The 576,716-nt window shown below is 45.1% G+C and overlaps 4 protein-coding genes and 1 long non-coding RNA gene across 9 annotated transcripts; 3 read left to right on the forward strand and 2 right to left on the reverse strand.

The window, feature by feature from the left end:
- Positions 1-320: 320 nt before the first annotated feature.
- On the reverse strand, positions 321-55,173 carry TYR (tyrosinase). Its single transcript, XM_083499720.1, has 5 exons — positions 54,344-55,173; positions 36,673-36,889; positions 18,803-18,950; positions 10,852-11,033; positions 321-994 (listed from the first exon to the last, which is right to left on the reverse strand). Exons 1-5 carry the CDS (start codon positions 55,166-55,168, stop codon positions 774-776), a joined length of 1,593 nt encoding a protein of 530 aa, XP_083355846.1. The 5' UTR covers positions 55,169-55,173; the 3' UTR covers positions 321-773.
- A 24,615-nt stretch (positions 55,174-79,788) lies between these two features.
- GRM5 (glutamate metabotropic receptor 5) lies at positions 79,789-365,752 on the forward strand. 5 transcript variants are annotated; one of them, XM_083499274.1, is made up of 10 exons: positions 79,789-80,161; positions 101,828-102,704; positions 208,192-208,441; positions 299,837-300,072; positions 310,937-311,183; positions 313,712-313,880; positions 314,198-314,324; positions 319,342-320,281; positions 326,143-326,243; positions 357,065-357,172. In XM_083499274.1, the coding sequence occupies exons 2-9, from the start codon at positions 102,026-102,028 to the stop codon at positions 326,240-326,242; spliced, it is 2,748 nt and encodes a 915-aa protein (XP_083355400.1). In that variant the 5' UTR covers positions 79,789-80,161; positions 101,828-102,025; the 3' UTR covers position 326,243; positions 357,065-357,172. The 5 variants fall into 5 exon arrangements, with proteins under 5 accessions (XP_083355400.1, XP_083355401.1, XP_083355399.1 ...); XM_083499275.1 differs by lacking the exon at positions 357,065-357,172 and adding an exon at positions 343,200-343,295; XM_083499271.1 differs by lacking the exon at positions 326,143-326,243 and adding an exon at positions 343,200-343,295 and having other exon boundaries at positions 79,795-80,161; positions 357,065-365,752.
- LOC310705406 lies at positions 343,638-358,640 on the reverse strand. Its single transcript, XR_014525240.1, has 2 exons — positions 358,502-358,640; positions 343,638-346,585 (listed from the first exon to the last, which is right to left on the reverse strand). It is a non-coding gene; the product is annotated as an uncharacterized lncRNA (long non-coding RNA).
- Positions 365,753-399,696: 33,944 nt separating the features above from the next.
- CTSC (cathepsin C) lies at positions 399,697-425,813 on the forward strand. Its single transcript, XM_083499779.1, has 7 exons — positions 399,697-400,287; positions 407,411-407,556; positions 414,275-414,438; positions 417,248-417,403; positions 418,942-419,057; positions 422,907-423,038; positions 425,180-425,813. Exons 1-7 carry the CDS (start codon positions 400,110-400,112, stop codon positions 425,680-425,682), a joined length of 1,395 nt encoding a protein of 464 aa, XP_083355905.1. The 5' UTR covers positions 399,697-400,109; the 3' UTR covers positions 425,683-425,813.
- A 27,594-nt stretch (positions 425,814-453,407) lies between these two features.
- On the forward strand, positions 453,408-489,258 carry RAB38 (RAB38, member RAS oncogene family). The gene is made up of 3 exons (XM_083500032.1): positions 453,408-453,728; positions 469,870-470,150; positions 486,090-489,258. Exons 1-3 carry the CDS (start codon positions 453,521-453,523, stop codon positions 486,240-486,242), a joined length of 642 nt encoding a protein of 213 aa, XP_083356158.1. The 5' UTR covers positions 453,408-453,520; the 3' UTR covers positions 486,243-489,258.
- The last annotated feature ends 87,458 nt before the right edge of the window (positions 489,259-576,716 follow it).

Below are 576,716 nucleotides of genomic sequence, written 5' to 3' on the forward strand. Positions count from 1 at the left end.
AAGCGGCTTGTCATGCTGGCCACATGACCCGGAAGCTGTACGCCGGCTCCCTTGGCCAATAAAGTGAGATGAACGCCGCAACCCCAGAGTCGCCCATGACTGGACCTAATGGTCAGGGGCCCTTTACCTTTACCTCAGGGATGCTCAACGATTTCCTTTGGTCTGGATTTGTAAAGAAACCATCCTTATTGGTACTTCCTGGACCTTTGTATCTCTCTGAATATTCTGAAAACTTTTCTCTCTCACACAAAAGGAACGTAAACTTACATGCTATTGGTCGAAATGCATTTCTTGTTGTTTTTTAAAGATCAAAAATAAAGTGAATTTGTGTGCATTTATTTTGATTTATTTTTTTAAAAAACCACACAATTATGGGGAAATGGCATGGAGCAGACTTATCAATGGACACACAGAATGTGGATACAGAGCACAAAGATACCATTCTTGTCATGTGTGGGCTTGGATCAGGAGGGCCTGAGGAGGTAACTCATTTTCTTGACCAAATTTCCCCCTGAGTTGCCAATAGCCATCTTGCTGAAGTAAAGGCAGCTAATGACATTGGCTATTAGCTGCTTGGAGTGGGAGGCATTTTGACTGGGAAGATGTTGGTGGGAAATGGGGTTCAATACCCTATACACTCCATGGCTCCCCCAAGCTGAGGTCCAATATTGTGTTGGCCACCATCAAACTTTGGAAAATGCATTGTGGGCATTTGATAGTGGACCACCCATATCATGATGGCTTTGACTTTAGCCACAGGGGCTTGGCAGCTATTATAAGTGTGACTGATACGTTACATGCTGATAATCTTCGCTCTCCATGAGCAGAGGTTGTGTCTCTTCCGAGATTCTTTTCTTCCTTCGACAACCGAGAGCGATGACTCCAGCGACCAACGTCGCTATAATGGCTCCCACAGCAGCCGCTCCCAGTAGCCAAGGCCAGATCTGGCGGGCTTGCTCCAAGTAAGGCACCAAAAAATTCTGGAAGGGGTTGGCTGCACAGGAAGACAAAGGGAGAAAATGCTCTTGGTTACACATGAAGAAATGGAAATAACTGAGCAATCCGAAACTCAAAAAGGGGCGAAATTCTCACAGTGAAGTGGTTCCTACAGTTGTGTTGCTTCCACCTTACAGTTGCAAAGTGCAAATAGCTCATGTGCCAGGTTGTACATTTGTCTAGGGGGAAACTGGACTTGAGTTCAGGGCTTTGTAGGAGTGCCAATCAGCGAACTCCCTTTTTACAATAGGGTGTGTTGCATTTTTCAGCTTTCAATGTCCAAAAAAATGAGGGGTGCTAAAAAAAGAAAGTTGCAACATGACTTGGGAATTGAAAAGATGCTTTGGTTAAATTAATATAATTTAGTTTCGCTCTGCAAATGTAATTTGTGTAAAATTGCATAGAAGTCGCTAAAAACTGATCGCCAAGCATTTGCAGCGATATTATTTATTTATTTAGCGTTCCCTGACATTTTCAGAAGGGAAAATTTAAATCTTTGGCTTTCAGAAAGCAGTTTATGTGCTCCTTCGTCAAATGTAGGCTTACCAAGCTGAATGTTGCCCGATCACAAAAAAAAAATTAATAATGGCAGGTTTGAATTCCTCTCACCCCAAAACACATATTTTTAAGACCCCTCACTGAATAAATGTGCACAAATTAAATTTCACCCCTAAAATGACACACCCTACTATTACAGCTTGTGCTCTTAAGTGCACTGGGGAGTCTTGAGGGTCAGAAAAAGGGCAAGAAGGGGTGTTAAAGAGAGTGGTGAGGGTGTGTCAGAAAGAGAGAGAAATGAGATGGCCCCACCAGCTTTTGGCTCCACTGCTATCTTCAGCCCTGTTTAGTGATGAAGAAGAAATTCAGTTATGTTTGTGTTGTAATGAAGAACTTCCTAATTCACACGTCTCAAAGCAACACACAAACCAAAACACCTTTGCAATTCACATGCCCAAACCTGGCAGTGGAATTCTCCAACCAAGCAATACATTAAGAAATATAGTCGTACCTTGGTTTTCAGACAGAATGCATTCTGGAAGTCCGTTCGACTTCCGAAACGTTTGGAAACTGAGGCATGGCTTCCGATTGGCTTCAGGAGCATCCTGCAGCCAATCGAAAGGCGCAGAAGCCACGCTGGATGTTCGGCTTCCAAGGCAAAGTTTGCAAACTGGGACACCTACTTCCGGGTTTGCGACGTTTGAGTTCCGAGTTGTTCGTGAACCAAGCTGTTCGAAAACAGAGGCACCACTGTATTCAGTGGAATCTCTGTTTTTTAACGTAATCTGTTCTGGAAGACCGTTCAACTTCCAAAACATTTGAAAACTGAGGAGCAATGGGCAATTGGCAAAATCCACTGAGATAAAAGAAAAACATGCAGCGGAAACTGTTTGACTTTCGAGGCGTGTTCAGAAATGGAAGCAATTACTGTCTCACCAGAGTGGTGCATGCTCTAGTTATCTCCCTCTTGGACTACTGCAATGCGCTCTACGTGGGGCTACCTTTGAAGGTGACTCGGAAACTACAACTAATCCAGAAGGCGGCAGCTAGACTGGTGACTGGGGGCGGCCGCCTAGACCACATAACATGGTCTTGAAAGACCTACATTGGCTCCCAGTACGTTTCCGAGCACAATTCAAAGTGTTGGTGCTGACCTTTAAACTCTAAATGGCCTCGGCCCAGTAGACCTGAAGGAGCATCTCCACCCCCGTCATTCTGCCCAGACGCTGAGGTACAATGCCGAGGGCCTTCTGGCGGTTCCCTCACTGCGAGAGGCAAAGCTACAGGGAACCAGGAAGAGGGCCTTCTCGGTCGTGGTGCCTGCCCTGTGGAACGCCCTCCCATCAGATGTCAAAGAGATAAACAACTACCTGACATTTAGAAGACATATGAAGGGAGTCCTGTTCAGGGAAGTTTTTAATGTGTGACATTTTGATGTATTTTTAATCCTTGTTGGAAGCCACCCAGAGTGGCTGGGGAAACCTGAAATGTTCAGCTTCCGAGACACTCGAAAACTGAGGTCCTACTGTATTGGGGAGAAATGTGCTTAATAAGCATGCATATGCCAGCAATAAATGCTTGCCAAAAGTGCCTAGTTAAAACTGCATAGAGAACCCTGTTGCTTGGGAGAATTTCACACTAGAACGATGACAATTTTCATGGCGGGGGGGGGGGGGGAATTCCACAAATTGCTGCTGAAAAGAACTGTAGTCGAGATTGGAACAAGGAGAAACTTGGAGAACTGAAACGGGCTGGTGTGCCCGTTCCTAGCCGTGCCGACTGCTGGCACAGAACCCCCAACAGATGGTCCTCAAGGGGGTGAAGCCCTTGGCAGAATCATAGAATCATGGAATGGCAGAGCTGGAAGGGACGACAAGGATCATCCCAACCAGCCCGCTGCAATGCAGGAATCTCAGCAAAATCTCAGGGAAACGACTGCCCACTTATGCCATAAAGAAACGAGTCTGCTAGTCTAAGGGTTAAAGGTTCCATTAGTGCATAAGCTCAGGGGAGTTGATTTCATAATCGGTTCCTGGCTTCCCCTCCTTTGCTCCCAATTTCCATCTTCCATGAAATATTTGCATCTGCAATCATATTCACAACAGGCCCACTTCTGAGCTCTCCAGCTGATAGTTACCTGCTCTAAAAGGCGTGAAAGGAAATCATAATTACTTTACAAAAACTGGCTGTTTATGCCCGTTAATGTTAATTAAATCAATGCAGATAGCACTTGCAATAAGCCGCACCATTTTGAATGTGTGTTTCCCACCCACCCCATAAGGGGGATTCCCCCCTCCCCCTCTCCTACACTTCTCTTCTCAATTACCTTTATTTTCCTCTCCCGCCACAGCCAGAAGAAATCCCAGTGGCTAAAGTCCTCTTCCTAATCTTTTATTTTAGCTTGACATTTTAATTCCTATTCTCCCCTGTTACACCTTACTGCGAGTTAAACACACAGACACCTCTCTCCGGGGAGATGTTTCTGATGCACTGTCAATTCTAATTAATTGACATTTTATTTAATCCCCATGGTACTACTTCACAGTCAGGACCACAAAAGCAGGGGGTTTTTCTCGAATGAGGTTGTGCAAAATAGTTCATGCCGTTGTGGTTTGTCCCAGTACTACCTTCAAAGGGCAAAACCCCACAGCGCTTTGGGATAAATCAGAAACAACAGCATTCTATAAAATGACCATGCAATCATACCAGGAAAATCTAAACCTAAAATCTAAATCTAAAATAATGGTTTGTATTTGCATTTAAATTGAGCCTTTGCTTTGATGAGGAATAGCCGATATGGTTGCTTCCAGATACTACTGAACTACAAGGCCCATCATCCTTGACCATTGGCCATTCCAGTGGATGACCTATGGGAGCTGTAGTCCTACAACCTCTGGAAGCAACCATATTGACCATTCCTTGTCAAAACAAAGGCTCAGTTCAGATGCAAACACCAAACCATTATTTTGTCATAAATAAATGAGTCTCTTGCTTCCCCCTGCAACTTCCTTGTTCCCAGCAAAGCATCTCATTCCTCTGAGCCCAACAAACCATGGCTTGTATAAACCATGAAGGTAAAGGTAAAGGGACCCCTGTCCAGTCGTGGCCGACTCTGGGGTTGTGGTGCTCATCTTGCTTTATTGGCCGAGGGAGCTGGTGTACATCTTCCGGACCATGTGGCCAGCATGACTAAGCCACTTCTGGCGAACCAGAGCAGCGCACGGAAACGCCGTTTACCTTCCCACTGGAGCGGTACCTATTTATCTACTTGCACTTTGATGTGCTTTCGAACTGCTAGGTTGGCAGGAGCAGGTGACTGAGCAATGGGAGCTCACCCTGTTGCGGGGATTTGAACCGCCAGCCTTCTGATCGGCAAGTCCTAGGCTCTGTGGTTTAACCCACAGCGCCACCTGCGTCCCTTGTATAAACCATAATTTGCATGAAAACCAAAAAAGGAAACCATGGTTGAGCTGTGGCTTCCACTTCTCATCCAACTGAAAAGTAAACTCTAGTCAAGCATTATCTCCTCACTCAATTAACCACATATTAATTAACCACGAGAGGGAGGAGTTGCCCCCACAGGCTGCAGCCACACTGCTGTGTCCTAGTCAGCACCCACCTCCCCCTGCTACCCATGCGCTGAAGGAGAAAATCAACAGAGGCAGCCTGTTTTATGTGGTTAGGCTCTTCCAGGGATTGAGAACCTCCCTGTTCAGACCATCTTCCAACAAGGGAGGTGGGTGGGGAAAGCGGTACAGTCCCACTCTCTCCCTTGCGCAACACTAAACAATGCCCCAAACAGAGCTTCTGTCTTATGCCCGTTCAAATTCAATGGCTTGTACAGTTGCAATAATCTCTGTGTATGCTTTGTTTCTTCACAAGCTACTGTTAGAATTCCTGCTCCATGAATGCAGTCATGGGGTTGTTGTCTTTCACATGATGGTGTATGTTTTGACTCCACAGAGTGGGAAGTGACGGAAACAGGATGTTTGTGTTACTGTGTTCCGTGAAGTGGGACTATTGTCCTTTGTTCTTTTTCTCTTTGCTGTCTGATGCTAGAGAGAGAGGGAGCCATGTTGCAGTGCTCCGTGTGTGTTTATATGTAAATAAAGTAGATTAGCCAAAATGCTGAGTTGCTGAGGTCTGTTACGCAAGCTGCAAAGACTCTGCGGATCCCTAAGTGTGCCGATGTGTGTTGGCATCAGTCGCTGTGATGTTCAGGCTGAAGAAAACTAATGAAGCTCCTGAACAATTGACCAGGAGGGAGAGAACATGCCAGTCGGGCATGTGTCTCTGACAGGGTCCTACTTGAGTGTAGGACAAGCTCCTGATAGCTACTCTCTATGCATCTCAGGTGCTCGGATGAAGGCTAGAAACCTGCATTTTGCATGAGCATGAACAGTGGCAGACTCTGGGCTCTCAATTTTCAGTGAAACCCTGTGTGACAGTAAAATCCAGGACTCCCACCTCTTGCGCTCCATTCTACAGCATTGTGGTGGTGCCCAGTGCAGCGCGGCATGCAATATGCCCACACTTGTTATGCTACCCTAAAACTGCCTCTGATCATGAATGGCAAAAAAATGCAGCGAAGGGGAGCTAGTAAAAGAGGCAGACTTGTTTTGAGCGATTCCAGCAAGTCACACAGTTCTGCATTTTGCATCTGGCTGGCAGTAAGTATGCATGTATGCTCCAAGGTTATGCGGTTTGCCTCTGCTTTGCAAACTAGAACCAGTGGGGGTTTTTTCCCTTAAAAAATTGTTTAGGGTTACTCTCATTTTGACTCAAGAAAATCACCATTTTATAATTCAAATCGGGGGAAATAAATACAGTAAATGGACAAAAGTACCAAGAACATTATCTCATATTACACAGCTGACAGCTCACAGTTAAATTCCACATTAGCCAAACTTTCATCAGTAAAACACCACACATCCACATTCCACATTCCACACTGCTTCACACATTAAACGCCCGCTTCAGTCTGAGACTCAGGAAACACCAGTAAAGGAAATGAAGCTGCCATCAGGGATAGCAACGGAACTGACAATTCACCATGCTAGAGAAGAAACTAAATTTTATTTTATTTTTAGTTTCTTCTCCCGTTAGATTCACAAAATATTTAGGACTAGCACTATTAACTTGGATGCTCACCTGTTCTTGATTCTGCCTCCAGCCAGCTCTCACCTGCCTGCCTTCTTCCTTACAACCAGCCCAGGGGGGTTATCTGGATGCCAGCTTCCTTCTCCTTAAGTCTCAAGTTTTGCCCTTGTACAACTCAGCAGGACACAGGAAGGGGATAAAATCTAAGTCAGCTGGCTCCGCCTGTCAGTGGCTTCCCTACCAGTCCCAATGGGTGCCCGCTTTCACTGCCCCCACTCGCCCAACATGCATGCTTGTAAATAAAACAGATCTTTCAAGAAGTCTCCAGTGCTTCCAAGGAAACCGAGCCCGCAAAGGACCGCCTCATTTCAAAGCTAGTTAGCAGGAGGGAAACAATGAAAAAATTCCTCACAAGCTGATCAAAAGAGAATATCAAAGTGCAAAATTCTCTATTTGAACTAGATGCCAAGTCGACGTGTCAGACCCCTCCTTTGAATATGGTATCGAGTGATCAAGACCTACTCTGGGCTGCCCAAGTGAAACTTCATGTGAAATCTTTGGAGCAATGCAGGCTGATATATGAGCAGTAGTGCCCTCTGATTCCACACCAGACCTCTCCAACCTGGTGCCCTCCATATGTTTTGAACCCACAATGACTGGGGCTGATGGGAATAGGAGTCCAAAACTTCTGGCGGGCAGATTTTTTTCACATGTAATAATCGGATAGTGGGTGCAGCTTGAGTAGATCATACACTCTGTGCACAGAGATGTCCAGGATCAATTCTTGCCGTCCCCAGTTAAAGTATTTCAGGTAGCATGACAGGGAGAGACCTCTCTCTGCCTAAGACCCTGTAGAGCTGCTTTGAGTCAGAGCAGACAACAGTAGGCTGGACTCATCAATGGCCTGGCTCAATATAACACAGCTTCATTTGCCTTATGGAAGGAACTAGCTATAGCTCAGTAGTAGGACATCCTTTTCGATATGCAGATGGTTCAATCCTCAGCATCTTCCACTAGGGATGAGAAGGCCCTCTACCTGAAACTTTGCAGAGTTGCCACCAGTCCGTATCTTCTTTGGTAATCACTCATAGCCAAGTAGGATTGTCTTCCATGAACACAGTCTTAACACGGAGTCCATAAGTGACTGTGGAGGCCAATTCTGGATCCATATGTCCTTCCACAGCGGGTACATAGATTTCCAGGTGGGCATTGATCATGGTGAGGGTTTGCCAAATGTTCTCGTTTCTCCTTTTTGGCCTGAGCTCATGCTTCTTCAAAATTCATGACACCTTTGGTAAAGGCTGTTCTCCAAATGGAGTGCTTGCAGGCCAGTGTTTCCAGTTATCAATGCTTATAACACTTTTTTTTAAATAAAAGATTTGCCTTGAAGAGTTTTAAACCTCTTTTGTTGTCCATCACAACAGCATGAAGCAGGAACTAGGCACACGTTGCGCTGCCGCTTTTATACTCCCCCCCCAATCCCCCTTCAAAATGATTGGGCAATAGCTCTGGGTGATTGTGGTGCCACCCCGGAGTAAGGGTGATAGCTCCACCCACGCCAGGGTGGGGTGGGGAACCAGTTTGAGAGCCTGCCCGCAACCAGGACCATTTCTTGCCTAATGAAACGGGGTGACATTTTCTAGAGTGATAAGTGATCTTTCTGACAGCATGTCTGTGTGGTGGCAGTGAGGGAGAGAGCCGTGTGTGTGTGTGTAGGGAGGGGGCGCGATTTAAACATTAGCGCCGCTAAAATGCTTCTGCTGCCTTTGGCCTGTGATTAGTGCTCTCTTGGCTCCCAGCTGAATTTCCAGTGAAACATCAAACAAATTGCACACAGTTTTTGGAAATGGCGGGTGGGGCAATGGGTAGCGCTCTCTGCTCTTATCGGTTTGCTTTGAGAAAAATAAACCAAACAAGCAAACAACTCAAATGCCAAACGCCCCTAAAGGGGGCCAGTGCTGAGACAACGGAGAGATGCCTTTTCAGACGGAGTCATTTGATCAGGAAGAGGCTGTCGATTCATGCTCTCCCCTCCTAGCGATTTCTGGGGAGCCAATTCTCCGCTCCAACGTGACATGATAGTATTGTGCATTTGTGTGTGTGTGTGTTCTTCATAATTATTATTTTAATGATAGAAGTGGGTCCCCCAATTCAGAGTGGGACTGGAGGATTGTGGAGCCTGGGTCTAACAAGCCTTTCCCCTGCCCCCTGGTCCCGATTTTCTGTTCTTCCCCCTCCCTCTGAAGCTCTTTGCTGCAGCTTCCCTCCTGGTATCCCAGAGTAAGTGAAAGCTGCTCTAGTGTGTGTTTTATGGCACACTAAAAAGACAGGGCAGCAGGCCCTATGGGAAGGAGCGCTAGAGAGCAGTGTGGCTGGATTTATTTACTTTGCTTCAAAGATTTGGAAGCCGCGCTGACTAATCCAGGCTTAAACACCAGCCCACAAAATCGCTTGCAGGCTAGTCACTTTTACCAATTTTCTAAGGGCTGGCAAAGGTAGGATTGAGAGCTCCATGCCCCTTGCAGAAGCCTGGTGCATTTTTATGCTTGGTGTGGACGAAGAGGCCTTGCTTCCTCCCTTTATGTTGGTTGCAGAGGAAGGACAGGACGTTTCATCTCTCCTCCACCTGTCTGGTCACTTGCCTGCAGGGAATTCTTTAAAACCTTGTGGGTATCAGGTGAATGCTTAAATACAAGTCTAGACTAACGCACAGTTTCTCTCATCGGCTTTATTTTTTAGGTAAAAAAAGGTAAAGGTAAAGGACGCCTGGACAGTTGTGTCCAGTCAAAGGTGACTATGGGGTTGCAACGCTCATCTCGCTTTCAGGCCGAGGGAGCCAGTGTTTGTCCACAGACAGCTTTCCAAGTCATGTGGCCAGCATGATTAAAACTGCTACTGGCACACAGAGGGCTGTGACAAGTGCCAGAGCGCACAGAAATTCCATTTACCTTCCCACCGCAGTGGTACCTATTTATCTACTCATACTGGCATGCTTTTGAACTGCTAGGTTGGCAGGAGCTGGGACAGAGCAACGGGAGCTCAATCCGTCGCGGGGATTCGAACCGCCCACCTTCTGATGGGCAAGCCCAAGAGGCTCAGTGGTTTAGACCACAGCGCCACCCGCACCCCATGTTTATAGTCTGATGCTGGAGAAGGTTCTTCCTTCTGTATTTTGATGGGGTAGCCAACGGGATGTTCTCTTGATGTTGCTGGACTATAACTGCCTTCACCACGCTAGCTATAGTTGATGGGAGATGGGAGTTCAGCGTAAGAGCATAAGAAGAGCCTGCTGGATCAAGCCAACGCCTCATCTGGTCCAGCATCCTGTTCTCACAGTGGCCAACCAGATGCCTGTAGGAAACCAATAAGCAGGGTCCAAGCACAAGAGCCCTCTCCCCTCCTGTGGCTTCCAGCAACTAGTATTCAGAAGCATTACTGCCTCTGAGTATGGAGCATAGACATCATGGCTAGTAGCCATTGATAGCTTCATCCTCCACGTGAAAAACATCTGGAGAACATTGTCTTGGTGTCCTCCTGGTAGGCTTTGATCATGATTGTGGGCTGCTGTTTTATATTGCACTTTATTGATTTTTTAAAAAATGTCTGCTCTGGAAGCATAAAAGGATGGTATATAATTCTAAATTATTATTGAATGTTGATGACACTGAAATGAATTGAAGGGGCTCTAGCAACAAGGTAAAAAGTATAAGGGGACTAATAATAGATAAACTAATAGATCAGGAATTTGCTGAACTAAATTTAAAAGGGATACAATAATGGGAGGCGTGAGGAAGTCAGGAAAATAAGTCAATTTAAAGTGGAGAGATTAAGAAAGAGAGAAATTTTGTTTTTCTTCCATATGTGTTTTTTTCTCTTCTTTTTGTGTTTAATGTTTGTATTTTTGTATTTTGTATCTTTGTGTCTTTGTATTTTGTATTTGTTTTGTATTTGCCTTTTGTGTTTTTAAACTTTTCTATTGTTAAAACCTAATAAAATATTATAAAAAAATAATAATTCTAAATTATTATTTTCTAAGTGTATGGAAAAATTAACTACCACCCAGATGTTTAGGTCTTATTTGAGCACGAAGTCTCAATAGCTTGCTCCTCCAGATTGTCCTAGCATGCAGGGACACCACAATCTAGTATCTCAATTCATGGTATTGTCACATGGCCTCCACACATTTTCTGATCTGGCTTTACCAAAAGAGCTTACATTCAGAAAACAAAGACAACTGCCTCAAGATTTCTATGTTACCTGGCTCTACTAGATATTCATAGTCGTATCCCAGATCTCTTGAAGAAATGAAGAATTCCCCGTTCCGGTAGAGAGGAATGAAGGGGACCATGTAAGATTCACGGTTATGTCCAATAGGGGCATTGGCTGCAGGGTAAACCTCACGCAGGGGCTGGTGTCTTCTGAGCCACTGCTCGAAAATGCTGTGAAAGGAAACACTCATATGAGTATTGTAACACCAAGGGCAGCTTCATTTTTAAGGCAAGGTGGAAAGGTCATACAGAAGCATCAGTAATACCATCTTCACTCAACATCTAACAAGAAGGAACAAAGTGAGCCTCCTTAAGTATTGAATTCCATAACCTTGGTGCCACCACAGAAAAGGCCCTGCCTTCTTTCAGAGTATTTCCAACTCTACATGAACATTTGCGTCTGCGCTTTGACAGCATAGCAGTGCAGTCTTGTCTTACTATGTACAGCCACATCTGTATGTTTTTGTAAATGAGCACTACAGGACTTGTTGTGTGGTGCTCATTGTGTTGCGTTACATATACAAGTTGGATGTTTGAAGTGTATGGTTAGTTCAGTAATCATTGTGTTGGTGCTTACAATATTGATGTTGGTCATTCCAATCTTAAAATCCTCAACAGGTGCAAATATTATAATATTCATTTTTAACACAAAAATGAGACCCCACGATTATTGTATATACGTGTAAATATTTTAAGCTGGTCCGCCCTTGTTGAGAGGCCTGAATATTTTTTCCAGTGGCATCTGTGCCCGCTCTTGGTAGCATGTCACTGTGCCTTGCCAGTTTTCTCTAAGTCTTGTACAGAACGGTGCATGGCATGAAAGACAGAAAAAAAGATTGGCAAGGAGGAGAGAGAGGATACATTCTGAGACTGGATGTCAGATGCAGAGCTCGTCCAGATCAATGTTTTCATAGAATCATAGAGTTGGAATAGACCACAAGGGCCATCGAGTCCAACCCCCTGCCAAGCAGGAAACCCCATCAGAGCACTCCTGACATATGGTTGTCAAGCCTCTGCTTAAAGACCTCCAAAGAAGGAGACTCCACCACACTCCTTGGCAGCAAATTCCACTGTCGAACAGCTCTTACTGTCAGGAAGTTCTTCCTTATGTTTAGGTGGAATCTTCTTTTTGCAGAGATTGTTCTCCTTCCTTTCAGAGGATGAGCAACAAGGAGGGTGGCTTGGATTTCTCGAGTCCAAGAGAGGCCAAAATTAACCTTTTCAAAATAAAAACATGAATCACGTACCCGGCAGTACATGAAGGGCAGTCAGCAGTTTGCTATGTAATTATGCTGAAAGCAATCAGGGCCAGAGATCTTACATTGCTGAAATTCACCTTAGCCAAAAGAGCACCTGTTCCCAGCTCAGGAGTCCAAAAGTTGATGGTGGTTATAATTCATCAGTATTTTCACCCATCTCGCTGCAATGTTTCTTTGTGCTCTCAGCTTTAATAATCAAAATTGAATGCTGCAACAACCAATGTGCATCCAGCATGTTGTTAATTGCCCTTTATAGCCACACACAGAGAAAGAGACACAGGCGCTGCTTCTGCTAGCCACTGATGTGGGGTAACCTTGTGAGGTAGCCTAGGCTCAGGCAGCGACTGGCTCAAGGTCACCCAGTGAACTTCATGGCCGCTCAAGGATCTGAACCCAGGACTCCCCTGTTAGAATTCCTGATCCATAATTGCAGTCATGGGATTGTTGTCTATCATATGGCGGTATATGTTTTGACTCCACAGAGTGGGAAGTGACAGAGACAGGATGTTTGTGTTGCTGTGTTCCGTGAAGTGGGACTATTGTCCTTTGTTCATTCTCTTTGCTGTCTGATACTAGAGAGAGAGGGAGCCATGTTGCAGTGCTCCGTGTGTGTTTATATGTAAATAAAGTAGATTAGCCAAAAAGCTGAGTTGCTGAAGTCTGTTACGCATGATGCGCAAACTCTGCAGATCCCTAAGTGTGCCGGTGTCGGTTGGCATCGGTTGCTGTGATGTTTGGGCTGAAGAAAGCTTTTGAAACTCCCAAACGATCGACCAGGAGGGAGAGAACATGCCAGTCGTCCTACCAGGGTCCTACTCGAGGGTAGGCTGAACTCCTGACATCCCCAGCCAGAGTACAACACGCTAACATACCCTCCAACATTTCTCAAATGAAAATGGGGACATTTCTCACCCCCCCCACCAACTGACCCTCCTCGGCCCCCTTTTTTTGCCGTACCCCCCAACATTTCCTATCAGAAGAAGGGCAAGTGTCAGCATCACTTCACCAACGAGATACCAGACATGAATGTATGTAAACGACTACATTATTACATGAGCACTGTTCCACAGCATTTGAAATTTTCATTTACATACATTCATTTGAAACAAGATGGGTTTGTGAAGCAATTCTATATCCTCCCACCACACTGACAAAGAATTCTACGAAACAGTAGTCAATATCTGGAATCACTGTTCAGAGTTGGACATCATATTTGCTGAATACACAAAGCTTCACAGCTTGTCTTTCAGTTACAGATAGGTAGCCGTGTTGGTCTGCCATAGTCAAAATAAAAAAATTCCTTCCAGTAGCACCTTAAAGACCAACTAAGTTAGTTCTTGGTATGAGCTTTCATGTGCATGCACACTTCTTCAGATACACTGAAACAGAAGTTACCAGATCCTTCTATATAGAGAGAAGGTGGGGAGGGGTATTACTCAGAAGGGTGGTGGGAATGGGAGATTGGCAGACAGCTGAGATGAGCCTGTTGACGACTCTTAACGACTGCAGTAGGTCTTACAGGAAAAGGCAAGGGGTGAGAAGGTGAAGGCTTGTCTTTCATCGTACAAAGTCTGGTGCCTCGCTTCATTTAAGATTTTCAGAGACTTTAAGACTAAAGATTTTGGACTCATTATGGTTTGAAGGAATTCTATAAAAGATTGTCTATTGCGTATGTACACGGTTATCATGTTGCCTAGACATTGCTGACGTTCTCTTTGCAACACGGGGGTTTGTTTGGTTACTTACAAGGGAGGAGGTTGGCAGCAACAGCCTTGGAGAAGCCATGGAGAGACGATGGGGTGCTCCCTCACAGCCGCCGCTGCTGCTCGGGACAAGTGCTGGCGTATTATTTATAAAATTTATATTCCACCCTATGCTTATCCTCCTCCCCGAGCTTGGCAGCTGTGCTGGCATGGAAAACAGGGACATTCCGGGATCAGATCAAAAGCTGGGATGGCTTTCGTAATTCTGGGACTGTCCCTTTGCCAGCTTACTGTTTCCATGACTGTCAGCTGTGCATATGGCCTAGCATGTCTCTTTGGCAATCACTCATAGCCGAGTAAGATTGTCTTCCATAAACACGGTTTTAACAATGAGTCCATAAGTGACTATGGAGGCCAGTTCTGGATCCACACGTCCTTCCACAGTGGGGACATTGGTTTCCTGGTGGGAGTTGATCACGGTGAGGGTTTGCCAAGTGGACCTTCCTCTTAGCACGTTTCTCCCTTGCATTCTGAGTTCGAGTGTCTTCAAAGCCCATGACACTTTTGGTAAAGGCTGTTCTCCAACTGGAGTGCTCGCAGGCCAGTGTTTCCCAGTTGTCGGTGTTTATACTACATTTTTAAAGATTTGCCTTGAGACAGTCTTTAAACCTCTTTTGTTGACCACCAGCATTACTCTTTCCATTTTTAAGTTCGGAGTAGAGTAGTTGTTTTGGAAGACGATCATCAGGCATCCGCACAACATGACCAGTCCAACGAAGTTGATGTTGAAGAATCATTGCTTCGACACTGGTGATCTTTGAAGAAGCAAAGATCACATGCAATGTAGTGCTGACCTTGTAGGGTGACACTTTAAATGTTTGGTGCAAATGGGGTCTGACTCCCCCCGCCCTTGTAGTTACCCCTCCCATGAATTCAAAACTAAATAGCGCTCTTCATGTTAAATACAGGCTGATTTGGGCCCCGAGTTGACAAACCTTTCAGGCAACTCAGGTTTTTATTTTCTAAAAAAATAAAAATATATGAAAACAGATTTTACAGTAACTGTGGGCGGAAGGCCAGCGGTAATGGCCGCCTCTTGACCTGCCTTTGTCTTGCAGATCTACTGTGGATTTGAGCCACAGCTCACGCAGCTCGACAGCATATCATTTAGAGCAAATTTCGGCACTGGAGGGGGAGGCGAGGGCTGCAAACAGTTGAGGCTCGCTGTGCGAATACCGAGCGATCAAGGTAATAGTCATCATAATACTTGGCATGCACACAGGGCCTTTAAAAAAATACATCCTGAATTGCAGCATGAATATTAATCAATCAATCTGCATGCTAAAAGCGGATCGCCCCACAGGAAGAGGGGAGTTTTTCATTATGCCCTGGGTACAGGAAGGTGATAGATTCAGAAGCCGTAGGAGCAATGGGTGGCTTGTATCCATAATGACAGCACAGCATCACCCCCATCGTGTTAGGGCTCTATAGGAACGCCTGCACTTCCTACCTCCCTCAAAATATTGGCACCAAAATATTGGTTATTATAGTTTAATCACACTTTTGCCAGCCTCAATTGGATAAAAGAAAGCACTTTTTCACACAGCTCATAGTTAAACTATGGAACTCCTTGCCGCAGGAGGCTGTGATGGCCAGCGGCTTGGATGAGGATTAGACAAATTAGCGGAGGATAAGGCTCTTGATGCCTACGATGGCTACACTCTGTCTCTGCAGTTGGAGGTAGCAATGCTTCTGAACACCAGTTGCCAGAAGGGAGAGGAGGGAGGTTCTGTGTTCAAATCCTGTTTGCAGGTTTCCCACAGGGAAGTGCGAGAACAGAATGGGCCACTCGCCTGATCCAGCGGGCTCTTGTGCTTATGAATGCTCTCTTCTCCACTGACAAAGGTTACTCACAAGAGGAGAGGGCCAGGGACACCTAGCTACGGTCTGTGGTTGGGGTAAGGAACCAGGCCACTGCAGTGCAGTGTATTTTTGAGGCATCAGGCATAAGCCTGCATTTTATTAATGTTTGATCAGGACTTGTATATTAGAGAGAGCCTAAAAGATTTTCAAATGTTTCAATGCCAGGCAGAGAAAACCTTGGCCATTCTCCTAGACAAGGGGCCCCTTTTTGATTTATAGCAGAAAACAATTCTCAAAGTCGTAAAAGCTGAAATTACAGACTGAGTAATGACACTGACCCTACATGTTACAGAAGATAACAAAGGCAGAGATAAATATAATTAGGAATGGGCAAATAGTAAAATGATACCATGGGCCTCTTTTAAACCTTGAGCTGTATTTTCTAAGGCCAGAGGCAAATGGGAGAAAAAACATCTAGCTGACAGAGAAAGAGAGGCTTTTTGGGAAGTCTTTTTAAAGCATCTAGCTGGGAAGTCTTTTTAAAGCTGTTTCTTCCTTAAACAGATAATGGGAAAAGCAGCTTGCTGAAGGGGGGGGATGTAAACTGAAGAGGCTTCTTCTGAAACTGTTTTAAACTGAGTTCTTTTTCTTTTTTTCTTCCTTTCTACTTTGAGAAGCTTTATTCTTTTAAAAGGTTACCTATGATAATGTATGAAATATATTAGCTTAAATATATTGGCTTAAATGTAATTATGCAAAGGATTTAACAAATGCTAGAAGAGTTGTATTTATCCTGGAATTAAGTCAGCCAGCAGTTTAGCCCCCCTGCCAGACAGGAAGACGCTATCAAATGCTGTCCTGATATATTAGCTGTCAGACATTTGTTTAGAAACCTTCAAATGAAGGATATCTTTCAATGTTGATGTGAAACTCAAGATCCTTGACATATGTTTAAGATAAAAATTTAAGATTAACCATTTGTTTTAGAAGGCAATAGGGCAGGGAGGGCAAGAGGTGAGCTGGTAATTAAGATTCCTTGTTGAGACACATGTAAGATATATTACTACTTATTTGTCATTTATAGATGTAACAATATATAGCTGTTTGTCTTCCATATAAGGACAGAAGGATATGGGTGTATCTTTTTGTGATTGGTTCTAGCAATCAGCCAATAGGAAATCCAACTAGGCTGATTGGACAGAGGCAGCCACAGGAGGAGCAAAGGGGGCTGGATTAAGGGAATATAAGGGCTGGCCATAATGGCAGGAGCCAGGCCAGAGCTTGGTAACCATATACCACTGTGCCTCTCATTTATTTGTCTGACAAATAAATAATTATTTTAATTTCTCTATTGCTGCGTTGAATATTTCATTCCAGCTAAGCGTTAACCACAAGCAGGGTGCTACATTTTCTTTGTTCTGCTTCTTTAATCTCAATCTCCTTGTATTTGTATTGTTACTTTGCACTGTACCTCTAAACTCAACCTCATTTTTATTAGCATCACCTGGAGTCGGCTTTATATGTTTCTCAAAAAATATTGTTCGTAGCAGTGACTACATTATTACATGAGCACTGTTCCACAGCATTTGATATTTTCATTCACATATATTCATTTGAAATAAGATGAGTTTATGAAACAATTCTATACAGAGGTGCCCCGCAAGACGAATGCCTCGCAAGACGGAAAACTCGCTAGACGAAAGAGTTTTCCATTTTGGTTGTGCTTCGCAAAACGAATTTCCTATGGGCTTGCTTCGCAAGACGACAATGTCTTGCGAGTTCCTGCTGGTTTTTTTTCCTCCCCCCCTTTTTCTAAGCCGCTAAGCCGCTTAGCCGCTTATCAGCTGATCCGATCAGCAGATAAGCCACTAAAAGCCGCTAAAAGCCGCTAATAGCGCTAATCCGCTAATCCTTCAATGGGCTTGCTTCGCAAGACGAAAAAACCGCTAGACGAAGAGAATCACAGAATGGATTCTTTTCGTCTTGCGAGGCACCACTGTATTCTCTAAACAAAATGCTTTTCCTTCTGCAGTGTTGGATGGTAGGTTGAGAGGAGTTCCCTACCAGGACAGACTTTGCTCATGTGCTCAAGACATCGATTCCATAAAACATATTTTGTTGCACTGTGCAAAATATGAGCAAGCTAGGGCTGAACTGATATTACCCTTGCTGGTACCTTTCCCGGGAAAATCAGAGGCTCACTATGTCAGGTTCCTATTGGAAGACCAGACAAATGCTAGAAAATTAGCAGTGGCAAAGTTTTTATCGGTGGTTGCAAGAACCAATGATCCCTATATTCTGAACAAAATGCTTGTTTAACCTGGAGGTAGGCTGTATGAATTGTGTATTGCTTTGTAACGATTTGTTGGGTCTCTGGACCGTAATAAAGATTGATGATGATGATGATATTCTCGAAACAGCAGTCAATATCCGGAATCTCTGTTCAGTGTTGGACATTATATTTGCTGGATACACAAAGCTTCACAGCTTATCTTTCATCGTACAAAGTTTGGTACCTCACTTCATTTAAAGACTTTCAGAGACTTTGAGTCTAAGATTTCATTTTGAACTTCTTATTGTTTGAAGGAATTCTATAAATATTGTCTATTACGTATGTACATGGTCATCGTGTTGCCTAAACATTGTTGACATTCTCTTTTGCAACACAGGGGTTTGTTTGGATACTTATATAAAGTTCAGCTAAGCAGTCCCGGGGAATCCAGAGAACAGAAAGGAATTCTAGTACAGAACACTCCAGTTGAGATTCCCGCATCTACAGTTCCTGGATCCCGTGAGTGCTAAGGATGATACTGAAGGACCAAGACATTGTTGTCAGTTTGCCATGAAAGGACAGCAAGACATCTGTAGGTCCATCCTTGGCAAACAGTTCCCGTGTTCCATCACTGTTTCTCAGTGCCTGCTCTTAAATCACGTGTGCTGATTAGCCCCACCTGCTGGCACTGACGTATATCGCACATACAGCATAGTTGTATTTACAAAACTTCGCTCCTTGCAGGTGTTGGCACTGCAAATTCCCCCCACGCCTGATCAATAGCTTTCATATTTGTCTGCACTCAAGGAAGGCATCACCCTTACCAGGAAGCTTCCTCCCTACCTGTCGACGAAGGCGTGGTGCAGTATGAAGATGGGATCATTAGCTGAGCCTTGCACCTGGGACATGGAGCCATTCATGTAGATGTGCAGGGCATTGTGCAGGCTGCTTTGGGACACGTTTGAGATGGCGGTGCTTGGATTCGCAAAGCCTGTAGGGAGGAGAGGAAACAGAGCAGCCAATGGCAAGTTATTTATTTATTTTGCAATAGGCATTGTGTTCATTGCAATACACATTGTTTAGGGATGCTTTTAATGTTTGATGTTTTATCGTGTTTTTAGTATTCTGTTGGGAGCTGCCCAGATTGGTGGGGTATAAATAATAATAATAATAATGAAGATGATAGACTATATGGAATTGGCAGAAATGACTGGCAGAATCCGGGACCAGGAAGAAGAGTCGGTGGAAGAAGATTGGAAGAGATTTAAAGATTACTTACAGAAATATTGTAAAATTAATGAATGTTAGAATGATGTTGGATAGAAATTAAGTGGTTTCTAGCTGTAATGCTTTAAGAGAATATGAAACAAAGGTCTATAAATGGGTAAAAGCTTAATGGTAAGGATTTGCTGAACTAATAAATTTAAGTGGGATACAAAAAAGGGAGGTATGAGGGTGTCCGGGGAAATAAGCTTAAGGAAAAAAAGAAAGGGAAAATTAATGTGTTTTTAACTGTTTTTATTTTGCATTTTTCTTTTTCTTTTCCCATTTTTATTGTAATGTGTGAAAAAATCTTAATAAAAATCTAATAATAATAATAATAATAATAATAATAATAATAATAATAATAATTTTATTAAGATTTTCAGAATAACAATTTATCAAAAACATATCATTTTCTCCCCCCCCCCCTAATTTTCCCTCCCCCTCCCCAAAAAGAACCCACCCTTCTGGACTTCCCTCAGCCCAGACTTCCCTCAGCTCCTCTCTCTGGTTTTTCAGCACATGTTGTTCTCTGCATATTATAAAATTGTAAAATTATTATTATTATTGGGTTACAGCAAGTGATGTCCTGCTCAGAGTAGACCCATCAAACCTAGGTTCACTCTGCCCATTACCTTAAGTGGGTCTAGCATTGGCTACCATCCACTGCACTCTTCCTATCCATACATTCCCATATGCTTAGATCAACACCAGAGGCTTAGCTCTATGGGCCCCTGGCCTGTTCCCTGAAGTCTGGTGGGTGACCATGAGAATTGAGGCCTTTGTCATCCCATCACTCAAACTGTGGGCTAGTTTATCCAAGGCGGTCACCTGCACTCGTTAATTGCTTAAGCCAGTGTGGTGTAGTGGTTAAGAGCGGTAGACTCGTAATCTGGTGAACCGGGTTCGCTTCCCTGTTCCTCCACATGCAGCTGCTGCGTGACCTTGGGCTAGTCCCACTTCTCTGAAGTCTCTCAGCCTCACTCACCTCACAGTGTTTGTTGTGGGAGAGGAAGGGAAAGGAGAATGTTAACTGCTTTGAGACTCCTTAAGGGTAAAGGTAAAGGGACCCCTGACCATCAGGTCCAGTCGTGGCCGGCTCTGGGGTTGTGGCACTCATCTCGCTTTATCGGCCAAGGGTACAGCTTCCGGGTCATGTGGCCAGCATGACTAAGCTGCTTCTGGCAAACCAGAGCAGCGCATGGAAGCGCCTTTTACCTTCCTGCTATTTACCTACTTGCACTTTGACGTGCTTTCGAACTGCTAGGTGGGCAGGAGCAGGGACTAAGCAATGGGAGCTCACCCCGTCATGAGGATTCAAACTGCCAACCTTCTGATTGGCAAGTCCTAGGCTCTGTGGTTTAACCCACAGCGCCACCGAGACTCCTTAGGTAATGATAAAGTGGGATATCAAATCCAAACTCCTCCTCCTCCTCCTCCTCCTCCTCCTCCTCTTCTTCTTCTTCTTCCTACTTATTGTCTGGTAAGTTGCAGTATTGGTGGTGATGGTATCTCAGCCAAGTGCCGCTTCTCCTGTCCAAATGAGAGGCCACTGGAGACATCTGCAGGGGGCCCTGGGGGCCTGGGCACCCATATATATATATATATATTTACTGTGGCTGCCTAGCCTAGCCTTCGCCAGATGCCACCACCCACTGTCTTACCTCCGACTCTCTGGCATTGCGGCAGCGACTGGGCCAGAGCCTGAGCCTTGTGGCCTCTGTTGAGGCCCGCTGTGGCTGTGGCCATGCTTCCGAGGTGTGTCTACGGCCGTGCTGGCCCCACCAAAGGCCCGCAGTGGATACCCTGGCTCACTTGCCACCATGCACCAGGCATGGCATGACATAATGACATATGTGCGCACTATTGGGCACCCACAGCCTGGAACCCAAGTTGGCACCTCTGTGGGACAAATGGATGCAGCATCCATGGAAGTGATGTATGGAAGTGAGAGCTGGACCATAAAGAAGGCTGATTGCCGAAGAATGGATGCTTTTGAATTATGGTACTGGAGGAGACTCTTGAGAGTCCCATGGACTGCAAGAAGATCAAATGCATCCATTCTTAAGGAAATTAGCTCTGAGGGCTCACTGGAAGGACAGATCGTGAAGCTGAGGCTCCAATACTTTGGCCACGTCATGGGAAGAGAAGACTCCCTGGAAAAGACCCTGATGTTGGGAAAGATTGAGGGCACAAGGAGAAGGGGACGACAGAGGACAAGATGGTTGGACAGGGTTCTCGAAGCTACAAACATAAGTCTGACCAAACTGCGGGAGGCAGTGGAAGACAGGAGTGCCTGGCGTGCTCTGGTCCATGGGGTTACGAAGAGTCGGACACGACTAAACGACTAAACAACAACAACTTCCATGGAAACAGAGCTCCATGACAGAGAAGGAAAGTCAGGACGTCCGTGTCAGAAAATAAACGGACCCCCCCCCCCCCGCTTCTGATAAGTCTCCAGCTTCGGATATTTGGAGGTTATGGCTATGTGAACACAGGAACACCAGATTTAGCTTGCACGGCTAGCAGTTGATGGCAGAGCCATCCTCCATGCCGTAATTCATTATATGCCATGCGAGGAAGAAGCCTTTGGTTTGTCCATCCTGCCTCTCAAATAAGCTCACCAGGTCCTGGAAAAAAGCACATGGGGGTGTAGGTGGGAGAAGGTGAGGAGGTGGCTGCTTGCTTTGGCATGTGCCTGAGGGTGGAAGTCATCAAAACAGACCTTGCGTCAAGTCCAGTGATTTGTACAGGTTAATAACCGTGCAAACACTTTCTGGACCAGTTGGCATTTCTGAGCAGTTTTTTAAAAACAGCCTAAGACTGCCAGAGAGAATTGAATTTCAGTCATCAATGGGAACTTGGCATAAATCTGAAATCTGCAGTAATTGACTATTTAATATTCTTTTTATGGGAGAACGGCTTTACATAACTTTCGGTATTAACAACTAATGAGGCATGATTTGCTTTAGAACATGACTGTTCCCCTCATTTGGCCCATCCGTGTCGCTCATGAGTTTACTCATGTGTATTAAGAAGCACAGTCATGGATCGTTGTGACAGCATAAAACAATGCATTAACAATGCTGAACACAAGAGCAACTGGCACATTTTATTTTATTTCTTGGTTGAATAAACAAATGTCTATCCCATCCTTCCCCCCAAAGAAATCCAGGGCAAGAACAACAACAAATAGCAGGAAAACGATACAGTGTGAAATAAAATAAAATAGAATACAAACAGCTGCATATCCTTGAAGCTAATAATTTCAAGGTTGCCAGGAACAGTCTCTTTCAGTCATCAAATGCCTGAGCGAACAGCGATGCATTTAAATTCCTCCTGAATGTTAATAATGAGGAAGACAGGCACGCCTCACAGGGAGAGCATTCCAGAGACAGGGAACCACCACCAAGAAGGCCCTGCACACCATTTTTACAAACAAAGAGATTTAGGACAAATCAGGCCCCGTGAGGAGATGCCATCTGTAAGGGAAAGGTTGTGGGTAGCAGTCTGAGGTGAGCCAGGAGGGAAATCAGCAGTCGGGATCGCAGAATGAACCAGGAGGCAGGAGCAAGGAGCAAGACAGAAGTTTATTCAGTTATTTTGTCTGAAGGACAGGCGATAACACATGAGGAAACCAAGACCAAAGGCCTGCCAAAGATGTCCAATGGAACGGGAAGCCATTTAAAACCCCTTCCTGCCCACGAGGTTCCAATGGATGGAATGGGCAGTCTGGATGGGCAGATCCAATTCTACATATTTGCCAATCTCGAGAGGACAATGACAGCAGGATTTGACACACTTTCCCTGCAGGGCTGGTGTATGAGTCACTAGCCCTGCTACCCCTCAAATCCTTCTCAAAGTGCCCCTCACCTGGAGAGATACTTGATGACAAAGGATGTAGGTACCTGATAAAGAATGACAGAAACAGAGAGCTGATGACAGGCTGAGTACTTTTTCTTCACACCTAGCCTGAAAAAATATCTGTTTTCTGTGCAACTCTTGCATTGTGCTCAGCCTGTGTCTTAACAAATGTGTCCCCAATCTTCTGGTATTTCAGTGATTTCAGCTATCTCCCTGCTCCTTATTATCTCACCAAATCTGATTTATTTTCAACAGAAATTGCTGGATACCCTTAAACCAAATTGCGCCACGCATTGCAAGCTTGCAGAATGGTTTATACTAAGCCAAGGGCTTAACAAATCGTGTGTGTGTGTGTGTGTGTGTGTGTGTGTGTTTTACCTCCACTTCTGCGATTTTCACTTGTTACTGAACACACGGTACACGGCATATGATTTCAGAATGAGCATCCTGGGTATTAATTAGTCTGGGTTACTAAAGAGGTCACGGGAAAAGCCCAGTACATCAGTCTTCGCCTGCATTGATTTTTGCTTGCTGTCTAAACATCCGTGACCCTGTGTCACCAACGACATGGAAGCCTGTCTCTTGAAGCTGGTTCTTTTTCTAAACACCAGGGGCGGATTTGAACAGGGACATTATTATTATTACAGTATTGCGACATCCAGCAAGGATGCAACATTCATTCAAATACATTGCTCTCTCCCCATCCTCACTGGATTGAATTCACGCTTTCAGCCACCATTCACCAAATGCTTGCCTTTCAACATTGAAAGGGCTCTCACAAAGAAGATGGAGAAAACCTGTTCTCTCCTGGTACAGGGGGCAGGACTAGAACCCAAGGGTCAAAATTAGGGGGGTGCATTCAATGGCTGATCTCTGCCTGACACCCTGGAGAGCCACTTCAAATCACGGTCAGTCAAGGATCTGACTCAGATCACATACACACGATATATTGAGGACACTATGATACAACTTAGACAGCATCTTATAAAGTAGAGACATCACCTTGCCAACAAGGTGTATTATGTTATGTCTGGAGCTTTAAATCCTAATAAGAGGCAGGTAGGATTTTAGAATGTAGTGATATAATTGGCAGCATCTTAAAAAGCAGAGACATCACCTTGCTGACAAAGGTCCGTATAGTGAAAGCTATGGTTTTCCCAGTAGTGATGTATGGAACTGAGAGCTGGACCAAAAAGGAGGCTGATCGCCAAAGAATTGATGCTTTTGAATTATGGTGCTGGAGGAGACTCTTGAGAGTCCCATGGACTGCAAGAAGATCAAACCTCTCCATTTTGAAGGAAATCAGCCCTGAGTGCTCACTGGAATGACAGATCGTGAAGCTGAGGCTCCAATACTTTGGCCACCTCATGAGAAGAGAAGACTCCCTGGAAAAGACCCTGATGTTTGGAAAGATGGAGGGCACAAGGAGAAAGGGACGACAGCACCCCTTAGTTCTTGTCCTATACGTTTTAGCAAGTTGGGTTGGTGTTAAATACCACCTGTACATCATTTTCATCACACTTTCTTTAAGAGCACTGCATACAGTAAAATTAATACCTTCATTCCACAGCCTTTCCCAAGATTCTAACGGAATATTATTCCAAAAGCTTTAGCCCACTGTATCATTACCGCTTTAACTTCTTCATCTTTAGTATGTCATTCAATAATGTACATTTTCGATAATATCTTTCTCTTATCATCCAATAAATCTATCTCCAACCTGGACCCTAAGCCGGGCAGAAGCTTCTGACAGGGCGCTGAAGCCCTCCTGCCTCCTGTGCTTTTGGGACATCGAAGGGGGGGCTACCCCCAAAATATATGGGGTGCCAAAAGGGCTCAGCCTCTAGAAGCCAGCACCCCTGGCTCCCAGAATTCTTTGTGGGAAGCCATGATTGTGTAAGGTGGGATAGGGCTTTAAATGTATCGTGTGGTTGTGACCTAAGGCAACTTCCTGTGTCCCTATCATTTCCCAAGCCTTCAAAACAATGCCCCTCTTAATGTAATTTGAAAGGACCTTGGAACTTTTGTACCCTGGCATCCTGTTGTGAGGTCAAAGGACCGCATGATAGATTTCAGCGCCTGAAGCTTCAGTCATGTGCTATTCTCCATAACTACTTTTTCATCAAAGGAGGGGAGAAAAGGTTTTCCCCACAATGATCCATCATGGGGCTGATGAAAGGGGGGTGGGAATGGGCCTGGCTTGATCTCGTGCCTTTCAGAGGAGCTTGTGCTCAGAAATCAGCAAGAGAAGCTTCTCATGGCACGTAGAATCATAGAATCATAGAGTTGGAAGAGACCACAAGGGCCATCGAGTCCAACCCACTGCCAAGCAGGAAACACCATCAGAGCACTCCTGACATATGGTTGTCAAGCCTCTGCTTAAAGACCTCCAAAGTAGGAGACTCCACCACACTCCTTGGCAGCAAATTCCACTGTCGAACAGCTCTTACTGTCAGGAAGTTCTTCCTAATGTTTAGGTGGAATCTTCTTTCTTGTAGTTTGGATCCATTGCTCCGTGTCTGCTTCTCTGGAGCAGCAGAAAACAACTTTTCTCCCTCCTCTATGTGACATCCTTTTATATATTTGAACATGGCTATCATATCACCCCTTAACCTCCTCTTCTCCAGGCTAGGTAAAAAAAAACCACCTGCGCATGTCTGCACATCTCACCAGGGTCGCTGGAACACATTACATTGTTGAGTTGAAAAGTTGGCCACCCAAAATGCATTGGTTCCTTCTTGAAATTTGCTTCTTCTTTCAATCCAGATGTTGCGACATTGAGCCTACTTTGGAATCTTTTCTTCAGGAAAAAGGTGTGAAAGCTTTCTGCATTTGCTGTTAATCTTGAACTGGATCCTGCCACTCATGTAAAAGAAAAGCAAAATCCTGAAACTTTATTGAGAGAGTAACTGGAATCTGCCACCTGCCTAAAAAGCTGAGTTCTGCAGTCGGAATAAATTATGCAAGCAATTTGCATAACTGACCTCACTAGCTATACTTTAGTCTACAATTTATTGCTATTTTGAATCATTTATTCTGCAGCTCTGTGGGTCAAATGCACCAATGCACAGAGGTCATTCTCCGTGAAATGCCCTGCTTAGTTAGGGCTGCCATGTGGATGTTCCTGGTTTTCTTTGCGAATTTCCCCGGTTTAGGGAAATGAAAGAAATAATGGGGCTAATGAGTTAGCATTACTCAACCTTCATCAAGGCCTGCTGTGACAACTTTGCAAGGCACTGTAGGGACAAAATTGCTCAGATTCGGGCAGATGCCACAATCAGAATAAGTCCAGCAAAAGGGTCTAGGAAACTGTCTGTTCCATCCATACAGGATCGGTTTAGATGACTTCACCCTGAGGATGTGGACAAACTTCTTGAAGAAGTGAAATATACTCAGAGTAGAGCCACCAGTTTCATGGAATTTATTTCAGTTTGTAATAAAAACAGTCAGTCATCGGGCGTTTCTCTGTCTGTGTTCTTCCCACCCAGCCCCAGGCTATATATCCTTTATTCACACCCTCAGTCACACCTGATAGGCTGGTTCAAACTTCTGTAGCCGGATTGGACAGCTCCAACGGCCAATCATATTGTTGTTGTTGTTGTTGTTTAGTCGTTTAGTTGTGTCTGACTCTTCGTGACCCCATAGACCAGAGCATGCCAAGCACTCCTGTCTTCCACTGCCTCCCGCAGTTTGGTCAAACTCATGCTGGTAGCTTCGAGAACACTGTCCAACCATCTCGTCCTCTGTCATCCCCTTCTCCTTGTGCCCTCCATCTTTCCCAACATCAGGGTCTTTTCCAGGGACTCTTCTCTTCTCATGAGGTGGCCAAAGTATTGGAGCCTCAACTTCAGGATCTGTCCTTCCAGTGAGCACTCAGGGCTGATTTCCTTTAGAATGGATGCGTTTGATCTTCTTGCAGTCCATGGGACTCTCAACAGTCTCCTCCAGCACCATAATTCAAAAGCATCAATTCTTCGGCAATCAGCCTTCTTTATGGACCAGCTCTCACTTCCATACATCACTACTGGGAAAACCATAGCTTTCACTATACGGACCTTTGTTGGCAAGGTGATGTCTCTGCTTTTTAAGATGCTGCCAATCATATCACTACATTCTAAAATCCTACCTGCCTCTTATTAGGATTTAAAGCTCCAGACATAACAAGAAGTACAGCCGACCTCCTGTGTCCATGACCCTTGCCCATCTTGGCTTCTTAAAATTAACCAGATACTGGAAACTTTTGGACGATACCGTGCTGACTTCACAGTACAGGAAATCCTGGAAGCTAGTGTTAACAGAGAAGCTAACCGATCAAATAAAAATAGCAAAGGGCCTGAAATTGAAGGACACTTTTTCAATAGATTGGCACCCTTTTATTAAGTATACAGCAGGAGAGGGAAAGGCAGGTTTCCTTTAAAGAATTCTCTGGCTGGGATGATTGTATACAGCAATTAAATGTTGCCACACAACTGGCAGTACTATGTAGTGAGATTTGCCTCTCTGGAGGTGGGATCCTGCTATTTCATAGGTTTTTTGTGTGGTTCTGTTAAAATCGGAAAATAATACATATTTTAAAAACCTAGCCTGCTGTACGAAGGGGAAGTTCTGCATTCGTCGTCCACCCACTTTCACCTTTGGCATGTGGGCCCTGGAAGGGGATGAAGTGTTTGGGCTGAAGAAGAAGAAGAAGAAGGTTTAAAGGTTACCTTAAAGTTGGATTTCTCAGGTAGCACATTGAGGATAGAGCGGGGAGGCCTGACAGCACTTGAGATAGATTTGTGCTGAGCCATGACAGGCAGAAGGTAGGCGTCTCTTTGCAAGCGCTGAAGGGCCTGGAGCAGTTGATGTCTCTAATAGCATGCAGTCAGGCAGAGCTAAGACAGCAGGCTGTACAACTAACTGTGCCGTGTGAAGGTTTGAGGAGGACACTGATGGAGGCTGAGGTGCTTAAAAATAGGCTTCGTTTGGGGGGATGCATATAGAGACTGTGCAATTTGAAGGATGTCTTAGCTAGAAGCAGAGAGGCGAGCTCAGAGGTGGCTGCCTGCTTCCTCTCTTGCTGAGCGTACGCATTTCCTCTGCCTCTGGGTCCAGTCCATATCACCTCCCAGAGGGAAGGGGCACCAACTCCAGGGGACCTGGGCACCCACATTTTTGTTGTTGTGGGTGCTCAGCCCAGAGGTGGAGTTACCAGCTCCAGCACCTGGAGCGGCTGACAAGCTGTGCACCTGGGGGAGGGGCCATGGGGGCAGGGTGAGCGTCCCAGGGAGTGAGCCGCCTGTGGGGGCAGAGCGAGCTGCTAATGGGGGGGGGCGGAGCGAGCCACCCATGGTGGGCTGCTTCCTGGGCAGGGGGCAGGGAACTGCGCCGCTTTGCCAGCAGCCTTCCCCCCTTCCTTCTTCCTTTTGACAGCTTGGGGGAGGCTCCCCCCCCCCCAGGAAGCAGCCCGGGAGTGAGGGACAATGGTGCGCTGCAAACCAGATGGAGCACGCGTCAGAGAAAAGAGGGGGTGGGATGGGCGAGGGGAGAGAAGAATTCCAGTAACAGTTGCAAGGTAGATATAAGAATTAAGATATATGAAGAAAAAGCTTACCATATTTTTCGTCTAAAAAAGTAAGGTGAAATGTGTGTGCATCTTATGGAGCGAATGCAGGCTGTGCGGCTAAGCCAGAAGCCAGAACAGCAAGAGGGATCGCTGCGCAGCGCTCCCTCTTGCTGTTCTAGCTTCTGGCTTAGCCCCTCAGTCCCTTCCACCACCTCCTGGAAAAGCCCCCAAGAGCAGCGCTCCCTTTAAAGAGCCACGCGGAGCGTGTGTGCGGCTCTTGGGGGCTTTTCCCCGAGGAGGGAGAAGGGCAGCCCGTCAGTGATGGAAAAGCCTGCAAGCGCTGCACACACGCTCCTCGCGGCTCGTGAAAGGGAGTGCTACAGGCTCTGCTCAGCACTCCCTTTAAAGAATATTTTTTTCCTTGCATTCCCCCTCTTAAAACTAGGTGTGTTTTATGGTCAGGTGTGTCTTATGGAGCAAAAAATACAGTAATTATGATAAAAGTGTGTATTGGCAATAAGTAATATGAAATCAAAATATGAAATAGACGGGAGGTTGGGTCTTTAGTGTGAAGACCAATTTATGTTTTATCGTTTGTTAAGAAAATTATGTGTCTATGGTTATTCCTGTGTGTAATTTGGTATTTGTGTTTTCTCTTTCTTCTTTTCTTGTTGTATCAATAAATAAAATAAAAGAGAGAGAGATGTGGGGTGGGGAGCGGAGAAGGCAGTGGGGAGAAATCCAAGAGCAATGGAAGGAGGGTGACTAGGGGGAAGATGTAAGCAACGTGAAGACGGGAGACAGGCGAGAGGGAGGGATGAAGGGGGATGAAGCCAAAGAAAGAAGGGGAAGGGGCGAGCCAAGGCAGGGGGGCTGCGTGGAGCCTCTCCGCAGCCTCCCCCCCCCCAGCTGTAGGGCGGTTGAGGAAGAGGCAGTAGGCAGGCACCTAGCGCCAGCTGCTTTACGTTACATTTCTGGACTGAACTAAAAAGTTTCATGAGCCCATTTTTTTTTAAAAAAAACCCCTCATATTTTTGTCATTTTGTCACCCCCTCACTGTTCTGCCCAGACACTGAGGTCCAGCGCTGAGGGCCTTCTGGCGGTTCCCTCACTAGAGAAGCCAGGTTACAGGGAACCAGGAAGAGGGCCTTCTTGGTAGTGGCACCCGCCCTGTGGAACGCCCTCCCACCAGATGTCAAAGAGAAAAATAACTACCAAACTTTTAGAAGACATCTGAAGGCAGCCCTGTTTAGGGAAGATTTTAATGTTTAATAGGTTATTGTATTTTAGTGTTCTGTTGGAAGCCGCCAAAAGTGGCTGGGGAAACCCAGCCAGATGGGCGGGATATAAATAAATGATGATGATGATGATGACACCCGGGGAGGCCCACACGCCCTGCACCCCCTTCCTACGCCCCTGCGCACAAGGTGCTGCTGAAATTTTAAAGCCCAAAGTCCACACCTGAGGTCTCTTGAACCTTCAGCTACAGCTCTCATTTATAGCTACATACCTACACAGATTCCCAACGTTTGGTAGGCCTCAAAGCATAACAATAGCACCCTCCAGTTTACCAAGCAGAAAATCGCCGTAGCTTATACACCTTTCGGCTTGCGCTGCAACGAGAGATGGGTTTCAATCCTTGGGAGATAAATCTCTTAAGAGGATCAGAAAACTTAAGGGGTAATGGAAAGCTGGCACGGAAAATAAATGTGTCTGCTCCTCCACGAAAACAAAAGTTTTAAATGCAATTATTGCCTTGCCACAGCCTAAATCCCTGACTCCAAGGCAGTGGGTCAAATCTGTTTTCCATTATCTGCTGCACATGTTGATGTTATATATTATAAGCCCTATTACTTAAGTGCCGGCAGAGACAGATTGTAAGTTCTCTTTTCATACTGAGGCATTCGCCTCCGCCTGTTGTCTGTGCCACACAACCTATAAAGCTTTAGGTTTCGATGGATTTCAAGAATGGGATAATTCACAGATCTCACTACAGGGGAGAGTGCTTTTGGAAAATGAGCTACATGGAAGCAGAGAGGCTGTGAGTTTCATTTCAATGTCAAAAAAGGAGAGGTGTTTTGAGTCCATGATGTCTGAAGGAATTGCTTTAAATGTGCACATATCCCAACCATAAGATGTCTGACTTTTCCTACTTCACTAGACAAATAGCAGCTTTGCACAGGGATTTTATATGGGAAAATAGAAACAAGTAGTAGTTATTCTTATTCTGTTATCAAAAAATGCTCGTATTTTAAAACAAGTGTACCCTATTTTATTTCTAGTAGCCAGCCTTTCTAACAAATATTCAGTTAAATTGTTGACATTTTCAAATTTGCATTTGTGTCATTTTTGACCATTAAAAATATGAACTATTATTCCTTCAGCCTGGGCAAATGCTGTATTTGAGATTTATGACATTTGGTAGTGTATCTTCACCATAAGGTTCCTGTGCAGGTTACCACAATCAAGTTAACCCTTCCCCAGCTATGGATGGATGAATCTGTTGTTTTCAGTGCCTCTCTCGTCTTTCCAGTTTTAAATTCACTTCTCCACTTTTCCACATCAGTTTGTAATTATTATTGCCGCACCCCACTGAGTGGTGAGAGATTCCAGGGGTTAAAACTCTTGCCCAGAGTTTGGCTTGCTTTGGAACAAAGATCTGCATTTGGGTATGTTGCTTTCACTAATGTATGTATTGTTTTGCACACTTTCCCCTTTTATAAGTGTTTCCTTTTATACACATTTTCTCTTATTCTGTGCGTACACTTTGCCCTGTTGTATCCATTTTCGTACCCGTTGCTTGGTTGGGCAACTGCATTGCAAAATTTGGGGGGGGGGACTGGCTTTCAAAGAATAATCTTTCTGGCTTACGTTTTGGTTCAAAAAGTGAAAATTAGGTCGTATCTTATTAAAATGCATGCAAAATTTGAGTTTCTTTCCCATCCCTAATAATCTCAACAGGGAATATAAGGTATTTCCTTTTGTACTTGCTGCCCCGGTAACATTGCTGGGGGTTTTGAGGTGCCCTTGAAGGCATTTAACTTCGCCTGGATTTGAATCTAAGCATGTAACTGGGGGGAAAAGGAGTGAAAAATTTGATGATCTATAATGAAGGGGGTAAGATTATTTATGTTTACACCTATGGGCAGAGCCTACCATGCCTTGTGGGAGACAAATTATAAGCATAAATTGTACAGTCGTATAGCAAACTGAGATGGATCCAAGAAGTTTAGAATTATTGCCAGCTTTTTTTAAAGAAAGAAAACTTAAAAATATTGGGGCATAAATGGAAAATGAAGGGTATAAATAGCAGTATCCCAGTAAAGCATATGAGATGGGACTGCTCCATAAGCTAATATTTCAAGGTGTTCATAGGGTAGAGATGTCACATTGGCAAAAGACGGGCAGCGTGATCAATATTTGGCAAGCAATGCCAAAAACATGTTGAAGTAGATTGTGCAATAAATATGCACTTTTAGGTAATTCACATGCAGAGAGACCATAAATCAGACCAACACATCTTGTGAACCACCAGGGTAAATGAAGCCCACCAGCCCCATCATGATTTAGAAGTACTCCACAACCCACCATTTTTGAAGTCCCAGATGTGAGAAATACTAAATCAGTCCATTTCCTGGTAGGCTTTCATACACAGGCAGTCAGTTCCATTCACCTTAGCTGCAGGTTGTTCAGGCCTGAACATGCATAAGCTGCAGATCTTTGCTGGACTTTTTCCTTTCAGCTCTGGGGAGATGAGCAAACATTTTCATGAAGTTGCTCCAACACACCTTTCCCACCAATTCTGGCAACTCTTTTGCAGCCTGGTTGAGAGTGGGAGCCCACAGCTGCTGGCACTTGCCTTTATTTTCTCTCCACACTCCTCCAGAGTGAAGGCAAGAAGTACTGTCCTCACTCTGGTTTGGCTTCATGATGGTATCACATGACATCAGCAGTGATGGTCAAGGCTTCCTGCCCTCACCCTTGAGCTTTGTAAGGAGGGAAAGGATTACAGTGCCATCTGCCAACAACTGGAAGCACAGCCATCATAGTTCCCACACACTGGTTGCATCCTTACCCATCAGATTGCCAAGATGCACTTTCCCAATTGTGTATGTTTTGAAAAGAATGGCGAACTTGCACATGTGTCTACAGTTTGTCTCAGCACAAACATCAATATGATGCTTGGAAAAATCCATCATAGAGGCATACAATAGAATCAAACAGCTCAGACGTTCAGGAAATTCCTCCTAATGTGTAGTCCAATCCATTGATTCAGGTCCTACATGGAGCAACAAGAGACAAATCTATAATGGTGCAATTACACCACTGTATCCAATGATCTGTGGGATGTATCATCACAGAAGCAGTCAAGTACAACATATTCCTGATGCCTAGAGTGGACACACAGGGGAATGTGTCTCCAGACAGGGAGGACTTCCTGTCATACCTTTTCTGGAGCCTCCTCCCCTTGTGTATGACCAGGTAGATGGGTGTGACCCTAGCAGACCCTGTGAAAGGGAAAGCCACGCAGTCATCTTCCCTTTTTCCCTTTACTCCTTTCGGAGTCCTCTTCTGGCTCTTATCCAGCACATGGCTCCTCTTTACAGAGGATGGAAGCCACAAAGTAAAAAGTCCGAGGCATAGCTCAGACTTCTTTTCTCTGCAAATATAACTGTAACCACAAGATAAAGCCTGCCTTCAAATTACTGCTGTGAACTGAATGTAAGTAAACTTTACTCTTACTTTTAAAGAAGACTGTTGTGTTATTATTATTATTTTAAGAGGGGAATAAAAGGGGAAACTTACCAGGACCAATCCAGACTGGGTTGCTTAATTTAAATGATTCTAATGAATCCATCAATGTGCTCTGCTGCTTGCTCACTAGCGTGAGTGAGGAGGGATAATATTTAATCAATATATCCTCTCCTACCTCCCTCAACATTCCCACAGGCTCAAGAAAGTAGTTTCTGCACTTGTTGTAGAGGGAAGTGAGGGGTAGGCGGGGCTCATCAACCTGGGAAGGGAGCCCACCTAGGAGAAGGAAAACTCTTATCCTAAACCTCCACTACCTTGAAGCATATCTATGGGAGAAGAAAGAGCTAAGGAGTAAACCCTACACAAATCCAGAGCGGGGTCCCTAAGGCAGTTGAATGCTGCCTTGTACGCTTCTTTCTGGCAGCTCCTGCAGCTAAGCTGGTGCCAGACACATTGCTCTGCTTTCCTTTGGACCACATGAGTGAGGATGAGAGTGGCGTCTTGTCGTCTTGGCAGCCCAGGACCTCCGTACACACTGTCCAGGCTTGAGCACAGGGGAGGTCACATCAATGTTGCAAACACAATGGTTTGACCATCGGACCAGTGGTGGCACACCTCAGTCTCTCGAGACAGACGGGTGTCAACAACAACACTGCTGTAATGCTAGCAGCACTAACGACAGCTTGGGTATTGGGATGTGAAACAGCAGCAGCAAACATATGTTCTTGTGATCAACACACACACACACACACACACACACACACACACACCCCTTGAGAATATACTGGATGCAGTTACTCCCTGATGTAGTCCTGAAATTCTAAGGCTAAGATTAGAAAACAGTTTATGTTTCTTGAACAGGGCCCATTCACGCCCACCTCAAGCCACCTATGACGTCACGTTTTTGGACTCTAAGGGCATTTTCATAAGGCATGAATAATCCCTGTTGTTAAGAGGCGTTAGAACTAAGGAAGGCCCAGAATCCAGCTGAGAGTACTCAAAGCGTTAGGCATACCTGAAGTAGAATTTTGAATCTCAGCCTCTGAATACATTCTTGCCAATTGTGATTCTTACATGGCTACTGCTTGGTCATGATCTACGGCCTCTTATGCAGCTGCATGAAGATGTTTCAATTCGTGCAGGAGGAACCGTGGCATTGGTTATTTGGGCAATTACACCCCATGAAATCAGAGCAATATGTTTCTGGTTTACAGGCTTCCTTGTACAATTAATTACCAGGACGCATTGGGTTGGATCCAGAGATCCACAAGTGGAAGGTTTTCACATCTTCTTCTTTGGCGATCATTCCTTGTCGAGTAAGATTGTCTTCCATAAACACAGTTTTAACAATGAGTCCCTAAGTGACTGTTGAGGCCAATTCTGGAACCACACATCCTTCCAAAGTGGGGACATAGGTTTCCAGGCGGGAGTTGATCACGGTGTGGATTTGCCAAGCATGCCTTCCTCTTAGCACGTTTCTCCCTTGCATCCCGAGTTCGAGTGTCTTCAAAGCCCATGACACCTTTGGTAAAGGCTGTTTTCCAACTGGAGCGCTCGCAGGCCAGTGTTTCCCAATTGTGGTGTTTATAGTACATTTCCCCCCAATTGTGGTGTTTGTACTACATTTTTAAAAATGATATATCTTAATCAGCCAAGATACAAGCAAGCTTTTGCCCATGAATACAGCACTTTTGCTCCTCCGTCACAGTGTAGCTTCATTCAACCAAGATGTTTCTACTTAACAGTCATTTTGCATTTTGTCAGAAATGGTTTCCAGAGCAAGCCAGGATCTTTACACCAGCTCTATTTGCCCATGGCATGGGCTTTAGCTTAGCTTGCATTGTGAGAAGGATAGGAGGCAAGCACACTAGACAAACCAACCTCCTTTTCCCCCCTCTTAACTTCACCACTGCCATCTCTTAGTTTTTCTCTGGCTGCCTCCGCTAAACAACCCTTAATCAATCTGGATTTCAGCTGGCCCAACCTACTCCCAGTACTAGGTAGAGTAGTACAGCACGTAGGTGTGGAGTGAATAAAACAGCTTCAGATGAATTCCCTCCCTCCATGCCCCCCACCAAAAATAAGCTTTTACTGAAGGATTTAATAAGATAACATTTTTTTGATACAATAGTTTTAGGAACAGAATTGGACAAAATGACAGGAAGGATTTGAAACCTGCGGGACCAGAGATTTACAGAAGATTGGAAGGAGTATATGAATTATTTGAAGAGCAACTGGTAATCAACAAATTACGCTAGTAGGACTACAAGCAGTTTTGTAAGGAGAAATATACAAAGTGTTACAAAGTAGAAAAAGATAGAGATATTGGTTATGAGATTGAAATGTAATAAGGAAAATAAGAAATGCATGCTAAGAGATTAGATTGGGAAATTTTCAGACAGGACTGATGGAAGTCAAAAAAATTGAATAAGAAGTAGAAGTATGTTTAATTACTGTTGAAAATGATATGTTAAAAATCTAATAAAATTTTATATATATATATATATATATATATATATATATATATATATATATATATATATATATATAATTTTATATATATAACACAATAGTTTTAGGAAGGGAAGTCAATTTTACAGTTTGAGTAATTACTCATAAGACTGAATTGAAAAACTAAACAGTGAAAAATGCATTCTGCTATACCTCTTCTATGCTGCTGCCTTAACCAAACCAATTATCAATTTCCATCCATCAGTTCAGTGTCTGGGTCCATGGTCCTCTCCTGGTTTCTTCCTCCTGCAGTGTCCAGCAATTCTCTAACACTTCCCAGTATTTCTGTTCTTCTAAAGTATGTCAGCCCCTTTTCTCTCTGGCAGATTTCCAACTCCAACACTTCAAGTTTCTGACTATACAACCTTGTCATTAGGCACTTACTTACTAGCTTAACCAATCTCCATCCCAAACTTTAGCCAGTCAGGAAAAGGATAGAGTTAGGTTTTTATTGCTCCTTAACAGTCAGGTTCCTAGGATGAACCTTTGACCTTCTTCTGAACTACTTCCTGAGCAAAGCATACACTTCTGCTTTGACGCTTCCGGTATACTTGAGCCTTCTGCACACCAAAATCAACCATTTTACAAACAAAACCCTGACACAAAATGCCCCAAAGACTATTCTTTCACACAAGGATCTTGCACTTAATCAGGAAAATCCCTTCCTGAAAAAGAGCTCCTCTGAAGTCAACCTTGAAAGCTTTATTTGGGGGCAGGTGTAATATTTGCGCACACAACTGTCACACAACAGGAAGGAGAAACAAAAATGGTTTACCTTCCAAAGTATTCCTGAAGCTGAAATTGGCCATTTTGTCCATGGTCCCTGCTTCATATTGGGTCAGGCTTAAGCAGAACTCGACCTCTTCTGAAGATGGAAGCCTGGGAGTTCTCCCTTTGTCGTGGTTCCCAGGATTTCGAAGCACAGGACCTTCGTTGGTGCCATTGCAGAGCTCTTGGCGGCTGTTGTACTCTTCTGAATGGCTGCAAATCACCTATGAGATACACATATAGTATTGCAACTGGTGCATTGAGAAGTAAAGTTGCTTTTAGAAGTTCTGATGCCCCATTTCAATTAAGGAGATTTGTGCATGTAATCAAAGCTACCCAAACATTATATACTGGATCTGTGGGCCAAAAAAAATCAGATCCAGATCAAATTATGAATGCTATCCATTTGTACCAAATTTATTCGATTTGTAACCCAACTTTTGAAGACATTCTGATTGGCAAATAGTGTAGGACAGGAACTGTATAGAAATGATACCCTATGTACAACAGTGTACAACAGTACACTGAATGTACACTATCATGCAAGTGAGTACACTCTCTTAAATGCATATTATGGACAAACCCTAATGGGAATTGTAGGCCGCAGATTACCAGGCATCATTTATTGAGAGGGTATGTGGTGTATAATCCATACCTGCATTTACCAAGGAGACTGGGGGAGAGACTGGAGGAGAAAAAGGAATTAAGTGCATACATGATAGCCATTTCCACATATCTAAATGACATGGAAGATGGAGCAAGTTTGTTTTCTCCTGCTCTGGAGGGTAGAACTCGAACCAAAGGCTTCAATTTAGAAGAAAGGAGATTCCAATTTAAGATCAGGAAGGACTTTCTGATGGTTAGAAGTCAGAGCTGTTTGGCAGTAGAATCGACTCCCTCAGAAAGTGGTGGGCTCTCCTTTGGAGGTTTTTAAGGGAGGTTGGAGGGTCATCTGTCATGGATGCTTCACTTGAGATTCCTGCATTGCAGGGGGTTGGACTGAATGACCTTTGGAGGTCCCTTCCAACTCTATGATTCTATGCACTGGGCTAGACCTGTAGCCAATATAATTCAATCCCCCTTATCTGTCAATGACCATCACCAGATGCTTCCACCGACATGCAAGAACCTCAGGACAGGCAGATGTGAGATAATCTACTCTTTTAAAATCTCACCATAATCCATATTCAGTCAGAGGTTTTAGCTCTGAAGCAGGAGAATTCTTAATTCCTTCCCAAAGTGCATCCATTACGCAGCTTGGTTCTGGACAGATACATTTGTGTCCCTGCCCCCACCCTCCCCTCACTAATATGGATCACCAATCCCTGCTGGAATTTGACAGCGTTGTTAGCTTTTGTTTCACCATGGAAACACATTCTGCTGTTTCATTACACATGAAGCGAACGGGCATTTCCTTCGATCAGATTCGAAATCTGCGACTTTTTCGACCACAACAAAGATCCGCTTGTCCTTCCCATAACTTCCTGCCGCGACACACTTTCGTATCTTGTGGAATTTTGTGAAAGAAGTAATTCTTAAAATACCTGCTCTTCACAAGGTGGGTTAGTTCATGTCCTGGTATGATCACCTCTTTGAAATTCTGTTTTATTCACCCGTAACAAAGGAGATACTTAGACACCGGAAACTGAATGAACAAATGAACAATGGATCAGATGCCATCTCACACGTTAACTCAGAAATGGAGGGGGCAGGGCTGGGCACATCTGAACAACAGACAGGTGCAAACCTAAATGTCCCTAATTTTATCCTACATTAAATCTCAGAACTGAACAAGTGTGAACTGAGCTTAACAGAGCCGATTTCTTTCACACATGGCATCTACTTATCTATGATTGTGCAATGAGGCAGTCCAGAGGTGGGACAGTTATTCCCCATAAGTGGAGGGTGCAGTTTCAATCCCACCTGCCAGCCTCATACATGGGGATACATGCATCCAACTGAAGAATCCTTATGTATTGTGTCTCAACTGCAAAGGATGCATTCAGAATTAGAGCTGTACCTGTTCTGCTCTGGTCAGACCTCACCTGGAGTACTGTGTCCAGTTCTGGGCACCACAGTTCAAGAAGGACACTGACAAACTGGAACGTGTCCAGAGGAGGGCAACCAAAATGGTCAAAGGCCTGGAAACGATGCCTTATGAGGAACGGCTAAGGGAGCTGGGCATGTTTAGCCTGGAGAAGAGGAGGTTAAGGGGTGATATGATAGCCATGTTCAAATATATAAAAGGATGTCACATAGAGGAGGGAGAAAGGTTGTTTTCTGCTGCTCCAGAGAAGCGGACACGGAGCAATGGAGTCAAACTACAAGAAAGAGGATTCCACCTAAACATTAGGAAGAACTTCCTGACAGTAAGAGCTGTTCGACAGTGGAATTTGCTGCCAAGGAGTTTGGTGGAGTCTCCTACTTTGGAGGTCTTTAAGCAGAGGCTTGACAACCATATGTCAGGAGTGCTCTGATGGTGTTTCCTGCTTGGCAGGGGGTTGGACTCGATGGCCCTTGTGGTCTCTTCCAACTCTATGATTCTATGATTCTATGAAAATGACTGTGGACATGCCCACAAGGTGGGGATAGATACACCCAGTAGCTAATTGTTTTTGCCAGAAGCCGAACTGCAGCAGAGCAGATACAGTGCTGCATATGCTGAATACACGTCTAGATGCTCCAAGTGTCCCTATTTTCCAGAGACAGTCCCGGATTTACAGAAGCCATCCCAGTTTCTGATTTGATCCTGGAATGTCCCACTTTTCCTTAGGATGTTCCTATTTTCATCAGAGAAATGTTGGAGGGTATAGAAGAAGAAGAAGAAGAGTTTGGATTTGATATCCCGCCTTTCACTCCCCTTTAAGGAGTCTCAAAGCGGCTAACATTCTCCTTTCCCTTCCTCCCCCACAACAAACACTCTGTGAGGTGAGTGGGGCTGAGAGACTTCAAAGAAGTGTGACTGGCCCAAGGTCACCCAGCAGCTGCATGTGGAGGAGCAGAGACGCGAACCCGGATCCCCAGATTACAAGACTACCGCTCTTAACCACTACACCACACTGTGACCCCCGAGACAAAGAGATAAGTAACTATACAACCTTTAAAAGACACCTGAAAGCAGCCCTGTATAGTTTTATTATACAGTGGTACCTTGGGTTAAGAACTTAATTCGTTCTGGAGGTCCATTCTTAATCTGAAACTGTTCTTAACCTGAGGTACCACTTTAGCTAACGGGGCCTCCCGCTGCCACCACACCACCGGAGCACGATTTCTGTTCTCATCCTGAAGCAAAGTTCTTAACCCAAGGTACTATTTCTGGGTTAGCGGAGTCTGTAACCTGAAGCATCTGTAACCCAGAATACCACTGTATATGTTGGAAGCTGCTCAGAGTGGCTGGGGCAACCCAATCAGATGGGCAGGGTATAAATTAAAAAAATGATGTTGATGGTGGTGGTGATGGTGATTGAATAGGACGTCCCTATTTTTATTGGAGAAATGCTGGAGGATTTGTAATTGGCTGCCAATTAGCTCCTGGGCTATGATTAAAGTGCTGTCTTTTTGCAGATAAAGCCCTATACAGCTTGGGACCAGGATGCCTGAAAGATCCTCACTCCTTATGCACCCGGTCGACTGCTGCACTCTGCCAGGAGGTCCACAATGTAGGAATCAGGCCTTGAGTGTAGTGGCCTCTACCTTTTGGAATTTCCTCCCCTTGAATATTAGACAGGCATGTTAGGAGTTCAGCCTACACTCGAGTAGGACCCTGGCAGAGACACAAGCCCGACTGGCATGTTCTCTCCCTCCTGGTCGATCGTTTGGGAGTTTCATAAGCTTTCTTCAGCCCAAACATCACAGCAACCGATGCCAACAGACATCGGCACACTTAGGGATCCGCAGAGTTTGCGCAGTTGCGTAACAGCCCTCAGCAACTCAGCATTTTGGCTAATCTACTTTATTTACATATAAACACACAGAGCACTGCAACATGTCACCCTCTCTCTCTAGCATCAGACAGCAAAGAGAAAAAAACAAAGGACAACAGTCCCACTTCACGGAACACAGTAACACAAACATCCTGTCTCCGTCACTTTCTACTCTGTGGAGTCAAAACATACACCGTCAAGTGATGGACAAAAATCCCATGACTGCAATTATGGAGCAGGAATTCTGACAAGGCACAGTCCCTGTTATTTTCCTGGTGCCTACTGAAGACCTTCCTCTTTCAAACAGCCTTTTTTTGGATGGGGGGTAGAGAACCAATGGTGAATCTAAACTGGAATTGTATTTAATATGTTTTAATAGTTTCATAATTTTTTCTTTTCTGCCCTGGGCTCTGTTGGAAGAAAGGGCAGGACATAAATTTTAAAAATAAAAAATCAATAAAATAAGCGCAAAGAATATCAATTCCCCCCCTTCTACCCTCACAACCCCCGCTATGATCGCGGCTTTATGTAACACATCGTGTATATGAAAATAACTATCTTCCTGCCGTTGCGAGATATTTTCCTATCACATCTACTTGTGATTGAAAATGATGTGTTGTGGGTTTTTAGTATCTTGGAAGACAGAAACAGGATTCAAGATGATCTTGACAGGTTGAGAAACTGGGCCAAAAGCTAAGAGAAATGAATTTCAGCAGAGGCAAATGTTAAATTTTGCATTTAGGTGGGTGTGCGGTGGTGCTGAGGAATTAGATATACAAATATAGGATGAAGCTTGGCTTCACAGCAGTATTTGCGAAAAAGAATACAGGGGTTTTGGTAGACGACAAGCCAAGTGTGAATTAGCGGTGGGAAAAGGGCTCATGCAATTCTAGGTTGCACCGACAGAAATATATTACTTTGTTCAATGTTAGCCCTACTCACAGTTGACTAGGGATGTTGGAGAATTTTGATGGAAGCAAAAGTGGACACTGCTAGTGTTCACTTATTTGTCCCATTTCTGGAATAGAAATCAGTCCAGCAATTAATTGTTGTCATACACGGTTGTGGTTGTTTTCAGTCCAAAAATGATGCACAATTGATTACTCCCCACCCCCAATTTAAATGACATTTCCTTTGCACTGAAATAGAGGCCATACACATTAAGATGAAAGGTATACATCATTACAATATAAGCATAACCTACATATAGTACAGTACTCATTTTAGGTTAAACAGCAGACAGTGAGATGGAAAACATAATATTCAGCAGGCACCGAACTGCAGCAGAACAAAAACAGTGCTGATTGTGATGAAGACAGATTGGAATAGAAATCACTGCCTTCTTGCTCCCGTAGAGCAGACCCATTGAAGTGAATGGACATTACTCAGGTTTCTTAATTTCAATGGGTTGCACTCACTGTGGTGCTAAGCAGATTTTATCTTAAGGAGCGGAATAATCTCCCCCTCTGCTGTCCCTGCCTGGCACCTAAATCTGTTTTGGGTTTTCCCCCATCCCCCCAGAGAAGATTTGGGGATGACAAACATGGAGGGAGAAGAGGGGGGAAATCCCCTTGCACTAGCACGTAAATATAGTTGAGCCTACCCTGAGTGGACAAACCTAGACAGCATCTTAAAAAGTAGAGACATCACCTTGCCAACAAAGGCCCATATAGTTAAAGCTATGGTTTTCCCAGTAGTGATGTATGGAAGTGAGAGCTGGACCATAAAGCAGGCTGATTGCTGAAGAATTGATGCTTTTGAATTATGGTGCTGGAAGAGATTCTTGAGAGTCCCATGGACTGAAAGAAGATCAAACCGATCCATTCTTAAGGAAATCAGCCCTGAGTGCTCACTGGAAGGACAGATCCTGAAGTTGAGGCTCCAGTACTTTGGCCACCTCATGAGAAGAGAAGACTCCCTGGAAAAGACCCTGATGTTGGGAAAGATGGAGGGCACAAGGAGAAGGGAATGACAGAGGACGAGATGGTTGGACAGTGTTCTCGAAGCAACCAGCATGAGTTTGACCAAACTGCGGAAGGCAGTGGAAGACAGGAGTGCCTGGTGTGCTCTGGTCCATGGGGTCACAAAGAGTCGGACATGACTAAACAGAAGAAGGTACGTCTTCACACAGTGCTAGTTAAACTATGGAACTTATTCCCACAAGATGTTTGATAACCAGCAACTTGGATGGTGTTAAAAAAAAATTGACAAATTGATGGAGGAAAAAGGTTTCAATGGCTGCTAACCCTGATGGCTTTGTTCTATCTCAACTGTCAGAGGCAGTAATGTTTCTGAATCACAGTTGCTAGACACCATGGGAGGAGGGGAAAGAAGAAGAGTTTGGATTTGATATCCCGCTTTATCACTACCCAAAGGAATCTCAAAGCAGCTAACATTCTCCTTTCCCTTCCTCCCCTACAACAAACACTCTGTGAGGTGAGTGAGGCTGAGAGACTTCAGAGAAGTGTGACTAGCCCATGGTTACCCAGCAGCTGCATGTGAAGGAGCAGGGAAGCGAACCCGGTTCACCAGATTACGAGTCCACCGCTCTTAACCACTACACCACACTGGCACTCCGTTCCCATTTTGGGGCTTCCCAGAGGCAACAGGTTGGCCACTGTGAGCACAGTGGACTGGACAAGAAGGGCCTGAACCAGCAGGGCTTTTCTTATGTTCTTAGAAATCACAACATTGGAACTCAGGGTGGTATTCAACTAAGCTTTAGTAGGAGCAGACCCACTGAAATTAATGGGTCAAATGTCATCATGTCCGTTCATGTCAATGTTGAAGTCAGAGTAGCAAAATCGCAGCTAAGAAGCTCAAATGACTGAAACCCTTCTTTGGACATTAAGCCAATGTCCAGACTTTAACATTCAAAAACTTTACTTGCAGAAACTTATAGTTATTGAAGAATTAAAACATAATATTTACAGTCATATGCTTCTCCAAGCATGGGCTTATAATTTTTGCTTCTAACTTCCAAACAACTGTATTTTCCTCTTTCCAGAGCTCAGCACTTTCAGCCTTCTGTATCTCAAAAAGGCCATGCCTTGCAGCTCCTATGAAAGATTTCCACTTTTATCTTCTCCTCCAGCTTTGCTCTCTTTCTTCCAAGCAGAGAAGAAGCACTCTGACACTCTGTTCAACTTAGCAGTGTTCACAGTGGGTTCTAAAACACAGCCATCTTGCTTCACATAAAATGGAGTCTCTCCTTCACATCTCCCATGTGACCAACATTAACCAGTCACATGAGAACTGCTAAAGAACTCTCTGGAATTCATTTACCAACCAATCAAATTTAAACACATGGTAATACATACAAGCATTTGCAATTTCGGTGAGAAAATTGAGTATAGCATAATTGAATGCCTATTCACTCAGTGGCAGAGCACATGGTTTGCATGGGAGAAAGGCATAGGTTCAATTGTTGATGTCTGCAAGCAGAGGTGGGGAAGACTCCTGCTTTGAGAGCCTCTTCCTCTCAATGTCTCCTGAGGTAGATGGACCAGCGGTCTGACTCTGGTATATAATGCCGCTTCCTTTGTTCCTATTCTAGTGTCATTGTCAGAATCCTTGCAGGAAAGCAATTCAAAATCTGGCCTTTGATTCATGTTGGTATGACAACAGGGTTTCTCCCCAGCACGTCTCGGTACCTCTAAAGAAACACCCACCCTGAGTTCTCTTCTAACCTTTCTATAACCATGTTTTCTTCTCTATAAATAAAGTATAGATATGCAAACATTTCACACCCATTTAAAGGCATTCAACCAATGTAGGAAATCAATTCTAATTTTACAGCTACCAACAGTCCCCTAGCATTCAATACCTTTGTTCATTCAGATTGCAGGGGAAACAGAGCATACAGTGGAACATTATCTCGGAATTTGTTGTTTTCAAAAGGGTATGAGTGAGAACAAGCTTTAGCCTTGTTCAGGAACTTTCCTGACCATATGAGAGTTTAGAATATGGAGGTGGGCCAGGGGTGTGCACACAAGCATCAACTCCAATGTGCCTGGGCATGGGGGTTTCTTTGCAGATCTTCATGCGTTCAGCACAAAGTCTGAAAATGGTTTCTAAGCATATTCTGTTGAATAAGAGAAAGATGGAGTTCTCCATCTCAGGGAAGCCATTAAGACTGTGTGCACATCGTACAGTTAAAACACATGGCTTCTCCCAAAGGATAACGGTAACTGTAGTTTGCTAAGGGGAATGTGAATGGTTGCACCATGGGGATAAAACTGCAGTTCCCATGATTCTTAGGGAGAAGCCATGTGCTTTAAAGGTATGTTATGCACCCAGCCTAAGTGTTTTCAAGAGAGGAATGCTTAGGAACTCTTTTCAGACCTTCTCATTAAACTTCTGGTCATCAGCTTCTTTGGGCCTGTGGGCACATCTGAAAACCGAAGAATCTGTGGTGAGGACCATACATGCACTGCAACCACAGCTCTTACCACCAGGAATTTCTTCCTGAGGTTTAGTCAAGATCTCATTTCTTGTGATTTGAATCCATTGGTTGCTACCCTCTGGAACAGCAGAAAACAAGGCTGCTCCATCTTCCATGTGGTTGCCCTTCAGGTATTTGCAGATGGCTATCATACCATCTCTCGGTCTTGTCTTCTTCAAGCTAAACATACCCAACACCCTCATATGGTTAAGTGAATGCCTGAACAGGTGTCAGGGACTGGGCAGAGGAGAAATGGTGGAGACCGCCTCCCCAGCCTGACCCTTCCAGGGAGGAGGAAGAGGAAGGCAGTTTAGATTTACAACAGCGGTTTGTGGGAGGTCACAGCTCAGAGGCAGATGAGGGGGAAAGTTGGGAAATAATGGGAGAGGAGGGGGAGGGGGAGGAGAAAGAAGCAACAGAGGGATGACAGCCGACAGTCATGGTGTCCTTAGAAAGCATTTCAGACCCCCCTCTCCCAGAACCCAGCGAGCCTTGAAAGTAGGAAAGCAAAGAGCTCAAAGACATGTGCCGTATTTTTTGCTCTATAAGACTCACTTTTTCCCTCCTAAAAAGTAAGGGGAAATGTGTGTGCGTCTTATGGAGCGAATGCAGGCTTCACAGCTACCACAGAAGCCAGAACAGCAAGAGGGATTGCTGCTTTCACTGTGCAGCAATCCCTCTTGCTGTTATGGCTTCTGAGATTCAGAATATTTTTTTCCTTGTTTTCCTCCTCCAAAAACTAGGTGCGTCTTGTGGTCTGGTGCGTCTTATAGAGCGAAAAATACGGTAGCTTTAGGTCTGTAGCTTTAGGTCTGCAAATATTGTGGAACTGATTACTTCCCCTACCCCTAATTTGCATTGCATTTCCTTTGCAACGGGTGGAATAGCATAAGAATGATGTAGTTAATTACATAAGCGATGTAAGTTTTGTAATTTTGCCACAGCAGACAGCGAGGTGGGCGGGAGGCAAACTGCAGCAGAACAGCAACAGGGCTGTGTGTTACTAATACGGGATGAAATGGGAGGTGATGCCTTTTTGCATCTCTAAGGAGCGTTAGATTTTTATTTTTTATTTCTTTAAAAAGTGCTTTCAGGTTTTCCTCAGTCCTTGGGTTCCCTTTGTTCATCAGTCCAGCAGCGTGGGAGAGCCTCTTCGGTGAGATGAAATCCATTTTGGGTTTTTTTTTAAAAAAGAGATTAGCTTTCGGAGGGATGTGTTTGTGTGTGGGAACATAAACTGTTTTTGACAGTTTTGATCGCAGGAGCAGGTACCTCAGAAGACCGTAAACACGAGAGAAGCATGCTTTGCAATTGCAGAGGAGTAACAAGAGTTGGCTGAGGGGAAAAGGAAAAGGTTGGGCTGCGTGAGGAGTGGGGGAGAAGTCAGCATTTTAGCATGCATTCACAGTTATCGCTGTTTCCATGGCAACATCTCCACGGAATAAAGTATGCTCTCCTTTCTTTCGAAGAGGGGAAGCAGAGTTTGAAATGGATACTTCACATAACCCCCCCAAACAACAAATCCACAACAAGTCTTGAGTGCTCCCTGATCTCCTGTGTAAGTGTCATTATATTATTGCAGTTCAAAAAGCTGTTTCTTTGAGACTCCCCTGTGAAAGAAAGTGTTTTCTTCTTTTAAAAAAGATGCTTTTGCTTCTTATTTGCCCACTGAATTTCCACAAAGCCCTGAATAGCCTACCTCCTTCATCCTTTTTTTTTATTTTGTTCTGGACTTGACAGCCTCCTGGCATTAAATCTCTCTTCCTCCACCCCATTTTCGAGTGCATTCTCCTCTTGTTTACACTGCTGGGAGTTGCAAGAAATCTCCGTGAATTCTGAACTTAACCTAGTTTGAGAGGGATCAAAAGCTGTTTAATGAGTTGTGTGAAAACTTGCAGGAATCTTTTGTAATTGCCTAAGTCAGGGAAGGGAAACCTCAGACTTGGGGTGTGTATGTGTGTATGTGTGAAACGGGGACTTGCCCCAAGCAATACCTTCTCTGTAGGCCATACCCTACAGAGACATCACCTTGCCAACTAAGGTCTGTATAGTAAAAGCTATGGTTTTCCCAGTAGTGATGTATGGAAGTGAAAGCTGGACCATAAAGAAGGCTGATCACCAAAGAATTGATGCTTTTGAATTATGGTGCTGGAAGAGATTCTTGAGAGTCCCATGGACTGAAAGAAGATCAAACCGATCCATTCTTACGGAAATCAGCCCTGAGTGCTCACTGGAAGGACAGATCCTGAAGCTGAGGCTCCAGTACTTTGGCCACCTCATGAGAAGAGAAGACTCCCTGGAAAAGACCCTGATGTTGGGAAAGATGGAGGGCACAAGGAGAAGGGGACGACAGAGGACGAGATGGTTGGACAGTGTTCTCGAAGCTACCAGCATGAGTTTGACCAAACTGCGGGAGGCAGTGGAAGACAGAAGTGCCTGGTGTGCTCTGGTCCATGGGGTCACGAAGAGTCGGACATGACTAAACAACTAAACAACAACAAAGTCAGGAGTGGGAAACCTCAGACTTGGGGTGTGTATGTGTGAAACGGGGACAAGCAATACCTACTCTGTAGGCCATACCCTCACCTGCTCTGCTCATGCACATCTTGACTGCTTTTTCTTGACTGAAATGTCTCATTGAACCGCATTAATGCCTGCTCCCCACTTTTGCGTTTATACCATAATTTTCTATTAATTCTTTTTCACAATAATCTTCATATCAAATAGTTGCATTGCTTCTTAAATTGACTTCCCACCTCCATTTCTGCAGTGTTGCTACTCAAACCTTTTCTGCTACATTATATCTTTATCTATTACAAAACAGATGAAATCTCTGTTGCAATTTTTTATCATTTCCCTTCTGCTTCTTTTATCTCAAATCCTGGCCACAATTTCATTTGACTATAGTATTTTTTTTTAAAAAATAGTCCATGAAAGGCCTCCCTTCTTCTATATAAAAAGTTCATCATTTTGATCTCTTAATATCACTGTCAGTTTTGCCATTTCTGCATAATCCATCACTTTCAAAAGCTACTCTTCCTTTACTAGAACCTGCTCTCCTTTCCGTTTCTGTGCATATAATATTCTAGCTGCGCTTGTCACATACATAAATAGTTTTGCCAATTTCTTTGGAACCCCCTATCCCTATTATGCCTGTAAGGAAAGTTACCTGAAGGAACGTCTCCACCCCCATCGTTCTGCCCGAACACTGAGGTCCAGCTCCGAGGGCCTTCTGGTGGTTCCCTCCCTGCGAGAAGTGAGGTTACACAGGGAACCAGGCAGAGGGCCTTCTAGGTAGTGGCGCCCTCCCTGTGAAACGCCCTCCCATCAGATGACAAGGAAATAAACAACTATCTGACTTTTAGAAGACATCTGAAGGCAAACCTGTTTAGGGAAGTTTTAAATGTTTGATGTTTTTCATATTCTGTTGGGAGCCACCCAGAGTGGCTGGGGAAACCCAGTCACATAGGCGGGGTATAAATAATAAATTGTTGTTGCTGCTGCTGCTGCTGTTGGTGTTGTTGTTGTCTTTTGGGAGGAGCCTGTTCCCTACTTTTCCAGTCATCAATCCTACACACAAGAATCTGGTCAAAGCATATTGGTGTAGGTTAATTTGGCATTACACCAGATCAAAACCCTGTTCAACAGTGGGGCAACTGCTGCCCTGCCTAAGCCCACCAAAGGAAAAGGGTAAAGGTAAAGGGACCCCTGACCATTAGGTCCAGTCGTGGACGATTCTGGGGTTACAGCGCTCATTTCACTTTATTGGCCGAAGGAGCTGGTGTACAGCTTCCAGGTCAAGTGGCCAGCAGTGGGAGCTCACCCTGTCGTGAGGATTCGAACCACCGACCTTTTGTTCGGCAAGCCCTAGGCTCTGTGGTTTAACCCACAGCGCCACCCACGTCCCCTGCTGAAAGGAAAACAAGCCTTTTAAAATAGTGTTCTGCATCAGGTTGCAGGGTCACATGACTGAGCTGAATGGGCTTAGGATCCAGCCTAAGTCTTTTCTTGAGGGTCCCATCCGTGTCACACCCCTGGAATTCCCCCTTTGCCAGGGACTTATAGCAGCCCAGGCTGAGGCAAGGTGAGCAAGTTAAACCAGTGTATCTTCAGCTGACCCAGAGTTGGAGACTTAACAGCAACTGAGCTAGAGATTCTCTGCTCATCCTAAGCAGGTCATCCTATCAGATCTTGCCATAGAATTGCCCCCTTTATATAAAAAAAGTCAAAAGAGATGTCCTGAATCAAAAGACATTCCTGAATCAATTCCTGAGTAGTTTCTGTATAGGTATTCACTTTTTGTCCCAAATCAGTCATTTTTTGTCCCAAATTGTCAATTTTAATAACCATCACATCCGTCTTCTCATGAAGCTGTTCCAATAAAGCACTTGTCTTGCGAAATGCAATCACTAAGGCTTCTTCTGTCAACATTCTTGTCCAAGGGCAATCTCTGATTCCCACGGTCTTTAATCTCTGCAGCTGGAAAATTCCCCAGCTCCACTTCTGCAACAGTTTCAAAAGCTCCCTCTAGGGGAAACAATTTCTATTTTTATCCGTCCTTTTAAGCACAGATCCAGCAACAAAGTTAGATTTTCAGTTACTTTTTTGCTCCTTTTAAGTGCAAAAGGAAACAATGGAAACAATATATTTCCCTTATTTAACTATCTGTCAACATACGTTTTATTCACAGTCAATGAATTTTCCCAAAACGTCAATCTTACTGGCAGCCTGTTCCCAGGTTCAAAACGGTGGTAATTTATCTTTCTTCACTCTCTCTCCTGCAGGCTTAGGCGATCTAATTTTTTTTTTTCTGAAGCAAAGTTCTTAACCTGAAGCACTATTTCTGGATTAGCGGAGTCTGTAACCTGAAGCGTCTGTAACCTGAAACGTATGTAACCCGAGGTACCACTGTAATCCTCATCACACCTCATCACTGGCTGTGCTAGCTGAGGCTGATGGGAGTTAGAATCCAACAGCACAGCAGGAGGTTAGACCAGATCACTCTTGGGATCCCTTCCAACTCTACCATTCTATGATTTTAGAGGATCACAGGTTCTCCAATTCTGATTTAACGGAGTCATAAAGGCCATACTATGACCATTTCCCCCCAGCTGGCTACAATAGGCAGTGCTTTATCTACAACACAATAGACAGTGTTTTATATTTTATCCTGTTGGTTCTGTTTTCAGTGTTGCCACATTGCTTGAGGCCCTAAGAATGGATTTTTCAAAAACAATAATCAAAATGACACACTTTACGAAACAAAATCCTCAGCACTCTACCAAACAGGTTAATTGGGACTATCTTTCATAACAAAAAGCAAAAACTTTCTCTAGTGACAAAGGATGCTAAATGAATAGACATTTCCCTTGAGAATACTCAGACTCCTTTCTTGCCTGTTAAGGTATAGAGGTAATTGATTCATTACTAAAATCTTGGCTCTGGGGGAAAGTAGGAGGGAGGAATCCTACCTCCATTCTTGTTTGCAGAAAGAAGTTGCTAACATGTGTGCTTATGTTTCCACTGTTTTAGCTCTAAACATTTTAAGCTTGATGGCCATAAGCAATTTGGCACACATTCAACTTGCCATACATCAGGAAAATGCCTGACATGTCCGGGTTTCTGGGTGTAAAAATGATGTTGGGGGGGGGGGATTTTTTGCCAAACTGGCAAAATGTCAGGGAAAACCTGGATGTAAAAGCAGCAGAAAAGGGACGCGGGTGGTGCTGTGGGTTAAACCACAGAGCCTAGGACTTGCCTATCAGAAGGCCGGCGGTTCGAATCCCCGCAATGGGGTGAGCTCCCGTTGCTCGGTCCCAGCTCCTGCCAACCTAGCAGTTTGAAAGCACATCAAAAGTGCAAGTAGATAAATAGGTACCGCTCCGGTGGGAAGGTAAATGGCGTTTCCGTGTGCTGCTCTGGTTTGCCAGAAGTGGCTTAGTCATGCTGGCCACATGACCCAGAAGCTGTACACTGGCTCCCTGGGCCAATAAAGCGAGATGAGCGCCGCAACCCCAGAGTCAGTCACGACTGGACCTAATGGCCAGGGGTCCCTTTACCTTTACCTTTAAAAGCAGCGGAAACAGCTCCAAAAGCTGAAAATCACTATTTTGTGGGGAGGTTTCCCCAATAAAGCCCAACTATACTGGTTCAACCAAAGCTCAACAAGAAATTTTCAAAAAGTAAACTTTCAAAAAAGTTTACTTTTTGAAATATGGCAGCCCTAATGGCACACATAGAGACCCCACCTGCAAAAACAAACAAACCCATGCTTATTCCATCACAGAGCTGAATATTGAGAGACAATGTGGTGTAGCAGTTAGAACATTGGGCTAGTACAGGGTTTCCCAAACTTGGTTCTCCAGTTGTTTTGGGACTACAGGTCCCATCATTCCTGACCACTGGTCCTGCTAGCTAGGGATGATGGGAGTTGTAGTCCAAAAACAGCTGGAGAACCAAATTTGGGAAACCCTGGTCTAGCATCTTGGAAAATCAGAGCTCTTGGGGCAGTCACCATCTCTCAGCCTAACCTACCTCACAGGGTTATTGTGAGGGTAAAAATGGAGAGAGTGGGAAGGTTTAAGCTCCTCTGAGTCAAAGTTCGAAGGAGCTAGGGTTGGGGAAAATTTGCCCCCTGTTTCCCTCGTGGATTCATCCTGCTCCTCTTGCCCTGCTCCCACCTCTGCCTGTTTTGAAGTCATACACACAGGGTGTGTGTGTGTGTGTGTGATGTTTGCATGTGAATCTTCCTAAGTAATATAATGCACACCCGAATTATTATTAATTAAATTTGTATACCTCCCCATACCCACAGGTCTCTGCGCGGTTGCAACATTGGGTTACATCCCATTGCTCGATATCACATATGCACTTGCGTTAGTGGCAAATTGGTGTGTCAGGGCTATACTTCAGATGTGATGCCACAACCCCTCTTAAACCTTGCAAAGTGCCCATCTTTGCTGAAGGATCAGCTTTTGACTTATCCACGTTCATGGTGAGGCAAAATGGCTACCAAAGATAACAAACTGCTACAAGTGGGATTTGCAATAAAATGTTGCATTGTGGAGTTCTTCCCTTCAGGATTGCAGCCAATTCCCCCTCCCACCCATCTCAGCCCCCCCCCCCAAAGCCAGTTAGCACACCATAGCCATTGAGTAACTTAGTCCTCATTGGCCTATTTTGGGGGGTTCCACCTTTGTATGGTTTCTTTTCTTTTCTTTTTGTACTTACTTAATCCTTAGCGTTGCCCCAGTCCTGTGGATAATGCTGCCTTGTGCATGTGTTTCTATTTTGGCTACATAAACTCGTAGCCTGATCACCAGAAGCAGAGAGAATTAGGTAAAATCACATTTATAGAACTCAGTCTCTCTCCTCCAATCAGCTGCCACTTATCTGCTGGCGTTCAGGCTGTCTGTTTACCCAGGTGTTTGTGGCTGCCTGGATTGTAAACCAGCTGACAAAATGGATTTCGCTGCTGCTTTAATCTTTTGGTCGTTTGCGTTTTGACACATTATAGTCCCCAATTGCTTCTTGGAGAGCACATTGCATTTTCAATAGGCTGTAAGTCACTAGCAGAACTACGGTTGGGAAACTGGCGTCTCCACTTAGAAGGATCTTGTGCATCAGTGCTGGTGGGGAAGACCTCTTCATGGAGATGATGGGGAGCAGGGGCAGAGGAAGGGGGGGTGCAGGCTGCCCCAGGTGTCACCACTGAGGGGGGTGACAAAATGTTGAGCGGCACTCACCGCAGTGCCTGCAGTATGCCCGAGCCATGCTTCTCTCTTGGGAGTGATGTGGTGGCTTGTGTGCACACAGGCTCCACACTGCCCCACCTGCTGCATCCCCCCGGCTGAGTGGGAGGAGGCAGGCAGGCTCCAGAGGCCCCACAGTGCGCCCCGCCCCTGGGCACGCCACCCCAGGCACCTGAGTGGCTTCCTCCGATGGTGACGGGGAGCCCTTGCCACTCAGAATACAGGACCATCAAAATCTGCCTTATACTGCATCAGACCAATAGTCTGTCTAGTTCAATGTGTCCTACACTAGAATCATAGAATCATAAAATCATAGAATCATAGAGTTGGAAGAGACCACAAGGGCCATCGAGTCCAACCCCCCGCCAAGCAGGAAACACCATCAGAGCACTCCTGACATATGGTTGTCAAGCCTCTGCTTAAAGACCTCCAAAGAAGGAGACTCCACCACACTCCTTGGCAGCAAATTCCACTGTCGAACAGCTCTTACTGTCAGGAAGTTCTTCCTAATGTTTAGGTGGAATCTTCTTTCTTGTAGTTTGGATCCATTGCTCCGTGTCCGCTTCTCTGGAGCAGCAGAAAACAACCTTTCTCCCTCCTCTATATGACATCCTTTTATATATTTGAACATGGCTATCATATCACCCCTTAACCTCCTCTTCTCCAGGCTAAACATGCCCAGCTCCCTTAGCCGTTCCTCATAAGGCATCGTTTCCAGGCCTTTGACCATTTTGGTTGCCCTCCTCTGGACACGTTCCAGTTTGTCAGTGTCCTTCTTGAATTGTGGTGCCCAGAACTGGACACAGTACTCCAGGTGAGGTCTGACCAGAGCAGAATACACTAGCAGGAAGTGACACTCTAGCATTTCAGATGGGGGTACTCTCAGGGGACAATCCCTATCTAGTGATGCCAGGGATTGAACTTGGAATATTCTGCATGCAAAGAAATGCTCTACCACTAGGGATGGCTGAATATGTCAATTTCAGTTTCTCATTTTTCCAGCCTTAACTTCCACATGTTTGCGATTTGAAAAACAAACTCATTTGAAAACTCGTCAACCTTTTAGTGCAAATTTCTCCTAACACTTTTGTACGCAATTTTCCCTAATACACAACTTATTTATTTATTTTTTTGGCATTACAGCTTCCCCTAATAAGATGCATTTTTCGTATGCAACTTTCACTAATCCTTGCATTTCTGTGCACACTTTACTGATGCATGTGCATTTTTTTGCATGCGTCACTGAGCTGGAGAACTGCCCTGCAAAATTTGGAGGAGTGCAAATATCAACGAATGGCAGCATTTTGGTTCGCATACTGCTTTGGCGAACCTAAATTAAGTTCACTTTTAAATGCAAACTGAATTTAACTTCTCTCCCACCTCAACTCACTGGTGAGCTATGATCTTCCACTAAGGTACATTAAGGCAGCTCCGTATGCCCATACAAATATGCAGAAAAACACAGCTGTTCATGGCATCCTGGTGCACAAAGAGACTTAAAGGTACGGTTTCTCCTCTGCACAAGTCAGCAGAAACAGATTCCCACCTCCCTGTGCCTACCTGCCACGAGGAGAAGAAAGAGGCTGGGCTGAGTAAATTTGGGTTGCGAGGGTGCCTTCCGCCCATGTACTCATCCGTGCAGATGTCACAGCTCTCGGCGTCTCGCCAGTCCCAGTAGGGGATGGTGAAGTTCTCGTTCCCAGTGAGCTTTTGGATCTCGTGTTCCCACATGAGCAGGAAAAGACGGTGCCACGGAAGGAACCCCGGAGCCTCGTGGGCAAAATCAATATCCCTCCACACATTGGTGCCTCCAAGGAGTGTGTCCCGAGAGACGTAGTAGTGCATCCAGACAAAGAGGTCGTACACATTGATGTCTCGGAACATGGGCGCCGAGCCATTGTTCATCTGGGCATACGTTCCGGTGGCGATGACAAAATCCCGGCTGGTGGTATGCTTGGCTAGGTTGAGGTAGGCAAGGAACTGGTTCTTTTCCCTGGTGCTGAGCTGGAAGACGTCTTTCCTCACCCTCAGCTTCCTCTCTGTGCAATTGGGACTGGCAAAGTTGAACTTGCAGTCGCCACAGCTGAATCCCATGAAGTTGCCAGAGCACTGGCACGTCCGGTTGTAAAACACGGCGGGCCAGTCTTCCCGGTCGTCCACTCCAGAGAAGGGGAACTGAGGGCCGAGAGGGGCGTCTGAAAGTAGGATCTCTCGACAGGATCCCCTACCTGACAGCTCCCCACAAGGGGAACCATCACCAGGCCAAATGGGACAGCATTCCTTGCTCAACAAGCTGTCGGCATTGGCGCATGCCCGAGGGAACTGGCCAGAACTGAAGGGCAGAATACCCAGGAAGATGCCAACGCTAAAGAGAGACATCTTCATTCAGCAGCAGACCTAGAGCCCACTGGTTCAGGCAGTTGGCAAGGAACAAGGTTCTGTCCCTACACTTTCAGAGCCCTGAGAAATTTCCCCGACATCTCTCCAGAACATCATCCAGTCTCACTTCCATCTATCCCCCTCCCCTCCCCTCAACTTTCTGTAATCTGATTATCACATGTCCTGGGCTCCATCCAAAGAACTCTCACTCCCCTTCCCCCTTCGGCTCCAGTTAGTATAGAGACTTACTATGAGAATCTCATCTTCTGCCTAGCACATGATCGCTTTTGATGTACCAGCAGCACAGAGGGTGGAAGCCTTGGTCACACACAGGAACTTGGGTGCTTAGTATAATGTCTCATGGGGTTTCTGTGCAGAAGGAGGAGGTTTGAGGGCTGGGTAAGGCTGGGAGCGTGTAAGGAAATCCCACAGAGCTTGGCGCAGTTGGTGAACGAGCCCAGCGCAGCAAATCTGCAAATTGCTAAAGAAAACTGGTCTGGAGTTCCTCAATCATGCCTTTTAGAGAAAGGCCTGATTTTGTGCATTTTCCAGACAGAAAGAAATATGCATAAAACTATCCCGTAAAAAAAGGAGGAGGAATAGAAGGCATAAATAGGGAACATTGACATTTTGGTTTTCCATTTGAATTTAGCTTGGTGAACAAAGGAGCACACTTTCATAAAAGACCATGCACTCCTGCGTGAACTTGCTCTGAAGTTCAGCTCATCCTCTGAGGCGCTTCTCCTGATGCTTGCCCTGTTGGAGATGCCAAGGGTGGCAGCTGGAGAAAGAGCCATCTTGGTGCCCAATTTGTAGAATGATCTCTCAATGAAGGCTTCCTAATGCCAATGCTTATGTATTTTAGACATAGGTGCCAAGTCCCTATGAAGGGCACTCACAATTTTTGTGTGTGCCAGAGCTGTGCACGCCATGTAGGCATGCATGCTCGACAGTGTGCATGTCCGAGGTCAGCCTGCCTGCTGATATGCACATGTGACGTCAGCACACCACAGGGTATGCTGATGTCAGATGCACACACTGGCAGGCATGTTGATGATGGTGGTGGTGGTGGTGGTGGTGATGATGATGATGATGATTTTTTTATACCCAGCCCATCTAGCTGGGTTTCCCCAGCCACTCTGGGCAGCTTCCAGCAAAACATTAAAATACAAGCCAGCCTGCTTTTAGATGCCAGGCAAAGACTATCATAATAATCATCACTATCATACCTGCTTAACTGCTATTTTAACAAAGGTTTGTTCCGCATTAAAAATAAAAAGAGAAGTACTAAAACTTCTTTTAATTGTTAACATGTAGCAAATTAGTTTGCATCAAGAGTTGGGCTACTCCACCTCTTTTATTCCATTTATAGAGGCACATTTAAGATGCTGTGATTTCTAGATTTATATACGCAACATCCCTACCTGTAGATGAGTTGTTCAGCTTGCATCCACTGGGATGAGGTTCAGGACCTATTATGGCTGCCTTCATGGGCATAGACAAGGGGGGGCAGGGAGGGGCAGCTGTACTAAATCAATAAAAATTCTTAGCAAACTGAGGTTCTGCCTTCCCAACAAAAGGCCTGCTCCCGTGACAAAAACCTGGCTTAGAAAGACAAGTCCAATATCTGGGTCTGCTTCTACGGCCTGCTGTGGTGCTGAAAAGCAGCCCTCTCTGCTTTGGGGAATAGGGTGTCCAGGTGAAAAAGAAGGCATGGTTCCTGCACCTTCAGTTGTTGTGAACAAGAGAGAATGGTGGCAGCCAGTTGCCCCTGCTGCATTCCAGAGCTGCAGGAGCACTGTCCCCACCCTTCTATTCTTCTGCATCGGGCCTCCTGATTTATGGCGCACCAAAATAGGAGATCATTTGCAAAAGGCCCCATGGCTCAGATATGATGGGAAAGACCTGAGCTCTAAAGCATTCTCTAGACTGTGAACATTCTGCCTGAAAAATGTTGCCTTTCTGCAGAAATCAAGGGGTCGTCATATGATGCTTCTGAGTAGCACGCGGCTCCTTAATCCTCTTGGCTTCAGGAAACACAGACAGATTATCACAGGGTCTTTGTGCCTGCTTCAAGCTCCCCAAACTAGGCTGCATTCTCTTTCTCCCCCACACATACACTTTAAAAAAGTTGACTTAAACTGCAATCACTCTTGCTGCACTATTTCAATTCTGCATGCTGGTTTAACCATTAGAAAACCTGAAGACCTTTGCCACTCATTGAATCCTGAACGTAAAGTGGAAGGAAGAACCAGAGAAGGCTCATTTGTGGGGAAATTATCCAGTTGGCTACTTGACAAAGGTCAAAATGTAGGACACTGTCTCACAACACAGGGAGACAGACAGATGCTCTATGGCTTTTGGGCTGCTCTAAAATTGTAGAAATGCAACTGTATGACATTATTGCAGTCAATAGTAAATGCTACTTTTACTTCTTCACAAAACACTGTGAGTGATTGTTGTTTTGAAGAGAAAAGGGATAATACCAGGAAAACCCAGCCTGCCTTAAAGCATCCTGGACTGTTGTTTCTAGAAGGTTAAATCAACCTTGTCTTAACTTCCAAGTTTAAGCTGCAAAGGATGGTACTCTGCTGATCTCACTAACATGAGAAAGAAAAGATAATACAGTGGTACCTCGGGTTAAGTACTTAATTCATTCCGGAGGTCTGTACTTAACCTGAAACTGTTCTTAACCTGAAGCACCACTTTAGCTAATGGGGCTTCCTGCTGCTGCCGTGCCGCCATAGCACGATTTCTGTTCTCATCCTGAAGCAAAGTGCTTAACCTGAAGCACTATTTCTGAGTTAGCAGAGTCTGTAACCTGAAGCGTATGTAACCTAAAGCGTATGTAACCCGAGATACCACTGTAGCTAAATAATATATCCTCTCCTGGTGTCTAAATTCATTCCTACAAACAGACACAGCTTCCCGGATAACATCTCCATGCCAGAAGGGCTGTACGTATTGGGATTCTCCTTGTGTAAAAGGGAAGGTGGGGAACCTTTAACCCTCCAGATGTTATTGTTGGACTCCAACTCCCAGTAGCACCAGCAACAGGGCCATTGGTACGGGATGATGGGACTTGTTGTCCAGCAACATCTGGAAGGCTACAGATTTTCTATCACTTTTGCACTTTTCCAGTCTTAAGCTCAGTTCTCCACATTTCAGCATGAAATTCTCCTAATACACACATTTTTGTCTGCAGTATTTTCCAGTAGGGGAACACATTTTTGCAAAGCAGTTTTTCCTAACGCCATGCATTTCTATGCATTGTTTTCACTAATATATGTACAGTGGTACCTCTGGTTATGTACTTAATTCGTTCAGGAGGTCCGTACTTAACCTGAAACTGTTCTTAACCTGAAGCACCACTTTAGCTAATGGGGCCTCCTGCTGCTGCCGCACCACTAGAGCACAATTTCTGTTCTCATCCTGAAGCAAAGTTCTTAACTTGAAGCACTATTTCTGGGTTAGCGGAGTCTGTAACCTGAAGCGTATGTAACTTGAAGCATATGTAACCCAAGGTACCACTGTATATGTGTTACACAAACACCAGTACAGTCAACCCCTGGTTTTCAAACAGCTTAGTTCTCTAATGTTTTGTCTCCCGAATGCCGCAAACCCAGAAGTGACTGTTCCGGTTTGCGAACTATTTTTGGAAGCTGAACATCCAATGGGGCTTCTGTGGCTTCTGATTGGCTGCAGGAGTTTCCTGCAGCCAATCAGAACCTGCGCTTTGGTTTCCAAATGTTTTGGAAGTCAAACGGACTTCTGGAACAGATTCCGTTCGACTTCCAAAGTATGACCATATATGCATTTTTATGCACATTGCTTGGCTGGAAAAATGCACTGCAAAAGTGTGCATTCTGAAGGATGTCTCTGCTTCGGTTCACATCTTGCTTCAGAAAGCATGAAATAGATAAGGTCACCTTTCAATGTGAGCTGAAATCAAATTTCGCTGCCATCCCAATCTGTTGGATATCTGCCTGTCACTCAACTGTTAAAGGCAATAGTGGGAATATAGCCCTTTAAGTCACCCACCCACTTCTTGTTTTAATTCTTTGCGGCTGAAAAAAAAATTCAGATTTTTCTGAAGTTTTATAAAATTGATTAGCGTAATTGATCACTTAATCAGTTCCAACAGCTTTGCTAATCAGGGGGGGGAAAAACTTCAGTTTGTAGGCAGCCCTAATTATCACATTAGTGTGTGTTATTATAATTAGAATCTGGATGCTAAGCTTCCACTTGAGCAGAAAGTGGAAGGTCAAGTGACCAAAATAACCCTTATACATCTCTAATCTTTGCCTTTTTCTTGGAGTGGAAGAATTTACCCTTTTGATTGACTTATTCAGGATGCAGAACTCAAATTACCTTAGGCTACAAACGCTTGAGGACCTGTTGGAATTTAGAAGAGGCCAGCTTTTGACCGGCTGCCTTGGCATGTCAGGCAGAAGCTGAGCATCTGTCAGATTGTCCTGAATCACCAGAAATTTCCCACAAGACCAGCATGGCTAATGTCCTCCAAGACACATCTGATGTCTTGATTGATGTGGCTGCAGGTGCCTTTAATCAGGATAGGGCTCCTGAACCTCTGCTCCAAAACTCAAAGCAAAGAGGATTTGGCAGCAGCCTCGAGAATCATGCAAATCACCTCCAGCGCTCACGCAAGGGACAAAGAGAAGCATCTGAACGATGGTTCACTTTGTAAGTTTGCATCAGGTGGAGAGACATGCAGCTGCCCCTTGTGGTGGAAACACTGAATGGCAAGCAACAGCATCTCAATGAAATATCTTCTGAATCTGACTTGACTCTGCCCACTCAGGCTGGCCATTAGATCCTTCAGGGATGGAAGGAACATGAAGGACTTCTTGTCCCAGAGAGAGTCGTTGAGACAGAAGGATGAGATGGATTCCCTTTGCAACTGCATTATAGATTTCTCTTTGGGGCCTGGGGCTGTTCTAATTATGGAATCATAAAATTGCAGAGTTGGAAGGGACCCCGAGGGTCATCTAGTCCAACCCCCTGCAATGCAGGAATCTCAACTCAAGCATCCATGACGGATGGCCATCCAACATCTGTTTAAAAACCCTCAATGAACTTGAGGCTGTAGCAGCTGATGCACAGAAAGCTTCCTTGTATTGGGTCAGACCAGTACCAAGGGTTTCCCAAACTTGGGTCTCCAGCTGTTTTTGGACTACAACTCCCATCATCCCTAGCTAGCAGGACCAGTGGTCAGGAATGATGGGAACTGTAGTCCAAAAACAGCTGAAGACCTATAAAGAATTAAGTAAAAATAGATTGTTAATGGGTCAAAGTGTAAAATTTAAGGTTAAATTGTGTCAAGATAAACTATGGAACAAAGTTTGAGAAAGATGGAAAAGAACTTGCTGAAACAACTAATTGAATTAGAATACAAAAACGGAGGTGTGAGGAAGTCAAGGAAACAAGTAAATGAAAGATAAAGATATGAAAATACTGGATGTTAGTGTTTTTAAATGTTTTTGTTTTTTCACTCTTATTGCTTTGTTGTACTGTTTTTGGGGTTTTTTTTTCTTCTTTTCTCTTTTTTTCTTAGTATTGTATTTTTCTTTTATTTTTGAAGTATTGTAATCTTTTTTCTGTTTTTATCACTGCCTGCTTTTCTTTTTTTTGTAATTGTTAAACATTAATAAATATCATTTAAAAAAAACAGCTGAAGACCCAGGTTTGGGAAACACTGGTCTACATGGACTGGTAGAGGTCCTCCAAGGTTTTAGGCAGGAATCTTTCTTTGACCGACCTGGAAGTGCCAAATAATTCAACCTGGAACTTCCTGCATATCAGGCATAAACTCCACCATTCAACTGCAACACATCTGCATACACTCCTTTCCATACAAGAGTTTAGTATCTTCAGGCTCTGAATCACTGGCCAACCAGTCTGGTTGCTGGCTTCCCCCTGGACATGAAGGAACATTAGCCCATACATGAACTCTTGACCACTCAGAACTGTGGAACTGACACAGTTAGATATGCAACATAATTCTTGTTCTGCATTTATAAGAAATAGGTCTTTTAATGAGGCAGCACTTTGGAACTCCCTGCCTGTTGACCTCCAGGAGATGCCTTCACTGTCTCTTTTTCAATGCCTCCTAAAATCATTTTTGCTTAGGCAAGCCTGTTGGATATGTAGAATAGTGATGTAGGTTTTAATCGGTTGTTTTAACTTATTCGTGACTTTTATAATTATTTGTAGGTTCTGAATAATTGTTTTAAACTGTTTCCCCCTTTATAAGTTCATTGTTTTAGTCTGTGTGAAGAAGCACTTTCTTCTGAACCTTCCAACATTCGGTTTCATAGGTGGTCCATGAGTTCTAGTGTTAAGTGAGAGGGAGAAGAACTTTTAATTAATACTGTCAGAACTCTGTACAACCGAGCTACTCCTCCAGTTGTGTCTTCGGAATCTCTTCAGACGGTGATTAACGACCTAAGCCTTTGATGAGGCTTCAGGCACATTCCTATTCCACAGAGTATCCGGATGAGAAATATATGAGCTACATTGCTACGTTTTATTTCTAACTACGCAGGGCAGAAAAGAATATGCATCTGCTCTCTGTGAAAGACAGAGAACCAACTGGAACAAAGAAACAGGAAACCAGTAACATCAACATCCGTCTCCCGTGAGGCTTCCAACAGTCTGGAATATAAACAGAGTCTTGCGACTCCAAAAACTGCACATAAACAGAAACCTAACAAATACTACCATAAGGAATTGAATCAATATTGGTTTGCTCCCTTAACATGTTTCTCCAAATCAGCTGCCTAAAATGACTGTCTCATTCTGCCTCTAAGTCCCCATTCTTGATAGTTTTTGGCTCTAGACAGAAAACTCCCCTAGCTGAGTGTCATTGACCAGCAGCAGGTAGAATTAAGGGATCTTGTTCTATGCATATTCATTCCGTATATTATTTCTTCCTTCCAAAACAAGTGATGTTCCGGATTCTTAAATGTTTCTTTTTCCTCCTCCTCCCTTCTTCTTTCTCAAGGTCCTATGTATTACTGCATAAGAATCACAGTCATTGAAATGGCAATCTCCATCAAAAGGACTATCTAGAGGTGGGTAAGAGGAATTCTGAAATTACCTTTAATATTTAAAAACATTACTGAAAATGACCCTGGCAGCGCTGTCAGGCTGAATTACAGGAGGTTAATAGGGTTTTTTTGCATGCTAAATAATCTATGCCTTTTTCTTTCTCTTAACATACGCTCAGTGGTTAGTGATAATAGCTATGCAAATAGAATTGGTATAATACTTTTATTATTTTCTTAAAATCTTAGAGCCTCTCCACCAATTGCTAGGAGGAATGGCAAGAACACTAACGCAGTGATGGCAAGAGGAAGTGAAATCATGTGGTCATAGATCATTTTCCATCCCAACGGCTGAGGCAGGGCTAGAGACAAAAGTAGGTCGAGAAGACATTGTTAGTGGGCGGTTCCCTAGACCAGATGGCTAGGAAGTTGTTTGCTCTTGGTGGGCTTACACTCCCTCTGAAGCAGCAGGTACAAAGCTTGGGGTTATTTCTGAACCCTTTGCTATCGCTTGAGACTCAGGTGGCCTCAGTGGCTTCGACTGGTGGTATCCTCTAGGTTAGATTACTGCAACACATTCTACATGGGGCTGCCTCTGAAGGCAGTTTGGGAAACTCAGCTAGTCCAGAATTCAGCGGCCAGATGCTTGCTGGGACAAAACGATTTGAGTACAGTGGTACCTCGGGTTAAGTACTTAATTCGTTTCGGAGGTCCGTTCTTAACCTGAAGCACCACTTTAGCTAATGGGGCCGCCTGCTGCTGCCACACTGCCGGAGCACGATTTCTGTCTCATCCTGAAGCAAAGTTCTTAATCCAAGGTAGTATTTCTGGGTTAGCGGCGTCTGTAACCTGAAGCGTCTGTAACCTGAAGCGTCTGTAACCTGAAGCGTCTGTAACCCAAGGTACCACTGTATATCACACCGATCGTGGCCTGACTGCACTGGCTGCCATTTGGGTTGCAGCAATTACAAATCACTACTAAGCAAATCAGGTTATGCAGAATCAATTTGTAGATATTTCTCTTTACTGGTATCTCCAAACAGTCTCTCGGACCAAAATAAAATTGATGCAGAAATCCATGGAACCCGAATCAAAGGTTAGAAAAACGAGGAACTGGAATTGACAGTCTTGCATCCTTACCCCCTCACTCAGGCCCACCTTCATTCAACAGGTTTTGACGTTTCACTGGGAAATGCAAGGAGACCGGGTTCATTTTCAGCCTTCTTGTTCAGGACGAACATCCCTAAATGTGACATCTACTGTTACTACAATGTCGTGTCTTGGCAACCTTCAAGAGCTAATAAGGCCTAAAGAGCAAGAGATGGAGCAAATTTCATATATTATTGTAAGCCAAGCTCCTTCCTTTTAATGTCACCCACCCCAAGCAAGCCCAGCTTAAATATATTTCAGTGCTCCTGGAAGATGCTGAGGTTTGGTGTCTGAAGGATCTCTGGGGGATGGAAGTAAGAAAAGGTTTTAGCCACTGTTAGCCAGAGGCGCTCGACACTTGGCTGCAGCATACAGAAGGTTTTATTATGTTGACACCAGGAAAATATGCTAATGCTAGTCAAGAGAAGTTACTGAGCGCAGAGGTGCATAGGGTTAGCAGCACGCATGCCCAGTGCTCTCGTTGCCTAGGCAACAAGTGATTGCATCTTATTTTTGACAAAACCTCGTAGGTGTTTGGGAAGTTCTAAAGCATGTGCCCACACAAAGAATGAACTGGTCGCCAATGGTTATCAAAATTAGAGCGGCGTGGCCAGAGGGAGGTGGCATAGGTTGCTGGATCCATAACTTTGAAAAGAAACAAAAGGAAAACAAAAATATAACGTGGGGCATGATTTCAAAAGCTGCTCTCCTACTCAGAGGAAATTGAGGTCATCAATGGGACTTAAGGCCATAATCTTCCACAAAGCAATTTGGGAGTAGAACAAAGTAATACTAAAATTCGGTTGTGTTAGGTAAAAATTGCTTTGGGGGGGGAGTGCATATTAGGAAACATTAACACTGCAATGTGTGTGTGTGTGTGTGTGTGTGTGTGTGTGTGTGAAATCACAAACTGATGTGGAGAACCAGAGAATGAAAAACTGAGAGAAACCAAAATCGACTGCTTTTCCTACCTCCAGGTTTAATCTACTTTTTTGTGTCTCGGTTCTTATTTCTGTTTCCACGGTCAACTGCCTATCAATGCACTGTTACTCTCTTCCTTCGTTTTCAATATAGACCATCTTTCAATGATAAATGTTTAGAAGTGTGTGTGTGTGTGTGTGTGTGTGTGTGTGTGTGTGCAATTGAAAAGGACAAATAAACAAAACCTGTATAAAAGCAGGGTGGGAGGAAATAAACACAAACATGTTGAACTATAGTTACAGATAGGTAGCCGTGTTGGTCTGCCATAGTCAAAATAAAAAAATTCCTTCCAGTAGCACCTTAAAGACCAACTAAGTTAGTTCTTGGTATGAGCTTTCATGTGCATGCACGCTTCTTCAGATACACTGAAATAGAAGTTGCCAGATCCTTCTATACCAAGAACTAACTTAGTTGGTCTTTAAGGTGCTACTGGAAGGAATTTTTTTATGTTGAACTACATACAGCAGTAAGAACTTCTTAGTCTCCTTAAGGACCCGGAGTGTTTTCCCCTGTGAAGGAGACCAGGCAAGAACATAAACAAAATTCTATAACTCCAGCACCACAACAGAGGAAGCCCACTTCTCAGAAGATGGCAACTTTACCTCTCTGAAGGAAAGAACCGAGAGGAGAGCCGCTCAGGGTTTGGAATAGGACTTCCTCTAGTTTCTAAGATTTCAGCAGGCCTCATTTACAGATTTGCAAGCATACCTTTAGGGCAGGGGTCAGCAAACTTTTTCAGTAGGGGGCCGGTCTACTGCCCCTCAGACCTTGTGGGGGGCCGGACTATATTTTGAAAAATATATATGAATGAATTCCTATGCCCCACAAATAACCCAAAGATGCGTTTTAAATAAAAGGACACATTCTACTCACGTAAAAACACCATGCAGGCCCCACAAATAACCCAGAGATGCATTTTAAATAAAAGGACACATTCTACTCATGTAAAAACATGCTGATTCCCGGACCATCCACGGGCTGGATTTAGAAGGCGATTGGGCTGGATCTGGCCCCCGGGCCTTAGTTTGCCTACCCATGCTTTAAGGTCCAGGGAACCTTTATTTTAATTAATGAAAGCTGAGATTCTCAGGAATGTGGCAAAACATCATAATTTTCTTTGCTTTTCTGCACTTCTGTGGAATAATGACACATAACACTCCTCATTGCATTGATGTGTCGGTAAGAGCAAGGATGGGTTGGCAAATTCTTTGGGGGTGGAGACATTTCCTTAACAAATTTCAGAAGGATGTGTGCTTGCATTCAGAGGAGTTCACCATGCATGCAATATAGAGAATGTTTGCTGGGAGCATGAAATTCATTCATTTCATTTCATTTGAAAAAAGACGCCCTACATTTTCCATCCCCTGTTCTCCTGGCATAATTCTGCAGCACTTTGAGAAGTTTATTAATTCTGGAACTCATCCTCCGGTTGCAAAATCTGCATGCTGTTACTAAATGTTATGCTAATCGAGTCTGCAGATAAGATCGTTTTTGATCAGCTCTTCCAACAGGGAAACTTAAAACAAGCTTGACCCGAAGAGATCATTTCTCTCAAAATCCAAATTTCTTTGTCTTACAATACAAAGAGTTAAAATGCCATCTAAGAAAGCTCTAGAAAGGAATGTTTCAAAAGGCTTGCAAATGAAAGTTGAAAAAGAGGCAGAGTTGAGCTTCAATCTGTTTGAGATCTATGCGTGTAAAATGAGGAATCCACATCCTGGGCCCGGGGGCTGGATCCGGCCCAATCGCCTTCTAAATCTGGCCTGCGGACGGTCCAGGAATCAGCGTGTTTTTATATGAGTAGAATGTGTCCTTTTATTTAAAATGCATCTCTGGGTTATTTGGGGGGCATAGGAATTTGTTAATTCCCCCCCCCCAAAAAAATAGTCCAGTCCCCCACAAGGTCTGAGGGACAGTGGACTGGCCCCCTGCTGAAAAAGTTTGCTGACCCCTGATCCACATAGAAACATGTCGATCAGATTGGTCTCAACTATGGCCAGGGCCTTTTCAGTACTGGCCCTGACACAAGAGACTAGGGCCCTGCGGGACTTGACGTCTTTCCGCAAGGCCTGCAAGACAGAGCTGTTCCACCTGGCCTTTGGTTTGGACTCTGTCTGACCCTTATGTTTCCCTCCCCTTATGGTTTTGATCTATGGGATACTTTTAAAATGAGGCCGCATTTTAAATTTCGTTTTAACCTGTATTTTAAATTGGTTTTTCCCCCCTATTAAGTCTCAAATCTCCCAACCTTTGTGTCCATAAATTCTAGTGGCATGACTGATGTGCGCTAATGCTTGAATGTAGCAGCATGCCCAGTGGTTTTCCAGACATTAAAAATATATTATTAAAAAACAACAACAACAAACCTGATAAGGACTATATATGCTCAGAAGCCGTGAAATGTTTATTGAGAGTTGGGAAAGAAAAAAGGAAAACTTGAGGGGGGTTGGACTTTCCCCTGTGCTCACTCTACTTTCTCCATTTCTGGCATAATTTTATACACCTCTATCATGTCCTTTAACTAGACTTTTAAAACCCAAAGGAGTTGCTTCAAGCCCTTGAAAATTTTGGTTCCTCCTGCACTGCTATAAAAGAAAATGTAATGAAGATGATGTATCGATGGTATATGACACCTGTAAAACTGGCAAAGATGTATAAGATAAGTAATAAATGTTGGAAATGTAGAGAAAAGGAAGGAACGTTTTACCATATGTGGTGGGACTGTAAAAAAGTTAAAAACTTTTGGGAAATGATTTATAATGAATTGAAGAAAGTATTGAAATATACATTTGTAAAGAAACCAGAAGCGTTTTTACTAGGAATAATAGGTAATGAGATAGATAAGAAAGATAGGAAGATAATTTTATATGCAGTGTCAGCAGCAAGAACTTTGATGGCCCAGAAGTGGAAACAAGAAGAGTTACCTACGGTTGAAGAATGGAGAATGAAAATGATGGATTATGCGGAACTCAATAGACTAACAGGAAGGATCTGGAACCGATGTGATCAAAGATTTACAGAAGATTGGATGAAATTTACTGAATATATGCAAAAATTAAGTGATAATCAGATAACGTTTGTAAGTTTTAAGGAAGCTCTGTGAAAAGAAAAGGTAGGAATATTGTTAGATTGTAAAAAATTAATTAATAATATGGTGGTGTAATTTAAATTTAAGAAATGTGGAGAAAGTAAGTACTAGGAAGGTTTTTCAGGTGGGAGGAGGGAAGTCAATAAGGAGGAATTTGGATGTAAAAAAGATGTTTTGGATGTATAATTTGTTATGGAAAAAGAATAAAAAATATATTATATAAAAAAAGAAAATTTTGGTTCCTCCAACATCATTTGTATTCTGTGCGCAGACAAATCTAACCACCTTGCGACCTGGAACCTTCAAAATGTTGTCATTTGTGGACCTTAAGGTCCTCTGCAGGGCATACCAGGAGAGGCGGTCCCGTAGGTACGTGGGTCCTAGGCCTCATAGGGCTTTAAAGGTCAAAAGCAGCACCTTAAACCTGACCCTGTACTCCACCGGGAGCCAGTGCAGTTGGTAAAGCACTGGAATACCAGTTGCAGGAAACCACAGGATGAGAGAGTGCAGTTGCGCTTGTTGTCCTGCTTGTAGATGTCCCACAGGCACCTGGGTGTAGCCAATGTGAGAAGAGGATGCTGGCTAGGTGGGCCATTGAGCTGATACAGAAGGCTCTTCTTACATCCGTACATAAGACACCCTTGTTGGATCAGACCAAAGTCCCACCTAGTTCAGCTTCCTGTTTTCACAGTGGCCAGCTAGCTGTCTCTGGGAAGCCTTGAAGAAGGATGACTCCCTCATATTAAGGCATTATAATGGTAGATTGGTGTTCAACTCCTGCACTTTAGTGGCACTTTCCTGTCTGAATAATAATCTTCCATCTACCTGAGCCAAAAGAAACCAGCCCAGTAGAGGCTGTCGTGGACTATCGATAAAGGTCCATTAATCCTAGGCTTTGAAGCCAACCCATCTGCAGAGTCTTTAAATGGCCGTGGGTGGCCATAAAGGCGAAGAAGAGAGCCTATAAGTTCTCATTAAAAGTCAGAGGATGCCTATGAACAAACTGTGAAACAGGACTGAGACTGGCGCGAGAAACCTGAGATCTGCAGGCAAGCAAACCAATGTCTCTCGAATCAATGAGAAGTTTGTCCTGGCATAACTCTGTAAGCAAGGGAGCTTTGATTAGGCCTCATTGGCGAGGCTGGTTCTTCTTGTTGTTGTTTTCACCGGCCCTGTCTCAATAGCAACAGTGCAGTTCTACACGACTGCAGATCACTTTATTTATATTCTGTGTCAACCTCTCTTCCTTCCCCTCCTTGTAAGTGTAAAAACCTGGTTTCTTTTTCCCCAAATTGCTGGCACAACAGTAAAGCAACAGAATTAGGGCCAGTCCATGTGATTCTTTTCTTGTTGTACCTCTGAGAGCTCTGGGCTATTTTTTAGGGACACAAGTGGAATGTGCAAAGCTAAGGACACAAGGAGAGCCTTGATGGATGAAACCAATGGCCAACATCCTGTTTCCCACGTTGGGTAACCTGATTCCTCTGGGAAGTCAGGCTGTTCATTCATTTACAAAACTCAGGGATGAGCTAAGCAAATTCATCCTCATTCATTCCCGTGAGAAATGAATGAAAATATAGAAACCAAGTCCTAGGAGGAATGGTTGGAAGAGCTGGGTTATGCTTGGCCTGGAGAAGATGAGATTAAGAGGAGGGTATGATAATAGTTTTCAAATACAGTCATACCTCGGGTTAAAGTCGCTTCAGGTTGAGCGTTTTCAGGTTACGCTCTGCGGCGACCCAGAAGTAACGGAACCCGTTACTTCTGGGTTTCGCAGCTCGCACATGTGCAGATGCTAAAAAATGACGGGCATGCGCAGAAGCGGTGAATCACGACCCACGCATGCGCAGATGCTCAGTTGCGTGTTACATTCTACTCAGAATGCGAACGCATCCAGAGGTACCACTGTATATGAAAGGCGGCCACAGAGAAGACATCTCTGTTGCTCCCAAGGCCAGGACAAGAGTTGGAAAGGGTTCAGACAAGAGCATTCAAAATGATCAAGGGGCTGGAGTGACTCTGAGGACAGGTTGCAGCATTTGGGAGTTTTTAGTTTGGAGAAGAGGTGAGTCAGAGGTGGGAGGATAGAAGTTTATGAAATTATGCATGGCAAGGAGAAAATTGCTTATCGTAACATGAAAATTCATGGACATCTGGTGAAGCTGAATGTTGGAGAATTTGGGATTGAATAAAGTACTTCTTCACACAGTTAAACTATGGAGGTCGTGATGGCCAACAACTTGGTTAACTTCAAAAAAGGAAGAGACACATTCATGGAGGACTAGTGAGTGGAAATTGCAGGGAAGAATATTGGGGGTAAACTTTAGGAGAAACATCCATAACAGTAAGAGCTGTTTGAAAGTCCAACAGCCTGACTTGGGGAAGTATCTTCAGCTCACAGGCAGAGGTACCTGGCCTCCCCCGAGGCAATTGAGCGAGATACTGTGTTTACCTTCCGTCTGCGACCCCGGCAGGCTAGGTAAACAAACCTGGCGATTCTTCTCATTAGTCGTGAGAAGAACACACCCTCTGCTTCTCTCTCCCTCCCTGCATTCTCCCAGGGAGGAGAAATGAGACAGACAGGAGTCCTTTCTACATGTTTTATTCCTGTCACTCAACAGTACATAGAAATGTGACTGCACCCTTCAGTCTCCATCAGAAGAGTCTCAACTCCTCCCCTGTACTTCCAGCACAGGTCAGATGACACACTGAGCTAACATCCGGTGCTCAGTACAGAGAATAGGCTCCACCTTTTCCCCAACAGTACAGTGAGAAACCACAACATCCTGTTTTGCATTCCAGCTATCTGGAGCTGGCTTTTGCCTTGGTGCTTTTTCCTGACAACCTCCCCCAAAAGCATCAATAGGCAAAACATGATCCAGAGAAGAGAACAAACAGTTGTTATACATATAACAGTCCCCTGTTGTTTCAGTTCCACCCTTGGAACTCCCCACCACTGGTTTCACCAGTGTACCTCTCTGGTTGTCTGGCTTCCAAGGAATGAGTGCTTCTGCATTACCTTGGCTAGCTACTCTCTGTTGTGTCTTTGTCTCTGACTTAGACACTGCTTTAACTTGCTTTGAGTTGTTAACAATAGCAACACATGCAACAGCTAAGTTAGCAAACTCTTTTGAGTACCTCTTTGGTGGTACACCCTTTGTAACTCTCTCAGACCTGCGTATGAGGTTCTGATCCTCTGTGCTTACTGGTTCAACCTCTGGACTCTGTTGAGAACCAGTAGCAATCAGTGGTTCTTCCTTCATCTGTGAAGGTCTATCCATTGTGTGAGATTTTCTCTCAATGACTGTTACAACTGAACTCTCTGAGCTATCAGTGTCATCATCATCAGTACCATTGTAATCTGTGACATCAGAGAAATCATCGTCATCTGAATTGTCACCTGTGGGAAATGTGTGTTCTACAACCCGCTCTCTTTCTGGAGCACTCTCTAGAAACCTTGTGAGAATCACCTGACCAGATTCAGACAAAATTACTCTGTAGAGACCCTTTTCATATCCCACAAAAATGCCTTTGGCATTCTTTACTCCACCTGGAGCTTCTGTTCTCACATGAGACCCGAAAACCTTAAAGTAGGCAACAGAAGGTTTTCTATTGAACAGCTTCTCAAAAGGAGAACATCTCAACTCTGTTGAGACCTTTCTCAACCACACATGAAGATAGGACGCTAGCGATTCGGCCCAATATTCATGTGGCAAATGTGAACTCAGCAATTGCGCATTCATCCCCTTTTGCAATTCTTTGTTCACCCTTACACAGACCCCCCTGTTCCACGCTTCTGGCGAGACAGCAACTTTGTGGTCTATCCCTTTTCCATCCAGGAACTTCTGAAACTTCTGTAACAGAAAAACTTGCTTCTCATCTGTGAAAAGACAATCAATGTTAGCATCATGCATACTTTTAACCTTGTCACAAAACTCCTGAAACTTTTCTAAAGTTTCTTGCGGTTTCTCCATCAAATAAACCCAAGAATAATTAGTGAAACAATCCACACACAAAAGGTAATATTTTGCACTGCCCCTAGATGGTTCTAGAGGACCAATCACATCAGCATACACCCGCTGAAATGCTCTGTCGACCTTCTTCGTCACCTTCCTGGCGCTCACACTGGTCACAGCTGCAAGAGAGATTTCGTTAGAATCAGAAGAATTACATTTCATGTAATCACTTTGATCAAAGGTCAACAAATATAAAGGTCTTTCTCTTTAGCAGTAAGAAACAGTTCTCCATCTTTGTATATCTTGCAGCTTTTAGCATCATAGGTCAGTTTCAGTCCTTTCTTTGCAATCTGCGACACGCTCAGCAGATTAAATCTCAGTTCTGGAACCAGGTAAACTTTACTTATAGTCAAGTTCAGACTCTCAAGATACACAGTTCCAATTCCGGTCGCTTCCAACTCTTGACCGTTGGCCTGTTTCACAGCGAAGCTTTGCTTCTTCAACGTCGAAAATAGTTGTCTGTGCGGGCACATATGAACCGTCGCGCCCGTGTCGATTATAAAGGCGTTCCCAACATCTGGCGTGGTTCCTTTCGCCATCATAGCCTTTGCAGGTTTCACCTGGCACTTGGTACGGCTTTTGCCTGACGCCTCAGGCTTCGTAGAGCTGCTCTTTGCTCCTCTTGACTGGCGCGGCTTCTTACAGTTTCGCTGTAGATGCCCAGTCTGTCCACAATTGTAGCATCGGACAGCACTCAATGTTACACCATGCTCTCCAGTAGATTCAGCAGTGGGGGAATTAGAACTCTGTTCTTCCCTCCCCCTGTCCTTCACTTCCAGTGCAGCAAGTCTGTCGTGTTCATTCAGGACCACAGCACACACTCTTTCCGCGGTTAGCTGCGCGGCCGGTAGGGAACCAAGCTGACTGGCAACAACCTTGTAGGTGCGATTAAGGCTGTTTATCATCATGAAGCAAAACACTTCCTCCTGAAGACGGAAATTGCGTTCCACCATCTGTTGACGCAGAAACTTCATTTCTGTCAGGTGCGCTTGAACATCTCCATCAGGCGCAAGTCTTAGATTGGTCAATTTCTCAAAATACAGCAACGCTGAAGAACCAGCATCTCTCTGATGCGTTGTACGCAGCGTGTCCCAAACCTCTTTCGCGTGTTCTAAATTCTGGATATGCACCAACTGCTCATCTGAGACACACAGAATTATAGCAGTCCTGGCCCTCACGTTCTGTGACTCCCAACCTCTGGTTGGTGCTGCAGGGATGGGGTTTTCAATTACATCAAAAAGCCTCTGATTCTGCAGCAGGGCCTTCATCTTTACAGACCAAGATGAATAATTGTCATTATTTAGGGGAGGTGGGTAAGGCAGACCTCCCCCTTTCTTGGCATCCATCTTGAAGCCAAGCCTCCAGCTCACACTGTCAAGCAAACTGTAAAATCCAACAGTTGTTTTTTTCCTTTTCTCAGGCAGGCAAACTGCAAGCTGTTTATGCTTTTAGCACCTGGCAGCTACACGCTGACTGCTATGGAAAGTCCCTTCCAAGGGCACTTAAACTTGTAGCCAAAACAATCTATGGCTTTGTTTCGCTTTCCCAGGCTCACACTCACAGTCCAGCCCCTTTTGCCAGTAACTTTCCACGACCGTTACTTAACAAGAGTGCATTCAGGACTTCTTATCTTAACCACAAGAATTTGTGGAATGCAGGCTTCAGCTTTGAGCTGCAGGCCTCTTCCTCCCGGAGCTTTTGTTTTTCCAAAACGCAGCTCCTATGAAACAGGGAATTAATCAACCTGCGTTCACACTTTTAGCCCGAAATGTGCAGCATACCTTGAACTTTGGTGCTCTGGAAAACACCTCTTCTTTCCACCAGCTGTCTGTTGAGCCTCTGGCCTCTTTCAGACGCTTGCCTTCTCCCTTGGAGCAGAGGAGGACAATCCACCAGCCTCTCATGCAGATGTCCGATGAATCGCAACCATCCGAAGGCTGCCAGTTGTTAGTATCTTCAGCTCACAGGCAGAGGTACCTGGCCTCCCCCGAGGCAATTGAGCGAGATACTGTGTTTACCTTCCGTCTGCGACCCCGGCAGGCTAGGTAAACAAACCTGGCGATTCTTCTCATTAGTCGTGAGAAGAACACACCCTCTGCTTCTCTCTCCCTCCCTGCATTCTCCCAGGGAGGAGAAATGAGACAGACAGGAGTCCTTTCTACATGTTTTATTCCTGTCACTCAACAGTACATAGAAATGTGACTGCACCCTTCAGTCTCCATCAGAAGAGTCTCAACTCCTCCCCTGTACTTCCAGCACAGGTCAGATGACACACTGAGCTAACATCCGGTGCTCAGTACAGAGAATAGGCTCCACCTTTTCCCCAACAGTACAGTGAGAAACCACAACATCCTGTTTTGCATTCCAGCTATCTGGAGCTGGCTTTTGCCTTGGTGCTTTTTCCTGACAAGTGGGGGGATCTCCACTGGTCTTTAAGCAGAGGCTAGAAGGTCAACTCTCAGGGATGCCCTAGCTGCATCCTCCATTGCAGATCTTACATGGAGTGATTGGCTGAACTAGGTGATCTCTACGGTTATGTACAAATGGGAGACATGAATGAAACGCTTTCATTGTGTTTATCCCATTCATTTCTTGTAGGAAGTTGACAAGAAGAGCTGGATGGCTTGTGTTATGTACTGAGCTGAATCCTAGAACAATAGGATCCAGAATGCAGCAGTCTGATTGGTCCGCAGGAGCCACCCAATCCAGCTCCAGGTGGAAGTGAATCAGCGACCTGATTGGCCTGCAGGAGCAGCCAATCAGACTTCTGGAGGAAGTGAATCTGCAACCTGATTGGCCTACAGGAGCAGACCGGAATTAGCCAATCACACGGGGCCCATTGTGTAAATAATGTATATATAGCTAGACGTTTTGCGGAAAGCTTCATTCATTGCTATCATGAGCTGAATAAAGAGCATGAAATTCACACTCGACTCCGAGTATATTTCAGCTTGCTTAACAAATGGATACCAAATGGTCTCAAGCAGAAACCAATGGATAGCTTAAAGAATGTCACTCCAATTTAACTGATCGTAAAATGGGGGTCCCTTGTCCAACCTTTCTCAATCCTGGCAGGCTTGATGCATACATAGTGTAGGAGGACATCTGGAAATTTCATGCCATTTGACCTGAAGCTGCCAAAGCTACAAACAGGAGAAGACAGGGAAGGTCTCTGCTGAAAGCTTAGAGGATGCTGGAACTGATGAATTGCTTATGAAATATGAAGACTCTTTGTCCAATCTCTCCAAAAGTTGAAAATTTTTATGCTTTAGGGGAGAAGCATAAAACCAACTAATTCCATGCCATTTGAATGGAAGACTCCGAAGGTATGGACACCAGAAGACAAGCGGGATCTCATCAATGAAGAAATGGAAAATGAACAGCAAATGAAAAAATAATGAAACAGTAATGAGAGAGAGAAAAACAAATAAGATTATAGACAGGCTTAATTAATGAAGTCCACATGAGAAGACTCCTTTGGGATCAGACCAATATCCTGTCTAGTCAACCATCCCGTTTTTCACTGTGGTCAGCCAATATGCCTCTAGGAAGCCATAGTGAGCTGGTGTTCAGAGGCAAATTGCTTCTGATATTGGAGCTACAATTTCATCATCCTCATCAATTACCATTGGGAGCCTTATCGTCCAAGAATTTTTCTGATCCCTTTCTAAAGCCATCTAAGTTGGTGTCCGTCTCCATATCATGTGGCAGGGAATGTCATAGTTTAACTATGTGCTGTGTGAAGAATTATACTTCCTTTTGGATGTCCTGTCTGTAACTCACACCCTCTGATTCCCTTTTATTTTAGCCAAATCACACCCTGCCCTTCAATTACCTTCTAAAACAATCGCTAGGGAGGTCAGATAGAGCGGCCACTTTTGGAAGGCGGTTTGTTATTTCCAAGCAAATTACTTTACTTGTTTAGAACATAATAGTTCTTTGTTGAGGAGGGATTCTAGCGTGGAAACAATCTTTCGATCTAATTCTGATCTTCCTGACTAAAATGAGAGCATAGAAAGCAGTCATATGCTGAGTCATGGCATCGGTCTGCCTAGCTAATATTGTCTACACTTACCTGCCCGCAGACTGTCTCACCAGAGTGATGCATGCTCTAGTTATCTCCTGCTTGGACTACTGTAATGCGCTCTACGTGGGGCTACCTTTGAAGCTGACCCGGAAACTACAACTAATCCAGAATATAGCAGCTAGACTGGTGACTGTGAGTGGCCGCTGAGACCAAAAAACACTAGTCCTGAAATACCTACATTGGCTTCCAGTATGTTTCCGAGCACAGTTCAAAGTGTTGGTGCTGACCTTTAAAGCCCTCAACAGCCTCTGTCCAGTATACCTGAAGGAGCATCTCCACCCCCGTCGTTCTGCCCGGACGCTGAGGTCCAGCGTTGAGGGCCTTCTGGTGATTGCCTCATTGTGAGAAGCAAAGCTACAGGGAACCAGACAGAGGGCCTTCTTGGTAGTGGCGCCCACCCTGTGGAATGCCCTCCCATCAGATGTCAAAGAGATAAACAACTACCTGACATTTAGAAGACATCTGAAGGCAGCCCTGTTCAGGGAAGTTTTTAATGTGTGACATTTTAACGTATTTTTAATCTTTGTTGGAAGCCACCCAGAGTAGCTGGGGAAACCCAGCCAGATGGGTGGGGTACAAATAATAAATTATTATTATTATTATTATTATTATTATTATTATTATTATTAGCAGTGACTCTCCGGATGTTTCAGGCAGGGATCTGTCCCAGCCTTGCCTGACGATGCCAGAGATTGAACCTATGTCCTTTGGAATGCAAGGCATACTCTGCCATTGAGCCATCCCACCCACAGTTTCAACAACAGAATACAGCAACTGGTTCAGTAATAGAATGAGCACAAGAGCAGTGCACAGTCTGGTTCTGCTGTTCACAGAGAAGATGATTTCTCCAAGCTTGGCCAGCTCCTTTCTTCTCTGAGCTTTGCTGGCTCCTGCTTTCTGTACAGGTGAGCAGGGATACGAGCTTGAGCCTCCCTGATCATACTCAGCCAATCTATCAGTTCCATCGTATTGGTGCTATGAGCTGGAGACTTGCCTATTAAGCCATCTGGCTTAGAGGATCGCAAATGTTTTGCTGTACGGAGAGAAGCAAACCGCCGCCCCACACAAATCACCTCCCTGTGCTCTTCTGGTGACATCTTGTGCAAGATCTCTGCTGCTCCAGCAGACAGCCTGTTTGCTCAGCATCTACCCTCATTTGCATGCACAAAGCTTAGACCAGGGGGGGTTAGACCATGGGTAGGCAAACTAAAGCCCGGGGGCCAGATCCAGCCCAATCACCTTGTAAATCCGGCCCTCAGGTGGTCTGGGAATCAGCTTGTTTTTACATGAGTAGAATGTGTCCTTTTATTTAAAATGCATCTCTGGGTTATTTGTGGGGCATAGGAATTCATTCATTTCCCCCCTCCTTCAAAATATAGTCTGCCCCCCCCACAAGATCTGAGGGACAGTGGACCAGCCCCCTGTTAAAAAAATTAGCTGACCCCTGGGTTAGACCATGGCTGGATGAAGACTTTTAGAGATCTATAGAGACCCTATAGCACTGAACAGATTATGGTGCCCTGACTGTATTATTTCAAAGCGAAATTGAAAGAGTAACTTACGCAGGGGTTATGTTCCAGGGATTGCGTCTAAAGCCAAAATTCTGTATTGTCAATGATGGGTGGAATTGCCAAAGTCATTTTTCCAGGAAACGTGCTCCCTCTCCATTATATATAGAGAGAGGAGATGCAGAGGAGGAGATGTTGGCAGGTCTGGGAGGGGGTAAAACCTCTAAGGAGGTGAATTCCATTACGTCTTGTTGAAGACTGAGCATACTGTTGGGGATGGGGACTCAGTGTGTACATGTGGAATGGAAAAAGAGGGAATTGTGTAATATGGGGGTATCATGGAAGGGAGCATGGCTAGTGGATGGTTGGAACTCTGAACAGAAGCACTGCATTCTACAACCTTTTTTGCCGGTCCCAGCCAATCTCTGAAGTCGGAATAACTGGCCATACATAGGATTATGTTCATCGCACAAAGAGGCAGGTTCTACAGCCAGGGCACCCAGTTGCTGAATACAATCAGATTTAACAAGCATCTGCCTGTCCTAGTCCAGCTTTCTTTTCAAAGCAAATATGAAAGACCTTCCTTCTTTTTTCCCCTGTAAGGCATTTGATGAGAAGGTTAATAACACACATTAGGTAGACAAGTGCCAAAGCTTTCCTCCTCCTTTTGATTTTGCAAGGCTTTAATCTTTGTTCCAGCTGTTCTAACCATCTGGCAGGGGCACTCAGAGGGGAATCTCTAAAGAGGATGACATGCACTCAGTAGCCACGATACCACTGATGCTTCTTCCTGTGCTGAAATGCTTGTCTGGAGCCAACCTCTCCAACCAACTGGCAGCTTTGTTGGTTCAGTCAGGGGTTGCCAACCCTTTTGGGGGGCAGTAGACACATTTGGTGCTGTGGGTTAAACCACAGAGCCTAGGACTTGCCGATCAGAAGGTCGGCGGTTCGAATCCCCACGACGGGGTGAGCTCCCATTGCTCGGTCCCTGCTCCTGCCAACCTAGCAGTTCGAAAGCATGTCAAAGTGCAAGTAGATAAATAGGTACCGCTCCAGCGGGAAGGTAAACGGCGTTTCCGTGCGCTGCTCTGGTTTGCCAGAAGTGGCTTAGTTGTGCTGGCCACATGACCCGGAAGCTGTATGCCGGCTCCCTCGGCCAATAAAGCGAGATGAGCGCCGCAACCCCAGAGTCAGCCACGACTGGACCTACTGGTCAGGGGTCCCTTTACCTTTACCTAGACACATTTTGAGAAAGTAATCAACTAAGTTTTATTCAGAGAGAACCCACTGAAATCAATGAATGCAGTGAAGCCAGGTCCATCAATTTCAATGGGTCCATGCTGAGTAAAACTTGACTGACTACCATCCATCGGCATCAGCCCAAAATTGGCTATGTGAAATTGTTGTTGTTATTGTTAGAATCATGGAATGTGCTGCAGGTTAGCAAGTGATGGGACTTGGAGGCAGGACCTGCTGCCTCTGTGGATTCTGCCGCCTGAGGTGGTTGCTTCACCTCGCCTGATGGGTGGACCTGCCCTGCTTAGTAAGGTCCATTGCTTATCGTGGTGGTCCTAGCATGGGGAAGGGCCATAGCTCAGTGTCAGAGCATCTACCTTGGAAGCAGAAGGTCCCAGGTTCAATCCCCAGCATCTCCAGGTAAGGCTGTCTGAAATTTGCATCAGCCTCGATAGCTCAACTGGTGAGAGTGTGGTTCTGGGAATGCTGCATGTTCTTTCATTACAGGGGGTTGGACTAGATGATCCCCAGGGTCTCTTCCAACTCTACAATTCTATGATTCAATCCAGAAAGCTGCTACTGGACAGTGTAGACAATACAGTCACACCCCGGGTTACAGACGCTTCAGGTTGCGTGTTTTTGGGTTACGGACGCACTGAAACCCGGAAGTACCAGAACGGGTTACTTCCGGGTTCTGGCACTCATGCATGCACAGAAACACTAAATTGTGCATGTGCAGAAGCGCGAATCACAACCCGCGCATGCGCAGACGCGGTGCTGTGGGTTGCAAACACTGTGGGTTGCGAACGTGCATGCCGCACGGATCATGTTCACAACCCGAGCGTCCACTGTACTTAGCTAGATGGACCAATGTTTTGACTGCATAAGGCAGTTCCTACAAGTGTTCCTGATGTTGGGAAAGATGGAGGGCACAAGGAGAAGGGGACGACAGAGCATGGGATTGTTGGACAGTGTTCTGGAAGCTACTAACATGAGTTTGACCAAACTGCGGGAGCCAGTGGAAAACAGGAGTGCCTGGCGTGCTCTGGTCCATGGGGTCACGAAGAGTCGGACACGACTAAACAACTAAACAACAACAACAAGTGTTCCTACAAATACTCTGCATGTGACAGTGACAATAGCTGTATATCCAGGGAAAGCGACCCCCGCCAGACCAGCTCTCTCTCTTCCCTCTCTGGCTCTTTTCCAACAAACCTTCCTCGAAAGAAGGATTAAATGTCTTCTCGACTGTCTCCGTCCCTTTATTGATCTGCGCTCAAATGCCTTGGCTAAATATATCCGCCTGCGCTCTCACATCTAGCGCTGAAGATGTAAGGCGAGGCGGCGTCTCCTTTCTATATGTGTCTTATATTTCTCACCTGCCTTTCCGCCCTGTCCAAGCAAGGAGGTGCGCAGCTGGGGCAAACCTGAGCGAGAGACGCCCCGGCCTGGCCGCGAGGGGGCGCAGCGTCACCCTCGTCCTGCGCTCCCAAGAATCATAAGCCGTCCTGAGGCAGATGCCAGAGACTGATGGCTCGCCGGTGGAAGCGGCCGCCTGGACTCCCAGCTGCGCGCCGCCACCATCGCCGGCCGGAGGAAACACGTGCGAGGCGCACACACGCGCTCGCTTAGCGGCTTCTGCAGTGGGGCGAGGCGGAGGCTGTTGCTGCCCGGCTCTGCTTGCCTCCCTGCTGCAGGAGACCGTGCGGGGTTGCAAAGATGTGAAGAGCAGGGAGGGTCTCTCTGCGCGTGGGGAACGCGACCGGGCTGCTAAGGGAGCGCAGATCGGACTTCTGGTGAGGCCAGAGGGATACCACTCCCCTCCCCTCCCCCACACGCCACGATCCGCCCTCCCACCTCCGGACAGGTAAGCTGCATCCACCGCCTCCCGCGTTTGCGATGGAGAGCGGGCTGCGCGCAAAGATGGGTGTCAAGAGGACAGGGGAGTGTGTGTGTGTGTGTGTGTGTGTGTGTGTGTGTGTGTGTGTAATACCAGGTGTCTAGTTCCCCCTCCGTCCGCCCCGCCCCGCCCCCCACCGCGGGGAGGGAGCCCCTCTACCTCTGCAAGTTTGAGAAAGTCACCTTGACCTGACAGCCGCCAGGGTCGTTCCTGGCAAGGTTGAGGACCCCCCTAAGGTGTCCAATCTTCGAGATCTCCCTTCTCGCTTTTAAATGAATGGGGCTACTGGCTTCTCTAGAAGGTGGGCTTGATGAGATGTGGGTCACCCCCTGTTCGCAGCAGGGAAGTGTGCCTTTGTGTATGTGTGCTGGGGGGGGGGAGGGAAATCTAATGTATATGTGTGTGTGTGAATAAACAATGCTAGGAATCGCCCCCGCCTTCTCTAAAGTATGTTAATTCTCTAAAATGGATGTGCTGCTTCTTCGCCTAATCCTCTCTCGCTGCAAATGCATCGCGGTGGTGCTGGTGAGTGGGGCGGGGGGGGGGGGAGCGGTGTAATGCGGGCAGAGCCCCAATTCCCAGTTAAATGCCAGATCAGCTGTTACTTAAAAGGAGGAGATTTTTTTTTTAATGTAATAGCTTGCTGCCAAAGAGAAATCCCCCCTTTCCGTTGTTGTTGTTTGTTGTTGGAGAAGCTTCCTGACAAAAGACGCCCCCTCCCCCTCCTCAACGCCGCTGCTTCGCAATCGTGCAGACGGACAAAGCGAGCGCACGTGCGAGTGTGCGGGCGCCAGGGTGCGCCACCCCCGGAGGGCAAAATTGCAGAGGATGACGCCCCCTGCAACCCTTGGCGATGGGAAGTGCCTCCACGCACAGACTTATCGCTGGGTTTTGCGGGGAGGGATCTAAACGACTGAGAGTTGTGCTATGAAAGGGCTCAGTCGCCCTAGAGAGACAAATCATCCGCTTAGGGAGGAGAAATGAAGAGGGCTTTTGCGGTTAGGAAAGTGATGGGGAAAGTATGAGATGGAATGACGGGTGGGAAGGCGGTATAAGGACCTGGCAGGCAAATCAGGGTGAATGCAGCACGGAATTTCTCCTATAACCATTGACAAACAAAAGAGTATAAATGATGCTCAGTGAGAACTAGATATAATCTAACCTCCGCTTAAGGTTTGTGCAAGTACATCAGAATTATTGCTCACTAAGCCCTTAGTCTCTCTCTCTCTCTCTCTCTCTCTCTCTCTCTCTCTCTCTCTCCATTCTTTACCATAAAATATATAAATTTAAGATGAAATTTATTCTATATATTTTTTCCTGCCCTTCTGATGGCTGACACAACCATGAAAAGCCAGAACTGCATTGGGGTGTCTCTAGATCCATTGGAATGCTGGGGTTAAGTTTGTCATGTCCTTTCATCTCAATGGGTCTGTGTTGAGGATGATGGGCACTGCAGGCAGCCCAATTAAAATTCAACACGCCACACTCACACAAAATATACAAGGCAACTTGTAGCAGCTGAAGTGTAGGCATGGGGTTAAAATTTACAGGTTAGCTGAAACAAAAGGCTTCCTGAACTGGATACCTTTTGTCATATGTCATAACACTGTAATTGAGAGATGGTGGGTCTCTTTGCCAGGAGAGCGGGTCTTGTAGCTGAGGCTCAATTGTGCACCTGAACTGGAAGGTGGACATCCATACTGTATATTCAAAGCTCTCTTATACTGCTTTAACAGTCATGGCTTCCCCCAAAGAATTCTGGGAACTGCAGCTTGTGAAGACCCTCCTAACACCTCCCAGCACCCTTTGCAAACTGTAAACACTTGCATAACTGCTTAAAGTGGTGTGTGATCACCTTAAATGTCTGCTGTGGGTGTGACCTTTTGAATCCCCCAATTCACCTTTACCAGGAATTCCCCAGAGACCCTCATGCAAAATGCATCTTCTCAAGCTCATCCCGCTTCAGGAGACCCTTCAGTGTGCATTGCAGGGCTGATAATAAGGCTGACCTGTCTTGCTGGGTTATTTTAAAGGGAGTGCAGAAAGTGTGGGCATGAAATGCTCAAAAATGCTGTCTGAAATGTTGATTTTTATTGCATATTTTAAATGCATAAAAAGAATGTAATGGTCCTGAAAAGGAAAGCCAGCCAGACTGGGATTTGTGCATGAAAATAGGAAGCAGAAGGGTGGCTTTTCATAACAGTCCTGAGATACTGCACATGAAATCCTGTGGCCATTGAAAGAATGCTAATGGGAGAGTTGGGACTTGATGGTAAAGCCCAGGCTTTGCCTACAAATGGCTGTTGCATCTCCTGGAAGGCTGTGCAGATTCCCATCCAAAACCCTGAAAAGGCACAGCTAGCTAGTGGCTAGTCAGCACTGAGTTAACTGGACCAATTGTCTGGCTTCCTGTCAGTCTCAAGCATTTACATTGCAAAGGGTTAAGTAGCTGAGGCATAGAGCACATCCTTCGATTGGCCACAGGTCCCAGCTTGATGGTTCAGTCCCTAACATCTCCTGGTAAGACTCAGAAAGACGGCCTGCTTGAAATCTTGGGCAGCTGATGTCAGCTAGTATAGACAATATTGTGCTCTATTAGCTTTATCAGCATAAAGGGCCAGTGGCAGAGAGGGGAGCCACAGGGACAGTTGCCCTGGGCGCAAAATTGTTAGGGATTGCAAAATTTCAACATCCAGTGCTGCCTCAATACAGCTGTGTGCTTCCATCGCTGGGCTCCATTGAAAACAGCTTCTCTGTGCAAATCAGGAAATGTCCTCTCTAGACAACAGAACGACTTCTTTTCTTATCTCTGCGGCTACATTTTCCTGGATGATGTGGATGCTGTAAGGCCGTTGAATGCGCATGCATACTCTGTCCATTTTCCTCCCACCCACCCCTCTCTGTGTGGCCCCGGGCGCTGGCAACCCACCCTAAGCCACTGATGTGGCCTGGAACTTGAACCTCATTGTTCAAGTCTATGCATATCTACTCCTATTAAATGAGACTTCCTTCCAGGTAAGTGTGAAAAGGATTTCAGTTGCCGTCTCTGAGCCTGGCTGCTGTCACCTGCTGCTTGCAAGCCCAATGTCCAGCATGCTCCTTCAAAGTTTCAAGCAGAGGTTTTATCCCAGCCATGCTCTCAATTCCCATCAGCCCATGCTTAACAGTCATGGGTGATGGGAGCTGCAACTCGGTGTCATCTGGAGGGCTACAGGTTTCCTGGCCTTCTCTTGGAGAACATTTGAGCAGGAGGTACTACTAGGAATGGAGATTAAGATCTTCTACATGGGAAAGCTTGTGTTTTGCTGCTATTCCATGGGCTCTCCATTACACCATTGCTCTGCCTTGTTTGACACTGTTAAGTGTTGCTCTTACAATCTATTTATACAGTACTTGCTATCTGCTTCCCCACTGAACGGTTCTACTCCAGAGGCACTGCTCTATCCCCTGTTAAATGGAAAGAACTGTGGCCCTTCTCTATTTAGAGGCTGGGCACTCCCATAAAATAATGGCCCCAAGACAGAACTTTCCAAACTGTTAGTGTGTCACACGAATGCTCCCCGTGCCCCTCCCGGGGCTGGAAAGGGAATAGTTTAACCTCTGGTTTGCTTGTAAAACTGAATTACTGTGCCGTGAAATGTCTAAAAAGTGTGTCACCAACATGAAAAGTTTGGAAAGCTCTGCCCTAAAAGGTTACCATGAATATCTTGTTCATCAGCATCTGATCACTAGACCTGAGCATAATCAATGGAAATATGGTGTCCAGATCAAGGGAAGTCATAGTGCCACTCTATTCTGCCTTGGTCAGGCCACACTCGGAGCACTGTGTCCAGTTCAGACAACACAATCTAAGAAGGGTACTGACAAGCTGGAAAGTGTGCAGAGGAGGGCAACCAAGATGATCAGGGGTCTGGAAACCAAGCCTTGTGAGGAAAGGTTGAAGGAGCTGGGGATGTTTAGCCTGTAAAGAGGAGACTGAGAGGAGCTACATATGCAGCATCTCAAGGGCTTTCACATGGAAGATGGAGCAAGCTCGTTTTCCCCTGCTCTGGAGACCCAAACCAATGGTTTCTAGGCACTAGAAAGGACATTCCGACTAAACATCAGGAAATACTTTCTGACAGCAAGAGCTGTTTGACAAGTCTCCCTTGTGGGGTTGTGGACTCTCCTTCCTTGGAGGTTTTCAAGCAGAGGTTGGATGGCCATCTGGCATGGATGCTTTGGTTGAGATTTATGCATGGCAAGGGGTTGGACTTGCCCCTTGGGATCCCTTCCAACTTTGTAGTTCTGTGATTCCGTGATTCCATCTACAGATGCTGTGACCCCAAAGATACAGGACTTGTAAAAGGCTAAGTGGAAATTGACCTCCCATTTCAGGCAGCATCAGTTGGTTAGCCAGGAAGGAGAGAGATCTGAATATCTGTGCTGATTTTATATATTTTGTAGTCTATTCGCTGTAAAGAAAGGGTCTCTTAGCTAAGAGGATCTGAAGACCCCCACACTTAACACTGGGTCAAGATCACAGAGAACATCATCATTATTGCCTATATGCCGGAGGAGACAAGTTATTTGGTAAACCCACTTAGGGAGTGCTCTCCCTGCTGCCTTCACACATTTGGTAGGCGCCACTAAAAAAATTGAAAAAGAAATGGGCTTTAATGCTTACAAATCACCTCTGTTTTCTGAGGAAGTGGCATACATGAAACAAATGTTGGGGAATTCTAAATACCAGTTGTTGGAAACCACAGGAAGGGAGACTAGGACCACTGGCCTGATCCAGCAGGCTGTTCTTGTGTTCTTATGTTCTGTTTCAAAAAGTGGGTGGAAGCAACTGGGAAAGGGCATGTGAATTTCAGTGGTGGTGGTGTGGGTGGCTTAGCTATCAAGATTTTTTTTGTGTGTGTGTGTGTGAGAGAGAGGGGGGGAGGGAGAGAGAGAGAGAGCGCACACTCCCGGAGTGGCAGGGCTCAAAGGTTTTTCTACCTCAAGGAGTCAAGGGCTGAATCCCTTCCGTATTGTCAGTACCCTTTCAGCTTTTTCAGACCCAGCCGACATTGTTTTAATTGTGGTTCTTCTCTGCCTTTGTCTGCATCTGCGTTAATATGGATATTTTATTATGGTTTTATTGTCCAGCTCATTATAGACAGCTGCACTGGGTGCCTTTTCAGATGGAAACATGTGATATAAACGGTTCCAGTGAATTAAAAAATAAACACAGTGTTAATTTTTTACAACTGTTCATAGGAATATAGGAAGCTTTCGGGTGCCAAGTTAGACCACTGATGCATCTAGGTCAGTACTGTTGGCATTGACTGACAGTGGCTCCCCAGAGTTCCAGTCTTCACCAGCCCTTCCCAGAACTCCCCCCCCCCATGCAAAACAGGTAGTTACCACTAAGCCAGGAGCTCCCCCCCCCTCAGAATGTGCTCCTGATATGTGCGCCTACTCTCTTCTAGTGACCTGAATGCCGTGGGATGATTTTGGGGAGATTAGTAAGTGGAACGTGTCATCATTTAGCAAGGGATTGGACACTAACTGGTTTCTTTTTGGCTCCCTTCCAACAAACTGTATGATCTTACTTATCCTCAGTTACCCTGGAGGTAAGCAAGGTTTTCTAAGGATGGGTTGGGAATGAGATGAAGGAGAGAAGAGGATATTTTATGCTGCTTTCCCCCAAATCGTTAACACTAAACAGAATCACTCTGACCCGTCTGTCCACTATAGAGTCAAAATTACAGCTGTTGGGTTGTTGTCAGCCTGCATTTGTTTCGAAAAGCCTGGTATTCGTGGGTACTGAGTGTGCTGTGGAAAGCAATCTGCCAAAAAGCTAAAGGCTGGTGTGGTGTAGCAAGTGTGGTTTGCCAAGTCCCAAGTTCAGATCTCGCCACTGCATCAGCTCAGCAGACAGAGACATAAAGCAGCCCCCATTGCTTAGCCCCCAGATGCAGCAGGAAGAAGAGGACAACAACATCTCACCTTGTTGAATTGTTGTATGGCGCACAGAGATAATGGGCTCGTTCATACTGTTGCTTAACATGGACAGCAAGCTTCAGGAGCCTTCATTGTCCACATGATATTCTCCTCTATCACTGCCTTTCCCCTCCCACAATCTGGATTTAACCAACAGTATGGATGTTTCCCATGTCTCTGAAACATGCTCATCAAGATTAACATTATTATTGTTACATATTTAAAGATTAACAAAAGTTGGGAGAAATCTGTCACAGTACAGTGAGTTGGGCCCTGTTTTGTTAGGAAAATTGGGCCAGACGATCTGTCCACCTGTCCTAATATTGTGTGTCCACCCATCTGGATATGGTCCACCTTGATTGACAGCTGCTGTTCAGGATTCTAGGCAGACGTCTTTCTCATCACCTGCCAGCCAGTCCTTCCAGTTGTAGATGTCAGGGTTTGGACCTGGCACTTTCTGTCTGCAACACTTGCACTTCCCCCCTGAGATGTATTTCTCCCAGCCTTGCTTATAGAAAGTCTCTCTGCATGTACAAAGAGTCTTCTTTGTACATACCACCTATGGTAACCTGATGACCTGAGCTTCACATCAGGCCATTGCTCCCCATCTAATCTAGAGAGAAAAAGAACCTTTGTTTCCATTTCAAAGTACTGAGAATTAAGGCTGCTTTAGTGACCTGGCCAGACTTTAATGTAGTGAAACCAGCCAATGCCTGGATTGAGCAGTAGCTGAGTGGCAGGGACATATGCTTTTCATGCAGAAGGTCCCAGGTTCAATCCCTGTCATCTCCAGGTATGGATGGGAGAGACCTTTTGTCTGCAACCCCTGAGAGCAGCCACCAGGTCATAGAACCATAGAACTGCAGAGCTGGAAGGGATCATCTAATCCAACTTCCTGCGATGCAGGAATCTCAGCTAAATCATACATGACAGATGGCCACCCTGATGGAGATAAGACGCATCTCATCTCAGTTCTAAGGAAGGACCTTCCGAGGGAGTCCATTCCACTGTGGAACACTCTTACCGTCAGAAAGTTCTTCCTGAGCTAGATGGGCCAAGGATTTAACTTGGTCTGACCCATTTGGCTTTCTCTGGGGCTCCTTCAGTCCAGGACGACTGCCCTTAGGAGGGCCACTCACCGCTGATCGCCCCCTGCCTTTATCTCCTGTTAAGGAACAGGACGATTCCGGGACTCGACCAAGTGGCGAGAGCCGCGTGTTGCGTGCTGGAGAGGAGGGGCGGAAGCGGAGAGAGGCGCCAGGAGAAGGCGAAGGAGGAGAAGGCAAGCGCGCTTTGCTGGGCTTTCGGAGCCTCGACTCTCCGCGCGCGCCGGGCAAGAACCTAGCGAAGGTGGCCGAGCGCCGCTCCTCCTTTCTCTCTCCATCACCTGGCGAGCAGGAGGCGGCGACGGGCGAAGGGAAGGTCTGGCGTTGGTATCGGCCAGGGATCCGAGATCTGATTCCCTAGGCAGGGAAGCGGCGAGGGGAGGAGGCGGATCTCCTCCTCTCCTCCTTTCCAGCCGTTTGTCTCTTTGCCACCAGAGAGAAAAAAAGAAAGGCCAGTTGCTCTTGCCAGGGAGGGGAGGCAAGACCTCCCGAAGCTCCAGGGCATCGCTTCTCCCTCTGCCTGGCAGTGAAGGAATTCTGCATCCCGGCTGAAGCATCGTCTCTGCTCTCTCTCTCCTGAGCCATCCTTGTCTGGACCTGACACTTCACGCCAGGCTGTGTCTGGGATTCTGGAACCCGGTAAGGTAATAGAGATGGGAGACGGTGTGTGTGTGTGTGTTTTGGGAGGAGAGGTGGTTCTGCCTAAAGCATCCTAAAGGTGAGCCTGAACGGGTCGCAGCAGGGATGCAACCTGTATATATGTGTTTATTGCGGGAGATGGGGAGGGGGAAATGCCCATCTTGCATGCTCGCCTTCGTTGAGGCTGCAATGCCAGGTAGGAAATGCAAGCTCATCTAAGGGGCAAATCCAGTTAATTCGAAGTTGCTACTGGGACTCAGAAGGTGGCTTGGCATCCCGTCCTGGTTTGCATTGGAAACGACAAGGGGTGCATGGGGGGGGGGGGATGTCCGGGTTATGATTTTTTTTTTTTAAGCAGTAGCGGATGCTGCTGCTGAAATGAGCCTGAGAGAAAGGGATGGCGGTGTGGAAGGGGGTCTCTCCCCACAGACACACTCCCCCCTCGGTGCCCTCTGCCACGGACCTCTTCCCGTGACCTTGGGGAGCAAAGCGCTGGTTAGCGTTTCGCGCTTCAGATTTCTTTCTGTGTGACGGGGGTTGCGGGTCTGGTGTTTGCTATTCTCCCTTACTTTGCGCGGCTGTCAGAAGGCTCTCGGAACGCCGAGCCAACGCAAATCAGCCTCGATGGTGCGGTTTAGATGAGAAAGGCAGAAATGATATAGGTTCTATAACAAATCTGCACAATGACAAAAAAAAGCAAAAGGGAGCCTCCGCTTCGTTAGCAACTCTCCCCCTACCTCCCTCCCCCCCCCCCACTTTGGCATATAGGGGTTGTCATGGATGCCTTAACCCCCCACTCCTTGATTATTTAAATGCCAGCCTCTGTTCCTTTTCGTTCATCGCCTATCAAGCGAGGAGCTGGCCTCGGTCGCGGGCTGAGCCATTGTCGAATGTTCAGTACCACGGACAGCTCCGACAAGCGGCTGGGCGAAAAAAACGGGAGCGAGGGGGGAAAGGGAGATATGAGTAGCGTGCGCCTGGATAAGTAAAGACGGCATTTAAATTTAGCCCGTGGGCTTCAGAAGATTAGCCGCATCTTTCTGGGGAAATCGACTGAACCTGTGGCATGTCTTTCTCCTGGGCTGCGAGGACATAAAGGGATGCATTGTAGTGGCTCACCCCAGTGACCCCTGGGTTCCAGGTCTTCAGATGCCAGCAGGTTTCAGTAGGCTACTCAAGATCCCTTTGGAATGGGTTTTGTCGGTCCTTGTGGTCTTTAATGTCTCTGTTGTTGCGTTCATCTGCTCAAGCCTTTGCACTCCATGATAATTACTTCAGAACCAACACACACACACACACACACACAACTGCACACACACACACACACACACACACACACTGCCCACAGATCTTCAACACTATCCTTACAGTTGCATTGGGGATATTTTGAAAAATTACCGGCTTTGTGAGCATGGCAGGGCAGTTTAAGGCAATTAAGGGGCAAGTGATCTTTGTTAACTGCTGGTGATCATACTCTTTGTGGCATGCAGAATATGGTAGCCAACAAATGCTACCTGCTGCCACATTCCACAATTGGACTGCACATATGAGAGCAGAGCAGGTTTAATTTTCAAACTCAAGCATGGTGTTTTTTTCCAGATTAGGTAACATGGATCTTTCAGACCCACCACCTCTAAAAGTACCCTTCTGGATTCTTCTACGCTGGATTTTTAAACTTCTAGGTTAGGAATCACTAATCTATTTTAGTTGGTGCATAACTTTGCACTGTGTGTTCAGTGAAGGTAATAATCTACAGCATCATGGGGGGGGCAGTTACTATTATTTCCAATTTTATTGATGAAAAACATCAGGCTCAGCAAAATTGTCTTGCTCAGAAATGCTCAGCTGAAATGCACTCACATTAGATTGTACATGTCAACTGCTGTGCCAGGATTACTTCTGCATTTATCCCCAGGTTGCTGTAAATGTATTTCCAAGGAGTAACTTGCTGGATGTAACCTACCGATAGATAACTACAGTCAAAGTAACAGCATGAGGAAGGGCATAGCACCCATTGCTTTGTTAGTTATTAATGTATATACCGATTGCGTGCCAAAATGGCTTCTAAGTGGTTTACAAGTGTGAAATCAATTATGAAAAACCCACGCATTAAATTAAAACATACAATAAAACAGTTCCATCAAAATATGAAAAACACACCCATTATTAAAATATATAATAATCCAAGCCCACCAAGAAGCATAACGATTCAAACAGCTGAAAGATTAATTCAGATCATTAGTTCAGGAAATTCACACTCAGGGTTTGTCTAATTCAAGTTTGGGCAAACAGGTGCGTCTCCAAAAGCCGACAGAATTCCAATACCGAGGGGGCTGCTTGTATTTTGGTATGGAGAGCATTCCACAACATGGGTGCTTCCAGTGAAAAAGCCTGCCTCTGTGTTACCAAGAGCTGATACTCATCAGGCTGCGGCAAAACTAACTAGGTTCCATTTGCTGATTTTAATGCCCTTATTGGACAGTGGAGGGAAAGATGGCTTTTCAGGTAACCTGGTGCAGAGTTCTTTGGGGCTTTATATGGAAGTCACATGACTTACTTGCATAGGAGGTCCTGTGGCTAATAGGCAGTTCGTGCCAGAGCCCCAAACACTGGTGTGCCCAATAAGGAGCATCTGTACTGCAGTGGAGCCTTTAAACCATCTTAGAATGGGGAAAACAAAACAACATTAGGTTAAATCTTGCAGAAACGTAACTGATCCACTGAACAAGGAACACAACAGAAGGCTGCATGTCCACTGTTGGGGACTACCGCCCTGCACCAAAGTAATGAGCAATAATCACTCAAGAGGGAGGTACAGTTTGTTGTGAGTTTAGTTTCATTGGCCACCCAACAGGTTATCAATGCTGTCTGATTACTTGGCATCTGGCAGTTAGTAATAAATGCACCCCGTTCCATTTGGAACTGCCAGTGTGGGCTTTCCATTTTGCAGAGACCTCTTTCTATACATGGGCTATTGTGTTCCAAAGGCCTCTGGGGAGAAAAGCCGATCTGAGACTTACACACTTGCTGCTGGAATTCTGTCTTGGCTCTCACAATAATGACAGTGGCACGGCCGGCTCTCTTTATAACCGAATCAACCTTATGAGCTACTTGATGCTATCTGGGAGGTGGCAGCGGTAGAAATCCCTTAGCAAAGTAAATAAGGCAAAGCTGCCTGGTGACACAGTTATTATTGGCACAGATGTATGAGCCTCCCAAGTATTTAAGCAGAACGTACGTAATTCTAAAGAAGTGAAGCATTGTTGGGAGGTTGATGTGGGTAGGCAGTAGGCGTCTTGCTGGTTTAATTCCCATTTGTTTTGGTCGACTCGAGCATCTTTTGGTCTCTTGAGCAGGTGTTTCATCTTCTTGCTGTCTTACTGTTTTAAGTGCATCTTTTCATGCTCACTTACTTCCTTGTTCTGTTAGAATTTAGAAGAGTCCATTTGCTTTTGAAAAGAGAGTGCCAGAGAATTATGGGTGGTGGTATATATATATATATATATATATATATATATATATATATATATATCTAGTATCTGTTTATTTACAAATGTACATGCTGAGTTGATGTAGGCAGCCTGGCAGTGTCAGTCTTCAAAACAGCATTAGTCTTACCAACTCTCAAGGAAACAGCCTTTATTAGTAGCCTTCCCCTTCCAAAGCCAATCCTTCCCAGCCATCTCAATAACTCTCCAATGCGTATCTCCTTCACTAACTATGTTCCAGCCACCATAATTATTTGCCTTCAGCATCCACACAGTTAGGTGGAAGGGTGTTTTATAACTAGAAGACACCAGCTGTAAATGCTGATTTAAGAGAACATCATCTAGACATTGGTGTCCATTAAATTGTAGAGTTGGAAGGGACCCCAAGGGTCATCAAGTCGAACCATCTACATTGCAGAAATCGATGAAGAAGCATCTTGGTTCATAAAACCTAGGGGAAAGGTGATCTCACCTGACTCCATTCCCATTACAACATTTTTGTTTTTACAACAAAAGTGCTGACACCCAAAATATCCAACATATTCGTTTTCCTAGTTGGCTTGACGTGACACTTCCCATATCTGTGCTTCTTCCGCGATCATGTTGCCTTGAGATATTGCAGATTGTTGGGTAAGCATTTCTGGACTGGAATGGGAAAGTCTAGCTGTTATATTAGCCCTATAATAATGTTTAACTAGGAGCAATAATGATCTGTCTCAAACCTTTATAGAGGTCTCAGCAGGCAGTTTTATACTAAGGTGTTTGTCAACTCTGGCTACAAAAATATGTGAGAATGGAGATAAGGCAAAAATATAAAGATAGCAGAGCCTGGGAATGAATGTGGACAGTGGAATACAAGCATAGTTAGTAGCATGAGTTAACCACCTGCATCTGAACATTTACGGCCCTCAATAAGTATTCTGATGGTCCCCTTGCTGGTTTTATTTTCCTTTCTCAATTTATCAGTGTAACAACACAGTAGTGTATGATACATCTCCCATTCCCTTTTCAGTACTGTCATATGGCTGGTCTTTAAAAGGTCTAATCTAAAGCCCATTAAAGTGTGAGTTCAGTGCTGAGCAGCTGTGGAGTTTTAGAGCTGCAGCATTTGCGACTCATCAAAGACCAGATCAGGCTGGCAAAAGCCTTAAACGGCATCTCTGGGTCAACTCAAAGGTGGTGGTGGTGGGGAATCCTATCTGATTTACAGTTTAAGGTTTAACATGCCTTTACTTTTGTTGTGCGAGGTAGGGTCTGTGTGGGGATGAGGCAGGCCTGACTATGAAGCAACTTGAAGCAATTGCTTTAGGACGTGGATAAGGGAAAGATAGGTGGATGGGATTTGGCCATCCATTTTGGGTGCAAAAAGTATCTACAGCCAGCAGAAGACATTACATTTATATCTATTTGTCTTTTGGGTCTAGGGATCTTCTTTCCATCTACCTATCCTATACTGTGGCTTGGAGAAACACAAGGGAAATGGTAATTAATACTGCAGGGCAAGGCAAATCAGGACCCTGGCCAGCTCCCCGTGGGCCCTGTTAGCTGAGCTTTGGAAGATGTTGTCTCAGCAATGGCTTAGTCTTGGGGTGACTGGTGCATTATCTCGATCAGAGTCCTCCTCTGGCCAACACCGGTAACCTGAGCCTGGGTGTACATTCCTAACCAGCTCTCTAGGCCTTAATAGGTACTTGTTAATGGTTTAGCCCTATGTGTAGGTTGCTCCTGCTCACCATTACCTCTTGTAAAAGACATAGAAAGCAAAAAACTTAAATATACCGCCACATTTTCTATTCATTTGCCTCCCCATTTATTTTCCATTGTCCCAAGACAGGATGCTCTTAGCGTGCATGTGAGCTGGGCTCTCAGTAGCTGCTCTACTTTTAGGTTAATCAGAGCTCTGGTATGAGTGTATTTTAGAAACAAGGCAAGAAGGGTGATAAAATATTTTTTACATCAGTTTAATAATAATGTCCCATTAACCATCCATAACATCTAGAGATAGAGGAGGAAAGACATTAAAATGAATTAGTTTCACAGGATTTCTGTAATTCTGAATGTAAGGGAAAATATAGGAATAGCAGTCCTGGGTTGGCACATCCTTCACAAGCCTTCTCAGTTCACCATTTATGGAACATCCTCTCTGGTGAGGTGTGTCTGCCCCCTTCTTTATTAACATTCCTTTTTACCCAGTCATCTTATGGCTGTAACCTTGAAATTATTAACTGTGTGAGCATGTGATTGTTTGTAAATGTTTTTAAATATGTTGGTATTTTATTTTTAATTGTATTGTGTTAGCAGTGGCATGTTTGCTCTCCTTTGGGTGGAAGGGTGGGATATAAATTTAATAAAACTATCTTCTTCATCAATGTATTAGACATCTGTACAGCTGTGACTGTGCTGCACAGCTCAGGATATCAGCATCACAGCACAACTTCCCAGTTACTTTGGCTTGTCACGTTCTGACATGCTAGGCTCCTGTGCTGTTTGAAAGGCTCAAAGTTCACAGTTTTGCAGTTGTTTACACTCAAGCATCAAGAACCAGTACTCAAAAATGGGGAACCCCCCCCCCAAAAAAATTTAGGTTTTTACAAAAAGAAAAACCAGCCTGAGCCAGAGTGGTTATAAATGCCCTCTTATGACTTACCACTTTATTCTGACCTTAAAGAACTGTTCTCTCGACTCTGTCTTTTCCTTCCACTTCCTGGCTGCGTTTATGTTTGTGAGCCTGATGAAGATTCTGGCCTCTCTTTGTTTAAATTAATGTGAGCTGTTTGGGGAGACAATAATTAGACTGATAGATGGATTAAAACAATAGTCACAGTATCACAGAATTGTAGAGTTGGAAACGACCACAAGGACAATCCAGTCCAACCGTCTGCAATGGAGGAATCCTTTTACCCAACGTGAGACTTGAACCCACAGCCCGGAAGGAGATGGGTGGAGATGTTGCTTAGCAACCAGGCAGAGTAGCATGATGATATTCACGTGCTTCGATCGGTTGCGCAGTTCTGATGAAGTTTTCCTCAGTATGGTTGCTTGATCTATGGTTTTAAGCTCAGTAATAAGTTGCAACAGACTGGAAAGAGAAGTTGCTGAATTGCAACTTATTACCAAACTTAAAACCATGGAGAGACCTGGTCTGAATAGAGACAATGGATTCTTATCTCATTATACATGATAAAGCTATTTTTAGCCATCTCACCCCTTGCTTTTTCATGTAAGACCAATTGCAGTTGTTAACAGTCATCAACAGGTTTACCACACCTATCAGCCAATCACCCATTCCCACCACCCTTCTGAGTAATACCCCTCCCCACCCTCTCACTATTTACATTGGTAACTTGGGTTACATACGCTTCAGATTACAGACGTTTCAGGTTACAGACTCCGCTAACCCAGAAACAGTACTTCGGGTTAAGAACTTTGCTTCAGGATGAGAACAGAAATGGTGCTCCGGTGGCGTGGAGGCAGCAGGAGGCCCCATTAGCTAAAGTGGTGCTTCAGGTTAAGAACAGTTTCAGGTTAAGAACAGACCTCCGGAACGAATTAAGTTCTTAACCCGAGGTACCAGTGTATAAGGGTCTGGTGACTTCTGCTTCAGTGTATCTGAAGAAGTGTGCATGCACACGAAAGCTCATACAAATAACAAATTTAGTCTGTCTCTAAGGTGCTACTGGAAGGAATTTTTTTAAATTTTGTTTTGATTACGGCAGACCAACATGGCTAACTACCTGTAGGGATATTAGTTGTTAGCTTTGGGAGATGTGTATCAGTGTGGTTGCCCATTGATGTTCTATGTTGGACTGTGGGCTTCTGTGGAGCTGTATGCTGGAACACCAATCCCCCAAAACACTCACCTACGTTGGATTCAATGTTACTTGCCATTTCATGCAACTTGCCACAGAGTGACGCTGCAAGGCAGGGGTTGAGGACTTCAAGCCTGGGGGCCAAATTTGGCCCTCAAAGTGCCTTTGCCTGGCCCTCTCGACTCTCCCCCCAGGCACAGCCCCTTTCTCAAAGTCACCCCTTTCTCAAAGTCAGCCCCCCCCCAAATTGCTTGAACTCAGTTCCGGCATCTTTCAGGTGGGCGCCATTGCCATTATAAGGGAACAAGACAAGGGTTCATGGTGAGTTAGAATAAAAGAATTATGGAGCTGGAAGGGAACCTGAGGGTCATCTAATCCAACCCCCTGCAATGCAGGGCTATGCAGCTGTCCCTTATGGGGATCAAACCTGCAATCACAAACCTGACATGAGCCAACAGTGTGACGCAGCAGCTAAAAAAGCCAATGCAATTCTGGGCTGCATCAATAGGAGTATAGCATCTAGATTAAGGGAAGTAATAGTGCCACTGTATTCTGCTCTGGTCAGACCTCACCTGGAGTACTGTGTCCAGTTCTGGGCACCACAGTTCAAGAAGGACACTGACAAACTGGAACGTGTCCAGAGGAGGGCAACCAAAATGGTCAAAGGCCTGGAAACGATGCCTTATGAGGAACGGCTAAGGGAGCTGGGCATGTTTAGCCTGGAGAAGAGGAGGTTAAGGGGTGATATGATAGCCATGTTCAAATATATAAAAGGATGTCATATAGAGGAGGGAGAAAGGTTGTTTTCTGCTGCTCCAGAGAAGCGGACACGGAGCAATGGATCCAAACTACAAGAAAGAAGATTCCACCTAAACATTAGGAAGAACTTCCTGACAGTAAGAGCTGTTCGACAGTGGAATTTGCTGCCAAGGAGTGTGGTGGAGTCTCCTACTTTGGAGGTCTTTAAGCAGAGGCTTGACAACCATATGTCAGGAGTGCTCTGATGGTGTTTCCTGCTTGGCAGGGGGTTGGACTCGATGGCCCTTGTGGTCTCTTCCAACTCTATGATTCTATGATTCTATGATTCTATCTTGGTGTTATCGGCACCATGCTCTAACCAACTGTGCTATCCATCTGCTTAGCTCTGGCACCTCCTTTTATAGAAAAATAACACTGCTTATTGGTCATGTTTTGCACCATCCTTGAGTGTTTTTGCTTGGCTGGAATGTCATTGGCCCCTGATAATGCCACTTGCTTGGCTAAATGGAGGATAGAGAGAGAGAGAGGGGGGAGTGTGACTGTGTGTAGAAACTAATCAACTGTGCAAATGTATTATTATTATTTGCTCCTTCCACTTTTGGCTCTGGCCGCACCTACTAGTGGCAGGCAGCTCCCTAAATTTGCCTAGAAGGCAATGCGACCCTATCCTTTGCTGTAAATTTTGGAGATTACCGCTATCCTAAGAGAGTGTTTCATTTGGAAAGCTACTAGACTATAGCCACTAAAGTTCTCATTTGTCTAATGGGAAGGAAAAAAATCCTATTTGCTCCCCTCCTTACTCTCTCTCTTTTCAAGAGTTCCCTAAATGAGCCTAGGGATGAGTAATAGGGAACTTGAGAGTGAAGCATAATGGAAAAAGAAGAAAGGCTTTTATCAGGTGGAACCACTAGTGGGTGCCGTTACAATAACGTATGATTTGAAATGCATTGGATGGTTAACTGTGTTCGTTTCGAGTCCAGTATATAGAAATGCAGAGCTGTATCCCTAGACAGAACACGGTAAGACCCTGTTTATAAAATAAAGCCCTTTGCAGAGTGGCTGAGTGCTTGAAAGTCTGGTAGAGCACAGACTTTGCATTCAAAAGGCCCCAAGTGCAGTTCTTAGCATCTCCAAGTAGGGCTAGGGAAAGACTCCTGCCTGCAACCCTAGACAGCTATTGGGAGTCAGTGTCAGCAGTACTGAGCTTAATGGATCTATGGCAATGTTTCCATATAGTTAGATAGGTATAGCTATAGTGTAGATATGCAGCACACTAAGAACGTAACATAGGAATACCTGGATCAGGCCAATGGTACGTTTCCAAGCACAATTCAAAGTGTTGGTGCTGACCTTTAAAGCCCTAAATGGCCTCGGTCCAGTATACCTGAAGGAGCGTCTCCACCCCGATCGTTCAGCCCAGACACTGCGGTCCAGCTCCAAGGGCCTTCTGGCGGTTCCCTTGCTGCGAGAAGTGAGGTCACGGGGAACCAGGCAGAGGGCCTTCTCGGTAGTGGCACCTGCCATGTGGAATACCCTCCCACCAGATGTCAAGGAAATGAACAACTCTCTGACTTTTAGAAGACATCTGAAGGCAGCCCTGTTTAGGGAGGTTTTTCATGATTGATGTTTTGGCCTGTTTTTATTATTCTGTTGGGAGCCGCCCAGAGTGGCTGGGGGAACCCAGCCAGAAGGGCGGGGTATAAATAATAAATTATTATCATCTAGTCCAGCATCCTGTTCTCACAGTGGTGAACCAGATGCCCCTATGGGAAACCAGGGAGCAGGCCATGCACACAAGAGCCCTCCCCCCTCCCATGGTTTACAGCAACTGGTATTCAGAAGCATTGTTGCCTACAAATGCGGAGGTAGACCATAGCCATCACGGCTAATAGACGTCAATGGCCTTATCCTCCATGAATTTGTCTAATCTCTCTTTTAAAGCCATCCAAGTTGGCAGCCATCGCTCCTCCTGGGGGAGAGAGTTCCATAGTTTGACTATGTGCTGTGTAAAAAAGTACTTTCTTTTATCTGTCTTAATTCTTCAAACGTTCAACGTCATCTGATGTCCTCAAGTAGCAGTTTGAAAGCACATCAATGTGCAAGTAGATAAATAGGTACCGCTCCAGCGGGAAGGTAAATGGCGTTTCCATGCACTGCTCTGGTTCACCAGAAGCGGCTTAGTCATGCTGGCCACATGACCCAGAAGCTGTACGCTGGCTCCCTCGGCCAGTAAAGCGAGATGAGCACTGCAACCCCAGAGTCATCTGCGACTGGACCTTTACCCCACTCTTCAGCCAAAAAGGCTCTCAAATCGTCTTACATGCAATTAAAACAAGACAGCCCCTAGCCACAGGCTCATAATCTAAAAACGGCGCACAAGGGAAAGGGGGCAGGCAGGGAAGAGGAAAACAAAAATTTATATTCAGGCACCAATTTGTAAAGAGTTGTTTCTGCAACGACCATCTGGCACAGTTGTGTGTTGCAAATAGAAACAAGTGTTTTCTGAAATTGTCAGCACAGAATGATCAATACTTTTATACAGACTTTGTCTTGGGAGCTGTCCTGAGCCGCTTTCCCACACCAAAACCAGACATCAGCCAAGAATATGCTGCTCAGAAGGGGAATTTTCGGACAGGATGGCTCCCTTTTCGGAACTATAATCGCCTGTACAGCTGAGTTCTCCTTTTCTCCCCTCCCCTCCCACAACAGATTCGCTGTTAGATAATATCTTAGTAACATGAATCATGTGTTATTATTAGTGCACATTAAAGTACGGGCACAAAGGAGGCAGGGAAACATGTATGCATTTATTTCTTTGTGAAATCTGCATACCACCCATCTGCCAAATGGAGTTCCAAATGCACATTAATTAAGCAACACAGACAACATTTGTAAGAAAAAGGATAAGCAAGGATAAAATGAGAATATTGAACTGTTTCAGACAAAAGGGGGAAACACAAATAAATCGAGCACCAATTGTTATTTTGTTTAGTTTTCAATTACGAAGCCCTGGAAGTGGCTAGGATTAGATTTCCTGGCAGATACAAGGGGTGGCAATTTATTATTATCATTATCATTTTATTATTATATCCATTTATAACGCTGCTTAATGCCAAAACAGGTTTCCAAGTGGTTTACAAAGTATGATGCAGACATTAAAATAGGAGCACCCGTAATTAAGATGCACAGTACAACAATCCCATTAAAATATATGCACCTGCAATTAATATATATATATATAATAAAACAATCCCATTAAATCAGCACAAAAATTGAAACAGTAGACTTGGGTGCATCTTCCCAATACAGACCAGGCCTTCCATGTTTCAGGAGCAAGTCCTCTTTTTGTGAATTGCTTTGAGCCCATATCTCAAAGCAATACTTGCCTCACAAATGTAAGGCAAAAGGTGAGGTCAGTGACCCTATAAAAATGGTGGTCAGTGCACAATGCATTGTGGGACAATGTACCATATTTGCTTGTGCACAAATGGGAGGGCTTCTCTTTAGTGTAGGGTAGGGGTAGGGGTAATGAATCATCTACCATCTGCTGGGGACTGATCAGAAGTGTGAATTGCCAAGTGGTTATTGCAAATCTGCTGTTTTGGCAGAGGAATGCTAAGTCTGGAAAACCAGCAGAACTTACACTGCCTTAAACTAAGCGGGCCAAAATTATCTCTATTCCAAACACTGCTCAGGAGATGGGCTGCTGCCAGCAGAGCTTGCTTAAGCCTGCAGAGGGGAAATTTTGACTTAAAGAGCCCTTTTTGCTAGGGTATGTACTGCTGGGTTGCCAGGCCATGTAACCAAGTTGAAGTCACCTCACCACTCCCCTGGAATGAGACCCAGTTGAGCTGGGATGAAGGAGTTACACTGGCATATCTCCAGCTGAGCTGGGCTTATGTTAGCATCGGCCGGATGATCCAGAGATCTTCTGGATCCTAACACCTTCATCCCAGCAGATTGTGGGTTTGGACTGCTCCCTACATTTGTAGTAGTAGCAGCAGCAGCAGCAGCAGCAGCAACAATAATAATAATACAGTGGTACCTCGGGTTACATATGCTTCAGGTTACATTCACTTCAGGTTACAGACTCCGCTAACCCAGAAATAGTGCTTCAGGTTAAGAACGTTGCTTCAGGATGAGAACAGAAATCGTGCTCTGGCGGCGCAGCAGCAGCAGGAGGTCCCATTAGCTAAAGTGGTGCTTCAGGTTAAGAACAGTTTCAGGTTACGAACGGACCTCTGGAACGAATTAAGTACTTAACCCGAGGTACCACTGTAATAATAATAATAATGATTAATAATACCTCTTGCCTAGTTTCTGTACACTGGGATCATCAAATTGTTGAATGACAGGGCAGTCATTTCAATAAATGATAAATAATAAACAGGTTCATTTATAGGATAATGATGGTGATGGGGTTTTCAGTCGAGACTAATGGAGGCTTCGCCCCTTTGAAAATGTGTAGGAAGAGAAAATTCTGTTCAGGGACAAAGCATTACAGAAGGCTATTAATTTAGGGAAGGCACTTTAAATGCATAGGCATTTGCAGAGGAGACTGAATTGCCTTTAGAGGCATACAATGAGCAGTTAAGCGCTGCAATAGAAGAAAACAGATTGCGTTGTAATTAAACTGGGCTTAGCTAACCTGAACGACAGAGAGCTTCATTGTAGAACAGGGCTGGAGTGATCCCGTCCTCCAGATTCTGACAAGCTGCAGGGAGCTTCTATAATGGGGACATCCTTGCAAATTCTTCACTACTTCACTGCATGGGCAGCAAGTGATGATTTGCCCCACGTTTTGAAGAGGGCTGAGGCATACTGGTAATTTTTGTTTGCTGCTACAGGTTTAATTTGGAGCTGGAGTCTGCATTTGATTTCATGCTGTTTTCATGCATCTGCGAGTGACATGAGCATGTCACATGGCGTGCACATGCCATTGTGGATTATTATTGAGGGGGTCCAGCCCCCTCCTTGAAAATTTGGGGGACAACTCATCACCTCATCCCTGCCCCCCAGATGGTGCCCTTGGTCTTATCTTATATATGCTCTTACTGTGATTTATTGTTGAGATATAGATGATAGATGATAGATAGATAGATAGATAGATAGATAGATAGATAGATAGATAGATAGATAGATAGATATAGATAGAAAGATCTCTTCCTGGAAACCCTTTTAGCATGTGGGGAAATGATATAAAATATACAAAATGTATCTTTTTAGGGACCACCTTACTTCTGTAATTTTAAATTGTTTCAACTATTTTTTAATATTATGCAATACTGTTGTTGTTGTTTTTAAAAAATAATTGTTGTAACCTCCCTTAAGGTGAAAGGTAGGAAATAAATTTTAACAATAATTGTAGTGATCATCAGATTATTTTGCCTGATGTGTAATCTGGTAATAGATTCAGTGATGTATAGAACCCCTATAATTTTCTTTATTAGTCTTCTAGAAATTCTTTTAGCTTCCTTAAAGTTTATCCATTAACTTCAAATGTTGCTTTAGTCCAGTGATAAGGAACCTGTAGCCCTCCAGATGTAGTTCCAACTCCAGTCACCCTCAGTCAGCATGAGATGACAGATGTTTTGTTCCAGAAACATCTGGAGGGCCATCCCTGCTTTAGTCTGAAACAATGCTTCCCAAATTTGGGTCTCCAGCTGTTTTTGGACTACAACTTCCATTATCCCTAGCTAGCAGGACCAGCGGTCAGGGGTGATGGGAATTGTAGTCCAAAAACAGCTGGAAACCCAAGTTTGGGAAACACTGGTCTAAAATATTGATGGGCTTTCTAGTTTGAAAATATTCTAGAAATGCGTGGTCTATTATTATTTTTAACCACTCCATTTTCTCTTAAAGGCTGAGAAGACTATGATTGTATCCTTCGTTATCAACAGAGGAGATGTTGGCCATCTTATAGAACATGCTTGGAAACACCAGTTGACCGCCGGCTCAGTTGCTTTGATTCCTTCAAAAGACGTCGTCGTTGCTGCTTAAAAGCACTCTCACCTTGTGGTCCCACCATGTTTCCTATACTGGCTTAAACCATTTCCTAAAATGCTCCTTCTGCCGTTCCTTGCAGTCTTGTTATTGAAGGAAGATGCCTGTGGGAACTTTGGTCTTTTGGTTTCTGCACAGTCCAATGAGAGGAGAGTGGTTGCCTACATGCCCGGCGACATCATCATTGGGGCTCTGTTCTCTGTGCATCACCAGCCATCTGTTGACAAAGTCCATGAGCGGAAGTGCGGAGAGGTGAGGGAGCAGTATGGCATTCAGCGAGTGGAAGCGATGCTCCATACGCTCGACAGGATTAACCAGAACCAGACCTTGTTGCCAAACATAACATTAGGTTGCGAGATCAGAGACTCGTGCTGGCATTCGGCGGTTGCTCTCGAGCAAAGCATCGAGTTCATACGGGATTCTCTCATCTCGGCGGAAGAGGAAGAAGGGCTGATGAAGTGCGTGGATGGCTCGACATCTTCCTTCCGCTCCAAAAAGCCCATCGTCGGCGTCATCGGGCCTGGGTCCAGTTCTGTGGCCATCCAGGTCCAAAACTTGTTGCAGCTCTTCAACATACCTCAGATTGCTTACTCGGCAACCAGCATGGACTTAAGTGACAAGACCTTGTTCAAGTACTTCATGAGAGTGGTGCCCTCGGATGCGCAACAGGCTCGGGCGATGGTGGACATAGTTAAGAGATACAACTGGACTTACGTCTCTGCTGTGCATACTGAAGGTAAGGGAGAACGTTTATTTCATCTCCACATTCACATGCAATAAGGATATGTTCTGGGTTACAGTATTAACACAGAGAGCATATACCATGTTCTATGTTTGTAGAATCAGTATGATCTAGAACTGATTATTTTCTGTTGCCTCAAATTTTGAACCCCTTTATCATAATACATACAGCAAGGGCAGTGGCGGAGAAAGCCTCTTGGGCACCTGGGGAGGTGTGCCCAGGGGCGTGGTGAACCACCCATAGGGGCGGGGCGTGCAGTGCTACACGGCACCCATAGGGACGGGTAGAGGCAGAGCTAGCGGCGTCGGCACATGTCCCAAGGGGGCAGGGCCGTCTTAAGCATATCTGGTGCCGTGGTGCAAAGATCTCTCTGGCACCCCCCCCCCGCAACTCCAAAACAAGGGAGGGGGCAGTGGAAAATGTCCTCTGCCTCCCCCACCGCCCCGATCCCCAGCGTTGTGCTGGTCCCGTGGGTTACCCAAGAGGCGAGGTCCAAGTCTGGTCCGTGGTCAAAGGTGCAACGTGGAGGCAGTCCGTAGTAGCTGGAGCTGGGTGCAGGGCAGGGAGCCCGGTGAAGTCAGGAACAGGCAAGCAAGCAGGGAGCCAGGGCAGGTCAGGAGCTCTGGCAGAAAAGCAGGACAGGGTTCAGGCAGGAACTAGCAACCAACAATGTTGCTCCCGCAATTTAGAACTGGGGCTGGCTGGCTTTTATCTGCCCCGAGGCAGATGACTCGCCTCTCCTGGCCTGGAGGAGAGCACTCCTCCTGTGGGAACTTAGTTCCCTCTGCCTCTCTGCCCTGAGCCTCTGCAGCTCAGGAGAGGCTGGAGGGTTACCGGACCCAGAGGCAACCTCAGCTTCCTCTGACGGGGCTGAGAGTGGAGCACCTGCAGGCAATGGGTCCTCCATCACCTCAGAAGCCAGAGCAGACTCAGCTGATGCCTGAACCTGAGGATCCAGCACAGGTGAGGACCCTTCGGGCTCAGGCCCCAGCCCCGGCTCAGCTGGTTCTGGAGGCGGGGAATCCTGTGCAGGCTGGGATCCCTCAGGTTCAGCATCCGAGTCCAAATCCCAGGCCATCACAGGTGTGGTGGCAGCGATCAAGCAGGAGAACGTGCTAGCGGACATGCTCTTCAGCATCGGGGCTCCCGAGAAGGCAGCCCAGGAAGGCTTCACAGTGTCTTTCACCAGGAAGTGGGAGGAGGAAAACGACTGGGAGCAGGGCTGTCTTTAGCAGATGCAGTGGCTTGGGAAAAAAGCTGCACGCCCACCAGCCATATAGTTGATGGGGCACAGCTGGCGGGTGTGCAGGGAAAGGGGAGGCTGCCGGCAAAGCCGCACAGCTCCCCTATTCACTAGGGTGCCCCTGAGAGGCCGGCGCCCTCGTGCAATGAACCACTAACACCAATGGGAAAGACGGCTCTGCAAGGGGGTGCGTCGGCATTGCCGCGCTTCCCAGAGAGGTCTGCCGGCAGCGAGGAGCATCCTGGGAGGGCACTTGTGGTGATGTCACCCCCCTCAGGGATGGCACCTGGGGCGGACCACACCCACCGCACCCTCCTTGCTCCGCCTCTGAGCAAGGATACCCCACCTATCTGCAAAACGCCTACTTCGCAGAGGATAAGCTCTAGCGATGTTTACACACCCCGTTCCCAACACTAGAAACAAACACCTATACCCTACAAAAAAACTTGAAAACCCAGACAAAAAAGGAGGAAGCACACCCAAAACGGATAAGCCCTTCTCAAACAATCACAATAAAAAGAAGTCCCAAACACCTCATTAAAAATAATATAAAATGGGGGGGGGGATGACATGTGGCCCCGGTGGGCACTAGGGTGTGTGTATGAAGGCATTGTTGTGTCCATTGGGGAACCCAGATATGCATATATAAATGCATAAAAATACCACACATCACCACAATAAGCTAGACAATCCTACTTGTACCAGTTAATTAATAAAGGTTTATTGGCTGTGATCTTCCCTCTCTACACTTTATAATACGGACAAAGATATGTTGATCTAATATTGGACTGAAGGTAAGTCTTTTGGTTTCCATCTCTGAGAATTCTTGCTATGATCTGATCTTAGTGTCTTGTTCCAAATTCTTTTGTGAAACCCATGGACCCTTTCTTATTCTGCGTTCATGATAATTTGTGCTCATAATGCTAACAGGGTGATCATGCGCAAAACATGCTTTCAATACTATTTCTGCCAGCAAAACTTTTGCGGCAGTCCTACCGTTTCGTTTGAAATCAGTGCATGTCCTATAACTTCCTGCTGAAGTTCTGCAAATGTTCTGAGTTTCTGTGTTTGTAGCCCCTCCAGATAGCAATAATGTGTTGGGATTAGGAAAGCACCACAGAACAACTAATAAAGCAGAATAAATCCACCACAGATGCTCTATTATTATGTCGATAATATATTGCAGATCACAAGAAACACTTGCGTGTGTGAGAAAGTGGAGGGGCAGAAACCCCAATTTTTAAAATTATATTTCCAGAAATTCCGCATACAATCTAACACACATACACACACACACACACACACACACACACACACACACACACACACACACATATTTAAAAATATATATTACCAACTTCCCATCCCATTTTCCATGCTGCTTTTCTTATTCCCGCATTGCTGTACCCTGTCTCCCCTCTTTTTACATGATAATCATAACATAATAGTCTCTAATTATTTCTGTTGATCGTAATTCAAATCCTGCTCATGGATTCTTCGTGTTATGATATTTCTTCAAATAACCCCAAAAGAGCTTCCATTCTTCAAGAAAAAAATATATGTTAGACTCTCTTATTTTAGCTGTTAGCTTTGCTGATTCAACATAATCCATAAAATTGCTTTCCATGGTCCTAATTCAACACTCTAACCATTTCATCATACTTCTCCCTCCCTCACTCCCTCTACTCCTTTCATCACCCAGCGGGGAAAAGCTTGACCTCCATGTTGGGTGTTGAAGAGAGACTTTCCATTTTCTGAGCTGGGCTGTGGTTCAGTGGTAGAACATCTGCCTTGAGTGCAGAAGGTTCCAGGTTCAATCCCTGACATCTCCAAGTAGGGCTGGGAAAGAGACTCCTGCCTGGAACCCTGGAGGAGCCGATGCTGGTCAGATGGACCAATGGCCTGACTCTGTATAAGACAGCTTCCCACGGAGAGCTGCCATGGGAGAAAGAGAGCCATCTCTCTGTCTGCCTCCCATAACCAGCTAGGTCAACTTCCATGTGGCACTGAGGGGATGAAAGTACCAGGAAGAGCAAACCCTTCCACCATTTGCAGTCTGCTAGGGAGGAGAGGCCATGATCCGGATCGGAACCCACTGCAAGCTTCATCCTAACCACAATCCAGTAGTTCCCCTGCCTTCCTGTTGGCATTGCAGCTGGAGAATTTGGAGAGGATGTTCCTCTCGTTGGCACTATATCCTTAGCAAGCAGAACATGCGCCTGGCAATTGGTTGATATGCGGAAGGTTTTCCATGTCACTTGCCACTTAAGTAAAGCGCTTGACCCAGAAGTCCTTTAGATGACATTTTGAAAATGTCTGGCTAATTAGCCTAATGAATCTAACACTGGAGGCAACAGTTGGAGTATTCATCACGTGGATGGCAGCTTTAAACAACAGAGGAAGAACTGCTGGGGAAATGGGTGGAATTAGATGGAAATGAAACTGCGGGCAGGGTGATGCGAGAGACACCAGTTTATTTGTTTTGAAGTGATAGCTTTCCTTCCTGGAGTCCTGGCTTAATGATTCAGATGGACCACATAAGCAGGGCACAGAATGTGGTGTCCAACTGATCCTTTTGTCATGTGTAGGAATAAAAACATAGAATGACCGACTTACTTATAGCCACCAGACAAGTTACAACATGTGTTGTGGAAATTTACTAGGCCTTTATTGATTTCGAACAGGTGTGGGCTAGTTTAGACAGTGGCCTTCCTAACTCAAGCTGCAATCTTATGTACAGTGGTACCTTGCTTGTCAAACTTAATCTGTTCCATTCAACTCCCGGAACCATTCGAAAACCAAGGCGCGACTTCCAATTGGCTGCAGGAGCTTCCTGCACTCAATTGGAAGCCATGGAAGCCACATCGGATGTTTGGTTTCCAAACAACGTTAAAAACTGGAACACTTACTTTCGGGTTTTTAGCGTTCAGGAGCCAAAATGTACGTATACCAAGACATTCGAGAGCCAAGGTACGACTGTACACTTAAGGAAGAGTAAGCCCCACTGAACTCAGTTGCACTTCCTTATTTATTACATCTATATACCACCTTTATCTTCCAAAGATCTCAAGGTGGTATATATACATGGATTTCCTTCTCCCCACTTCACCCTCACAACAACCCTGTGAGGAAGTTTAAGCTAAGACATACCATATTTTTCGCTCTATAGGACGCACTTTTCCCCCTCCAAAAATTAAGGGGAAATGTGTGTGCGTCCTATGGAGCGAATGCAGGCTCCTTGGCTTCAGCGAGGGAGTCCTCCCTCCACGTTCTGGAGGCTTCGTGTTGCTTTCACTGAAACCTGGAGAGCGAGAGGGCCTTTATTGATTTTGATAGCCGCCTGAAGCCTTCAGAGCGCAGCGCGAGTTCCCGCTGTGCTCTGGAGGCTTCGGTTTCCTTTTGCTGAAGCTGGGGGAGCAAGACTCTCCTGGCTTCAGCAGAGAGGGAGAGCTGTGCAGCGCCCCTTCAGCCAAGCGGGAGGAGAAGTGGAAGGGGCTCCGTTTCTCCTGCCACTTGCTGAAGGGGCGCTGAGCAGAGAGGGGGATAATTTTTTCGCCTTGTTCTCCCCCTCTAAAACAAGGTGCGTCCTATGGTCGGGTGCGTCCTATAGAGCGAAAAATATGGTAATGACTGGCCCAAGTTCACCCAGTGAGCTTCACGATGGAGTGGGGATTCAAACCCTAGTTTCCCAGGTCCTGGTCCAACACTCTAACCATTACGCCACACTGGTTCTAATTCTGAGTAGATAGAAGAAGAGCTGTGCTGGATCAGGCTAAACCAGTGTTTCCCAAACTTCGGTCTCCAGCTGTTTTTGGACTACAACTCTCATTGTCCCTAGCTAGCAGGACCAGGGGTGATAGGACAGCTGGAGACCCAAGTCTGGGAAATACTGGGGGAATGTCTACTGGTCCAGCACTCTGTTCTCACAGTTGTCAATCAGATCCCACTTCTGGGAGGCTGGCGAGCAGGACCTGAGTGCAAAAGCTTCAACTTCCATGCATAGGATTGAACTATAAACTCACATATTGTATAAGGTTTAAAGAATAATATGCACCAGAAAAGTTCATTGGGAAGTGGAGTATATAAAGAATATTTATCTATCCCTGGAACAGTAATATTGAAATGATATTCCACCATAAATGCTGTTTTCATTGATACAATTTTTCCTCAGATAATTCACCACTCTATATTCATCTGGATTTTACAGCTTTATAAAATCTGAGAATAAGTTTGCTATCATGTTTTGCCTTATAAAATAGGATGGTATGAAATGAACTAAAGTAAGATTTCTTTCAAAGCATTTCCCCTCTTTTTGCTCTGTTTATAAATGTGTTTGCATTTGTATACTAATAATATATAATGTTAATATTGTATAGTGATAGAGAGTTGTGCCTGGAGATGGGAAGACTCAGTGGTGATATGATAGCCATCTTCAAATATCTGAAGGGCTGTCACATTGAAGACGGAACAAGCTTGTTTTCTGTTGCTCCACTGGGCAGGGCCCAAACCAACAGATTTAAATGAGATTCTGATTAAATTTTAAGAAGACCTTTCTGATGGTAAGAGCTGTTTCAAGAGTTTGGATGGAGTTTGGATGGAGTTAGACAAGACGGGTCCCTTCCAACTCTAGAATTCTTTGATTCTAAGCAGCCATTCTCAACCTTGGGTCCCCAGATGTTTTTGGCCTACAACTCCCATCATCCCTGACCACTGGTCCTGTGAGCTAGGGATCATGGGAGTTGTAGGTGAAAAACATCTGGGGACCCAAGGTTGAGAACCACTGTAAGGGATTGAGAGAGTGTTCGGCCTCAAAAGATGAGCTGAGCTGAACTCAAGAGTGTCTGGCTTTGCATTGCTGCTACTAGGAACTTTCTCCTTTGTAACACATAAATCGTTGCCTACAGTGGAGTGTCTCAGTTGAGTTTCCCACAACACAATAGACCATGGGTAGGCAAACTAAGGCCCGAAGGCCGGATCCAGCCCAGTCGCCTTCTAAATCCGGCCTGCAGACGGTCCAGGAATCAGCGTGTTTTTATATGAGTAGAATGTGTCCTTTTATTTAAAATGCATCTCTGGGTTATTTTGGGGGCCTGCCTGGTGGTTTTTACATGTGATGAATGTGTGCTTTTATTTAAAATGCATCTCTGGGTTATTTGGGGGGCATAGGAATTTGTTAATTCCCCCCCCAAAAAAATATAGCCCGGCCCCCCACAAGGTCTGAGGGACAGTGGACCGCTCCCCTGCTGAAAAAGTTTGCTGACCCCTGCTATAGACGAATGCAATGCTCTATGGATGCCCATCCATCTCAGCCATCATGGCCAATGCTCAGGGGTGATGGGAATAGAACAACACCTGAAGCTATCCATGCTACCTGCCACTGCCATAGCCTCAGGTTGTGTTTCTGCCTGGTTTAATTTGAAAAGCCATGCTGGTGTTAGGTTTGTATATTTTCTCCTCTCGTACGTCCTGTGCAAGCAACACCAGAAGCCTAGTCAGCAGTCTGCATCGTAAACTCCCTTGGCTGGAGAGAAAGAGGGTTGTTGTTTTTTTGCTGATAAATATTTGATGGTCTAATGCTGCTGGGAACTACAGTACAATGCAAACACAACTGTCTCTGAATGGGAATGAGATGGATGACACCTCCCCGCTCCCTCACTGGCCCCAGTCCAGCTCCTTCCAATGGAATGAATGGGGCATGTTGAAGCCATGCCCAATAGTGAATGTCTGTACAGAAGTCAGCCCTATTGGGTTCAATGGGACATACTCCTAGTTAATTTAGGATCGCAGCCTAGTAGCATAGGGAGCTGATTTATACAGAGTCTGACAATTGCTCCATCTTTGCTGACTGACAGGCTCATTAGGATTTCTCATAGGGATCTCTCCCCACCCAGCTGTGAATTAAACCTGGTACTTTCAATATGCCTTAGCTCCGTTGATTTCAGCGGGGTATAAGTACAACACATATAAATTGACTAAATTTGACTAAACTGTGGGAGGCAGTGGAAGACAGGAGTGCCTGGCGTGCCCTGGTCCATGGGGTCACGAAGAGTTGGTCACAACTAAATAACAACAACAACAACAACAACAACAACAACAACAACAACAACATATAAATTGGACCAGGAACTTTGGTTGTTGTTTTTATAATTGTGTTTCCTTAATTTTTTATTCATGCCTTTTCATTTTAAAACATTTGCCTAACTCTCACCTATAAAGGACCTTGAACTAGCTAATAACCAAGTGAATACAAAATTCAATGAAACACGTGGGCATTGCAACGCAACCCATGATAAAAGCAATTAGAACTGCAGCAATTGTCCAATCAGCCAAATGTCAACTAGCAGTGAAATGTTACACCAGTTAATGCCTTGGTGACATGCTCCAATAGCTTTCTCTCTCACCCAAGGAAATTAGGTTTGCAATGTACTCTCCAAACAACAACAACAACATACCTAGTGAAGACTTTTTGCCATCTGAAAACTTCAAAAATAAGCCCGAGCGAAAGTCTTGCCTTTAACCAAACTTTCACCCCCTTTGTGTCTCTTATGCTGAGTCCACCTTTGGTCCACCTTGTTCAGTATTGTCTACACTGACTGGTAGCAACTCTACATAGTTTTAGACAGGGGTATTTGCTGGCCCTGCCTGTAGATGGTGGGGGTTGAGCCTGAGCTCTACACACGTGAAACAGATGCTCTACCACCACGTTTCCATGAAGGCAAGCTGGAATGAATTTTCCCTACCTGGAAATTATTGTCTTCAATTTTTGCTGTTTCCAGGTATGCTAAAATAAGTCATAGTTGGCACAAGCCTTTGTTAAGCTTTCCCTCCATTGCAAGGGGTTGGACTAGATGACCCTTGAGTCCATTCCAACTCTGCGATTCCATGATTCTATAATCAGATATTTTCCAATTGGTATTTGGCAGTAATTGATCAGTAGCCAAATGTAACAATCAGCATTTGACAGTACCGAGAAGCCACAATCAATATTTGACAGGCTCAACTAATATGCAGCAGCAATTATATTTTTAATGTGGAGGGCAGCAATTTTTGACTATGTTTTCCCCAGCAGTTGGCATGCAGTAGCGGTCTTTATCTGACGTGAATGTTTTGCAGCTGACATGTGATTGCTGTCAACATTTGGCATCCTCTAGTAGCAGAATGTAGGCTGTTTTGAAATTTTCTCCAACCATCCCTTCACTCACACAATGGAACGAGGCAAATGTTGACCTCCCTGAATTTCTGTCCCAGAATTCAGATAACAGATGTTGAGGTCCAATGCCAATATCAGTACCGGAATTTGTTACGTCTGGAAATCCAGCAGACTTTAACCATTAATGTAAAAGGAATGCAGGAAGCTGTTAAACTTGTCAAGTCATAGAATCATAGAGTCAGAGGAAGACTTGCAGATGATCTAGTCCAACCCTCTGCTTGGTGAAGGAAATCTAGAGCTGGAGCATCTCCCAAGAGATGGTTGTTCAGCCTCTGCTTGAAGATGACTAGAGAGGGGGAACCCACCACCGCTATAGGTAATTGGCTGCATTGTCAAACTGCTCATATTGTCAAGAGGTTCAACCAAGATCTATCCTACTGCAACTTGACCTCATTAGAACCAGTCCTGACCTCTGGGAAGTAGAGACTCCTGAATCCTCAGAAAGAAGGCTCTATCTATCTATCTATCTATCTATCAATCTATCTATCATCTATCTATCTATCATCTATCTCTAGCTTACTAGCTAGCTAGCTGTTATCTATCTATCAACTATCTATCATCTCCAAACCAAAAATATAAAGGAAACTAACTTCTCCACTTTTCCAATGAGCCTTTCATAGAGGAACGAGCCATTCTGACAAACCTTTCCAATATTTTGGGATGATGTCAACTTCAGCCATCCCAGTCTTTGCCCAACCCCCCCAACCCCATCTTATTGAAAACAAAAACCTTGCAATGGTAAACAAGCCATTGATGAAGGACATTTCCTGCAGAACAAATGCCAGGTTGCTCATCTGTCTCCAGCACAATTTATTGCCTGAACCCAGGGCAGTGAGACCAATGAAAGTGTCATTGCTTTGGTGTCCTACCAAACAGAGATCCTGGAAATTTTTCTTTCTCTGCCTCACACTTCCCCTTTCTTCTTCTGCCACTTTGTGGGTGGGGAGCACAGAAGCGCAACCACCAGCAGCTGGAAACTGAGCCTGCAAGTAAGGCTTTCCTGAGCTCTTGATACAGGAGACAGAAAGGGACAATGTTTGCAGAGGAAGATAGAGGAATCTCATAATTTCAGCACTGGAGCATATTACATCATTCCTCAACCTCGCATTCTCCAGATGTTTCAGCCTACAACTCCCATCATGCCTACGGGCCATGCTGACTGATGGGAGTTGTATTGCAAAACATCTGGAAGGACAAGGCTAGGGGAAGTTGCCATTCAGTGGAATTGCCTGCAATGCCCCACATGACTTGGATTCCAAGCTCCTGCAATGGAATGACATCAGCACTCACTTTGTGACATCGTTGTTGAAAGAACGCGGCTCACTACAGCCAATAGGATTAAGTATCAGGGTGAGCAAATGACATAAAAGAATATGGAAAGGAAGGAAGAAGGAAAATAACAGCAAAAAGAAGAAGAAAATGTGAATATGGTTGAAGCGTGTGGAGGCAGGAAAAGTGGCATAGCATCAATTGCTGGCACCCGGGGCGGGCAATTGCCAGCCCATCCCTTGCTGCTAGTGACCCTGAAGTAAAGCGGGGCTGTGCTGAGCCACCTGCCCACCCACACAAAGGGGAGCCCAGCTAGCTGATGGCAGAAAGGAGCACTGGGCCTGGCCATACTGGGGTTGTCTAGGGTGTGTGTGCCTGTTTTTTTGCCATCTCAGAAATTGTGCGCCTGGGGCTACAGTGCCTTCTGGCACACCCCCACACACTATGCCCCTGGGTGGGAAATGGTGAAGGTCCATAGGTATGTCAGGATTTTCATTCACTCCTGTGCTGCAGTGTGTGTGTGACTACTAGATCACATGCTCTGTGTGTTGACATTCCATTCTTTGGAAGCCTGAGAATGGAAGGAATTGTGCGCCACTTCCGTCTTCTTTGTTCTGCTGTTGTTGCTCTCTCTCGGGGGTGAAGAGAACATTCCATGATTGCTCTGTTCTTTATTTTGATCCTGTAAATAAATCACTAAACCCAGGTGCCACGTGTCCTCAGCCTTAGCTTCTGCTAGACTCTGCTGTGTACGACATGCATGCATTTTTGGGTGTGTGTATTGCTTGTACATCTGGAGGAGTGAATGCTGTGCTATGCATTCCGGACTGGTTTTGGAAGAGGGCCGTCTCCCACTAAGAATCACCGAGAAGGTCATGAGTAAAGCATCTGATTTGCATGTAAGGTAAAGGTAAAGGGACCCCTGACCATTAGGTCCAGTCATGGCCGACTCTGGGGTTGCAGAGCTCATCTCGCTTTACTGGCCGAGGGAGGTCATGTGGCCAGCATGACTAAGCCACTTCTGGCGAACCAGAGCAGTGCACGGAAATGCCATTTACCTTCCCGCCGGAGCGGTACCTATTTATCTACTTGCACTTTGACGTGCTTTCGAACTCCTAGGTTGGCAGGAGCTGGGACTGAGCAACAGGAACTCACCCCGTTACAGGGATTCGAACCGCCAACCTTCTGATCGGCAAGCCCTAGGCTCTGTGGTTTAACCCACAGCACCACCCGCATCCCATGATTTGCATGTAGTGGGTCCTAAATTCAATTCCCAACATCCTTAGATAAAATTAGGAGAAACTCCTAATGCCTGAAATCCTGAAGAGCCACTGCCAGGAGACAATACTGGTGTGAATCCCTGGTTCCAACATAAAAGTGAATGTGAAACAAGGGAAGCTGGTTTAGCTCTGCTCTAATAGTAAGCATTTAATCATCAATAGTGGTGTCCAACAGCTTGTCTATAGAATCACAAGCTCAGTAAAATCAATATTGCATATGAGGGTTTCTTATTCCCAGTGGCACGCTTATATATGGTTAAACAAAGCCATGATCTGCTTTAGAGATACCCCCTGGAGGTGGTTTGTACTTGGTCATCTTTCAAGTTTATTCAGACGATGTTTGGCACAGATTTTAGCAGCTTTCTCTGCAGATGATTGAAGAATTAAGTCTTTGCAAATTCTCAGCTGACCTGATCCACACCTCTCGGACTAATGCACGGATCCCAGCTGAGATGTTCACTGAGCTTCGCATGCTTGAAGGCTGTGGTGCAGTGCTTAAACATATCGCAGCAGGTTTTAAAATGTGCATTTTGAGAGAAGATATGTTTTAAAAGGTATCTCCAAAAAGCCAGTTTAAATTTAAATATTAATTTGGATTCCTCGCTTCCCCACACAAATGTGCATATGAAAGCAGAAAGGAGACAGAATTCAAAGGTGACAAAGATTAGAAATAGCCTGATTTCCCCCATCCCCAGCTTTTTATTTTATTTTATTTTTTGCTAGGCTAAATAAATTAAGAACACAGGAACCTGCCTTATACAGAGTCAGACCGTTGACCTATCAACCTCAGTACTGTCTACACTGGCTGGCAGTGGCACTCCAGGCTTTCAGACAGAGAGCACTTTCAGCCCTACCTGGAGATACTGAGGATTGAGCCCACTGCCTTCTACATGCAGAGCTAGGGACGCGGGTGGCGCTGTGGTCTAAACCACGGAGCCTCTTGCCTTGCTGATCGGAAGGTCAGCGGTTCAAATCCCTGTGGAGTGAGCTCCCATTGCTCTGTCCCAGCTCCTGCCAACCTAGCAGTTCAAAAGCATGCCAGTGCAAGTAGATAAATAGGTACAGCTGCGGTGGGAAGGTAAATGCCGTTTCTGTGCACTTTGGCTTCTGTCACAGTGTCCAGTTGGGCCAGAAGTGGTTTAGTCATGCTGGCCACATGACCTGGAAAGCTGTCTGTGGACAAACGCCAGCTCCCTCGGCTTGAAAGCGAAATGAGTGCCACAACCCCATAGTCACCTTTGACTGGACTTAACCATCCAGGGGTCCTTTACCTTTCTCCCTTTTTTTACATGCAGAGCTAATGCTCTTCCATGGAGCTATGGCTGAGAAATCCTAAGATGGTGGGGACAGGGAGATTCTGCAATGGAGGGACTACCATGTCCTTAGCCAAAGGCAGCTAACCTGTGTGCTTCCAGAGGTTGCTGGGTTCCAATTCATTCTCATCATCCCTGTCCCTTTTCCACACTGGCTGGGGGCTGATGGGAGTCCTAAAACACACAGAGAGCCATAGGTTAGCCACTCCTCTTCTATATCCTGCTGGATTCTTTTGGCCAAGGTGGAAGGTGGGTTGGTTTTTCTCCTGTCCCTGCTCTCCTCTGAAACCCTGCTTGAAAACCTTGAAGAGCTACTGCCAGTCAGTGAAGACAGTACTGAGCTAGTTGGACCAATTGCCAGACTCAGCATAATCCTCCTCCTCTGCCCCTATGGTCAACTGTTGACCCATTCAATGGTTCTTGTTCTTTAAACCAGATTTGGATTGGGTGACCCTTCAAACAGAGGACTGTCTTCTGGCCATGCTAAGTCACCAAGACCTGGGTGGAGTAATTATGCCAAACAGCAGGATTAGCAATAGCCTCCGATAGGCTAAAAAATCCCTGTGCTTGTTCCCCCTCCCCACTCCTTGAGACCAAAATTAGCTGCTTAGATATTTACTGTCAACTCTCCCTGGGAAGAGAAGTTTGCCTCTTAACTAGATTTGCTGCTGAGCTACCTAATTAAGGAAGCACCAGAGACTTTGTATTCCAAAGCCTTCCGGGTATCCCCAGAAGATTTTCAGATTTGCCATTCGGCAGCTTGTCAACAGGAAGACAGCAGTTTTGCATGCAGAAAAGATGGTGTCACGCAAGGCACCAGTGTTATCAAATGTCTGCCTGGAGTTCCCTCCCAAAGTCCTTAAGGAACCTCTGTGAAGGGGGCAGAGGGCCATCTCCTTCACCCATTGCTCAGATTCAAATATTACGGTGGGAGGGTGTGGAGGGCGACGAAATCGTGGCAGCTAGGAAGCTTTCTGAAATGAGAGGTGCTTCCAAGATATGCCTTACGATGTCCTATGATTGAGATGTATACTTCTGGGTTCAGCAGCTCACCGCAACCACCTGAAGGTACTTTGAACCCTTGCCCATCAAGCATAGATGGGATACTTTACATACAAAAGAAAAAGAGACACAGGTGGCACTGTGGTGTAAACCACTGAGCCTCTTGGACTTGCTGATCGGAAGGTTGGCAGTTTGAATCTCCACGATGGGATGAGCTCCAGTTGCTCTGTCCCAGCTTCTGCCAACCTAGCAGTTTGAAAGCACACCAGTGCAAGTAGATAAATAGGTACCACTCAGGCAGGAAGGTAAACAGTTTCCGTGCACTCTGGTTTCTGTCACAGTGTCCCGTTGCGCCAGAAGCGGTTTAGTCATGCTGGCCACATGACCCATAAAAGCTGTCTGTGGATGAATGGCGGCTCCCTAGGCCTGAAAAGCGAGATGAGCGCCGCAACCCCATAGTCGCCTTTTTTAAAAAAATCATTTTCCAATAAAAACAGCCAATTAACATATTCATATCATAATCCAATTCAAAACAACAAACTAAAATAAAAAATGACCAAATTACAGTCCAAATTATTAATTATAAAAAAATAATATTTCCAGGCTCCCCATAGTCTGGACCTCTGAAGTGTATCTCCAATATCTTCACTCCTGCCTCTTCTAACCCCATAGTCACCTTTGACTGGACTTAACTGTCTAGGGGTCCTTTACCTTTTTACCTATATACAAAAGAAAGTATTTATTCACACAGCACATTGTTCAGCTATGGAGTTTGCTCTCATGCCATGTAGTGATGGCCACCAACTTGGGTGGCTTTAAAAAAGGATGCTATCAATGGCTCCTACCTCTGATGTTTATGTTCTAGTTTCATTGCTGGAGGCAGCATGCTTCTGAATATCAGTTGCTGAAAACCATGGGTGGCCCCTCTGACAACAGGGTGCTGTAGCATATGGTCCAGTGGTCTGATCTAGCAGAGACTTCTTTTGCTGTTATATTCTTGTTAGCGTTATTCATATGAACATAGAAAGATTCCTTATGGGGAGTCTGACCCTTGTCCATCTAGCCCAGTGTTCTCTCCACTGAATGACAGCAGCTCTCCAGGGTTTCACCCAGGTGTCATTTCCAGCTCTACCTGCAGTTGGTGGAGACTGAACTTGGCAGATGCTCTACCACCATCGACCTTCATAATTTATCAGACTGACCAGGAAATCCTAAGATGGTGGCACTCCATGCCTTAAGCCAGGAGTGGGCACCATGCAGTTAGCCTTCAGCCCTTTCCCAGACTCTGCTAAGACCTAAAGGTGTCTCCTGAACATATGTCTCCTGAACATATAGTGCCCTATGTGTGCACTCACTATGCATGTGTGTGTGTTTATATAGACTGCATTCATGCAAGCATTATTTCTGCAAAGTGTCTGATCATGTCCATGGAACTGCATGCATAGAGTAGAATGATAGATAAGGGAATAAGCCAGCCATGCTTGAGTTTCCAGGTCAACTAGGGATGATTTAGTGGCAAATTAGATTCTGAAGTGCCGAAGCTCATAATGACAGGCCCTATAGGCATCCGGTAAAGAAAGTCCGTGCCCAAAAGAACACATTGATCTTTAACAAAAGATTTTGAGCTGAACCACAACCTTTAGCTTTTCAATAGAGCAGCAAAGAATCCTTGTCACCGACTCATTCACTTGCCAGGAAGGTCTGCCAATTACTCTGGCACTCCAGCAGATATCATCACTCCTGTTTGAGGCAGGGTGCGGATGGGAGGGGATAGGATGCTGGAGCTGTCCCCTCCATCCCCACTTCTCCAATCCCCCCCCCCTTCTTCCTCACTTTCCACTGGCAATCTATTCATATTCCTTCCAGTAGCACCTTAAAGACCAACTTAGTTAGTTCTTGGTATGAGCTTTCGTATCTGAAGAAGTGTGCATGCACACGAAAGCTCATACCAAGAACTAACTTAGTTGGCCTTTAAGGTGCTACTGGAAGGAATTTTTTTATTTTGACTATGGCAGACCAACACGGCTACCTATCTGTAATCTATTCATATGTTATTTCTGCCATGCAAATAGTCTGCTCGCATGCGGGGTGTAATACAGGTGCATCTTGCAGAACTCTTCAGACCACATTCCATGAGGAGGGTGTTCCTGTTTCAATATACAACCCCCTCATCTTCTGAGCTCTGAATCCCTCCCCAGGAAATGATTATCTATGGTCTTTAGAAGGGGGAAAGTAGGAAGTCTCTTCACTCAGGTGGACGGTGAATCCTCCTGGAGAGTACTCCATTTTTGGAATGCTTCCTTTCCAGGAGCCTTGCTTGAGTATCAAGGTCTTCTGGATCCTTGGTTCTTCAGTCCTGACTTCTGGTTGGCTCTTTGATCCTGCCTTGTTCTGACTTACTCCTCAGTCCTCACCACTGGTTTCCTCACTACTGTACTCACGACAGCTTCGTCATCCATAAAGATATATGTGACACCAACAAACACATGGCTCTCCCTCCTATTGATTGATTGATTGCTTCTCTAAGGAGCTCAAGGTGGCACCCACGGTCCTCCCCTCCTCTTTTAATCTCCACAACAACCCTGTGAGGTAAGCTTGGCTGTGAGGCAGTGGCAGGCCCAAGCTCACCCAGTCTCTTAGGTCTTTGTCCAACCCTATAACCCCTACACCACACTGCCCCTCTTGATGAAAGGATGAAAGGGACATAGGAGTGAAGACACATGAAGATGGCGTGGAGCAGGAATGGATTGATCCACTCATCTTTAATTGCAGCCCACACTTTTTGAATTTGCCCCCTAAACTAACAGGGAGTCAACAGAAGATCTTCACGTACTGAGGAAATGTTTCATCATTCCCTCAGTATTTGACTGCCGTGTTCTGGAAGCAATGATTTGGATCTCTGATGATGAGATCAGGGGTGGGGAACCATTTTCACCCCGAAGGCAATATTCCCTTTCAGACAACCTTCTGAGGATCTCATGCCTGTGGTGGTCAGAGACGTGAATATAAATTTACCCTTTATACAGTGGGTTAGCACCTGCACACAAACATAACCCCTCTTGCTCCTCTAGCCAGATCTTCAAGAGGCATTGTCAGAGTTCAACAGCGTGTTCCAGCAAGGCAGGTACACCCAATGTGCAAGGAAGGAGAGGGGGCATGGTCTAGATTGCGCAACCCAGAGGTTGCATTTGCCCTGAGGTTCCCCACCCATGCCACAAATTGTGGCAATTTCTCTTGCAGATTCCCCTCCTCCCCCCACCCCTAGTTCATATATAGGCGCACCAGAAAGCTACATCTAGCATGCAGATTGCTTCATTTTCTGCACTCCAGTTCCATTTTAGCTGTTGGTTTCTGAACACTTTCTTTTTAAAAAAAAGAAAAAAGAAGAAAGCCACAGTGTTCTCGCAGGCCATGCTGCTGAATTATTCATGGGTACTTCATTATCTCCCTCTTGCGCAGTTCAAAGGACAGTGGAAGCATGATGGGTTGCGGCTCTTGTTTCTCAGCGGGGCGAGCAGCTTGCTACAATGTCAAGCCGAGGCCCTTTCTGATTATTTACCTGAACGAGCAAAACTCCTCTGATGGCACTTTGAGCTTGAGCCACCTGCCAGATTATTCCGGAGTTGGATCGGCTCATTATAAGGAAAGCGCGAGTTCTGGCAGAAGCCACCCCAAACACGGGGATTTGGTTCAGATACGGATACATTTGGAGGGAATCGAGAAAAAGCCACAAATCAAAGGTTCGTCACACAATCAACAGATTTTTTTTTAAAAAAGTCTCAGTTTTTAAAAAAGTATTTGCCTGGTCCCAGGTGTCACCACCGAGAAGGCCAGGTATATGGTAGCCTGATGCCTCCTCTCTGACTGCAAGAATACCCACAGGAGGGGCCCTCCAGTGGAAGACCTTGCATCTGATCCAGAAGCTGCAGTTAATGCAGAATGCTGCAGCATGATTGCTGACCTTGTCAGCATGCAACATCTGAGCCAGTGTAGTGTAGTGGTTAAGAGCAGTAGGCTAGTAATCTGGTGAACCAGGTTCGCTTCCCCACTCCTCCACATGCAGCTGCTGGGTGACCTTGGGCCAGTCACACTTCTTTGAAGTCTCTCAGCCCCACTCACCTCACAGAGTGTTTGTTGTGGGGGAGGAAGGGAAAGGAGAATGTTAGCCACTTTGAGACTCCTTAAAGGGAGTGAAAGGCGGGATATCAAATCCCAACTACTCTTCTTCTTCTTCTTCTTCTTCTTCTTCTTCTTCTTCTTCTTCTTCTTCTTCTTCTTCTGATGCAACCCTTATTTATATCCCAGCTGATTTCATTGGGGGCATTGGGCATGGTCTTTATCATGCCCATTCTGGCTTTCCATGTCGTTTGGATCTCTTAATGCCACTTGCAAAGTTGTTTTCTGGAACAACATATATGATTTTCTAGAACAATGCAATTTTATTAGTGCTGGGTTGTAATGCATGGAACTATTTAAAATGGAGCTTAACCTGTGTTATTATTATTTTTAAAAAATTTCTTTGGAATATTTGAAAGTATAGTGAATTTATTTTTTTATATTGTGCCAATCTCGTTTCCAGACTTCCTTTCATTCCCCAGTGCATCAGTTTTATTCTTCTCTCCTGAAAGGCCATTGTAACCAAGATAATTCTTCCAATCAATGTTAGCCTTCTAATTTTGTGTGGCTGCCTCGCCAGCACACTGTGTTTTATGGGCCTGTTGATTGTCTGTAGTGAATGGGATTTCTCCAGTGTTTCCAAGGCCTAACAGTAAATTAATTACCACGATAAAGTGCTTTATTTTACTCAATTCCACTCATCTGGCTAAATGAAGGCCTTTGTGTTGTACTACGACTCATGCAGGGCCTCTCGTTATGGTCTAGAAGAAGTGAAAATGTGATTTCTTCCTTTTAGTGGCTGCCGTCCCCCTTCCACACATCCAATCTGAAACTGGCCAATGAAATTAGGATCATATAGTTTAACTCTCCAAGCCCCAAGATGACTGCCCCCCAAAAAATATTTATTTATTTCACAATATCTATATACTGAATGATTGTAAACAAAAAAAAATCAGTTACAGATAGGTAGCCGTGTTGGTCTGCCATAGTCAAAATAAAAAAATTCCTTCCAGTAGCACCTTAAAGACCAACTAAGTTAGTTCTAGGTATGAGCTTTTGTGTGCATGCACACTTCTTCAGATACACAGAAGTATACACAGTGTATCTGAAGAAGTGTGCATGCACACGAAAGCTCATACCTAGAACTAACTTAGTTGGTCTTTAAGGTGCTACTGTAGGCTGAGCCTAGTCCATGCCAGGGAATCGTTGGCCCGCGTCCTCAGATCCAGAGAGAGAGTAAAAGAAAACTCCAGGAAAGATCCTTCTTTGGAGGAAAGCAGTTTTATTCTCTGTGCACAGGAGACAGCCAGCAGAATAAATTCTGAAAAACTGACTGCCCCGAAAATACCCCTCTGCAGATTTTCTTATACCTTGAGTGGGCTCTCTCTCCCTCCTCCCCACGCCCTCCCAAAATAAGTTTTCAACTTATTTTTAGCATGTCTATAGCCTTCTAAAACAGCCCTCCCTATTGTTCTCTCTAAGCGTCCTGCATCCCCCCCGTCTCCTCCCGTCTGTGTCTTTTTTTTTATATTGCATTCCTAAAGCGAGGCTATTTCTAGCTTACAGTCTCTGTCTTATCTTGCATTCCTTGAGGGGCCCTTAGCTCAGAAATTAACTTACAGAGAATATGAAGATCCTTCTTAGGTATAAAATATAGAAAGCAACCCTTCCCTCTCCCTTCACTCCCTCCTCTTCTTATGAACAACCTAATACTTAGGTTCGTTCTGGGGTAGGGGTCTATAATCTCTCATGAAAGCAAGCACGCGAGGTCCCATCATGCGAGACATGATCTTCTCCATCATATTTTGCATACATTGCATCAAGCAGGGCATACAGAAGCAGAAAAGCAATAGAAGCATTATTGGGCCTATCACCATAGTAAATATTCTCCCCATCCATCCACCATCGGGCAACCAAGAATATAACCAATTCCATGGATCACTTTCTGTAGTTTTTTTAGCGGGTTTTCAGCTATCATTGTTTCCATGTGGTAATGAACTAACGCACAAACTCCTCTCTATGTTGAAGATGTTACCAATGGGAATTCTATGTAGCATCAAACCTGGCAAGGTGGTATGTGCATACACAGCCAACAATTGGAGAGATTTAACATTGTGGCGAACTTCCTCAAGGGTGAGAGCCTACCGGTGAGCTGATGCTCCCACTATGTGGGTCAATTTTTCTACTAACTCTGTTGGGTGGATTGAACTCTCGTGCTGCCTCCCTAGTGACCAGAGCAAATGGAAGCTGAAATCCTGGGGTGGCAATTCTTACTGGCACTTGTTTAGCAATTTCAATGCACACCTGGTTAAGGCTCCCACCCCTGCAATACTTGCATTAAGATAGGTTCCGTCCCATCTATCACCTGGATTAAGAGTAGGACCTGGTCTATCAAATGAGGTTGGTACAGTGCTCTACCTCCTAGATAACAGTTGACTACCCTCCCACAACAGCAAGAGCGGTCCAGAACTTGATAGATTTCGATCGTCTCTGCAACTTCCCGTATGAGCACTCTCCACGCGTGCTGGACAGTGGTGTGGGAGAGGAGCCACAACGGGGCAGTGGGGTGTCTCAATATGGCAATCTCATCAAACCCCAGTTTCCAATAGCCAAAGAGCACGCCATCTCTTACCACCGGCAAGACGAACCAGTCGTAGCAGAGGCCAGCAGGCCAATAGGGTTGGTATGGTTCGGTAGGGTCAGGGCAATAAGACATAGAGCAAGTCAATAAAGAAAATAAGAGAGAAAAGAGAAAGTCTTTGTAACTGTCCTTGTGATGATTAGTCGCAGGATCTCGTTGCCCGTGGCCTAACGCTTTTTCCCTGGTAGCGTCAGACACAAGGTGATGATCAACTTCAGAGGGTCAGCAGGATTTCTCTTGCAAGTCCAGACACCCTTCTTTAGATGCGTGTGATGTACCCAGGGGATCACCTCGACTACTTTCACCGCAGTTGGGGATGAGGGGGTCGCCAGACGCTGCCCCCCAGAGGAACTGGTGAACCGGCTCAGCGAGACTGCCGCGGGACTGCAGGCGTACGCTCGAGGGAACACCTGGAAAGGAAGCAAACACACACAACAAACACAGGGATTGCACTTGTTCTTGGGTGATGTGATCTCCCATCTGCCCCAAACTGGTGGGGATGTCTCGGACGAAAAGGGGTCGGCCTGCCATATAGAAGTTCAAAGGGTGATAGTTCTCAGTCTTTTGGTTGGCGCACAGGGCACATTTTGGGATATAGAATATTCTCCCAAGGTGTGCTTTAGCAGCTGGGCCTCCCAAATGGGTGGACTCGTGGTAATTCTTTACAATTGTGCTGGCCAGATGTTGGGGCACAAAAACACGGCTGTCTGGTCCTTCCTGGAGCGTTGCTCCTTCTTGGCTGGTCCACTGCTGTTCATCAAGGGTGTAACGTGGTTCCACATCGTCTGGAGTGAGTTCTGGGATTATTCTTTTGGCATAGCAGGCATTTCCTGGAAATCTGGGCTGCCAGTTGATAAAGGTTGGCTATATAGACATACTTCTCCAGCTGCTTGGTTGTGGCATCTGGCCCCATGTGGGTTGACTCATGGTATTTCTGAGTTATCTGCCGGGGCAGGGACTCTGGAATCCATATGCTGTCATCAGGGGTGAGGTACCATCCTTCTTTGGACAATGTCAACTCCTGGGCATCTGCAGTGTCCCTTTCCTGCTTTGTGTAGGCCGGCTTGTCAACGGTGCTTAAAATCTCTTCTGGGATTAGTGCTCTAATGATCGGGGTTGGGGCCAGTTCTCGGGCTGCTTCCTTGGCTACTCTGTCTGCCAATCGGCTTCCTCTGGCCACTTCCCCTGGTCCAATTTTGTGTCCATAACAATGGACAACTGCCACTGCCTCGGGTTCCCATACAGCATCCAGAAGGTTCAATAAAGCTCGTGGGTGGGTCACCTGGTTTCCTCTGGAGGTAAGCAAACCTCTTTCTTTCCATAAGGCTCCATGGGCATGTAAAGTCAGGAATGCATACTTAGAATCTGTATAAATGTTTATCTTCTGTCCCTTTGCCAGGCTCAGGGCTCTGGTAAGCGCAGTTAGCTCTGCCAGCTGGGCCGATGTTCCAGGTGGGAGTGACTTTGCTTCGATCACCTGGTCTTCCAGGGCTACCACTGCATAGCCTGCCTTCCGCCGTCCAGTCTCAACAAAGCTGCTTCCATCTATAAACCATGATGGCCATTGGGGATCTGCTTCATCTTTAAGGTCAGGCCTGCTAGAATACACCTCATTCATTACTTCAATGCAGTCATGCGTGGGCTCCTCACCTTCTCCTACCGGTAATAGGGTAGCTGGGTTGAGGGCTGTGGTGACTTGGAATTTCTAACGCGGATGTAGTAGCATCTGACATTTCCTCATTTTAGCCTGGGGGAAGAAATAGGTGCCTTTCGGCAGATGGCACACTGATTCTTTCCTAAGTGGCTTCGCCCTCCTCTTCTTCTCCTAACGGTGGACTTCCCGTCTTCAGGGCCATCAACTTCTTTGCCTGGTACTTCTTCTTTTTCTTCTGGGTCTCTTTTTCCCTCTAATTATAAATGGTCTGGGCTAATTCCAGCATCCATTCAAGGGTGTGGCCCATAAAAAAAACCTTCAATTTTTTTTTTTTTTTTTGGTGGATATCGGGCGCCGCTTGGGCTACAAAGGCAGTTTTTATGATAGGGGCATTGGCAGCCTCATCTGGGTCCACAGGGATATACTGGTGGTAGGCTTTCTTCAGCCTCTTTAAGTAGGCTTCAGGGGCCTCCTCTGTTCCTTGCATTCTCATGTGTGCTCGGGCTTCAGAACTCTAAGCCATGTTGCAAATTTCAGTTCATTTGCCAGTGTCTGTAGAAAGAGCAATGCACTCCTTGCTTTCTGGCAAAGTTTCAAATTCCTCAAAGTATCAATTCCTATGCCGCAGCTCCTTTCAGAGTAAAATTGCACCTTAAAAGAAAAACTTGACAAAGTTTACAGAAAGTATTCACTTGCTTTTTAAGAAAGTCACTTTTCCAGGTTAGTACTTTGGGGCAGGGGGGTGGTTAACTCTTGGCCTTCTAGGTTTTTTTGTGGCTGAACTGTAAATCCAGAAAGTGTGAGGTTCAGGGTAGCTGGCTGAATGCAGCAGTGTCCTTCTTGGAATAGCTGCCAAAAGATAACGCTCTGAAGCTGCCTCCAAGCGCCTGGCACAAGGAGAAAAAAAAAAAAAAAAAGCGAAGAAAAAAAAAGCTGATGTCCTGTTACTTGCATGAATGAGAAACAGTTAGTTCACTTGCTTCTGCAACAGTCTTTGAGCAAATCATTTTCAGAAACCTCATTCTGTGTGCCGAGCAACCATTGTTGGACCAGGGCCAGGCAGCTTCTGGGAACCTGCGTTTGTTGGGCCTGGTTTATCCTAGTAAGTTTTTTTCGTCTCTCAGGACTGGAGAGGTGGGGTTCAGGCCATAGGGTATCCCTGCACAGATCCCTGTTCTTGCCCTCTGCCTTGGTTTTTCTGGAGTTCAGAGCTGGGCTTGTGGCTGTAGCGCTGAGGCTCATGGCTGGGTACATAGGCATCGGAACTTTGGTTACTGTTCCCACCCTGTGGGGAGTGGGGTGTGTCGGGCGTGGGGCCTTTGGGCATTCCATTTTCCAGTGACCCTCTTGCCTGCAGATGGCGCACTGGCTTTTTCCCTAGGCGTTCTCTGCCCCTCCCGTGGACACCCTCGCTCACTCTGAGATTGCATTTTTGGCTTTTTGGCTGTTTGAAGACAAACCCCTAATTATTTTGGCCAGGTCCTCTTCGAAAGAAGGATTCTGATTTAAGGTGCTTGGAGGTCTGTGGTCCTGGGCATCGGATGACTCCAGGGGGTCATACACTCAGTGGAGTGGGGCCATCAAAGTGGAGTTTTAGCTGCCTCAATTGCAACTATTAGTATTGTCCGCTGCCCTGAGGGCATTTATCTTGCAGATTTCCTCAATGGTCAGTATTGTAATCCCGTTTAATTGTCTTTTTTTTTTTTTAACAGTTCTGTCCTATGCGGCTCTCAAAGCCTTCCCTTCTGTTTCTTTCTGCCAGTTCACATCCTTGCATTGTGCTGCTTCTAGAACTCAAGAAGCCACATGGTTCTACATACTGAAACACTCTTTTGGACTGCTTGTCCACTTCACCTTCTGAATTCTTCATTCTCTATACCACCTTCTTCTTCACTTTCCTCTTCTCTTTCTTTTCTCCCTCAGTCTCTTTTCTTGGGGGTTGGGTAGGGGAAACCTCATTTAGCCCTGGTGCAGTTGCTGCATAGGGTGGAGGGGGGCTAATTATTCCTTCCTCCTTTTCTTCTGGGACTTCTCTTCTGGGACTGGCAAAACTGCTGGCTTTTTAACTTGTACTTGCTGCCATACTGGGCACAGTTTGGCATGGCACAGGTAATCACAGTTCTACTTTTCTTGAGCCATGGGAGACGGTTAGGAACTCCACATAAGTGTTGGAGTCTATTTTTTTTCATCAGGTTTTTAAAATCCCCAATCTTCTCCCTTCGTGGCATCTTTTCAATTTGTTCAGGAAAGCATTGCAGGGGGGTCATGGGAGTTGTTTTACTGCATTTTCTCCATGACCCTGGAACACTTGGACACTTGGGATACTGGGACACTCCCTCCTCCTAACGTTATTTTTTCACTCAGTCACAGGCCAGACGTTGCTTTCAACGTCTCACACACTCAAAACATTCACTGGAGTGTCCCCACACGCACATTCAGAAAAACCCATGCACCTCCCCCAACCCCTTTTTTCCCCCCAAAACCAAAATCACAACCGGCAGTGCTTCACAACTTCGACCGGGGCCCAAGAGCACCTTTTTTACTGCTTCTTCTGGGCACAAAACCAACAACCAACCATAACCGGCAGCGCTTAGACTTCAACCGGGGCCCTAGCAGCACCCTTTGCTGCTTTTTCTGGGCACAAAACCAACAACCAACCATAACCGGCAGCGCTTAGACTTCAACCGGGGCCCTAGCAGCACCCTTTGCTGCTTTTTCTGGGCACAAAACCAACAACCAACCATAACCGGCAGCGCTTAGACTTCAACCGGGGCCCTAGCAGCACCCTTTGCTGCTTTTTCTGGGCACAAAACCAACAACCAGTGGCACTTCTTCTACCCTGCTGGCGGAGCTGATCAGGCTCTCTTTTTGCTCACACCTATCCTTGTGGAGCTTGCTCCCACCTATACCCTGTGGAGCTTACCTTTTCCGCTGCAGACCTGTCCCCTCGGCGCCGTCCTCTTTCCTCCCTCGACCTGGGTCCTTGCTCCGGAGCGGTGTGGCTGGTTCCCCCCACAAATTGGCAGGTGCGCGCGTGGAGCCTGCAATCACCGATCCGAGCTGTCCACCAGGTCGAGCCTGGCTCTCTCCAGCCCTCTGAGGCGGGGCAGATTCCCGGTCAGGGAACCAAGATGTAGGCTGAGCCTAGTCCATGCCAGGGAATCGTTGGCCCGCGTCCTCAGATCCAGAGAGAGAGTAAAAGAAAACTCCAGGAAAGATCCTTCTTTGGAGGAAAGCAGTTTTATTCTCTGTGCACAGGAGACAGCCAGCAGAATAAATTCTGAAAAACTGACTGCCCCGAAAATACCCCTCTGCAGATTTTCTTATACCTTGAGTGGGCTCTCTCTCCCTCCTCCCCACGCCCTCCCAAAATAAGTTTTCAACTTATTTTTAGCATGTCTATAGCCTTCTAAAACAGCCCTCCCTATTGTTCTCTCTAAGCGTCCTGCATCCCCCCCCGTCTCCTCCCGTCTGTGTCTTTTTTTTTATATTGCATTCCTAAAGCGAGGCTATTTCTAGCTTACAGTCTCTGTCTTATCTTGCATTCCTTGAGGGGCCCTTAGCTCAGAAATTAACTTACAGAGAATATGAAGATCCTTCTTAGGTATAAAATATAGAAAGCAACCCTTCCCTCTCCCTTCACTACTGGAAGGAATTTTTTTATTTTTTAAAAAAATCAAAGCAGTTTACAAAAATTCAAAGAATTTTATAAAAAAAACACACCTTCAAAAATAGCCATAAGAAAAACTGGCAATGTTAATTTAAGACTTTCAAAAGTTTGATTATAATTCACTGTTGTCTAGATAGCCACAGATTCTCCACCACTGATATACAACATCAGTATTGTATGAGCCTTCTTGTGTGTTTGAGGATGGGAGCCAGCGCAGTGATCTCCACTGCCCCCGATTCAACCAGTGTTTTCAGGCATGATTTGATGTTGCCTTGGCCTTGCAGGTGAGGAGAAAATTACAGATTCGGATGGACTGCACTCCTATAGCAAAGCTTACAAAGGAAATGATTAAGCTGTGTTAATAAACTGTAATTTGTTTGTGACCTGGAGACAGACAGCAGGCTCAGAATGCATTTACTGAAAATCCTCCTCTCTTTGGGGATGAGAACTCATTCAAGGACAGATATATCTCATCTAGACAGTAGCGGGTGGTGTAGTGGGGCTGTGCTGCTCACCTGAGCTCCATCCAGCTGGGTTGTTGCAGCAACCCAGGGTGAAGAAGGGGGCAGGCAAGGTGGCGGTGAGGTCAGAATGGTGCAATGCATTGGTGGCGCCAATGTTCTTGCCAGAGCATCTGCACCGCCGCCTCTCCTGCTAATGTATGTAGGAGATATAAAATAGCTACAGTGGTGCCTCGCAAGACGAAATTAATCCGTTCCGCGAGTCTCTTCGTCTTGCGGTTTTTTCGTCTTGCGAAGCACGGCTATTAGCGGCTTAGCAGCTTAGCGGCTATTAACGGCTTAGCGGCTTAGTGGCTTTAAGAAAAAGGAAACAAACTCGCAAGACGTTTCGTCTTGCGAAGCAAGCCCATAGGGAGATTCGTCTTGCGGAACGACTCAAAAAACGGAAAACTCTTTCGTCTTGCGCGTTTTTCGTCTTGCGAGGCATTCGTCTTGCGAGGTACCACTGTACATTGGTTGTTGCTCAGTGTATGTTCCCTGAAGTTCTCCCTGGGTCATTTTGCATTGCTAAAGCCCATTTTGGAATCATTTTTGGAATCACTCCCACAGTGGGCAGTGATGGTCAACCAACTGAGATGGCTGTAAAAGAGGATTACCCAAATTCATGGAGGAGAGGGCAATCGAAGACTGCTAGTTAGGATGGCTGTGTTCTGCTTCCATGGTTGGAAGCAGTGATGTTTCTGAAAACCAGTTGCTGGAAACCTCAGGGGAAGAGGTTGTCCCCTTGTCCTCATGCCCTGCTTGAGGGTTTCACACAGGCCTCTGATTGGCCTCTGTGAGAACAGGATGCTGGACTAGTAATAATAATAATAATAATAAATTTTATTTATACCCCGCCCTCCCCAGCCAAGACCGGGTTCAGGGCGGCTAACACCAGGTATAAAAACAACTGATTGAAATACAACATAGAAAACAAAATTAAAACACAACATTAAAATGCATCCTCATTTCAGCAGAAACTCAAATCAAAAACTTTTTTAGGGATGAAAACGTCAAGTCCTTCCTGACAGTAAGAGCTGTTCGACAGTGGAATTTGCTGCCAAGGAGTGTGGTGGAGTCTCCTTCTTTGGAGGTCTTTAAGCAGAGGCTTGACAACCATATGTCAGGAGTGCTCTGATGGTGTTTCCTGCTTGGCAGGGGGTTGGACTCGATGGCCCTTGTGGTCTCTTCCAACTCTATGATTCTATGATTCTATGATTCTAAGTCTTCACCAAGGCTAACTATCCAGACTGGTCCTACGTGGGCCAGAAAAAAGCCAGGGATGTCCCCAAACAGGAGTTCCAACACAGAAGGAGAAAGGAAAAAAGAAAGACAGGGAGGGAATCAAATTGATTCCAAGCCAAAGGCCAGGCGGAACAACTCTGTCTTACAGGCCCTGTGGAAAGAAGTCAGATCCTGCAGGGCCCTGGTCTCATGAGAGTTGAAAAGGCCCTGGCTCTGGTTGAGGCTAATCTGACTGCCTTAGGGCCCGGGACCTCTAAGGTGTTGGTGTTTATGGACCTTAAGGTCCTCTGTGGGCCATACCGGGAGAGGCAGTCCTGTAGGTACGAGGGTCCTAGGCCGTATAGGGCTACATGGGCCACTGGCCTGATCGAGCAGACTCTTCTTCTGTTCTTAAATCAGAAACTGTAGCAGAGAAACAACAGCTTGACAAACATTTCAACATTCCTTGAGCTCAGCCTATTGAGGGATATTGCTACAAGTCAACTGAGTGTAGTAAATGCGATCAATGTCATGCATGTTGTTAGCCGCCCTGAGCCCGGCTTCGGCTGGGGAGGGTGGAATATAAATAAAAATAATAATTATTATTATTATTATTATTATTATTATTATTATTATTATTATTATTATTTTAAAGATTCTATTGTCTTCATGCACTTCCGCTTTCAAACAGAAGAAATGTAATAGATTGAGAACTTTGAATAGAATATATTTTGTCTTTCTCCTTCTTTCTAACAGCATGGAAACATCAGAGCCCTGCCTTATACCATCAGATCTTTGGTCTGTCTAGTTTAGCACTGTCAACACTGACTGGCAGTGGCTCACAAAGGAATATTTCCAAACCCGGCCTGGAGATGCCCATAATTGTACCTGGGACTTTCTCCATGCTTCACCACTGAGCCATAAGTTGCTCAAACAGCATCTTAAAATTGCCACGGGAGACAAGGCAGAGCATCCCCTCTTCCCGCTGCTGCTGCACACTGTAGCACTGCAGCACCGGCAGCTGTTTCTTGCCTCAAGCATAGCTGAGAAGCCACTACAAGTCTTGTGAGGCTTTAGCAAGGTTTCTGGCCAGTCAAGTACAGGCAATGAGGGCTTCTGTGGAATGCCAGTGGCTGGCCAGAGGGGTACACCCATTCTGGCAGCCTGGAAGGAATTGGCCCTGCATCAGAAGGATGCTGCTTCCCCTCCCAATCTGCTGCCTGGTGTAAGTGTCTCAATGTGGCTCATGGTGGGTTCAGCCTTGACATACATTCTAGTCCTATACATTTCCCTGTGGTTCAATTTCAGTTCCATCAGGATGAGAGCATGAGGGTTTTTCCATCTCATCTCTCTCACCAGTCCTGCAGCCCTTGGAAGAACGGGGGGGGGGGGGTTAGATGTTCCCAGTTCATCCTTCTCTGAGCTCCAGCAGGGACTTCATCTGGAAAGGGGTGTGTCTGTCTCCACCATCAGTTCTCAGGGGACAACCTCACACATTTATTGCAGGTTGAGACTTCCAGAAAGAATATGTCTGAGGAATACGCTAGAACTGTGGGATTCGGGGAAAGCTCAGAAGAAGCTCCCCCTCCCCCCAAATGAGGAACAGTATTGGTTGTGCATCTCCATCTACTCTCAGCCTATGTTTATGTGTAATTAAACCATATATTGAAAAATGCCTGTCAGACTCCAGTGATGGCACTTCAAAGAAACAAAATCCCGAGTAAAAACCCATCAAAACCCCTATTCCTTTCAAAAAAACTATTGTTCAGATATCTTCTTGGGGAAAAGGATTCATCATTTGACCGTTCTGAAAATTGAAGCTCCGTGAGGGGAATCAAGTTGTCCTACCAACTCTCAGCACCCCATAACAAGCTATAGTTCCCAGAATTCTTTGGTGAAAGCCATGACTGCTTAAGGCAGCGGTTCTCAACCTGTGGGTCCCCAGATGTTGTTGGATTATAACTCCCATCATCCCTGAGCTCTGGCCTTGCTAGCTATGGATTATTGGAGTTGTAGTTGTATGGGTTATGGGAGTTGTAGTTCAACAACATCTGGGGACCCACAGGTTGAGAAAGGCTGGCTTAAGGTGATATGATACTGCTTCAGCTGTATAGTACAGAGGGGGTCTAAGTTGCTTGATTGATTAAAAAAAAAACAAAAACCCACACCACCTGGAAAACTGGGGTGTGCACAACAATGTAAAGGAAGTAGTTTTAAATTCTCCCTTAACAAGGCATCTAAAAAGCTGCAGAATCTGTTGAGGGATGAGGATGGAAGGAGCAAACAGCATGCTAGATTTATTTTTCAGGTATTTAGAAGTGTGACTTCAGTTAGCAGCTGCGTAACATGCAGAGGCAACATTTTACACCAAAGCTAACAGTGATTGCCTTTCAAACACAGTTCAGAAAGACACTCAGTCGCAAGTAGAAATCACCCTCTCAGATTCAAGAACAGCAGCATTCACAACGTGGAGTGGATTATGTGTTAGCTTTTCCTTTTTGCACATTTACATGAATCAACAAATCGGAAGCAGAGATCCTCGGTTCTGGAAAGGGATGGTTATATCAAAAACACAATGAGAAGCTTTCTCAGGGCCTAAAGTTTCGTTTCTCCTGTGATTTCTAATCATGAATCTGAAAGGATTTTATTTTTTCATCCCACCACTTTCCTTCTGTTTACTGCTGAATCTGAAGAAATGGCTAGTGGAAATTTGGTGGTAAACAGTGGGCTTTCCTGGGGGAAGCGGTGGGACAAAAATACAAGACAAAACTACTCTCAGAACCATGACTAGACATCATGGGACAAACAAAAGCCCTTATATGGAATTGGGACATTAGTCCATATAGCCCAGTATTGGTAACTCTGGTTGGCAGCAGTTCTCCATGCCAGCTGTTAGGCTGAGATCTAACCCTAGTGTGTTGTAGTGGTTTCAGTGTCGGACCTGAGAAACCAAGCTTCAAATTCTCACTGCATGACCTTTGGCCAGTTACTGCCTCTCCATCTAACCTGAAGGATTGTTTATGGGGAATGACGATGGGGAGAGCTATGTACTTCAGCTTCTGGGTGAAAAAAGATGGGATATAAATACAATAAAATACGTTATTTTTTCCTGCCCTGCTGTGGTTTGAACCTGGAACCTCCTGAAGGCAGAGCAGTTGCTCTTTCACTAAGCTAGAGCTCTTCTCCTTGTAGGGGGTCCCTGGTACCTGCATCGATAAATATTGCCATAGCCCTTGCTCAACAGAAGGCTTCTGTAAGCTTGCATGTGCATACGACTCTTTGCGCTGCTATTTCACTGCTGCTTTGATGAGATGGTGTGGGTGGCATGTCCTTTTCTGCTGTGTCTTTTTAATAAGATTGTGCAAGTCATTATGCAGAGGGAAGGACAAATTCACAGCTGCAGTATACCTTAGAGAACAGAGGTGGACATACCCACAAGATAATACCATCCCCTTAATGCTTTGCTTATGAGTACGGGAGATATATGGAATAAGAGTGCTAGATTCAATAGACCAATAGACCTTGGCCCAATATATCAACGCAGTTCCTACGTGCTTAGTGAACACTGGTGTGAGCACCAAGTGAAGGTGTCCTGGTGACTTCAAAGCTACCATCTGTGCCTTGTTTATACCGAGTGCACACTGTCAGGAGTTCAGCCTACACTCGAGTAGGACCCTGGCAGAGACACATTCCCGACTGGCATGTTCTCTCCCTCCTGGTCCTTTATTCGGGAGCTTCATAAGCTTTCTTCTGCCTGAACATCACAGCGACTAATGCCAACTGACACTGGCACACTCAGGGATCCGCAGAGTTTTTGCAGTTGCGTAACAGAACCCCAGCAACTCAGCAATTTGGCTAATCTACTTTATTTACATATAAACACACACGGAGCACTGCAACATGGCTCCCTCTCTGTCTAGCATCAGACAGCAAAAGAGAAAGAACAAAGGACAATAGTCCCACTTCACAGAACACAGTAACACAAGCATCCTGTCTCTGTCACTTTCCACTCTGTGGAGTCAAAACATACACTGTCATGTGAAAGACAACAATCCCATGAATGCAATCACAGAGCAGGAACACACACTGCATTATGGAAGTGAACTGTGGGCAACTTACAGTCACCAGGAGCAATGCCTCAACACCTTCCACATGCACTGTGGCAGGAAGATTTCAGGCATCACCTGAATGCACTCTCCCAAGCTCACATTCCCAGTATGTTTGCACTTCTCTCTCAGCAACATCTACATTGGCTTGGTCATGTCCACAGAATGGAAGATGGCAGGGTCCCCAAGGATGTGCTCTATGGGGAGCTGGCCTCAAGCACCAGGCCCGTTGACAGGCCAACTCTGTGTTACAAAGATGTTACAAGGAGACATGAAGACAGGTCATGCATCTACAGCAGTGACCAGGGGAGGGGTGGCCACTGGAGGAGTGCACAAGAAGAAATGTCATGCTACACTGGCATCAGCACAACTAGATGCCTTCATCTGTCCCAGCTGCAACAAAACATGTCTTTTACAATAAGTATTGGTCTCTACAGCCACAGCAGACGCTGTAACTCTCCAGCAATTTGACTTCACTCCCAAAAGCACACTCCTCCATTGCCTCCTGAGACAGACAGATGCCGATGACAAGAACTCAGGGACCATTTCTATTTACTTACTAGAAGCATGAATATCATATTTAGGTTTACGGGGCATATTCTCCATTTGTCCTTATTTACTAGGGACGGCACCCATTTCCTAATGCCAGTGCCTGTAAAAATCTAACATGGAATGGAAATAGACTGATCTGCACTCTCTGGAATAATCACCAGTCTGCTGTTAGCCCTACTCCAGTTTGAGCTGTCTGAGCCCTGAAATAACCATTGCCTTGCTATATAGCCACTGTCACCTACCGTATGGGAGTGAACTGGGAGCGGGCTTTTGGAATACAAGGAGCCTAGAAGGGCAACCTGCTCTGATCTGGAAGATTCCAGTGCATAGCAGCAGTGATGACTCCTTTAGTGATGACCTTTCCTCATATGAATCATCCTCTGAGCTGGGGGGGGGGAATCAAGTCGGGGGGGATGATATCTCTCAACCTGGGGGGTTTCATATAGCCATCAAGGCTAGTGGCAAGAGAAAGCAGTTAATAACTTTAATAATAATACTAGGAGTAATAGGCATTGAGAGACTCATTGTCTGAATCTGTCCAATTCTTTTTTAAACCCCATCATATCATGGGGCTTCTGTTGCATTAGTTACCGTATTTTTCGCTCTATAAGACGCACCAGACCACAAGATGCACCTAGTTTTTGGAGGAGGAAAATGGGGGGGGGGGGATTCTGAATCTCAGAAGCCAGAACAGCAAGAGGGATCGCTGCGCAGTGAAAGCAGCAATCCCTCTTGCTGTTCTGGCTTCTGGGATAGCTGCGCAGCCTGCATTCGCTCCATAAGACGCACACACATTTCCCCTTACTTTTTAGGAGGGAAAAAGTGAGTCTTATAGAGCATAAAATACGGTACATGCTGTATGCAGAAGGGGTTCCTTTTGCTTGTCCCAAATCTCCTGCCATCCCATTTCGTCAGATGCCCCTGAGATCTGGCCGTGTGTGTGTGTGTGTGTGTGTGTGTGTGTGTGTGTGAGAGAGAGAGAGAGAGAGAGAGAGAGAGAGGAGTTGCAATGTATTCCTGTTTCCATTATTGAAAAGTTGGAGGGCAGGAGGACTTGGCTTTGGAAGCACAGAGGAGGAACGGATGGAATCTGATTTCCACTGCCCACTCTTTTGCTCCTTCTCCGAGGGAACGCTTGTCATTTTTAAGCCTCACTGGCTTAATCTCCAGAGAATTAGAAGTCTATTATGTAAATTGCATCCTTACCATTCAAACCCATGGTGTGTGACTTCAGAGCAATCTGCAGTGTGGCACATAAAAGGAAGGATTTATGTGTGCTTTATTCCAGACACACACACCCACACACCCACACCCTGGCGTTTGCTGTCCTCAGGGTGCAATTCACAAGGACCCGGTTAAAGCTGGTATGCGCCCCAGAATCAGGATGTAAAATTAGCCCCACCATAGTATAGCAGCACAAAACAATAAAAAAAGGAAACAAATGAATAGCTTCTTTTGCAGGGAAGGGTAATAATTATGGACTGTTGTTTTCAGGTAGTGGCTCAATTCACCCACAAAGTCACCGGGTGAGCATAGGGAAACTGCTGTCTCCCAGCCTCTGCAATACAGAGAGAATCATACTCAACTACCCTACCTTACAGGGTTCAGGGGTTATTAAGAGCATGATGTGCTTTGAATTCAATAAATCTGGTTTTATTTTGGGAATAATAGTATTGGAGGAACAGGTAGGTAGCCGTGTTGGTTTGCAAGCTAAACAGGGTTATATTTTGCCAATCCTACAGACAAGCAGTCAGTATTTCATTTTCTACAAATGCTTCTGAGTATCAATTGCTGGAAACCACAGGAGGGAAGAGCGCTCTTGTTTTTGAGTCCTGCTTGCAGGTTTTCCAGTGTTTTCTGGGTGGCCACTGTGAGAACAGGATATTGAATCAGAGGAACCATTGGCTTCATCCAGCAAAGTCAGTTTGGCATATATGCATTCACTTTGTATATAAAAACATCCGATTAAAAAACTTTTCTGGGGATTGTAAGGGAGTAGTGTTGGTGATGTTCTGGACACTGGCCAATCCTTACCTACTAAACCAGTTGTGAAACGTCTCCAGGATGGTAGGGGAGTTGGGTTGGTGAGGTTCTGAGCACTAGCCAATATTTGCCTATTGCATCTGACCTTTCCTTACCCCAATACGAACCATTATTTGAGGACCTGCAGAAACAGGTTTTCTTAACCATTCAGGAAAAAATGCATGCCTATTTTGAGGGCAGCCACTCTCAAAATATCTGCCTTTCCCCAGCCCTCAATCACCCAGCCATCCAGATTCAAAACATTGTTCTGCAGGCAACAAAAGGCAATTCTCAAGTAGGCTTTGAACGAAATAAAAAGTTAGGTAAGCTGTTTTGTAAAATGATGGCACAGTGTTCTTTGTTCGTTGTACCTTCTCTGAAAATTTAAGAGCTGTGTAAGAGCCATAATGGCCATTAAGGATGACTGACCTGCTTTTCCAACTCTGCATTTGATATCTAAAACAATTAAAAGAATATGACAAGGTCCCCCTGACTATACTGCGGTTGCTGTGATCACCTTTGGGATGATCTGATTGGCTTGCTTTACTGATGTGGGAAATGGCAGAAATCAGAGTAGAGTCCAGAAGGGGATTTGGATAAATTGTCCTTTAGTGAACCCTGTCATCTGTTGTTGGCCCCTGATAATATTACTATTATTACTATTATTACTATTATTACTATTATTACTATTATTGAATCTTTGTACTTTTGTCCATTTACTGTATTTATTTCCCTGGATTTGAACTATAAAATGGTGATTTTCTTGAGTCAAAATGAGAGTACCCCTAAACATTTTTTAGAAAAAAGCACTGATGATGATGGTTAAAATTTGTATACCATCCTTCAGCCATAGATCTCAAGGTAGTTCACATCATCTTACTTCGTAGTGGGAGCAGGGAGCAGCACTGAGCATCTGAGTAGCTGCTACTGACACGCAGATTTTTTAAAGGGAGGTCCAGGGCAGGTTTCAGACACTGATCCTGCTGCAAGACACAGGTGGCGCTGTGGTCTAAACCACTGAGCCTCTTGGGCTTGCCAATTGGAAGGTTGGCTGTTTGAAACTCTGCAATGGGATGAGCTCCCGTTGCTCTGTCCCAGCTCCTGCCAACCTAGCAGTTCAAAAGCAGGCCAGTGCAAGTAAATAAATAGGTAGGAAGGTAAACAGTGTTTCCGTGCGCTCTGGTTTCTGTCACGGTGTCCTGTTGTGCCAGAAGCGGTTTAGTCATGCTGGCCACACGACCTGGAAAGCTGTCTGTGGACAAAGGGTGGCTCCCTCGGCCTGAAAGCAAGATGAATGCCGCAACCCCACAGTTGTCTTTGACAGGACTTAACCATCCAGGGGCCCTTTTACCTTTACCTTTTTTTTATTTAAGGCATCTGTGTCTGTCCAAGGCTACCAGGTTCTGACACGAACCCTGACCAAATATCCATGATTTGGCATGGACATTTTTAGGAAGGAGAAAGGCTGTGTCTTAGTTATAGAGCATCTGCTCTGCATGAAAAAGGTCCTAGATTCAACCTTCAGCATCTCCAGGTAGGACTGTCCTGAAACCCTGGGGAGCTGCTGCCAGTCAGTGTAGATGATGCTGAACTAGATAGACCAGTGCCCTGACTCAGTTCAAGTCAGCTTCCTTTGTCCCTTTGTTATGATAAGAATACACTGCTTGTTTTCATCAAATAATGAGGTGCTGTACATAAGTGTGGGACGCGGGTGGCGCTGTGGTCTAAACCACAGAGCCTAGTACTTGCTGATCAGAAGGTCGGCGGTTCAAATCCCCGTGATGGGGTGAGCTCCTGTGGCTCGGTCCCTGCTCCTGCCAAACTAGCAGTTCGAAAGCACGTCAAAGTGCAAGTAGATAAATAGGTACCACTCTGGTGGGAAGGTAAACGGTATTTCCGTGCACTGCTTTGGTTCACCAGAAGCGGTTTAGTCATGCTGGCCACATGACCCGGAAGCTGTCTGTGGACAAACGCCGGCTCCCTCAGCCTATAGAGCGAGATGAGCGAGCAACCCTAGAGTCGTCTGCGACTGGACCTAACGGTCAGGGGTCCCTTTACCTTTACATAAGTGTAACTTATCCTAAACTGTTGGAATAAGGCAGTAAATAAATGTAAGTAAGAAATCATTATTTACTATTGTCAGAGCTGCCCGAGGTCCCAGCTCACAAAGGACCAACGCCAGTTCGTTGTTATATACAAAAGTCTTTATTGAAGTTCAGTTTCGCTTTCACAGCCGCGGCGTGCAGCTCTACGTCTGAAACTCTAGACCGCTGAAGCTCCGTCTGAATCTCCTCCCCCCAGACACCAGTTTAAGACCCTAGCCTTGCTCCACCTCTTCCTTTGCTCTTTCCTCCTCTGGTTCCGCCTGTCAGCTGGGGTCTTGCCCTTCCTAGACTCTTCTGACGCTGAGTCCCCTGAGTCTTCCCCCTGCCTCCGGCGGGCTTTAGGACCTGGTTCCCAATCCGGGTTTTCTGCTGTCCCACGCGCCTGTACATTCGAACTTGGCGTGCGCGCCCAGCCGGCAACCTTCCTCCTGACCGTTACGCTGCTCCTGTCACTGCTTCCCCCTTCAGGGAGGCTAGCTGGACCTGACCTCCCCTCCGTTCCCCCACTCTCCGATAGAGGCGTGGTCAGCCCTGACTCATCTTCTCTCCCTGCTGGAGGAGACGCTGGCCCTGACACATGGGACTCTTCCCCCCCACTACGCTCTGGTGGGGAAGCTGGTCCTGATCTCCCGCTGCTGCTTTGGGAGTCCCCGCTGGCCCCTTGTTTCTGGTGTGTCCCCCCTGGGACCCCCCTTGCCCTGACCATCGGCGCCTCCTTCTGGGAATCTTCTGATTCGCTGGAGAAGCTCATGGAATCTCTCGGTTCACTGTCATACTCCCCTACGCTGCCCTCAGATTCTTCCCCTTCGCTCTCCATTTCCTCTCTCCCCTGTGCCTCTGTTCCTGAGCCCCTGACAACTATGTACCCCTCTATAGTATGTTCTGCACATTTTATGTTCATCCTTGTTATCTTTACGTTTCCTCGCAAACTGCCAGGTTTTTATCAGTTTCTCTTTTTAAAACATATTGTCCATTTCAGAGAGGTGTTCTTTTGTTTTAAACAACACACATAAATAGATACTGCACCAAGAGATAGATATATGCTGCCTTCACTCTGAGTTGGCTTAATGATGCAGTTAGGGGACCAAATCTGGTTGGCTATATAGTTCCATCACAGGGGCACCATTGCCTTTACTCGGAGTTGACTTTATGATGCTGTCCTGTCATTGGATCTGCTTGACATCAGCCTGAATATGTGACTGCCCAGTGAGAAGAATTGTGTAGGAAGAAAAAGGAAGAAATCTGCTGTTTGTGGGGAACATTTTGACTTCCCTGAATGCCCCCTAAAATATCCACATGCATATATTTTTTGGTCAATACCTTACTTTTAACAAAGCGTGGGTGAATAGAGCAAATACCAGTTCTTCTTGACTCAAATATTACACACTTTTGATGTGGTTACTACCTAGCTTTGTGTAAGCCATGATCCCATCCATGTTTTCTTGGAAGTAAATCCCACTTACAGTGCAATCCTATGCAGCTCTGCTCTTTGGAGTTCAAAGAGACTTACTTCCATGTTAAGTGTGTACAGGAATGCAGCCTTAATCCTAAACAGCACACACAGAATTTTCATTGTAATTTTATTTCAACTGGTAACATCACTCGTAATTAGCCAGATTCTGTTAGCCTGATCTTCTATTCCCTTTTCCCTTTCCTCTTCTATGAAGAAACCATTTCTGGGACCCCACATTTAAATTCTTCCCTGGTCTCCTTGCTGGCCCTAGTAGGACCAACTTGGTCAGTTAGCCCTGGCATCATCTGATGTCTACTGACTGGGTTCTCCCCCCCCCCCCATGACCCCTGGATTTTTGAATTTTATTGATACTGATGCTGCATTTTATGTTGTATTTTATGCTGTTTTATGCTGTTTTTAAATTGCATTTTAATCAATGTTTTATATTTGCTGTTAGCCACCCTGAGTCCAGTTTTTAAACCAGGAAGGGCAAGGTATAAATAATTTTATTTTTTTTATTATTATTATTATTATTATTATTATTATTATTATTATTAGATAAGATAAATTTATTGTCATTGTCCGTATATACACAGTATACACAACAACGAAAATCAAACACCCACCCAAAGACCGGGTTCACATATACATTTGCACGTATCTCAGACACTCTCATCCTATTTAGACATAATCTATAAAAGATTATTATTATTATTAGACTCCATGGACACTCTATGCCTAGCTATCCTAGGGAGGACATTTCTCTTCCATTTGTAGATTCAACAGTACACAACTGAACCAAAATTAATGCTAAAGTTCCCTGTATAAACCACTCATTTTGATTCACAGGTATCCATGAATATATATTGTGAATTTCACATATCCACCTTTTCCCCCTCCTGGCTTGCAGTTCTGATACTGATCAATATTCTCCTCTGCCCAATTTAGGTCAGACAGTAGGATGCTAATAATACAGATCACAGTCTGCACATTAAATTTCCTGTTCTTAACCTTTATGAAGGCTCTCTGTTCTGCAGACCCAATGCTAGGTTACTTAACTTGGGATCAAAAGAAACATTTTGCGTAGGCAAATTGTGGTTTGGGCATCTTAGGCAAAGGGAGAGGAATCTGTGTTATGCCACATATGGTTGCATGCCAACTTCCATCAGCCCCATGCACCATCACTAATAGTCAGGGATGGTGGAGCTGTAGTCCTGTCTAGAACAGGATTACAAAGTCTAGAACACAGGTGAAGAACACAGGTGAACCCCCTGATGGCTACATTCCCTTCTGGGCCAAAGTGGGCAGAGCAACAAATGCAAATTTTAACTTTACAATATGCTAGATTCTCCACAGTCACACATTGCTCCTTCTCCTCCATTTAGTCAGCCATACACTGCAGCTGGGCAAAAACGCCGAAGGAGGGTGGAGAGCAGGGCTTCTGAGGAGCGTGGCTCAAGTAGGCTGTGGCCCGAGGAGAGCCACAAGGGACAGCTAGAGAAGTTTGGGGAAAACATTTGACCTCTGAGCCTGAACTTCCCCATCCTAGTCTAGACGAACACCACATCTCTACCCTCAGTCTTAGAGCCGTTTGGTGTGTGTGTGTGTGTGTGTGTGTGTGTGTGTGTGTGGTATTTCCCTAGGCGAGAACGTATGACCTGATGGGCGATTTCGCCCAATGGGGAAAGGTGGTGACAGGTTAAATTGGTCTCAAGGAGAGCCAGGGCCTTTTCAGTGCTGGCCCCGACTTGGTGGAACACTCTGTCACAAGAGACTAGGGCCCTGCGGGACTAGGGCCTGCAAGACGGAGCTGTTCCGCCTGGACTTTGGTTTGGACTCAGTCTGAACCTTATGTTTCCCTCCCCTTATGGTTTTGATCTATAGGCTACTATTAAAATGAGGCTGCATTTTAAATTGTATTTTAACGCGTATTTTAAATTGGTCCCCCCCCCATTATGTTTTTATTGTAATTTTACTGGTGTTAGCCACCCTGAGCTCAGCTCTGGCCGGGGCGGGCGGGGTATAAATAAAATTATTATTATTATTATTATTATTATTATTATTATTATTATTATTATTATTTCAGCTTGCTCCACCCCACACTCTTCCCTCTTATTTATTTGGCACCCCCTCCCTTTAGCAGTGGGCTTACAGGCTAGTCTACTGTTTTCCAAGGGCTGAGTAGAATTTTTTTTGGGGGGGGGCGACCCTAGTTGACTGGGGTCTTCTTTTTTGCCTGCTCCATACTGTTGGGTGATGTTTGTTGGAGTGGCGTTCCTTCACTTTGGCTAATTGGCATGTTGTCCGGGCAGGTGAGAAGATTTCAGAAATAATGGAATGCTTACTTGAGGCAGTGTTGAGTTTTGAGCATCCCTTAGTCACTGTTGTCAGGCATGCCCTGTGGGTGCTGGGAGGTGCTCTTTGACCTGACAGACACATGGGGGAGTGAATGTTGAGCTTTTACACCCAGGTCCATGTTGTGGGGAGGGAAGATCTTAGGAAACCTGGCTGTGTGCACACAGAGTTGCTGCCGTTAACTTGCCCAGGTGATGGGGGTAGAAATTACCCCCATCTATTAATGAACGCCTGGCTGGACTTTCGTTGATTTGGTTGCATCGATTGAATCTGACTCGTTAATTGGTTTTGAAAATCCTCAAGTTGTTATATATATATTTTTTTAAACTTTTAAAATTCAAAATTAAAACAAAATATATTATCCAAAAACATATCACCCTTGCCCCCCCCCATTTGTCCTCTCTCCCCCCACCCTCCCCCACAAAACCCACCCATTCCCACTCCCCGACTTCCCTCACTTCCAGTCTTTGGTTTCTCTGAGACTGCTGTTTTCTGCATGTTACAAAGTTGTATAGATCCTCAAACTATTTAGCTGATTATTATCAATAAAAAGTTTGTGAATGTTTATTCAAAGCCAGCCAAGGAGTCCAGTTCGCTTTGTTGCATCTTCAAATACTTTGTAAAGGGTTCCCATTCATCTTTAAAGTCACAGTTATCCTTGTCCCATAGCTTGTATGTCAATTTTGCCAGTTCTGCATAGTCCATCAATTTTTCTTGCCATGATTCTTTAGTTCGGGGTTCTTCAGTCTTCCATCCTTGTGCTACCAGAACTCTCGCAACCGTTGTCACATACATGAAGATGTTTTTCAGCTTTTTTGGCAGATCAAGTTGTTATATTTAATAAAAACAACCTATTTATCCACATTTGGTTGTCTTGGGTCTTCCCTGTGTGCTGGCAATGTTCCTGTAAGGATATGTTGTGGCTTTGTAGCAACCAGAGGTCCTCTGGCTGGGACGGGACGATATGGGATTGAGGGGGCAACTCCCATCTCTTGCAGGGGTGCAATTAGTGCCAGCACCGTCCGTTAAGAGTTTGGGTGTAATCTTCGATACCTCCCTCTCCATGGAGGCGCAGATTGCAGCTATAACAAAGGCGGCATTTTTTCATCTCCGCCAAGCTAAGCAGTTGGCTCCTTACCTCTCTCGCCCTGACCTAGCCACTGTGATCCACGCGACGGTCACCTCCAGACTGGATTATTGTAACTCGCTCTACGTGGGGCTGCCCCTGAGACTGACCCAGAAACTCCAGCGGGTGCAGAATGCCGCAGCGAGACTCCTTACGGGGTCTTCACTGCGGGATCACATTCATCCGGTGCTATACCAGCTGCACTGGCTCCCGGTGGAGTACAGGATCAGGTTTAAGGTGCTGGTTATAACCTTCAAAGCCCTATACGGCCTAGGACCCTCGTATCTACGGGACCGCCTCTCCTGGTATGCCCCACAGAGGAACTTACGGTCTTCAAATAAAAACATCTTGAAGGTCCCAGGCCTCAGAGAGGTTAGGCTGGCCTCAACTAGAGCCAGGGCTTTTTCGGCTGCGGCTCCAACCTGGTGGAACGCTCTGTCACAAGAGACAAGGGCCCTCCAGGACTTGACATCTTTCCGCAGGGCCTGCAAGACAGAGCTGTTCCACCAGGCCTTTGGTCAGGGCGCAGCCTGACTCCCTCCTTTGGCAATCTTTACAATACTTTAGTTTATGGTTGCCATCAATTTTGATTTTAATTAATTCTTTGATGTTTTTATAATGTTGCACTATTTTAGTGTTGTTAGCCGCCCTGAGCCCAGCTTCGGCTGGGGAGGGCGGGATATAAATAAAATTTATTATTATTATTATTATTATTATTACCATGGTGTGATGTCAACTTTGTGATACCGGTGTGAAATTGAAATTCAGTTATAGTGCTGGCACAGCTGGGGCCAACTGATGATAGCTGCAGGGAAACAAGAAGTAGAACAGGAAAGATTGAACTGGTCCTTCCATCATTAAGTCGCTGCTTCCTGTTGCAGTGGTTGAGAGCCACCAAGCCACTTTTGGCCGCTGACAGAGTGGCCTTCTTGACAAATGTGTGTTTGTGAGTCATCGATGATCTGTTTTGGAGTTCCAGTCAACTGCAAACAGTTGTGTGGATGTGTCCTGAGGAAAAAGCGTTGTTGCTTTTAGTGTGCAGTAGGACACAAAACAGAGAGTTTGGAGGAGGGGAATTGTGCAGTTGGAAAGCTAATAAGGTGAAGCTGGAGAAACATGGGTGAAGTTGGACTTGTTAAGTGTATATGTTTATTCAGCACTTAAATGTCAAGCAGAGTCATTCAAGGATGGAGTAGAATGTGCTCCATTTCCATGCTTAAATCAATCTGCTCAAACCATACTAAAACACATCCTTCTTTTGGGGTGCTAAGACAGGTAAGATTTCACCGCATCCTTGTGAATCCCCCATAAAATACTCCTAATCTTTTTGTGCCTGTAGATTATTGAACTCAGGCAGGTTCGTAAATGACTCATCGCTGTAGATAAGAAAAACTGGCTCCTATGGAGAAAGTGCCACTCATATAAGGGTGTAAGCAATCAGCAAAGGACACTTTGAGCTTGTTCATTTATACTTCAGCCAGATGGGTGGGATAATAACAACAACAACAACAACAACAACAACAACAACAACAATAATAACAATAATAATAATTTATTATTTATACCCCGCCCATCTGGCTGGGCTTCCCCAGCCACTCTGGGCAGCTTCCAAAAAAACATTAAAATACTGTAATACATCAAACATTAAAAGCTTCCCTAAACAGGGCTGCCTTCAGATGTCTTCTAAAAGTCTGGTAGTTGTTGTTCTCTTTGACATCTGGTGGGAGGGTGTTCCACAGGGAGGGCGCCACTACCGACAAGGCCCTCTGCCTGGTTCCCTGTAACTTGGCATCTCGCAGTGAGGGAGCTGCCAGAAGGCCCTCGGTGCTGGACCTCAGTGTCCGGGTAGAACGATGGGGGTGGAGACGCTCCTTCAGATATACTGGACTGAGACCGTTTTTTATTTCTGTGTGGGGAGTATCTGATGGGGATTTTGTGCAACTGGGGAATCTGCATATAAAAACAAGAACTGAGGATCAGTTCAAACTAGAACTGATGATTTCTCATAGCAATATGGACACAGCTTTTGGGTACAGAATACAGCATTCTGAGAATCTGAACTCTCTTAAAAAAAGAAAACCCAGCCCCCCTAAGTTTATAGTCTTCTGGCTGTGAAAATAAATAGAATTAGTGAATGTAGGTGGGCAATGCCTCGTGACTCAGAAGCTACAGAAGGAACTGGGAAAGCTTTCTAGCAGGTGGGGTGTAGGCAACTGGAGCCCTACATACCTTTTGGCTCCTAGCATAAATAGCTACTGATAGCTATCAGATGTTCTTATCTGTTTCACGCAATGCATAATTAACTTTTGGAATTCGTTGCCATGGAATGGGATAGTGGTCAGCAGCTCAGTTGGCTTTTTTAAAAAAACAAAAGAGTTAGACACACCATAGCAATTGCATCTCCTGCCATGATGCAGAAGTCCTCTGCTGTTCTGAGCACCGAGACTGAAAATAAGACAAAAGCATCCTTGCGTGTGCATTGTCTTTAATTAGCTGGAGTCTGCTTAGCATTTCAGGCAGCATTAAGGAAAGTTTGCACGCTCAACATGAATCAAAAATTACATTTAAATTACCACCGTCGCTTCCTTTTGCAGGTCCACAATCTATGATTATGAGCTCAAATGGTTATAATCAAAGCATCATTAGGTTCCCAAATTAACACATATCAAATAAGAGGGAAGAATGGAATTCTAACACGGCGCAGAATTGCGCGGGCTCACGAACAGCGGTTAGAGCTCGCCCCGCTGTGACCTACATAGAACTGGCGGGGAATTGGTGATGGCACTGTTGCACGTAAGCGCCATCAAAGAAAGGCGAAACAAAGAAAACCGGGATCAACACGGTTGAGAAGAAACGTTTATGCAGCCAGAATCCACATGTGAATTGGCAAAGCCAACCGGACTTCTTAACAGACTTCTTGTAACTTGTAACAGAAAAGAAACATAGACAAGGAGCAGAGTGAATAGAATGCATGCTTATGAACACACAACTATTAAGCAATGTAAAAAATTCCTTCCAGTAGCACCTTAAAGACCAACTAAGTTAGTTCTTGGTATGAGCTTTCATGTGCACGCACACTTCTTCAGATACACTGAAACAGAAGTTGCCAGATCCTTCTATATAGTGAGAAGGTGGGGAGGGGTATTACTCAGAAGGGTGGTGGGAATGGGTGATTGGCAGATTTTTTATTTTGACTATGGCAGACCAACACGGCTACCTATCTGTAACTGGAACTATTAAGCAATGGTTTGCTTGTTTGTTTGGCTTTCTGTTTAAGAATATAGGTCCATACCAAGAGTACATCTATCCAAGCATCACTGGTGGTTTGTGCAAGGTGTGTAGGCAGTGTCACGTGCTTGACAGCAGCATTGTGCTCTTTGGGATGGGGTGACATGAAGACAAGGGGGTTATGAGGTGACCCCAAGGAGTGTGTGTACCTGCAGGGCAAACAAGTACCACCAGAAGTACCCCTAACCTCCCCGTCATGTTGCCCTGACCCATCCACATCCTGCGGAGTGTGGTACCATGGCCAGCAGGAATCCACTGCCTCTCCACCCCCACCCCAAAAGCCATTGCTGTCTAGTATTTTGTCTCCCCCAGTGGCCAGGTGGAAGCCCACAAAGAGAACGAGAAGGCAGTAGCTGTCCACTGTAAGCAACTGATAGAGCATATGCACTGTGTTTGTTGACTCTCCATGGTCACCACTGCTGGCCTTCTCCCTTGGGCAGCTCGTAGCAGCTTCTGGAGAGTGGGAGAGTAGGGGGAGAGGTTGTAGCTGCCAAGGCCCAGCCCTGTGTGATGTGCCAGCTCTGAGGGGTAGGCAGAGGGCAGGGCCACTCTGGGTAGGAAGAAAGGGGGAGCACAGTGGAGCGCAAGGAGTTTTGATCTCTCTCCCCCCCCCCATATTTTTCCATGTATAAGGCTAGGTTTTTTCCTAAAAAATAATGTCCAAAATTTGGAGGTGCCTTATACACAGGGGCCATCTCCCCCCATTTTCTTAAATCAGAGTCCCCCTAAATAGGGGGTGTCTTATACAGTGGTGCTTCGGGTTACAGAAGCTTCAGGTTACAGACACTTCAGGTTACAGACTCTGCTAACCCAGAAATAGTACCTCGGGTTAAGAACTTGGCTTCAGGATGAGAACAGAAATCATGCGGTTGCAGCAGGAGGCCCCATTAGTGAAAGTACGCCTCTAGTTATGAACAGTTTCAGGTTAAGAACAGACCTCCAGAACAAATTAAGTTCTTAACCTGAGGTACCACTGTACATGGGGGCGTCTTATTGATGGAAAAATACGGTACTCTTTGTTAAATTTTCTATTTTACACTTAGAATACTCATTTAAACATCCTTAAAATATCAGTGACTTCCCTTCTCTTTCAATGGTTCACTTTGCATATCATAAATCCCTGCATATTTTACATAAACTAAACCATTCAGTATTCCATTATTATATCCATCAAAACTTACTTACACTGTTGAATTTATCTTATTGCTGCAGATGTTTTCAAGTGCACACAATTCCCCCCATATATTCAATAAACATTTTCCATGTATATGTTAAGTCTGCGAGTTGTGCATATTCCATCATCTTAAGTTGCCATTCTTCTTCAGTTGGGTCCTCACTAGTTTTCCATTGATCTTCTTTTTAAAAAGGTTTGTGCATCTGCCTCTAATCTTGCCCCTTCCTAACATTTATTTATTGGTGTGTGTTTTTCTTTTTGTAAATCTACCAAAGAATAAAGTAAAACTGGGATTAAGGGGTTTTATCAGGATGGTGGGGTGTGTGTGTGTGCTGTGTCTCGTTGCTGTAATGGTGGTGGAAATGCTATGCGGGCGGGGAAACAAAAATGGGGGGTCGAGGAGGGTCATGGGGGACTGAGAAATGTCCCTATTTTCATCTGAGGAATGTTCGAGGGTATGCTATTCCTTTGGCAACTTCTGAAGACCTTCTACTTTCAACAGGCCTTTAAAGTTGTGATATTACCCAGTCCGCCTCTGTATCGGTATGGTTTTTATTATTTTTTTAAAGAAGCTCTATTATTTTATCCCTTGTTGTTCACCTCCCTGAGCCCCTTTGAGAAGAAGGGTGGCATATTAATCATCAGACCCTGTGATCAACACCTGAGGTTTGGAGGGTGGCGCTATGAGAACGGGGACTTTTCTGTGGTGGCCCCCTGTTGTGGAATGATCTCCTCAGGGAAGCTCGTCTGACGCCTTCACTACATATATTTAGGAACCAGGCAAAAACATTTCTCTTCTCCCAGGCCTTTGGCTAATTAAACAATCTATGGCCTTTTAATCAGGGATGGGGTTTTGTTTTGTTTGTAATTACCTTGTACATATTTTAGTTTTTATACTGCCCTGTGTTCCTCAGATGGAGGCCAGTATATAAATTTAATAAATAAGAATAAATAAGTAAGTACGTAAGTACGTAAGTACATAAGTAATCGACTATCTGCTGTAAAGCAGTACACATGTCCACCTTTATCCCATAAGCAATACACTAATAAACAATGTATTTACATCTTGTTTTACCTCAACTCTTATTATTGAGAATTTCATGGAATATGTATGCTAAGGTTCTGGACCTGAGTTAAACCTCCTAAATCTCTTGGGATAGCTTCCAGCGAAATGGATTAAAAATCCATCCTGAGGTGGTCTAAGGTGTGTGTGTGATAAATTCATTTGTTGTGTGGCACAGCCATTTGTCACCTTGACATTTATAGAATAAAGTCCAAACGTACCCTTTGAACTCCAGCCTCTGAAAACTACAGAGTTTTATTTCCCCCACCTTCACCTACTTACCGTTACAGGAAATGAATGAAGGCCGAGACACCTTTTGCCCTTCACTTAAGTGAGCTGTTTGGGCTGTAATGCTGTTAAACCGCAGTTCAGCTGAAAATGGTAGCCATTCCGGAATTAGACCTACCGACTGATTAAAGGATGTTTAGCTGATTGATCATCTCCCTCTTATCTGATTCATTCATTGATTAAATTTAAATACATTTGCATAAAATCTCGGGGAAGTTTTTGTTTGTAGCAAGATTTGCAAGCAGCTGCGGTGCGCCTGCCAGAGTCTCTGTGCTTGAAACACCTTGGAAAGTTAAATGTTTGGAACATACGCTTTAACCTTGCAATCCTGTACAGTGGTACCTCGGGTTAAGTACTTAATTCATTCCGGAGGTCTGTTCTTAACCTGAAACTGTTCTTAACCTGAAGCACCACTTTAGCTAATGGGGCCTCCCACTGCCGCCATGCCGCCACTGCACGATTTCTGTTCTCATCTTGAAGCAAAGTTTTTAACCCGAGGTACTGTTTCTGGGTTAGCGGAGTCTGTAACCTGAAGCGTATGTAACCTGAGGTAGCACTGTACATAAAAGTTAACCTCACTGAGTTCAGTGGGCCTTGCTCCCAGTTAAGTCTAAATAGTTAATGTTTTCTCACAATATTGAACCTGTAAACAGGTAAAGGTAAAGGATCCCTGACCGTTTAGTCTAGTCGCAAACGACTCTGGGGTTGCAGCGCTCATCTCGCTTTACTGGCCGGCTGATGTTTTGTCCACAGAACGTTTTTCCGGGTCATGTGGCCAGCATGACTAAGCCGCTTCTGGCAAAACCAGAGCAGCGCACAGAAACACCGTTTACCTTCCGGCCAGAGTGGTACCTATTTATCTACTTGCACTTTGACGTGCTTTCGAACTGCTAGGTGGGCAGGAACTGGGACCGAACAACAGGAGCTCACCCCATCGCGGGGATTCGAACCGCCGACCTACTGATCGGCAAGCCCAAGGCTCAGTGGTTTAACCCATAGCGACATCTGCATCCCTACCTGTAGGGGGTTCCAAAGTTTTGTGCCAGCTTCTTTACTTTTTTCATTAGCTTAATGCTATGCAAACCTTTGTGTTTGGGGAGTGAGACATGTTGTGACTATGTAATTATGGATTCATGAACATCTAGATGTGAAAACTTGTGCATTAGGATATCAGGCTTAGTGACTACCATTGAATGAAATGCTTGGACTACTGCAGTGTGTTGCGGTTGGGGCTGCCCTTGAACACAGACTGCAATTTTGGATGGTTCGGAACATGGCTGCAAATTTGCTAAGTGAGAGTAGGAGATAGGACGCCAATCATGCCAATTAATTTGCTATCCTTGCTGGCTTCCAATCCATTTCTGGGCTCAATGCTAAGTGCTGATTTGGAATTTATTTATTTATTGCAGCTCTACCCTTGCCTTTCCTCCCAAAGCAGCTCAGGATAGCAACCTTCCAAGTGGCTAAAGAGTACACTGAAAATAAAATAAACATATATTTTAAAAGTTAAAAATATTTATGGAGAAATAATTAAGTGCAGTCAAAAACCATCACAGCAAGGTTTGGCGAGAAATTTTATTCAATTTGCATTTCTGGTGAGAATCTGCAACTTCTGAAACAATATGCAAACCGAAACGGAACGAACCTTCAAAATTTGCAGTTCTCCGAATTTTGCAATGCAGTTCGCCAGCCCAGTAATGTGTGCAGAAATGCACACACTGGGATAATGTGTGCATAACGGTGCATATATTAGTGCAAATAGCTTATAAGGGGAAATTGATTTGCGAAACAGGAAGATATATAGAGAAATTGCATACAAAGATGTGTACATCAAGAGAATCCACCCTGCAGTGCTGACAATATTTATGAGGACTTGGGGTTGAGGAGGTGTGCCACCTAAGCCAGTAACCATGCCAATAAGGCCCTGCTATAAAGGTCCTGGAAGATGAGGGCTCTCTCCAGCCTAGCACCAGTCCTGATCAATTCTGAACTAATGTTGTTCATACAGTGCTGCTTCCAGGAGCTGTGTTGTTGGCAGTGACCCATGACAGGGCCTTTTTAGTGGTGGTTCCCTGTTTGTTGAATGTCCCTCCCAGTGCTCCTGTCTCCACCAGTATTAACTTTCAGGAGGAATCTGAAAACATTCCTGCTTGTCCTGGTATTTGGTGGAAGAATATGGTTCCTGGTAACCTTAAGATTGCAGGATGGAGGTGTGCTTTTAAATTGCAATTGCTTTTAGAATATTTCAAACTGTAACTGCTTTAAAATGTTTTGAATTGTGGTTGTTCTTAGGCTGTTTTAATCTGCTTTGGGATGTTTTGGGGGATTTTTGTTTTTAAATTGTTTATCTGTTTGATGCCCTGGGTTCCTCAGGGAGGAAGGGCAGGAGATGATAGATAGATAGAGAGATAGAGAGATAGACAGATAGATTAGATCAGGGGTCAGCAAACTTTTTCAGCAGGGGGGTAATCCACTGTCCCTCACACCTGTGGGGGGCCGGACCATTATTTTTTTTGGGGGGGGGGTGAACGAATTCCTATGCCCCACAAATAAGCCAGAGATGCATTTTAAATAAAAGGACACATTCTACTCATGTAAAAACACACTGATTACCTGACTGTCCGCGAGCTGGATTTAGAAGGCAATTGGGCTGGATAGATAGATAGATAGATAGATAGATAGATAGATAGATAGATAGATAATAGATAGATGGATAGATAGATAGATGGATATGCAATTCTCAAATTATCTTTGCATATTTGGAAGAGATTCAGTAACCACCTGAGGATGCTTGTTGCGACCTGAATCTTTGGTATCTGAGGATGTGCTTTCGCTGACATGGTCATAGAGCCATTTAGCTAAGAAGTACTTCATTTCCGTATTGTCTGCACTGCCCAATGGCTCTCAAACAGCAGCGGTTTCCTCCAGCAGTAAAATATTTCATTACTGTGCCATCCGCTCTGCCAACACAGCTGGGAGTAAATTGAGTTGGCTGTGCAGACAGCTCAGAAGAGCAGTACTTTTACTCCAGCAGTAAAGTAACTGTTATCGGTTTTCTATTGGATTTTTCCGAATGGGTTTCTCTGCAAGTGTGGGTTGCCCTAAGGCAGTATCTAGCTAGCCTCCTAGATGTGACGAAAGACTGTTGTGATGCTCAGGTGATGAGTCTTGTTGGTAACAAAGGTGTCCCAAGAAGGTTAGGTAATGGCCGGATCACTCATCCAGATTTCCTTTTTTTAGCCACCGGGGAAGAGGCAATGTTTTGTGGTGTGAAAATAATAATATACCGCAGTTTTGTGGAAGGACTGTAGTTCACTGGTAGAGCATTGGAGTTCAGTGCAGAAGGTCCCAGGTTCCCAACTTGGAAGTTTACACAGCTTTGGCCCTGTATACCTGAAGAAGCGTCTCAACTCCCATCTTCAGCCCAGACACTGAGGTCCAGCTCAGAGGGCCTTTTGGCGGTTCCCTCATTGTGAGAAGTGAAGTAGCAGGGAATGAGGCAGAGGGCCTTCTCGGTAGTGGCACCCGCCCTGAGGAACACCCTCCCATCAAATGTCAAGGAAATAAACAACTATCTGACTTTTAGAAGACATCTGAAGGCAGCCCTGTATCGGGAAGGTTTGATTTTTGAAGTTTTGGCGTGTTCTTTTATACATTGTTGAAAGCCACCTAGAGTAGCTGCGGCAGCCCAGTCAGATGGGTGGGGTACAATACATTATTATTATTATTATTAAACAAACACACATGCTACAACATGCTATTAAGTCTCCAAGGAGCTCCTTCCAAAGGAAACCAAACCAAATTGGGTAATTGCTGTGCTATGTTGTCTTCTCACTGATCTGAGAAGTAGAGTGTTATATACTTTTGTTTTAGGAGCTCTGCTGCAATATCACCCAGAATAAGGGCTGTTGTTGTTTAGTCGTTCAGTCGTGTCCGACTCTTCGTGACCCCATGGACCAGAGCACGCCAGGCACTTCTGTCCTCCACTGCCGCCCGCTGTTTGGTCAGACTCATGTTTGTAGCTTCGAGAACACTGTTCAACCATCTCGTCCTCTGTCTTCCCCTTCTCCTTGTGCCCTCCATCTTTCCCAACATCAGGGTCTTTTCCAGGGAGTCTTCCCTTCTCATGAGGTGGCCAAAGTATTGGAGCCTCAGCTTCACGATCTGTCCTTCCAGTGAGCACTCAGGGCTGATTTCCTTTATTTTATTTTTTAAAACAGTTACAAAGAAAAAAGACAAAAACAGAAAAAGAAAAAGAAAAAATAAAACCATCATTTTCAAATTCTCCACTTTCATTATCTTCTTTCCATGACCTCCTCCTCCTCCCATCTCTTGTATCTTGATTAATAATTGTCACAGCAAATCCTTTCCATAATTCATAATATTCTGTCATTACATTACCTTACTCTATTTTCATCTTATCTTATAGAAAACCTTAAAACTTAAGACTTAAATCTGATTTTTGTCAGCTTCTCATAACCATTACCTTTTTACCTAATTCTTTAAACATTTTTTACAAGAGCCAAGTAATTTCATTTCAACATTTTTCCAACGTTCACAAAACATTTCTAATGATAAAAAAGAGAATAAAAACAATCCAATCTTCTTCCAGCGTCCCCTTCCCCCCGTCCCGGGATTGTCAGTCCTTTTTATCCCATTAGTCTGGCACATTAACCTGGTGATCTTATATCCGAGGCCTTCAAATCTCTTCCATGTCCCTTCCGCAGCTCTTCTTCATATTTTCCTTTCACTCATGGGAACTCCAGCTTGGTAGTGTTTTTGACCCTTTTCAACAAATCAGCCCCTTTCCCATAGTCCAGACTAGACTCCATGTGGTATTTTAAGACATGTTTCAAATTCCCTCCAAAATTGGAAGTCCCAACAGCTCCAAACCTCTGACGACCCATTGCCAGACTCGGAAAGTCCAAACATCCCTGCATAGGGGGATCAGTCCAACCCCCCATTTCCAAATCAATCCAAACTTTGTCTTTCCAAATCTGGTTTTTTCCAAGCTCATTTGTCAGATCCAAAGGCTCATTTTCCTGCTGGGCCAAAAGTCCCTCCATCTCTGGCGCCCAAGATTCTGCAACATCCTCTTCTATCATCTGCTCTGTCAGGACACACTCCTATTTAAGTTCCTGGGTGGGCTTCATATAATTTCCCACTACCTGTTCAAATGTTCTAGCCGCATTAGTCATCAAATCCGTCTTCTGACTTAACTGATCCAATAGGGCATTTATTTTGCAGAAAGCATCCAACAGTGCTTCTGAAAACATTGTCCTACAAGGTCACAAGTCCTTTCCCACGGTAATCTGTGGCAGCTGCAAGCTCCCTAGAATTGGTTACAGTTTCACAGTCCCCCTCTAGGGGGAAACTTCTGGTTGTTCTTTCTTTTGAGGACAATAGCAACAAAGTTTCTTTTTTTAAAAGATATTTTGTCAATATTTGTTCCTTTAAAATATGAAAGGAAACAGTGGAATCACAATGTTACTCTTCTTTTAACTATCTGTCAAAAACATTTGTCTCTGGTCAATGAGCTTCAAAACGTCTTTTAATTTTGTGACTGCTGTCACCACCTGCAGAGATTATGGAGCCCAAGAAAGTAAAATCTCTCACTGCCTCCATTTCTTCCCCTTCTATTTGCCAGGAGGTGATGGGCCCAGTGGCCATGATCTTCGTTTTTTTGATGTTGAGCTTCAGACCATATTTTGCGCTCTCCTCTTTCACCCTCGTTAAAAGGTTCTTTAATTCCTCCTCACTTTCTGCCATCAAGGTTGTGTCATCCGCATATCTGAGGTTGTTGATATTTCTTCCGGCAATCTTAATTCCGGTTTGGGATTCATCCAGCCCAGCCTTTCACAATAGAATAAGGGCTAGCCTATCAATATTAGTGTTACTCTTTCAGAGGAATCCGGTAGCCAACCCTGCAGGATGACTTTCCACACGTAAATAGTACCATATATAGCCCCAATCATGGTGTAATCCTTCCATCTGGTCCTTGACTGGTTTTGCCAGTTACTAAGCTTAGCTGCTGCTGTCATGGAAACCCTTTGTACTATGTGAGGCAGCCATATGACTGCAAGTTTAAGCTTTCCTGCTTAAAGCTGATGTGACTGTGGATTTCACCTCCATAGAGTAGAGTAGTGGTAAGTTCTAGACTTCAGCTCATCCTACAAGGACACTTGGTCCAAGCAGTCATCTTTTCTAAACATGCACAGTGCATAAGAAGGAGGGGCTAACTTCCTTGGCCAGAGAACTACATTCACCCATGGCCAAGTCTCTGGGTGCGGAATGTCAGTGGAGGGTGTGGCCTAAAGAAGTGGGTGTGGCCACTCCAAACTCTCTCCTGCAGTCTCTCTCATGCACAATAGCGAGTGTGCGCATGCACGCACGCACACACATATATCCCCTCTCATCACATGATTGATCTGATGACCAGGGAAGTGGTGATTTGCACCCAGTCAGGGTGCTGGATTCCACCTTTCCCATTGTTTTGCCTCCCCCTTTTTTCTCACTGCCTCCAAAATCACTGGGGACTGCAAAAGCAGAAACATTTTCTTGGAGGTCAGTTCAGGCCCCTGAAATCATTCCTGATGTTTAATAAGTGTCATTAAGCACGCTTAGGATCAGTGTCCTGCCAGAGCTTCCTGTGGCTGCTATGGGGTTGTTGCTGTTTTGTTATGTTCTCTTTTAGGGTATAATATATTTGTTTGTGTTGTCCATCGATTCAGGATACCTTTGGGTAACAACTAATTAACAAGTCCAATAAAATGCATTGTGACTATTTGTTGTTTGAATTGGACTGATATGCATAGCTGTTTCATCCATGGCTCCCATGTCCTAGTCCAACACTCTAACCATACTGGCTTTCCACTGTCACACTTGGAATTAAGCACCCAATTGCGTCTCTCTCTGTCTCTCTCTCACTCACTGAAGAAGTTCATGGGAGAGAGGTTGGTACTTGTTCAGTTTGCCCTGGAGCAATTTATTCTTCATATTACAGCTCTCTCCATTAAACGACATGAGTCAAAACTATTGATCTACTGAGCCATTTTTGAACTGCGTGGCCCTTCTGCTTTGCTCAGTGTTGCTAAAAGTCTGAATGGCACTGAAGTTATGAGACATCAAAGTTAATCTCTCAGAGTTGACCCTCTTTGCAGGATTCACAGTGCAGGGGTGCTAGGCGGTTGAAAATTGTAGAGTGGAAAGTGGGGTTACTGTTAGGAATCCAGTACTGAGGAAATGTGAATGAACGAACGTACCTTTCTCCACAGGGCTCAGATGGATTTGCTTCAAAAAGTTCTTGCCATAGTTTTCTCAGAATGCTGGTGCCAAATCATTTGTTGTTAGGTTCCGAATGTACAAATTTACGCTGAATAGTTATGATTATTCAGTATTGATATTTGACATTTGATTGTCTTTGCAATCAACATTTGATATTTTGGCAGTGTCTGATTGTGGATACGGTGGCATGCTGTATTTAACTGACAACACATGGGATCTCATATTTGACACCCTACTGTAATTCTCCAAATCAAATAAATTCAAGGTATATCAAGGGGCTCCAAAATTTCCCATTTACAATTCAAAATGTAAATTTGAAACTTCAGAATGTGAAGCTTTACTTGAATTTTTTTGAAATATCATTTTAGCTCTGTGTATGCCCATAGGTAAAAAGGTAAAGGCACCCCTGACCATTAGGTCTAGTTGTGGCCAACTCTGGGGTTGCGGCGCTCATCTCGCTTTATTAGCCAAGGGAGCTGGCATACAGCTTCCGGGTCATGTGGCCAGCATGACTAAGCCGCTTCTGGTGAACCAGAGCAGCACACGGAAATGCCGTTTACCTTCCCGCCAACACTTTTGTAGGATTGAGATGGGTCGGTTGGTTTGGATGCCATCTCCAGATTCCCTGTGGATTTATATCTGTAAATGGGATTATGGATTTGTGGATCTGTTGATTCCCCCTGCCCAGGTGATCATTTTTCAGATCTTAAATTCACTTCTCTACATCAGTTTGTGATTATTACGTTTTAAAGAAAAAGGTCCTTGCAAATATTTGCCAGCACTTTATTTTTGGCTACACCACCTATATTGTCTTACAGAATATAGAATATGGTGATTCAGGGTCCATCAAATCCTCTAAACCCCTGACCCCAAAACCCTGTGTCCCATCAGAAATGTCCGGGTTCCCATCAGAAGTGAGCTGTCCAAGTCATCACAGGAACCCCAGAGAGTTCCTTTGTTACTTTTTGTGAAAATTGATCTTCTGCAGTGGCCCAGAGTCATGTCGAGCCTGTCACTGCCTAATGGGCAATTTTATGTCTTAGAATTCTCAGGTCTCTGAGTGGGATTCTCTTCCAGGAATCTGGCTTGACAGCATTAAGTCAGCTACTTTGGTCCGCACTGAGAAGCACAGCATCTTTCCCCCTTTGCACTGAGATTCTTTGCTCACGGCCATGCAGCTGATTGACAGCTCGTGCCCTAACAAAGCCTGGAAGATACTCAAAGATTTTGAAGGAGTAATCAAAATGCAATAGATACTTTCGTGCTTTTCAGTTTTTCATTCTTGGTTTCAACATGAAAAGGGGAGCGAGAATTTAGGGCCAGGCCACTCTAAACTGAAGGCTACTGTGATACAAATATATTGAGCTTTTTAATGTGGAAAGGAGCATATCTTCACTTATTTAATATCTCTATATGCCACGTTCTCTGTCAGACACCCAAATCCAAGCACCCCAATGCTCAGAGCAGGAAAGGAGAAGAAATGGGGGTCTGAATGGTGGGAACTTGTGTTAGAAGAGGGGGAACCTCTTCTTTCCCCCTCAACAGCTTTGGGGGGAGCATGGATGCCAGCTCCCCCCCTCTGGCCTTTCTGCAGAGAAGGGGCTGGGAAAGACTTTGATCAGTTGAGGATGGAGTCTGAACAAGAGGCAGCAGCAACCAAAAGTGTGAAGAGGATGGTGAAGCTTTGTCACCTAGAACCAGGCACTGTTTTCACAAAGGGGAACAGACTGAACAGAACATGTGCTTGCAATCTCAACATTCTTGCAGAGAGAGTGAGTGCAACCCTACCCCATCTTTGAAAGCTTGGCAAGAAGGGCAGCAGAACTTGTTGGGACATCTTCGTCCTTTCCAGCCAGTTCTGAATCTTTTGCCCTTCTCTGGAACTCTTGAACTGTGACTCCTGAGCTCTATGTCTGCTGATGAGCCTGTCCTCTTACTTGCCTGGATAAATATCTCTTTCTTGCAAGTTAAGAGCCTTTCTGTGTTTTGGATGCGAGCCAGGACAGTTACTCTTCTATATGCTATGGTTGTGATCTGGATCCTGACTCATGCATTGGCCATATTTGTAAAAAGAAACTAAAGAAAACAAACTTCCTACATTTAAAGGCCAAGATACTGAGCTAACATACCATTGTTCAGGCAAAAGGGCATTAATGGAAGTGATTCCAGCTCAGAACCATCTTGAGGCTTATAGATCATGGACGGAAGAGGCTAGCAGCCTCTTTCTGACATTATGTCTTATTTCTAAAAGTTTAAGCAAGCATCAATGGGCAGAAGTGCTTAGTCAGCAGGTTCCCCTCCATTTGCATGCATTTCATTCCAATTCAGTCATTGTTTTGGTCTACATCAAAGGGATGAGTTAAATAAATAGATGGCAGTGCCTCAATGCTTGGTTGTACAGCATATGCTCTGATGTAGCTCTTGAAAAATCACCAACTTGTAGAAGCCTACCTGTTTCTGAAGCAGCAGTACCCCCGTCAGTAAAGATCCTTTCATTTTAGTTGCATGTACACTGCAGCACATGGGTTAAACCACAGAGCCTAGGACTTGCCGATCAGAAGGTTGGCAGTTCGAATCCCCGCGACGGGGTGAGCTCCCGTTGTTCGGTCCCAGCTCCTGCCAAACTAGCAATTCAAAAGCACAAAGTGCAGGTAGATAAATAGGTACCACTCTGGCGGGAAGGTAAACAGCGTTTCCATGCGCTGCTCTGGTTCACCAGAAGCAGCTTAGTCATGCTGGCCACATGACCCGGAAGCTGTCTGCGGACAAACGCCAGCTCCCTCAGCCAATAAAGCGAGATGAGCGCCACAACCCCAGAGTCGGTCACAACTGGACCTAATGGTCAGGGATCCCTTTACCTTTACCTTACACTGCAGCACATATTTTGAAAACAAGTCTGTAACAAGGCTTTTGGCACACTAATAGGTTAGGCAACCTTTGTCAACCCAGTGACCTCCAGATGTTAGACTACAACTCATATATGACGCCATGTTGGCTGGGGAGTTGTAGTCCAACAGCTGGAGGTCACTAGATTGGCCAGGGCTAGGGTTGATGTATGAAGGGCAGAGATGGGGAAACTCTGGCCCTACAGATATCAGCCAGCATGGCCAATGGTCAGGGAGAATTGTAGCCCATCAAGATTCCGATCCCCAGCATACGGTGATGGGAATGGCATGTGTTCCCATAGCACCTGAACATATCCAGCCTTATTTATGAAACATTCTCCTTTCTTCACTAATGATGCTGATGTGTTGCTGCTCAATGTGGGGAGTAATCCTTGACCTTGGTGGAAGCAAAGACTCGGCTTAGATTTTTAAGAGTTTATGTTGTGAACTACCCTGTGATCTTCCAATGAAGGGTGGTATGCAAATTTTAATGATGATGATGACGACTGGGTTGTACTCTGGTGCTGAGCATTGAATACTGTAAACCTGAAATCACAAAAACAGCAGCAATCCAATGAGATGGTATTCTGTGAGTTCAATAGGAACCTCTTTGCTTTTGATCAACTCTAGGTGATCTGTTTTTGTCTAAGAGGTTGCCCCCTCCTGTCTGGTTAAAACAAACCCTTGAATTATGTTTTGTAGATGGTGCGCCTTCTCCCTCTTTCTTTTTCTCTGCTTTTTGAAAGCACTTATATAATATATTTTTCATTACCTTCCTGGGTTCTCCAGGATTTTTATTATTATTCTTTTACTTAATGAGGGTCCCACCATGATACAACTCCTTTTAAAGGGGTTTCAAATGCAAATCAATGCCATTCATCGTTCTGTTTTTTGACACCGAGATGCTTTATCTTGCATGCGTTGATACCATGTTTTCTTTGTCACCTGAGTTTCAAAAAAAATAAAAATAAAAAAGATCCATGTATTTCTGAAGACTGTAAAAGATCATTCCCTGCACAATTCATGCCATTCATTTCTGGCTGTTAGAAATTACCTGAGCTGGGCTAACCTGGAAAGCACCCCCTTCCCTGGATCCAGTCCCGAGTCAGGGACGGTGCCACTGGGAGACAAATGTGGGGGGGGGGAGCGGTTCGCCCAGGTGCCATCTTGGGGGGTGACATTGCGGCTGCCCCTGTCCCCCAGGGCGCTTGCCATGCAGTCCAGGATGCTCATCGCTTGCCATGCACGCCCTGGGACGCGCATCCCTTTCCGTACTCTCCCCTGGCATGCACCATGCCCCCCACAGGCAATGCACTACGCCCCTGGGATACATTGCCAGCTACGCCCCTGGATGTACACCACTCCCGGTGATGGAACAGGTAGCTCCGCCACTGGAATGGGCTAATTAATTAGGGGCCTACCTTCTCCTGGAAGCTGCAGTGAGCGAACAGATATAAATTTGTTTTCACAAGATTTTCTCACCCTGGCTGCCTCTCCTTCCTGACTGATGCCCTATTCCCTGACAGCCACAGATCGCTCTGGGCAATCCGATCTGACCCATAGCTATTTGTGGCTGCCTGAACCTGACTTATGGGATGCCCAGGTCTCCCCAAAGAGACCTCATTTGGCTTTTGCTCCAGCCTTGGCCAAGTGCACTACACAATCCTACTTACCTCAGACTCACTTAATTTGAACTCCTGAGGTTAGCCATTCACCCTAAAGGACCAGCTGCCCCGGGTTCTGAAGAGAAACAAAGATGGAACAAGCTCATCCTCTATTGTCCAGGACTACAGGACTAAAAACAGTGGGTGGGACCAATGGGTAGATTACTGCAATGCACTATACATGGGGCTGTCTCTGAATATGGTTTAGAAACCTCAACTGGTGCAGAATTTAGTGGCCAGGTTGCTCACTGGAACAAGATGGCCTGACTGCCAGTTCATTGCTGGGTCCTAATTCAAAGTGCTGGTTTTGACCTATAAAAGATTAAACAGTCCCGGACCACAATATCTCAAGGAATGCCTCTCCCCATCTAAAATGACCCAGACTCTGTATTCAAAATCGGAGGCCCTTCTTTGTGTGCAAGACGTCTGGAGGGTGGCAACATGAGAATGGGCCTTTTCTGTAGCGGCTCCCTGTTTGAGGAATCCTTTCCCCAGGGAGGCTTACCTGGTGCCTTCACTACATATGTTCAGGTGCTAAGCAAAAATATTCCTCTTCTCCCAGGCCTTTGGCTATGTCAGGGAACTGACATCGGAGGGAGAGGCGAAGGGGAGGCTCCCAGATGATGCTGGCGAAGGACCCAGCAGCAGGGGGAGAAACAGCTCAGTAGAGGGGGAAGCCAATCAGCGCAACACCAGGGATAAAGGGGGGCAGACGGGGGAATTGGAGAGAGGGCTCCAGGACTCTTCACTGGACATCAGTGAGGAGAGCCCAGGTCCTCCGCTACCCACGCCTACCCTGCGCAGAAGACTCCCGCGCAGTGAGAGGAGGAGGAGACTGGGTGTCAAACAACTTTTATGCTGGAAGAGGTTCAAGAAACGCCCACTGACGGATTCTGCCAGTGACTGAGGCAGCCACGATGAGAAGGGGCTGTGCAGTCAGAAAGGTTTAACAAGGCAAATTAACCGAGAAAGGCACCAGTTTACGCACGAGTAACTCATACCTATTACAGGCTACTTAAACAATCTATGACCATTTTAATGTGTTTGTGTGAGGGAGTAATTGGTTGGGGCGGCTTTTGTTCTTATTATATGTATTCTGCATTTTCATTTTGTATTTTTACGCTGTAAACCATGGGTAGGCAAACTAAGGGCCGGGGGCCGGATCTGGCCCAATTGCCTTCTCAATCTGGCCCGTGGATGGTCTGGGAATCAGAGTGTTTTTACATGAGTAGAATGTGTCCTTTTATTTAAAATGCATCTCTGGGTTATTTGGGGAGCATAGGAATTCATTCATTCCCCCCCAAAAAATATAGTCCGGCCCCCGACAAGGTCTGAGGGACAGTGGACCGGCCCCCTGCTGGAAAACTTTGCTGACCCCTGTAAACTGACCTGTATCTTCAGATGAAGAGCTGAATATAAATTGAAGAAATAATAATACTAATAAAACTTCTAGGAAGCTGGTTTCAGCTTACCTTTAGGAGAAACTTCCCAAAAAGGATTTCGACAGTGGAACAGATGACCTCTGGAGGTGGTTAGCTCTCCTTTGCTGAATATATTTAAGCAGAGGCTGTGCGGCCATCTGTTGGGTATCTCCTTTCTGCGCAATGCCATGGCAACAGCAGAACGCTCTCCTGTAGCATGGTTCCAAGGTGGGAACATATATGCACCTAACGATGGATAGATCTGTCACTTTCAGTTCCTCTCAGTTTCTAAGTCTTCAGTTCAGTTCACCCCCTTGACTGCATCACTTTGTGATGATGATGATGATGATGATGATTAAATAAGCCCTCACCAAAAAAATCATTAGTTTACGTTCCTCCTAATATTTTCTCCTAACGTAATGCAATTTTATAGGTTATATAGACTGTTATATCAATTTTGGGCTAGGAGGACTGTTGCACAACATTCAGAGAGGTGCAAATGCTTAGCAATAGCTATATTTCAGTTCATGTTCTATTTCAGAAAGTACGAATTAGGTCCCATCTGCATTATACGTTGAAAACAGTATCCGACCACTTTAAAACAGCCATGGCTTCCCATAAAGAGTCCTGGAAGCTATCCTTTGTTAAGGGTGCTGAGAGTTGTTAAGAGGTTTCTATACCTTTCACAGAGCTGCAATTCTCAGAGTGGCTTGACAGACAACCCCTCTTCCGAGGCAAATTCTGGAAACTGTAGCTCTGTGAGGCAACTAGGAGTCTACTAACAATTCTTAACACCTTTTGCAAACTACAGTTCCCAGGATACTTTGAGGGGGAAGCCATGACTATTTAAAGTGGTCTGATACTACTTTAAATGTAAAGGTAAAGAACCCCTGAATGGTTAAAAAGTAAAGGGACCCCTGACCATTAGGTCCAGTTGTGGCTGACTCTGGGGTTGCAGTGCTCATCTCACTTTATTGGCGAAGGGAGCTGTTGTGGGGATTCCAACTGCTGACCTTCTGATCAGCAAGCCCTAGGCTCTGTGGTTTAACCCACAGCACCACCTGGGTCCTGCTGGATGGTGCGCATCTTGCTTTCAGGCTGAGGGAGTCGGCGGTTGTCTGCAGACATCTTTTCTGGGTCATGTAGCCAGCAGAACTAAACTGCTTCTGGTGCAACAGAACACCATGACAGAAGCCAGAGTGCATGGACATGCCATTTACCTTCCCACCACAGCAGTACCTATTTATCTACTTACGCTGGTATGCTTTCGAACTGCTAGGTTGGCAGGACCTCACAAAGTGGCAGGACCTCACCCTGTCATGCAGATTCAAATCACTGACCTTATGATTGGCAAGCCCAAGAGGCTCAGTGGTTTTGACCACAGCGCCACCTGCGTCTCAAGGCTTTAAATTATACCGCACAGATGGGGCTTAAGGTCAGTTCCAAACCATTCTTTTCTCCCCTCCCTATTTTCACCTCAACATTCTCAGAGCAAGAAGCAGCTGAGAGGCTGGAACCAAACTTACTGATGCTTTGGTCTCCTCCAAGGGAAATGAAAGGGAACTCTTGATCAACTCCTCTAACTGTATGGTTGGCCACTGTGAGAACAGGATTTTAGCCTGAATGAGCCTTTGACCTGAACCAGCAAGGCTTGCCTTAGGTTCTTAAAGAACACCCTTCCAAAACTAAATTATATTTGCATCTATCAAATTATATTTGCTTCTTTGGGTAGCACCCAAGGCTACCAGAATTCCCCCACCCTACCTTTGCAGAAGACAAATGTCTGGGAAGGGGGTGGAGATGATCTGCACCCAGCCCTACTAATACTTTCCTTAATTTTAGTTGTTGCTTAGTCATTTAGTCACGTCCGACTCTTCCTGACCCCATGGACCAGAGCATGCCAGGCACTCCTGTCTTCCACTGCGGTCAAACTCATGCTGGTAGCTTCGAGAACACTGTCCAGCCATCTCGTCCTCTGTCGTCCCCTTCTCCTTGTGCCCTCAATCTTTCCCAACATCAGGGTCTTTTCCAGGGAGTCTTCTCTTCTCATGAGGTGGCCAAAGTATTGGAGCCTCAGCTTCAGGATCTGTCCTTCCAGTGAGCACTCAGGGCTGATTTCCTTCAGAATGGTTAGGTTTCCTTAATTTTTACACTTGTAAAATTCTGAATGATTTAACAGAACACATTTATTGAATCCATAGCTGGGTTGGGAAACATGTGTAGGTAACCAGGGCCCAGTTTCAATATTTGGGTCAGAGTCCAAAGGCTTCTGCTTCCACAATAAATTATTTTCAATGTAAAAAGAGAGAGAGAGATTATTTTTATAGTCATGCTGGCACTGTTATGGAGGATAAAGTTATCAGTAGCCATGATTTCTATGTTCTACCTCCACTGTTGGAGGCAATAGGCCTCTGAATATCTGTTCCTGGGAATTCCAAATGGAGGAGAGCTGTTGCACTGAAAAATCCTACTTGTTGACCTCTCAAAGGCAACTTATTGGCCACTGTGAGAACAGGAGTCCAGACTAGCCTTTGACTTGATCTAGCAGGCTCTTCTCATGATCTATATCCACTATCTGAATTTTCTCTTCTAAGAACAGTTCCTCATATTGTATTGGAGGCAGCTTTGAAGGGTCTTCAGGCTTTCTTAAGCAGACTTTTATGGAAATCAGAAGAGCTACTGTGGAAACAGCACCACCTCTTAGAATCATAGATTTGCAGAGTTGCAAGAGAAACCCAAGCATCATCTAGTCCAATTCTCCTTTGATGTACCAAAAGCTACACATCAAGTTCTTCCTCTGACCAGTGTAAAACAATTACATTCTGGTTCTACCCACTGATATCTCTCTCTCTCTCATAATCACAGCTTGGCATACCTAAGTGGCTTAGAGGTCAACATGATCAGTTGATGTCCATAGCTTTCTTCCATGTGTCTTGGACCTTGCTTCTACACAAAATTTGAATCATTAGTGATGGCATCTGAGAGGAAAAACGAAATCTGAAAACCTGCCTTACCGATATAAGAATTGTATAATAATTCCAAATGAGTCAGAAAAAAGGAGAGAGAGGGAGAATTCTAAAGCCTTGACTCATTCTCTAAAGAGATGAGTCAGAAACTAAATATACCAAGTAGGCTAAAGTTATGAAAAAATAATTTTGACAGTAGGAGGCAAAGGGAAGAAAATGGTAGCTTTAAACTGCAGGACTCTTAACCTAATTCAGTCACTGGTTAACATGATCAAAAACCTCTTGAACCTCCTGCATAGACAAGCCTACCATCTAGTTGGATTCCTTAGGGCAGTTGCTACCATTATTTTTATTTTAATCATCAGCCCACAGAAAACTTACGATCAGAGTAGATGAGTCCATTTTGCATGGCTATGAGAAAACAAAACCAAACAAGATTCGAGAAAAAACAAGAGGACACTTTCAGCTAATTACATCAAAACTCTCTGAATTCATGTGCAGACATTGGGAGCTGCGCACCAAGCAGTGGCGTAGCGTGGGTTGTCAGCACCCGGGGCAAGGCAAGTAATTTGCGCCCCCTAAGCCGTGGATTTGCGCCCCCTAACCCGTGGATTTGCGCCCCCTAACTCTAACCCTCAGATGTTGCGCCCGGTGCGGCCGGCCCCCCCTGCACCCCCCACGCTACGCCACTGGCACCAAGGCACATTGTTTTAGTGGTGAGCCTGCTATGGAAGCAGGCTTGGCACTGGCTGGACATCTGTAGGCAGATGCAGCTGTAAGCAGAGGTTGGATAGCCATCTGTCATGGATGCTTTAGCTGAGATTCCTGTATTGCAGGCGATGGGACTAGATTATCCTCAGGGTCCCTTCCAACTTTAGAATTCTAAGATTTTATGATTCTGCCCCTGATCAAATTCAGAGGAGACTTTGTTTCCTAGTTTGTAAAGGAAACAGCTCCATGTGGTACTGATTGGCTGATCCCTCTGTCAATCAAGAAACACTTTATTCCAGTGTGGAAAAGATTAGGCTGTGTTTTTTTTTTCCTTCCCAGAAAAGGATTTTTAAAAATGATCATAATCACCACCCCTGCCAAACATAACCAGACAGGGGATTTGGTAGAAACTGCAAAACACATTTAGGAGTAAAAAGTTCCTTTGCACAAAAATCACTGCTTGAGATAACGAAATTAGTTGCTTAGAACTCCATTGGAGACAATCCTGTATTTTCATCAGATTAGATATCAGCATGCTGGTTTTACATATGTAACATTTATATTCTATATCTTGTTTATAACTTCTTGTTCTTGCTGTTGAAGCAACCCACCCTGCAACCTCAGGGTGAAGGGTGAGATATAAATCTCAGTGAATAAATGAATGAAAATTAGATTCACTTTCATTTGGGACCCCGGTGTGCATAGTGCTTGAGAAATAATGGCCAAAAAGCATACCTGATCCTGTTTCCATGGAGAGGTAGGAACTTTAGATAAATTGAATTGCCACTTGCATCGTGTGGTGATTCGTGCAATGCATAGAGACATGTGTTAAACTTTCCCCTTTATTTCCATGGAAATTTTCCTTCCCATTATAGCACTGAATATCCACATAAACATATGGGGGTGAGGTTAGGGCTAGTTGCAACAAGATAAAGCCGTTGTGATTAAATTTCCACATTGATTTCAGTAAGATCTAAGGCCCTATTTGTGCTATACATTTGAAGTAGTATGAGACAAATTTAAACAGCCATGGCTTTCCCCAGTTAATCCTGGGAGTTTGTTAAGGGTGCTGAGGGTTCTTGGGAAACCATGGTTAATCAATCAGTTCTTCTTTCCAGGGAATTCTGGGAATTGTAGCTCTTTGATGGGAACAGGGCTGACTCTCCAAGTGTCTCTATTTTCCAGGGATGTCCCTGATTTAGAGAAGCTGTTCTGGTTTCTGATTTGATCCAGGAATGTCCCACTTTTCCTTAGGATGTCCCTATTTTCATTGAATAAATGCTGGAGGGAATGGAGTTATCCAACTCGAGAGCCATCTGAAGGCAGTCCTGTATAGGGAGGGGTTTTTTTAATGTTTAATGTTTTATTATGTTATTATATATGTTGGAAGCTGCCAGAAGAGTGGCTGAGGCAACCCAGTAATAATAATAATATTATTATTATTATTATTATTATTATTATTATTATTATTAATAATAATAATAATAATAATAATAATAATAATAGATTATTTATACCCTGCCCATCTGGCTGGGTTTCCCCAGCCACTCTGGGCAGCTCCCAATCGAGTGTTAAAAACAATACAGCATTAAATATTAAAAAATTCCCTAAACAGGGCTGCCTTCAGATGTCTTTTAAAGATGAGATAGCTGCTTATTTCCTTCACATCTGAAGGGAGGGCGTTCCACAGGGTGGGCACCACTACTGAGAAGGCTCTCTGTCTGGTTCCCTGTAACCTCACTTCTCTCAATGAGGGAACTGCCAGAAGGCCCTCAGTGCTGGACCTCAGTGTCCGGGCAGAATGATGGGGGTGGAGACGCTCCTTCAGGTATACAGGACCGAGGCCATTAGGGCTATAAAGGTCAACACCAACACTTTGAATTGTGCTCGGAAATGTACTGGGAGCCAAGGCAGATCTCTCAGGACCGGTGTTATGTTGTCCCGGCGGCCACTCCCAGTCACCAGTCTAGCTGCCGTATAAATAGTAAAATTATCATTATGGAATGGGACGTCCCTATTTTCATCGGAGAAATGTTGGAGGGTCTGACAGGGGATCTCCTAACAACTCTCAACACCCTTAACAGATGAGCTGAGATTTAATAAGGTAAGATACTGCTTTAAACATATAGTGCAGATGGGGCCTTAGTGTCACTAATGTAGCTGGATGTCCAAATAAAGTCTGCAATAGCAAATAGCAGACACACTTCCTCATCTGTCACCTTACACCCCCATCCCCAGTTACATTGAGTGAGTCCCATTGCTACCAAAGTGAGTTGTATTGATGTAGGCTGAACACTTGGGTCACCAAAAAATCCCTAATGCAACATACTTTGACATTTATTCAAACAACCCAACAGTGATGCAAGACGTTGTTATATTTAAAAAAAAAGCAAGCAGAAATTTGAGATAAATATCAATGTTGTATTTGGAAAGTAGAAAATCATTAAGAAAGCTGACTTTCAGGAATTCTGCCTAGGCATAATTAACAAAAGAACACACAGAAATATACAAGGAACAAAATAAAATAGAATTGGGAGCACAAAAAGCTAACCCCATTGGTTTGATGTGACTTATGTATGAGATAATTGGAAGGGAACTCTACTTGGAAGACAAGGAAACGAGCACCTTCAGAGGCACGGCTTAGCTGCAGATTATTACTGGTATGTATGTATGTGAGAAGGAATTTAAATGACTTGCGGCAATTTTCCATTCTCACCGGAGATTACAGTAATACTGTGCGTAGAAGGGAAACCATCCAATGCTTTCTAGGGCAGAGGTGGCCAATTTCTGTCTCCTTAGTAGTTTCTCTATTCTCCAGAGAGCTATCAGAGGGCCAGGAGGTTTGCAAGACAAATTGATCTGCTCTGCAGATGCTTGCACAATTCTCCCCCTCCAAACATCTCCTCAATTTCCCATTTTTGCTTCTGATGTGAGATTCCATTGTATCAGGAATCCCCTGTTATTTTGCGTGCCCTCCCCAATTTTTGTATTTTTCATGTGTTACAGAACACCATGCACGCATAGTTTGCTGCGCTGCTAAAACATTGCAACGGTCCTATCATTGCATCTACAGTGGTGCCTCGCAAGACGAAAAGAATCGGTTCTGTGATTCTCTTCGTCTAGCGGTTTTTTCGTCTTGCGAAGCAAGCCCATTGACGGATTAGCGGATTAGCGCTATTAGCGCTATTAGCGGCTTTTAGCGGCTTTTAGCGGCTTATCTGCTTATCGGATCAGCTGATAAGCGGCTTAGCGGCTTAGAAAAAGGGGGGGAGGGAAAAAAACCGCAGGAACTCGCAAGACATTTTCGTCTTGCGAAGCAAGCCCATAGGAGATTCGTTTTGCGAAGCACCTCCAAAATGGAAAACTCTTTCGTCTAGCGAGTTTTCTGTGTTGCGAGGCATTCGTCTTGCGGGGCACCACTGTAGTTTCTTTGGGTGTGTTGCTGTACAGAAGGCAAACTGGGATGTATCCAAAGGAGGGCGACAAAGATGGACAAGAAAAAATAGAGGAAATATTGAAGGTAGAAGGTATGTTTAGCGTGGATAACAATTGATTAAGAGCTGATATGATAGCCATCTTCAAATACCTGACAGAAGATAACCAGATGTTTTCTGTGGCACCAAAAGAAAGACCCAAACAAATGACAAAAAGCTGTTTGATTGTCAAGGGAAATGGCTGTAGCTTAGTGGCAAAGCATTTCCTTTGCATGCAGATGTCTCAAGTTCATTCCTTCATGTCTCCAAGTAATGCTGGCAGAGACCCTGTCTGAAATCCTAGAGATTTACCATAGAGAAACCACTCAGTGTAGACCAGGGTTCCCCAAACTTGAGCCTCCAGTTGTTTTTGGACTACAGCTCCCATCTAACAGGACCAGTGGTCACTGAGCTAGATGAAGCAGTAGTCTGGCTTGAAATAAGGCAGCTTTCTGTGTCTTATGGAAGGTGGTGGACTTCCCTTCACAAGTGTCAGGGACTGGGCAGAGGAGGAATAGTGGAGACCACCTCCCCATCCTGACCCTTCCAGGGAGGAGGAAGAGGAAGACAGTGTAGATTTACAACAGGGCTTGGAGGGAGGTCACAGCTCAGAGGCAGATGAGGGGGAAAGCTGGGAAATCATGGGAGAGCCAGAGCAACACCCACCTGACAGGTTGTCATTAGAAAGCATTCCAGACCCTCCATCTTCCAGAATCCGGTGAGCCTTAAAAGCAGGAGAGCAAAGAGCTCAAAGACAGAGGGCACGTAGCAGCACCCATAGAGGAGATGATGAGAATGAGGAAGGAGGAAGTGGGAAGTGGGAGAGTCAGGGGGTGGGTGGAGATTCACTCAGGACAACACCATTATCCAAGAGACTGGGTTCTATAGCCTCTCTCTGTAAAGATTGAAATAGAAAAAGGGACTGTAAGAAACTTTCCCTTGTCTTTATACTTTCCTGGGAAACCAGCCAGGAGCCACTGACAGCATCCTCTCAGCTCAAGGCTTTCAAGCAGAGGCTGGATGGTGCAGTCTCTGACCAATGCATGTGAACATCTTGAAATGTTGATAAAGTACATTCTGAGTGCTAATAATAACTGCATCAGGTTGCTCAGCCGAAGACTTTGTAGTTAGTTATTCAGTCATCTACCTTTCATTTGTTTAATTAGTCAACTGGTAGATTAGTTGTTAGGGATGTGGGTGGCGCTGTGGGTTAAACCACAGAGCCTAGGGCTTGCCGATCTGAAGGTCGGTGGTTTGAATCCCCGTGACTGGGTGAGCTCATGTTGTTCGGTCCCTGCTCCTGCCAACCTAGCAGTTTGAAAGCACATCAAAGTGCAAGTAGATAAATAGGTACCACTCCAGTGGGAAGGTAAACAGCGTTTCCGTGCGCTGCTCTGGTTCACCAGAAGCAGCTTAGTCATGCTGGCCACATGACCCGGAAGCTGTACACCGGGACCCTCGGCCAATAAAGCAAGATGAGCGCTGCAACCCCAGAGTCGGCCACAACTAGACCTAATGGTCAGGGGTCCCTTTACCTTTAGCTAGATCAGTTGTTTTCAACCTTCTTGAGTCCACAGCTTCCTTGACCAACCACATTCTTTCTACGGCTCCTCTGTGGAAGCCACTTACACTGGGGTTCAATTCCAGGACATGCATAAGTGGGAATTGCATGTTCCGTCCCCGCCCCATTCGACCCACCCCTTTGTGGGTCTCATTTATTAAATGTCCAGCTGGCAGGGTTTTTAAGGCGTAGATTCTATCTGCAAAGTTAATATAAACTCTCATTTTGCCTAACTTGTAGCTAAAACTGAATAGAGAAGGCGGGAGACTAGGGCTGGATCTAGACACATCAAAAAACGTTTCACGAAAACATGTTGTAAACATCGTAATGGGAAGTCACGTTGGCGAGAGATGGAACTCTACAGCGCCATCTGGTGTCACAGTGTTATAAAACATTTATAACGCTTTTTCTTTACTAATGCAGCTGAGTCCTAGTACTTCTATGTAAGCTTCCCCTTCTGCTCATATTATTTTGTTTTAGTGGAGAGAGTGAATTCATGTAAACATTAAGATTTTGTTTTGTTTTTGCAGTAAATTAATATTTTTGATGTGTAACTTAAGAAAAAGCAGCATCAAAATGCGGATGAATTTGCAAGAGAACTTTAAAAAGGAATGTCACAAAGTGATGTGGAAATACGATGAATTGTACTTGGAAAAATGAGCAATGGGGCTGAACCAAAATGGGCAGCTTTGCCTATTCCTACCCCTAACTAGGAGAGACAGAATATATTATGCAAATAGGCAATTTTGCACCACTTAGCACCCTTCAAAATCACAAAACACAGCTTCTTTACATGCAGATTATTTTTTTAAAATAAAAAAATTCCTTCCAGTAGCACCTTAAAGACCAACTAAGTTAGTTCTTGGTATGAGCTTTCGTGTGCATGCACACTTCTTTAGATACACTGAAACAGAAGTTGCCAGATCCTTCTATATAGTGAGAAGGTGGGGAGGGGTATTACTCAGAAGGGTGGTGGGAATGGGTGATTGGCAGATAGCTGAGATGAGCCTGTTGACGACTCTTAACGACTGCAATAGGTCTTACAGGAAAAGGCAAGGTGTGGGAAGGTGAAAAATGGCTTAGTCATGTATAATGAGATAAGAATCCAATGTCTCTGTTCAGACCAGGTCTCTCCATGGTTTTAAGTTTGGTAATGAGTTGCAATTCAGCAGCTTCTCTTTCCAGTCTATTTCTGAAATTCCTTTGTAGTAAAACAGCTACTTTGAGATCTTGTATAGAATGTCCTGGGAGACTGAAGTGTTCTCCTACTGGTTTCTCTGTTTTGTGATTCTTGATGTCTGATTTATGTCCGTTTATTCTTTGGCGTAATTTTTTTTTTAAGTTTAGGATGCACCCCTCCATTATTAGCACATCCCTTTCTGTGCCTCTCTTTGCAAGCACTGCTGTTTTTACAACCATATGCAGATGCTACTTGCTTAAGACAAGGTTTCTCTTCCACGTCCTATACACCACCCTTTTCTTAAACAAATTCTTCACCTTCTGCGGAATGTTAAGTAAATACAAGGGCTCACAAGAGACAGCTGAGAAGAAAAGTGATGATTCCACAATAAAGGCAATATTTGTCAGCGGCTCTGGGGCCTTGAGCCTCAGTCTCCCAGATGCTGGCCTCTCCGTTTGCCAGCATTCTCTTTGCCGGCGATGCTTTTTTCATCTCTGTCATGATAATTTACTGCCCAGTTGCCTGCCGTGGCATCCCTCTCTCCCCACCTCCACCACTGCCGCGAAGCAAACTGTGCTGGCGGCGGAATGAAAGATTGGAGGAGGGATGGAGTTATTGCCCATCCGTACACAGGTTAATCTTGCAGAGCATGACAAATAGGAAATGGAAGATGGGCAGTGTCAGCAGCTGAGCCGCTTGTCCTTCACTGCTGCTCTGGGAAAATGGGAAAATGCATGCCGGGAGCTTCATGCTTTTATTTTAAAAAAAGATCTTCTTATATTTATGTTCCACCTTTCTTCTGTCATGAAACTCAAGATGTGGTTTCCCAAACAGTACCCTATACAGTCATTTGTTGTTGTTGTTTAGTTGTTTAGTCGTGTCAGACCCTTCGTGACCCCATGGACCAGAGCACGCCAGGCACTCCTGTCTTCCACTGCCTCCCGCAGTTTGGTCAAACTCATGCTGGTAGCTTCGAGAACACTGTCCAACCATCTCGTCCTCTGTCGTCCCCTTCTCCTTGTGCCCTCCATCTTTCCCAACATCAGGGTCTTTCAAAAGCATTGATTCTTCGGCGATCAGCCTTCTTTATGGTCCAGCTCTCACTTCCATACATCACTACTGGGAAAACCATAGCTTTAACTATACGGACCTTTGTTGGCAAGGTGATGTCTCTGCTTTTTAAAATGCTGTCTAGGAACCTCAGGTTAAATGTGCTTCAGGTTGAGCATTTTCAAGTTACGCTCCACGGTAACCCGAAAGTAATGGAGTGCGTTACTTCCAGGTTTCACCACTCGCGCATGCGCAGACGCTCAAAATGACATCACACGCATGCGCAGAAGCTGCAAAACGGGACCTGTGCACGCATAGCCGCACTGTTGCATATTACGTTCTACTCAGGATGTGAACGGGGCTCTGGAACAGATCCCGTTCACATCCAGAGGTACCACTGTACAGGCACTGACCAGAGCCAGACCATATCCTGGAACCAGGGGACTCCACTGGCTATTGATTGACAATGGTTGGAAGTTGCAGTTTCACTCTCTGGCCAACTGTGTTGTTGACACCAAAACAAAACAGAAAGCTTTGGCACAATGGTTTGGTTTCCTGAGTAAAATATCCCTGATACCTTTATTAGCAGCCTTTCCCTAGCTGGTTGTTGACATCCATCTGTCTGGAGAGACAGTGACGTGTGCCTCCAAGGCTGAAGTAAACCACTACGTTAGCAGCACTGAAGTGACCTCCTCATAAATAACAACACCCTAGTAGTCCCAGGCCCTAAGGAAGTTAGATTGGCTTCAACCAGAGCCAGGGCCTTTTCAGCACTGGCCCCAACTTGGTGGAACGCTCTGTCTCATGAGACCAGGGCCCTGCAGGATCTGATTTCTTTCCGCAGGGCCTGTAAGACAGAGTTGTTCCGCCTGGCCTTTGGATTGGAGCCAATTTGATTCCCTCCCCCCCTTTTTTCTTTTTTCTTTTCCTTCTCCTGCAATGAGGCTTCATTTTAATATTTTAATGTTCCATTATTTTAATGTTGTATTTTATTTTTGTTTTTAAGTTGTAATCACTCATCTTGTTTTTATTATTGCTTGTAAGCCGCTCTGAGCCCGGCCTTGGCTGGGGAGGGCGGGGTATAAATAAAAAATTATTATTATTATTATTATTATTATTATTATTGTGCAAGCCTAGGCAATGGGTATGGAGGTCCTAGGCTGCTCAGACAAAAATAGCCCCTCCTATCCTCACTGATGTGGTCCAAAGAAAAGCAGAGCAAGATGTTTGACGCCAGCTTGACTGCAGGAGTTGCCAGAAGGCACCATCCAACCATCTTAGGGCCTCCACCCCAGATTTGTGTAGCGTTTACTCCTTGGCCTCTTCTTCTCCTGAAGATGTACCACAAGGCAGTGGAAGTTTAGGGTCAGAGTTTTCTGGCATTAGTAAGAGCTGAGCTATAGGCAGCTGTCAGAGATGTAGATGTGTGAGTCAATGCCAAGGGGCATCAAAACATATAGAAGGCGTTGTATTGGGATCTCTGTAACACTGGGGAACAGCTAGAAGGCTTATCCAGATCTTAGTGATCATAACAACACCAGAAGAGCCTGCTAGATCAGGCCAATGACCTATCTAGTCCAACTTCGTGTTCTCACAGGGGCCAACCAAATGCTTGTGAGATATCCACAAACAGGACTTGAGCACAAGCGCCTTCTCCTCTCCTGTGGCTTTCAGCAAGTAATATTCAGAAACATTGCTGCCTCTGGCTCCTCTGGCTATGGAGTTGTCCTTAAGTTATCCAGGACCCTTAAGGTATTCTGGACCCAAATTGTTTTGGGCTGAACTTGGCTGTGATTTATTATTATTTTTGAGGAACAGACAAAAAGTGAAATAGAGTTGTCCTGCTCTAGTTGAGGTCAAGATAACCTGGCATGTCAGCTGGAGATGAAAAGTAGGACAAGGCAGGCGAGATCACAGAAGGTGAGGAGAGGCACAAGCAGTGTGAATGATATGATGTACAGCAGCTAGAGAATAATTTTCAGCAATATGTAACCTCAGAAAGATTGGGAGGTTTGTAGGTTACTTCTCGTTGATTTTTACCTTTGAGAAAAGGAAGGGGGAAGTTCTGGAGATGGAAAGGGGGCAAGCCAGGGTAAAGACATAGCAGAGGGAAGATAAATTGTAGTCATTTCACATTAAAAGGCAACCCTACTAATTTTCCCTTTCTGAAACAATTCACAAACCGAAATGTGGCCATCCTTTGAAATTTGCACTTCTCTGAATTTTGCAATCCAGCCAAATAACATGTATACATTTTCATTTACTAGGGTAAAGAGTGTATTAAAATGCATATATTGGTAAAGATAACATGCTGAAACTCCTTCTGTTATGAAAATTTGAAATAAGCAGATTCACCCTTCTCTAGAGGTGAGCAGAAGGTAGATTAGGATCTGCAGGTGACCTGGGTGCTGACTCCCAGTTGTTTTAATAACAGCAATATGGAGGCAACTTTCCCCCATCTGAATCAGGCTGCTGAAATCAAGAAAGCGAACCGAGGGTGAGGCTTTATGCAAGAGCATGGTCAGCTCAGCTCAGTTCTTGCACTGACAAAACCAACTCATAGGCACAGAAGGTGCACCCTTTTCTTTCATTCTTTCATTCTGTCTTCCCTCCTGGATCTGGTTGGTAGATCTTGGGGCACTGCTAAAAACTAAAGTAGATCTGGCGAGCCTAAATGTCTGCTTACCTCTGGCTTAGAAGGAGATACCCTACTTTGGGGCAGAACAGATGCTTGGCATGCAGAAGATTGCAATTCCTGGCATCATTGCCAGTTTAAAGGACCAAGTGCCAGGTGAGGGGAAAGACCTCTTCCTCAAAGTGTTGGTGCTGACCTTGAAAGCCCTAAACGGCCTCGGTCCAGTATACCTGAAGGAGCGTCTCCACCCCCATGGTTCTGCCCAGTCACTGAGGTCCAGTGCTGAGGACCTTCTGGCGGTTCCCTCACTATGAGAAGCCAAGTTACAGGGAACCAGGCAGAGGGCCTTCTTGGTAGTGGCACCGACCCTGTGGAACACCCTCCCACCAGATGTCAAAAGAAGAACAACTACCAGACTTTTAGAAGGCATCTGAAGGCAGCCCTCTTTAGGGAAGCTTTTAATGTTTAACAGACTACTGTATTTTAATGCTTTGTTGCCAGAGTGGCTGGAAACCCAGCCAGATGGGCGGGGTATAAATAAATAAATTATTATTATTATTATTATTATTATTATTATTATTATTATTATTATTATTATCAGACCTTGGAGACCTACTGCCTGCCATCATGGACAGTACTGGGTCAAGTGGACAAGTGCTCTGGATTTATATCGTGGTTTCCCAAACATGGGTCTCATGCTGGGGGTTTTTACCACAGTTCCCATCATCCCTGACCATTGGTCCTGCTAGCTAGGGATGATGGGACTTGTAGTCCAAAAATAGCTGTAGATCCAAGTTTGGGAAACCCTGATTTATATAAAGCAGATCCCTGGAAGCAGGAAGAGTCAGCCCAGGCCAAATTCTTCAGGTTCTATTTTCATCTAAGAAACAGGATATGCAAACCGAAAAGGTATATAACTAACTGTGGGGAAATGCTTTTCTTTCTATCTAATCTGTTTATAGTAGAGCTGAGCTGAAACATCAGCTCTGATTTTGCAGTTTGTCCTAGTTGGATCGTTTTAGATTCTTAATAAGCTTTCTCAGGGCATTTCCAGCTTGGATTGTCTCTGAGACTCTTCTGTACTAGTTACGCAAATGCCTGGCTGTTGTGAATGCAGAGAGCCCAGAAAGCAGAAGAGAGGGGCTTTTGTCATGCAAATGACCCTTCTGACCAGCGTCCATCTCCTGCTCATAGCAAGTGAAGCCCCATTTTTTGAAAACCCCTCTAGTATCCCTTGCTGAGCTCTGGATTTCAAAAAGAGTCATTTTCAGGTCTCGCTGCTGAATATTCATTCTTGACCTTTCAGCTTTGAAAGATGACCACTGCAATGTAGTTATTTAATTACTATTGCTCAGAGGTGCATGTCCACTTAATGGCTCCTTCACCTAAAGGTCATGCACCCTTTCTTGAGTGATTTCTGGAGCCGTTGTGCATTTTTGAATGAAAAAGAAAAGAAACAAAGTTCAGGTATTTATGAAACCAGTGTCTGCGCTGCAGGCTGTCTTTGTATTTCCTGAAATGAAAAATCGACTTCTGGAGCAGATTCATTTTATATTGGTGCTGCACTGAAATTCTTCCACGCTTCTTCTTTTTTCTTTTAAACCATTCCAGCTAGTTAACAAGAAGATATATTGCATTGGTCTTCCCTGGCGTTCCCAGGCAGAAACTCCCACTGAGGACCACATCAAAGCTGCCTTATACAAACTCATAAGAGTCACAGAATCATATAGTTAGAAGGGAGCATGAGGGTCATCCATTCCAACCCCCTTGCGATGCACGAATATTTTTGCCTAACATGGAGCTCACATGCTCTACCGACTGAGCTATCCCAGCACCCAAACTGGAAGCCTGCGTGGCTGAGTATTGCCCACACTGATTGGCCGCAATTATCCAAGGTTTCATACTTTGCAATGAATGTATTGCAGCAAATTGCCTTTGTACAGCACTCTGTTCCCAAAAAATTATATGGAATCAAACTTATTTCCAAAGTTGGATTGCCTTAAAGCTAAACAAGACCTCTTGTGGGCAGGAAAATGCTTAGTCTTATTTTCTGAATGCAAGTTCAGGGGAAGTTACGCACCTCCATACAGAACCAAGTTCTCCCTCTCTGAGTGGGTCCACCTAGAATAATAATAATAATAATAATAATAATAATAATAATAATAATAATAATAATAAATTTATTATTTCTACCCCGCCCACTCTGGGCAGCTTCCAACAAAATATTAAAAATACAATAAAACATCAAAGATTAAAAACTTCCCTAAACAGGGCTGCCTTCAGATGTCTTCTAAAAGAGAGATAGTTGTTTATTTCCTTGACATCTGTTGGGAGGGTTTTCCACAGGGTGGGCGCCACTACTGAGAAGGCCCTCTGCCTGGTTCCCTGTACTTCGCTTCTCGCAATGAGGAAACCGCCAGAAGGCCCTTGGAGCTGGACCTCAGTGTCCGGGCAGAATGATGGGGGTGGAGACCACCACTTGACTGTTCAGTGATGCAGTAGTTTCTAGAAGTTAGAGTGTTGGACAAGGACCTGGAAGACGAGGTTGTTTCCCAGCCTAACCTACTTCTTGTTGTGTGAGGATAAAATGGAGATGGAGGGTAGGGAAACAAGTTTGCCACCTTGAGCTCCTTATCATAAGAATCATAACCATGCATCGGTGCAATTCAGCCATTAGATATGGCTTCCCATTCCAAGGAGAGTCCCCTTACCCAAATATTCATTGGTGCCATGTTCACACATGACATTGTACACTTGAAGTCACACAACTGCCCCCTCATCAGGACTTGGAGATCTGCCGCTCTCAGCGTCTTGGTCTGCTCTCAGGTTTCTGATGGCACCATTCTAACATCATTCACCACTGCTTTCACATTGCATATTTTGAGTAGCAGTGGGAATCTTTTATGTATCGGCAGCCCTGAATTATGAGTTGGTGGGGAAAGCAGCCTGAACGTCGGGCTGGCTGTTTTATGCCTTCTCCGTCATGCACCAAGAAGAGGTGATCAATCTAGCCCGAAAGCTGCCCCATCTTTATCTGCAAGCTGTCGCTGAAGGTCATTTCTCTAATCCAAGACATGGTTCTCATTTTTTACATGTATATAAAAATTGGCTGCTGGAGCTTAAGGAGATTTCAGGGTGTAAGATGGAACAGTTGCTTTCCCCCAAAAAAGAATACTTGAGTCTCATATTAATACCCCTTGCAAAAGAGCAGCAGCCAGCACCACACAGAATTGGATCTTCCCACTTAACAGCTGTTAAATAGGAGGATCCAATTCGGTTCAATGCAATGCAACTCCAAGCATTTTAAAACCCTATTTTTATTGTAGTTTAAAATAGGATTTATTTTTTTAAAAAAACCCACAAACCCCATAATCCCCCTTAAATTGTTTGAGGCACAGATTTCAGATCCAGCACCAAGGGCCTTCTGGCAGTTCCCTCACTGTGAGAAGTAAGCTACAGGGAACCAGGCAGAGGGCCATCTCGGTAGTGGCACCCGCCAATCAGATGTCAATATAACTTTTAGAAGGCGTCTGCAAGGGTGTTTTTAATGCTTAATGTTTTACTGTGTTCTGTTGGAAGCAACCCAGAGTGGCTGGGGAAACCCAGTCAGATGGACAGGGTACAGTTGTTGTTGTTGTTGTTGTTGTTGTTGTTGTTGTTGTTGTTGTCACAATCATTAGCGTTATCTAGGGTTGCCATATTTCAAAAAGTGAAAATCCAGACTTTAAAATTGTTGAGCTTTCTTTTTAGTTTTGCCCTTCCCCAAAAAAAATTTCTGAGCTATTTTTAAGGAAGAAACACTTCATACATCCAGATTTTCCTGGACACTGCTTCCGAAGTCAAAATCCCAGCTATTGCCAGAAGATTCTGGAAGTATGGCAACCCTATCGTTATCTAGTAGGTTCTTCAACAACAATAAGGGGTTGAGCTAGATAACCCTTTGGTTCCCTTCCAGCTCTACAATTCTATGATGATTGTTAAGTTGTGGGTGAACATATCAGATGACACAGCGATTCTTCAAACAGCTCTTGTTTATTCAGAGGCCAGAACAGAACTGAACTGAAGGGTTCAGTCAGCCTGCTTATATAGAGCTCCAGTACAATGCAACTGTAACAATTTTCTAAAAATATCCAATCACTGAACGTCACTTTCGATCCCTTATTTGCATAACTATCTACAGTATCCCCCTGCTGGCCCAGGGTGAGAACTTCAGTACATAACAATGATAGTAGTAGTAGTAACTCATCTTTTAAGATGCCATCATAATACAAACCACACAGTTAAAAAGATGTCAACTACCTTTGCGGCGTGAATTTTCTAAATAAGCTTCTCAAGAACCCCAAAGTGCTACCGTTCCCTAATGCAACATTTTGGCTCATTACATCTGCAGAAAAGGTTGACGGGACAAATGTATTACATTAGAAACCCCAAACAAAAAACCCAAACCTTAAATACCTCTTAATTAGGCATAGCTTATATTCGGGGAAGAGAAAAGTTCTTCCCCCATCTGTTGAATCATGAATCAAACTTTCACCCTTTGTTAGTGCCTCATTAACGCAGCTCTGTATTACATTCACACGAAGGGCTTCCTACAATGGCTGCGAGTAATGTATAATAAAAGGAGAAGAAAAGAGAAGCCCCAAAGAACAAAGCTGCCAGAATCTTCACCAGGGTTTCTTGCACACATTTATACTGTTCCTTTTTAAAGCCACTGAGACATGCTATATTACTTCATTAGTTCTCCAAAAGTTATAAAGGTATTAATATGTAAATGGAAAGGCGAAATATCACTGCTGATAACGCAGAGGTCTTGGCGAGGCTGCTGATGCCACCGAGGGTTTTGTGTGGGGTGTTTTTTTTTTTTTTTTTTTTTGCTTTTTAAAAATCTGCATAATTCTAACAAAAGGAAAGAAAGGCCTCCAGCCATAGCTGCGGGAACCACCGAAATCCAGAAGTATTTGGATTTCAGCAGCAGTTTGTAGGCATTGCCCATGATGGCATCAAGGATGGGCACAGCCAGGCACTAGCAAATGACCCACATCCTGGGAGGGGCCCACAGATGTGCGCAAAGGATCTGCTTCTCATTTTCGCCATGGCAACTTGCTTTGTGACTCACCTGTAGTTTATAGTGCTGAGGGTTGCTTGGACACCCCCTGTTGCCATCAAAGAGCTACATTTCCCAGCATTCCCTGTGAAGAACATTGACTGTTGAACTACTTTAGGAACGGTAGCTCTCTCAGACCATTACCAAACTACTCTCAGACCCTTACCAAACTACAGCTCCCAGACCCTTACCAAACTCTCAGACCCTTACCAAACAACAACAACTCTCAGACCCTTACCAAACTACAGCTCCCAGAATTCTTTGGGGGAAAGCCATGAGTGTATAAAGTGGCATCATTCATGTAGAGGTGGGGGGTGTCGATGGATAACAACAACAACTTCTCCTGCATGGGAGCTCCATCTTCTCTTGTTGGAAAACAACAACAACAACAACAACAACAACAACAACAACAACAACAACAACAACAACAACAACTATTTATTATTTATACCCTGCCCATCTGGCTGGGTTTCCCCAGCCACTCTGGGCGGCTTCCAACTGAATATTAAAAACTATACAGCATCAGGCATTAAAAACCTCCCTAAACAGGGCCACCTTCAGTTGTCTTTTAAAAGTAAAATAGTTGTTTATTGCCTTGACATCTGCTGGGAGGGCATTCCACAGGGCAGGTGCCACTACCGAGAAGGCCCTCTGCCTGGTTCCCTGTAACCAAACTTTTCACAACAAGGGAACGGCCAGAAGGCCCTCGGCACTGGACCTCAGTGTCCGGGCTGGATGATGGGGGTGGAGGATACAGGGATACAGGACCGATAAATAAATAGTTATTATTTATGCTCCATCCATCTGGGTGGGTTTCCTCAGCCACTCTGGGCAGCTTACAGCATATATAAAAACATAGCAAAACATCAAACATTTAAAACTTCCTGATACTGAGATGCCAGGGTCCACCATAGACATTGCCCCCAAGTTCGGCACTGATGGTGCCACCACAATGACATTTCTAAGGGAAGTTTTCCCATTCCAATCCATAAGTGTACAATCTGTGTACACACTTAGTTGAGCTGTGTGCTTGTACAGTTATTCCCATATAAAGTGTACAGCCTGTGTACAAAACAGCTGAGCTGTACACATCAGCAAGCGTACGCTCCTTCACACAAACACTTGTATATGCAGCTCTTTTTAGTGTAATGTGTGAACCAGCTTATTTTTCCAAATGTTGTTGAATGACTGGAATGTAATATAGGGGAATATCTTCACAGAGTGTGGGAGGAGCGGCGTTTAGCCATGATTGAGATATGTCGGCATAATAAACAACAGTTGGACTTAGGACACTGGCTGGAAGGTAATACTGTCCTTTTAGATCAAGTCCTCAGAAAATAAACTGCATTATCTTGGCAAATGTCCCAGTATGAAAGTTACTGAAACAGACAGTCATGACTCTCTATTTATATGAATGTATGGCAAAATGGAAGCTACGTATATAAGACCATAAAAAAGAGGAAAAAGCACTACTCAGACAGTGAAAATCAAAGGCCCACCAGCGAGAGGTGAACTTCGTACAGAAGGCATACGACTCGGGAAAAGAGAGTTTGGCATAAAATGCCAAAACAACAACAACCTCTTTCTGAAATCACATATCTCACTCCCTCTCCTCCTCTTTCTCCCAAGTCCATTTGCAATTTTGGCAAATAAATACACTAAAAGAAATGACAATCATTTTGACATGAAGAGCTTTATGGGAGAATACGATAACAATTTGAAAATGGATTTGGAAAGCCGGGCTAATTTCTCTCGCCACCCCAACTCCATAATTGACTTCCTTCCACATATTAATCTGAAATGGAGGATTAACTTTTAAGGTAGACCAAAAACATAATAGTAATGAGGACTTAACACTATCTTACAGGGAACAAACTATGTCCTGCTGTTTTCACTGCTGATATTGAGTCTTTCTTTCCCCCTAATATCATTTGAGGGAGATTGTCCAGCACATTCACAACCCTTTGAAATATATTTTAAGAAAGACCAGACTAGTTAAAATGGTTCTGTGATTGGGTTCCATCCGGTGCTTACAGGGAAGTGTTAATTGTAGGAAAAGACAACATGGATGAAAACTCAATCAAGGTCCAATTCACACAACCCTTTAACTGCATCTTTGGGTCTGGTATGACTTGATCTTTGTTACAATGAGTAGTGTGATTGTCTGAGCACTTGCCCCTGCATTAAGATAATTGGGCACATCTCATGATGAGCCCTGAATAGAGGTGGTTGGTTCCAGTGGCGTAGCGTGGGTTGTCAGCACCCGGGGTAAGGCAAGTAATTTGCGCCCCCTAACCCGTGGATTTGCGCCCCCTAACCCGTGGATTTGCGCCCCCTAACCCTAACCCCCAGATGTTGCGCCCGGTGCAGCTGGCCCCCCCTGCACCCCCCACGCTACGCCACTGGTTGGTTCACAATGCTCATCTGCTGCCCTAGCTAGGAGAAATCAGTCCAGGAGGGTCTGAATGTTGGCTTAATTTGAAGTGACCATCACTTCAGCCTTCTCCTGATCATGGTCCTCAGTAACTGTGGTTTGGAAACCAAGCCTTATGAAGAATGGTTGAGGGAGCTTGGTATGTTTAGCCTAGAAAAGAGGAGACTGAGAGGAGATGTGATAGCCATCTTCAAATATCTCAAGGGCTGTCACATGAAGGATGGAGCAAGCTTGTCTTCTCCTGCTTTGGACTGTAGAACCTGAACCAATTGTTTGAAGTTAGAAGAAAGGAGATTCCAACTAAACATTAGGAAGAACTTTATGATCCCAAGAACGCCCTCCCATCAGATGTCAAGGAAATAAGCAACTATCTTACTTTTAAAAGACATCTGAAGGCAGCCCTGTTTAGGGAAGTTTTTAATGTTTAATGCTGTATTGTGTTTTTAATATTCGGTTGAGAGCCACCAGGAGTGGCTGGGGAAACCCAGCCAGATGAGTGGGGTATAAATAATAAATTATTATTATTGTTGTTGTTATTGTCTGACGATGGAACAGACTCCCTCAGAATATGGTGGACTCTCCTTTCATGGAGGTTTCTAAGCAGAGGTCGGATGGTCATCTGTCATTGATCCTTTAGTTAAGATACCTGCATTGCAGGGGGTTGGACTAGATGACCCCCTGGGCCCCTTCCAACTCTACAATGCTATGATTCTATGAATAGCAATGCCAGCCTGGAAATGGCCCACTAAAGATGGGTCCTTAAGAGAACAAAGGGAGTGGTACACCCATCATGATGGGTGATCATTGGCAGCCAGGACTCCATGAATTCATCTACTTCCTTTTCAAAGCTTTCCAAGTTGGTGCAATCACTGCACCTTGTGGGAGTGAAACTTGCAGTTTACCTATGCACTGTGAAAAGAGACATTGAACCTGCAGCCCAGCTCAGCTCAACAGTTAGTTGTGAGCCCTTGTGAAACTACGCTTGAGTGCCTTCGTCTTCAGTCACTATATATTCGTACAGCTGACAAAAGACATGATCACAACTGAGGAGGCCCTTTGTCTGGGTACCGAAAGGCCTGGAGTGCTTCATCACAGCTTCCTTTATGTATCTGCAATTCTTCATCCTTTAGCATTTGCACTTCTAACAGTTGCTGAACAGCAACACGTTTCCCCTGCTACGCTCCAGCAACTCTCTGTAACAGGGCTCTCAACCGTGCTAAGACAGACTAATTTCCTGAGTGTATTAACTACACGACAGACAGCGGTGCCAAAGTGTTGAGGAACAAGATGAGACCGCGTGGAAATAAAATGCAGGCTGGTGGTGTCAATAAAATGCAGGCTGTTGGCAATAGTGCCACTGTATTCTGCTCTGGTCAGACCTCACCTGGAGTACTGTGTCGAGTTCTGGGCACCACAGTTCAAGAAGGACACTGACAAACTGGAACGTGTCCAGAGGAGGGCAACCAAAATGGTCAAAGGCCTGGAAACGATGCCTTATGAGGAACGGTTAAGGGAGCTGGGCATGTTTAGCCTGGAGAAGAGGAGGTTAAGGGGTGATATGATAACCATGTTCAAATATATAAAAGGATGTCACATAGAGGAGGGGAAAAGGTTGTTTTCTGCTGCTCCAGAGAAGCGGACACGGAGCAATGGATCCAAACTACAAGAAAGAAGATTCCACCTAAACATTAGGAAGAACTTCCTGACAGTAAGAGCTGTTCGACAGTGGAATTTGCTGCCAAGGAGTGTGGTGGAGTCTCCTGCTTTGGAGGTCTTTAAGCAGAAGCTTGACAACCATATGTCAGGAGTGCTCTGATGGTGTTTGCTGCTTGGCAGGGGGTTGGACTCGATGGCCCTTGTGGTCTCTCCCAACTCTATGATTCTATGATTCTAAGAACCTTGGATTTGCTGACTATCTAGAAGAGGCCTTCATTCTGAGGGCCACATTCCTTTATGGAGAGCCTTTCGAGGGCCATGTGTTGGTTGCATTCCTATTCCACTTTTTTCTCCAAGGAGCTCAAGGTAGATCACCTGATTCCCCCTTTCCTCATTTAATCCCCATAGCAACCCTGTAGGTTAGGCTGAGAGCATGAGACTGTCCCAAGGTCACCCAGTGAGTTTTGTGACTGAGTGGGGATTCAAACCCTGGTCTCCCATGTCCTAGTCTGACACTCAAACCACTAGCACACACTGGATCTCCCCAAAGAATCTTGAGAACTGTCGTTTTCACCTTGCATAGCTTCCGTTCCAAGCACCTCTAACAAACAACGTTTCCTAGGATTCTTTGGGGGCAGTCCTGTATTTTGAATGTGCTTTGAATGGACGGGCTAGTGTGGAGGACTCCCTGGTCCTGAATGGGGTAACTGTGCCCCTGAAGGACCAGGTGTGCAGCCTGGGAGTCATTTTGGATTCACAGCTGTCCATGGAGGCGCAGGTCAATTCTGTATCCAGGGCAGCTGTCTACCAGCTCCATCTGGTACGCAGGCTGAGACCCTACCTGCACGCGGACTGTCTCACCAGAGTGGTGCATGCTCTGGTTATCTCCCGCTTGGACTACTGCAATGCACTCTACGTGGGGCTACCTTTGAAGGTGACCCGGAAACTACAACTAATCCAGAATGCGGCAGCTACACTGGTGACTGGGGGCGGCCGCCGAGACCACATAACACTGGTCTTGAAAGACCTACATTGGCTCCCAGTACGTTTCTGAGCACAATTCAAAGTGTTGGAGTTGACCTTTAAAGCCCTAAACGGCCTCGGTCCAGTATACCTGGAGTGCCTCCACCCCCATCGTTCTGCCCAGACGCTAAGGTCCAGTGCCGAGGGCCTTCTGGCAGTTCCCTCATTGCGAGAAGCAAAACTACAGGGAACCAGGCAGAGGGCCTTCTCGGTAGTGGCGCCCGCCCTGTGGAACGCCCTCCCATCAGATGTCAAAGAGATAAACAACTACCTGACATTCAGAAGACATCTTAAGGCAGCCCTGTTCAGGGAAGTTTTTAATGCATGACATATTAGTGTATTTTTGGTATTTGTGGAAACCGCCCAGAGTGGCTGGGGAAACCCAGCCATATGGGTGGGGTACAAATAATAAATTATTATTATTATTATTATTATGTACGATATGTATACAGACTCCTGCTTCCATCAACCTCAGTGATGAATGGTGGGAGTTATTGTCCAGGAACATATGTAGACCACTGTTTCCTCATCCTTCCCTTACAGGAATGCCTGTTCTGACAGCCTGGTGTCAATACTGCATATACAAAAAGGGACATTACAAGCCTATCCCTATTTTCACCTGCACAATGCTGGACGCTTCAGGGTTTCCTGTAGGTATCTGGTTGGTAACTGAGAGAACAGAATGCTGAACAAAGTGAGTCACTGGTTTGATCTCAAAGGCTCTTCTTATGTTCTTAGGTTATGCCTAAGTAGAAGGGTTTTTGCAATGGTATTGCTTTATCCATAAATTCATCCCATTGTGAAATATCTCAAGAGTGCCTCTGCTTCAAGCACTGACCACACTACTTGGCATCAGGCCAGGAAACATGCTGATTCCAGACCTAATTTTTGAGTAGCGTCCAACTGGGAGAATCATTACTTCAAGTCAAATGCATTTTACATGAAGGTTAGCACACTATGATACCTGTTTTGATCATTCATGCATTAGATCAGTGTTTTGCAGTTGATACCTGAGCGTCACACGGAGCCACTGTAGAAATTTAAATTCAGTGCTTCAGAAAACAATGCATCATTAACCCACTGAAAGGCTGCTCTCCTGTTTAAGTGTCCTCATTGACCTTAGAAGGAGGCGTCAAAATGCACTGCTGGTCACTGATTCATTCACAGATAAAGAACAAGTTCTGGTGTAATTCAAAGACGTATCATAAAATAAAACTTTAAAAAAAATCCCTGAGATCAGCCCCTGACCCAAACTGGGTCAGATGTTCTGGATTCCAACTCCCATTAGCAACAGTCAACATAACCAATGGTCAAGGATAATGGCAGTTGTAGTCCAAAACATCTGAAGGGAACCATACATACATACATACATACATACATACATACATACATCATTTTATTTGAATGCAGTGATACCTCAGGTTAAGTACTTAATCTGTTCTGGAGGTCTGTTCTTAACCTGAAGCACCACTTTAGCTAATGGGGCCTCCTGCTGTTGCCGTGCGCCGGAGCACGATTTCTGTTCTCATCCTGAAGCAAAGTTCTTAACCTGAGGTACTATTTCTGGGTTAGCGGAGTCTGTAACCTGAAACGTATGTAACTCGAAGCGTATGTAACCTAAGGTACCACTGTGCTGCCTTTCCACAGTTAAAACCATGCTCAAGGTGGCTTACAAGACGAAAAAGGTTACTCAATTCAAAACAGCACAGAACTAGCCATAAACAATAAATAGAACATCAAAACGTACACAGCCAAATTGCTAGAGTTAGTCAGGGCCCTGGACTCCCAGGCCAGATGAAGAAAGGTCTGCAAGGCAAGGAGCAGGTCTTCTAGGACTTACAGTCAAGATGGTCTCTGGCCTCCTCAGCAGCCTCAGCTTTTGTAGCTGGAGTCAGTCAGGGCCCTGCCCTCCTAAGCCACGTGGGAAAAGACCTGCAAGGCAGGGAGCAGGTATTCCATATTGTGGTTATTAATATTGTGCTTTTGGAAGCAATAGAATGGGGAAAAAACCCTGTCTCTTCTTGAAATAAAAATTGTCAAGTCCAAAAATATGGTTCAAAAGCTTTACTAGCAGAACTTGTTCCAAAACAGACATTAAACAAATACAGTTAAATCCAGATGGTTGTGTAATATCATGTGATGATCCCAGCACAGGTAGAACAACTTAGAAATATGAAAGGTCTTCATTCAGAGTGGAAATCAAAGCTCTATCTTGCAAAACAGCTTGCATTCCAGCCTGAAGCTGTTTTCCTGAAGAGATAATAATTTGTTCATCCTTTCTCTTTGCTTATTTCAAATTGAAGACACACCCCAAATGAAGACCTGTAATTGAATACGCCTCATGAGATCTAATGAATCACGAGGAGATAAGGGCCAGATACAAGAGCAGATCTCTCTTTTTTTCAAAATAATTTTTATTTGATTTACAAATACAAATTTATAACAAGATAAATTACAAACCCATACAAAGAGATTTATCTGAATCTCCAAACTCCTCTCTACCCCCTCCATGGGTCCAATGTCGACATTTACAACTGCATATCAATCTGTTGTCCACATTTTTTATCCATCTGAATTGTCCATAGTCTTTTTCACCTTACAAGGGAGATTAAAATATTGCTAAGGTTTTCATCTGCTTACAATGGTCTGCTAAGTAAATTATATTTTTTCCTCATTCTTTCTTAAAGTTCTTGTTTTCTTGGTCCCGAGCTTTCCAGTTATTTTTTTTTTTCCATTTCAGCATAGTCCATCAACTTGTTTTGGCATTCTTCCTTGGTCAGGGTTATTTCTTCTTTCCACCTCTGAGCTAGTAACATATGTACGGCTGTTGTCACGTACATAAATAGTCTTTTCTGGTCCTTTGGAATCTTGGTACTTATAATTCCTAATAAAAAGGCTTAAACATTATTTTGAACATTTATTCCATTTCATTATAAATCATCGCCCTTTTTTAAAAATTACCTTACATGACCACCACATATGGTATAAGGTACCTTCTTTTTCTTTAAATTTCCAGTTCATATTTGTGCTTGTTCTATACATTTTTGCTAAGTTACTAGGAGTCAAATACCACCGGTACATCATTTTCATATAATTTTCTTTCATCGTACAACATGCCGTAAATTTCAAATCTGTTTTCCATAATTTTCCCAATCTACCATCTGTATATTATGTCCCAGATCCTTTGCCAGCGAAGATACAAGAGCAGATCTCAAAGTAGTTGTAACTAGGGATGAGGGAGAAATTAGATTAAGTTCACACTTAAAGGTGAACCTACCTGATCCACGCTTGAAATGTTATTCAAATGGAACCACAGCCATCCTTTGAAAATTCGCACATCTCTGAATTTTGTAATGCAGCTCTCCAACAAAAAATGTATATATGAGGTTAAAATAATAGTTGCTTACACATCAGAAAAAAACTCTGTCTATGGGGTAAAACTGTAGCTTTACCCCTCACAGAGCTACAGTCCCCAGCACCCTTAATAAACCACAGTTCCCATCAGTGCCAGATTTGATGTTATTGTTGTTTAGTTATTTAGTCGTGTCTGACTCTTCGTGACCCCCTGGACCAGAGCACGGCAGGCACTCCTGTCTTCCACTGCCTCCTGCAGTTTGGTCAATCTCATGCTGGTAGCTTCGAGAACACTATCCAACCATCTCGTGCTCTGTCGTCACCTTCTCTCTTTCCCAACAACAGGGTCTTTTCCAGGGAGTCTTCTCTTCTCATGAGGTGGCCATGGTATTGGAGTCTCAGCTTCACGATCTGTCCTTCCAGTGAGCACTCAGGGCTGATTTCCTTAAGAACGGATAGGTTTGATCTTCTTGCAGTCCATGGGACTCTCAAGAGTCTCCTCCAGCACCATAATTCAAAAGCATCAATTCTTCGGCGATCAGCCTTCTTTATTGTTGTTTATACATCAGAAAAAACTGTGTCTATTGGGTAAAACTGTAGCTTTAACCCCTCACAGAGCTACAGTCCCCAGCATCCTTAATAAACCACAGGTACCATCAGTGCCAGATTTACATATAAGGTAAACAAGCTATAGTTTAGGGCCCCACTCTCTTGCGTCCCCTCAAAAAAAAAGGAAAAAAACCTGGATGTACATTTACAAAATATAAGATAAAAAACAAATAAGATAAAAGCTACATACAGCAACAATGTTTTGTGTTATGTAGGCTCCTATGATGTAAGTAATGGGCCCTGCCTGCTAGCCTGCTCCCTAAAATATCACTGGTTTGCTCCTTTCTATATATAGGGTGCCTACATTCTGCATGAATGGGTTGCATGGCAACATGTGCAAATGGCTTTAGATACCTATTAGGTCCATAAATTACCATATAGCATATATTCAACACACACAAAAACAGTGACAATTTGTTGTTGACAAAGGACAGCTGGACATATAAAGGACCTTTAGTAGCTTAGGGCCTCATCAGACCTAAATCTGGCCCTGGTTCCCATGATTCTTTGTGGGGAAGCCTGTCCTTTTTGAATGTAAGCATCTATTCTGATCCCAGCCTTGTTTTCACTCGTCAAGGAAGAAATTGAACTATGTCTGAAATCATTTACGGAATCCCGGAAAGAAAGGCAGCCTTCCTGGGTTCATTGGGAACAGAAAGGCTAACAGCATAATTGTCTGTGCTTCTCAGAAATCCCGTCCCTGAGATAACTGGAAGTGACGTCCAGCAATGAAGAAATTGCATTGATGACAGATGATTGTATAAAACTCAACAGCAGCTGCCTAACCAAGCCATTGATGTTGAGAACTTTGTAAGAGATGGGTCTTCAAATGAAACAAATGACACCAGGGCAGACAGATCATCTCCCCCACCGCTGCCAACCTTCTCTTTCAGATGGGGGCTACTCCAGAGCAAAACTTTGGTACCTGAATCAGATAGGGGGGAGCACAGCACTAATGCCAACAGATAAGGGGGAAAATATTCTTGATAACTACCACAATCGGGTTTCCCATCCCATGCCCATCTCTTTCCATGGCATGCCAATTTTAAATGGGCTTATTCAAAAGCCTATTCTCACCCCAGTTTTGCATTAGTCTTAAAAAAAAAATCACATGAAAATTTATTTAAATATGTATACATGTATTTATAAGCATATTTATGTCAGGGGCTGGTCAGAGTCGGATGCCAGAGACTGGTCTGACTCTGAAGATGGAGGAATGCTGTCACAGACAGAGGAAGGAGGGGAGGATTTGCCCCCCCTTCCTTCAACATTCCCAGCAGTAGATTCAGTGGCTGGACAGTCAGGGGAAGAGTTGCACAGCTTTGAGATAGTAGCTAAGCAACCAGCAGATATGGAGCGTTTGGAAGGCTCTTCATTCGAGAGTGGGGGGGGGGAAATTCCCTCCATCCCCCCGAACTTGGAGGGCTGAAAGGGTTAAAGAACAACAGAAGTACAGGGGAGGGAGAACTGGACGCTGGCGCGCTTCTTGCTACAGAAGGGGATTCAGAGTGACCAACTGGTATCCTGATGGAGGGTGGTCATAGGCTGCTCTCTGTATTGCTGTTGTAAATAAAACGGACTATAAACCTGCCAGAGGCTCATTAATTCTGACCAGAAGCTATCAGAGAGAAGGGGGAAACTCTCATGCCTGCCAGCGTATCTGACAATTTATAACCTGCCAACACAAAAAATACCAAAGCAGTACAGAGGAAATTCATTAAAGCATCACAAAAACTTTAGAATCATACAGTTATAGGAACATTAACATAAAATACTGAACAAATAACTCACATGGAATTTCAATGTACATATTTCTAAATGAACTTCATATATATACAGGGCATTTCTAAATGAACTTAATCCATATACTCTCTCTCTCTGTGTGTGTGTATCATACAGGGCTTTTTTTTCTTTTTTTAAAAAAGTATTTTATTTGCTTTTCTGTTACAGTGGTACCTCGGGTTACAGATGCATCTGGTTACAGACTCCGCTAACTCAGAAATGGTACCTTGGGTTAAGAAGTTTGCTTCAGGATGAGAACAAAAATCACGTGGCAGCAGCGGGAGGCCCCATTAGCTCAGGTTAAGAACAGTTTCAGGTTAAGAATGGGCCTCCAGAATGAATTAAGTTCTTAACCCAAGGTACCAGTGTATATCCCACTGTCAACACGTACTCTGTTACATTCATTCACAAAATGAAAAGGAAAATGATAACATAAATATAAAACATAAACATGTAATAATAATAGCGCTCTCTCTCTCTCTCTCTCTCTCTCTCTCTATATATATATATATATAAAAATACGGGGCTTTTTTTCAGCCACCAGAACTCAGCCCAGCACTTCTGAGAGGTGCTCAGAACTCAGTTCCGGCACCACTCAGAAAGGCATCATTGCCATTCTAAGGGAACAAGGGAGGCACTCCTGGCGAGTTTTGGCACCTCTTTTTTCCAGAAAATAGCAACACACACACCCATACACACACACACACACACACACACACACACACACATACACACACACACAGAGAGAGAGAGAGAGAGAGAGAGAGAGAGAGAGAGAGAGAGAAAATGCATGTTGGTGTGTTTTTGAACCTAAAACTATATAGAAAAAAAATCAGAAAAGTGCAAAAAACCAAAGTGCAAATTACATTCCAATCTGTGTGTTAGTCTGGGAGGTGTGAATGAGGTCAGTTAGGTCAAAAAGGCTTGCTTTAAAATGCGGACAGCCTTAAATTCTTCTTGGTCCATGTTGTCACGGCATCTTGCTCTGTCAGCTCCCTCTGGGTCCTAATGTCTATTGATGTCTCCTGCTCCGCAGCACAACTTGTCAGCTGCTTCCCTCCTCCTCCGAGACACTCACACTGTGAAGTGTCATCTCCCTGTCACAGGTATCATAACTCCTACAGACTAGCTCAACTACTGTGTTGGAATTTGTCCCCTAAGCTTTATCCACACACACGCACACTGCACCGAATCTCTGCGCTTGTTTTCATGAGCCAGTGGGCAGAAGCATTTCCAAGCTCTGCCATCTGTAAACATTTTCCCCAGTCCCATTTCTTCCAGGCTTCTCAGCTACACGGAGAGGCAGGCAATCCGAACAATAAATCTGCCCTTGTCTGTTGCAGTGCATTAGTCGCAGGATCCTTAACTGGCTCAAAGAACAAAAGCGGTTGCATGTGGGCTTGATCTGGTCCAGTGTGCCCTAGAGAGAAAGATGGAAGGGCCTGGAGCAGCCATTAGCCTGCCATGCCCAAAATGTCAAAGCTGTTGTGGTGAGATGTTGTCACGTTCAAATGTAATGCGAAGTGAAATATATGATCAGTGGATAATGCAGTTGGTCGTGTGTGACTTCGCAGTCGCACACGACATCTTTGCTAAAGAGGATTTTCCTTGGAGGAGACTCTTTTCGTGGAATCAGAGGCGTGACAGAAATATAAGAGGAACCTGGTCAAATATAGGCTGTGATGTGAGCTGGGAATGGGCAAATCCTTCTATTTTTGAACGATGTCACTTCCATATGTGTTCACCCATAAATCTGTCATGTCGCATTTCCACATCAGTTTGCAATTTCTATTATTATTATTATTATTATTATTATTATTTTATTATTATTATTATATATTATTATTATTATTATTATTATTATTATTATTATTATTATTATTATTATTGTGGTTTCCTCACTATGAGAAGCCAAGTTACAGGGAACCAGGCAGAAGGCCTTCCCGGTAGTGGCGCCCGCCCTGTGGAACGCCCTCCCACCAGATGTCAAAGAGAACAACAATTGCCAGACTTTTAGAAGACATCTGAAGGCAGCCCTCTTTAGGGAAGCTTTTAATGTTTGATGCATTACTGTATTTTAATATTTGGTTGGAAGCCGCCCAGAATGGCTGGGGAAGCCCAGCAAGATGGGCGGGGTATAAATAATAAATTATTATTACTATTATTTGCAAATCTACATGAAACTTTAATTATTATTCTGTGCACATTTTCTCTAAATCTGCATTTCCAAATGCATTTCCCCTCACAATTGAGATTTTCCAATCCTTCTCCTGGATGCCTTCAAACACCAGTTTCTAAGAACTGCAAATGGGGAGAGTGATGTTGCAATCAGGTCCTTGTTGTCAGCTTCCCATAGACATCTGCTTGTCTACTGTGAGAGAACAGTGTGGGCCTTTGACCTTATCCATCAGGGCTATTTTTCTGTTCCTATGTGGAGGTGGCATCAGGGGTGTACTGTGGTAATCTTTGGTAATACGGCACCCTGAGTGAGCCCAAAATTTGGCACTCCCAAATGGTTCTTCTCAATTATGGATCTTCTCAATTTTGCATAGCATAGGGGGCACGGGGCAGTTGCCCCAGGTACAAAATGGTTAGGAGTGCAAAATCCTGACACCCAGTGCTGCCTCAATAAAGCTGCATGCTTTTGTCACTGGTCTCTGTTGAAAAAGGCTTCTCTGTGCAAACCAGGAAGTGACCTCTCCAGACAACGGAACAGCTCTTCTTTCCTTATCTCTGCGGTTACAATCTCCTGGTGACGTGGATGCCGTACTTTTGAATGGGGAACATCATGCACAATTGAGCCAACTTCAGAGGTGATATGCAACTGTCATTCATATCTACACAGACGCCTTCCCTTTTGGATAGGGAATACAATAATGTGCTGATAACATGTAACAGACAGCAATGATTTGGATCTACTGAGCACTTGGGAACATGGTGTTCAATCGAGCCAGTTGTGCATGTGGTATGCAGCCATGACTCATCATTGTGCTTCTGTCCATGCTTCAGGAGGAAGACCATGACACACACAGTTTCGGATCTTAATATGCCTCCGATGCATTCTGTTTCCATTTTGTGAACTCTGCAAATGTGTACCAGAGTTGCAATGCCGGTGTGTGAAACTTCCTGCCCGGCACTGTTGGATCAAGTTGCAGACACAAGGCCAGCTCTTTGGGGACTCTGCTTGTGACGTTCTGCCTGCTGATCCTCATTGCTCTGAGTCACCAAACACATAATTAAATAAGGGCCGAGCCCCTGAGTCCAAGTTTGAGATGTAACGCAAATTAGGAGATCTGTCTGCTTCCATAATGATCATGCACAGGAGTCTCTACAGAACGGAGAATGAAAGCAGTGCTTTCTTTCTGGAGTGCCGCTAATGTCCTCCACTCAACCCACCCCCCCATATTATCCCCTTCAGAAACCTTCCGACTCACCCTGCTGCCGGCTACTGACAAATTCAAGTCCTGACATCCAATTGTCACTTTGGGTGTGTGGCGGTTCAGCTGAGACCTCACTGCTCTGTCTGCTCTGATAACTGTTCGGATCGGAAGAGTAATCAGATCCATCTTAGCTCAGAAAGTGCCCATTAAATGGGGGAAATGTGACTTGCATTTTCTCCAGACAATTAAGAGGAGAGGCTGCGATCTGATGTGCCTTTGGAAAACACAGAGTCGAGAAGGTTTGGGGTATTTTTCGAATAATGAAAAGAGGTGTAAATAATCACATTTCTGCCTCCGAGTAGCTAATTTGCAAAATGGCTAGCCAACGTTATTCAATTTGGCAACAGCTTTCCTCGCTGTGAATAATTGAGCAGGTCTGCCTGGCTTTAAGGATGGCTTGAGGTGCAGTGACCATCTGGGTAAGGGTGTTGCAACTGGCGATGTGCTGAAAATTTACCCAGTGTTTTCCCCAACCCTCCTCCATTAATTAACAAGAAAAGAAAGGGCACTTGTAAATGATCAGAGCTCATTTCAGTGATATTCTCATGGGTGGCATACAGGGTTGGTGTCGTGATTACCTTTCCACTGAGGTCAGATTTTACTTGTGGGCTCTCTGCGGGCATTTGGTTGGCCATGGCGTGAATAGAATGCTGGATCTAGAGTGCATGATCCATTGTTATTTCCTTACATAACAAAGCCAAACCATTTTGTCAGGTTTGACTACTTAGGTAGCTCTTCTATCCCCCAACACAACTTTACAACTATAGAATCAATGAGTTGGAGGGGATCTTGCCATCATCCTGGTCAACCCTCAATCTCATTAGAATGTTTTTGGCCAATTTCAGAGGCCAGTGCTGAATTTGCAGGGACCTTGTTGTTGTCTGTGCCCAAAGCATGGGCACTCACAACTCTAGGAAGATGATAAGGGAAAGATATAATCTCAGACCATGAAGCACGGAACAGAGGAGAGTTTAGGGGAATGTGAGCAGTTTGGAGCCTTGGGGGAGCCACATTAGATCTGCACTATGATGTTTAATCAAAGGTGAGAGGTGGGGGAGTGATGAATGTTGGCTGAAATCTGAGATGCCAAGATCTGCCACTGCTCCAGAACTTCAAAAACCCTCACAGTTTTTATAAGTGAGTTTTGTACTGGCCCAGTGTTCCCTGTCCCTGCTGGAAAACAAAATAGACTGGGGGACATTGTCTTGAGACATGAAAGAGGCCTCAGTTCAAGCTTGAGAAGGCCCTTGTCATTGATGAGGGTCAATCGAATACTGAGGTATAAGTAGTTGTTTCAATGAGTCACATTTACCCTGAACGTATCCTGCAAGGCAGAAGAGGTTTCAGATCAGAGTTTTCCTTCTCCTAGGTGGGCCACTTCTCTGGGTTGACAATGTCATGGTCCGGTCTACGGGCGATCAAAGTCCCGGCTGAGGACGTCGGGACCGGGGGCAAGATGGCAGGGTAGTAGCAGGAATGAGAGTCCAGAAGTCAGGGGTCTGAGGGTCAGGAAGCAGGGAGCCGAGAAGCTGAGGTCTGAGGATCAGGAAGCAAGAAGCCAAACGCAGCAAGGCAGGAAACGTGCTGCTCTGGCAAAGAGCCGGAGGGAAATGCTGACCTTATATCCCTTCCCGGTTCATGCCACCAGGTGCAGTGAGTTACCAAGCAGCCTCACCTGTGCAGCTGCGCCTTGCCTCTCCAGAACAAACTTAGGAAGGCCCCAGTCCTGCGAAGCCCTACTGGTCACAGGGCCTGGCTCCTGCAGACGCTCCTGACAGACAAGCCCCATCTGCCCCTCACTTCCCCTCACTTCTACAAGAAGTGCAGAACCCGTCTTCTTGACCTTTGGCTCCACTATTGGTCTCATCCACTCAGTCTCCCAGAGCCTGCCTTCACATGCATAGGAGCCAACTCCTAGGGGCTGAGGGGTCTTCAGCCCCCCCATAAAATATTCCAGGGGGCTGCCCCCCAAGCTTATGGGTATTGCCATTCAAATCATGTGTGTGCACCACATCATGTGATCAGCTATGCAGGGTGGGGCTTACCTGCCCCCCCCTATTTTATTCAAGTTGGCACACCTGTTCGCATGCAAGGGAAGTTTCTAATTTACTGTGGGTTTGGCAACAATGGCAAAATACCAGGCAGGATGGTTTGCAATAGGTATGGAGACAGCAATGCTTCTCCATAACAGATGCTGGAAACCACAGGAGGGGAGAATTGCTCTTGTGCTCACATCCTGCTTGTGGGTTTCCCGTGGGCATCTGGTTGGTGAATGTGAGAACAGGTTGTTGGACTAGATGGACCAAGGGTGATCAAGGATGATGGAAGTTGTAGTACAGCAACATCTGGAGAACTACAGATTCCCAATCTCTGGTTCATAGAGATGAGTCAGCCTGTGTAATGGTCTGGGACTCGGGCTCAGATTCAGGACCAGAGGAGTCTCAGTCCACACTGGATCCTTTGCCTCAGGCATCATCTGAACCAAGTCTGGGGCCTGATCCTGAAGAGTCCCAGTCTGCACAGGTTCCCCTGCAACAAACACCAGCTGGGCCGAGTCAGGGGCCTGAGCCTGCCCTGGCTCCAGATGCGGGGATTACCTCTTTGCTTCCAGCTGGGCCATCACTTACAGCTGCTCCACTACAGGTTGGGTCAGGGGAGGCTGAGGTGGCCCCTGGGTCTACTAACCCACCGACATCTCCCGAGCTGCAGAGACTAAGGTCTGAGATAAGGAGAGACCTGAGTACTCGCAGGAGGAGTACTCACCTTCGGGCAAAACAGGGAGGTGAGTCTCTGGGGGATCAGGACCGGCCGCTACACTGACAAAGATAAAAGGCTGTCGGACCCTGCCCCAGGTTGCGGGAGCAACATTGCTATATACCAGATCCTGCCCCTGTCCTTGCCTGCTTTCCTGCTTTGACCCTGTCGGACTGACTCCTAGTGGAACCTTAGGATTCTGGACCAGACCTGGACCGTGGTTCTTGGGTTACCCCCGGGCCCAGCACAGCCTGTCCCCAGTCTGATCATGCCTAATGGGAAACTAGCCTAAACCAATGTGAGCTTGAAATGCTTGCTCAGAATGCCAGTCTTTGCACTGGCAGGCAAGGCACTGTGTTATATCTGCTCCCGTTGGGCCAATGAATGTTAATGAAGCGATGGGAAAGGTTGCAAATTTTAGCCATGCTGTGCTGATACCCTGGAAAGGTTCCTTTATTCAGCTTACCTAGGCTTAGAGGAGTTGTGTGTTCTGCTGTTTCTCGTCTATAAAAACAAAATTCATTTCCCAAGCTCAGAAGGGGGACAAAATCCTCAATGTCCAATAGGATTAGCATTGATCAAATAACTGATAGAATGTCTACCTCTTCAGCTCCAGTTAACACTTCTCTTGTTTTGTTCCTCCATTTTTATATCCATGTTATAGTCTTTTAAGGACTGGGTTTTGGCTCACAATGGCTACATTATTAATTTTAAAACCAGCCAGACGCCTGACAGCAATTTTATGTTCACGGATCGCGCACGCACACACAAAGTGAAATATGAAAACAATTTGTGTCATCTCCCACCAAGAAGCTTCCGAGTATAAGAGATGCAGGGCTTACTATTTTATTCTGCCGGCTTTCTTTATGATCTAGTTAGCCTCATGTAACCCGATGGAAACAAAAGTTGTTGTGTTTGGCTCACTTGGGTGAGGAGGGCTGGAGCTCAGCGGTAGACCGTCTGCTTTGCATGCGGAAGATCACAGTTTCAATTCCTGGCATCCCAAGGTTGGGCTGGGAGTGACCCCTCTCTAAAACCACAGGGAGCTGCAGACAAGTCAGTGTAGGCGATAATGAGATAGATGAACCAATGCCATTTGGCAGCTTCATATGCATTAGTCAAAACCTGTAAAAACCCAGCCTTGATGTAACCATACCTAAGAGGGCATCAAGATTCAATACACACATCGCTACCAGTAGCAGATCTTCCTTTGGAGAAGGGCCATAGGTCAGTGCTAGATCATTCACTTGCATGCAGAAGGTCCAGGTTCAATTCCCAGCATCAACAGGTAGGTCTAGCAAAGGCTCCCTACCTGAAGGGCCATTGCCTCGGCCCAGTATACCTGAAGGAGCTTCTCCACCCCCATTGTTCAGCCCGGACACTGAGGTCCAGCTCCGAGGGCCTTCTGGTGGCTCCCCTGCTGTGAGAAGTGAGGTTACAGGGAACCAGGTAGAGGGTCTTATCAGTAGTGGCGCGCTCCCTGTAGAATGCCCTCCCATCAGATGTCAAGGAAATAAACTACCTGACTTTTAGAAGACATCTGAAGGCAGCCCTGTTTAGGGAAGCTTTTAATGATTTATTTTATCTCTTTATTATTATTCATATTCTGCTGGGAGACGCCCAGAGTGGCTGGGGAAACCCAGCCAGATGGGCAGGGTATAAATAATAAATGATGATTATTAGTATTATTAGACAATATTCAGCTACACGCACCATTGATCTGACTCAGTATAAGGCAACTTGTTTTTTAAGAAGGTGGTTTTGTGGCTTGCTTTGATGTCAAAACCTAATCTTTGGGGTTTGCTTTAGCCTGGTTTAGGTTCAGTCAAGCCATGTGCAGGAAGAATAGTAGAACTTGTGGTTTCTCGCTGCCTTGTGCCTTGTCTTGGAATGTGGGGAGAAAGCTCTGTGTTCTCTTTGGATTGAAGACCTAGGAGAAAAACACAAAGCTCCTTACAAGATACTATCCACATTTCAACATTTCCTCAACAGCTGCTGTGCATTGTGCACTGCAAGGATGACGACAGTGATAGTCTTATTGTTGATGGTGATTTCGAATTTCTTACTTCCTCTTCACTACAAGGCCCCAGTGCAAGCTGAATGGTATAAAAATACAGTATTAAAATCTGTAGGAATAGTGGAGATGACAGGAGGTTGGATGCAGGTGAGCTGTGCAGAAGCACACTGGCAAGCATGCTCCAAGCAGGCTGCCGGCTAGTTCCGCAGAGGCTCCTTTTATTAGCAGAAGTCAACAATTGGAAACAGTAGTGAAACCACTCTGAACATGACGTATTTCCATCTAAGCACATTTCCAGCATTAGCAAATACATGTGTTAGCAGCTGTTTCCCTAAAATGTTTTCTGATACTTGATTACATCTGCGTCCCCGGTCATGCTCCAGCCAAGCGTTATGTCTAGTAACCAAATTTGTGAGAGGACAAACGGTCAGGGGGGAAACCCTGTTTGCTAGCCAAGAGGCAGAAGTTCAGCGAGTGTGGGTGCCAGGTTGCTTGGCACACTGTTGCATGCCAGGGGCGGGGTGTGCCTCAGCACAAGCGGAGCGTTAACTCCACAAAAATAAGTTTAAACAGTTCAGAAGGATACAGAAATTCATATTTTCAAAGGCCAGAATATAGTTGTGCAGCTTCAGCATATGATGAAAACTATGTGATCGATGTAAGTGTTAAGTTGTGGGTGAACATATCAGACGACACAGCGATTCTTCAAAACAGCTCTTGTTTATTCAGAGGCCAGGACAGAACTGAACTGAAGGGCTCAGTCAGCCTGCTTATATAGAGCTCCAGCACCACGTTACTGTAACAACTTTCTAAAACTATCCAATCACTGAACGTCACTTTCGATCCTTCATTTGCATAACTATCTACAGTATCCCCCTGCTGGCCCAGGGTGAGAACTTCAGTGCATAACAGTAAAGCTGTAATGTCTCCCACCCCCTGCCCCGATCTAACCCAGGCCTGCCTCAATCCAGGCCCTGAATTGAACTGGGGGCCTTGCACAGCCCCCACAGAAGAGTGGAGAGAGGCTGTCCTGATTCTCCGTCCTCCCAACAGCATACTTAAACAAGGTTTGAAACATTATTAAACATGCAGTTGGGGGTGAGGTAGAGGAAAGAAGGGTTTTTTAAAAATAAAACAATACCCAACCTCTTCCTAGTGCAGCTCTGCGAGGGGAAAAGGGGTCTCCTAACAACTCTCAGAACCTTTAGCAAACTACAGCTCCCATAATTCCTTGGGGGAAGCCATGGCTGTTTAAAGCGGCACCACAGTGTTTTCAGTTATAGCATGGATGGGGCTAAGTCAGGGGAGGCCTAACTTTTTCAACCAGTGGACACATTGGCAAACCAGAGAAATTCTTGCACCACACACCACAAAGACTGCAATACTTATATCAAGCTGACTGTCTGGGACAGAACGTTGCCGGTTCCTGGAAACACCTTTGCAAGTGCCTCTTTTGCCACCTCTAGACTAGGGACATGAATGACGGAACAGCAGCTGTTTCTGATGAACTGGGAACACTGGAAAAGGTCAACTAGGAGAGAGTTGGTTCTTCCCTAACAGAACACAACATTAGGATTCATTTTTTTATCCAATGAATGGTCCAAGTGGGAACAAGGAATTGCTGCTCCAGTTGCCCATTCTCAAGGCTACTGACCCACAAGTCTAGTAAATTGAATACTGAATTTCAGTGCTGAACAAGTCTCTGGGGAGCTGCTTGAAGTCTCCCAAGCAGAAACCATTTAATCCCGTTCTCTAAACCGAACCACTCAAAACTACCAACATCTTCTGGCTGGAATTGCACATTTTAACCATTTGGATAAAGTAATGGAACGCAGTATCGTTTTGCTCACTTCATTCCCTCCCCTCTTCCCCACTGGGGAGTAGTTGCTGGAAACTACAAAAGGTGACGGGTGCAGAATCTGTTAAAATGGGAATTCTGGGCACTTTGTAACATGCCAGATTGTATTAAATTTCATCACGGGGAGAGAGGGGGTGGGGAAGCACACAATCTGTTCTTTCTCTCTTCCTCTCTCTCTTTCTCTCTCTCTCTCCATAAATCTTCTTAAGTTTTTAGAGCTGATCCAGTTCATGTTAGGCTAACAGATTTGGAAGAGCTTTTTCAGTAGGTGAAAAGGCAGTTGCTTCTTGTTGAAACGAGCGATATGCAAAAGAGAAACCTGTCTAAATGTCATTGCGTTTGCTGGTTCCTTTCTTCCCATTTCAGCAGATGGAGAGAAAAATGTATATCGGCAGAAAATCCCTTTCCTGCCATCACCGTTCCTTCAGGTCCTATTGCACTTCTTTCACTGTTGGTGTTGACTTGCTTTGCAGTGCTTCATGACATGAACAAATTGAAGGGGTTTAGGTGGGTGGGTGGGTTACAATTTATTTGCTTGCTTGCTTACTTATTTGTTTTGGATATCTGTCCCCTAACCTCCTCCTGAAATAGCACTCAAGGCCTCTTACAAAAAGAAAATTTCACAACAGAATAGCCCAGTAGTGCTACTGCCTGCAGATAAGTGGGTGCAGATCTCTCTCTCCTACCCCTCTCACCCTATATATTACTGACCTCCATTCCCCCTGTTTGGAATTCCAAAAAGCCCCTGGGCTTGCATGCAATTTGGCAAATATAACCCAAGCTGGAGGATCTTCTGTGCCTATGAGTTCCATCCACAGAGTGAGTTTTTCCTCTGTCTGTTTGTTTGGCTGTTTCCCTGCCATGTACAGGGCCCAAAGTAAGAAAAAAACAAACCCTCCCTGTTCCTTTTCTCCTCTAGTTATGCACTCATTTTGTCCAGTTTCCTCCATAAAGTGTTGTTGGGAATTTATTTTCCTTCTGGGCTCTCTAGTCTGCATTATTTAAGTGACTTTGCCAGTAGCCGGTGCCCATTGGAACTGGTAGGGCAGGAGGCAGAAAGACCAACAGCAGGGCAATGCCACCTAAAAGATTGGCCGGACCCAATGAGAGGCAGAGACAACAAATTCCAGTTGCGTCCCAATCCTCCTCTCTGTCGAGTTCTACAAAGGCAACAATGGAATTGCAGAGGGAACTGACAGGTAGCAGAAGAAGGTAGGCAGGCAGAGGCTGATTTAAGGCAGAGGCTGATTTAGGGATGCCACAACTATAGCTCAGTTGGATAGACCATGGTGCTGATAATGCCAAGGTTGCAGGTTCAATCCCCGTATGGGACAACTGCATTTTTGCGTTGCAGGGGGTTGGACTAGGTCAGGGGTCAGCAACCTTTTTCAGGCGTGGGCTGGTCCACCGTCCCTCAGGCCATGTGGTGGGCTGGACTATATTTTTTTTTGGGGGGGGGGAATGAACAAATTCCTATGCCCCACAAATAACCCAGAGATGCATTTGAAATAAAAGCACACATTCTACTCATGTAAAAACACCAGGCAGGCCCCACAAATAACCCAGAGGTGCATTTGAAATAAAATGACACATTGTACTCATGTAAAAACACGCTGATTTCCAGACCATCTGCGGGCTGGATTGAGAAGTCAATTGGGCCGCATCCGGCCCCCGGGCCTTAGGTTGCCTACCCCTGGACTAGATTATCCTCAGGGTCCCTTCCAACTCTACAATTCTATGATGCTATGATTATTTAGAAAGGAGCAGGAGAGGTGGGGTGCCAAATTTCGACACTGCACGGGGCGCCGCTGAAATTTGAGACCTCAAGGTCCGCCACTGAGGCATCTGAGTCTTGGCTGAGGGCAGACTGATGTTGGTGGGGAAATACACAGTTTGCCCAGAATGGACCAGCCTCCGCTGCAAGAAACTTGAAAATAGTGTCCCATTGTTTGGGAAAACAACCGCAACACACACGAAAGTCCATTTTTCCACAATGATTCCCCCTTCCCCATTATTCTCTCCCACATAATTGCAATTAAATATACATGTTCTCTCAGAAATTCTCCTCCACCGCTGGGATTATTCAGATGAAAAGTTAATTAGGCATAGCTTATATACGACAAGTATTTGGGAACGGAGATGTCTTGATTGCAATGCTGTGGCGTGTTTTTTTCCCTCTGCAACCCCTCCAGCGCAAACACACACACTGCAATGTGCAGCTATACCATTCCCAACTGAACAAATTTGGTTCCTTTTTTTCTCAGTGCCGGAATTAAGCTGCAAGAGATAGGGCTAGCCCCACCCCCTGTTTTCTTTTTTCCTTCAATGCCGAAATTCATAACACCTCGCTAAGAGCACTCATCCTTTCCAAAGCGCTTCCCCCTCGTCTTAGGTGAGGCAGCTTACCGCTCCGCCTGCGAAAGCAACTCTGCTTCAAGCTGTTTCACACATCAGAGGCAGCAGCTGCGTTTCATCTGATGCCCAAACGATTCAAGCGGCCGAGAAATTTGGGAAACGGCTACTGAGCCCAACACTTCAGAGGCCAACAATTCAACAGCACTTTCCCCGGCTTTGGGCCGTAGGTCCTGAGTGTCGTGGAAGGATGGAGGAAATGAGGCCCTCCAAATGCGGTTGGGCCACAGCTCCCATCCCAAACCCTCCAATGACCCCTATTTTCCAGGGACAGCCCCAGATTGTCAGAAGCCATCCCAGCTTCTGATGTGATCCTAGAATCTCCCGCTTTTCCTTAGGTAAAGGTAAAGGGACCCCTGACCATTAGGTCCAGTCGTGGCCGACTCTGGGGTGGCGGCGCTCATCTTGCTTTATTGGCTGAGGGAGCTGGCGTACAGCTTCCGGGTCATGTGGCCAGCATGACTAAGCCGCTTCTGGCGAACCAGAGCAGCGCACGGAAATGCCATTTACCTTCCCGCTGGAGGTATTTATCTACTTGCATTTTGACGTGCTTTCGAACTGCTAGGTTGGCAGGAGCAGGGACCGAGCAATGGGAGCTCACCCCATCACAGGGATTCGAACCGCCGACCTTCTGATCAGCAGTCCTAGGCTCTGTGGTTTAACCCACAGTGCCACCCGTGTCCCTTATTTTCATCAGCGAAATGTTGGAGGGTATGGAGTTATGCAACCCCTGAGCCAAGGAGTTAAGTAACTTTGCAGTCTTTAGAAGACATCTGAAGGGAATGGGAAATGAGCGAGGTCCCAACCAAAGAAGAATGGCAACTTAAACGGATGGAATACGCGCAGCTAGCATATAGAATAAGAGAACAAGAAGAATGTGCATTTAAGGAAGGCTGGAAAATGTTTACTGAATATATGGATAAAAATTGTGTTCATTTAAAAACTCTGGTAGCATTAAGATAAATTCAACAGTGCAAATAAATTTTGATGGATGTAACCATGGCTTATGGAATGGTTTAGTTCATGTAAAAGATGCAGGGATGTATGGTATGCAAAGGGACTCAGGTGGCACTGTGGGTTAAACCACAGAGCCTCGGACTTGCCGATCAGAAGGTCGGCGGTTCAAATCCCCACAACGGGGTGAGCTCCCATTGCTCAATCCCTGCTCCTGCCAACCTAGCAGTTTGAAAGCACATCAAAGTGCAAGTAGATAAATAGGTACTGCTCTGGTGGTAAGGCAGTGGTGATCCCAGGGTTCCCCGTTAAAGGGCTTGTGTTGAGGGGAGTTACTGGCCATACACTGAAAGTTTGTCAGTGCATTCCCCTGTGTTGCGGTGAAATGGGGGGCTTAAACATACGTCTTCCAGAGCCAGCCCAATCCCCAGATGCAACTGGTTAACCCTGATGTGCCCCAGATCCCCGGCCAGGGACTGGAAGGGATAAATGCCCAATGCTTAAGCCAAGATATTCCTACATCTGAAAGTTTAATAAAGTTGTGGCCAATTTTAATCCCATAACACGTTGTCACGAGTCATTATTCCACTTGGGTGTCGCCTGGGGTCGGGGGGGTCTCCGCCTGGGCACGCAACATTAGGATACCAGAGATGCAGCCTGCCTGGCCTCTAGTCCGTAGCATGGCAATGCTATATGCAAATAGAGCCATATGTATGGAAATGAACGGCGAGACCCAGAGAGAACACATGTAAGCACTTTACCCAATGGGATAATGGTACATGTTCCAGCTCACAGGAGCTTATGCAATTGCAAAATGAACAGAAATGCTATAAAATCACAATTGCCCTATTCTTTTGTCCTCAGAACAGCTTTGTGAGAGGGGTAGCTGTTGCTGTTGTTGTTTTTAAGAAGGAAAATGAGGCTGAAACCAGACATTTTGCCTGAATATCTCTGAAATGTATCTTCAGCAAAGGAAAGGCTGGAATCTGATTCGTCCAGTTTTAAGTCCCCAGGTCTTGCACACTGAATCAGTACTGCTACTACTGCTAATATCATTAGGTGTTGTGCAACTAGGTTTTTCTCAGAGCATACCTGTCAGGGCTGCCGCCCAGTCCCAGCTCACATAGGACCAAGTCAGCCAGCGTTCAGTTTCAAAGAGTCTTTATTGGATTACAGGTTCCATTTCCAAACTGCAACGTGCAGCCCTACTTCTTCTAGGTCAGAACGACGAAGACCCGTCTGAGTCTCCGCCTCTAGCGCACCAGCTTAATACCCTAGCCTTGCTCCACCTCCTGCGCCTTTCCTTCCGTCTCTGGGTCCTCCTGCCCCCCTGGGTCTCTCCTTTCCTACTCTCTTCTGACGCGGCCCCCCCTGACCCTTCCGCCTCCTTGCGGCGGGCTTTGGGACTCGGTTCACTCTCTGGGCTGCTGGCTGCGCCAGCTTCCGTTACATTTGAACTTGGCGCGCGCGCCCAACTCTCCACTTTCCTCTTGATCGTTTCCTCGCTCCCCGAGGTGGGCGTGACTACTCCTGACTCATGCCCTCCCTCCTTCTGAAAGTCTCCGGAGCCCGATATCTGGTCCCCTTTCTCCCCGCTGCTCCCGGCTGGGAACGTGGGTCCCGATCTCCAACTGCTGCTTTCTGATCCCTCTCTGGACCCTTCTTCCTGGGGTGTCCCCCTGCTCTCCCCCCTTGCTCTGGCTGCTGGCGCTCCCTTCTGGGAATCCTCGGACTCGCTAGACAGGCTCGGTGATCTCGGGTCGTCATCCCCACTCATCCTTCCTTCGTATTCCTCCCCCTCGCTCTCTGTCTCCTCCCTTCTCTGCGTCTCTGCTCCTGAACCCCTGACAATACCCTTTGAAATGACTTGCTCAACCTCACTCAATTCAGTGCGTCTGAGTAAAACTTAGCTGTATAACACCCTTCTTCTTATTTCATTTATCAATTACTTCCCACAAAGTGCCCCGAAGCATTTTGCAATATAATAAAAATATGTAAAAAAACAATTCTATATAGACTGTTAAAACAACTGCACATATAAAAATATTTTTTTAAAAAAACAACACAGTTTTAAACCACATTTGCACATATATAAAATCAAATCCAATACAGACGCCAATGGGGATAAAAAAAAACTCCATTTAGAAGGTTTGCTGGAAGAAGAAGAAGACTTTGGATTTGATATCCCACTTTATCACTACCCGAAGGAGTCTCAAAGCGGCTAACATTCTCCTTTCCCTTCCTCCCCCACAACAAACACTCTGTGAGGTGAGTGGGGCTGAGAGACTTCAGAGAAGTGTGACTGGCCCAAGGTCACCCAGCAGCTGCATGTGGAGGAGCGGGGAAGCGAACCCGGTTCACGAGATTACAAGTCCACCGCTCTTAACCACTACACCACACTAGCAGGTGCCAGAAAGAACAGAGAACACACTTATCAGATAGGCAGTGGCAAGGAGTTCCAAAGGGTACATGCCCCCACACTTAAAGCCTGACAATCTGGACAATTTGCTGTTGCATAAAATGATGGCGCTGCCTAGATTATCACCCCTTAGGAACCTTATTGCTAATGTCTTTGTGTGTGTTTTCTTCTTCTCTCTCAGGAAACTATGGCGAAAGTGGAATGGAAGCTTTCAAAGACATGTCGGGCAAGGAAGGGGTCTGCATCGCCCATTCCTACAAGATCTACAGCAACGCTGGCGAGCAGAGCTTTGATAGGCTATTGGAGAAGCTGAGAAGCCATTTGCCCAAGGCGAGAGTTGTGGTGTGCTTCTGTGAGGGCATGACAGTACGAGGGCTGCTGATGGCTATGAGGCGCTTGGGCCTTACTGGAGAATTCCTATTGTTGGGCAGGTGAGTAAATCTGCAGATAATTGCCGCCTTTTTCATGGGAGTGCAAAATGCATTTTTAGTCTGCGCTATTCAAATGAGGGTGGCCCTCCGATGAAGGAAATGAGTTGCGTGAAGTTCAGCCGGTGAAATCAAACGTGCAAAGTTGTGAAATAGTACAGAGTTTAAAAGCAAGCTTTGGGGATTTGCATATTGCACAGACATTTGCACCAAGGATAATATTAGAAGAAGCATCACTTCCTGTGTGAGAAAGAGGAATGCCTCTCCTGAGATGGTGCTGACCGTTTTGCGTTGTACAAGCATGTGAGTTAATAGGGCACCTTTTAAAAAGGCCTTTCACCAATTGCACATGTAAATCTGTGCAAGTGTTGGATAGCTAATATTTCTGGAAATGTTGGAAGCAGATGCAAACTCCTTCCATTGGATCCAGTGACAGAGGTCTTCCCTGCATATTGATCTTCAAATGGTTCCCATTGAATTAGCTGAATATGTCATTTGATGCAGGTGGGGTTATACATCCGACTATTTGTGAATATGAGCTGAACTGGGAACCATTGTCTTTTCTGTTTGTTTGTTTGTTTGTTTGTTTGTTTGTTTGTTTGTTTGTTTTGAAAATAACATTTAGCAGAAACACAATGAGCTTCTTAACTAGACTTAGTTGTATCTTTTGAGATCAAAACCTATGCATAAATGAGAACTGGCTGGCTATTATAATCCAGATAGAAAATAAACTTGTATTGACCACACATTGTCTGAGAAATTATCAGAGCAGATTCTTCATTGACTTGGAAGGAGTACTTGACAGAAGGATTTCTTTTCTGTTTTCCCTTACCAAAAGGAGAGATTAACAATAGCATGTAAAACAAAAGTTCTATCTTGCTCAGTTTAAGAGAGAGTGTGAGTGTTTGCAGAGGATAGCTCTTGGTGCCCCTATAAATTGTATATGATATAAATGAATAACCCCATTATATATGTCTTGCTATATGAAGAACAATCTGTTTATCTGCATTGGCTGTCTTTGAGGGTGTTGGGTCTTAACAATGTAAGTCATATAAATGAGTAAGTCCAAAGTTATTGTTGCTAGCTTTTCATAAGATGTTGTAAAACATGGGTAGGCAAACTAAGGCCCGGGGGCTGGATGTGGCCCAATCGCCTTCTCAATCCGGCCCGTGGATGGTCAGCGTGCTTTTACATGAGTAGAATGTGTCCTTTTATTTAAAATGCATCTCTGGGTTATTTCTGGGGCATAGGAATTTGTTGATTTCCCCCAAAAAAATATAGTCCGGCCCCCCACAAGGTCTGAGGGACAGTGGACCAGCTCCATGCTGAAAAAGTTTGCTGACCCCTGTTGTAAAAGGTAAAATCGTCGAGATAGTGGGTGGAGGTAGGAAGGCACTTCCCCATACAAATTAAATTGTGGATATAGATTCTGTTTGAATGCCCATTGTGATGTAATTGTACACTCCTTGTAGATTGGGCTTAGGCTGCCCATAAGAATTGGAATGGTAAAACTGCTTCACTGCCTTAAGTGATATGGTTGTCTTTGAGAGACTGTGGTGATGAAAAGGGTTAATAAGGCAGAATGAACAGATGGTTGGCTGTGGGGCATCACCTCCTATGGTGCTCTATGGCTCCCTGGCTACGTGTTGGATGTTGCATGGAATACCACCTAGACAGGTTGGGAGAGGCCTAATACAGTGGCGCAGACTTGGGCGCCGCACTGTGGGTGCCCAGCACACAAGTGCCACACTACGGCATCTCCATTCCTCTGGTTTTATATCTTTAAGATGGGATTCTGTAGCAGGAGGTACTGGCAAGGATTTCTTTGCATGACTGAAGAGTTGGCCAATTACAGGTCTGTTGCTCACAATCTAAAGTTTTATACAGAGGAGACAACTGGAGGAGAAGATGGGGCAGGAATAAACAGGGATGCAATATTCAATATATACATACTTAGACTTGAGTCTTTTGATAGACAACTGAGTCTCTCCTAGCTTCATAGCACTGGGGAAATAGAGCTGGGCTGTTTTCCAGCCCCACTTGACAGCCACACATGGGATCAGCTGTTTTTCAGGAGTTGTAATATAGTGCTAGACTGAATACAGAAGCTGGGAGCAGATCCAGCCTGTTTATGACCACTGCTTCAGGCAGGAGAGATGATTCAAGCCTCTTACTCCCCATCAATGAACAGGAAGTGCAGATCAGTAAGGGGTCGTGTAATGGAACGCTGCTGTTTGTTTATATTGGAGCAATAAAACTTTGACTGGATAGTTACTGTTGGTTTTCCATCGCTGGGGAAGAAAAAAGAAACTGAAATGGATATCCACAACCAAATCCTAATTCGGTAAAAATCTGCATACTTGCAAGGAGTGTTTGCCAGGGGAGAACAAAGCATTTTGTATTTTATTTGTACAGTAGTTGTTGCATTACCTCCCAAAACCAAATTCAAAAGAGAGAGAAGCCTCAGACAACAGTCTTAAGAGATGATGTTTTGGTATCAACTAGGAGCCTAGGAAACAGACTTATATTGAGTCAGACTATTGGTCTATCTAGCTCAGTGGCTGTTTGGGGTCTCAGACAGGAGTCTCCTTTTCCCACCTGGAGATGCCAGGAGCTGAATTTGGGACCTTCTGCATCAAAGCAAATGTTCTAGCACTGAGCCACAGCCCTTCCTTACTTCCTAGAAGGGAGACAGTGGAACAGATTGCCTTGGGAGGAGGTGGACACTCCATCGCTGGAAATACTTAAACTGAAGCTGAACAGTCACCTGTCAGGTGGGCTGTGCTTGTATCCTGTATTTTAGTTCCTCCATCAAGGAAGGAGTGTGATGACCTCTGTGGCCCCTTCCAGCTCTAAATTTCCCATCTCTGTGGCTCCTAGCAACTCACACTATCAACGTGTTAAGATGGCATCTCCCCAAGGACCAAAAAGAGGGACAAAATGGGGTTGATGGTTTTCCAGAGACTTGTAATGGAAAGTACTATAGGGATGGTCCATGATACATAGGGACAGTTGGAAAGTGTGTGTGCTGATTCGGTTTTTCTTCCTGTTCCTCTTTATTCCCAGCCTCCTCTGCCTCTTCTCCCAGGCCCATTTCTTTTACGGTTTTAATTCCTCGAGTTAGGTGGCTTTGTAATGGAATTGCATTTTATGAATGCCAAGAGCTGCGTTGGGGGAGCACTCATCAAAGAGCGGGATGTGAATTCTTGAAGAATAAATGAATAGATGTTTTCACACAGCGATCATTTTCAGGGCTCTGAGAGAGTCACTAGTGCGCCACCAAGAAATTAATCAATACCAAGAGACTCACAGGAGATATAGGACCCATAGGGAAGAGGCCATCCCACTGTCTATTTCAAAGGGTCGCTGATATGCTTCCTTTCATCCCCTCTTCTACTCCTCCTTCACCTTAGAAATATAGAAACATAGGAAGATGCTATCAAGATCAGTATTGCCTGAACTGCACCGGCAGCAGCTCTCCAGGGTGTCAGACATGGGACATCCCCAGTCTTACTAGGAGATGCCTGGGATTGAACCTGGGACCTTCTGCATGCAAAGCAGATGCTCTACCACTGAGCTCTGGCCCTTCCTATGTGCATATGGGCATAAGAAGCTGCCTTATACTGAGTCAGGCCAAGTGGTCCATCCAGTTCCATATTGCCTATATTGGCAGGCAGCAGATCTCTAGCAGGGCTGGATTAAACCATGTGGAGGCCCCTAGGCAGTCAAAATCTTGGGGACCCCTTCACAATGATGTCGGTTTCTGAGTTAATGGGGGTTTCTCTTCCAAAATCAAATTCTTTCAAGTCTGAATCAATATTATTTCGATCCATTGTTGTGGGGCCCCTAAAAGGGGTGGGGCCCATAGGCCAGATCGTACTCTGACTATTTGATAATCTGGCACTGATCTCCAGGGTTTCCGGAAGGGTTTCCCCCAGATCTACCTCAAGATGCTGGGAATTGAACTTGGCAGATGTTCTATTACTGAGCTATGGCCAATGATGATGATGATGATGATGATGATGATGCAATTTGTATTGCATTATTCAAAACCAAAGATCTTCCCAAAGTGGCTCACAATCAAAGGGTTATAAATGAAGAATACAATAAAATAGACTTTCCCCAACCTTCCAGCTGTTTTGGATGACAACTCCCATGCTGGCTAGAGCTGATGGGAGTTGTAGTCCAAAACAGCTGGAGGTCATCACTAGATTGGGGGAAGGCTCCAATAAAACAGCATCATGTGAATCCCATCTGTAGAGTTGCGTGTGAAAATTAAGAGAGGAAAATTAAGTAGGACTAGAAGTCTGATCACCGAAGAATTGATGCTTTTGAATTATGGTGCTGGAGGAGAGTCTTGAGAGTCCCACGGACTGCAAGAAGATCAAACCTATCCATTCTGAAGGAAATCAGCCCTGAGTGCTCACTGGAAGGACAGATCCTGAAGCTGAGGCTCCAATACTTTGGCCACCTCATGAGAAGAGAAGACTCCCTGGAGAAGACTCTGATGTTGGGAAAGGAGAAGGGGACGAGAGAGGACGAGATGGTTGGACAGTGTTCTCAAAGCTACTAACATGAGTTTGACCAAACGCAGTGGAAGACAGGAGTGCCTGGCATGCTCTGGTCCATGGGGTCACGAAGAGTCAGACACAACTAAACAACTAAACAACAACAACAGTGCTGAATACCATCCTGTGCTTGTCTATCCCTTGTTTCTAGTGCACATAAACATAAATGCTTGCCCATGGACATTAAGTGCAAAAGTTGTTATTTCAGAGTGTGGCCTGGCATCAAAATAAGCTGATAACACATTGCATTAAACACCTCATTGGCTTTTTAAATGGTGAAGAAGTTGTTGTTTTCCAAACCAAGTGAAAACAGGAGGCAGGCAGAACCTTCCCCAATGTTTAAAGAAGGGGGACATAGGTAATGAAACTAGGTTTGAGAATAGCGGGTTCTCCAAGAGGATTCTGGTTCTCACATCTGTGAAATGTTGAAGGCTATGCTTATATATTTACAAAATCTAATTTATAAGCTGTCCACTTGCTGGAGTGACATGTGAAGTAAAAACAAATTAAGAATCACCATTGCAATACAGCAAATTAAGACACAGCAAAGGAGACATTTATGCAATCAACCCTTTAAAACAGAGACTGAAGAGATTAAAACATTGCAGCAATGAACAATTAAAATAGAGTTTTTAAAAAATAAAAATCAAGAGCTAAATAACATATTGTAACATTTTGTTTGATGGTATGTTGTGCTTTTAGCAGGAGTTTCACCCAGTTTATGGTTTTGATTATTTACTAAAAGCGTTTATTAAAAGACATCTGAAACTTTAACCTTACCAATTTTTAACAATATAATAAGCCAACTGAAGCCAACTGTGTTGGTCACCCAGCACGTTCTTCCGATCACCGTAGAGGAAGTTAACATTCGATGTGACTCTAGGAAGTAGAGTGTGTTCCCAAAAAGAAAAAAGAAATAGCTGCCTTCTGAACATATTGCTGGAGAAATCAGGAGGTTACTAATTGAGTTTAAACTAAATGAATTTGATTCCTCGTTAGCTAGGCAAATTACACCATCCTGGAATCCAGACCTTATTAGTCACTGAGATGTTTCTTACTTTGTTTCATGCTTGGCTTTTACTGTGCCAAGAAGGAAGAAGATAGGAATCCTTATGCCTTTATATGGAATTCCTGTTTGCTCCTCAAGTTCTGGAGAAGTTTCTTCCCTGCCAAGGGAGCCATATGGAAGAGTGTGCCATTCAAATGCAAAGCAGGCTTTTGAAAGCAGACCAATCCAAGCAGAGAGTGATACAAGCTTAAAAGCAAACTAAAAGCAGGATAAAACTCTGAAAGAGGAGGGGTGGGACTTTTCAGCCCAAGGGTCACTTGTCCTTATATATGTCCTCCTGAGGGCCAGGTACTAGTGGTGGGCGTGGTCAGAGACAAGCAGTGGGTGGAGCAACAGATATGGCTCTTGCCTTGGTAGAGAAGGCTACATTCAAGTCATGCAACCTTTCAAAACACCTGTTTCTCCATCCAGGCTTGCAGGAGACATGGTCCCAGTTCAAGGACACATTCCAGCCAGGAAAAAAGCACTCAAGGAGGGGGGGGGGGAATGGATGAATTGATTGATTGATTGATTATTTGATTTCTATACCTCTTAATATATTTTATATATCTCTAAGCGGTGTACAGAAAACTGAAGCAACGAGAGACAGCAAACAAAATACTGTACTTTTCCAGGTGTAAGAATAGGGTGTTTTTTTACTAAAAAATAATGTTAAAGGGGGGTAGTCTTATACACATATAGTGCATAGGGGGAGCGTGTGACTGGTTGCTGCCGCAAGCCAGAGATTGTCAGTGACTATTGGGTGTGTTATTGGTTGCGGCATCAAGGTCAGGTGTTGATTGGCTGTCGCTGGGGTAATTTGGCAGGCGATTTGCAGCTTTTGCTGGCGAGTGGACAGAGGATCGGTTGCTTTTGCAGGTGAGCAATTTTTGGCAATTCCCCCTAAAAAAAGCTCAACAGCTATGGGCAATCCTCCCCCCTAAAAAAGCTCAACAAAAGTCCCCCAAAATAGGGGGCGTCTTATACACGAAAAAATACAGTACGCATAGTTACTGATACAGTCGTACCCTGGTTTTCGAACAGCCTAGGTCTCAAACATTTTGACTCCCAATCGAAACCCTGAAGTGCCTGCTCCTGTTTTCAAACTTTTTTGGGAAGTCGAATGTCTGACAGGACTTCCATGCGGGGAAGTGTCATTTATTGGTACACTGCGCTATAGAGGAACCTCCCCATCCTTCCTTCTGGAGAGAAAGAGAGTGCACACAGGATTGTGCCCTTCTCTTTGAAGGTCTTTAAATAACATTGCTCCCACATCACAGACCAAACACTGTTCTCACCATACTGTCCACTGCAAGGAGCGAGTTCCATTAGCTCCCGTTTCCAATGGGAATTGCCATCTCTATTTTTAAGAACAGATCATTGGAACGTTAGACGGAAATAGCCCTAAATGGGTTCAGCAAGTTGGAAGTGAAATAAAACTTCTGTGTCATCGCAACCTTATCTCTGTTTCACATCATGTTACAGCCCCTCCTCTGTAAGGTCCTAACCCGTTTCCGCAATAACATTGAGAAAAGTTGTATATGTGGCAAGGCGCCATCACTTTCAGGGTTTTTCCGCACTTGAGAGATGGGCAAATTTGTCAAAATTGGTTGCTCTCAACATCTCACTTCCCTCACAATCTTGAATTCAGCTCACTATGTTTCTGAACTTTTTAAAGAAACAATTCCTCCTGAAGATTCACGAGCATTTTCATAGGATTATAGAATCAAAGAGTTTTGTAGGGTTTTTTGAAAATAAATTTTATTTAAGATTCGACATTAACAATAAATCAGCAGTAACTAATACATCTATTCATTACAGTTGACCATCTTCATAGAGTTTGAAGGGACCCTGAGGAACATCTATTCCAACCCCCTGCAATGCAGAAATATGCAGATGTCCCATCTGGGAATCAAACCTGCAACTTTGTTGTTATCAACAGTGCGTACTAACCAATGGAGCTAACCACTTAGATTTTGTGCATATTTCTCCTAATACACCCATTTTTGTATAGAACTTTGCCTAATATGCACATTTTTACCAGTTTGTTCCCCTAAGCATTTGTGTGTGTGTGTGTGTGTGTGTTATTTTCACTAACATATGCAATTCTGTGTAACTAAAAAAAACCCACCTGTCTTTGGAAATCAGCCCTTCTCTGAATTTTCCTATGCAGCTCTCCAGCCAAGCAATGTGTACAAAATGCATGGAATTGCATAAAAATGCACAAATAAGTGAGAATGATGTGCAAAAATGCTTTATATTAGGGGAAATTGCCTTCCAAAAAAAAGTGTGTATTAGGCAAAATCAGGCAAAAGATGTGTATTTTAGAATAAGGTAAAGGTAAAGGTACCCCTGCCCGTACGGGCCAGTCTTGACAGACTCTAGGGTTGTGTGCCCATCTCACTTAAGAGGCCGGGGGCCAGCACTGTCCGGAGACACTTCTGGGTCATGTGGCCAGTGTGACAAAGCTGCATCTGGCGAGCCAGCGCAGCACATGGAAACGCCGTTTACCTTCCCACCAGTAAGCGGTCCCTATTTATCTACTTGCACCCGGGGGTGCTTTCGAACTGCTAGGTTGGCAGGCGCTGGGACCAAGCAATGGGAGCGCACCCCGCCGCACGGATTCTAACCGCCGACCTTTCGATCGGCAAGCCCTAGGCGCTGAGGCTTTTACCCACAGCGCCACCCGCGTCCCTGTATTTTAGAATAAAAGGTATTAAAATCCTAATGAATTTTCATGAAGACTTCCTTAAAATGATAATAATTGCCAACGGGCTTGGAAATGTGGAAAAGTGAAGTTAAGATTGGGAAACAACAAGTGATGGAAAGAAACCAAAACTGACAGTTTCACCTGGCCCCATCATTGGGCAACTACGTATACCGTATTTTTCGTCCCATAGGACGCTCCTCCCCATAGGACACACCTAGTTTTTTGGGGAGGAAATAAAGGGAAAAATTTTTTCCTTTATTTCCCCCCCCCCAAAAAAAAACCAGGTCAGGGAACAGTGGGATGGCGGCGCTGCGCCTCCCCGCTGTCCCCTGAGCTTGTGGGGCTGGCCGATGTCTGCCTGGCACGCGGGGCGCTCTGCTTCGGGGCGCTTCGCACGCCGGGTGGCAGGCTGCTATCCGCAGCCTAGGGAGCCCTGCAGGAACTCCTGCGGGCTCCCCAGGCTTGCTGATAGCTTCCTAAAGCCTGGAGAGCGAGAGGCGCCGGTGCACACCGACCCCTCTCGCTATCCAAGCTTCAGTGAAAGCCTGTATTCACCCCATAGGACACACACAGATTTCCCCTTCATTTTTGGAAGGGGAAAAGTGTGTCCTATAGGGCGAAAAATACGGTATATCGCAATCTGACAATGAAGTTATTTGGTGCTATGGGGTATCATTTTGCTCACAAAGCTATTTAACATATATATGAAGCTGTTGGGAGCCATCAGGGGATTGGGAGCAGTGTCATCAATTCACTATTGATATCCAGATTTTCTTTCTTTCTTTCTTCCCATCTGAATTGCATGTGACTGGTTCAGTGCCTGGGTACAGTGATAGGCTGGATGACCACAAATCAGCTGTGGCCTGAGGCAGGGTCCTGAGCAGGGGAATTCAGCCGATTGGGGAATGGCACTTTCCCTGAAGGTGTCATGGAAATCTTTTCAATATTGATCCAGAGCAGAACTCCAATGTATGGTTAGCAGAGTAAAAACTTAAACACGTTGCAGGATTCCCCAAAAATAGACCAGAGACAATTGTATTTCATCCAGCAGAGCTTTACTGCAACTGAAGGCAAATGAGCATAATGGTCACAAGAAGAAGAGAAGAGTTTGGATTTGATATCCCGCCTTTCACTCCCTTTAAGGAGTCTCAAAGCGGCTAACATTCTCCCTTTCCCTTCCTCCCCCACAACAAACACTCTGTGAGGTGAGTGTGGCTGAGAGACTTCAGAGAAGTGTGACTGGCCCAAGGTCACCCAGCAGCTGCATGTGGAGGAGCGGGGAAGCAAACCCGGTTCACCAGGTTACGAGACTACCGCTCTTAACCACTACACCACACTGGCTCCAATACATTCAGGATTGGCACTGTCCATAAGAAATCCAGTTACAGCAGACTTTCCTTAAGTCTAAACCTTAGCACTATAGCATATTATGTACAGAACACCAGAAGGAAGAGAGACAGAAAGAGAATGTGTGAAACCCAGGCTCCTTCTGGCCTTACTTTTATAGTCAGCATGACCTTGACTGAAAGAGATAAGAGAACCAGTTTAAGCCAGCTGCACTCAGCTTCTCGGAAGGAATAACCCAAACATCATGAACCTTCTGCTTGTTTCTGTCATACAGAGAAGCTTCCAGAACCTCTTGAATTAAGTGGAATAGAAAAGATCTCTACAAATCAGATCAATACTTTCTGCACTAAGAAATGCAAACTGACAGAAGGAACAGGTGCATAGACTGGAGGTGCTCCCTAATCCATTTTTAACACTAGAGGCATGTGGCGCAATGGGCCAGTGCGTCTAGCTGTTAAGCAGAAGGTTGGTGGTTCGAGCCCACCCAGGGACGGCTGTGGGAAGGATTCCAGCATTGCAGGGGGCTGGACTAGATGACCCTTGAGGATCCCTTCCAACCCTACAATTCTTTAATTCGAAGTGGCCACAGTAGCTAGGAGTGCCATTTACCTCTTTTGGCCAACGCATGAACTAGGCTGCTGAGCAGAGCATCCTACATATTATACACATATAACACCTATGTTAAAGGAATTGTAGTGGAATGGAATGGACTCCCCACTGAAACATGGCAAGGCCTTCAGTGCCTGCTGAAAACTCATTTGTTTTCCACGGCCTTTGTTGGCCTTTGATGTCAGCTGTGATGCTGGTTTAACAAAAGTTTGTCCTGATAGGGAGAGGCTGTTGAATTTATTGCTTTAATATTTTGGAGGAGGGTTAAGAGAATTTCTTGGGAACCACCTTGGGAAATCTTTCTGCAAGGTGATATAAAATATTTTAAACAAACACAACTTTTGTTGTAGCATAATAGAAATTGAAGCCACAATCCTAAGCACTTGTTTTTTCCCTGCTCTGGAGGGTATGACTTGAGTTGCAAGAAAGGAGGTTCCGGCTGAACATCAGGAAGAACTTTCTGAGAGTGAGAGCTGTTCAGCAGTGGAACGGTCTCCCTCTGGAGGTGGTGGACTCTCCTTCCTTGGAGGTTTTCAAGAAGAGGTTGGATGGCCATCTGTCATGGATGCTTTAGATGAGATCCCTGCATTGTGGGGGATTGGACTAGAGGACCTTTGAGGTGCCTTCCTGTTGATGGATCTCAACCAAAAATCTCTGCTGCCTGGCTGCGTAGTCCGTGTAGTCCATGTCGACTACTCTGGAACATAAATTGCTGAACAGTAACTTGATTGTATTTGCTTTTATTATATACAGAGTATAGCGCAGCTTTGTACAAGCTACTTATATACAGACTAGAATCAAACTCCACACACCAACCTCTCTAAACTCCAACACCTCTCTGAACTCCAACAACAGCCCTGCTGCGACATGCTGCTTATAAGGGAAAACATTTAACCAGTCACCGCCTGTTGCTATGCTTCTCTGTCTCCAAGCAGACTTTCTCAAGTACCCTTGTTTAACTTGGCTTCTTGGTAAAGGTAAAGGTAAAGGGACCGCTGACCATTAGGTCCAGTTGTGACCGACTCTGGGGTTGCGGCGCTCATCTCGCTTTACTGACTGAGGGAGCTGGCGTACGGCTTCAGGGTCAAGTGGCCAGCATGACTAATCCGCTTCTGGCGAACCAGAGCAGCGCATGGAAATGCCGTTTACCTTCCCGCCAGAGCGGTACCTATTTATCTACTTGCACTTTCACGTGCTTTTGAACTGCTAGGTTGGCAGGAGCAGGGACCGAGCAACGGGAGCTCACCCCATCACGGGGATTCGAACTGCCAACCTTCTGATTGGCAAGTCCTAGGCTCTGTGGTTTAACCCACAGCACCACCCGTGTCCTAATTGTCCAATTCAAAGCTGCAGTGTTATCACAAACCTCAACACTTCCAACTCTAAAATTCTATGATTCTACTAATGTGCAAACCCTGTTGAACATGGCAGGACTAACTTAGAAACATGAGAAACATCCAAGAAGGTCAGCACATTGTGTTCCTTGGCCTCTTCCATTTTACCCGCATAAAAACCTTATGAGTTAGGCTAGGCTACGAGATTGTGCCTGGCACAGGCTCACACAGTAAGCTTCACAGCCAGGTGGGGATTTGAACTCAGGTCTCCGTCATCTGGCACTCTAGCCATTCCACTGTGCTGTGAAAGGAGGCCGTACGAAAGCCAGGCCAAATTCTGATCTGTAAGCTAGATGATGTGATAAATTCCCCTACAAGTAGATTAAAATGACATGGAGTCGCAAATAGCAGACCTGTTCCTCCTTAAGCATGACCAACGGATCGTTTGCTGGGAAGCTGTTGCGTCTCTGGAGGTTAAAGCTGAAAGCGACTGATAACGTGGTGAAAATACCAAAAACCTTGAAACAGAGATCCGTTCACAAGGGCCTTGAGAAAGACCTGTAAATCTTGGCAGCTAGAGGCGATTTTCAGGAAGTATGGTTTATGTGCAGGGGGCAGTGGGATACTTTCCCCAACAATAAGAGCCAAACCAACATCCTTTTGATCTTTTATCCTTTTAATTAGAAAAGGCACTAGAATAACTGAAGAGGTGAACTGAATGATGTATTCACAGAGGTGGAAACTATAGAAATGGAAAATTGAGATTATACTATGTGTTGTATCCAATATTCGTCCTAGAGTATACAAAGGGGTTCCCTTCATTTTCCAACTTGAGTTTCATTTTTTAATTGCTGTTTAGTTTTAATGGCATTGTTTTATTGCATGCCTTAATTTTTTACGTTTAACGCTTTTAAGAGATTGTTTTATTGTGTTTTAGTAATTATATATGTCAATATTTTAATGTGTGTGTAATTGTTTTTTATACTTGTAAACTTAGAAACTTATATTGACGGTAATAACGATGATAATAATAAGAGCAGACCCACTGAAATTAATGGAAATGATTAACTTAGGTCCATTAATTTCAAAGGGCAATCAGTTTTTAAAAAATTGCCTGGAAATTCCCATGACGGTTCTCTGACATGGAACATGCTTTGTTGTTTCCCAAAAGAAAAGAAAATCTTCACTTAAAAAAACAAATAAACCCAACTCGCCTTCCCCCACACTCCCTTATCTGGCTGCCTGAGAAAGTCTCTGAATAACTCTGTTGTTACAGCAATTATGCCTGTTTGTTTAACAAATATGCCACTTCTCCAAGGGTAAGCGGCCTTGCAGTCAGTGGACCTTACCTCTGAGTATACAGGCTTGGCACAGGAGAGCTGAGATCAATTATGATCAGAGCTATTTTTCTAGAAAAAGAGGTGCTGGGACTCACCATGAATGCCTCCCTTGTTCTCTTATAATGGCAATGGCGTCCACCTGAGAGGTGCTGGAACTGAGTTCCAGCGAGTTCCGGCTGGGGGAAAAACCCCTGGTTATGATATTGTTGCAACTGGGCTGAATCCATACAAATACAGTCGTACCTTGGAAGTTGAACAGAATCTGTTCCGGAAGCCCATTCGACTTCCAAAATGTTTGGAAACCAAAATGCAGCTTCTGATTGGCTGCAGGAAGCTCCTATAGCCAATCGGGAGCCATGGAAGCCCCATTGGACATTTGGCTTCCAAAAAAAGTTCAAAAACCGGAACACTCACTTCCGGATTTTGATAGTTCGGGAGCTGAAACAGACGAGTACCATGGTGTTCAACAACAAAGGTATGACTGAACTATGAAATGTGACCTGGCACGATCCAAACTTGAGCTACAAAATCCACAATTGTTAAACAAACAGGCATTTTGAGGAGTGAGTCCCATCCCTAATTATACCCTGGAATTCAAAGGCTCCGTTTAGCTGCCAACAGTGGTTGATAGATTTTCCTCCATTAAGTGATGCTTACTTAAGCCCATCTAAGGTAGCGACCCTCAATGCATCCTGCGGAAGCGAAGCCCTTAAGCTGGTGAAATATTGTACTTTGGCTATTTCCATGGCTCAGATCGCATGTCATGCACACAAAAAGTCAAATCCCTGGGTGGTGAATCTCCAGGCCTGTGGATGTTGCGGGACTCCAACTCCCATCAGTCACAGCCAGCATGGCTAATGGTGAGAGGTGATGAGCACTGTAGTCTAGCAACATCTGAAGGGATACAGTTCCGCCATCCTTGCTGTAGACTCTGAATACTGCTTACCCTCAGATCTTTGCCTTAGGCTGCCCCACCAAGCCTCCAAATGGAGTTTCTACTCTGATGCGGGTGGGAGGACTGCATTTTATTTTTTGCAGGGGTTGAGAAGGAGTTCTAGTGAGTCACATGTTTTGCGACTGAATGCCTTGCAGAGGCTGAAATTTCAAATCATACTCCTACGCGCCGTGCCTCTTAGCCAAAGAAATCCGAGGAACAAAGCTTCTTTTAGCTGGGCTCAAGCACAATGAGGAAATAGGTTTCCCTTTAAAATGTTAGACAGTTCCCTGAAAGCATTAAAAAATAATAATAAAGAGAAATAGGATGACACTGTTTAGTTGCAAATATATCAGCTTAAGTGCTTGGAAATCACACTGAAAACAAATTACGGGCTTTTATAGTGGAGCGGGCTGCTGGAGCTCCTTTTCTTGGCACAAACCTGCAGTGGTATAATTATGGGTTGTAGTCAACTCATGTTTGCTCAGAGTAGACCAACTGAAATTAATGACCATGATGAACACAGGTCCATTAATTTCAGTGTGTTTACTCTGTGTAAATCGTAGAGGGATGAGACCCATTCCCCCCCTTCCATTGTTTACATTTCAGTGGGGGAGCAAAGACGGATACCCAATGACATAATTCAGTGGCAAACTGCCGGCTCCACATACGGAAGGTCTGAGGTTCAATCCATGATATCTTCAGGCTGTGTCGGGAAGGACTCCTGCCTGAAACCATAGAGAGATGCTTCCAGCCCGTGCAGGCAGCATGAGCTAGATGAACTGACAGTCCGACATGGTAGCTGTCAGGACTGGAGTCAGATGCAGGTCAGCACAAAAGACGCAGGGCTCCACTGTTGTTGTTTAGTCATTTTGTTGTGTCCAACTCTTTGTGACCCCAGAGCATGCCAGTCACTCCTGTCTTCCACTGCCTCCTGCAGTTTGGTCAAACTCATGTTGGTAGCTTTGAGAACACTGTCCAACCATCTCGTCCTCTGTCACCCCCTTCTCCTTGTGCCCTCCATCTTTCCCAACATCAGGGTCTTTTCCAGGGAGTCTTCTCTTCTCATGAGGTGGCCAAAGTATTGGAGCCTCAGCTTCAGGATCTGTCCTTCCAGTGAGCACTCAGGGCTGATTTCCTTCAGAATGGAGAGGTTTGATCTTCCAGTGAAGTTAACTCTTTATTCAAGGCAATAGCATATGACTCAGCAGAACTTCCCAGTTGGTCTTGCCTCTATGGAACAGTTGCCAGGATTGAAGGTCCCTGCCTTGCACCCTTGCTAATGCTCCTCCTCTCCCAGATGTTTCCCAAGCAGTGTCTATGCACCTCTGGCCTCTGTTCTGCCCTCCTCATTATTCTGCACGTTCTTGGAGACCAGAGGAGAGGGGAGATTGTCACAACAGGAGAGGGAGACTCCTTGGATTCTTCAGCAGCCTCTTGACCCCCCTCCTCTGCTTCAGCCTCAGAGTCTGAACTGCTCCCTATCACAGGCTCTCCCTGCTCACTAAAGCCTGTTGCCCCTTCAGCATCCAGCCCTCCCCCCCCCCAATCTTCCCCTTCAGACTGGTCCTCAGCATCTCACCAGCAATTCCTTGGCTCTGAGCCTTCCTTCTCTGGAGTTTCCCTTGGGGGTTCCCCAGCTGCCCCCCTCCACAACCCTTCTTTGTCTAGCCAGTCCATAACAGTATAAGGAAGATTCATATGGTCACCTTTTCTACCCATTTCTCTCCTTAGGCAATTGGATAGTGCCACACACCTCTAAGTGTATTTTGAGAGAGAGAATCTGTATTGTTCATTCCAAAGGCCATTGGGACATTATACAGTGAACAGCACATTAAGCAAAAAAAAAAAAAAAAAAAAAGACATTTGTGTATAACATGGGAGGGCATTCCAGGAGGTGGAGGAGGAAATGTGTCTTGTCAATCATCTGCCCTTTGGGTGGCCTCTTAGAAATCACCGAAAAGGAGGACCTATTTGCATACAATTTGTGTGTGTGAATATTTATACATAGATGCCAGTTTGGAAATAATTACTATAATTTAAAAAGAAAGGCTAGACCTTTGAACATTTTCACACCACCTATTTCCTCAGCCTCCAGATAATGCGCCACAGTTGAAGCAACATCAGTATTAAAATCACTGTGCAGAATAAAACTCAGCAGATAACCGAGGCAGAGTTGAAATAAGATAAAATAAAATAACCTGTGGGGAGTAAGCTCCAGGAAAAGCCTGGGAAGACAAATGTGACATTAATATGTGCCGGAGTGTCATTTGTGCCAGCGCTCAAGAAGTTTAGAGGTCATTGCATCATAGTAGAGAAGTCTGAGACCAGGTGAGCTGTTAAAAAATTAAAGGTAAAGGACCCCTGAACTGTTAAGTCCATATAAAGGCAATTTTGGGGTTGTGGTGAGGTGGCGCTGTGGTCTAAGCCTCTTGGGCTTGCCAATCAAAAGGTAGGCGGTTTGAATCCCCGCAACGGAGTGAGCTCCCGTTGCTCTGTCCCAGCTCCTGCCAACCTAGCAGTTCAAAAGCACGTCAAAGTACAAGTAGATAAATAGGTACTGCTGTGGCAGGAAGGTAAATCATAGAATCATAGAATCATAGAGTTGGAAGAGACCACAAGGGCCATCGAGTCCAACCCCCTGCCAAGCAGGAAACACCATCAGAGCACTCCTGACATATGGTTGTCAAGCCTCTGCTTAAACACCTCCAAAGGAGGAGACTCCACCACACTCCTTGGCAGCAAATTCCACTGTCAAACAGCTCTTACTGTCAGGAAGTTCTTCCTAATGTTTAGGTGGAATCTTCTTTCTTGTAGTTTGGATCCATTGCTCCGTGTCCGCTTCTCTGGAGCAGCAGAAAACAACCTTTCTCCCTCCTCTATGTGACATCCTTTTATATATTTGAACATGGCTATCATATCACCCCTTAACCTCCTCTTCTCCAGGCTAAACTAAAATGGTGTTTACGTGTGCTCTGGTTTCTGTCACGGTGTCCTGTTGCACTAGAAGCGGTTTAGTCATACTGGCCACATGACCCGGAAAGCTGTGTGTGGACAAATGCCGGTGAGCTGAGCACCCATTCAGCCTGCTTCCCAGTCCTGCAGACTTGAAAATGGATTCCAAGTCCATAAGAATGAATAGGTCCCTTGCCATGAACTTCAATGGAATGTGAATTTCACCAGTTTGTCTACGTTGGTTGCCATATCTGCATTTTATGGTAATGAACACCATTATTCAGCTATGCACTGTATGAATACGCCTTTCCTTATGTATGTCCTTGTTCATTGGATCAGCTTCATTGGATGACCCTGGTTTCTAGCATTCATTAGATGTTTTGAAGCAGAAGGTTGGATTAGCAGAAGGTTGGACCTTATTATTATAAGGTTGGATGGCCATCTGTCATGGATGCTTTGGTTGAGATTCCTGCATTGCAGGGAACTGGACGAGATGACCTTCAAGGTCCCTTCCAACTCTACAGTTCTATGATGGGCTGCTTCAAGACCTCCCTTCTGAAGGTTCTTTCTCTCAAAACAGACAGGACTAGGGATGGATGAATCTGCCAGTTTTGGTTTCTCTCTGTTTCTCATTCTTCCTATCTTGAATTCAGTTTTCCACATTGCTGCATCAGTTTACAATACAAGAAAGTCCTAGTGGAATTTCATCCACATTTGAGGGTGAACTTCTACTATGCACATTTTTATATATAATTTCCCCCAATCTGCACATTTTTGCAAATCCAGTGTCCCCAATAGAACACATTATAGGAGCCATAAGTAACAGGTAAGGCAGACTGTACTCTGTTTTCCTAACTGGGAGTACTATTATTATAATTTCTGAATTTAGATAAGTGTCCCACTTCCCACAGCCTACCTGCTATGGTTCATCCTTCCCAGTGCTTTTTTTCGGGGGGGGCGCAGGGGGGCGCATACTCCTAAACATTTTGTGAATTTTGTACTTTTGTCCATTTACTGTATTTATTTTTCATGATTTGAACTATAAAATGGTGATTTTTCTTGAGTCAAAATGAGAGTATCCCTAAACATTTATTTTTTTTAGGAAAAAAGCACTGATCCTTCCCATCCCTCACTTTACGGAGTTTGGAACATTCCAATAGCGAGTACTGAAAGCTGGGTTTTTTTAAAGCTTATTTTTGCATTTGGAAGGACTTGTGGTTGGTCTTCTTCTGTGGCACATTGGCTACACATAGGCCAGTGGTTTATTAGGCAAATAATGTGCAATGTGCCCATCCACTCTCTTCTCGTTTCTCCTCTCTTCCTCTCCTCATGTACCCAGTAAGATATCCTGGTTTATTTCTCATGGTTTCCCATGATGTCCCAACTGGGAAATTGCTGTTTACGGACTTTGTATGAAGCAGGTTATTAAATCAGGACCAGACTGTTTTTTTGTTTGTGCTTTAAATAAATGGTTGCTTGATATTTTGGTTGGTAAGCAGTGCTTAAACCACAGTTTCCTGCTTCAGACTTCACAGGACACCGTGGTTTTACAAACCTTAATATAGTCCTTAAGAGAGAAGGAGAAGCGTGAGAAAGGAGCATGTGGGCACAAATTCTATACTCCATTTGAGATTGTTACATCTACACCGGGCCATAAAGACCTGAATGAGACCTCTGTGAGTACCATAATGAAGGATCCAGCATATGGACAGGCTGGTACAACTCATGAGGAGCATATCCCATCAGCTATGTACAGTGCTTTTTCGGGGGGTATGCATACCCCTAAACATTTTGTGAATCTAACAGAAGAAGAAACTAAAAAAATTAAGTTTCTTCTCTAGCACAGTGAATCGTCAGTTCCGTTGCTACCCCCAATGGCGGCCTCATTCCCTGTTATGGTGTTTCCTGAGTCCCAGACAGAAGCGAGCATTTATGTTGATTTTCTTGAGTCAAAATGAGAGTACCCCTAAACATTTTTGGGGAGTGAGGGGAAGCACTGGCTATGTAAAATGGTACACAAAGAGCTCGATATTTCTGCTATCTGACAGAGTGGTGCCAAAATTAAGCTCTGGTCATGCCATAACACATGGCTGGTCGGTTGCATTTGGTGCTGTGGGTCACAGATCTGCATACATGTGTAGCTTCACGAATCAAAACACGAAGCTGTGATTCCTGCATCGCAGGGGCTTGGACTACTGTATCATTCTATGTGATCAGAGAAGTACCTGTATTAAGAAGGAACATCTTCTGTCTTGGTTGATGTTTCCTACAAGCGTTTCTGTTAGTATAGTTAATTCTGCGGCTTGCCAAGTGAGACCAGGATTTATTTCAGCGGACTTTTGAAAAAATGAAAAAGGGTTGATGGCAGCGAGTAGGCATTTTTCTAATGCCTTACTGACCTTGAAATGTAAAACACAAAACTAGAGCCAGAATGAAAAGATTTATGCCACGTATCCCTGCCGGATGCGAGAATTCCAGCCAAGACAGCCCAAGGTTTGGCTTTTGTTAATGGTACCGTGATTCTTTCCCCTGGGTACCACGGCTGGAGATGGATTCTGGAAATGTTTCAGTGAAAAGCTCCGAAGATAATCAAGGGCCTATATGTCAAATAAGGTTAAGAGGGAAGGGCTGAGATGAGATAAGGATGGGAGCTGAGACTGTTCATGGTATTGTGGGTGGGTGCGCATTTTCAGTAGTGTCAAACCACGTTTCCCCTTTATCGGGGGAGTTTGTACAAGCGTTTGCTTATGCACACATGTTGCACACTCTTCCACACTCCCCATTGTCCTCACTAGTCCTCAGCGATGCGATAATGGTGATGCCATTGGAAGTGGTTTTTAGGAAATTTGGTACACGGATGACACCCAGCTCTGAAACATCTAAATCAAGGAAGGCGGTGCAAGCCCTAAGCTGGTGTCTGCACTTAATGATGGGCTGGATGAGGACCAGTAAACGGACTCTGAATCCTGGCAAGAGAAAGATGCTTTTTAATAGAGACCTATAGGACCTCTGGGGCTGGGAGTGCCATTTGCCAGCTATGGTTGGCAAGCCAGCTGTAGCTGTTTCTGGATCAGGATACCAGGCCACTGTCTTCCATGCACTGGTAACTATAGGGATGTGTATAGATGCTAGGCGATTGTGATGGGATGATTAGCTGCTTGTGCGTAAAATCGTGATCCCTCAGAGTTTGTGCAACTCCACAAACCTCTGTGTGTGACAGAGCTCCTCAGACATGTCTGCCCTAGTCACTTGCAGATTCCGACAGTGGTTGTTTTCGGAAGCGCTTCCAGCAAAGAAGCTCCTTAACGGAAAGACGTCTTCTGGACTCACGACGTGACAGCTTCCGGCGAGGAATGGGTCTCCCTATGGGAGCTTCTGACACCTCCCCGCTGTTCTCGCTGGACGTGTCCCTGAGCCCTCCCTCTTCCCTGCTAGTTCCTGCTTTAGCTGCTGCGTCTCTCTCCGCATTCATGAGACCTTCCTCCAGAGACCCATCTCTCCCCCTGCTGGTCCCTGCTTTCGCTGCTGATTCCCTCCCAGCCTCCGTGAGCCCTCTCCCCACCTGTTCCTCCGATGGCAGTTCCCTGACAGCGATGATATATTTATTAGATATTCTCCTTCCTCACATTTGTGAGTTCAGTGGAGTGCATCCGCTTTCACCTTAGGAGGAAGCTTAGATAGGCTGGTTTCAGCCTTTTTGTTTAAGTAATCTAGGATGCCTTAAGGGAGGTTGGATTCGCCTGGTATTTCCAGCTCCCCCCCCCCTTTAAAACAATAATTACACAAGCAGTCTTCTAAAAGTTAAAAATAACATTTACTCACTCTGTTTGTGTTGCAGAATAACAGATACAGCTGCTCTGTTCAGGCAGGCTTAAAATAGTAATTCAGTTACAAAGTCTAGCTTAAGACGGAGTCTCAACTGTAGTTCAGACTTAGCAGTTGCTCTCACATTTCTGGCTTGGTGATATGAAGAGCTAAGACTGAAGACAGGCAAAAGTGGATGTGCTCAGGCAGGTAAGGGGAATATATAAAAAAGATAAAAGGTCAAGGTAAAGGACCCCTGGACAGTTAAGTTCTTTTTTTTTTTAGAAGATATTTATTAAAATTTTCAAGATATTACAAAATGAAAAAAGAAAAAAGAAAGAAAAATACAAAATAAAAAACAGTTACTTCCTTTTCATTAGCTTGTTTCCCAGACCTCCTCACGCCTCCCTTTCTTGTATTCCAATTCAATTTGTTAGTTCAGCAAATCCTTCCCCTCTTTATTTATCTTTAATCTTAAAATATTGTAACATTAAATTTTTACCTATTAGTAATCCATTTTTCATATTCCCTTATAGTATTACAGCTAAAAACCACTTAATTTCTATCCAACATCATTCTACATTCATTGATTTTACAATATTTCTGTAAATAGTCTTTAAACTTTTTCCAATCTTCTTCCACCGACTCTTCTCCCTGGTCTCGGATTCTGCCAGTCATTTCCGCCAATTCCATATAGTCCATCACCTTCATCTGCCATTATTCCAGGGTGGGTAAATCTTGTGTCTTCCAGTGCTTTGCAATGAGTATTCTTGCTGCTGTTGTGGCGTACATAAAGAAAGTTCTATCCTTCTTTGACACCAATTGGCCGACTATGCCCAGGAGAAAGGCCTCTGGTTTCTTCAGGAAGGTATATTTAAATACCTTTTTCATTTCATTATATATCATCTCCCAGAAAGCCTTAATCCTTGGGCACGTCCACCAAAGGTGAAAGAATGTACCTTCAGTTTCTTTACATTTCCAACATTTATTATCGGGCAAATGATAGATCTTTGCAAGCTTGACTGGTGTCATGTACCACCTGTATATCATTTTCATACCCTGGACAGTTAAGTTCAGTCAAAGGTGACTATGGGGTTGCGGTGATCATCTCACTTTCAGACTGAGGGAGCCGGCGTTTGTCCACAGACAGCTTTCCGGGTCACCGTGACGGAAACCAGAGTGTGCAGAAACACCGTTTACCTTCCTGCCGCAGTGGCACCTATTTATCTACTTGCACTGGCAGGCTTTTGAACTGCTAGGTTGGCAGGAGCTGGGACAGAGCAACGGGAGCTCACCCCCGTCATGTGGATTTGAACTGCTGACCTTCCAATCGGCAAATCCAAGAGGCTCAGTGGTTTAGACCACACTGCCACCCACTCCCTATGCCCTCCCCCTGTCAGGGCACAGTGGGAGTGTCTGTCTCAGAGTTCTCTCTAGCAAACTTACAGGTAAACTCTGTGAGCTTCAGCTCCTGTCATGTGCCCATCTAGCAAACGTGCATTGTTGGTTTGACTGCATTGGAAATATCACACAGTAACTTCTATATTGGATTACTGCAGTGTGCTCAGATGGGGGAAAGGGCTTCTCCAGAAGCTGAAGCTGCTTCAAAATGCAGCTGGACCATGCACTGGGGTGGAATATCACCATCACACTAATGTGGAAGGAATTGTGCTGGGTGCCAATTAGCTCCTGGGCTGGCTTCAAGGTACACAGCCCTAAAGCTTGGGACCAGGCTAATTAAACGATTGCCTCATCCATAAGCAAATAACCGCTGCATTCTGCAGGAGAGAGCATCCTGCAGCTATCATCCCATTGGCAGCTCCGTTCTGCACAGGGTCACGGGGCCTTTAGTATAAAATAAACTTTTTGTAACACATAAAGATATAGTGCAGAAGAAAACATTTGAGTAAAAACACTGCGGAAATGGGGGTGGGAATGTAATAAAAAATTATACTGCCAAAAAAGGGGGCCTTTAGTGTGGTGGCACCTGCCCTTTGGAATGCCCTCCCATTCCATATTGAAACAGACCTTCTCTACTGGATTTTCAGCACCTGCTAAAGAGGTTCCTCATTCCACAAACCTTTTCTGTATCCTCCATTACCGTCTGTCCTGGAACGAAATTGATTTTATGTATGTGTTGCTGTTTTAAATGCTGTTTGCATGTGGGTTGATTGATTGTCAATCTGTTTGTTTGTTTTTTAAAAAAAGCTTTTACATGCACTTGTTTTTAACTGTTCGTTGAATCATAAGTCATAGACTTCCCAGGGCTATCTGGCTGGCCACTGCGAAAACAGGATGCTGGAATTGATGGACTCAGTCCAGTTTGGGTTGGGTTGGATTAGCTTTGCATGTTCTTATCAGTGGCATGCAGTCAGTGGACTAGGCTAGTCCTCTAAACATTCCCGGTAAATTTGAGTATTAAAGTATTAGACCCTGGCGCTACTGCATGCCACTGTTTCTTATCCAGGGAATCGGGTAGGAGTTTTATGCACAAGGAAATGTGCCGCTGCTATAAAACAGACTGAGTATTGTTAAAGGCGCCCCTTCGCTCTTGAGGTGCTTCCCTCTCAAAGTAAAAGGTTCGCCACGTAGAGCTTCCGATTCAGCTGTAAGTTCTGGGCCCAGAGGGCAGCACAAACCACGTTATGAATCAATGTCAAGATACACATTAGCTGAATGGATAACCGCTCTGTGGACTTTAACCTGTGCACTTGAGGGCACCATGGTTTATCCAAGCAAGGCCCTGAGGCTTCCTTCTTTCAATGCTGAAATCTCAACAGGTGCTGCATTTTGCATTTCTGCACCACTCTTTCCGCTGAGGCTCCAAACTGGAGAAGGGATTTCGCGAAAGGAGGGCAGGGAGGGGGCAATGGATATGGAACCCTTTTGATGCGCTACAAGCTGCCCATCTAATCTCGCCTACTCGCTTGGCACCTGCAGTGATCATCTCAATGAATCAAACAAGCCAAGAGTCTGGGGCCACATTACCGGGCTGACAAATGGGAATGGCTGCCGGCTGCCAAGAGGCCATCTGCGGCTATCAAATGTGTGTGCTTATGGCTCAAAGCCCAGTCGAGGCTTGGCCTGCATTGAGGGAAATGTCCCATTGTGATACAAAAGCCTGCACTATTTTCTTCCTTCCTTTCTTTCCTTCCCCACCCCCACCCCAACTTTTGCATGCACAGACAGAAGCGCAGAAACCAAAAAGCCAGTTTCTGAAAGTATTGAATACGATCCCTCATAGAATCACAGAGCTGGAAGGAACCCGAATGGTCATTTGGTCCAGCGCCCTTCAACTCATGAGCTAGCAGCAGACGATGGGCCCATTTTCACATGCTGACATATTGTTTTAAAAAATGCAGTTTAGGTGGGTTCACCTTTAAATGCAAATTGAACCAACTTGCTTCCTTGCAGCCCACTGGGGCTTGCATCTTTCTCTTCCCCCAAGTGCTCAGCTTCCTCAGGCCAGCATGAATAGTGGGTAAAGTCGCATCAACTGAATTTGGGGTTGCACATGGCAAATTGAGCTGTACCTGTCATGTGCCCTCTGCACCCCCCCAAAGCCCCACATAGCATTCTCTCGCTCTCTGTCTCTTGAGATCAATTCCACATGTGGATTCAGTATAATGCCATGGCTGAAATTTCTCTTGCATTTTCCATTCTTCACCAGTTTAATGAGAGAAGCAGTTGCCTTGGAAAGCTATCGAAGAGAAGAGAAAATGTCTGTCAAACTCACATGGACTGGGGTGCCAGGATTTTGTTGCAGTTACTTCTGTGGTGGCTGAGGGAATTTTTTGTGACTGCGTTTTCTTTCTTTCATTCTGCAAACCATCTCGCCAGTGCTCACCAGTCTCTGCAGCCTTCCTGGGTGCTTGCCTTTCAACTGAAGCCCAGCGGATTACATCATGAGGTCACCCTTTCAAATCATGAAATACAGGCAGCAGCGGTGGCTGCAGGGTGCTTGCAGGAAAAGCACAGGCACCAGGCAAGCTATAAACCCTGCTCACACTGAATTTCTAAAGAAATTCTAAACTGCCCTGGGAAGGAGGCAGAACAAATAGAAGCTTGTTTTGCAGGGGAAGAATGTTTTTTAAAAAATTGGAGGAGAGGTTTTGGCACGGCACTAATCCAATGACATCATAGGGAATGCAACAGTAGGAGCTCCTGCTCCCAAATCTTCTCCTGCTACCTACATCCCTTCACATTCACCTGTTATTACCTGAGGGGTGGCAAGCAGCAAAAAACCCTGCTTTGTCCCAGGTTAAAGCATTTGCCCATGTGCCCTAGTAATGTCTACTCTGACTGGCAGTGCATCTCCAGGATCTCTGGCAGAAGTCCCTTTCCCATCACTTGCTACCAGATGCTTTTAACTGAAGAAGCCAAAGATTGACTCCAAGGGAAAGTAGACACACTCCAGAACAATCTCCCTTCTTTCTAGGCAGCCGGCAGGCCACCTGAGGCCCATAATAAGGATTAAGGTGCCCTGGGAAAAGAACCTTTCCCAGGGACGCCATCACCTGGAACACTGCCACTGCAACATTCAAGGTGTCAAGGAAAGTGGTACACAACTTTGTATTGTATTCCTAGAACTGTGAGGAGCAGGGGTGGAGATCATTTTGTAAAAGAGTCAAGCATTATGAGATGGATGAATTCATGCCCAGCACTTGGCAGTTATGATTTTTGCCAGTTAGGAAACCTTTGCTCCCGTCTTAGCTCAGCCCATCTCAAATCTCCCTCTTCCTGTCTCGGGGATGAGACTGGCTTTGTGTCCCAGATTTTGGCACTACTGCTTCAATACGCTACTCATCCACAGCTGTTCCATATTGTTCTGAATGCTTTCTGTGGCACTTGGCCATCATGGCATTGTCAATTCACCGGGGGCTGTCTTGCAATCCTGGCTGGCTGCAACCCGGAAAACGATAATTCATACCATTTGCGTGGCTTTTCATTCATGCTTATGGATTCCACATACAGTATTATGCCAAACAAGCAGAGACGCAAGGATCTGTTGTTCCCTGCTGGCATATTTTAATCCCAGGGCACAATCTGGGTTCCACTTGGTTGGTGTGTTCTTTATTTTATTTTTATTTTTCTGTGGAGAGACTGGATAACTTCTTGAAATGTCTGCCCTACACAGTAACCCTCCCCACCCCCAACCAATCCCTTCCCAAGATGTGCAGTTCAATCGCCTTGATATATGAGTCATTTAGCAGCAAGCCAGATTGATTTTGCTCTCTCGGGTTTCCTTCACTGGGAGAGATGGTGGCGTTTTGCTGCGAAGAGGCAGCATGTTGACCCTGTTGTTTGTTTTCTTCTGCCCCGGGCATACGGATAGCTCATAAAAGAAACAGAGATTAATGTGATGGGGAACGCTCTAACAATGACCAAAGGAGAGGAAGGCAGTGGGAAGATGAGAAGGGCAGCGATAGGGCAAAGCATGGGAACAATTCACTTAGGGACACAGAAAGCTGCCTTACCCTGAGCCCATCTAGGTCAGTATTGTCTGCACTAACTGACAGCACCTTGCCAAGGTTGATCAAGGGTATGGAAACTAAGCCTTATGAGGAACGGTTGAAGGGACTGGGTATGTTTAGCCTGGGAAAGAGGAGATGGGATAGCTGTTTTCAGATATATGAAAGGCTGTCGCATGAAAGACAAACAAGCTTGTTTCCTCCTGCTCTAGAGGGTAGGACTCGAATCAATGGCTTTAAGCTGCAAGAAAGGAGATTTTGACTAAACATCAGGGGGGAAAACGTTCTGACATTAAGAGCTGTTGAACAGTGGAACGGTCTCCCTCAAGAGGTTGTGGACTCTCCTTCCTTGGGGGTTTTGAAGCAGAGGTTGGATGGCCACCTGTCATGGATGCTTTAGCTGAGATTCCTGCATTGCAGGGGTTGGACTAGATGGCCCTTGGGACCCTTCCAACTCTACAGTTCTATGATTCTATGTCTGGATGAGACAGGGATTGAACCTGGAAACTTTTACATGCAAAGCACATCCTACAGCCCTCATGGTAGTTCTCTTGAAGGACTAGCTGTGGACTAGGGTTCTGTTAGTACCAGAAGCTCTTGCCTAGGAGGAGAGCAGCTGGAATGACATAAAAGTAAAGCCCAGCCGGAAGTAGCAGTACATGTCCCTGCAACGTGAGACTCAAGAAGCATCTTTAGTGTCATCCACCAAGAACGGTCTTCCTCGAGGACAAATTAGCCCTGTATATCCGTTGACATTTTGTCATTTGTGTAGAACCATCGGAGACACCAACGGGAGCCCATGCCTGCAGACTTTGCTTTTATTAGGTCATGGCATTATTTCAGTTTGTCTTTGCGTCCTCAACAAAGCAAAGAGCCGATTCAGGATGACAAAGGGGAGAGCAGTCTCCATGCTCTGTTCTGAAAACGCTGTCATGGCCGGTCAGTTCTGCAAGGCCTCAACAGCCGCCGAGGAAGCGCAGCTCTTTATTCCTATTCAGGCTTCCTTCTGATATGGCAAAACAATACGTATCTGTCCTCCGGATCTGACCCTTACAACTTTCCCCAGCCCATGCCCCTCCCTGGCCCTGCCTCCCCCCGTGGGTGTTTTTTCCTGACCCTTGGGTTTTTGAAAACACCTCATTTGAATTCCTGGATGGAGGATACAGCAGGGAGTTGGAGTCTATGCAGAAAGTACCTTCAACGATTTCTGCGCCTCCGCTGCGGTCAAGAAGGGCTGTATTCCAGGAATATTCATGCCCCTGAACTGTGCTTGCTTTGATGTTTGCTATGGCTGGTGTCCCTCAGCTATCGCTTCTCTCTGGCAATCCCCTAACCCAATTCGTACTTCAGAAAGTGGCATTTGGTTGGGATGTAGCAGGAGGGAAAGTGAGACAGCTTTGGGGGCAGGAGTTGGCAGAAGGAATAGAACGTGATAAGTGATTGCTGCCCAGTGGGCCACAAGGAGAAGGGGACGACAGAGGACAAGATGGTTGGACAGTGTTCTCAAAGCTACAAACATGAGTCTGACCAAACTGTGGGAGGCAGTGGAAGACAGGAGTGCCTGGTGTCCTCTGGTCCATGAGTCGGACACAACTAAACGACTAAACAACAACAACAGCCCGGTGGGTCAGATTGTTATCTGCCCCCACTGTCGTGAGCTTCACGATCCCAACTGGCTCGGGGCTGAGAAGCCAGATTTATCGATTTTTGCTTATTTGTGGCATTTCTAGTCCACCTTTTCCTCCAAGGATATCACTATGGCGTACCTGGTTCTCACCTTCCATAGCTAATCCGCAGAACATCCCTGAGAGGTAGGTTAGGCTGAGAGGCAGTGACAGGTCCAAGGTCACCCAGTGAGCTTTCTGCCTGAGTGGAGATTTGAGCTCTGGTCCATTGCAGATATTAATGTTGTGCAGCTTGAAGCAACTGGGTGCATGAAAAATGGACTCCTTTTGGAATAAGACATTGTCTAGACCGACCAGATTGTTCAAAAACTTTACTTGCAGAATTTTCTTCAAAACAGAATAAAAGCACCAGAAACACATCCAAATAACTCCATACAATATCTCGTGCTGTCCAGCACAGGCTCAGCATCTTATAAATAAAAGATAATTCCAAACAGACCTAGAATCAAAGGTCTCTCTCTCTCTCTCTCTCTCTCCTTCAAGCCTCCATTTTTCCTGGAGCACTTTTCTCCCCTTCAAGAGAGTTTCTTTTATACATCTTAACTCCCACAGACGCTGAGGAAAAAGACCGAAGTCTCCACCCTTCCAAGATGACGAATTTGCAATTCAATACCTCTCATGTGATCTAAAGTTAAAACACTACGTCCGAGCTACCAGGGAACAATAGCAGTTAATTACCAACTCATTAAGGAGCTCAGAGAGCTCTTAATATAGCTCCATGGAAAATCCACACATTACAGTAATAAACATTCAAGCGTTCTCCATTTCAGTGTCAATTAAACAACTATACTTAAAATGGTCTCCCAGGTCCTAGTTCTTCACTTCAACCACTACACCACACTGGCTCTCAAAAATATGTTTTTGCTCAGATGAGGAAGCCGGAAGGTACAGGGGATGCTGGTGGCAGAGAGCGGCTCAAACAGGAGACTGGGGCACCCATCCCATTACCCATATGGGCCAGGGAAGGGGAGAAGACAACCCCACTTTCCAGCCATCATGCCCCATCCATGGAATGTTCCTTAGCAACAAGATATCCCACCACTGTCAATCACCTGGCGCCATTATGACATCAGATGATTGACAGATGGGTTGCCCCACCCAGCTGTCATAGTCCCTTGCACAGCACTTTGCAAACGGTATACTCAGTGCTTCCCAAGCACAGGGCTAGCAATGCTGCTCTCTGCAAGGAACAGCTGCACCATTCAGTTCTCCATGGGGATTTTGGTCTTGCAGCCAATCCAACAGGCTTGAAGTCACCCTTCGTCAGTTGACGGGGAGTGAATTTGCCTTCTTTCTGCAGCGCAAAGCTCGGCTATCAGGTTAGCCACAGGGGAACTTGGTTGTGCAGCCAATCCAGCCACATCTCAAAATCAGCTGGGTAGCTCAGTTGGTTAGAGCGTGGTGCAGGCCACACCAAGGTTGCAGGTTCGATCCCTGTAAGGTACAACTGCACATTCCTGCATTGCGGGGATTGGACTTGGTGACTCTTTTGGTCCCTTCCAACTATACAATTCTGTGATTTTATGACCACGGGGCAGGTAGAGATTTTATAGGATTTTATGGAATCATAGAATCACAAATGAAGAATCCCTAGCAGATGGCCACCCAACTTCTGTTTAATAACCTCCAGTGATGTGACTATGATGACAGTAGGTGTCAGATCAGCCACTTCTCTGACAGGAAGGAAAAATGCAGACATAGAAGGAGAAGAGATAAGCAGGGAGAAATTCCAAGGGGAGGGGGAAGAAGCAAAGAGCAGCAGTAATTTGATCTCTGGACACAAGAGAAAATGAAAGGGTGGCCCAGAGTGAAGGAATGCCATTTGAAAGCTGTGATAATGACACAACGGAAGAAGGAGAAATGAGGATGGGGGTAAGAATCGCTCCAAACTTGTAGATTAACAAGGCTAGCTGAAAAATGCAGGAAGGGGAAAAAGAGAAGGTGGGGGCTTCCTTGTTGGGGACGGAAGAGGAGGGGCCCAGTTTCGGCAAATGGATACTCGAGTGAGGACTAATGGAACTTTGCTCCTCTGGAGCTGAATCCTAGACCAATAGGATCCAGAATGCAGCAGTCTGATTGGCCTGCAGCAGCCACCCAATCCAGCTCCAGGTGGATGTGAATCAGTAACCTGATTGACCTGCAGGAACAGCCAATCAGGCTCCTGGAGGAGGTGAATCAGCAACCTGATTGGCCTACAGGAGCAGCCCGGAATTAGCCAATCATGCGGGGCCCATTGTGTAAATAATGTATATATAGCTAGACGTTTTGGGGAAAGTTTCATTCATTACTACTACGAGCTGAATAAAGAGCATGAAATTGTAAATTTACCAATAAATCTGGAATAAGTCGAATCGTAGGGGGGTGGGGAGACACCAACCTGACTGTAGGTATGGTTTGGGGGGAAACGGCCTTGTGGGTTGAAGTGGGACCCATGCCAGATTCTGTGGGCTGGAGTTTCCCAATCCCTGGTTTGTTTTAGACAATTGAGTACATCACATCGCAGCTGAACTGGGCCCCCCAAATGTAACTGTGTTGGTTCACAGTTTCTTAAATCCACTGTTCTGGGGGAGGAAGAACAGCTTCGGTCTTCTTTCTGTCTCTCCCCCCTCCTCCCAACTTTTGCTAAGTTGCTACTGAAAAATAATGAGAATGCTGTAAAGCTGTAATATTTGTAATTATGTGCAATAACATCTGTTTATTGCCACTTGCACAACTGATTTAATTATTATAGAAAAACCATTCCCCGTTTAGCATTACATGATTCATAGTTAATTACTGCCATTGCAGATAGAATCTCTTTTAAGGTTATTATTCCTCCAGGATGACTAAATAATCTCTCCCTGCTTTCTACGGGGCACAACCCTAGTCTGACATTGCAAGGTGGATTTGAGCGATTTCCTTTTTCTTCACCTGATACAAATTTGCATAGGAGGGCATGGTTCTGGGGAAAAGCCGAATGCACAATACTGGCAAGGTGGGCGAAAAGCATAACTTAATTTTATTATTTACATATTTACTGATTTAATTGCATTTATACCCCACTCTTTTCTCCAATGAGCTCAAGATGGTGAACTGAAAGACAGTGACTGGCCAAAGGTCACCCAGTGGGGATTTGAACCCTGATCTCCCAGGTCCTAGCCTGATACCCTATAACCGGGTAATTAAGGAATTTATACCCCACCTGTAATATATCCAGTAGAAGTTCTTTGTTGGTGTGGGTGTCCTATGAACACAGAAACACTTCAAAAGAAACGAGTGGAAAATCAGAAAAAAAACAGTATCACATGAACATCAGACGAATGCCGTTGTGTAGTTTTGATGAATACTTCCTGCCACAGAGGCAAATGAAGCAACCTTTGCAGTTATTTTCCTGTCTCTGATAGCAAGCAAAACCTCAATTTTGTTGCTGTTGGTTTGATCAATGGCTTCTGCCAATGAGAAGTTGGACCGGATATTTATGTCATCTACTTGTAAATGGGACGACGAAACGAAGCATGAGAAATGTCGTCCCCTGCATCGTCACCAACACATACAATCAATGTCTCTGATTAAATGGACCGCGCTCCGTCCTAATTCAGCCATCCAGAACCAGAGAAGGCAACAGCTGGAACCTGCGGATAAAAGCGCTCCTTATTGGAAACTCATCAGTCAACCATCATCATGACTAAATGTGACTGTCTGATGCTGTGAAGCTGACTTCTTGTTTGCTAGCAAGGCCAAGTCAATTTGCACAAAAGCAGAGATGCGTTAACCTCTCCTGGTGCTCTCAGATTCCATCTGCCATCAGTTGTCTGAGTCTGTGCGGAAAGTAGCTTACTGTACAAAGGTAAACTTTACATCGTTGCTCCTCCTCCTTTTGTCTCTGGCCACCATTGGCATGTGGTCCTTGGAAGGTTGCCCAGAGGAATATACAGAGCCCAGGCTGAAAAGTGGTTCACCTCACCTGCTCTATGCATATAAATGAGCATATGCAAATTTTTGTCATGCCCAGAGTCTTTGAAGCACCTAGCAATGCCTCTTCTTCCCAGATCTCCATTCACATTCTCCATCAGCTTGAAATAGGTCTCTGACTTCATAGTATCATAGAATGCTACAACTAGACTGCTCATGGGGCTGGGTACAGGGAGTATATGACTCCTTTCCTAAAACAAATTCACTGGCTACCATTTTGTTTCTGGGCACAATTCAAAGTGCTGGTTATGAACTATGAAGCCCTATGTAGCTTGGGCTCAGGCTACCCAAAATATCATATCTCCTTATATGAACGTGCCTGGGTGCTAATATCCTCAGATGAGCACCTTCTCTCAGCCTCATCAACATCAGAGTCACGGGTGGTGGTGACACGAGACAGAGCCTTTTCTGTGGCTGCTCCCACATTGTTGAATTCCCTCCCTAGAGAGGTCAGACAGGCCCCCTCTTTGTTATCCTTCCACCAGCAGACTAAGACTTTCCTGCTCAGACAGGCCTTTGAAAACTAAATTGCAGACAATGCTGATCATTGGGCTGCTGCTGTCAGGGCAAAGTGCACCTTTAATCACTGGTTCTAAATGTGTTCTGAAGAATTTTAATTATGGTTTTCTACTAGTTTGCTTCTATTACTCTGTATTTTATAATGTTGTTTTTAAATGTGGCAAGCAACCTTGTGTCCCAGCCCGGGAGAAAGGCAGGATATAAATACATTGATCTGCATCCCAGTGTATCATAGATGACATGGTCAGCAGGGAAAAGGACACTTGTTTCCTGGTCTTTTGAAACATGCATGGCCGCTACTCTATGGCTTTCTGTGAGGGCCAACTCTAGATCAGATGATGTTAACTTCAGAGCTCATTTTTCAGAAATTGCATTTGTAGCCAGTTTCGTGATTTCTGGTTCACGATTTACGGGCATGCCTTTCCCCTGCCGTAGAAGACAACAAATTTGCATGCATAAATCAGTATTCATTCAAGCAATACGAACTATTGGCACTATTTCTTTCGGCTGCTAAACGGATAGTGGAGAAGACAGCTCACAACTAGGGATAAAATATCAGTGAATTTCTGGTTTGCATCCCTTTTGCAGATGAGGCTTTCCTGAGTCTTGTCTCACCCCTGCTTCTGCAGCCACCTGTGAAAATTCACAATTGTGTATGCATTTAAATACATATCTCTCAAAATATGTATTTTAAATATGTATAAAAGCATGCATGGCATGGAGAAGGTGGATAAAGTTTCACTCCCTCTTCCAAGACCCTAGAAATCCTCTCCACTTCCCAGTGGGGAGGATTTGAGGTGGACCACAAGGCCACCCACTCCCCTCTGGGAGCGGGGGACGAAGTCCCGCATCCCCCGGAGGTTCCCAGCCATGTCATTCACCTGCCAGCCAATCCGCTGGCTGGGGGGCGTGGCCGGGCCCCATTTAAACTGAGGCCCAAGCTGGAGAGCTTCTTCTTGGCTCACTTCCTCAATCTCCCGCGCTCCCTCCCTATTTTCTGGTTTCGAATTTGGCTTTGCTATGGACCTCGGTTGGTCACCATTGAGGGGCCTGGTAGGAATTTTTCCACTTGGCAAATTGGCATGGGCCATTTGGTTTCCACCTACCTCGTAGCAATCACCACAACTTTGTAAGGTTTGGCGATTAGGCAATGGCTGATCTTATGATGGAGGAGGGGAGGTGTGGCCATCACCTGCCCCTCCAAGCTTAAAGGTATTCTGTTAAAGCAGGGGTCTGCAACCTGCGGCTCCGGAGCCGCATGTGGCTCTTTTACACCTTTGCCACGGCTCCAGGGCAGATACCAGAGAGGGGAGGAGGTGCATTGTGCGCCCCAACACTCCCCACTGTGGCGGGCGCTGTACTGGCTGTGACATCGCATGGGGGCGGTGCGTGTGTTAGTCACGCACCGTCCCGACGTCACCTTCCCGCCCACCCGCCCGCTACATTGTAAGGGGCATGTATGCTGGTCACTGCATTGAAAGGGGGCATGTACGCTGGTCACTGTTTTGAAGGGGAGTGAAGAACACACACACACACCAAAAAAAAAGGTAACTTGTTAATTTAACGTTTATTTCTATGAGGAGGAGTAATTCTGAGGGGTCAAACAAAGAAATAATAAAAAAGTGACAAAAAAGTTATTTTTATAATGACGAGTTTTGCGGCTCCCAGTTTTTTTCCCCTTCGGAAACGGGTCCAAGTGGCTCTTTTTGTCTTAAAGGTTGCAGACCCCTGTGTTAAAGGAATCCAGGTGTGTGGATCTTGTCCAAAGTCTTGGGCTGGGCTAGGGCCATGCCACGACCCTGACAGGAACCCAGGGGGAGCTCAAGTTGGTTTGCATTGATGGGGCTCCCCCTACCGGTGGTTGACCCTTACTGGACTCCCTGCGTGACGGGCAGGAGTCAGATATAGTCGGGTCAGTTCCAATGCCTAAGCCAATACCACTCACATTCTGTAACCAATAAAGTTGTGGCCTAAATTTGCCCAATAACATTAACCTAATATCCATGTCCTTGTGTCTTATTCATCAACGAGCGGGTGGTCTCGGGGTCTCGACGCAACTTATGGACAGCCATTGAAGCTGAATGATAGAAACTCCAGGATGGGCAAAAGAGAGTAGCTCAATGGCAGAGCACGAGAGTTTTAATCTCAGGGTTGTGGGTTTGAGCCCCACATTGGGCAAGTTTCCTGCACAGCAGGGAGTTGGACTAGATGACACTCATGGTCCTTTCCAAGTCTACAATTCTATGATTCTGTTATTCACGCAGTGCATAGTCAAAGGTATGGAGCACGGGGTTGGAGGAGAGATAATAATAATAATAAATAATAAAATTTTATTTATATCCTGCCCTCCCCAGCCGAAGCCGGGCTCAGAGCGGCTAACAACAGTAAAATAATACAATAATCTAAAATCATTTCATTATAAAATCAGTTCAAATCAAATTAATGGCAACCATTGGGCTAGAGTTCTGTGAGGATTGCCAAAGGAGGGGGTCAGACTGTGCCTTGGCCAAAGGCCTGGTGGAACAGATCTGTCTTGCAGGCCCTGTGGAAAGATGTGAAGTCCTGCAGGGCCCTAGTCTCTTGTGACAGAGCGTTCCACCAGATCGGGGCCACAGCCAAAAAAGCCCTGGCTCTGGTTGAAGCCAGCCTAACCTCCCTGTGGCCAGGGACCTCCAATATGTTTTTGTTTGAGGACCGCAAGGTCCTCTGTGGGACATACCAGGAGAGGCGGTCTCGTAGGTACAAAGGTCCTAGGCCATATAGGGCTTTAAAGGTTAAAACCAGCACCTTAAACCTGATCCTGTACTCCACCGGGAGCCAGTGCAGCTGGTATAGCACTGGGTGAATGTAATCCTGTGGCGAGGACCCCCTAAGGAGTCTCACCGCAGTATTCTGCATCCACTGGAGTGTCTGCATCAGTCTAAAAGGCAGCCCCGCGTAGAGTGAGTTACAATAATCAAGTCTGGAGGTGAGCGTCGCGTGGATCACAGTGGCTCGGTCAGGGCGAGAGAGGTGAGGAGCCAACTGCTTATCTTGGCGGAGATGGAAAAATGCCGCCTTTGTTATAGCTGCAATCTGAGCCTCCATGGAAAGGGAGGTGTCGAAGATTACACCCAAACTCTTAACAGATGGAGATATAGAGACTAGATTGAGAGAGGCCGGGGGGGTCTGCATTTGCCCCCCTGGCCTAAGTTTTCCCACTCCAGCCTTAAATCCTGTCCTGTTTCCAGCTTCTCTCCTCTTCCCTTTCCCCATCTCTCCATCAATAACACTCATCCTTGCATCTCACTGCCACCTTTAAAGGCTATGATTGCATTGCCTCTGAGGGCCCTTCTCTCAAGGATGGCGCACGGCTCCTTTTGTTGGGTTCCTTCCTGAAAACTCTGGAACTTTCAGAGAAAAGAACTTGCAGGTAATGAGAAAATCAATCCACGAGGCTCAGGGTTGTGACCGGAAAATTCTTCAGGGAAATGAGAGCTTGAGAGGATTTATGGACTGGAACGTGGAAATTGTTATCAAATCACTTTCCTCTGGGTTTGTTTTCCCACCCCCCACTGCCCCGTTGCCATGGATTATTGATATCTCTGCCCTTGTCTTCAATTGCACATTCTGTTTGCAAAATATGTCTGATTGACAGTGCAAAACAGAGGAAGCCTTTGGTAGGACCAGATAAGAACCCTTGTGAATCTTATGCTAGCCTGAACTCCCGAACTCCCCAACCTCTACGATATAGGATATATTTATTGTCATTGTCCCATACAGAACAATGAAATTGAAAATCTACATAAAACATTCAAAAACCCCTAAAAACTCTGAAACCCCATGTTAAAATACAATATACTGTGGAGACTCTTTATGCTGCATTTAGAACCAGAATTGCATTTGTGTAGAAACGGTTTCTCAGGTGGCTAGTCCTGATCTTTATAAACCTATACCTTCTTCCAGAAGGCAGAAGCTGAAAGAGATCATTTCCGGGGTGCGCACTATCCTGCGCTATCTCTGCAGCTTTCTTAAGGCACCTGACAGCTTAGATTTGATCTAAGGTGGGAAGAGTGCACCCAATTATTCTCTCCGCAGTCTTTACAACCCAGGACAGCATTGTTTTTTCCCTGGCCATGTAGCTCCCAAACCACACACACAGACCATAAGTTAATACACTCTCCACAGTATAATGGTAAAATGACATCAACAGGTCCTAGCTGTACAAGAAGGGGCATTTGAAGGGTACGAAACTGTATCCAGCCAGCGAGGCAGTGCCTTAACTACCCTTACCCTACTGTGGATCATCTTTGCCAGATGGGTGGGACTGCCCACCTGTCAATCAGCTGACATCACAATGAAATCAAGCAGGGAGGGCAAAGGCGCAGAGCTGTGCAATCAGCTGATTGGAGGCACATGCAAAGCACCTTTGCAAATACTCAATCAAGGTGATGTTTGCTATGACACAGCATCAAGAATTTGACCATTCTTGTAACTGCAGAAGTAATTTAAGATCAGAGGCATTAAAAGTTAGTTAAGGGGGGACTTCCGGTGCTGCGCGATCGCGTTACAAGCGGGGGTTTTGCCGAGAGGGAAAACCCCGGGCTATTTTGGAGGATTGGGGGTGCCCCAGGGCGCGGAGGCCCCCCGAAAACGTCTCTGAAGGGAGTTCAGAGAACCTGGTTCCCGTAGCGACGGAAAAGCGAGCGGCTTGGCCGTCAGGTAGCCCCAATTTGGAGCGAAGAGTACGGCGTTGCTGCTCAGCGGTCGTGGGAAGCCATTGCCGACCTCCATCTAGCGAAGCCCCGAGCTTGGTGCGAAAGCGCTGCATTCTCGCACAAAGAAACTCCGACCCAAGAACCTTTAAAAATTTGCGAAAATATCAACAAGGAAGTCGGGAGGAGAAATATGAAATAAGCGGAGTTCAGCCTGAAACGAAATCTGCTCAGCACAGCGCGACGCTAGTGCTGCGAAAAGTGAAAGTGAGTTGCCTTGGCGGATATTTTGTTTCTCTCCCTTTCTACCCCCTTTACCAAGCGAATTCTACTTAGAGACTAAATATCAAAAGGCCCGGGGGAGGAAGGAGGAGACCAGAGATATATAGTTGCTGTTGAGAGTCCTTGAGGAAACGGAGGAGGAAAAAGAAGAAAAGAGAAGAAAAGAGCCCCTCTCCGGCGTTTTGAACTTGTAAGATAAAGGGAAGGCGAACCGGAAGAGAAGGCTCTATTGCTCCTTACAGATTGCGGAGTATGGTGGACTGAGGAAAGGGACGTTTACATTCACTCCCACTGCAGGAGAGACACATATATATACTTTGGTCTTTCTACAACTATATTTTCCCCCTTCTCTTCCCCTTTCTCCCCTCTTTCCCCTTCCTCTTTGACTCTCCAGAACTGGTGGGAAGATGGGAGTGACAGATCGCTCGGAACGTTCTTGAAAATAGGGAATAGCGACATCTTGAAAACTGTGATACTTTGAAGAGACTTGGCGACCTCTAGTGGACAGACTAAAATCAACGGACTTACTGACTCTCTCCCAAGTTTCCCCATTTGACTTCTTACTTTGCTTTTTACCCCACCCTCTTCACAGATACTAGACTGTCTGCTTACTGGATGGTGGAACCGCTCTGGGCAGAAAAGGGTAACGTTGGAGAGTGTTAAGAACTGATAAATATTTGAGCGGGAAAAAATATATTTATACGAAGCTGTAAGTGAAAGAGGAAGTTGGGGAGGGGGGAGATAGAGTATAGTAAGGGGAGACGAAAAATAAGAGTGTAAGATGTCGCATACGGCAAAGAAAGGTATGAATGGGGGGACCCCCGGAGAAAGGAGGGGATCTAAACAAGAACCTGATCCCAAGACAGACATTATGAAAATGCTAGTGGAAATAAAACAGAGTCAAAATAATTTAGAGCAGAAGTTAGAACAAGTAGATAACAAAATTGGAAACATGGACAAAAAAATTGATGAAACAGTAAATGAAATCAAAGGCCAGATTAAAGAAATATTTAAAAGAACGCAAAATGTAGAGGAAGGGATGAAAAAGACAAAATTGGAGTTAAAGGATATTAAACGGGATAAAGAAAGAATTAGAGCTGAAATGTCGGAGTTGAATAGAGCACAAGAGGAGATAAAAGATGTTATTGCGATGAATGAACTCCGACAGAGAGAGGCGAATCTTAGGCTGAGAGCCATCCCGGAGATACAAGGCGAGAATATAAAAGAAATACTGATAAGAGAACTGGCAGTTTGGATGGATGTGACAGTAGAAGAAATGACTGGAAATGTATACAACGCATTTAGAATGCGTGTTAAAACATCAAAACCCAAAAAATTCACGGGTGACTGTCTGATAACTTTTAGAGATAAAGAATTTCGAAATAAGGTGTTGCAAAAGAACAGAGAAAAAAGACTAAATATAGGGGGAAATTATATAATTATTTTCAAAGATGTCCCAATTAGACTACTCAAACGAAGAGACTTTTATAAGCCACTAGCACAGACCTTGAAAAGGAATAGAATTGAACTCAGATGGGAGTTTCCTGAGGGAATATCATTTGAATATAAAGGGAAAAGACATAGATTATTGAACTCAGAAGAGACTGGGAAATTCCTGAGGAAGTATAAGGAATTAAGAACGGAGGAGGGTGGTGCAAGAGAAGTAGAGGAAGGATCACCCAGAAATAAGAGGACAGAGGACCAACAAGAAACGAACGGTAGCGGATCAGAGGAGGAGGAGGAGGAGGAAGGGGAGGAAGAAAACACAGAAAACCAATAAAGGAAGGAGAGAGGGAGGAAGGAGGGGAAAGAAAGGAAAAAGAGAAAAGTTTAGTGAATGTCAGGCAACATGGGGTTAAAATTTTTGAGCTGGAATGTTAACGGAATAAATGATAAAAAAAAGAGGAACAAAATTGAACAATTTTTGAAAAAGAAAAATCTGGACATCATCTGCCTCCAAGAGACGCATGTGGCTAATAAGCATAAAAAATTGTTAATTAACAAAAGACTGGGAAAAGAGTTTGAGTCTTCCGATAAAGAAAAGAAAAGAGGGGTGGTGCTGTATATTAAAAATAAGATTGAAGCCAAACAAATATTTAGAGATGAGGAGGGGAGGATGGTTGCTGTTCGGATCAATTGGCAAGGAGAGAGTTTAATTGTGATTGGGATTTACGCACCAAATAATAATAAGACTGAATTTTATAAACACCTCGAAATGAAAATTACAGAATATATGGATCAGAGAATCATTCTTATGGGAGATATGAATGGTGTAATCTCCGTAGAAATGGATAGATTGAGGGAAGGAGTAAGTAAAGAAGGGAAGCTGCCAAAATCATTCTTCTCAATGGTTAAAAACTGTAATCTGATGGATATTTGGCGTCTCAGGCACCCATTGGATAAGCAATATACATTCCACTCCGAGCCACACAATTCGATGTCACGGATTGATCAGGTTTGGATATCAAATGAACTATGTCCCAGGGTAAAAAAAATCGATATAAAACCGAGAGTGATCTCTGACCACAGTCCGATAGAATGGGAATTGGAGAGTTACGATAGAAGAACTTTTAGATGGAGGTTAAAAGATTATCTTTTCAATGATCAAAGAATTGTAGATAATGCACATAAAAAGCTAACAGAATACTTTATGGATAATCGAGACAAAGGCATAAATATTAATACAGTCTGGGATGCTAGCAAGGCTGTGATAAGAGGATATTTTATCCAACAGAATGCGATTAAAAATAGGAACAGAGAGAAAGGAAAAGAGGAAATCTTAAGGCAGATTATGGACAGCGAACAAAAATTAATTAGGAAACCCAACTCTCAGAAAATAAAAGAAAATATAAAAATTCTCCAAGCCCAATTTGCAGCGATACTAAACAGAGAGATAGAGTGGAACATCAAAAAGTTAAGACAAAAGAGTTTTGAATTTTCAAACAAATCTGGAAAGTGGTTGGCGTGGCAAATTAAGAAGAGAAAAGAACAAAGTACAATAAACAGAATTGTAGTAGAGGGAGAAGAGGTTACTGACCCAAAAGGAATTAGGAAAGAGTTTCTAAATTATTATAGAAGCCTTTATAAAAAGACAGACAGAAACAACTCAAGGAAGATAGAAAGATTTTTGAAAGAGAAAATGGTGCAGAAAATCCCAACCGACGAAAAGCAACGTTTAAACAAGCCAATAGAAATAGAAGAGATAGAGGAGGCAATTAAAGATTTAAAAAGAGGGAAGGCTCCGGGACCTGACGGATTCACAGCAAGTTACTACAAAGAGATGAAATCAGTGCTTCTGAATCCTTTGAAGGAGATTATGAATAATGTTTTAAGAAAAGGAGAAATCCCGGAGACCTGGAAGGAGGCGTTTATCACCCTCATTCCGAAACAAGATGCGGACCCAACCCAGGTTAAAAATTATAGACCAATTTCGTTGCTGAATACCGATTATAAAATATTCGCAGGTATTCTAGCGAAAAGACTGAAGCTTATATTGGTGGAAATTATCCATAAGGACCAGGCCGGGTTTCTCCCAGGCAGGAATATGAGGGACAACATAAGAAACATAATTAATATGCTTGAATTCCTATCGGTGAGAATTGACAAACAGGCGATAATGATGTTTGTAGACGCCGAAAAAGCGTTTGATAATGTGGCATGGGACTTTATGATGAAGAACTTAGAACACCTGGAAGTAGGTAGGAACTTCTATAATGGGGTGAACGCAATATACAGAGAGCAAAGGGCTAAACTGATTATAAATAATATTGTAACAGAGGAAATAAAGATACAGAAGGGCACAAGACAGGGATGTCCACTCTCCCCGTTGCTGTTCATAACGGTATTGGAAGTTCTTCTAAATTCAATTAGACAGAATGAGAAAATTAAAGGAGTGACAATCGGACAACACGCCTATAAGACCAAAGCATTCGCGGATGATCTTGTCATAATGACGGAAGACCCAATAACTACAATAGAGGAAATTCTAAAGGAAATAGATCAATTTGGAGAAATAGCAGGCTTTAAATTAAATAAAAGGAAAACAAAGATGATGACTAAGAATATAGATCAAAGAGCAATAGAAATAATCCAAGAACAGTCACAGATACAGGTGGTTAAGAAAATAAAATATCTGGGGATTTGGCTCACGCCAAAAAATATAGATCTGTATAAAAACAATTATGAGCCGGTATGGAGAGAAATAAAAAAAGATTTGGAAATATGGGGAAGACTGAAATTGTCCTTCTGGGGAAGGATCAATATCATCAAGATGAACGTATTACCGAGGGTACTATTTCTATTTCAGAGCATTCCCATAATTAAGGGGAGTAGAGTGTTTAAAGAATGGCAGAGAGTATTATCAAGATTTATTTGGCAGGGTAAAAAACCCCGTATAAAATACAAACTGTTAACAGATAAGAAAGAAAGGGGTGGCTTTGCCTTACCGGACCTGGGACTATACTATGAGGCAGTATGCCTCTGTTGGATAAAAGACTGGGTTAAGTTAAAGAATAAGGAGTTACTTGATCTAGAAGGCTTTAATAACAGGTTCGGTTGGCATGCCTACTTGTGGTGTGGCAAGAAGAAAATACATAAGGGGTTTGAAGATCATATTTTTAGAGGCCCACTTATTGAAATATGGGAGAAGTATAAGAACATATTGGAACCTAAGATCCCACACTGGCTTTCACCCCTCGAATTGATGAGCCTCAAGAAAATCAACATGAGTGGGGACTGGGCAACATATGAGCAACTGTTAATGAAAGAGAATGGGAAATGGAAATTAAAGCCCTACGAACAGATTAAGGGGTATGTGTATGACTGGTTGCACCATCGCCAAGTCAGCGAAATGTTTAGAAAAGAGGCCAAAGATAGAGGATATGCAGATAAAGAATCAAAATTCCAGAGGGAAATTATAAATGGCGAGGAGAAAATAATATCTAGAATGTATAAAATGTTGTTGGATTGGAATTTGGCAGATGAAGAGGTAAAGACAGTAATGATTCGATGGGCTAATGATGTGGGCCATGCTATACAATTCGAAGATTGGGAGAATTTATGGAAGGAGGGTCTGAATTTTACGGCGTGTATAACTGTGAAGGAGAACGTCATGAAGATGTTCCATAGATGGTATATAACACCTACGAAATTGTCAAAAATGTACAAAGTAGACAATAAATGTTGGAAGTGTGAGGAGAAGGAGGGTGCCTTCTACCACATGTGGTGGGAGTGCAGGAGAGTGAGAGAATTCTGGGAAGAAGTTTATACTGAATTAAAAAAGATTTTGAAGTATACATTCACTAAAAAACCCGAAATTTTTCTGTTAGGAATATTAGGGAATGAAATTAAAAAGAAAGACCACAAATTTATGTACTACGCAACAGCAGCCGCAAGGATAGTTCTTGCTCAAAGGTGGAAAAAAAAGGAAATGCCAACAATAGAGGAGTGGAGATTGAAGCTACTAGATTACTCAGACTTGGACAGGTTAACGGGAAAGATTAGACACCTAAGAGACCAAAAGTTTGTCAAGGACTGGGGGAAATACGTAGACTATCTGGAACACCTTAGTCAAGGGCAAATAACGTTAAGGGGATTTAGAGAAGCACTGTAAAGGAGAAAGAGGTATTGTCTAAGGAAAATAGAGGTAAAAGAGTAGCCAATGACAACACATAATAGGAAATGTGTACTTTTGATTTTTATTGTGGAAGATTTACGGGCGGGTTGAAGGAAGTCCACAAAGAGATGACTATGTTAGTTTGATAGATGTAAAAACTTTATTGTATATATGGAGTATCTATTCTGTGTTAACATTTTTTAATTTTTGTTTTGAAATTCTACTCTGTATTCTTTATCTTTTTCTTTCTTTTCTTTTGTTTCTATTTCTGGAAAATCAATAAACATTTACCTGAAAAAAAATAAAATAAAAGTTAGTTAAGGGTACAGGCATCCAATAAAATCACTAATTTTCTGTGTATTAAGGTTGTCACAAAAAATGAATTGTTTAATATGTTTCGGCCTTAACTGACTCCTAATTTATTAATGCAGCATTTGAAGACTGGCATGTCTATTTAGGTGACTAATGATGTTATATGCATGTTTCATTTTTGTTCGTTGAAGTTTCTATATTGCATAGTGGGGGGTAGCATTAAAACCAAATAAAAAATCAATCACAAATGGCTGAAAGTTGCAAAGAAATCCACATGCTCTCCCCTCCCTCTGCCAAATTTCTAAAATAGCTGGTCCCTAAATGGCAAGGGTGCTTACCTGCAAGCTTCGCTCTTTGCTCGCATGTGGGGGGAGACAGCGAACCATCTTTCCCATCCTTTGGTGAAGTCATTGTTGTCGATGTCAAAAGTGGCCATTGGAGCAGTAGATAGTGTCATTTGAGATCTCTCTCTTGCTTGTGATCTGTCATTTCTCATCAAGGCTCTGCTATCTGGATGAAGCAACAGAGAGGTCTTTTCTGTGCTCTTTGTGCACCCACAGTTTTCTTCCTGCAACATGACTTGATTTGCTTTGGCTTTTTCGGACACAGGCTCATCGGGTTTGTTTGAGCTACAGATTTGCAGGGTAGCAGAGTTACAGCTGGGCTGTGCAGTTTATGCAACCACCTTTGCCTGTGACTAAAAATGTGGGAGGAAATTGTTCGGTCCACTTTGCGGTGGGCCAACCTGAACCGGCGCTTCCAAACTTGCTGCTCCATCACGACACAACTCCCAGTCACATGGCTATGCTATACCTCCACTGTTGCATACCCTTCAACATTTGTCCAATGAAAAGAGGGACATCCTATTCCATACCCCTCCAACATTTCTCTGATGAAAACAGAGACATCCCCTCTAACATTTCTCCAGTGAAAATGTTGTTGTTTAGTCATTTAGTCGTGTCCGCCTCTTTGTGACCCCATGGACCAGAGCACGCCAGGCACTCCTGTCTTCCACTGCCTCCCACAGTGCTGGTAGCTTCGAGAACACTGTCCAACCATCTCATCCTCTGTCGTCCCCTTCTCCTTGTGCCCTCCATCTTTCCCAACATCAGGGTCTTTTCCAGGGAGTCTTCTCTTCTCATGAGGTGGCCAAAGTATTGGAGCCTCAGCTTCAGGATCTGTCCTTCCAGTGAGCACTCAGGGCTGATTTCCTTCAGAATGGATAGTGAAAATAGGGACGTCCTATTCCATACCCTCCAACATTTCTCTGATGAAAATAGGGACGACCTAAGGAAAAGCGAGACATTCTGGGATCAAATCAGAAACCAGGACGGCTTCTGTAAATCCTGTGGACTGTCACTGGAAAACAGGGACACTTGGAGGGTCTGCTGTTGGAGACAATAACACTTCCGAATACCAGCTGCTGGAAACCACGGGATAGAGAATTGCTCTTGTGCTTGGGTCCTGCTTGTAGGCAGCAGCGTAGCACCAGTTGCCTGCGCCCGGGGCAAGTGCGTTCATGCCGGGCAGAGGAATGCCAACCCAGCCCTCACTGCCGGAGAGACCCCACTCCTACTAGACTAAAGCAGGGCAGTTCTGAACCACCTGCCCACAAGTACAGGGGGGAGCTGGGCTGGCCAATGTGGTCCTTGGTGGGTGGAGAGGAGCACTGGGGCAAGCTGTGCAGTGGGCATCTACGTGGGGGCACCTGGCTCACGCCCCCTCAAAAATTATGCTCCCGAGGCCATGCCCCGCTGGCACTCCCCACACTAGACCCCTGTTTGTGGGTTTCCCAAAAGCACGTGAGAACAGGATGCTTGGCAACATGGACCATTGGCCTGATTCTGCAACCTCTTATATTCTTATATATTCCAGGCTTCACATTGTCACACGGCACTCTCAGGCACAGTGCAGATGAAGCCAAGTTCTTGAATATGCAGTGGTTAACTATAGATAGATAGATAGATAGATAGATAGATAGATAGATAGATATTAAGATTTTCAAAGTATTACAAAATAAAAATAAGAAAATAAGAAAATACAAAATAAAAATGGTTAAAAACAACTCATTCTTTCCATTACTTATTTTTCATTAGCTTATTTCCCGGACCTCCTCACGCCTCCCTTTTTTGTATTCCAGTTCAGTTTGTTGGTTCAGCAAATCCTTACCCTCTTTGTTTATCCTAGTCTTTAATCTTAAGATATTGTAATGCAATGGTTAACTATACAGAAGAGGAGGTATTATTTAGCTGCAGTTGCTAACATAATCCTATGCATTCATCTGAGAAGTAGGTCCTACTGTGTTGATTTAAGTGGATGTAGAACTGAACCCTGTTCTCCCAGGTGCTAGTTCAACACACCAGCCATTACATTCATGCCATTACAGATGCTCATTTCAAAAAACCACACACACACAATTTTAAAAGATATTAACGAGTTGCCCAGTTGTGTGTTTTCTTTTCTTTTAATGGGCATTCACCCCATGGTTGAGAGCTGGCGTCGTGGGAGGGCACCACTCATGTGCGGTGTGGGAGGCAGGAATTATTACGAACTAAAAAAAAACTGCGTTTGAATGAACCTGAACCAAACCGTTTTGTTCCTTTTCAAGTTGAAGCTTCCAAGCACTGGAAACGCAACCCTATTTATTATATTCAGAAGCAAGTCAAGCCCACTGCCTTCTGTGGAGCTCACTCATAAAAGCAAAGGTGGAACTGAAGCCTTTTATGGTACCGACAGAATGTGAGTTACCAGTAATTCACTCACTTTTGGCTCTTAAAAAAAAACCAAGCAAAAAACCAAAAAAAACCCCAACACACCAGAATTGAAAGAGCGTTATTGAATGAGCAGAGATCCAGGTTTCTCTTCACTATGTGGTAATCGCTTGTAACACTAGAACCCATGACATCCAATAAAGCCAAATGCTGGAAGGTTTGGGACAGATAAAAGGAATGATTTCTTCATGGACTGCATAGTTAAACTGTGGAACTCACCCCCACAGGAGCAATGATGTCAGGCTTGAGGCATTCTCTCTCTCCCCCCCCCCCAGTGGCTTCAAGAAGCAGGGAGGAAACATGAAAGGTTTTTCTTATGATTTTATTCAGTCCTTACGGTGAGAGACAGAAGAGACACGGGTGGCGCTGTGGTCTAAACCACTGAGCCTAGGGCTTACAGATCAGAAGGTCGCCGGTTCGAATTCCCGCGACGGGGTGAGCTCCCGTTGCTCATTCCCTGCTTCTGCCCACCTACCAGTTCGAAAGCACATCAAAGTGCAAGTAGATAAATAGGTACCACTCCAGCGGGAAGGTAAATGGTGTTTCCGTGCGCTGCTCTGGTTTGCCAGAAGCGGCTTAGTCATGCTGGCCACACAACCCAGAAGCAGACAAACGCGGGCTTCCTCGGCCCATAGAGTGAGATGAGTGCGTAACCCCAGAGTCGTCCGTGACTGGACCTAACAGTCAGGGGTACCTTTTACCTTTGCCTTACGGTGAGAGACAAAGAATTCAGTCATCTCCCAATGATGGAGTTGCTCACTGTGGCTCTTCCCCATTCTTCTCTCCTAACAGCATCTGACCCTATGGTGGCCCCCTGTGGTCAAATGCCATTGCGTCCGTTGCTCTTGCACTCTTAACAAAGGTCGAGTTCTAGGGGACGGCGGCTCATCTAAAGACATGTCACTTGCCTCCCTCCTCCTCCTAACACCTCATAACTCAGCTGCTCGCTTGCCTCTGATCTGTTATCTCCCTCAGAGTTCTGCTATAATTCAATACTGTCTCTCTCTTCTCTGGAAGCCACAGGAGAAGGGCGACGGTGGTCTCCATCATTCCTCTTCCTCTTCAGTCCAGCTCCTGAAATCTGACCACCAACTTGGATGGCTTTAAAAGAGGATTAAACGTATTCCGTGGGAAAAGGGATGTTGATGGCTACTGGCCATAAGGTTTCTGCTCTGTCTCCACAGTTGGAGGCACTAATTTTCCCAAATACTGGTTGCTAGAAACCATGGGAGAAGAGAGGGCACGTGTACTTAGGTCCTGATCCTGCAACCTGTTCTTATGTTCTCATGTAATCCAGGCCCAGCATCAGCCTGCAGCACTCCCAGACAACTGCTTGGGCCCAGAAGGCAGGTAGAGTCCACTACTGATACCTACTCTGTCCCTCTCCTTTTTTAAAAAAAAAAACAACAACAACAGCCAACCACAACATATCAGGGGTGTCCACTTCTGACCATATAGCTTCAATTTGCAAAACACATTTAGCTTTTAAGAAAAGAGCTTCAGCCACTAGGCTATCACTTTTAATTGGGAATGCAAACAATCTTGCCAAGAAGTGCTTGTGTGAAGTATGAAACCCATCAAAGGAAAGGAAAGCAGTACCCAGCCTTTGCTGGATTTTTTTTTTTTTGCTTTTGTAATAATAATAATAATAATAATAATAATAATAATAATAATAATAATAATTTATTTATACCCCACCCATCTGGCTGGGCCTCCCCAGCCACTCTGGGCAGCTACCAAAAAAATATTAAAATACTGTAATACATCAAACATTAAAAGCTTCCCTAAACAGGGCTGCCTTCAGATGTCTTTTAAAAGTCTGGTAGTTGTTGTTCTCTTTGACATCTGGTGGGAGGGTGTTCCACAGGGCGGGTGCCACTATCGAGAAGGCCCTCTGCCTGGTTCCCTGTAACTTGGCTTCTTGCCAGCTGGTTTCCCTTTTGTCATCTTCAAATATATCAAGGGCTGTCACATGGAAGAGGGAGCAAGCTTGTTTTCTCCTGCTCCGGAGTGTAGGACTCAAACCAATGGATTCAAGTTGCAAGAAAGGAGATTCCGACTAAACACCAGGGAGAACTTTCTGACAGTATGAGCTGTTTGACAGTGGAAAACGGTCTCCCTCAGGAGGTTGTGGGCTCTCCTTCCTTGGGGGTTTTGAAGCAGAGGTTGTTGTGGCCATCTGTCATTGATGTGTTAGATGAGATTCCTGCATTGCAGGCATTTGGATTAGACTCTTGGGGTCTCTTTCAACTCTACCATTCTATGATTCAATGATAATCTGTCCTGAACAATGGTAAACCTTGAAAGCCTCTTTATCACCTTGTTCACTTGCCAGAGAAAGGAGGGTCTGGCAATTGCCCTGGAGCTCTCCAGCAGTTGATTTCCTTGGTCCTGCTCTGCAGCTATTCTTGCCTGAATTCCTCTCCACCCCACCAGAGTTATGACACATTTGAACTCTGATCTTCTTCGGGAAGTTTCTTTCCCATAAATCTGGGGAACATGCTGCGCCACTGGTGACCAGCCATCAGAGAAAAAGAAAGAAGCAAAAACACACTGTAATGGCAAAATGTATCTGTTATTTATTTCCGCTGTGTGGGGGGATATAATATATATCCCGTAATGTTGTTATATAGAGTTTGTCAACTGCTTTGAGCAAAGCAACACGTCTCTTTAAAGTCTCCACAGAGTGGTTTGAACAGCAATAACTTACGCCACTGGCTGAACAGCAGAGGGTGTACGTCAAAATTATGGCATCCTCAGAGTGTTTTTAAAAATAGCAAACTAAATCATAAAAAATAAACAAGATAAATGGGCGGCTCATCATGCTGTTCACAAAGCAAAATCAAGACGCATGTGTGGTATCTAAAAGCTAAAGTTCAATCTTAAGACAGACACATAACAATTAAATTCTGACCACTGATATCTCTGTTAAAGGACAAGCATTGGTGGACGTGTACAGGCATCTGAAAGCAGCCTTGCTGTTTGTAGTCCAACAACATTTGGAGGTCACCAGGCGGAGGAAAGCTGATAAAACCATAGGGTTGAAAGGCACCTCAAAGGGCATTTAGACCAACCCCGTAGTACTAGTTATAGGTGGTTATACAAACTCTGCTTAAAAATGTCTAGCAAAGAAGAGTCAATCACTTTCTGAGGAATCCTTTTCCACTGTTGAGAAGCTCTGGAAGCCAGCAAGTTCTTCCTGATGTGTAGTACAAATTGATGGCCAGTAGTCCCATGGACAGACCTGTTAACCGGAGCAAAGGTCCAAAAACGTTGTCCTTTCCTGGCCAATAAAATGAAGGACAGCGAGTGGAAAGGTAAAGCAGAGTTTATTCTGGCTGCAGTCCAGAGTCCTGGTATGCATCACTCCAAAAAGAACCAGGCCCCAGACAGAGCGGGCACAAAGCATTTATACCATTGTAGCAAACACGGAAATATATGACCTCCCACATCACTATTAACTAGGAAAGTGTGTGATCGGCAAATGTGCCCAACCATATTATAGCACTAAATTCCATAAAGTAATGCAGTGTCGTTATGCCAGATATAGCCCAGGTATTCTAAGGGTTTACAAAGAGGTCAGTCCTTCAGCATTGTGGTTTTACAAACAGCACCTAACTAAACCACAACGTGTCATACTTTGGTTCAGAAGAGGTTCCTGCTGTCACAATTGCTTTTCTGATGAGAGAGCAGTTGGAAGACCTTCACCTGTTCTGGTTCTATCCTTCTCCTTTGCAAAGAAACAGTAGGCACCTAACCATTGCAGTTGCATTAATTCTTTGCGCCTGAGACTTAGGCCTATGATCTCTCTCATCAGTGGGCACACAGTTAAATCACACTTCCGCAGTAAGAACATAAGAAGACCACTGTTGGGTCAGGCCAATGATCCATCTATTCCTGCATCCTGTGAGAGCCAGTGTGGTGTAGTGGTTAAGAGCGGTGGACTCGTAATCTGGGGAACCGGGTTCGCTTCCCCGCCCCTCCACATACAGCTGCTGGGTGACCTTGGGCTAGTCACACTTCTCTGAAGTCTCTTAGCCCCACTCACCTCACAGAGTGTTTGTTGTGGGGGAGGAAGGGAAAGGAGAATGTTAGCCGCTTTGAGACTCCTTAAAGGGAGTGAAAGGCAGGATATCAAAATCCAAACTCTTCTTCTCTTCTTCTTCTTCTGTTCTCACAGTGGCCAACCGGATGCCCCTGGGAAACCAACAAGCAGGATGTGAGAGCAATGGCGCTCTTCCCTCCTGCAGTTTCCAGAAACTGGTATCCAGAAAAATACTTCCTCCATCTGGGGAAGCAGAGCACAGTCATCGGGGCTCTGAGCCATTGTTAGCTGTTACCTCCATGAATTTGTCTGATGCTCTTGTAAAACCATCCAAATCAATAGACATCAGTGGAAGCCAATTCGGCACTTCAGCCTGTGCACTGTGAGAAGAACTTTCTTTTGTCTGTCCTTAGTCCTCTGACATTCACCTTCATCGGGTGTTCATGAGTTCTAGCAGTATGAGAAACTGAGAAAACCTTTCCTCTATTCACTTTCTCCATGCCATGGAGAATTTTATACATGTCTACAGTACTTTTTTCAGGAGGTACTCAAGGGTACGCAGTACCAGCAGCCCTTTTTGTTGTTGTTTAAAAGTGTGGCACTTCCTGTAACTTCAGGGTGAGTACCGGCACCTACGGTATTTTTCTAGATAAAAAAGCACTGCATGTCTGTCACATCACATCTTCCTCGCATTTTCTCTCAACTAAAATGCCCCCAAAGCTACAAGCTTTCTTCAGGCCCCAAACAACCTCAAGGTATTTACTGTGGGCAAAATATTTCCTGTAGTGGACACTACAGCACTTTGGACTTGACCTAGGGCACAATTATTATTTTTTTAAGTGTCAGGAGTGCATGCAGGAGCCGGGCCCTGTGACTGGTAGGGCCTCGCAGGACTGGGGCCTGGAAGGGCAAGGTGTGGCCGCACAGGCGAGGCTTGACAGAAGACTCATAGTGCCTGGTGGCAAGGGCCAGGAGGGGTATATAAGACCATCATTTCCCTCTAACTTTTTGCCACAACAACACGCTACCCACCTAGCTGTGCTTTGGCTTCCTGACTCCTGGTTTCCTGACTCTTGGATCCCTAGCTTCCTGACGTCTGGTTTCCTGACCCTCGGACTCTTGGCTTCTTGACTCTTGGTTTTCCTATTTGTGGACTCTTGGCTTCCTGACCCCTGGACTGCTGATTCCTGCTTCCTGACTTCTACCCCGGTCCTGATGTACCAAGCCGAGACTCCAACTGCCTGTAACCCGGACTGTGACAAAAAGATTGCCCCCACAGTTGTAGTTAAATATATTTTATTGCCCCTGCCCTCACACTGAGCCTTAAAAATGACCTTGGCCACTAGCTTCACCCAATGGTCAATTTATCACTGACCAGAACTGCAGAGAATGCTGTACATATGAAAAGGCAACATCCAAACCATCAATGTTTCCCATGCTGAGCCACTTAACGTTGAAAGGCAATCCATATTTTACGCCAACACCCTTCATTAATTTCTGTTTTCTTTTCGGAGGAATAGATTGGAGTTGTACCACATGTTTCATCAGCGCTCGAGATGTAGTTATCTCCGGCAGGACACAACAGGTTAGAAGAGTGCATTTGGTCAATAGGCATTTCTAAAATTAGTAGTGTTCTGACAAAAATATTAAACATCTTGCCTATTCTGAGCATATTGTTCTAGTGCAGCCCGAGGCGGAGAATTAAAAGAGGAATTAGCTGATAAATACCAATTGTCAAGGAAACGCTGCAGTTACTACAGAAAGGCCGGCCCTACCATTAGACAAATATAACAAGCACCTAAAACAGCAAACATCCCTTGGGCAGTTCTTCCTTTCCCCTCTGTTGGGGGAAAGAGCTGTGGGTCTTACATCGCCTGTCCTGACTACCCCACACCCCCAGCTAGTCTCCTGCCTCAGGTGAAGTGGAGGGTCCTATCCTGTCAGCATAATTGGAAGAAAGATTCAATTGCCACTTCAGTGAGCTTCTGTATGTGGAATCATAGCTGTCAAGCATCCCTTATTTGGCGGGACAGTCCCTTATCCCAGTGCCAAGTCCCGCTGCTGTCCCTTATTGATGAGGCTTCGTTTGGCTGCTGGCTGGGCTTTCTGCCTTTGGCTCGGAAGGGCTCAGAAGTTGAACATACCTCTGCCTGGAAAATCCCTTATTTTGGCTGCTGATCCCTTATTTTCAAATCTGTAAGTTGACAGCTATGTGTGGAATAGGGAAAGAAGAGGAAGAAGAGTTTGGACTTTATATCCCACTTTTTACTCCCTTTAAAGGGTAAAGGGACCCCTGACCATTAAGTCCAGTCACGGACGACTCTGGGGTTGCGGCGCTCATCTTGCTCTATAGGCTGAGGGAGCCGGCGTTTGTCTGCAGACAGCTTCCAGGTCATGTGGCCAGCATAACTAAGCCGCTTCTGGCGAACCAGAGCAGCGCACGGAAACGCCGTTTACCTTCCTGCCGGAGCAGTACCTATTTATCAATTTGCACTTTGGCGTGCTTTCGAACTGCTAGGTTGGCAGGAGCTGGGACCGAGCAACAGGAGCTCACCCTGTTGCGGGGATTCGAACCGCCGACCTTCTGATCGGTAAGTCCTAAGCTCTGTGGTTTAGACCCCTTTAAGGAGTCTCAAAGCAGCTAATAATTTCCTTTCCCTTCCTCCCTCACAACAGACATCCTGTGAGGTGAGTGAGGCTGAGAGACTTCAGAGAAGTGTGACTAGCCCAAGCAGCTGCTGCATGTGGAGGAGCAGGGAAGCGAACCCGGTTCACCAGATTACAAATCTGCCGCTCTTAACCACTACACCACGCTGGCTGATATTCCTACAGAACATTCCTTCTAGATCTCAGCCTTGCCTCACATGAACAGAGTGTAATCTAGAACATTGCACTGCAGGAAAGGTTTGGCAGTAGCAGCAGTAGACAGACTTTGTCCATTGTTACTGGTCTTAGCATTTCAAGAATTTAATAAAATAATAATATCCCTAGGTGGCTCACAACAAAATCAAGCAGATCAAAGGATGGTTGTTGCTGGCATCCCTCTGTCTCAGGAGACAACGGAGGAGGGCACCTTTGGGAGTGAAGTCATACTGTCGAGAGGCAGCTGTGCTTCCTGTGGCTATAGAGACCGATGCAGGAGAGACATGTTTTGTTGCAGCTGGGGAAGATGAAGGCGTCCGGTTGTGCTGCTACGGGTGCACCATTGCGTTTCTTCTCTCTGTGCTCCTCCCAGTAGCCATTTCTCCTCTGCTGTGGATGCATGACTTGACCGCCTGTCTCCAGGCAGTGCAGTCATCTGCAAGAGAATCCCACATGGTGGGGTTGATGCTGCCAGCCTTCGCGTGACAGTGGCAGACACCTTTGTAACACAGAGCTGGTCTGCCAATGGGTCTGGTGCAAGAAGGCAGCTCCCCATAGAGGGTGGGTGGCATGCAGAGATGATGATGATGATGATGATGATGATGATGATGATGATGATGATGATAATAATAATAATAATAATAATAATAATTATTATTATTATTATTTATTTATACCCTGCCCATCTGGCTGGGTTTCCCCAGCCACTCTGGGCGGCTTCCAACAGAATATTAAAATACAATAGTCTATTAAACATTAAAAGCTTCCCTAAACAGGGCTGCCTTCAGATGTCTTCTAAAAGTCTGGTAGTTGTTTTTCCTCTTTGACATCTGGTGGGAGGGCGTTCCACAGGGTGGGTGCCACTACTGAGAAGGCCCTCTGCCTGGTTCCCTGTAACTTGGCTTCTCACAGTGAGGGAACCAACAGAAGGCCCTCGGCACTGGACCTCAGTGTCCAGGCAGAACGATAGGGGGAGTTCCATTGCCCTAATGGTAATCTTTGAGCTAACAGGATGCAATAGTTGTCTCCTCCTCCTCCTCCTCCGAAAGCACCCACAAAGGAAGACGTAACTATTTTGACTTAAAAAACAACAACACTACAGTGGTTAAATTATGGAATGGGCGCCTCTCCCATTCTCCCCAGCCTCCCTTTCCTTGGCACTGCTTAATGTGAAACTCATCTTGCATATTCTGTATGGCATCCATTAGCGTTAATTCCACACCACATTATTGTTCACAGCACACACATTCCTTTTTCACGGTAATTAGCTGGCTACTGAGAACGTGCTGTTGCCTTTTGATTTTCATCAAAAGAGTAGGCAACCTGGCTTTTTGTATCTGTGTTATTGGTGGCCCATGATTGCATTAACCTACAAAAGAGAGGGGATTAAGTCCGTTTGCCAGAGACCAATTTTGCTAGGACACCGAAGCAGCTAAAACAGCTGTGTCAGGGTACAAAGTGGAAAAGGCCGCCATAATGGAGGAGAGGATTCATTATGTTTTAATGGGAAGAGGATGAATAACCATAGGCTGAATGAGACAGGCTCCTCCCAATCTGTCTCTGGTACTGTGCCATCTTCAGACCGCTTAAGAAAGCAAACTGACTTCAGAAATGATTCTCCCTTCACCCTGAGAGCAGATGGGGGCAACGATCAGACCCAGGATTAGAGATCAGAGCAGAAACTTGATTTAAGGGGCAAGATCCATTGGGGGTGATCAGCTTAGGATGCAGCAAGCGGATCTCCAGCTCAGCCAGCAGATTCCCGGCTCAGCGAGGTCCAGGTGCCATTAATTCTCCAATCCTGCTTCAGCTGAAGATAGAATCATAGGATTGCAGAGATAGATAGATAGTTTATTATGGCCATAGGCCCATATGGATTGCAGAGTTGCAAGGGAACCCAAAGGTCATCTAGTCCAAGCCCTGCAATGCAGGAATCTCAGCTAAAGCATCTGTGGCAGATGGCCAGCCAAACTCTACTCCAAGGAAGGAGAGTTCACAAGATATGCCCATATAACTTGCTCACCCCTACTCAAATTAGCTAGATGGACTAGATGAGCTCCAGGGGTCCCTTGCAACTCGAAACTATCCAGCACTGGCATTCTCTTTCATTTCCAGATATTCCCAGCAGAAAATGCAATGCGCTTTCAGGGCAGGCAAGGTACATTCCCTTCCCCAAGAGCTGACGCCTTAATTACACGTAATGGGTTGTTTTCAGTGGATATTAGACCTCCCAAAGGCCCCGCTTAGCAGAAAACATTTCCTTTACATTGCTTGGAGGCAGCTGAGCGTTGGCACAACCTGCTCTTTTATTGGTATGCAAACAGGGGCATTCCAAGGAGACAAGGAGTTTTGGAGCAAAGAGAGATATTTGTGATGCCTGCTTGCGCGCGCCAACAGAAAAATAAGATCCTCTTCCAGCTCGAGCAGTTTTAATTGGGTTTTCTGGTGGCTGTGCTCAGAGAGCTCAAGGGATTCGGGGCAGCTTGTCTAGGAGCTTGAGCCTAGCCTGAAGGCAGAAGATGGTGTCTCAGGCCGAGAGAGTATTTGTGGCCTGGAGGTAGACTTATTGACCATCCACTTAACGTTCTACTTTTCAAGTTTGAAGGCTTAAATAAGAGGTCAGGAACATGGCGCCTGTGGGCATCAGTGTGCCCAGTGCTATTTTTCTAGAAAAAGAGGTGCCAGAACTCACCCTGAACATCTCCCTTGTGTGGTGTAGTGGTTAAGAGTGGTGGACTCGTAATCTGGTCAACTGGGTTTGCTTCCCCGCTCCTCCACATAGAGCTGCTGGGTGACCTTGGGCCAGTCACACTTCTCTGAAGTCTCTCAGCCTCACTCACCTCACAGAGTGCTTGTTGTGGGGGAGGAAGGGAAAGGAGAATGTTAGCCGCTTTGAGACTCCTTAGGGTAGCGAAAAAGCGGGATATCAAATCCAAACCCCCCCTGTCGTCGTCGTCGTCTTCTTCTTCTTCGTCTTCTTCGTCTTCTTCGTCTTCTTCGTCTTCGTCGTCTTCTTCTTCTTCTTCTTCTTCTTCTTCTTCTTCTTCTTCTCCTCCTCTTATAATGGCAATGGTGCCCACCAGAGAGGTGCCAGAACTGAGTGTGTCCCCTCCCATGGCACCCATGAAAGTTCTCAGTAAATATCTCCTCAAAAATCACAATGCATGAGAGACCATTTGCTCTTCGTACTTCTTCTTTGCACTGGCTCAGCCTCTCTCACCTTAGCAAATTGCCTTATACATTTGATTCAGCTAGCTCAACATGGTCTACACTGAGTAGCAGTGTCTCTTCAGGATTTCAGACAGGATCCTCCCCCAATCCAGCACGTGTGCTGGAGCTCAGTGCAGTACAAGTGGGTCATAGTCAGGAAATCTGAGTTTGAGAGGCAAGAAGAACCAGATGGGGGACACCTGGCTTATAGCAGTACATGTGAAAAGGATCTAGGGGTCTTTGTGGACCACAAGCCTAACATGGGTCAACTGTGTGATGCAGAAGCAAACAAAGCTAGCACTATTCCAGGCTGCATCAACAGAAGTCTAGTGTCCAGATCAAAGGAAGTAATAATCCCACTCTATTCTGCCTTGGTCAGACCACACCTGGAATACTGTGTCCAGTTCTGGGTACCACAGTTTAAGAAGGATGTTGACAACGTGTACAGAGGAGGGCAACCCAGGTGATCTGGAAACTAAGCCTTATGAGGAGCATTTGAAGGAGCTCAGTATGTTTAGCCTAGGAACAAGGAGACTGACAGGAGATATGATAGCCATCTTCAAATATCTCAAGGGCTGTCACATGGAAGAGGGAGCAAGCTTGTTTTCTCCTGCTCTGGAGGGTAGGACTCAAACCAATGGCTTCAAGTTACAAGATTCCAACTAAACATTCGAGAAACCTTTCTGGCAGTAAGAGCTGTTCGGCAGTGGAACAGACTCCCACGGGAGGTGGTGGACTCTCCTTCCTTGAAGGTACTTAAGCAGAGGTTGGGTGGCCATCTGTCATGGATGCTTCAGTTGAGATGCCTGCATTGCAGGGGGTTGGACTAGATGACCCTTGGCTCCCTTCCAGCTCTAAGATTCTTTGATTCTATGAAAGTGGCACAGTTTGAGAATCGCCAGTGCAGTTGAGGATACATGAGAACCAGAAGTATTTTTACATATGTGCACCACCCAGTGTGTCTTTGTTTAAGCAAGTGCTTATTTTTATGTACCTGACCTGATACACCCCAGTCAAGCCATCTATGGGGCTTACGTATAATGATGACGCATTTTCTGAATGAGGGTATATAAGGATATAATCTCCATCATTAAAAAATATACCGGCAGTTAGCATTAATCACTCATGAAGATGATAACACATTAATTAAGCATAATTGTTGTGGGTTGTGTTTTTTTTAAAAAAAGTTTACAGTTAAGGAGTGTGTTGCAGTATTTTCAAATGAGAATATTAAAAGGGTATGCTTCCATAACTACCCTGAGTCACTGAGACAATCCACTCTAGAACACTTGGATCATTGCCTTTGAGCTGGTATAATCAGCTCTTTCATCACAATCGCAACTGTCCTTATTCTTACTCTATTTTTAAAATACTTCGCTAAGACATCAAATCTTCTTTTTTTAAAAAATCCCTTACTTTTCTTACTGCAGTTATATGCTATACTTCATCATATATTAGCATGAACTTGATCAAGAGCTCTCACACTCCTTCCTCCTCTCCTTCTCTGGTAGGACCATGAGACTGTTGTGTCCTGAAAAGCTTCACTTCCAGTTTTGCCTAACCACTGTTTCTGGTGCTTTTCAGTTCAACAAACTGTGGCGATGTCAATCCTGGTTAACTTGAAATCTACTTGTTAGAAGTAAACCATGGTTAACACTAACCACAGTTTATTGGTTTGGGTGACACAAGAAGATGTGGTTAAGCAAAACCAAAAGCTTCCAAATTCTTCCTTGTGGCCAAACTGGAGGAGGAAAGTGGTGAGGACAGTGTTTGAGCTTGAGTCTCCCATAGGTCAATCAATCAATCAATAAATCAATCAATCTTTATTGTGGTCAAAGACCAGACAGCTCCCATAGGTTTCTTCCCATCATGCTAAACTTGGGCAGCAAAATGTCTTAAGCCAGCCCTGCAGCCCAATTTTATTAAGAAATCTGTCAGCAGTGTGTGTTTAATTTCCAGACTGCAAGGGTATTGCACTCTGGGGCTGCCCTTGAAGACAGTTCAGAAGCTGCAACTACTACAGACAAGTAGCTGCTTGCCCCTCCATACAACTAAGGCCACATTCACACCCTATGCTTAAAGTGTTTTGTTGTTGTTTAGTCATTTAGTCGTGTCCAACTCTTCGTGACCCCATGGACCAGAGCACGCCAGGCACTCCTCTCTCCCACTGTCTCCCGCAGTTTGGTCAAACTCATGTTGTCGCTTTGAGAACACTGTCCAACCATCTCGTCCTCTGCCGTCCCCTTCTCCTTGTGCCCTCCATCTTTCCCAACATCAGGGTCTTTTCCAGGGAGTCTTCTCTTCTCATGAGGTGGCCAAAGTATTGGAGCTTCAGCTTCAGGATCTGTCCTTCCAGTGAGCACTCAGGGCTGATTTCCTTCAGAATGGATACGTTTGATCTTCTTGCAGTCTATGGGACTCTCAGGAGTCTCCTCCAGCACCATAATTCAAAAGCATCAATTATTCGGTGATCAGCCTTCTTTATGGTCCAGCTCTCACTTCCTAAAGTGCTATGATGCCCCTTAAAACAGTCATGGCTTTCTCCAAAGAATTATGGGAGCTGCGGACCCCTATATGCTTCCCAGAGCTCCCTATGCAGAGCGATTGATTGTTAAACCACTCTGAATTGTAGCTCAGGGATGAGGAACAGGTGGCCCCCTAAAAACTCTCAGCACACTTAACAAACTACAGCTCCCAGAATTCTTTGGGAGAAGCCATTACTGATTAAAGTGGTATCACAGAACTTTAAAGCTATGGTGGGAATGTGGCATAACAGAATCAAAATAGATTATGCAAATTTATACAATTTCCTCTCCCTTCATGTGTATAAGGGTTGCATAAATCAGTTTTCTCTAGCCCAGAGTTTGGAGCAGATGTTTGGAGCCGCCCGCACCACTCTGTATACAATTTCTTCAGCCAAACAGAATTCCTTCCCCTGTTTTGGGTATTTTAGTGTTCTCGGTTTTGTAACGGAAAATCCAATATATTTTGCAAACAAATCCTGAGCCCTGTAATCTATTCTGTATCTCATTGTAACAGCCGCTTATTTCTCCCAGTTCTTACAGCAACAACAAAGGAAGTTTACCTGGTTCTTTCCTTGTTTTCACTCAGAAACTCATGTGCAATGGCATCATATCAGTATTTGGTCTGCGACTCGTGGTCTAATGAATGCTCGGAAATCTCATTTCTTTCTTGAGCAAGCTGTCAACAGCACAGCCTGCAGTAGAAAGAATTTATGAGAACCCTCTCAGATAAAAAGGGTGAGAAGCAAACCTCCGCTCAATTTCCGTTACAAATAATGACTTTTTCTTTTAAGGGGAATCTCTGTTGTCGTTCTGTGTGTTTGTGTTTAATAATAAAAAAGATGTTTCCAATTTCACATGTCATAAATGAAGTGTCATTTCTGTATATATTACAAAATCTAGAACTGTTTTGATTTGCAGAAACTTTAGAGTTACAGAGCCGTGATACACAAATGGCACTGGAATTGCAGGGATGAGAGTCACCTCCATTGGCTATTTCAGTGATTTGCTGATTATTTAATTTCCATACCACTTAATATATTTAAAATATCTCCAAGCAGTGTAGAAAAAAGAAGCAAAAGCGGACAACTTAAGCAAAATATTTAAAAAATACAGTTACAAATAAAAATGTTACATCATGCAAAGTTAATAACATACACACACACACACAGTGGTACCTCAGGTTACAGAAGCTTCAGGTTACAGACGCTTCAGGTTACAGACTCCGCTAACCTGGAAATAGTACCTCGGGTTAAGAACTTTGCTTCAGGATGAGAACAGAAATCACGCAATGGTGGCGCGGCGGCAGCGGGAGGCCCCATTAGCTAAAGTGGTACCTCAGCTTAAGAACAGTTTCAGGTTAAGAACAGACCTCCAGAACAAATTAAGTTCTTAACCCGAGGTACCACTGTATATATAGTCCTTCTTACACACACACCCCGCCCTAGCCTCCAGTGTCCAAACAAACTCTCAGCTTGCTCACAATAGTCTCACAATGAGAAGAGTTCCTGGAAACAGAGAATATATAGTCTCTCATTCTAGGCTTGATTTTTTACAGTCAGGCCCAAGGTGAATGATACTCTCTCAGGATGCCTGCAACTGTGTCCCATTCACCTGCCCTCTCCACACCCAGTTCCAGAAACAGCAGGTTTGTTGGGTTTCTCAGGGGCTCCAAAGGATAAAAAGAGGGGGCTTCTCCACTCACAGCTCCTTACTCACCCTCTGTCCTGTCCTGTCATCCTCCTCCTCCATCTGCCTCAGACAGCAACATGTCTTAGAACAGCTAAGGGTGAGGAACCTCAGGCCTGGGGGCTAAATGTGGCCCTCCAAGCTTCACTGTCTGGCCCTCAGGACTCTCCACACACTAAAATGTCATGGACAGCTGAAAAAAAAGTTTAAATAAATAAATTTCAATGTATTTTTTCTCTTTCAGACTTGAAAGGCCACTTAAGCTTAAGCTTTTTCAACATCTAATCCTAACCTATCACTCTCAGTGAGGTCAAGTACTATGGCGCTGTGGTCTAAACCACTGGGACTCTTGGGCTTGCCGACCAGAAGGTTGGCAGTTCATATCCCCGCGATGGGGTGAGCTCCCGTTGCTCTGTCCCAGCTCCTGCCAACCTAGCAGTTGAAAAGCACATCAAAGTGCAAGTAGATAAATAGGTACCTCTCCAGCGGGAAGGTAAACAGCGTTTCCGTGCGCTCTGGCACCCATCAAGGTGTCCGTTGTGCCAGAAGCGGTTTAGTCATGCTGGCTAACCTTGAAAACTGTCTGTGGACAAACGCCGACTTCCTCGGCCTGAAAGCGAGATGAGCGCTGCAACCCCATAGTCGCCTTTGACTGGACTTAACCGTCCAGGGGTCCTTTACCTTACAGCTTTTAAAATCTTGTTGCCAGTGCTATTTTTCCTGAAAATGAGGTGCTGGAGCTCACCATGAACGCCTCCCTTCTTCTCTTAGAATGCCAGTGGTGCCTATCTGAGAGGTGCTGGAGCTGAGCTCTGGCTGGAAAAAACAACCCCTGGTAGGTTCCCATTTTGCTTCACTCTATGCTACTAATAGGAGGGACACGGGTGGCACTGTGGGTTAAACCACAGAGCCTAGGGCTTGCCGATCAGAAGGTCAGCAGTTCGAATCCCCGCAACGGGGTGAGCTCCCATTTCCCTGTTCCTGCCAACCTAGCAGTTCGAAAGCACATCAAAGTGCAAGTAGATAAATAGGTACCACTCCAGCGGGAAGGTAAACGGTGTTTCCGTGCACTGCTCTGGTTTGCCAGAAGCGAGATGAGTGCCGCAACCCCAGAGTTGGCCACGACTGGACCTTATGGTCAGGGTTCCCTTTACCTGTACCTTCATGCTACTAATATTTACTTTATTTCATTTTGTTTCCCCCCTGCTCTGTTATATACCGTATTTTTTGCTCTATAAGACTCACTTTGTCCCTCCTAAAAAGTAAGGGGAAATGTGTGTGCGTCTTATGGAGTGAATGCAGGCTGCGCAGCTATCACAGAAGCCAGAACAGCAAGAGGGATTGCTGCTTTCACTGCGCAGTGATCCCTCTTGCTGTTCTGGCTTCTGAGATTCAGAATAATTTTTTTCTTGTTTTCCTCCTCCAAAAACTAAGTGCGTCTTGTGGATTGGTGCGTCTTATAGAGCGAAAAATACTTTACATCTGGCTTACGTGTTCTATGTTCTTCTTACCTTGCTTCCCTAATGCTGGCTATTTACCGTGAACAAGAAAGGCTTGATTTGACACCTAACCCTAACTAGTGCCTCCAGGAACTTGCCTTCCTTGTGTGTCCTCGGTTCACCCAAAGGCTCCGCCGCTGGGTTGTGTGTGTGTGTGTGTGTGCGCACGCGTGCGTGAACATGCCGAGAGCATCTCCTGCTTTTGTTCTCCTCCTTCCCGCCCTGCTTCCCTCGCAGAGCTCATCTCAGCTGTGTTTGAATGTTCTCCCGTTACGTGACGTTCGCCCGCCTGGGTAAAATTAGCAGGAGCCAAGAGAGACTCCAGAAGCAGGTGGCTGCAGGAAGTGAGTCAAACTGGTGGTGCCATATGGCAGTAGGGCGGGCGAACAGGGGTAGCATCATCGAGCACACAGATGCTACGCGCGATACGTTAGGAACAGAACAGTAATAACTGTGCTTCTGAATATTATTTCTAAAATAGCTTCCCCCCCCAAAAAAAAAGGTTTATATTGCATATGTAAATAGAGTGTTGGAACAGGGGGCAGGGGGGTTTCATAGCAGAAGAGCCTGTGACCTTCCAGGTACTGTTGGTTTCCTCTTCTAGAGGGAGACTTTGCCTGAGCATCAACACTCTTCCTAGCACCATATAATTTTTACTGAATTTCCTGTTTTACAATTTAGAATACTCACATCTTTAAAATATCAATGACTTCCCTTCTTCTCTTTCCATGGGTCGTTTTGCATATCATAAATCCCTGCATACCTTAGGGCAGGCATGTCCAAAGTCCATTTTAGGGGCCTTCAATTCTTAAAAAATGTCAACAACTCTGGTTGGCCCTTTGGTCGGCTCTCAGGGCCCTTCACTTCATCAAATCTGGCCCTCTTTGGAAAATGTTTGGACACCACTGCTTTAGGGAAACTAAAGCAGTTTTTAGCGGCAGCTAAAAAAGCCAATGCAATTCTGGGCTGCATCAATAGGAGTATAGCATCTAGATCAAGGGAAGTAATAGTGCCACTGTATTCTGCTCTGGTCAGACCTCACCTGGAGTACTGTGTCCAGTTCTGGGCACCACAATTCAAGAAGGACACTGACAAACTGGAACGTGTCCAGAGGAGGGCAACCAAAATGGTCAAAGGCCTGGAAGCGATGCCTTATGAGGAACGGCTAAGGGAGCTGGGCATGTTTAGCCTGGAGAAGAGGAGGTTAAGGGGTGATATGATAGCCATGTTCAAATATATAAAAGGATGTCACATAGAGGAGGGAGAAAGGTTGTTTTCTGCTGCTCCAGAGAAGCGGACACGGAGCAATGGATCCAAACTACAAGAAAGAAGATTCCACCTAAACATTAGGAAGAACTTCCTGACAGTAAGAGCTGTTCAACAGTGGAATTTGCTGCCAAGGAGTGTGGTGGAGTCTCCTCCCTTGGAGGTCTTTAAGCAGAGGCTTGACAACCATATGTCAGGGGTGCTCTGATGGTGTTTCCTGCTTGGCAGGGGGTTGGACTTGGTGGCCCTTGTGGTCTCTTCCAACTCTATGATTCTATGATTCTATGATTGAGGGAACAGACTGAAATGTTTATTATTCAAGGTTGTAAAGAGATAAGCAGACTCAGGAATGCATATTGCTGTGGCGTGGAGAGGCTGGTGAGGCCATTGCAGGGGAGAAGGGGGGCAAGCAAGCCCATATAAGGGCAAGCCCATGTAAGGACATAGGAAGTTGCCATAACTTTCGGTTTACAAGAAATCAGGTGGTATTGTATTCTGCAAATGTATAAAAAGCTGGCTCACTCAGAATTCGGGGGCAGCAGGCAATGAACATCAGCCTGTCTGTACCTTTTTTTGTCGTGGCAAAAATAAATAATTTTACTGCTGTCTAATTGACTCTTTGAAGTGATTTCTGATGCTCCAAAATAAAGGAACAAAGAAAAGGTCTAACAAAGAGAGCTACTTCTTGGCTAAAAAAATATCCAGTGGTACCTTGGTTCTTGATTGGAATGCATTCCAGAAGTCCGTACCACTTCTGAAAACATTTGAAAACCAAGGTGTGGCTTCTGATTAGCTGCAGGAGCTTCCTGCACTCAATTGAAAGGCATGGAGGCTGCGTTGGACGTTTGGCTTCCAAAAAACGTTTGCAAACCGGAACACTCACTTCCAGGTTTGTGGCATTCGGCAGCCAAAACATTCAAGTCACAAGGCGTTCCAGAACCAAGGTACAACTGTACTAAAATGTATAAAAATCCACATTTTTGGATAAAGATATGTGTAGAAATGTCTGCAATGAGACAGACACATTTTTTAAAAAAGTTAATAATAGGTTTTGGTTTAATTCAAAGGTTAATGCATAAATGGGACAAAACAAAGAAGCAGAATTGAACACGGACCTCAAATCAGCTGACCCATCCATTCCTAATTTAAAATAAGTAAATAATATAAAGCACATATTTTGAAAATTGCGCCAGGGATCTTGCAGATACTGAAGGAAGCCAAGGAACTTTGTTTCCTATTTAAGCATTTCCTCTTTAAAAGGAGAGAGCCAGTGCTTTTAGAGGAAGGTCATGTTAACATCAGCGACTGCTCAGTGACGAATAAGAGATCTGTACAACCTCTTCCCCATTCTTTGGATTTGCTTCAACAGCACTACTATTAACACTACAGTTAATAGCAGTGTAATAGCGTGATGTAGCCTTTTCTTTCATTGTCAAACTCTGCATGCTCGGAACATCTATGAATTGAAGTATTAGACAAAAGTAACAAAGTGAATACAATGGGCGGCTGCATCTAACCTCTACCTTTTTTGTCCTACACTTTTTGTGGTGTGTGTGTGTGTGTGTGTGTGGAATATGGCCATCAACCTTGCAACATCATGGAGCAAAGCTTGGTTTTGTTTTGGTGGCAGCAATAGCCTAGCAACGCATTTCCCTTTGTGTCACATTTTTCCTTTTTCTATTAACTAAATTGTTCAGGGTCGTTGAAACAAAAAGAGATCGTGAAGAGCTCTAAAAGGACCCTTCCCGTCTGAGTGAATGGGCAGCAAAATGGCAAATGCATTTCAATGTAAACAAGTGGTGTATGTTAGACAACCCCCCCCCCCCCACTTAATTTCTCATATGCACTCACGGGGTCTGAACGAATAGTGGCTCACCAGGAACAAGACCTTGGGCTTGTAGATGTGGACCCAGTGTGTGGTAAGGGTGAAAAGGGCAAATTCCATGCAAGGGTTCATGCGGAAAGGAATTGAAAATACAGTGGTACCTCGGGTTACATACGCTTCAGGCTACATACGCTTCAGGTTACAGACTCAGCTAACCCAGAAATAGTACCTCGGGTTAAGAACTTTGCTTCAGGATGAGAACAGAAATTGTGCAGCAGCGGCGCAGCAGCAGCAGGAGGCCCCATTAGCTAAAGTGGCGCTTCAGGTTAAGAACAGTTTCAGGTTAAGAGCAGACCTCCAGAACGAATTAAGTACTTAACCCGAGGTACCACTGTAACATCAACATCATCATCATCAACAACAACAACAACAGCTTATTACTTATACTCCACCCATCTAGCCAGGCCTTCCCAGCAACTCTGGGCGGCTTCCAACAGGATATTAAAAACACAATAAAAGATCAAATATTAAAAGCTTCCCTAAACAGGGCCGCCTTCAGATGTCTTCTAAAAATCAGATAATTGTTTATTTCCTTGACATCTGGTGGGAGGGCATTCCACAGGGCGGGCACCACTGCTGAGAAGGTCCTCTGCATAACCATATCGTAATGTTGTTATATAATTCACCTTATTCACAGCTGCCACAACCTTGGTCATCATCGTCATCATCAAACTATTCGCCGACACCCCAAGGTTACATTTCTGTTCAGTCATTACAAGTTCAGATCCCATTTGAGTACATCTGTGAGGTTGGGAATTATTGTTCTTGCCCACTGTGCACCACATTATACTTGCTTACATTGAATCCAGTGTGGTGTAGTGGTTAGAGTGTTGGACTCAGAACTGGGAGACCTGGCTTTGGATCTTCACTTTGACATTATGCTCACTGGGTGACCTTGGACCAGTTGCTGCCTCTCAGCCTAACCTACCTCATAGGGTTGGGTTATTATTATTATTATTATTATTATTATTATTATTATTATTATACTTTATATACCAGCCTTCATCTGAGGATCACAGGGTTGTTTACAGTATAAGAACAGAAAAATACTTTCCACCACTATACATACACACACTATTCACAGATGTTACAGGTAGTCTCTCTCTGAGTCCAGAGAGGGCTTTTTGCTTCAAAGTCCTTGCTGCATTAAAAGTCCACAGCTAAGTCCTTACATTCTATACAAGATCTCAAAGTAGCTGTTTTACTACAAAGGAATTTCAGAAATAGACTGGAAAGAGAAGCTGCTGAATTGCAACTCATTACCAAACTTAAAACCATGGAGAGACCTGGTCTGAACAAAGACATTGGATTCTTATCTCATTATACATGACTAAGCCATTTTTCACCTTCTCACCCCTTGCCTTTTCCTGTAAGACCTATTGCAGTCGTTAAGAGTCGTCAACAGGCTCATCTCAGCTATCTGCCAATCTCCCATTCCCACCACCCTTCTGAGTAATGCCCCTCCCCACCTTCTCACTATATAGAAGGATCTGGCAACTTCTGTTTCAGTGTATCTGAAGAAGTGTGCATGCACACGAAAGCTCATACCAAGAACTAACTTAGTTGGTCTTTAAGGTGCTACTGGAAGGAATTTTTTTATTTTAGCTAAGTCCTTAGTTCACTTGTTTGCAAAGTCCTGCAACTTATAAGAGTTTTCCAAAGTTGTGAAGTCTGGCAATTTTCAACTTCTTCCTCAGATGATCTTTTCAAAAAGTCTTCACTCAAATCTGAAGCTCCAACTCCTTCAATCTCCTACAAGAACCCACCACAGTATGATGCAAATTAATTGCCAAAAATTAATTGCCAAATTTGCCCAGTAACACAGATAAGAGAATCATCAAGAAGCCTGCAGGTGCAATATGGGGGATGAGTCATCTTTCCTGACTCATGGAGAATTGACCCATTAACTGTGTTCCTTTACAACGCGGTCCTTGAGGTATTGCAGTCCTGTTTAAGGATTGTGGGGTTTAAATAAGGAGAGGGGACCTTTCTACGTTGAAGAAAAGGTGGGCTATAGATGCTAATAATAACAATAATAATAATAAAACTCATTCAAACTTTTGGGAGGGATCCATATGGAGCTCCTTGCACTTGCTTTTTGGTTTTAGCACCCTGAACAAATTGCAGACTTCACCACCTCACTGCTTTTCCTTATTATTATTACTACTACTGCTGATGATGATGATGATTAATTGTCTTCTAAAAAAACCATCTCAAGGCAACACACACTAAGAGTAATTAAAAATGGGTGCAGGGGACAGCAAATATATTTAAAACAAAACTAAAACCATCCAAATTAGAGATTCATGAGAGCCAGTGTGGTGTGGTGGGTAAGAGTGGTAGACTCGTAATCTGGTGAACCAGGTTCGCTTCCCTGCTCCTCCACATGCAGCTGCTGGGTGACCTTGGGCTAGTCACACTTCTCTGAAGTCTCTCAGCCTCACTCACCTCACAGAGTGTTTGTTGTGGGGAGGAAGGGAAAGGAGAATGTTAGCCGCTTTGAGACTCCTTTGGGTAGTGATAAAGCGGGATATCAAATCCAAACCCTTTAGGGAGGCAGGAGAGGATATATTATTTTATGATATCCTTCCTAACTTGCGCCAGCAAGTTCTATAACTTAGCAGAGTTGTTAAACAACCCCCCTTTTAAATTACAAAGCGGTTAGCTAGATGCAGGCTCGTTTGAGCCTCACTATTTAGGATTCCTGGTTTCCCTTTTTATAAAAGAACATACACAACCATCTGATTAAAGTTAACATAAAACTAGTTTACTTACAATCATCCAGTTCACAATAATAACCCTGAAGGCAGACTTAATTTAAAGAACAACATATAACTAGGTGAATGTCCCATAAAGGAAATAGTCCCAAGTGACTGCGACTAAGCAGTCACTTCTCCAAACACACAGCAACATACAAAATGGAGAAGACACACTGATCAGAACATGGAGGCCATGTGCTCCTCCATGCTAGTACAACAGACCACACACTCTTCAAGTCACATGTAGTGGAAGTCTGTCCCAGGTCAGGAGGAAACAGGAAGTCTTCTCCTGAGTGGTACAAAACATCCACTAACATTTCCACTCTAGAAATGTTGTACTTGACTGCATCCCACAATGGTGGGGACTTATATATCCAGCTGGGAAAGTCTGTCAGAACAAGAATGTTCTTCAGCTGTTTCCAGGAGAGTGGGGTTAGTGGGCATCTGTTGTATCTCAACAGGATTGCTGTTTCACAGGGCAGGGTCAGCTTGCTCCGAGTTACTGTCACTGAGTTACAGTGATTTTGCAAACAGAGTGGTGAAATGAGGGCAAGGCATTTCAGCTCGGAATCAGCAAGCATTTTGAAGAAAATTGTTAAAAGGCGGCATTGAGTTGAGAGCCCTCAAATGCTGAGCAAAAGGCCCAGGCGCTCTTCAGTTCTCATCAGTTTCTCGGATGCCAGTTAATAACTTAGCTCTTGTGTGCCATGTGCAATCCTATTGATACAGGTTTTCCTGGGGATGGTTTTGAAAGCAATATGGATGGGTGGTGAGGTCAAGATTGAAAAAAAAATCAGATTAACCCTAGTAGGGCAGCTCCTTGTGTGCAGAGAAGGGAGCTGATAACTCGACAGTGTCCTTTATCAAGCACTGATGTGGAAAACAGAACCACACAAGCACACACATTAAGGTATTACTCATATCGCCAGAGGAAATTGCACCATTATTTATGGCATCTTTCCGGCTACTGATGGTGTATACTTTATTTCTATACAGTCATACCTCGAGTTGTATGTGCTTCGGGTTGAGCGCGTTCGAGTTGTGCAACCCGGAAGTAACGGAGCGTGTTACTTCCGGGTTTCACCACTCGTGCATGCACAGGCGCTCAGAATGATGTCATGCGCATGTGCGGAAGCGGCAAGACGTGACCCGCACATGCACAGATGCGCCGTCGCATCTTGCATTCTGTTTGGGATGCGAACAGGGCTCCGGAACAGATCCCGTTCATATCCCGAGGTACCACTGTAATCTGTTTGGAGAGAGAAGTTATAGGAAAACAGTTTTGTGGAATAAAGTTTATTTCCATAATCTGTTTGGAGAGGGAAGTTACAGAAAAACAGTTTAGCGGAATAATGTTATGTTGCCTTACTGAACAACCATTCATCTTTGAGGAGCCAGATTTTTAAAGCATCATTATTGCACAGAGATATGTGTGTGTCTTTTTAAAAAAAATATCCTTCCTGCTTCCTTCCTTTATTACACCATATATATTTTTTATTACTTTTTTTTTTTGAAGCCCCATAATTAGAGCACTCTGGACGATGAGCAATTAAAGCAAACAAAATCCATGTGCTGCAGGGGGGAAAGAAAAGCAGATAGCAGCACAAAAATCCTAAAAGCAAACTATATCAAATCAGAGCAGAGCAGAGTTCTGATTTGAGCCTAGCATTCCAGCTACAGTCAAATGATACAATGCAGAGAATCAGAAACCTTCCATGTAGAACTAATACACATCCCCAAACCCCAGCAAGATGCATGGAACAGACCCATTTAAATCAATGGGACTCATTGATCACAATTGATATTGATCTCATACTGACTTGATTTCATAAGTATCATATTTCTAAAAGTCTTTAAAATTAGGAAACTGCTTCAAAAGTCAAATCGAAAGGTCTTCTGCTGACCCAGAAATAATCAAGGTAGGCACTAGGTGAGCCTCTGTTGCGGGAAAACATTCCACAGGTGAGGGGCCACCACTGAAAAGGCCCTATCCTTTGTCACCACCCTATCATTGAGAAGTTACTTGCTAAGGCTGTGTGCTACCTCCAGTGTCACAGGGTGTATGCCTCTGAATAAAAGCCACAGGGGATGATGAGTGACAGAAGACTCTTGTGCTTGAATCCTGCTTTCAGGTTTCCCACAGGCATCCAGTTGGCCACTGTGAGAACAGGATGCTGGGCTCTTCTTCTTAACATCCACAAAGGGGTGCACATGTATAGGCTCAGCCCTAGCCCTAACCAGTGCAGTCAGTACCTACGGGACCGCCTCTCCTGTTATGCCCCGCAGAGGACCTTAAGGTCCACAAATGACAACATTTTGGAGGTCCCAAGTCGCAAGGTGGTTAGATTGGTCTCAACTAGGGCCAGGGCCTTTTCAGTACTGGCCCCAACTTAGTGGAACGCTCTGTCCTGCGGGACTTGACATCTTTCTGCAGGGCCTACAAGACAGAGCTGTTCTGTCTGGCCTTTGGTTTGGACTCGGTCTGATCCTTATGTTTCCCTCCCCTTATGGTCTTGATCTATGGGCTACTATTAAAATGGGGCTGCATTTTAAATTGCATTTTAACCTGTATTTTAGATTGGTGTTTTTCCCCTATTATGTTTTTACTTACAGATAGGTAGCCGTGTTGGTCTGCCATAGTCAAAATAAAAAAATTCCTTCCAGTAGCACCTTAAAGACCAACTAAGTTAGTTCTTGGTATGAGCTTTCGTGTGCATGCACACTTCTTTGTGTATCTGAAGAAGTGTGCATGCACACGAAAGCTCATACCAAGAACTAACTTAGTTGGTCTTTAAGGTGCTACTGGAAGGAATTTTTTTATTTTGACTATGTTTTTACTGTAATTTTACTGGTGTTAGCCACCCTGAGCCTGGCTCTGGCCGGGAAGGGCAGGGTATAAATAAAATTATTATTATTATTATTATTATTATTATTATTATTATTATTATTATTATTATTAACATCCACAAAAGGATGTTAATGTGTAGGCTCAGCCCTAGCCCTAACCAGTATAGTCAGTACTATACATTGTATGTGAAACACCGCTCGCGTGATTTGCAATGGCATCTGTGCCTGTAGGTGCCTCTTTTCCAAGTGGATATCAGGTGTGTTGAAGGACTGGAGCTTACAGATACAATCACCACCCCCTTTTTCATCTCCAAAGGGCTCATTTTGCCTTTGTAAGGAAGAAGAAAGGCCTAGGCTTAGTTTCCTAGCTTCTCCTATGTATTTTTAAAAATTGATGGGCAAGCATGTCTTTTCCCACTGACCCACTGATGCTAGAAACCAAGATTTCTCTGTGCGCACTTTGCATCCTTTCAAGCTCCAAGAAAACAAGTGTTTTCATGTTTAAACTTGCTATGAATGGGGAAAGAAATTTGCAAGCCACTGAAGAAAGAAACATCCTTTTTATTTCCACTTCGCACATTTTTCAATGCACATTGTCGATCGGATTTGTTATTTGGTGGTACTTTACAATATCTGGATTTGAGAGAAACTGGCTTGCTCTGTCCTACTGCGGTTGAGCGTAGGCACAGGGTAGAATCTTACATCTCTCCAGATTCCCCCTTCCCAGTGATTGCTTGCTGAATGCAACCCCTATTTTCCGGCTTTTCATCCTATGCCACCCTGTGTTCCAGGTCCTGAGAACAAGAGCTGAATTATACATCCACAAATACCACGGCCATTCATGAACATCCAAGGCAGCTCAATGTTAGAAGATTCAGGGCACACAAATCAAGTATTTCTGTACATAGTGAATAGTAAAACAATGGAACGCCTTCCCACAATAGGTCATGATAGCCACAGACTTCGGTGACTTTAAAAGAGGATTACACACATTCATGTAAGATAAAGCTATCAGTGGCTACTATTTTTTTTTTAAAAAAATTGGTTCTTCAAATTAAAGTTTTTCAATAGCATATCCAACATACAACATAAAAACAAGATTCCAAAGAATCTCCTGGACTTAATTCCTCCCCTTTGTGGGTCCTATTGTTAGTCATTTCCTCCATCTTTTATAATAATCCAAACCTTTTACATCTCCATTATATCCAAAATTCACCATTAAACTACAAGTGTTATTCCAATCCTACTAATGATTTTAACTGTTTACATTATAAAATTTCCCCATTATAAATTTCCCCCATTCCTTATTAAAATTTTGGTCTTCTTGATTTCTGATTCTTTTGGTCATTTGTTTGCCATTTTGGCATAATCCATCAATTTAATCTGCCAATTTTTCTATGGTTGGGACTTTATCTTCTTTCCGTCTTGAGAGATGCAGAGATCAGCGGCTACTATTATCAATGGCTGTGTTATCTGCTCTCTTTCAGAGGCTGTATGCTTCTAGTTCAGGGGTCAGCAAACTTTTTCGGCAGGGGGTCGGTCCACTGTCCCTCAGACCTTGTGGGGGGGCCAGACTATATTTTGGAAAAAAAGTTACAGATAGGTAGACGTGTTGGTCTGCCATAGTCAAAATAAAAAAATTCCTTCCAGTAGCACCTTAAAGACCAACTAAGTTAGTTCTTGGTATGAGCTTTCGTGTGCATGCACACTTCTTCAGATACTTCGATCTGAAGAAGTGTGCATGCACACGAAAGCTCATACCAAGAACTAACTTAGTTGGTCTTTAAGGTGCTACTGGAAGGAATTTTTTTATTTTGGAAAAAAAGAAAAGAAGAAGAACCTGGTTGGGTAAGATCCTTAGAAGTGTGAGCATAAGCTCTGCATCTGAAACAGGGTTTTCCTACATCAACCCATTTGCAGCTGGCGCTGTCTGAGAATTCTGATGGAAACAGAAATGTGAGCAGAAATGGCTGGTGTTTGCTTATTCATCTCACGTCCAGAACAGAAAGCAATCCAGCAAACACAGTATTCACTGTTGTTGTTTTCAGTCCTCAGGTGATGACCCACCCATTTGAATCGTGTTTCCCTGGAATCACGTGAGGACAACATGATTAATTACATAAAATTGCACCACAGGGAACAGCAAGTTGAATTATGTTGTTTTTGTCTGAAGTCAAACTGCAGCAGAGCGGATGCAGCACTGCACATGCTCAATGGAAATCAATGCCTTCTAACATCCCTAGCTGCAGCCCCTTGGGTAGCTCAGTTGGTTAGAGCTTGGTGCTGATAACATCAAGGTTGCAGGTTCAATCCCTGTACGAGGCAGCTGCATATTTCTGCCTTGCTGGGCATTGGACTGGATGATCCTCAGGGCCTCTTCCAACCATAGTAGTCAACTTTTCCCTTTTCTTGTGAGGAATCCTATTCAGAATAAGGGAATTTCCCTTTTTAAAAAAGGGAAACTTTGACAGCTATGCTTCCAACTCTATGATTCTATGATTCTATTCTGCCCCTGAAGATTTGGGGACCCTCTGGAATTGTGTGGGAAGTGATGTTGGGAAGCAGGAGAAGAAAACACTGGAGATCCGGGGGCCAAAAGAGCCTCTCAATCCAAGCTACAAGCATCTGAGAAGCTCTCGTGCACCCTGCACCATAAATCAAAAACCACTGCATTGCATCACACCGGCTCTCCAGCCTGTTACCTCACTACCTGAACGCTGAGCCACTTATCCTGTCAAGAAAGGAAGCTAAATGGTTTAGGCAAGGTTTTCTCTTAACAAATCCATGTTGGCAATCCATTTTTCCCTGTAGGTGCTTACAAAATTGAATTTCAGCAGTCCTGTTGTCTGACTAAATTTGATTCGAATGCACAGTGCTGCACTCCTAGAGAGTGTTTTGAATGTGTGATGTTTGCTTATGTGCTCACGCAAGGGGGACTTGCAGCTAGGGATGGAAGGGGAACGTCAGTTTTGCTCCTTCCTGTTTCTCATTCTTCCAGTCTTACATCCAGTTCTCCGCATCTTGCAGCAATTGGCAAAACTTAAAAAGAAAAGGAACTCATGAAAATTCACCAATATTTCAGGGCACATTCTCCTGGTAATCACACTTTTGAAAGCATTTTTGTGTATCATTTTCACCAATGTATTTATTTTTAGGCACAATTTCCCCTAATATATGCATTTCTGATAGATTCAGCACTCAGTGAGATCAGAATTGAATTTCTACCTCATCCCTACCTACAAAAACATTGGAATGTACTCTCACTTCCTAACAGAAATATTCCTGTTCAGAATTCCAGCCAGCCAACCATGTTGTCACTATGATGAAGAGAATTCATTGGAAAGTTTGGAAAGAATGAATGACTAATGGGAAGACTTTACAAGAGAATCAGGGTGAATGTTCAATGTTGTATAACCACCCCACAAAGAAATCAGAGTGAATGCTCAATAAAGTTCAGGTATAGTCTGACCTCTGTGCCATGGTGCCAATTTGAATAAAACAAGGGAGAGCGCTGCCCTGCCCCCTGCTGGAAGGTCACTGGGAGGACGGATGGAGCTAAGTGAGTGCAGTCCTGGGTGAGGCCCCCTGATATGGTGGAGGCCGTGCCACCTTCTTCCTTTGCCCAGTGCTTCTGAGGCCTGGGCAGCTGGGCTCTGGGCACAGGAGGCAGCACTGCCTAGACTGGGGACAACACTGAGAGCCTGAGCTTGCCAGGGCATGACAGCAGGCCTAGCCCCCTCCTCTCCCTGCCCCTCCTCTCCCTACCCGGATGGCAGCACTCCCTCCTCTTCCTGCCCAGATAATAATAATAATAATAATAATAATAATAATAATAATAATAATATATTTGTACCCCGCTCATCCGGCTGGGTTTCCCCAGCCACTCCGGCCAGCTTCCAACAAAGATTAAAAATACATTAAAATGTCACACATTAAAAACTTCCCTGAACAGGGCTGCCTTCAGATGTGTTCTAAATGCCAGGCAGTTGTTTATCTCTTTGACATCTGATGGGAGGGCGTTCCACAGGGCGGGCACCACTACTGAGAAGGCCCTCTGACTGGTTCACTGTAGCTTTGCTTCTCGCAATGAGGGAACCACCAGAAAGCCCTCGGCACTGGACTTCAGTGTCCGGGCAGAACGATGGGGGTGGAGATGCTCCTTCAGGTATACTGGACCAAGGCCGTTTAGGGCTTTAAAGGTCAGCACCAACACTTTGAATTGTGCTTGGAAGTGTACTGGGAGCCAATGTAGGTCTTTCAAGACCAGTGTTATGTGGTCTCGGTGGCAGCAGGCAATGGCCAAGTCCTCTCAATGGCAGGAGGCTTCTGAGGCACTGGGTCCAGGCCCAGTCCACTGGAGGGGAGGGGAGAAAGGAGGGTGCCCACTGGGAGAGAGGGAGGTGGGTGAGCAATTGGACACCTTACCTGCACTCTTAGGCAGTGGAGAAGGAGACTGGGGTGGCTAAGTTTGGAGAGGGGGAAATATTTGGGGGGTGGGGTTGAAGGGGTCCTGGCCCCTTAGAATTGGTGCCTATCCCACTGTGTCATTTTCTTTATGCAAGCAAATCAGGGTGAATTTTGAATAAATGATTGGTCTAGAAGAGCCTTATATATTTAGTGGTTGGGTAAGTAGGCTTAGATTTTTTGGTTCTATGATTCTATAACAGTAAAGCTGAACACTGAGTGGTCCCTGACTTCTTTTGACAATAGGAGCCAAATCAGATGCACTAAGAAACAAGAATGCAGATCAGCTTTCTCCATTGACACGTGTTAATATCTGGTGAAACTATTCCTGGAATTGTGGGTGGTGGAGATGGTTCTTTTTTTACTCACTCCAAGGTTTTGCGCACTCCAAAGCATGCAGAACAGATTGCAGGACTGCAGTGGAGATGTCTGCTATTCATACCAATTTTCACACCACCTGCTGTTTCGAATCCTTCGGAGTGAAAGTCTTTGTGCCACTGCAGCAGCCAACAAAACAAATTCACTGTTTTGGTTAAATGGCATTCTATTTCATGGTGCTCATCCTCCTCTAATTCAAGGCTGTCTCTGGTATCTCTTTATTATTGTAAATACACAGGAATGTATTGCCTAAAGTCACTGAGCTTATCTGTAAGAACTATGTTTGGCTATCTAATGGAAAATCATTCTGCAGATGGCAGCTGTTGTAAATCTTTGAGCCAACAGAAAACCAATTAAATGTTAGCTATCTTTTTTTTTCCCCTTCCCCTCCCCTCTCTCTCCTGGCGGACATAATGCAAAGAAACCATCTCATCAATCAAGCAGATGTAAAGTTAATCAGTGCTAGAAAAATAGCACCCAAAATATAGTTATGGACATGTCACAGGAAAATGGAACAAATTGTGTACTCTGGTGTGTGAATGAGCTACTGAATCTCGGCCTGGAAGCAATTTAAGCAAGGGACCGTGCAATGCAGATATGCGCCAGGATCCTGCGCTCTGATCCTCTGCTACCACCTTGGGGGGAGGGGGGACATCAGACAGAAACAACCTCTCAGATCAGGAAGGATCTGGCCCTTGAAATGGTTCTTAGTATCCCTATCTCTTCAGACTCCCCACCACCACAAAGGCTCATGAGGCTAACCCTGCTTCAGTTTGACAAAGGATCAGCACCTTTCCCCCTCTTCCAATGACTCCAGCCAAATTAATTCAGTTCAGTTTGCATTTTACTTGGAAGAATGTGCAACTCAGAAAAGCAGCTACCTTTAGGGTTGCCAAAATGGCCTGAAGTAGCGTCTCCACCCCCATCATTCAGCCCGGACATTGAGGTCCAGCTCCGAGGGCCTTCTGGTGGTTCCCTCCCTGTGAGAAGTGAGGTTACAGGCAGAGGGCCTTCTCGGTGGTGGCACCCACCCTGTGGAACGCCCTCCTGCCAGATGTCAGGGAAATAAACAATTATCTGACTTTTAGAAGACATCTGAAGGCAGCACTGTTTAGGGAAGTTTTAAATGTTTGGTGTTTTATTGTGTTTTTAATATTCTGCTGGGAGCTGCCCAGAGTGGCTGCAGAAATCCAGCCAGATGGGTGGGGTAGAAATAATAAGTTGTTGTTGTGGTTGTTGTTGTTGTTAATTATTATTATATGTCCAGGAATTCCCAGACATGTCCTCTTTTGGGGGTCCTACATGCCCATCTAGGGGTAATTTTACATTTTGAAGCAAATGTCCTGGGTTTGGGGTGTTTTTTTATATATTTAAAAAATGTACATGGGTGGCTTTGGTTAAGGCTCTGATTCAGGTTCTGGTTTTGGTTCTGCCATGGGCAGTCCAAGCTCTAGTTCAGGCTCTGTCTCCAGTGTTTCTGGCTTCGGTTCAGGCTCTGGCACATGTGACCCCAGTTCTGGCTTCTGGCTTTCGTGTGAGAGGCTCTGGTTCAAGAGTAGCAGAGGGGCTAGCATGCAAATGCCCTAAGAAAGCTCAACAACTTTTTGTGTCCAGATTTTTACCTTTTGAAATATGGCAACCTTAGCTACCTTTTCAAATTCACACTGCTCCAAATTTTGTGTGATGCAGTTTCCTGACTGAAAAATGTAAAGAAAGAAGAAGTATGATAGGAAAAGTAAAATACACGCCAGTAATGATAACATTCCAGAAATGCATTTTGTTTTGGAGGGAATTGCTTACAACAACAAAAATGTGCATGTTGTTATTATTTATTGTTTATTAAATTTATCACAGGGTGGTTTACGGCATAAAAGCACAAAACTATGCAACATCATAAAACCAAAACAGAAAACAAAAACAAAGCGTGCCCATGCAAGGAGAAAACATAGTCCTCATATACGCCTGCAAACTGTGCTTGCTCATATATTTAATACAGTCTTACAGCAGTTTATATCCAAAGATTTCTACCTGGTTTTCAAATGTTCAAAACATACAAGTCAAAGAACAAGCATAAATCCAGCAATTTAAAACATGGTTAAAAGTGAGGTTTTAAATATCTAAGGCATTTCAAACTTCTTGATAGTCTTAGATATTTAAATCATAGAATCATAGAATCAGAGTTGGAATAGACCACAAGGGCCATCGAGTCCAACCCCCTGCCAAGCAGGAAACTGTCTTAAATATTAGGAGAAAATGTGCAGAAAAGCGCTTAATGAATATTAGTGGGGACTAAAACAATTTTGAACCAATGCAAAAATGTGGCAAACTCAGTTTAAGACTGGGGGTGGGGGGGGGATGCAGAGAAGGAGAAATGGATAGGTTTGACCATCCGCAGCCACCACCAAACTGCAGAAACATCACCGCACCCAAGGGCTCCTAAAGGAAGCAGCACCCCTTTGAAAGTCAATGCTGTGTTGTTGCATATCAGGGTGGCCTGTCTTTAAAACAGACTCCAGGTACACTCAAACAGAAATGGTTCAAAGTACATTACAGCAGACAAAGAGCGCTGCTTACTCCAAGCCCTCCAGGCCCACACAGACTTCCACCTCCCACTTGTCTCTACAGGAAGTTTCCTCTTCAAGTACTTTGCCCTGAGCCAGGAACCAACGTATATTGGAGCTGATAATCTGAAGGAAGCCAAACTGCTGCTGAAGGTTCAGAGTCTGCTAGCTCTTGGGCCAATATTCAAGATTAGTTGCTCCTGCTTGTAATGTGAGACCTGTTCAGAGCTGTCCGTGGTGCTGATCACTTCCTTGCTCTGATACAGTGGTACCTCGGATTACATACGCTTCAGGTTACATATGCTTCAGGTTACAGACTCCGCTAACCCAGAAATAGCACCTCGGGTTAAGAACTTTGCTTCAGGATGAGAACAGAAATCATGCTCCGGTGGCGCGGTAACAGCAGGAGGCCCCATTAGCTAAAATGGTGCTTCAGGTTAAAAACAGTTTCAGGTTAAGAACGGGCCTCCGGAACGAATTAAGTACTTAACCCGAGGTACCACTGTAGTTATCTTTTGGGGAAGGTGAAACTAGAAAAGAGGTACGGTGAAATTAACTTTAGAGACAACCCATCGGCCAGGAAATTTCTGCTTTGGTGGTGTTGGAGAATATCTCAGGTGTTTATTATGTGCAGATGGGTACACCAGCAAAAACAAGAAGAAAATTGGTTCGTGCGTGGGTTCTTGGACAAACAATTCCTGCATTGCATGGGGCTGCACTAGGTGACCCTTGTGGGTCCCTTCCAACTCTACAATTCTATGATTCCATGATTCTGTGCTTCAGGGTGAGACCCTGCTAGGGTGGAAGGCGAGAATCAGGAAGGAGATGGCTGTTCAGCATTCCAGGCTTGTAGGTTCCCTTCCCTCACCCTCAATCCACTTGTAAAGTGCATTTAATGAGTATTGTTGTAGGTTTTAGGGAAGGGGTCAGCCTGCCTGATGCCCTGAGTTCCTTCTAATCCCTGGGGTCCTGCACCCTGGAAGGGTCAAAATCGGCTATAGGATTCTATTGTTGAACTAGGCAATTTAAGACAAGTGTGCTTACCCCTTCATTGGGCAGGCTTTGTTGCGGACTGGCACTGTCCCCTCTTCACAATCCTGTGGCAGTACAAGGCGGGAGGCCTGGTTGGCATGTGTGGCCTGCAAACTTCTGCACATTGTCCAGGTTGTAGCCTGCCTGCAAATGAGCCAATCTTAGCCAGGATACTGTGCAGGACCTCCCCAGGGGTGGGGTCAACTGTGCCAGCAGGCATCACTTGAGTCCGCGCTTGGAGAATAAATATAGGGCCTGCCCAGTCTTCCTCACCCAGTTTGCTGTTGGCCACCTAAACATAACCAAAGAAGTTTCTCTGTGCCATAGGGCAAATGTCTGGGCCTTTCTTCTTCCCACCTGGCTGGGAAAGCAAGCAAGAGGAGTGAAATTGTGTATGAGCTGAGCAAAAGTCAGGCTTGCCAGCTGAGTCTAGCTTGCTCTGTGTAGGGCTTTCAGCCTTCGCTAGAAATCTAATGGGGAAGCAGGATTTATCAGGGTGTTGAAGCTGTGAGCCCCTCCATCTTATGCTTGGCTTTCATATGTGTGTAAATAAAACCGTCTATCCCAGGCTTCCTCAACCTCGGCCCTCCAGATGTTTTGAGACTACAATTCCCATCATCCTTGACCGCTGGTCCTGCTAGCTAGGGATCATGGGAGTTGTAGGCCAGAAACATCTGGAGGGCCGGTAATGGTACATTGGGCCAGAGATTTGGGGTATAATATACAATATGATGATTGGATGAAATTATGGAATGAAAGGTTAAAATTTACGGCGTGTACTGCGTTGAAGGAAAATGTAATGAAAATGGTTTGTAGATGGTATATAACGCCAGTTAAACGGGCTAAAATGTATAAAACATGTAATAAGTGTTGGAAATGTAAAGAAAAAGAAGGAACTTTCTATCACATGTGGTGGGAGTGTAAAAGGATGAAAGGCTTCTGGGAAATGATATATAACGAACTGAAAAAGATGTTGAAATATACGTTTGTTAAGAAACCAGAGGCCTTCCTATTAGGATTGGTAGGTAAGGAAATTAATAAGAAAGATTATAAACTTTTCCAATACGCAGTAACAACAGCAAGAATATTTCTGGCGCAAAGATGGAAGCAGGAAAAAATCCCAACAGTAGAAGAATGGAGAATGAAATTGACTGAATACAGTGGTACCCCGCTAGACGAATGCCCCGCTAAACGAAAAACGCGCAAGACGAAAGGGCTTTCCGACATTTTTCTGCTTCGCAAGACGTTTTTTTCTATGGGGCTTACTCGCAAAACGAATTTTTTTCCGTGGTCTCCCTTTTTTTTTTTTTTGCCTTTTCTGAAAGGCGCTAAGCTCCTTATCTCTAAATTGCCGCTTATCCGTTAATCCCCTAAGCGCTAAAAGCCGCTAAAAGCCCTAAAAGCCGCTTATCAGCTGTTTTACCGCTTATCAGCTGATCGGCTGATAGCGGAGCTCCGCAAGACGAAAATCCCTGCAAGACGAAGGCTCCCGCAGAACGGATTATTTTCGTCTTGCGGGGCACCACTGTACACAGAATTGGATAAGCTGACAGGGAAGATTCGATACCAGAGAGATCAAAAGTTTATCGAGGACTGGGGGAGATTTACAGAATATCTGAAAAGCATATGTGATATGCACACAACGCTTGTTGGTTTTCAAGAGACTCTGTGAAAAATTAAGAAATATTGTAAAAAAGAGAGTAAGAGGGAAGAGGAGTTTTTAAAGGCAATATTAAGTTTAGAAATGTGTTAACAATAGAAATTTTAATGAAAGATTGGCAGAGAAACTGAGGGAAGTCAAAAAATGATGAATGTGTGATAAAATATGAATTGATTGTATAAAAATGTTTGGAAAATGAATAAAAATTATTATTAAAAAAAAAATCTGGAGGGCTGACGTTGAGGAATCCTGATCTATCCTAAGGACAATGCACTCTCCATTGACCTTCACTCCAAGGAAAACGAACACTGAGTGACCCCAGGAGTATCTCTTTAAAAAAAAAAATTATAAAGTTTCAAATATAACAATAAAAAAAAAAAACATTCCATTTGAAATATACATCCAATTCTAATCTTTACACTTTGAGACTTCCTTCAGTCTATCTGGAAATTTTCATGTTTTCACAATTGTTCACATTTCTTATATCTGTATTGTTATGGGTTTTTTTTTTTTTTTGACCAAAATAATCTTAACAGTTATTATAAAACAATATTTCTTTCCCTTATTATCACAGAGCTTCTTGAAAATCTACAAACGTTAATTGACCTTCACATATATTTTTAATATACTCTGTAAATTTATTCCAGTCCTCGGTAAATCTCTGGTCTCGCTGGTTCCGAATTCTCCTCGTTAGTTTGTCTAATTCTGCGTATTCCATCAACTTCATTCTACATTCTTCTTTCGTCGGAATTTCTTCTTGTTTCCATTTTTGTGCCACCAAAATTCTTGCCGCTGTTACTGCATATAAAAACAACTTCTCATCCTTCTTTTTTATGTCATTTCTTAGTATTCCTAACAGAAAAGTTTCTGGCTTTTTAACAAAGGTATATTTCAACATTTTTTTCAATTCATTATAAATCATTTCCCAGAAACCTCTCATTTTTTTTTACATTCCCACCACATATGATAAAATGTTCCTTCTTTCTCCTGACATTTCCAACATTTATTACTCACTTTGTACATCTTTCCAAGTTTTACTGGTGTAACATACCATCTATATAACATTTTCATAACATTTTCTTTTATTGTAGTACATGCAGTAAATTTCATTCCTTCTTTCAATAATCTTATCCAATCATCAAATTGAATATTATAACCAAAATCTTTGGCCCACTAAATCATTGCAACTTTAACCTCTTCATCCTTAGTATGCCACTCAAGTAATAATTTATACATTTTTGATAAAATTTTAACATCATTATTCATGATTTCTTTTTGAAATCTAGATTTTCCATCTTGAAAACCTCTTTCCAGCATCTCTTTTTTAAACATCGCATTCACTTGGAAGTAGTGTAACCAATCAAACACATATTCTTTAACTTCATCGTATGGCTTTAATTTCCATTTATTTCCTTCTTTTATAATTAAATTCTCATATGTAATCCAACTCCCCATCATATTGATCTTCTTAACACTCATTGCCTCCAATGGCGACAGCCAGAATGGAGTTTTAAATTCTAATAAATTTTTGTACCTATTCCATACTTCAATCAGCGGACCTCGGAAAATGTGATTTTCAAAACCTTTATGCACTCTTTTTTTCTCGTACCATAAATATGCGTGCCAACCAAATCTATTGTCATATCCTTCTAAATCCAAAAGTTCTGAGTTTTCCAACTTTATTTTTTTTTTATAAAATTTTTATTGGTTTTACAAAGTTTTTATAAACACAAACAAAAAACACACACAAACAAACATGTATAATTTCGTGTCCTTTTTTTCTTTAAACCTTACTTCGCCGACTTCCCCATACCTCCCCTTTCTGCATTCCAATTTCCAAAATTATTTCAGCAAATCCTAACACTTGATTTTATCAAATTTTTCCCTTATTCTTTTCTTTTACTTAATCTTTTACAGCTGTAACCCCCATTTTTCCCTAAAACCTCAACATTTTAACATTCATTAATTTTGCAATGTTTCTTAAGATAAATTTTGAATTTCTTCCAATCTTCTTCCGCCGTCTCTTTCCCCTGGTCACGGATTCTGCCGGTCATTTCAGCCAGTCCCATATAGTCTATCACCTTCATCTGCCATTCTTCCAGAGTGGGTAAATATTGAGTCTTCCAGTGCTTTGCGATAAGTACTCTTGCTGCTGTGGTGGCATAGATAAAAAAAAAATCTATCCTTCTTTGGCACCAATTGGCCGACAATGCCCAAGAGAAAGGCCTCTGGTTTCTTAGGGAAAGTACATTTAAGTACCTTTTTCATTTCATTATATATCATTTCCCAGAAAGCCTTAATCTTTGGGCACGTCCACCAAAGGTGATAAAAGGTACCTTCAGTTTCTTTGCATTTCCAACACTTATTATCAGGCAAATGGTAAATTTTTGCTAGCTTGACTGGGGTCATGTACCACCTATAAATCATTTTCATAATATTTTCCTTTAAGGCATTACATGCCGTAAATTTCAAACCGGTGGTCCACAACTGTTCCCAGTCAGCAAACATAATGTTATGACCAATGTCCTGAGAGTTTTCCAACTTTATCCATTCTTTCACCCAGCAAAGACATGCAGCCTCGAAATATAACTTTAGGTCTGGCAGGGCAAAGCCTCCTCTATCTTTTGCATCCATTAAAATCTTAAATTTTATTCTAGGCTTCTTGCCCTGCCAGACATATCTTGATAATGCTCTTTGCCATTCTTTAAATATCGTAACACCTTTAATTATTGGTATTGATTGAAATAAAAACAACATTTTTGGTAGCACATTCATTTTTACCGTTGCAATTCTTCCCCAAAATGACAACTTCATTCTTCCCCACACTTCCAGGTCCTTCCTAATCTTGTTCCAGACTGGTACATAATTATTTTGAAAAAGATCAATACACTGACCCCTGGAGTATCTCATCGCCCAGAGATTGGTTTGGAGCTTACCAGTATGTTGTCTGGTGGCTGGTAGGCAGCAACAGGAGAGATTGTTTGCCCCAGGGTAGCAGCCTTTAGCTAGACATGTCTCCCCACCCGACCCCTTGGTGCCTTGATGGGTTCCTTTTTTGCTTATTTGCTGCGGGGCTAACTAGTGTTCCTAACACATATCTAGTGCGATGTGTGGGCATTTTGTGATTATTATTATTATTATTTGCTTTTTTGATGGATTGCTTGCATTTGTTGCATCTTCCTTTTCTATTAATATGCTGCTTACTGCCTTTGGGCCAAAAGAAGAAGAAGTAGTGTTATATAAATAAAGCATAACATAACACAATGCCTAGCATGACACAATATCTGCTAAAGCACTATCTGTCAGAGATCTGGCAGCTGTTGTGGCGTGAGAGGCAGCTTCTGTCATAATGATGTGAGCTGCAAACAGCTTTAGGTAAAGTGAACGAGACTGGACTGCCAGATAATGAATGAACTCATTAACCTCTGTGACATCAGCGATAGATTGGCGTACGCGGTGGAATGGGGAGGGCCCGGCGAGCGGAATAACTGGAATAGGAGAACTTGCCACTTCCCTGGGCAATAGGTAATTGCTGGGCTTTCTGGAATCAAACCGAAGCCTTTTAGAAAGTGACATTTGTTGCACAACACTTCCACGACCCTCCATGTTTGTCTGCCCATCGCCACGGCTTGAGGCAAAGAAGAAAACTGTTCTTAGGGAAGGTTGTGCAAGCTGATAGGCGCAGCTGGTTTATTATTTTAAAGACAGAGCCGAAGTGCCTTCCATGAGCAGCTGCTTGGGCCCTGAAAGGGAATATGCCCAGTGCTCTTAGCAGTGCCAAATGCCTGGGTTTAGCTGACATTTTAATTTCCCAGACAGCCTCAGTTTTATTCATTTATTTGGGCAATTCCTATACAGTGGACCCTTGGGTAACATAACTTTCAGGTTGTGAACGCAAGTGTATACTTCCGGGTTTCATTGTGCGCACTTTGAGCATGCGCAGAAGCACTCCACGCACCACGCATGTGCACAAAAGTGCTCTATCATGCCGCATGCATGCACAGAAGCAGCACCACATGTTGCAGACTTTTTGGGGTATATAAGGACACCCAGAACAAATTAAGTTCGTATCTGGAGGGTCCACTGTACTGCCATTCGCACAAGCCATAGGGCAGTTTGCAACAAAGCCAAAGGAAATAAACAGAAAGCATAAAACCCATAAGCGGGGTGGGGAGGAAGGGAAAGGGTGAAATGGAGTGGCTGGAATCCTGAACAGCAGAACTCCATACTGCGACATTTTGTTGCAGGTGCAGTGTATATCCTACATAACTCTCATTTTCACTTCTCACTTCCTCCTGGGTAAGGGTCACAAGCATTGCCAACATGTCACCCATGGGTGCCAGTGTGCCTCCCATTGCCTCCTACAGTGCCTGTGGAAAGTATTAGTAAATATCTCCTCAAAAATCCACAATGCACAAGTGGCTTTTTATCTCTTCCTGCCCAGTTACTTTTGGCACTTTTTTGGCTGCTCCTATATGGGACAAGTCCCCTTAAACATGCCCCAATTTCTTCAGATGCCAGGATTAGACACCCACCCGCCCTTCCATTCTGAGAAGGGAGGTGCAAAGAACACCTCTCTTTGAGTGAAAATGGCTGTGGCAAGAGCAGTGACATTTTTTCCATTGACATGTGTAAGGCATGCCCACATCATTTTGTAGTCTCGTGGCTTTTCCCACTCATTTAGGTGTGGCAGCCATACCTCCACGGCAGCCATTTTGGGCGGCCTGTGGCGGCCATTTTGGGTAAGCCTCGTCCTCTCAGCACCAAGTTTATGTCTTTTGCATGTGACACTTTTTCAAAATTCCAACTGTGCCCACTAGTCCAAAAAGGTTAGTTTAAATAACATAAATAATAAAATTTTATTAAAGCTTTTTTCATAATACAGTCAGATAAAAGAAAGTAATCTAAATAACAGAGAAAGAACGAGAAAAGAAAAGGCGTTTGTTTAGAGCAGATTAAGGGATTAATTAGATGGGATTCTTTACTCTTTTCCTGGCAGCTCTTTTTCCACTCCAAACCACCCACCCACCCACAACACACAGCTTTTTCAGATTTAGGGTTCCTAGACCTGTGATTCTTCCCTCACAAATAGGTGCTTGGAACAGTGCAGGAAAAGAGGAGAATGAGAGGAGATACGATAGCCATCTTCAAATCTCTCAAGGGCTGTCACATGGAAGAGGGAACATTCTTGTTTTCTCCTGCTCTGAAGAGAAGGACTTGAACTCATGGCTTCAAGTTACCAAAAAGAAGATTCCAATTAAGCATTCAGGGGGGAATTTTCTGACAGTAAGAGCTGTTCGGCAGTGGAACAGACTCCCACAAGATGTGGTGGACTCTCCTTCCTTGGAGGTTTTTAAGCAGAGGTTGGGTGGCCATCTGTCATGGATGCTTTAGCTGAGATTCCTTGCATTGCAAGGGGGTTGGACTAGATGACCCTTGGGACCCTTCCAGCTCTAAGATTCTATGATTCCAGGAATAGGTGAAGCAGGTTAGCAAGTGAAATGTGAACAGTAACAAGAAGGGAAAACGCACACCCCTTCCCTCCCTCTGCTGCTTCTCCATTCGAAATCACAAAGTGCCCCTTCTTGAAACAAAATGGCCGCCTGCAGTGGGTTATACTCATTTTTATGTAACGGGCACTTAGGCCCTCCATCTAGCCTATATGGATGTAGGACCAAGTATAGCTGCAATTAAACGCACTTCAGCGAATGGCACCATTCCCAATTTAAAACCGTTATGTAATGCTAATTGCCGTGTTCTTTCCGAGTGGGTGGCAAAATGGAAGATAACATAAAGAATACAAAGCCATGCGGAGTTTTTTTCTTCTCTCCATAATAAAAAAACCCCCATAGCACTAAAGCGTTCAGACTTGCCCCCTTTTTTTTACAGCAACAATAAAGAAGCCTTGTAATTCATATTTTGTCAGAAAATGGCCTGTACACTTAGTTGCCATGGTTACTTGATACAGCTCTGTAGATGCTGTTGTATACCGGCAATCAAGCTCCGGGTACAAGTGTTAGAATTTCTAGGGCAGTGATCGGGAGACAAAGGAGACCTACGAATTTGTTTCCTGCGAGCCACAAACCTTATTGTCAAAACAGCCACAGGCCAATGCGGTAGGGTGACTATAATGCTCTCTTTGAACAAGCGGGATCTTGAATTTACGAATCTGCATTTAATCATAGAACTGACAGGCTGACTTGGAGAAAAGCAAGAAAGTCTCTGGGCACACAAAGAATGCTTTCCTCCTGAGAGCAGTAATGCTGGTTTTCTGGAGCAACTTTGAACTTGCAAAATTTCCAGACATTTCTCTGCTACTTTACGTTGCCTGGCTGGTGCCCTTAAATTCTGGTAATGCTTCTTGCTTGCCTGAATGGAGGATACAGAGGGATTCGTGTGTAGAAACTACTGTACAGGTGTAATAATTATATATTTATATGCATTGCTCCACCCACTTTTGCCTCTGACCCCGCCCACCACTGGCATGTGGTTCCTGGAAGCTTGCCTAGAAAGGAATGCAAGACTGGACAAGGTTCTCCAACCACACATCAGTGCCAGCGTCAAAAGTAGGTGCAGCTATAAAAGAGTCACCCCTCCTTTCAGTATCCAGTCTATTTCTCCATCTAGCCCAGAAGACCCTCCTTCTCAAACAGACAGCAACTCTCCAGGTCTGTCTAGATTAGGTTGTCCACCTCTGCCCTATCACGAAATTCAAACCCATTGTCCGCAGACTGTGTAGTCTGCTGAAACCTTGGAACTCCCTGCATATTGGCATCAGTCAGGCTTTTGTATGTTGGCACCCATCAGTCTCGAGAGGCAATGGAGTGCGCCTCTGGGGGTGATGTCAAACTGCTGCTGAACCACTGTGGCTCCTGTGACTGCAGAGACTTGTAACTCATAACTGCATTAACAGCAATGATGTTACCTCTCTGGGGTGCAAGCCTGGGTGGTGTGTCTGGAGGTCCTGGGCTGCCCAGATGACAAGACTTCATTGTATTCTTTTCAGCAACTGCTTAGAACATGTTTGTTTAGGCAAGCCTAACATGTATGAGGGATGTGGGTGGCGCTGTGGGTTAAACCACAGAGCCTAGGGCTTGCCAATCAGAAGGTCGGCGGTTTGAATCCCCACGACGGGGTGAGCTCCCGTTGCTTAGTCCCTGCTCCTGCCAGCCTAGCAGTTCGAAGGCACGTCAAAGTGCAAGTAGATAAATAGGTACTGCTCCAGCGGGAAGGTAAACGGCGTTTCCGTGCGCTGCTCTGGTTCGCCAGAAGCGGCTTAGTCATGCTGGCCACATGACCCGGAAGCTGTATGCCGGCTCCCTCGGCCCACAGAACAAAATGAGTGCCGCAACCCCAGAGTCGGTCACGACTGGACCTAAGGTCAGGGGGCCCTTTACCTCTACCTTTACCAACATGTATGAGTTACATGGGTGCCTCTTTCGCATCGCCTATCTAGTTTGATATTGTTTCGAACGTTTTTAAAACACCTGTTCTTTATGGAGACTTTTAATGTTTTATTTCCTATTTCTGTCAACCATTTAGAGGTTTCTTTACAACAAAGTGGGATATAAATGTTTGTTAAATGGATACAACAAATGGTTTGAATCCAGACTTAACGAGCCTCAAAGTGACGCGGTTCCAGATTTGTCAATTGTGTTAAAATACTATCTTTTGTACAGCAGCGGTGACCAGAGGGACCGAACAACACAACAGGAGCAAGGCTATAATCACCACCCTCATCATCATGGTCGTCACTCACCAAATCCATCATCACCTTCAATCACATTGTCATCCTCATCACCAGTTTCTCACATGCATACTGTATAAGGTAGTCCTACCTTGATCCTTTATACATCCTTTATACATCCAGAGAGAGAGGTTGGGTTGGGTTGGGTTGGGTTGGGTTGGGTTGGGTTGGGTTGGGTTGTAAGAATAACAATATCACATTTTTCACAAGCCTGGGACATCATCACCATGTTCTGTGGCCAAGGTTTTTGTAACTCCCTTTGCATAGGGACCAGGGAATAGGTATTTTAAATGAGAAGAAGATGGGGATGATCCCAAAGAAGCAGTGAGGTTCCTCTGGCCCAGAGTCTGAATGTAGCCCTCAAGATTCTCTCCAGGCCTGGAGAGGATTCTCAACCCCCTGCCCTGCCTCACATTCCCCTTGAGTGCTTTTCCCTGACTGCAGTGCATCCTTGAACCCTGAAAATACCTTTAGCTTGCATGGAATGAGAATAGAAAGGGGTTTGTGAGTGTATCTAGAAGCTAGCCCACTGTTCACAGGTAACGTTTACATTAATTGCTCCTCCCACTTTTTCCTCCGACCCCACCCACCACTGTCATATGGAAAAAAGTTCCCCAGCCCTATGCTGAAACATTACAGCACCTCAGTTATTCTCCCCACCCCATCTTTTTTCAAACCTCTATTATTATTATTTTAGAAAGTCAAGTTCCTGTAGACTTTTCAGAGAAACACGGAGACCCTATGAATCTTCAGCTAAGTCAGTATGCGTTCGTATTACTGCATCAGGCTGTCGTCTTCTGCTATTTGTTTTTCAGCAGCCGATGAAGTCATTTCTCTTACTTCATTCGCCATCACTTGCGCTCACTGCTTGGTGGTCGGAAAAAAGGCTGCAGCAGCTTCATGTGCAACTCACCCCAATTCAACCTCAGTGCATTTGTGAAAAGGGCTGCGTCCATAAATGAGGACATTAAGGACCAGGCCTTGAATCAATAGGATGAGGAAGAGTGGAGCTCCTACAAGGGTTAAATGTTTAGGTCACCGCTGCTTGCTTCTTTATGGCATTTGCCACCCTCTATATCATTTATCCAAGTTTACACTGCAAAGAGAATACTAGCAAGATATACAATAAAATAATACGCAGGGTGGCTACATTCTTCCTTCTCTGTCAGAGGCAGCATGCCTTTGAATGCCAGTGGCTGGGACCCATGAGTCCTGTTTTCAGACTTTCCAGGGGTGACCTGTGTTGAGAACAGGATTCTGAACCAGATTGTCCTTTGGTCTGATCCAGAAGGGCATTTCTCATGTCCTAAGTGGCAGAGCACAAGGGAGAGCAAAGTGATCAAGGAGATAGACCAACTCCCATGAGAAAAAGTTGCAACATTTGGGTGTGGGTGTTTTTTTAGTAAGAAGTGACATGGTAGAAGTGTGCAATATTATGCAATGTGGATAAGGAGAAACCTCTCTCATTCTAGAACTTATGGGTGTCCAATGGACAGATTAAAGACACCATACATAGTTGAACTATGGAATTCACTCTCCCACAGGAGAGCATGGTGGTCACCAACTTGAATGGTTTAAATAGAGGAGTAGGCAGATTCATGGAGGATAAGGCTAAAAATGGCTACTATTCCATTTGGCCATGTTCTTTCTCCACTGCCAGAGGCAACATGCCTCTGAATGCTGGGAATCCCAAGTGGCAAGAGTCGTGTCTTGTTTGCGAGCTTCCCATAGGCGCCTGGTTGACCATTGCTGAACTAATTGGGTCATTGGTTGGATCCAACAATAAATAACACAGTTAAATATCAGCAGTGGAAACTTATTTATTTATTACATATATATACCACCTTTACCTTCCAAGGAACTCAAGGTGGGGTACATGGTTCTCCTCCCCCCATTTCATTCTCACAACAACCCTGAGAGGTAGGTTAGGCTAAGAGATAGCAACTGGCCCAAGGTCACCCAGTGAGCTTCATGGCTGATTGGGAATTTGAACCCTGCCCTCCCAGGTCCTCCCAGGTTATAACACTATAACCATTACTGCACCCGCTTCCTGAAGAGAGCACCAAGGGGTCTTCTGGTCCAGAGCCAAGCATATTTCCTTTCTGTCCATTCCCCTTGAGTGTACTGACTGCCCTGGGAAGTAGGTGCTGGGAAGGATGAAGTCTCTGGTGTAGAGGCTGCTTGACCCTTAAAGGAATTTGTTCAGGGGCTGCTATGCTTGGGGATCCCAGTTTGGGGGCATCTGACTCAAGATTCTCCTCCTCCTCCTCCTCCTCCTCCTCCTCCTCCTTCTTCCTCTTCTTCTTCTTGTTACTTTACTCACAAAAGTGATTCAAAGAGCCTTGCAACACAATACATCTCAGTGGTTGGGACTCGGGCTTGGTGTTGAGAACCTTGGTCTGAGTTATGGAATTTGCTACCACAATTCTGAACCACAATGTATAGTGGAGTAAAAGGGGATCAGAACATTTCATGGAGGTTAAGGCTATCAGTGGCCACCAACCCTGACGGCTGTGCTCTGAATGAAAGTCACTGGGGGGGGGTGATGACTGGAAGAGTCATCATCCTGCTCATGGGATTCCCATAGTTATCTAGTTGGCCCCTGTGAGAACAGAACGCTGGATCAAATGGGCCTCTGATTTGATCCAGCAGGACTCCTCTTGTGTTTTTTTATTCACATTCTTATGGGTTCATCATTTCTGGGGCTTGTGCCACTGGTCCTTCTGGTTTATCTGGCCACTTGTCCTTTGGGTCTGATTGCAGGGCTGCTGCCCAGGATTAGGTTCATGATATGGTACTCTCAGCCAAGTGTGTTAGGTGGTTAAATAAAGGAAACCCAAGATCTTACTGTATCTGTGTGACAAGGATGAGGCACCCCCTGCAGCAGCTTCCTTGTCCAGCCACAGCTCTTGTTTGGCCAGGGTCCCCTTGCTATTCCCAAGGACGCATGCCAATAATTCTCTTCAATGATTCACAGCAGCCCCGTCCTCACAGAGAGTATGCTCCTTTTATTTATCTTTGCAGTGATGGCTGGGCAGACAGATACGATGTGACAGAAGGATACCAGCGCGAGGCTGTTGGCGGAATAACAATCAAGCTTCAGTCTCCGGATGTGAAATGGTTTGATGATTATTACCTGCAGCTTCAGCCAGAAACCAACCACCGAAACCCGTGGTTTCAGGAATTTTGGCAACACCGTTTCCAGTGCCGGCTGAAGGGATCCCCTCAGGAGAATACGAAATTCAATAAGACCTGCAGCAGTAAGCATCTTTATTCTTACATGTCTGTTTATTTGAAACCAATGAAGTCCAAGCTGTTAATTGCTTCTGGGATTATGGGAACTGGAGGAATCAATGTCAGGATGAAGGTATGGTGATGTTAAGTGTCTTTTGTGCCAATGAGCTGGGGGCAGACTCAAACAACAGTTTCATGTGGTAACAAAAAGGTTGAGCATAGTTTCTATTCTATTATTTTTCTATATTCTGGAATTTGGTTTTGTTTTGCGGCAGTTGTTCTTATTTTATTTTATCTTGTCACACACCACTTTGATGGCCTCAGGCTGTGCAGCGTTTTACTAATTTGTAAAATAAACTTATAAATATAAAGTATCAGTCAGATACTTTTCCGCTCTTCCAGCATCAGAGATTATTTCATTTCTAACTTAAGGGTTAGCTCTGATACTTTCAAAAAGTCAGCTAGCCAAGAGGGGTATGGGCGGAAGTGTTGCTTAGCAACCAGCGTCACATGATGTTCACTGAGGTAGCACATGCTCTGATTGGCTATGTAGTTCAGAGGGGGTTTCCCTCTGTATATTTTAGTTGATTTTTTCCCCTCCAATGTACAAGGCCTGAACTAAGGAAGACAAAACCTCTCTGTTCCCTTCTCCTCAAATTGCACACTGTTTTCAGTTTGCTTGGTAAAGGGTCAACAGGACTTTTCTCGGAGGACTTCATTTGCATTATTTAAGTGACTTTGCTAACAGTGATAAATATAACAGAGCAGTAAATGTCAAGCCCGTATGAGCCAGGGTCATGTTTAACAACTCACCTGCTAGCATTAGGTGACTAGGAATTCCCTGCAGGTGAGTGAGTGGGGCAGTCGCAGAGGGGCTGATTGCCCCATCTTCCCCTGCCAGCTTGCTTGGTTTCTGTGTCATCTGCAGAAGACAATCTTCTTGCGTTCTTCTGTTAAAGAGTGAAGACAATCGAAGCTGGCGTGCACACACACTCCACAAAACACCTCACTTGAGATGGAATATTTATTTTTATGATAATAGAATGCAGGAAACCATCTTCTTCTTGTTGTTGTTTAGTCGTTTAGTTGTGTCCGACTCTTCATGACCCCATGGACCAGAGCACGCCAGGCACTCCTGTCTTCCACTGCCTCCCGCAGTTTGGTCAAACTCATGCTGGTAGCACTGTCCAACCATTTCGTCCTCTGTCGTCCCCTTCTACTTGTGTCCTCAATCTTTCCCAACATCAGGGTCTTTTCCAGGGAGTCTTCTCTTCTCATGAGGTGGCCAAAGTATTGGAGCCTCAGCTTCAGGATCTGTCCTTCCAGTGAGCACTCAGGGCTGATTTCCTTAAGAATGGAGAGGTTTGATCTTCTTGCAGTCCATGGGACTCTCAAGAGTCTCCTCCAACACCATAATTCAAAAGCATCAATTCTTCGGCGATCAGCCTTCTTTATGGTCCAGCTCTCACTTCCATACATCACTACTGGGAAAACCATCTTATCCTGAGTCAAACCATTGACCCAGCTAACCTGGGGTTGTATATATTGACAGTGGGTCTCCAAGTGTTCAGACAAGGGGCATTCCTGGCCCTGCCTGGAGATGCTGAGGATGGAACCTAAGACAGGCAAAACACGGGCTCTGTCACTGAGTTATGGCCCTTCCCCAGTTGTATACAGCCTGTGACTCACTCAGTCAAATCCAGACCATTTGTTATGCCTGCTAGTCCACTTGCAAGCTGGGTAGATCTCCTGGTGTCATTGTAGGCTTGAGAGTGTAGCAACAGGGAGCTTCTCCAGCAGCAGCATGTATTCTCTTGCCCTTCATCCGGGGGTGAAGCTAACATGGAAACATACAGCCTCTTTCTTGTTGGAAGTTTTAGCCGTCCTTAATTCAAACACTTGCTGTTGCCTCTACTAAGTGCATTGATTTTCTGCCCGGCCGAAGCGTTACAGAGAAGGAGAAGTGTTCAGAGTTATTCACCTTGATTCTCAATGCTTTCGGCTCCATGTCAGAGGAGAAGTCAGGTGAGGCCTATGGAGTCCCAGAGAAACAGATAAAAACAGCAACGCTTAGCGCCATGGGAGGAAGTAAAGGAAGGGACTCTGTGCCATCATTAGGATGGAGAAATGGACATGGGTGCATTTAATGGGGTGTGCTGATTTTAAAGGATCAAACAGCACTTTGGAGAAGTTGGCCCTGTGTCCAGGACTGATGAAGTTAATCAATACAACTTGATGTCTCTTGCAGCAACTCAAAACAGATAATAAAGGCCTTTCTTGTGTGCCTCCCACAGACATCTTTTTAATATATAATTTTTTTTTATTCAGTTTTACACTACATATTTAAATTCAAACATTAGACATAATCATCAACATTTAGGATTCCCTGAACCCTTAGACTTCCCTTCTCCCTTCCGTGGCTTCCATTTTCAATCTTTTTCAACTGCATCATATATTTTCTCTATTTTTCTTAAAATAATCCATTTTTACCTTAGTTTTTAGTACATTACAAGCGTTACTCAAATCCTGCCCAAGTGTTTAGCTGTTTACAGTGTTCTCTTAGGTAATTTGTAAATTTTTCCCATTCCTTATTAAAGTTTCTCTCTTCCTAGTTTCTGATTTTCCCGGTCATTTTCGCCATTTTGGCATAGTCCATCATCTTCATCAGCCATTCTGGTTGGGACTTTATCTTCTTTCCATCTCTGGGTCAGTAGTATCTGCACTGCTGTTGTCACATACATAAATAATCGTTTCTGCTCCTTTGGTATTTCTGCACCTAAAATTCTTAGTAAGAAAGCTTCTGGCTTTTTCACAAACATTATTTTAAACATTTTTTTCAACCCATTGTATATCATTTCCCAGAATGCTTTTGTTATCTTGCACGTCCACCCACAGACATCTTATTGACCACTGTGAGAACAGGAAGCTGGACTAGACTGGCCTTTGGTCTGCTCTTGCTGGGCACTTGATCTTACATTCCTAACTTTGCTAGGACCACTGAAACAGTGACCAGCAGTGTGTCTAACCCCATGAATCTTCTCCTGTACAGATTTCCAACCTTACAACTGTTAATGGATACAGTGGTACCTCAGGTTACAGACGCTTCAGGTTACAGACGCTTCAGGTTACAGACTCCACTAATCCAGAAATAGTACCTCAGGTTAAGCACTTTGCTTCAGGATGATAACAGAAATCATGCAGCGGCAGCGCGAGGCCCCATTAGCTAAAGTGGTACCTCAGGTTAAGAACAGTTTCAGGTTAAGAACAGACCCCCAGAACGAATTAAGTTCTTAACCCGAGGTACCACTGTACAAGACTATTCCCAGCAGGGATTGTGCTGGCAAAACAGTAGCCAGCAGGATTAAAATCTCCACTCACAGAGAGTGGAAGGTTCAGTCCTGCTTTCTGCAGTGTGTTTGGGAGCAGTGGAAAGGAGGTACAGTGTCTCGTTGTTTTTCCCTTTTAAATTAACCTTTTAATTTCATTTGATTGATTAACCTTTTAAAACCTTGATTGAACATGAGGTCTGGCCCTTGGATTGATTCGGGAGGCGGAGGTTGGCCCAGGTCAAACTGGACCCAATCTGAAGTCCTGGATTAGGCCCTGAATCCGATCCAGTGGGTGGGGGGAGCATGCAGACCCATTACAATTATTTAAGTAAAAAAAAAAAAACACCACTCGCAAGTGGCATCTGGTGTACCATTCAAGACAGTATCACAATTTAAGCAGCACAATAGCTTTGCAAGAATGGCACAAGAGGCAGCTTCTCAAGGAGCTCATAACCCTTCAGAAGAATCAAATTAAAAAGCAGAATGTACCTGTGGAGAAAAAGAAAACACTGGATACAGGTAGCAAAGGATGTACCTGCTAGTATTAGGTGACTAGGAATTCCCTGTAAGTGAATGAGTGGGACAATCAAGGAGGGACAGATTGCCACATCTTCCCAGATCCTCCTTGTGGACTTTTTGTAGGTTTCTGATTGGCTACTGTGAGGTGATGGACTAGATGGGCCTTAGACCTGCTTGAAGAAGCCTTCTGCTTTGCTCCCCTTTGGTCAAATCCACAATAATATTTTGCAAGTGAGGTAGCCCCCCCCCCATTCTGTGGGCTGAGAGATCAACCTAGTTTTGAAAAGCACAGGTTTGTAGCTCAGCTGAATCCCTGGTAGTGGTTGGCTTCTGTGAAGTGTGGAAACAGGCCCATTTCAATTTAACTCTTATTCACTTGAGCTTGAATTGTCTGCCTAGAAAACTATCACCAGGCCACCTGCAAAATTACACAGCACAAATCCCAGTAGATCAAAATCATCCGGCTCTTAAAAGAAAATTGAAGAGAACTGTACGCCATAAAATAGATTTTTTTCACGTGTTTTTTTAAAAAACCTACCAATGTTGTTTCTGGTTCAAGTTAGATTTCTGTTAAACGACTAGTATAATTAATTACACAGTGCATGCACACTTAATTCTGGGGGTGAATACTTTGTTAAAAGTTTTGCATATTGCAACATAATTTACTGCTCAGCATTCCACTTAATTTCAATTAGAATGGATTTTCAGTGCAATCTATTCTCACAGCTATTATGCTGATTATTCTTAATTAGGAGGAGAAATTACCAGAACAAAAAGGTAATATGCCGTTTCCTTCCTCCCTTCCTTCCTCCCTCCCTGAAGGTTTCAAGTTTTCCTTGGGTAACAAATGTCCCCTTCTCTCGGGGGGGGGGGGGGCAGACAGCTTGAATTGCTTCCACATCAAGGGTTGCTCAGAGTACACCTGTTGAAATCAAGGGGCCTAAATTAGTCATGGCTATTAAATGGGTCTACTCTGAGTAAAAGCTAGTTGACTGCAACGATTAGGAAAGATGTGTAAACACTTGTTTTGTGACATTTGTATTTATTGCTTTATTGCATGTGTATCTTAACTTTCTCAAGGCAGCATGCCTACTCCTCCCCACATATTATCCTCACAACAACCCTATGCGGTAGGTTAGGCTGATAAATGTTGACTAGTTCAAGGTTACCCAGTGGGAAATTTGAACTCTGGTCTCCCAAGTCGTAGCCCAACATTCTTATCACTACAGCATATTCTTTGTACCTTCTCAATTTTTAATTTGCAACAACCCTGTGAGGATTATCAAACAAAAAGTCAGCAGGGAGCATTTGAGTCTGATGACTGTATTAGCTGTTTCAGTCCCTTGATTTGTAGGTGCCTCCTGTCCTTTTAAATAGCTATGTCAACAGGGGGTGTGTTTGAATCTCACAGCTTCCCCATCAAGGCTTAAACAGTGCCACCTCCCTTCCAGGGCCATGACTCAGTGACAGATCACATGCACAAGATGGAACAAGATTGTTTTCTCCTGTTCTAGAGGGTAGGAGCGTCTCCACCCCCATCATTCTGCCCGGACGCTGAGGTCCAGCGCCGAGGGCCTTCTGGCGGTTCCCTCATTGCGAGAAGCAAAGCTACAGGGAACCAGGCAGAGGGCCTTCTTGGTAGTGGCGCCCGCCCTGTGGAACACCCTTCCAGCAGATGTCAAAGTGATAAACAACTACCTGGCATTCAGAAGACATCTTAAGGCAGCCCTGTTCAGGGAAGTTTTTAACGTGTGATATTTTACTGTATTTTTGGTTTTTATGGAAGCCGCCCAGAGTGGCTGGGGAGGCCCAGCCAGATGGGCGGGGTATAAATAATAAATTATTATTATTATTATTATTATTATTATTATTATTATTATTATTATTATTGGAATCGAACCAATGGCTTCAAGTTACAAGGAGATTCTGAGTAAACATCGGGAAGAACTTTCTGACATTAAGAGCTGTTCGATAGTGGAACAAGCTCCCTTGGGAGGTGGTGGACTTTCCCTGGACAGTGGATGGCCATCTGTCATGGATGCTTTAGCTAAGATTCCATAATCAATAAACACACAAGATGTAACCGGCTGTACTTTTGAATAAATAAGGTATACTATTCATTGTATCAAATTGTACATTTCAACGGAAGTCTCATAAAGTTCAACAAAAAAGCAGAAGACCCAGTGGATCACTTCATTCTCTAGTCAGTTCATGCATAAGGTCCATACATGTATTTGTCTATTCCACCTGTCTGTTCATAGAGTCCAATAATTCACCTGAAGGGTTGTTACAGTTCCGTTGAAATCTACAATTTGACATCATCATCATCATCATAATTTATTATTTGTACCCCGCCCATCTGGCTGGGTTTCCCCAGCCACTCTGGGCGGCTTCCACAAAGACCAAAAATACACTAAGATGTCACACATTAAAAACTTCCCTGAACAGGGCTGCCTTAAGATGTCTTCTGAATGTCAGGTAGTTGTTTATCTTTTTGACATCTGATGGGAGGGCGTTCCACAGGGTGGGCGCCACTACCGAGAAGGCCCTCTACCTGGTTCCCTGTAGCTTTGCTTCTTGCAATGAGGGAACCGCCAGAAGGCCCTCAGCGCTGGACCTCAGTGTCTGGGCTGAACGATGGGGGTGGAGACGCTCCTTCAGGTATACTGGGCCGAGGCCGTTTAGAGTATACAATGAATAGTATACCTTCTTTTTTCAAAAGTATAGCCAGTTACGTCTTGTGTGTTTATTGAGTATGCTTCACATAAACATAGGTTTGTTGTTGCTTAGCTAAGATCCCTGCATTGCAGGGGGTTGGATGAGATGACCCTCAAGGTCTTTTTCAACTCTACAACTTTATGATTCTATGCAGAAGGCGATAAGTTGAATCTCCGGCATCTTCAGGCAGGGCTAGGAATGTCCCATGCCTGGAACCCTTGGATGGCCAGCCACTGCCAGTGTAGACAACCCTGAGTTTGCTGGACCAATGGCCTGACTCAGAAAACTCACCTTCCTATGCCTCCCTTCATATTGTGTCGAATATATAAAGTATTGCCTTACCATAGCAGCAATTGGAAGGTGGCTGTGTGGAACACTGCAGTACTCTTCATGGTTTATATATGAATGTCTTGATTTAAATTAACGTGCCTCCTACGTCTGTCTGTGCAAGCCGGCTTTCCATCGCAGAGCAACTGCAAAAGCCTGTTTTGCCACTGACACCCTTTGCTAGTTTGAAAAAGCACTGCAGCAAAGGCACTCTTTGCAACCTTCCATAAAGCACATTAATGGCCTCTGTGTTTGTTGTTGTTGTTGTTGTGTGTGTCTGTTTTAATGCCTCTTGGAAGATCGAGATGGCCTTCAGCAAAACACAAGCTGTTTCTGCTGCAGAGATTTTTGCATCTCCCCCAAACAAAAGAGTGGGCAAACGACATGGGGAGATTTATATTCCAGCACTGCAGCCTTTGCTCAGTAGGATGAAGGTCTCCCACTCTTCCAAGATCACCTGCATGATCACCTGCTTCCAAGATCACCTGCATGATGCCACCTCTATTCTTTCTTCCAACCCTGCAACCCCTACCTTTTGCATCAAGCCTTTGGCACAACGATCCACTACCTATGGCCTACTGCAGTCTTTCGATTCCCATCAGCACTAACCAGCATGGCCAACGCTCAGGGATGATGGGATTTGTAGTCCAAAAAACCTGGCTGGTGCTAGGTTGGAAAAGCTTGTCTTACTGTAATAAAGTTTAAGCACATGCAACATATTCCTCCCTCGGTCATTTCTCTCCTCATCCTCTGTGGTCTTCCCTGTGTCAACTAATAGCTCCATCTATTCCTAATGTCCAAGCTGTGTGTCCCTTTTTTGTTTTGTGCCTAAAATGGACATGCAGAGAAGTGAAGGATCAGCAGGGCCAACAAGTCTTTCAAGATGGGGTTTCTTCCCCTCATTTTTATCCTGACAACAACCCAGTGGGGTTGAGAGATTGTGACTGGCCCAAGGTCACCTACTGAGCTTTATGACCAAATGGGGATTTGAAACCCAGTCTCCCAGCTGCTAGGCTGGCAGTCTGGCAACTGCACCATGCAATACACGATTTTGTCAAGCAGTATTACCTAATGCAATGCATTTTGGAATGTTCATTTCTCCAATAGACACCTTTTTAAGAACACTTTATCCTAGCATATATTTTTGCAGTGGTGGACTTGGGGGTTCCAAATTTCAGCAGCGCTCTCTGCAACACCAAATTTCTGCATATGCACCCCCACACACACACCTCTCTCACCTTCCATTTTACATCATTGTTGTGGATCCCTCTCGACTCGGTGCCCTATGAGGGCGATCCGGTTGCTCTCCCCTAAATCCATCTCTGATTTTTGTGCACATTACTTCATTGGAGAACGGCATTGCAAAATTCAGATATGTGAAATATTCACAAGATGGCTGAGTTTTAGTCAGCATCTTGTCTCAGAAAGTGAGAATTAAGTAGGCTTGCCCTTAAATGTGAACTGGGCCAAATCCCTCCCACAACCCTACCCCACATCAGAGCAATAATCAAACTTTGAGGTTACTAATCCATGCATTTGAACACTGTGGTCAGGCTATCCCTGATCATTAATGGTTGTCGTACCAGCTGTAGCTCCTAAAAGGCACTCCTAGCCAATGAGATCCAAGCCCAAAAAGAGCAGGGGAAAGAGAATGCACTTGGGGGTTGCCTGGCAACTGGCTCCAGAATGGTAAGCTGCATAAAGAGAACAGAAAGCATTTGAGGTTCTGAGAAAGGAGCATTTGACAAGGCTAGTTTCTGGAGCACTGCAAAAAAAAAAAAAAAAAAATGCTGAGTAATAGGGCAAGTTGCAAAGCAAGACACATGGGGGAATGGTGAGGTCTTGGAAGATAAATGAAGGGATGCCCTATATGTTATTAGTGCCACTGAGCAATAAATACACCCTAAATGTAATAGGAGAAGATATAGGAAGTCACTGGAAGGCAATTGCAGAAATACATATATATGTGGAGAAGCATGGATGGTAAGCAAAGTAGAACAACCCTCCAAACTTTGTATCATTCTAGAGACAAATGGGAGTGCCTGATCTTAAATTATATTATGAAGCCTTTCAACTAAAAAAAAAACAGGCATATTATTAATAATACACTGAAGATCCTGTGGGTTCAAATGAAATTATTTTGCACCACCCCTTCAATTAATGCTCTGCCCTTGTAAAATCCTTCCTGAGCATGGATTGGGAAAAATACATGCTACATAATTGGCACTTTCTGAAATAACATTCAAACCAAAAGACAGCCAGCCACCCATTGAAATCCATATTTCTGCAAGGTTTCCAGAATGCCTTCTAGTCCTGTTTTCCTGGATGAGTTTTAGCTGGCACAGCTCAAGAATGTGGACAAAATGCTCGATTTGGTGCAAGTGACCACATTTGCTCTTGGCGCGTCCCCTTCATAGCTGATGAAAATTGGTAAAGATGGGACAGCTGGACAGACTACATTTTCTGAATCCAGAGAGCCTTCTCATGAGAGGGAGGAGTCCTGTCTTACTTAAAGTGCCACACCTTCAGAAGGCTTCTCTGGATCCAGAAAATGTAGTCTACTATTGAGGGTCACTGGGGACGTGGGTGGCGCTGTGGGTTAAACCGCAGAGCCTAGGACTTGCCGATCAGAAGGTCGGCGGTTCGAATCCCCGTGACGGGGTGAGCTCCCGTTGCTTGGTCCCTGCTCCTGCCCACCTAGCAGTTCGAAAGCACGTCAAAGTGCAAGTAGATAAATAGGTACCACTCCAGCAGGAAGGTAAACAACATTTCCGTGCTCTGCTCTGGTTCGCCAGAAGCGGCTTAGTCATGCTGGCCACATGACCCGGAAGCTGTATGCCGGCTCCCTCGGCCAATAAAGCGAGATGAGCGCCGCAACCCCAGAGTCAGTCACGACTGGACCTAATGGTCAGGGGTCCCTTTACCTTTACCTTTATTGAGGGGTCACCAATGTCCACATCCTGGGTAAGGTTCTTGAGCACATGGTTGATAACCAAATCCTGACTCTTCTGGATGAGACTGATTTTCTAGATCCATTTCAGTCAGAGTTTAGACCTGGTTTTGGCATGGAAACTACCATGTATGATGAGCTGGCTGCCCTGTATGAGGGAGAGTGTGACCCTGTTGATTCTCCTTTGTCTCCAGGTGGCTTTTGATACCATTGAATGATGCTTCCATTTGCTCTGCTAAGTTTTAGGTTCTGGAGACTCCAGCAAGCTGAACTTTGAAGAAAGGAACTTGCCCGAAAATTGTCACATTCCCTCCCCCCAAAAAGCAAAGAAAGGGAGAAAATAGGGACATGTGGGAATATTTCACAAACTGATGCGGAGTTATATAAAGTGATGCTTTTTCAGGATGACTGTGGGGCATGAATAGCTTCTTGGAAGAAGCACAAACCCAACACTTTCCTTTCCAGCTGAACACTATTTATTAACTTCCAGGGGAAGGTGTGGGTGAGTTCCCTTTAGAATGACTTATAATGGCCATTGTCCTAGAAGGTCCTTATGTGCTCAGCTGCTCCCACAGATTTCAACAAAAACTATTTGTGCTCAACACCTTTCAAGCCATGGCACGGAGAGACTTCAGAAACACGTGCTTTGACATTGGCCTGCTCCTTCGGCAATCTCACAATATTTCGTCGTCATGGTAATATTTTTGGTTGCAGGGAAATCGCTTGGTCCTTCACAGCTAATATGCCAGGGAACATTTTCTTCCAACTGTTCTTTTTAACTAACGTCTTTTGTTGAGATGCCAGCAACTTGGTTTGCAGTCACTTATCGATGAAGCCCGTGGGATGACTTCCGTGAAAATAACAGTGCTTTGTCGTTGACCTTATTGAAGAGTTAATGTTTGTATCTGATGTCAGAACTGGGTCCCCCCCCCAAAAAAAATTCCAGTGCCCTAAAAGGGGGTAGGGGCTCCTGTAGATATAAAACTAAAACTTAATTTTATTACCTTGAGCATGCTAACCATTGCAATGTGCTGTGCTTCTCAACAGGCAATCTGACCTTAGAAACACAACATGTCCAAGATTCCAAGATGGGCTTTGTGATTAACGCAATATACTCCATGGCTTACGGCCTACATAACATGCAGATGGCACTTTGCCCAGGCTACGCGGGTCTTTGTGATGCTATGAAGCCCATTGATGGACGGAAACTCCTCGATTCTCTTATGAAGGCCAACTTCACTGGAGTTTCTGGGGATATGATCACATTCGACGAGAATGGAGACTCACCGGGACGGTACTGTTAAATAGCTATCAATCTGGAAAGCAAGAAACACCTTAATCGTTGCTCTGTGTCTTACTTGTAACTATTAGGATGTGTGCCTTGCTAAATTCCTATCCAGGCATCACTCAACTGTCTAGTGAGAAGCAGGGGTCCGTATGTTTGCTGCTCAACCTGCAATGTGGAAACATCTGTGAATGGGCATTATCCACATATTAAGCTGAACGTGATGGGTATCTCTCATGCAGAAACAGCTTTCTGAGTGGGGCAGAGCTTTTGTGCTATCTTCCCGGCAGGTGGATCAGCCATGCTTACTGGGAGGGAGAGGATGAAGCAGTGGGGAGGTCGGCAAAGTGTAAATGCACCAGCAGGAGTGTCAGATTGGCTCCATTTGCACCACACCAACATCCCCACTGCCTCACCCCTTCCCCTCTTCCTCCCAGTAAGCAGCACCTGCTGGAAGCTAGCCTGGTGAATTGCTCCTGCCTCCATGTGAATGAGAGCACTGCAAGTATCTTTTTAAACACACCATGGCTATACCATGGATCAACTGGCTGATTTATGCAGAAGTCTAAAAGATACCTTACTCTCATACTATTTTGGATTCATTTGAATTAGCTGGTTGGCAGAGAACCTCCGTCAGCGAGTGCTTTTGATCACTTGAAGCAAGTGTCAAAAGACTTAAGCTTTTTTTCCTTGGCAGGCAGTCAACTAATTTCTCTCCTTCTCTCTCTCTGACTTTCTCTTCCCTCTGAATGCCCAGAAAAAAAGGTCTCACCTCTATTATATATTATCCACAGCAGGAAAATTATACTTTGGGTCACATAAGTTGTGTGTGCGGGAAAATATATATCAGTATTTCAGGGCTTCTGAGAATCACATCATTTTCAGTGTGAAAGTTTTCAAGTGAAACTTACACTGTCTAATACGCCGCCTTTCAGTTGGTGATGCAAATAATAGGCAAAAACTCAGCCCCAACGACACCTGCCCAAACCGCCAATTATTTGGAAAAGTCGCACATTCAAATTACACTTTAATAAACCCTTTTAAAGGACTGTGGTCTCTGAAGCTTATAAAAGGACTAGGAGGATCCATGCAGGCGAGAAAACACAGTGGCTCTTAGCCAAGTCTCTGCAGTGTGGAGTGTGGACCTCTTACTCATGGTCAGAGAGAATTGATGCTATGATGATCAACATATAGGAACATGAGTAGACTCCACAGGTGAAAGGGCAATGCCATGTCCTTCTCCATGGTTGATGATGCTCTGCTTTCCCCTGAGCAGTGATCCAGAATGGCCAGGAACCTACACAGATAGGGCAAAGGGATCGCAAAGATCACATTGGTTTAGGGTTGGATGTGGGATCTCAGTGGGCTCACAGGAACTCTGGATCCAGCCATTAACTTCAGGGGAAGGGTGGTGGCTCGGTGGTAGAGCAGAAGACAGTCCCAGGTTCAATTCCCAACATCTCCAGGAAGAGCCAGGATAAACCCCTTTCTGAAGCCCTGGAGAGCTGCTGACTTCAGTGTAGGCATCATTGAAGTAGATGGACCAGTGGTCTGGCTCAGTATAAGGCAGCCTCTTAAATTCCTGTATAATGCCTGACAGCATTTCAGGGTTGCATGAATCACAGAACACCACAGAATGCCAGTGGATCTCTTTTTTTTGAAAAATAGGCATGCATCATTAATGCAGCATACTTTTATCAGAATATGTAACCCAATGTAATATTTCAAGTTTTTAAACAATGCACAGCATGCTTCTATTATGAAGCAGATACATTTTAGCCCTGTTTAGTATAGTCATATTTAACTTTGCGTTGTTTCTGTTGGGAATTTATATTTCCTTGTCTGGATTGCATATGTCATTATGTATTTTGGCTTTTTAATTGTTAATCTCAATATGCAGCATACCTGTGGCACAATATGCTGCGGTTGTATCTGACCACGGCCAATTTAGAGTAGACTCATCAAAATTCTAAGTAGGACTTAGAGTTTGGATTTGGATTTGATATCCTGCTTTATCACTACCCTAAGGAGTCTCAAAGGGGCTAACATTCTCCTTTCCCTTCCTCCCCCACAACAAACACTCTGTGAGGTGAGTGAGACTGAGAGACTTCAGAGAAGTGTGGCTGGCCCAAGGTCACCCAGCAGCTGCATGTGGAGGAGCGGGGAAGCGAACCCGGTTCACCAGATTACGAGTCTACCGCTCTTAACCACTACACCACACTGGCTCTCAATGGGTAGCATTGCACTACATTTTACTCTTGAGTAGGCTCATTGAAAGTAATGGACCTCGGGCGGCAAAATGTCTTGGGCTGGTCCTAACAGTGTCCAGTCTTAAGGATGCTCTTCTATATTTGCATACTGTTCTCTGGGACCAGGTTAATTTTGACTCCCAGCCTAAAACCCTGAAGAGCTGCTGCCAAACAGTGTGGACAATACTTAGCTAAATGGTCTGAGTCTGTATAAGGCAATTTCCTTACATGGCTGTCCTCAGCGCTGTGTTAAACTCAACTGCATGATTTGTCCTTTTTGTTCGACAGGTACGAGATCATGAACTTTAAGAAAATGGGAAAGGACTACTTTGACTATATCAACGTTGGAAGTTGGGACAACGGCGAACTGAAAATGGACGACAACGAAATTTGGGCCCATAAAAATTCTGCCATCAGATCTGTCTGCAGCGAGCCATGTGAGAAAGGAGAGATCAAGGTAAATGAAGGTCCTTTGGAGTTCATGATGCGCTCAGGGCTTCTGGCTCCCAACCAAAGCTGGGCCCCAGCTTTTGGCAAGCGTTGAAAGCTAATCTGAAAATGGGTGAGTAGTTTTAGCTCAAGGGAAGTGTTGGCTGATCATACGGAAATAGCATCCATAAATAGCTTCAGCCCATTTGGTAAAATATATGTACAGGAGAGAGGTGTATAAAATGTGAACGGGGGGCAGAGGCAGGTTAATTTTCTAAAAAAAATAAATTGCATAAAGCAAAATATTTTTGCAGACATTGAAATGTTGATGTGTGTTCTTCTTAGGTTATCCGCAAAGGTGAAGTCAGTTGTTGTTGGACTTGCACACGGTGTAAAGAGAACGAATTTGTCTTTGATGAATACACCTGCACAGCTTGCGAGTTGGGTTCTTGGCCCAACCATGAGCTCACTGGTATGTAGATTATGATCTTACGAATGGGACCTGCAACTGGGGTGGGATTGCTCTTTAATTCACACTTCCCAAAACAATATGTGGACAAAAGCTCATCTACCCATTGAAATCCCTGAGTTATGCAACGCCCCTTTCTCCAGCCAAAACCTGTATACAAAAATGTGCATATTAGGGGAAGGTGTGTGTGGAAATGCACATATTGCTGAAAATAGCCAAGAGGAAGGTGTTCTGCTAGGGGAAATTGGTAGCAAAAAATATGCTTATTGGGCAAAATTGCATGCAAATGTGTATATTAGGAGGAATAGGCATTATAATTCTGATGAATTTTTATATGGATTTTTTTTAAAGTTCATGCAAACTTGGGTGGAAATGTTGCAAATTGAATTTAAAAATGTGAAGCTAAAATTAAGAGATTCACCCATCCCTACCTGGAACAAAATGTTGTGGGGTGTTGTCCCATTCAAGGTTTCAGCCAGGAAACTATCTTCTGTTCCTGTCCCCCTCGGTGCCCTATGGAGGAAGGGGCTTCACACTCAGGTTTCTATGGCCCCTTCAGCCAACAGGATTGAACCCTCTGCTCATCAGTTGCCGAGTGGAGAGTTCAATCCTGCTGGGTGCTGCTCTGCAGTGCGTTCCCTGTGGGGAATCTGCAGGTGAAGCAAACCTTTGAAGCCAGCAGGATCGGAATGGAGAATTTGGTCCTATGGGGACTGATGCTTCTGCGCTCTCAGCATCTGTTGACTGAGGCAGCTGCCTCACTCTGTCAAATGGTAGGAGGGTGATGAGAGGGAGCTGAGACTGGGGAACAGAGCCTAGAAGAAGCAGATACTTCCTTCTCCCAGGATATGGCTGCCTTGGCTGGGTAAACAGTCTTCCCATCTTCCATTTTACTTCCCGGGGAGAAGAACGCAGCAATGAAATCCAGGTAGGGGATCAGCCCAATGCTAGGGGTGGAGGAACCAAAGTCAGAAGGGGAGGTCACCACTTGGTCTTGAAGGACCAGGCTGCACTCCCATCACTGGCAACAGATACATCGTTCCCAACAAAGTGAGCATCTGTGGACCCAGCAATCTTGTAAGGCACAGGAGTTTTACAAGTAAGCGTTCCTTGCCTTGTCTTTCGAGACTTGGCAGGTGGGTGTGCCTACCCATTGGGACAACTCTGATCTTTGCCCTGATCTTGAACTCCTTACACTTTGACCACTGTTCCCCAACCCATGTAGCCTCAGCTTTCCTGCCCTTTAACCTGAGTGTAGCAGCCTCTGGGACTCATTACCTGCTACTGAGCCTGTTAGGTCTTCTCTGCTCTCAAGTAAGACTTCTTTCTTATTCTCAAGTAAGAACCTGTGTCATTGTGGTCTGGGCCAAAACTGCGACAATCACTGCTACCTCCTGTGGGGGCTGAATCCCATATTCTTTGTCACTCATGGAGCAACCAAAACAAAGAGTTGCTTCCAGAAGCTTTGGAGGCAAGGATGGAGAGAAGATGCAATTAATTCTTTACCGGCCTTTGCTTTATCTGCAGGCTATATCGGCATTTCTCATTTTTAATGTCCTCTAAATGTGTTGGAAATTTGATTTTTGAGGTGAGAAGAAGGAAGCTCGGTATTTTGGAGTCCGTGAAATGCCTGAAAGGCTTCTATTTAATTGCAATAGACTTCAAAAATGTGCTTTTTCCTATAGTTGGAAGAAAAGTATCTAACTAATCTGATGGAGTAAATTAAGGACACCCCTGCTTCCTGCCCCCCCCACCTTCTCCTTTTCCTGGATCACAGTTCAGCCCTTTAGCACTTCAAGTGTAAGCTAGCAAGAAGTTCCCTGAAAAGCAGCCAAAGGAAGACTTACCCTAAGCATACTAATGAGGTGCTGGAGAACAATCCCTGATGTGGAAGCTGAGTTGCCAGCTCTGTTCTTACTGTGCTGCCACCAGATTTCACCTAGAGCAAAAACAAAGGTGAATTCGGAGGGTCTTTCTCAAGACAGGACTTTGGAGGAAGCCCCTGAGATTGGCGAGCATTTCTCAGAGGGCTTTCACAAATCCCTCCAGACAGATCTAGACAAGTTGATTATCCTCAAAACAGTCCCTAACAGAGAACCAGGTGTGGTGGTTAGACCATCAAACTAGGACCTGAGAGGCCAGGATTGAAATCATTGCTCAGCCATGAAGGGGAAATACAATGCTGTCCAGGGTTGTAAAGACTGAAGAGAGAATAATTGGATGCACTCTTCCCACCTTAGATCAAATCTATGCTGCCAGGTGCCATAAGAAAGCGGCAGAGATAGCGCAGGATAGTACGCACCCCAGAAATGATCGCTTTCAGCTTCTGCCTTCTGGAAGAAGGTATAGGGTTATAAAGGCCAGGACTAGCCGCCTGAGAAACAGTTTCTACGCAAATGCCATTCTGGTTGTAAACGCAGCATAAGGGGTCTCTATAGTATAGCGTATTTTAAAATGGGGCTTCAGAGTTTTTAGGGGTTTTTATAGTATAGTATATTTTAAAATGGGGTTTCAGAGTTTTTAGGAGTTTTTGAATGTTTTATGTAGTTTTTCAATTTCATTATTCTGTATGGGACAATGACAATAAAGATATTGTATATTGTATAAGCTCACTGGGTTAACTCCAGCCAGTCACTGTCTCTCTGCTTAAGGTACCTCACAAGGATAAAATGGGCAGGAGGAGAACCACGCATGCTACTTTGAGTTCCTTGGAAGAAAGGTGGAGTGTAAATAACCGATGTACCATTCACGCAATCTGCAATTAGCCGTCACAAAAGTTATTACTCAGTATTCTATATGGCATGACTGGATTCTCTTCATAACTTTTTCTCTTCATAAATGGGAGTACGCACTCCCATTTGTTCTGCATCCAGTGCACTCCTACCTCTGGTTTGGGAAGCAGCGTACACAAAATAGCCACAATCCATATCTACCATGTATCTGTCATCTCGTTTCTTATTCAATGTTGTGTTTCGATGCATTGTTCCCCCAAAGCAGCTTCAGTCTGTGAATAAATAGTGTGAATATGAAGTAAAGAACCAGGCTGGTGTAACATTTAGAGGAAGTTACGGGTAGGTAGCCGTGTTGGTCTGCTGTAGTCGAAACAAAATAAAGTAAAAATTCTTTCAGTAGCACCTTAGAGACCAACTAAGTTTGTTATTGGTAAGAGCTTTCGTGTGCATGCATACGAAATCTGAAGAAGTGTGCATGCACACGAAAGCTCATACCAATAGCAAACTTAGTTGGTCTCGAAGGTGCTACTGGAAGGGGAATAAATATATTTTGTTTAGAGGAAGGATGGGGTAGGAAAATCCTGATTCCAAACTCCATGAAGTGCATTGGTTGTATCTCAACTTTAACCTACCTTACAGAGCTGTTAGTGGGATAGCATGTGAGGGAACCATTTATGATGTTCTGGGTCACAGGAAGGAAGGAAGGAAGGAAGGAAGGAAGGAAGGAATCTATCTTGGTCAAGATTCAATGTGTTGGTTTGATTTAAGCTGCAATCCTAACCTGGAAGTAGGCTCCGTTGAATTCCATAGGATTTACTTTCCATTAAACTACAGAGTGGGAGAGGATGAAAGGCAGCTGTTAATGGAGAATATAATTCTACCCCTTGTGACAAGGTTGACTGGGAGCGTGTGTGTCGCTTTTAATAATTGAAAGGATGGCTGGTGTTCAGTTATAAAGTGCACTGGAAATGCAATCGAGAGGACTGTGAGAGCACAGGTGAGGTTTTCTCAAGGAGCTGAATACTTGACTGAGCACCAAGTAGTTTAAGATATGAGAAAACCCAATGCCAGCTGGCTTGTAAGGACTCAACAGGGGCCCCCAAAGAACAGCAACGACAAGCTTAGAAGAGCAATCAAATATCAGCTTTATGAGTAACAATCAAGGAGCTGCTGGGAAGGTCAACTGCCCCGAGGAGGATTATATCAAACTAGGAAATCTGCATGAAGTAAGGAAAGCGGGAAGTGGTTTTCTGGGAAATTTCTCTTTGTGGACATTGAATTCCCAGTTGGATTTGCACAGGCCAGTTCCTTTGGAATTCCCTCTCCTCAAATATGAGTCAGGCATCATCTCTGTTGCCTTTCGGCATCTGCTGTAGCCCTCCCTCCTCCGAAACAATTTCCCAGTTTGCACCTGCATTTTAGATGTTTTTAATCCTTTGTGCATTTGCCTCACTGACTCCTTTGGGTAGAAAGGTGGGATATACATTTAAATAATAACAATACAAATGATCATCATTTGGCATGCCCATTGCAAGAGTTTACATGTATGTCAAGGAGCCTGAGAGGATGCAAACATATGTCGATGCTTGAAAAACAAGCCTTTGGTTTGAAAAAGTACTGCAGCAAAGCCCCACTTTGCCATATTCCATAAAGCATGTTAATGGTGTGTGGGTGTGGGTGTGGGTGTGTGTCTGTGTGTGTTTTGGAAGAACAAGATGGCAAAACAGAAGCTGTGTCTGCTGCAGAGGTTTTGCATCTCCCCCAAACGAAAGAGTGGGCAAATGGCATAGGGGAATTTATATTCCAGCTCCACAACAAGTTAAGAACACCTGATGCCTTTGGTTCTTTTAAAAAAAAAAATCCACATAATGCATCTTAAAAAAACCACATTCTTACTTTTCTGTGACTTCCCATATCACTTGATAAGATGTTATATCTCTGCTCTCTGAACTGCCCATTTGTTTCTAACATTACGCAAAGTATCAAATATAAACCTGAAAATAACTTATTCTTGTTCTTCTGTTGCTCGAGATATAAATCCATTTCGTCTTGAAAAAGAATCAAAGCATTTACTTAAGTAATCCAAAAAGGGGTTCTGGTCTAGCAGTTAGTTTTGCAATTTTGGCATAGTCCATTAGTTTGTTGATCCATTCTACCTTTGTGGGTATTGCTGTTTCCTTCCACTTCTGCAAAATCCTTGCTGCTGTTATTGCGTACACAGATGCCTTCGGTTCTTTACTCCGAGGCTTCTTCCTCACTGACTTATTTTCCCTTCCTCTCCGTGCCAGGTTGTGATTTAATCCCGGTCCAGTACCTCCGCTGGGGCGACCCAGAACCAATTGCTGCCGTTGTTTTCGCCTGCTTGGGTCTCCTGGCTACCATGTTTGTCACCGCGGTCTTCATCATGTACCGCGACACTCCGGTGGTCAAGTCGTCCAGCCGAGAACTCTGTTACATCATCTTAGCCGGCATATTTCTGGGTTACCTGTGCACTTTCTGCCTCATTGCCAAGCCTCAGCAGATCTACTGCTATCTTCAGAGAATCGGCATTGGCCTCTCCCCAGCTATGAGCTACTCTGCGCTGGTGACGAAAACAAACCGCATCGCGAGGATCCTTGCCGGCAGCAAGAAGAAGATCTGCACCAAGAAACCTCGCTTCATGAGCGCCTGTGCCCAGCTGGTCATCGCGTTTATCTTGATATGCGTCCAACTGGGCATCATTGTTGCTCTTTTCATCATGGAGCCGCCCAATATAAAGCACGATTACCCGAGCATCCGAGAAGTGTACCTGATCTGCAACACCACCAACCTGGGGGTCGTGACTCCCCTCGGATACAATGGCTTGCTCATCTTGAGCTGCACCTTCTATGCGTTCAAGACCAGAAACGTCCCCGCCAACTTCAATGAGGCCAAGTACATCGCCTTCACCATGTACACCACTTGCATCATCTGGCTGGCTTTCGTGCCGATCTATTTTGGGAGCAACTATAAGATCATCACCATGTGTTTCTCTGTTAGCCTGAGTGCCACGGTGGCTCTCGGCTGCATGTTCGTGCCAAAGGTCTACATCATCCTTGCCAAGCCCGAGAGGAACGTGCGCAGCGCATTCACCACCTCAACCGTGGTCCGCATGCACGTGGGGGACGGGAAGTCGTCTTCTGCCACCAGCCGCTCAAGCAGCTTGGTCAACCTTTGGAAAAGGCGGGGGTCGTCTGGAGAGACTCTAAGGTAACGCTTGCTAATACAGAGGGTTTGGAGTGCAGGTTTTCCAGGGCCTGCAGGAGAAGGGATAAGAGGGACCATGCTGAATTTGATCACCCCGGCCTTGCCCTGCATCCCAACAAGGGTGAAATTATTCTGGGTGGTCTAGCAGGATTCTGCCTTTAAAATTCAGAATCCACCTTTCAGCCCAACCTGCAACATGGGAGCTGCGTTGAATAATTTAACTTTCAAATTAATTTTATGTTTGCTTTATCTTTCTAGATCTGTCCTTCTTTCCTCTGTCTCCTACTTTTCTCCTATCTCTGTCTCCTTCTATCAGCCTTTTCTGCTTATATCAATAGCACTGATACAACCCCTGCTAGGTCAGATCATGATCCGTTTATGACTCCGGAACCACCAGTTGAAGGCAAATAATTTAGTCTTGTGCTGTGTTGAAACCTGTCCTCCGATTTCTTTAAATTATCCTTCCCCTGCGAAAGAGACTTCAATTTCCCCCCATTCATTCTCATGGCACTTTAGAATTTCAGTGAGTTCAGACTTTTGAGCTTACTTTATTGTTGTGAGGTGTCTGAGGGTGGTGTGTGGAGTTTTTTCCTCTTTCTCTCCATAAATATTTCTCCAGCATTCTGCAGCCTCCCCAGTTGCCCACAATTCCTGATCTAATTGCTTCATCATGTCTTCCTATGAGCTTTAACTGTAGCATGGACACCTGGGAAGGGTACAGGGCGCAGCTCACTGGTGAGATGATTTACAGAATGAATGGTAGGACACACACACAACATCCCTCAACCACCTCAAAAGTATGAGAAAAGCATGAAGCAAATCCTGTCTCCCCATCCTTGAGAGCTTCACTGATCACTTTCTCTTCCCATAATTTTTGAATGCAATTTCTTTTCTCATTAATTGATGGGGAACAGTTGCAAAAAAAAAAAAAGGATGAGAAATTTTCAGCACAGCACTACTTGGACAGAACAGCTAATATAGCACTGAATGTATGCAAAGGACCACTTCTGAAAGAATAACTTAACATAGCAGTCCTGTAATCTCTTGTTAAGATGGCTGCCTGGCCTTCTGCACATGCTCTTCTGGAAGCCCATTCTTTCTGGGGTGTTGACTTACCCGGTTATTGCTGGTATGTGCATATTGAAACTCAATGAATGAGGCTAGTCCCTGGTGTCTTTGCCACCATATTTTTGCCGGGGGATAACAGAAAAGACCCATGCCATTTGCATCTATCTCCCAAACGCCTGCATCTTTCACACACTTCATGAGCTACATAAGTTTGCGTTGTGGGATGTGGGCGCATGCAACTCAGGCCTATGCATCATACTTAAAATAGACTGGACTTTAATTGAGAGAGAACCTGTTGCCCTCCAGGTGTCACTGAACTCCATCTCCCAGCTGCCCCAGCCAGCATGGCCAATGGTGAGGAATGCTGGGAGTTGGAGTCCAACAACATCTGGATAACCACGGGCACCCAGATCCTGCTTTAATTCATATGCTAGACCCTGCATAAAAGAAACTGGGGTGAAGGTAGCTCACAATATGCAACCAGGGTCACCAATGTGCAGGTTGTTATTACTGGGTAATTGGGGAAAAAATAAACTTGATGTCAAGTGGCGGAGTAGCTTACAGAAAGAAAGAAAAAACCCTAATAACTCTTCTGGGTAACTGAATAAATTCTTTTAATAAATATTTAAATGGAGAACATATTTACATTCTCATGTTCATACAAACATGGGTCCAATCTCAGTTCCCACTTCGCTCTTTAGCTCAGCAAAGAGTTCTTTCTTTAAAAGAAATCTCCTGGACAGAAGTCTCCCTGTTTACATTATAGGGACCACCCTCTGTCTGACTTATTACAGGCAGAGATGCACTGTCTTTTACTGTGTCCTGTATTCTCCTCACAGACACACACCACAGAGATACAGTAACAGCCACCAGTAACAGAAAGAGAGATTGTCACGAATAGTCAAAGTATACCTCCCATGTGACTATTAGCCAATCACATGAGAGATGTACCTTAACGACGCCCCCCCCCTTTTTTTAAAAAATACACATAGCAACTCAAATCAATATTCCCATTTCAGGAAAATTAAACATCTAATATCCTTCAAGCAGGTACCAGTGTGCCTGCCAGTACCTTCTCTGGTACCCACAAGAAGTCTCAGTAAAAATCCTTTTAAACCCCTGCAATGCACTGGAAATAGCTGGCTCTTCTTGCTGAGTTCCTCATTGCACAGGCTTAAGCAATCCTACACTGAACATGCCCTTTTAGGCATGCCCAAGTTCCACTGCATGCCAGGTCTGGTTGCCCGCCCTCCCATTCTGAACAGAGGAGAGGTACAAAGAGCTTCTCTCTGTGAGTATGCATGGCGGTGGCTGGTGCAGGTGTTTTTCTTCCATCTCCACACCATTTGGTAGCCCTTGGCTCTTTTCTCCTGCTCTGTTATCTGTGGTCGGCATTTTGTGTTATGCCACGTAGCCTTGGCTGCCATTTTGTGTTGTGCCACATTCCTGCGGCAGCCATTTTGTTACTGACTTCCTCTGCACAAAATTCCAAATGTGCCCACTGGCCGGTAAAAGGTTGGCAACCGCTGATTACACAAGGTAAACCAAACAGTAACAGAAATACATAAAAGTAATCAGCATCACTTGTTTGTATTTATTCATACTGCCAAAATTGCTTCTAAGGGTGGCTTACAACTTTAACATCAGTACATGATTAAAATGCACAATAACAGTTCCCTCGGTGAGGCATCTAATCATAAGCCTGCATTTTATTAATGTTTGATCAGGGCTTGTATATTAAAGAGGGCTTAGATTTTCAAAAGTTTCATGCCAGGCACAAGACCTGCTGCTTAGAGAACCTTGACAGTGTTTTCCTCTTAGACAAGGGGCCCCCTTGATTGATAGCAGAAAACCATTCTCAAAGTCGTAAAAGCTGGAATTACAGACTGAGAGTGACTAAAGAAAGCTTAATTAAAACATACAATGAAACAAGCGATTAAAGAACATGACAAAATTAAAGCAGTTGGCTGCCCCCCACCAAAAAACAACAACCCCCAGTTAAAACAATACACTCAGAATTTCAATTCAAAAGAATGCTGGACTAAACAAGTGTGTTATCAGAAGCCAGCAAAATATTGATGTGCCCTCTTGCATTTCAGCCAGGAAGGGCATTCCACAACACTGGTGCCATGAGTGAAAAAGCCAGCCTCTGTGTTACCACAATAGACCCCCATAAGTGTCCCTATTTTCCAGGGACAGTCCTGGATCTACAGAAGCCGTTCCGGTTTCTGGTTTAATCCTGGTATTTCCTTAGGACGTCCCTATTTACATCAGAGAAATGTTGATGGGTATGTTGGAAGCTGCCCAGAGTGACTGGCCAACCCAGTCAGATGGGAGGGGTATTATTAATATTATTATTATCATTGAATAGGACATCCCTATTTTCATTGGAGAAATGTTGGAGGGTATGTCACAAGCTGATAAGCATGAGGCCCAGCAAAGCTAACTGGGTTCCATTAGCAGATTGTGCTGACCTTCCCGAGCAGAGGAGGGGGATAAGTTTTAAGATAAGAGGAACATGTTTCGAGAGCATTTCAAGATCAGTATCAACAATGCATTTGAAACGTGACATGATTAGACTAAGCAGAACCTGAACACCCAGAAGCTGCAAATGTGCAGCTAAACGTACAGTAGGTCAGCCATTCTTCCAGTCCAAAGTACTGACATGCCTGTTTGTAAAGGAAAAGGAAATATGGGGCAGGCTCAATCACTGGCCCATCCAGACCTGTTGAGTCAGCCGCGCATATGCCAGAAGGAGACAAACAAGAGCCTGTAAAAACACAAGGAGTGCAAATTGCTTCCTCTTGTCTTTGAAGCTGTTAATCCAAAATCCCTTTCTCTCTGCCGATTGTCAAGCACGCTGTGGGCTTACTGTAGCTCCCTGCACTGTGAAAAGACAACATAATTGCTTCGTAACCAGAAATTAATCATTCACCATTCAGTAGATAGGATCATTAGGAGCTATTTTTGGAATTTCCATGAGTGTTTTCCAAGTGATTCAACTAGTATAAATTTTGCTCTTCGCATGCCGTTCCTTCCTACTCTTTGACTCTCTCCCCCCCCCCCTCCTCGCCTGTCATTATTTATTCTGGTCACTTCTTAACAGTCTGCTGAACTTGAACTGTCCTCGTGCTGACATCACTTCCTGTGGCCACACAGCTTCCATACTTGTTACTTTCCTCCTGCTCTCGAGACCTGAAGCTGCTTCTTCTGAATCAGGGACAGGGAACCTGGTGCCACCCCGACCCCACCCCGATGTTGTGGGGCGCTGACTCCCTTCATCTTTGACCATTGGCCCTGTTGGCCAGGGCTTATGGGAGCTGTGAGGCCACAAGTTCCCTATTCCAGCCTTAGACTGTGCTTTGCACCAGTGACGTGCTGAAAATCTCTCCTCTCTTTTTCTCTACCGTTTTCCATTAACCAACAATAAAGGGAACTGCATTTGAAAATAAGGGGAGGGAAAATTTCAGCGACATTTTCATGGGTGGGTTGAAATCTTTTTGGTATGGATTTGAGTGTTTGTTTTGGTTTTTTGCTAAGTTGACCTTAGCCTCAAGGTTGCTTTATGGTGCTTGTGAGTGTCCCTTTGGTTCATCCTAGGAATCATCTCTCCAGTATTTAGTTTGTTAGTTATTACCAGTGCTATTTTTCTAGAAAAAAGAGGTGCTGGAACTCACCATGAACTCCTCTGAATACGAATTTAATTCATTTCGGGGGTCTGTTCTTAACCTGAAACATTCGTATCCAGAGGCACCTGTTCTGCACAGGTGCACGTGGCGGTAGCCCAATTCCGCGCAGGTGCGGCTGGCGGAAACCTTTCTGTGACTTCCGGGTTTGCCGCATGCGTATCCTGAAGCATACACAAAGGGGGAGGTGCGTAACCCAAGGTTCCACTGTCATGGCAATGTTGCCTACCTGAGAGGGGCCAGAACTGGTTATTACATTTGCACCCTGAGCTCAAGGTGGTGTAAACAGCTCTCCCCTTGCTCCATTTTATCTCACAACAGGCAGTTTATCCCATGTCAGGTAGTTCAGGCTGAGAGCGACTGGCCTAAGTTCACCCAGTGAGCTTCATGACTGAGCAGGGATTTGACCCCTGGTCTCCCAGGTCCTAGTCCAGTGATCTAACCATGACACCACAGTCGACACTCTTCCTGGGTGCCCACGATTTCTTGACTTTCCTGTAAGGAAGGGATGGTGGGATGGCTCAAAGTAAAGTCTTTTAAAGCCATTGGCGTGGGAATTCTTTTCAAAAGGAAGGACTTTGCTTAGGTAGCACAAGAAGCCACTGTAAGTTAAGGCAGCGTAAAGTTACGCCATATCCAAAACTCATTCAGCAGCAGGGTTGCTGCTGCTCTTCCTAAGCCTGGCAGAGGGAAAACAAGCCTTTAAAATAATGTTCTACTCTGAGTTGCCAGGTCATACGACCGAGCTACACAGGCTTAGGGTCCAGCTTAAATCTCCCCTTTTTGGTTCCACCCCTATCACAACCTAGAATGCCCCTTTCAACAGATTTCAGGTCAGTCGGCTGGGCCCTGGCAGAGCTCAGGTGAGCAAGTTACTCTGGTGTATCTTCAGTTGAGAGAGGGTTAGGGACTTAACAGCAGCTGAGCCAGAGAATTAGCCTGCTGAGCTGGAGCAGACCTTGCTGTACAATTGCACCCTTGAAAACAAAATCAGCAGGTGCACTGATCTCAGGCACTCGGTTGCCTGTTTTCCCCTGGCTTCCCCACCCTTCGAGATGAAGCCCAGGGGGAAGATGTCACGAGGTAACTGCTCCCATGGGGCTTTTTCAGATCAGGAAACGCTGGCAGCCGTGGAGGCTGCAGAGTGCTGCAGAAATGGTTAATGGACAGGAAAAGACACGCACCACCCCCAGCCACCTTGCAGCGATAAGGTAAGCTCAACGCACAGAAATGGTAAAGAAATCTCCTAGCTTCCTCCTGACAATGAGGCAGAGCGAAAGAGGCAGGAGCCTCTTTTGCAGGAATGGGAAACTTTTCACAAAATCGGAGGACAGGTTTCGGCGCACCACTCTTTGGAAAGGCTGAAAGGCTCCCTCTCTTGGAGCAGAACTGCCGGGCTAGGGAAAGCTTCGTCTGTTGGATGCCTGCCTGCCAAGGAACCCATTACAAAACCCCAGAGACCACTCTTCCAGAAAACAGCTGTCAGTCTGTCAAACTTTTACAACAGCAGGTGGGACAGCGTTCTATTATGTTAAATTTGGCAGATTACCTTCTCAAGCGCAGGAACGCAGACCGCTTCTTATTTAATGATCAACCTGTAAATAATTCCAAAGTATAAATCATGGGTCTGTTTGATGTTTGGCAGCCGGCTCAAGAATCCGTTCAAGCCAACACTGAAGTGACTGGAAGCCAAAACAAAATAATACAAAAAAACCACACAACAAAACAAAAAACTGGGAGGGGGCTTTGAATTGGAATGATGTGGTTATATTTAGATGGTACAGAGTGCTGTAAAGGAGTGAGTCATGCCAGTTCTTAAAGAAACATGTAGTTTAAGTCACGCCAGGGCATAGAAGAACCTCTATCATTAGTACAGTGCTCTTTTGATGCTAATTGGTGGCCCGGCCACGTTGCTTCAAAGGCTTGTCAAAGAGATAGCGCCAGGGCTCCGTTCAGAAGTTGGCATGTTGTCAGGCTGAGAATGAGAGCGAACAAAAGCAGGAAACTGAGCGCAGGTTTGCGTGGCTTTTTCTCCTTTTCCTTTCTGCGTAGGATGCAGTTTAAGGCAAGAGTCCTGTAAAGTTCTAGGGCAGCAGAGACACTGGGCCATAACAGTTGCGGTAAGGGCAAGACTCCACCTAGTGGCGAGAGAGAGAGAGAGAGAGAGAAAGAGAGAGAGAGAGAGAGAGAGAGAGAGAGAGAGAGAGAGAGAGAACCCACTAGGAATGCGTGGCTATCCCTCAGTTCCATTCAAAAAATGACTGGAGGGCTTGCAAACATTGCCTTTGACTACGTGGGGAAATCTCAAAGGCTTTGTCGAATGTTCTTGAACCCCCGAGTTGCCTCACTCAACTGAGTTGAAGACTTTGCAGCCCAGAATCAAGGCTTCTGACAGTAATATCAGCATTTTTTTTGTTTCTCTGGCTGACGGTTCATCAGATCCATAGGTAAATGGGGCAGAGGACCAGCTAGGGTTTGGGGGTATGAACAGAAGGAGCCTGCTTACAGCACGTTGTGCTCACCTCAATTCTGCTTGCAGTCATTTGAGCAGATGTGTTTGTTTTGAATGCTCTATCTCCCCTGAAGCCCATCTCAAACCCTCCAAGTGCCCCTATTTCCCAGTGACAATCCCAGATTTACAGAAGCCATCCCAGTTTCTGATGTGATCCCAGAAGGTCCCGCTTTTCCTTAGGACATCCCTATTTTCACCGGAGGGTACGGAATTCTGCAACTCCTTGAGCCAAGGAGATAAGTAACCTTTAGAAGACATCTAAAGGCAGCCCTGTATAGGGAAGTTTTGATGTTTTATTATGGTTTCACATATGTTGGAAGCTGGCTAGATTGGCTGGGGCAACCCAGTCGGATGGGTGGGGCATAGACTGTGCTTTCCCCACCTTCATCCGCTGATTTCTAACTTTCCTGCAGTTCTTAAGGGTCATTACCCATACAACTCCCCACCCCTGCAACAACACACCTTCTGTGCTGAAAAACATCCGATGGAAAAAGCCAGGGGGCTTTCCTATGAAGGACCCTGGTCTGGTTACTATGCCTGTGACTTTTCCTTCCCTCTCCCTCCCTCCCTCTGTTTGTTAAGGGTCTCAATTACAGCCCCTGAATTAGCCAGGGCTTCAGCCTTGAGTTTTGCTTGCTCTCACCTGGAGAGAATAGAACTTAACCTTCTCAGTGCATGACAGCTAACATGGGGCCCTTGCAAAGGGAATGGATTTTTTAAAAAGTGCTTTGGGAGCTTGTTCTGCTGCACTTGAGCTGTGTGCCTTTACCATTTATCAAGGATATGGGCTGACAAGTTTGCAAGCTAAATTTTGTGACCACTCAATAAAGCAATGAGTTGTTTAATTGTTCAGGTAAATCCGTTTAAGGATCTGCTAGTTGATTGAAATGATGTCCCTGATTTACTGGATAGCAATAGTATGTAGGCATAGATACGGCTGCATTTTTAATACACGTACAAATATTGGACATGGTGGGCATCATTTTTGAAAAGGCCTTCTCCGTTGTGTCCGATATAAAAATGAATGGCTGTTCTTTGACCCGTAAGGACCTAATAATCAATCATTACTAGCCATGCTGGCTATTGTTCTACCTCCACTGAGCGTATGCCTGTGAATGCTAGTTGCTGGAAATCACAAGTGGGGAAATCACAAGTGGGGGTTTTTTCACTCCAGTGCTGCTTGTGGGTTTCCTATAGGCATGTGGTTGGCCACTCTGAAAGCAGGATGCTGGACTAGATGGGTCCTTGGTCTGTACAAAGCAGCCTTTTTCAATGTTGAAAAACGTTGGTCTGTTGGATCAGACCAAAGGCGCATCTAGTTGTCATGGACTGGTTGCATGTAGAGGAATGGTGGGAGGAACCAGCTGGGGAACCACCAAGGGAAGACGGCTCAGAGCCTGGGGAGACAATGGGAGAGGACTGGGAAGAGGAGATGTCAGAAGCTGAAAAGGTAACAGGGCTTAGTGAGCTGGGAGAGTCTGTGGCAGCGACAAATCCAGAATTAAGAGGCAGATGCTGAAACAGGGGAGTGAGCGGAGAGAGGCCAAGAGGCAGAGATGTGTCAGGCTGCTGAAGAGTCACAGGTGTCTCCCCCTCCTGCTGCAACAAGCTTCCCTCGCCCTTCTCTCCCAGAACCAGAAGAGAGCTGAAATGAGCCGAGCAACGGCAGGCTGCAAGCAGGCGGAGTCTCTGATTGCTTGGTGAAGGCCCTGGAGAGGAGGGGACTTAGACGGCTTTGGGGAGACAGGGACTTTCAGTCTGAGCAACAGATCCATGGGGCCAGACCTACCAGAGATGAACTGCTGTGCTCATTAGGCCTGATACTCAGCCAAGTGTATGAAGTACATGTTTTGGCTAATAAAGAGTTAAGTCCAGCTTTGACAGTGTGATTTACTGCTGGTTTGTTCTAGCATTCTGTTTTCACAGTGGCCTACCAGCTGTACCTGGGAAACAAGCAAAGCATGTGTGCAATAGCAATCTTGTACTCAGAGGCATAGTGAGCAATATGCTCCTGGGAAGGACTGTAGTTCAGTGGTAGAGCTTGAATGCATAAGGTCCCTGGTTCAAATCCCAGCATCCCTAGGCGAGGTTGGAATGTCACCTGCCTGAAACACGGAGCAGCCTTTGCCTGCCAGTGTAGACAGTGCTGAAGTAGAGGCACCAGTGGTCTGACTCAGTATAGAGCAGGGTACTCCATACCTTTGATACCAGAGGCAATACATATCTATCACAACTAGTAGTGATCGATTTGCCTTATCCTCCATGAATTTGTCTAATCCCCCCCCCCCTTTAAAGCCATCCCAATCTAAAACCTCACTGGCAGATAGAGTCCACAGATGTAAAATTGCCAGCGACAGCGAGAGCAAATATCCAGATCCCTGGGGATCTGAGAGTGGTGTGGCGAGGAGACAAAACTGATTTTGACAAAGCAGCACTTAATTGGTTTATAGGCGGACCGCACTGAAAATATTTAAAAGATTACAAAGACCCCTGGAATGAAGCAGCCCATTTAAAAGAAAAAAGGAAGAATCGTTTTAGAAGTATAGGTGGTGGGGGCTGCAACAAAATGTTGCAGTGTCGAGTGCACATTCCAGTCAGCCAGGCATGCACACCATTCACGAAACTCCACTGCGTTCCATTCTGTTATTTTACCCTGGTTGTCTATCTTCAGTGCTGCTGCCCCCGCCTGTCAGTCAGTACTCTGCGACTGCTGAGCATGCTTGGTCCCCACCTGACTGAGAAATGCTCCTTCCTTGCTGGGCTCTCCCAGTTATGGTTTCATTCAAAAGAGTTTTAATGTGCTTCTACAAATCTTGGCATTGCTCTGGTCTATCCGATACTTCCCTCTTCTGCAAAGATAGTGCTATTTAGGCTACGTCAGCAACATTTATTCATTTAACAATTTTTTATTTTTTTTTATATGCCACTTGATTGTAGACAAACCTCTCAGTGGTGTACAAGAAATGATGTCATAAATAAAAACAGCTAGAAACAGCTGGAGGAATTTGAAGATAATTAAAACCACCAAAGAAAAAGATTAAGGCATGCCAGTATCCAAGTGCCTGGTTAAGTTCGCCTAAAGAAAAATATTATTTAGCAGGCACTGGCAAGAGAACAGCGAAGGCTTCTGCCTGCTGTCAATAAGCAGGGAGTTCCAAAGGTGGGTGATGTCACACTAAAAAGTTATGGAATCATAAAATGGTAGCATTGGAAGGGATCCTGCAATGCAGGAAATCTCAACTAAAGCGGAACAAGTATTATGTGGTACCTGTAACAGTTCTGCAGATCAAAGTGGCTGAGTGAGCACATATGGGGTAAGATGATACTGCAAGTAAGAAGAGTTTGGATTTGGATTTGATATCCCACTTTATCACTACCCGAAGGAGTCTCAAAGCGGCTAACATTCTCCTTTCCCTTCCTCCCCCACAACAAACACTCTGTGAGGTGAGTGGGGCTGAGAGACTTCAGAGAAATGTGACTAGCCCAAGGTCATCCAGCAGCTGCATGTGGAGGAGTGGGGAAGCGAACCCGGTTCACCAGATTACGAGTTCACTGCTCTTAACCACTACACTACACTGGCTCTCAAGTAACTGGTCCCAAGCCATTAAGAGCTTTATATACCAATAGTAACACCTTGAACAAGGCTCAGTTAACAAATCAGCAACCAGATCTCAAAGCAGAGGTCTTATATGCTGACAGGGTCTCCCTTTCAGCAAAAGCACTGCAGTGGCGAGAGAGAGAGAGGCCAAAGGCCCAGCAAGCTGAAAATTTATCCTTGCCCTGGGCGCAGGGCCAAGCACCACTATTGGTCAGTTGGTCCTGTGCCCAGGGGGAAAGCCCCCTAATTCCTGCCACCATTGGCCAAATTGGTGGCTGGAGGACAATCCAGCCTGCAATAGGCTGGTTCACAGAGGAGGGTTTAACTGCAGTATCTGGACCAACCACAAGGGTGTCAGGAGTTCAGCCTACACTCGAGTAGGACTCTGGCAGAGACACATGCCTGACAGGCATGTTTCCTCCCTCCTGGTCAATCGTTAGGGAGCTTCAAAAGCTTTCTTCAGCCCAAACATCACAGCAACCGATGCCAACCAACACTGGCACACTTAGGGATCCGCAGAGTTTGCGCAACTTGCGTGACAGACCTCAGCAATTCAACATTTTGGCTAATCTACTTTATTTACATACAAACACACACGGAGCACTACAACATGGCTCCCTCTCTCTCTAGTATCAGACAGCAAAGAGAAGAAAAACAAAGGACAATAGTCCCGCTTCACGGAACACAGTAACACAAGCATCCTGTTTCCGTCACATCCCACTTTGTGGAGTCAAAACATATACTGTCATGTGAAAGACAACAATCCCATGACTGCAATCATGGAGCAGGAATTCTAACATCGGGAAGCCCATGTAGAGGGTGTTGCAGTAATCCAATCTTGAAGTCACCAGTGCCTGAACTTCCGGGGTCAAGCTCTCCTGGTCCAGGAATGGCTGAACTGCCATACCAGACACAGTTGGGGGTGAAGTGCTTCTAGCCACTGATGTTACCTGGGCTTCCGGTGACGTCACTCACTCCTGGACGTTGAAAACAGAAGAAGTGACAAGGAATGCAGACGGTGTGGATCTCACATGCACTTTGATATCTGTTGGGGTTTCACAATTCCCTTCACAGGGAACCCTGGTTCCCATTAAGTATGAAGGAGAAATTCATTTCAGCCTGCATTTAAAGTCGAACCTAACTAGGTTGCACTTTCAAGAACAATATGTGAACTGAAACAACAGCCACCCTTCAAAAAATTCACACTTCTCCAAATTTTGTGCTGCAGCAAGTAATGTGTGCAAAAAAAGCATTTTTTGTTGTTGCTTTAGTTGTGCACAATGATGCATATATATTAGTGGAGAAAAATATTCATAAAGTCTTTATTATTAGGTTTTTAAAAAATGTGTACATTAGGTAAATTGCTTACAAAAATGTACATTAGGAGAAAGTCACATTAAAATGCTGGTGAATTTTCACGAGGACTTCTTTTAAAAATAATAAATCACAAACTGATCTGAAAATGTGGAGATCCAAAATGAAGATTGGGGATATGGTGAGATGCTGAAATTGATAGCATTCATCCAGCCCTCGTTCCCATTGATTGGATGAGCATTTTGTGGTTATTAGGGATATATATCCCCATCCACTCTGTTATTTGTGTTATGCACAAGTAGTTGCATCAGCTTAAACTGGATCAGAGCCACCGTTCTCATCCAACTCTTGCAGTGTTCACCTTCCTTTGAGGATGGCTTATATTTCTCGCAGGTTGGTGTACCACAGAATCTAGGAGTGTGGAGGTTGTTTGATGGTCAGACTCATTCATTCCGTATAGATAATTTATTTCAGGTACCTCTCTGGACAAGTTTGATAATGTGATTAATTAAAATTAAGGGTTGCAGAGGAATAGCTGGGTTGTCTTTGTGAAATTGTGTGAAGGATATTAGATCTGAACGATTTTGATGAATTGCTCTTAAAAAAATGCTCCATCGTATAATGAATTGAGCTTCTCGTACACTATGATTACAATGGATTTTAATTTACATGCCGGAGAGTGTTCCATGGCATAGATTTGATTAAACCGTTTTTGACAGAGTGATACAAATTGTTTGGCTGAATGAATGGAGTGCACTGCTTCAAATCCAAGTTCAGAAACTTTTTTTAAAAAATGAAACTATATTGGTATATTTATCACTCTTTAATGAATTCAAGCCCTTATATACTACCTTGTTGAAATCCTTCCAACAGGTCTGGAAGGTAGTTCAGGGTTGTCACTCCCATTTTCTAAGTCAAAATTGAGAGGGTGGGGGATTGACTGAGGCTTCTCAATGAGTTCACAGTAACGATTCTTGAATCAGGAACTTTCTGAATCATAATGTGGTCTTTTCGCCACTATGTTGTTGTTTAGTCGTTTAGTTGTGTCCAGCTCTTCGTGACCCCATGGACCGGAGCACGCCAGGTACTCCTGTCTTCCACTGCCTCCCGCAGTTTGGTCAAACTCATGCTGGTAGCTTCGAAATCACTGTCCAACCATCTCGTCCTCTGTCATCCCCTTCTCCTTGTGCCTCAATCTTTCCCAACATCAGGGTCTTTTCCAGGGAGTCTTCTCTTCTCATGAGGTGGCCAAAGTATTGGAGCCTCAGCTTCATGATCTGTCCTTCCAGTGAGCACTCAGGGCTGATTTCCTTCAGAATGGATAGGTTTGATCTTCTTGCAGTCCATGGGACTCTCAAGAGTCTCCTCCAGCACCATAATTCAAAAGCATCAATTCTTCGGCAATCAGCCTTCTTTATGGTCCAGATCTCACTTCCATACATCACTACTGGGAAAACCATAGCTTTAACTATACAGACCTTTGTCGGCAAGGTGATGTCTCTGCTTTTTAAGATGCTGTCTAGGTTTGTCATTGCTTTTCTCCCAAGAAGCAGGAGTCTTTTAATTTCATGACTGCTGTCACCATCTGCAGCGATCATGGAGCCCAAGAAGGTAAAATCTCTCACTGCCTCCATTTCTTCCCCTTCTGTTTGCCAGGAGGTGATGGGACCAGTGGCCATGATCTTCGTTTTTTTGCTGTTGAGCTTCAGACCGTATTTTGAGCTCTCCTCTTTCACCCTCATTAAAAGGTTCTTTAATTCTATGCTGCACCATAATGTTCAACTGGGCATGGTGACATGTGCTCAGGTGTCCCCTCCCTGCAATCTGGCCCATTGCCCTGACCCAGGCCCTGAGACTAGGCCAACCCAGGGACCACCCACCCCAGACCCAGATCAATTTGGGAGTGGGCTAATGTTTAAATAGGTTTTTATTAAACCCTAATTAAATATATGGTATGTGGAAAGGAGAGATGCCAAGTCTCATTGTGCCTTCTAGGTCTTTTGGACTCCAGCTCCCATCAGCTCCAGCCAGCATGGTCAATGGTCAGGGATTATGGGCGCAGCAGTCCAAAAGCATCTAGAAAAGACCAGGTTGGGGGAGGCTGGGCTAGCTCATCCACATCTGCTCTTGGTGGGTCTTTTGGGAATCTCAGGAAAATGGCAAGTGCAGGGGGTGTTGTTGTTGGAAGCCATTGGTCCATAGGATCTGAAGATGCCTCATTCCCAGTCACACTTACCAATGTGCTGAAAAATTATACCAGCCCTGGGGCTGGCATACCTCCCCTCTCTTCAGATTGAAGTCAATGGGAAGGAAAAAATAAAACTGGTGTGGGTGGGGTGCAATTAACATGTGCTAATAGGGTTGTGGGGACGCGGGTAGCGCTGTGGGTGTTTCCGTGCGCTGCTCTGGTTTGGCAGAAGCAGCTTAGTCATGCTGGCCACATGACCCGGAAGCTGTATGCCGGCTCCCTCGGCCAATAAAGCGAGATGAGCGCCGCAACCCCAGAGTCGGCCACGACTAGACCTAATGGTCAGGGGTCCCTTTACCTTTATTGGCCTCTTAAAACCAAGTAAAGATGCCCAGGCAGCAGAATGGCGCCTGACCAGAATGGCACCTGATGTCTCCACCATCTGGAAGTGCATGCCTATGGGATCCCTGGATCTTGCCTGTTTTCACACACTAGCAACACATCCCGTAGAATTCTATCGGTTATATTTTATCTGTGCAATCAGAATGGATTTCAGGAACCTAAAAGCCAGATTGAAAAATACGACTTTTGAGCCATCTGGCCCCAAAAATTGCAACTAGGCATTCCATTTTGGCAACTGTAACCCTTGTTTAAAGAACCCTTTGGTGCCTAGCTTATATATCTGAGGTTCTGAACTAGAGCAGTGCTTCCCAACCTTGGGCCTCCAGCTGTTTTCGAACTACAATTCCCATCATCCCTGACCACTGGTCTTCCTAGCTGAGGATTATGGGAGTTGTAGTCCAAAAACAGCTGGAGGCCCAAGGTTGGGAAATGCTGAACTAGAGGCATCGTTCAAGCAAAACATGAAGTGTACCAGACAGGGAACTGTCTGATATGTCACCTAAACCAGCTTTTAGCTAAACCAGCCACTCTGTTGTGTTCTGCAAGCAAGCTATACAGTATGTTCTGATGCTGATACATTCAAACTGAAAAACACAGTATGAGGCCATTTCAGTGTCTATGCCGATCTCCTGTGAACGGGTCATAGAAACTATCTATTCTTTTTTTATCAAATCTTTATTAATTTTCACATAGACAAATATACACAAGTTACATAACATATAAAACAGAAAATGATACAAATGAATAGAAACGACGAAATAAGAAAAGATAAAGAAACAAACATAAACAAATACAATATATTACACTTACATGACAGATTAAAATATATAACTTCCAATAATTCTCATTATACCACTTATATTATCTGTATCCCTTGCACATCATATTATTTTGTTTTGTGTATGTATATATAATCCACTATTATATTTTATGTAATTCTTGGTTACCAGTATCACTCTATTTCTGCAGGTATCTTATTGTTCGTACAGTACATTTTTAAGTATTCTTTAAATATTTTCCATTCCCTATATACCTTCTGGTTTGACACGCCTCTAATTTTTCTATTTCAATTTTGCTAGTTGCAGGTATTCTATCATAAGAATTTGCCACTCTGTAATCTATTCTATAGTGACACTTTTCAGGAGGAGATACGTGCAAGACCTCTGCCTGTAGATTACCGCTTCGCAGGGAGCTGGGGAATCAGTTTTTTGCTTGTGTAAAGCACAGGCGGCAGTTACACGTGATTGTCTAATTACAGCAGCTTTATTTTTAAAGGGTTACTCCCATAGATGCAACTAAACAACTAGATAATGAAATGGTACGCTTGGCTTTAAATGGGGTCTCTTGAAACTACGTGGGCGTAGGAAACTCTGTATTTCTTTCAATGCTTATTAGAGATGGGGAAGCAATGGTGTCATTCGGGCTCTGCTGAAACCAGTGGAGACCTAGCCGCTGCTGATACTTCCATCAGGGGAGAGAAGCAGAGCCAAAATCTCCCTGTCATGGCACCTCCACCCCCTGCTATGAGATGCTCTATACCAGTGTTTCCCAACCTTTTTTGGGCAAAGGCACACTTGTTTCATGAAAAAAATCTCGAGGCACACCACCATGCCAGATGGGGAAAGGTCACTTTTTACTTATGTAAAAAAAAAAAAATAATAATAGTAACAGCATAGAAGGTAATGGTTAGGCTAGCATCCCTCTTCCAAATATGCTAGGTTTTTATTTGCAGGGACTGTTCTACATGGGAAAGCATTCAGCACTGTCATTCTCCCATCTGCCATCTGAACTGGTACTATTCTGGGTCAACTTACTCTGCTGCATGTGTAGATGAAAATGGCACCAAGTGTGGGGGAGGGGGCAGAACAGGTTTCAGATACAGGATATTAAGCATACACGTACTTCAGATTGAACTGGTTGCTTGCTTTGCAAGTTTTCATTTCCCAAATGACTGCCTTGGCAAGCGCAATACCTACCAGGCTCAACGCCGGTCTCGCGCTGCCGCTTCCCGCGCTCTCAAGGACCCGGGAGGAGGAAGGCGTGAAGGGAATCCCGAAGGCGTGAAAACCTCGCGCATGCGCAGGCCTTCCGCCTGCGACAGCCCAGTAGGCCGGCCAAAGCGAGCGGCGATGGGATGTGGGAGGGAGCTCGCTCGCCGCCCCGCGTGTGCCTATGTGGGGCACGTTACAGCCCCGTGACGTCAGCGCCACGCAGGCAGCCAGGCAGGCAGACGGCGAGAGCCCCGCGCTGGGCGGCCTCTCCTCGCCACCGCCGCCCCGCCTCTCACCGCCCGCCTCGCCCGCCTCCCTCCCACGGCACACCAGGCAACGTCTCGCGGCACACTAGTGTGCCGCGGAACACCGGTTGGGAAACACTGCTCTATACCACCTTCCCACTCTTAGCTCTGAGATGAGTTCTGGATGGGTATTTACATAACCTCCCTGCTGCCTCCGCAGGTAATATTTATCGGAATACTCCACCCTGGTGTAACCAAATATGAGGCATGTGGTGCGATGCAATTGATTTATTAAACAGAAACAATAAATGAGTACGTTTCCGAGCACAATTCAAAGTTTTGGTGCTGACCTTTAAAGCCCTAAATGGCCTCGGTCCAGTATACCTGAAGGAACGTTTCCACCCCCATTGTTCAGCGCAGACACTGAGGTCCAGCTCCGAGGGCCTTCTAGTGGTTCCCTCACTGCGAGAAGCCAAGTTACAGGGAACCAGGTAGAGGGCCTTCTTGGTAGTGGCACCCGCCCTGTGGAATGCCCTCCCACCAAATGTCAAAGAGAAAAACAACTACCAGACTTTTAGAAAACATCTGAAGGCAGCCCTGTTTAGGGAAGCTTTTAATGTTTAATAGATTGTTGTATTTTAATATTCTGTTGGAAGCCACCCACAGATGGGCGGGGTATAAATAATAATAAATTATTATTATTAGGATTCCTTGGTGTACACCCAACTTTCTTTATCTCATATCGTAGAACTGTATGTTGGAAGGGAGCCTGGGGGTCATCTAGGCAGTGGCGTAGCGTGGGGGTGCAGGGGGGGCCAGCCGCACCGGGCGCAACATCTGGGGGTTAGGGGGCGCAAATCCACGGGTTAGGGGGCGCAAATTACTTGCCTTCCCCCGGGTGCTGACAACCCACGCTACGCCACTGCATCTAGGTCCAAGCCCCAGCAATGCAGGAATCTCAATAAAAGCATCCACAACAGATAGACAACCAACCTTGCTGAAAATACTCCTCCACCTCCCAAGGGAGCCTGTTCCACTGTCAAACAGCTCTTGCCACCAGAAAGTTCTACCTGATGTTTATCAAAGAAAGTTATTCCTGATGTATGTCCAAGAAAGGAGTCTCTTTTTCTTGTAACCTGAAGCTATTGATTCAGGTCCTTACCCCCCTCCCAGCACAAGAAAACAAGCTTGCTCTGTCTTCCATATGTTGGCCTTTTAGATATTTGAAGATGGCTGCCATATCGGCTCTCAGTCTCCTCTTATCTAGGCTAAACACATTACTTTATTGCAATGGCTGCTATAAAACAGATCCTATTTAAAAGACCAAGTCTGCTTCTCATCCACCATCAACTTCCACGCCATCAGTCACCTATTCCCTGACTCCACTCTCACGGTTGACTCGCCATCAGCATTCATTTTTGAAAATAAAAATAAAAATTTATTGCTCAATGTCCACATAACAAATTATCAAACCATACAGTCACCTACATACCGGTAATTTAAGTGATTTGTGTAAAGTTCCCATTCCTCCTTGAAGTCACAGTTGTCTTTGTCTCACAATTTGTATGTCAATTTGGCCAGTTCTCCACAGTTCATTGCCATCAGCATTCAAACTCTCTTTCAAAGGCGCATCCAATCACCGCTCACTATGCATTTACCTTAATTCCTCTATTAATATTTATGCATATAGCATTATGTTTGAAACACCAGAACTTCATAGTCCACCCCCAACCGCAGTTGGGCTGCCCTATTCTTAGGAAGGTAGCACAGGTGTGTGGGGGAGGGTGAAAGTCACAGACAGGTGCAGGGATGTGTGGGTGGCCCTTAGGTGCCATTTCTGTCCCATGATACTTCCAAGTGAGAGCAGGAAGCCTTACCCTTCGAATTGTCTTATGACATGTGGTCCTATGGTGTCTCCATGAAGCTAAATCAGAAGACCGCTGAGCCTTTGAGAGGCTACTGTGATTTTAACCAAAAGCAGAACTGTCAACAGATCTGCTGCTTCCTGTTCAGAATGGCTGGGAGATTAATTTCCCCTGGCAGAAAGGCTTTAATTACTGTTTTCCCCTTGCTTAACTCTCCCCCCCCCTTTCCTTTTATAATGCAATACTGGTATTTCACTATAAAATAAAGACTAGGAGAGTAGCTCCATCCATCCCTCCCCGTTTGCAGGCAGCAGAGGTTGACTAATTAAGGGGCAATTACAGGGCAATAAATCACTTACCAGTGACAGTTGTGCATGTGTAGGTGCTCCACACAATCAGGACTCCTGGTTGTACAGGGTTCCCCATGGGGAAAGGCTGCAGCTCAGGGCTCATCCAGTTTTGTCCTTGCCCCACTGCTTTCCCCTAGAAAAACCCCTCAATATTTACTGCTGAATCAGAGCAAATGTCCATTGGGTTCTCCAGGTAGGATTCCCTGTCTGGAATTCTAGAGAGCCACGGCCAGTCACTGTAAACAATACTGAACAAGAATTTCCAATGGTATCCATAAGGCAGGTGCAACAGAGCTACACATTTATTTGTAAGCACTCTGCAAACCACAACCCGTGCATTTTAATTTAAAGCCTTCCTCGGGGGGAATAGAATTTGATGTTCTTCTTCAAAGAGAATTATCTTGGGGCATATCAACACCACAGACTTAAAACGGCTTTATTAGTTGTGCTTCTGGGAGATTCTCTAAGGATTTCCTATGGAATTGTCAATACCCTTGACCCAAACTACAAATGCTATTGGAGGGGGGGTTAATGATACAGTTATGAAACTGCCACGTTACATAGATAACCCTAGATATTAAATGGATATTATTGAAAGGATTCAGAAAGAGATTTCAGGAGGAGGAGGAGGAGGGGGAGGAGAAAGCTAGCCTGAGAGGAAGGTTTTAAATTGAAATGTGATTTGCTTTTAATAAGAACAAACTTGAACAATTCAGTTGTTGCGATGTGTGAAGTTTGCGCACCAGCCGGCAATTCTAACCTGCAATCCTGACACTCAGTTCTAGGGGTCTTTGGATGCTGAGACCTTGCGCTACAGAGTTTGGCACCCCAAGGGTTTACACAGACCACAGAGATAAAATGAGAAGGTCCTATGGATAGGTCTGGCAGTGGTGAACATGAATAACTCCTCTTTTAATTGCTACCAGTGCAACGTGCTTGCTTTAAAAAACTTAAGAACTTATTATCACAGTGGACAACCAGTTGTCTACGGGAAGCCTGAAAGCAGGACCTGCGTGCAACAGACACTCTTCATTTTTGATTCCCAGCAACTGATATTCAGAGGCATGCTGCCTGTCCTCTCTCTCAGCTTCCACGTTCCAATTACATATCCCCCACTGACTCATTTGATACATGCTTGAGCTAAAGAATTGTTACTATGGTGCCCACATATGCATTGCAAAGTGTTTTTCAGGTACTTAAGAACATACTTTGAGTCTCTGCCCCCAAAGACTCTGCAGGTCTTGTTTTCCATTGTGTTTATTAAGTTTTATCAACAAACATGACAACAGAGTATGGTCATGAATTGCAGCTTTTAAATAATGAATTCAAATCTACAGGATTTCTTCATCCCAGTCTACATGGACTTCAGAATTCCACAATTTCATGGCAACGAAGTCTGGTTTGAGAAGCAGAGCCATTCCATCATAGCAGAATTGTGGTCTTTCTGCCCTCCTCTCTTCCTTGGAACAACAAATATATGGTTTTCATGCACCAGTTACTGCTACACAAGTTTTGAGGCTTGCACCCAGAGTAGAATTATGTATTTCACTCTTTGGTTTTTATTGATAATAGCCGAATGCCACTGTAATGCTAAGAGTATACCTGCACTTCAAACTTATACCATCTATTGCATAGACTTTTGGGAGCCGCAATTTGGTGTGAGTGCCAAACATTCTCTGTTCAGGATCCCTCATCCTTCTCGTAGAACTACAATGCCCAGAGTTCACTAGGAAGAGGGAATGGTGGCTAAACCTGTTTGTAGTGGACATGCTTTCTATTCCACAGGCAGAGAACCTGGGGCCCTGTCGCTGCTGTTGGACTCCGGCTCCCATCAGCCACTCCAACATGCCCAGCCAGCAGGCATGATGGGAGCTGTAGTCCAGCAATAGCCAGAGGATCACCAGAATTTCCCCCTAATTTTCTGCTCTAATCCCTGGCTAGAATGAATTCACTGGATGTCAGAAATAGATTACTGGAGGTGGTATCATGTGGTTTTTCTGTGGGTTGTATTCAATGTGTGCAGTGAGCGAAAGGCAGCTCACGCAAGCAATCTTTCTCTTCTCCTCCCCTCTACACTCTGCAATTCCTCCCCAGGGAATGACTAAAAACATCTGGAGGGCCACAGATTCCCACCCTTGAAGGAGAGAATACATTTTGCCCTTGCGGTGATGATCCAAAACAGCACTATGCTTACAGAGGTTCACACTGCATTCAGTATCAAGATGTCATGGTGTCCTTTTGTGGATTTTCCCCTCCCTAGGGCATGATCTGTAATTTTTTCTTGGTTCCTTTCTTCCTCTTGGGCGCTTTTCTTTCCCTCCCAATATGAGCGAAGGCTCCTTTGTCTCGGGAAGAGGACTCCTGTGATCCAGTTTGACTTCCTTTGTATCTTTCAGTGGTTTCAACTGCAGCCAAAGTGCCTCAGCTTTTTCATTCATTTAGGAACCCCGACTTGAGTTAGTACGTATGCATATTATCTCTCTGTCTACCCTGCATGGTTCTCATTTATAACCTGCAATCTCGGCACAACCTTGCACAGAACACTGCTTTGGTGGAATCAGTAATTGGTCAGAGATATTAATCGATGCTCCAGCTACATCACAAATGCCACTTTGACGTGTGTTCCGAATCTCGCTGCTCCATTTTGGCTGCTCTGGGTATATTTGGAGCTGAGAAGCCAGTTGTTTTGGACACAGTAGATCAGAGATGGAGGACCTGTGCCCCTCTGGATGCTGTTTAGCCAGTGGTCAGTGATGATGGGAGTTGGAGTTTAACCATATCTGGGAAGCTACTCCTCCTCTTAATGAGTGTGTTATAGCTATCTCTCCCACCACACCCATAGTCCCCACAATTTTGCTCCCCAAAGCACAATACAAGCACCGGCGGTACCGATATTATTTTCCTGCAACACTAACTCAGTTCTCACCTATGGGTTTCCTGCTCCTTTTGGCTTTTCCCCACACATTAACTGATAGCCAGTAAATGGGATCCCTATTATATTTTGTTATTTAGATGCTACTAATGAGGGCACTTAAATAATGATACTAAGTACTAATGGGATTTAATGAAAGAAATGGAATACCACCAGCAGATGCTGAACATAGCCCACACCAAGGATGGGAAAACTTTGACCCTCCAGATGTTGCCAAACTGCAACTTCCACCATCCCTGACCATTGGCCATGCTGGCTGGGGCTGGAGGGGGCTGGGTTCCAACAGCATCTGAAGGCCCACAGTTTCCCTATCCTTGTCTACACTTTCCAAGGTGGAATCCCATGTCAGCATGTGGAATAATCCCCTCCACTTCTGGTAGCTGCTTCAATCAGCGCATGCACCCCAGGAGAGGCTGATTTTCACCAGAGGAGCACATTTCCCTTACAACTTCTCCTTCCTACAACTTCTCCCAATCTTTCCATTCCCCCTTTGCTTGGGGTGGGGTTCCTAAGCATATATCACATGGTAAAAGGGCTGGTATTTTGGATCCTGTTTGCCAAACACACAGACACACACCAAAGGAACCAAGTGGTCCACACTTAGGGCTGTAAGGTCTATGGCAGCAGAGGCCTTTGGGAGGCTCACTGTGATATGTGCATGTGCCTTCCTCTCCCTCCCTTTGCACAGCCGCCGTACGACCGGGTGACTCCCAAGCACGTAGTCACTTCTCTCTGTTTTTGTTGCTCCTGTCCTCGTCCTGATGTGTTAGGTACAAAGGCAGGAAGCTGGCCCAGCACAAGTCGGAAATAGAATGTTTCACTCCAAAAGGGAGTATGGGAAATGGTGGGAGAGCAACCATGAGCAGGTAAGCAAAAGCATGAGCGCCGCAAACCCCTCCTTTCCCAGGCCGTGTGAGATGTCTGTCAGTCGGAGGAGCATCTCGAGAGACATTGTAACCCACCTCCTCAATGTGTCAGCGCTGTGCATCCCATACGATATGTCTGTAGAAGCTCAGACACCACCGCTCCTTGTTTCCTTGTATGTTGTCGGAACCTGCAAACAGGGTTGCTAAGCCAACCTGGTCTCCTCTTGAGTCTGTAATGTTACGGAAAAATCTAGGTGTGAGGCTGCACAGTCACCCAGCTCGTCGGGCAGAGCCCATGGGTCTCTGCGGAATAAAGGAAGGAGCCCAGCCAACCGGAGCAAATAGCTGTAGACCAAAGTTTATTGTGCAAAAGGTTCAAAGAGCAAATTTGAACCCTGAGGATGGGGTGACAAAGACTTTTAAAACTTTCCCACCATATCCCAGAACACAGTTCGTACAGCATCATTGCTACATCACTGACGTGTCACAAAAGGGGAGGGGTTAACCTTGGCAAACATGTCCAGACAAGTCCTTGGTACAAGATTAGCATAAGCAGACATGGCAGGGCAAGACTCAGGTATAAGATTAGCATAGACAAATATGTCTTAAGTACCCACCACCCAAAAGTACAATAGAAGTTCCTTTGCATGTCTGGAGCCTGAGGCGAGTCAGGTGATGAGATTTGGCTTCCCTTGGCTAACAATGAGCCCAGCAATTGTCACCTCTGGGAACTTCCTGGAGTCCTTTTTCAACAGGAAAATAGCTTTGGAATGGAGGAAACTGGGAAAGGAGATGATTTTATCTTATTTTTAAAGCTAGGTAACTTCCCTGAGCTGTCAAGTTGAAAGGATACATTCAGGCATAATATTTGTAATATTTAATTGAAAGATGTGCCACCCCCCGGTAATTTCCGTAACAGTTACAACAGCTTGATCTACAGCAGGTGAAGGGGGCAACTGCATGGAGAATGGAAGTGTTACTGCCTCATGTTTGTTGATCAAGGAGCAAAGAAAGGTCAGCTTTAACAGAAGCTGGCAACCCTAGCTGCAAGACGGACACTGTCTTTCTCAGTGACGGGAACCATTTTGTCCGTGATTTGTTATTTTGCCGCCAAAAAGGAGACTCTTTGCAACAAAACATCCCCCCTGCTGGTATGTATTTGGCCTAGCCCAGCTGGCAAAGAATCATCAGCATCGGTCTCTGGCATGTGTTGCTCTGGGCTACACACATGGTGAATTTGTTACAAATGTGCCAGTGGCTTTATCCTTTTTATTTTAATACCAGTGATGCATTGTAATGATCGGACAAGGGCTTCCTGGGGCACTCTTGGCATTACTGAAGTACTCTCAGGCATGCATAGTCGACAATGACAGCACTACAAAATGCATGCCAAGAGCTTAAAGGATGTCTGAACAAACCCAGAGATCGCCACTGAAGGACTCTGTACTGCACTGAGCATGGAGACAATAAACAAAGAAATTAATAAGCAGCTTGGGGAGCTCAATCCTACCTCCCAAAATCTCTCACCTGGCCTACTTATAGAGTCCTACTTATGTCCACCACATGCACCTGCACTTACGAATCTTTCTCTTGTATGAAATGAGATGCAAACAATGAAGGACTCTTCAGCCAAGAGAAGGGGAGAGAAATGTGATTCAGTTCGCATTCGAAGGTGAACCTGCCTTCAAAATAGGAAAGCATTTTTTCCTCTAATTTTCCAGGTCTTACTAGTTCTTGTCAGATGCTGCCAGCCCAGGAGCAGGCAAGTGAGTTTCAGATGGCAGGGAGCTAGTAGTTCGGATGATATTTATCCTGTTTTTGAGAATCTTCTCCTGTGGAGCAAACATGTCACTGGCTCATAAATTATATTCACAGTCCAAGCTATTTTGTTTCTAAGCATTCCCCCCAGCAACTTTAACATGCACAAAGGACATTTATTCATTCTTGCTAAATTACTTTCCCTAAAAATTCTTCATCAGCATAAACTTAGAGACATGCATATTTCTTCCAGATATGGCAAGCTCTAAATTTCCTTTTGACAGCTCTAATATCAATACATCAACTTTTACAACTATCATTCCATCCATATATTTAGCTTATCACATTGACATGTCTCTTAACCCAAAATTTATTGACCATCAACTGATAAACAAAACTTTAAGTGCCTTTATGACCTTGGATGATAAATTGAGCTTTCACCAAATGTGAGATAAACCTGTAGCCATGAACATTAATGACCCAACATTCTTCCTATGTTTGTGAAAACAAACCATTCTGCCTTCTGAATAAAATTGAAATCAGTTACCCAAAATTCTTCTGAAGCTCACTTTAGGGCTGTGTACTCCCTTCAAAAAATTACTATACTTAATTATTTACAATGTCAACTTCTTAATTATTTCTCATGGACCATCCTCATTTGGGTATGACTTGATTTTGTTAAAATAAAATATGATCTGTTCTTTATTTGGAGATAGTAGCCATTCCAGAAAAATTAAAGCATCTACAGTATAGTGTAATATCCGTGACACTGTGAAAAATTAGATTCTGACCAGAGATAGTAGAATTTGTCATTTTAGCCAGGAATTATGAACAGGCAAATCCAGATCCCTAGAGCAATCTCATCTGACAGCTGAACCAACTTTTAATCAAGATGAAGTAGAAAGTTTACAGTGTCACTTACAAGGAATATAAACTTGGTTGCTAAAACCGTAAGAGATAAAGGAATTTCCCATTTTAGTGTTGACATTCCTCTCTGGGTGCTACATCTAATATCCCAAATATCCCTGAATGATAGTTCTCCATCACTGTCAAGTTCTTACGGCGACATGTCTCCATCATTATTTTAGAGCCTGACCACCTCGGTGACAAATGGTGGACAGGATTTCAGAATGGAAAACAGTGTGTGTCCCCACAAAAAAAAATACGAAAGTCAACCTTCTCCTAAAGCATTTGGATAAGCTACAAAGCATCATTCAAAATGAATAACAATCCTTTTTAATGGACTCCCGGGTGTTCCATGGCGATCTCTTGAGTTGTTCAGGTCATCAATTTAATCCCTGCTGTTCTGTCTTTTTATTCCCTCGTTGGGCTTCAATGATGTCAGCAGTGGTCGATTGTGTTCACACATCTGCTCAGGATTGATCCACAGCTTCTGTTTGTTTGTCAACCTCTCTGTGTGGCATTCTCTCTCTCTCTCTCTCTCTCTCTCTCTGCCCCCTCCATCTCTCTCTCTTCCCTCTTTTTCTCTCTCTTGTCTTGGCTGTGCCCATTTCTAACTTGATTGATCTGTTCTGGAAAAAGAACAGCAATTCAGTTGAAGAACAAGAAGCAAATTGGTGGGGAAGAAAAGTGCATGCAAATATCAATTACTCATATGCCGTTTTAGCCTGTTGACAGCGGGGAGGGGGCTGCTTCCCCACAGTATATGCAATCTTTGTCCTGTATATTTTCCCTCCAGTGAAGAGCCAATGTTCATTCTATAGCATGATGAATTTCATTTCAGTAGAGCTGAGAGACAGCACGCTCTTGAGGAAGATGCCCTACATTTGTTAGCTTAAATCTTATTAAACAGGCCGAGGGCGTTTCTACTTGCACGGAGGTAAATGCGCCTGAAATCAATGGGGCTTTACTTCCAAGGAATTTTGGTACAGAAGTCTCACAGGTAGAGCAAAGGTCTACCAGCAATCTCAAGAGAGAATTTTAGATATGCATAGCTGGTGGGAGAATTCCGCTTTCCTCTGCGGGCCACAGACATGTCAGTCTTGGTGTGGTGAATCTGCAACAGTGCTTTGGAGCATTGATGCATTGATGCATGACCTTACCATGTCAACTGTATGACAAGTGAGTGTGTGCTGTGAGACTGTTTGGAATATGAAACTTGTTTATGTCTTTGAATTCGGGCTGGGCAATATATCATCCAAAACAGGTTTGAAGTCCATATTGTCATATCGGTTTCATAATTTTTGACCTGGCAATATATCGTGAATCATGGTGTGTGCGTGCACATGTGCTATGCAAAAAATTAAACGTGGGGGAAACTGTGAAGACAGCCAATGCTTCTCTCAATTCCTGCAGCCCCTGTTGACTCTGCTGGCTCAACTCTCCCCTGCCTCCTGCAGAGGGGATAACTGTGAAGCCAGCCAATGCCTCTACATAGCTCCATCCTTATTTCAACCATCATGATATATCACAATGTTTAGCTAGTGATATACCACGATATTGAAAACCAGATATCGGCCAGCCCTGCTTTGGATTAATGCTCATGTTTTGCACCGATAACACAGGCTTGGCACAATGGGCTTTGGCAACCAATCCTGTACTTCTCTTGCCTTGCGCAGTGTAGACCAAGAAGATAAATAAACACTGCAGCCAATAAAACAATTGTTTCCACAATTCCTTAGGTCAGGGTTAGGGAACTTTTGACTTTCCAGATGCTGCTGGACTACAGTTCCCATCAACCCCAGCAAGCATGGCTAGTGCCCAGCGAATGATAGTTCTGTAGTTCAGAAACATCTGGAAGGCCAAAGATGCCCCACATCTGCCTTTTGGAAAAGGATTGTCCAAGTCTTCATCATACGAATGTCGATAAAACCCAGTAATGGACGTGACAACAGAAGGAATGGAGGCTAGAAGAGCAGAAACCATTTTCTCTTTTCATGTAGGCACAGATATTTAACTTGTGTTGTTCTAGTTATTTTCTGTCTGTGCCAACATGGGGACAAATCATGGCAGGGATGAAGGACCTTTAACTCCCCGGATGGTGATGGATTCCTGCTCCCATCAGCTCCAGCCAGCAAGATCAATGTTCAGGGATGAGGAGAGTCCGTAGCCCAGAAACGTCTGGAGGGCTGTAGGTTCCCTGCCCCAGATTTAAGGCATTGAGATTGGCTGACTTATCATCACAGAGACAAACCCTCATGCAAGCTGTTGTGAGACAGATATACGTTTCTTATTTGTTGCATTTAATTAAGTCGGTAATTTTAAGCCAAAGTCATAGCCGCGCTACCAAGGCATCGATGTTTTGACAGCCTCATAAAACATCCCATCACATAATTGATTTTAGATGATGGAAGTGAAAGCTATTAGTGGGCGGCTTGTGACTGATTGTTGCTCAAATATAAAAGTGCCTTGCAAACAACTAACATCATGCACATAAAAATGTTTCATGTTTGTGCAACAGCTCCCATTTTGTGGTTTTCTCCGGCTCCTTTTCCGTGGAAGGAAATTGCTTGGGAGAAACCACCTTTCCAGCTCAGTGAACATGATGTTGCCAGCCTCCTGTTACTGTTTGAGCTGATGCATTGACTTTTCCTAGGGTATCATTGCAAGCAACATGGCCATGACGCAGCTTCCAACTTTTGAAGCCCAAATTGGTTTGCACGGTCCATTCTAACACCTAGAATCCAGAGAAGGAGGAACATCTAAGTTCTGTTTGGGTGCAATGCCTGAACAGGAAATATGGGTGCTAAGAGGAGGCATGGAGTCCTACTCACTCATCCCCTTCCACAACATCCATGTGAGCTCCAGACCACCCCGTCTCTGATCTCGGCCTTCTCCTACTGAATGGGGAAGGTACGAAGAGGACTACCTACTACTCTAGTTTGCTTTAACGTTGAGTAGAAGCCCTGTGTGATCCGGAACCCTGAAAAAGGAGGGTCCTCAATCTTATGGAGACTTCTACTCATGTTCAAGCAAACACGAGCAGAGGTCCCCTTAAGACCTTCCTCATTCAACATAGAAAACTTGGGGCAGGCAGAGGTAGGGGCGTTGTGTACAATTGCGGCTGCCCCATATCAAAAGGGATATTGTAAAGTAAGTAAAGCTTCCGAAAAAGGCAACCCAAATGATCAAGGGGCTGCAGTAACTCCCCTATGAGGAGGCCATAGCCCCAGGTGCCTGTCATTGGGGGTCTCTGGGTCCCAGAGCCTAGTCTGGCAGTGCCACAGCACTTCCGGCCCCTCACTGAATGGCCGCCTGGTTAGTGTTGGGGGGCTGCACCCATAGGCAGGCGGACAGGCAGAGTGGTGCAGCGCAGAGCAGCCCCGTGAACCATCCGTGCCCTGCGCCCACCCAGGGGCGGCAGCGAAGGTTAGGCTGGCATGACAGGATTTTGTTTACCCTGCATACCCAGTGCCTGGTCCCACCCGTTGCATGTGCACATGCACGCTGGGTGCCAATGAATTGCACAACACTGCTGATTTGCTCCCACGGGCAGTAGTGATGGCCACCAACTTTAGAAGAGGGTTAGGCAAATCAACAGAGGATATGGCTATCTACTCCGTACACTGTTGGGGGCAAAAAGGCTCTGAATACCAGTTTCTGGGGGGCACAAGTGGGGAAAGAACTGCTGAGGGCTTCTCACAGGCTCCTTCGACAAAACGGCGCTGGACTAGTTGGGCCTTTGGTCCAGTGGCGTAGCGTGGGGGGTGCAGGGGGTGCTGGCCGCACCGGGCGCAACATCTGGGGGTTAGGGTTAGGGGGCGCAAATCCATGGGTTAGGGGGCGCAAATCCACGGGTTAGGGGGTGCAAATTACTTGCATTGCCCCGGGTGCTGACAACCCACGCTACGCCACTGCTTTGGTCTCCTGCCTCCTACTAATGTTCCTATTGCCTGCTCAGGCCTAACACCTCAACAGGGTTCTCTAGACCTTCAATGGAGGTATTTTAAGCAGAGGGTTGTTATAATAATAATAATAATAATAATAATAATAATAATAATAATAATAATAAAATTATTTATTTAACCTGCCCTTCCTGGTTCAGAAAACCGGGCTCAGGACGGCTGACAACAAATTTAAAACACTTAATTGATGCAACAACAAAAAAACAGCATAAAATACAGTATAAAATGTGAATAACAATAAATTAAGAATTCAAAAATCAATTTAGGTGGGAAATCCATCCAATAAACATTAGATGATCACCAGGGCTAGCTGGCTAAATTAGTCCTATTTGGGCCAGCGAGGAGACCAGGGGAGAATTAGCTGTGGGGTCTCAGAGCGGGTAATCTTCATAAAAAGGGGAGGGGAGGAAGGGCAATAAAAGATCAGGCTAAGTTCAAGTTGAAAGCCAGGAGGAATAACTCTGTCTTACAGGCCCGACGGAAGGAGGTTAAATCCTGCAGGGCCCTGGTCTCATGGGACAGAGCATTCCACCAGGTTGGAGCCATCACTGAGAAGGCCCTGGCTCTGTTGTAGTTGCAAGATTGCTCCGTTGAGCAGGGGGTTCCACTACATGACGTCTCAGGTTTCTCCCAACTCTTAAAAACCTATTCAATTGCTTTATGCAGAGTCAGGCTATTGGTCATCTAGGGCAGCACTGTCTGCGCTGACCAATGGCAGCTTACCAGATTTTCACACAGCCACAGGACAGGCTGGGAACTGAACGGGGGACACTGTGTGTTCCAGCACTTTGCATGTGTTTCTTGTGCGAAGCCTGGCTTGTTCAGCCTGCATGTCACAAGCCCTTATATGGCTCGGCAGCTAGGCAGATCTGAGACACTACAGAGCTATGCTGCTCTCCAGCCAAAGCTTTGAGTGTCTTCCTCCCCCCCCCCCCCCATGGACGCCTAAGGTGACTTTTACTATCTTGCAGCTGCAACTGCAGAGGAGAAGAAAAACAGCATTTTAAGTTGATTTATCCACCGCTATAAGCACTCATCTGTGCTCTTTAAAAAATAATTACAAAGGTGCAGAGATTTTTTACAGCAGTGAGTTTGCCAGAAAATGCTGCACATTCAATGAGATATTGATGCCCCCGAATTCCTGGGAATTGCAAGAGGGGAGAGTGCTGCTGCCCTCAGGTTCTGCGTCAGGGCTTTCCACAGGCATCTGTCAGCTGCTGTCATAACACAATGCTGGATAGCTCAGTCGGAAGAGCATGAGACACTTAACCTCAGGATTGTAGGTTTGAGCCTCACATTGGTCAAAAGATTTCCACATTGCAGGGGGTGGACTAGATTATGCTCAGGTCCCTTCCAATTCTCCAATTCCATGATTGTATGATTTCATGGCATAATGGGCCATCAGCCTGAGCCAGCAGAAATCTTCCTTTGTTATTTCTGTTCAAGCATTCGGCATGCGCAAGTACTGAATGTGTGAATGGGCTTCTGAGAATGCACCTGGGTTGTCCTGCCTCAAGTAACAAAGATATGTGGGGAGGGGGACAGCCCATAGCTCAGTGGTGGAGGCTCTGCTTTGCATGCAGAAAGTCCCAGGTTCAAGTCCTGGCATCTCCAGTTAGGAATGGGAATGTCCCCTGCTGAAACCCTGGAGAGCGTCTGCCAGTCAGTGAAGACAATGTTGAGCTAGGTGAGCCATTGGCCTGATTCAGTATAAGGAAGTTTCCTATGTCCCACTGTGGGGAAAATGCATGATAGGAGCATAGCTGTCAACTTTTCCCTTTTCTTGCGAGGAATCCTATTCAGAATAAGAGAATTTCCCTTTAAAAAAGGGAAACGTTGACAGCTATGGATAGGAGAAACAAAAGTTATGATGAATTTTCATGAGACTTTTAGAAAAGGGGAAAGAAACTGATGTGAAAATATGAAAAAATGGGAAAATAGGAAATTGAGAGAAACAAAAAATGTCAGATTCACCCATTCCTCTGTGGGTTAGAGAGAGAGGAGGGGAGGGGGAGAGAGAGAGAGAGAGAGAGAGAGAGAGAGAGAGAGAGACGGAGACGTGCTTGCCTGCCTGTGAGCTTGGCAAGGGTTGGAAAACCCAACCAAAATCTTAACAGCAATAAGGACACCTTGTGACAGGGATGGCGAAGGTGAAAGATTATTCGAGGGATGAAAAGCACTGGGACTGCATTCTGTGGAAAGCTGCCTTTAGTATTTGAGGAGGGACAATGACTTTTGCATGTTTGTCAAACGTCGCTTTGTTTTCCCTCAACGAGAAAGCCAGTGATGCGATCTGACTGACCCCCTCAGTTAAACCTCCCGGATGGGCAAAGAGACTGACACATGCGTCCCGAGGCCTATTTGGGTAGGGGTGGGTGGGAGAAGGGAATTTAAAAATGGCTTTCTGCCTCCAATTTCCTGGAAATGCCACTGGTTTTTATGACTGACGCACTTTAGGGAGCGAAGAGGCTTAATTTGCTACATGAACGTGACACAGAGCTCTACAGTAAAAAAAAAGAAAGAAAGAAAAGGAACCAGTCTGGCACTTTCGATATATGGACATGGCAAAGAGCCCAGATTGGGGTGGCAGCCGCTGACAGGAGACTCAGTGCCTCCCTGGCTATTAAATGACACACTTCTGTTCTGTCAAGCAGGTGGCCTGTAATTAGGCAATTAGCTCCCAACAAGGCCAGTTGTGTAGTCACCCTGAATGGCTGGACAATCCTCTCAGAACCTAGTTGGACAGTACGTGAGGGAAATGAATATATGCACGCAAGACTTCCTCATCAAAAGACTGCTAACTCTCTCTATTCTCTCTAGACTGGAAAGAGAAGCTGCTGAATTGCAACTCATTACCAAGCTTAAAACCATGGAGAGACCTGGTCTGAACAAAGACATTGGATTCTTATCTCATTATACATGACTAAGCCATTTCTCACCTTCTCACCCCTTGCCTTTTCCTGTAAGACCTATTACAGTCGTTAAGAGTCGTCAACAGGCTCATCTCAGCTATCTGCCAATCTCCCATTCCCACCACCCTTCTGAGTAATACCCCTCCCCACCTTCTCACTATATAGAAGGGTCTGGCAACTTCTGTTTCAGTGTATCTGAAGAAGTGTGCATGCACACGAAAGCTCATACCAAGAACTAACTTAGTTGGTCTTTAAGGTGCTACTGGAAGGAATTTTTTTATTCTCTCTATTCCAGCATTCTTAACAGTCTGGAGGTTCCAGGTCAGGAAACCCAACCCCTAATCTCAGGGTGAATGAGAAAGACCATCATAATAACACATGTCACAGCCTCACTGTGGCTACCTTGCTTTGGGGAGGGGCGTTTAGCTGCATCCCCCCCCCACTGTAATAATAATATTATTATTTGTACCCTGCCTATCTGACTAGGTTTCCCTAGCCACTCTGGGCAGCTTTCAGCATATATAAAAACATAATAAAACAGCAAACCTTAAAAATGGCTGCCTTCAGATGTTTCCTAAATGTTATATAATTACTCGTCTTCTTGACATGTGATGGGAGGGCGTTCCACAGGGTGGGTGCCACTACCAAGAAGGCCCTCTGCCTGGTTCACTGTAGCTTCACATCTTGCAGTGAGGGAACCACCAGAAGGCGCTCGGAGCTGGACCTGAGTGTCCGAGCTGGATGATGAGGGTAGAGATGCTCCTTCAGGTCTACAGGGCCCAGGCTGTTTAGGGCTTTAAAGGTCAACACTAACACTTTGAAATGACCCCATCGCTGTTGATTGAGACAATGAATCTAAGTCCACAGCCCGCAAGCTTGTGAGTTTCCCTATGGGGAATATCCCATGCAGATATTCCCCTGCCACTTCCCCATGGAAAACTGTAGGAATCCCATGAGGTGAGGACCTTCTATGATGATGCTTACTGATTCTTCCCCGAGCTGTTTTTGAAATCTGCCTTGGTTTCATTTGTGTGATACCGCACTGAATTCTGGTCTGGGAGAGATATCAATAAAGATGACAATAAACCCTTAAACTACAAATTCCATGAAAGACTGGCCAGGAATCAAGAAGTTAAATTCATGTGGGAATGGAAAACAAGTAAATTTCCAACTAAGTTTCTCGGAAAGAGTATCCCCCCCCCCCTACTTCTCTGGTTTTCTTGACTCTTCGCTTTACACATAAACTTCCAGAAGCAGAGGTCTAATTTCCTAGACTTATTTCTAGTCTAAGAATCCCATCCCCTCAGGGATGACACCTGGGGCGGGCCACACACCCCACGCTCCCCCTTCCTCTGCCAGTGCCCATCCATACTCCACTCTGGTCCCAGAGCTACTAACTACATTAACTCACAAATCCCAGCTACTCCTTTAACCAACATTTCATCCTCCTGCTCCCTCTTACCTGAACTTTTGACAGCAAAGCCCCTCCTCCCATCCAGTCACAATGTAAAACACAGTTCTCTACAGCTACATTCAAACACGGGGAATGTTGCATTAGTTTTCCTGATCCTAATGCTGATCCTAATGGGACACGAGTGGTGCTGTGGGTTAAACCACAAAACCTAGGGCTTGCCAATCAGAAGGTCAGCGGTTCAAATCCCCATGACGGGGTGAGCTCCCGTTGCTTGGTCCCAGCTCCTGCCAACCTAGCAATTCGAAAGCACGTCAAAGTGCAAGTAGATAAATAGGTACCACTCTGGAGGGAAGGTAAACAGTGTTTCCGTGCGCTGCTCTGGTCCACCAGAAGCAGCTTAGTCATGCTGGCCACATGACCCGGAAGCTGTATGCCAGCTACCTCAGCCAATAAAGCAAAATGAGCGCCGCAACCCAAGAGTCATCAGGGGTCCCTTTACCTTTACCTAATGCTAGCACTTCAGTCCAATTTTTGAACACTGCTTCTATACTGCAGTACCTTTTGCGTTATGGAACAGTCACTTCCTGACTGGTACAGGCACATATTGCACTGAAGTGCATTCGTACCAGTGGGGGTGGTGTGGCAAAACAAGGAGCATCATTGGACAATGTCTCTACTCCTCCATCCTTTACGCACATGCTTGCTTGGGACCCCCTATGATTTCCTATGAAAACAAATGGAAGGGACCGCATACAGGTATGCCGCCCCAAATTTCATCACTCCTACAATTCTTTGGGTTAATGGGGTTGCAAATGATTTTTTTTTTTTTTCTGGAACCAATGAACACAGAAAAGACTTCTAAACTTCCACCATTCCAAAAGTCATAGAAAAGCTCAGATATAATACAGAAATTAACAATTAGTGAAATGGAATACACGGCTATGTGAAGGCAGCCTACATCGACTGCAGAACACGTGTGACCACTTGTACTGTATTAGCTTGTCAAGTGTTGAAGAAGGATTTCACCACTGGCATAATCCCGTTTCACCAGAGCCACCTCCACAATGTGTCTTGTGATGTGTGTGCCTGCAGTGTGTAAATCCAGACGACTGGTCCGTGCATTGTTTCCCCTGATCTTGAGGGAAGTGGTTGTGTGTTTGTGTGTAGTGTGTGTGATACGTTATTGTGTGTGGTGCAGTTCTCGGTAGATGTGGCCACTCTACAATAAGAAGATTGTCTAGGTGGACGAGTCTGCGAACCATTTTGCAGCCTCAGGCATGTTTGTTTTGTCTCAGCCATTGCTTAACAGTTTATACTTTGGAGATGCTCCATGGTGTGGATTGCTGGTTAATAATGTGTAATTTATTTACATGGATTTGTGTGTGTGTGTGCCGGAGCAGAGAAGGCTTGAAACAGCTGTGTGAACTGTAGGGTATCTCTGCTGATGAAAAGGATGCTTCTCCACATTCTTGTCTGTACGAATGGACCCAGAAACATTTCATCATAGGTGAAATGGACACAATGGCTTGCTCCTCGTAGCCCAGGTGGAGAGGAGACATGATGGCCCTCTTCAAATACTTGTAGGACAGTTGCATAGAAGAAGAAAGCCAAGACTTGTTCTTTGCTGCCCAGAGGACAGAGCTAGACCTTATGTTACAGGAGGCTAAATTTCAGTTGAGCATTCGGCGAAGCTCCTTGACGGTAAGAGCTATTTGACAATGGAATTGCTTACCTGGAGAGGTGGTAGGTTTTGTTCCAAACTGGAGGTCTTCAAGGAGAGGCTGTACAGCAGTTGCAGGCGACCATTGATTCTTCAGATGTTCCTGAACTACAGCTCCCATCATCCCTGGTCATTGGCCATTCTTTCTGGGACTGATGGAAGTTGCAGTTCAGCAGCTTCAGGAGGACCTGCTGTACAGCTGTCTCCTTGCAATACTCTCTTTTCCATGCACAGAGCAGAGGGTTGAACTAGATGGTGTGCAAGAAGCCTTTCAACTCCACGGTTCTGTGATGTCTGAAAAATCCTCCGCATTCTCTAGAATGCAGTAGAAGCCATTGGTGGCTACCTGGTTTCATTCATGATGGTTTATTTCAAGGCTGATTGATGACTACAGCATTTGCTTATACTTATCTTAATGCTTGCTTCTTTTGATAGCAGCTATCAAATTTAGTTCAGTTAGCTTTTGGGAATGAAACCTGGGTGCTGTGATTCTGATATGTTTATTCAGCGCTGGCACCAGACTTCAATGGGGGCCCCTTGGTGTGGACCAGCATTGCTTCTCCACTGTCCAACACACACACACACACACACACACACACAGTGAGGTTCGGGCACAGCCCTGTTTGCAATGTCTGGTGCCGCATGTTTTTCTGCTACTGACGCCATTCACTGCCCTCCATGGGGGCTTCAGTGTTGGGTGGGTGCTGGTGATTTTGAATGGGAGCTAAGCTCAGCTGCCACCCATGGAGGCTGCCTGCCGTCTTAAGTGACCCCAAACGCATCACGCTAGACCATAGATCTCTGAAATCAATACATTTCAAAGATCTGCGTGCCAGCGCGTGGCATTTTGGGTAACCCAAAACGGTAGGTGGCCACTGCAGATGAGTTTGGCTCCCATTCAAAGGAGGCAACACTGTTTGTTGTAATGGGTTGAGTGCTGAGTAGCATCATGGCTGGCAAATGGGCATTCCAAACTCTTGGGGCTATCAGAACACTAACTGAGCTGGCCATCCACTTGTGATGGCCCTGCTGTTAATGGCTCCCTTAGATATGAACCTTAAGTTCCTTCTCTCTCTCTCCCTCTCTTCCTTGTTTTGCAGCTCCAATGGGAAATCGGTCACATGGGCCCAGAACGAGAAGAGCACAAGCAGGGGAGCCCACCTCTGGCAGAGGCTTTCCGTTCATATCAACAAGAAGGAGAACCCCAACCAAACGGCCGTGATTAAGCCTTTCTCCAAAAGCACAGCCAGCAGCCAGCACAGCAGCGGCGGCAGCAGCGGCGCCACACTCACCGTCCCGCTCCCAGAGTCCAGTGCCAAACCGCTTTACGACGTCTCCGAAGCAGAGGAGCATTACCCGGCTCAGTACCGAGCTCAGACCCCTTCCCCCATCAGCACCATCAGCCAGAGGACCGCCTCGCTCAGCCGGACGGAGGACGACGTCCCGACGTTCCAGACAGAGCAAACCCAGAGGAGCAGCTCCTCCCAAGGCTCCCTGATGGAGCAGATCAGCAGCGTGGTGACCCGCTTCACTGCCAACATCAGCGAACTCAACTCCATGATGCTCTCCACGACCACGCCGGGAGCCATGGTGGCCACCCCTCTGTGCTCTTCCTACCTGATCCCGAGAGAAATCCAGCTTCCTACCACCATGACGACGTTTGCAGAGATCCAGCCTCTCCCCGCCATCGAGGTCAACGGCGCATCTCAGTCGGCCAGGAAGCCGTCCTGCGGCAGCGTCAAAGAGGGCCCTTCGGCAGGAACACCAGCAGCGCCAAAGCCAGACCTGGAAGAGTTGGTGGCTTTGACGCCTCCCTCCCCCTTCAGGGACTCTGTCGACTCCGGGAGCGCTTCGCCCAGTTCCCCGGCCTCCGAATCCGCCCTGTGTGTCCCCTCTTCGCCAAAATACGATTCGCTTATGATAAGAGATTATGCTCAGAGTTCTTCTTCTTTGTGAATGTAGCTCACGTTCAACCTTGGATCTCTACAGCTTCAAGACAAGAGAGACGGGAGGCCAACCCTCCGAGATCTCCAGTGTTTACAGACACAAATGAGAGTATTGGGTCACCTCGAATAAATAATAAAACACGGAAGCAGGAAAGGGAAAGACGAGTTACGCTCTTTAAACACACACAAAATAAAAAAAAACTGTTAGCAGATCTTTGTGGCCTTAAAAACATGGGCTTTTAAATGAGATAAAAAAAACTGCACCTATCTTTGAGGGCTTATAAGGAGTCTCTTAAATCACATACCAAGTGCTTTGCATTAGTATATAACAATGAACCGTCGACAACGCATATCGGAGAGAGAGTGTGAAAAGGAAGGTTGACGTTAAGCGACCGTCCAGCGTTTGTTTACTTGGATTCCTTAACCCAGAAGTGAACCTTGACCTTTTATCAAGATAACGGAAGACCAAAACGTTGAATGTACATTTTCTAAGAGACTTCAGATCTGGGACCAAAACAAATCCAGCTCCTTTTTTTGGTTCAAGGCGTTTGTTTGGGTTTTTTTAAAATGAAGATCTCAACCAATAGTCACCTGTTCTCTCTAACTGCTAACCATTTTTTTTTGGCTAAAACGTTATGTGTACATGGCGGTCCTCCGCGTGTTGACAGACGTAAGTTGATGCATTGCAGCGGATGACTGCAGTCACAGAGGGCTTTCCAAACGACTTCTCATCCGACAGATTTGTTTATGAGGAAAAGTAATAATAATCTCTTCAGTTAAGTATCTAAAAGATTTTTTTTTTCTTTGTTAACATTGGATTCACCTCCAGAGCGACAAAATTCCAGGAGGATTTTCCTGACTATTTCACCGTGTTGCCAGCCAATAATGGAGTAGCAAAAAAGAAAATTAATAATAACAATATTAATAATAATATTTTATGGAGTACTGTTTTGTAATTCCCTTACCAGGGCAAATGTTGAGGTGAATATTCTCTTTCTAGCGACGCTGTGGAGCTATTATAGCATAGCTGTGTTTCCCAAGTGAAATCCACACATTTTTATGGAAATTCTTACATTAACATTGCCAGTTTGAAATTTTTACCAGGCTCAAAGGTCTTTTAGTCATAAGGAAATGGGTCAGTTGTCTGATATCGTTCTCGAGGAGCAGGGAAGGGCCGTAGCTCAGTGACAGAGCATTGCTTTGCATGTTGAAGGTCCCAGGTTCTAGGGCTGGAAGAGAACCCTGTCTGAAATCCCAGGAAGCTTCTGCCAATCAGTGTAGACAATACTGAGCTAGGAGGACCAATGGACTGACTCAGCTTCCTGTGTTCCTATGAGTTGTTGCTCTCAATCAGAGAGGTGGGTCTCCCTAGGGAGATGTTGACAGTTGTCAGGGGAGGTGGGACTTCCTTCCTGGTCCCTCCCAACGCATCTTTTAATCGGGAGAGATGAGTGCAAGCTTACTGCTCTGCCAATCAATTGCAGCTGCAATTTGAGAGGCTGCGTGCCCTTTCAGGATTAATTCTCGGTACTGTTTGGCCAACAGGGCAACCATCAGTTTTCCACAGATTTTAGGCTTTCTTTCCTTTATAGAGATGGTGCACACAAACACACCAACTTTTTCAGGGTGTTAAAGCAGGCAACCGATTCATGGTGTGACTTTGCTCCCTCTGTCCTCCTTCAGTTTCCTGGATCGTGGGCCATGCACAAGAATGAGCAATGGCTGGAGGGAATGTTGTGGGTTACGTTTCTGGCGTGACGGGCTGCTTCTCATAATACAGCCATCGCATTGGAAGTTTCTTGAAGCCATCCCTTTTGGGTGTGCCATTTGCCATGTGGATTGGGGAAATGGGCACGTGGGTGTGATCATTATGGGCTGGGTTGCCAAGCTAGGTCCAGATCAAGGCATTGGTTTTGTGGCTGGAGAAGTGGAACAGCATCCCCAGGAAGATGTCTACCTCCCCTTTGGCGAGATCAAAGCCCTCTTCATTCGTACGTTATCCATTCAGAGAACATACATGTGAATAACTGAGTAGGGGAGGATCTGCTTCTGACCATGGAAGCATCATGCCATCATCATGACTCTTAGCCATTGATAGACTTGCCCTCCTTCCGTCTATCTAATCCCCTTTCTCAAGCTGACCAGTCAGTAGCCATCACTAAATCTTGTGGTAGCTATTTCCTATGTGAAGAGGTTCTTTCACTTGTACCTTTCGGCCATGTTTATTTGCTCTGGATAGCTCAGGAAATTGGTTTAAGTCTATATATATCCATCGAAATGGGTGGCATGGTGTCTTTATTGCTTACTTATTTAACTGCTGAATGGTTGCCTTCTCTCTCCCAGAAAATGTGGGGCAGAGAACATTTAAAAACACAAATTCCTATATATATATGAGAGAGAGAAACCCATGATTACAGTTGCTAGAGGCTGCTAAGGAATTTGTGTTTTGAAATGTTCTTCGCCCCACATTTTCTGGGAGAGAGAAGGCAACCATTCAGCAGTTAAATAAGTAAGCAATAAAGACACCATGCCACCCATTTCGATTGGTGCAAAGGACCATGGCTCAATGGAAGAGCATCTGTTTTGCATGCAGAGGATCCCTGCTTCAGTCCCCAGCATCTCCAGGTAGCACTGGGAGAGAAGCCTGCTTGAAGGCCTGGAGGCCTCCTGCCAGTCTGAGTAAGGTACACTGAGCTCTGCCTCCACAGCTGGAGGCAGGAATGCCTTTGAACACCAGGTGCTGCAAACCACAGGAGGGGAAAACGCTCCTGTGCTCAGGTCCTGCTTCCAAGTTTCCCACAGGCATCTGCTTTGGGACCAATGGCCTGATCCAGCAAGCTCCTCTTATGCTCTTATGAGCTGGGTGGATTAGTGGGCTGACTCATGACACCTGTGTTCCCGTGTAGCCGTGGGCTATGGGATTCCATTGAATCTTGCATTGACTACATAAGGAAGTTGTGTTTCCTGAATTCCAAAGGGAAGAACGGGGAGACAGAGGAACAACAGAAGAAGGTGGAGGCTGCCTTGTGAAATCTAAATATATAGAAGGGTGGGGAGGGAGAGACGTGGATTTAAAATTCATTCTTTATTTCACTCAGCAATGAATGTGTAATGCAATAGAAGCCAGTGTTGTGGGGCAGAGCTGTGGACTTGCCCTCACAAGGCTGGATGGAGGTGGCACAAGGCAGAAATGAGATCAGGGAGTGAGCACTCAGAAGCAGAGCAAATTCAGCATTCCCACCAATGGGTCCACACCACCCTGCCCTACCCCATCCAGGTACTTTGCAGAGATGATGCCCCACTACACTGGTCACTCCTGGTGTCGTGTTGAAAATGAAGGAAAAAATGGGGCTAATATAATGAGCCACCAGATCAGGAGTGAAGAAGCTCCTTTGGTCCTTCAGTTGATGTTCGACTCCCAACTCTCCTAAGTCCCAGCCAGCAAAGTCCATGGTCAGGGACTATGAGGATTGAAGTGCAGACAGATATGGCGGGTCACTGTTTCCCCATCCCTGCAGGAGATCCAACTAGTCCACAAACTGCAACGCAGCCCATCAGCAGGGCTTTGAGGGCCTCTTGACAAAATGCAATAAGATGTTGCAGGCCCAACAGGTCTGGGCAGTGTCCCATGTGACTTGGGTGTGTCCTCTATAATATGGCCCAGGATCCTCTGCAATGCGCAGGGTTCTAGGGCAATGCGTAGATGTCTCATGGCCGACTTGAGTTGCAAATGGTACCCTGAATGTAGGAAATCGAAAATAGCCCAATAAAGGCTCAGAGCAATAGGGCATAGGTTTTGGTTGTCTCGGTGCACAACCATGCTATGTGTGCTCATATTCAATCTGTGTAAGAGCACATGTGAGAGCATTATTGGCCGGTTGAGAATTGAGGACACAGTGTCAATGACGTACTTAGACATGGGAGTGTAGGGCTCAGGATCTTTCTCAGTGCGGTCCAAATGGGAAGTAGATGGTTAGCTAACTGTGGGTGCATATGCCTGGCTGGAATGTGTCCTAGAACTATAACCATGCCTCTTGTGTGTCCTGGGTGGAGGATGGGGGGGTTGTGTGGATGTGTGAAGGAACTAGCCTGCCATACAAAGGTCATATAAAGGTCCATTCCACTTCTGCATCTGGTCTCATCTACCCAGTGGCGGAGTAAGCTGCATGAGTGCCCAGAGCGGCGGCCATGCAGTGCACTCGGGGGGGGGAGCCACCACGCAGGGGCAGGGCCATCCACTGCGCAGGGGGCTGGGTGATCCTCTGTGCGCATGCGGCGGCGGGGGGATCCTCCACTCACGGCTGCAGCGGTGGTGGTGCGATCCTCCACTTGCAGCTGCAGAGGCACGATGGTGGTAGCTCGCACCGCCACGCCTGGGGGCAGCGGTGCGAGCCCCCCATGGGGTGCCTTTTTGTCACCCCCCTCAGAGGTGGCACCTGGGGTGGCCCCCCGCCCCCACCCCCTTTCTCCGCCAGTGCACCCACTACTCACCCTTGGTCAAGGGCCATAGCTGAGTGGTAGACCATCTGCCTTTCAAGCAGAAGGTCGCAGGTTCAATCCCCCCAGCATCTCCAGGTGGGGTTGGAAGAGACACCTTGCCTGAAAAACTGGAGAGGCACTGCCAGTCAGTGCAGACAATACCGAGAAAGATGGGCCAATGGTCTGATTCAGTGTAAGGCAGATTCCTATGTTTCGCCACTGGTATGTGGCCCCTTAGGCTGAAAAAGCTTCCCCAACCTGGATTAGGTTTTGTTTGCAACTGATTGTTCCAGCAGGTTATGGGCACCTTCTGTCTTTTTCTCTTTTCCTCTCCCTCCTAGTAAGCAATAGCAACCCACCTGGTGGCTCCACCCCATCCAGGGAGCAGCTTCTGGCAGTTCTGAATGTGCAAATGGGCTTAACTGGAAGAGCACTTTACACGTGTGTCCTCACACACATGATGATAGGGACGTTCTCTCTGTAGCATTCAATGATGTTCGTTCATACACTGAATGAATGCTGCAGTCAGTGAGCGATGGGCAGACATCTATGAACCAGTCCTCAGAAACTAATGGTCTAATCCAAGACTCCATGTATATGCTTCACTGCACACACAGAGGTCCTACAAAATCTCTGCTTCCTTTTGCATGCTCTGAGCTGAGCCCTCAGCTGAAATTCCCTATGTCCAGCAAGGTGGCGGGAGGCAATCATGTAGAGAAAGACTGGGTTATTTATTGTTACCGGGAAATTTAATAGAATCTTAGAGTTGGAAGGGATCGTCTAGTCCAGAGTTTCCCAAACTTGGGTCTTTAGCTGTATTTGGACTACAATTCCCATCATCCCTGAGTACCCCTGACCCTGCTAGCTAGGGATGATGGGAGTTGTGGTCCAAAAACAGCTAGAGACCTAAGTTTGATAAACCCTGGTCTAGTCCAACTTCCTGCGGTGCAGAAATGTCCCACAAAGAGAATCGAACCTGCAGCCTTGGTGTTAACAGCACCACTCTCTAACCACTTGAGCTGTCTAAGCAAATTGGAGTCCTTTTTTCTATAACACACACACACACCACTGCATTGGGAGTGTATTCATGCGATTAGCTAAGATTAAGCAATTTGCAAACTGGCTCAGAAATTCTAATGTCAAATGTCAGCATTTCAAATGTAGAATTTCTGGAACGTGGCTTATTTTTGTTAAGATTGTAAATGCAAATAAAAGTACATACAGGGGTAGCGGGGGACACTGAAGAGCTGTGTCACTCATGCATTCATTGTTAGAAAGGTCTCAGATTTTGATACAAACTGCAGGTTCAGAATTCGCTAAGAAACGCAGGAGGTTAGCGAATGAGCTCTGAAAGCAGAATTTTAGAATGGGGATGTTGCTGCAGCTCTCTTTCCTGAGTTGTGAATTCTTAATCGATAGAACGTGTTTGAGTTTCACATTTTTTTAGTGGCTCTTAAGGGAAAAGGCACTTTTCACAGCATGTGGAAATACTTTGTGAAAGTCCCCTTTCCGAAAAACCTGTCAAGTAAACAGTGATGGGGGATATATTCAGTGCCATCTGCACTTTAACATGAAACTCCATACTTCTCACTTCCCAATACAAGGTGTGAAACAAAATGTAATGATCCATTGAAATTCTTGCTTTTCCAAATTTTGCCGTGTAGTTTTCAGTTTGTAATATATACAAATATGTGTACATTAGGGAAAAGTGTACATCAGTAAAGATAACATACACAAATGCATTAGGGAAACTTATTTAATAATAAAAATAAAAGGTATAGCCAGAGAAATTTGCACTAAAATCCTGATAGATTTTTCATGAGGTTTTTTTTAAAATCATCATCATCAAAACAGATACAAAATTATGGGGAATGGAATTTAAGACCGAGAAAATGAGAAGTGGGAAATGAAGAATTTGTCCGTCGCTACAGGTAAACTAGAACTTTCCACTTCCGCTCCTTCAGCCAACGATTTTGCCTAAGGGTATAGATATTGGAGAGAGAGAGAGAGAGAGAGAGAGAGAGAGAGAGAGAGAGAGAGAGATAGCAGCCTGGTTTTTCCTCTGTGTTTGAGGCTGAAGAAGGAAAGGGAGGAAATGGTTGAAACATGTCAAAGGATGTGGAAATAAAGTAGAAAGAAGGGTTAGTTGAGGATCCAGGAGAGCTAAAGATTGGCCGTGCTTTATTTCTCTTGGAAATGGTGTGTGCGTGTGTATGTGTGGCAATGGGGAGTTCAGTTTGCTGGTCCACATGGCCGACAGTTTGGCAGGGGACAAACCCAGGATGATCAGGGAAGGAAAAGGTGAAGAGGTCCCTCAGTTTCCCTAGTGTGCTAGAGCATCCAACCGACAGCACGGGGCAATTCTCTCCAAACGCGCCCTAGTAGCTCCTGGTTCTATTGGAAATTTCCTGATTCACAACCCAGGACTTTCCCCCCAGCAGCTGAAATCCCCTGGGGAGGGAACCCCCCAGGCATCTGACCAGCTGTGATAGAGTTATGCCACATTGCTTTTTTTGCAACAGCTTTTTCTTGCACCCAAGCTACTGAAATCTCTCCAATTTTATACTGTGGAAGAAAAAAAAAAGTATATACTATCTATATGTAGTTCGAAACAAAAACAAAACAAAATTACAGATCAGCAAAGGGAACTCAAATATATATATATCTATATATATCCATTTTGGTGAGGAATCCGTGTGTTGCATGACCGAGTCTATCTTGTCTAATAAGAGGAGTGCAACAATATCAGAGACAGTGTCGCCTGCAAAATGCCAACTCACTCTGATCTGCCAAATGTGAACAAATATACTATGTATATTATGTGTACTAATAGAATTCAATGGCAGCTGATGGTGATATTTGTATAATTAGACATTTGTATAGGGTATCAACGTTTTAGAGAGATGGTGCCAATTCTAAACAATATTACGTGGGCTACAAGTGCTTGTAATTCTTTTTTTTTAATTTGCTAATAACTTATTATGATAACTTTGTTTTGGAACATTCTGTGAGTGTTTGGGGTTATTTTTTTTTCCTTTTTTTTTAAAAAAATACTTCTTTTTAAAAAAACACGTTGTTGCCGCTTTAAAATTATTAAAACAATAGAGAATGTAAAGTTATTCTTTTGATGTGAACCGAGACGGAGTTTTTCATTAAAGACAAAAACGAAACCTTAACCTTTCTACCTGCTCTGTTTTTGCTTTCTTACTTGTACAAAAGGAGGGAGAAGACGTGTAATTTATTTTAAGCATCTTAAGGAAATACATTTGCTTGTTTCTCGGTTGCTTACATCATGTTATAGTTGGTGTTTATGTAGAGTCGGGTACTTTTTGAACAGTATTAAAACAAAAACTGTGATATGAACCCAGCTTTGATTGGTCTTTCAAATGCCGTTGTCTCTGCTGACTGCCTTCCCCCCTTCCCCCCCCCATTCCCACCTCAAGTAGATCACCATCAGACAACCACCAAAACACATACACAGAAGGTTTCTGCCAGCAAACCGCCAATCAATGTGTAGCGGCTGCAATAGTGTTCCATGAGAGAACTAGTAGTAATTGTCCAAGACAGGGCATCTCCCAGTAGCTGACGAGTTGGGGGTTAAATCATGCTCCGTTCATAGTAGGGAAAAGCAGTGCCGGATTTACGTATAAGCTAAACAAGCTATAGCTTAGGGCCCCACTCTCTTGAGGGCCCCCCAAAAAATGAAAGGGGAAAAAACTTGGATGTACATTTCTAAGATACAGTGGATGCTCAAGTTGCAAACGTGATCTGTGCGGGAAGCACGTTCGCAACCCACAGCAGCGCGTCTGTGCACAAGTGGGTTGCGATTCGGCGCTTCTGCGCATGCGCAAAGCGCTATTTAGCGCTTCTGCGCATGCGTGACCCCCGAAACCCAGAAGAAACCCGTTCCAGTACTTCCAGGTTTCGGCGGGTCCGTAACCCGAAACAACGCAACCTGAAGCGTCTGTAACCTAAGGTATGACTATATAAGATAAAAAACAAATAAAATAAAACCTACATGTAGGGCCATAAGAAATACAGCAACAGTGTTTTGTGTTGTGTAGGCTCCCATGAGACCTTTTAGGTCCATAAACTACCATATAGTGTTTATTCAACACAAAAAAACAGTGACAATTTTGTTATTGACAAAGGACAGCTGGACATATAAAGGGCCCCATTACCTTCAGTAGCTTAGGGTCTCATCAAACCTAAACCCGGCCCTGGGGAACAGGCATGAGCAGCCTAAGAAAGCCTGTGATGAGGGGAGAGAGGAAGGCTTTGCAAGGGCTTTGCTCGGTACCTGGACCGAACCTACAAGGTGGCAGGGTGAAGCAGCTGCCTCAGGCCCTGTACCCCCTGCGCCAGCCTGCAGCCCTCAGGGAATAAGTTTCAACTACTAATCCAAGGGGCTTCTATAGGTGCCATCTTTCTGTCTCTAATTTTTATTACATTTTCTAAGTTACATTTCAAAATATTCATTTAAACAACCTTAAATCGATGACTTCCCTGCTTCTCTTTCCATGGTTCATTTTGCATACCGTACATCCCGGCATATTTTTACATGAACTAAAGCATTCAGTAATCCGTTGTTACACCCATCAAAACTTATTTACACTGTTGAATTTATCTTAATGCCACCAGCATTTGTAAGTGAACACAATTTCTCCTTGTTCTCTTATTCTATATATTAAATCTGCAAGCTGCGAATATTCCATCAGTTTAAGTTGCCATTCTTCTTTGGTTGGGACCTCGCTCGTTTTCCATTTGGGGGCTAACAAAACACAGGCCACAGTAGTAGTACAGTGGTACCCCGCAAGACGAACGCCTGGGAAGACGAAAAACTCGCTAGACGAAGGAGTTTTTCGTTTTCTTAGCCGCTTCGCAAGACGCATTTCCCTATGGGCTTGCTTCGCAAAACGAAGCTTGCCCCGCAAGCTCCGGGGATAGCGGGGAAGCGCAGCGCGTCTTCCCTGCTGTCCCCGGACCTCTTTTGAAGCAAGGGGCGGCGAGAGAAGATCGCTTCTCCCCGTTGCCAGCCCCGCAATCTCCGGGGACAGAGGGGAAGGCGCGCGCCTTCCCCTCTGTCCCCGGACCCCTTTTGAACCAATCTTCTCCCCTCCGCCCCTTGCTTTAAACAGGTCCGCAGATTCTCCCCGCTGCCCCTTCCCTTGCTTTAAAACAGGTCCGCGCGCGCCTTCCCCTCTGTCCCCGGAGATTGCGGGGCAGGCAACGGGGAGAAGCAATCTTCTCCCCGCTGCCCCTGCTTTAAACAGGTCCGGGGACAGAGGGGAAGGCGCGCGGCGCTTCCCCTCTGTCCCCGGACGGTCTCCATAGGAACGCATTGATTGATTTTCAATGCATTCCTATGGGAAACCGTGCTTTGCAAGACGAAAAACTCGTAAGAAGAAAAAACTTGCGGAACGAATTAATTTCGTCTTGCGAGGCACCACTGTATACATAAATAGCCTTTCTTGACACCTGGCAATTTGGGGATAATTCAGAGGGAGGAGGGTGCTGTCATTGTCCTTTACCTCAGGCAGCAAAATGTCTTGAGCCAGCCCCGCTTGGAGATTCTCAAAGACCCAAGCTAATACTGCCCCTGCTGCTGTGATTCCAGAAGAAAACATGGACCCTGAATAGGTGTGCCTAGAATCTCACATCACTCAGAGTCCAGGATGGCATGTAACAGTATCACAGAATCACGTGCATTAGCGAAAACAACATTCAAAACTGCATTACGTTAGGGTAAAATGCTTTGCAAAAATGAGTACAGTAGTACCTCGGGTTACAGACGCTTCAGGTTGCAGACTCCGCTAACCCAGAAATAGTACCTCGGGTTAAGAACTTTGCTTCAGGATGAGAACAGAAATCGTGCGGTGGCGGCAGCGGGAGGCCCCATTAGCTAAAGTGGTGCTTCAGGTTAAGAACAGTTTCAGGTTAAGAACAGACCTCCGGAACAAATTAAGTTCTTAACCCGAGGTACCACTGTATTTTTATTTAATTTATTTTTATTAAGGTGATTTCAATTAAAAGAAATAAAGTGATACAGGGAGGTGAAGGAAAAGTGAGAGGGAGAAAAACAACAACAAAAATACGGTACATATTAAAGCAAGAATATGCAAAAAAAAAAAAGAGAAAAGCAATATACAATATTCCCATACATTCTTATATAAATCGGTATAGTGTTATTGTCCTAGTGCTTATGTAAATGTTAAAAGCCTATGACATTTTGTATAAACGCATTCCAGATGTTATCATATTTATGCATAGAGAGTCTGCGCCTGTAAGCAGTCCATTCACAAATTGCCAGTGATGTAATATCATCAGTCCATCGATGGAAGCGTATTTATTTTTCCAATTGCTCATTATCAATCTCTTGGCCACCATTAGGACATGGAAAATCCATTTTCGTTGTCCTATTGATAATTTTCATACTGCAAGTATGTAGTTCAATAAAATGTTCTCCACTGAAAGATTTAACTTTTTCTGCACAGTCATAATTACACAGCCCAGAACACTGTACGAACCTATGTTCCAGAGAGGCATTGTTCTTGCCACATCTCCAACACTGAGCTATCTTAGCTAACCTTTTTTTCAATGCAACTGTAAAGAAGTCCAATAAACTCTAAATATTATTTTCTGTTTTATTAGTCTTAATTTCAAATCTAATGGGTGTCGAAGCTAGAACATTTTCCCACTGTTTGGGTAACACTGAAAGTTCAAATTCTTTATTCCGGTCATCTCTTACAATCTGCATATTGAACTTGTGTGTTGCTAATGTGTTTTCATAATATTATGAAAAATCGTATACAAACCTTTTTATATCGGGAGAAATTTGCACATACAAAATTGCTGATGAATTTTCATGAGGAATTTTTCCTAAACACAAACTTGATGTCGAAATGCGGAGAGCTGAACTTGGAAAAAGAAAAATGGAATGGAAAAGAAATTGGCATATCCACCAGTCCCCATGCTGGGCACTTGGAGGGCTGGAGTTATGGGCTCACAACGCACATTTCAACAAATTCATGGCAATTTTGGGGGCTGGGGTATGACCAGTGTTAAGTTGTGGGTGAACATATCAGACAACCTTCAGACAGCTCTTGTTTATTCACAGGTCAGAACAGAACAGAACTGAAGGGTTCAGCCAACCTGCTTATATAGAGCTCAACTACAAAGCAACAGTAACAACTTTCTGTAACTATCGAATCACTGAACGTCACTTTCAATTCCTCATTTGCATATGAAGACCTGAGTGAAAACAATCTACAGTATCCCCCTGCTGGCCCAGGGTGGGAACTTCAATACATTACAGCCAGCAATGCATTTTTTTCAGGGAGTTTAGTTGCCCTGTATGCAAAGTAGAGAAAAAATAATAATGCAGTTTTCAAATGGGGCCCAGGAGATCTTAGGCCTGGCACATACACCCTGCCAAGCATGCCAATGCAGAAAATTAAAAAGGAAGAAACTCTCCCATTGCAAGCATTGAAGTCAGATTCCACAGCCAGTCTAGTCAGCTTCTATATGGTCCCATTTGTATTATACATTTAAAGAAGTATCATGCCACTTTAAACAGTCATGGCTCCCCCACACAGCATCCTGGGAACTAGGGGTGCCAATTTGAATGAAGTTTTTGGGGGCCCAGGTAAGCCCCACCCCACATAATCGATCACATGACATGACACACATACCCCATTTGAATAGCAATGCCCATTAACTTTGAGGGGGGCCTGGCCCTTTTATTGGAATATTTTGGGGGCTGCCCCCCACTTGGCACCCCTGTTGGGAACCATAGCGCTCATAGTTGTCAGGAACCCCCTCACCGTACTACAATTCCCATAGTTCCTTTTGAAGAGGGATTACCGTATTTTTCGCACCATAGGACGCACCGGACAATAGGACGCACTTTGTTCTAGAGGGGGGAGAACAAGACAAAAAAAATCTCCCCCTCTCTGCCCAGCGCCCCTTCAGTGAAGCGGCAGGAGGCGCTGCACAGAGAGGGGGAGAACTTTCCCCCTCTTGTTTTCCCGCTCTAAAACAAGGTGCCGTTTAAGGTGCGTTCAGGCGGCTACCTTGGAAGCCTGGAGAGCGAGAGGGGTCGGTGTGCACTGACCCCTCTCGCTCTCCAGGCTTCAGGTTCCTTTCGACCTGCTCTTTGGGGCGGGGGAAGCCCACCACCAGCCCCAAAGAGCAGGTCAGGGAGCAGCGGAAAGGCGCAGTGGAGAGGCTCCTGCGATGGCCGCGCGTCACCTCTCCAGCCGGGAGAGGGTTGCGGGAGGTTGCTTTAGCCCTGGTGGAACAGCTGTATCTTGCAGGCCCTGTGGAAAGATGTCAAGTCCTGCAGGCCCCTAGTCTCCTGTGACAGAGCACTCCACCAGATCGGGCCACAGCCGAAAAAGCCCTGGCTCTGGTTGAAGCCAGCCTAATGGCAGGAGCCTCAATAGCCGCGCGTCACCTCTCCAGCCGGGAGAGGGTCGCGGGGGGCTGCTTTAGCCTCTCGCGTGCGCTCTCCCGGCTGGAGAGGTGACACGGGGCTGTAGAGGTTCCTGCCGTAGCCGCGTGTCACCTCTCCAGCCGGGAGAGGGTCGCGGGGCTATGGCGTCTTCGCTCCATAGGACGCACACACATTTCCCCTTCATTTTTGAAGGGGAAAAAGTGTGTCCTATAGAGCGAAAAATGCGGTAATCTTTAAATCGCTCTTAAAATTGTAGCTCTGTGAGAGGAATGTGGGTCTCCTAACAACTCTCAGCACCTATAGTTTCCAGGATCCTTTGAAGGAAAGAATGGCTGTTTAAAGCAGTACAATAATGCTTTAAATGTATAGTGCAGATGGGATTTAACAGGAACTGGAAGAGGAAACCAGCTTGTGGCGTTCAGGAGCAGAATGTTGTAAGCCAGCCCTGCGTAACATAGAAATGTGTAATAATAATAATAATAATAATAATAATAATAATAATAATAATAAATTATTTATATCCCGCCCTCCCCAGCCAAAGCCGGGCTCAGAGCAGCTAACACCAATAAAAGTAACACAGCATTCTAAAATCAATTCATTCTAAAATCAATTCAAAATCAAATTAATGGCAACCATTGGGCTAGAGTTATGTGAGGATTACCTAAGGAGGGGGTCAGACTGTGCCTTGGTCAAAGGCCTGGTGGAACAGCTCTATCTTGCAGGCCCTGTGGAAAGATGTCAAGTCCCGCAGGGCCCTAGTCTCCTGTGACAGAGCACTCCACCAGATCGGACCACAGCCGAAAAAGCCCTGGCTCTGGTTGAAGCCAGCCTAATCTCCCTGTGGCCCGGGACCTCCAAGATGCCTTTGTTTTTGTCAATGTATGGACTGAGTCGACATTTCAAAGGGCTGGGCCCATAGCTGTCTGACCTCCATACAAGAAGATGAATTCTGGGTAGGGTAGAGTCACTATGCTAGTGTCCCAGCAGGTGGGTTGCTATTGCTTATAAGAGAGAGGTAAGCCAAGCACAGAATTCCTTGAACCTAGGGAATGCTTCTGACTTCTGCTTGAGCATGAAAACATGAATAGATCTGGAAAACTGATCTATCAGTACCATGAAAAATTCTGCCTTGCCTAAGGAGGGCTTTAGTGGACCAACAAGGTCTGCGTGCACAATCTGGTAGGGCTCTTTGGCTTCCCTGTTAGATACCTTACCCTTTGGAGCAACCTTAACCTTGTGTTCTACACATGACTTACACTTCATGTGAACTTTGCAGGGTTTAATGGTCATTCCCTGGACCAGATCAGGTATCTTGGCAATAGTGGGGAGGTCAGCATGTTGCAAAAGCACCGGCAGAAGGTTCTGCGGGTGTGCTTGCACCACATCCACCTCCCTGCTGCCTTGCCGCTTCTGCTCTTCTCTCCGTTAAGCAACTGTGGCTCATCTGCTGGGAACTTAGTGTAGCCTCTCCATCCTCCTCCATGCAAATGCGGGCTGCTTTCTGGGTATTCTATTTCTCTTTCTGCTCACTCCTACAATTGGCATTTATTGCTATTGATTGTGTGTGATTGGTGTTCTTTGTGAGCCATCTTCCATCAGAGGAGAGCCAATTCACGCTTCCTTTCTCTTCAAAGCCTTGAACAGATGCAATCCTTCATTCTATTAGCACTGCTGAGTTACAGCATCTCTCATGAAAGACACAGCTGGGAGTTTACAGGTTGGGGGTTGTTTGTTTTTAAGTGTCCTGTTATTTCCTCCTGGACCTCCTCCAGGCTCCTAGGGTAAGCTTGCCCCTGAAAGAGCAGGCGCACAGCCTGGGAGTCATATTGGACTCACAGCCGTCCATGGAGGGGCAGGTTAATTCTGTGTCCAGGGCAGCTGTCTATCAGCTCCATCTGGTACGCAGGCTGAGACCCTACCAGCCCACAGACTGTCTCACCAGGGTGGTGCATGCTCTGGTTATCTCCTGCTTGGACTACTGCATTGCGCTCTATGTGGGGCTACCTTTGGACCCGGAAACTACAACTAATCCAGAATGCGGCAGCTAGACTGGTGACTGAGAGTGGCCACCATATAATACAGGTCCTAAAGGATCTTCACTGGCTCCCAGTACATTTCTGAGCACAATTCAAAGTGTTGGTGCTGACCTTCAAAGCCCTAAACGGCCTTGGTCCGGTATACCTGAAGGAGCGTCTCCACCCCCATTGTTCAGCCCGACACTGAGGTCCTCCTCCGAGGGTCTTCTGGCAGTTCCTGCACTGTGAGGTTACAGGAAACCAGACAGAGGACCTTCTTGGTAGTGGTGCCCGCCCTGTGGAATGCCCTCCCTTCAGATGTCAAGGAGATAAAGAATTATACAACTTTTAGAAGGCATCTGAAGGCAGCCCTGTATTGGGAGGTTTTCAGCACTTTTGTTTTATGTTTTTAGATATGCTGTAAGCCAACAAGGGTGGCTGGGGAAGCCCAGCCAGATGGGCAGGGTATAAATAATAAAATTATTATTATTATTATTATTATTATTATTATTATTATTATTTACTCCATTTTATCCCACACCACAGGGTGGCATACAGAGTTCTCTTCATCACATTTTATGTTCACATCATCCCTGTAAGGTACGTTAAGCTGACAGACTGCCCAATGCCATGCACTGAGATGCGTAGGAATCGACAGCTATGAACTTCTGTTCTTTCATCTTTCCCATCTTAAATTCAGATCTCCAGTCTCCCAGAGTGAGAGGCTCAGAAAAGAGAGGGATGCTCCCAGGTGAGAGCGTAGAGGGCACACCTGTTTTCTGTATGGGACAACAGTTAAGATAAACTCGTGAGAGAGGACCTTGTATTCTTCTGTCTCTTTTCTCTTCTTTTCTCTCATTTTATTATCCTTTGTGTAGATTGTCTTTTATTGTATTGGGGGGGGTGTTAAAAAACTTTATTTAAAAAAATAAATCCAGATTTCCACATTTCTGCAACAATTTGCAGAAATTGCTTCTCGACCATAGTACCTTCCCTGTAGCTTTTGCCCAACACACATGCAAGCTGCAGAACAAAATTTCTGGCCAAATCTACAGAACCTCTTTCCATACATTTTGGGGTGTGAAATAATTCTGGCTGCTACTTTCAGGTGTGCAGACCTGCCAGGTATTTCCTGCTACAGCCATGAGGCCATATAGAAATACCCGTTGGACAAAGAGATAAGAGTCCTCTAAATACACAATCAATGCCTGGCCACACTCAGTGGCAATTACGCATATCGTGTTGAGCTAAAACGTACATTGGAGGCCTTCGCCCTCCTGTCTGGAGACCATGGCACTCAATTAGCCGCATTCTGTAATGTTGACAAATATGCAAATATTTCCCTTTGTCAAGGTGATGAAAACAGAGAGGAAATGTGGGACCAGAGCAGAGAGTCGTTACCGGATTAATGCAGTGTATCTTCATTAGCAAAGTCGGTCAGGCATCCTCCCTAGAATACTTGATCAGACCCCTTGTGCAAAGCCACGTACAAGACGGCCTCTTATTTAATCGGAAGTAGCTCACAGGGCGTTTGAGCAGTTGGCAGGAAACCAAATAGATATTCTGAATTTAATGTTGCTCATACAAATTGCAGGTAGGAAACCAGTGGATTCTACCTGCTATCAGCCCCATCGGGATGGACAGTGCTTGGGGATGATTTGAGCTGAGATACAGCATCATTTGGAATGCTATAAGTTTGGGTGATGCAGGTGGCGCTGTGGTCTAAACCACTGAGCCTAGGGCTTACTGATTGGAAGGTTGGCAGTTCAAATCCCCGCGACAGGGTGAGCTCCTGTTGCTCTGTCCCTGCTCCTGCCAACCTAGCAGTTCGAAAGCAACTCAAAGTGCAAGTAGATAAATAGGTACCACTCCGGTGGGAAGGTAAATGGTGTTTCCGTGCGCTGCTCTGGTGTCGCCAGAAGTGGCTTAATCATGCTGGCCACATGACCTGGAAAAAATGGCTCCCTCGGCCAGTAAAGTGAGATGAGTGCTGCAACCCCAGAGTCGTTTGCGACTGGACTTAACTGTCAGGGGTCCTTTACTTTTTTTAAGTGCTCCTTCTAGATAGAGAGAAGCTTTACTTCCTCTGTCATAATCAGTGGTGTAGTAGCCTAAGGTCCCAGGTAGTTGTGGTGGTATTCAGACCCATTCCTATTTCTTTCTTGTCTCCAGCATTCTACAGCCACCCAATCCACATTAAAGGGGAGTTTTTTTATCCACTCTATGCTCCAAAACTAGGGATGCGGGTGGCACTGTGGGTTAAACCACAGAGCCTAGGGCTTGCCAATCGGAAGGTCGGCGGTTTGAATCCCCGTGATGGGGTGAGCTCCCGTTGTTCAGTCCCTGCTCCTGCCCACCTAGCAGTTCGAAAGCATGTCAAAGTGCAAGTAGATAAATAGGTACTGCTCCAGCGGAAAGGTAAACAGTGTTTCCGTGCGCTGCTCTGGTTCGCCAGAAGCGGCTTAGTCATGCTGGCCACATGACCCAGAAGCTGTACGCCGGCTCCCTCGGCCAATAAAGTGAGATGAGCGCCGCAACCCCAGAGTCTGTCACGACTGGACCTAATGGTCAAGGGTCCCTTTACCTTTACCTTTTATGCTCCAAAACTAAGCATTTAGGAAACACTGAAAATACTATAGACAAATGAAATCGCAGGCAGGACGTGAAATAGAAGTAAAGGAATGAGAATGCTAAAGGAATGGAATGTGAGATATATATTATAGGAAAAGGTATTGCATTTAAGGCAGTAGATAAAGGAAAAGGTATTGCATGGGTTCATGAAGAGTTGGACACGACTAAACGACTATACAACAACATTGCATTTAAGGCAGTAGATAAAGGATTTGAGCAGAAACGTCATGGAAGTAAGGATGGGAAGTCAAAAGGTTAAGGAAATATTGTATGGAAACTGAACTGAATTTGTTAAAATGTAGGAAAGTCAATTTGAAAAAATTGAGGAGACAGAAACCACAAGTTGCTCCAGTTTGAAGGGAACGGTGAGCAAGTCCTGCTACATAAAATGGAAAACACAACTCAAGTCACTCTGAAATAATATATTGGCATGTGCACACTGCACATAAAAAAGCAGATCTAGCTGAAAAGGCAGCACATGGAGGCACACATTGCAATGACTCCTTAATTATCATTACTGCATAATTATAAGATTACTGAATCATGGGTGGGGCGGTAAGGGCTGTAGTTGCATCCCCTCCAACATTCCCCTGATGAACATTGGGACATGTTTCTTTTGGTGCCCTGGCCACTGGTCATGTGACTGGGGCTGATTTGAGTTGGAGTGTAGCCTGTTTACCTGGCTTAGACCTATGACAGCATGTGCAAGCCATATGATGACCATGCTATTGAAACATTTTAGGAATTGGAATGCCTGAGAGATCCCTCGCCTATGCTGGAATAATATATTCCAGATTGCACGCATTCTCATTAAAGGAGAGAAACTGTCAGTGACGCTGAGCTACTATAGCATAAGGTTGTGCAATGAACTCATGCATTTACGCAATTCATAAAGGATTTTATGCCATCATAACTCCGAAGAGCCTTTTCTCTAGTTGCGCAGCATAATAATTAAGCATTAAACATTGGGCTGACAAAATGTCTTGGAGGCTCATTTACGTTGGTCAGTGCTAATATAATTCTTTCAGTTCATAGGCAGGAATATTTCCTGTGTGAATTAATTGATTTCCTTGTCATCATTGGGATTCAGCGCCATAAAATGATCAAATCTGACATTTAATCCTGGTTACATTGAAAATGTGTTAACATTAGCAGAGAATTAGGTCCGGCCGAGACTTTAGCAGTTCTTAATTAGGTGAGGTGGTAACCATCACAGATAAATCTGTTTAATGCAATACCTATGACAAGATGCTGATTCATTAGCGACATGCGATAGCAGCAATTTATTAATACTCTTAGCAGGAGGCATGCGGGTCGCCAAATAAAACGAATCATGTGTTTTGGGGGAAATGAAGTCTTTAAAATTCAACACTTGACAGCCCTTATTGTGATCTTTGTTAAGTTGCGGGTGAACATATCAGACGACGCAGCGATTCTTCAAACAGCTCTTGTTTATTCACAGGCCAGAACAAAACTGGTCTGAAGGGTTCAGCCAACCTGCTTATATAGAGCTCAACTAAAAAGCAACAGTAACAACTTTCTGTAACTATCCAATCACTGAATGTCACTTTCAATTCCTTATTTGCATATGTGGACCTGAGTGAAAACTATCTACAGCATCCCCCTGCTGGCCCAGGGTGAGAACTTCAGTACATAACAATCTTCTTTCTGTGCATGAAAAGCGAATGTGCACCTCCATGAAAACTCAATACTGTAGTTGGACCACACATCCCATTTGGTCAAGTTAGAGCATGGTGCTGACAGCTGCATATTTCTGTATTGCAGGGGGTTGGACTAGATGTTCCTCAGGGTCCCTTCCAACTCTACCATTCTGTGATTCTATGAGGCAAAATTAACCAGGCAACTGATAACTGGCTGAGGTGGAGAGTTGGCTGGAGGAGAGGTATCCCTCCTCCCACTACCTCTGGAGTAGCCTGGCTGACCTCTTTTAGTCTCCTGCCAGAATGGTGCCAGTATCATTCAACTTGTCCAAAGACCTTAAATGGGGCTTTCCAGAGGCGAGGCGAGGCCTGAGCCAGCCTGGGATCCATTGGATGCTGAGCCCACCCCACTGCTATTACATAACAGCATTAGGTCCAGTACAATACCCAATTGCCATGAAAGCTCCAGGCTGATTCAGTGACCTGCCTCCCCACAACGTCTGCCTCTTCTGGAGTGCATAAAATTATTTTCACACAACGAACATGCTTAAGCAAATATATCCCTGTATCCCGCTCCATAGCAATGACAAACCTAGACAGCATCTTAAAAAGCAGAGACATAACCTTGCCAACAAACGTCTGTATAGTTAAAGCTATGGTTTTCCAAGTAGTGATATATGGAAGTGAGAGCTGGACTATAAAGAAGGCTGATCGCCGAAGAATGGATGCTTTTGAATTCTGGTGCTGGAGGAGACTCTTGAGAGTCCCATGGACTGCAAGAAGATCAAACCTCTCCATTCTGAAGGAAATCAGCCCTGAGTGCTCACTGGAAGGACAGATCCTGAAGCTGAGGCTCCAATACTTTGGCCACCTCCTGAGAAGAGAAGACTCCCTGGAAAAGACCCTGATGTTGGGAAAGATGGAGGGCACAAGGAGAAGGGACGACAGAGGATGAGATGGTTGGACAGTGTTCTCAAAGCTACCAGCATGAGTTTGACCAAACTGCGGGAGGCAGTGGAAGACAGGAGTGCCTGGCGTGCTCTGGTCCATGGGGTCACGAAGAGTCGGACACGACTAAACAACTAAACAACATCAACATCCAGCTCCATCCAGCTTCTCCTCCTTTTTCTGCTGCTCTGGGAGGATGTCCTCCCAAGTTTCAGATGGAGGTGCTCAACATTTCTTCCTCTGATTGCTTAGCAGCAGCGATTAAGTGTCCTTAGCAATGGTGCTGCCTGCACATTTTGTTCTCTAACTTACTTCAGAAATTTCCAAATTGATTGATTGGTTGATTTTTTAAAAAAACAACCCTTAAGAATCTGAAACCCCTGCTGGCATGGAGCCCAGCACACAGGTGCCCCTTCTACCTTCTGTCAGAGGTGGATTCTAAGTGGGTGACTTGTCTGTGAAGCAATTTGCATTTATCTTCCTCAACAATGTAACAGCCACTGTAACAGTGAAGCAACAGGCCAAAGTATTATTTGCTATGCTGATAGGTAGCATCCTTAAAAGGGGAAGGAGAGAAGCTCTGCACCGTGAGATAGTGTCCAAGAAAATAAACAGTTTGAGCTCAGTGTATTGTGTCTCTCTCTCGTGTTTTGTGCTCTTTTCATGTCTTATTTCGTGTGCTTTTCTCAAGGTCACAGTGAGAGCTGATGAATTTCAAAGGAGCCAATGAAAGAACCCAAAAACAATGGATCATAAGGAAGAGACAGGTATTCTCCCCAAAATAAATCTCTGAGGCAGCTATGGGTGTGTTTTTTAAATATCTTTTTTTTCTTTTTAGTCTGCTCTATGGACCATCTTGCTTTACACAGCAGTCGTTTACTGAATCATAGAATCGTAGAGGTGGAAGGGACCCCAAGGGTCATCTAGTCCAACCCCCTGCAATGCAGGAATCTCAGCTAAAGGATCCCTGAGAGATAGCTATGCAGTCTCTGCTTTGGAACCTCTGAGGAAGAGATTCTGCAACCTCCCAGGGGGAGCTGTTACCAAATCACCTTTTCTCTAAATTAGTAAGGTAAAGGGACCCCTGACCATTAGGTCCAGTCATGACCGACTCTGGGGTTGCAGCACTCATCTCGCTTTACTGGCCGAGGGAGCAGGAGTACAGCTTCTGGGTCATGTGGCCAGCATGACTCAACCACTTCTGGCAAACCAGAGTAGCACACAGAAATGCCGTTTACCTTCCCGCCGGAGTGGTACCTATTTATCTACTTGCACTTCGTGCTTTCGAACTGCTAGGTGGGCAGGAGCAGGGACTGAGCAACGGGAGCTCACCCCATTGCGGGGATTCGAACTGCCGACCTTCAGATCGGCAAGCCCTACGCTCAGTGGTTTAACCCACAGCGCCACCCGCATCTCTTTCTCTAAATTAAACAGGCCCAAATGCTGCAACCTTTTCTCATGTGGGAGTTTCTGCATCATCTCGATCGTTTTGGTTTCTATTTTCTGAACTGTACAGTGACCGGGTGCAAAAGGAGGCAATGTGTTTACCATTGAACCTTGTGGATATTTAGCCCCAGAAAAAATGGCACTTCCCTGCGAAGTCAAGATAGAAATAAATTATCCTCCTTTGCCATGCTATAAAGAGAAGCCCAGCCAGTTTCATTGCATCTGCAGAGCTGTGTCTTCTCTTCCCTGGATGTTGCTTCCTCCTCACAAAATTGCTTTCTCACATCTTCCCATCTCCTCTCCTCGGCGCCTGCTTGCATGCTGGGCTGCCGAACGTGCCCTGTAACCGTGATCAATCTGACTGTGAACTTCCCACTGTGAAATGTTTTGTCCTTTGGTGAAATCACCGAATACAGAGCCGAGATTTACCCACAATGGAGGGTCCAGTTTTCAGGAGTTCAGCCTACCCTCGAGTAGGACCCTGGTAGAGACACATGCCCGACTGGCATGTTCCCTCCCTCCTGGTTGATCGTTCGGGAGCTTCAAAAGCTTTCTTCTGCCCGAACATCACAACCACCGATGCCAACAGACATCGGCACACTTAGGGATAGGGAGAGTTTGCACAACTTGCGTAAAAGACCTCAGCAACTCAACATATTGGCTAATCTACTTTATTTACGTATAAACACACACGGAGCACTGCAACATGGCTCCCTCTCTCTCTAGCTTCAGACAGCAAAGAGAGAGAAAAACAAAGGACAATAGTCCCACTTCACGGAACACAGTAACACAAACATCCTGTCCAGTGGTGTAGCGTGGGGGGTGCAGGGGGGGCCGGCCGCACCGGGCGCAACATCTGGGGGTTAGGGTTAGGGGGCACAAATCCACGGGTTAGGGGGTGCAAATCCATGGGTTAGGGGGCGCAAATTACTTCCCTTGCCCCGGATGCTGACAACCCACGCTACGCCACTGATCCTGTCTCCGTCACTTCCCACTCTGTGGAGTCAAAACATACACTGTCATGTGATAGACAAAAATCTCATGACTGCAATCATGGATCAGGAATTCTAACACCAGCTACACATTACATGCAAAGCTGCTGGGCTCTACAAAAAGCTGTCAAGGGGGACTTCTAAGGCCACATTTTGCCCTGCTTTTAGAGCACTACTCAATAATAATAATAATAATAATAATAATAATAATAATAATAATAATAATAATTTATTATTTATACCCCGCCCATCTGGCTGGGTTTCCCCAGCCACTCTGGGTGGCTTCCAAAAGAATATTAAAATACTATGATACTCTAACCAACCATAGCTTGCCCCAAATAATTCTGGGAGCTGTAGTTCGGTAAGGGTGCTTAGAGTTGTTAGGAGGTTCCTCACAGAGTTACAGTTCCCAGAGGGATTTAACAACCAATTCCTCTTCCTGGGGAACTCTGGAAATGTAACTCTGTGAAGAAAATGGAGATCTCCTAAGAATTCTCAGCACGAGCTACAGCTCCCAGAATTCTTCAGGGGAAACCATGACACTTTAACGTGGTATGATGCTGCTATAAATGCATGGTGTGAATATTGCCTAAATGTGGATGAAATGTCATTTGCTCCTGAGTGCTGACCCAGAATGAGTTGTACAAGCAGCAGTAGCCAGCATATTCCTTAAAAAAAAAAAAATTAAGTGGAAAGCAGGGAAAAGATGATCCCTGCATTGCATGCAGTTGGAGTAGGTGACTCTTCGAGTCTCTTCAAACTCTACAATTCTATGAATCAAAGTGCTTTTTTAAAAAAGACCAAACTGCTATTCAGTCCTGTGTTCCAAACACTTTGGGAGCAATTACACATAAAGTGTTTCACTCATGTTAATCTGCTTTGTTTGTTGCAAAGATCTCTCTGTGTAAATTATTTAACTAGTTCTTAAAATTAAAAAGAAAAAAGAAAAAGAAACGTTATTCGCGTGGAACAAATGGATGCAATATTAGCAAATCACCAAAAGTGCTGTATAACACAGATAATTAAAAAGTAGCCAAGGACAACAGCTAGAAAGGCAATGAACGTCTCAGCAGGGCTAGCTGTGGGTTCAGCTTTATGAAGGAAGACGAGCTCTCATGCCAATTCAGAGGCAAATTTTAAAAAAGACACACACTTCAGCAAATAGGATTGGAAAAGACTGGTGTCTTGCAGAGAACTAGCGGGGTGCCATAGGAAACCATGTGACATGGTGCAGCAGGCAGGCGGTGGATAGTGAACTTGTTGGATCATCACCTTGTCATGGTGGGTGGGCTTGCATGTTCCTATGACCCCTGTGAATTTTTATTTCAATACAAAAGTCAGTTTTTATTCACCCAGCGCCTTCCACAGGTGCAACATTAATAATCTCAATAAGCAACACATGACTACTGGAATGGACTCTTTGTGGGGCATTCCTTAAAGACAGTTCAGCCCCAAGGTTGCCAACTTTTTATGCCTGAATTTTTGAGCCATTTACGTGGGCACCACCCATGCTGGTATCTTCTCTCCCTCAAATCAGAACTCCTTTCCCCCATGCCGGAGAGAAAGAAAAGCTTTGTCGTTCCACCCAAATTGCCTCTGGGTGGAGGGCACAGAAGCTGGCTGAGAAGGTTCCGTACTCTAAGGTTACCAGGTTTTTTTCAATTAATCTGGGCACACTTTTCAACTTCCTACTAAATAGATGGGTTTTGTCAGGGGAGTGATTTGTAAATCTGGGGGCTGTCCCCGGGAAACGGGGATGTCTGGTAACCTTACCATAAAGGTAAAGGGACCGCTGACTATTAGGTCCAGTCGTGGCCGACTCTGGGGTTGCGGTGCTCATCTCACTTTACTGGCCAAGGGAGCCGGTGTACAGCTTCCGGGTCATGTGGCCAGCATGACCAAGCCACTTCTGGTGAACCAGAGCAGCACACAAAAAAAGGTACCTTCCCGCCGGAGTGGTACCTATTTCTCTACTTGCACTTTGACGTGCTTTCGAACTGCTAGGTTGGCAGGAGCAGGGACCGAGCAACGGGAGCTCACCCTGTTGCGGGGATTCGAACTGCCGACCTTCTGATCGGCAAGTCCTAGGCTCTGTGGTTTAACCCACAGCGCCACCCGCGTCCCTATAACCTTACCATACTCCTTCTTTAAAGATATCGACTTGGGCCCAACTCCTCAGCCTGAGCACTCTGCTGCAGTGTGCTGCCTTCAGACCCCTGGTGTGTGTCTGTAGAGAAGACTATGCCTGTGGGTTGCAGCTCTGATGCTGCAGTGGTTTTTCTTCTTTTAGCAAACTACATCTGGCTGTTAACTCACCGGACGCTCCTTGGTGTTTGGTGCTAATTGGGACAGTAGGTGTCACCTCCAACAGATCGAAACCTATAAGGTAGCAAAGAGAAGTTGAGGAGGATGGGAATCAAGCTGGTGTTCTTTTGGAATAACGGATGGAAAGGGGAAATGTAAAGCTCTCTGGATAGGGAACACCCTATTCATTATGTCTCTCCCCTGGGAGACCCCAGCAGGCAGCTGTAGGCTTGCAAACATGGATTTTCCAGAACCTGTTTTAATTGGTGTTTAGCTGTGGAATTCCTGCTTCTCGGGTCTCCTTTTGCTCTTTTCTTCTTTTACCTGGGGTGCATGCATGTCATTAACAAGCCTTCAAAGAAGCATGTTTGAAGTGGGAATCCATACAGCGTGGGAGGTACACACAAGGTTTTGGCAAATGGGCATGTTTCATTCACTTCTACATAAGCGTGGGGTGGATTTGGGGGTCCCCTGCTGCTTGAGAAGAACAACAACTAAGAAACAGTATGCTGTATCATCCATTAAGAACGTAAGTAAATAGATATAGGGTATTGCCTGCGCCTGGCTGGCACCGGGATTCCCAATGTAAGTTTTCTGGTTGTACATTTTCTGGTTGAGAGCCAGTGTGGTGTAGTAGTTAAGAGCGGTAGTCTCATAATCTGGGGAACCGGGTTCGCTTCCCCGCTCCTCCACATGCAGCTGCTGGGTGACCTTGGGCCAGTCACACTTCTGTGAAGTCTCTCAGCCCCACTCACCTCACAGAGTGTTTGTTGTGGGGGAGGGGAGGAAAGGAGAATGTTAGCCGCTCCTGGGCTGCGACTGGGATGAGCGAAGCAAAGATCTCCCGCGTTCGCCCCAGCCGCTGTCTGACTCCTGGGCTGCCAGGTGGAGGCTGCTGGGACTGGGGTGCATGGAGGACGTCCAGTGGCAGCAGGGGGTAGTGGCACCCTAAATATTGGGGGCACTGCCCCCTGCCCCAAAATATTAGGGAAGCTGAAGCCCCCTTTGCCCTCTATACCCGGCGCCGCTACACAATAGCTATACAGTGGTACCTCAGGTTAAGAACTTAATTCGTTCTGGAGGTCTGTTCTTAACCTGAGGTACCACTTTAGCTAATGGGGCCTCCGGCTGCCGCCGTGCCACCGGAGCACAATTTCTATTCTCATCCTGAGGTAAAGTTCTTAACCCAAGGTACTATTTCTGGATTAGCGGAGTCTGTAACCTGAACCGTCTGTAACCTGAAGCACCTGTAACCCGAGGTACCACTGTACTTGTTTTCTCGGAGCAGTGGAAGCTGTGTGTGCTGTGCCCCATTGGTGTGGTGGAACTTCTGATAGGAAATGCCCTGCAGGGATGAGGGGGAGACAACAAATGGGGGGATCAAGGAGAACCACTTGTGGGGGAGTGGGAAATGTCCCTATTTTCATCTGAGGAATGTTGGAGGGTATGCATTTGGTTGGGCACTGTGAGAATAGGATGCCTGGACTAGATGGGTCATTGACTTGATCCAGCAGACACTCCTTGTGTTCTTAAAAGTGATGCACAGTAAGGATGAAGTTATTTCACAGTAAGGTTATTTTATTAATAACCAAGCAGAAATAATATGAGGAACTTTATTCAAACAAGCTTGCAATCTATTCCTAGCACTCTCTCTCTCTCCTGTTCTGTCTCTGCACTGTGCCCATTCACTGCCCAGTAGATTTTCCATTAATCTGTCTCACTAAGGGTGGGTCTACACATGGTGGAGGGGACCTATAAATAAGTCAGAAACTAGATTGTTATAAGAAAATGAAAAAAACCCTTATAGAAAACCACTTTTAAATATTTCCTGCTCTCTGGCGCCATCTGGTGTTACATATTTATAGCACATTCAGAACCATTGCTTCTTTACTAATGCATTTGGGTCCTAAGTTTCTCTTCCTGTCTGCTGTTCTAATGCTCTTCCTAAGTTTCACATGCATTGATACAGGACCCTGGCTAAAGAATTCCCCTTCCCCATGCACACACACACACACACACACACACACGAGTTATTCATTGCTGCACAGAATCCTAGGGACAATGTCTGCGAAGTCTCCCAAGTGATTTGCTGTTTGCCCAGGGATATGGACCTTCTGCCTCTCCGAGCAAGGCAGTTCTTATGTTAAGAAGCCGATGAGCTCCACCTCCTGCCCAATGACTTGTCCAGTGATCTCTCCATCTCACGTTAAGTGCAACCTCTTGCTTTTGAACAAAACAAGGAAAGGAAGGATGGGAAAGTGTCAGTCTTGTTTTCAAAGGATCTTCCACTCCACTTGAGTTCTCCACTGGCAACACAAACACAGACAGGGACCTCTGCTTGGCTCCATCTATCAAAGATTTCTCATCTGCTCAGCCCTGCTGGAGAAAGTCCATCTTCTTTAAAATTTGCTGGAAATGAGACAGACAGCTTGCTGGTCTCCCTTCTCCCCTGGCCATTAGGGTGGGATGGAAATTACATTAATGCCTTTTTAGAAAAGAAATACACGAAGAACACAGACTTTGAGTTCATCTGCTCATTTCCAGATGTTGCACCTGTTTTTTTCCAGAGTGCACATTTATCCACATTTTGCTACACTGGACCCATCAAGGTTGGCCACAAAACCTATAAGAGTAGATAAAGATTCATATAAAATTTGCACTTGCTAATGTATATAAATGCTCTACCACTGAGCCACAAACCACACCTTACTGTAGCCAGGAGCAAGACAGTGACCCGTGTGCCTGCTCAGTCTGCTGTCCTGGTTCTGCCCAACTGGTGAGCAGAGGGTTCAATCTTGTTCTCTGCAGTGTGGTCAAAGGGGGAGGCCTCCTCCTTCCCTCATCTCCCTCCCAACTGCATGTTCAATAGGATTTAAAGCCATAATTAAACCTTAGGAGTGGAACCCAAATTGATTTGGATCCCAAATCCAGGTTGAGCCCAAGTCGGATTGGGGCCTAGATCAGATGGAGGTGAGCCATGGTGTTCACCTTAAAAGGAAGACATTTTTATAGGGCCGTTTTCTTGAAGTTTCCTTCACTCCTATGAACCTGCCTGTGAAGTGAGATTAGCCTCAGTGGCACTCCTTGTATGATTCATACAAAGATCTATTAGGTTTCTGGGCACAAGAGGGTTATGGTCATTGATGGTCCCATGTCTACAGAAGTCTTTACCCGATGAAATATGATGGTCCCTTTCAATTTTAGTTTTTTAAGGGGCTTTAGAAATCTATTCCTTACAGGCAGGGCTTTCTTTTCCAGCTGCAGCCCACCAGAGCTCAGTTCCAGCATCTCTCAGGTGGTGCCTTTGTCATTCTAAGAAAACAAGGGAGAAGTTCATTTTTCTAGAAAAAAATAGCACTGCTTACAGGTTCCTTCACCTTAATAGTGCTGGGTTGCTGAAACTATTTCCAGTTTTTTAAAAAACCAGACTACGATTTGGTTGGGACACGGGTGGCACTATGGGTTAAACCACAGAGCCTAGGACTTGCTGATCAGAAGGTCAGCGGTTCGAATCCCTGCGACTGGTCAGCTCCCATTGCTCAGTCCCTGCTCCTGCCAACCTAGCAGCTTGAAAGAACATCAAAAGTGCAAGTAGATAAATAGGTACCGCTCTGGCAGGAAGGTAAACAGAAGGTAAATGGCAGGACGGTAAACGGAAGGTTTCCGTGCACTGCTCTGGTTCGCCAGAAGCAGCTAAGTCATGCTGGCCACATGACCCGGAAGCTGTACGCCGGCTCCCTTGGCCAATAAAGTGAGATGAGCACCACAACCCCAGAGTCGGTCATGACTGGACCTAATGGTGAGGGGTCCCTTTACCTTTACCTTACGAGTTGGTTGTATCCAGTGCTTTTTTTCTTTAAAAATGTTTAGGGGTACTCTCATTTTCCTACTCATATTGAAATACTGCTCCTCAATGAGGCCAAACTTAGAGTCACAAAATGTTTAGGGGTATGTGTACCCCTGCGTCTCCCCAGAAAAGAAGCACTGGTTGTATCTGCCCCCAACTCATTGTGTTTTAAACAGTTCCTTTGATTTCATTTCATCCGTATTTGGTATCTGACGTGCTGTAAGCTGCCTTCTGAGGGCGCTTACCCGGAAAGGCAGATGAAAAGCTACTTTAAGAAATGAATAAAAATAAAAAAACTCCAGGAACTTCTGTGTTGAGGTTCTCTTTGCAGCCTTGCGGCTTACTAATCAAAGAATGTTGTGTTTCTGTTTTGGTTGTTGTCGAGTTTAACGCCGTCCCCCTAAAACCGCAGTCCAACAATTGTCGCTGATTAGCCGTCTCAGCAGAGCATCCGTTATGTACAATGGACAGGAATTAACAGCTTGCGCTTTCCTGTTGCTTAAACCCAGCAGAGAGGAAGGAGGAGGCAAGGAAGAATAGTGACAATTACAAAATCAGCATTGCTGTGAGACTGCACAACGGGAGAGCAGCCAACTTTGGCCTCTGCCATCAACCACGGGGACTAAGGGTCACTAAGTGGTTGCAGCATCATGTGCCTCTAGTCCAGACGTAGGGAACCAAATAAGGCCTGTCAGTCTCCCTATTTGGTAATGGCTAGCGTATGGAAGTGAGAGCTGGACCATAAAGAAGGCTGATCGCCAAAGAATTGATGCTTTTGAATTATGGTGCTGGAGGAGACTCTTGAGAGTCCCATGGACTGCAAGAAGATCAAACCTATCCATTCTGAAGGAAATCAGCCCTGAGTGCTCACTGGAAGGACAGATCCTGAAGCTGAGGCTCCAATACTTTGGCCACCTCATGAGAAGAGAAGACTCCCTGGAAAAGACCCTGATGTTGGGAAAGATGGAGGGCACAAGGGATGACAGAGGACGAGGTGGTTGGACAGTGGTCTCGAAGCTACCAGCATGAGTTTGACCAAACTGTGGGAGGCAGTGGAAGACAGGAGTGCCTGGTGTGCTCTGGTCCATGGGGGTCACGAAGAGTCGGACATGACTAAACGACTAAACAACAACAAGCTTTAGTTCTGCCCGGGCACTGAGGTCCAGCGCCGAGGGCCTTCTGGCAGTTCCCTCACTGCGAGAAGCCAAGTTACAGGGAACCAGGCAGAGGGCCTTCTCGGTAGTGGCACCCGCCCTGTGGAACACCCTCCCACCAGATGTCAAAGAGAACAACAACTACCAGACTTTTAGAAGACATCTGAAGGCAGCCCTGTTTAGGAAAGCTTTTAATGTTGAACAGACCACTGTATTTTAATACTTTGTTGGAAGCCGCCCAGGGTGGCTAGGGAGACCCAGCCAGATGGGCGGGGTATAAATTATTGTTGTTGCTGTTGTTGTTGTTGTTGTTGTTACATCGGGGGGTTACGATAGTTCTGCTGTATGCCTGACATTTTCCAAATAAAAATGGGAATACTTGCTGTATTTCAAGCACACAATATTAACTTATCATGATGAAGGCCTGGGCATGAAGGAGAGATCATGTTTTTACACTGACCTACCAAATTCAGAAACATTGGCCATCTGAACTGAAAGATGGAACCACAGAATTGTAGAGTTGGAAGGGACCCCAAGGGTCATCTGGTTCAAGCCCCTGCAATGCAGGCATCACAGCTAAAGAATCTCAGGCAGATGGCCACCCAACCTCTGTTTAAAATCTCCAAGGAAGCAGAGCCCATCACCTTCTGAGACCATCCATTCCGCTGTTGAATAGCTCTAACCATCAGGAAGCTCCCCCTAATGTTTAGTCAGAAATTCCTTTCTTGAAATACGAACCCATTGGTTCCGGTTTGACCTTCTGGAGCAGCACCAAACATGGTTGAAGACACCCATGATATCACCTCTTGGTCTTCTCTTCTCCAGGCTAAATGTGGTCCATGTAGCTCAGTATTGTCCACACTGACTGGCAACAGCTCTCTGGGGTTTCAGGCATGAGTCTCTCCCAACATTACCCAGAAAAGCTGGAGATTTAACTCGCAACCTTCTGCGTGAAAGACAGGTGTTCTTCTTATGTTCGGTACATTGCTCTGCTGGGTCCCCATGTCCACCAGCTCCTCCCAGTCACCGAAGTCGCTTTTTCAGTTCATGCCCCGCATTTCCCCCATTGCAGTACTACCAGTTTCTCCCTCCCCCTCCTTTCCCTGAACCTAAAAACTCATTTTCTCCAATTATCTCCTGGAGACCGCCTTTGATTGAACGCCCCCGTTGAGATTTGCTCTGCTATGAGGACGGTGGGAAGATTTGTACAAAGCAAATTGAGAGCTTTTTGAGAAATAATAATGTTTTGGACTCTCTCCCCCCCGCCCCCGTTCTCCCCGTCCCCTTGCAAACGTACAATGAAGGTCGGGGAAAAAGCCACTGAAATTAATCCGGCGCTTAGCTAGCTTGTCGCTGCATAGCAATAATGAAAAGATCCATAGCTCACCATGTGACCACCCACACATGCAGAAAATACTCACTTAATAGAACTATGTCCCGGCTGACTGCTGAGCGATAATGTCAACTTCTTTCAGGCCGATGACTTCTGAGAGGGCTCCTAAGGAGCAGTGGGCGTTGTGGGGCTAAATTGCAGTTCCGTTCCTTTTGCCAACCGTTCCCTCTGCAGCCGGGAGGTTTTGCCTCAAAACCCACCAGGGCCTACTTTTGCCCAGTAGTTCTTGGCAGCTGAAAATTCGTGCGGATGTCGAATGCCAACTCCTCTCTCGTGTGTGTGGGAAGGATGGGGATGGCAAAAGCAGAGCTGGAACGAGGACAGGTATTTCTGGAGGAGGCCGTGAGCATCTTGAGGTCCAGGAAACCCAATGTCGCCTCATACATGGCAGTCTAGGGCCAGCCCTACCATGAGGCAGAGGAAGTCAGTTGCCTCAAAATGGAAGCAGCAGCATCTGCCGCCTGAGAGATCGCAAAATCAATCAATCAAAAAGATAAAAGAGGAGGGATGTGTCAAATATGTGGCCATCAACAAGGCGTGGATGGGGAGCTGCTTTCCGTTTGGTGGGTCGCAAATTATCCAAGCCTCTTCCAACAACTGGGAAACACTGGCCTGCGAGCGCTCCAATTGGAGAACAGACTTTACCAAAAGTGTCGTGGGCTTTGAAGACGCTCGAATTCAGGACGCAAGGGAGAAACGTGCTAAGAGGAAAGCATGCTCGGCAAACCCTCACCATGATCAACTCCCACCCAGATACCTATGTCCCCACCATGGAAGGATGTGTGGATCCATAATTGGCCTCCACAGTCATTTACAGACCCACTGTTAAAACTGTGTTTATGGAAGACAATCTTACTCGGCTATGAGTGATTGCCGAAGAAGCCTGTTCCAGAAACAGATGTTGTCAATCACTGGATGCCAGATGGTGCCCATCTCTCTCTCTCTCTCTCTCTCTCTCTCTCTCTATATATATATATATATATATATATAGTTAGTTTTTTAACATATCATTTTCAACAATTATTAAACATACTCTTATATCTTATACAATTTTTTTGACTTCCATCAATCACATCTGAAAATTTTCCAATCTTATCACTTAATTTACATTTCTTACTTTCACTATTACATTTAAATATCATAACTAATGTCTCTCTTCTTTCTCTTCTTTGCAATATTTCATATATTTCTCCTTACAAAACTTCTTATAGTCCTACTAGCGTAATTTGTTGATTACAGTTGCTCATCCAATAATTCGTATATTTCTTCCAATATTCTGTAAATCTCTGGTCCCGCGGGTTTCAAATCCTTCCTGTCATTTTATCCAATTCTGCGTATTCCATTAATTTTGTCTGCCATTCTTCTTTCGTCGGTATTTCTTCTTGCTTCCATCGGATGGTGCCCATCTCAACCCGTAAGAGTGATTCCCCATGTTATGTTTCAGAGTTAAGATAGGTAAATGGAGGTGACCTCCATCCTCAACCTCTCACATATAATTGGTTTGGAAATAGCCACTCACCACATTCCAGGGGGGAGGTGACGTTTGTGGTTCCCTGTGTTCTGGCCCGGATCCCCACTGCTTGGCTTTGTGTCCTTCTCAGCTGTTGCAGGGAATCCCCCTGCAGCCTCAGAGTAGGCGACAAAAGGGACCACCCAGACCGACCAATTGGTGGCAGTGGCATGAGGGTGTTGCCTTGCTATCTGGCTGGGCATTGGCTGCTGCTCCTGTCTGGCCGGCCAAAAATGCCTTAAAAGGCCAACCGCGTGGCATCCTAGAACCATCCTCCACCCCTCACATCTGATTGGTTTGGAAAGAAGCTTAGCTCTTCACACACAGAGAGAGTTCATAGCAAAAGTGAGATTAAAACCAACGACTAACTGGTTCATAGCTTAGTCTTTTAGCCACTACATTACAACAGCTCTTTCATGTCAACTTTGAATGCTATCTGCATCTGCATAGAATTCCTTGCCAGATCAGCAGCTTGCAAGATAGAACCACTGACACATCCTAGTTGTGTGAAATACATTTTCAGTGGTTTGTGTTGTTGTTTTTTCCTAAAATCCCTGCTGACCCAGAACCGTATACCTGAAAATCCAGACATTTAACAACTCTCTCTTTCTCACACACACATTGCCTAATTTAGCTGTGTTTCTCCTAATTACTATAATTGCTTCACTGTGGGATTTGCAAGAAATGACAAACTCTGATACCACCTAATTGCACCTGTTACATCAATTCATTAATTGCCCACAATTGCAGGCTCTTCTTTTTCTACTGAAGGAAATTCTACGGCAGCTATTTCCCCGCACTCTGCCCGCCCGCCCCAGTCGAGCTCATTCCGAAATTAACGTCAGCACAGTAGAATTTTAAAATTTGACGATTCAAAACTCGAAGCGACAGACCCTTTTTCACACATAAAAACAGAGGTCTCCTTCGACCTTTGAGGGTGGGTGAGGGTTATAGGTTTGTTTCATTTGCTTTGTGTTTTTATTGTGCATTTTGTCTTTTATTTTTATGCTGTGAATTGCCCTGAGATCTACAGACAAAGGGTGGTACACAAATTTAATAAATCGACAAATCATTTGTTACGGCGGAAACATCCTCAGTTATCCACGCTCTGCTTACATCCAGACAAGACGGCTGTAAAATCAACAAGATTTACAGGCAATCCTGAAATCACTGTTCTCTCCACAGTTGCATTTAATTAAAGTAACACATGGTTTTGAGAATTATCTGTATGATTTACCAGCTCATTTAGGAAAGCATTCTTGGCAAGGGGTTAGCTAGCTGCTCCAGCACCTGGAGCGGCTCACATGCTGTGCACCTGGGGGCGGGGCAAGCATCTCAGGGGGCGGGGCAAGTGTTCCATAGGGGTGAGACACCTGGGAGGGCAGAGCGAGCTCCCCATGGCGGCCTGCTTCCTGGAAGGCGGAGGAAGGGAGCTGTGCCGCTTTGCCAGCAGCCTTCCTCCCTTCCCTCTTCCTTTTGACAGCTCAGGGGAGGCTCCCACCCCCCAGAAAGCAGCCCGGGAGCAGGGGGCAATGGCGGGCTGCCTGCCCATGACTCCCAAGCCTCCCCTGAGCTGTCAAAATGAAGGGGGAAGAGGGAAAGGCTGGAGCCAAACTGCCACAGCTCCCCTCTTCCCCCGAAGGCTTGGGGTAGGCTTGGGAGTCACGGGCAGGCGGTGCGCCGAATGTCACCCCCCTCAGCGCTGACACCCAGGGCGGTACAGCCCCAACGCCCCCATTCCTCCGCCCATGATTCTTGGCTCTGTGTTTTCAAACTACAGTGGTACCTTGGGTTACATACACTTCAGGTTACAGACACTTCAGGTTACAGACTCCGCTAACCCAGAAATAGTCCCTCGGGTTAAGAACTTTGCTTCAGGATGAGAACAGAAATCGTGCTCTGACGGCGCGGCGGCAGCAGGAGGCCCCGTTAGCTAAAGTGGTGCTTCAGGTTAAGAACAATTTCAGGTTAAGAACGGACCTCCAGAACGAATTAAGTACTTAACCCGAGGTAGCACTTTATGCCCTCAAGAGTATTTATAAGGATGCTACAGGAAAATTGAGACTGCTGCAACATGGTCTCTCAGGGGCTGCCTTTAAAGACAGCTCAGAAAATTTAGCTGGTGCAGAACACAGATGCTATGATGAACTTGGCCTCAGAGTGACTTGTCATTAAGCTGAGTATGGAGCAGCGTTAATTGCATGGAATCACCCTGGCTACAGGGGCGCTAGCTAGTGTTTTGGACCAGAGGGATACCGTCAAAGCTCCCAGCCTCTGTATGTGTGTACACAATTGCACATTGGGGAGTGCCAAACTGGGTCTTTGACCCAGGTGAAAAAAAGCCTGGTTTTACACCTGCAGGAAACTATGGGAATTGTAGTTCTGCGAAGGGGATATGGGTTCCCCAACAACTCTTGGCACCCTTAATAAACTACAGGTCCTGGCCTTCCGTATCTTTCTGTCATTTCTGCTGTTCCTCGATCCGCTTGTTCTTTTCTTTGACTGCAGAATACATCACTTTCCTCTGAAGTCAATGTAAGATTCCAGGGCAAAACGACAGGAAAACGGGATGCCCATTATTCCGTTGAGCCATGGAAGTTGGGGTCCATCACTGTCTCCCAGCGGGGGCAAGTTCCGTAATTTAACTATGCACTGTGTTTTGTTTTTGGGGGGTGAAGAGAAGTCGGTAACTTGCGCAGGCCTGCTAGAAAAGACACCGTCCCACCCGTTTTTTAATCAGAAAGGTGAATGTGCAGATTGCCACCTGCTTCAGTTTTAGTCCTCGCCATCTGCAAGCTCGTTTCTTTGCATTCTGTTGCCTGTCAGAACACCTGTACAGCAAAGCCACTGAAAGGCTCTGTTCTCCTCCTCAGCTCCTCTGCATAAAAGCGTAGTTGAGCTCCAAGCAGTTTCCAGGGTAATGGGATTTTGCACGTCAGTTTTAATTACTATATATATATATATATATATATATGCTTTCGTAGATTTTCACGGGTACAGGAATGCAGGTTTTGGTGTCTTCGGGTGTCTTCCCGTGTAAGAGTTGGGGTGTCTAGGCGACGTTTCGACGAAACGTCGCCTAGACACCCCAACTCTTACACGGGAAGACACCCGAAGACACCAAAACCTGCATATATATATATATATATATATATATATATATATATATATAGGTTTTGGTGTCCTCGGGTGTCTTCCCGTGTAAAAGTTGGGGTGTCTAGGCGACGTTTCGACGAGGTCTCACTCGTCATCTTCAGGCTGGTGCTTTCGGCTTCTTGTTACTGGAACAGAGCGGGATCTCAGTGTTTGAGTTCCTATAAATACTGTAGAGGGGTGTGGTGTATTGCCTCAAAAGTTCTGGGCAGAGGGGAAGTTCCCAGGCTAGTGTTCTTTTCTTCTTTTGTTCCTTAATTACTTGAGGGATATCTTGAGTGATTACTTGAGTGATATTCTGAGTACCACTTAGGTGGGTCATTGGGTGTGGATTAGTTGCTAAAGCCTTCGTGTCTTGACCTCTTGAATTTGTGAAGAGTTTTTCTGGGAAGATGGCTGTACTGCACTTAGTTGTGTTTTGGCTTGGCTTCGTGTATAGGGGCGAGCTGTGGTTTTGTGCCCTGTGCCAGCCAGATCTGTGTAGGGATTGCAGGGGGGTGCAGCATCCGGAGGTGCCACTATGGTTTGGTTACTGGATGGTGTCTGTAATTTATCTGTGGAGAGGGTCTGGGTTTGGGTCTGGTGTGGTTGATTGGTGGTGGCGTTCTGTGTGCCTCTGGATCTGGTGTCGGTTTTTGTGGGGAGGGCTAATTTCCAGATGTCTGGCAGGCGGGACGTGTCGTCACGCTTGTTCATGTTGTGAGGGTGTTTCTCTATCTCGATGGCTTCCATGATATATATATATTAATAAAAAAAAAGTTGGTCGTTTGCTTGTCTGGCTGTTTTTGCTCTAGCTGGAAATCTGAAATTTCCAATCAGCATTCAGCTCTCACATTATCATTTTGCAGCCCTCAGCAATCAGCAAATTTACAAGTAAGAACTCTGGTTCCCACTGAAGTCGTGTCAAATGGATGCGTTGAGGGAGAAAGAGAGAGGAAAAGATTCATTAGTGATGCAGGCAAGGGGCAGAGAGAAGGGATGAGACTCTGGGCTGTTGAGGGGAGTTGATCAAGGATGCGAGAACTCGAATCAGGTCCAAATGTGCATGTTGGGTACCATCTTGGATGCAGTGCAAGAGTGAGGAACCTGGGTCAGACCACTAGTCTATCTAGCTCAGAACTGTCTACACACTGACTGGCAGTGGCTCTTCCAGGTTTCAGACAGGGAATCTCTTCCAGCCATCCCTGGAGATGTCAGGCATTGAACCCGGGATTTTCTGCATGCAAAGGAATGTTCTCCTACTGAGCTACAGCCCATGGCAGGCAGTGCATTCTTGTGATGGGTGCATACTCTCATGCAGTGTCGCAGCTGTCCATTAAGATGCAGGTCAATTCTGTGTCCAGAGCAGCTGTCTACCAGCTCCATCTGGTACACAGGCTGAGACCCTACCTGCCCGCAGACTGTCTCGGAAGAGTGGTGCATGCTCTGGTTATCTCCCGCATGGACTACTGCAATGTGCTCTACGTGGGGCTACCTTTGAAGGTGACCCAGAAACTGCAATTAATCCAGTGGCAGCTAGACTGGTGACTGGGAGTGGTCGCCGAGATCATATTACACCGGTCCTTAAAGATCTACATTGGCTCCCAGTACGTTTCCAAAAACAATTCAAAGTGTTGGTGCTGACCTTTACAGCCCTAAATGGCCTCGGCCCAGGATACCTGAAGGAGCGTCTCCACCCCCATCGTTCAGCCCGGACACTGAGGTCCAGCTCCGAGGGCCTTCTGGCGGTTCCCTCCCTGCGAGAAGTGAGGTTACAGGGAACCAGGCAGAGGGCCTTCTTGGTAGGGGCACCCGCCCTGTGGAACGTCCTCCCACAAGATGTCAAGGAAATAAACAACTACCTGACTTTTAGAAGACATCTGAAGGCAGCCCTCTTTAGGGAAGTTTTTAATGTTTGATGTTTTATTATGTTTTTAATATTCTATTGGGAGTTGCCCAGAGTGGCTGGGGAAACCCAGCCAGATGGGCGAGGTATAAATAATAAATTATTATTATATTATATATACACTTTGCATATACATGCCACCAAGTCCCCCTGCCCCACAGTCAGATGATCTGTGCTGATCTGCTACGGAGGGAGCATTATCGCCCCTTGTTCACTAGATGACCCTTGGATCCCTTTCAACTCTACAGTTCTGTGATTCTATACTGCTCACTCAACATGTTGTCTTTACCACTCCATCCAAAATCAGTGAGGTCCTGGGAGGAGGCAAAAGAATCTGCAGATGAGGCTCCTGGAGTAGGAGTTATCCCTTCTAGTGCTTTAGCCCTGTGTGAACTGGTAATTTCTCTCCTTGGTTGTTGCAGTATGCTATATGTGTGGCTTGAGTTGGGTCTGGTCACATCACAGTTCCAGAATCCAGCCTCAAACACTCTTCTTCGCGATGCAAAGTGCACACACAGTTCCATTCAAAACGAATCATTAAGCGTTATGAGCAGAATATTTCCCGAGTCAGCTCACATTAAATGCTGATAAAACCAAGGGCATACTTAAGCAGGAACAATTGGCAGCAGTTCTCCGTTATTGGCACAATGGCAACACACGCGTTTTGTAGGTTTTTCCAAGCATGTCTTTCACTGTATGCTCCTTCACAAGTGAGTTACTTAGAGAACACCATGGCATGTTCCTGCAGAGATATCAAGCATTGCACAGCACAGACCTGTGATGGTGCCACTGTAGTGAGTGGGAAACTAAATGGGGTGAAGGCATAAGGCATCTACAGTCATTGTTTCAACCACAGGCTGAACTTAGTTACTGTTGATGTAAGAATATATATATATATAATTAATTTTTATTCAGTTTCCAATATACATTCCCTCCATATTTAACATCCACTTCTAACATATACATCTTTTAGACTTCCCTCAGCCTATCTGACAATTTTCCATATAATCACAATTACTCACATTTCTTAAATTTATATTGCGCTTTAACAATCTTAATCTTATCATATCTTTTAAGCAACATTTCTATCCATTGTTTTCACAGAGCTTCTTGAAAGCCAACAAGCATTATTTGCTCCTCACATGCATTTTTGGTATATTCTGTGAATTTATTCCAGTCCTCGGTGAATCTCTGATCATGTTGGTTCCGAATTTTCCCCGTTAATTTGTCCATTTCTGCATATTCCATCAGTTTCATTCTCCATTCTTCCCTCGTCGGCATTTCTTCCTCTGTTGATGTAAGAATATAGACGTTGTTGCAAACTACTCCGGTCATCTTCAACAACTGTACCTGTTCTTAAAAGGTAAAGGGACCCCTGACCATTAGGTCCAGTCGTGGCCGACTCTGGGGCTGCGGCACTCATCTCGCTTTATTGGCCAAGGGAGCCGGCGTACAGCTTCCGGGTCATGTGGCCAGCATGACTAAGCAGCTTCTGGCAAACCAGAGCAGTGCATGGAAACGCCGTTTACCTTCCCGCCAGAGCAGCATCTATTTATCTACTTGCACTTTGACATGCTTTCGAACTGCTAGTTTGGCATGAGCAGGGACCGAGCAACGGGAGCTCACCTTGTCGGAGGGATTCGAACCACCAACCTTCTGATCAGCAAGTCCTTGGCTCTGTGGTTTAACCCACAGCGCCACCCATGTCCCTTTTCCCTGTTCTTACGTGTATCCATAGTTCAACTGAATTTTTCTTCTTCTTCGCCAGACCTTTATTAGGCATTACAAGTGCCTAATTTTTATATAAAACATCCATATATAAAATTTTAAAATATATACAAATAAATGTAAATATATATATAGTATAATTGCAAACACAGACAAGGAATAGGATGACTGAATTAAAAAGCCACTCGCTGGGTGTGTCAGATTGCATCGCGTTTTAGCTGCTATTTCAAAACTTCCTGTAACTTTACTGCTTCTGAATATAATCAGTAATGAATTCAACCCTTTAAAAAGGCTTGCTGCATTCTAAACCAAAGAGATTTTGGCTTTGTGTTTCGCCACTAAAAGTAGGGTGGGATTTATTTTTTGCAAAAATCAGATAAGTGACATGGCTCTTGCATCTCAAGAGTAGGGCTTGATCCATGTGTCTTTGGTTGTTTTCTTAACCACACTTACCTGAGAGTATTCCCCCTTGAATTCAATAGGACATCTGAGTAGACAATGGCTCCTAAAGTTTGACCAACTTAAAAATGTGCTGTGAACTCCTGATGAATAAAGGGGGCAGAAAAGGCCGAGATCCCCAAATACACTAACTAAAAAGGAAACCCTACCGAAAGCAGCAGGAAAGCAAAGAGAATGGAAGAGGAGGAAGAAGAACTGCATTGCAGGGGCTTAGGCCAAATGGCCTTCGTGGTCTCTTCCAACAGTACAATAAAGGTAAAGGGACCCCTGACCATTAGGTCCAGTCGTGGCTGACTTTAGGGTTGCAGCACTCATCTTGCTTTATTGGCCGAGGGAGCCAGCGTACAGCTTCTGGGTCATGTGGCCAGCATGACTAAGCCGCTTCTGGTGAACCAGAGCAGCACACGGAAATGCCGTTTACCTTCCTGCCGGAGCGGTACCTATTTATCTACTTGCACTTTGACGTGCTTTCGAACTGCTAGGTTGGCAGGAGCAGAGACCGAGCAATGGGAGCTCACCCCGTAGCGGGGATTCGAACCGCCGACCTTCTGATTGGCAAGTCCTAGGCTCAGTGGTTTAACCCACAGCGCCACCTAAATCAAGCACTGCTAGGAGTGTTTTGTGTGTGTGTGTTTTGTTCTCCTATGTATTTCTTAACAATTAAAAAATTCAGTGTGGCACAAGCAAATACCTGACCTGGAGGAGGAAAGTCTGAGAACCACTGCTGTTGAGGTATATAACATCAGTACAGTGGTGCCTCGCAAGACGAAATTAATCCGTTCCGCGAGTCTCTTCGTCTTGCGGTTTTTTCGTCTTGCGAAGCACGGCTATTAGCGGCTTAGCGGCTATTAACGGCTTAGCGGCTATTAACGGCTTAGCAGCTTTAAGAAAAAGGAAACAAACTCGCAAGAACTCGCAAGACATTTCGTCTTGCGAAGCAAGCCTATAGGGAAATTCGTCTTGCGGAACGACTCAAAAAACGGAAAACTCTTTCGTCTTGCGTTTTTTTCGTCTTGCGAGGCATTCGTCTTGCGAGGTACCACTGTACAGATAGCGAGTATGTATAAAACCGGGTCAAACATGTTGGAAATGTAAAGAAAAAGAAAGGACCTTTTACCATATGTGGTGGGAATGCAGAGACATTTTTAAAAAATTGGGAAATGATATATAATGAATTGAAGAAAATGTTTAAATTAACATTTGTAAAAAAAACCCCGAAGCATTTCTGTTAGGGATGGTAGGAAAGCACCTGCCAAGGAAAATAAAGAATTTATTTATGTATGCTACAATGGTGGCAAGAGTCTTGATAGCACAAGGATGGGAGAATGAGGAAACCCCAATGAAAGAACAGTGGCAAGCGGTACTGATGAATTATGCAGAATTGGCAAAACTGACATACAAACTGCGAGACAAGGACAACTGTGGGAACTTTTTACAAACTACTTAAAAAGACAACAAAATGAATTGGACTCCTTGGCAGGTTTTGAATAAACATACACAAATGTATTGACTGTTAACATAATAGATAGATAATGTTAGGATTTATATAATTTTACAATAGGCAGAGAATAACATTTATTGAGAAATCAGAGAGAGGAACTGAGGGAAGTCTGGGGGGGAGGGGGGAGGGCTCTTTGGGGAGGGAAAAGGGAAAACAGGGAGGGAATAATGAAGATGATATGTTTTGATAATTTGTTATGTTGAAAAATTATTTTTTTTATAAAAATAGAGAGAGAATCACTGCTGTTGAGAACACGAGACTCTTAATCTCAGGCTCGTGGGTTCGAGTGCCCACGCGGGGCCAAATATTTTCAGCATTGCGTGAGGGTTGGACTAGATGACCGTGGTGGTCCCTTCCCAATTTGACGTGGAGCCAAGCCTTCGGCGCGGCCAAGGCTGAGCCAGGTGGAATAAAGGACTCCGCGCATAGGAGGCCGTTTTCCGCGCTCGGCTGCTCTGAGCCGGAGAGGAGGAAGCGCCTGGCCCCCTTTCACACGTGACGCCCGGGGGGCGGACCTAGCAGGGCCCCGCCGTTCCGGGGACAGATTTAAGCCCAGCGGGGAAGAGGGTCGCTTCTCCCTCCCCCAATTGCTCCCCGCGCGCTCTCCTCCTCCGTGCCAAGAACCTCGGGGCGCAACGATGGCGCGTTTGGCGCGGCGCCTGGCTTTCCTCCTCCTCTTCTTCCTCGTCCAGCTGCAGCCGAGCTGGGCCGACACGCCGGCCAACTGCACCTTCGAGGACCTAGTGGGCACCTGGGTTTTCCAGGTGGGCAGGGGGCACGGATCCCCGAGCCGGCACATAAACTGCTCCGAAGTGGGTAAGTGACAGCGCGCAGGGCAGGGCGCTCGCCTCTCCAACTTCCTCCGCCTCTAGGAGCGATCCCCGTTTCTTGTTCCCGTTATTGCCCTCCATTCTGACCTATTTTCCTTCCCCCAATAAAACAACGCCAACAAATAGAAAGGCAAGTTTGAAAAACACCCGGCGAATCAGCCCAGCGGCGCGTTTTGGCAGATTTCGTTTCCTTGACTTCGGAAGTAAATCTCACTGTATTCCCGGAGGGTTTACTTCCTACCTAGGAGATCTGCTGAGTAGGATCATTTTCAGGAAACCCCCTCCTTCCTTGTTGGAGGCAAAGCTGAACTTTGCATTCGGTTTTCAAACTCCGTTCGGTACGGGTTATTTTATTTCGCGAGTTCACAGCGAAGAAAGGGATCTGGATTTCACAGCGACAGAAAGTAGAATGCAGTGCAAATAAAATGGAATAGAAAGCAAAAGTAAGCAAGCTTTAGAAGGGTCACAGATTGAACACATGTTCAAACTCCCGTTTTTAAAAAATCCTCGGGGCTTTACAAGTTTCTAGCTGCTTCCCTTCCCCCCCTTAAGATCATAATGTTTGCTGACCTTCTCAGGGCCAAAATGGATCTAAAACTGGACATTTCTCTCCCTCCTACAACCTTGGACAGCCAAATGTCTCTGGGGAGCTCACTAGTGGGGCTGAAAACAGGTTGTTGTGGTTTCCCCCATGTCTGTATTTAGACTGCTGCTCTGTGTTGAGGCTCCATCTTGGCCTCAAGCTGAACAAGTTAGCATACGGTATGTCTTCAACTTCATTGGAGTATAATCAACTAGTACTGTGTGAGCTAGTTATCTCTGCATATCACACGTGACTCAGCTCTTCACACATGAAAACCTCCAGTTCTGTTAATGAGTCACATCTTCTACCGCAGAAGCAACGCTGTCTTTTTGCTTTTGTTCTTATCTAAACCTTCTTGAGCAACAGGTCGTTGGTGGAACCTCCTAGCCTTGTTTCTGCTCCAGACATGGAGGGAAGAGAGGAGAATCGGAGGAATTGTATAGTTGGAAAGGGACCACAAGGGTCAACTAGCTGGAACGCCTGCGATGCAGGAATCTTTTGCTCAAAGCGACCCCGAGTCTCATGGGAAAATTAAAAGATGTTTTCCTTACTGCTGCACAACCTCATCCAGCCTGGGGATATTAAAAAACAAGGGGATGACCTTCCAGGGCAAACTCTGTTCCTTCCAGCTACTACTTTGTTTTGCATGCTTTCCCCACTTGAAATATAATAAGAGTGCACGGAAACGCCATTTACCTTCTCGTCGCAGCAGTATCTGTTGATCTACTTGCACTGGCATGCTTTCAAACTGCTAGGTTGGCAGGATATATACTTATACCCCGCCCATCTGGCAGATCAGCACAGATCATCTGACTGTGGGCCTGGGGGCCTTGGTGGCATGTATAGCCAAAGTGTATATATAATATAATAATAATAATTTATTATTTATACCCCGTCCATCTGGCTGGGTTTCCCCAGCCACTCTGAGCAGCTTCCAACAGGATATTAAAAACACAGTAAAAGGTTGAACATTAAAAACTTCCCTATACGGTGGTACCTCAGGTTACATACACTTCAGGTTACATACGCTTCAGGTTACAGGCTCCACTAACCCAGAAATAGTGCTTCATGTTAAGAACTTTGCTTCAGGATGAGAACAGAAATCGTGCTCCGGCGGCACGGTGGCAGCAGGAGGCCCCATTAGCTAAAGTGGTGCTTCATGTTAAGAACAGTTTCAGGTTAAGAACAGACCTCCGGAACGAATTAAGTACTTAACCCGAGGTACCACTGTACAGGGCTGCCTTCAGATGTCTTCTAAAAGTCAGATAGTTGTTTATTTCCTTGACATCTGATGGGAGGGTGTTCCACAGGGCAGGTGCCACTACCAAGAAGGCCCTCTGCCTGGTTCCCTGTAACCTCACTTCTCACAGTGAGGGAACTGCCAGAAGGCCCTCGGAGCTGGACCTCAGTGTCCAGGCTGAATGATGGGGGTGAACACGCTCCTTCAGGCATAGTTTTTGAGAACCACCCTAAAAGGTCCTGCAGCTGAATGCATAAAGAAGAGAGCCTAGGCTTCATGCATGCTGTGGTTGGGGAGGGAAAATGGGTGGGGTTTTTTCCCTCTTCAACAATCTCTCTGGATGCGTGCGTGCAGGTATTTTTCATGCTGGGAAAATGGACACTTTTTGGTCTGTGTTGAAGTTACATCCCTCTTCCAGTCTTATGGTCTACTGTTGGGGTTGTGCTATCCAGCACTAGCATGCTAACAACTCCTTTCTTAGCAGGGTCTCTGTGTGTTCTGGGCAGAGAATGTATTCTGCCCACCTGATAGCTCAGTCCGCAGAACATGAGACTCTTAATCTCAGGGTCACTGGTTCAAGGCCACATTGGGCAAATTTTTTTTAAAAAATCTGCATTGCAGGGGGTTGAACTATATGACCCTCATCCCTCATGGTCCTTTTCCAACTCTGCAATTCTGTGATTCTTTGTGAATCAGGCGCTACTTCCATCTGATAAGACCGTCCCACCCTTAAACCAAAAGGAGGATGTCATTTTTTGTTGCCAGGTGTTGTAAACAAAAATTGCCCTTTTCCCTTATGAGGTATCCAAGAGCCCGTATAGAGTCCTTACATAGGTTCCCTATTGGTAGGAGAGAATAACAGAGACCAACCAGAGAATATTGAGAAGCAAAGCAGCCAGTAAGCTTGATCTTGATTGATCTGTGGCAACAGGGCGCTCCCCTCACCCGCAGGAGAGAGGAGGAACCCAGAAAAATGGTGCGCAAGGCCTTATAAAGGCTTTTGAAATTGCCACCCTGTAGATCAAGACCACCCCCAGAAACATCATACATACATCACAGAAGGGGTGTAACCTAAGACCACCCCACAGATTCATCACACCTACACATCACAGAAAAGGCGGTCTTAAAACAGAAATTTGAATTACAGATAGGTAGCGGTGTTGGTCTGCCATAGTCAAAATAAAAAAATTCCTTCCAGTAGCACCTTAAAGACCAACTAAGTTAGTTCTTGGTATGAGCTTTCGTGTGCATGCACACTTCTTCAGATACACAGACTGAAATTTGAATGTTATTTTTCTCCTGTCTTCGTTTATCTCCTGTCTGGCAGGTTACTTGATTGGATTGCCTGGGTAGCCTGGCCAGTCTTTTGTAATGATCAATACTTAGTTCCTGGGCCATGTCACAGGCTCACACCCTATTCATATCTTAAATGTGCCCTTAAGACAGGATTTGTGAGGAAAGAGACAATGGGGAGGTTTCCCACTTTGACCTTGCAGAGAAAACATTTGCTCAGTTTAGGAATCAAAATGGTTCCAGGTTGGCCTTCCTGTGCTGATCTATGTACGTGCTTGGTTACTACATTTATGAACATTTCCATATATCCAAGACCTCAAAATTCCTATCACACAGGATAAAAAATTCCCAGCAAAGTTTGTCTGTAGTGCACCTGTTTAAAGATGCAGGAGCTCTGCTGGGTTTTTTGGTGTTGTTTTTAAGCTGGCGACTGGAGTCAGCTTGTATGTAGCTTGATTTTATGCATTACATCAGGGTCTATAAGAAATTGGAGGGGGAGGACTATATGCAATGTTTATTCTCAGCTTTTTTTCCCTATTGCACAAGCTAGCAGTCGCCTGCCCTGCCCCAAGTTTTTGCAACTGAAAGAACTTGAAAGAGGAAGATAAGAATCAACAGAGAAAGAGACAGGAAGGAAGAAAAAAAAAAGCAGAGAAAGGTGGAAAGGCCAGGACATTTGGGGAAATGAAAGCTACAGGGAGGGTACCAAAAATAGAGGTACCTGGGAAAGAAGGGGGGTGCATGAGCTTAGTCTAGGGGGGCAGCTGCTTTTCCAAATCAGTAAAAATCAATAGAAATCTGTGGATATGCCCCCCTAACGAAAGCCTGCCCCCTCCCAGCAAAAAGCCTGGAGATGCCCATGGGGGGGAGTAGTAGTAATAATAATAATAATAATAATAATAATAATAATAATAATAATAATAATAATAATTTATTATTTGTACCCCGCCCAACTGGCTGTGTTTCCCCAGCCATTCTGAGCAGCTTCCAACAAAGACCAAAAATACACTAAAATGTCACGCATTTAAAACTTCCCTGAACAGGGCTGCCTTCAGATGTCTTCTAAATGTCAGGTAGCTGTTTATTTCCTTGACAACTGTTGGGAGGGCGTTCCACAGGGCGGGCGCCACTACCAAGAAGACCCTCTGTCTGGTTCCCAGACTGGACCTCAGTGTCCAGATCTGAACGATGGGCATGGAGACATTCCTTCAGGTCTACTGGGCTGAGGCCGTTTAGGGCTTTAAAGGTCAACACTAATACTTTGAATTGTGCTCGGAAACGTACTGGGAGCCAATGTAGCAAGGGGTTTCCCACCGTTTCATTATTCAGGGGAAGGAAATATCTCCCTTTCTTAACCTGTAGTTGGGTAGTGAGGCTCCCTCACAAACAATAAGGCTGATGCTGATCCCCATCATTCATCATGGTTACATCATGAAAGGGGAGGTCTGGTAGCAGTAATCTGAGCATCCTGGACCCTGCCTCATGGTTCTCCTTGCCCTCCACCAAACACCCATCAAGTGTAACAAAAAAGATATTTACATTTCCCTGTTTCCCAGCCAAGTTAATCACACCCTTTTGTCTTCATCTGGGTTTGTTATTTCTGGAATGACTACCTGTCTGGCACTCAGGTATCAGGATGCCAGGGATTATCACTCAGGCAGAGGGGCTGCTGAGCAGCTGAGCTCACATGTCTATGAATTTCTGAAGTTTTTCCAGTGATTCAGTACATAGATACATTTATCAGTGAATTTTTACATTTGGTATCATGCAGCAAAGGCCCTTTGAATACAGTGGTACCTCGGGTTAAGAACTTAATTCGTTCCGGAGGTCCGTTCTTAACCTGAAACTATTCTTAACCTGAAGACCACTTTAGCTAACGGGGCCTCCTGCTGCCGCCGTGCCGCCGGAGCACGATTTCTGTTCTCATCCTGAAGCAAAGTTCTTAATCTGAGGTACTATTTCTGGGTTAGCGGAGTCTGTAACCTGAAGCGTATGTAACCTGAAGCGTGTGTAACCCAAGGTACCACTGTATAAGGTTATGAAGATTTCAAAAGAACCAGCATTTGTTTTGTGCTCTTTTTATCTTCTCTCGTCTATTTCTTTTTTTAGAAGCTACTTCGCACCTTGTTGAATCCCATTTGCCCAGCTGCACAAAAACTTATTGCACACTCATTTATTTTGTTTTTTGTGATGCCACACAAAATACGTCCAGCTGCACCTCAGATTAACCCTGTGTGTAATGTGGTTTAGCAAACGAAATTGGATGTGTCTATCTCTAACTAAAACTTACAAGTCCCTGTTTGCAGAGGGTGGGTTTTGTTTGAACTGGATTGCTTGGGTCTACAGGCAGCTCCAATTTGGGTCAAATTTGGTTTTATTGGAAGCTCTTGTCTTAATAACACCAGTGCTGATTGGAGAACACGGTTCACCCCTCTCAGGATGTTGGCCACTTTGTCTGAGGTGCAGAGGAGGAAGTAGATAGAAAATGGTCAAAAGGGGAATGGTGATTTGCCGAAGGGAACTGTGTTTTTTCTTTATTTTTTACATCAGCACTTCTCTACATTAGTCATGGTCACAAGGTCAGAAAGTTTATGCCTGAAAGAGTGAACAATACAGTTTGCCTTCCTCCTGAGCCTCACATGATTGCAGACAGCATTTTTTAAAATTTAGCTTTTATGTCTTACAGCTTTAAGCAGCAGAAATGGAAATATTAATTGGATCAGAATTCTACATTTTTAATTATATGTACTGTAAAAGAAAAATACTTACCACAGTTTCATTAAAAATAATACTTATTGGACCAGAATTCTACATTTTTAATTATATGTTAAAAAGAAAATACTGACATACCGCAATCTCATTAAAAAGAAAATCAAGGTGGTGCACAACAATTTATGTATTAGCAAAGACACACCAAAAATTAAAATCACAAATCCCCAGCTAACAATTAAATAAGTGTCTCATCACATTAAAAAGTTTTTGGCAAATTATTAGAAGTTGTTGTAGAAGACAACTGCTGCGTCTATATTGGAAGAGCTTGAAACTGGATGATGCAATAATCATGTCCAAAGTCCTGAATCGCTTAAAAAAAAAAGTATGGTTTGCTTCACACAGCAGTTTGAATACATTTATTTTCTTAAATTTATACATGACTTTTCTTCCATCATGGAACTGAACGTCATTTGATCAGTTCTGCTGTGGCAGGCCCACTTCTTTAGGAACCTTTTTTGGCGCGTTATAAATGCCACCAATCGATCAATCCCATCCAGGTACTGGCCAGACCCAGAGCTGCTTATCTTGGATGCTCTCACATGGATGCTTTAGCTGAGATTCCTGCTTTGCAGGTGGGGTTGGGCTAGATGACCCTTGGGTCCCAACACTAAGATTCTATGATCTTCAGCAAAATAGATGCATTACGTGTCTTCAGGCCATGCCTTGAGATTGTATGCATCTAAGCCCATTCATAAAGTTGAGCATGTCAGACCAGAACAAAGGGCATGGATTTAAATCCCTGCCCTGCCTTTGAACCTCACGGGGTCCAGACACAGTTTTTCAGCCTAATAATCCTCACAGGGTGGGTTGTATGGATCAAATGAAGGTGGAGAAAGATCTCTCTGTGATGTCCTGAATGATTTGGAGGAAGATCAGCCAAGCAATGTGATATTTATTTATTTTGTAAAATTTATTCACGGCTTGATTTTCTATTTTATACTTCAAAGTGGTTTGCAAAGCATTGATGGAAATAAAGATTGTTACCACCTCCGCTTGATTCCTATGCTGGGCACAGAGAAAGGACATGACTGTTCACCCCTTCTGGCGCCCCTGCTCACTAGCCTTGCCTGCAGTGCCTGGTTCCTTGTGCCTACCAGGCCAGTGTATAATTGCAGGGCTGTGTTACTGTTGCATTTGTACATTGGTCAGCTTGTTTCTTCAGCCTGCCCCCCCCAAAAAAAAAAAATATTGGTGAAAATTCTCTTTGCTGCTTTTTTCCAGGGGCTGTGGAGAAAAAAGTTGTCATTAACCTTCAGAAACTCGATGTTGCTCAGGACGATCAAGGGAACTTTGGCTTCTTCACGATAATTTACAACCAGGGCTTCGAGGTTGTGCTGAACAACTACAAGTGGTTTGCATTTTTTAAGGTAATGTAGCTTCCAAATAATAATAATAATAATAATAATAATAATAATAATATACCTCTCCAGAATATGTTGGAATTAAAGGGATCTTCCAAACTTTGAAATTCTTGTTGGCAAAATAATTTGGAAGGAGTATAATCACTGCTTTTATTCCAGGGGGTACTCAAGAGTACGCAATATTGGCTGCTATTTTTCTAGAAGAAAAGCACTGTATAATATATAATGTCTTCATAAGGTAAAATGTAAATGTCCCCTGGACAGTTTGGTCCAGTCAAAGGTGACCACGGGGTGTGGTGCCCATCTCACTTTTTTAGGCAGAGGAAGCCGGCGTTTGTCCACTGACAGCTTTCTGAGTCATGTGGCCAACATGACTAAACCGCTTCTGGAGCAACGGGACACCGTGACGTAAGCCAGAGTGCACAGAAACTCCGTTTACGTTCCCACCACAGCGTTACCTATTTATCTACTTGCACTGGTGTGCTTTCGAACTGCTAGGTAGGCAGGAGCTGGGACAGAGCAACGGGAGCTCATCCCGTCACGGGGATTCGACCTACTGACCTTTCGTTCGGCAAGCCCAAGAGGCTCGGTGGTTTAGACCATGGTGCCACCCACATCTCTGTAGGGCCTATTTGAAGAGTGAGCAGAGGAGCAGTTCTGGATTGGACAAAGCTCTCCCGTTGAACACATGCTTAGATTCTGAAACTCTCATATTTTTCACTAAGCTTTGTTGGTCTGTCTTTGGAAGCCGAGAAAGCTGGCAATTGGCTGCAGACCTTCAACTCTCTGTCGAAATGCCTGTTTGCTCCTTGCCGTTTCCAGGAGAACTTTAAAACAGGCTTCTGAGTGAGGAATCTCCTGGTGCAAAGGTCTTGTTTATAGGCCTGCCTGTGCCTGCTGCAGAAGCTTTTGGATGGGTCTGGAATTCGATTTCATCAGAATCGCTCGATAACGGTGGGAGAGGTGGTTGCAGGTGTGAAGGTCAAGCTGGTCCAAAACACAGCCTTGACTCTTCCGGCCAAAGGTTGCCGTTGCCCCATGATGTCGCAGGACAGTGGGCATTTATGCAGACTAGGGGTGGCTTGCTTGGTGAGACCCTTCTAGGAACATGCAAGACAACGGGGTTTGTTCTCCTAAATGGTAGAGCTTGTGGATGCCTGTTAGTTGACCGTGCTACATCAGAAGGGATCTTGCATGCTCTTTGCATGAACAATAGCAAAAAAACAACAACACCCTGTGCATAAAAAACTCCTGTGTTCGGGAGCTCTTGGAACAGCCTTCCCCAACCTGAGGCCTTCCAGATGTTGTAGGAGACCAATGCCCATCAGCCCCAGCAAACCAGGCCCAGTGGCCAAGGATTATGGGACTATGGCCCTCCAGATGTTGCTGCATTGCAGATGGTTGTCTTAGAACATGCATGCAAATTTCCTTTCATCATACCATTTGTTCATACAATGAAGTATTGTCTACTTTGAGTGACAGCAAGGTTTCAAGCAGAGTCCTTCTAGCTGGAAATGCCTGGGATTGAACCTGGTATTTACTGGGCAGTGCACTCATTCTTTCCCTTTGCTATAGCCTTTCCAAGATCCCTGGCAAAATTGAGCAGAGAGGAACGAGCGGCGGCGAGTTGCCTTTGCGTGTATTCTACAAACCACTTGTGGTGGGAAACTTAAACCTGGGGCTTTGTGGAAGTTGAAAGTGGTCATCACCTGGAGTCTGTGTATGCAATAATAATATTATTATTTCATTTACAAATAAATCACTTCCCATAAGGGCATCGCGAAGTGATCTGCAATGTATCTAAGACGGATACGGATTTTATTTTATTTTTTAAGTTAAAACAATTGCCTATAGAAGAACAATTGTTATAAATAGTCCCGCATAGCAGGGGGTTGAACTAGATCACCCGAATGTCCCCTTCCAAGTCTACAAAATCTGATTGTGTGATATAAGAACAGGGTTAAAAACAACAACACGTAAAATCAATTCAAATCCCAGATGGACGTGAACCGGGATAAAGATTTTTGAAGGCTTGCTGAAAGAAGAGGCAACAAATAAGGACTTCCAAAGATTAGGTGCCGCTATACTAAAGGCCAGATTCTGACCTTGTGTAGAACAGAACTTCTGATAGGGTGGCAGCTGCAGGATGCCCTCGTCTGCATAGGCAGTGATCGGTTGGGTATATAGGGGATGAGATTAGTATATGACGTTCAGTGACTATGTACACACACATAGATGTCTAGTTTTTTGAAGCATGGTAGGTAAGAAAATTGAGGTTGGTTGTTTCTGAGTTGATGTGGAATGTAAGTAGATTTCTGTTAAAAGCAAAGCTGAATTGCTGAGCAGATGGCATTGAAAGAGCTCCATCCCAATCTTGCTTTGGGTGCCAACCACTGTTTGTAGGGACCTAATGAGAAGAGCGTTCTGTTGGAAGAGGTGACTCTGTAGACTGCACACACTTCACTGCCAGTTGGATAAGTCTTTGTGATATCAGCAGTGCCTCCATGGGGTGTGGGGATAAGTGCTGATTCATGCATTAAACCATAACATTTCATGCACTATCATACCACCTCAAACCATAAAGGCTTGCCCAAAAGAATGATGGGACCTGTAGAGTGCTGAGATTTTAGGAGATGCCTCATTCCCCTCACAGAGCTACAAGTCTCAAAGCTCCCCTGGGAAAGAGGGGTTGGTTGTTAAGACACTCTGAGAATCGTAGCTCTGGGAGGAGTCTCCCAACATCTGCTTTTTAGAGCATCTATTTATGCAGAAGATCCCAAGCAGCTCCGGGGAAGACTTGTCTGAAACCCTGGAGAACCTCTGCAAGTTATTGTAGGCAATACTGAACTACATGGTTCAATGGTCTGACTCTATAAGGCAATTGCATATCGAGGATCTGGAAACCAAGCGAAATGAGGAGCGGTTGAAGGAGCTGGGTATGTTTAGCCTGGAAAAGAGGAGACTGAGAGGAGATGGGATAGCCATCTTCAAATCCCTCAAGGGTTGTCACATGGAAGAAGAAGAAGAAGAAGAAGAAGAAGAAGAAGAAGAGGAGTTTGGATTTGATATCCCGCCTTTCACTCCCCTTCAGGAGTCTCAAAGTGGCTAACATTCTCCTTTCCCTTCCTCCCCCACAACAAACACTCTGTGAGGTGAGTGAGGCTGAGAGACTTCAGAGAAGTGTGACTAGCCCAAGGTCACCCAGCAGCTGCATGTGGAGGAGCGGGGAAGCGAACCCGGTTCACCAGATTACCAGTCTATTGCTCTTAACCACTACACCACACTGGCTCTCTTCACACTGGAAGAGGAAACAAGCTTGTTTCCTCTTACTTCAGATGGTAGGACCCAAACCAATGGCTTCAAGTTACCAGAAAGGAGATTCCGACTAAATATTAAGAAGAACTTTCTGACAGTAAGAGCTGTTGAACTCCCTTGAAAGGTGATGGACTCTCCTTTCTTGGAGGTTTTTAAGCAGAGATTTGAATAGCCATCTGTCCTGGATGCTTTAGCTGAGATTCCTGCATTGCAAGGGGGTTGGACTAGATGACCCTTAGGGTCGCTTCCAACTCTGCCATTCTATGCTAAGGGCCGGATCAACGTGGCTGAGAAGCTAAGCCACAAATTTTCCTACACCCCTTCTAAACACACACAAACACCAGGTGCCCTTCCTGGCTTTTTCTTTTTTCTTTTCTTTTTTAAAAAGCAGCCACTACATGAAGTTTTCACGCTTCAGGTTATCAGGGGGGAAAGGCTGCTTAAAACCGCCAAGGCTCATCGTTTCACGACGCCTGGGACCAGCAGGCAAGGAAAAGAGCCGACGGCAAAAGAAGAAAGAAGCTGTTGTGTTTTGTGTTATTGCTTTGGAGGTACACGAAGTTTCCGGGATGCCGTTCCAAATTCATCAAGATCGACGGCAGGCAGCTCAGCGGAGCTTCGGGGCAAAGGAACTTGGAACGTTTTAGCACTGCAGAGCCTACAGTCCCTGCTGGCATCGTGCCAAGGAGGCAAATTTCACCCTTTCTGCAAAGCATAAAAGCAACAGAGGTCTAAAGTGCGTCCCTCGTGTCAAGGAAACAAAGCTGCGGGCAAAACTAAAAATATAGGAAGCATTTGGTGGTGGGGGGCGTATCTAAATCTGGGCAAATGCATCTTCCTTGAGCAGAAAAACTTGGCTTGCTTCTCAGGCAGGTTGATCCGGCCCTTATCACAAAATTGTAGGGTTGGGAGGGACCCAGAGGCACCCTGAAATGTAGGCATCACAGCTCTGTACTCACCTAGTCCAGAAGGTCACTGGCCTTTTGGGGCCAGTGGACGCATTCGTAAGCCAGAAACTGTTATGGGCAACACCCCTCTATTTTATTGCTTAGGACAGAATAGAATCAATACTGTTACTTTTCTTAATCTGGACACAATACAGTGGTGCCTCGCAAGACGAAAAAACCGCTAGACGAAGAGAATCACAGAACGGATTCTTTTCGTCTTGCGAGGCAAGCCCATTGACGGATTAGCGGATTAGCACTATTAGCGGCTTTTAGCGGCTTATCGGCTTATCGGATCAGCTGATAAGCGGCTTAGCGGCTTAGAAAAAGGGGGGGAAAGGCAAAAAAAACCGCAGGAACTCGCAAGAGATTTTCGTCTTGCGAAGCAAGCCCATAGGAGATTCGTTTTGCGAAGCACCTCCAAAATGGAAAACTCTTTCGTCTAGCGAGTTTTCCGTCTTGCGAGGCATTCGTCTTGCGGGGCACCACTGTACATCTGTTGATGCAGCCTAGAATAGCCTTAGCTTTTGTTTTTTGCTGCTGTATCCCATTGTTGACTCATGTTCAGTTTGTGGTCCAGTAAGACCCCTAGATATTTTTCGCATGTGCTACTTCTTTCAAACTTAATTTCCATGGGAAGTTGGATTACAGGGAGGAGATGTTTCTTTAAAGACTTTTCACCCCACCTTTCCTCCCAGGAGCTTCAATGCAAGGGTCCATGATTATTCCACCTCTACATTTTGTGTGGCTTAGGGCCCTCGTATTTAGGGGACCACCTCTCCTGGTATGCCCTGCAGAGGACCTTAAGGTCCATGAATAATCATAGTTTAGAGGTCCCAGGCCCCAAGGAAGTCAGATTATCCTCCACCAGGGCCAGGGCCTTCTCAGTGATGGCTCCGACCTGGTGGAATTCTCTGTCCCATGAGACCAGGGCCCTGCGGGATTTAACTTCCTTCCGCAGGGCCTGTAAGACAGAGCTATTCTGCCTGGCTTTCAATTTGAACTTAGCATGATCTTTTATTCCCCTTCCTTCCCTCCCCCTCCCCTTTTTATGAGGATCCCACAGCTAATTGTCCCCTGGTCTCCTTGCTGACCCAAATAGGACTAATTTAGCCAGCTAGCCCTAACGTTTATTTGATGGATTTCCCCCCTAAATTGATTTTTTAATTCTGAATTTATCGTTATTCACATTTTATACTGTATTTTATGCTGTTTTTTGTTGCATCAATTAAGTGTTTTAAATTTATTGCTAGCCGCCCTGAGCCCGGTTTTCTGAACCGGGAAGGTTGGGATAAAAATAAAAATTTATTATTATTATTATTATCCTCAGAACAACCCTGTGAGGTCAGTTAGCCTGAGAGGCAGTGACTGGCCAAAGGAGCTCCGCAGAAGGCAAGGCATTTCCAGGCTGCGTGGGTGCTTTTCCCTGGTTCAGTAGCTCACCAAAGGGCCAAAGGCAGTGTTAGAAATTAGTCAGGCGTGTTTTGTAACTGGTGCTGGTCAAATTTGTGACCATGTGGATGCCGGGTTAGAGACCGAAGAAAGCAAAATGTCACTTAAAGGATCTGATTTTTTCCCCTTGAAGCTTGAATTTGTTTTACTCGATGTTTTATTTGTTGTGTACCACTTCGAGAGTTGTTCTTTAAAATATAAAGTGGTGTAGAAACGGAATTACGGTAATTGCCATCATCGTCCCCATTGCAAAAAAGAAAAAAGATGTGGCTGGGCATTACATTGCAGCAACCGCAAGCAAGGTTTACGGTGCCATTTGGCGAGGAGCTTATGTATCTGTGTTTTGAAAACTGGCCAAAGGTTCTCCGGTCATAAGAAGGGAGCCTGAGATAAATTCAGCCAATAATGTACAGTGGTACCTTAGGGAAAGTACTTAATTCGTTCCGGAGGTCCATTCTTAACCTGAAACTGTTCTTAACCTGAAGCACCACTTTAGCTAATGGGGCCTCCTGCTGCTGCCATGCCGCCGGAGCACGATTTCTGTTCTCATCCTGAAGCAAAGTTCTTAACCCAAGGTACTATTTCTGGGTTAGCGGAGTCTGTAACCTGAAGTGTATGTAACCTGAAGCGTATGTAACCCAAGGTACCACTGTATTCTACTGCTTAAGTGTTGTAGCACGCAATAGTTGGGTGTGTCTTAATCCAGAGTCACACCGTTGCCCCATTTGGCTCATAGTACTGCCTATGTCAGAGACAGCCAATATGAGGCCTTCTGGATGTTGCCGGGCTATAAATCCCACCGACGCAAGTCAGCGTATCCCATGGGAGTTGTAGTTCAGCAACATCTGAATAGCACCATGTTAGCTATTCCTGGTCAATGCATCTCTCCAGGGTTTCAGACGGGCATCTTTACCAGCCATGCCTGGAAATCGAACCTAGGATCTTTTGCCTGTTGTCAGCTACATGTGTTCTGTGCAGAATCTGACCAGCATCCCTTTCACTTGCCTTCCCAGTATAAAAAGGATGGCTTAAACGTAACCAGTTACTGCCACGAGACCTTACCTGGGTGGGTCCATGATGTGTTGGGCCGGAACTGGGCATGTTTCACCGCACAAAAGATCTCCCCTTCAGCCTCCGGTGTTCGTGTAAATCAGCTGCCTTTGAAATCCACTGGAAGGTGAGTGGAAACAAATGCCATTTTGTTTGGTTAATTGTATGCTCTGATACGAAGACAGGAGTGCCTGGCGTGCTCTGGTCCATGGGGTCACGAAGAGTCGGACACAACTAAATGACTAAACAACAACAACAACATGCTCTGATAGCTCCGTCATAGAGCCAGACAGAGAGAATTGAAGCAAGGCCCCCTGAACTGTTTCTATCCCAGCTGATCATTCTAACAACGCTTGACTTTGCAAAATGGTGCCTGAGCCTTTTGGTGGTTACCTCCTCCCTCCTTTCTACTGGTCTTGAAAGCAAATAAGTACTGAAGGCCAGTTGATTCAGAAGACTGCAGGCTCATCCTGCTGGCTCTCCTTCAGAGACTGGTAGTGTTTATTTTTGCACTGACATGGGAAAGGTAGGACCAATGTTTTGGCTCAGTGTGATGCAGTTTCATAGGTTTCCATAGGTCCATAAGGAGAGAGTTCATATGTTACATCCAAAAACCGTACAGTCTGTGTACGCAAGTAACTGAGCTGTACGTGTGATATGTTCAATGAGTGTATAGTCAGTGTACACAACACTTAAGCTGTACAAATCAACCTGTGGACAATGACTTAGGCATGTGTAGAGACATGTTCAGTGCAACTATAGTCATCAGAATCCATAGATCTTTTGAGGCATCCTCTGGTTCATGTGTGGTGCCTGTTTTGACCCTCTGATCACAGGGAGCTAGAATTCTGGTATTCATGCTTAAAACCCAGTCAGTATTCAGACTTAAAGGGCAGGTGGGGCTCATCAGCTTGGGAAGGTAGCCTTGCAGGGTCATCTTCAGGAGAAAAAAAGGCTTCCTCAACCTCGGCTCTCCAGATGTTTTGAGACCACAGTTCCCATCATCCCTGACCACTGGTCCTGCTAGCTAGGGATCATGGGAGTTGTAGGCCAAAAACATCTGGTGGGCCGAGGTTGAGGAAGCCTGGAGTAAACGCTACAGAAATCCAGAGTGGAGTCTCTAAGACAGCTGGATGGTGCCATGTATGCCTCCTTCTGGCAACTCCTGCAGCCAAGCTGGTGCGAAACGTCTTGCTCTGCTTTCCTTTGGACCACATCATTGAGGCTGAGAGGGCAGGGTCTTGCCATCTGGGCAGCCCAAGACCTCCATCCACACTGCCCAGGCTTGTGTTTCAGAGAGATCATTTCAGTGCTGCCAGCACAGCAGTTTGGCTTCACCCCACGAGGTGCACTCCGTTGTCTGACAGATGCCAGAACAACAACAACATTCATACTCCATATCTGAAACGTTGTGGCTCTTCTAGGTACAGAAAATCACTGCAAAGTCCAGTTAAGGTGTACCTGTATTTGTACAGTTTATTTTTCTGCCACTTAGAACAGCAGTTCCCAAACCTTTTCTTCCAGAAACCTCTTGGAAATTGCTGGAGTTCTTGTAGGACCACTTAATGATTTTTCTGACCATTTTAATGTACTCTGCTGGATGTTGGATGATTTTTAATTATACCTTGACTGCTCTGTTTACTTCCTCTATGTTGCATTTTATTGCATTACAATAAAATAAAATACAATATAACAAATAAAAGTACAATTAAAAATCAATATGAATTGTTCATGTAATAGCTGTGCCGTCCCCCATCTTCAACCACGAAGCCACAGACCCGACAGGGATCACCTGAATGATTCTCATTGAGCACTATTTGGAAACACTTGGCTTCGAGAGTTGTTCGATTAAGTTTTTTTTATAAGTCTTTAAATAAAATGAGTGTAAACCAGTTAATTCTTGTTCCTTGTTGCTATTAAAACATAGACTGTGAGCAGTGCCTGATTTACGTATAAGCTAAACAAGGGACGCGGGTGGCGCTGTGGTCTAAACCACAGAGCCTAGGGCTTGCTGATCAGAAGGTCAGCAGTTCGAATCCCCGCAACGGGGTGAGCTCCTGTTGCTCGATCCCAGCTCCTGCCAACCTAGCAGTTCGAAAGCACATCAAAGTGCAAGTAGATAAATAGGTACCGCTCCAGCGGGAAGGTAAACGGCATTTCCGTGACCTGCTCTGGTTCGCCAGAAGCCACTTAGTCACGCTGGCCACATGACCCGGAAGCTGTACGCCGGCTCCCTTGGCCAATAAAGCGAGATGAGCGCCGCAATCCCAGAATCGTCCGCGACTGGACCTAATGGTCAGAGGTCCCTTTACCTTTACCTTTAAGCAAGCTATAGCTTAGGGCCCCACTCTCTTGCCCCCCCCCCAAAGGGGGGAAAACCTGGATGTACATTTCCGAAATATAAGATAAAAAAACAAATAAAATAAAACCTACATACAGCAACAGTGTTTTGTGTTGTGTAGGCTCCCATGATGTAAGTAATGGGCCCCGCCTGCTAGCCTGCTCCCTAAAATATCACTGCTTTGCTCATTTCTATATATTGGGTGCCTGCATTCTGCATGGACTGGTTGCTTGGCAACGTGTGCAAATGACTTTAGGTCCATAAATTACCATATAGCATATATTCAACACAAAAAAGCAACAATTTGTTGTTGATAAAGGACAGCTTGACATGTAAAGGGCCCCATTACCTTCAGTAGCTTAGGGCCTCATCAAACCTAAATCCGGCGCTGGCTGTGAGGCAGAGATTTCAACTTTAAATGCCCGTCTGTGAAGCACTATGATTGCTGGTGGCATTGTCTTAATAACAAAGGGTCTCTTGTCTTGTGGAAGAGTTTCATGAGGGGCTGTTTTCTTAATAAACTACTGGGACTTAAGCAGATTCTAGCCTTCGCAAGGCTCCCTCGCCTAACGCGTCGTTTGTGTCTCGACCGCAGATCTCTGCAGAAGTTCTACGTGAACAACTACGACTTCGTAGGAGCAATCAACGCCATTCAGAAATCGTGGAAAGCAGTAGCCTACAAGGAATATGAAGGCCTCACCCTAGAAGATGTGGCTCGGAGAGCAGGCGGGTTAAATCCCAGAATTCCAAGGTAAAGGGGTCGTGACATTCTGGCCTAATCGTCACCAAGGGACCATAAACCTGTGGCTGGCTTGTGCTGCTTAAAAGGGTTGGTGGTGCTGAACACACCTCCGTTCATCGTCCTGTATGCACGCATACATGTATGGAGAGCGAGAAGGAGAGAGTTTTACAACTCGTGTCTCCAGCTCCTGCCGCTTTCACAAGCTGTGTGTAAAGGCAGTGGTCCTTCCATGGGAAAGCTGTGCTATCTTTGAATGAGAATCGTTCTTCACACAGCACATAGTTTAAACTATAGTGGTACCTCAGGTTAAGAACTTAATTCATTCTGGAGGTCCGTTCTTAACCTGAAACTGTTCTTAACCTGAAGCACCACTTTAGCTAATGGGGCCTCCCGCTGCCGCCGCCACGCAATTTCTGTTCTCATGCTGAAGCAAAGTTCTTAACCCGAGGTACTATTTCTGGGTTAGCGGAGTCTGTAACCTGAAGTGTCTGTAACCGGAGGTACCACTGTAGGGGATTCTCTCCCACAAGGGGCAGGGATGGCTGCCAGCATGGGTGGCTTCCAAAGAGATCTGGAGGGCCTCATTAGCTCCTAGACCTGAGATTCCCTGCCTTTTCCTTTTATAAATAAATTCAAAAAGGGGGTAAATACAAAAAACAGAATCCCAACTTAACCTCCCCACTGCCACCCAAGGACGGAGCAGTCTTTTTAAGTTTGCCAAAGTCCAGTCTTTGATTTTGGCGCTTGCTATTCTTCAGAGTTATCAGTAAAGTATTTTACAGAACGATGCATATTTAAACAAAATCATCTTCATCATTTGTAGTATTCAGTGCATGTGATCTCTTTTGTTAATCTTTCTGATGCATCAGTCGGACATACATTCCGTTTCCAACAAGAAATGCACACATCGTTTCCAATTCTGTGCCGCTCATAGAAGCACTGGTACTAAAAGGAAAGTAATTAGTTATTCTGGTTGCCCCTCTTTTAAAATGGTTAACAATCCCAAACTTGGGGTATATTCTACGTGTTAACCCATAGTATAGCTTATTTCTGTAAATACCCACTGCCAGAAGGGCTGTACATGCTCACACTTCCACCACATGTGAAGTGTTGTACCTTTTCCATAATGAACACTCTGCTGCTTGTGGGAAGACATGCAGGAAGACTGTATAATAATTTAATAATAATAATTTATTATTTATTATGTATACCCCACCCATCTGGCTGGGCTTCCCCAGCCACTCTGGGAGGCTTCCAACAAAATTATCAAAATACCGTAATACATCAAACATTAAAAGCTTCCCTAAACAGGGCTGCCTCAAGATGTCTTCTAAAAGTCTGGTAGTAGTTGTTCTCTTTGACATCTGATGGGAAGGCGTTCCACAGGCTGGGCGCCACTACCGAGAAGGTCCTCTGCCGCCTGGTTCCCTGTAACTGGACAGTGTCCCTGTATGGACACTGCAGCTCTCGGATGGTGTTCCAATTCTTCCTCTTGTCAAATAATAGGGATTCCAATATGAAGTATATATGGTTTTATTTCTTTATAGGCCAAAACCTGCCCCTCTGACTGCTGAACTAATGAAACAAGTTTCCAACCTGCCTGAATCTTGGGACTGGAGGAACGTGAATGGTGTTAACTACGTCAGCCCAGTGCGAAACCAGGGTAGGATATGTTCCTTTCATACCTTTTGTTACTGAAATAACCAACAAGGTGTTCTAGAAAAGTCAAATACACAACTTGGATGTACACAGCCTACAGCCAGTTCTTTTGAGAGAGATGGGTGCAAGTTAAGGACATTGCAACGCGGGATGCTGTCATCCATCGTGAGAACAACTAAAGAGTTGAACTCATTCACATCATAAAGTGTATCAGCCACTTGACTGCTGCATCGCCCAGAAACCTTGCCTCACCCTTTGCCATGACCATAGATCAGATGTGGGGAACATAAGCATTTTCTGCTCCCATTTCTGTTTTCAGCAGCCTCCTGGTTGAGGCCGGAAGCCTGGAGTTTGCTCTTGTGGGTCCCCCGTCCCCCCCCAGTTTCAGTCTGGGGTTATGAATTGGCCCAGTCTGACACGCCGCCTGCTTCTAAGTTTCACTCAACTTAATATTGGATGCTTGTTAACAGTGGAACTGAACCTCATTAACAGATTACTTTCCTAATTGTTTCTGACAGCAAATTATCATTCCGCCTTTAGCCAGTGATCCCTTGAATTGTCTTACACCACTTTCAGGTCTTATTGTTGATCAAAGTCATAGTTCTAGGTGTGTGGGGGGTTTTTTTTAGTGGTGATAATTACACCACCGGGTAGGTATGTCATAAATCCCTCCCTTCTTCCATCAGTGTCAGTCTTGAAGGTGGCTAAATGCGGCTGGCTTGGGCCTAACCGCTTCAGCTGATGTGCTCGAAGCAGGCCCAAGAACGTGACAGAAATGAAAATGATGAGGAAAAGGATTTTGTGGATTTTGGGTGTGGGTGGAAATTACATCACTTTCCTGGCCAGTGAGAAGTGGCGTTACGTGCCTCTTTGCTACAAGAAACCCAAGACTATGTTCTGGGAGAATTAGCTTTCAGCTTCTTTCCGGAAACCTTGAACTCTGAATTCCCACTGGCTCCTTTTTGCTTTCTTTCTCACTTATTTACAGCAGGGATGGGGGAACTCTGGTCCAGGCCTCCCTGCTTGTCCCTCCCACTGCATTTTGGCCAAACCATGTGCAATTGGTCAGTGTGCTTGGCTGTCAACCAGAAGGTTGGTGGTTCGAGTCCCAGGGAAGGCTGTGGGCAGAGTTCAGGGGGTTGGCTGGGCCAAAAGGACTTTCTGGAGCACCAAATACCTGCCAATCAGTGAAACGGGGAACCGCATTGGTGTCCCAACGATCAGCTGGCTGGCTGTGCATCAGAAAATGGGTCTTGGGGTTGCATCGCTTGTCATCTTTGTGATGTCAGGTGATTGACAGAATGGCAATCCCACCCACCTGTCATATTTGTTGTTTTTTATAGTAATATTTATTAGCATTTTCATTTTCAAAAAACACCATAGTTTTTACATTTCTGATCATCACCTGTATTTTGACTCTCTTGAGTCATCAAATTCCATCCATCCCTCCAAACTGGCTTTCTAACTTCCGGTCATAACTTCATCTGCATTTTTATTCTGTCTTATCTACCTTTCTTTTTACTTTCATATTCTTTATAATTGTAAATCAGCTTTTACTTTTAACCAGCAAACCTTTAAGTCAGTCCTGTTAGTGTTGTTTAATGTTTACAATCATATTTCAAATATGTAATAAATTAATTACTCCAGTCTTTTTCAAACTGTTGGTCTCGCTGGTCTCAGATTTTCCTGGACAGTTTTGTCAGTTCTACGTATTCAATCATCTTATTTTGCCATTCTTTTCTACTGTCGGAATTTCTTGCCCACCTGTATATTTGACCTGTGAGGCAATAGGGGAGATAAGGATCTGGCCAGATCTACTTTCCATCCTCTCCCTGTGATTTGGAGTATTCTGCTTCTCAGGCAATTATAATAGCAATAATATAATAAATTTTTATTTAGAAAACTGGGCTCAGGGCGGCTAACAACAAATTTAAAACACTTAATTGATGCTACAAAAAAACAGCGTAAAATACGGTATAAAACGTGAATAATAATAAAATCAAAAATCAATTTAGGGGGGAAATCCATCCAATAAACGTTAGATGATCACCAGGGCTAGCTGGCTAAATTAGTCCTATTTGGGCCAACAAGGAGAGCAGGGGAGAATTAGCTGTGGGATCCCAGAGCGGGTAATCTTCATAAAAAGGGGAGGGAAGGAAGGGGAATAAAAGATCAGGCTAAGTTCAAATTGAAAGCCAGGCGGAATAACTCTGTCTTACAGGCCCTGTGGAAGGAAGTTAAATCCTGCAGGGCCCTGGTCTCATGGGACAGAGCGTTCCACCAGGTCGGAGCCATCACTGAGAAGGCCCTGGCCCTGGTGGAGGATAGTCTGACTTCCTTAGGGCCTGGGACCTCTAAACTAATATTATTCATGGACCTTAAGGTCCTCCGCGGGGCATACCAGGAGAGGCAGTCCTGTAAATACGAGGGCCCTTAGCAGCGCACTTCATTTTGGAAAGAGAAAGAGAGGCCCTGATCTCGGGCGTACAAACTAAAAGGACAAGACTTTCAAGGGAGTAGAGGCAAAATCGAGAGAGAAAGATGGTGCCTTCCAAGCCAGGAGGGGGAAGCAGTGTCTCTGCAGCTCCTCTGGTCGGTGGATGGGTCCTGAGTGGTCTTCCCTCATTGCTTCAAAGTTCTTCCTGGGAGTCAGGGTTGCTGCCCCTCAGTGGCCACAAGGTCCCCTCACAGAGGCCAGAGCATGCTTCTTTTCATCTCTGCAATCCCTTCTATGAGCAGAACTTGCAGCCAGAGCCAGGCAATACCTGGGACTGGTTTGCTGTGTTGCAACAGAGACCTTGCTTTTGGAAACGGCTTCCCCTAAATGGATATTCAGGCCTGGAGGATCTGCTGACCGTGAAACTGGTTAGAAAGAGAATAGACTTCCTGAACCACCAGTTTCGAAAAGAGTCCTTTCTGCCTTTTAACGAGTCTTTAATGGCTTTTAGTGATTTTTTATTTGGCTGCAGAGCGAGTGGCCTCTAATGCAATTTAAACCAGGTTGCGATTTAATTTGTGGGGAACAGTGAAAACCGGCGCTTTTAGAAAATTAACTTGAGGTTGCCGCTGCTAACTCTTGCCATTGTTGTTGTTGTTTATACTCTTAACTGTCAATATTGCCTAGCTGGTAAATGAATGTGCCACCATCCTGAATAACTAATTTATCTTGCTGCTAATGAGGAAAAATACACCATGGAAGGTTTGTGTATTTCTACAAGATGGGCTCTTGCAACTTCACCTGCATTCACACAGCAGTTCGTTTTCTGTTTATTTCTGCATTGTATTTTACAATGTAAAAGCCGTTGTAAAACTAATGGAATATTGTGTGTGTTTAGCGCTCATTTTTATGTTATTTGAGTCCAAAGAAAAAATCTGTTTGCAGCCCTTTTAACCCAGGAAATTTGAGGGTATAACAGCATACAATTCTTTCCTGCTATTTTCATGTAGGAATCTTGGCTGGAACACAAGTGCACGTATGTGGGAAGGATGAGGGAGTAACAACGTTATCCAGTGGTGTTCAATTTTGTGCCACACCACACCCACTGGTGTGCATGAAATTTAGTGTGACATGCTTGTATATTGGGCAGAAAGCCATAGTTCTGTAATGCAGCTGGTAAAAGTAAAGGGACCCCTGACCGTTAGGTCCAGTTGCGGACGACTCTGGGGTTGTGGTGCTCATCTTGCTTTATTGGCCAAGGGAGCCGGCGTACAGCTTCCAGGTCATGTGGCCAGCATGACTAAGCCACTTCATGGCATTCCATCCATTGTCAGCTGAACGGGGTGATATAATTGTGGAGTCCTGGGAATATTAGGATGGAAGACTGGCTCTAACTGGCTCTCTCGTTCTCCTCAGCATCCTGCGGCAGTTGCTACGCCTTTGCTTCCATGGGCATGCTTGAATCCAGGATTCGTATCCTCACCAACAATTCGCAGACTCCGACGCTCAGTCCCCAGCAGGTTGTTTCCTGCAGCCAGTACTCTCAAGGTAAACGACATGGCAGCACTGTATCCATTCACTGTAACCTGGACCCAAGAGCCTACCGATCTTGGCTTTCCCCATTTGTGCTGAAGAACATCTTCCTCACCATCTAACCCAGCAACAGAGGCTCTGTGGGACTTCTCCCCTCTGTGGCTCAGGGCAAGGGTTGTAGCTCAGCGGTAGAGCAACTCTTTTGCATGCAGAAGGTCCCAAGTTCGATCCCTGGCATCTCCAGGTAGAACTAGGAATGTTGCCTGCCCTGAAACCCTAGAGAGCTGCTGCCAAAAACCAGCATAGGCATAGAAATGAATTTCATCCGTTTCAGCCATAGGAGGTAGTGAGGTTTGGTAGAAGCTGAACTGCAGCAGAATGGAGATAGCACTGATTGTGACGAACCCAGAGTGGGATGGAAACCGCTGTCTCCCTATATCCCTTAGGACATTTGTGCATATTTGCAGGATAAGAGATCTGCACACTGTTGGCTTCTAGAAATGAAGGGCATAAACTGGGCAATGCCCAACTATTGCATGGCAGCTTTGAGTTACAGTGGTACCTCGGGTTACATACGCTTCAGGTTACATACGCTTCAGACTCTGCTAACCCAGAAATAGTACCTCGGGTTAAGAACTTTGCCTCAGGATGAGAACATAAATTGTGCTCCGGCGGCGCGACAGCAGCAGGAGGCCCCATTAGCTAAAGTGGTGCTTCAGATTAACAAGAGTTTCATGTTAAGAACGGACCTCCAGAACGAATTACCGTATTTTTCGCCCTATAGGACGCACTTTTTCACCTCCAAAAATGAAGGGGAAATGTGTGTGCATCCTATGGAGCGAATGCAGGCTTTTGCTGAAACTTGAAGAGCGAGAGGGGTCGGTGCGCACCGACCCCTCTCACTCTCCAGGCTTCAGGAAGACATCTGCAGCCTAGGCAGCCCTGCGAGAGTTCCCGCAGGGCTGTCTAGGCTGCGGATAGCAGCCTGCTTCCCGGAGCGCCGGGCGCGCTGAAAGCAGAGCGCCCGGCGCTTCGGGAACACATCCGCAGCCTAGGCAGCCCTGCAGGAGTTCCCGCAGGGCTGTCTAGGCTGCGGATAGCAGCCTGCTGCCCGGCGCAATGGGCGCCCTGAAGCAGAGCACCCCTCACGCCGGGCAGACATCCGCAGCGTGGGGAGCCCTGCAGGAGTTCCCCACAGGGCTCCCCACACTGCGGATAGCAGCCTGCTGCCCGGCGCGAAGGACGCTCTGAAGCAGAGCACCCCGCACGCCGGGCAGACATCGGCCAGCCCCACAAGCTCGGGGGACAGCAGGGAGGCGCAGCACCGCCATCCCGCTGTTCCTCGACCTGGTTCGGTTTCCCCGACCTGGTTTTGGGGGGGAAATAAAGGGGGGGGAAATTTCATTTATCCCCCCCCCCAAAAAAAAACTAGGTGCGTCCTATGGGACGAAAAATACGGTAAGTACTTAACCCGAGGTACCACTGTATTTGGGCAAGACAGAAAGCAGAATGAGCCATGAGAACAGAGCATAGAAATTGGGGCGAACACTAGGGCTGGACTATATATTGTCTAAAACTGGATTAAGTCCATAACATAATATTGGTTTCATAATTTTTGACCTGACAGAATACTGCAAATTGTGATATATGTGTGTGTTCTATGCAGAAATCACAACGTGGGAAAAATTGTGAAGCCAACCAATGTCTCTACATAGTCCCATCCTTATTTCAGACATTGTGGCATATAGTCGTACCTTGGCTCCCAAACACCTTGGGAGTCGAATGTTCCAGCTCCCAAACTATCGAAAAACAGAAGTGAGTGTTCCAGTTTTCCAACATTCTTTTGTAAGCTGAACATCCGACAGAGCTTCCGCGGCTTCCGATTGACTGCAGGAGCTTCCTGCAGCCAATCAGAAGTCGCGCTTTGGTTTTGGAAGTCGAACGGACTTCCGGAACGGATTTCGTTTGACTTCCAAGGTACGACTGTATTGTGGTGTTTAGCTGGTGATGTACCACAATGTTGAAAACCAGCGATCGCCCAACCCTAGTGAACACATACATATTCTCAAAGCTTGATTGGCAATGAAGGAGAACCCTCGCCCCCGGACTTAAAATTGTGTGATTAACCATCTGCGTTATTTCCTTGTTTCTTTCAGGCTGCGATGGAGGATTTCCTTACCTCATTGCTGGCAAATACGCTCAGGATTTTGGTGTGGTTGAGGAGGACTGTTTCCCTTACACAGCCAGGGATTCGCCCTGCACTTTTAAGAGCAAGTGCTACCACTACTATGCCACCAACTACCACTACGTTGGCGGCTTTTACGGAGGGTGCAATGCAGGGCTGATGGAACTTGAACTTCTTGCGCACGGGCCTATGGCTGTTGCCTTTGAAGTGTATAGTGACTTCTTGCATTACGCAGGGGGGATCTACCACCACACGGGCCTGATGGATCCTTTCAACCCTTTTGAGCTGACCAACCACGCTGTCTTGCTCGTCGGCTACGGCAGCGACCCAGCCACCGGCGAGAAGTTCTGGATAGTGAAGAACAGCTGGGGAGAGAGCTGGGGCGAGGGGGGTTATTTCAGGATCCGTAGAGGCACTGACGAATGTGCGATAGAGAGCATCGCCGTGGCCGCCACGCCTATCCCCAAAATGTAGCCATGGTACTTTTCGGCCAATACCTTCCCAGGAAGCAATGGTGTCCGTCCTAAAAAAACACAAAAACAAATCATGGTGCGCTTCACAGCAGTGTGCTTTGGCAGCTTAAGAAAATGAGCTTTAATGAAAAACATTCAGGCGTGGGGAATTGAAATTGAGATTGCATCCCTCAAAGGATGCTAAATGAGGGCCATTGAGGCATCGTGGATGGAGCAAGCTGGTGCCTTCCAGATGTTTTGAAGAAGAGTTTGGATTTGATATCCCGCCTTTCACTCCCCTTCAGGAGTCTCAAAGCGGCTTACATTCTCCTTTCCCTTCCTCCCCCACAACAAACACTCTGTGAGGTGAGTGGGGCTGAGAGACTTCAGAGAAGTGTGACTGGCCCAAGGTCACCCAGCAGCTGCATGTGGAGGAGCGGAGACGCGAACCCGGTTCCCCAGATTACGAGACTACCACTCTTAACCACTACACCACACTGGCTCTTTGGACTACAATTCCCATCATCCCTGGTCATGGACCATGTTGGCTGGGAGTTGTAGTGCAAAATATCTGGAGGGAACCAGCTTGGGCAAGACTAGACCCAAGACCAGGTGGGATTCAAGTAGCTGATCAGTCGCGAAGTTTGCTTGGTGGCCTTTGTGAACCACTGACTCCATTTTGCATTTATCACTAAAACTCAGCAGCTGTTTTGTGTGCGTGGCTGGATAGCAAGGATTGGGAACCATGGTTTGGAGCAGGCTTGCAAACCCATGGTTTGGCATGATGTTGGCGCTGGGGATGTGGGAGAACTGCTATTACAAGTGTTCCATCTTTGGAAGCCACTATATCATGAAGGAGAAGTGCTGAGGACATGGGAAATGGAAAGCAGACATGCAGAATGATGACTTAGTGGTACATTTGGAAGATTAAACCATGGTTTGAACTGAGTTTAACTTTTAGCCCTGGGATTGGGATAACCTGTGGCCCTCCAGATATTCTTAGACTTCCATCAGCCCCAGCCAGTACTGTCAATGGTCAGAGATTAGGAGTTTAACATCAGGAGGGCCACAGATTCCCATCTCTCTTTTAGCCTTACTTTAACCGAGTTGTTTGGGGTAAAATGGGATGATTCCCTCTATCTTGCCATCGAGGAAAGATAGGATACAAAGAAGAGCAGGTCTGAGGTTTACAATCTCCAATAAGTACAATATGCAATAGCTGAAGACGTTTGACACATTATTTCTCCTCATTTTCTCCTCTAAATTGGACAATCTTTCTGTACTTGCCCTCTGCCGGAAATACTTTTTCACCTCTGTAATTTTATTTTGTGTTTTAAATTACTGTGCCTTACGGGGGAAATGAAGAAATGTGTAAGTAGAAGATGATGCGATTTGTACGACATTTACAATATGATTGCACTGTGATTTTTATTCTTTTTTGAAAAAGGGAATCTCTCCAACTATTCTTTGTATAGCAAAGAAGACAAACCTGGTGCGTGACCTCTCCTGGATGTCGGTGTTCGTCTGACATTCATTTTTAATGATGCCCTTTTATTCTGCATGTGGCTTGCTTCGTTTTACAGTTCTCTGTTTTGTACGTGATTCTGAAATAAAGGGAAACCCTCCTCCTGTCGCTGTGGCAGTTCTTTTGGCCCAAGCTGTCTTGCTACCTCTCTCGAATGCTAATGGGAAGCAGGAGAGACCCGAGTCCTCCATCAGGTTTTGGTGAAGTCCACTGCAGTCCCATGTATATGAGGACAGCCTTGCTAGATCAGACTAGAGTTACATCTAGTTATGGTTTTTGGTGCTGGGGAGGAGCCTCGGGGGGAAATTTGCAAACAGAGTGAAGAAGAAGAAGAGATAGAGCTGGTAGACAGCTGCCCTGGACACAGAATTGGCCTGTGTCTCCATGGACAGCTGTGAGTCCAAAATGACTCCCAGGCTGCGCACCTGGTACTTCAGGGACACAGTTGCCCCATTCAGGACCAGGGGGTCCCCCACACCCACCCACCCCCTGTTCCCACAAAACAGTACTTCTGTCTTGTCAGGATTCAACCTCAGTGTTAGCCACCTCCATCCTCCAACTGCCTCCATGCACTCACACAAGACCTTCACCGCCTTCACTGGTTCTGATTTGAAAGAGAGGTAGAGCTGGGTATCATCCGCATACTGATGAACACCCAGCCCAAACCCCCTGATGATCTCTCCCAGCAGCTTCATGTAGATATTAAAAAGCATGGGGGAGAGGACGGAACCCTGAGGCACTCCACAAGTGAGAGCCCAGGGGTCTGAACACTCATCCCCCAACACCACTTTCTGGACACGGCCCAGGAGGAAGGAGCGGAACCACTGTATGACAGTGCCCCCAGCTCCCAGCCCCTCAAGATGGTCCAGAAGGATGTTATGGTCGATGGTATCAAACGCCGCTGAGAGATCCAGCAGAACTAGGAAACAGCTCTCACCTTTGTCCCTAGCCCATTGGAGATCATCTACCAGCGCAACCAAGGCAGTTTCAGTCCCATGATGAGGCCTGCATCCCGATGGGAAGGGATCCAAATGGTCCGCTTCTTCCAGGCGTGCCTGGAGTTGTTCAGCAACCACCTGCTCAGTCACCTTGCCCAAGAATGGAAGATTTGAGACTGGGAGATGGCCATATCAGCTGGGTCCAAATATGTTTTTTTAAGAAGCATTTTAATGACCACCTTTCAGTGGGGCTGGGAAGGCTCTCTCACAGAGGGAAGCATTCACCACCCTGCAGAGCCTATCGCCCAGCCCTCCCCGGCTCACTTTTATAAGCCAAGATGGGCAAGAATGAAGGAGACAGGTGGTTGGTTTCACTCGTCCAAGCAGCCTGTCCACATCCCCGGAGGTAACAGATTGGAAATGATCCCATGCAACTTGACTAGACAGGACTCTAGCACTCTCCCGCCCTCGCCCTGCTCCCATGGTGGAGTCTACCTCTTTCCAAATCTGATGGACTTTATATGCAAAAAAAACCTTTGCAAAACCATTGCAGGAGATCTGGGAGGCCTTATCAGGCCCTGATGACGCAGGTACAGTGGTGCCTCGCAAGACAAAATTAATTCGTTCTGCGAATTTTTTCGTCTAGCGAATTTTTCGTCTTGCAAAGCACGATTTCCCATAGGAATGCATTGAAAATCAATTAATGCGTTCCTATGGTCAAAAAAAGTCCAAACAAAGCCAAATTTGGTACCACAAGAGTTTATTAAGTGCTTTTTAAAGTCACACATACTGTAAAGAGCATTTCAAAATTCAAACCCAGAATTTTTTTTAAAAAACAGCAGAGTGGCCCAATGGTCACAGAAAATCATAAAAATGCAGAAAAAAACCACACAAGCTTCCAGATTCTTGCAAACCCCTTCCCAACACCAAGTCCTTGAATTCCAAACAGCCCAACCCAAAATCCAACCCCCCCAAAAAAGTTTTAAAAGCTTAACTTACCAAATGGCTGCAAAAGAAGTTTTGGAAAAGCTTCAAAAATCACCAAAGTCTTTAAAAACCTCAAAAAAGGCTACTATGTACACCGCGTTCTATGAGTTGCTCCTCAAAGTCAATTCGCAACTGTATTAACGGTGTTAAGAAAAAGGAAACAAACTTGCAAGACGTTTTCGTATTGCGAAGCAAGCCCATAGGGAAATTCGTCTTACGAAGCAGCTCAAAAACAGAAAACCCTTTCGTCTAGCGAGTTTTCCGTCTTGCGAGGCATTCGTCTTGCGGGGCACCACTCCTGTTGCTGTTTTCTGCAGATGCAATAGTGGTGGTGAAGAAGGTTTATTATATTGTATAATTACATTGCACAGGATGGACCAATGGTCTGATTTGGTTATTAGACAGTTTCATGTGTCCCTAGTATGACCAGGCCACTGGTTATGTTTCATAGTATCCTGTATGCTTTTGATAAGCTTTCGATAAGTCCAAAGTTAGTTCATGGCTATGCATTTGAAATAATGGATTTGTTACAGCAGGTGCAGCATTTGTGTGTTCCTGAGATTAGCTCGTGCCTCCCCAAGCAAGTTGAGAGCCTCAGAGTTCTGGCCACCCTGGGAGAACATATTCAAATGTGCAAACTACAGGATCATCCTTCAAAGTTAACATCAACTCCTGCTACATAGCTTGAATTGGATAATTAGAACATGGCAAACCAGCCTAAAGGATAAACAATAAATTCATGAGCAAGCGGAGGATGGGGTGGGTTGCTAAAATAAATCCTTTTCTGGTGCTGTTGCTGCTGCATGAACTACTATAGGGAGGGGGGTTAAGTAGCTGACTGGGGCAGATCTATCTCTGCAGTCACCATAGGTTCTCCAGAAGCACCAGGTACTTCTAGAGCACAGGGGAAGAGACTGATAGCCACACCAGCTTAGAATCATAGAGTTGGAAGAGACCACAAGGGCCATCGAGTCCAACCCCCTGCCAAGCAGGAAACACCATCAGAGCACTCCTGACATATGGTTGTCAAGCCTCTGCTTAAAGACCTCCAAAGAAGGAGACTCCACCACACTCCTTGGCAGCAAATTCCACTGTCGAACATCTCTTACTGTCAGGAAGTTCTTCCTAAGTTCTTGTGTTACTCGATTGCTGATGATGCCTTTTAAGAGCTGCGCCAAAGTGAAAGAGGGGCATGGGAGAGAGGGTCAAGTGCAAGGAAGCAGAATGGTCTTTAGCAGCTGGGAGAGCAGAAGATCCAGGGTAGACTTTGCACCGTGTCTGGGCCCAATGGTGGGCAACTTACAGCTTTCCAGATGATGCTGGAATCCAGAACCCATCCGCCCCAGCCAGCATACAGAAATTTACTTGTTGACCATACAGCTCTTGATAATCTCTTACTACTTCGTTGTGCAGCAAGAGGACACAGGTGGCGCTGTGGTCCAAACCACCAAGCCTCTTGGGCTTGCCGAATGGAAGTTCAGCAGTTCGAATCTGCTCAATGATAGTGAGCTCCCGTTGTTCTGTCCCAGCTTCTGCAAACTTAGCAGTTTGATAGCATACTAGCGCAAGTAGATAAATAGGTATTGCTGTGGCGGGAAGGTAAATGGTATTTCCGTGTGCTCTGGCACTCGTCACAGTTTTCTGTGCACCAGTAGCAGTTTTAGTCATGCTAACCACATGGCTTGGAAAGCTGTTTGTGGACAAACCTGGCTCTCTCAGCCTGAGCGCCGCACCGCATAGTCACCTTTGACTGGACTTAACCGTCCGGAGTCCTTTACCTTTACCTATAATAGTTCTTTGGGCTTTAGTTATTCTGAAAAAAGCAAACAAAGAAGACATATTAACAGGACAAAATACCAGTGAACTTTTAGTTTTCTTACCATCTGTTCCTCCACAATTTACTTGGAAATAGGGAATGGGGGATAAATCAGGACAGGTTAGGCTTTCAATGCAAAATCTCCCTCATTTGCTATCCTACAAAATCCACACTGCTCCCGATTCTAAGATGCAATTCTCCAACCCAATATTGCACCACAAAAACATGAGGCAGTATACATAAAAATGCATTATATTAGTGGAAAATATACAAAAATGTGTTACGTTATGGGAACTTCCTTGCATGAATCAGGCAAAATCACACCCCCCCCCCCAAAATGTACATATGCATATATTAGGATAAGTTTGCACTCAGATGTTGGTTTTATGAGGACTTTAAAATAAATTGCAACCTGATGCAGAAATATGGATAACTGGACTGGGAAAATGATAAACTGGAAGAAACTGGAACTGATATATTTGTCCATCTCTCACTTTCAGGGATTCCACTGTGCTCCTGGGGCACCCAATGAATCATGCATTGAATTGCAGTACTGCTTTAGGTAGTTCTAGTTGCTATGGTTTCTGCAAGATGATGCAATACAATATGTGTGAATAGGGGAATCAAATATTGACTGGGAAGTTCTGCAAGGGGGTTTCCTGGTTTCTTTTGGAGGGCTGGAAAATAACCCTTGGTTATTTTAACCATCGGAGAGTCAGCAATTCCATTGAGAGTTTTCATCTCCATGTGCGAGAAATAGCTGCCAATGATCTAAGGACCGAAATTTCCATCTCGTATGGGAAAAGGGACATTAACATGATAATATTCTGCCAAGACTCCCTTCCGAATCCCTTCAGTAGGGTCAATTGCTTTGATCCGCTGATGAAATTAAGCATCACTCACTCTCTCCCGCACAGTCAACTACTCATTCCCCTAGTAGCAGTATTTTTTCTGGACTGCGGCTTAACTCTTTGCTCAACTGTCTGCAAAACTGCAAGTGCAAGTTTCCTGCAAAGGGTTTGGCATGATGTCCATTAGCACAAATAGAAAAGTATGCCTAACAGTGCCACCTGGCGAGGCACGGCCTGTCGAGCAAGTTGGGAGAGGCATCTAAGCAGAGTGCTGTGATTCGACAATCCCTGTCACAGCAGGCGCTCACAAAGAGAGCATTCCTATGCACAAGAAGCTGGCATGAAGCAAGCAAGGGGTAAATTAAGTTGGCATAAAGTTGGACCAGATCCAAACTGCATTTAGCAGCTGGGCTACTGCTGGTCTGGCCTATGCTGGTCTGGCCTAAACCTGGCACAAGGGAAAACAAGCTTTTGAAATAGTGTTTAAGTTACACCACCCTTTTTTCTGGCTTAATTTATGTTGCCAGCTCATATGATCCAGCCTATGTCCCCCTTCTCTGTCCCCACCTCTGCCATGTAGCAGAATGCCCCCTTTTTAGGGTCCACACTGACTTAGGATTCACCAGGTTTTGCTCAACTGGCTGGGTCTCAGCTGAGCCAGGATTGGGGGATGGGATATGCTGGTGTATCTCCAACTGAGTTGAGGATGAAGGAGTTAATCCAGTATAGCCTAGCTGCCCTGAGGACTGCCCAACTCAGCTGGAGATCTGCTGGATCCTAACCCACTCATCACAGTGGGTTTCTATAGGATTTCTCCCCAAGAGTCACTTCTAGTTGTAAAATTCTGAACTCTTTATTAGAACAATGCCTTTATTCAGCCAAACTAAATACCACCAGGCTAGAGGAGACTCTTGAGAGTCCCATGGACTGCAAGAAGATCAAACCGATCCATTCTGAAGGAAATCAGCCCAGACTGCTCACTGGAAGGACAGATCGTGAAGCTGAGGCTCCAATACCTTGTCTACCTCATGAGAAGAGAAGACTCCCTGGAAAAGACCCTGATGTGGGGAAAGATGGAGGGCACAAAGAGGAGGGGACGACAGAGGACGAGATGGTTGGACAGTGTTCTCAAGCTACCAGCATGAGTTTGACCAAACTGCGGGAGGCAGTGGAAGACAGGGGTGCCTGGCGTGCTCTGATCCATGGGGTCATGAAGAGTCAGACACGACTAAACGACAATAACAAGATTAAGTGTGGCAAACCTTTTTCAGCTCAAAGTTTTCAGCTTCAGTGTGAAGGGCCACATCAAAAGGTGTGAAGGACCACATTTGGTCCCCAGGGTTGAGGTTCATCACCCCTGGTCTAGCAGATAAACAGAAATCATTGGTGAGAGGGGGGAGTTGGAAGTATCTGCAATGTTCATCGGGTGCTCACATCTGCTGTTTCATGAGAATCAATGTAGCCAATCTGACACCCAGCCAAATTTCTTTGTGATTGGAGGGGGGAATATAGCAGGGGAAATTGCAGGTCTAGAATTGATTGTGTGCTATTCTTCCTTCTGAGAAAGGTCCGTACAATTTGCAGCCCGGCAAAAGAAGTGGAGCCCACCAGATCTGGGAATCACAGTTTGAACCGGGCTTCCAGTTCTGGCTTGAAGACAAGCTGTATTTTCAGCTAGAAAATTTGCAATAAGCATTTCTGGAAAGTTACCAGAAGGCCTAAATCAACTGGGATCTAATTTTGCATGTTTGAATTATATTTAGTAAATAAATCTAAAACACAAACAATGCCTTGTTAATTTTACATGCTGGGGGATGTTTAAAAGGTAAAGGGACCCCTGACCATTAGGTCCAGTCGCGGACGACTCTGGGGTTGCGACGCTCATCTCGCTTTACTGGCTGAGGGAGCCAGCATACAGCTTCTGGGTCCCATAATATTTGATTGATTATATTGGAATGGAAATATTTGATTATTTTTTAAAAAGTCAATAAATCATACCTAAGGTAGTTAAAATATTGCATTAAATGCTTTCCTTGGCAATTATGTTATTTAAAAAATACTTGTAAATTATTTAGACTGCAATCCTATACTCAGTTCCCTGGGTGAATGCCCCACTGGACTTTAAAGGTCTTATATAAAAAAGAAAGATCTGAGTAGACATACATAGGATATCAATGCTAAAATCTGATATCTTGATAGCATATGCACTTCTTTGACTTTATTTACATTTCTTCCTATATGTGTAAAGATGTAAGGCTGTCATCACGCAGCCCCCATTGGAGGATTTGAAGCACCGTATCCCAATCCTGGATTTGCATGAAGTCCAAGTGGGGGAGGGAAGCAAAAGAGATGGAAATTGTTTTTAATCGCAGCGGGTGGCACTGTGGGTTAAACCACAGAGTCTAAGACTTGCCGATCAGAAGGTCAGCGGTTCGAATCCCCACAATGGGGTGAGCTCCCGTTGCTCAGTCCCTGCTCCTGCCAACCTAGCAGTTCGAAAGCACATCAAAGTGCAATTAAATAAATAGGTACCGCTCCGGCGGGAAGGTAAACAGCGTTTCTGTGCGCTGCTCTGGTTCGCCAGAAGCGGCTTTGTCATGCTGGCCACATGACCCGGAAGCTGTATGCGGGCTCCCTCAGCCAGTAAAGCGAGATGAGCGTCGCAACCCCAGAGTCGTCCGCGACTGGACCTAATGGTCAGGGGTCCCTTTACCTTTTAAACAGCAGCAGAGGTCTGAGTAAAGGAGGAATGGAGGGACACTGAGGAGCTGTGAGGGGAATGGGGGACTTGAAGGAGGTGAGAGAGAGTAGGGGGACCCTCAAAGGAACTTTCAGGGGATGTAGTTGGGGAGGGGCGCCAACTGCCCCCCCCCCACATTGAGCAATGGCTGGACGTGTGGAGGGCGATTTTTGCACTTGCTCATCCCAGCCACTGCCTGGATCCTGGCCTCCTGGGTGGAGGCTGGAGCTGAGGCATGTGGACGGAGCGCGGTGGTGGTGGCAACCCCCTCAATATGGGGGGGGGGTCCTGCATCCTGCTCAAAAATATTAGGGGAGCTGAAGCCCCCTCTGCACGACACAGCTGGAGTTGTGTGACCTGTAAAATGAGATGAATTAGCAAGGGGGTGGGGTTGACAGGGCAGGCAGGGTAGGTGGGCAAGATGAGCAGGGGAGGCAGCCCCTAGTTACTGGGGGGGGGGGAAGGGGAAGGATTAAGCTACTGAAACTCTTGCACATGCTAATTTTAGCATTCCCACAGAGCTAGGCATTTAATTGTATTATACATTCATGCATGCATGCTTCCTCGGGGTAGTCACCTGAAAAAGAAGTTAATTGCAAATTTGAAACTCCCTGGTTTGATCGGCGTTGTTTCCGTTCATTATATTTTGTAAAGCACCATGCAGCCATCTTAGGGACTCCAGATTTGTGTAAGGTTTACTCCTTGTCCTTTTCTTCTCCCAAAGGTGTCCCATAAGGCAGTGGGAGTTTAGGATCAGAGTTTTCTTTCTCCTACCTTCCCTGGTTGGCAAGCCCCATCTGCCCCTCACTTCCCTCTACAGCACGTGCATAATAATAATAATAATAATAATAATAATAATAATAATAATAAATTTATTATTTATACCCCGCCCATATGGCTGGGTTTCCCCAGCCACTCTGGGAGGCTCCCAATCGAATATTAAAAACACAATACAGCATTAAATATTAAAAGCTTCCCTGAACAGGGCTGCCTTCAGATGTCTTTTAAAAGTAGGAGACAGTGGTACCTCAGGTTAAGAATTTAATTTGTTCTGGAGGTCCGTTCTTAACCCCAAACTGTTCTTAACCTGAGGTACCACTTTAGCTAATGGGGCCTCCCGCTGCCACCACCGTGCGATTTCTGTTCTCATCCTGAAGTAAAGTTCTTAACCCGAGGTACTATTTCTGGGTTAGCAGAGTCTGTAACCTGAAGCATCTGTAACCCGAGGTACCACTGTAGTTGTTTATTTCCTTGACATCTGGTGGGAGGGCGTTCCACAGGGTGGGCGCCACTACTGAGAAGGCCCTCTGCTTGGTTCCCTGTAACCTCACTTCTCTCAGTGAGGGAACCACCAGAAGGCCCTCGGCGCTGGATCTCAGCGTCTGAGCAGAACGATGGGGGTGGAGACACTCCTTCAGGTATAGAGAAACCATCTTGACCATTGGACCCACAATTGGTGTCATCCCCTCAATCTGCCAGAGCCTTCTTTCACATGCAGGGGAAGTCCCTAACTCACAGAGGGTTTGAGACCCATCAATTACCCTCACCTGGTTTAGCCAACCAGTCTAATCCATTCCCGGGATGTGGTCGCTGTCGCATGCTGACAGCTTCTAGGAGGCACAGGTGAGAGCTGAGGGCAGGGTGGGGACCAAAGGTGGACAAACTGCCCCAGAAGGAGTATGATGTGCCCCCCACCAGAGGTACAACCCCCTCCCCTAACTGGCCACATTGGGGAAAGGCCACATGGTGGTGACTTTCTCATGTTGGGGAGGGTAATTACAGATTCCTTTTGGTGTTACATCTTGCACCCTTCTCCACACCTCCTTCCCTCACTCATAATAAACAGGGACTGAGACATTTCATTTCCAATTGTCATTTCTATGCCTCCCCGTTGACATAATATTCCCAGTACAGCTCACAGTAATAATAAAAATACACAATATAAATTGCAAGGCAGGATCAATAATAAAATCTGCTTAGCAGTTAAAAGCACCGTGAAATAAAGCCATATCAGTAGAGTAGCTGAATGCTTCTAAAAAGCCTGGGGAAATGTAAAAAGAAAACAATTGTCACATGACCTGACACAAAGAAATGCATCAGAATGTCGGGTTGCCATACGTCCTCTTTTTCCAGGACATGTCCTCTTTCTTATGATGAAAGGAGCCATAGAGATCAATAGCTAAAAGGAGAAGTCAGCAAAGGTGTCCTCTTTTTTGCTCTCCAAAATATGGCAACCCTCAGTATCAGAGAATTGCAGAATTGGAAGGGAGACCCAAGGGTTGCTATCACTGACAAGTCATGTCAGATGCTCCTCTGGAGCAATCCTATAGCAAGATCTGCCAGGATGAGTGGATTGGGATCCAACGGATCTCTGACTGAGCTGGGCAGTTTGTGGTGCAACTAGACTGAAATATACTCGGAGTCGAGTGTGGATTTCATGCTCTTTATTCAGCTCATAGTAGTGAGGAATGAAAGTTCCCCCAAAATATCTGCTTTATATACATTATTTACACAATGGGTCCCACGTGATTGGCTAATTCTGGGATTTTCCTGTAGGCCAATCAGGTTGCAGATTCACTTCCACCTGGAGCTGGATTTGGTGGCTCCTGTGGACCAATCATACTGCTGCATTGTTCTAGGACCAATCAGACTGTTGCATTCTGGACCCTATTGTTCTGGGACCAATCAGACTGCTGCTTTTTGGATCGTATTCAACTCAGTACATAACACAGACTATGCCAGCTTAACTTCCACATCTTCTGCTCAGCTGGAGCTAAACCAACATATTGAGCTGGATCTGAAGCCAATGTAAGCTCCCCACAAAGGGATGTTCCAGGGGTGTGATGGAGACTGGACCAGAGAGGTTGGAGTCAGTCTGAATCCTAAGCCCATTCAGCTTGATCGCGTGACCCAGGAACCTGACGTAAGTTGAGCCATCCAAAAGGGTGGTATAACTCAAATGCAGATGGGGAGCCACCACTAAAAAGGCCCGCTCTTGGGTATTGAAAGCATAGGCCTTTCCCTATTGAGTAGCAGCCTAAGGCTGGACATATATTTCAAGCACACTTCCATCCCCAAGAATCCTGGGCACTGCAAGTTCACAGAGCTGCAATTCCCAGCAACCTGAGCAAGTTACATTTCCTAGAATTTGGGGAGGTGGCAGGATGTGCTACAAAGGTACGGTGAATATGGAGAGTTAGGCTGACCAGATTCTGCAATTCTGCAGATGTGCATTTTTCTCAACTCGCCTCCATCTTTCAAAATAGACTAACAGCCATAAAGAAGTCTTACCCAACTGTGGGGGTTGGTGCATTTCTGCACTTTTATTTTCCTTACCTGGGACAAAGCACACGCTCCGATGTGGCTTCCGATACCTGCCACAGACACACAGGGCAGTTCAGCTTCTCCAAGGCTAGAGGTGTACGTTTCCTTTGTGCGGCGGTTTCATTTGGCTAAGTCTTCTAAATGCAGCTGCTGCTGCTGCTGCTGCTGCTGCAACAGATTTTGCAGACAATCAGTTACAATTTCTTGCTCCGTTCCTCGGGGCCCATGCGCTAAGCCTGGGATTTGGATGCTCGTGTTTAAATTTCATGTTCAAATTTCCAGCCGAAGAGTAACAGCGAGGAAGGGCATCCAGTTGTGGAGAGAAAACAATTAACAACAAATTGACTAGAAGGCTAAATCAAACATGTTAAAAATTCGGCAGCGGGAGGGTGAAATATGAAAAATATGGCACTTGCTTTCCTACAATGTTTTCATTCTTTTGCCTGATCATGCGTGCACGAGCCTTGGGGAAGAAGGCTGATTAAGGATTTGCAAAATGTCTGGCTCTGTAGGCATCAAATGGAGAGAATAATTTGATTCTTTAAAGAAGGGGGCGGAAAACTTTTTTAGCCTGAGGGACACATTCCTTTTGGGGGCAAGGAGCCTAGTGCCGGGTGGGGACAGAGGGGAAAGTGGGCAGAGCAATGAGTACAAATGTTATCTTTATCCCCACGTGCCCTCCTTTGTACGATAGGCTAGTTTCTGTTAAAGTATTGTTATGTAATTTTCTGAAATTGGGAGTGCATAAATGCATTAAAGGTAAAGGTAAAGGTACCCCTGCCCGTACGGGCCAGTCTTGCCAGACTCTAGGGTTGTGCGCTCATCTCACTCTATAGGCCGGGAGCCAGCGCTGTCCGCGGACACTTCCGGGTCACGTGGCCAGTGTGACAAGCTGCATCTGGCGAGCCAGCGCAGCACACAGAATGCCGTTTACCTTCCCGCTGGTAAGCGGTCCCTATTTATCTACTTGCACCCGGGGGTGCTTTCGAACTGCTAGGTTGGCAGGCGCTGGGACCGAACGACGGGAGCGCACCCCGCTGCGGGGATTCGAACCACCGACCATGCTGTGTGCTTAATTCTGAAATGTTCCCCAGTAACTTTTGTGTGATTGGTTAACTTGGATCACATCATCTTCTCCATTTTGTTTTGTGTGCGTGTGTGACTTGACTGTGATGGCTGCATCTCGAAAGGAGAGACCAAGGACTCAGCTAAAGTTAAAGGGACCCCTGACCATTAGGTCCAGTCGTGGCCAACTCTGGGGTTACGGCGCTCATCTCGCTTTATTGGCCGAGGGAGCCGGCGTACAACTTCCGGGTCATGTGGCTAGCATGACTAAGCCGCTTCTGGCGAATCAGAGCAGCACACGGAAACACCGTTTACCTTCCCACCAGAGTGGTACCTATTTATCTACTTGCACTTCGACGTGCTTTCGAATTGCTAGGTGGGCAGGAGCAGGGACCAAGCAATGGGAGCTCACCCCGCTGCGGGGATTCGAACCGCTGACCTTCTGATCGGCAAGTCCTAGGCTCTGTGGTTTAACCCACAGCGCCACCCGCGTCTCTATGATAGGCTAGCTTCTGTTAATGTATCATTATTTAATTTACTGAAATTGGGAATACATAAATGCATTGCTGTGTGTTTAATTCTGGAATGTTCCCCAGTAACTTCTGTGTGATTGGTTAACTTTGATCACATCATCTTCTCCATTTTGTTTTGTGTGTGTGTGACTTGACTGTGATGGCTGCAGCTCCTTGAACACAGAAGAACACACCAAGGACTCAGCTACACAGTTGCAAATGAAATGTTTTCAATGCGTTGTAAAGTGCAATATACAAGTGTGGCACTAGATGGCGTCAGTGAGCTATGCAAAATTAAATGTATTTTTCAAAACGTGTTTTTTTTTTTAAAAAAAGCATTTTACCGTGTGTTTTTATGTGTGTGTAGATTCCACCTGTGTTAAATAACTCTAAATGCAATAGAGGAGAGGAATGCTAATGTTTCTGTGTGAGTGCATGTGACAAAAAGAATTACAGAAGTTGATGTTCTCCCTTCAAAGCAGGAAGGAGAAGTCTGCTGGAAAGAGAAAATGGAAACCTCTCAGAAGGAGCTGCATGGCCTAGCTGAGTGCAAGTACTGGAAAGAGAGAAAGACGCCATTTGTTTGAATTTTTAAGAAAGAAGCTGTCATATTCAACTGAGGAAAGAATAAGCCCGTGCTTGGATAAGAATGTGAAAGTAAATACTTTGCACCCAGTAAAAGTTTTTGAATCCTTTAACAAGGGTTTGGACATTGTTTAAATTTCAAGAAAAGAATCAGCATTGCGCATGACGCTGGCTTCCGAGCTGCAGTTTAGCTACTCTGCTAACAGTTTCTACTTTCCAAACTTTGTGCAACACAATTTTTCAGACATGCACCATTTTGTGACACAGCAATTCAGTTTTACTAGCAAACTGGAAGTTAAACTAACCCCTTTCCAGCACCGGGAGGAGAGCGGGGAGTGTTTGCGTGACACACCTACACACTAATATGTCATGGCACTTTTGGAAAGCTCTGTTCTACACACACAACCCTCCCCACCCAGACAACCAAGAGGTACTGGAGTCCAATGGCATATTCCAGTCAGGCAAAATACACCAGTGGCAAGTGTGAAGCAAAGCCAGTGAGATTGTCCACCCATGTAAACACTTTGTCCATAATCTCATGCGCTCCAACATTTCTCCAACAGGGACATCCTATTCTACATCAGAAAGCTTCTTCCACGTTTGATCTCACTGCACAAATAGACGTCGTAGGCACATATGTATACATCTGCCGCCTTGAACCAAGTGCAACCTCTCTGCCTATCCTACCTCACAGGATTGTTGTAAAGAAGAAATGTGTGAGGGAAGGGATTTTGTATAACTCTTTCCACAGATAAATGGAAGGAAGTAAAATTGTAGGTGTAATCTGCCTTGAGTCCCCCCCCCCAAAAAAAACCAGGGGGAAAGGCAGGAAATAACAACAGCAGCAGCAGCAGCAGCAGAAACTGTGAGAATGATCGGGAGCATACCAGAAATAAAATCCTATTGAACTCAGCGGGACATAGTTCTGAGTAAAAATGTTTCGGGTTGCAGTGTATGGCTGCCCAGCCTTTACCCACTGACCTGGGAGTAAGCACCATTGAATACAGTGGGGTCTACTTCTGAGTAGACCGTTCAAGGCTCCATTTACAATAAAGGAATAAACACTCCCTGTGTTTCCTAAGAGATGGCTGGCTGCCGAAACATTGCTGTTAAAGAACATAAAGCAGATAGGCGACCTTTTCCTTCAAAATTATAGGAAGGGCTTTGTATGCCAGTTTCACCATCTCCTTCATTTGGCGCCGGGATTTCATTTGCCATAAGAAACAGGACTCCGTTTTTCCACCTTCACGCCCACCACTTTTAATTGTTCTTCAAGATGTGGAGGGGAGGAAAAAGGAAAACCGGGACATTCTGGGATCAAATCAGAAACCGGGACACTTGGGGAAAAGAAGGAACCTTTTACCACATGTGGTGGACGTGCCCCAAGGTAAAAGACTTCTGGGAAAGGATTTATAATGAACTGAAAAAAGTGTTGAAAAACACATTTATTAAGAAACCAGAAGCCTTTTTAATTGGTATAGTGGGGGGTGAAATCCCCAAAAAGGATGTTACTTTTTTCTGTATGCCACAACAGCTGTGAGAATATTACTAGCGAAGAATTGGAAGAAACAAGATTTACCAACTATCAAAGAATGGCAGATGAAGATGATGGACTATATGGGACTTGCCGAACTGACTGGGAGACTCCAGGACCAGAGAGAAGAGACAGTGGAAGAAGACTGGAAGAAGTTTAAAGAATATTTGAAAAAATATGTTAATATTTAAATCTTAGAATAGCTTTGGAAGTGGATATAGGCTGTAGGGTTAAAAGTAGAAGAAAGTGTGTTTTAAAATAGTATTATTTGTAAGGGATAATATGTGAATATTTTTATGATAAAAGTAAGTGTGATAAAAAAATGGTTAAAAATTATGATATATGTAAACTGCTAAAGATGAGGTAAAATGAAAATCAGATGGGGGGATTTGGGGAAGCTCTCCTAACAATGTTTAGAAAAAATAAGGATAAGACAAGAATTTGTTTGTATTGTTTGTTTTTCTGTTTCTGTTGCTTATTTGTGTTATAAAATGAATAAAAATTTGGGGGGGGGGGGAGAAAGAAACCGGGACACTTGGAGGGTATGTAATCTGTAGGCGGCCACCTTTGAATTGGTTCTTCTGGTTTCTTCCAGAAGCAGGACATATAAGAGGCCTTTCAGAATTGTACTCCAGCCAGAAGTCATGTGGACTGCATTCTAAAATTTCAGAAATCCTCTCAGGCATGATTAATGTTGCATAAATGAGGTGAATGATGGATCCCTGGCCTCAAACCCTCACTTACCCGTTCTGATAAGGACTTATTGGGCCAGCCAAGCTTTAAAACAAAAATGCAATTATCTTCCAAAGATCATGATCCAATGTTCTTTGTACATCCACAAAATCTTACAGAAAAGACTTTTTTCGGGGGCTGGGGGTCGTGCTTTCTTCTTGTTTCCTTCTTCTCCGTGCAAGATTGTCTCTGCTAACGGCCGCAAATCCTTGTGTTGAATTATTTATAAAAATTACCGCATGTCTGCTATTTATTACTTCCTTTTAAAAGCCGTCTCTGAATTTCTTGCTGAGCAAACAATCTGCAAAAGTCTTCAGACTCGAAATGAGCAGCGTAAAGATTTGGGCTGGGCTGGGTGGAGATTTGACTTCTTCGGTCTACAAAAGTTCTTGAGGATATTTGCGTCTTTATTTGTTTTTCAAATTGATATCCTGTCCTTCGTCCAAAAGAAGCCCAGGGAAGCAAACATAAAAATGGCAAAAAGTACAATTTAAAATGAAATGTAAACATTTAAAAATAAAATAAAAACAATTTTAAAAAACATTTGCAAATGGATTTTTTTCTTGAAGAAGACAACACAGAAAGAGCTAAACTTATGCTATATTCCACTATATTTCTGGAAGTAGTTTTTGTGTCATAGAGAAGCTCAAGTGTAATATGGAAATTAACTGTTAGGGAAACGCCGAGAAAATGGAACAGGCTGTCATGTTTATGCAGTCCTCATTGGTTCTGCCTATTATTGGCTCTGGGGCCATCTACTGTTTGTCTTCCAGCCTTTGACCCCACGAGTCTCAATGGGCAGTATTAATAATAATAATAATAATAAATTACTTATACCCCACCCATCTGGCTGGGTTTCCCCAGCCACTCTGACAGCTCCCAGCAGAATATTAAAAACAGAATAAAACATCAAACATTAAAAACTTCCCTAAACAGGGCTGCCTTCAGATGTCTTCTAAAAGTCAGATACAGTGGTACCTCGGGTTACATACGCTTCAGGTTACAGACTCTGCTAACCCAGAAATATTACCTCGGGTTAAGAACTTTGCTTCAGGATGAAAACAGAAATCATGCTCCAGTGGCGCGGCGGAAGCAGGAGGCCCGATTAGCTAAAGTGGTGCTTCAGGTTAAAAACAGTTTCAGGTTAAGAATGGACCTCCGGAACGAATTAAGTACTTAACCAGAGGTACCACTGTAGTTGTTTATTTCCTTGACATCTGACAGGAGGGCGTTCCACAGGGCGGGCAGCACCACCACGAAGGCCTTCTGCCTGTTTTCCTGTAACTTGGCTTCTTGCAGTAAGTTTTTCCAACTACTCTGGTCGGCTTCCAACAAAAGATTAAAAATACATTAAAACATCAGTCATTAAAAACTTCCCTAAACAGGGCTGCCTTCAGATGTCTCTGAAACGTCAGATACAGTGGTACTTCGGGTTACATACACTTCAGGTTACATACGCTTCAGGTTACAGACTCCGCTCACCCAGAAATAGTGCTTCAGGTTAAGAACTTTGCTTCAGGATGAGAACAGAAATCGGGCTTGGGCGGCGCAGCAGCAGCAGGAGGCCCCCTTAGCTAAAGTGGTGCTTCAGGTTGAGAACAGTTTCAGGTTAAGAACGGACCTCCGGAACGAATTAAGTACTTAACCCGAGGTACCACTGTAGTTGTTAATTTTTTTTACATCTGATGGGAGGGCGTTCCACAGGGCAGGTGCCACTACTGAGAAGGCCCTTTGGGAGAGTCTTCCCAGTAGCCCACTGGGAGGGTCATTTTGAGATGGAAACTGACCAGATGGGAAATAGTTCTGCTAGATGCTGTTCTTCTGCTGATATATCACAATCTGCCCATGGCTACTTTGGTTATTAAAGGTTATTAAAGGAGGGAAGAAAACCTATAGGGGAAATAACCCTGGGAATCTACATACTGGTGCCACTGGAGGGCACAACCACCATCCTTTCTGCTGATGTAGCATTGCAACGGCACGGCGCCGTTGAGAATGACAAGTGCTGTTGTTGAGTCAAGCACCGCCGTTGTGAAAGACAAGCGCCGCTGCTGGCGCGGCGCCTCTTTGGTAAATGAGCACACAAAGTCGAAAGTCCTTTAGTGAGACAGTAGGTATACATTTCGGTAATACCTAGGTCTATATGTATTTTGTTTTTCTAGCTTGATCAAAATTATTTATTATTTCATAACAGGCACTGTATTTTTCGCACCATAGGATGCACCGGACAATAGGACGCACTTTGTTTTAGAGGGGGGAGAACAAGGGGAAAAAAATTCTCCCCCTCTCTGCCCAGCGCCCCTTCAGTGAAGCGGCAGGAGGCGCTGCACAGAGAGGGGGATAACTTTCCCCCTCTTGTTTTCCCGCTCTAAAACAAGGTGCCGCTTTAAAACAGGCTACCTTGGAAGCCTGGAGAGCAAGAGGGGTCGGTGTGCACTGACCCCTCTCGCTCTCCAGGCTTCAGGTTCCTTTCAACCTGCTCTTTGGGGCTGGCGGGGGGGAGCCCACCACCAGCCCCAAAGAGCAGGTCAGGGAGCAGTGGAAAGGCGCAGCAGAGAGGCTCCTGCCATAGCCGCACGTCACCTCTCCAGCCGGGAGAGGGTTGCGGGGCTATGGCTTCTTTAGCCCCGCGACCCTCTCCCGGCTGGAGAGGTGATGCGCGGCTATTGAGGCTCCTGCCATAGCTGCACGTCACCTCTCCAGCCAGGAGAGCGTGCGCGGGGCTAAAGAAGCACCCCGCGACCCTCTCCCGGCTGGAGAGGTGACGCGCGGCTATGGCAGGAGCCTCAATAGCCGTGCATCACCTCTCCAGCCGGGAGAGGGTCGCGGGGCTATGGCGTCTTCGCTCCATAGGATGCACACACATTTCCCCTTCATTTTTGAAGGGGAAAAAGTGTGTCCTACAGAGCGAAAAATACGGTAGATAGTTAAGAGCTTAGGCGGCTTCAGCGGCCGGTTCCTGGCGCCCCACAGAATTCGGCGCCCGGGTGCCCTGCACCCCTTGCACCCCCGCATAAAGACAGCCCTGCTGCAGCCTTCTGCAACGTTGCACTGAGCGCCTTCAACATTGAGTGGGCCGAAGACACCTTCACCCGCTAGAGTTGGCACATCTGGACAGCGCTCTCTGAGGTGTCGTGATTTGAAACCATTTCTTGTTCAATGCAGCACAACAGAGTTCACCTTGCGATGTTAAAAAAAGGGGGGAACTGAGCTGGAGCAGGAATGAAGAGAGTCATGGATTTGTTGGCAAGCTGTTTTCTCCCTTGTCCACCCTTCAGTCTCTTTCTTCCTTTGTTCATCTTTCGCCCTCAGAGAGGGAGAGAGAAAACTGCAAGAAAAGACTCAGCCGGAAGAAACAGCGCAAGGCGATTCAGGTCATTGCAGGGCCTGTATCCAGCGGCCTGCTTCTATAGGAGATGGCCGAATCGGTTCGTGTAGCTCTGTCAACACAATGCTCTTTACCTCGGTTTGCCCCTGTTGCTGCCGTCTCGAATGGCCATTGTCAGATCTCGGAAGAGATACACACTGGATCCTTATGGGGCGTTATATAATATTTAGCCCAAGCAAACTGTTGTCCCGACGAGGCCTAATCCTGTGGAGCACAGAGCATTTTATGATTGATATGAAGCATTTCTGGTTGCAGCAAAATTGGGAGACCTGTCACTCCTCTGAGGCCTGGCCTGACACGTCGGTGGCTGAGGAAGCTCAGTCAGATGAGCAAGGTACAAATCATAATTTATTATTATTATTATTATTATTATTATTATTATTATTATTATTATTAGTGACGTCAAAGCAATCCATGTGCTTTTTTGCTTAGTTGTCCTGCCGCAGAGCTCCTCCGATATGGTAGAGTGGCGGCTGGACACAATTTGCCTCACATGCACCAAAAGCAGGTGAATATTTTCAGTTGGGGGAGTCCATATTGCATTCTGGGCAAACTTGGGGGGGCACACATACCCCCAGAATTACCAAAGCCATCCCAGCTTCTGATTTGATCCCAGAATGTCCCTATTTCCTCTGCTTTGTGTGTCCGCATCTAATCTTTCCCCTTTCTAAAACTGATTTATCGGTGTGTGTGTTTCTTTTCTTTTTTTGTAAATCTACCAAAGAATAAAATAAAATCAGGATTAAGGGGTTTTCTCAGGATAGTGTGCTGTGTTCCGTTGGTGGTGGCGCTTTGTGGGGGGCAAGAGGAACAGAAAAAAAATGGGGTAGGGGGTCAAGGAGGGTTAGTTGCATGTGAGTGAGAAATGTCCCTATATTGAACTGAGGAATGTTGAAGGGCCAGTGGCAGGCAGTTCCAGAAGCAAAAATGGGCAAAGCAAAGAATGTAGAGTTGTGTGGTGAGTTCCCACCTCCCCCCAGTGGAAATAGAGACCCATGACATGATTATTAAGGTTAATGGGCTAAATAAGGCCACAACTTTATTGGTTACAGGTGATGAGCGGTATTGGCTTAGCCATTGGTCTTAACCGACTATATCCGGCTTCAGGCCGTCCGCTTGAAGTCCGGGAAGGGTTAACCACCAGTACGGGGAGTCCTGCTGATGCACATCAACTAGGAAGTCCCCCGGGGTCACCGATTGGGGGCGTGCCTTAGACCCTCACCTCCATAGGCTTCAGACAGGGCCACGCCCCTCGGAATCCTTTATCGGACTACCCTTCAATATGCGGGGCAGGTGATGGCGCTTCCTCTCCTCTTCCATCTACAAAACAATACCAATACCAATGCCTAACCGCCAATACCAAGAAAGTTGTGACAATTTGCTACGAGGTAGGCGAAAACCATTGGCTGGTGCCAATTTGCCAAGTGGAAAAATTCCTACCAGGCCCCTCAACGGTGACCAACCAAGGTCCATAGCAAGGTCAAGGAACAAAAACCTTAAAGGGCGGGAGGGTGGGAAACAGGAACAGCTGGTATGCGGAAAAAGAGGGAGATCCCCGGCCGCGCCTGCGTTTAAATTGGGTAGGCTACGCCCCCACAGCCAGTCGATTGGCTGGCCAGAGGATGACGTGGCCGGGGATTCCCCCAATCGTGTAGGGGCTGGGCTCCAGCCCCACATGCATGGTGGGGCCGTGACGCCCGCCATCCCACCTCCTCTTCAGGGCGGAAGTGGCTTTTTCATGAAACACAACTCCAACCTCACAGCGGTTGTATCCACAAACAACTGCTGAATTTGTGGTGTGTTTTATTGCCATTTGAAGGAGTCAGATCAGTTTTGCCATATAATATCTCCAAAAGCAGGCTGTAATATTTGCAAATCATTAATCAGCTTCCCTCGCCCCAAGCTCTCACACACATGCTCAGGCAATGAAATAAACATTTCATAGGAAGGAAAGCACCACATTTCTTCTTTTTAATCCCCCCGCCGTAGAGTTTTAACATCTTTGATTTAGCCTTCGAGCCAACACGCTGTAATTGTTTTCTCTCTGCAGCTGGCTGCCCTTTCTCACTATTACCATTTGCTTTGAAATTTTTAAAAAATGAGCGTTTAAATCTCAAGGTGAATGCATGTGCCCCGAGGAACGGAGCAAGGAATTGTAACTGATCATCTGCAAAATCCGCAACATCAGCAGCCATGTTTGGGAGACTTAGCCAAAGGAAATATCTGTGCTCTGTGTGTCTGTCGCAGCTATCAGAATTCTTATTCTTATTATTATTGCTGGGGGGGTGTGCTTTCCCCTAAACAAGCATAATCAAACTGCAAAAATGCATCAACACTGACACTTTGACAATGCGTTCTTACAAATTAGGAACGGGTACCATGTGAAACCTCTAACAGTACCAGTTCTGCAGACTGAAATGCTTCGGTGAGCATTTATGGGGTAAGGCGTTATATACTCAGTAACCCCTTGAACTTGACCCCGTAGCAAATCAGCAACCTGGGCAGATTTCTGAGCCCAGGCGTTATATGATGGCAAGGCCTTCAGCAATTGTGCTGCAGCATTCTGTACTCACTGCAGATTCTGGATCAAGTGCAAGGGATGCCCCACATAGAGCACATTGCAGTAATCCAGCCCTGAAGTAGCCAATGCATGAAATACTGTGGCTGAGCTTTCCTGGGCCAGAAATGGTTTATTAAAGATGATATTGGCAGGTTTGAGTGTTAACCAACTCAGCCACACGGTGAGACCTCTGCCTAACCCAGGTTTCCTCAACCTCGGCCCTGCAGATGTTTTTGGCCTACAACTCCCATGATCCCTAGCTAGCAGGACCAGTGGTCAGGGATGATGGGAATTGTAGTCTCAAAACACCTGGAGGGCCAAGGTTGAGGAAGCCTGGTCTAACCTAATGAAGCCATCCAAGGAATATCCTAATTTAGGAAAATCTGATCCTAAACCTTTGCTGCTTTCAAGCTCTACCCATTCCTGAGGAATAAGCCTCAGGAATAAACCCGCTGCCTTGTGGGACATCTTTGGGGAAGAAAAGGAAAGGAGTAAACCCTACACAATTCAAGAGTGGAGTCCCTTAGACAGATGCCAACAGCAGCAACAACATATCATGTTTGCCCAAAGGTGGAAACAAGAATGCGACCCAAAATAAAGAGGACTGGCAGCAAAGGTTACTGGAGTATGCAGAAATGGTGGTGCTGTGGTCTAAACCATAGAGCCTAGGGCTTGCCGATCAGAAGATCGGTGGTTCGAATCCCCACAATGGGGTGAGCTCCCGTTGTTCGGTCCCAGCTCCTGCCAACCTAGCAGTTCGAAAGTATGTCAAAGTGCAAGTAGATAAATAGGTACCACTCTGGCGGAAAGGTAAATGGTGTTTCCGTGCGCTGCTCTGGTTTGCCAGAAGCAGCTTAGTCATGCTGGCCACATGACCCGGAAGCTGTCTGCAGAAAACCCCAGTTCCCTCGGCCTATAGAGCAAGATGAGCGCCGCAACCCCAGAGTCGTCCATGACTGGACCTAACGGTCAGGGGTCCCTTTACCTTTACCTTACCGGAAGATTAAGGAATCAAGAAGATAGAATAAACACATGCAGATGATGAAATTAAAAATTTTAGTGCAAGAGATTAATTATACAGTGGTACCTCGGGTTACATACGCTTCAGGTTACATGCGCTTCAGGTTACAGACTCCGCTAACCCAGAAATATTACCTCGGGTTAAGAACTTTGCTTCAGGATGAGAACAGAAATCATGTTCTGGCAGCGCGGCAGCAGCGGGAGGCCCCATTAGCTAAAGTGGTGCTTCAGGTTAAGAACAGTTTCAGGTTAAGAACAGGCCTCCGGAATGAATTAAGTACGTAACCAGAGGTACCACTGTATCTAGGTTTTAATGATGGAGATGCAGGAAAAAGAAGAGACAACCTGTGTATCTGCAGAAAGGGGAGAAGGGAAGTTGATAATATATTCAAATGTCTTAAGAGATTATCTGATATGTTCTGTAAAATGAGAAAATATGAAAATAAAGGAAGGAAGGAACCCTGAGGATCATCTAGTCCAACCCCCCTGCAGTGCAGGAATATGCAGCTGTTCCCTATGGGGTTCGAACCTGCAACCTTGGCCTTATCAGCACCACACTGAGCTACCCAGACAATTTGACAAAGCTGAATTGTATGCATCCCCACCTGCAGGCTGCAGAAACACCATGCGTTTAAAGCTCGTGGCTCAAATGAATCCTGGGAACTCTAGTTTATGTGGGAATGTTCAGGGATTCAGGAGAGGATATATTGTCTGATAATACCCTTTCCAACTTGTGTTAACAAGTTTACAGTTTAGCAGAGTAACGTTCCCCTTTTTAAACTTGCAGCGGATGCATTTGCTCAGGCTCGCTAAAGCCTCTATAATAACTGTTCTGGTATGTTCCCCTTATTCCCTCATAAAAGATAAGACGCAACACAGTCATCTACAAAAGTATAAAAAGATTTACTCACATATCATTCTGTTCACAATAGGATCCCAGAAGGCAGACTTAGCTTAGAAAAGTAACATATACCTGGAATCTATCTCATAAGGAGATAGTCCCTTTGTCCTCTCTTGGCTGGAAGCCAAGAGGGCATCTTTGGCTAAGCAGATGTTGCTTCTTTGATGCATGTAGTCAAAAAAAAGAGAGAGATGGCTGCCCTGCCCTGTGCTTTTGTCGTTACCTGCACAGGTGAGGCCACACCCACCTCTAGTCACATGCAGAGGAAGCCTTTCCAAGCCCAGAAGGAAACAGGAAGTTTACCTGATGGCTGGACAAACATTCCTCCCCATGTGTAAACATGTTCACTCTAGGAATGTTGTACTTGACTGCTCTTGTGTTTCGCATCCCACAGTTCACCCTCACATCAAGACAATTCTCAGCACACCTAACAAACTACAGTTCCCACCATTCTTTGGGGAAAGTCAAGCGCTTTAGTAGTATGGTATGTGTACAGCCACAGTCTTCAAATCCACTGGGAAGTCTGAAGAAGAATCACATTCATGTCTGAGGGTTACAACAGCAGCCTAAGGCTGGCTTGAACAAAACCGGATGAGAGGCTGGCCACATCAACCCATGAAAAGGCATATGACAAGGGAACCCATTATGTGCAAAGTCCATTTATTGTATAACTAAATAAGTCCCAGTGCTTTTTCAAAACTCACCAGCTTGTGTGTGTGTGTGTGTGTGTTTTCCCCTTCTCCAGAAAATGAACTATGAAGCAGGATAGAATTAAACTGCTCTAGTCCAACATAATCCTCTTTCCATGTAAAGACAGGCCACCACAAGTTGGTAAAAACAATAACCCACTGACTTCTGATTGACTTGCTTTGTGCTTTGATGGTTTTGTTTCCTTGCTTGCTTTTTGTTTTAAGATTTTTTTTTATCAGTGAAATGATTAATAAAAATATAACTCTCAAGGCAAGGGCATAGATTTTTCCAGCACCAACTCCCGAAGTACGTAGACTAATTGCCTCTTGGGATTGTGCAAGAGACCTGTTGTATATTTATTTATGCAAATTCTTTGTCTCTCAGCCAATCAGTAAAGTGGGTATTTAGTGAGTCAAGAACCATCACGCTACAGGCAGGCAAGTTTGATGACTCAACAGTCCTTTCACCCCAGGAATGTTTTGATTGAAATAAGATGAAGCCTAACCCAAACGGATTGATTAAATCTATCTTGCCGCAGAGAGATAATGCACTTGTTTGGTTTGTTTCTGAGTTGCGTAGAGCTTAGTAAGTGCCATGTGCAAAGGGGTCTTGAGTGACAACATACATACACACACACACCGGCCTTGCTTGTATGTATATGACAGAATCAAAGGTAGGCTCAATGGGACATTCTCCTATGCTAGAAAACTGGCACTTGATTGTGTGTTTATTACAACTACTATTACTATCACTTGCAACAATATTCACTACAAAAGAAAATGCCTCTTTGTTTCCAGAAGAGAGAGAGAGATCTTCCGTATCACAGATCTTCCAAATGTGCAAAAACTAAACAGTAAAACAGATTTATTCTGCACACCTAACAGAAGATACAATCGTTAGCCATTAAAAAGGGAGCCAGTTCACTAGTATATATTTCTGCTGGGTACTAAGCTTTACCTAATGCTGAGAACTGGATCTGCGATAAGCAGGCTCATTTCATTAATAAAATTAACTTCCATTGTACATTTATATTTTGAAAGACTTGATTGCATGGGGGTGGGGGTGCTGGAAGGGGGCGGGGAGCCTTGCTAAGAGGTTCCATGCCAGCACTTGCCATTTTTCAGGGACGAAAAAGGTACATTGTCAGATCTAATGGCAATTGAATATTTACCATGTAGGGAATACAGCTTTGGCTAAATTGCTATGTCCTCAACTGTGTGTAAGAAAACAGAGCGTGGTACGAATACGAGGCCAGCAGCTTCTAAATATGTCCTCTTGTAAAAAGAGAACCACAATTGAATTTTCAAGTAAATCTCCATTACGAGTTTGTTCGTATCTCCCCACCTAATCAATCTTGCAGGGGGGGTTGTGAGAGGTTGTCTGCCCTTTGCAGTGCGATCCTCTGGGAGTTTGCAAGGAAACTCAATGGTATAGTAGTACCTCAGGTTAAGTATTTAATTCATTCCGGAGGTCCAAACTTAACCTGAAACTGTTCTTAACCTGAAGCACCACTTTAGCTAATGGGGCCTCCTGCTGCTGCTGCGCCGCCGGAGCCCGATTTCTGTTCTCATCCTGAAGCAAAGTTCTTAACCTGAAGCACTATTTCTGGGTTAGCGGAGTCTGTAACCTGAAGCATATGTAACCTGAGGCCTTCAGAAGGTTCACAGAGCTACAGTCTCCAGAGTGGCTTAACAGTGCCTCTTCACAGTAAACCACAAAGGATGTACAAAGTTGCAGACTTTTTAATTTTAGAGAAAAGGCGTCATGATATATAAATGTAACATTCGGCACAGCATGGGGAAAGTGGATAGAGAAGAGTTTTTCCTCCCTCTCTCACAGCTCTAGAACTTGCAGACATCCAGTGAAAGTGAATCTTGAAAGATTCGGGGCAGATAAAAGCGGGCCCGTAGCGCAGTGTGTAGTTAAAACAATGGAACTCACTGCCACAGGATTGGCAGTGATGGCCACTAGCCTAAAAGAGAATTAGACAAATTAAGGGAGGAGAAAGCTATCCATGCCATAGGAGCCAACTCCTAGGGGCTGAGATCCCTTTGCCCCCCCCCCATAAAATATTTGAGCGCCCCACCAGTTGATAGGCATTGCCATTCAAATGGTGTGCATGGACAGCATCATGCAGAGCGAGGCTTACCTGCCCCCTCCCCCCCCAAAATATTTTATTCAAGTTGGCTTAGCACCCCTGATCGCAGGCAGCAACGCTTATGAACAGCAGTTTCTGGAAACCACAGAGCTCCTGCGCTCAGCTCCTGCTGGTAGGCTTCCCAGAAGAGGCATCTGGTCAACTCCGGTGAGTCCAGGATGCTGGACGACATCGAGAGGGGCTGATCCAGCAGGGCTCGTCTTACGTCCTTAAGGCAGTTTTCCCAGGCTGCTACGTCTGATGCGCACGAAGCATTAAAAAAAGTTGCGCCAAAACTTCTCACCGCTGTTCCCTCGGTTGGGGATCCTTTGAAGCCATCCCTTGCGACGACCTTGGGCCGCTCTTTCGCTCACTTGCCAAGGGGTGTCTCCACCCCACCCTCGCCCGCCTCTGGGCCCTCCCCCTCGGCCTGCCTTCCCCTTCTCCCCGGCGAGCTCGCGATCAGATCCTGGGACCGGCGCGCCAGGCAGCTCGCTGCGCAGCGCCTCGGCCGCGCCGTCGGAAGAGGAGGCGGCGGCGGCGGCGAGGAGGGCGATGCAGAAGCCGGCTGGCCAGAAGGAGCGCCTCTACAAGCTGCTGGTCATCGGCGACCTGGGCGTGGGCAAGACCAGCATCATCAAGCGCTACGTCCACCAGAACTTCTCGCCGCACTACCGCGCCACCATCGGCGTGGACTTCGCGCTCAAGGTGCTCAGCTGGGACCCGGAGACGGTGGTGCGGCTGCAGCTGTGGGACATCGCGGGTGAGTGCCGTGGGGGGGGGGGCGGGGAGAGGTGATGGGAGGGGGGGAGCAAGGAGCAAAGGTAGGTCCGCCTTTTGACACGGGGTGGGTGCGCAGGGAGTTGGGGTGGGAGTCAGAGGTAGAGATAAATCTCTCCACTGATCCGGGCTGGGTGCGCCAGGCGCAAGAGGGGAGAGACGGGGAGGTAGGTTCCCCCACTATCTTGGAGTGGGTGCTCCAGGCACGGGTGTGTGGCATGCGAGTCAGCAGTAGAGATGGGTCCCTCTACTGACCGGGGGGGGGGGGGCGTGTTGTGAGGCCACTGCTTCCTTGCCTTCAGGGCCGGGCGTGGAATTGCGTGAAGTGATAATACTAGATCCGCTCAGAAGCTGCCTTCTAAACTCTCTGGTTGGAGCCTGCTAAGCCCTACTTAGAGGAGACCCATTGGGATCAATGTGCATGGCTCCACTGAAGTGCGTTGGGTCTCCGAGGGCGAGGATCCCAGCCAATAACATGGCATGTTTACTCTGTGATCCTGTTGCCCTCAAGGAAGTAAGAATAAAATTATTATTAAGTATGCTGTAGGGTTTGCAGGCTGGAAGCATTTCCCAACCCCTGTTCAGGAGCTGTGTTCCAAACTTATGGGCGTGATCCAGTTCGGTTGAATCGGTAGTCCCACAGAGTCGAGTGTATCTGAAGAAGTATCTGAAGAAGTGTGCATGCACACGAAAGCTCATACCAAGAACTAACTTAGTTGGTCTTTAAGGTGCTACTGGAAGGAATTTTTTTATTTTGACTATGGCAGACCAACACGGCTACCTATCTGTAACTAGAGTCGAGTGTGACTCACTTCACTGTGTCAGGATTTCAGTCTTCTTGCACTTTCAAGTTTACTTTAGTTAAGAAGCTGAGCTTATGCGGTATACTCGGTTGTAAGGCCCATGAGTTCCATGCATGTAGCATTGCTGTCTTAAAATACTTTCAAGTTCAGCACACTGAAATCAGTGGGATTTAATTTGGCTGGGTCGCCCCATTAATTAATTAATTAATGGAAAGAGTCCAGCCAGAGTTAAGCACTTTTAAGCCCCTGCTGGTTTTCATTGGAGAGATTTAATGTGTGTAACTCCCTGCCCGGAATCCACGAGACTTTAAAAGTGCTGTAACTGTGGGCAGTTCTATGAGACTCTGTTTTCAAATATTTATTCAATAGTTATTACAGGAGCAAAAAAAACCCACAAAAAACCTCAAACCATTATAGGTTTCTTTTTTTAACCTTTATTAGCATAAGTTTAAACAATAAAGGCATACAAAGTCATCCAAATACATTTAAGACTCCAAATACATAAAATATATAAAAAGGCTCAGTAACCACCACTGAATATATCAGACAACTTTAGATTTAGTTTTAAAAATCCCGGCTAAGTATCCCAAAACAATCTTGGTAGTTTCAGGAATATCATTCCTCAACAAGTATTGGGTTATAGATTCTTTATGTAACTGTTTAAATCACACACACCCATCCAGTTTATGATAAATCAAATTTCCATTGATTTCAGTAGGAATCCAGATATCTAGATATCTCTACTCTAAGGTAAGGCCAATTGAGTTAAATGGCAGTTACTCCCAGATAAGTGTGTGTAACATTGCAACCTTAATAAAAAAAATAAAAAATAGTCCAGTAGCACCTTAGAGACCAACTAAGTTTGTTGTCCAGTGTATCTGAAGAAGTGTCCAAGCACACGAAAGCTTATACCTAGAACAAACTTAGTTGGTCTCTAAGGTGCTACTGGACTATTTTTTTATTTTTGATTTTGACTGCATCAGACCAACACAGCTACCTACCTGAATTGCAACCTTAAGTATATGCATCATCTCTTCCTTTGAAATTAGGAATGCTTAATCTTGGTTGGATGTTGCCTTTAGAATGCAAACTCTTTGATGCAGAGGCCTTCCTTTTGCACCCATTATTCTAGCTGTATTCATAGGTAAAGGTAAAGGGACCCCTGGCCGTTAGGTCCAGTCACGGACGACTCTGAGGTTGAGGCGCTCATCTCGCTTTACGGGCCGAGGGAGCCGGAGTACAGCTTCCGGGTCATGTGGCCAGCATGACTAAGCTGCTTTTGGCGAACCAGAGCAGTGCATGGAAATGGCGTTTACCTTCCCGCCAGAGCGGTACCTATTTATCTACTTGCACTTTGACGTGCTTTTGAACTGCTAGGTTGGCAGGAGCAGGGACTGAGCAACAGGAGTTCACCCTGTTGCGGGGATTCGAACCGCCAACCTTCTGATCGGCAAGTCCTAGGCTCTGTGGTTTAAACCACAGCACCACCCGCATCCACCCGCTGTATTCATATGTCACAATAAACAATAGTTAAACATCTTACCGTGAATGAAGAGATCGCTCCCGCTTCATTTCTCCCCTAGTACAAGTAGGAGCACAAACCCTAGTTTAGTGGGATTGTGGATTGCTTTACTCCAAACCATGGTCTCTTCCAGGCAACCTGGTTTGCTTGCGGAGAGGTCCAAAAGCAACTTTTTGCTGAGCATCCACCCTCAATTTGTTTTGGGGAAAGTTAGATGACATTACGTCGGCAAGTGTATTTCCCCGTCACTCAAAAAATCTTGCTGTTTTCTGGGAAGCGGGTTTGTTTCAGAAGAGCTCCAAACCAACTTTATTCATGCAACCTGAGTTTGCCTGTACCTGACTGAATCCCACCTGAAAATAACAACAGTTTGGAAGTTCCCCACAAACTGGTAAGCCAGGAACAAACCTCAGCTTCACCATGACTTCTGGGTTAGATGTAACGCTAAACCATGGTTTGTCGCTTGTACTAGGGAAGGAGCTTTTTCAAATAACAATTTACTATGGCTTTGCTGTGGCGCACAAAAACAGCCTCTCTGAAGCATGATGCACATTCTGTAAGAAGCAAGGATAACAAGGAAACCGGATGCCTTCATCTGTCCCTGCAGGTATGCCCTCAAAGGCTCCTCCATTGTCCCCCGAGACAGATGGAAGCCAACCAGCCATGGATCCAACATCTGGGGCTTCCACCGGAGGGAGAGAATAGACCATTTCAGATGGTTTCTACCTCCTATCCTGCTCCAAAGGGGTCTCCGTAGGAATCTGCAGGAGCAAGTGATGAATATCACTCTCCACCCACAGGAACGTCCAAGTAGTGGAGACCCTCTCTAGGCAACTCTGGATGCAACCTGTTTATGTTTCTTAGCTGCCCTTGAAAGTATAATGTGCAAATGGGGACGAACCTGTGTTTGCAGCACTTTGTGGGGCTGCAGTCCTCAACTGCTGCTCTAGACTAGAGAGTGAGCCCCACTGAATTCGGCTATTGGCTCTGTCTAGGCTTGCACAGCCAGGGGGCACATTTCAAAGAATGCTGAGCTTCTGCCCAACCACCAACCCATTGATAGAGCTGAAGCATGCACAAGAGCGTAGGCTCTCTGCATGATCAGAATCTTTACAAAGTCACATGCTTTTTAGCTGCCGCCCTCATTTTGCTCCAACCACTTCTCTAGCAACCAAGGAAATAGCACAAGTTCACGAACATTTTTATTGCAATAAACTAGCCATCAGATAAATGGATTCTTCAGCAGTCATCATGTTCTAGGCCAAATCGCTGCAGTACACTGTTGCAAAAAATTAAAAACCAGTTGCCTTTGGCCCTTAAGAAGAAGAAGAGTTTGGATTTGATATCCCGCCTTTCACTCCCTTTAAGGAGTCTCAAAGCAGCTAACAATCTCCTTTCCCTTCCTCCCCCACAACGAACACTCTGTGACTAGCCCAAGGTCACCCAGTAGCTGCATGTGGAGGAGCGGGGAATCAAACCCGGTTCACCAGATTACTCTTAACCACTACACCACACTGGCTAAATATAGGAATGGTCTGTGTCTGCCTCCTGAACTGGGTCTGCTGAAGCTTACCTGGATGGGCAGGATGGTGCTGAGGTTGGGGATGTAGATTTGCAATGGAGGAAGTACTGGAGTGGCTCTTTGGGACAGCCCTGAACTCACCCCCGCACCATCCAGGGATGCTGCAGCAGCACCTGTGTTGAGAATCAGCTCCACAGCCCAGTCATACCTGCCACTCCCACTTACACAGGAAACTTCATGCATAAAGCATATTACAGTGGTACCTTGGTTCTGGAACTTTATCCATTCCGGGAGTCCGTTTGAATCCCGAAACCGTTCAAAAACCAAGGCTCGGCTTCCGATTGGCTGCAGGAGCTTCCTGCACTCAAGCGGAAGCCGTCTTGGACGTTTGGCTTCTGAAAAATATTCACAAACCGGAACACTTACATCCAGGTTTGCAGCGTCCAGGAGCCGATTTATTTGGGAGCCAAGCTGTTCAACAAGCAAAGTACCACTGCACTTTGTAGTTTCTGCTTTTAATTTGGTGTGTTGACTTTACTTCCCAGTGTTGCCCTGCTCATGCATTCTACAGAATTCTTATGCTTAATTTATTCTTTTTGGCCACCGATGCACAAGACCCCCGGGTCCGCATCACATGTCGCAATATATTGTAGTGCTGTGGCCTATTACAGAATTGTCACTGAAATATTTATCCGATAGTTGTTGTTTTTAAAACAATTTGATCTACTTTTTTTTTCCTAAGTGGTTTTTCTGTTTTGCTGTAAGGATTCTCTTTCTCTCCCAACTGCACCCTGGCCATTCCTTCAGTGCCATGTCAAGAAAAATATGTTTTAGAGGCATGCAGTAACTGCCTTTACGAAAACAACAACAACCTATAACCCAGTATTACTCAGAAGAGGGTTTTGCAAATAAATAAATAAAATGTAGCTACAGCTTAAATTTCTTTAAACTCTCCTCTTACTGATTCCCCCGCCCTGTCTCTCCCTAGAATTACATAAAACGAGACCAGGGAAATAAAATTCCTAGCGTTCTTTTGGAATTAAAGGATTTTAGGTGCTTGTGCTGCGCGTTTGGCAGGGCTGAGACGAACAATAATTATGCAATGGTGCCATTTGCATCTCATCCCTTTGACATTGTGCACACACACCTGGCTTGTTAAACTGCCTCTATACCTCTAGAATCCTGCACTAGCGCTAAGTCTTTAGCATTCTTCTTACATTGCACTGGCGGCTACCGTGGAACTCCTTCCCACGTTCCTGGGGTCCTAAGTGAAATCTCCGGCTACGTAGGAGGAGTTTGCCTAGTTGCCTATTCCTATTCCGCTGTTGCCCCGCCCACGGAAATTACTCACGTGGGGAGGAGCCACACCGTCGCCTGTTCTAATGGAGGCTGGTATGCAGGGAGGTGGGGAGACCAACAGTAGGCGAAGCCAAAGCCAGTGTCCCATTTTCCCAGGCAGAGCAGCCTTCTTTGGACTCCACCTGACCATCTTGGGCTCCTCTCTTGCAATCAGGCAGAAAGAAAGAGCCCCACTGCACCGTCAGCTCCTATGCCACCAACATAACAGAAAATGGGCGTCTTATCTCTGCATGCAAAAGTGCAGGATAGTAGCTTGTATTTGCACTTGCTTATGGTGTTTGAAATGGAGGCAGTGAGAGATTTTACTTTCTTGGGCTCCATGATCACTGCAGATGGTGACAGCAGTCACAAAATTAAAAGACGACTGCTCCTTGGGAGAAAGGCGATGGCAAACCTAGACAGCATCTTAAAAAGCAGAGACCTCACCTTGCCGACAAAGGTCCGTATAGTTAAAGCCATGGTTTTCCCAGTAGTGATGTATGGAAGTGAGAGCTGGACCATAAAGAAGACTGATCGCCAAAGAATTGATGCTTTTGAATTATGGTGCTGGAGGAGACTCTTGAGAGTCCCATGGACTGCAAGAAGATCAAACCTCTCCATTCTGAAGGAAATCAGCCCTGAGTGCTCACTGAAAGGACAGATCCTGAAGCTGAGGCTCCAATACTTTGGCCACCTCATGAGAAGAGAAGACTCCCTGGAAAAGACCCTGATGTTGGGAAAGATGGAGGGCACAAGGAGAAGGGGACGACAGAGGACGAGATGGTTGGACAGTGTTCTGGAAGCTACCAGCATGAGTTTGACCAAACTGCAGGAGGCAGTGCAAGACAGGAGGGTCTGGCATGCTCTGGTCCATGGGGTCATGAAGAGTCGGACATGACTAAACGACTAAACAACAACAACATGGTGTTTGGAAATTGTAACTTGTAAGAAGAGCCTGCTGGATCAGGCCTGTGGCCCATCTAGTCCAGCATCCAACCAGATGCCTGTGGGAAACCCACAAGTAGGACCTGAATGCAAACTCACTTTCCCCTCTTGAGGTTTCCAGACAGTGGTATTCAGAAGCAAAGCTGCTTCTGTCCATGGAGGCAGAACATAGTCATCATGGCTACTAGCGACCATTGACAGACTTACTCTCCATGGTTACAACAACAGCCGAGGCGACATTTTTCCACCTTCGCCACATCAAGCAGTTGGTCCCTTACCTTTCCCGCCCTGACCTGGCCACAGTGATCCACACGACGGTCACCTCCAGGCTTGACTACTGTAATTCGCTTTACGCGGGACTGCCCTTGAAGCTGTCCCAGAAACTCCAGCCGGTGCAGAATGCAGCAGCGAGGCTCCTCACGGGGTCCCTGCCATGGGAGCATATTCACCCAGTGCTTTTCAAGCTGCACTGGCTCCCTGTGGAGTACAGGGTTAGATTTAGGGTGCTGGTTTTGACCATTAAAGCCCTTCAAGGCCTAGGACCCTCGTACCTATGGGACCGCCTCTCCTGGTATGCCCCACGGAGGACCTTAAGGTCCATAAATAGCAACACCCTAGAGGTCCCGGGCCCTAAGGAAGTTAGATTAGCCTCAACCAGAGCCAGGGCCTTCTCAACACTGGCTCCAGCCTGGTGGAACGCTCTGTCTCTTGAGACCAGGGCCCTGCGGGATTTGATCTCTTTCCGCAGCGCCTGTAAGACAGAGTTGTTCCACCTGGCCTTTGGCTTAGAATCAGTTTGATTCCCTCCCCCTCTTTCTTTTTCCTTTCTCCTCCTATGAAGAGATTGCACCCTAATGTTTTAATGTTGTATGTTAATCTTTTAAAATGTATTTTAATCAACTTGTTTTTATTATTGGTTGTTAGATACCCTGAGCCCGGTCTTGGCTGGGGAGGGCGGGGTATAAATAAAAAATTATTATTACTATTATTATTATTAGTTTGTCTTAAAACCATCTAAGTTAGTGGAGATCACTTGTCTCCTGTGGGAGCAAGTTCCCTAGTTTAGCTATGTGCTGCACGAAGTATATTCCTTCATTTGAACCTTCCAGCATTCAGCTTCATTGTATGTCAATGATGATGATGGTGATGATGATGATGATGATAATTTATACCCCACCCATCTGACTGGGTTTCCCCAGCCACTCTGACGGCTCCCAACAGAATATTAAAAACAGAATAAAACATCAAACATTAAAAACTTCCCTAAACAGGGCTGCCTTCAGATGTCTTCTAAAAGTTTGATACAGTGGTACCTCGGGTTACATACGCTTCAGGTTACAGACTCCACTAACCCAGAAATATTACCTCGGGTTAAGAACTTTGCTTCAGAATGAGAACAGAAATCGTGCTCCAGTGGCGTGGCGGCAGCAGGAGGCCCCATTAGCTAAAGTGGTGCTTCAGGTTAAGAACAGTTTCAGGTTAAGAATGGACCTCCGGAACGAATTAAGTACTTAACCCAAGGTACCACTGTACATTATTGGCTGAATTTATCTCAGGCCCCCTTCTTATGACCGGAGAACCTTTGGCCAGTTTTCGAAACGCAGATACATAAGCTCCTCTTCCTTACACTGAATCAGACCATTTTATCCAGCTTAATATGGTGTACACTGACCTACAGCAGCTCAGAGGGTTGAAAGTGGGGCCTTCTGAATCAAAACAGATGTTCTACCGCTGAGCTAAGGCCCTTTCCCCATGATTTTACAACCCTTCCAATTTGTGCAAGGAAGACTAGTACAGCAAATCATGTGCTGGGAGATCATATGATGTAGCTTTCAGGCAGATCGCTAAAGATTTGGAAGTAATTATAAAAAATGCTCTGGATTTTAATGAGCTGCACAACCTTTGAATTATGCCATAGGGCAGACAGAATTACTGCACTGTATTTGCAAGAGCAGAGTTGGAGTGGGCAATGTTTTTGGCCACATGCACAGGTGAGTGGTTGTTAGGGATTGCACACTCATGTGTGCGCCCACACACACACGCACAAATGTATGAACCCTTCCCTTCTCTGTCTCTCTCTCTCTCTCTCATGCACAAACCACTTATGATTTGTGGAAATCATACTTTGTTATTACACCAGAGCTGGCCAGACACAGCTTAGTGTTTCTGATATAATAACAAACTACTGTATTTTTCGTTCTATAAGACGCACCAGACCATAAGACGCACCTAGTTTTTGGAGGAGGAAAACAAGAAAAAAAATATTCTGGGGGAAAAAATTTCTGAATCTCAGAAGCCAGAAGTGATCCCTCTTGCTGTTCTGGCTTCTGGGATAGCTGCACAGTCTGCATTCACTCCATAAGACGCACACACATTTCCCCTTACTTTTTAGGAGGGGAAAAGTGAGTCTTATAGAGCAAAAAATACGGTATGTTTTCCCACAAAAACAGATGTAATGCAGAATATAGAAAACGAGAAGGGACAGAGATGGGAAGAGAGAGTACACATACACAAGTCTTCTTTGCGTAAGACTTAATGGACTTCACATTACAGGTGAGCTATGTTTGGACATGGAACACTGTGGTTGGTTTTCTAAAGTTTGGTAAGCATAGACCAAGGTTTGATGTGGTATCTGAATTGACTTGAGTCACTGTCTCACACCAAAATCTCGTTTAGTATTATTTGTCTGGTTTGCATGTGGTTCTAAACCATGGTTAGCATGGTTCTAAACTGTGGTTAGCACTATGTGGATGAACCTCATTGAAGTATCAGTTTTACACACTCCTCTATCCTCCTTCAAGCTGTGTGAGACAATGACCTCTGCTGAGCTTACTTGCAGTTACAAAGGATGCCGGCTGTGAATACGGGCTTAAATCAAGCAATGGTTTGTTGCTTAACAAGCCAACTTCAAACCATGGGTTATGAAGCTGGCTAGTTTAAGTAGCCATTGTTTCTTGCAAACCAGGATAATTCATTCTCAAGGAATGCTTAAAAGTAAACTTGCCAGAGTCTGTCCTAGTTGGCTTTCTAGCCAGGCTTTCTAATGCTTGTTTACAAAATGCTGAACCAGTTCATTAAATTTTTGGCTACTAACTGACTCAGATACAGTATATACATTACTTTTGTAGGGCTATATAAGCTTTAATCAGTACAGTACAAACATTAAATTTAGCTAATTGGTCAGTCATCTAAATAATTGGTTAGGTCGGACAATCCGATATTTGGTCATTATTTGAGGTGGTTGCTGCGGGAAGTTGAGGTTAATTTGGTTCTGCTGTAATAGAAAACAGAAAAGAGAATATCAAAGATGTCCTTTGCATCTAAGGGATTGCTTTTGTTAATTAAATTGCAGCTTATCTTAATCTTCCGTTGATATCTCAAAAGGCAACTCTATTAAGATTCCAGTACTATGGAAATGAATTTACATTGAATTGATTCAGTGGTTGATTAATTGGTTAAAAGACCATGGGGAAGAGATTTTCAACCGCAATCACACGGGATGTGGGATGGGTATTAACAGTTTAGCCATCCCACTAGCTCAGATTGAGTGAGAATATTTAGTATTAGCATGCACAGTCTAAATACTAGTGTGTATGTTAATGACAAGTCTCTCTCTTTTTCATCTTCCTCTTCTAAGCATTTTAATCTCTGTGCCTCACATGGAAGCCAGCCTCTGTAATGAATGGATGGGTTCATTTTCCATGCCTGCCAGTTTCCTCTTCAAAAACAGAAGCCTTTGGGAACCCAGAGATACTCTTCAAGGGCTTAGAAAGACTGTAAGGAAAATATGAGTATTATTATGCATTAGTGTGGAGAGCATTAGCATGTACCTTTTCTGGAGCGCAAACAGGGGTTGCATGCAAAAGTGAGATAGTCATGGCGCTTTCTTGGTCACAGTCCCCTGACAGAGGCCTTCTTTTTGTAAAATGGGGGAGGGGGTTTCTTCCTTACCTCTCACAACTGGGAACATGCTGTGGTTCATGAAAAATGCCCTCAGCATCCAAGCACCAGAGGTTGTGTCGTGACACATGGGGAGCCATCCACTGGAAAGTTCACAGGTTATCTGTTTCATTTTATTTATTTAGTCTCCGCAAAGCAACTCACAATATTAAATGGGAATAAAGTGCAGTTTTAAAACAGTAAAAAATTAATATGGCCAACCATTAGGGTAGTAAGAATGGGACGCGGATGGCGCTGTGGTCTAAACCACTGAGGCTTTTGGGCTTGCCAATTGGAAGGTCAGCAGTTCGAATCCCCACTACGGGGTGAGTTCCCGTTGCTCTGTCCCAGCTCCTGCCAACCTAGCAGTTCAAAAGCACACCAGTGCAAGTAGATAAATAGGTACCGCTGCGGCAGGAAGGTAAACGGTGTTTCTGTGCACTCTGGCTTCAGTCATGGTGTTTTGTTGCACCAGAAGGGGTTTAGTCATGCTGGCCACATGACCCGGAAAGCTGTCTGTGGACAAACACCAGCTCCCTCGGCCTGAAAGTGAGATGAGCGCCCCAACCCCATAGTCGCCTTTGACTGGACTTAACCCTCCAGGGGTCCTTTACCTCTTCACCTTAGGTTAGTAATATATTAAAAGCATTCTTTTGCCATTCTAACAGACATGGCTTCCCTCCAGGATTCTTGGGAACTGTAGTTTGCTAAGGGTATTGCGAGCTAGAGCTCTTTGAGAGGCAGCACCCTTAACAAATTACAACTTCTGGGATTCTTTGGGGGAAGGCTAACATGTTTGATAACAAACTAGGTGAGAGTGTTTTAAATCTATGGCATGGATGTGGCCCCATTGCTTTCAGTGGAACTACCCTGAATATGGGTATTGCCTAGTACAACCCCTGAAAATAAGTCTCTGAATCTCCTTGGCATATACAAGAAGTGCAAAATGACCACAGTTCACATCAAGGGACTTACTCTGGAAGACTTCCCCTGGTTTTGTTGGTGGAAGGGTGGAACTACTTTGATCCTCCACTACAGGCATCCGAAATCTCTTGAAGAAGAAGAAGAGTGTGGATTTGATATCCTGCTTTATCACTACCCGAAGGAGTCTCAAAGCGGCTAACATTCTCCTTTCCCTTCTTCCCCCACAACAAACACTCTGTGAGGTGAGTGGGGCTGAGAGACTTCAGAGAAGTGTGACTAGCCCAAGGTCACCCAGCAGCTGCATGTGGAGGAGCGGGGAATCGAACCCGGTTCACCAGATTACGAGTCTACCGCTCTTGACCACTACACCACACTGCCATGCCCTCCCTCTCAAGGGGCTGAGCTAGCCATGACAGGGGGAAACCTATGTGAAGAATCAGTTCAATTCATTCATCACTTTGTTGCAGCGTGCCAGGGGTGGAGAAGTTAAGGATAACAGAATCATAGAATTGAAGAGTTGAAAGGACCCCAAGGCACATCTAGTCCAGCCCCTTCAATGCAGGAATCTCAACTAAAGCATCCATGAGGGATGGCCGTCCAATTTCTGCTGAAAAACCTCCAGTGTAGGAGAGTCCAACACCTCCTGAGGGAGTCTGTTCCCTCAGAAAGTTCTTCCTGATGTTGAGTCAGAATTTCCTGTCTTGAAACTTGAAGTCATTGGTTCAGGTCCTGCCTTCCGGAGCAGGAGAAAACAAGCTTGCTCCATCTTCCATGTGGCACCCTTAGGAAGATAAATGGTAAGGCTTCACTGAAAGTTCACCTGGTCTTTATTTCAACCGTTCAAAGGGCATAGGGGGCAAATTAAAGATGCTTCTGAAAAGGGGCAGTGGGGAACATGATGGTGGTGGGGTATTGGGTTTCATGAACTAAACGAGATACAGTGGATGCTCGGGTCGAGAACGTGATCCATGTGGGAGGCACATTCGCAACCCACAGCGCCGCATCTGCGTGACTTAGTTCTTTTGCGTTCCAGTACTTCCGGGTTCGGCACAGTGCACAACCCAAAAACGCGCAACCTGAAGCGTCTGTAACCCGAGGAATGACTATATCTTCTTTCCGGCTCACAGGTGTTGAAAAATCCCATGCTCACTCACAGTAGACTGGGCTGTTTGTGGGCAGACTTGCAGCCCAGAAGCACTTTCCAGATTCAACACATGGCACCATGTAGAGGTCTGTCCACTCTGTTCTGTCCCCTTCCATATAAAAGAGGCGCGGGTGGGGGGAGTCCACTTTCAAAGAGAATGAAATTTTTGAAGGAAAAATTGGGGTGAGGTTCAGCACAGAACTAGTATATAGAGTCTTCACCCATTTCCTTTTGCAATTCCTCTCTGCTAGAATTTAGAACCCCCCCCTCTCTCTCTCTCTCTCTCTCTCTCTCTCTCTCTGTGTGTGTGTGTGTGTCTGGCACACCTCTGACCTCTTGGGCCAAAAGGGAAATGCTAGATTTATTTGAACTTTTTTACTCCTAAGAATCCTTCTGCCCTCTTCATTTCCCTGCAGAGGTCTTGCAAAATTCACTGTGCGCAATTCTCTTGCTGTAAGAAGGAGGTATGCTGGCATACAAGGGAATCTTCTCAGGGAGGGGGTGGTTGGACAACACATGATATAGCCACTCATCTGATTAGGCTGTGGAGAAAGATCATAAGGCATTTTATGCAGGAAATGGCCCAAAAGAGTTGTGTGCATTTTTGTGTGTGTGCGTGACCTACACTTCTCCCCCAAAAGATCATGCTTCGAGTTTAGCGTCATCAATGGATAGCAGTGTTAAATAAGAGAGAAAGAATCAAAGACAGAAATTCACTTTTGGATTTTCTGAATCATGTGAATGAATTTGTGCCCTCCTTTTTTAAAAAAGAAAGAAATGTTAGCCTATTGAACAATAGCTCAGTGTTGCAAACCTGTGATATTGTCTGTGTCATAAATGGGACAGCTCGTGGCTGTGTGCTTTTGGCCATTGTGCATTTGGAAGAAGAAGAAGAAACACATGATGTGGGGGGGGGGAGCAGAGGAATTGGGGTGGTGGATCTGGACTCTGAAAGTTGCGACCTTCCAACCCATCTTCCTCGGAAGAGTTCAGGCTGGTCTGCTGCTTGGCTTCAGAGATGGAAGCAGGAGTTTTCAAGCTGTGTTCCAATGGAATCTTGGGGTTCTTTGGGAGATTTCTTGAAAAGGATACCCATAATGGCAAATGAGCCTCTTTGCCTGGCAAGACCCCCTCCCCCCTTGTGAAATAAAGACAGAGGACACTTTATTTAAGGTTAATGGGCGTAAAAGGCCACAACTTTATTGATTACAGGGATTGAGAGGTATTGGCTTAGGCATTGGTTCCTATCGACTAACCGGCTTCAGCCCAATTGCATGAAGACCGGTGAGGGTTAACCACCAGCGGGGGAAGTCCTGTTGAAGTACGTCAGCTAGGATCCCCCGGGTGTCACCGCTCGGAGGTGTGCCTTGGGCCCACACCTCCATAGGCTTCGGACAGGGCAACGCCCCCCCCCCCCGGAATCCTTTACCGGACTACCCTTTTACCTTGGGGGAAGGTGATGGCGCTTCCTTCCCCCCTTCATTTGCATAACAATACCCCTGCCAATGCCTAACCGCCAGTATCGGGAAAGTTGTGGTGTTTGCTATGAGGTAGGCGAAAAAACCAAATGGCTGGTGCCAATTTGCCAAGTGGAAAAATTCCTACCAGGCCCCTTGACGGCGACCAACCAAGGTCCATAGCAAGGTCAGGGGAGCAACTAAAGGGCGGGTAGGGTGGGAAACCTGGTCAGCTGGAGAGGCGAAAAGAGGGCGGTCCTTGGGTGCGCCAGGCATAAATAGCCCGGGCCATGCCTCCCTGACCAGCCGATTGGCTAGGCAGGGAGCTGATGCGCCCGATGATTCCCTTATTCTCACGGGGGCTATAAGCCAGCCCCCGCTTGTGTGGAGAGGGCGTGGGCCTGCAATCCCACCTCCTCTCCAGCTCGGAAGTGGCTTTCTCAGAGCAAGAAAACGTTTCAGAATCTGGAGAACAGATTTTAGAACTTTTCTGGGTGGTTTTCCCCCCAATAAATTTTTATTATTTTCCTTACACATTTTTCAAACAATACATGGATCAACATATCAACTTTTTTGCTCTGCCGAGCTTACAACTTCCCTCCTTCCCTTCAGCTGGTATCCCATATCAAATCCAATCGCGCATTCTAGCTCTACATCGTAGGAGTTACTTCAGTCCTGCTAGTGCTTTTAATTTTTTACAGTTATCATTTAAATATACAATAAATTTACCCCAGTCTTTCTGGAATTTCTGATTGTCCTGGTCTCAAATCCTGCAAGCCAGTTTGGCCAACTCAGCAAAATCCATGATCTTCACCTGCCACTCCGCAATAGTAGGAATTTCTTGTGTTTTCCATTTTTGGGCCAACAAAGTCCTCACGATTTCAGAACTTTTCTGTACTGAATCTGTGCCTAATGTTGACATCTACCTTTGTCTTGACCAAGATCACATACCATGCTTGGGGCTGAGCAGGAGATGAGCCTTTGCTTTCAGTATATGAAAGCAACTGCTGTCAGGGGAGGCTGCTGTAAGTGGAGCGGACTGCAGCCTCATCTCAGTAGCTGCATCACAGCACATACCCAGTCCAATATCAGGTATTATTATTTTTGTCTGTTTCCATAATAAAAAGCATTGGTTAATTTTCTCAGTGTCTCAGTGCATCTAGCAGTGCTTCTCCAAACTACTGTGTTGACGGGCTTGCTTGCATTCTTTTTAAAAAAGGGGGGTGGGAATCAACCAACAGAATTGATTTTCAGATGAGTTTTGCCAAGTAATAGCTTTTCGAACGATCTGTTGTAGAGTGAATATCTGTTCACAGCCTGATCTGCTTGGGCGAGCTAACCTGGCCTATTTTCTGTATATTGGATAAGGCCATCTGTATTTTTGCTGGGTTTCTTCAGTGCTTTCTCTCTCATCTCCCATCACATGTCCCATATTCCTGCTGCCAATATTCCATTACTAAATCATGACAGTGGAGTGACCAAAATCCCATCTCCAGGACTCAGGCTCTATAATAGAGTGGTTTAACAACCAATATCTTTTCCCAGGGAACTCTGGGAATTTTAGCTCTGTGAGGAAAAAGGGGGTCTCCGAACCACCCTCAGCACCCTTGACAAACTGCAGTCCAATATTTTTTGGGGGAAGACCTGGCTAATCAGTGGCATGATACTGATTTTAATGTATATACAGTGGTACCTCGGGTTAAGAACTTAATTCATTCTGGAGGTCCATTCTTAACTTGAAACTGTTCTTAACCTGAGGTACCACTTTAGCTAATGGGGCCTCCAGATGCCACTGCACCGCCGCCGCACAATTTCTGTTCTCATCCTGAAGCAAAGCTCTTAACCAGAGGTACTATTTCTGGGTTAGTGGAGTCTGTAACCTGAAGCGTATGTAACCTGAAGTGTCTGTAACTTGAAGGGTCTGTAACCCGAGGTACCACTGTACCGCAAATGAGGTTCATGTCTGAATAGGCTTGCCTGAACAAAAAGGGTTTTCAGCGAGTGATGAAAAAAGCACTTTGCTGTCAATCAGCACCAGCTTACAAGGGCAATTTGGGAGTGGTGATGTTTGTGAGCATCACACTTCCCTCCTTATGATGGGCAGAAGCTTCCTGGGCTTTGGGAAGGAGGCACCAAGGGGACATTTAGGTGACCAACCTAGCCTCCCTAATCCACTGACTGCACACCACGGTTGCCAGTTCCACAGATCAAAGCAGTCAAATACTTATCATCCCTGGTTATCGGCTGTCCTGGGCCATTTCCTCATTTCACTGTAGGATTCTTGCAATTACAGCATCTCTGATGAATGACCAACCAGCTTCCTTTTAAATACATCCAGTGAGCTCAGCACCTCCCAAAGCAGTCTGGCCAGATGAGCCTGGGATGAGATTCATCTAGGCAATGCTTATATTCTCAGGCATCCAGCCTGAATCCAGGAAACAAGCTAATCAAAAGATTTCCCCCCATCTGTTCAATATTGATCTTCCTTTGTGTGCATTCACTTAACGGTGTGTGCTTTTGTCGTTTGTAGGTCAGGAAAGGTTTGGGAACATGACGCGAGTCTATTACCGAGAAGCTATGGGAGCGTTTATCGTCTTTGATGTGACGAGGCCCGCAACCTTTGAAGCGGTCACCAAATGGAAAGAGGATTTGGACACTAAGCTGAGTCTCCCCAATGGCAAACCGGTGCCAGCAGTTCTCTTGGCAAACAAATGCGACCAGGGCAAAGAGTTGCTGGTGAACAACGGCATCAAGATGGAGCAGTTCTGCAAAGAGAATGGCTTTGTGGGATGGTTCGAAACGTCAGCAAAGGTAACTTGTCCTTGCGATGTTTAAGGGGTCTGCACATGTCGTAAGATTGAAGTCAGGGTAGCAAAATCACAGCTAAGAAGCTCAAATCATATATATATGACTTACACCCTTCTTTGGAAATGAAAATATTCACAGTCACATGCTTATCCAAGCATGGGCTTGCAATCTCTTCCTCTAACTTCCAAACAACTGTATTTTCTTCTCTTTCCAGAGCTCAGCACTTTCAGCCTTCTGTATCTCAGTTAGGCCATGCCTTGCAGCTCCTGTGAGAGATTTCCACTTTTATCTTCTACTGCAGCTTTGCTCTCTTTCAAGCAGAGAAGAACTACAACACTCTATCCAACTTAGCAGTGTTCACAGTGGATTCTAAAACACAGTCACCTTGCCTCACGTAAAATGGAGTCTCTTCCCATGTGACCAGCATTAGCCAATCCCATGAGAACTACTAGAGAACTCTCTGGAATTCCGCTACCAACCAATCAAATTTAAACACATGCATATACAAGCATTTACGTGAATTAGATTACTATATTGTGATAGCTTCTGCTACTCAGCTGTGAATTCCAGTCTACTGTTGTAGTGATGGGGTCCCTTCCCACAAATCACAGTGGTTCTCAGGGGCTGTGGGAGTTGTATGCAGTATATATATATATATATATATATATATATATATATATATGGAAATCAAGTGCATGGCACATGGAGCCCAATAGCTGACTTGTTCCATACCCTGAGCCACCATTTTATAAGTGGCTCCACCATCCCCAGGCAACATTTTGCAGCTGACTCCAGCTGATGGAGCTCAAGAGTTCTAGTAAAAAGCAAAGTAGACTTGAAAGCCACCTGCTTTTTGTAGGAATGCTCAGGGTGGCAGAAGAAGATATATTGTTTATTAATATCCTTCCTAACTTGTGCTAGCAAGTTCCTTTACTTAGCAGAGTTGCATTCCCTTTTTTTAAATGCACAGCAGATAGCTGGTTGCAAGCTCGTGTGAGCTTCTCACTATTATACAATTCAGTCTGTCTCAGATTGAATTGTACATTCCTGGTAAGTTCCCTTTAATCCCTCTTAAAAGAATAAAGACACCACAATCTTATTCAAAGTCAATAAAAGAAGTTTACTTACATCGGTTCACAGTTGGATTCCTGAAGGCAGACTTAGTTATGTCTGCCCATGTACATGTGGATCTACCCCATATGGGGGAATAATCCTAGCGGTTCTGCTAGCTGAGAACTAGCAGAGCAGTCCTAGCTAAAAGCTGGTCAAACGAAGAAGGAAGTAAAAAAGAGAGGGGGTTGCTGCGTGACTTGTCCTTTTGTTACCTGGGCAGGTTAGGTCACACCCACCTTCTATCACATGCACATAAGGATGCTCCAGCCAGGAGGAACAGGAAGTTTTGACTGGCTGGACCAAACATTCCCCCACATGTCTTCTCTAGCATTTCAAGGAATGTTGTACTTGACTGCCTGTTATGGATCACATCCAACACTTTTGACCATGCTCTGTATACATGAAATGCAGGATCAGGGAAAAGACCCAACCAGAGGCTTATGGGAAGCTCTCAGGCAATAGCAATCTCCCCTCTTGTATTCCCTATGCTGCCTCCAATATTGCAGGTACTATTACACAGACAGGGACGCGGGTGGTGCTGTGGGTTAAAACACAGAGCCTAGGACTTGCCAATCAGAAGGTCAGTGGTTCAAATCCCCGTGACGGGGTTAGCTCCCATTGCTCAGTCCCTGCTCCTGCCAACCTAGCAGTTCAAAAGCACATCAAAGTGCAAGTAGATAAATAGGTACTGCTCCGGCGGGAAGGTAAACAGCGTTTCCGTGCGCTGCTCTGGTTCGCCAGAAACGGCTTAGTCATGCTGGCCACATGACTCGGAAGCTGTACGCCGGCTCCCTCAGCCAATAAAGCGAGATGAGCGCCGCAACCCCAGAGTCGGCCACGACTGGACCTAATGGTCAGGGGTCCCTTTACCTTTACCTTATTACACAGACATCATCACTAGAAGCCACTGATATCCTCCATGAATTTGGTGTCCATCATTGCATCCTTTTTTGACCTGTTGATGGGTTTGCTTATTTTCCCCTTCCACTCCATGAATTGCCATTCCTTGTGATAAACTCAGCAGTTAGCATTTCCTTGTTACCCCTTTGGATACACAGCAGTGAGAGCAAGGAACATAATGACTTTCATTAATTGCTTTCCCGAATGTAGGAAGATCTGGCTGCTGAGAACTGAAAATGTATTACAAATGGAGCCAAATTAGTTAGTAAGTTCAGTAGGAGAGAGTGTGTGAGTGTAGAAGTGCCTCCAGACTCGACCAGAATGAGCTTGCAAATTAACTACATCCATTTTTTTTTTAATTTAAAAAAATTCTAATTATTTCAAGCTCTTAAATAACTCTAGCGGGCCTCCAGTGTGCTTTGGCCAACGGCAAAGTGAAACCACCCACTACGGAGTTGAGAAAAATCAAGTTTTCATTTATTTTATGGAGGAAAGGTTCCCCCCCCCCCCATAATTCAGGTTCTCCAACACAGCCAACAACTGTCCCACTTAGGCAGCTGATTCAAGACATACCATTGCAGGGGGCTGGACTAGATGTCCCTTGGGTCTCTTCCAACTCTTAAGATTCTATGATTCTACCAAAGGAAGTACAGTGGTACCTCGGGTTACATATGCTTCAGGTTACAGACTCCGCTAACCCAGAAACAGTACCTCAGGTTAAGAATTTTGCTTCAGGATGAGAACAAAAATTGTGCTCCGGCGGAGTGGCAGCAGCAGGAGGCCCCATTAGCTAAAGTGGTGCTTCAGGTTAAGAACAGTTTCAGGTTAAGAACGGACCTCCGGAACGAATTAAGTACTTAACCCGAGGTACCACTGTACTTGGTCACAGGATGGCAACATTTCTCTCACTCACGAGGTCTAGCAGTCGGTGATGCCTCCGAGAATAAACGGCTTTTCTTTATAGAACTCATAAATATAACATGTGGAATTCATTTGCCAAAAAAAAAAAAAGTGTGTTGGCTGCTGCTGACTCCAAAAGCTTTTCAGAAAGGATCTGGCATCTTTGGGGAAAACAAATTTATCAATGGGCAGCAGCTATGGCTGCTGAGAATTGACCATTGAAGTTCAATGGCATTGACTTCATTCATTTGAAGCCTGGACATGACTGGGGCTTTTGGCTGCACATGCAGCCCCCGTCATATCAATGAGCAAACAAAGTAGTTCCATTGACCATCGTTTCCTGTTTCCTCTGAACCTGGTAGCTATTGTTTCCAGCTTCAGAACAGGCCAGAATAACAAAACATGTTTTAGTATGCAAAAGGAAAGGCTGTAAGTCAATCTTGTAGCCTATGTTGCTTTGAAGTTGGCTTAATATTCTGGCTTGTTCCAAATCTGTTGACCATAGTTTCCTAGTTTGGGCAAACTATACTTTCGGGAACTATAACTAGTGGAAGACTTCTTGCTTTGTTTCTCAGCTCTCACAAAGCGAGAGGTGCAAGAACTGCACGCGGTACCAAAAGCTTGCACATCTCTCAACTGCAATGAGTACTGCAATGCGCTCTACGTGGGGATACCTTTGAAGGTGACCCGGACACTACAATTAATCCAGAATGCGGCAGCTAGACTGGTAAATGGGAGTGGCCACCGAGGCCACATAACACCGGTCTTGAAAGACCTGCAGAAAGGCTCCCAGTACGTTTCCGAGCACAATTCAAAGTGTTGGTGCTGACCTTTAAAGCCCTAAATGGCCTCGGCCCAGTATACCTGGAGGAGCGTCTCCACCCCCATCATTCAGCCCTGAGGTCCAGCTCCGAGGGCCTTCTGGTGGTTCCCTCCCTGTGAGAAGTGAGGTTACAGGGAACCAGGCAGAGGGCCTTCTCGGTAGTGGCACCCACCCTGCGGAAGGCCCACCCATCAGATGTCAAGGAAATAAACAACTGTCTGACTTTTAGAAGACATCTGAAGGCAGCCCTCTTTAGGGAGGTTTTTAATGTTTGATGTTTTTGTGTGTTTTTAGTCTTCTCTTGGGAGACTTCCAGAGTGGCTGGGGAGACCAAGCCAGATGGGCGGGATATAAATAATATATTATTATTATTATTATTATTATTATTATTATTAAACAGAGGTATGCTTCTCTCAACTGGTCCATTGGGTTGGATCCGAAGCTCCCCCCCCCCACTATGAATCTGTCAGAGGGAGGCTTTTACCATCACAGCCTTCTTGTGAGTTTTCCTTGGTCTCTACGGCATGTTTGATTCTTTCAAATCACCTTGGTTGAAGCCTGTGGTGCAAAAATTAGCTCAGTAGGTCTGTCACCCTCTTACCTGTGAACTGTGGGGTCCGAAGGGTGTCAAATCAATTGCTGAACAGGGGCGTTAGGATATTGATTTCCAAGAGCATCAAGGAATTCTGTGAGAACCCCTCAGTCGCTGGTACCGTGCCCCTTCTATAAAGATGGAAAGCCAGACTTGGGAAAGTTAACTATCCCTAAATATAGGAGGTTTCTTTCTCTTTGACAAGGTTTAACGTTCGAATTTGTTAGATGGCAGATACCACAAAACCCCAAAGAACAAAAGACGCTGCCTTTTTAAAAATGTTGCAGTTGAGTCTATCTTTCATCCCCCCTCCTTTTTTCTTTTTTTTTACTATGGTTTTTATCAAGAGGCTAGGAAAGACCTAATATATCCCATTAATTCCTTCCTGGCTTCTCTTCTGAGTGTCTTATGATCAGTCCGCTTCAAGTCTCCAGTAAGTCGATCACAGATGGCAAAGTTTTTGAATGTGGCTGTTTTCGTTAGAGCATTTCTGATCGCCGTACACACAGAGAGACTCACACTGCTTAGTGTTGTTATAACTCTGTGTTTTATTTGAGCTGCATTAATGTGCATTTCTCTTTACGTTATTTATTGCTAATTGTTGTGTTCTAGTTGTCCATGGACTGCAAATAAAGAAAGTCAGCTAGTTCAGAGAAGTGGTGGCCTGGTTTCTCCATTCCTAAAGCTGATGTTAGGGACGTGGGTGGTGCTGTGGGTTAAACCACAGAGCCTAGGATTTGCCAATCAGAAGGTCAGCGGTTCAAATCCCCGCAACGGGGTGAGCTCCCGTTGCTCGGTCCCTGCTCCTGCCAACCTAGCAGTTCGAAAGCACATCAAAGTGCAAGTAGATAAATAGGTACCAATCCAGCGGGAAGGTAAACGGCATTTCCGTGTGCTGCTCTGGTTCGCCAGAAGTGGCTTAGTCATGCTGGCCACATGACCCGGAAGCTGCCTGCGGACAAACGCTGGCTCCCTCGGCCTATAGAGCGAGATGAGCGCACAACCCCAGAGCCGGTCACGACTGGACCTAATGGTCAGGGGTCCCTTTACCTTTACCTAAAGCTGATGTTGGCTCTTTGAGCGAAATAAAATGGGCACTTTTACTGTTCCAATCTTATTTCCCTCCCCTCTGCTAATTGACATGGGCGAGGCAGGCGGGCAGGGAGAAAGGATTCAACATCCCCTCCCCTCTTCAAAGGATGGCTCTACATGGCTTTAATCAGCAAAATGAAAACAGGGGGATCCTAATCATGGATCTCCTGCACAGCGTCTTCATCAGCCTAAAAAAAGCAGAAACGTTTTTTTCCTTGCATAATTAGCTCTCTGGAGATTTGGGGGAAACTGCATGCAGTTGCTATAGATTTTGGAAGGAACACCACGTCTTGGCAGGGAGAGCTCAGACATAAATCTGTAAGCTTAACCTTAGCTGTTGTGTAGCAGGCCCTGCGATAAGCTGAGTCCAAAACCTGAGCTGTTCTAGTAATTATTGCTAACGTCTTGCGCCTGGCGCACAGCCAATGCCATGCTCTGCCTTGATTTGTTTCTCCATTTTTGTTGCCGTTCATGCAACAAAATGAAAGGGCTTGTAGATCAGTGGTAGTTCATCGGCTTTGTGTACAAAAGGTCCCTGGTTCAATCCCTAACAGAATCTCTAGATGGGACTGGGAGAAGCTCCCTGTTGAAAATCCTTCAGAGCCTCTGCCTGTCAGTGTAGGCAATGCTGAGTTAGGTGGACCAATGTAAAAGGCAGATTCCTAAACAGTGGTACCTCAGGTTACAAACGCTTCAGGTTTTGCATTTTCAGGTTGCGGACTACGGGAAACCCAAAAGTACCAGAAAGGGTTACTTCTGGGTTTCGCCACTCGCACATGGGCAGAAACGCTAAATCATGTTTTGCGCGTGCACAGAAGCATCAAATCGCGTCACGTGTGCGCAGGCGTGGTGCTGCAGGTTACGAATGCTGTGGGTTGTGCGCGTGCCTCAGTCACGGATTACATCTGCAACCCGAGGCTCCACTGTACTCCTCCTTAATGTTGTAGGTTGCTATCTTTCTATATAATAAAAATGTAAGGCGGTCACACTGCAGCACCCTCTGGAGGATATACCGTGCTGCATCACAGTCCTGGATCTGCATGAAATTGGGGTGCGGGAGGGGATTGAAAGGGAAGAGCATGTTTTTAAATGGCAGTTTTGAACAACAGGAGAAGTTTGGAAAATGCAGGGATGGCGGAATTCAGGGGAACCCTGAGGATATGTGAGGGGGGTGAAGAAATTGCGAGGATGTGGGTTGCTTGAGGGAGCTGTTGAGGATATGTGAGTCTGAATGAGGGGTAAAGGACAGGGTGGAGGGCTGGCAGGGTTGTGACACAAGGAGGGGTAGGTGCCCTTCATGTATACAGGTGTGTATGTGAGATAGAAAGTTTTGGGTATTATGCAGGTACTATCTTAGTTTTCTGCCTTGCCCCATCCCTAAGGGCAGGGGTGGATAGGAACCATTTTTAAAAAAGAAGAACACAGGAATGTCAGCAAGATAAGATAGCCACTTAAAATATATATAGGTGAAATCTGCCATTTTGTTTTGTTTATTTAAAAATGTTTTATTGGAGATACATGAGCATTGCACACCCTGAAATGATCTTGATCCACTGTATGTTTTCTAAGCAAGTGTGCCCCAAATACTCAACAAACACTTTCTCCCTGCAGCCCCCACACCCTAAATCTGCTCTGAGAGTTGGGGACCCTCTGGATCAGCTTTAGGTGGTAGGGGCTGCAGTCGGGGGGGGGGCATCCCATTGGTTTGAACAGGAGTCTGTTTGTAACGTGGGCGGCACTGTGGTCTAAACCACAGAGCCTAGGACTTGCCAATCAGAAGGTTGGCGGTTCGAATCCCCGTGACAGGGTGAGCTCCCGTTGCTCGGTCCCTGCTCCTGCCAACCTAGCAGTTCAAAAGCACGTCATAGTGCAAGTAGATAAATTAGTTGGTCTTTAAGGTGCTACTGGAAGGAATTTTTTTATTTAGATAAATAGGTACCACTCCGGCGGGAAGGTAAACGGTGTTTCCGTGCGCTGCTCTGGTTCGCCAGAAGCGGCTTAGTCATGCTGGCCACATGACCCGGAAGCTGTCTATGGACAAATGCCAGCTCCCTTGGCCAGTAAAGCGAGATGAGCACCACAACCCCAGAGTCGTCCACGACTGGACCTAATGGTCAGGGGTCCCTTTACCTTTACCTGTTTGTAAAGTTCTGCGTGTCCCTCAGTGAGTACGGTACCCTTCATCAGTAGAGCATGCGGATTAATCTTAGGACTGTGGGTTCAAGATCCACATTGGGCAATAGATTCCTGCATTTCAAGGGGGTTGGACTAGATGACCCTCATGGTCCTTTCCATCTCTCCAATTCTATGATTCTATGAACAGGCAAAGAAGTATTTTTAGGGGTGTGTGTGAGATGCAGAATAGAAGTGTTGTAAGTACACAAGATTTGTGCCAGCCTTAGTGAACCTGATGATCCCCAGCTGTTTGGGGCTACAACTCCCACCAGTGCCGGCTGGGACTGATGGGAATTGTAGTCCAAGACAGCTGGAGGACACCAGGTTCATAGACTCATAGAATCATAGAGTTGGAAGAGACCACAAGGGCCATCGAGTCCAACCCCGTCAAGCAGGAAACACCATCAGAGCACTCCTGACATATGGTTGTCAAGCCTCTGCTTAAAGACCTCCAAAGTAGGAGACTCCACCACACTCCTTGGCAGCAAATTCCACTGTCGAACAGCTCTTACTGTCAGGAAGTTCTTCCTAATGTTAAGGTGGAATCTTTTTTCTTGTAGTTTGGATCCATTGCTCCGTGTCCGCTTCTCTGGAGCAGCAGAAAACAACCTTTCTCCCTCCTCTATGTGACATCCTTTTATATATTTGAACATGGCTATCATATCACCCCTTAACCTCCTCTTCTCCAGGCTAAACATGCCCAGCTCCCTTAGCCGTTCCTCATAAGGCATCGTTTCCAGGCCTTTGACCATTTTGGTTGCCCTCCTCTGGACACGTTCCAGTTTGTCAGTGTCCTTCTTGAATTGACACAGACTGATCTGTGCCTATGTTCAGCTGTGAGATTTTTGAGGGCACACACTGAGCTTCACCTCTGAGAAGGAAATGGACCTGAATTCTGGTCTCCCTGCTCCAAACCCAGCATGTTTGCCACTGCACTGCACTATTCCCCCTGCATGAGCATTTCCACTTTGCTCTGCTGACATTTTCTAAAGAAGCCGTTATAAGATAGCCAGAACTACCGCATAGAGATAAGTATTAGGTCGGTCCTCAGGAAGTAATGGGCTTCCTTTGCAGTTCTGCTTCGCTTCCGTTGTGACACGTGGAAGCTACTTCATTAGAACATGAGAAGAGTCTTCCGGTTCAGACCAACGTCCCATTTACTCCAGCAGTTTGTTCTCCCAGTGGCCAACCAGAAGCCTATGGAAAGCCCTCAAACAGGGTATGAGCACCGGTGGGCAAGAGGGTTATAACCAGAGCCTGGAAACACTTTGTAAAATTAATTGCAAATATATTAGCAGAAAACCAGCTGAATGCATCTCGCTGACGATAGCTTCTGTTTGTTTTCGCCAGTGTGCTCCTAGGGTCTTAGACTGGACCCAGAGCCATTGGAGGTATCTTCTTCCAATAATGGTCTGTTATCAGGGCTAGATTTAGGTTTGATGAGGCCCTAAGCAACTGAAGGTAATGGGGCCCTTTATATGTCCAGCTGTCCTTTGTCAACAACAAATTCTCACTGTTTTTTGTGTTGAACATATGCCATATGGTAACTTATGGACCTAATAGGTATCTAAAGCCATTTGCACATAACAAAATATGTATTTTATGTAGGCACCCTATATATAGAAATGAGCAAACCAGTGATATTTTAGGGAGCAGGCTAGCAGGTGGGGCCCATTACTTACATCATAGGAGCCTACACAACACTAAACACTGTTGCTGTATGTAGGTTTTATTTTAATTCTTTTTTATCTTATATTTTGGAAATGTACACCCAGGGGTTTTTTTTCCTTTAATTTTTTTTGGGGGGCCCCCAAGAGAGTGGGGCCCTAAGCTAAAGTTTGTTTAGCTTATACGTAAATCCAACACTGTCTGTTATGTCCCTGCTAGGCCAAGGCCTGGTGACCATGGCAACCGTTTATCTATCCTTCGCCTCATTTCAGAATCCAGAGGTCCAGAGTGAGAAACATCTCTTTTCTTCTCATTGCAACAGGATACAAGCTGTTAATGAGTCGCAGTTGTTCTGAACTAAAGATTCTTTTCATTTTCCTAGCTTAGAAAGCCCCTTCTTCAGCATCGCTGGATAGGGATGGGTGAATCTGTCAATGTTGTTTCTCAAATTTTCTCATTTTCCCCCTATCTTAAATTCTCATATATATATATATATATATATATATATATATATATATATATATGCTTTCGTAGATTATATATATATATATACACACACACACACACACACACACATATATATATACATACATACACACACACACACACACACACACACACACATATATATATATAATTTTTATTGGTTTTACATAAATTTATACATTTTAACTTTAACCATTTCAAAACATTAAAATAAAAAAGTTCTTTCGAACCTCTGGGCCTCCTCCCCTCCCTCCATTGTTTCCATTTCCAAAGAAAATATTTTTGTTCTTTTTCTGCATCTTTTACCTTTATCTATCTGTTATATATTCATAGTTTCCAAAGTTCATTTCACATTACAAGTGTCATTGTATCCCTGCCAATGATTTTAACTGTTTACACTGGTCTTTTAAATACTATAAAAAAATTATTCCAGTCTTTTAGAAATACTTGATCTTCCTGGTTTCTGATCTGGTTTTTCCCCAATCTTAAATTCAGATCCCTCACATTTTTGCATCAATTTGCATTTTTTTTAAGTTCTCATGAAAATTGACCATCATTTTAGTGTGAATTTCTCCTAACGTTCACATTTTTTTTCAAAGCATTTTCTCCTACTACAAGTTTATATCTATACATGCATTTTTATGCACACACAAAAATGTGCATTTTTCTACACACCTCTTGAGTGGAGTTCTGTGTTGCAAAATTCAGGGAAGTACGAATTTTGAAAGATCCCTGTGTTTCAGTTTGTGCATTGTTTTGGAGAGTGGAAATTATGTAGGTTTTCCTTTAAATGCAAACTGAATTGAATTTCTTTCCCTTCCCTGTTTCCAGAAACCTCCCCCTCACCACCACCCCAAAATAAAAGCAGTCCAATCGGATTTCTCTTTATACTGGAGGAATCCCAGATAAGCTTCCAGTGAACCCCAAGAATTCCCTACAGTTTGCATTGCTCTGCGTCAGGGTGACATGAAGGCCTTAGCAGAATTTAAAGTGGGTGGCAGAGAAAATGGGGAAAACCCACTGCTGGCTTCAACTCTGCTCATGTGCAGCCCCTGACAGATTTACTTTCCTCCAGGAGAGTCTGTCCTTGACGGGGGGGGGGGGGAATTATTCCTCACCCTCTGCTTTTCCATTGTACAGATGTCAGTAGCTGGAGCTACCAAGGACAGGACTGCAAATGTAAATAGTCACGGTGATTAAGTGATTAGGTTGCTGGCCTTCTTAACTGGCCTTTGACAGAACACACCCAAGGGTGGGGGGACGAATCTCTGCAAAGTCCCCCTCCCTCCGCTTCCTTGGTGCCTGTTGAACAGAAGGCAAGGACCTGGGGCAATCTCTGTTAACGGAGGGTGGGAATTAAAAGCGTTTATTTGTTCTCTCCATTTGCATCCAAACCCTTCAGACAGAACGCTTCCAAGGGCAGCTGACACAGCAGCAATCGATAAAACAATCAGCGTTACAGAATGCAATAAAACTCAAGTTACAGCATGAATCTTAATGAAAATGAGGGCGATGAAAATGATCCATTCGAGACAGGGAGGTTTTTAAATCGGCGGGGGCATCCTTAACCAAAAATATTAACTGTGTAGGTACCAGATAAGCCATTTTTTGTTGGGGGGAGAGCATTCAGCATTCACCAGTGTCACCCAACACACTTTATTTAATGAATTAACCCTTTATTGAATTAACCCTTAAGTAAGAAACTGAATGATCTCTGCTGTTGCACTTCCAGTATACAGTTTCCCCTGGGTTTCAAAGGACACACAATTCCACCTTTCCATAAACTGCTTGACTGTGTAAATTCTAGACACAGCTTTACATCCCTAGACCATAAGAATCATCAATCCTAAGAGATTTACATGGCCAATCATAAACCATTTCATTTGGAAGTGGGAAGCAGCCCATGAAAACTAAAACTAATAAAGGCACATTATGTCAGCAAAGAAAGCAAGGCACCCAGATGTGACAGGATTTATTTCAGGTATTAGAAATGAAAGCTCTAGGCATTAATGTTGTGTGTTTGTTTTACAGCTGTATGAAAAATGCAAAAATTATACTGGTGACGAATTCTGAACTGCAGCCCGAAATTGCTTGAAGGCCTATTCAGTAAAGTGTCATATTTTCTCTTCAGGTTAATGTTACGATGCTCAATAACGATAAACCTGGAAGTTTTGAGCATTGTGGTGTGTGTCCTAGTAACAGAACAGAAATCCCAAAATTGTGTGCCTAAATGTGCCATGGGTGGGACATGTACCATTGAAACTATTCTAGTAGTATGTTTTTCTGCAGAATTTGTATTCCATTTCCAAAAATGCATGATAAATTGATATGGTACCTTGGTTGTTGAACGTAATCCATTCCGGAAGACCGTTCAACTTCTGGAATGTTCAACAACTGAGGCGCAATGGGTGGCCAGCAATTTCGATGGAGAAACATGCCTTGGAAGCCGTTCAACTTCCAAGGCGCGTTCAAAAACGGAAGCATTCACTTTCGGGTTTTCAGTGTCCAGGTTCTGAATTGTTCAGCTTCTGAGACGCTCGAAAACTGCGGATCCACTGTACCAGTCAAATTGAGTCGTGTTTGGTTTTCTATTTATGGGTCATATTACTTTCACATGGTCCGCCAAAGAATGTGTGAGCTTTCCATCTGCTTGGCTGCTGTGAGAAAAGGATACTAGGCTAGATGGGGCTTTGGTCTGACCTACCTGGGTTGTTCCTAGGTTCTTAAGTGTGAGCTTCTGAATAGGGTTGACTATGTTGTATGGTGCTACTTTGACCGGAGTAGGGGGCGTCTCCTGAAATGAGGCTGAGGAATCTTGCACCAGTGATGCTTCACTTGTTTAAGGTTCTTCCACCCAGTTTTCAGAGAGCAGAGGAAATATCAGTTGCTCAAGTTGCCTTCAGCACAAAGCATTCTACAACACCTCGACAGTCACTTATGGTCAACCAAAGGAATTTGCAGGTCTGTTCAGAATGTTGTATGATAGACTCAAGTCCTTTGAGGTTGGTGCCTGCTCTCCATCCGTCGCCAACGTGTAAGCTGTTAAATTTCACAGTGAGGTGCAAGCAATCAAGAGCCAATATCTGGCTGGGTCCACCACACACAAGCATCTCTGAACGCAGCCATGCAATTAATTACCCTGAGATAAGTATTATAGACTCACAGAATTGTAGAGTTGGAAGGGACTCCAAGGGTCATCTAGTCCAACTTCTTTGAAGTCTCTCAGCCCCACTCACCTCACAGAGTGTTTGTTGTGGGGGAGGAAGGGAAAGGAGATTGTTAGCTGCTTTGAGACTCCTGAAGGGGAGTGAAAGGCGGGATATCAAATCCAAACTCTTCTTCTTTCCTGGTGGTGAGGAATTTCATGGGTCCATTCTGAAAGCAGAGCCCATACTGTCCAACCCTTTCAGATAAAAAACCGAGATGTGCATCTTCCGGGATGCTCTTCTGGGCAAGTCACATGACCCACACAATGATCTTGCCCACAAAAAACACTTTTTCGGGGTGCAATCTCACATGACACCCCAAAATGCATTTTTTTGGCACTGTGCAAGATCACAGCCCCAAATAAAGCATTTTTCTTGGGGTGAAAGCAAGAGTGCACACTCAAAATGGCTGCTGCGATCTTGCATGAAAAAATGGGATGTCCCATTTTCCCCCAATCACTGGGTGGGTATGACATCCCTGTTCAGGATTCTTAAATCCAACCCAGAGTTCATTTGTTCACTTCAATTGCCTTTGCTATATTCAGACTCCAGTCTGTGCCACTTTCCTCCTTTTGTATGTTTGCATTTCAGATATTTATACCTTGCCTGTCATGCTAAACCTTCACAAGGACAGACAAGCAATGCATCAGGTATATAACAGGATTAAAAACAGGCCAATAAATGTCAAAACAACCCAAAACAGCAGCAGCAAAAACATTAGTCCCAGCGTGAAAGCCACAAAATCCGATGAGGTAGTACGCAAAATGGATCACCAATAAAGGAGGGGGCACACTTCCTGGAAGACAGCTAGCAAGACATCAGTCTGATGATTATGGGGGGCCAGAGGACAGGACCTTGGAGGCCAGTCGAAGGCTTGGAAAGCTTTGCATGTGTGTAGTGTCATTGCTTTCCTTATTATGGCATGTATGTTTGTGTTTTTACATCGTTAACTGCCCTGTGGTCTTCAGATGAAAGGTGGTATAGAAATTTAATAATAGGTGGTGGCCCTTGCATCAATAGGAGTATAGCATCTAGATCAAGGGAAGTAATAGTGCCACTGTATTCTGCTCTGGTCAGACCTCACCTGAAGTACTGTGTCCAGTTCTGGGCACCACAGTTCAAGAAGGACACTGACAAACTGGAACGTGTCCAGAGGAGGGCAACCAAAATGGTCAAAGGCCTAGAAACGATGCCTTATGAGGAATGGCTAAGGGAGCTGGGCATGTTTAGCCTGGAGAAGAGGAGGTTAAGGGGTGATATGATAGCCATGTTCAAATATATAAAAGGATGTCACATAGAGGAGGGAGAAAGGTTGTTTTCTGCTGCTCCAGAGAAGCGGACACGGAGCAATGGATCCAAACTACAAGAAAGAAGATTCCACCTAAACATGAGGAAGAACTTCCTGACAGTAAGAGCTGTTCGACCGTGGAATTTGCTGCCAAGGAGTGTGGTGTAGTCTCCTACTTTGGAGGTCTTTAAGCAGAGGCTTGACAACCATATGTCAGGAGTGCTCTGATGGTGTTTCCTGCTTGGCAGGGGGTTGGACTCGATGGCCCTTGTGGTCTCTTCCAACTCTATGATTCTATGATTCTAAAATAACAAGGTCCCAAACTGTTCAAACCTTACCTGTTAAAGCTAGCACTTTCAGCTGGATCCATCAATACACACTCAATGCTACTGGCAGAGAATTGGTGATAGGAAAGTCCCTCAAAGAGCATCCAGACAGACCTCCTGGGTAGCTCAGTGGCATAGCCCACAACGACTTTCAGAGACCTATAAGAATTATGTTTATTTGAGAATCCATCAAAAGTGCATATTTTGTGACTTTCAGAGATTTAGAAGACTTCTGTTTATTTGGTTTTGCAGAGTGCATATTTCATATTGTACAATGTTCTGTATAGATTACCGTATTTTTTTGCTCCGTAAGACTCACCTGACCATAAGATGCACCTAGTTTTTAGAGGAGGTAAACAAGAAAAAAAATATTCTGAACGAAACAGTGGATGTATGATTTTTGTGGTTCATGCTGTGGCCACAGACATGATATGTGATTCGACAGTGATTTTGGGGTAGCTCAATGCAAAAATCCTGAGGATCCATGTGGATCGGTGCTTTGTAACCACGTTTTTGCGCCATTGCAACCCCACAAAACAGTAGATGTGTGGGGTTTTTTGGTGCAGGCTGTAGCCCTGGACATGCTATGTGATCTGATGGAAAATTTGGGGTGACCCAATGCAAAAATCCTGAGGATTCCTGTGCTTTTACCTCCCCCCTCCCAGGCAGCCTCCTTTATCTCTAGAGTCCCTTATCTCCCTCCTGATCGCTTGCTGATCAGCTGCTCAGTGGCTTTGTTTCAACACCCCCTTCCCTCTTGTTTGCCTTAGCATCTTTTCCTTAGCTAAAGCAGTTTTTTGCTCCTTCTTTTCTTCTAATTTCTCTCCTCATTGCTTTAATCTTCTTGTCTCCGCTCCTTGAACATTCACTGTCTTTACCTCCCCCCTCCCAGGCAGCCTCCTTTATCTCTAGAGTCCCTTATCTCCCCTCCCGATCGCTTGCTGATCAGCTGCTCAGCGGCTTTGTTTCAACACCCCCTTCCCTCTTTCTAAAAAAAAGAGCATAATCTGCTTTTTGCCCCTGGGCAATTTGGCTCCAGGGACCACGCATTCGCTCCATAAGACGCACAGACATTCCCCCTTACTTTTTAGGAGGAAAAAAGTGTGTCTTATGGAGCAAAAAATATGGTACATAAAGAGTTTATATTGATATCGCATTGTTGTACTTGGTCATCGTGTTGCCTTTGGATACAGTGGCAGAGCAGCTGCCTTGCGGGCAGAAGGCTCCTGGTTCAATCCCGGATGGTATTTCCAGGAAGGGATGGGAAAGACTCCTGCCTGAAATCATATCCAGCTGCTGCCAGTCAGTGTGAGCAATACTGAACTGGGTAGACCCGAGATCTAACTTGTGCTTCTTTTTTCCTTCACCTGCAGGAAAACATAAACATTGACGAAGCTTCCAGGTGCTTGGTGAAACATATCATTGCTAGCGAGAGCGACCCAGTGCAGCCCGTCGAACCCGATGTCGTCAAACCGCACTTGAATTCCTCCAAGCTCGTCAGCTGCTCAGCTTGCTTTAAGTCCTAAGTAACTTCCAAGCTGTTTGTGGACACTGGAACTGAGCAAGTAACTCACGAGAAGAAAGCGTCTCCACATAGCCCAGCCTTTGCTAGTCCAGAACATGAAACCAAGATCAGGAAATTCGCCTTCCCAAACACGCGGTTGAAAAAAAATATATGTATCAAAGTTGTTGCTTTAAATTTTTTGGATGGTTTGCCTTATAGGGTCCCCCACAAATGTTTGATATTCACAGTCTGGGCTATATCTCTGAATCATCACCGCTCAGCCAAGGTGCTCTCTTTAAGAAGGCTGAGATATTACATTCATTGATTCTTTTGTGAATACCTGCTTGAGGGAGACTCTAAAATTTGCTTTCTGGGGATACATCACAGTTACAAGCATACCCACAGAAAGCAAAATTATTTTTTAAAAGAGTTGAATATCCACAGCTATTTTGCGAAAATATATGATGGGGTTAAATGTAATATTTCTTCTAGGGATTTTTAGTGGGCGGGGGGTGGAATAGATATAGTTTGCTCTGCAGCCCAGTGACATGAGCTCTAGATTCTGGCAGTATTTCCTACTGCTCAGATGAGTCATTTGGGAATCAGAAGTCTGCCTTGGGGACAAGCAGATGTTTTCATTACTGATCTGAGGGTTGGCTCTGCTTCACGTCCCACTCTGCCTGCCTCCTGGTTTAACCATGAGAGTGACAAAAATGAATTCCAAGTGTGTCTTATGCTGCAGTTTTTCATTCGTGCCCTTTCCCCCTTTCAGGTTTCTTCTGGGCACAAAAATAAACCATAGGAATGTACAATCCCTCTTGCATCAAACCAGACACCAGCCTTTTGTCTCTTCAAGTGGCCAACCAGATAACTCAGGGAATCTCACAAGCAGAACATGAGGACGCTTGTCCTTCTCCTGCTACTATTCCCCATGACTGGCATCTAGAGATATGTTGTCCCTAATCCTGGAGGTGCCACCATAACTAGCAGCCACTGGCAGCTTTGCTCTCCATGAATTTATATGCACTCGTGCATATTGGTAATCTATCAAGTGAGGGAAAACCCCTAGAGTTGGGTCCACAACTCTAGTCATTCCTAGACTTAGGGGCAGAGCAAGGTGAGTGCGTTGGGGGTGGAGCGCCCTGGGTGTCATCTCCTAGGGGGATGACACTTGGCGCCACGGCCATCCGCAATTCCTGCCTACCCTGAGCCGTCGTGGGAAGGGCGGTAGCTGCAGTGCTTTGCAGGCATCCTTCTCCCCTTTCCCCTTCGTTTTGACAATTCTGCTGGAGGAGGCAGGCAGGCAGGGAGAGGATGGGAAGGAGGCAGGCGAGCAAACCAGCAGAGGAAACCCCCCCCCCCAAAAAAGTTCAAGAACTTTGGCCAATCCTTCCCTTAAAAAAGCTCAACGGCTCCTGGCAATGACAATTGGTAGATCACAGCCAGTCTTTTTATACTGTGAGTAGATCACAGTCTCTTGGGAGTCCAACTAGATTTCAGGGGGAGTGGGGAGAGAAGATTTTTTTTGCACCGGGTACCACCTGACATTGCTACGCCACTGCCTAGGCTTAAGTCCCATTGATTTCAATGGATCTGCTCAGAGCATCACAAAGTCTGCATCCAACATAGTGGCAAACTGAAAAAGTGGCAAACTGAACATAGTGCATCCACTATGGCAAACTGAAAATAATCTGGAAAAGTCCTGACTTTTTAAAGAAATTGGAAGATGGCAGATCACTTGTACAAGAGTGCCACTCCTCCAACGAAATCAGGTCATTTGTCGCCTCCCCGAATCTGGAAAAAAACTCGCATTGAGCCTCTCACAGCTGTTGCAGAGATTAATAGTATGGCATGCCCGTGCTTGCTCACAGGTGACTGAAACTTATTACACAATGGTGTGAAAAGCTACACCTTCTGCACAACAATTAGAGGATGGTGAGTTCTACCGTCTCCTTGCTTGTATGCAGCTCAAAACCAGATGGACGGGCCCCGCATTAGGGAACCTATAGCCCTCCAGATGTGGCTGGCTTGTGTATCCATTAGCTCTGACCATTGGGGCTGATGGGACTTGGGAGTCCCAAGAATATCTAGAGCAGGTGTAGGGAATCTGTGCCCCTCCTACTCCCAAACTACAACTCCCAACATAACCGGCCAGCATAACCAATGGTCAGGGATGGGGAAAGTTGTAGTTCAACAACAGCTGGAGAGCTACAGATTCGCTGCCCCCAATTTAGAGGGTCACAGGTCCTTTTCCATGGACTAAACGACCTATAAAGCACTCTCCAACACTTAGGATCCTCTGGTTTTGTTTCTTTGGAATTTCAGCCCCGCTGATTTTAGCAGAATTTGCTCCCAAGCCAGGGTGCCTATCAGCTGGATAGCTCAGCTGGTGATCAGTTGCCTGGATAAATTTCATTTAAAATTGCAGCCTTAATGTAGTACATCTCGACTGACTTTTCATCCTTCAGGATTCTCATGGCACCTGTGACATAGGCTTCAGCTGTCCCTGCCTTCCTGAAAGTAAGCCTCATTGGACTCCATGAGAACTTCTGAGTAGACACATACGCTGCAAACAAGTCACAGGCACCACAGATCTATATAAATGGCCACTTGGAAGTAAGCCCCATTGAGTTTAATGGGAATTATTCCTAGGAAAGTGTATAGGAGGGACAAGGCACCTTATGTGGTTTGACTCCAACTCCCATAATATCCCTGACCGGGATATAATGTTGGCTGAAGCTGATGGGAGTTGGAGTCCATCTGCACACAGGGAGCCTTAATGTTGTCAACCAGGGATGATCACACCTGGCTACCTCAACAAGGGCATGCAGAAATCCAGGTGTCTTATTCCCGCTCCTTAAAATGTGCTACACATCTTAAGAACAAGAGTGATGTATCCACTGAGATTTCAACAGAAGAGCTGTACTGCTACTAGAACGTGATCACAAGCCTTAAGATGCAGCTCTTGAAAAGAAGCGCTCCACTTTCTACAGAGGGAAAACTTTTTGTTCCAAAGAAATAAAGAATCCATCCCCCGATTTTGGTGCTTCTTGTTTGCAAAGCCAGGTGGATACACAGAGCCCAAGAAATGTGTGTCTAGCGAGAATAGAGACTCTGTGTCCCTCCTGACCATTGGACATGCTGGCTGGGGTTGCAGGGATTTGAGTCCCGACAACATTGGGATGGGCCACAGGTATTTATATCCATCTTTGATTAAAATAGGGGAGTGTGAGATTTGCATGCACAAAACCCCTCTCCTTGAACCCTTCACTCCGAAATGGACCTATAGACCCCGGGGAGAGAGCTCTATCCTGAAGAAGGGTATTGTGGAAATGTTAAGGATAGTAAGAAAGGATATATTGCATAAGTATTATCCTTCCTTCACTCACGCTAGTGAGTGATGTAGCAGAGCAGATTCCCCTTAATACAGCAGGAAGCTAGTTTGCAGATTCACTTGGATCTCTTTCATTAAGTAATCCAATCTGGCTTGCCTTGATGGATTATTCCTGGTGTCCCCTTCCATCCCTCTTAAAAGAATAAAGACACAAGTCTTTCCTTAAAAGTAACAAGAAGTTTACTCACATTTCAGTTCACAATTTGATCCCTGAAAGGCAGGCTTTACTTAGTAGTTACATAACAATCTGTGAGTTCATCTCACATGGAGACTGAGCTCATGTGCTGCTGGCTGAGAGCCAGCAGACAGCAAAATTACATTAAGAGAACAAAATGGCTGCAGGAGAGCAGCGTGGCAGCAAGAGAGCAGCAAGCAAGAGATGGCGAGCAAGAGGGAGAAAATAGCTGTATGACTCGCCTCTTTTATGGAGTCAGCCAGGGCCACGCCCATCTCCCAGGTCACATGCAGGGGGAGGGCGCTTCAGACCAGTAGAACAAGAAGTTACACTGACTGGAGAAACACGCCCCTTGCCTGTGCCCACTCTAGGAAAATAAGGAATGTTGCATTTGACTGTTCCAATGGATTACATCCCACAGGTAACTCTAGCAATGTGCACGGATAATATTTTAACAAGGCATCCCCTCTTCACCAAGACCCCCACCCAAAAAAAGGAGCAAAGGTGGCTGTCCCTGATATAAAAGGATTTTTGGAGTTTAGGGTCCCCCCTCCCCTGTTGGCAATCCGATTTGCATGTTATTAGAAAAATCTCCATGATTCGGGCAGAAGGGGCTCCTGATGGAACCCTGAAGAGATACTGCCATGGTCAGATAGACAATACTGAGCTAGGCTGACCAGTTTTCTGATCCCTTGCCATGCAGCTTCCTATGTATGTCCCCACTTATAGCTTGCTGGAAAAGAAAATTATTAAGAACAAAATCTTGGAGATTTTGACATGGCATGCAAGTAAGGTTACCAACAGGCCAAGAAGGGGGAGACCACATTCTAGCTAAACAGAGCTAAACTTCCAACATTTGTCACAAGCAGAGTCAATCTATGATGATGATGATGATGATGATGATGATGATGATGGTCATGATGTTTATACTGCCCTTCATCCACAGATCTTGATGTGCTTCACAACATAAAATTACGATATAAAAACCACAGGATACATAGTAAAAATAATAGCAACAAGCAACCAATAATCCACTCTCCCATAACACATTTAAAAGGGCAGCAGATGTCAATCAACAAAAGGCCTGGTTGAAAATGAGTGTCTTCACCTGGTACCTAAAGGTGTAGAATGAAGGTACCAGGTGAACCTCCCTGGGGAGAGCATTCCGCAAACAGGGAGCCCCTGCAGAAAAGGCCTGTTCTTGTGTTGCCACCCTCCAGACCTCTTGTAGAAGAGGTACAAGAAGAAGGGTCTCAGATGATGAACTCAGGGTCCAAGTAGGTATTGTGGTAGTGTACATGACTTACTTAGGTCCATTAATTTCGAAGGGTGAAGTGAAATTCAGTGGGCTACAACCCAGTGCTTCCAACTTAACTCAGCGGGCTCAGGAATGTAGGAGCAAGTGATTCACAGCAACTGGAATTCAGAGACATTGTCTCTGACAATGGAGGTAGAACACAGTCATTTGTGGCCGTGCTCCCTGGGGCTGGTGGGAGTTGGAAGTCCAAGAGCATTTAGAAATAACATAAGAAGAGCCTGCAGGATCAGGCCAATGGCCCATCTAGTCCAACACCCTCTTCTCACAGTGACCAGCCAGATACCTGCAGGGAACACAGCAAGCAAGATTCAAAGACAAGAGCACTCTTTCCTCCTGTGGCTTCCAGGAATCAGTGTTCAGAAGCATTGTTGATGCCGAGCATGGAAGCAGAGCCTAGCCATTGAAGCTAGCAGCCATTGAAAGCCCTCTCTCCTCCATGAATTTGTCTAATCCTCTTTTAAAGCTTGGACTACTGCAATGCACTCTACGTGGGGCTACCTTTGAAGGTGACCCGGAAACTGCAATTAATCCAGAATGCGGCAGCTAGACTGGTGACTGGGAGTGGCCACCAGAACCATATAACACGGGTCCTAAAGGATCTTCACTGGCTCCCAGCACGTTTCTGAGCACAATTCAAAGTGTTGGTGCTGACCTTTAAAGCCCTAAATGGCCTCGGTGCTGTATACCTGAAGGAGCGTCTCCACCCCCATTGTTCAGCCCAGACACTGAGGTCCACTTCCGAAGGCCTTCTGGCGATTCCCTCATTGCGAGAAGCAAAGCTACAGGGAACCAGGCAGAGGGCCTTCTCGGTAGTGGCGCCCGCCCTGTGGAACGCCCTCCCATCAGATGTCAAAGAGATAAACAACTACCTGACATTTAGAAGACATCTGAAGGCAGCCCTCTTTAGGGAAGTTTTTAATATTTAATGCTGTATTGTTTTTAACACTCGATTGGAAGCCGCCCAGAGTGGCTGGGGAAACTCAGCCAGATGGGCGGGTATAAATAAATTGTTGCTGGTGTTGCTGTTGCTGTTGCTGTTGCTGTTGTTGTTATCCTGGTTGGTGGCCATCACCCCTTCCTGTGGAAGTGAGTTCCACAGTTTAACAATGTGCTGTGTGAAGGCCACAGGTTCTCCCTCCTTGGTGTAGACCAAACTGAGATGGATGGATCAGTGATATGGTTTGCTATGAGGTCACTTCCTATGCCCCAAATCTGAACTTCCTCCACCTTCAAGTATTTTCTCAGCAGTAGCATCCCAAAGCATTGCAAGACCAGGAGCAAGGCTGCCTAGGCAGGTAGACTGCATGCGGTTGCATCACCATAAGACCATGCAAGGTACGTTCCTTGTTTTGCCATACATGATAAGATTGCTGCAAACAGCTGTAATTTGAATCCCCCTTGGAGACATGTAGAAATTGGAAGCTTTCGAGATGTTGTTTTATCTTTCTTTCACTGTGATGGATTGTAGCACTGCTTGAATGCAGCTGTTGTGTGTGGTTTTCTCGCTTGCTTGCTTGCTTGCTTGCTTTCCTCACTTTAACAGCCTTGCCGGTTTTCATACAGCTTAAGTGATCGCTAATTGGAAGTGAGCTAGCAATAAAGCGAATGCACAAAAGGCACCTGGGTAGTTAGTTAGCAGCTTTTGTGTTGCGAGATCATTTGGAGATCCCTGAATGAATGCTCCGTAATTCAGAATTAAGGCTTTTTGCAGCACGATCGTGAACTTTCCAAACGAAGATTGAATTGCTGCTGTGAAGTATGAACGTGGCTGGGAAGGTCTCCGCTATCATTCTTCTGTACTCTTATGTCACATCTTAGATATCTACTCTATATATGTGCTATTATGAGTTTGAGTCTTTCCATGTTCATGTTTGTGGGATGTGATCCATGGGAGGCAGTCAAGTACAGACTGAATTGTATAATAGTTAGAGGCTTACACGAGCCTGCAACCAGCTATCTGCTGTTCATGTAAGAAAGGGGAATGGAACTCTGATACATAAAGGAACTTGCTAATGCAAGTTAGGAAGGGTATTAATAAACAATATATCCTCTCCTGCCACCCTGAACATTCCCACAATGTTGATGCAGCAAAAACTACCACCCACATACACAAGCGAAGGACTGAGTCACTGGCAAATTCTGGTTTAGCCAGAGAAAGAGTGTATTAGACACTTACTGAAAACTTACCTTTTGGGGAGAACTTATGAGGAACGCTTGAGGGAGTTGAGTATGTTTAGTCTGGAGAAAAGGAGACAGAGAGGAGGGATGATAGCCATCTTCAAATATCTCAAGGGCTGTCACACGAAAGACTCTGGCTAAACATTAGGAAGAACTTTCTGACAGTAAGAGCTGTTTGACAGAGGAACAGACTGCCTCAAAGGTAATGGACGTTCCTTGATTGCATGTTTTCAAGAGAGGCTGGATGACAGGCCATGAAGGATTCTTTAGTTGTGATTTCTGCTTTGCAGGGAGTTGGACTAGATGACTCTTGGGGTCCCTTCAGAAGAAGAAGAAGAATCTGCTTTTCTCCAGATATTAATAATAATAAATAGGTGTTCACAGACCTTCCTAGTGTCTCTGTTTTCCAGGGACAGCCCTGGATTTATAGAAGTTGTCCCAGTTTCTTATTTGATCCTGGAATGTCCCACTTTTCCTTAGGATGACCCTATCTTCATTGGGGAAAATGTTGGAGGGTTTGGTAGGGCGCCCCTATTTTCATCCGAGAAATGTTGGAGGGTGTGGTGTTCTGGGGCGTTGCAGGTGAAAGACATACACACTCCTTGGGCCAAACCTTTTTTTTAAACAAACAACAAAAATTCTAATTTAACTACATGCCAGAAATTACGAAGCCATTCTAGCTGTAGCTCGACTGTCAAAAGATTTCCACTTAGCAGCAACCAATATCGGCACCCCACTAGTGTGACATATTACCAATTAACAGAATATTAAATCTATCTACGAGTTCATTCATTTATCCCAACAACTAACAGAATTGACTCTGGTTGCAGAGGGAATTCCCATCAAGCCACACACATTTTACATGCCCAAAAACATTTATCAAAAGCTCTTGATTTTAGAACAATCCCCACCATATGCCAGTAATCTACTTTATCCCTCCTTCATCTCCAGGGCTGCTTAGGTGATACATCAGTTTAACTTGCCTGGCAGCAAGTACTACTAGGATAATGAACGGTAATTATTTCCTCTAATAGTTCTGTAAGCTGCAGTGGCCAGAATCACTGGGAAGATAAATTCCCACTGATTACTAATTAATTGTAAGGGATCTGTGATCCTCCAGATATTACTGGACTACAACTCCCATCATCCCTGACCATCCGCCATGCTGGTTAGGACTAATGGGAACTGGATTCCACCAGCAGCTAGCAAGCCAACAGGATTTTCCCAGTGTTGCCATCCACTGATTTTCCATCAGTTGATCCAAGTCTAATAAAAAATTGTGTACTTTTGGCCATAAAACAAATGGTTTTTCCCAAAGACTACAGGATAATCTCCATTTTTCTGTTTACCAACATTTTCCAAAAACATATTTATCTGCAAATATTGGCACCAATATCTTGATATTTCATCATTTTTTTCCATGTGACTTTAATATAGGGAAATGGAATCTAGCTCATTACTGTTTACATTGACTGGTCAGTTTTACTGGTTCTACCTAGGTGTGCCATAGATTAAACTGCAGTAGTGGCTGGTGCCCATTGGAGCTGGTAGGACAGAAGGCAAGGAGGTCAATAGGAGGTTAAGTCTGAGTCAGTGATTACTTTGTCCCCCATCCTTTTCCCTGCCAAATTGAGCGCCAATTTGAGAATGAAGAGGGAAGAAGCAGGAAGTCAAGACCACCCTCTGGACTGGTTGTAAGCAGTGTTAGAAACTCAGATTTATAAGGTAAAAGGTAAAGATACCCCCTGCCCATCAGGGCCAGTCGTGACCGACTCTAGGGTTGCGCGCTCATCTCGCTCAAGAGGCCGGGAGCTGGCGCTGTCCGAAGACACTTCCGGGTCACGTGGCCAGCGTGAATAAGCTGCATCTGGCGAGCCAGCACCAGCGCTGCACACAGAAACGCCGTTTACCTTCCTGCTATAAAGCGGTCCCTATTTATCTACTTGCACTTAGGGGTGCTTTCGAACTGCTAGGTAGGCAGGAGCTGGGCCCGAACGATGGGAGCTCACCCTGCCGCGGGGATTTGAACCACCGACCTTTCGATCGGCAGGTCCTAGGCTCTGTGGTTTAACCCACAGCGCCACCCGCGTCCCCTCAGATTTATAAACTAGGTGCCAAATGGCCCTTTAAACCAGGGTTTCAGTCGCCAAAACGGAATGTCTAGTTGCAAGCTAGCTCACAAGTCTTGGTTTTCTCAAATGATGGACTGACTGTGATTGATTCTCAGTTAAGCATCTGGCCAGTTCAGGTGACAACTTTGAGCTAGGTTAAGAGCTTTGAGAACTTAAAGAAGAAAAGTCACTTGATCCAGGAACAGTCCACATATAGATTGGCCTATTCCAGGCATAGGCAAACTCAGCCCTCCAGATATTTTGGGACTACAACTCCCACCATCCCTAGCTAACAGGACCAGTGGTCAGGGATGATGGGAGTTGTAGTCCCAAAACATCTGGAGGGCCGAGTTTGCCTATGCCTGGCCTATTCCTACCTCTTTTTCTGAATGGTGACTTCTCCTGCTCAGGCTGCACAGGAAAAGCATTTCGGTTCCAGAAATTCATTCTGATTTTGCAGATAAAATAGAATGGATAGAATTCCACAGGATGGGGTGCTAGTGTGTGAAAATGGCTCAGATCCAATGATCCCCATATGGTGGCGATGTCAGGCGCCATCTTGACGTCCAGGCGTCTTCACTTGGCTACAAGTGGTTGAAAGTCAGGTGCAAAATAAGCCTGGCTTATCTCAAACACTGGTTGCAAGTAAGAAGTCTGGAAGGCACAGAGGAAATCAAGCCCAAAGTTGGAGGGGCAATGCCTCATTTGCCCTAATGGACTAGCCTCCCCTGTTAAACAAGGAATCTCCTGTGTGCTTAAAGAAGATATAAGACATCATCACACAACCAAGGATCATAGAACGGTAATAAAGGTAAAGGGACCCCTGACCATTAGGTCCAGTCGTGGCCGACTCTGGGGTTGCGGCGCTCGTCTTGCTTTATTGGCCAAGGGAGCCGGTGTACAGCTTCCGGGTCATGTGGCCAGCACAACTAAGCCGTTTCTGGTGAACCAGAGTAGCGCACGGAAACGCCGTTTACCTTCCCGCCAGAGCGGTACCTATTTACCTACTTGCACTTTGACGTGCTTTCGAACTGCTAGGTGGGCAGGAGCAGGGATTGAGCAACGGGAGCTCACCCCATCATGGGGATTCAAACTGCCGACCTTCTGATCGGCAAGTCCTAGGCTCCGTGGTTTAACCCACAGCGCCACCTGCGTCCCCATAGAAAGCTCTTTAAATAAACAATTACAACCAGGGAAAGATGCATATGTTGGGCAGGCAGGCTGTCTTGTTGGTTGGGGAGATTTTTATTTATTTATTTTAGTAGGGAATGGTGCAACAGCGAGAGAAGGAAGGAGTCGGGCTTGGCAGAGGATGAAAAGGAACCTGATTTGGAAGAAAAGAACGGCGTCAATTTAAAACGTGGAAGAAAGATTGCACTGCAGAATCATAAGGGAAGTGGAGAGACTGCCAGAGCGCTTGCCAAGCACGGCATAAAGACATATAACTGTACAATAGGAGAAGCAAATTACTGCAGATAAGTGGTATTTATGAGACGACAAACTGGTAGCATGATCCAAATTCCATTCAAGTAATGGGCTTTTCAGAGAACGCTTCCTGAAAACCATGAATGGATTTTCAAGGACAAACCAACAGCACTGAAAGTTATGCATCTGGGGAGAGGGGGGGTGTCTCTGTGTGAACAGCCCTCAACATGCTTCCTTGGAAATAGACATGGGTACTCTGGATCTTACTGACTGCCCAGGCTGAACCCAAAGAGTATTGGGTAATGAGCCCCAATATTTCCCCAACAACATTTACTCGTTGTCGCCCTTTTGGTCTCTAAAGAAGTACATGCTCGCAGCAGGAATTTTATAACTGAGGATCCTGTTTAATAGGAAAATAAAGTTGTGACCTTTTCTGCCAGTTCTTCTCTCTCCCTTCTTTGCCCTGTCATACAAGGGAAACAATAAATAAATAAATAGGGATAATTAATGGCTTGAGAATTCTGCCATTCTACTACAGTATTTTACATTCTACCATTTTAGGATTTTGCCACTTATTCATCTGTTGTTGTTGTTTGTTTGTTTGTTTGTTTGTTTTATTATATCCCACCTTGTCTCCAAAGAGGTCAAGTGGGGGGACATGGTGTGGCCCCCATTTTATCCTCACAACAACCCTGTGAGGTAGGGTAGGTGAAGAGACAGTGATTGGCTCAAGGTCACCCTGTAAGCCATGGGTAGGCAAACTAAGGCCCGGGGGCTGGATCCGGCCCAATCGCCTTCTAAATGCGGCCCGTGGGCGGTCTGGGAATAAGCGTGTTGTACATGAGTAGAAAGTGTCCTTTTATTTAAAATGCATCTCTGGGTTATTTGCATAGCTGTCAACTTTTCCCTTTTCTTGTGAGGAATCCTATTCAGAATAAGAGAATTTCCCTTAAAAAGGGGAAACGTTGACAGCTATGGTTATTTGTGGGGCCTGCCTGGTGCTTTGACATGAGTAGAATGTGTGCTTTTATTTAAAATGCATCTCTGGGTTATTTGTGGGGCATAGGAATTCGTTCATTATTATTTTTCAAAATATACTCCAGCCCTCCACAAGGTCTGAGGGACAGGGGACAGGCCCCCTGCTGAAAAAGTTTGCTGACCCCTGCTGTAAGCTTTATGGCTGAGTAGGGATTTGAACCTGGTTTCTCAGGTCCTAGGCTGATGCCTAGGAAGGAAATCAGCCCTGAGTACTCACTGGAAGGACAGATCGTGAAGCTGAGGCTCCAATACTTTGGCCACCTCATGAGAAGAGAAGACTCCCTGGAAAAGACCCTGATGTTGGGAAAGATGGAGGGCACAAGGAGAAGGGGACGACAGAGGACAAGATGGTTGGACAGTGTTCTCGAAGCTACCAGCATGAGTTTGACCAAACTGCAGGAGGCAGTGGAAGACAGGAGTGCCTGGTGTGCTCTGGTCCATGGGGTCACGAAGAGTTGGACATGACTAAACGACTAAACAACAACAAGGCTCTTAACCACTATCCCACATTCCAGCCTCCCCACCTCCACCCACTGCACGCGCAGGAAGGGCCTCGGCAACCAAACCTGAGGTACGATGTTAAAGAGGATTTCTAAATGCATTGCATTAAATATTTACAAAACTATTTACCTCAGCAAGAGAGGGAGTGATGGAGACTGACAGGATAATCCTGAGAAATTGAACTTTATCCTTAAAGGGTATATTGACTGCATTCTCTTCATAAACCTTTTGTACCACAGATAGGCAGTTTATGACCGTATCATAGGATGTATTGATCTGTGTATGACAGTCAGAGGAAACCCTCTTCCCCAGATCGCATGCAGAACACTCTAATATGGATCCTGATATTGTCGATCATCAGATATTGGACATCGACTATGTGGGAGTCAGTATCAATATTTGATTTGTCTGTTTTTGATATTCAGTATTTGGCTCTGTCTAGACAGCATCTTAAAAAGTAGAGACATCCCCTTGCCAACAAAGGTCCGTATAGTGAAAGCTATGGTTTTCCCAGTAGTGATGTATGGAAGTGAGAGCTGGACCATAAAGAAGGCTGATCGCCGAAGAATTGATGCTTTTAAATTAGGGTGCTGGAGGAGACTCTTGAGAGTCCCATGGACTGCAAGAAGATCAAACCTCTCCATTCTGAAGGAAATCAGCCCTGAGTGCTCACTGGAAGGACAGATCCTGAAGCTGAGGCTCCAATACGTTGGTCACCTCATGAGAAGACTTCCTGGAAAAGACCCTGATGTTGGGAAAGATGGAGGGCACAAAGAGAAGGGGACGACAGAGGACAAGATGGTTGGATAGTGTTTTTGAAGCTACCAGCATGAGTTTGACCGAACTGTGGGAGGCAGTGGAAGACAGGAGTGCCTGGCGTGCTCTGGTCCAGGGGGTCACGAAGAGTCGGACACGACTGAACGACTAAACAACAACAACAACATTTGGCTCTGTGGTTATTTGTTTCATTTATTTGTGCTCGGATTTTCTATGAATAAAAAATATATTCAAGGCGGCGAACAAAATAAATAGTAACACAACGGTTATTAAAACGACAATCCATAAAACAAACAAAAAAGTAAAAATAAATAAAATGACAGCAGTGGTAGAAACCGTCGCTAAATGCCTCATCATCCAATTAGTGGCATGCATGAGTGGATGAACCAGAGTGAAATTGACAGTGAAATCGGGAGAAAAATGAAGTCTTAATAGTCCATCTGTATGAAGACATTGCAACCTACCATCTGAAAGTAAGAAAGCTGCAAGGATCTCACACTGCAAAATAAGAAGATGCCAAATATTAAGTCATTATGCTTCTGAATACCAGTTGCTGGAGAGTGTTGTTGCAGTCATATCCTGCTTGTTGCTTCCCTACAGGGATGTGGCTGGTCATTGCGTGGACAGGCGGAGTCCCCAGATCCCGAGCGGTCATTCCCCCCCCCCACGTCATGTGGAATAACGACTCAAGACAACGTGCTATGGGATTAAATTGGCCACAGCTTTATTAAATTTCAAATGTGGGTAGACCTTGGCTCAGGCATTGGGCGTTCTCCCTCCCGGGTCCCCAGCCGGGGACCTAGGGAGCTTCAGGGTTATCCAGTGTGGGGGGGGATGGGCCGGCTCTGGAGAACATATGTTCAAGCAGAGATGGCCGCCCCCGTTACACCGCCGCCGCAGGGGAGAGCAATGACGACCTTTCGGCGTACGGTCAAAGCCTCCCTTCAGAAACCCCTTTAACTGGGAACCCTGGTATTGCCACCGCAAAGAGGAAGATGGACTAAAGGTTTCCGCCCAAGGCCTGATACCGCCAAAGTTGTGACGTTTTGCTACGGGAAAGGCGAAACCTGCCAATGCAGGGAAATTCCTTTCCGGCCCTTTAACAGCGACCTTATCGTAGCAGCGCCCGCATATCTGTGAAGAAAAGTAAACCTGCAAAACCTATGAAGAAAAGTTAACCTGCAAAGGAAGACATTAGCTGAGGGTGGGTAAGGTGGGAGAAGCTCTGGAGCCAAGTGAGATCCTCCCTCTATTGTGTGGGCAGGTAAACCCTCCCCTACCTGGCCTGGTCTCCTTGACAACGCTTCCCCCAGGTGGGATTGGACAACTGACTGAGGTAGGCGGGGACCTCCAGGTATCCCACCTGAGGGAAGGCAAAGCCAAGCCTATGCTGATGGGGCCGCTCCAGATCCAGGGCTGCGCGCGTCCACGCAAAGGGCGCCCACCGTTTTAAGCGGGGAGTGGTCATTGTGAGAACAGGATGTTGGACTAGATCAGGCATAGGCAAACTCGGCCCTCCAGATGTTTTGGGACTGCAACTCCCATCATGCCTAGCTAACAGGACCAGTGGTCAGGGATGGTGGGAATTGTAGTCCCAAAACAGCTGGAGGGCCGAGTTCGCCTATGCCTGGACTAGATGAGCCATTGGCTTGATCCAGAAGGCTCTTCTTATGTTCTTATGAAGGAAGATGCAAGAAGACTTTAACGCGACATTTGCCTTGAAGATGGAGATATTGAAATGACAGGTTACTGCTAACGCATTGAGAACTCAAGTTCTACATTTCTAGTTCTTTTTTTTAAAAAAAAATGAACAAACACAACCCATCACATCCACAGCATTCCTTGAAAGGAAAGGATGAGGACACAGAAGATAGGAAATCCACTGCAATGAATTAGTTGAAGTGAGACCTCTGGAAAATTGCCCTTTCAGGGTTTTTTTGGGGGGGCGGGGAAGGCCTATTTCGAAGAACGCCAACAGATAATGAAGGAGAGGAAGCCACCCATCACGCTTTGAGCAAGGAAAACTTGGGGAAGTAATTAGTGCAGCGAATGCTCTAATGAGAAGCCTTGTAAAAGGGTTCCCTCTAGGTTGCTCGCTGCGATGGCACTGCGGAATTAAAGCCATTATGTTTCAAACGCAACTTGTTAAACCACTTAACGCTATCAGCAGTTTTGTGTTTGTGTGTGCACAGAACAGTGCCAAGACACTCTTGCAAACATCGCTCTCACCTTATTCAGCGAAGAATCCATTAAATTTTACAACAGGTGAGACAGTAGGGTCGCCCAAGTGTAAAAATCTATTGCTGAGCAGAATCTCTTACTCCTTTCTCACTGGAGGATACACAGAGCTGTTGTAGTGGTTGAAAAAGCTCATTTGGTGACTAGTTTAATTTGGTTCTCAAGATACCACTTTCCTTAAGAGGTTTCCTCTCACAGTGGCCCATTTTGAAGAAGCAATGGGTAGTATCCAGTTAAGGATTTCCACTTAAAACAATGAAATTTAACTCTCCCCACTCGTTCCTCCCCCTGCACATCCTACACCCTACCCAAATCTGGTCCAGAGGGTTGGGTGGGAAACCCAGAACAGATTTAGGAAGTGCACAGTGGGAGGAGAGTGGGGAGTTTTGTTGGGCAGGCAAAAATCCTTGCATTGATGGTAAGGTAAAAAGGTAAAGGACCCCTGGGCCGTTAAGTTCAGTCAAAGGCGACTATGGGGTGTGGCGCTCATCTCAGTTTTCAGGCTGAGTGAACCGGTGTTTGTCCACAGGCAGCTTTCCTGGTCTTGTGGCCAGCATGACTAAACCGCTTCTGGCGCAACGGAACACCATGACGGAAACCAGAGCACACAGAAACGCTGTTTACCTTCCTGCCACAGCAGTACCTATTTATCTACTTGCACTGGTGTGTTTTCAAACTGCTAGGTTGGCAGAAGCTGGGATAGAGCAACGGGAGCTCACTCCGTTGCACAGATTTGAACCGCCGACTTTCCGATCGGCAAGCCCAAGAGGCTCAGTGGTTTGAACCACACTGCTTCTTGCTACATCTGATACATCCCAATGACCCTGTGATCTTATGGAGTGCTTGTTGACAGCCATGGAGTTTTAAAAAATGCACATAAAAATATTTGGTTTTTTAATTACGGTTATTATTTGTAGTATTTTACTTAAATCTGATCCTAGATGTACATAGGAACATAGGGAAATGCCTTCTGGTTGCATTATATTGAGTCAGATCAATGGTCCACTTAACTCCATATTGCATTCACTCTGGCAGGCAAGTGGCTCTCCAGGGTTTCAGATAGGCCCAACCTGGAGATGCTGGGAATTGAACCTGGAACATTCGACATGCAAGGTAGATGCTCTACCACTGAGGTACAGCCCTTAGCTTCCCAGTAGGATGGCAGACGCTCTGCTCTTGGTGAGGGCACTTCTTGGTGAGAGCAAGAAGAGGGCTATAGGGTAACCAACTCCATATAACTGGCAAACTTGAGTCTAATTAATGCATGAAGGGGTTAAAGCCATAGAGTAAACTGTCCTGTCAGGCTTAGCTTATGCCACTTCCCCTCACCTTGAAGGGTAATGGGCCACCAAGCCTTCTGTTTTCTCAGTCTATATGTGAATTCAGTGTGTGAGGAGCTCTGAGCTGTTCCAGCTCAGCCACATGGCTTGAGGATCCCTCGAGTTGAGGGTTCCCCATTGCTTGTATGCTCTTGTATCTTCTCCCTCTTGCAACTGAATGGGGAAAGCATTATTCTGTCTAGATCTGGTCTCCATTTGTAACTCACTGTGATGCTTTGTTTTGATTTTTTAAAATTAAAAAGAAAAGCTGTATCACATTAAATTGGAAGAATGCTTTCTAAAGAAATTAATATTTGTTTTGGTGGCTGAAGCTTTAGCGGAACTGATTGTCTGAAGGCGATTAACATGTGGTTCTAATTTGACGAAGGTTTTCCCAGAGGGCTAGTATGCTAAAACAAATCAGATGTGTTGCATTGATTAATGCAGCTGTTTTGTCAATATAACCCAACCATTTGTCAATTAAATCAAATAATTGGGCCAACTGACGTAGTTACCAGATGTACAGAGAGCACAGGGAACAATGGAGGAGACGCTGGAAGTGGGGGAGCAGTGGTGTGATAGGATGGGACAATGGGAGTGCCTTTTCCTGGTGCAACCTGGACAGGTGTGCAATATGCTATAATTCGTTTATATTCTGCCTTTCATCAAGCAAAGCCCCCAAGGTGTCTCACACAGGGTTATCTCAGATACCAAAATCCAAACAGTACAATAAAATACGACTTAGAAAAAGTGTGACAAAGCAATAGACTAAGGCAAAAAAACAAAACAAAAACCAATGCCAAAAGAGAACAGGTGTCAGGGAGCAGAGGAACCAACCCCCAGGGCAGGTTGTCAGGAATAGACAAGACAAGGGAAAGTTCTTACCAACTGCGTTTTATTCAATAGGTGAAAACTCAGATACCCATTTGCATCAAGGGGCATCAAGAGGCTTCATTGACCTGAATGAAGCTTCCATCTGAGTTGACAGATATAGAATGGTGCAGTTAACAGGGGCAAATTCCTTGTGGCAGAACTCAAAACTGAAAGCCTGATATTTGCTTTGGGTTAGGCAGTGCCGGATTTACGTATAAGCTAAACAAGCTATAGCTTGGGGCCCCACTCTCTTGGGGGCCCCAAAAAAATTAAAGGAAAAAAACTGGATGTACATTTCCAAAATATAAGATGAAAAGCAAATAAAATAAAACCTACATACAGCAACAGTGTTTTGTGCTATGTGGGCTCCTATGATGTAAGTAATGGGCCCCACCTGCTAGCCTGCTCCCTAAAATATCACTGCTTTGCTCCTTTCTATATATAGGGTGCCTACATTCTGCATGGACTGGTTGCATGGCAACACGTGCAAATGGCTTTATATACTTATTAGGTCCATAAATTACCATATAGCATATATTCAGCACAAAAAAACAGCAACAATTTGTTGTTGACAAGGGACAGCTGGACATATAAAGGGCCCCATTACCTTCAGTTGCTTAGGGCCTCATCAAACCTAAATCTGGCCCTGGAGGGGGAGGGGTGAAATTGCTGCCCCAAAGAAAGGCTTTTCGGGGACAAGAGCGCATGAGATTGCAGCACCTAAAATGGCCACTGAGATCTTGTGAGAGAAAAATGTGATCTCCCGTTTCTTCCGGGACACTTGGAAGATATGCCCTTTCATTTTTATTTTTATTTTAAAAGGCACATGGCATTATGCATGTCTGCTTTTCCACATCTGAACAACAACATTCGTTTCACTCCTAATTTCAGAAGATTTGAAGACTGGGGACAGTAGAGATGGTTTAGCCCCCCCCCCCACGGTTATTTATTTACTCCCATTTTGTCCTAGCGAATGCCGCCCTGCACCAATTGCCATTCATTCTGCTCCAAATTCGATTCCACTGGGAGCAAGCCTTGCCCAAGGCTAACCTGAAGAACTCTGCGCAAAGCTCCAGCAAATTATGATTTGGATCCTTGGCAGAAATCTGCCGCTAAAAATAGGCGCTGCCTATTAAGCAGACACCTACAGCCTGAAAACAACCTGCTAATAAAAAGCCAGCGTGATGCCCGTGGCTCAAAAGAATGAGCTGCAAATGTGAGGTGGTAACAAACAGAACTTCATCCACCCCTGAACTTCAGGGGGCAGTTAAAGGTAAAGGGACCCCTGACCATTAGGTCCAGTCGTGACCAACTCTGGGGTTGTGGCACTCATCTCGCTTTATTGGCCGAGGGATCCAGCGTACAGCTTCCGGGTCATGTGGCCAGCATGACTACGGCGCTTCTGGTGAACCAGAACAGCATCCGGAAACACCGTTTACCTTCTCCCCGGAGCAGTACCTATTTATCTACTTGCACTGGCGTTCTTTTGAACGTCTAGGTTGGCAGGAGCTAGGACAAAGCAACAGGAGCTCACCCCATCATGGGGATTTGAACCGCCGACCTTCTGATTGGCAATTCCTAGGCTCTGTGGTTTAACCCACAGCGCCACCCACGTCCCTTCAGGGGGCAGTTAGTGCTTCTCAAATGCAGCAGTGTTCTTTAGGGAAAGGCCCATTTGCAGGGAAGGCAGAGAATCTGAACATCACTGGGTCGTGGATCGCTGTGGCTGACAGCTTTGGAAATCTGCTAAACGCAGACAAATGAACAGGGACTCAAAGGGGCTTAGCTTAGTGGTAAAGCTCTGCATGCAGAAGGACCCAGGGTTGAAAAAGAGGCTCTTCTCTGAAACCCTGGAGAGCCACTGCCAGTCAGTGTAGAGAATACTGAGCTAGGTGGACCCAGTGGTCTGACTCAGTATAAGGCAGATTTCTGTGATCCAGTGTGAGCTGCAACAGGAGGTCTCTTTGGCAGGGAGGAGAGGAAACTCTTGGGCTAGATACCATTTCAAAGTATAAAATGAATGATGGAACCCATACACAGTGTTGTGAGTTTGGAGATGGGGTGAGACTGCATGCCTGAGACCCTCCTAATACCTGGATCCAGCGAGCAGTGGCGTAGCGTGGGTTGTCAGCACCCGGGGCAAGGCAAGTAATTTGCGCCCCCTAACCCGTGGATTTGCGCCCCCTAACCCGTGGATTTGCGCCCCCTAACCCGTGGATTTGCGCCCCCTAACCCTAACCCCCATATGTTGCGCCCGGTGCGGCCGGTCCCCCCTGCACTCCCCCACGCTACGCCAATGCCAGCGAGGAATCAATTGCTGAAATAGCCAGGCAATTTTCCTAGTCATAGCCCCTAAGCAGTGGTGTAACATGGGTTGCCAGGGCCCGGGGCTGCACAGAGGTGGGAGGGAAGGAAATGGACAGAGTACACATGCACATTCAATTGCCTAGTGGCGTCTGTGTCACCCAGGAGATCACAATCACAAAGATAAGAAGTGTGGTTCCGTTGTCTGGAGAAGTCGCTTCCTGGTTCGCATGGAGTAGCTGTTTTGAATGCAGCGTGGCAATGGAAGCACACAGCTGTACTGAGACAGCACCAGGTGTTGAAATTTTGCACCCCCTAACAATTTTGCACCCAGGGCAACCGCCCCTGTGGCTCCCCCCAGGCTACAACACTGTCCCTTAGCATGGGTTGTTAAGGTTAACAAAGGAAGTGGCTCTGTGCAACATTGGATTTAGAGGGGTGTGTGTGGTTCCCCTGGAATCTAGCATCACTCATTTTGGGGTGGCCTGAAAGAATATATATAGTTTAATTATGGACATTTTTTAATGCTTTGATGGGATTGCTTTATTGTATATTTTAAATATTATGGATATCATAGTTTATTTTATACTTGTAAACTGCTTAGAAGCCATTTTGGCGTGTAAGCAGTAAATAAATTTAATAATGATGATGATGATGTATCTCATGCACACATCATTCGCATTCAAGTTCAAGGATTCAAGCCAGGTATTGCAATTCAGGCCTTATCCATCGCTTCTCACACGGTCTTCCATAGCATCTTTCTTATCTTACCCATTTTGACTCAGAAAGAAATTCCACGGTGTTATGCACTGAAGTTCTCACCCTGGGCAGCAGGGGATACTGTAGATAGTTATGCAAATAAGGGATCGAAAGTGACGTTCAGTGATTGGATAGTTTTAGAAAGTTGATACAGTTACGTTGTACTGGAGCTCTATATAAGCAGGCTGACTGAGCCCTTCAGTTCAGTTCTGTCCTGGCCTGTGAATAAACAAGAGCTATTTGAAGAATCGCTGTGCCGTCTGGTATGTTCACCCACAACTTAACACACACAGGCCACACGCCATTCTTTTCAAGTGTGTTTAAGGTGCATGGCTTCTCCCAAAGAATCCTGGGAACTGTACTTTATCCCTCCCCAAGCTACAATTCCCTGCAACCTTAATGAACCGCAGTTCCCAGGATTCTTTGGGAGAAGTCATGTGTTTGGATTGTGCTTGGAATGCATGGTGTGTGCACAGCCATGACAAGTTCTCCCAAGCCTGATTCCTTCTGCGTGTTTATTTGGAGGTCAGTCCCACTGTACTAAGTGGGTCGAAGGTCAGGGGTCAGCAAACTTTTTCAGCAGGGGGCTGGTCCACTGTCCCACAGACCTTGTGTGGGGCTGGACTATATTTTTTTGGGGGGGGAGAGAATGAACAAATTCCTACACCCCACAAATAACCCAGAGATGCATTTTAAATAAAAGCACACATTCTACTCATGTAAAAACACAATGATTCCCAGACCATCCGCTGACCGAATTTAGAAGGCGGTTGGGCCGGATCCAGCCACCAGGCCTTAGTTTGCCTACCCATGCCTTAGGTCAATAAACACCATATTCAGGGGTTGGTTTTGCTCTCTGCATTTTTCTTGAAGCTGTTGAGCGGTGAAAATCATGTCCACTGTCCCCCTAGAAGGTCTAAAACCATTTTGGGATTCAGGAAGTGTAGCCTCAGATATTGTTAAGAGGCAATTTGCTAAGATCCTTGCAGAAATTTTGCTGGCCGCAGCTAATAAAGAAAATGCTCCAGCTGGACAACAGCCTTTACCAAAGGTATCATGTGATCTGAAGATGCTCGAACTCAGGACAAAAGGGAGAAACGTGCTAAGAGGAAGGCATGCTTGGAAAATCCACACCGTGATCAACTCCTGCCCAGAAACCAATGTCCCCACTGTGGAAGGACGTGTGGATCCAGAATTGGCCTCCACAGTCACTTACGGACTCACTGTTAAAACCATGTTCATGGAAGACAATCTTACTCGGCTACGAGTGATCGCTAAAAAAGAAGAAGACTACCGTATTTTTCACCCCATAGGACGAACCTAGTTTTTTTGGGGGGGGGAATAAAGAAAAAAAATTATCCCCCCCCCCCAGGCACAGGGCTGGCGCGGGGGAAGCCCGAGCTTCCCCCGACCCCAGCCCCCAGAACAGCCTGCTATCCGCAAGCCTAGGGAGCCGCACCAGTCTCCCCAGGCTTGCGGAGAACTGCGCGAAGCCCGGGCACACTCTTCAGCGTGCCCCAGGCTTCGGAATGCAGGCAGCTCTGCGCAACCTTTGGGAGCCCGGCACAATTTCGCACCAGGCTCCCTAGGGTTGCGCAGAGCAGCGCGAAGCCCGGGAATGCAGGCAGCTCTGTGCAACCCTCGGGAGCCCGGCGTGGCTTCGCGCCAGGCTCCCGAGGGTTGCGCAGAGCTTCCTGAAGCCTGGAGAGTGAGACGGGTTGGTGCGCACCGACCCCTCTCGCTCTCCAGGTTTCAGCGAAAGCCTGTATTCGCCCCATAGGACGCACACACATTTCCCCTTCATTTTTGGAGGGGGAAAAGTGCGTCCTATAGGGCGAAAAATACGGTAAGTTGGTCTTTCTCAGAGACAAGTATGCATAATTTGCAGCCTTGCAAGTATATCACTATTGCTTCAGTGTGTCTGTCCCTCAAAAGATTCTTCTCTAGTGAGTGAGTATTTAGACTTCTTCTTTAACTTAATTACAACCATAAAGCAATCTCTGGTGCTCAGTTTTGGCAGGAGCCATGTGTCTAATAAAGCCCTGGGCATGTGGGGATTTCAAAGGCAAATCTGTCACACATGCAACAATGGCTTATCCCTATCCATCGCAGGTAAGTGCATTTATATTCTTTGCTAATGAACTCCACTTGTGACCAGCCCATATGGCTTCTGTCCTACGGCAATGCTAGATAAGCGATTGCTCTGTCCTTACAATCTATCGGTGCCTGTTGCTGGAACTTGAGAGACACAGGAAACTGGGGAAGTGAGTCACAGATCCTGCATCTCCTTTCTTAGAATACAGATGAAGGCGTTCCTCAAAATAGCTTTAACAGAAGTACTGCGTCCCTCAAAGGCAGCTTTCCCAGAGGAGGAGCTAAAATGGAAATTGTTCCAAACGGTAATTGACAAGGCCAGCTCCAGCATTGAGGCAGCGGCATGTGGGCCATGGCAGACTTATGTGGTTGTGGTCACAGTGTTACAAACAATGCTAGCATCTGGGTTTAGCTACCCTTTTAATACCTTGTCATGCCCCAGAATGATGCTCAGTCAAGGGCATTGTGGGAAATTCAGGCAGTGGTTAGATCTAGCTGCATGATGCGAGGGCAGAAAAGATTCAGGGCTCCAGGAAATTCATCAGTAATAGACCATGCTGAAGAGGGACAGAAGGAGGAGGAGGAGGAGGAGGAGGAGGAGGAAAGAAGAAGAAGAAGAAGAGGAGGAGGAGGAGGAGGAGGTCTGTTACCATTCCTGTGTCGAATTCAAGCCAAATCCACAGGTGCAGTCCTTATCTGCTGGCAAAACCCGGAACAGAATTCATTCTTTTTCAGTCATTCCAACTGGGGGAAAGCCACTGTGAATTATTCATATTTGCAGCAGAATTTCTCTCTCTGGTCGGGTCCCTTGCATAGAAAAATACATTTTCATCCCAAAAATTAAGCTTCAGAGTTTTACTTGCAGAAACTTGATTCAAACATTTAATTTAAAAAAATGATGCATTGATACATTTCTCTGCTAAAACGTATCCTGGTCCCAATATGAGGCTCAAGGACATATATTTGCATTAAATCAGCTTTATTCAGCTAAAAATCAAAACGGACTCTGTCCTCCTCTGTTTCCAGCTTGCTTGTAACTTGGGCACCACCTGGGGAGATCTGTGCTTGCCTGCCAAAAGTGACTCTTGAGTGGTGTGGGCTGCTTCATTAACATAAGTAAACCCTCTGAAATTCATTCCAGAGACCCATGACTCAGTCATGCAAACTAGCCCAGCTTTGCAATGGAGAAACACAAGCCTTCGTACATTTTTCACAGTAACTTAAAATACAGTGCAATCGCACGCCATTTTATGTCATGTTAAATAACTTCAACAGCCACGACTGAAGTGGTATCACAGCACCTTAAATGTATGTTTGTGGATGTGATGCCTTAGAGAAGGATTATCACAGTGGAACAGGACAGTGTCTCCCTTTAAAGATGGTCCAGAAACTGCTAGTGGTGTAAAATGCAGCCACGTGGAAGACCGGGCAGGGGGAGAGGTAATCCAACAACATCTGGAATGCCACAGGGTTCCCCCACCCCTGCAGTAAAGAATATTAGCAGCCCACGGCTTCTGAGAATCTTGACTGTGAATGCTCCTAATATCCCTTAACAGCTGCCTCCTATTAGCCAGGCAGTGAGTGCAACACCCGCTGTATGCGGTGGCGAACTTGCTTCATCCATTTGCTTTGGCTAAGCAAAGAGAGCGCCCACAAGCCACACGGGGTGCCAATGGCGACAGCTGCGTCAGCTATAAGGAGGAAAGTGCAGTCGAAAGCCCTCCCTCCCAGCTTCAATCATCATCAGCCCATCATAAGTGGCTCGTTGAAGCTCTCTTGCAAAAAGGGCGGGGGGAGAAGTGGGGGGAGGACTGAGCTATTCGGCTTTTCAAGCTGGCGTGGTCGGGGAGCATATGGTTTTCTAGAGCAAAGCATTAGCTGAACAAAGAGAATTTCGTCTTTGATATATTTAAACTTGAGTGCAAAGCAATGCTGAAACAAGCCCTCTTTCCACCCTCTCTCCCTGCCCCCCTCTCTCTCACATACAGTGCAAATCCTCTCCAGATTCTATTGCTGGCTTTTGTAAGGCGAATTTATTATTTATTTGTGCATTTGCATTTTTTAAAATCTAGCTTTTCGGTAGGGGTTGAGGAGAAAATGGAGCTTGTTGGCATTCTAATGAGAAAGAACCTAGTTCGTGCTTCTTGTACCCACATGTGAACCCAAACACGTCTATCCTAAGGAGATAGGTTACCACATTTCGGTCTCTTTAGGTTGGCATGAGAGACAAGGCACTAGAACTCGCACACATCCGTTGATGATGAAGGTTGGGAGATTCAGGATAGACGAGAGGAAGAATGTCTTGACATAGCACATAACAAAACTATGAAATTAGCTCACACAAGAGACAATGAGGACCATCAACTTGGATGCCCTTAAAAGAGAACATCCATAGTCTGGATAGGATAGGCTATCAATGGCTACTAACCCAGACAGATGTCTTCCAGCTCCACTGTCAGAGGTAGTATGCTTCTGAAAAACAGTTGCTACTGTTTGACTACTGCAATGCGCTCTACGTAGGGCTACCTTTGAAGGTGACTCAGAAACTACAACTAATCCAGAATGCGGCAGCTAGACTGGTGACTGGGGGCGGCCGCTGAGACCACATAACACCGGTCTTGAAAGACCTACATTGGCTCCCAGTACGTTTCCGAGCACAATTCAAAGTGCTGGTGTTGACCTTTAAAGCCCTAAACGGCCTCGGTCCAGTATACCTGAAGGAGCGTCTCCACCCCCATCGTTCTACCTGGACACTGAGGTCTAGCACTGAGGGTCTTCTGGCGGTTCCCTCATTGTGAGAAGCAAAGCTACAGGGAACCAGGCAGAGGGCCTTCTCGGTAGTGGCGCCCGCCCTGTGGAACGCCCTCCCATCAGATGTCAAAGCGATAAATAACTACCTGACATTTAGAAGACATCTTAAGGCAGCCCTGTTCAGGGAAGTTTTTAATCTGTGATATTTTACTGTATTTTTGGTTTCTATGGAAGCCGCCCAGAGTGGCTGGGGAAACCCAGCCAGATGGGCGGGGTACAAATAATTATTTTATTATTATTATTATTATTATTATTATTATTATTATTATTATTATTATTATTATTACAAATGCTGACCGAGTGTGTGCAGTGCAAAGAAGACCTGAATGGGGCAATTGTTGCATTTTTCTCTGCTTTTACCCTCTTTCCATTTAGCTTAGTGGTCCTTAAAAGTCTCCAGCAAACAGGCCCACAATGACACAAATTTGTACTTTTGGAAGGAATAAATTTTAGAGGGCAGAATGGGCAAGAGATTTGCAAAAAAACCAAGGTCTTGGCTGCTGGTGCGCTGGATGCAGGGTGCTGAGGCTCTTTGGGCCCCCTCAACCTTTTTTTGTGAGGGGGCCCTTTTTTCTGAGGGGGTCCCATTGTTGAGGCCAAAAGCAAAGCTGTGTGTGGAGCCACATCAGGACGCACATGACATCATGTGCAGGACATCAGGACGTCCCTCAATGTAATCGAAGGAGTGTCTCCCCCCTCATCATCCAGCCCGGACACTGAGGTCCAGCTCCAAGGGCCTTCTGGCGGTTCCCTCGCTGCGAGATGTGAGGTTACAGGGAACCAGGAACAGGGCCTTCTCTGTAGTGGCGCCTGCCCTGTGGAACGCTCTCACACCAGATGTCAAAGAGAAAAACAACTATTTTACTTTTAAAAGACAACTGAAGGCAGCCCTGCTTAAGGAAGTTTTTAATGTCTGACGCTGTATTGTTTTTAATGTTCAGTTGGAAGCCGCCCAGAGTGGCTGGGGAAACCCAGCCAGATGGGCGGGGTATAAATAATAAATTATTAAATTATTATTATAATAATCTGGAAGGTGTCACCTCTGCTTGGGCGCCCTGGGCCTTCGCCTGACAACAAGCCTGCAGTGGAGAACAGGCTATTGCAATGGCAGGAGGCCCCTCTCCAAAAAAGCACTCCTTAGGATGAGAGTGTGGCTGTCTCAACCCATAATCCTAATCCAGAATGCGGCAGCCAGACTGGTGACTGGGAGCGGCCGCCGAGACCATATAACACCGATCTTGAAAGACCTACACTGGCTCCCAGTACATTTCCGAGCACAATTCTAAGTGTTGGTGCTGACCTTTAAAGCCCTAAACGGCCTCGGTCCTGTATACCTGAAGGAGCGTCTCCACCCCCATCGTTCTACCCGGACACTGAGGTCCAGCACTGAGGGCCTTCTAGCGGTTCCCTCACTGCGAAAAGCCAAGTTACATGGAACCAGGCAGAGGGCCTTCTCGGTAGTGGTGCCCTCCCTGTGGAACCCCCTCCCACCAGATGTCAAAGAGGAAAAACAACTACCAGACTTTTAGAAGACATCTGAAGGCAGCCCTGTTTAGGGAAGCTTTTAATGTTTGATGTATTACAATATTTTAATATTTTTTGGGAAGCCGCCCAGAGTGGCTGGGGAAACCCAGCCAGATGGGTGGGGTATAAATAATAAATTATTATTATTATTATTATTATTTATTATTATTATTATCCTGATTTTCCCTCTTGTCGATGCGAAATGTTGGCGATGGCTGCAGATCAATTGTGCAGAAGGCTTCCTCGCTCCTGGATGTCTCATCATGCAGCTGTTCTTGAAATCTAGGAAGCCCTGGGGGGACTTAGGCATTCGTAGCAAGAGCTCGACTGCTGTGCTGAAGGCTTTCCCTCTGGACCAGACTCTGTCTCCTGGCCTAGCCAATGAGTATTAGCCTGTCAGCTCACCCTCCTTGCCATCCAGACCGTTCTCACCCCGTGTGTGTATGTGCGTGCGTGCGCCACTTGCCGGCCCTATGTCATTAAAAAAATATGGAGAACAATGAAAGGTCTTGCTCCTGTCAGATTAAAGGCGTATGCATTGCACGCCGTGCCACTTGAGTGGGCCTGAGCAGCATTTGCAGCTCGCTGTTGTCAAGGATGGAGGATCGTGCTGTGCTGCGCTGAGCACCTGACACTTGCAGGAGCCACCAGCAGCCCATGTGCTGGGTAGCTGTCATGTCTCATTAACATCAGATCCAGTCACCGCTGAGTCGACTCCAAAGCCAGCAGACCTGCACAAAAGGCAGGGAGCTTCCTTCTTGGGTTAGGGGGTGGGGGAGAAAAAGGTGCTTCCACAGTCCTTGGACAAATACATATCACACTACACGGTTGGGCCGATGAGCACTTACTGTTCCCAACCCTAACCCTACGGAAAGCCATCTAATTACCGTATTTTTCTCTCTATAACACTCACATTTTTTCTCCTGAAAAGTAAGGGGAAATGTCTGTGCGTGTTATTGAGCGAATGTGTGGTCCCTGGAGCCGACTGGCAACCAGACTGGCAACGATCCACATGGATCCTCAGGATCTTTGCATTGGGTCACCCCAAATTCACCAACAGATCACACAGCATGTCCATGGCTACAGCCTGCACCAAAAAAATCACGCTCCTACTGTTGCCTGGGGCCACAATGGTGCAAAAATGTGGTTATAAAGCACAGATCTACATGGATTCTCAGGATTTTTGCATTGAGCTACCCCAAACTCACTGTCAAATCACATGTCTGTGGCCACAGCATGAAGCCCAAAAATCATACATCCACTGTTTCATTAAAAAAAAAATTTCTTGTTTTCCTCCTCTAAAAACTATGTGCGTGTTATGGTCAGGTGTATGTTATAGAGCAAAAAATACGGTAGATTGTAATTTGATTTTGACCTGTTTTTAGGAGGTAATTTAATTATTGTTTGATTTTATACCAATGTTATATATCTGATGTTAGCCGCCCTGAGCCTGACTTCAGCCGGGGAGGGCGGGATATAAATAAAAGTTTGTTTATTTATTTATAAATGGGAACAAAGGTCCGTATAGTTAAAGCTATGGTTTTCCCAGTAGTGATGTATGGAAGTGAGAGCTGGACCATAAAGAAGGCTGATCGCCAAAGAATTGATGCTTTTGAATTCTGGTGCTGGAGGAGACTCTTGAGAGTCCCATGGACTGCAAGAAGATCAAACCTCTCCATTCTGAAGGAAATCAGCCCTGAGTGCTCACTGGAAGGACAGATCGTGAAGCTGAGGCTCCACCTCATGAGAAGACTCCCTGGAAAAGACTCTGATGTTGGGAAAGATGAAGGGCACCAGGAGAAATGGAAGACAGAGGACGATATGTGAATTAAGCCATTACAGTGGTACCTCTGGTTGCGAACGGGATCCGTTCCGGAGCCCCGTTCACAACATGAGCAGAATGCAACCCACATCTGCGTGTGTGCGAGTCGTGATTCGCCGCTTCTGTGCATGCTCATGACGTCATTTTGAGCGTCTGCGCATGTGCGAGTGGCAAAACCCGGAAGTAACCCTTTCTGGTACTTGCGGGTCGCCGTGGGACGCAACCTGAAAAGATTTAACCTGAAGCAAACATAACAAGAGGTATGATTGTATACTTAATGTTAAGTTGTGGGTGAACATATTAGACGACACAGCGATTCTTCAAACAGCTCGTTTATTCACAGGCCAGAACAGAACTGAAGGGTTCAGCCAGCCTGCTTATATAGAGCTCCACTACAACGCAACTGTAACAGTTTCTGTAACTATCCAATCACTGAATGTCACTTTCAATCCCTTATCTGCATATGTGGACCTGAGTGAAATCTATCCACAGTATCCCCCTGCTGGCCCGGGGTGAGAACTTCAGTGCATAACACTTAGGTAACACTGAATACCAGCTGCTGCAAGCCACAGGAGGAGACAGATTCCCATCTGGTTGGCCTCTGTGGGAACAGGATGCTGGACTAGAATGTCCACTGGCCTGATCCAGCAAGCTCTTAAGTTCTCAAATTCTCTACCACCAGTGAGCCATGGACCCTCCCAACAACATTTCAGAACAGCCATTGGGAAACGCGCCAGAGTTCCCATCTTAGAGTTGTTTCAGGCTTCTCGAGAGGAAAAAGCTCTGCTTTCCATGATCACGTGGTCTCTTCTGTTTGAACTGCCAAGTGTCTAGCACGGCAGATTTTGTTCCTAAGGTTCTCAGGGGCTGATTGCAGCAATACTTCTGTTTAAATTACCTGAAATTTTCGCAGTACACTGGAGAGCATAGTGAGGAGGTGAGGCAGAAACCCAAACGCTGTCACATTTTTGCAAGAGCATGCGATGGATCCCTTGGGCAGAGAGCACGTGCCACCTCTAGAAGATAAGATTCAAAGAAGCGGCGCTGCGCTGCCTTTATGCTCAAGCTGTAGAAATCTGCCCAGCTCCGATAATGCAGTATGTGTCTTTGGAGGGGGGAGCGGGGGTTAACATATAGACTTTTTAAAGCATCCTGCATGATTTACCCAAAGGAAAGAGATAGGGGATTCAGGGGCTGTTTCAAGGAAATGCTTTTGATACAGCTGTGAAACACAAGCAGGAATAAGTGAGGTGGCAGCACATGAAAGACCTCTATCATGTTTGAGTGGGGAGATAGGGTGGTGAAAACCAACAGGTTTGGTTTATGGCACATCCTTCATCTCTAACATGAGAAGGGATGAAGTTTTCAAATGTCCCTGAAAGTCACTGTCAGGGGGGTGGAGGTGGGGGGAAAGGAAGACAGTCCAGGTGAGTGAATAAATATTTATTCCAGGTCCAAAGTGTTTCAAAATAATTGCCAGGGCAACTCTAAAGAGCCGCTGTCAGTCAGTGCAGACAATATTGCACCAGTTCTGCAATCTATTAAGGTCATCTTGAATCCTGATTCTGTCTTCTGTAGCTGTTATGGTACTGAGTTGAATAGGATTCAGAATGCAGCAGTCTGATTGGTCCTAGAACAATAGGGTCCAGAATGCAGCAGTCTGATTGGTCCTAGAACAATAGGATTCAGAATGCAGCAGTCTGATTGGTCCACAGGAGCCACCCAATCCAGCTCCAGGTGGAAGTGAATCCACAACCTGATTGGCCTACAGGAGAATCCTGGAATTAGCCAATCACATGGGGCCCTTTGTGTAAATAATGTATATAAAGCAGACATTCTGGGGGAACTTCCATTTCTGCTCACCACTATGAGCTGAATAAAGAGCATGAAATCCACTCTCGACTCCGAGTATATTTCAGTGGCATTAGCTACTCCTCCTCGTTTGGTGTCATCTGCAGATTGGATGAGCATCTCCTCACTTTCTTCATCCAAGTCATTCATAAAGACGTTGAGTAACAACGGACCCAGGAAAGAACGCACTTGTCACGTTGTTCCAGGATGATGAGGACCCATCTTTGGGTCTGGTCAGTCAACCAGCTACAAATCCACCTAACACTTACCTCGTCCAGCTTCTCTATAAGAAGAACATGGGGCACTTTGTCAAAAGCTTGTTGAAATCAAGATAGCACTCTGTCCACGGCATTCCCCTGCAGAGGCTGTTGTAAGGCTGACTGAGGTGACACTTGCCAATCACTTTGGGCACTCAGGAAAAGACAATTGCACTTGTACATTCAGACTTCTAAACTGTAACCTAGAAAGAAAATGCACCAAACAAGGGGAGAGGGTTATATCAGACGGGAGTTTTGCACCAGTGTGGTAAATATGCAGGGTTTGGTAGCAAAACGAACAAAAGACCAGCAAGATCCTGAACTAACAACACAACAGGAAAACAATTATCCCAGTATCAACAAAGGCAGAAGGTTCCAGCATGTCCAAACACCACCTGCTGGTTAAAAAGCATCCCTTGGATTCGTCTGTAGGATTTTGGCATGCTTTGGATAACCAAGGCAGCTGGTACGCTGACCTTAGCTGCTTGGGAGCCAGTTAAAGATGAAGAGTCTATCTTTGGGAACCGCTTTGCAGTTCCAAGACCAAGCAAGCAAAGAAAACAGGCCCCAATAGTCAAAGAGAGCAATCCAATGCACAAGAAACTGGTGTAAATCAAGTGAGTTAAGCCGGTGTAAAGTTACGTTGGATAGTGTTCTTGAAGCTACCAGCATGAGTTTGACCAAACTGCGGGAGGCAGTGGAAGACAGAAGTGCCTGGCGTGCTCTGGTCCATGGGGTCACGAAGAGTTGGACACGACCAAACGACTAAACAACAACAACAACAACAAAAAGTTACGTACACCAGATCCAAACAGCAACAGGGGAGCTGTTGCTCTGTCTACATCTGGCAGAAGGAAAACAAGCCTTCAAAATAGTGTTCTATGCCAGGTTGTGACTGAAGTGAATGAGGATAGGATCCAGCCTAACGGTCCTTACCTTTCCCACCCCGATCTGGCCACAGTGATCCATGCGACGGTCACCGGCTTGACTACTGTAATTCACTCTATGCAAGGCTGCCCTTGAAACTGTCCCAGAAACTCCAGCAGTTGCAGAATGCTGCAGCGAGGCTTCTCATGGGGTCCCTGCCATGGGAGCATATTCACCCAGTGCTTTTCCAGCTGCACTGGCTCCTGATGGAGTATCGGGTCAGGTTTAAGGTGCTGGTTTTGACCTTTAAAGTCATTTGTGGCTTAGGGCTCTCATATTTATGGGGCCGCCTCTCCTGGTATGCCCCACAGAGGACATTAAGGTCCATGAATAACTATAGTTCAGAGGTCCCAGGCCCCAAGGAAGTCAGATTATCCTCCACCAGGGCCAGGGCCTTCTCAGTGATGGCTCCGACCTGGTGAAATGCTCTATCCCATGAGACCAGGGCCCTGCAGGATTTAACTTCCTTCCGCAGGGCCTGTAAGACAGAGCTATTCCACCTGGCTTTCAATTTGAACTTAGCCTGATCTTTTATTCCCCTTCCTTCCCTCCCTCTCCCCTTTTTATGAAGATTACCCGCTCTGGGATCCCACAGCTAATTCTCCCCTGGTCTCCTCGCTGGCCCAAATAGGACTAATTTAGCCAGCTAGCCCTGGTGATCATCTAATGTTTATTGGATGGATTTCCCCCCTAAATTGATTTTTGAATTCTGAATTATTGTTATTCACGTTTTATACTGTACTTTATGCTGTTTTTTGTTGCAGCAATTAAGTGTTTTAAATTTGTTGTTGATCCCAGTTGATCTTGTCATAGGATTTGACATTTGTTCAACAGTGGAACGGACTCCCTTGGAAAGTGGTGGACTCTCCTTCTTTGGAGGTTTTTAAGCAGAGGTTGGATGGCCACCTGTCATGGATGCTTTAGCTGAGATTCCTGCATTGCAGGGGCTTGGACTAAGTGGCCCTTGGGTCCCTCCCTGTTGGTGCCTAGGTGCCCGGAGCTGGACCTCACTGGGCTTTTGCACCAACTTGGAAAATGCCAGGCAGCTGCGTTCTCCCCCACAAGCGACCCTCGGGATGATTCATCACTCTTCTTTCCGACGCGCTTTTGCGACATATATCCGAAGACATATGCACACAACACGTTAGCAGAGTCCAAGCAGAAGCTAGGCCAGGCATAGGCAACCTTCGGCCCTCCAGATGTTTTGGCCTACAACTCCCATGATCCCCAGCTAACAGGACCAGTGGTCAGGGATGATGGGAATTGTGGTCCAAAACATCTGGAGGGCCGAAGGTTGCCTATGCCTGAGCTAGGCATTGGAAGTGTGGATTTCTAAGCTACTTTATTATGTACAAAAACAGAACAAAGGAAATCATGGTTCCTCTCTCCTTCTTCATCTCCGAGAGAGCAGACAAACAAAAGTACAACATAAAGGAACAGTGTAACTGAACTTCCCTTCTCATGACCACAGCAGTATGGAATGTCAACACAGACATATGATGAAAACAATCACACATCCTGCAACAGGAGGGATGAAATCCCAACACTCCCAACTCTACAATTCTATGAGTAAGGAGAGGCATGACAAAAAGGTAAAGGGACCCCTGACCGTTAGGTCCAGACACAGACGACTCTGGGGTTGCGGTGCTCATCTCGCTTTACTGGCTGAGGGAGCCGGCGTACAGCTTCCGGGTCATGACTCAGCCACTTCTGACGAACCAGAGCAGCACACAGAAACGCTGTTTACCTTCCCGCCGGAGCGGTACCTATTTATCTACTTGCACTGGCATGCTTTTGAACTGCTAGGTTGGCAGGAGCAGGGACCGAGCAACGGGAGCTCACCCCGTCGCGGGGATTTGAACTGCCGACCTTCTGATCAGCAAGTCCTAGGCTCTAAAAGTGGGCAGAGGAGTTCTTCTCCATCTTTTCACGATGCTAGAGTTCTCCAGGAAGGGAGTTTGTTTGGGATATGTTGCTCTGCCAGGGGAACAGGGGTCTCCTAAGAGGTCTCAGCACCCTCCAGTTCCCAGGATTATTGGAGTGCGGGAGTTACGACTGGTAATGGAGGATCATGGTGCTTTAAATGTATAGTGTGGCCCCATACACCTGTCATGCTTGGATTTATACAAGTCACAGTATTTTGTAAAACTAGAGGAGGGAGGGAGGATGTGAGGGATCTGAAAAGGGAAGGCAGCTATGAGCAAAAACGCCAAGGGCTGTCTGCGGGGGTGTAGAACAAAAGGAGAGATCCATCAAGCCCTCTCTTTTGTAGCGGCTTCACTTAATTACTTTAAAACTCTGCCAAGGAGGTCATCTCCAGCACACCTCCTGATGACAGTCAGGGAATAATTCTTTTCTCACCTTCTGGTTTCAAATCACTCCCCAGAACAGCAGCAGTTCCAATGAAGCCACTCTGTCAGGGAAGCTTGCAAATTTGAACTCTTTTCTCTCCAGAATTGTTCTGCCTTAGGTCTCCAAGGAAACGGGGTGTCTATGTATAGTGAGATTATATTGTTTTTCTCTGCTCTTAACTTCTCTTCCGCCTCCCTCCTTGTAGCTCCTCGGTGCTTTCCTTCACCTTGTGAAAGCTGGGTCAGAGATCTCGAAAGCCCTCAAGAGCTATGGATTTAGGGGTGCGGGGGTCTGGGGGGGTTAAACCTGGGTTCAAACTTAAAGCTGACAGGTCATCTTCAGCCTGTCTCTCTCAACCTAATTCAGAGCTTCACACATCTAAAGCATTATGGCACCATTTTAAGTAGTCAGGACTTCCCCCAAAGAATTCTGGGAGTTGTAGTTTGTTAAGGGTGCTGTGAGTTGTTAAAGGTAAAGGGACCCCTGACCATTAGGTCCAGTCGTGGCCAACTCTGGGGTTGCGGCGCTCATCTCGCTTTATTGGCTGAGGGAGCCGGCGTACAGCTTCCGGGTCATGTGGCCAGCATGACTAAGCCGCTTCTGGTGAACCAGAGCAGCACACGGAAACGCCGTTTACCTTCCCTCCGGAGCGGTACCTATTTATCTACTTGCACTTTGACGTGCTTTCGAACTGCTAGGTTGGCAGGAGCAGGGACCCAGCAATGGGAGCTCACCCTGTCACAGGGATTCGAACCGCTGACCTTCTGATCAGCAAGTCCTAGGCTCTGTGGTTTAACCCACAGAGCCACCCGCGTCCCTTCTGTGAGTTGTTAGGAGACCCCTATTCTCACAGAGCTACAATTCTCAGAGTGGCTCAAAAAACAATCCCCCTTCATTGTATGTTGATTCCATCAATGGTGTTTCCGAAGAAAGTTACACATCACCTGGGAAGACAGGCGAACTAATGCCAATGTACTGGAAGAAGCTAAGATCATGGGTGTCGAAGCAATTATTCTTCAACATCAACTTCATTGGACTGGTCATGTTGTGTGGATGCCTGGTTATCATCTTCCAAAGCAACTACTCTATTCCGAACTTAAAAATGGGAAGCGTAATGCTGGTGGTCAACAAAAGAGGTTCAAAGACTGTCTCAAGGCAAATCTAAAAAAATGTAGTATAAACACCAACAATTGGGGAACATTGGCCAGTGAGCACTCCAACTGGAGAACAGCCTTTACCAAAGGTGTCATGAGCTTTGAAGACACTCAAACTCAGGATGAAAGGGAAGAAGAGTTTGGATTTGGATTTGATATCCCACTTTATCACTACCCGAAGGAGTCTCAAAGCGGCTAACATTCTCCTTTCCCTTCCTCCCCCACAACAAACATTCTGTTAGGTGAGTGGGGCTGAGAGACTTCAAAGAAGTGTGACTAGCCCAAGGTCATCCGGCAGCTGCATGTGGAGGAGTGGAGACGCGAACTCGGTTCCCCAGATTACGAGTCTATCGCTCTTAACCACTACACCACACTGAGAGAAACATGCTAAGAGGAAGGAACGCTTGGCAAACCCTTACCATGATCAAGTTCCTGTGGAAGGACGTGTGGATCCAGAATTGGCCTCCACAGTCACTTACAGACTCACTGCTAAAACTGTGTTTATGGGAGACAATCTTACTCAGCTACAAATGGTGGTGGTGGTGGTTGTGGAGGAGGAGGTAGAGAGCTTTAAATGCATGGAGTGAATGTAACCTTACCACAGTGAGTTGAGAAAGGAAAGAAAGAGTAATTTTCAGTCGCGGGCTTCATTTCATCACAGTCAACCTGCCAGTGTGGGCAGAGAAAGAGGAATCATAGAATCATAGAGTTGGAAGAGACCACAAGGGCCATCGAGTCCAACCCCCTGCCAAGCAGGAAACACCATCAGAGCACTCCTGACATATGGTTGTCAAGCCTCTGCTTAAAGACCTCCAAAGTAGGAGACTCCACCACACTCCTTGGCAGCAAATTCCACTGTCGAACAGCTCTTACTGTCAGGAAGTTCTTCCTAATGTTTAGGTGGAATCTTCTTTCTTGTAGTTTGGATCCATTGCTCCGTGTCCGCTTCTCTGGAGCAGCAGAAAACAACCTTTCTCCCTCCTCTATGTGACATCCTTTTATATATTTGAACATGGCTATCATATCACCCCTTAACCTCCTCTTCTCCAGGCTAAACATGCCCAGCTCCCTTAGCCGTTCCTCATAAGGCATCGTTTCCAGGCCTTTGACCATTTTGGTTGCCCTCCTCTGGACACGTTCCAGTTTGTCAGTGTCCTTCTTGAACTGTGGTGCCCAGAACTGGACACAGTACTCCAGGTGAGGTCTGACCAGAGCAGAATACAGTGGCACTATTACTTCCCCTGATCTAGATGCTATACTCCTATTGATGCAGCCCAAAATTGCATTGGCTTTTTTAGCTGCCGGATCACACTGTTGGCTCATGTCAAGTTTGTGGTCAACCAAGACTCCTAGATCCTTTTCACATGTACTGCTGTCAAGCCAGGTGTCACCCATCTTGTATTTGTGCCTCTCATTTTTTTTGCCCAAGTGCAATACTTTACATTTCTCCCTGTTAAAATTCATCTTGTTTGTTTTGGCCCAGTTCTCTAATTTGTCAAGGTTGTTTTGAAGTGTGATCCTGTCCTCTGGGGTGTTAGCCACGCCTCCCAGTTTGGTGTCATCTGCAAATTTGATCAGGATGCCCTTGAGTCCATCATCCAAGTCGTTGATAAAGATGTTGAATAAGACCGGGCCCAAGACAGAACCCTGTGGCACCCCACTAGTCACTCTTCTCCAGGATGAAGAGGAACCATTGATGAGCACCCTTTAGGTTTGGTCAGTCAGCCAGTTACAAATCCACTGAGTGGTAGCATAGTCAAATTGGGAAAAATTGGGTGTGTTCAAAGGCAGCAAGGGGGCAGAGGAACCGATGCAACTCTTACCACTGTACAGTAGGCTGCACTCCAGCCGCACACAAAGCTGTGGTTTCTTCTACTTGGAACACAATTTCTTGTGTTCCACCTCAGATACATCTACTTCAACTATTGAAGCCCTCGATTAGTTGCATCAGGTGCACTTGAGACAACACCAGTTGTATTTATGCCATTGTGAGGGATTCCGTTCAGGGGGCTGAATAATAATGAGACTGGAGAAGGCAGTATAAGTTGCATTTTCAGCTGAATTTGGGGGAAACACTTAAAGCGTCCGTTATGTTGAGCTAGTTCAATTGCTTTTGTTTGATTTGCTCATTGCAAACAGCTGAAAGCCTGTACATTTTGATAATAAACCTGATTTGCAATGGCGGTAGAATAATTTTGATTGCCACTGTACGTTTGCTCCCCCCTCCCCCAATAATCTTTATTGCTTTTCAAAAAAAATTAATGAATTTAGCATAACAAATTTAATACAAATTTAAAAATGACTTCCCATTCCACCATCTTAATGTTTCTTTCCTCACCCTTGTCAGCTGCTGAATATTGCATACATTTCAAAAACTTACAATATTTTAACATTTTATTAAGTTTCTTCCTCTTCGTTCCCATCGGCTGCTCATTTTTGGTTCCTGCTAGACTACGATACGATACTATATCTTTATTGTCATTGTCCCATACAGAACACTGAAATTGAAAAATCTACATAAGACATTTAAACATATAACATATTCATAGAATCATAGAATCATAGAATCATAGAGTTGGAAGAGACCACAAGGGCCATTGAGTCCAACCCCCTGCCAAGCAGGAAACACCATCAGAGCACTCCTGACATATGGTTGTCAAGCCTCTGCTTAAAGACCTCCAAAGAAGGAGACTCCGCCACACTCCTTGGCAGCAAATTCCACTGTCGAACAGCTCTTACTGTCAGGAAGTTCTTCCTAATGTTTAGGTAGAATCTTCTTTCTTGTAGTTTGGATCCATTGCTCCGTGTCCGCTTCTCTGGAGCAGCAGAAAACAACCTTTCTCCCTCCTATTGTCCTCCTATTGTCTCCCTCCTATTCCCTATTGTCCAGAAAAGTTACTCTTTGCTTTGTCAGTCCACTCCCCTAGGTTTGATCCAGGTAACACTGCCGGCCTCAACATTGTTGTGAGTGTCCTCTAGCGCAGTGATTAATGTTCCCTGTAATCACTTGGCTCACAAAATAATGGGCTCAGGTTTTACAGAGGGAAGCTGTTCCCCTTTGAAAGTGATGAAGTGGAACTTTTCAATATCGGTTAGTTCTGAAGAACAGAAGATGGGATGTTTGTGAGAGAGGGAGAACCAATGGACCACAGGACAGGAAGTCTGGAAATGATTGAAACTAGGAGGGATTTACGGTGCCCTGAGCAGAGGCAATCTCCAAGCCAAGGATAAGACTTTTACTAGTGATGCAAGGTCTTTCTTTCCCAACCTTGTTTTCTGGAGGGCAGCCCAAGATGTCCGAATTGCACCATAACTCTCCATTAAACGACCAAATGCCTTCTCTCCCTTTCAGAACTTGGATGTATAATTTATACGCGGCTCATTGACGGAGGCAGGGAGGCTAATGCAAAAATCAGCTAAATGTATTCAGAATAGAGGCTGGAGCCTTTCAAAGACCAGCACAGTCTGGCTTGAAGGCCAAGATGAGCTTTTAAGATTGTTTTGAGCTGATGCAAAGATGCGGCTAATAGAATATGAGGCAGACAGGCACATTTAATGTGCTGCTGAGTCAGACCGATGGTTCATCTGCCCCAAGAGAGTCTAGGCCAGAAGTTCCCTACATTTTTGAAAGGTGAAGCACACTCTCTCCCCATCCTGTGAAGGTGAGTAGAGCAACACATGTGTAATAGGTGTGTTCACAGGGCCAAATTGTTAACCCTCATGGGCTTGGTTTGACAGGGGCTGCCTAGTTGTCAGTCACCTGAGGTCACATTTATGCAAATTTCTCCAAATTTCACATATTCTCTATGCAATTTCACACAATACAATGTATTTCTGCAAGCAACATTTATTCATTCACATAATGCATTTTTACAGAGAACTGGAGAACTGCACTGCAGTGAGCAGAAGAGTGTGGATCTTGATGGATGGCTGTGTTTCAATTTGCATGTTCTTTCAGAAAATGTGAATTGGGTAGGTTCACGTTTAAGTATGAACTGAGCCCAATTACTCCCTGTTATGTATAATTGGTTTAACTGACACTGAAATGGGAATGCCTGTGTGTATCGGTGAAAGGGTTTAACACTGGAAAATTCCACTGTGTTATTCTAAGGCTGTCTGAGCTTTAACTGAGTTGACAATTAACTATCATTGTTTTCTGCTAGCTAACACGTGAGTGTTTAACCTGAGATCACATGAGATGTATTGAATTTGCCATATTGGAAGGGTGGTGGCTGGAGTCTTTTGTTCTCAAACTCTGTGACAGTGAGGGTGTAAATTAGGCATGACCAAACTTGGCCCTCCAGCTGTTTTGGGACTACAACTCCCATCATCCCTAGCTAACAGGACCAGTGGTCAGGGATGATGGGAAATGTAGTCCCAAAACAGCTGGATGGCCAAGTTTGGCCATGCCTAGTGTAAATGAAGCTCTCCAGGCAGACAGCCTAAGGCAGGAAGCAAGCTGGGATGCAGGCTGAGGAGAGAGACAGCCCTCTGGATTCTAGGTCTGTTGGAATTATTTCAGAGTTTATAAGATGCTGAGCCTGTGTGTTGGACTGGCATATGTCTTATGGAACTGTTTTGGATGTATCCCTGATGCTTCTGAAAGTAAAGTTTTGAATAATATTTAATGCATCTGGACAGCTCTTCATTCCAAAAGGTACAGTTTTAATGCATCCAGTCGCTTCAAACTCTGCAATATTAGTATCTGCAATATTCCCCCCCCCCCATCCCTAATGGCCTGACACAAGATATTCTGTGTGTGGTTGAGCTGCTGCTATTCCATGAACACTGACCCCCTTTTCATTTTGTTTTTCCTGCTGCACCAGTGTGCAGGATCACCCGCTGGTGCTCTGAAAAAGTCTTAAAGAACATAGAGCCCTTCCAGGGTGAGTCATTATAGTTAGTGCAAGATTGCCTGCACTGCCACTGCTTTGCCACAACAACAACAAATACTATACAGGGCTTAAGAACAGCAAACTCTTAAACTTTTAAGTTTAACAGTGTATTATTGAGGTCCAGCGCAGAGGGCCTTCTGGCAGTTCCCTCACTGCAAGAAGCCAGGTTACAGGGAGCCAGGCAGAGGGCCTTCTTGGTAGTGGCACCCACCCTGTGGAACGCTCTCCCACCAGATGTCAAAGAGAAGAACAACTACCAGACTTTTAGAAGACATCTGAAGGCAGCCCTGTTTAGGGAAGCTTCTAATGTTTAACAGACCACTGTATTTTAATTCTTTATTGGAAGCCACCCAGAGTGGCTGGGGAAACCCAGCCAGATGGGCAGGGTATAAATAAATTATTATTATAAATTATTATTATAAATTATTATTATAAATTATAAATTATTATTATTATTATTATTATTATTATTGATTATTTGTTTGCTTGCTTGCTTGCTTCCCACCTTTTTCCTCTGTCTCAAGGCAGCTTACAGATAAAAATGGCAGTTTGCAGACGTAACTAAAGTAGCATCAGTCCAGGAAATCTCTGAAGTTGCCTTTCCCAGAATGCCTCACTCTAACGAAGCATCCTTCCTTGGACCAAGGCCTTCTGACACAGGATTCTGCTGGAGAACCCTGCAGGAATGTCGCCAAGCTCTTTGCCACAGTGGCAAAGTGCTTTCAATGCTCCTAGGGTGCCAAATGTTGGCGGATATTACAACAGACAAGGTTTTCTCAACAGGAATGATGGTTCTCAGAAGCTTGGCTTTTTTAATGCAGATTTCCTTTTTTTAATGGACAAACTGTTCTCACAACAAAACTGAACCTTGCTTCTGCAAAGAGTAAAGAAAAGGGAGGAGATGAAAGAGCAGGGAAGCCCAGTGGCTTTCTTTTTTCCTGCCGCTCAATGAGAGTTACATAAAATGACGTCCCCTTAGACCTCTTCCTGTCTCATCCCCAAACTATTCCTCTGCAAGAAACAGCACATGGTTTCCACAGTGGGTGTTCAAGCGAAGACACACACATCTGTCATCCTTTCCATAGATCTTAGGATGGCTGAGGGCTTGTTCTTCCATGATTTACATTTTAAGAGCCAAGCCAGAATGAATGAAATAAATAAATACCAGTTTTGTGTGTATGTGTTGTTACAATGACATGGGGAGCTTTGTGTTATTTTGTTGTCTGTTATCTACCATGGAAAAATCTGTAAGGCTGATAAAGGCTGTCTTATCATTAAAAGGGTAATGGAAACTCCAATGATAACAAAGTGTGTATCGATGAGCAATGTAGCTAAAATGTCATGTGCCAAAATATCCCTGCTGTGGCTCAAAAACAGGCCAAAAATGTTACAGAAAAATATTAATATCTTTAAATATTAAGAGTATAATCTGCTTTCCCCCGTCCCAGGTTCTGACAGGTCCTTAATCCAGATAAAAGAGAATAAATTGATCCCAAAAGATCCCAAAAGACAAAACTAATTTTTTCTTATATGCAACGTCTGCAGCAGGAATCCTGGTGGCTAAGTACTGGAAAGAGAATCAGTTACCCGCTAGGGGAGAGTGGCTATGTAAGCTCTCAGAATACTTAGAATTAGCCAAATTGACAGAAATAATAAGACACAAACCAAAAAGTGAAGTAAAAAAAGAATGGGAGTGCCTAAATGAATACCTCAAAAGTCAAGGTTCGAGGGCAGAAATCTGGCTGAGTCTGGATTAACCTTGTGAAGTGAAAGGATATGAAAGAAGGATTTATATCTAGATGTTAGGATAGAGTGGATAAAGAAAACAGGAAGACACAATGAGAGATAAAAGAAGTGCTGTGGGATTGGTGGAAGTCAATGTCTTGTTGTTGTTGTTTTAGTGTTTATAATATTAACTTGTAAGATATGGATTTGTTTGTTTTTGTTTTTTGTTTTGTTTTGTTTTTGTTTTTTTAATTTTCGAATGTTGATTTCTGTGTGTTGTGTATTGTTATTTTTTGATAGCTTTCGTGTTGTTGTTGTGTGGAAAATACTAATAAAATTCATCTTAAAAAAAAAGAGAATAAATTGCTCCATGCTCTTTGGTGGCTTCGAAAGGAAGGAGAGCAGGTGAGCAGACACGATCTTTGAATAACATTCTATTATGCTTTTCTTCTGACAACAACACTGCTTTGCTTTTTTAAAAAATAGGCCTGGACCTCCAGCGAGTTTGCATGCAAGTAAATAAATCAGCTGGAGAAAATGTAGAATGTGAGCCATCCTTGTGAGCACACCGCTACGTGCTTAGGAGGGAATCTCCACCAAGGTTAAGGAAGCCACTATCCCATCCTTTGCTGTCCTATCCCTGTCAGCTGCCAGCCTTTGATCCACATCACCTCTCATATGTGGTTCCAACCTCCTAGGTCATATGTGCCTCACACTCCAAGCCAAGCTTTCCCCAACCTGGTGTTAAGGAATGCAGCTAAATGGGTTAATTCTCCATGGGTCAGCAGATATTATTCATTACCCACAATTCACCTGTGGGGACTCTGTGTTACTGGGCAGATTTGGCAACTAAATGCATATAAAAGGTCTCCGGTTGCAGCATACTGTGTGGGTTGCGGTAGGAGATTGTTGAAGGCTTTCTGTCGGAACTGTGGATTTGAGTGCAGACTTTCTGAAGCAATCGTCTGGGGAAGAAGTTGGGAAATTGCCAGACTTCAGAACTCAGAAAACTTTACCACTAGCAGGACATTGCAAGCAACTGAACTTTGGATTTGGCTGTGGGCTTGAACACAGCAAAGGCTTCGAAGCAAAGAGCCCTCTCTGGGCTCAGAGAGAGAATACTACTTGTCACATCTGTAAACAGTGTGTGTATGTATAGAGGTGTATGTTGGTGTTAGCCTACTTAAGACAACTCTGGTAAACAACTGTTTTCTGTGATGAGCTTAACTGCTTGACTGAGCTTCCACAGTGGATTCACCCAACACCTGGGGCTCTCCAGATGTTTTAGGCCAATGGTTCCCATTTTTGGACCACCACTCCTTATTTCCCAGTGCCCCTACCCTACCCTACTCTACAAAAAGCATTATTCAGAGGAAGATAATACAATAAAATTCAACAATTAATTGCACAATTATTCAAAATCCAATTAAAACTATTTAGTTCAATTAGTTCAACATAAGTGATGAGCCTGACACAGTGATACAGGCTTTTCAAAGTCTGAAAAAGTCATTTAGCAAGCATCAGATACCACATTTACTAACTACTTCACTGTTCAGTAAATTGATGTGATGGATGGGCTTGGTGAAGTGATACCAGTTTCCCAATGTCTGGTTTAGAGTTGCTTAGTGGGAGTCTGAAATCACCACTTCCAGCACCCCTCTGCTGCCCGCTTGCCTCTTAGCACCGCCTAAGAAATTCCACCGCCTCTCAGGGGGTAGTACCAGCCACTTTTGGCAACCACTGTTTTAGACTATGGTTCATATCATGGAGCTGATGGGAGTTGTAGTCTTAAATATCTGGAAGGCACCAGGTTGGGTTTTACATGCAGAAGGTCCCAGGTTCAGTCCCTGAGATCTCCAAATAGAGTTGGAAGAGATCAGCGCCTTAAACCCTGGAGAGCTGCTGCTGGTCAGTATGGACAATACTCAACTTTGCAATAATCCCCATGTCTGACTGCAACCCCATTATTATTATTATTATTATTATTATTATTATTATTAAGGCCCTGGCTCTGGTTGAAGCTAATCTGACTTCCTTAGGGCCCGGGACCACTAGGGTTACATTTATATCCCATATTTGCCCCGAGGAGCTCAAAGTGCCCTACATATTTCTCCCCTCCCCCTTTTACCCTCGCAACAACCCTGTGAAGCAGATTAGGCTGAGAGATGGTGACTGTCCCAAGGCTGAACGGAGATTTGAACCCTGGCCTCCTGGGTCCCAGTCACTACAATTGCTACAACACACTGGCTCTATTTATAAAAAGAGTAAAACCAACCAGGAGCGCTAAATCTCTCGTGTGATGAGGGGGAGAGAGAATAATTGGTTTAGATCGGCCACATTCACCACCCTCCACGAGTTGGAAGGACAATGTCCTCAGCACGGGGTCTTTTCTACTTTTGGGGAATCTCTGCATACTATCCTCCACACAAATACCTCTCCTTCACAGCTTTGCTTCATCACCAAAAATGATAATATTAGGCCCGTTCTGTAGCCCAAAAGAACATGCGTTTGTCCTGGTAAGATGAAGACGAGTCACTTTCTAATATACTTCATCATATGTATTTATGATGAAGCCTGTCAGCTTAGAGATTACAAAGCTTGGTCAATTTATTATGGCTAACATGTGTTTGCTGCAGCTTGGTGGTGTCTTGATAGGTAATCAGATCTGGAATTATGAGATCTATTGATCTGGGATGCCAGCGTAAATCTAGCTTAGTATCTTGGCATGGGCAGGTTTTATTGAAAATAGTATAACATTTAAATGGGGAAAGGTATCTTGGGTCTGGACCAACGACACAACCATGATTTTGGAAACGGGAACAATCAGGGTTCTTCTTTGCCATCACTGGTAGGGGCGGGAGAGAATTGTCTCCAGGGGGACAGAGAGTCCTCCCTGAAACTGCCTTGCATTGCTGCAGAATCTCCTCACCAGGTAGAGTGGCAGCCATGAACATAAGATGCAGCCTCATTTTAAAAGTAGCCAATAAATCAAGACCATAAGGGGAAGGAAAACATAAGGGTCAGACTGAGTCCAAACCAAAGGCCAGGCGGAACAGCTTTGTCTTGCAGGCCCTGCAGAAAGATGTCAAGTCCCGCAGGGCCCTAGTCTCTTGTGACAGAGCGTTCCACCAGGTCGGGGCCAGTACTGAAAAGGCCCTGGCCCTAGTTGAGACCAATCTAACCACCTTGCAACTTGGGACCTCCAAAATGTTGTCATTTGTGGACCTTAAGGTCCTCTGCAGGGCATACCAGGAGAGGTGGTCCCATAGGTACATGGGTCCTAGGCCACAAAGGGCTTTAAAGGTCAAAACCAGCACCTTAAACCTGACCCGATACTCCACCGGGAGCCAGTGCAGTTGGTAAAGTGCTGGATGAATGTGATCCCGCAGCAAGGACCCCGTAAGAAGCATTCTGCACCCGCTGGAGTTTCTGGGTCAGCTTCAAGGGCAGCCCCGCGTAGTGTGAGTTACAATAATCAAGCCTGGAGGTGACCATTGCATGGGTCACTGTGGCCAATGGATCACAGGGCGAGAAAAGTAACTGACCAACTGCTTAATACTCCGCAGATGGAAGAATGCCACCTTTGTGGGTAGCCTTGCCCTCCATAAATTTGCCTAATCGTCTTTTAAAGCCATCCTAAGTGGTGGCCATCATTGCCTCCTGTAGGAGCGAGTGCCATATTTAGTTATCTTTTGTTGGCATCCGTCTGTCTCGAGAGACATTGGAGCATGCCTCCAGGGACGAAGCCAAACTGTTGAAGAATCACAGCGCCTGCCGTGGCTGCAGAGACTGGTAACTCGTAACTGCTGCCTTCCACGTTGTTTTTGTTGCATTAGCAGTACTGGGGGGACCTGCCTGGGCAGTGCAAGCCTGGGTAGTGTGTTTGGAGGTCCTGGGCTGCTCAGACGACAAGACCTCCCTCTCAGCCTCACTGATGTGGTCCAAAGGAAAGCAGAGCAACATGTTTGCCACCAGCTCAGCTGCAGGAGTTGTTGGAAGAAGGCATACAAGGCACCACCCAACTGTCTCCACACTGGATTTGTGGAGGATTTAGTTTTTAGCCTATTCTTCTCCTGAAGATGCACTCTGTGAAAAAGCATTTCCTTTTAACTGTCCTGAATCTTCAGTGGATGTGCATGAGTTCTAGTGCTATGAGAGGAGGAGAAGAAAAATGTTTCTCAGAATTAGTTGCCTCTGCCTGTCGCTGGTTTAGGCTCCACTTACTGTCTGGACTCCCTGCATGCTTCCCTGCCAATCTCAGTGGGCACCAGGCACCATCGAGGCTTTGCCGCATCAATACATATCCAAATAAATAAAGCGAACAATTTCATTGCAGACCTCCCTTTCTCCCTCGTTGTTTGTTCACTTCTTGGAAGAGAAAATATATTCAAATCAGTCAAGCTCACAGAAACTTAGAGATTAATGAGGCTCTGATAAGTACCCATGTCGGCTTGCTTGACTTTTCCCCTTCTGTGAAATTCTGTGCTTTTTTTTTTAAGGCACCTTAATCAGACCTCTGCATATTTTCATTCTTCACCTCTATGGAATCTGGCAGCAGGCTAGCTGTTTTGGAGATTTCGTGTTGCTCCTAAGGATGAAATATTTAGAAGCTGGGAATTGCAGAGGTGTTAGAAACACCGAGGCTCGCAGTTGTCTCTGGTAGAATTCAAATATTTACCAGCTTGTCTCCTCTGATCCAGCTTGGAATATTAATAATAATCATAATAATAAACCCAATAAAAGGGGGAGGGAGAGAGAGACAGTTTCCCTGCCATTTATTGGCACAATAAAGGTGCAAGGATAGTCATTGGAAGAAGAGGGGAAAGGAAGAAAAATCACTCAGAGCCCAGGATGAAGGCTAATTGCTGTTTAGCTTTCAAGGTCTCAGTGGAAAGTGGCCTTCCTCCAGACGACAGATGCATCCATACACCCTCTTACGCAGGGTTGCTCTGTTTGGTTAAAAATTATCTACATAGAAGGCATATTATTCTCCAGACGCCTTTACTTGAAAGGCCAAATGTTGATCCTTGGACAGCAGCTCTACAAGAGAGATTCATTTCAGCTCACAAAGGAAAGGCAAGAGAAACAAGCAATTCTGACCCTAATGAGTCTTGAGATGAGGTGCAATGAGAAAGGTGCTCTCTGGGGCATTGTTTTCACTGTGGGAAGGCAGGAGGACTAGGGGGAGAGAATCGTATTTATAGTAAAGCAGGGAAAGTACAGTCAACATACTCCTATATATGCTTGCAACATGTTTAAGAGCACAGTAGAGCCTGCTGGAAGGGACACAGATGGCACTGTGGGTTAAACCACAGAGCCTAGGACTTGCCGATCAGAAGGTCGGCGGTTCGAATCCCCACAACGGGGTGAGCTCCCGTTGCTCGGTCCCAGCTCCTGCCAACCTAGCAGTTCAAAAGCATGCCAGTGCAAGTAGATAAATAGGTACCGCTCCGGCAGGAAGGTAAACGGCATTTCCGTGCACTGCTCTGGTTTGCCAGAAGTGGCTTAGTCATGCTGGCCACATGACCTGGAAGCTGTACGCCGGCTCCCTCAGCCAGTAAAGCGAGATGAGCGCTGCAACCCCAGAGTCGGCCACAACTGGACCTAATCGTCAGGGGTCCCTTTACCTTTACTTAGAGCTTGCTGGAAGAAGCCAAAGACCCATCTCGTCTGGCATCCATTTCTCACGGTGGCTCCCAGTACGTTTCTGAGTCTTGGTGCTGACCTTTAAAGCCCTAAACAGCCTCAGCCCTGTAGCCCTGAAGGAGCGCCTCCACCCCCCCCCCATCGTTCAACCTGGACACTGAGGTCCAGCTCTGACAGCCTTCTGGTGGTTTCCTCACTGCAAGAAGTGAAGTTACATGGAACCAGAAAGAGGGTCTTCTCAGTAGTGGCGCCTGCCCTGTGGAATGCCCTTCCGTCAGATGTCAAGGAAATAAACAACTATCTGACTTTTAAAAGACATCTGAAGGCAGCCCTGTTTAGGGAAGTTTTTAATGTTAGAAGTTTTATTCTGTTTTTACCCCTCTGTTGGGAGCCGCCCAGAGTGCGGGGTATAAATAATAAAATTATTATTTATTATTATTATTATTATTATTATTATTAAGCAGCAGTTCAACAGCATCTGAAGGACCACAGGTCTCTCATCCCTGCCTTGACACAATACCAGGACAGAATCTTGGACATGGCAAAGGAATGTTAATAGTCAAATATATTTAGGTGTTGTGGCATAACAGCAGCTGTCTGTTTGAAGACCACCTCGTAAGAGAATAAGAAGAGCCTGCTGGATCAGGCCAATGGCTCAACTTCTGCATAATAATAATAATAATAATAATTATTATTATTATTATTATTATTATTATTATTATTATTATTAGTACTCCACCCATCTGGCTGGGTTTCCCCAGCCACTCTGGGCAGCTTCCAACAAAGATTAAAAATACATCAAAATGTCACACATTTAAAACTTCCAATCCTAGTCTCAGGGTTGCCAAGCCGGAAGCCTATGGGAAATCTGTTGGACTAACTGGGCATGGGAAGGGTTTAATTTCTATCACTCCATGGATGAGATAATCACAGGTGCAAGGTCAGTCAAGCCGGTTGCTACGGTAACAGCCCAGAGCCCTGACGATATCTGTTAGTAGTCCAGTGTTACATCTTAAAATTGCTAAATGTATTTAGAGCAAATGTGATACTTTGTACTTGTTTGTATGTCTCTTTAAACCTCTGTATCTGCCAAAGCCTACAAGCTATGTCCAGAAGTGTTTTACTTAGCCTTATCTTCTGCAGCAGTAAACTACCTGAACCCTACTTTTATTATTATCAGTATGCAGATGATACCCAGCTCTACCTATCTTTTAAATCAGAACCAGTGAAGGCGGTGAAGGTCCTGTGTGAGTGCCTGGAGGCGGTTGGAGGGTGGGTGGCGGCTAACAGATTGAGGTTGAATCCTGACAAGACAGAAGTACTGTTCTTGGGGGACAGGAGGCGGGTTGGTGTGGAGGACTCCCTGGTCCTGAACGGGGTAACTGTGCCCCTGAAGGACCAGGTGCGCAGCCTGGGAGTCATTTTGGACTCACAGCTGTCCATGGAGGCACAGGTTAATTCTGTGTCCAGGGCGGCTGTCTACCAGCTCCATCTGGTATGCAGGCTGAGACCCTACCTGCCTGCAGACTGTCTTGCCAGAGTGGTGCATGCTCTAGTTATCTCTTGCTTGGACTACTGCAATGCGCTCTACATGGGGCTACCTTTGAATGTGACCCGGAAACTGCAATTAATCCAGAATGCGGCAGCTAGACTGGTGACTGTGAGTGGCTGCCGGGACGACATAACACCGGTTCTGAGAGATCCGCATTGGCTCCCAGTACGTTTCCGAGCACAATTCAGAGTGTTGGTGCTGACCTTTAAAGCCCTAAACGGCCTTGGTCCTGTATACCTGAAGGAGCGTCTCCACCCCCATTGTTCAGCCATGAGATCCAGTGCCAAGGGCCTTCAGGCGGTTCCCTCATTGCGAGAAGTGAGGTTACAGGGAACCAGACAGAGGGCCTTCTCGGTAGTGGCGCCCGCCCTGTGGAACGCCCTCCCTTCAGATGTGAAGGAAATAAGCAGCTATCTTCGCTTTAAAAGACATCTGAAGGCAGTCCTGTTTAGGGAAGTTTTCAATATTTAATGCTGTATTGTTTTTAACACTTGACTGGAAGCCGGCCAGAGTGGCTGGGGAAACTCAGCCAGATGGACGGGGTATAAATAATAAATTATTATTATTATTATTATTATTACCCTTATCTACTTCTATGTGGCAACTGGTTCTGGGAGCAACTTCTCACCTGAGATTCCCAACAAAACCAGCAAGAAGGATGCAAGCACACCTTCTCCTCCTGTATCCAGCAACTGGAATTGAGATGGATATGTCTCTGGGTGTGGAGACAGGAATCTATCCATTGTTCCCAGGAGCCACCGGCAACTCTTATCCTCCATGAGTTTCTCTAATCCTCTTTTAAAGCCATCCAAGTTGGTGGTTATCTGCTTTGGCTGGACCCTCACCCCAGTGTCCAACTTGTGAGAAGGATTCACAGAGCGTGAAGGAAGCAAAGCTGTCTACCATCAATTGCCCTGTGGGAAGGGTGCTGATGGCTTTTTAATATGCTGAAATTATTTACTGCGGTTTTTAAAATATGTAATTTAATCATAAGCTGCCTTGGAAGGATTTATATCCCGAAAGGCAGGGGATAATTAGTTGTAGCAATGAATAAATAAATACATTTTCTTATTGACACAGAGGCCACCCTAGAATGTTCTGAATACTCCTCCCCATCAGCTAAGAATAGTGTATGTCCATGTACATCTGTCTGTCTGTCTATTTGAAAAGGACCAAAAAATAAATTGTTGTTGGTGCCAGCTGAAGGCAAAGGATGAAATTTGGAGCCCTGGAAAGGCTAATTGGGTCTTTTGGGGTACCTAAGCCACGAAATTAAAAGACGCCTGCTTCTTGGGAGAAAAGCAATGACAAACCTAGACAACATCTTAAAAAGCAGAGACATCACCTTGCCAACAAAGGTCCGTATAGTTAAAGCTATGGTTTTCCCAGTAGTGATGTATGGAAGTGAGAGCTGGACCATAAAAAAGGCTGATCGCCGAAGAATTGATGCTTTTGAATTATGGTGCTGGAGGAGACTCTTGAGAGTCCCATGGACTGCAAGAAGATCAAATCTCTCCATTCTGAAGGAAATCAGCCCTGAGTGCTCACTGGAAGGACAGATCGTGAAGCTGAGGCTCCAATACTTTGACCACCTCATGAGAAGAGAAGACTCCCTGGAAAATACCCTAATGTTGGGAAAGATGGAGGGCACAAGGAGAAGGGGACGGCAGAGGACGAGATGGTTGGACAGTGTTCTCGAAGCTACCAGCATGAGTTTGACCAAACTGCGGGAGGCAGTGGAAGACAAGAGGGCCTGGAGTGCTCTGGTCCATGGGGTCACGAAGAGTCAGGCATGACTAAATGACTAAACAACAACAAGATGCTTCTCTGGGGATCTGATGTAGAGCACTGGGTTAGCTGTTGGTAGGAATATTAAGCTGCATATCTCACCTGTATATTTTCCTTCATTGCCCTGCCCAGAGTGGCTGGGGCAACCCAGTCAGATGGGTGGGGTACAAATAATAAATTAGTATTATTATTATTACTAAGGTATGTCCGTCTTTCTGCTATGCATGAAGAATCATCATCCACCAGTAGCTTCAGTTATCTTTAAAATACATTATTTCTTGTATCCAGGGTTTTTCCTGACTCGTGAGACTAGATCATGCAATTACTGAATTTCTTTTTTTTTATCTGCTTTTATAATACTGTTTTACTGGGGGTTTTACGATACCGTCCCGTTGTATTCTTGTATACTGCTTAACAGATTTTTTGATATTAAGGGAGCAATCCTGTGGACAAGGCTCAATTTAACCCTACACACAATATTCGCAAGTTGACGCTTGTCTTTTAAAGAGGCTACCCATAAACTCTGCATTATGCCTGTGTACCTCACAGTCTAACTCAGAGACGTTACCTGGAGCACTGTTGCTTTATCACACTGGAGCGTTGTTGGTTTATTTACTGACCAGAGAAAGGCACAGATGGAGATCTTTGCCGCTTGCATGGTCAGTCCAGCTAAGCAGCCCTTGAAATCCTGAGCAGGTAAAACTGAATTAAAAAGGCGAAATGACAATGGCTCCCGTTATAGTGATGACATAAAAGGCAGCTTTTCTTCAGAGGTATTTATCTTCCCATCTGGACAGTCAAGCTGAATAAAGAAATATTACTGGATAATGCCGTGCACTGCAAAGCAAAGCGCTAAACATACAGATTGGCTCCCTGTGGTGTCTTCCTACTACTTTATGTCCAAACTTAACTCAGCTGTTAGATCCCTCATCACGTTGACAGTGTCCACGCTCCCAATTCAGCAGAGAATGCTGTTCCTGTCTAATAATGCCACCGTGACTACTTTGCATTGTTAGGGAAACATATTCCTAGAAGCTATCCCATAACCCCTTGCTGCCTCTTTCCGGAGGGTTTGGGGGAAGTGGATTGCAGTTAGCAACACCTCCATCTACTAGGTGGTGCTGCTCTGCACCTGTAGCACAAAGAGGAACCATTGGGGAACCATTTTGAGGCCAAAGGATGCATTGCATTGTGGACTACCTCCTGGGGCCTGCACGGCTATGGTGGGCCAGACTGCTGGTAAAAGTGGGAGGGATAAAAGATGTGACTCTTGCCTTTGAGAGCCAGTGTGGTGTAGTGGTTAAGAGCGGTAGTCTCATAATCTGGGGAACCAGGTTCGCTTCCCTGCTCCTCCACATGCAGCTGCTGGGTGACCTTGGGCCAGTCACCCTTCTTTGAAGTCTCTCAGCCCCACTCACCTCACAGAGTGTTTGTTGTGGGGGAGGAAGGGAAAGGAGAATGTTAGCCTTAAAGGGAGTGAAAGGCGGGATATCAAATCCAAACTCTTCTTCTTCTCTTCTTTTGTATGTCTGGTTATATTCCAGCCACACAAAATCTGAGGTTTCTAAACACACACACACACAAACACACTTCTCCATCCTCCAATTAGGCAAGCAAGTTCATGGAATATTGCCATCCCTCAAGGAAGTAGTAGTAGTAATAATAATAATAATACTAATAATACTAATAATACTAATAATACTAATAATAATAATAATAATAATAATAATAATAATAATAATAATAATAATAATAATAATATCCCACCCTTCCCAGTTCAAAAACCGGGCTCAGGGCGGCTAACAACAAATTTAAAACACTTAATTGTAAAAGCAGCATAAAATACAGTATAAAAACATGAATAACAATAAAATTCAAAAATCAATTTAGGGGAAATAAGCATTAGATAATCCCCAGGGCTAGCTGGCTGAATTGGTCCTACTTGGGCCGGCGAGGAGGCCAGGGGAGAATTAGCTGTGGGGTCTCAGAGTGGGTGATCTTCATAAAAGGGGAGGGGGAGGGAAGGGAAGGGAAATAAAAGATCAGGCTGAATTCAAATTAAAGGCCAGGTGGAATAACTCTGTCTTACAGGTGACCTAGTGAGGACCATGGCCTAGGGGCAGATGCTTGAGCCATACAGTATGAAGGACCACTTCCTTGCTAGTTTCAAGGTGAGCATTTTACACATTGGGCTAGTTTTATTGGCTCAACTACCTGATTGAAAACATTTTACAGTGGTGCCTCGCAAGACGAAATTAATTCATTCCGCGAGTTTTGTCGTCTTGCGATTTTTTTCGTCTTGCGAAGCACGGTGTCGGAAAAGTTTTGGAAAAGCTTCAAAAATCACCAAAGTCTTCAAAAACCTCAAAAAAGGCTACCACACCGCGTGCTATGAGTTGCTCCTCGAAATCAAGTCGCAACTGTATTAAAGGTGTTAAGAAAAAGGAAACAAACTTGCAAGACGTTTCCGTCTTGCGAAGCAAGCCCATAGGGAAAATCGTCTTGCGAAGCAGCTCAAAAAACAAAAAACCCTTTCGTCTAGCGAGTTTTCCGTCTTGCGAGGCATTCGTCTTGCGAGGTACCACTGTACCTGATTGGAAACGCATCCCGGTTTGAACAAGCAACGCATTTTTAACAAATGTTAAATCGGTTTTATACACACACACGAGAGAGAGAGAGAGAGAGAGAGAGAGAGAGAGAGAGAGAGAGAGAGAGACTAATAGAAACTGTCAATGGAAGGCAGAGTCTCAGAAGAGGAACCATCTCACATCTCAGGTGAGAAGGAAGGAAAGCCTCCTGGCAACTCCTGTGAAGTGTGCAAAGTGAAAGAAAGTACCGGTATGTGTCTATTAACCCATTCTAAATTACAGTTTCAAAGTTCCAATGGGGCTTAAGGACATGAGAAGATAAGGAGAGCATCCTGGATCAGGCCAGTGGCTCATCTAGTCCAGCTTCCAGACACCTGTGGGAAACAGGCAAGCAGGACCTGTGACTGTGCAGGCAGAGCAAAGTCATCATGGCTAGTCGTCTTTCATAGCCTTGTCTTCCATGAATTTGTCCAATGTTGGGATTCGCAGGATACTGGATAAGTCTGCAGGCTTCAACAGGATGATGCAATACTCTGCTGGGTCAGAGTGACTCAGCAGGAGTGTGATTAGTGTAATTGGCTATCACCTGTTTTAAAAAGGAAAGCCTGTTTAACAGGGGGTGTGGTGGTTGTGCTGTAGTGTGGTGGTGCTGTGGTGGAGAGTATTCGTTTGTAAGTACTCTGTATAGACTGTTTCTTTTGTAAATGCCTGTATATAGCTCACATTAAAAAGGACTGCACTGAAAAACCTGGAACTCTTAGTGTTTCGCTGAAAACGCCGCGTGGAATACGCGACATCCAATTCTCTATTAAAGGCATCCACATTGGTGGCCATCGCTGCCTCCTCTGAGAGGTAGTCCAGGTGGAAATTGCCTAAATGGCAATGGGAAAATCCAGACATATGGCAACCCACGTTGTAAGTGTAGATTTTGGCGAATTTCCTTAAAAATATCTCTAAACTTGTTTGTTTGCTTTTTTGCAATTTTGCAGTAAAAGCTCAACAACTTTGGCAAAAACAAACAACCGTAACAACTTTGCTAAAAAGTGTCCGGATTGTCACTTTTTGAAACATGGCAGCCCTACCCATGGTATAACTAAGTGCTACTTAAATAAGTATTTGAAGAAGAATCTTCCCACATTATTCTACATCCAGGCCTAAATCTAAAGCAGTGTGTTTAGGATTGCAGCCTCAGTCATGTGGACAGTCGTGCCTTTTTAACAAATTCATTGATTGGTTAATCTGCGGAAACAATTTTGATTAATCAGCAGGCTCTGGTCCATGGGGTCATGAAGAGTTGGACACGACTAAACGACTAAACAACAACAAGAAGAAGAATAATCCAAACTCCGTTTTTTGCTCGGGTGAAAGGGCTCCTCCTCCCAGCCCTTCCCAGCTATTTAGACAGCTAAAATGTCTAGAGTGGTTTAACCATCAATCCCTCTTGACAGGAAACTGACAAATGTAGCTCTCTGGAGGGAATGGGGTCCTCCTAACTACTCTCAGCACCCTCAACAAACTACAGCTCCCAGAATTCTTTGGGGGGGGGGAGGCCACAGTTGTTTAAAGTGGTATCATAGTGCTTTAAATGTATGATACAAATATGGCCAAAGTATAGGAATGTGGAGTGTAACCAGTGTTGGCTCAATGAAGAGAAGCACAACCCTGATTTCTTCAACTGGGACGGAGGGGATAGTTCAGTCTGAAGAGCATGAGACTCTTAATCTCTGGCTCATGACTTTGAGCCCCACATTGAGCAAAAGATTCCTGTATTGCATGGGGTTGGACTACATGACCCTCACGGTCCCTTCTAACTCCGATCCTATGCTTCTATGAGGTGTTTGGGGCTTGCGGAAGTGGAAGAAACAGGTTTAATGGAAACAGAGCAGCAGCACGTAAGGCAATATTATTCTTGAATAAATTTCCCATCTCCTCAAGCTGCACATTAGGAGGAATTGAGAAGAGGGTTTACTGGAGATGCCTGCAGTCTCTCACACAGGTATCAAGGGTGGCCCATGTTATTATTCCCTGGCATAGAATAAGTAAGGAGAAAAGAAATGCTTGTTAGCTTGAGGGACGGGGGAGCTGCTCTCTTTCTATTTGAGCAGCAGAGACATTTGTGGAAAAGCAGCATTCTGTCCCTCTTCCTTGCCATTACGGCAACATTGCCTGATTCAATTTTAGAGCACCTGTCTGCAAATTACTGTTGAACAAGTGTAGCAGCAAAAATGCCCCTCCCTAGCCAGAGAGACTGTGTTCCATTATCCAGCAGTTACCCTTTTCTACACAGGAAGGCAAAAGGTTGGGAAATCAAACAGTGCCCTCTGCCGTTACTTTTGATGCGCTGCAACACGATTTGTCAAGAACGGTGAATAAAATAATGTGTTAGGAATGCATATTCGAAGCAGTCTCATTTTAGGCCGCAGTCTTCCCCAACCTGGTGCCCTCCTCTAGTTGCTTTGGACTACAGCTCCCACAAGCCCCAGGCCACAAGGCCAATGGCCAAAACCAGGCTGCACAGAGCCTGTGACATTTAATTCCCCCAGACCTTGCCTCTTTCTGTACCAGTTTATCTTCATGGAGGTTTGCCAAATAATGTTGCTAGCCATTAAAGTCTGCTTTTGATGAGCTGAACTTGCTAGATCAAGCTTGTGGCAAGATTGCTCCCCTGTATGATTAAACTAAGCACCGCAGAATCTGAGCTCTTACAGGCACCACCAAACTCATCCCTCTAGATGTTTTGGGACTACAACACCCATCATCCCTAGCTAACAGGACCAGTGGTCAGGGATGATGGGAACTGTAGTCCCAAAACATCGGGAGGGCAGAGTTTTGGGGGTGCCTGTCTTAGATTAAAATGGAGCTCCCAGCAAACAATTTTGGGCTGCATTCTATTGCAAGCGGCCGCAGACGAAATCAAAATGCGGTTCCATAGTCCATCTGATTAAATGGCAGCAAGAGAAATTTAGAGTGGGAGCAAACAAAGGAGCCACAACCCTCCAGATGTCACCAAACTACAACTCCCATCATCCTTAACCTTTGCCCTACTGGCTTGGGTTGATAGGATAGGAGTTGGAGTCCAAGCACACCTTAAAAGCCACAGGTTCCCCATCTCTGCTCTAGCAACTAAGGTAGCCTCTTGTGCTAGACTTTAAGGGCTTTTCGTACAGTCGCTTTGTTCGAGGTGTGATGAGAATCCAGGTGTCTTGGACAAAGCGTAGATGAAATTTTTGAGGGACAGTTGAAAGTACCAGGGGGGAAATGGGCATGTTTTCTGGACAATAACAAAGCTGAAAGCCAGCTCAGAAAGATTGTTTGAAGCAAAAGAATTCACAATTCATTGAGCCAACTCCAAACTGAACTACTATTAGGGAGTAGATAGGTAGCCGTACTATTAGGGAGTTCTGGATTGAAATTCCCACTCAGTTACTGGGTGATCTTGGGCCTCTCTCTCTCTCTCTCTCTCTCTCTCTCTCTCTCTCTCTCCTCTCTCTCCCCTCCCACCCATCTCAGCTTAACCTATCTCACAGGGTTGTTGTGAAAGATAGAATAGAGCAGAAACCATGATAAGCTGTCTTCAGCCCCTTAGAGCAGTGTTTCCCAACCGGTGTGCCGCGGCACACTACTGTGCCGTGAGACACCGGCTGGTGTGCCGTGGGAGGGAGGCGGGCGAGTCGGGCGGCGAGAGGCGGCGGCGGCGGCGAGGATCCGCGTCGAGCCGGGGGCGGCTCCGCGGTGGTGGTGCCGAGCGGCGGGGCAGCTCGCGCAAAAGGGAGGAGCGCGAGACAGCGGAGGAGGAGGAGGCCGGCATGTCCGGGCAGCAGCAGCAACAGCAGCAGCAGCAACTCCCGGCGACGGCTCCTCCTCCGCCCGCTATCGCCGCCACCACCACAACAGCCGCCGCCGCCTCAGCTGCCGCCGTCCCTCAGTCCCTCGCTCTGCTGCCTCCTCCCACCCCGGCAAGGGGAAGGGAAAAAACGTTCATTTTTGTGCGTCCCTCCCGGCGTGACGCTGCGCGCTGACGTCACGGGGCGGGGCTTTAATGGTGGTGTGCCGCGAGATTTTTTTCCGGTAAGCAGGTGTGCCGTTGCCCAAAAACGTTTGGGAAACACTGCCTTAGAGCACATGTTGGGAGAATAAATGAAAACAAAACCAATATTCAGTGCAGGCATCATGTATGTGTGAATGTGTGCATATATAATTTACCTGTGCAGAGTTGTAGTTGTTGTTTAGTCGTTTAGTCATGTCCGACTCTTCGTGACCCCATGGACCAGAGCACGCCAGGCACTCCTGTCTTCCACTGCCTCCCACAGTTTAGTCAAACTCATGCTGGTAGCTTCGCGAACACTATCCAGCCATCTCTTCCTCTGTCATCCCCTTCTTCTTGTGCCCCCCATCTTTCCCAACATCAGGGCCTTTTCCAGGGAGTCTTCTCTTCTCATGAGGTGGCCAAAGTATTGGAGCCTCAGCTTCAGGATCTGTCCTTCCAGTGAGCACTCAGGGCTGATTTCTTTAAGATGAGTTAGGTGTGCCTAAACAATTGAGTCACATCTGCATGCAGGGTTGAGCTGCGGGTCTTACTTTATTTGCCATCTTCATGATTTGCGCACTATATTATATAATACAGAATCTGGATTTAATAGCACTGAGGCTTTAAGCACTGAGACTTTAGACTTGTGATTGTTTTCAGAGAAAATTCAGGTCTTCCTGGGGTCCTGACTGTGTGAGGTTCATGCCATGTAAATAGTGAGGGGTTGATGGGGTTTTTTGGTTTTTGTTTTTGTTCTGTAAAAGCTTTTACTTCCACCATTTATCAAAGTCTGATTGAAACCTACCCACTCATCCCCTTAAGACACTGTTATGCCTTTGATTATTTCCTCCTACCACGTACGCAGAGAGGTGGAAGCACAGATGATATTCCCTTGGCAACCCAGAGAGTTCTCACAAGCCTCTTGCGGCAAATTAGGCATCTACACAGCACAATCAAATCAATCCTTTAAGTCTCACGAAGGCTTTCCCAGTGCCGTTTGGGGATTTAATTCCAGGGTATCATTAGACACCAGAGAACCCACATCGAAAACACAACTTCCAGAAAGCTGTGAGAATTAATTAAAGGTGGAAGACATTTCAAACAAGTTGCTCTATATCTTTTTGTATGGGTGTCCCAGATTTTCTCAGTGGGGTTGCTAGCTTTTCCCAGAAACTTCAGCTGTAGCTGAATGCAGGGGACGTGATCAAAGAAAGCCCTTCATCCTGAACTGTTTCCTGGAAATTGTGAAATGAAAAGGGTGGCTCCCTGTAAGAAGGGAAGCCGTTAGTATTGCAGATATTAATACTGTGTACCTCGAAGCAACCAAATGCATAAAAACCAACTCCTTTTGGAATAAAGCATTGTCCAGACCCCTAAGTATTCTTCAAAGCTTCACCTGCAGAACTTTCTTCAGAACAGAACAAAAACAATAGTGATACGTCCAAAATAGATGCATACAATATCTTGTGCATGCCCAGCACAGGCTCAGCATCTTATAAGAAATAGGTTTTACAGAAATCAAAACTGTTGTCTCTCTCCCATTCCAGTCTGCATTAGCCTGCATCTTGCCAAAGCTATGCAGCTCCTGTTATTGTTTAGTCATTTAGTCATATCCGACTCTTCGTGACCCCATGGACCAGAGCACCCCAGGCACTCCTGTCTTCCACTGCCTCCCACAGTTTGGTCAAACTCATGCTGGTAGCTTCGAGAACACTATCCAACCATCTCATCCTCTGTCGTCCCCTTCTCCTTGTGCCCTCCATCTTTCCCAACATCAGGGTCTTTTCCAGGGAGTCTTCTCTTCTCATGAGGTGGCCAAAGTATTGGAGCCTCAGCTTCACGATCTGTGAGCACTCAGGGCTGATTTCCTTAAGGATGGATAGGTTTGATCTTCTTGCAGTCCATGGGACTCTCAAGAGTCTCCTCCAGCACCATAATTCAAAAGCATCAATTCTTCGGCGATCAGCCCTCTTTATGGTCCAGATCTCACTTCCATACATCACTACTGGGAAAACCATAGCTTCAAGTATACGGACCTTTGTCGGCAAGGTGATGTCTCTGCTTTTTAAGATGCTGTCTAGGTTTAAGATGCTGTCTAGCTTTAAGATGCTGTCTAAGATGCAGCTCCTAGAGAGCTATTATCACATCCTTTGTTGTCTCCGTTGACTAACAGGCAACTCCCTTCAAGATGGTGATTTGCAACTGAATGCCTTAATCATATTATCTAAGGTTAAACACTCACGTGAAGTTTACCAGAGAACTCAGTTAGGGCTCAGAAAGCTCTTAGTATGCTGCTATAGAAAAACTCCATTGTTAACAATACACAGGCATTCGTCATTTCAGTGCCACTTAAAGAATTATCCTTAACGGTTAACACCTCCAATTCTCAAATAGTTCTGAAAACTCATAGACAAGTGAATGCATTATGTATCTATGTATTTTATGTTGGCATCAGTCTGTCTCAAAAGACAATGTAGTGCGCCTGGGAGGGGGAGTCAAATCACTGTGTTAGCAGCACCAAAGTGACCTCCCCAGGGTGCAAGCCTTGGCAGTGTGTATGGAGGTCCTAAGCTGCCCAGACGACAAGACCCCCCTCTCAGCCTCACTGGTGTGGTCCAAAGGAAAACTGCAATACCTTTGGCACCAACTTGGCTGCAGGAGTTGCCGGAGGATATATTCAGCAAGGTTGTTGAAGAAAGCACTTCTGGGATTATCATCTGGAAGAAGTTAGCGCCTAAAATATTCTGCTCCCCAGAATTTTAGGATCTTAACAATTAAGAGCATCCACTTGGAATTGGGACTGAAAGCAAATTAGCAACTGACGTAGCTGAAACAGTTGTGGGGCTCTGTGATCAAAATGTTTCTTTGCAGCCCGAAGTCTAGATGCTGTTTTCGGTTTTGGTCCGTTCTATATTTTTGAATTTCATCTTGGTTTTTGGTTCTTGTTTTTAGTCCTTGCTGATACATTGAGAACATGGCAAGATTAGTAATCACCCCTTTTGCAAAGAGGATAGAATGCTAATGACTCCTCCACCCGCTTTCAAGGATCTGCGCCATAATGTCTGTGAGGAGCACATTTAGCAGGACTTTTTCTTACGGCAGCTGTAGAGGCAGCTGAGCTGAAGCCTGCTTTCAGAGCCGCTTCCAAAAATAAGTCCCACTGTGGCAGATTTATGTCAGCTTCATCACTATATATTTCTAATTTATTCCATCGCGGTGCAGCTTTTCAACATTAATTTCACCGCATTGTGTCCCATCACCCATGAAAAATGGAGATTTCTAAGTAAGAAGTGGGTGTTGAGGCAGTAAAACTTGCCATCAGTCATGCACCTCAGCAGTTTTTATAACTATCACCATATAATTGTTCTATTAGCATAGAAGTTACAGTTTCACTCATTTCATGCATTTGTTAAATCGCTTCCCTGTGGCCTGACAGCAGTTGTCCAAACCAGGAGAAAGGCATTGTGGGTATCTTTGTCTGTCTGTCTGCCTATCTGTCTGCCATACCCTGTCCTAAACACTCTATTTCTCTTTCATTTCATAGTATGGTCGTGTGACATAGGACCCAAATAGACATTTATTTAATATGTGGAATGCAGCTATGTGACTCACTTCACCTTAAATAATTACAGGCACAGGATAGACTTGTTCGAATGAAGAGATCAGCCTCCCCTGTCTGGGCATTGCCTCCCAGAAGAAATTAAGCTCTTCTGCCCCTGTAATGTTTCTAAGGAGAAATGAGAGACCAGGGGGAGCAGTGTGGAATAGAGGTTGGAGCATTGGGCTAGGACCTGGGAAACCAGGGTTCAAATCTTCGCTCATTTTTCCAGTCATAAGTTTTCCACATTTCCACATCAATGTGTGTATGTTTCTATGCAATTAGCAAAGTGATTTTCCCCCGTGTAATGAATTTTTGCATGCTATTTTCACAAATATACGCCTTTTTATGCACACTTTACCAAAGTATGTGCCTTTTTGGTATGCACTGCTTGGCTGGAGAACTGCGTTGCAGGATTCAGAGATGTGTGCTTTTCAAAGGATGGCTGTGTTTTGATTCTCATGCTGTTCTGAAAAGTGTGAATTAAACTCTTGACCTTTAGACTGAATCAAATTTATCCCCGATCCTTGACCTGTTCTAAGAGCAACCTACCTCACAGAATCATTGCGAAGATAATACGGGCCACATTCACACCATACATTTAAAGCACCATGATGCCTCTTCAGACAGTCATGGCTTCCCCCAAAGAATTCTGGGAGCTGTAGTTTGTTCAGTGTTCTGAGAGTTGTTGGGAAACCCCTCACAGAGCTGGTTTTACGGTCAACAGGGAATTCTGGGAACTGCAGATCTGTGAGGTGACTGAGGGTCTCCTAACAACTCTCAGCACACTTCACAAACTATAGCACCCAGAATCTGTTGACCATTGGCCATGACCATTTGGCCTCATACTGCTTTTTAAAGTGTGGTGCAGATGTTGCTATGGGTTGGGTTGAAGCCACCTATGAAACCTTGAGCCTATGAGAACCTATGAGACCTTGAAGGAAAGGTGGGAAATAATTGAAGGAAGGAAGGAGAGAAGAGACATAGTCACATGCCTATGCATTAAGTGAATTGTACATTTGGCCCTGAGAGACAGCAGTCAGCGAAATGGCTTCCCAAAGGGGAGCCTGAGAAAGTGCTTAGAATGGGCAAAATAATAATAATAATAATAATAATAATAATAATAATAATAATAATAATAATAATATCTTTGTTGTCATTGCCCCCTTCGGGGACAACGAAATTACTTGACTGCTCCATAAAAACACTAATTAAACAATACAGTATAATACAGCAAGGGAGATTAAATGACTTTCAAAGTCCGGGCTTCCCATTCAGGGCCGAGATCGCTCTGGAGAAGAAGCTGTTCTTAAGACGGCTCGTTCTTGTCTTCATCGTCCTATATCTCCGTCCCGACGGCAAGAGCTCGAAGAGACAGTGACCAGGATGCGATGGATCTTTTACTATGTCCAGTGCCTTCCTATGGCACCTTGTGGCATAAATCTGCTCTAAGGTGGAGAGTGGGCAGCCAACAGTGCTCTCTGCTGCCTTAACAACCCTGCACAACCCCATCCTGTCCTGGGCAGTACAGCTTTCGTACCACACACATAAGCCATAAGTGAGCACGCTCTCAATGGCACAGTGATAGAAGGCAAGCAGCAGTTTCTGGGGTGTTGATCAGCCGTGGTGGAGGAAAGAGAGCTGTCTTCTTAGAGAGCCCTGATTCTGTGAAAGGAGACCGCCCGGCTGGGTTTTCTACGCAAAGCATTGTATTAATATTTTTTTATAAACACATAAAAGTAAAGGGACCCCTGACCATTAGGTCCAGTCACAGACGACTCTGGGGTTGTGGCGCTCATCTCGCTTTACTGGCTGAGGGAGCCGGCGTTTGTCTGCAGACAGCTTCTGGGTTTTGTGACCAGCATGACTAAGCCGCTTCTGGCGAACCAGAGCAGCGCACGGAAACGCCGTTTACCTTCCTGCCGGAGCGGTACCTATTTATCTACTTGCACTATGACATGCTTCCGAACTGCTAGGTTGGCAGGAGCAGGGACCGAGCAACAGGAGCTCACCCTGTCATGGGGATTTGAACCGCTGACATTCTGATCAGCAAGTCCTAGGCTCTGTGGTTTAACCCACAGCGCCACTCGCGTCCCTATATATACACATATTTATATACCAAAAAAACCCAACCCAGGAATATCAGTAGGAAGAGAAAGTATGGGGGAAATAAATGGAAAAAAACACTTAATCAAAAAGGGGAAAGAAAAAAGAAAATAAATGTGGAAAAAAAACAGACAAAACTAAGTGGGTGGTGCAATTAATTAATTAATAATAATAATAATAATAATAATAATAATAATAATAATAATAATAACAATATGACTTCCAGAGTGTATTGGTGCTGTTCGCAAAATCCCATACATTTCCCCAATTCCCGACAGTCAGATTTGTTAAGAAAATTGTTTGCTAATTCTGCAAAGCACTGGCTGCAGCAGTTGTTCCCTAGCTTTTACTGCCCATTGTTCTCAAAGGATCTACCTGGCATTTGACTTAACTGGATAGAACCCTCTGAAGGCAGGCATTCATTCATTCATTCATTCATTCATTCATTCATTCATACATTTGGTGAGCGGTCTTCCAGGAGAACTCCTTTCCAAAGGGGTCATTCAATATAAACTTTGAAAAAACAAAATGGCATCTTGCATCTGAAGGCAGCCCTCTTTAGGGAAGCTTTTAAGGACTGATGTTTTTATTATGTTTTTAGATATGTTGTAAGCCACCCAAAGTGGCTGGGGAAACCCAGTCAGATGGGCGAGGTATAAATGAAGAAGAAGAAGAAGAAGAAGAAGAGGAGGAGGAGGAGGAGTTTGGATTTGATATCCCGCTTTATCACTACCCGAAAGAGTCTCAAAGCGGCTAACATTCTCCTTTCCCTTCCTCCCCCACAACAAACACTCTGTGAGGTGAGTGGGGCTGAGAGACTTCAGAGAAGTGTGACTGGCCCAAGGTCACCCAGCAGCTGCATGTGGAGGAGCGGAGACGCGAACCCAGTTCACCAGATTACAAGACTACCGCTCTTAACCACTACGCCACACTGGCTGTTGTTGTTGTTGTTGTTGTTGTTGTTGTTGTTGTTGTTGCATGAAAGTTTGTAGTAGGATTCAGTTCATTGTTCTTGGGAGAAGGGATTAGGAACAAGGAACATTTTTGTCTGAATGCCATTCACTGGCTTTCACATATATGGAAATCATAAATGTGCATAAAAGACATTTTTTTAGCCTGCCAGTAATTGACCAGAACTATTCAACATTTTGCTTGAAAAACTTAGAACCTCATCACTTTTTGGCGCTTCATTCACCACTGGCAATAATTCTTCACCAATAATATAAAATAGCCAAAAACCCTAAAGCAGCACACAGATTCTTTTCTGTTACCACCTTGTTAATTTATGCATTTGTTTCAGTCATTTCTATACTGCTTCATCTTTCCAAATCATTAAATCATTTCCTTACCATTTTACATTTCTGAATCTTGACATCATTTCTATGCTGATTTACATTTCCGGGGGGGGGGGGGTTCTAAGCAGTTGACAACCTATCTTACAACATTAAACAGAACAGAACAAAATATCAAAACGAAACAATACAAATGAAAATCAAATAACAAAATGCAATAATGATCCACATTTAAAGCAACATAATTAGCAGGAAAACAAAATATTCCCTTCAGCATGAAACAAAAAACACAATTGCAAGTTTAAAAAGCAAAAGCAAAAAATACAATAAGTGTAGGCAATAGGAAATTAGGAACACGGGAAGCTGCCTTATAGTGAGTTCAACAGTTGCTCCACCCTGCTTAATATTGTCTACAATGTCCGGCAGTAACTCTCCAAGGTTTCAGCCAGGGGTCTCTTCTGGGGCTACCTGTCTTGGTCAGAATGCACCTGAATTACAGTGTCTGGCCACCACAATTTAAGAAGGATGTTGACAAGCTGGAATGTGTGCAGAAGAGGGCAACTAAGATGATCCAGGGTCTGGAAACCAAGCCTGATGAGGAATGATTGAGGGAACTGGATATGTTTAGCCTGAAAATGAGGAGACTGAGAGGAGATATAATAGCCATCTTCAAATATCTCAAGGGCTGCCACATGGAGGATACAGCAAACTTGTTTTTTCCTGCTCCAGAGGGTAGGCCCAGAACCAATGGATTCGAGTTACCAGAAAGGTAGCTTTCTAAACATCAGGAGGAACTACTAAACATCTGGAAGGACTTTCTGACAGTCAGAGCTGTTTGACAGTGGGACAGAGTCCCATGAGAGGTGGCAGCCTCTCCTTCACTGGAAGTTTTTTTAGCAGAGGTTGGATGGGCATCTGTAATGTATGATCTAGTTGAGATGACCTTCAGGGTCTCTTCCAACTCTACAATTTTATGATTCTACCAAAATATGCTGGGAATTAAACCTGAGATGTTGTACAAGATGAACAGATGCTCCATCACTGAGCTGTGACCTGTCCCCTTGGACAATTGCTCCTTCCCACTCAGTACACTTACTGGCATCAGCTGTCCATGATTTCAGACAGGGGCTGTTCCAGCCCTACAGACCTTGAACCAGGTTCTTTCAGCATGCAAGGCTGTAGATGCTCTACTACTGATCTGTAGCCACTCCCTAAAAGCCATTAGACTTTATAAAGCATGATTAGCAGCTGTCTGTACACCTCAACTTCCTGCAATCCTGTCTGCAGAGAAATTCATGCTGCCTTGTAGGTAACTTGATTCCCCAGTTGACCTTGTTAACCAGGGTCACTTGGACTGCTTCCTACATCATTCCCTGTTCTTCTGAATTTATTAGACCGATCATCAGCTAGTGACCATAGGTGATGGCTGGACTTTTCTGCAGCTTCCATTAGAACTGACGGCCCTACCTGTCTAGATTTCTAACTGCCCCCCGACCCTGTGCAAAGAAGAAGTATTATCAATCCTGAATCTTGCAACATTCAGCTTCATGGGAAGTCCCTGAGTTCCAGTGTCATGAGAGAGGAAGAAAAATCCGTGCCATGCATGGATTCTGCCATATCTCTTACTTGCCTTTTCTCTGAACTGAACTGAAATGTAACCTTTCCTCATAGGGAAGTCACTTCCAACCCCTTGATCATTTTGTTTCTCGCGTGATCAAGCTTTAAAGCCAACATCTCATCAATGTTTTCTTTGAATATGGGTTTCTTAAGCTTTCCCCTTGAACAATTAGATGGGAGGAATCATGGGATCATGGCCTCACGGGCTTCCTCTCCCATCTCTTCCTCCAGAGTGGTCACAAGGAGGTGATCAGAACCTTTTGCTCCCATTTTCAATTAACTGTGGTTTGTTGTGATGCCTGAATCCAGACCTGTGGTTACTATTAATTGTTGGGTTTTTTAGGGAAACAAGCCAAGTCGTGGTTTGAAGTTGGCTTGTTTCCCTAAGCAAGGGCTAGCCACAGTTTGACCAGTATGGATATTACACCATGTTAGAGTCGGAACTTAAAAGGTTAAGTTGTTCCCATGATGCCTCAACATTCTGACGTCAGCTTTGGAAGCTGGGAGGAGTTTCTGTCTGTTCCTCTCGGTTTGTGAGGGAGAAGGACGCAGTTTGTCATGGCTGCGAGAAGTCCAGGAGTTTTCTGAGAAATGGTGCAATAAAGAGCTGCAAATGGACAATACGGTGCTCTGTGTATTTGTCTGAAGCTAAGTGACAGCTTTGCCGCTGTGTTTTACTCTGCTAGGCATGACTGAACAGAGCAGAATGCGCAGCTGATTGGAAGCGCGCCGGACCGCTGTAAAGAGCTAAGTTGGATCGTAAACCAATTAGCAGGTCACGCCCTAATCAATCAATCCCACACACCAAACCACTGTTAGCTGTAAACAGGAACAGAAGATCTTTTGATCTCCTTGCAGACACACCAAAGAATTTCTTAGCCATGCCACATACAAAACTAGAACTTGGCTGAAGAATGACATAAGGCAGCCTGTATCAACCTGATGCCTTCCACTTGCTTTGGACAACAACTCCTAACAACTCCGGGAAACCAGACTAGCAAAGGCTGCTAAAAGATCCCATGCCTGCTCTTTCCACACACAGTCAGTTGAAGACAACCAAAGGAGTTCAGGGGTACGCACACAGTCTCTCCAGACGATTCCCATTGTAGATGAATTCCCATAAAGATCATGTGCGAGAAGCCATATTGTAAACCAAGTGTGCCGTTAATGCTATAGCAACCTCTCTCCTTCCTAAGGACATTGGGAAAGAGAATCTGGTTTCTGAACTTAATTTCTTTGGCACTGACTTTGTTTTCCGTAGCACACAATCTGAATGGCCCTGCAGATATGATGCTTCTGGCAGAACAATCCTGGGTTTGAGAATAAGGCTTCCAGTTCTGACTTGGAGGACAAATTGTTTTCGGTCCACAAATCTGATTATAATCAGACGACAATATCCAAAGAAAGCTGAGAGCGCCTTGATCCTTTCAAGGGCTTGGTTTCTTTAACACCAAAGATCTCTGCAGAAATTATACATCCCTACCTCCTCCCCTGTCATGCATATGTCTTCTTTTATACTTTCATTCCAGTAAAATAGTCGCTATGGAGACATTCCACCTTCCTATTTATAGTTGATTCTTAAACATTAAGGACCTCTGAACCTGTTGCTTTGTGTGTTTTGCATAGATTAGTTGCAAAACATGAGGGGTGTTAAAACATGATGGGTGTATCTTAATCTTGCTTTGAAAGGTTTCTTTTTTGCATTGATGTGGATGGTGTGAGCTTTAGCACAAAGTTCGGGCTGTTCTTTCCAATGCTGAAAATGAGTTCGCTGGGTTTTGCAGTCAAATTAAGCCGCAGGCTCCACTCCAGGGAAAGCTAAACACAACACCAGAGTGTGGGTGTGTTGCATTTGGACCGGAACACCAAAATGTTCATGAGCTGCCCTGTGCATTTTGCAAAGCAGCAAGAGAGCTCTCTTTAGGCTGCCATGTGCAGCAGCTATGAAAAAGGCAAATTCCGCACAAAAGATCTCCAGGAAATGAATCAAAAATAAAACCACCAATATCATGATGCTATTATGCAAAATTATGGTATGACCATGTTTGGAATATTGTGTGCCTCCTCACCTCAAAAAGTATATTGTAGAGTTGGAAAAGGTTCAGAAAATGGCAAGCAAAATTATTAAGGAGAGAAGAAGAAGAAGAAGAAGAAGAAGAAGAAGAAGAAGAAGAAGAAGAAGAAGAAGAAGAAGAAGAAGAAGAAGAAGAAGTTTTATTTATACCCTGCCCTCCCCAGCCAAGATCGGGCTCAGGGCAGCTAACACCAGGTATAAAAACAATTGATTAAAATACAACTTAAAAACAAGCTTAACATACAACATTAAAATGCAGCCTCATTTCAGTAGAAACTCAAATCAAAAACTTTTTGGGGATGAAAACGTCAAATCTTCACCAAGGCCAACTATCCAGACTGGTCCTACTTGGGCCAGAAAAAAGCCAGGGAAGTCCCCAAATAGGAGTTCCATCACAGAAGGAGAAAGGAAAAAGGAAAGAGGGAAAGGGGGTCAGGTTTATTCCAAGCCAAAGGCCAGGTGGAACAACTCTGTCTTACAGGCCCTGTGGAAAGAAATCAGATCCTACAGGGCCCTGGTCTCATGAGGCAGAGCGTTCCACCAGTGTTGAAAAGGCCCTGGCTCTGGTTAAGGCTAATCTGACTTCCTTAGGGCTCGGGACCTCTAGGGTGTTGCTATTTATGAACCTTAAGGTCCTCTGTGGGGCATACTGGGAGAGGCAGTCCCGTAGGTACGAGATGTCCCCTGTGGTTGCAGTGTTGGGGTCCTTTGAGTTTGAGGAAAGGAGAAAAAGAGGGAAATTTCTAAGATTATGCATGTCATGGAGAGAGAGGATAGATAAAAGTTTTCTCATATAACACTAGAACTTGCGAACATTCAATGGAGCTGAATGTTGGAAGACCCGGGACAGAAAAGGGAAGTACTTCTTCATGCAGTGAATAGTTAAGCTACGGAGGCAGTGGTGGTCACCAACTTGGGTGGCTCTCAAAGATGATTAGACCAATTCATGGAGGAGAGACTATGTTCTTCCTTCACTTTCGGCCTCTGAATACCAGTTTTGGGGAATCACAGATGGGTCAAATGCTGTTGCAGTCTTGTTCACCTTACGGGCTTGTCACATGCATCTGGTTGATCACTGTGAGAACAGGATGCTAGACTTGATGGGCCTTTGGCCTGATCCAGAAGGCTCTTCTTTTATTCTTATGTTCTTGAACAATCATTGATGTCTGCACCAGGCTTCAAAGTGAATCATGCACCTTGCTAGAAGAACGTATCTGCAGTTTGGAGCTGTCCGTGGTCCTGCAGAGCCTGTCTCTTACTCAAAATCTGTCTTGCTACTTGCTACTATCAACTTCCCTGAGCAACCCATCACTTGCCTTTCGCTTTTGATATGCCTATTATTTCCCAGACTTTTCCCCTGGAAAGAATTTCAACACAACATAATAACGTATAGGAAACTAACTTTATTCGGGTGGAGGGGGAAAGGGAAGACAGTGACATATTAAGTAACAAGGGAGGAAGAATTACCTCACTGCAATTTAGCTTAACAAACGAGGTTACAGGAAAACATTCCTCATGTATAATAGCATTTTGAATTCACAGCTGGTAATTCAGAGAAATATATATCAGAGCTCTGCTCTGCAATATGTTAACTGGGACATTTTTGCTTTCCTTTGAAGATTGTTTGCTTGTACATCTGATAAACTAAGCCTCTTTCTTAAATCCTCATCCCCTTAAAGGTGAACAGTATTCAAAGAACAGCATTAATTGTTACCATATGCCAATTTTTAAATAAGAGGCACAACAAACCCTTTGCAGAGCATACACACACATAAACATTGTGATATATTGCCAGGTCAAAAATTATGAAATCAGTATCACGATATGGACTTCAAACCTGTTTTGGACAATATATCGCCCAGCCTTACTTACTAGTAGCTAGAAAAGTCTATCTTCTGTACATAATTATTTTCTTTAGCATTAAACATGCTCCCTCCTTAAGTTCAGTTTGGGGCACATAGTGAGTCCTCAAAATTGATGCAATTAAATATCGGGTAGTCCTCCACAGACCACAAGTTTGGGGAACAACCACTCAGAACACATTAGCAACTTGCCACGTTTGCTTACATTATTCTCACAATTATGCCCAATTAAGATTTCGGTTTCAGCTGTTAAACTGGTTATAGAAACAGATGTTCTTTAAATTGCTAGGATCCAAATTTGATGTGGTTTGTAAAAAATAAAATAAAATAAAGTACAGGATATTATCTCAATTACTGTGGGGCTGCATATGCTTCACTCAGAGCATTCTGGGAGGTTCATGATGCTCACAAAAGTTTTACATTCCAAGTTGGTCAAAAGGGACTCAGAAAATCACGAATTCGAGAAATGGGGAAGGACAAAAAGCTTGGTTTGTACTGAAGAAGTGTGTGGGGATTGATGTGTTCAATTTAAATTTCAGTACAAAGAACGGGAGGAAGTGTGATGGAATCTGTAATATTGTTCCGTGCACCCCAGTCCTCAAGAGACTCCAGAGTTCCAGCACTTACCATGGGTTCAGTTTCCTTGGAAAGAAGGCTAATGAACACTGTGGTGTCTTTAGGATATATAGTTTTATTTACACATAAGTGCAACCTGAGCTTAGGCTGGAGGGACTCACAATGTTAACGCTCCAACAGATCTTGCCTCCCCATTGGACTCCCAGGGAGATCCACAAGCCATTGCATTGGGTCCAACACAGAGCAAGGACTTTCGAGGAAGGCGGCAAACTCTCCTTCTTTGGAGGTTTTTAAGCAGAGGTTGGATGGCCATCTTCCATGGGTCCTTTAGATGAGATTCCTGCAAGGCCAGGAGTCGGACTAGATGATCCTCAGGGCCCCTTCCAACTCTACAGTTCTGTGATTCAATGACAAGCTTCTGAGTCTCCAGCCTCTAGTACCATCCCAACTCAACACACCCAACTCTCTCATACACAACCCCCCCTTGCCCTGTTGTTCTCCATCCTAGGAAAACATGGCATCCAGCCAGGTGTCTGCCTCTGTGGCAACACAGCTCACCCTCTAAGATGTTGATGATGGGCTAAAACCGTTGTCTTAACCAAGGAACTGCTTTGACTGATTCAGCAGGTTTCCACTTACAGATGCTAACCTCACAGATACCCACAGAGACCCACAGGTATCAGCCAGACTGACCCACCCCAAATCTATAATTATATTTTGATGACATACAGCTCAGATCTCTTTTTATGTTTCTATATGAGGAAAAATAGGAATTCTATCCCTTGCCTTTGCAACATACACAGTTTTCTTATTCCAGATCACACCATTAGACAATCTAGATCAATATTGTCTACATCAGGATTGTTGTTGTTTAGTCATTTAGTCGTGTCCGACTTTTTGTGACCCCATGGACCAGAGCATGCCAGGCACTCCTGTCTTCCACTGCCTCCCGCAGTTTGGTCAAATTCATCCTGGTAGCTTCAAGAACACTGTCCAACCCTCTCGTCCTCTGTCATCCCCTTCTCCTTGTGCCCTCTATCTTTCACAACATCAGGGTCTTTTCCAGGGAGTCTTCTCTTCTCATGAGGTGGCCAAAGCATTGGAGCCTCAGCTTCAGGATCTGTCCTTCCAGTGAGCACTCAGGGCTGATTTCCTTAAGGATGGATAGGTTTGATCTTCCTGCAGTCCATGGGACTCTTAAGAGTCTTCTCCAGCACCATAATTCAAAAGCATTCATTCTTCGGCGATCAGCCTTCTTTATGGTCCAGCTCTCACTTCCATACATCACTACTTGGAAAACCATAGCTTGAACTATACGGACCAGGATAGGGAACCTCAAACCTGGGGGCCAAATGTGGCCTTCAAGTCCTCTATGTCCAGCCCTTGGGACTCCCCCAGTGGAACATTATTGCAGTCAAAACCAACATTTCATGTTTTGCCAGATGGGCACATGAAGGGGATGAGGCTTTCCTATGAAATTTGCTAGAGAGAACTCTGTGAGATCACTTCCTTTGACTGCCTTCACAAGAAGCTGCAACACTCCTTCCTTCCTTCCTTCCTTCCTTCCTTCCTTCCTTCCTTCCTTCCTTCCTTCCTGGGAGCCTCTCTCTTTTTTCATCATGCCTCTAAGCTGACCAAACGTGCATGTCTGAGCTCTGCAGCTCAGACACCATTTGAACATAGATTTTGTAACTTAGTTATTAGTTATAAACCTGCCTTCATTTTGCAGGTGTAACTGATGCTTCAAGACCTAGATTATGTAAGTAAATGCTACTTTTATTTCTTCACAAAGCAATTCTGTGTGTATGTGTGATTGTTAATTTTTAAGAGGGAGAAAGAGGGTAAAACGGGGGTGGGACGGGACCAGTCTGTCTTAAAGCATCCTGGATTATTGTCTCTAGAAGGTAAAAATCAGCCTTGTCTTAGCTTCCAAGTTTAAAGCTGCAAAAAATGGTACGCTGCTGATCTCAGTCACGTGAGCAAGGAAGGATAATAGCTAAATAATCTATCCTCTCCAAATCCATTCCTACACCCCAGGCCAGACCCTGCTTCCCAGCTACACCCTCTGCCCGCCAGGTTACATCTCTTGCTAACTGTGATTCAAAGCCTGAGAAGAGTTGCTGTTGCACTTAGTTTCTGCTCGCAGACATCCCACAAGTCATTTGCTCAGCCATTGCAAGAACAGAAGGTTGGCTTCTTATATTAGGGCCTGCTCAGTAGTGGTGCCTGCCACTTGGATGATGGACTCAAGGGCATCCTGATCAAATTTGCAGATGACACCAAACTGGGAGGGGTGGCTAACACCCCAGAGGACAGGATCACACTTCAAAACAACCTTGACAGATTAGAGAACTGGGCCAAAACAAACAAGATGAACTTTAACAGGGAGAAATGTAAAGTATTGCACTTGGGCAAAAAAAATGAGAGGCACAAATACAAGATGGGTGACACCTGGCTTGAGAGCAGTACATGTGAAAAGGATCTCGGAGTCTTGGTTGACCACAAACTTGACATGAGCCAACAGTGTGACGCGGCAGCTAAAAAAGCCAATGCAATTCTGGGCTGCATCAATAGGAGTATAGCATCTAGATCAAGGGAAGTAATAGTGCCATTGTATTCTGCTCTGGTCAGACCTCACCTGGAGTACTGTGTCCAGTTCTGGGCACCAGAGTTCAAGAAGGACACTGACAAACTGGAATGTGTCCAGAGGAGGGCAACCAAAATGGTCAAAGGCCTGGAAACGATGCCTTATGAGGAACGGCTAAGGGAGCTGGGCATGTTTAGCCTGGAGAAGAGGAGGTTAAGGGGTGATATGATAGCCATGTTCAAATATATAAAAGGATGTCACATAGAGGAGGGAGAAAGGTTGTTTTCTGCTGCTCCAGAGAAGCGGACACGGAGCAATGGATCCAAACTACAAGAAAGAAGATTCCACCTAAACATTAGGAAGAACTTCCAGACAGTAAGAGCTGTTCGACAGTGGAATTTGCTGCCAAGGAGTGTGGTGGAGTCTCCTACTTTGGAGGTCTTTAAGCAGAGGCTTGACAACCATATGTCAGGAGTGCTCTGATGGTGTTTCCTGCTTGGCAGGGGGTTGGACTCGATGGCCCTTGTGGTCTCTTCCAACTCTATGATTCTATGATTCTAGAAGACGTCTGAAGGCAGCCCTGTACAGGGATGCTTTTTAATGATTAGTGCTTTATTATGTTTTTCTATATGTTGGAAGCTGCCCAGAGTGGCTGGGGCAACCCACTCAGATGGGCGAGGTGCAAATTATTATTATTATTATTATTATTATTATTATTATTATTATTATTATTATTATCATTGTTGTTGTTATCATCATCCTAAGAGCTGCTTAGGGTCTTCTACAGTTGTCAAAGTCACTTTTCCAGTCTGCTTCTTTCTTCCTCCCATTTTTATCAGCTGGCCAGCCCTATCCTTAGATAATGCCAACCAAATCACATAGCACTCTCCTTCCTTTCTTTGCACCCCTAGGGGGAAAGGGGTGCCTGCTTCTCTGGTGTTCATAGGCAGCATTCACTTCAGACTCGCCTTGAGTGGTTCTGCCTGGCTGAAAAGCGTCCTTGGATTATATAATAATAATAATAATAATAATAATAATAATAATAATAATTTATTTATACCCCATCTATCTGGGCAGCTTCCAACAAAATATTAAAATACAGTAATGCAACAAACATTAAAAGCTTCCGTAAACAGGGCTGCCTTCAGATGTCTTCTAAAAGTCTGGTAGTTGTTCTCTTTGACATCTGGTGGGAGGGCGTTCCACAGGGCGGGTGCCACTACTGAGAAGGCCCTCTGCCTGGTTCCCTGTAACTTGGCCTCCCGCAGTGAGGGAACCACCAGAAGGCCCTTGGAGCTGGACCTCAGTGTCCGGGTAGAACAATGGGGGTGGAGATGCTCCTTCAAGTATACTGGATCGAGGTCGTTTACTTCTTGTTCGCCTGGATGTAGAATACAGAGGGGAGCGCGGGTGTGTTTAGAGAGTAGCCTGTTGGTAAAAAATGAGACAGGAAATGGGGGGGGTCAGGTCAAGAGGAATGGAGGAAGAGGAATCCTGAACATCATCATTCCACACTGTAACATTTTGTTGCAGCACCCCACCTGTCCAGGAGAATTTCCAGAACAACATCAACAATGCTGTTGTTGTTGGGAAAATTCAGTGGGAAACCTCTTCTCAGTTTAAGAGATGTGAGCACAAGAGCGGAATTTAAAAGGTGCCAAGCTTCTTCTGATATTCTCAGCTTGCTTTTCAACAACAGAAAGAGCTGGAGCTCCTGCGGCAATAAAAGAGATTTTTTCTTTTCTTTTATTGCTCAGTTTCTTCAGCCTTAAAAGGCTAATGGCCATCAACAAAGGAGAAACATCCACAAACAGGAATAAAAGAGAAAACAATTTGCTTCAGCTTTTCTTTCCACCCCCAATTTCTTATTAAAAGGAAAGGATGGTGAAACATTTCGCCCACAGGTCACGTGCTGAAAATGCATTTTGGAAGGTTTTCTACTCTTTCCTATTATCCAGCATATATTGCCACACACACAAACACAAACACAAACACAGAGAGAGAGAGTTTCTTGTTCTGCAATGTAGTCCCCACAAAGTGATAAATTAGGTTTATATTTTGCAAAAACAAGTGGGCTTTTCTGCTAATTATTTGCAATGCAGCAAAACTTGTTAACTGCATGTCAGTAGGGATTTTTGCCTCAGCAATCTACTCCAAGCAGAGAATTTTAGAAACAATGCACAGAAAGTTGGAAAGCAAATGGTATTACAGCATCCTGCTTGGCAGGGGGTTGGACTCGATGGCCCTTGTGGTCTCTTCCAACTCTATGATTCTATGATTCTATCCTGAGTCCCTAAGGCACAAAACAGAGGGCCTCTTTAGGCTCTGGCAGATTGAGTAGATGAGGCCAGTAGTGGGTCCAACAATCAAGAGGCAGTTTCTGCACGTACTGTAGAGGGAAGGGAGGGGCAAATGGGGCTTGTCAACCTGGGAAGGTAGACCATCTAGGAGAAGGAACACTCTGATCCTAAACCTTGCAGAACATCTTCAGGAAAAGAAAAGAATAAGGAGTAAACCCTACACAAATCTGGAATGAGGTCCTAAGACAGTTGGATGGGCCATCTTCTTAATGTAGTGGCTGAAGTTTGATATTATTACGTTTACATCCCCTTTGTCCTCCAAAGATAGCACCCTCAGATAGTCCTCCAAAGATAGTCCTCAGGATAGCATCATAGTTCTCCTCAGGTCTCTTCTGAGGTGGGTTAGGTTGGGAGAGCAATCTAACCTGAGGGCTGACTCAAGGTAACCCATTAAAATTCGAACCCGTGTCTCACTGCTCCAAGTCTCTCTCTCGTCAACCACTCCACCACACTGGCTCCAAGCAGCATGGGAGATCTTCCAATCAATGATCAATGTCTGAAATGAAGTTCAATTAGAAATAAGGCAGGGTTTGCCTCCTGAAACTAAGTAACAGTGTCTCTTTGAGAGCATAAGAGCTATTTGTGCTTCCAGTGCTACTTCAGCAATCAAAAATTAGAGGACCACAGGTTATCCCCACTGAGAGATGATCCCAGCTTCAGCTCCCTGAAAACCTATTGCCCGTCTCCATCAAACGTTTCTCATGAAGAATTTTCAGAGTTTTATATGGACTTCGGAATGCCTTGCCTTGCCTTTCCTTTGACAAGGTCTGTCTGAGAACAGGAGAGAGTCGTCCATTTAATAAATCACACCAGGAAGAGGAACCATGCGTGCTCCCTGAGATGCTCCTAATCAGTGTGACACTTCAAATAAGTTATTTTATGCGGCACAGGAGGAAAAATGACCTTGAATTATTTCTTGGAATCGTTCTTGTATGGTGCATCACCGGGCGGGGGTGGATAGAATTTCAATTAGGACTGAGACTCAAAAGTATCGGAGGGCTAAAAAGTCCCACAGCTAAATGCTTACACGAAGGCATGATCTCCTCTTCCCTGTCACCCTTTTCAGACTAACCTGTGGAATGCATCACAAAATGTGTTGGTTTTTTACCCAGTGCAGGTGACATGAGTTGATTTTTCTTCTTCTGAATGTTTGCTCATCTTGAACAGGTCTCAAAATAGATTGTGACTCAAGATGTTCAGCTTATTATTCACTGCACTAAAGGCATAAGAACATAGGAAGAGCCTGTTCGATCAGGCCAATGGCCCATCTAGTCCAACATATAGCACCTCTGGTGTGTAGGGGTGTTGTGCTCCTTCTGGGATAGTTTGCCCACCTCTGGTCCCCACCCAGCACTCAGCTCTCACATGTGGCTCCTAGAAGCTGTCAGCATGAGACAGCAGCCACACCCTGGGAAACAGCTTCAACTGGCTGGCTAAACCAGGTGAGGGTAGCCAATGGATCTCAAACCCTCACTGACTTCCCTGCATTGAAAATACAGGCTCCAGCAGATTGACATGATGAGGGCAATAGTGAGTCCAATGGTCAAGAAGGCAGTTTCTGCATGTTTGTAAAGGGAAGCGATGGGCCAATGGGGCTCATCAACTTGAGAAGGTAACCCATCTAGGAGAAGGGAAAGTCTGATCCTAAACCTTGCGGGATAGCTTTGGGAGAAGAAAAAGGCTGAGGAGCAAGCCCTACACAATTCCAGAGTGGAGTCTCTAAGACGGTTGGGTGGCGTCTTGTACACCTCCTTCAAGCAACTCCTGCAGTCATGCTGGTGCCAAACGTCTTGCTCTGCTTTCCTTTGGACACATCAGCGAGGGGGGCGGGTCTTGTCGTCTGGACAACCCAGGACTTCCATACACATTACCCAAGCTTGTGCCCCAGGGAAGTCACTTTGGTGCTGCTAATGCAACGGTTTGACTTCACTGCCAGAGGCACACTCCATTGCCTCTTGAGACAGACAGATGCCAGCAACAACAAGTGTGTGTATGTGTGTGTCCATGAGAGGTCCTAGCTCCTGCCTTTTGAATCTGACTCCCAGATCTGCACTAGAATTGTCTATGCTGGTAAACTGAACAAAATGGGATGTAAAAATCCCCCTCCTTCATTTAAAAAAAAATATGAGGTGCTATGTGTTTAGCAGTTTGAAATAAACACTGTGTGACTTTATGATGTAGCAGTGTAAATTTAATTGCATATTTATTAATTGCAGCTGCACTTACTATAGCCAAACACTGGAGGACAGCGGACCAGTTATAGATCTGGCAGCAGCTACTCTGGAACTTGGCTTTGATGGAAAAGTTTAAGCCTGCCAAAATAATCAAATAGACAATTTCTACACCACCCCCAATTTCCAAAGGGGCCAATTTTATTAAATGCACAGTTGCAAATGAACAGAGGTTTTGCTCTCCAGCAATGTCCTCTCAGCCATTCGCTCCAACATTCAGAAAGCCATTGACTCATCCACACACACACACACACACACACACACACACACACACACAGTCTCTCGGTTGGTCATTCAGTCAGCAACTCATTCACTCATTCAATTATTCACTTAGCCAATCATGCACTCACTCACAAACAGACTCACAGAAACACACGCTGACTCAGCCATTCATTCACTCAGTCTCTCAGTCAATCACTCTGTTGCACAGCCACTTGGTCAGGCATTCACCGCTTGGTCAGCCACCCCCTTCATTCATGCACTCAGCCATTCATTCATTCATTCATTCAGCAACCCACTCACTCAGCCCTGTAGCCTTCACTCTCATTCTAAGCCCAGCTCTCATTCAGCAACTCAGCCAGACACTCACTAAGCCAGTCACACAATCATTCACTCATCCTTACATTTCGTCTCTCACTCAGGCACCCAGATACTCACTCAGTGGCTCAGCCAATCACTCACTAAGGCAACTGTAGCATCATTTACACTGCCATTCATTTATCTAGACACTTGGGACTCATCCACACACCCGCTTCTCCCATGCCTAGAAAGCACAGATCCAAGAGATTTTCCGCTTGCCGCATGCCTTCTGGCTATGGGTCCAAGTGGTTTTCCACCTACCCTGCAGCTTTCTCCTGGAGAACACACTCTTTACCACTGAATCAGAACAAATAGCAATCTGGAGGAAACCCGATAGCTGTTTGGTCCAATTCAATGGTAAACCACTTTCCAAGGGGAAAGTGGCAGTGAAAATGGTGGTGTAGAGGAGTCCTTGATTTCCCATTCAGCCATGTAGGGCTTATCCACACTTTCTTTTGCCACACTCTTTCCAGGCAGTGGTCTGTGTTTTAACACTCCATAACCAAGACATGTGTGTATTTGTGCATGTTTTAGCCCTGAACTTTCCCCACCCAAAAAAAAAACCCTCTTTAAAGCTGAATCAGAGCAACCGTCAGTTTGGGTTTTCCCACAGATTGACTTTTGCTCCAATTGAGCTTTGAAGAGCGGGTTTTTGCAGGGAAACTCCAGAGCAAAAACAGGGTGCTCAGACACAGCTTTAAATCATGGACCATGCCTGTAAGGAGCAGAGGAATGGTGTGGATAAGCCCTTAGCCAGCCCTTAGCCAGACAGTCATTCACTCCATCACTCGCTGCTGTTCTCTCATCCACACATTTGGTCCCTCGCTCCGGCACCCAGTGATTCATCCAGTGACTCAGACGCTCACTAAGCTAGTCACAAAGACATTTGGTCCCTCATTCAGTCCCTTAAGTCAGCAATTCATCCCACGCTTCTCCTTGTACCAAGGGAAGACCCATGCTTTGGCAATAGATCATAACAAATGGCAATCCAGGGAAAACCTGAATTGCCTTTTGCTCCAATTAAGCACTGAGAAGCCATCCCGGGGGAAAGAGAGGATTTGTGGATAAGCCTTCAGTCAGTCATTCCCTAAGCCAACCAGTCACTCATGCACTCACTGTACCAGTGACTTTAATTTAGCCATTTGGTCAGCTGCTTAGTGACTCACTCACTAAGCCATCCACGCCGCCATCCACTCATCCAGATACTTGCTGCTCTGTTATTTTTGTCAGCAACACATTTGCTCAGTTGATCACTTACTTTGCCCGGCTCTCTTTTAGCCACTCGGTCACTTACCTAGCCACTAAGCAAGTCATTCACTAAGCCAGTCGTTCGTGCAGCCATTCACTCATCCACACTCACTGACTCAGTCAAAACTCAACACTCTTCCCTACAGAAACCAGCTCTTTAATATTCTCAGCAAGCTGCAGAAAACCCAAATTGCTCTTTGGTCTGATTCAGCATTAAAGAGCAGGATTTCCTGGGCAAAAAAAAAAAGTGTTTGGACACAGACTGGGAAGTGTGGGGAAATGATTGCTTGTAACACGGGGCAAAAGGTAAAGTGGCTGAACCCTAAGTCTCTGGTTCTCATCAAAAGAACTATTCTCACAAAAGACCTCTGACAGGTCTTCCAGAACGGAACATGTCAGAATGCAGGATATGTCACTGTTTCCTTAGCAACCTTCTCAACAAGAGTTATTGTTCCCTATCAGTTGAGTTTTATGGCCCTTAATCTGTTATGCCTGTTGTGCATTATATGCGTATTGTACTAGGGTCCACAAATATTTTGCTAGCCTTGATAACTAAACCTGTTGTTGTTGTTGTTGTTAAATTAAATTTGTATGCCACCCTATAGCCACAGGTCTCAGGGTGGTTCACAACATGAAACTGCAATATAGAACCCAAAATACATGGCAAAAAAACAAGAACAACCCAATAATCGCCCCAACCCAAGGGCATCGGATGTCAATCTGCCGAAGACCTGGTTAAAGAGGAATGTTTTTGCCTGACACTGCAGCCTTTTTAGCCTCGGGTGAGAAGAGCTTTGCGTCCGGGATGGGGAAATGGGAGTCAACAGACACTCAAGGAATAGTTTCAGAGAAAAAGCTTTATTCTACCATCTGGGCTGGTAGAAGGAGCAAGTGTGATAGAGTCACAAACAAGCACGAGTTCACAGCCATTTGCACAGAGCATATATTCCCCTCCAGTTCCCACCCCTTTCTCCTCCCTCAGGAGTCCTGTCCCATGATGTGTTTCCTGAGCATGAACAGAAAGCTCCTGTCTTGGGACTCTTTTGGACTCTTGGCGCCCTTCCCAGGAAAGTGGATGAGAAGCCTTGTGTTCAGTGTGTCCAAGATGTGTTGCAACCAAATGAGATAAGAGTCAGTTCTGTTCTTTTAGCGAGGTCAACTGGCCTGGGAAATTGTTCTATTCAGCTACCTTTGTTACAGCAGAGCAAATGAGATAATGCCTTTTAGCTGCTGAGAAAATGATTTTGAAAAGCTTTGAGAAGCTTTGAGCCTGCTTTCGGGGGGGGGTGACTTCGGGCCTAGGTGGGGTCACCTGTCCTCACCTCCTTCAACACCTAAAGGTGTATAATCAAGCTGCTAGCTGGACCTCTTTGGGGAGAGACACTGCAGAAAAGGATTATTATCATTATCTTTATTATTAATAGCTTTTTTTCAGAAAGGTGAACTCAAAGCTAATTACAAAAGCACACATTAAAAGCAAGTGTAAAAACAAGAATGAAAACAGCCTAAAATACTCATCAAAACATATGTGTAAGTTTTACATTTCTTCTTTCATTTTGATTCCTTTGTTTTGAAGTCAAAATTCACGTCTGAAGAGGTCAGGCCCCTCTTTTATGCTAGCTTGTCCATGCTGTACAATGTGGTAAAGACCAAAAGCTCGTTCTTTAACCCCATTACCTTCCAATGTTTATTGGCTGGTTTTCAAACAGGAAGAAAAATGTTTTAAAAGAAAGTGGGGATTCATAACTCCTTCCTCTGTGATCTCCATGGATTAGCAGGTCAGTCCAGAAAATCCCTCAGACTCTGGGAACGTGAAGCAATTACAGAATAATAATGAAAAGCACTGAGGCAAATTAAACGCCAACTGGGGAGTGGGAGGGAGTGCTGACATGAAAGCAATTTCCTAGTGGACTTTTAATTCTAACTGTGCTCATTACCTTCCCACTGACAAAGGTAAGTTTGCAATCCTTTCCAGACGAAGGATGGTCACATTGAATGGAGATTGGATTGCCCTTTGTTAACAGAGACATGATGGATTATTCTTATTTTTTTATCACCACCATCACTATCATCATCTATTTTGGAAAGTTCTTTGATCACACCTCTCAAGATCATTTTGTAGGTGGTTCCTGCGATGAAGGAGCAGGTTTTCATCTATGTTTGCCATGTTGACTCAAGGTAGCAGAATGAACCTTTCAATGCTGGGTAGAAGGCTGCTATTTAATAAAACCTCCAGCCTTTCTTTGCTGGTCTTCCAACACAGTATTAATACTTTTCTGTCTCTACTGGCTGGTCTCTACTGACATGAGTCGGTATTCTTTGTGTTCCCCCTCTACAAGAGATCAGGAGGGTTGCAACACAAGATGACTTACCTGGCACCTTCGTTGCATATCTTTAGGCACCAGGTGAAAACATTTCTCCCAACCTTTGGCTAATTAAACAATCTAGCAGAGACATCACCTTGCCAACAAAGGTCCGTATAGTTAAAGCTATGGTTTTCCCAGTAGTGATGTATGGAAGTGAGAGCTGGATCATAAAGAAGGCTGATCGCCAAAGAACTGATGCTTTTGAATTATGGTGCTGGAGGAGACTCTTGAGAGTCCCATGGACTGCAAGAAGATCAAACCTATCCATTCTTAAGGAAATCAGCCCTGAGTGCTCACTGGAAGGACAGATCCTGAAGCTGAGGCTCCAATACTTTGGCCACCTCATGAGAAGAGAAGACTCCCTGGAAAAGACCCTGATGTTGGGAAAGATGGAGGGCACAAGGAGAAGGGGACGACAGGGGACGAGAAGGTTGGACAGTGTTCTCGAAACTACCAGCATGAGTTTGACTAAACTGTGGGAGGCAGTGGAAGACAGGAGTGCCTGGTGTGCTCTGGTTCATGGGGTCACGAAGAGTCGGACACGACTAAAGGACTAAACATGGCCATTTAAACTGGGGGTGGGTGTTTTTATATTGTAAACTTCCCTGTGATCCTCAGGTGGAGTGTGTGTGTGTGTGTGTGTGTGTGTGTAAACCAAGTTATGACTTTGGACTATCTAGCTCAATCTTATTGACATTGACTGGTAGCAGCATTCCAGTACATTTGGGGGCTTTCTTTCTTTTTTTGTCATGAATTGCATTGCAAAAATTAGATAAGTGCCAAATCTGAAGAGTTTACGCATTAGTTTCAGAAGTGTGAATCAGGTCACTATGCATCAGATTACACAGGAATTACATTTCTTCAACATCCTTAGAGAAGACATAGTCTCCTTTTTGAAACAATAGCATCAGAAGTGTCTTCCAAAAGGTCTTCCAAAGCAACTACTCTATTCCGAACTTAACAATGAAAAGTGTAATGCTGGTGGTCAACAAAAGAGGTTTAAAGACTGTATCAAGGCAAATCTAAAAAAAGTAGTATAAACACCAACAACTGGAAAACACTGGCCTGCGAGCGCTCCAGTTAGAGAACAGCCTTTACCAAAGGGGTCATGGGCTTTGAAGACACTCGAACTCAGGATGCAAGGGAGAAACGTGCTAGGAGGAAGGCACGCATGGCAAATCCACACTGTGATCAACTTCCACCCGGAAACCAATGTCCCCACTGTGGAAGGATGTGTGGATCCACAATTGGCCTCTACAGTCACTTACGGACTCATTGTTAAAACCGTGTTTATGGAAGACAATCTTACTCGGCTACAAGTGATCACCAAAGGTGTGTGTGTGTGTGTGTGTGTGAGAGAGAGAGAGAGAGAGAGAGAGAGAGAGAGAGAGAGAGAGAGGAAGGAAGGAAGGAAGGAAGGAAGGAAGGAAGGAAGGAAGGAAGGAAGGAAGGAAGGAAAGAAAGAAAGAAAGAAAGAAAGAAAGAAAGAAAGAAAGAAAGAAAGAAAGAAAGAAAGAAAGAAAGAAAGGAAGGGAACTCTCCATAGAAATAGTGCATTAACCTTCTCTACCACTTTGCTGGAGTGGTTTAGGTAATACCTTGGATTTCTATGTCAGATACACCCAAAGAATATTTAGGGTTGGGTGAATATGGGCAGATGTCTTACGCCCCACTGAGCATGTATGCATTCTCATAAAAGACTTTGATATGTGGTGGGAAAAGAAAGAGCAGTCACTTTGACATTAATTGACATCAATTGGGGAGTCCTTAAAAGAAAAGCAGGCCATGGGAGATCAAAAGGAAGCACAAAAAGTCATCACAGGGAATTTTCAAGATGGTTTCCTAAAGATCCAGACCATATAGGAGCACTATAGCGCATGATTCAGGCTGCGAGACTGAGGCTATGAGTTTGAGCCCAAGCCTGGTCAGAAGACAGACCAACTAAACGAAGTATCCATGCATAGGACGGTGGCCTAATTTAGCCAAAGTTGTCAAAGCTCTTGCTAAGGATGAGAGAAGTAAATAGTGACATTCCTGAATTTCATGTGACATGTCGCACTGCTCTAGCTGTGTGTGTCCTTGCAGAGTGTCAAAACTGAGGACTGTATATGCTACTATAGTGACACAGTTGTTGGGTTTTTCTCCAGTTTTGGGTGGTTTTGCTGCAATGCAACATTGCCATTATTCTGCTAGTATTCCAGAATAACATCATTTTTATTTTTTTTTAAAAAAACCAGGACCATGTGCATGTAAATCAGCTGATGTCACCATGATGTCAGGTGGTTATTATTTTTTCCTTTGCAGGTGCAGGGTCTATTCTGAGAGCTCAGCAATTTAGCAATGTCTCCAAGCCCTGCGACTGGCTGCACGCCTGAGTTTCCAATCCCAGTGGGGCTTGCATTTGGTACCAAATTTCAAACGTACTAACAAACAACTGGAGTATATTTTGAAACTCCTGGCTGTTGCTTTGCAGCCGGGTTTTCCCCTGCCCCAAACCTGATTTCATATATGAAGTAATATGTGGGGCAGGTGGGCGCGACTTGGGGGGAAACTGCCTTGTGGACCAGAGTAGAAGCCCTGCTGTGTCTAATTTGTCATCCAGGCTGCCAATTTCCAAGGCCCAAATCTGGCTGTGTGACATGGTCACAAAGACAGAGTGAGGGCAACGCTGAGAATATCGAAAGTGATAATATTCTCATCTCATTCTTTAAGATCCTCTGTTAGAGATGAGGAAGAAAAGCTGGCAACTCCATAGGGTGTCATTAGCTGCCTCCTCCAACATTGTAGCGTCAGCTTTGCACTTAGGTATAGTTCACTTTGCAAGATTTATATAAATGGCATTAAATTCTCGAACTGGCTAGAAGACAAAGAGTGTGATTTTCCTCTCTACTTAGTGTCAAAGTCAAAAGGGAGATGGGTAGTTAATGGTGCTGGTTAGATTCATGTGCCTTTTGGAGCTTCTCCCAGGTGAATCCGCTATCCACGTCTGAGCAGATCTTGGTCTGTGCTCATTACATCTTATCATCTGAGGAATAAATGGAGGGTAGGTGATTATAGCTGATGGTGATGATGAGAAAGCCTGCCATTTGCCATTCTGAGTTATTTGCTGAACAAAAGCACCAGGAGAGACAACGTGAAACTCAAAGTGAGGCATTAAATCTTTAATACATTTAGGAGGACAAATTTCACATTTCACAGACACAAAAGCAGCTCCAGAGTTTTGTAGCCCAAACTCCAAGCCAGACTCTCGGTGAACTTTGCCAAATGTCTTAGTGAAATCAAGATACACTATGTCCACAGCATTCCCCTGCTCCACCAAGCTTGTAACTCCATCAAAAAAAGAACTGAGATTCATCTAGCATGACTTGTTTTTGAGAAACCCATGGTGGGTCTTAGTAATCACAGCATCCTTCCTAAGTGCCCACAGACTGACCATTTAATGATCTGCTCTAGGACCTTGCCTGGTATTGAGGTCGAATTTACCAGTCAGTAGTTACCTGGGTTTTCTTTTTTCCCCTGTTTGAAGATGGGGAGAGAACCCTCCGTCACCCGACTTGTTACTTTTTCCCCTGGATGACAAGGAACGATTAATAAGTATTCATTGGGTTCGGTCAGCCAACCAGCTACAAATCCACCTAACAGGTACCTCGTTCAACCCACATTTTACCAGCTTCCTCACAAGAATATCATGGGGGGCTTTGTCAAAAGCCTTACTGAAATCAAGATAGACTACATCCACAACTTTCCCCTGGTCCACCAAGTTTGTAACTCTATCAAGGAAGGAAGGAAGGAAGGAAGGAAGGAAGGAAGGAAGGAAGGAAGGAAGGAAGGAGATTCATCTAGCATGACTTGTTTTTGAGAAACCCATGCTGGGTCTTGGTATTCACAGTATCCTTTTCTCATGAACCGTCTATTGAATTATCTGTACTAGGACCTTTCCTGGTATTGATGTCAAGCTCACTAGTCGGTAGTTGCCTGGGTCTTCTTTTTTCCCCTTTTTGAATATGGGACAACATTTGCCCACCTCCACTCTGCAAGGACCTCATCTGTTCTGCAAGAATTCTCAAAGATCATAGGCAAAGGCTCCCTTAGTACCCTTGGGTGAAGATCACCAGACCCTGGAGATCTGAATTCATTAAAAGTAGCTAGGTGTTCCCTTAGCACCTCTTCCTCTTAGCAGAGACATTGTGCTTCTGAATACCTGCTGCTGGAAACCTCAGAGAAGGGATAGTGTTCTCAAGGCCTCCTTTGGTCTTTCCAGAGGCATCTGGTTGGCCATTGTTAGAACAGGAAGCTGGACTAGATGGGTCTTTGGTCTGACCCAACAAGGCTCTTCTTATCACGACTCCCATTGCTCATACGTATTCAGTTCCATGCAACATACTTTGCAATCCCTCACATTTGTTTTAAGTGTTGAGAAGTGGCTCTCGGGCTTCCATGTTTAAGCTTCCAATTATGAGCAAGGCTATTATTTCCAACCTGTGAAGACAAAAGGGAAGCGGTTGCCTAGCGACCGGAGCCGTAATGTGAACCCTTTCCAGATGAGTTCTTCTCAAGCTCAGATTTCTTTCCCCCCTTTTGATGCAACAAGGAAGATGCAAGACAATCTGGTGGAGAAGCCTTTAAACCGAGGAACAGAGTGCAGGCCGAGAAGAAGCCAGCATCATTAGCAAGGCGACTTCAAGAGGCCGACACACTTGTCAGGGTTGGTGTCAAAAATCCTCCGCATATTTTCTGCTGAAAAGTTTGTTGATCTTGATTGTTGCCGAAGTTTGTCTGGATTTCTTATTTCTTTTTTAAAAAACACATTTTTGAAATGATTCATACATTGTCAAGAATGGCATGCACTTTGAGACTTTAGCAAACCTTCCCGGTTATCAAGTATGTACGCTAGTTCTAATGGAGGCGATAAACCTTTGTCTGGACTGTACCACTTCAGAATGCAGGGGAGGGAGGGTCTAATACAATAGAGTCCCCTCAAAGAGAAAACTAGCAAGGTGAAAGCTAGGCAAAAACCCTTATAAATGACTTGCTCATTTTCTACGTCCAACAAATTTTTAAACTTGTTTTTTTTTTATAGGTGGGCATTTAAATTATATGTGAGTCTCCACCTGAAGTCAGAAGTGGCACACCCCATTTTCTTTTTGCTCTGAAGTTGCTGTCCATATCAGTTGTATTTGTGGATGTCCGTATACTTTTAAATTATATTCCTGCAGTGTATGGATTAATGGCAGGACTACAAAAATAGGTTTTGTGAGCCTTTATGGCCACTAAGAAACTTATACTTCAGACCTGGAATGATAGATACCCACCATCTATTTAGCAATGGTCAGAAGACTATTGCACCCTTGCTGCTGTTGAACATACTTTTTTATAAACACTGACTATGCCTGGATATTAGAGTGACTCTTAGTTGAGACCTTCCCATAGGCATCTGAATGTTCCCATAAGGTCTGAGGTTTTCCACTTCTTCTTTTTACTGATTTTGAATTAAAATTTAGAAGCAAGCTGGTGCCTGGTTGAAATTCTGCACAAGTATCTTGCGGGTACTTGGTCTTTAAAACAGCCATTTTTTACGGGTCCAGCCTTGCAGCCATAATATATGGCTCCCTCGAGAACAGCTTAGCAGCAATGAATTATCATGCCTTCCCACCCACCCCCCAAATGGTGATATGATCCTTTCTGCTAAGTCTATTATTTAAGTCTGGCTTAAAACAGGGAAAGCAATGAATTGTGGGGTGTCCTTCCCCTTTAGGGCCTCTGTAGAAACATTTCAGAATGTCCAGATGCCAGAATTTGGGATAAAATTCTAACATTCCAACTAAACTAGCTTTCCTTCCTAGAAACAGTGAAAACTGATGATGGCCCACTACTTTTACACAAGGAGATTTAGTGAGATGGTTCTTTGACTGCAGGTTTCCCACATGATAGATGTTAAGTGTCGTTGTTTAATTGTACATTGAAATGGAAAATGGGTCTGAATGTGTATTGCTAAAGGAAACATTGGGGAAATTCCACTGAGCTAAACTAGGAGCTCTCGAAGTGCCACCAGGTTGATAACTAACTGTTGATGCATCTCTGCTCTGCTCTGCTCTCTCGCGTGGTGTTTAACCTTAGATCACATGAGTAAGGTATTCTGTTGCAAATCACCATTTCAAGGGAGTTCATTCTCAAGCCACCACAGAGGGAATCATAGAACTGTAGAGTTGGAAGGGATCATGGGGGTCATCTAGTCCAACTCTCTGCAAAGCAGGAATATTTTGCCCAATGTGGAGCCCAAACTCATGACCTTAAGATTAAGAGTCTCATGCTCTGCCAACTGAGCTTTCCCAGGAAGGTGTGCTAAAGTCTCTCCTGGAGAGAAAACAGCTCCAGGCTGTGATGGAGTCGTCATGGAGAGAAAGACCTTTGATTTCAGGTCTGTTTGGCGCTATTTCATATCTGAAAGAAGCCGAGCCTATGCTTGGACAAGCATATGACATTATGCAGCTATCTGGATGTATCATTATTTGTTTTTTGTGTCTGTTTGAAGAAAGTTCTGTTAGTAAATCTTTGAAACCATATTTTTGGGTATGGACAATTGTTATTCCAAGAGGAGTCAGTTTTTATTCATCCTATTGCTTCAAGCTGCACAATACAGTGGTACCTCGGGTTAAGTACTTAATTCGTTCTGGAGGTCTGTTCTTAACCTGAAACTGTTCTTAACCTGAAGCAATACTTTAGCGCCTCCAGAGCACAATTTCTGTTCTCATCCTGAAGCAAAGTTCTTAACCCGAGGTAATATTTCTGGGTTAGCGGAGTCTGTAACCTGAAGCGTATGTAACCTGAAGTGTATGTAACCCGAGGTACCACTGTATTAATATCTTCAATAATGGAGACTATTCCTTTCACTTCCAAAGATGAGAGAGAGAGAGAGAGAGAGAGAGAGGGAGAGAGAGAAAGAAAGAAAGAAAGAAAGAAAGAAAGAAAGAAAGAAAGAGGGAAGGAAAGAAGGAAAATTTCCTCCATTCCCCCTGCAATTACACGTATGGTCGGAACACTACAATCTAATCTTATAATAAGGTTTGGCCCATGTTGTAAATCAGGGATGGGAGACCTTTGGCCCTCCAGATGTCATTGGACCACAACACCCATAATCCCTTGACCTATGGACCTGCTAGCTGGGACTGATGGGAAATACAGTCCAACAACAGCCACAGAGCCACAGATTCCTCACCCCAAAAGGCACCACACTGGCAAACTCAGGGCTAGGCCTTAGGGCATGGCAGGGTACATCTTTATATTCTGCACCCCAGCAGGCCAACTTAGGTGGGGTGCAGGACAACTCACCTGTTAATCGTCTGATGTCATATTTATGCCAGGTGATTGACCCACTTGTCAAAATTGGCCTATAGAGGTGGCAGGTGGTGGGAAGATACTGCACAAAGCAGGATGGAATTCCCTATGCATCAGCTGATGCACAAGAGCTTAGTTCTGCTTTGTGCAGGGTTTGGCCAAACAGTCAGTTCCCAGTGCGCCTGAACCATGCAGAATTAAACTCCTCATATTAGCTGATGTGCCACACTTGCTAGATGGGCCAGTGGCCTGACAGTCTAAAATTTACTGTAAATCTTCCTATTATTTAACTTGGTGCTACAGTCATGGCAGGTATTGGGAGAGCAAAAAGACTTCCTGCCCTTTTTAAATAAAAAAGGGGGAGGGAACCAATCATTTCATCTAATTTGTTTTAATAAAGTTGATTTCAGGATCGAGATATTTGCAATGTGCTAAATTGTACCCTTTGCCTTCCAAATAAATACTAAATAATGAGAAGCAATTACATCACAGGGCCCCAAACTCGTAGATTAAATATCATATGCATGTAGAGTGCAGCACAATCAAAGAGATAATGGAATCATAATTGACTTTCAGAATCAGATTAGAAGGAGTAATGACACCAAGCCACTCTCCTAATGAAAAAGGAGAAGAAGTTAGCAAGATCACTTAGGCAAGAAGAGACTCGTTAAGAGAGTAGGGCCATTAAAGCCAAGTTAAAGACAATGCACATCCATGCACTTGTCAAGGAATATGTGCATTCGCTTATATAGTAAAGGTGAAGGAGCACACCAAACAGGAAGTCCCTACCATAACAAACAGTGTGTTGGATTCACTGTATGGTTACCAGATTTTTTTCAGAGAATCCAGGGACACTATTTTTTTTTATTATTATTATTATTATTATTATTATTATTATTATTATTATTATTTTGAAGCTGAGTAGCAACAGGGAGTCAGTAGTGGGGATGGTGAGGCAAAAGATCCTGGGCCCAAGCACACATGAATATTGTATAAAGGTGCAAAGCCCTTTTTTCGCACCCTGTGAAACCTAAATGCACAGAGGTTTTTTTAAAAACTGAGCAACGGCCAGCCGGCCACAACTCCCGAGCCTCCCCTGATCAGCCAAAACAAAGGGGGAAGGGGGCAGGAGATCGGGGAAAGCTTGGGAGTCACGGGCACGTGGCGTGCTGTTAACCCAGTCTTTTAAAAACTCTGCGCATGTATGTTTCACAGGGTGCAAAAGAAGGGCTTTGCACCTTG

This window comes from Podarcis liolepis, assembly GCF_965112155.1.
Source record: "Podarcis liolepis genome assembly, chromosome: 4".
In the NCBI taxonomy this organism is placed as follows: domain Eukaryota; kingdom Metazoa; phylum Chordata; class Lepidosauria; order Squamata; family Lacertidae; genus Podarcis; species Podarcis liolepis.

Excerpts from the sequence above, each read along its gene's own strand:
- TYR (XM_083499720.1), bottom strand. The coding sequence starts at position 55,168 with ATGAAGATGTCTCTCTTTAGCGTTGGCATCTTCCTGGGTATTCTGCCC. Across the intron at positions 18,951-36,672 it reads CTTCAGGAATACTTTGGAAG|GCTTTGCGAATCCAAGCACC; the intron begins GTAAACCATTTT and ends TCCTCCCTACAG. Across the intron at positions 11,034-18,802 it reads CACCACGCCTTCGTCGACAG|CATTTTCGAGCAGTGGCTCA; the intron begins GTAGGGAGGAAG and ends TTCCTTTCACAG.
- GRM5 (XM_083499271.1), top strand. The coding sequence starts at position 102,026 with ATGCTCCTTCTGCCGTTCCTTGCAGTCTTGTTATTGAAGGAAGATGCC. Across the intron at positions 102,705-208,191 it reads CTCTGCTGTGCATACTGAAG|GAAACTATGGCGAAAGTGGA; the intron begins GTAAGGGAGAAC and ends CTTCTCTCTCAG. Across the intron at positions 320,282-343,199 it reads TCGTCTGGAGAGACTCTAAG|GTACAAAGGCAGGAAGCTGG; the intron begins GTAACGCTTGCT and ends CTGATGTGTTAG.
- CTSC (XM_083499779.1), top strand. The coding sequence starts at position 400,110 with ATGGCGCGTTTGGCGCGGCGCCTGGCTTTCCTCCTCCTCTTCTTCCTC. Across the intron at positions 417,404-418,941 it reads TTAAATCCCAGAATTCCAAG|GCCAAAACCTGCCCCTCTGA; the intron begins GTAAAGGGGTCG and ends ATTTCTTTATAG. Across the intron at positions 423,039-425,179 it reads CTGCAGCCAGTACTCTCAAG|GCTGCGATGGAGGATTTCCT; the intron begins GTAAACGACATG and ends TGTTTCTTTCAG.
- RAB38 (XM_083500032.1), top strand. The coding sequence starts at position 453,521 with ATGCAGAAGCCGGCTGGCCAGAAGGAGCGCCTCTACAAGCTGCTGGTC. Across the intron at positions 453,729-469,869 it reads GCAGCTGTGGGACATCGCGG|GTCAGGAAAGGTTTGGGAAC; the intron begins GTGAGTGCCGTG and ends TGTCGTTTGTAG. Across the intron at positions 470,151-486,089 it reads GGTTCGAAACGTCAGCAAAG|GAAAACATAAACATTGACGA; the intron begins GTAACTTGTCCT and ends CTTCACCTGCAG.